Source organism: Cynocephalus volans, chromosome 3 (genome assembly GCF_027409185.1).
Source record: "Cynocephalus volans isolate mCynVol1 chromosome 3, mCynVol1.pri, whole genome shotgun sequence".
Lineage (NCBI taxonomy): Eukaryota > Metazoa > Chordata > Mammalia > Dermoptera > Cynocephalidae > Cynocephalus > Cynocephalus volans.
The window spans coordinates 54,500,104-54,955,113 of NC_084462.1; the positions used below are offsets into that span (position 1 = coordinate 54,500,104).

At 44.9% G+C, this 455,010-nt stretch overlaps 1 protein-coding gene and 1 non-coding gene across 8 annotated transcripts; one reads left to right on the forward strand and one right to left on the reverse strand.

Moving 5' to 3' along the window:
• Positions 1 to 81,948: 81,948 nt before the first annotated feature.
• Positions 81,949 to 440,529, reverse strand: NTRK3 (neurotrophic receptor tyrosine kinase 3). Of its 7 annotated transcripts, XM_063089449.1 has the most exons (19): positions 440,282 to 440,529; positions 373,715 to 373,789; positions 372,943 to 373,014; positions 337,626 to 337,694; positions 328,219 to 328,376; positions 327,283 to 327,425; positions 326,735 to 326,876; positions 325,956 to 326,252; positions 319,740 to 319,763; positions 318,214 to 318,278; positions 317,299 to 317,401; positions 223,588 to 223,776; positions 138,181 to 138,311; positions 130,692 to 130,864; positions 126,960 to 127,203; positions 109,876 to 109,950; positions 90,108 to 90,149; positions 85,194 to 85,352; positions 81,949 to 82,134 (listed from the first exon to the last, which is right to left on the reverse strand). In XM_063089449.1, the coding sequence occupies exons 1-19, from the start codon at positions 440,527 to 440,529 to the stop codon at positions 81,949 to 81,951; spliced, it is 2,595 nt and encodes an 864-aa protein (XP_062945519.1). The 7 variants fall into 7 exon arrangements, with proteins under 7 accessions (XP_062945519.1, XP_062945520.1, XP_062945521.1 ...); XM_063089450.1 differs by lacking the exon at positions 109,876 to 109,950; XM_063089451.1 differs by lacking the exons at positions 90,108 to 90,149; positions 109,876 to 109,950.
• On the forward strand, positions 135,079 to 135,214 carry LOC134374449 (small Cajal body-specific RNA 21). The gene has a single exon (XR_010023294.1). It is a non-coding gene; the product is annotated as a small Cajal body-specific RNA 21 (non-coding RNA).
• Positions 440,530 to 455,010: the final 14,481 nt, after the last annotated feature.

Here is a 455,010-nt window from a genome sequence, read left to right on the forward strand (position 1 = left end):
GATCCTTAAGGTGCTTCACCCACCCACCAAGAGGAGTGCTGAAAGGTCCCTGCAATGTCCTGCAAGGGCTTGTTCCAAAAGCAATTTAAAGGGCTAAAGTAATTGACTTTCTATTAGCTTCCTTGGGGGACTATTTCATTCCATTGACCTTCAGTCACACGCAGACGTAATGTCTAACTCAGTGAGGCAAAAACAATTAGCAAATTCCCGAGTTATGTTTCTCCTGTGCCATCTATTATAGCGACCCATATTTGAAGCCAGGACAACTGCTTCACCAGAGATGTTAACATGGGCCCGCACTTCATAACCTTAAATTACCCAAGGGAGACAGGCTCTGAAAGCACACTTTTGGGTGCTAACAGCTCTAATTAAGAAGGTGCTGCCTTCTTGAATGGACTTTTGAAAAGAAGCTTATCAGAAAATACAATTGGGAAACTTAAGCAATGCTTGACAACTTTTCAGACCCTGCTTGGGTGCAGTGGGGGAATCATAGATAAATGAGACAACAACGACCCTAGAGATCATACTCTAGTGGACAAAAGACAGGAGGCAAGTGATTACAACAGAAAGCAGATTACAGTAGGCATCATTGTATTAACAGATAACTGTGGCCTTGTGGTTAAGATAATCTCAAGAGGGGTTCACCTGGGGTAGGCCCAGACAAGTAAGGGTGGAGGAGATCAAAGGGAAATATGAGGGAACTTCAAAAAGTTCATAGAAAAATAGAATTAAATTTCTACAAACCTTTTCAAGTACCCTCATATAGGCTGTGAGCAAATTAGCCGGTGAATTGATGTGGGGACCTCACTTTAAGAACATTAGCAAGTACTCTGACTTCAAATGAGAGAAGTTTACCACCAACTGACTTAAGCCAAGAAAATTATGACCAAGTCATTGGCTCATGGTAACTGAACATTTCAGAGCAAATTCTGGCTTCATGTACAGCTGGATCTAGGGGCTTAAACAATGTCATTAGCACTCAACCACTTTCTTTCTCTATTTCCAAGCCCCATGTTCTCCTCTGCTGATCTCATCTTTCTGTATCTAGTGTCCCTGGCATTCCAAGCAAACAATGTAACCAGCTATCCTGGGGGGTGGGAAAAAGGTACTTAGCTGTCTCAACAGTTACACTGAAGTCCCAGTACTGAGTTTCTTGTGATCTAACAGAGGTCAAGTCCCCACATTAGGCCCAGCTGAGATGACCAAACGTTCTCATTGGTCAGACATAGATTACATACATCCTCTTGGACTCCCTGGACTAAAATTGGGGTGTGCATGAATCTCCCCACCAAAAAAAAAAAGAAAGAAAGACAAAGTGCTATTAAAAAGATAAAGGAAGACTGAATTTGTGGCAAGTAAAACCAATGAGGTAGATACCCTGGTCACAAAAAGTTTTTAAGCAAAGGAATACAGATGTCATTAACATGATCATCAAAAGTGTTTTAAAACCCTACCCATTCTAAGACCCAGGGATACAGACACAGAAGACACTCAAATGGACTCGTTTGTTTACTGAATGATGGTTGAGCAGCTCCACTGTGACAAGCACTCTTTTAGGAGGGGATATTTTGATGAACAAAATGAACTAAAATCCCCATCCTTAAGAAACTGACAGACTGATGATTATAAGAATAGCAATCACTACTAAAACCTTACTATTGAGCACTTACTAAGCATTAGTAATTATTTTATTATACCCTTACAGCAACTCTTCAAGGTTTTTTTTTTTTTAATTAGTTTTACAGATGGAAAAAACTGATAATTAGAAAAGATAAAAGTCATACTGCAATCTGAGATCAAACTCAGAAATGTCACAGTCCAAAGCCTGGGTACCTACTAGTGTACAATACTACCTCCCTCAAGAGAATGAAGACCTGCTTGGGCAAATAAAAGGTATCCGGAGAGGAAAGTCATAACAATATACTAAGCATGTAGGAAATAAGTTAAAAGAAGATGAAGGAAAAGATGCAATCTTCACTACAATCAGGGAATTTCTCACATAGGAAGTAGAACTTAGGCTGCCTTAGAGGAAAAGCATTATTCAGAAAAATGGACAAGTGAGAGGAAAGCAGTCCACGTAGGGGAGTAGCCTAAGGAGAAGTGGGTGCTGATGCTGTGTGATGGCATGTGTTAGAAAGAGGTAGGAAGAAAGACAGGCTGGGGTTTTGATTGTGGGGTTAGGGCCAAAGACCAAGTTGGGAATTTCTTTTGTATGTCAATGGGCCTAAGCCAAATGTTCTAAATATATAACTGCTTGGGCCCTATTCACGAACTATGTGATTATGTAGATATGAGGTAGAGATGGGATATAGACATTTTGAAATAAAGCTGTCCAGGTAATTCTGACCTATGTCCAAATTTGGGAGCCATTACTGCAGAGAAGTACCCACTGAAAGTCTCAGCAGAGGAGTGATGTGATAGTTTATGATATTGTTTCCCATAATGTGTTCCTGAGAACAGTAGCGATACAAAGTTTTAAGATGTTTCTATAACAAAGTTGGGGTATATCACTGTGTTATATCAGTGATACTGCAGGACTTCTCAGGGACCTTACAATGCTAATGAGCACTGTGAATCTTCAAAAGGAGAACATAATTTGCAGTATTTCCCAGTAGAAGTTCCCACCTCCCTCTTCCCCCCTCCCCCAAGAATTCACTCTTGGAATTCATATTGTGCACAGTACACATTGGAAAATGTACCTTTCATCTGAGAAATCAGGTTGATTCACCTGATGGCAAAGAGGAGTGTGGGTTGGAAGTAAGAATTGGAGGAGAAAGGACTCTGAGCTCTGGTTTTCTCTGGCTCCTTCCAGATGCCTTTGCTCTGCAGGTTCAGCATAACCCCCCATAAGCCCTGTCCCTCGCCTGTCAGTCTTTTTTAAAGTTCCCCAGGTGGTTCAAATGAGCCACTGGTCTACTCAGAAGGCTGAATGGAGTCTTACGTGAGATCGTACAGATAAAATAATTAGTGTAGTGCCTGACAAATACTAAACACCCAATAAATATGTGATCATTATTTGGTGTAAAATTAATAGTATGAAAATGAAATAAAAGGGTCTTAAATATTTTGTCAAAATCTTTGGGGTTTTCTTTAATAAATCAAATACACAGTGAAGTAGGAAGAGAAATATAACAAATGCCCATACCCAGAATTCTAAAATATCAGTCATATTTGCTTCAAATACTTTTTAATTTTAAAAAAAGAGGAATACAATTGAGATTTCTTGTACCTCTCTTTCTCATCCCAGAGACAATCACTCTACTGAAATTTGTTTCCATCGTTTTAGTCTTTTCTACAAATACTTCTATAAGTATACATGTGTACTTATAAGTATTTATGTGTACCTATCCATAAACCACATACAGTATTGCCTTATATGTTTTCTAAATGACACATAGATAATACTATGTTCTCGGTATCATACTGAAGCTTCCTTTTAAGTCAATATGTTTTGTGAAATTTATACCTATTGAGGCATAGAGATAAATTTCATTTCATATTACTATTACCGTTAAATTCAGCATATGAATATTCCACACTTGATGTATCCATTTCCCCACTGGTGAAAATTGTTTCCAGTTGTAAGCTACTAGAAACATCACTACAATGGAAATCTTTATACAAACCCACCTGTGCATAAGAGCAATAATTTCTATCCAGGATGTTCCTAGAAGTGAAAACTTAAGGTTGTAGGATACCTGCATCATCATCTTCACAGATATTGACAGGGTACTTCTAAAAGTGTCTGTAACAAATGTCCTACCCCCCCCCAAAAAAACAGTGTATGACAGAGTCCATTTTCCCACATCCTCACCAACATTTGTTGTTGTTAGATGTTGCACTCAATAGCAACAAATCCTGTTTGATTCAAGTAGGAAAATATATATGTATATATATGTAAAAGACTTTGGGTGGTTTACAGAACCATGTGCCTCAAGAACTGAGAAACAAGGGTCAGTGCTACTCAGCCAGGCATAACATCCAAAATTCAGTCCAGTGAGAACACCATTACTAGCTGCCATCAACTCCAAGCACTGCTCACTGCAGCTGTGCCACTAACCTCCCAACACCACATGCCTGGGCATCACCCCTGCCACTGTGGAAGCATTACTCGCAGCGGCCGTATCTGATTGGTGGAGCACAAGTCATGTGCCCATGCCCTAACTGCAGGGGAAGCTGGAATCACTAGCATCTGGAATCCCCCAATCATAAGAAGAGGGTTTATTTACATGTTAGATGGACAAGACTGGCAAATATTCACCACATTGCCACTCTGATGAGTATAAAACGTTGCGGTTATTGGTTTAGTTTGTATTTCCTTATTACTATGGAGATTAAATATCTTTTTTCATATTTTTATTTACCATTTAGGTTTCATCCTCTGGAAATCATTCTTTGTTTATTTTGTTCGTATTTTTCACTGAGTTGTTCACTTTCATTGTTGATTTGTACTTGTTTGTATAGTCTGGATAGCTATCTTTTGTTAGTTATTTATGTGATAAATATATTCTTTTCCGTTGCTTGAATTTTTACTATATTTTATGACATCTTCTGTTTGTGCAGAAGTTTTTAATTTAATGTTGTTGAATTTATTAATAAATTACTATAGAATATGTACTTTTGTTCCCGCTTAAGTTTTTTCATGAGTGAAGACATAGAAGGTTTTTTCCTGTATTATCTCCAATAGTTTTGTTAAAGTTTTGATTTTTAGATTTAGGTCTTTAATTCACCTGGAATTTATTTTTGAAGATGGGGTATGGTGGGAATTTAAATTTGTGTACATAAATATTTTTTCCCTATGTACAGCTAAGGTTCTTTTTCTCCACTGATTTGCAATGGCATCTCAGTCTTATGCTATGCTACCATGTTTGATTTCGTCAGCTTACAGGACCTCTGTTATAGAGCTGGGCTGCCAGATACGGTAGCCACGAGTCATATGTGGCTCTTCAAATTTAAATTGATTCATGTTAAATAATATCAAGAATTTTATTTCTTCGTCACACAAGCCACATTCCAAGTGCTCAATAACTACGTGTGGCAAGTGGTGACCAAACTAGACAACTTAGAGGTTGAGCATTTCCATCATCATCACAGAAAATTCTATTGGATTGGTGTATTGTATTCATCAGTTTGTTTAACTCTGGTCCTACTACACAAATTAAAAAATTATTATGGCTTTATAAGTATTGATACTAGATAAGAAAAATCCTCTTTACAAATCCCTGTCTGTATTATATTTCAAAATTGGCTTAGCTATTCTTAGACATATATACTTCAAAATGAATTTTAAAATCAATTCTAAAATTATATGAAAAGTCCTATGTGAATTTTGTTTAGAAATTTACTGAATTCATAGATTATTATCTGTAGAATTGACATCTTTATGGATATTGTGCCTTCCCATTCATGGCCATGGTATATTTCTGGGTTTACTCAGGTTTTTATGTCCTTTAATAAAATTTTATCATTTTCTTCATATTTTTCTCTGTGTGTCTTTTATTATATTTATTTCTTGCTACCTTACAGTTTTTATGGCTGTTGTGAATAAAATTTTTTATAAAGTACGTTATCCAACTGGTATAGAATCCTATTAGTTATTGTCTGTTGATCTTATTTCCATCATTTTTCTACCTATTCTAACTTTTCAGTATATTATCTCATATTTGTATGCAGATAATCAGTTATACATCTACAAATCGTAAAATGTTTCTTCCTTTCTAACCTTTATACATATTTTTTTATTTTGTCTTTTAGGACTGGCTGGGCCCTTCAATATATATTGAATAGTAATAATAAGGAAAGAACATCCTGTAATTGTCTCTGAGGTTAATGAGCTCACTTTTAAGTATTACTAGAAAACATATTTTAGATACTCTTTACCATGTTAAAGAAGATCTCTTCTTTCTTAGTTTGCTATGATATATTTTAGTCATCAATAGATTTTTAAATTTCTTCAAAGCTTTATTTCAGTATCCCTTGAGATGATCATATGATATTTCATATTTAATATGACAATATGGGGAATTAAATTCATAATTTCTAAAGTTAAGCCAACTTTGGACTCTTGGAATGAACCTAATTTTTGTTTAGTTTTGTTTTGTTTTTTACATTTTAAAATCTATTTGTGAATGTCTTTAGGATGTTTTTACATCTGGGATCTTGAATGAGATTGGACAATAATTTTCTTATACTCTCCCTGTTGGATTTTCAACCTCTAAAAAATTTTTTTTTTTAAATTATTGGGTAGCTTTCTTCCTTTTTTCCCCCAAAGAAGTTTGCATAAGATAAGGATTATCTCTTCCTTGATAATCTTTAATGATTATTGTTCAGTTCCAATTTTTCATTGTCTTCTTGAGTAAATTTTGAAAAATTAAATGAATTTTTTTTTAAGATGAGGTAGTTTGTCCATAAGTTTGTAGGCCAAGGAGAAACAATTTGTAACTATGTCTAAAAAGAGAAAGGGGACTAAGCAAAGGAGCAAGATCAGAGTAGAATTTGGGAATGAAACCCACTGATCAACAGGTTGGCCTTTGAAAGAAGTGGGCCTCCCTGGGCAAAGAGAAGGATATCAGCTGACCCAGCCAGAGCACAGGTGAGGTGAGGCCCACTGTGGAGTATGGGAAAGAGATGGAGAGTGATCGGGGACTTGCAGATATATGACAGGTTCAGGGTGAGAGCTACTGAGAAAAAGCACCAAGGCCCAATTCAGGTCAAACAGCCACACCTGGGAAAGTTCCAAATCACTCTTGTCTGGATGTGGTGGTGATTCTGTTCATTTCAGAGCTAAACAGCAGAAGCATTAGAAAATTATTTTAGAAGGTAAAATTTGGAAACTTCCAAATTCCAGTAGCCTTCTATGTAAAAAGTGAAAACTACTCAGATATATCAGCTTGATGTGGGGCCAAACAATAGACATGGCCTTTGGAGTGAGACAGAAATGGGTTGCAAGCCCCACTTTTGTCACTTAATAGCTGGGCGACCTTGGGCTAATCATTTAACCTCTTTGAACCTCAGTTTGTTCACACATGAAATGAGGATGAACTGAATGAGCTAACACATGCAAGGTGTTTAATTGCTGTCTGGCACAAGGTAAACACTGAATAGATGGCAGTGATTATTACTATAAGTCAGAGCTTCAGTCACCTGTACTTTCTCTCTGAGTCCTGATTTATACATGAAACATGGCTCTTGATAAGGTTTCTCTGAAGAAACCTTCAGAGGAAGAGTAATTCAGTATTTTTGTAGTTGTCCCCAGAGAGTTAAACTTGGGAAGGTTTATACTCAGTAAGACTCAGGGGAACCTACTCCAGGGAGGAAGATTTAGCTCCACACCTCATTTTGTGATGCAGGCCAGTTCCCTGGACTCCTGCCTTCCTTTCCATGGTCCTCAGGGGCTTTCATGGTCCTTTTTCTTTGCTGAGATCACAATGCACTTCCTCTTCTGGGGCTCTTCAACCTGACCCTGGGGCTGGCCACACAGTGGGACATTTTATCCTCAGTTCTCTACTCCTTCCCTGCTCTTCAAAACAAGCCATGAATCCTTTCTGTTTTAAGGGTTTGATAGATAATTTACTTTAGAACATCAACAAGGGAAAGGGACAAGCTCCCAGAATCTTATGAAGCTGGTACAGACCTGGACCTTTGTCTATAAATCCTAAATTCCTATGAAAGATGATAAACAGTGGCCCTGTTCACTTCCTGATTGCACTTTTATTCCAGGGAATAGGTTTCATGAGATCTCCCCACTCCTATTTCCAGAAAGAGCCATAGTCCAGGGCAGAGCAATAGATAACCCTTGGTGTGTAGGTGTGGAATTTTCCCCCCGGAGCCTTCCAAGCTGGGTCGCCCCTCATCTGTGGCCCTCTGCACTTTGTGTGCATTTTCTCATGCCTCCCCAGCATATTAGAGCATCCTCCTTGCCAGCTCTCTCGAGAAATGAAGGAGCAACAAGCCATCCATATGGCACGAGACTGGAAAGCCTTCCAGAGTTTAAATAAAGGGAGGTCGAATAAAGGAGGACCACTGACTGCTCTTGTCCCTAAGGCCATGTGACTTTACCCCAGTGCTCCAGCCACTGGAGTGTGCAGGAGCTGGAGAATTCTCCCTTGAAAACACATAGCAGCCGCTCAGTTTCTGCAGGGGCCCTGCGTAGCCATTCTGCAAATAATTAAACACTGCACTTCCACATTAAATTTTATTCTTGACAGGAAGTTTTGGGGCCTCCAGTGCTGAAGACTCAGCTCTGAGGCTGTCATTTCGGGCCTGTGACTGTTCTGGCTGGAATGTGGCTCCCACCACAGTGCCTTCCCAGAGAAGTGCAAATTGGACCCAGTCATGGGCCTTGGGCTCCTTGTATTTCAAAGATGGTTTAAGTTTGTATTTGGACTCCCAATGCCTTCTTGGTTTCAAACTAAACTTTTTTTGGATCTTCAATCTCCATTTCTCACTGTCTAGGAATACCATTTTATAGATTGTTTGAGTCTGACCCCAAAAGGCTAGAAACGTCTACCCTTTGACATATCCACTTGGGCAACTCCCTCATGGGTGCAGGGTCTAGGCAAATCTAGTCTTTCCTATAGAATAGATGGGAAACACATCTACATCACCTTGGATGGGAAAGCCAACCTTGCTCCCTCCAGGGTTACTTTTGATAGATGTTTAAATCACCGAGCTCTACAGAAAATGTGCTATGGTTCTAAAAATCTCTAACTGGTCTTGTGATTTTAACTACTATAAACCATCTCAATTGTCCCTTGGGAGCTGTAGGTTCTTGACTGAATGGCAAGTCATTGCCTACGGTGTCTGGTGAACTCATCTGGAACGATATGCCCCCCGTTTGGAAAACACCTATCCACAATGGAGAGGGAAATAAAAATAAAGGGCCTCTTATAAAATTATTGCCTTGTCATTTAAGTCAACAGTGGTGATGCCATGATAGAAACCAGCAGTTGTGCCACATTGTTTTATCACTCTAATTACATCAAGAACACTGTAACTGTCTGGCAGAGATAAGATTAAGAGAAGCAGAGCCCTTCTGAAATTTCCGATGGACAGCATCTGGATTTATGGACTGGTTTTGTGTTTGGACATTAAGTTCAATTACTTTTTTTCTTTTTAGCTCTGAAGAGTTCTGTTGCCTGAGAAATACCAGCTGGTTGATCTCTCATCAGCACTCTCCCCCCACCCCCACAGGCACCGATCGGCCCACAGGACTGCAGGCAGGTCTCACAGGGAGCGAGTAGGGGGCCAAGGCTGGCTGTTTCCCTTTCCTCTGCTGCCTCCTGCTCTTTTCCTACCTCCCTAGAGTCTGAGCAGGAGAGTCACAGCCCTTCTTGCTGACTGAGAAACTCAGGATCAACACATAACAGAATCACAGTATGTCAGTGGTAAAGGACTCTTTGGGATGATCTAATCTGACCCCTTCACCTTACAGTGGTGGAAACTGAAGCTCAGAGAGTAAGTGGTTGCCCAAGATCCCACAGCTAGAACTGTGACCCGAACCTAGATTTCCAGGCTCCTGGGGAAATGCTAAGTCCACTTCTGCTTCTCACACAAAAACTCTGCCCCTCCTTGGCTCAGTCTTGGCATGAGTTCAGCCACCCCATCTCCGTGTCTGCCTTCAAACCTGAGAACAGCAGGTGCGTAGGAAAGTACAGGACTTGAACTTCCATTCTCTGCTCCCCTTTTCCTCCCCCCTGTGCCTTTTCTGTTCCTTTCTTCCTCTCCTTTTACTTCTTTTAAATGAAGGGAAGGGTGGTAATTTGGGCTGCCTTAGCTCTTTTCTTCCTTCTTCCTTATGAAGTTGGAAAGACCAAAAAAAAAAATTGGGAACAGTCCAGGTAGCTCGATATAGGGCTTCTCCAATCTGCCTACACAACAGAATTGCCTGGAGAGCTTTTAAAAGCACAGATTCTTGAGTCCCTCCTGGGCCTACAAATCAGAATCACTGGGAATGAATGTATATCTTTAGTCTGTTTCCTATGGGACTCTGATGTGGCCAGCCCAGAACCAATTAACAGACCACAGTTTGGAAACTGTGGGGTTTGGAGTGGATAAAACAGAAGTTTGCAGCAAAAAAAATTCCAGCTCTAGCTTATGTACTTCATTGTGGCCATGGACAAGTTACTTAACTTCCCTAAGATGCAGCTGACCTATATGAAAAATGGGCTTCTTGATAAGGACAAAGCCTAATATGTACACATAGTTATGTGCACTTAATTGTTACATAATATGTATCCAATATATGTATCTGTGTAATACCTACATATAACACATGTTCAACAGATGGTAGCTGTTTGTATCCAGGACTCTAGGTCTTCAGGTTAATACCCGGTGGTTCCCCTGACTTCCATTGCTCTAGGATTCCTCCTTCATAAATAGAGCCCTGCCTCTCTCTGTCCTCTTTGTGTGGCTCCTGAGCAATGAGGGATCATCTCCCTGTGTCTGCTGTCAGTGAAAATTCTTAATCAATAGGACAATGATGCTTCTGACCTTGAAAGAAGAATCTCTGTGATTTGTCTGTGAGGTGTGTACAATTTTCTGTTCTATTCTATAAACACTTAGCTACTGTACACTAGCAGGACCGTGGACATTGGGCTGGATTTCACTGTGGCCTGGCCCCAAAACAAGGGTAGCTCATATGGAATTTTGTTCATTTGGACGGCCAGGCAAATAGAAATGGAAGCTAGAAGGGAAGAGAAAACCTTGGTGCCAACAGGAGTACAGGAGCCTCTGCACCCTCTTGGGAACTTACATCTCTGCCTTCTTTCCTTCCCCTATCAGCCTTTCAGTGTGCGGTACATACAAGGGGCCTCTAGCGCATGATTCATTTCTTCTTAACTCATGCAATTTGCCTCCTGCATGATTAAGATCATCAATGACCTTCTAATCATAAATTCAATTGTTTTACTATGATTTCATGTATATAAATTTGTTTTCTAATCCATGCAAGAAGTGCCACTTTTTTCCCCTAAATTAACTTAACAACCACTTCTGTAGGGCTTACAATGTGTCACTCAATATTCTGGGTGCTTTTTAAATATTAACTTACTTATTTTACACCACAACCCCATGAGGTAGTCTCACCTTCCAGAGGACACCAAGGTTCAGAGAGATTAAGTAACTTGCCTGAGGCTACATTGCTAGTAAAGTGGCAGGACTGGAATTCAGTCCCAGACATTAAGTGGTGTTATACTGACTCTCAGAGCAAAGCCAACTCTGAACCCGCACTTGACAAGGCTGGGGAGACTAGTCAGGTAACTATAAATTTATTGGGTTCTTTCTCTCCCTTCACTGGATCATAAAAAAATTCCTGATCTTAGGTGTTTCTAAAAAATAAGAAAGAAGCCTAATGCTTGGGCCATAGTGGTCACCGTCATTATATTTGTTCCCTACACTACTCAATGCAATTGTCAACACCACTCCTCCTCCATACACCAGGATGTCAGGTACTACTGCTGTGAGCAGACTTCACAGATGCCTTTCACAACTCACTTCTTTATGGACCACAAAGGAAGCCCCTCTGCAGGCTTCATGTCTACAACATTTGGTGTAGACTCTGAACAAGCATCTCAGAGGTATACCCCATCTCCAGTGCTGTGGATAAGGTAGGATCAGGTCACTGCCTCTCACAGAATCTCCTCCTCCTCTGTTCCTTCAATCACAAAGAATAAAAGTCTCCCTAGTAAGATGATCAGCCTGTCCCAGTTTGCCCAGTAATCTTCTGGTTTTGATCCTGAAGTTCCCACCTTTTAGGAAACCCCTCAGATCTGGGAAAACTGGCACAGTCACCCAAATCCCAAGAGTACTTTTGGGAATTGGTTCTCCTTTAATACTCTTTGAGAGATACAAGTAAAGATTGGCATTACATTTATTTACTTTTTGGTTGTTAAAGTATGTTTCTTTGGATGTGGCACCATGCAAAGACTGAGCCATATGTGGGTAAAAGCTTTATTTGGGTTACAGTCCACACTACCACTCTCCATCAAATGTTCCCCCACTTCAATTCTTGTTCACTCATTCTACAAAATCTGGATCACCTCCTGCCTCACACTTAGATTCTCCCCCTGAATACCCCAAGCTGAAGAAATTGCCTCCCCTCTGAATTCTTCTGGAAAACAGTATCTTTGCATTTTATTTGACATTGAATCATGTACGATCTGTGATATCACTTCTATGGTTAGAATAAGCTGCTATTTACATCTTTTATTACTATTTAACTTTTATTCTATCCACATTTTGTATAGGAGATAAAAATTCCTCAACAGGAAGACAGTGTCATATGTGTATCTACTTCCAAGCCAGATAGAGCCCTACCCATAGTAACTGTGGAGTCACTACGTGTTTGGTTGATTTTTGTTTAGATTTGGCATCATTGCCTACGGTTCTCTATAGAGAGGCATTTGAAAACAGTGGTGCTTGGCCACAGAATCATCTGGAGTACAACACTTACTAAAAATGCAAATTCAGAGCCTTACCCCGGACCTCTTAATTGTAAGGTCTGATTACCACTGTCATAGTGAAGTGACCTTCGGGTTTTAACCTGATATATCTGAATTTTAATCCAAGCTAGCACTGACCAGCTGTGGGCCTTGGAGCCTATGAATCTCTCTAAGCCTTAGTTTCCTTATCTGAAAGATAATAAAACAAAACTGAATAGTGTTATTATGAGGATTGATATTATAATATGGGTAAAGAGCTTAACATAGTATTTAGAAAATTACAAGGAGTCAATAAATAATACTCACATACTTGTACAACCCATGGGTGAATGGGGTCGTCAAGGCCCAGGTGGCCTCCACAGATCTTACTAAAACACCTCACCAAAGAACTATTTATTATGGGCTCCCTCTGTTGGCTTGTTTCAGCATCTGTCCTATGGTTCCATGGACCCTTTAAAGAAAAAAATAAGTGGAATTGAAATTCCTCGTCAACAGGAATCACCAAATAGAAAGAATCTGTATGTCAAATACTGAACAATTGCAGACATAGGAGAATGAGTGTGCTCAGCTATTATCATGTTGCTTCTGTAACAAACAAACAAATTTTTTTAAAAAGTCTCCCACAAGATAGCCTAACAGATCAATCCATGAGAGACCAAAAAAAAAAAAAACCGGGGGAATGAAGAAAGGAGGAGGAAGAGCAAGAGAATGAGAAGAAAGAGGAGGAGAATTAGGAAATGTTATCCTGGATAAGGGTTTCCCCATTGTTGTCGTTAAGCACCGCATCTGTAATTAACTCTGGAGCTACATTTTTGGTATATCTTCACTTTACACGCTGTTTGCTATACACATCATTTGCCTACATTAACTGTTTATGCATTTTCCTAATTCATTCCATAGCATAGAGATTTTTCTCAATCTTTTTGTCGCTATACAGACCTTAGTTAAACTCATTCCTTTCTAAAAACCACTTTATGCATGTCCCTGTTGTTAGCTGTTATTTACATACAGATCTCTCTCCTCTGCTCCACTTGAGGATATCCAGAAGGCAGAATTTTCTTCTTTTCATCCCCAAAACTTTAGCACAGACTTTGGCACATAGTAGGTACTTGACGATGTTATTGTACTGGATTTATCTGAGTTGAAAAAGATGTCCCAACATTGCACTCACTCTTCTAGTACACAGAGTGAATAAATAGGGGGGTAATCTCGTTTGCAGTTGAGCTGAACAATCACCCCTTTCAGAAGATTCCAGAAAAAGACCTAAGAGAGATCAACAAAGATCTCTGAAGATGTAAGTCCTCAAGCAATTCTAACTATGTGATTTGGACTCTCTTAGAACTTACATTCTCAGGAGAGAGAAAAAGAAAAAAAAATCAGGTGACCTTTGGCTGTAAGTTTCTAACATGTAGCCTCCCCAGCAATTAATTTCCTGAACACTAAATCTTCATCCATTATTTTAAAAGTCACAGAACTGAAATCCTTGTGGATTCCAGAGCAATTTTTGCCTCTTACTAGTTTTGCAAACCTGGGAAAGTTTGATAATGTTTCTGAGCCTCAATTTCCTCATCTGTCAAAAGGGGATTATGCTTGTACCTACTCATGAAGTTGTTGTGAGAATCTAGCAATATGAAGAATGTGGAGATTTTAGCACAAAGCTTGGCCCATACTAAGTGTTCAGTGAATTGAAGAAGAAGACGGATGGAGAGTAAGAGAAGAAGAGGAGGACATGGTGGCTAGAAGCATTAAATGAGGCGGTCGCATGCAATCACCCTGCTCAGCTCTGGCACACAGCAGATCCTCGATGAATGCTAGTTCCCTTCCACCCACTGTGGATACTCAGGGAAGTATTGCTGAATTGCTGAATAGTGACCCCTCTATCAGTCAATAACTGAATTGATGAATATTTGACTTAGAATTAAGCAGTTCTAGTTCAGACAGTTGTCTGAGTAAGCAAGTCTGGAATCTTTTTTTTTTTTTTTTTTTTTTTGGCTTATTCAGACTCTCCTTTAGTTTTCAGTGATCTTTTAACCTTATTACCTTATTGTGAAATCTTCAGACTGAAGATTTCCAATGTCCTCTCCTCAAATCTCCCTGAAAGCTTTTCTTTGTGACACTTTGGGTCACAAGTTCAGCAAGTGATGCTGATACCTTTTGTTGCCAGATAATCAGAAGATCCTCTGGACAGTATCAGCCCCTCCCCAGCTTCAGGAAGACCCTGGTTTCACAGATATTTAGGAGGTAAGCCACACACATGATGAAGTCCAGGTGAGCCAATGCTGAAAGGAATGGACAACGCATGAGGCTGGGCATAGTCCATGTGAGTGATGCTCAGGAGAGAAGCCTGGAGATGGAGCAGGCACACCCTGCCCATATTCAGCCTAAAAGGAAAGAGCCTCCCACTTCCCTCCCTTTCCTCCCTCTTCTCTGTATTCAGTGAATATGTGCTCGCTATGTGCTTGGCTTTCAGAATACAGTAGTGACAGGACATAGTCCCTGTCCTCAAGCAGACCTGTATTCTAGTTGCACCCACATCACCAAGCCAAATGTATCTGTCACTGCTGTAACCTCGGTTCTGTGCTCTGAGCAGATGCTGTTCAGTTCACCTTCATGCCTTTTGTTTGTTTGTGTGTTTTCTTGGTGGCTGGCCACCATGGGGATCTGAACTCTTGAACTTGGTGTTCTAACACTGTGCTCTAACCAACTGAGGAACCGGCCACCCCCTGACTTTCTGCCTTTAAAAAAAAAATCTTTTCATTTTGAAATAATATCAGAAATTTTACAAAAATAATACAAATAATAGATCCATATCCTTTACTTAGATACCACAAATTTTAAAGTTTTGTCACATTGGCTTTATCATGGTCTCTATATCTGTCTATAAATACACATATTCTAAAGCATTTGAGAGTAATTTGCAGGTGGGAGTCTCCTTTATGTCTAAATACTTCTTTATGTATTTCATTAAGTCAAGGGCATTCTCTGATATAACCACAGTACAGTTCTCAAAACCAGCAAATTAACATTAATGGAGTATTATTATCTAATTTACAGACATTAATCAGATTTTACCAATTGTCCCATTAGTGTCTTTTGTATCAAAAGAAAAAAATTTCTGATCCAGACCTAATCTAGGACCCCAATTGCTTTTAGTTGTTATATCTTTTTAGTCTCCTTTAATCTGAATGAGTTCTTCAATCTTTGTCTTTCATGACTGACATTCACGCCTTTGAAGAGTACATGCCAGTTCTTTTGTGGATAGTCTCTCAATTTAGGTCTGTCTAATATTTCCTTGTGACTTGGCACAAATCGTGTATTTTTGGTAGAATAACACCGAAGTGGTGCTGTGTTCTCAGTACCTCATATCAGGAGGCATATGATAACTGTAAGTACTTGTCCTGGTATTAGCAATGTCAGATCAGTTGGTTAAGGTGGTGTCTGTTAGCTTTCTCCACTGCAAAGATATCATTTTTCTTTTTGTAATTTATAAATGTTTTGTGAAGAGATACTCTGAGATTATGTAGATATCCTGATTCTCATCAAAATTTCACATATTAAATTTATCATCTATTAATGACTCTTACCTAAAAACATTATTACTGTAGTCATTACCAAATGTAAATTTTCTAATTTCACCATTCTCTCTTCATTTATTAGGTGGAATTCTAATATAAGAAAGAAGTCTCTTCTCCATCATTTATGTATGTGTGTGTGTGCATTTATGTATTATCAAAGTATTTGTTTCCTATTGCTTGAGTAGCAAATTACCACAAACCCAGTGGCTTAAAGCAACATAATGTGTTAAAGTTCTGGAGGTCAAAACTACAAAATGGGCCTTATCAGGCTAAAATTAAGGTGCCAGCAGGCCTGTATTCTTTCCAGAGGCTCTCAGAGAGAATCCATGTCTTGCCTCTTCCAGCTCCCAGAGGCTGTTTATATTGCTCAGCTCGTGTCCCCTTTCCGGCAGTCACATCACTCCGACCTCTGCTTCCGTCCTCACATCATTGACTCTCCTGCTTCCCTCTTTCACTCATAATAACCTTTGTGATTACATCAGGCCCACCCAGATAACCCAGAGAAATCACCTCATCTCAAAATCCTTAACTTAATCACATCTGCAAAGTCTCTTTTGTGTTGTAGTGTCACTTGGTCACAGATTCTGGAGATAAGGACATGGACATCTTTGGGGACCCTTATTCTTCCTACCACAATCAGTATGGACTCATGAATTCTTATTTTATTCTATGGGTTAGGATCTGTTACATTATTCATTTTGCCCCTCAAATTTTCCAAGATGTCGTCAGTGGGAACCCCATTAATTTGGCTTCCACTTCTGTGTCCCTTTCACCTCTCCTCATCATTCTTTGAGCATTTGCCTGCTTTCTGGCACAAGATGTTCTGGATTCAACTTATACTTTCTCTGCCCCAGTCTTGGAATGAGGCATTTTCTGAGAAACTTTGCTTTTTTTTTAATTGGAGACTATTTAGAAGCTAAGATCTGGGTATTTCATGTGCTAATTGCTACAGGGCTCTGTCATTGGACAAAGACTAAATAACTGGCTGGAGTCCCTTGTACGTATATACACACACACACACACGCACACACACACACACACACACACATATACACATCCCTCTACCAATCTATCTATCTACCTATCTATTCCTATGTGTATCTGTATATGTTAAATGCCATGATTTAATGCAGATAACTCTGATCTCAACCCAACACCATGGGGTGTGTTCTAGCCTTCTTTATTTCCATATTTGTAACTCCCTTCGCTAACACTGAGAATTACGGCTTTTGTTACCCACAATGTGTTTTACATATTTGCTCAACCCTAAGTACATTTAAAATAGTGTTTTGGAATTGCTAGTCTATACCCCTGTGTAAATAGATCTATTAACTATAGCTCAGTATTTGTTTACAGTTCTTTTTGTCTTTAGCCAGAGGGTACATAGTCAAAATAAGGTATTCAAACGTTACTTGAGTTAGTTCCCCATCTCTGTAATCAGTATGATTATGTCTCCATGGTTTTTTCAATCTTGTTTCCCTCAATAGGAATGACCACTTCACCTCACCTAACAAAGGCTGATCAAAAACTACAAATCAGCTGGGAAGCCTTCCTGTTAGAGTCAGTCTGTGTGATAGCTGCCTTATAGCAATTTCTATTTTACCTTAAATTGTTTTCTTTTCTCTGGGTCCCTCCAATCAGAACAAATGTAACGTAAGGGTATGAGGGTTACCTCTCACCGCTCTAATCTTCCATAGAGTCTTCCAGATAAAGCATATAAATCTTTGTGCAATCAATAAAAACAGCCCTCTGGTTAGAGAAAAGTAGCAAGGATGATTAAAGGGACAAGAGAAAGACGCCGAATCTATGCAGTCATGTTCCTTACAATTCTACCATTTGGGGTTCTTCCCAATAATAGCAATATTTGATTTATAGATCTATAACATCTAGGGTTCCTATTTGATCTTCACAGCATCCATTGAGCACAGGGATGTGGGTATTGCTCTTCCCATCCTATAAAAGAGAAGGCTGAGGTTCAGACAGACTAAATAACTGGCTGGAGTCCCTTGCTTAACATGAGGTCAGGACCTGAACAGGAATCTCCTGTGGAGAAAAAAAAAAAAAAAACTAAAAAAATTCTATTACAGAGGCACACGCCTATTGTAACAAATAAATAACTCAGAGATGCATGAATGGAAGTTAATGTTCTTCCCTTCCACTCCGCACATGCCACCAATGTTAACCATGTGGTGTGTTTTCTTCCACACCTTCATCTTTCAAAAAGATGTGGCATCTTGAGACTCCCATGAACTCCAAGATTCCAAGAGATGTCTTTTACATCTAGTCCACATAAGATGAGGGAACTGAACAAAAGACTTCCTTCATGATGCCAGTCTAGTGCTCTGATGCACTGACTCTCTCCCAAACCTGATAGAGATGGACCTTCAAGTTATGACGGTCGCAAAAAGAGGAGGTTCTACCACCTCAAGCCCTCCTGGCCCTTGGAGACTGTGATGGTTCACTTTAAGTGCCAACTTGAGTGGGTCAGAGGGGTTCCTAGATTACACAATCGTTTCTGGGTGTGCCTATGAGCATTGGAATTGGTGAACTCAGTAAAGCAAATTGCCCTCCCCAGTGTGGAGGGGCATCACCCCAATCTGTTAGGAGGCTGAATACAAGAAAAGATAGAGTTGGAAGAAGGAGAAATTTCCCCCCTTTTTCCCCTTTCACTGCTTGAGCTGGAATAACCGATCTCACCTTCTCTGGCTCTTAAACTGGGATCTACATCATCGGCTCTCTTGGTTTTCAAGCCTTTGGACTCTGAATTATAACACCAGCTTTCCTGGGTCTCCAGATCATGGGACTTTCAGCCTCCATAATCATGTGAGCCAATTCCTCATAATATTCATAATCTCTCTCTCTCTCTCTCTCTCTCTCTCTCTCTCTCTCTCTCTCTCTCTCTCTCTCTCTCTCTCTCTCTCTCTCTGGAAAACACTAATGTGGGACTGTACAAATGGCTTCTCAGTTGCCCCTAACATTTTCCTATCTGTGAAATGAGAATAGTTGCACACTAAATTCTCTTTAGCCGGATAAACCCATGATAAATTGCCTACTTCCTTGTACTTCTCAAGAAAATTTCACATTTTCAATCTATCCCTGTTCTTGGGAGGCTGTGAGGGGCTGGGAGTGTGCAAGAGGATGCAAAACCTTTCTCATTCTCTTGGGGACCACTCACCTTATTTGGGGAGTTGAACAGTGTTGTAATAATACCTAACTCTTAACTAGAATTTCATTTTGTTTTCTGCTAGGTGCCTGTTGCAGTGGCAAGGACCTTCTTGGAGGGCCAGTGGCATCCAGTCATGGCCCAGGGTAACTCTGGTGAGTATCCAGGCTGGGCTGTTCTGTCTCCAGGGAAGGTCAAAGCTCTTTCAACCTGTTTTACGTGAAACATGAATCAAGCACCATGTCTGCAGAAATTGTGACATCTGTAATTCCATGCAGAAGAAGGAGAACTGCCAGGGAAAATTTTCCTTCAGTAATTCATGCAAAGTCTAGCAATGGATACCAAACTCCTGCCCCTCTCTCCCTTTAGCGGTCATTTCCCAAGAATCAAAGAATCCATAGATTTGGGTTCTAGCACAGCCTCTAGCATGATTCCTACCTGTGTGTCTTTGGACAAGTTGCTTCAGTCTCTGAGTCTCACTTTATCCTTCCACAAAGGGAACTGTTTAGACTAGATGGTCTCTTCTCTCGTCTAGTCCATGCAGGCTGGGCTTCCAAATGGAGACTCAGACACTATTTAGATTTCACGCATCCCTTTCACTCCCCATATACCTTGACCACAACTCAGGTCTTGAATAAAAGGGCTGCCCTTTGCTAAGGACAAGCCAGGCCTCTGACCACCATTCTTTGCTCGTAGGAGGTCAAATACCTTATTCTCCCCCTCTAATTTGAATGGGGCAAGCTTCAAAAACCCAGCTGTATAGTAGAGCCTGGTGAATAAATTTCCATTCACTGTGAAGGCTTTAGAGTGTACAAAAAAAAAAAAAAATCCGGTACAGATTTTTCACCCGCCTAACTACCTCCCAGGAGGCATAGGCTCTAAAATTAATCTCATCCTTTTATTTTCCCCTTATTCCTGTTCCTATTTTACATTCTTACCCTGGCAAGATGGTCAAAGGTTTAGTTCAGAAGTTCCCAACCTGGGGTCTCTAGACCTGTAGGGATCCATGAAGGGAATAGTGGAGGTCTTTGAGCTATTTTCATTATTTCCAAAGGCCTGACAGAAATTGTATGTTATCTGAAATAAGGCTGAAAAAGCTAACTAAAATGTCAAGTTACCTAGCTTTTAGGACGTATCCTATCAGTTCATTGTGTAGCTTTGGTTATCAGGTGTTGATCTAAAATTGGAATTGGAGGGCATGTGTGCTTTTGATGAATAAGAAAGGAGAAGCCCTATTAGTTATACATGCAGGTGGCTCATTAGACAAAATATTTTAAGACATGGGGTCTATGTGAGAAAAATAATAAAAGGTACCCTTGATAGTAAAAAAAAAAAATTGGAATCCAGTCTGGCTGCCCATGGACTTAACCCACAAATTCTCTTTACGTTACCATTCCAGCCTTGCTTAGGAAGATTCCTGAATGAAGTTGTCAACTACAGTGATTGCTTTTTCTTGGCATATATGGATCTGCTGTGGAGGAAAGCCAGGCACCTGCCTGGACAAACATTCTCCAAATTGAATAATGTTTGAAGGAATTCTGAGGGAGCTATGGAAATATAGCAGGAACAAATGATGGGTTCCTGAAATATGCTGGCATGCCAGGGATAGTGTGTGTTTCTTGGTATGTGTGCATGTGTGTGAGTATTGGGGGTTGCTTGCCCTTAGCCTTCCCTGTCTGCCTGACCCAGACTTTGGGACACTCTCTCAGGGACACAGGTTTCCTTGTCCCAGGAGCTGTGAATTCACAATGGAAGGTTTGAGGTCTTCTGCTGGTTGTTTACCTTTGCTTTTTCCCCTGTTAAACCCATCCCACAACACAGAGGAGATTTTATTTTGTCAATGTCTCTACCTCCAATCAGTAATTTCTCAATGTATTGATAGAGCTCAGGATGTCGGGGCTGAAGCCAGAATGTCTCAAGCCAGCCAGTATAAGAGGAATGGGGGCATTGATGCAAAGCTGTTGCATTCTTGGTGAGTCCGACAGGCCCGGCTCACATCCCTCAAGACCTGGGTGCCTCATGCACCTCTCCTCCCATCCATGCTGCAGACTAACATGAGCTGCCCTGCCCAGGCCCTGCCTGCTCCAATCCATCCTCCACATCACCAGACAGGATATGATTATGTTTACTCCCTGGCTCAAAATCTTTTGTCTGCCACAGAAACTCTAAAATCTTTTACTTGACATTTCAACTCTTGATCTGGCCTTTGAACTCTTATATTCTGTTGTTTCTGTCATTGTTTTTAATTGCATTTACATCATCTCTTTTTGCATTGTCAAAGCAGATTTCTGCCTAAGGCTGTTGACGAGTGGCTAAGGAAAGAGAAAAAAGGAAATTGCACAGTAAAGGAATGAATTTGTCAACTTACATTCCTTCTAGTACTTTTAAAATTGGGTTCGTTGGTAAATTTCTAATCAATCTGAAATTAACCTTTATGGAGGATTTTTGTTCCAAACTGGATCGTTAATTATCCTCACCTTAAGGAAGTATTCATCTTTTTTCTTTTAAAGAACTTACTATTTACTTCTGTTGATATATTTATCTATTCTAATGGTAAATTACAGCCTCCAGGTCAAATCTGGCCCACCACCTGTTTTTGTGCAGTCTGTGAGCAAAGGCTGGTTTTACATTTTTTAATTATTTTTAAAAAATCAAAAGAATAATACTTTCTGACACATGAAATACATATGACATTAAAATTTCAGCATTCATAAATTACATTTTACTGGAACACAGCATCTTCATTTGTTCCATACTGTGTATGGCAGCTTTCACATGGCAAAGTTGAGCAATTGAAACAGAAACCATATGAGTATAACCTGCAAAGCTGAAAATACTTATTATCTTTACAGAAAAATCTGATCATCCCTGATCTATTCCAAAACTAATATGGCATTGTGTAAATTACCCTAATTTATAAATGTTTTGATACCTACTAGGCAGGAGAGGATTCCAGTTTTGTGGGGCTTAGAGCTGAGATAATTTGCCAGGCCCTCTTAAAAACAAACATAAAAAAGCACCAATTTAAAGTTAGAAAATTAAGTGTAAATTAAGTACAAAAATGAATGCTTATTGAGAATTAAAAAAAAGATCACAACAAATTAACTTTTTAAAAAGTTTTTAAATGCTATGAACATCATAAAATCAAGAAAAATAATATACTATCTATGTTAACTAAATGCCTGACACATCTCTGTAATACTTTTTTTCCTTTATTTCTTTATTAAATAGGCTTTATAACCTTCCTCATCATGACAATAATTTTGTAATATTTTCTGCAGGGAAAATGAAAAAGGTATTCAAACTTTCCATTAGTAAAGTTAATTAAAATTTAGTTTAGGTTTTCTACTACTGATAGTTGTAAAAAGTTTGTTTCATCATCACACCTAGTTATTATTAGTAATGCCATGTAAAGTTTTAAGATTTTTGCCAAATTTGGAAAACCTCTAAACAATTTTGAACTATAAGGTTTTAGAGCATTTCAAGTTTTCTTGTGCATTGATTACTCTGAAACACTTTAAACTGACAACACTCATTAACCAGTTTTATGCCAATATTCTTGTCATAGTGGAGAAATATAGGTTTAAGACATTTTTGTTGATATCAACATATCGTATCAAATCAGGGATAAACATAAATGTTTTCCAGTGTGGTTCTGTGATTCACTCATCTACATTACTGGGATTATCAAACAATCTATAAGCTTATTCATAACTTCTATTTAAAAACATATCTCTTTCTCTTGGTAATTGTGACTTTTAGTATAATTTGGCAATTTTTTGTTAGAATTTTCTCCTCAGAGTCTGCATAATTCCTGTTAATTTTATAACTCATCTTTATTGCTTTCTTATTTGTTTTCTATAGGGTTTTTAAAATTGGTTTTCTATTTTATTTTTTTCTCTGTCTTCTTTCTCTGTTTTTTAATAAAGTTGGCCCTCCCCACTTGTGGGTTCCACATCTGCAGATTCAACCAATCGTGTATGGAAAATATTTGGAAAAAAAACTACAGTAAAAAATAATAAAACTAAAAAGAATACAAATTTACAAAACAAAACAGTATGACAACTATTTTCATAGCATTTACTTTGTATTAGGTATTGTAAGTAATCCTAGGTGACTTAAACTGTACAGGAAGATGTGCATAGGTTATATGAAAATACTATACCATTTTTTAAAAAATTTTAAATTTTTATTATTTATTATTAGCATATTCATTATTACAAATTGTGATTTTTCTTTATGCCCTTTACCCTACCTATCACTCCCCAAACCCACTCCTTCAGTCCCCCCCATATCTAATACCCTTAGGTTTGTTCTTTCCTCCTGAAAGTTCAATATATTGTTGTGGTCTTTTTCTTTTTTTCTTTGTTTCTTTGTTTCTTTCTTTCTTTCTTTCTTTCATCCTTTCTTTCTTGCTTAGCACCCACTTATGAGTGCTAATATGTGGTATTTCTCTTTCCCTGTCTGGCTTATTTCACTTAATATAATTTTCTCCAGACTCATCCATGTTGCTGCAAATGGAATTTCATTCTTTTTTATGGCTGAGTAGTATTCCATTGTGTACATATACCACATTTTCCTTATCCAATCATCCATCAATGGACATTTCGGTCAGTTCCACATTTGGGCTATTATAAATAGAGCAGCAATGAACATGGGACTGCAGGTATCCCTTCGACATGATGATTTCCATTCACTGGTACCTCTCACCATACACCAAAATCAACTCAAAATGGACTAAAGACTCAAATATAAAACCCAAAACTATAAAATTACTAAGGGAAAACACTCTGGGAAGTAGGACTGGGCAAAGACTTTATGTATAAGCCCCCAGAAGTACTATGCCATTTTATATCAGACACTTGAGCATCCAGATTTTGGTTATCCAGAGGAATAATCCCCCAAAAATACCAAGGGATAACTGTAAACAAATTTAAAGATGACAAAAGGAGTTACCCTTTACATATATCTAATTCAGGAGTCTATCATTTCTCACTGTTCCACTGAATTGTTTTAAAGCTTATTTTCAAATTGCAGTTTAAGGAGTGTATTTATCAACTTTACAAATAAATTTTGCATCTCATTTGCTCTCTGGTTCTTCTCTACAAAATGAATCTTAGATTCTTGAAAAATCATTGTTACCATATTGCAAAGCTTTTGCCTTGTGTTTTGGGGTTCTGGCTAAGGGGAAGTTGAGTATGGTATAGGTGTATAGTGTTCACAATCACTTCTGTGTATGGTTTGATGAAACCATAGGTGTAACAAAGCCTCCAGCAATGGATACTGTGCCCAGCACCCCTTGAACCTGTCCTGTGGTCACTCCACCACCACAGGACACAAGTTAAAGTTAAAGTGTGACAACTGGGAAGCAGAGCGGAAAGAAAAATGTGGTTGGGGAATCTTATTTCGGCCACTTTTATGGAAACATGCAACCATGTCAGCACAGAGCTAGATGCCTCCCAGAGCCTGGGGAGGAGCCGAGCAAGTAAGGGGTCCTGAGAGTCAAGCTTCATTAGCTTATGACAACTCCAGCTCTGCTTGCAGGGTATGTTTCCCCTCGCTTTCCATTTTCAAAGCTGCATGGGTTCTACATTTTTCTCTTTTCTACGTATTTGAGAGTAGTTTTATCAGGTTCCATGAAAAAGCCTGTTAGGATTTTATTGCATGCATTGAAATTATAGATAAATCTGGGTTCTGTTCTCATTCCCCTCATGCTAAATCTTCTCATCAAGAAAGTGTTGTATCTGTCCATTCCTTCAGGTCTCTTTTATGTCCTTAGGTAAAGTTTTGCATTTTTTTGCAATATAGTTTTTGCAGTTGCTTTTTTTCTAAACGACCTATTTTTGTTTGTTAGTCTTGAATCACATTAATAAATGCTCTTTTTGGTTCTAATAGTTGCCAGCTGGCTAGGTGGAAGATTATATTATCTGCTGTAAAAAGATATTTTTGTCTCTGCTTCTTCAATATTTATAACCCTTTTTTCCCCCTTGTCTTACATCATTAAATAAGACCCCAAGTACAGTGCTAATGTTTCTAGCAGACACCGTGATCTTATAAATGGAGTTGTTCTGTATACCTGGTTTTCTAAGAGGCTTATTTTTAATACTGGATTTTTATTAATTTGACATGGGTGTCAAATTAGAACAAGTACTTGTTTTTTATATGAATTGAGATAATCAAATAATTTAATTCCCTTTGTCTTTTAGTGTAGTGACTTACATGAATATTTTTTTCTACTATTTCTTTATCTTCTTATTTTTTTCTTAGTAAAAATATATTATCCTTTTAATACACCATTGGAATAAATTTGATAATATATTATTTAATATGTTTGTGCCTATTTTTACAAATGAAACTGAGCTCTTGTTTTCTTTCCATGTGCTGTTCTTACAGGTTTGGTATTAGAATGAAGCAGTCTCTTAAACAAGCTATCTGGCTTTCTGTATTTTGTTGTCCTCTAGGAGAGTTTATGTAATACAGAAACTAACTTTTCTTTAAATATTTTCTTGAACAAATCTGCAAAGCTGTCTGTGCTCAGCATTATTTTTATGGCTAAATCTCTGGCTACTTTTAATCTTCCTTCTATATTTACTGATCTACTTGGATTTTCTATTTGAGGAGCCAATTGTAGCAATGTATATTTTCTTGAAAAATCATGTATGTCATCTGTATTTATAACATAATTAGTATTTACTTATAACTTTCAATACTTATGTACCTTTGTTCCCTTTTAAATTCAAATATTTACTTATGTTATGTCTCACTTCTTATTAAGTAAACTTGCCAAAAATTTGTCTATTTTATTAGTCCTTTTAAGAGACAGCTTTAGGTTTCAGTGACTTAATTTACTTTTTCTGTTGTCTTTCTTTTTACTAATTTATGACTCCATGGATGACAGGGAGTCCTTGGTATTTTGATGTTATTTTCTTAGCTTTTTGTGTGAGAAACTTTCTTTATTAACATTTGATTCCTCATTGAGGAACAAATATACTCAAAGCTGCTGATTCTTCTCTGGAATATATTTGGCCACATCTCATAAGTTACCTACATAATACCCTTGTTGGGGTTCATTTCTTGCTTTGGCAGAGCAAAAATAATAATAATAATAAGCAAGATACAAAGCATGTAAGCTATAAGAGAAAAGACTGATAAATTTACATCAATATTAAAATATTCTAAAGGTTAAAGTTAAAAACAAAAACAGACAAAAAATAGCTCCTTCACAATTTAATGTCCATAATGATTAATAATTTCTACAAATTAATTTTTAAAATAGCTACTTCACAATTTAATATTCAAAATATATTAACAATTTCTACATATTAATAAAAAAATTTTAAATGGGCAAAAGATATGGACAGAATTTAATAGAAGAGGAAATAAAGCAAGTATCCAGTAAATATAAAAGAAAGGTATTGTCTGTCCCAAATAATCAGTAAAATGAAAATGAAAACAAAAGAATGAAATAGATTGACAAAGGGCAAGTCCTAGAAAAGAGAGTGTAAGAGGGATAGATTCTCAAAGTCCATGTACAAAGAGAATTCAATAGCCATTCACTATAAAAACTCTCAGCAATCTAAGATTAGAAGTGAACTACTTCTGTCTGATAAAGTACAACTACAAAACAATCAGCAGCTAATGTCACATTTAATGATGAAATTGTAAACGTTTCCACGCTAACGTCAAAAATGCAGAAAAGGAACCCATTCACATTACTTCTAGTCAACATTGCCTTGGATATTTTAGTCATTGCACTAAAGTAAGAAAAATAAAAAGCATAAAAACAAAAAAGTAAAGTGCCTTATTTGCAGATGACATGCTGGTTTACATACAAAATCGCAAGGAATTTACAAACCAACTAATCAAACTAAATGAATTTAGTAAGATTACAGAATAAAAGACAATATAAAAAGTCAATTGTATTTTTATATTTTAGCTGCAAACAATTAAAATATGAAATATAAAAATTCCAATTACAAGCATATCAAAGTATGTAAAATACTTAATAATAAATTTTTTAAAGATTTACAAGACCTCTACATTAAAAAACAAAAAAAAAAAGAAAAATTAAAGAAGACTTAAATAAATAAAGAGATGTACCATGTTCATGTATTAGAAAACTGAGTATTATTAACATGTCAATTCTCCCACAATTGATCTCTAAATGTAACTCTCAATCAAAATCAAAGAAGTCTATTTTTGTAGAAATTGACAAGCTGGCTCTCACATTTAAATACAAGGGGACTGGCTGATTAGCTCAGTTGGTTAGAGCACAGCCTTATAACCACAAGGTCAGAGGTTATGGATCCCCCTACTGGCCAGATGTGAAAAAAAAGAAAGGAAATAAAATTTAAATGTAAATGCAAAGCAATTTTGAAAAAACAAACAAACATTGAGCAGCAAAAGAAAAAATAAACAAATGGGACTATATCAAGCTAAAAAGTTTCTGCACAGCAAAAGAAACAATCAACAGAGTGAAAAGACAACCTACAGAGTGGGAGAAAATTTTTGCCAACTATGAATCCAACAAAGGACTAATATCCAGAATATACATAGAACTCAAGCAATTATACAGTAAAAAAAATAAACAACCCAATTAAAAAATGGGCAAAGGAGCTGAATAGACATTTTTCAAAGGAAGACATACAAATGGCCAACAGATACATTAAAAAATGCTCAACGTCAATAGTCATGAGGGAAATGCAAATTAAAATCACATTGAGATACCACCTCACTCCAGTTAGACTGGCTGTGATCAAAAAGACGGTGAATAACAAATGCTGGCAAGGGTGTGGAGAGAAGGGAACACAATCGCACTGTTGGTGGGACTGTAAATTAGTGCAACCACTTCAGAAAACAATTTGGAGGTTTCTCAAACAACTACAGATAGATCTTCCATACGATCCAGCAATCCCTCTTCTGGGTATATATCCAGAGGAATGGAAATCATCATGTCGAAGAGATACCTGCACCCCCATGTTTATTGCAGCTCTGTTTACGGTAGCCAAGATATAGAACAAACATAAATGTCCATCAATAGATGATTGGATAAGGAAACTCTGGTATATATACAGTATGGAATACTACTCCTCCATAAAAAAGAATGAAATACTCCCATTTGCAACAACATGATGAACCTGGAGAAACTTACATTGAATAAAACAAGCAAAACACAGATGGATAAATACCACATGTGCTCACTCATATGTGGGAGCTAAGAGAGAAAGGAAGGCAGGAAAGAAAGACCACAGCAGTGCTGTGATCCAACAGAGGGAGGGAACATTCCTAGGGCTACAAATTGTAGTTGAGGGGAGAGGGGGAAGGGGTGGGAGGCTGGGGGATAATTGGGAGGAGACAAAGCATACAAAAGTAATTTCTGGTAATGGGTATGCCCCCAGTATGAATCTGGCCACCACATCATGGGCAGAAGGGGGGACAATCAGCTTTGTATCTCATGAATATTCATAATAAATAAATAAATAAATCGATTGATTGATTGATTGATTTTTTAAAAGTATTTACAATACCTGATTTCAAGACAACGATATTGGGGAAGAACACACATACATATCAATAATCAGAATAAGAAAGACCAGAAATAGACCGACACATATATGGTCAATTGATTCTTGACATATCTACTAAGGCAATTCCACTAAGGAGAAAGAATAGTCTTTTCAAAAAATAGTGCTGGAACATTCGGATATCTATATGCAAAAAAAAAAAAAAAAAAAATGAACCTCAATCTATTCTTAATCAATGGAACACAACAGAGAGCCCAGAAATAAACCCACATTTTACAGTCATTTGATTTTTGACAAAAATTTTTTAAATTGTCAAAGCAATTCAATAGTGAAAGAAACGTCTTTTTAACAAATAATGCTGGAATAATTAGATATCCATATAAAAAAGAAAAAAGGACTCAACCCATGCTTTACACCAAACACAAAAATTAATTCAAGATGGATCATAGAAACAAGTGTAAAAGATAAAATCAAAGCTTTTAGAGGATAACATAAAAGAATAGGTTTGAAAGTAGGCAGACGTTTCTTAGTTCACATAAAACAATTGCCATAAAAGAAAATAGATTTTCTTAAAATTAAAAACTTTTTCTTGTCATAGATACCACTAAGGAAATGCTTAGGCAAGGAAAATATTCCTAAATCATATATGGATACCAGTCCTGAATATAAAGACACTCTACCACCTATAATAAGATGACAAACATCTCACTGAAAAATGGACAAAAGATTTTAATAGATACTTTACACAGTAAGATATATGCATGACCAAAAACCAGATGAAAAAGTGTTTAATATCATTTGGCATCAAAAAAGTACAAGTTAAAATCACAATTATATACCTCCCCATACTTCCCAGAATGGTTACAATTAAAAAAGACTGGCAACACCAAATATTGGCAAGATTGTGGAACAACCGGAATTCTCATACAATGCTGGTGGCAATATAAAATGGTACAACATCTTCAGAAAAAGGTCTGTCAGTTTCTTATAAATATATACTTACGTTATGACCCAGTAATTCCACTGCTATGTATTCTCATAAGAGATATGAAATATATTTACACAAGAAAACTTGTACAATAATGGTCATAGAAGCTTTATTCATAATAACCACAAACTGGAAGCATTCCAAGTGTCCATCAAATACGAGAATATATAAAGACACATGGATACACTTACAAAAACATTATTCTGAGTGACAGAAGTCTTGCACAGAAGAGTTTACACTGTTAGATTTTATTTATATGGAGAGTCCAAGAACAGGCAAAATTAATCCATGATGTCAAAAATAGCTAAAACAGTCATTACCTCTGGAAGATAGGTGCAATGACTGACTGACAAGGGAACTTCCGGAGGTGATAGCGAAGGTCTGTGTCTTTATAGGAATTTGGGATACACGAGGGTATGCATTTGTCAAAATACATATTCACTCAAGATTTGTGCATTTCATTGTATGTAAATTTTATTTCAAAGGAAAAAATATTGTAAGCAAATATGTAACTAGAGTTGATAACAGAAATACGGAACTATTTATGGGAGTGTATACTGATATTGCACTTGACTTTGAAATGGACCAAAAATGAGATGGATTAATAGATAGATAGAGGGATGGATAAGTAGACAGAATCAGATAAAGTAAATATAAAAATGTTAATAGTAGAAGCTGAATGGTAGGTATACGGGTATTCTTTCAAATTTGTTTTATGTTTGAAATTTTTTCTGATAAAATTCTGGAAGAGAAAAAAACATGAAGAGGAGTCTCCCAACGCCTTAAACTTCTTAAGCTTGAATCTGGTAGAAGCCTTCACTGCACCAACCCAGTCAGGACTGTCCCTACAAATGAGGGAGTAAAACTCAGCTGGCTCCCAAAGCTTCTATAAATTCAGACAAAATGGTTTCTTCCTTTCCATGACCCTATTCTTTTGTAAAATGGAATACAATGGTTTCCTCCATTTGGAATACAATGGTTTCCTCCATTGTTTAAGCACTCATTTATGCCTTCAAATTCATAAGAAGTGTAGTAGAGAAAAGCTGAGAAACAAACGTATTTGGAATTTGACAAATGCCTTTCTGTCAACAATAAGGGAGAAGCTAGAGCCTCAGATATTAAGTGCTTTGACAGAACCAGTCAATTACAGCTTTCAGAAGTAATAACCTGTAGTCGTTAAAAAAATACCAGATGTACATGGAGAGCCTGAGTTTACCTCCACTCCAGCTATTAATGCTCCCAGGCTGAGCAATCCGCTTCTGGGAGATAAAAGTCTTTGAAAAAGGATTCTCTGCAGTATGGGATCTGTAGATGCTGACAGGAAGGCTGCAGGTAAAAATCTGAGTTAGGAGAGAAGCATGCTGCTGAGAGAGGAGTTGAGAGCCAACGTGATTTAGGTCACTGCAAAGTTGACTTCAAAGCCTCTCTAACTCAATCTTTTGCTGCTGTTGCTTTGGAGTCCATATGTCCCAGATTTTCCTGTTCAGTTCCAGCATCAGGCACTTTGCTCATTTGGTTAAGGGCAGCACAGTAAATATGCAGCTAAACATGTGTCCTTTAGATGTGCGTGCTGAAAGTCTTTCATATTAAGAAATTACCACATCAGAAAAAAGTTTTTGAGCAAGCATCACACCAATTTCTTGTTTCAAATGCAAAGATCGGATGTAGTAATAATGGTATTAGGAACTTCTATTTATTGAGTCCCTACTGTGTGGAATGTACTGTGTCACATGCTACGTCTACACTACCTCCAAGCCTCAAAACATACCATGCACCTCAGCTTCACTCACTGGGAAACTAAAGCCCAGTGTGGGTTAGTACCCCAAGTCATTGTGCCAGAAAGCTGTGGTGTCAATAGCTGAATCACGTCTGCCTTTCTCCAGAATCCATGCTGTTGCCATTTCATCCTCTTCAAGCATTCTGTGACTCTTCAGCTTCCACACTATACCTCTGTCCACCTAAGTGAAGACTGGAGACTCGGGTGGCCTCGCTGTTTAAAGCAGCACCGTCAGTCAAGTAACTCATGGTTTTAGTATTAGAGGGCACCTCAGACCAAAATTAGTCCAGGCTCATGCTCAGGAAGTAACCTGAAACAGGGGCTCCCTGGGCTATGGGGCAGAACTCAGTCCTCTTACCCCCCTAGGAAACACAAGATGAATACTTTACCTTTAAGACCTGGGATAAGAGCTGAAACAAGAACTTCCTGTGTATGATGGGCACATTCCAGGAGGCTCATAGCAGTGATGTGAACTACTCCATGAAGTATCCCCTTCTCACGCTGCCCACAGCTCCATGGTTTGAATATACGGTGAGATGCAGGTCAAGGTCATGGTCATCTCCCAGGGCTGGATTACCCCCAAGTCAGTTAGCCATTCCCCAAGGGAATTCCCCGAGTTGTGCAACCTAACTTACATTGGCTTAACCAACTACACTTTCTCTGCATTTTCTTCTGTTTTTAAGACTCTATGAAATCAGCAGTTTTCAATTTTACTTTGAAATAATGGTCTTTAGTAATCAATTCCTCTCTAAATAAAATAAAATTATTTTAGAAAATTCCTAGAAATGCATATGCCTTAAACAAACTTCATCTAGCACAGTGGATTGAACCAGTGCTCTCACTGGGCACCTGCACCATGCCAGGCACAATGCTAGATGCTTTACCTCTATTCTTCCATCTGATTGTCATAGCAGGTCTGCAAGGTGCATATTATTATCCACATTTCATGGTAAGCAAATAGAAACTCAGAAAATTGAACTTTCCTAGTCAACATATGGCAAAATCCAGATTCAAGTCTGGCTTTACTCCAGATTTTCTAACATACTATAGAGCTTTGCTTTTAGATCTGCAGCCCCTGGACACTGGAAACTCTTGTTTAACAGATTTAGTTTTCATGACTTACATAAGGCAAGCTATGACAGAAAGCCAATCCACTATGACAGTAGTTCTCATTGGGGGCAATTTTGCTTCCCAAAGGACATTTGACAATGTCTGAAAAAATTTTTGGTTGTCACCACTGAGGAGGTGCAACTGGCATCTAGTGGGAGAGGCCAGGGATGCTGCTAAACATCTTGAAATGCACAGGACAGCCCCACAACCAAGAAGTATATGACCTAAAATGTTAATAGTGACTGAGAAACCCCAAACTATGGTCTAGAGAGAAATGAGATGAGGGAGAGGAGAGCTGGAAAGGCCTCTGAATTAATACTTACAAAAATTCATATAAGCATGAGAGAAAACATTTTCTTTCCTTTTGATGCTGTTTCTTATCCACACCCAGAAGAAGTAAGAATCATAGTTTGAGAACAGTTATGTATCATTGGTGTTTTGAAGCATATACAACACAAGCAGCCATTTGACTTTTAGATCCCACAACCCAAGTTCAGTCTTGGGAAAGAAAGAGATGCAGGGTTTCAGAGCTGAAACCTACCATGGTGTTCTCAGCCTGCAGGCTGTAGGGCTTGAGGATGAACAATGCAGGGAGATGGCCCCAGCAAAGACTTAACTGCCAGACACTGCAAGCCCATATGTGGATACACGTGTGCTGCAGCTTTCCAGATGTTTGCAAATGATGTCATGGTTAGTAAAACACAAATTCATTTGCAAACACTGTGAATGTATTGGTATTGTTTATAATAAGTAAAGAATTAAATTACTAGTATGGAGAATGTGCACTATTATGGCTACTGACCTACAAGCATTTTGTAGAAGTTTATAACCCAGGCAGAACCTGAGATTTCACTGGACCAATATGGAAACTATCACCAGCCCTGGATGGATTGAAAGCTATGTCAATCCTGTGGGAGAGAGTGCAGAGTTTATTTTAGTTGGCAAAACAATTTTTCTGATTAATTTTGATATCGAATTAGACTTTGGCATAATAAAAAGGTCTGAGCTTTCTAAATGGCTGGCCTTCCAGATTCTCAAAAGGACTCCAAGCCCAGTTTGCAGGATAGAGGGAAGTGCTGCACCCAAACTCCACCAATGGGCTCAGCCCTTGACCCCAGTCCACACATGTAACATCCTGCCCCCATAGAGAAATGATCCTAGTTTCCATTTCCTCCTTATCTCCTGGGGATAAATGTCCCTGCCTCCAACTGTAAAAAGGTAAGAATGTAATTTAGAGATTAAATAAATGAGGGAACTAGACTTGGAAATAATACCCTCAGATAAACTTCAGAGTAAAACCAATCTGGTGATTTCATAAAACACCTGAAACTTAATAACCCCATTTAAAATATTCCTAAAAAATCTGATGTCATCTACTAAATATGCACATGGTTTAGAAACTCACCACTGACCAAGTGTACTCTGACATCCAGAGTGCTGCTCAAAGCAGGTGTATGCTGGCACCTTGTGTGGACACACGGGCACCTCCCCCAGTGCCTTTGGGGCTGTGTAGAATAGTGGACATGTCGGGCTCTGCAGTCAGCTGGCCCTGGGTCAAATCTCAGCTCTGACTTGGACTAGCCGTGTGATCACCAATCTACTTAACTACTCTAAGCCTCCGTCCTTCTCTGTGAAGGCAGAAATAGTATGTTTTAACCAGTGTCTTCAAGTCCTGTAACATTCGGGATTCACGCTTTCCATTAACAAACAGAAAAAAAAAATTGTGACAACTCACCCACCCCAGAGGGAGGGGGATGTCCAGCGCCATCTCCAAGGTTCTGAGGGTCCTGGAGCCGAGGGAGTGGCCGTGTAGGCTTTTCTATCTCCCTTCTATGTCCTCCTGCTGGATGGCTCACGTCTGAGGCTGCTGTCCTCTCACGGCCCGACTCTGCATCAATCCGAAACAGCCCTTCTCCTTCCTTCCTAAAGCTCTGCTGACACAAGGTTGTGAGTGGATTTACCAAGGGGTTGGAGCAGGGCTGCTCAACCTTGGCACTATTGAAATTTGGGGCTGAATTATTCTTTGCTGGGTTATCTTGTGCAATGTAGGATGTGTAGCACCCCTGGCCTCTGCCCCCTAGATGTAAATAGCATCCCCACCCCTACTCGTGACAACCAAAAATGTCTCCAGACATTACCCCGCCCCGAGCCCTCTCCAAGAACCATTGCAAAAGAGGTAACATTGTGAAGGGATTAGACAACGGTATAAAAGAAAGCACAGGCAGGCATCATCAGGTCTTCTGTCTCCTGGGACCCTGAGTGCTTCTGTGAGCTGTTCCCCAGCTCTCCTCTTATGCAGACCCCACCCCCGTCCACTCCTCTTGGACCTGTTGTTTTATTTAGTAGAGTAATTTCACTCTTTCTTAATCTCAGCCTACTCTTACCTAGTCAAGCCCATACTTCATGACTGTCAACCCCAACAAAGTAATTTCTCAAAAATAAAAATAAGGCTCTTTTTTTCTCCTTAAGAGAATTCTTGCACAGTTGTGAGCAGCAGACCCAGGCCGCCCCCCAGTTTAAAAGTAGCACCCTCACCCCATTGACAAATGTAAACTGCCTAGTACTGTGCTTGGCACAGAGTAGACATGCTGTAGACGATGGCTGTCAACATTGTGACCATCATCATTCTCCCTAACAGTACTGCATGTCCGTGAGCTTTCTCAGCCATCCTACTGGATGCTCTTAGAAGATATTACTCAGTTCTTCTTGACTCTGGAATTGGCCCATGGCAGTTAATTAAAAGCAGGCTTCCTCTCATCTCTGTGTCATTGAGAATCACAGAAAAAGATAGCTTCCAATAATAAAAACGTCTTCTGCGTAATACAGAAAGGCACATGCTCAATAATTCCTATCGAGGATCTTGGGAATGTGTGAGGGTATGTGTGTTGAGGGGGGTGAAGGAGAGTTGGGGGCAGGGAGCCATGGATTCAGAGTGCAGGGAGGTTAGATCAGGGGAGCACATCTTGGCAACTGAACAAGGGGTTCGACACCCATTGCACCTCCAAAGGCCTATTTCCCTCTTTTGTTGAAGCTCAGAAAAGCCAGCCAAGTGCAGACTGCAGATGCTATTGCTCCGTTTTAAGGCCTCATTGTCCTTGCCGTATAGTTTCCAGTTTCACGGTTTAAGCATCTCCCTTTGCCAATAACATTTCCCCTGATGCTTATGTCCTTTTCCATCTGACTTCTATCGATCGTTTCCTCCCAGCTCTTAAGTTGAAAAAGCCACAGTAGCTTGTGTCTCCATCCTGCCCAGCAGCCTCAATGTCGGTCATATCTAAGCTTTGCTGGGATAGATCAGGCTCCAGCCCCATAGTAGGGTGTTCTGCATGAAGGCCTCAGACATCCCCCTTGCCTGGTTACAGATCATAAAATAGCAGGGCTGGGAGGGAATAAAGAAGTATCTAATTCTATCTGCTCATTTAACAGGCAAGGGAATAACGACCAAAAGAGGTAGAAGGCCCAATGCCATCCAGATAATTAGTACAAGGTGAGAACTTGATCTCAGGGCTTCTTACTCCTGATTCAGATTAGAACAGTTTCCTTTACTCTTCATTGTACTTTGGAAGCAAAGATCCACCCTTACTGTGAAATTATCCTATTTGGGGATGCCCCAGTACATGCAGCCTTCTTAAGAGACAATTTCTTTGGATATTCCAAGGGTCCTAAATGGTGTTCAGGGTCTTTAGGGCCTTGACCATGCTGGGGATAACCCCCATCAGTTCCAGCCAACACCCCTTTGGCCAACACACCAGCAGAGCCAAGGCACCCATGTAAGATGCCAGAGTCTTATGGAGAGCTACCACCGTTTGCTAACTGCTGCGACACTTTGCCTCACTTTACAGTAAATACGTGTTTCTGAATACGTGTATATATTCAATTATTGCATATTGTGTGTGCTGTGGATCCAAATCACTTTTTAACAAATTAGTAGTGAGTGGTAGCCTTGGGGGCAGCTCTGGTAGAGGAGGCATCCCCAATTAACATAAACAAGATTTTTGCTTTTGTTTTTGTTTTTTAATGAAATTGCATTTTCTCATTGACTTTGGTTATAACTCCCATGAAGCATTAACGCTTTATTTCTGATTGATCTCTAATTGGCGGTGGCTTTTAACACTTTGGCTTTATGGTTTTCCATTCTCTTTCCCTAAAATAAGCAGTTTGTGATCTATCAGGGCACATTTAAATATATGAGAAGGGAGTTTGTTGGGGGAGTCTGCTATTTAAACATAATGCTGTTGCAAATCCCACGGTAAGTCAAAGACCCATTGTGTAATAAAAATAATTGCCTTCTAATTGGCCTGCTTCGTAACTGTGGATTCATCTCTTTCTCTATCAGACTTCCTTGAGAGGCAGTGCGGAACACTGGGAAAAATCCATGAAGTAGATTTGGTCATCAAGGTTTGACACTCTGCCATGTATTTGCCTTGTCATTTAGAGTAAATCATTTAACCTCTCTTCACCTCAATATCCCAATCTGTAAAATGGAATTGTTATGACAATTAAATGACCACACAGTCTCCCTCCCTCTTTTCCTCTTTTCTTTTTTTTTTTTTAATTTATTGAGTATGCATATTCATGGGGTACAAAGCTGATCATCACCACCTGTGCCCAAGATGTGATGCTCAGATCAATATCACCAGCGTGTCCATTATCACAAATTGCAATTATTCCCCACATACCCCATCCACTCTCTCCCTGGCTTCCCTCCTTCTCTCTCCCTCCACACCCAGCAGCCCTAGGTCTGTCCTCTCCCACTGTGAGTCCAACACACCACTGTGATCCTTCTTTCCTTCCTACTTTCTCTCTTAACTTACACTTATGAGTAAGGACATGCAGTATTTTTCTCTCCATGTCTGGCTTATTTCACTTAACATAATTTTCTCCAAGCTCATCCATGTTGCTTCGAATGGCAGAATTTCATTCTTTTTTCTTCTTTTCTTTTCTTTTTAGGGACATGCTGGCCAGACTAGTGGAGCCAAAGGCAACCAGTTTAAGGACAGTATGCTTCTAGCCCATCTGCTGCCTTATCCCCAATAATGGCTTATGGGGCACCACCATGTGACCCAGCAGTGCCTTCAGGGTCAGTCACCACCTCTCTTAGATGTCCTTTTCTCCCTCTGAGTGGGTCTGTACTCCTTCTCAGCATCAGTGTCAAAACACCTGAAGAACCCCAAACAGAAGAGGCAGCTTCAAGGTCCCCCAGCTTTTGTATGCACTGTGCCCACCACCTAGAGCACTTTCCTCCTTAGTCTATCCTGCAAACCCCTTTGATGATTTCAAGAAAGACTCAAAAAAGCACCTCTTCTCCTATAAAACCTGCCCTGAGCAATGCTCTTTCATAACAGACTTGACTTCTTCCCCCAGGCCTTGTGAATAGGGTCTAATTATTGGTTATATAACCTTTATTGAGCTTTCTTGTTTATACATCTGTCCCTTCAATTAGTTGGTGAGGTCCTTAAGAAGGACCTTGACTTATTCAACATGTATTTGCAGCATCCAACATGGTGCCTGGCAGAGAACAGGTGTTTTCAGAAAAAGTTTATTGAATGAATCAATCAATGAATGAATTAGTATTAGTAGAGGTTGATGACTAGCAGAGTATACTGGGTTAAATAACATTCCCCCCAAATTCATGTTCACCCAAAACCTTGAATATGGCCTTAACTGGAAATAGGATCTTTACAGATGTAATTAAGTTAAAAGGAGATCATACTAGATTGTAGTAGGCCCTAGTCCAATGAGTGGTGTCCTTATAAGAAGAGGGAAGTCTGGACACAGAGACACACACAGAGAGAAGACAGCCATGTGGAGACACAAGAAGATATTGGAGTTGTGCTCTCACAAGCCAAGGAGTGCAAAGGATTTCTGGCAATCACCAGAAGGTAGAAGAGGCAAAGAAGGAGCTAAAGTTCAAATGCCCCTGCCAAAACTCATGTGGATATTTAATTGTCATTATAACAGTGTTGAAAGGCTGAATTCTAAGAAGTGATTAGGTCATAAGGGCCTCACCCTGGTGAATGGATTAATGCCATTATCTCAGAAGTGGGTTCCTGATTTAAAAAAATGATTTTGGCCAGATTTTCTCTGTCTTGCATGCTTGCTTCTGCCTTCCACCAAGGGGTGACCCTCGCCAGATGCCAGTGCCATGTTTTTGGACTTCCCAGACTCCAGAGCCATGAGCTAAATAAACTTTTTTTCTTTATAAATTACCCAGTCACCGGTATTCTGTTATAGCAACAGAGAATGCGCTAAGACAGAAGGATCCTTCCCTAGAGACTTCAGAGGGAGCGTTGCCATACAGACACCTTGATTCCAGACTTTTCTCCTCTATAACTGTAAGAAAATAGATTTCTGTAGTTTTAAGCCAGTGAGTTTCTGGTAATTTGTCACAACAGCCCTAAGAAACTAATAACTAATAACTAAGAACCTAATACCCAGGGTAAGGGTATGTTGCTGAGCTGTTGAAATACGGTTCTTCTCCAACACTGTTCTTTCTCCTTGGGTGTGATCCTGCCCACACCGTCTCTCCAGCTTCTTGTCTCACCCACTCCCTCACGTTCGTTCTTTCATTTTCCCTCCTCATTAATAACACAACATCTCCCACACTCCCCACACCATTCATACCTTCCAGTCTCTCCTTAACACCCAGTCACTCACCAGACATTCATATAGCACAAATGCGTAACTGGGCACTTAGCACAGACATGAGTAAGATTGGCCTCCCCTGGGGGAGTTCCTAGTTTAAGGAGAACATTATTTCACAGAATTTTCACCACATCCTTGTGAGGTATTTATAATTAGCCCCATTTTCAAACCAGGAAACCTGAAACTCCTGTGGGTCAATTTAATTAATTTCTTCAGGTCACACAGGGCTGGTATCCAAACTCAAGTCTGCCTAACCTCTAAAGGGCTGCTCCCCACAGCAGCACCCACCTGTGCTTTCCTACCAGCTCAGCTCTTTTTATTTTATCTATTTATTTATTTTTTGCTTTTAAGACCCTTTTATTTAGATGTGAATATTTCTGTTGCATAATTTTCTTTTATGCTATACTAAAGGCTTCAGGATTTGAATTTGTTTTTGACCCCAGCTATTAAAACTGTGCTGAACAAAATTTTTTTTTCAAAGATCCACTTTGCATTTTTTTTTTTTTTAATTTTCCAGCTCTTTTTCAAAGTTCTTCCCTCTCTGTTAAAGCTTAGGAGACAGCACAGCCTCCAGGAGGCATCTGCCTAGCTCAGATTCTGGCATTCCCAAAGGGGATCTTGGGCATGTTTCTTAATTTCCTTGTACCTTAAATTCCTCCTCTGAGCAATGACAACCTCCTGGGGATGTCGTGAGAATTAAATGAGCTATTACATGCAAAACTTTTATTATGGAACACAGTAAGGACTCAGTAGATGTTAGCTCCATTACTAGGACCACTAGTTCTGTAACATCACCATTATTTTCTCAACTTCTAACTCCACTCTCCATCCCCACCCCCATGATTCCTCTAGCCCGTGCATCATATACACCATCCCGAGAACACAGCATTTTCCGTTCAAACCTATCTGATGCACTGCCCAGACAGAGGTTAGTTTGAACTGTGTGATGTTGCCCGTGTAAAATTGTTTCTGACCTATAGAAATGGGACTTTTACATGGTTTGATCTAATAGATGCCAATTCTCTTAGTCCTTTAAATGGAGAGACACAGAAAAAGGTATCTTGCTAGACTTCCAGAAAAGAAATTTTAAAATAATTTTTAAAAATTTTAAGTCCAGCTGGAAAAAAACTCTGGAAGGGAACTCCTTTTGCGGCTTCCCTGGCGAGGAAAGGATGGAGCCGTCTGAGAGGAAACGGGCCCCAGAGTCCACCTCCATGATGTGAGGCAAGACAGGAGTGAGGGCTGAGCCCTCCCTCCACCCGTGTGCGGGCAGAGTCTCAGGTGGGATTTGGCCCAGAACACAGTAGTGAGTACTTTAGCTTCTATGGAGTGAGGGGGAGGATTATTTAAATATCTTAAACATCGTGAGACAGAGAACAAAAGGATCTGTTCTCTGAACATCCAAGCTGTCCTTCTCTTTGGCTCTCTTAAGAGGGGCCTTCATATTAACTTAGGGCAGGTGGGCAGGGCTGCCTTCCCAGACACCTAACTTAATGCCTTTGAAGTCTTGCTCGGATCTGTTTCTTCTCCCCCCTGCCTGCCTCCTTCCCCTCCTGCTTCCCTCCCCGGTGTTAGCACCTCATTAACACCCAGCCAGCAAGGAAATTTATTTAAACAGCTCTTGCTGATACAGCAAGCCTTCCCTCTTTCCACTCAGGATTCTCTTTTAGTCCCTTTCCGAGGGCACAGGACTGCCTAGCTCAGCTCCAAGATGCCTGACCTCTGACCTTGCTTTGCCCAAGCCCTGCCAGCCCTGGTGGGGAGGGGTGGGCAGTATAGGAGGCTCTCCCAGGATCAAGCTGCATGTGATTTTAGCAATCCCAGTCTCCTCTTTGGCTCTGGCTTTACACAAAGATGCAGAAAGCCCACCAACTCGGTGTGCTACTAAAGGATTCCAGCGATGTCCATCAGCAAAACCCACTTTCCCCACTTTGGGTAATTACATTTCTCAGAGCTGCTGAAATACAGTAAATATGGTCATGGAGGTATTAATATCCATTGACTCTTTGACTTTTTTTTTTGGTGTATTCTTCCAAATGTCTTCAACAAACTTGCATTAAATGCTGACCATAGAGAAGACCTTATTTTGGATTTGCTCAGCTCTCAGTTTCTTTTGTCATTGGGAGGTACCAGGACAGTAGGGTTGAGTGGGAATTGACAAGCATTGATCTGCTTGGGGAGTATCTGCAATGGTGAGTCTTGGAGGCACATGGCTCTGACCAGCTAGAGAGAGGAATCTTAGGGCAGCTAGAAAGTGTGGAGTATCTGTGCACCTGCTGAGAGATGGCAAAAAAGGAAGGATACAACTAGGGGTACTGGATCTTGCTAGAATATTTCCAATCTCTTGTCCTATTTGGCATCCCTTAGCAATGTTGAAGTTTGGACCACGCAGCAGACTTTTGAAACCTGCCCATCTATAGCCCCTTGTAAGTGAAATGCCAACACCCACTCAAGGATGAGGCTCAGACAGCCACATTTTGTGTTGCATGATACCTTCCCCTTCCACAGCCATTATACCAGGGTAAGCACCTAACCAGGGTGGGTCCTTCCATAGACTTGGCATGGAAAGGTAAGCTGAGACAATCCAAATTCTCTTTGTCCAATTGGGACACACAGAAAGACAGAGCACTTGGCAGCAGAAAGTATGATAAAATGACACAAGGAAATACAGGTGGATCTAGATGAGCTGTGTGCAAACCAGATTCTTGATTGACTAGAATGATGAGTAAGCAGGGAGGTGAGGGAGGAAAGCACAGATGCCCGGAGAGGTGCAAGGGTGCAGCAAGAAGAGAAGAGAAGAGAAGAGAAGAGAGGAGGGGGGAGTGGAGAGGATGGGAGGAGAGATGGGGAGGGGAGGGAAGAGAAGAGATACCAAGCAGCAGGCCTATGGGAGAGAAAGCAGAAGAAAATGAGCAAGATGGCGAGAGAGAGAAAGAACTTAAAGCTGCTTCCATCTGTGCTTAAAACTTCCTCTTCAGTTCTTCATCCAGTTCCCACTAATATGTACTTTGACAGCAAACTGCCTTTTCTGAAGTTACTTGAACATCCTCTGTTCTTTACAACCAGAAGGCACCTGCTAAAGCAGACGACTAGAAGATGAACAGGCCATTCCTCGTTGAAAATTGTGGAAGGTTGTTGCTCAGCCCATCCTCTACAATCCTTGGGACCAGCTGTGTTTCAGGATGCAGACCTTTTCAGACGGGAAGGGAATGTCTGCATATACTCCACACTCCACAACACCTTCAGCAAGGTCCGGGGCAGCACCTGTAATCAAACACGTAAGTACTGCTGCAGTGAAGCATATGAATATTCATGTGAAATGGGTAGCCTCGCATCAGATAAGGTCAAGTTTTGCAGCCAAATGAGTTCAGATCAGGTCAGGTTTTGCTGCCAATTAAGTTATTTTAAAAAGTTTCTATTTTCTGAGCTCTTTGGATTTTGGAATTACAGATAAGGCCTTGTGGGCCCGTTATATTTATCAGGAAAGTATCAAACTTGTTGTCTGTGGCCTTCTTTAAAACAAGGAAGCTCTCTTGATGCCTGCTTGGGCCCTGAAGGTGATGCCCACACAGAAAGCAGCCAGAGGACCTTGGGGTGTGGCCAACATCCCTGCTGGCAGCACGACCCTGGCTTGGAGACCTCTGGGGTCTGACAACTGGCTGCCCATTCATGTGTATTCATTCACCTTGACCTACCTGCAGAGCACTTATTTCTTTCACAGGACATAGCAAATCCAGTCCCTGAGGGAGCTGGCCAGAGTCACAGGCCTGTGCCAAAGGACCTCATTAGCTCTGCCCTCTGTGGGAATTTGGGCCCTCCTGGAGCTGCCTCACCCTCCCTGGCTCCCAAGGCAATTGATTTATTAGGTTTACTCACCTGTATGCATTCCCTGAGGGGAAACACGGAGCCCTTACCCAGCTGGCGCTGTGATTCTAAACTTCAGGGAAGAAGACTGAGATCCATCCTGTTTGTTCTGATGGGAAATGGTGCTTGAGCCAGTGGGGTCTGCAGACTGACCTTATTGTTGGTGGGACTGTAAATTGGTGCAGCCATTATGGAAAACAGTATGGAGATTCCTCAAACAGCTACAGATGGAACTACTGCCATACGATCTAGCAATCCCACTGCTTTGGTGTATACCCAAAGGAACGGAAATCACTTCCATTCTCCAAACCTTTAGTGAGCACCTCTGTGTGCGAGGTCCTGGTCTAGACACTTCGGGGAGCACACAGACAAATAAGACATGGTCATTGTCCTGAAGGGAGGGAAGGGAAGAGATACTATTACTTGTGGCTTGCTGAGTGCTAGATGGTCTACATACATTAACACAGATGGCACTCGTGACACTCCAGGAGAGCTCAGTGGGCTCATCTGACATCACAGGGGGGACTTGGACAATAGGAGTTCTCTCTCTCCTTGCAGAAGACCAGATCTGTGCAGCTGCACGCACAACGTCAAAACCAAAAGACCCACTGTGCAGAGGTAGAATTTTCTTAGTACTTTTTTCTTATTTAAAATGTCCCCCTACCTAAGACCTGAAACCATAAAACTCTTAGAACTAGAAAACAATTTTGTAGGGTGAATAAGTCTAGAGGTCTAATTTACAGCATACTGACTATAGTTATTAATATTGTATTGTATACTGGAAATTTGCTACAAGAGTAGATTTTAGGTGCTCTCGCCAAAAACTGAAAATAAAAAGAATAAAAAGAACAAAAGGCAACTATGTGAGAAGATGAACATTTTACTTTGCTTGACTGTATCAATCACTTCACTATGTACGTGTATATCAAACATCATGTTGCACACCTTAAATACGTGCAATAGAAAAATTAAAAATAAATAAAATGTCCCCACACCTATATTTCATATAGGTGTCTACCTAGGCTGAGGTAGTTAAGACCAGGATTATTTTATATATTATATTTTTATATATATTATTTATATATATATTTAATATATATTATTATATTTTAAAATAATACATAAATGTGCAATATGCCATACATAATTATATATATTATAAAATATTACATATATTCTATTTTATATATGGAAAATTGAAACATGAAGTACATAAAATACTTACCCAGGGTCAATAGCATTTTCAAACTCAGCATTTTGGATGGATGTGCCTGACAACCAGAATTACTCAAATGACCTAGTCTTTCAGGGTGTGTGTGTGTGTGTGTGTGTGTGTGTGTGTGTGTGTGTGTGTGTGTGTGTGTGTGTGTGTGTGTGTGTGTGTGTTGGATGAGTCTGGGGAAAAATGGGAGAATACATTCACCCTGATTGGAAATTGGATTAAGATTGAACAGAGTGTGACTGCAAAGTAAAGGGTTTGAACTAAATAAGCTGTTTTTACTTCAGTAAACATTCACTGACCCCCGTTGTGTGCCTGATTGTCAGAAATACAATTATTACTAAGACCCTGACTGTGCCCTCAAGGAGCCTGAAATGGAGCAGGAAGGACTTGTACCTAAGTCCCCGCAGAATAGAATAATGTGATCCTATCTTCATATATGTCCCTGTGACTGTATTAAGCCACAAGAAAGCTTAGCACAAACCTAGTGTGGAGGAAAGGCACTCAGTAAAGCTCGGGGAAATGAATGAATGAATGAACAAATGAATGAACAAAAGTGTGGTGAATCCTCTGAGTCCATGATCAAGCCTCATAAGATACCCAGCTTCTGAATTCATGTCTCCCCCAGTTGGTGACACATGAACTTTATTCAGAGGCTCAGTTCTGCCCTGGGCCTTAATTCCAACTTGATATCAGATAGAAAGGGTCTAAAGAGCTCCAAGGCAAGCTGTTCTAATAGCCAGAGTTCCACATTTGCTGAAACTCCAAGCCCCTACCTTACCTCCTAGAACTCGGGTATGGGCATTTCATTTCTGCCTGGTAGTCACACCCTCCAGACCCAACCTTAGTTTGTTCTTACCAGCTGATGAATGGGACCAGAGTTTTGCCCTGAACCCAAGTCTAGGTACTAGAGGCAAGCTGCTGGATTTTAGTGTGTCTCAGGTGCTGGCTTCCTAGTTTGCTTTGGACTGGTTGGGTGGGTCTATCAGTCAGGGTTCTCCAGAGAAACAGAACCAATAGGATGGATAGATGGATGGATAGATGACGATAGATAGATAGATAGAGGATTGATTAATGGAATTGGCTTATCATGGAATCTAAGTCCTACAATAGTCCATCTGCAAACGGGGGAACCAGGGAAGCCAGTAGCATGGCTCAGTACAAGTCCAAAAGTCTCAGAACCAGGGAAGCAGACAGTATAACTCCCAGTCTGAGGCCAAAAGCCTGGAAACCTGCCATTCTGATATTCAGGGGCAGAAGAAGAAAGGTGTCCCAGCTCCAGAAGAGAGAGAAAGAGAGAATTTGCCTTTCCTCTGCCTTTTTGTGCTATCTGGGTCCTCAGCCAGTTGGACCGTGCTTGCCCACATCAGGTGAGGGCAAGTCTTCTTTGCTCAGCCTTACTGATTCAAATGCCAATCTCTTCTGCAAACACCCTCACAGACACACCTTGAAATAATGCTTACCAGCTATCTGGATATACCTTAATCCAATCAAGCCAACCCCTGAAATTAACCATCACAGTGGTCTTTCTCACACTACACTCTGCCCCTCTGCTGGGGCCATCTGCACCCACCCTGGCTGACCTCCTGCCCTGCACCATTTGTTTCCTGTTGTGGCCCCCTCCAAGCAGCTCTGCTGGTGTGCTGGCCTTCCTCCCAATACTTGCAGCTGGACCTGCCTTGCTAGGAGGCTTAGCCTACACCCAGGTCTCACCCCTTCCAAGGAACAGACCCCATTACAGTTGGTCCATTTGCACCTGGCTTTTTTATTAGATACAGCAGCTAGCATGACCCTTTACCATAAACTGGGGAGTTGCTGGGGACTGAGATGCCTCTGAGGGAAGCAGCACCAAGAAATGATTGCAGCCTGCAAAGTAGCCCAGAGCCCAATTGGCCAAAGCCGGTTCAATAGGCCAGCACAGTGAAGTCCAGAAGCAGCATCATATTGCGTAGCTGGATTGAAAGAAAATTGGAGTGAAGTGGCAGAGCCAATCCACTCATCATCCAGAGCTGGGCAGCCCTGGGCCAAGATCATTCGATATAGCTCTTCCCTTGGAAACGTCTCTTCTCTAGGGCTCTCCAAGAAGAATGCTGATGACTGTCAGGAGGGACATGATGAAGGTCAACAGCATGCTGGAAGGTCACAAAGTTCAGGACTGAGCCCAGGACAGATGAGTGTGAGAGCAGCTGGAGGCAGGCATCAGTCCCCAGGCATGCTGCTGTCCCTCTGCCCAAACCCAGGGCTGGGGCTGTTCCTCCACCCCTTGTCAGCCTCCCAGGTGTTGCCTTTGATGGGAGCTTCAGGAAGTTTCAGGAAGCAGCATGGAATGAGAGAAGAGGTACAGCCTTCTGGGCTGATGGAGAAGGGGGCATCTTCCAGCGGCCAGCATGAGGTGAAGAGGTAAGACTGAGGAGGGGTCCCCTCACCCTGAGGAGCCATTGGTTTCCATGGTGGTTGTTTTATCAAGAACACTTGTGAAGTTAAAAAATTTGAACGAAAACAAAAATGGATGAAGGCACCTCTCGTGTGTCAAGTATATTCATATTTAACACATCTCATTAAATTGTCCCAATAACCCTGACAATAATTATGACTTTCATTTTGCAGATGAAATACTGATAGCCTGCAAGAGGTTAGACACTTGCTCAAATTCTTGGGTGAGGTGACCCCTTGAGACCCTGTCACTGAACTGGGGCATATCTGACTCAAAATCCTCTCTGCCAAGTCTTGAGATTGAAAACCAGACATAGAATAAACAAGATGCAGTATATCCAGACAATGGAATATCACTAGCCATAGAAAAGAATGAAGCACTGACAAGTGCTGCAAAATGGATGAACCTTGAAAATATTGCACTAAGTAAAAGAAGCCACCAAACATTACATATTGTACAATTCCATTTATGTGAAATGTCCAGAACAGGCAAAACCATAGAAACAGAAAGATTAGTGATATCCAGAGACTGGCAGAGGGAGCAGCGGGTAGGGACTGCTAATGAGCATGGGGTTTCTGTCTGGGGTGATAACAAAGTTCTGGAACTAGATAGCAATAATGTTTGCACAACATTGTGAATGTACTTAATGCTACTGATTTGTACACTTTAACATGATTAAAATGGCAATTGTTATGTGCATCTTACCACAATGAAAATGCAAAAATAAAAAAGTGTGATCCACTTTTACTGGGCTGGCCAGCCGTGGGGCTTGTCCCCACTTGCAGGGAAAAGAAGCAGTTCCAGGCATCCACTGACTCTTTTCAACTCTGCATCCTTTTATCACTAGCCTTCCTCATAATTTTCCTCCAAGCCTAGAATAACCCAACCCCAATGAATGGGCAGTGGTAGAAATAGTCTTTCCCTTTAAAACTGAACTGCCTTTCACATACACACAGATGTATAGAGTTTGCTTGTGCCCTGCCTGAATTCATGAAAGCATACATATGAATGAAGGTACAGGTGATATACAGGGAAATATCATTCATTCACACTCATTACCATAATAAGGGCAGCTACAGTTTGAGTGGTCTCTGTGTTTTAGTCATGATGCAAGGTGATTTTGATTATAAATATTTAACAACAATTCAGCAAGTGTGATATTATCATCCCTGTTTTACTGATAGGGAAACAGAGACTCTCACAGGTTAAGTGGTTTGTTTGAGACTGCAGAGTTGATATGTAACAGAGCAGGGATCCAAACCCTTTTTCCAACTTCGAAGTCCATGCATACCTGGAGGAAGAACTGTCTGAAATACAGAAAATCCTGGATTACACAATTTAGATAAATTACTGCAATTTCCTTTTTTTTCCCAAATGCATTAACTAAAGCTGGTGAATAGACTATTTCCTAATAGTACTTCCTAGATATTAAGAATTGTATTTAATTGCATGATAAGCTTTTGTTTGTTTTTTTTTTTTTTCTTTGCCTATTACACACATTGTTTTAGGTAATTTTTTTTTTAATTTTATTTTGTCGATATACATTGTAGCTGATTAATGCTCCCCATCACCAAAACCCCCCTCCCCCCCAACAATGTCCTTTCTGTTTGTTTGTTGTATCAACTTCAAATAATTGTGGTTGTTATATCTTCTTCCTCCCCCCCCCCCCGGTTTGTGTGTGTATGTGTGTATGTGTGTGTGTGAATTTATACATTAATTTTTAGCTCCCTCCAATAAGTGAGAACATGTGGTATTTCTCTTTCAGTGCCTGACTTGTTTCACTTAATATAATTCTCTCAAGGTCCATCCATGTTGTTGCAAATGGCAGTATTTCATTCGTTTTTATAGCTGAGTAGTATTCCATTGTGTAGATGTACCACATTTTCCGTATCCACTCATCTGATGATGGGCATTTGGGCTGGTTCCAACTCTTGGCTATTGTAAAGAGTGCTGCGATGAACACTGGGGAACAGGTATACCTTCGACTTGATGATTTCCATTCCTCTGGGTATATTCCCAACAGTGGGATGGCTGGGTCGTATGGTAGATCTATTTGCAATTGTTTAAGGAACCTCCATACCATTTTCCATAGAGGCTGCACCATTTTGCAGTCCCACCAACAATGTATGAGAGTTCCTTTTTCTCCGCAGCCTCGCCAGCATTTATCGTTCATAGTCTTTTGGATTTTAGCCATCCTAACTGGGGTTAGATGGTATCTCAATGTGGTTTTGATTTGCATTTCCCGGATGCTGAGTGATGTTGAGCATTTTTTCATATGTCTGTTGGCCATTTGGATATCTTCCTTAGAGAAATGCCTACTTAGCTCTTTTGCCCATTTTTTAATTGGGTTGCTTGTTTTCTTCTTGTAAAGTTGTTTGAGTTCCTTATATATTCTGGATATTAATCCTTTGTCAGATGTATATTTTGCAAATATTTTCTCCCACTCTGTTGGTTGTCTTTTAACTCTTTTAATTGTTTCTTTTGCTGTGCAGAAGCTTTTTAGTTTGATATAATCCCATTTGTTTATTTTTCCTTTGGTTGCCCGTGCTTTTGGGGTCGTATTCATGAAGTCTGTGCCCAGTCCTATTTCCTGAAGTGTTTCCCCTATGTTTTCTTTAAGAAGTTTTATTGTCTCAGGGTGTATATTTAAATCCTTAATCCATTTTGAGTTGATTTTAGTATACGGTGAGAGGTATGGATCTAGTTTCATTCTCCTGCATATCGATATCCAGTTATCCCAGCACCACTTGCTGAAGAGGCAGTCCCTTCCCCAGTGAATAGGCTTGGTGCCTTTGTCAAAGATCAGATGGCAGTAAGTGTGTGGGTTGATTTCTGGATTCTCTATTCTATTCCATTGGTCAGTGTGTCTGTTTTTATGCCAGTACCATACTGTTTTGGTTATTATAGCTTTGTAGTATAGCTTAAAGTCAGGTAGTGTTATGCCTCCAGCTTTATTTTTTGCTGAGCATTGCTTTGGCATCGTGGTCTTTTATTGTTCCATATAAATGTCTGAATAGTTTTTTCCATTTCTGAGAAAAATGTCTTTGGAATTTTGATGGGGATTGCATTGAATTTGTATATCACTTTGGGTAGTATGGACATTTTCACTATGTTGATTCTTCCAATCCAAGAGCATGGAATATCTTTCCATCTTCTTGTATCCTCTCTAATTTCTCTCAGCAGTGGTTTGTAGTTCTCATTATAGAGATTTTTCACCTCCTTGGTTAACTCAATTCCTAAGTATTTTATTTTTTTGGTGGCTATTGTAAATGGGCAGGCTTTCTTGATTTCTCCTTCTGCATGTTCACTATTGGAGAAAAGAAATGCTACTGATTTTTGTGTGTTGATTTTGTATCCTGCTACTGTGCTGAAATCATTTATCAATTCCAACAGTTTTTTTGTAGAGGTTTTAGGCTGTTCGATATATAGGATCATGTCATCTGCAAACAGGGACAGTTTGACTTCATCTTTTCCAATCTGGATGCCCTTTATTTCCTTCTCTTCTCTGATTGCTCTGGCTAATACTTCCAACACTATGTTGAATAGGAGTGGTGAGAGTGGGCATCCTTGTCTAGTGCCTGTTCTTAAAGGAAAAGCTTTCAGCTTTTCCCCATTCAGGATGATATTGGCAGTGGGTTTGGCATATATGGCTTTAATTATGTTGAGATACTTTCCCTCTATACCTAACTTATAGAGGGTCTTTGTCATGAATGAGTGCTGAACTTTATCAAATGCTTTTTCAGCATCTATAGAGATGATCATATGGTCCTTGTGTTTGAGTTTATTAATATGGTGTATCACATTAATTGATTTGCGTATGTTGAACCAACCTTGCATCCCTGGGATGAATCCCACTTGATCGTGATGAATAATTTTTCGTATGTGTTGCTGTATTCTGTTTGCTAGTATTTTAGTGAGGATTTTTGCATCTATATTCATCAAGGATATCGGCCTGTAGTTTTCTTTTTTGGTTATATCTTTACCTGGTTTTGGTATCAGGATGATGTTTGCTTCATAGAATGAATTTGGGAGATTTGCGTCCGTTTCAATCTTTTGGAATAGTTTGTAAAGAATCGGTGTCAATTCCTCTTTGAATGTTTGGTAAAATTCTCAGAGACAAAGAGAGAATCTTAAAAGCTGCAAGAGAGAAGCGTCAAATCACCTATAAGGGAGCCCCAATCAGGTTAACATCAGACTTTTCATCACAAACCCTAAAAGCTAGAAAGGAATGGGATGATATTTTCAAAATACTAAAAGACAAAGATTGCCAGCCAAGAATACTCTACCCTGCAAGGCTATCCTTCCGAAATGAGGGGCAAATAGTATATTTCTCAGACAAACAAAAACTGCGGGAGTTCACTACCACAAGACCACCCTTACAAGAAATCCTCAAGGGAGTACTGGGTTTGGTTCCTGAAAAATAACTACCACTGCCATAAAAACCTAAGAAAAATCTAAACCCGCTAGTACAATAAAAATGGCATTCATGAAGAGAAAACAAGCTAACAAAAACACTATCTACAACCTAAGGAACCAACAAACAAAGAAAGCAAACAGTAAATCAGAAAGCAAGGAACAAAAGACACCTAAGACAACCAAACAACCAATAAAATGCTAGGAATAAATCAACACCTTTCAATAACAACTCTTAATGTTAAAGGCTTAAATTCCCCAATTAAAAGACACAGACTGGCTGACTGGATCAAAAAGCAGGACCCAACTATATGCTGCCTACAAGAGACCCACCTCACCCATAAAGATTCACACAGACTAAGAGTGAAAGGATGGAAAAAGATTTACCATGCAAACAGAAAAGAAAAACGAGCTGGAGTGGCTATTCTTATATCTGACAAAATAGACTTTAAACTAAAAACCATAAAAAGAGACAATGAGGGACACTACTTAATGATAAAAGGACTGATCCATCAAGAAGACATAACAATCATAAATATGTACGCACCCAATGTTGGAGCAGCCAGATTTATAAAACAAACTCTATTAGACCTAAAGAAGGAAATAGACACTAATACCATAATAGCAGGGGACCTGAACACTCCACTGTCAATATTAGACAGATCATCTAGGCAAAGAATCAGTAGAGAAACACAAGATCTAAACAAGACTCTAGACCAATTGGAATTGGCAGATATCTACAGAACATTCCACCCAACAACCTCAGAATATTCATTCTTCTCATCAGCACATGGATCATTCTCCAGGATAGATCACATATTAGGTCACAAATCAAGTCTCAATAAATTTTAAAAAATTGGAATTATCCCATGTATCTTCTCAGACCACAATGGATTAAAACTAGAAATTAATAACAAACAAAACTCTGGAAACTATACAAACACATGGAAATTAAACAGCATTCTACTTAATGACATATGGGTCCAAGAAGAAATCAAGCAGAAAATCAAAAAATTTATTGAAACTAATGAAAACAATGATACATCATACCAAAACCTGTGGGATACTGCAAAAGCAGTATTGAGGGGAAAATTTATTGCATTAAATGCTCACTTCAGAAGAATGGAAAGATGGCAAGTCAACAACCTAACACTTCACCTTAAAGAACTAGAAAAACAAGAACAATCCAATCCTAAAGTTAGCAGACGGAAAGAAATCATTAAGATCAGAGCAGAACTGAATGAAATTGAAAACCAAAAAACAATTCAAAAGATCAATGAATCAAAAAGTTGGTTTTTTGAAAAGATAAATAAAATTGACAAACCATTAGCATGGCTAACAAAAAAAAGAAGAGAGAAGACTCAAATAACAAAAATTAGAAATGAAAAAGGCGATATTACAACTGATTCATCTGAAATACAAGGAATCATTCGAGACTACTATAAACAACTATACGCCAACAAATTTGAAAATCTGGAGGAAATGGATAAATTTCTGGACACACACAAGCTCCCAAAACTGAACCGTGAAGACGTAGAAAATTTGAACAGACCAATAACAATAAAGGAGATTGAAGCTGTTATCAGAAGGCTCCCAACAAAGAAAAGCCCAGGACCAGATGGATTCATAAGCTTTTGTTTGGAACTTGAGCTTCTATGTGCTGATTGGTGATATAAATGTTCACTACTGGAAAAAAATATTTGCAAAGAAAACATGACTTCAGTATTTAGCACAGAATGGAGAGTAAACAATGCAAAATCAGTGGAAGTTTGTGAGGTTTGAGTGATGCGTCATAGGGGTGGTTTCATCACATCCAGTCCCACCTAGGAATAGCGCTGGTCTTATCCTTGCATGAAGCCACTCTCATCCTATGAGTGTCTGGGATCCCTTTGCACTATTTTCCATATGGGTAGTGTGAGGGGGAATGATTTTACATATCCTGGGCACTTGAAGACGGATTTATCAAGATAAGGCAGTTTGGATGGACTCGGCAAAGTTTTGGGAACAGGGGTGGTCTCTAACAGATGGACCACCCAGTGGCCACATGCAGTCACTATTGACAGACAGCCCTCATGGGACAGTGACCTACTGAACAACAGTCCCCCAGTCTAGGAGCCACAATGACTGTCAAATTGGTGGAGTGTGGAGGAGAGATTGTCTTTGTGTCCAGCTGAGTCCCTAGGGCTGGAGACCCATGGGACTCTTCTCATGTCTCTCCCCTCCCCCCACAATCTCAAGAACTCTGGGAGAACAGATGACGTCAGGGTTAGTATTGCCTGCTCTCCCTGCTCTGTTATTTTTCACTCTGTTGTTATGGAACACACTGTGCCCAGTCCTCTCATAATCTTCCATTGTGACCCTCAAGATCTCGTGTTGGAAGTAAAGTGATTTTCTCCGTGGCTCCCATTTTAACCACCCCAATTCTTCCTGAAGCAGTGAGGATGTCTCCAACTCAGTAGCTTCCAAAGTGAGGTTCAAGCTCATTCATTTAGGTATGAGAGAAAATACTAAAACTTCAATAGTTTTTTTTCCAAAATTAGAAAATTATGCTTTATTAGTTTTAAATACATATGGATCAACAAGAGTGCGTGTATATGCTTTATAAGTAAATACACATATAGCTTTTCAACGGAGAGGAATGCACAATAAAAGAAAATTCAGAAACTACTGTTCTCGGAGATTGCAAGGAACGGTTTATGTAAAATACAGAAAAGAAAGGAAAAATAAAAGATAAATATTTCAAGATACTATCTGCTTTCGTTTATTTTTACACATACTGCCTGTGAATACTGAACATTCTCTGACAGCAGAAATAAAGTACTATAACTCCTGACAGAGTCCAGATAGATATTGAGCCACTTTAAACAGTGCCCTAGCTCAATAGCACTAAGGAGTTGCATTGGTCCTGCAATGTACAATTGGAGAGTGCAGGCAGGAGTAAGGCAGAAATTATTGCAAATAACTGATTTACAGGTTTTGCTTTGATTTTGATTTTTAAGCACAGCCTCTCCCATTCTGTGGCTCTGTGAAGGATCTCCCTTTAATGTGAAGCCAACGTCAGGATTTGTGAGTGTGGATGTGCATAAACCTAGGTGCAGCGTCAGTGAGAGAGGAACATATCCTTATGGGAAGACATACGTATGGTTCCTGGAATAACGCACACACTTACACATGGCTTTGTTGGCCCAGAATGCACCGGTAGTTGCAGAGCTAGTCTGAGTGCTCAGCAGGAACCCCAAAATGAACCCCAACTTCTGGCAGGAGCATGGGCCTGAGCAGGCCACCTTCCTCCCTCCGCCTCCATGTTCATCTCTCATTGGGGAGAGAAGAATACAATTTTCTTATTGTACAATCCATTTTGTTCCCAGCTGTGGGATTAAATTTATCCTTTTCTGAAGTGTTGTCTGTGTGTATAAATCATTTAAGTTTATATGTTTTCGTTGCTGTGGCAACTGTGTGGCTAATTGAATTCCAAAGTGTCTTTCTCGATTTCAAAGCCATGATAAAGAGCCAGCACACTTAGCAGTGGGAGACAGAACAGAAGCTGAAGAGGCAGGGGGAGCAAAGTTAAAATGACACATCCTCCAACTGGCTCTTGAGATCTCAGAACAATACCGCCATTCTGATGGGCCAAGTAAGGGCACAGGGGCTGGCCAGCACCCAAGAGGTTTCATCTGAAACCAATGGTTAACAAAGGGTTGCCTGGGCTTCTTCACAGAAGCAGATGCTTCTTCTAACCCGGAAGCTCTGGTGCCTCCCTCTGCTCATCCAGCTTGGTCTGCTGTCTCTACCAAGGACAGGGGCTGCATCGTTTCACACTGAGGATTTACTAGCAGTTAGTAAACACCTGTCCAATAAAAACTTCTTGGATGGGTGGATGGATGGATGGATGGATGGTTGGGTGGGCGGATGGGTGGATGGGTGGGTAGATAAGTGGGTGGATGGATGGATAGGTGGATGGATAAATGGTGAGAGAATGGACTGGAAAAGTATTATCAGAAGCAACACAAAAGGAATCTGGTGGATGTTAAGAGACTATCCAATGCACTGTGCCAGGCATATCATCATATACTCAGAGCAACCCTGATAAGTAAGTGTGATTATCTCCTTTCCACATAATACCCTGAACTTACAGAAGGAGAGAACAAACCTAAGGGTATAGAGATGGGGGGAAAGAAGGCGGGTTGGGGAGTGGTTGGTTGGGAAAGGAGCATAAGCAATAATAATGATTTGTCATAATGAATATGCTAATAAAAAAATAGATTCCACATATAAGTGAAATCATGCAGTATTTGTCTTTCTGTGCCTGACTTATATGGCCAACAAGGTTATGAAAAAACATTCTACAGTACTAATCATAGAGGAAATACAAATTAAAATCACAATGAGGTATCACCTCATACCTGTTAGAATGGTTATTACCAAAAAGATGAAAGATAACGTAGGACACAGAAAAAAGGGAACCATTGCACACTGTCAGTGGGAAGGTAAATTAGTGCAGCCATTATGGAGAACAGTACAGAAGTTCCTCCAAAAAGTAAAAATAGAATGACCATATGATTCAGCACTCCTACTGCTGGATATTTACCCAAAGGGTGGGAAAAGAGTGCACCAAAGAGACATCCACATCCCCATGTTTACTGAAGCACCTTTCACAGCAGCCAATATGTGGAATCAAGCTAAGTGTTCTTCAATGGAAGAATCAATGAGGAAAATGTGGAGCCATTTCTTAAATTACTAGCTTCACTTTACATACTATTGACTGACTAACACTCCACCAGGAGAAATAGATAAATTCTTATGTTGTCTCACTCCAGTTTATTTTATTTAAAGTATAATTTTTATATTATCAACCATTATTTCCACCATAATTTAAATAACTATAATTTAGATTTGATTCCATATTTAAAAGGATTTATTGCTGACCCCCAAAGCTTCTCCTTTTTGGATCTGTTTTTCTGTTGTTGTTGGGGCCCAGGGGGAGAGGTTGAGGGGGAAAGGGTTTATGCAGTACAGTGACCCTGTCTGTTCTTTAACTTTGTCTGTAAATGACAACTTGCCTGGATTTATAAAATGCTTAGGGAATATGTTTTTTGTTTGTGAACCTTGGAACGATTGCTTTACAGTTTTTTAACACAGAGGGTTTAACTGGCATTTTCTTTTTTAACCACAGTTTTATGTTTAACTTGGGGATAAACAGATTTTATCTTCAAAGAGGTTTTTAGAGTTGATTAGTCCATCTGATGGTGGCCCTAATTTGAATAGCAACACAGAACCTATAATATCCTTGCGGTGCACTTTCTTTCCCACTTCACTTTGTAGACACTGTCACATTGCTTCTAGACCAGACTAATTTTCACCCCTGGAGGGAGACTTGTCTACACACACACACACACACACACACACACACACACACACACACACACACGATTTAATAATTCCAGCAGAAAATGTCTTTGTGTTTCCATGGAACAGTTTAACCTTCCAATGTAAAAATTCATCTCTCTCTAAATTTGAGGATAATTTTTTCTATTACATCTTCAAATACTATTTCTTTTCCATTTGTTGGATTCTCTTCTTAAAAGACATCTATTAATCCGAGTTGAATTACCTTTAACATCTATATCTATTCTCTTACCTCTAGTTACATTCAACTCCTTTTCTTTGTGTACACAGTGATTTCCTCAAGCTCCTCCTCTGTGTCAGTAATCTCATTCTCGACTATGCCCCTTATGTTTCTTACCATTCTTTATTTATTCAGTAGTCATGAAAAGATAGTGTTGTTCATCTTCAATCAGTTCTCTTAATTTCTTAAGATCATTTTTTCTCTTTCATCCATTTCTTTTGATTTTATAATCCGTATTACAGATTACAAAATGATATATTATTTATTTATATATATACATATTCATCATTGCTTTTTAATTGCTTTTTCTTAACATTGACAATTAGGTCCAGATCTTCTATTTACTCTGATCTAGAGTAGGTGAAATCTCTTTGATACCATTCCCACTTTAACTGAAACTTTTATCTTTCAGCATGAGTTTGTGGGTTGAATATTGTGTCATCAATTTTTCTGTAATCTGAGAGAATCCAGGAAGGAAAGAGGGACTGCCCAGCAGGGATTGGGTTTTAGACAGCTTGGCTGGGTATAAATGTCCTTTGATGGGCTATTTGGCTCGTCTCCCAGACATGAAATGGACAGGCTCGAAGTGTGCTTGGATCTGTCCCCAGACAGAGAGCAGTCGCAAGAGCAAAGGGAGCTTTGACTATATTTCCTGTCTTTGATGGGAGCCTCACAAAGTAAGCAGGACCTTCTATGCTCAAAAATTTGCCCTCAGCTTTCCTGTGCTTCCTCAGGCCACTTCTCTGCAAATCTTAGCATTATTTTCAATTAACCTTCTCTCCAATATCACTTCTAGGGGCTGAAGGAAGGAATAGGTACCATACCAACACTACCAGAGTTTTGTTATAACCACCACTTTTTGAGGTTTATGGCATGAAGGCATACCGCAGTCTCTATTTGTTTCCTGCTAGTTAATTGTTTTCAGATAATTTCTCCCTTTAGAGGGAGATTCTGTGCCTGTGTTTAATCCCAACATTTTTATGCAGAAACCTTCTCTTAGTTTATGAGTCTTTTAAGCAACATAATGGCCTTGGGTTTAGAAGTCCTGTTGACCTGGGTGTGAATACAGCTCCATCCTTTACAACAATGTTCTCAATTGGGGCCAATTTTGACAATGTCAGGGCACATTTTTATATTCATGATGGGGGTGGGGGGTGTGCTACTGGCATCTGGCTGGTAGAGCCCGAGTATGCTGAGCCATCTGACAGTGGCACCATCTGATGCGAGATCACGTACTCACAGGACAGCTCCTCAAGACAAAGAGTTATCTGGTCCAAAGTATCAACAGTGTCAAGGTTGAGAAACCCTGCCTTATTAGCTGAGTGGATTTGAGCAGTTTTTTAAAACTCCCTGAGCTTTAGCAACTTGTCTTTAAAATGAGCACAATAATACCTGACCAAGACAGTTATTAGGTGAAATATTTTTAATATCAATAATACTTGTAATATAATGGTAATACTTTTCATTATTATCATCAGCATTATTACTACTAGCAAAATGGCAATTTTTTGAGCAGCTGTATAAATGCAAGCAATTACCTCACCTATTCTGACCTTAAATTATTGCAAAGTTAAATTCACTTTGGGGCAGCATTTTCTTTCACTGACTCCTACAGTTTCATCTGTCTTTGTTTATTTATTTGTATGTTATCGTTTTACCTGGCACTGTCCATGTTTTATTTTTAATGAATCCTTGCCCTTTATGGGAGACCAGCATCTTCTTGCCTTTTTTTTATTGCAAGTACATATTTTGCTTGCCTCCATAAAATGCCTACATTTTATGTAAATGCCTCTGTATTACACATGTCCTCCAAACTGAGTGCCAGAATAAAGGTTTGAGAACTTCCAGCACCATGACCAGAAAATTTGACGTGGGCATTGAATCGGTGGAGCCCTGGAAATGATTCTGAACTTCATGTCATAAAATGAAAGGCTCAGATGTTTTGCCTTGTCTTATTGGTAGAGAGTGGCCATAGATCAAATATGCTTAATGTCCATTTAGACTAATAATAGAGAATACCAACTTTCCATGGTCCTATCTTAAAATCAGTAAACAGAATGGTGTAAGATACTTGCCTGGGAATAGAATGGCCTGACACTGAGGCAGTTACACTTTCCATACCCTCCATCCTGGCTCTCCAAATCTCAGTGCAATATGACCATGACCTATGGCTTGAAAAAAAGCTTCTATCCATGGCCCATAACCCTATTACATGGGAGGACAATGGTGGCCCTGGCCTTGGAGTCCCTTGCTCTGAAAGCTTATCTAGCCAGCCCAGATCTGCCTGCCCAGTGAAGCCTTTGTGGAAACTGTAATGAATACACAATTATGTGCAGATGTATATGTCTCTATTAGGCCTTGTCAGTTTATAAAAGCAGCAGAACATTGTGGAAATAGCATGGTCTTCATAGTCTGAGGAACCTAGGTTCATATTTCACTTCTGCCATATCCTCTCTGGGTGCCCTTAGGCAAGTCAATGAACTTCTCTGAGATTCAGTTTTCTCATTTAGAATATGGGTTTAATATAGTCTACCTAAGCACCCAGCAGGTGAACCTCAACCAGTAGCTTCTTCCCTTCTCTGTCTCTTTCTATGGTTCTCTGACAGCAGGAAACATTTTTAACTTGTGTAAAATATATTCTAGTTTTGAAGCTCTGAGAGCTCGTATTATTCCTGGATCCATTTAGTAGCTACCAGTGATCTTCTTCTTGTGTGACAGTCAGAGACAAACAGCCCTGACCAGGCTGGGGGAAGCTGGGGAGAGATGGATTAAGTTTGGTCAATGCTTGGAAAAGGGTGGAAGCTGAGGTTGTCTTTTATTGTTTGATTTAATGAATCTCAAAGGAGCTTGGCTTTGGGAGGCATAGATCAATAACGCACTGTCACTGCTGTCATTGGCCCACCAGTCCATGTCTGTACATGGAAAGCCTCCAGAGAGCATCCAAGCCCAGTCAGGGAGGCAATTAATTCTTAGTAAGAGGGGTGGGCCATGGAGACCACTTTCAAGAGGATGAGAAAAATGATGAAAATGGTGGTGGTGTTGATAAAGATGCTGATGATAATGTTAATGGCAATGATGATGTGGATGACAATGATGATGATAAATAATTCCTACCATTTGTTCAGGGGCTGTTAAGTGAAAGGCCCTGCCCTAAACACATTGTGCATGTTTTCACATAACCCTGTACTGTAACGACAGATCATCCATATGTTCATGCATCCTTTACATATGACAAAACTGAGACCCAGGAAACAATGGACTTGTCCAAGGTCCCCAGTTGGTTAATGGACGAAGAATGGATCCACTAAAAATAAAAGATGAACATTGCAAAGTGAAACAATAACAAACAAGTAAACAAAATCAGATGAAATAGTAGATGAGCTATTTTTCATTCCTAGATGTTTGAAGATCAAAGTCATGCTGAAGATACCAGAAGTTTTCCTTGAAAAATCCTCACAGGGAGTACCAAGGAGTAACAATATTTGCTTTGCAGTCAGACATAAGCTTGAATTTTGTCTCTCCTTCATACTTGTTTTGCGTCCTTTGAAAAGGAAATTAATCTTCCCGAGACTTAGCCTCTCCAAGCCCCAATTTCCTCATCTGGAAAAGTAAAGATAAAAATAGGCAACTCACAAGGGATGGTTATGTTGACAGTGAGGTTTTATTGAGGTGCCCATCTGATACATGGGAGGTGCTAAATGAATGTCAGTTTCCTTCTCAGAGACCCAGATGAGGGGCCAGAGCAGGGAAAGCTCAGAGTCGGGGTCCATTTCAGCTCTGCTGCAGCTGGACTGCAGGAGTTGGGCAGACAGAGCTGACTGAGAGTGAAACTGTGGGGAGTCTTGACCCAGGATGATGGCACTGGGAAACAAAAAAAACAAGATGGAAAGTGGCCTCATTTTTCTGAAGAAAATGTAAAATTCCTATAGCAGATATGCAGTCATGTAAAAAAAAATTACCATTTGTTTCATAAAATTTTTCTTATTGGTCATTTCTGGATGGAAGATTCTACATTTACAGGGTTTGAAAAACTGTCATCAGAATTCTCTCAGGGTCCTTAGGTCAATGACACTTGACCTCCCCTATTGTAATTTTAAAATGCTCTTGGACATTTCAGAATGACTTTCTCATGCTTACTCCTCTAACTATGCTTGAATGATGGAAACTTAAACATGGCAAGAGCATCAAAGATGAGTGAGTCCAACTCTCTTCTCTCTGCATGAACCTAAGCCCCATCCAAGGATTGAAGACTAGTGGTTACTGGCTCCACCTATGAACTAAAAATGGAGAAAGAAGGAAAAAGACGTGGTGGCCATCATCCAGGCAGAAACCATCATGCCATACCTTACCCCTCCAGACCTGTTCCAAGTGGTCATATACCACTTGGACTTTCAGCTACTCATTGCCACTTATTTCCACTAGTTCTGAATCACAAGAGATACCTATCGTAGGTAACCATATCTCCAGCATATAGTCAGGTGTCTGTCACAAGGCACAGGGGGTAACATACCAGTGGAGTCCTCTCCCTAGGGGAGTGACAGGGCCCTAGCCTTACCCTCATGGACGCAATCAAGGGCTCAGAGTCCAGCTCATCCCAAAAAGGTACAGAGTCCCTGATGGGCATACCATCAATAAATACCAGAGCAGATGCCATGAAATTCCAATCGGAAGAATTTATAATGTGAAGTCAGATATTATATAGTGAGGAATAAATAAACAGAAATTGTCAGTCAAACTTCTGGCAGCTGGGACCAGCATCAGAGGCAATAAATGAACTAATTCCATAAATCACATTTATGACCAGTCCCATTGCACATAACTCTGCCAGTGGGGCTTTCCATTATGTAGCAGAAGACAGTGGTTTGTTGCATCTCACAGAGATGGGAAATGAGCAGGACCAGTGTGTCCCTGGAGCAGGGACATAAGGGTGTCAGACCATAATTGAGACATTGCCCTGCTCTCTAGATCAATTTGTGCATAAGGGCTTGGGAGAAAGGTTCTGGCTTCCCATCTAGAGTAAAATTCAGGAGAAGGCAAAGTTTCCCACTAAATTCTGATTAAGTGAATCTCAAAACCCTAGCACTTGCAAGGGCACAGGGAGTGAGAACTTGGCTCTGTTCTGGAATAAGGCCGGGGGGGTCTCTTTCCAAACACTTTTCTTAGCCATCAGACAATTCATGGCTAGAAATCCTGTCCTCCTTATCCTCCCTTTGCTTCTTATACCCTTGCTCTTAGCAAACTACACCATCTTCTGTTCACTGTGGATCCAGGGTGAGCAGGGAAGGGGATGGTTGAAGAGGGGTGATCTTAAATCCCTTTACATCTCCAGGCTCCAACACATGGTGCTACATCTATCTTAAGATTGTTCCTAAATGGATTACGTGAATGAATGAATGAATGAATGAATGAATGAATATCATAAAAGAGATATATCTCTCAAACTGCATTTCCCCTCTAGCTTTCTCAGTTTAAAATCCTGCACCATGGTTTTGGCCAGGAGCTGCTGTCCATGTGATAGGAGGTATAGAATGGGGATTAAAACCATGTGCATTAAACCCAACTGCTGTGTTCAAACCTTGGCTCTGCCTCATGTAATCGGGTGGTCTTGGACAAGTTATCTAAACCTCTCAGGCATGCGTAGCACATTTATACAATGAAAATGTTATTAGTACCTGGCCCCATTAAAAGAATTAACTCATGTAGAGCACTTAGCAGAGAGCTTGGATGCTTATTACCGTGTCCTGAGACCCTCACCCTTCCATGGCCTCTTTCCATTATATTTTAGTATCTGTCAACTGAGACTACTTGAGATTGACTGACAAAAAGGGTAAGTGAATGTTCTCAAAATCCTAAGGAGAAAAAGACTACAACTAGGACACTCAGAGACCGGCTGATTTATTCCAAGGGCTGTGCTTTCTCCTGAGTCATGGGTATCCGGCAATAACAGTAGTCAGAAGATGGCCTTATCCAGAAAACTCTCCCAAGCTAGACCATCTGGCTTTTCCTAGTAAGACTGGGACTCCTATAGAAGTTTCCAAAGAAGCTGCCTCTCCATACTTAACTGTTTTAAAGTCATTCCCTAGCTTTTGCAGCTCATCAGCAAGTGGAAAGCAGGGCAGTAATTAGACCCTCTGCTGAGCCCTGCACTGGTGATTTGAATAATTCAGAACATTGATGATGGAGGGAAAGAGAGGCTAAAATAGAATTCTTCCCTGGTTAATAGCTAAGTAACCTTGGGCATCCCAACAGGAGCAAGGAACAGGTCATAATCAGGGATAAGGGAATCCACCAGGCCTTGTACAAATAGGAGAATGTGTCCTGAGAGGATAAAGTTGTGTTTCCAGGAGCTCACTCCTCTATCTGTCCAAGACTCATGCCAAGAATAACCCCCGCCTTGGACATCAACTTTCAGATTTATTTGTATCTCTGGCCTGTGTCTAATGAGCGCCTTCTCTCAGTGCTGTTATAGATGCCCTCTAGGTTCTGTCTTGGAAATGGCCAGTTGCTATTTCTGAAGTATCTGTGTTAGACCATTGCTTCTCTGTGTCACCGCTGGGGTGTTGGTATTTTAGGATCATGTTGTCTTAAGATAATTTTGTCAGCCACGGCCTCCAGCACTGGAAGATATGTTCATTTAAGAGGTTGCCCCAGTTTTTGTTTACCTGAGAATCCTGGCTAGAGGCAAGTAATTGAATGAGATTATCAATCAAGGACCTTCTAGACTTAGAAGTCCTTAGATTGTCACTCCAAAATAAATGCCAAATAGTGAGCTATAATGGCATGAGGATATTCTAAAATGAAGATAAAAATCCCCTCAGCCTCCTTGGCCTTTGTGTGGAGTAGGAAGGACTCCCCAGAGGTTGAAGGTATCAGGAATGTGAGGTGCCACCAGCAGTCTCTCTCTGCACTTCAGTCACATGTAATCACTGGCTAGACTATGAGGAGGACAAGTCCCTAGGCCTAGACTTCAGAGGGTAGTCCACATCCTACTTTGAGAAACATCTACTTTTGCCCTCAGGCAGGCTGATTCTGCTTTAGGTATTGTCATAGGAAGCCACTGCTGCAAAGGCAGCCACATTCTGAGTAGGAGAATTTCCTTCATAACTTCCATGTTGTCAGGTCATCACAATTTTGTATCCCGTATGTTTCCATGAGTGCAGTTCAAGAGGCAGCATAATGGTTGTACTTTGAATGCTGTACAAATGATCCAGGCCTTGGAGAATGAGAAATTCTGTGCAACTTAGCAAAAGTCCATTAAATGTGTACTGTGCTCATATGACTTCAGAGCACACCAGCCTTCACCTGGACAAACTCAATGCAAGCTCTACCTGCTCATCAAAAGGACTTTATACACTGGAGACTTATCTCCCGGGCTTACAAGGAATCTACTTAGAACCTTGTAATTTATGTGACCATGTGACAAGAGCCAGATTAAAAAAAAATAGTATGAGACAATTAAAAAACAGAAGTTTCTCTTCCTTAGGTATGCCAGTATCTTTCAAAGGGATGTAATCTTTTAAAAAGTTGTTTGGGTTTCTTCCCATTCAAATTCAAAGGATTTAACCACATACTAATTATACATTTTTTTAAAAGTAGTATGAACAGATATTTGTAGGGATGAAGACATTTTTGGTATACAGAGATGGAGAAGGTATTTCCATTGCTGTCTAAAGCCTAAATGTGGTATTGTAACTTGATTCCCAGCAATGGGCTTTGAAGGGAGATGAGCTTAAAGAAAAGCAAGTTTAGCACACATTATAACCAAGCAGCTGGTCTGGAAAGGGCAGGAGCTTAACCTGGGCTCTTATATTTCTTGAATTTGATTACTTTTTTAATACCGTGTGATACTGTGCAGTAAAATCTAGCAACTTAAACCAGTGGTTCTCAACTGGGGCAATTTTATCCCCCAGGGAGCATTTGGCAATGTTAGGAGACATTTTTGGCCATCACAAACTAGGGAAGAGAGGACTGCTAATGTATCTAATAAAAATGATGATAAATACCATATGACGCATAGGACAGTCCCCCACAACAGAGAATTATCTAGTCCAAAATGTCAATAGTACCAAGATGGAGAAACCCTGCCTTAAACCTGTCTACATCTCTGTTGAATTATCATGAGTAAAATTGCGACCTGTGCCTCCCTGTCTTTCCCGCACACTTTTTCCCCACAGCTCATCAATGCTTTTGGAAGAAATTAATGAAAGTAAGTCTTGAAATGTTATTAAAAGAAAAACATTATATAAAGTAAAAGGAAAGATGTAGAGAAAGTAAGGAGACCCTAAAGAAAAGAATGAGAGAGGAAAGGAGTTTTAAAGTAAGTATGCTAAACAATCATGAAATCTTTGGGGTAAAAAACTATCCAAGAAAACATACTTTATCCCTCCTTGGGAACTTACTTAAGTGATTGTAACTAGGAAGTTGAATACAACATATTTGAAACAACAGGATATCACCATGACAGTGAGCTGGGATCCTGCTTCAAATCATAAGTTTATGTATGCCCTTTTTGAAACACTCATATCAATCTGATGCTAAACTTATGTGCTACTTTAAAAATATGCAAGCTACTTTTACCCTCAGCAAAGCAGGATTCCAGCTCTCAAGACCATACTACATCTCATAATCTTTGCACATTCTCAAACTTCAACCTACGTTTTTGGTTTTTTGTTGTTGTTTGTTTGTTTGTTTTTGTGACTGGCCACACCGCGCTCAGCTAGTGAGCACACCGGCCATCCTTATATAGGATCCAAACCCGCGGCGGGAGCACTGCTGCGCTCCCAGCGCTGCACTCTCCCGAGTGCGCCACGGGGTTCGGCCCTCAACCTACGTTTTAATTCCACACACTTTCCTAGTACATAATGAATCCAAATAAAACAATGGCATTGTTGTTTTATACTTTATTTGAGAAGACACCCTACATAAACTATGTCAGGAGGATACAGGTCTACACACAATTTCATCGATCAATAAATGGAGTCGTTAACATAACATTAAAGATATGATACTATGAGAAAGACAGACATATGACCAAGGAGTATTTACAACTCTCACATATGATATATTTATATTGAAGGTGGATATATACATATATACATGTACATGTGCATATACATACATATGTCCATACATACACACACATATATACATATATATGTATAAAATGTTTTTAAACAAAAGCCAAGAAAAGAGTTTGCCTTCTTGTAGTAATTAACCATTTGGAAGTGAAGAATGGTTGGCGTTTAACAGTGTCATGGTGTTAAATCTCTGCCCCAACATTTAACCCCAACACCCATAGATTCCAGTTGAAGATGCGTGTTAGCCTTGGGATGGAAGCATGAGGGTGAAGAATGGGGTGATGGGTCTGGGGCTGAGAGTGAAGGACATGCACAATGGGAGAAATGAGCTTTGGTGATACCATTAAATCATCTTTTTGTATTAAACATAAATTATCAATACAGTTTAAAAAAATAATTTTCTGTTTTCTTTTGAGGTTGAGGAGGAAGGAAGGGTGGGAAGGGGAATAGGGAAAGGGTGGGCACTTGCTTTTTCAACATATCTCTTAATATCAACTGAGAACACATCCCCCTACCCTGGGGCCATCTTACCATGTTTGAATTCATATTTCTTATTTTTTGCATGAAGGACACCTTCACATAAGAATTTTACTTAAACCATGAACCTGTTCTCCAAAGACAAATGCAGTCATCATTTTAACTCGATTGACTCTCCAAGAGTCACCAGGATGCAAATAAAGTTAGCATAGCCAATGGATTCACATGCCATAAAGGAAAAAAATGAAATAAATTCTATCTTAAGGAAGAGGTACTATTAGTAAAACCCAGTTTTACTAAAACCCTAGTCACCCACATTAATAACTTTGGGATCTAAATGATGAGAAGCAAGCATGAACAGCACTTTCCAGTAACCTAGGAAAAAACAAACAAGCACCATGGAGCAATACTTCTTCTAAGTCATAAAACAGGACTGAGGAACAATCTACTGAGATTAAAATAAATGACAGAAGATCCAGGTGAACACTTCAACTCTGCTGCTGCCAAGGCCTCCACCAATGAATGATAACTTGGCAATACTATATCCATTGTTAAACTTTCCCCAAGCCAAGCCATATTTTTTTTCTAAACTCTGTGACTAAGATTAGCTGGGCCTCAGGACAGGTGTTCACACGAATCGTGTATGTCCCATGTGCTATATACACCACTGATCAGCAGTTGCCATAATCCAGCTAACCCTTTAGATCACCAATATATTTATACAGACATTGTGAAACACGCACAAACACACAGGATCAGACAAGATATAAGCACTTTACATATATTTAGTACATAAAGCTTAGGGGTAGGGGATGGAAATCAGTTACAACAGCACCTAAACTTCATTGGCAAAATTCCTCTCTGAGAACACAATATCCTACTAGTGCACTGAAGTAGGTACCAGCTGATTCTCCAGATATTGAAAGTTCGCTGCACAACATCAGCCTAAAGATAAATGGACATGTAATGTCCAGTAGGAAACAAATCAGTGTATATCATTTACACGGCAATAAATTCTTCATTTCCCTTGAAATAAGATAAGTAAAATAGCACTTAATTTAATACAAGTTTTGTTCTGCTTTAGACCTAGCTGTAAAAAGCCATTCATGCAAAAAATTACCTCCAGTTTTAGCTGGATGTTTAAAGGACACTTCTCCTGAAAACAAGTCCCTTTCACTTAGGGAAGGGGAAAAAATCCCACTCAGGACAGCCATTGCTAGCTGAGAGTGGAAAACACAAGACTTTGGTGTTTGTAGGGCATTTGCCTTAAGAACCCAGAAGTAGCACTGAGCTTACCTCAAAAAAGCAGAGAGCTAAAACTGCCCTTGAAAATGTTAAGAATCTTCCAGAAAAAGTACTGTGAAATTTTGTAGTATTTTATTCTCTGGCCTGGTCCCTCCTGGAGCTTCTAATGGCATCACCTCTATTTGTAAAGATGCCTGCTCTGCATCTACACTCTCAGACTCCCCTGGCCAGCAGATCATTCATTCTATTAACAGTCAGTTTGCAACTCCTCCTTCTCTGTTCTAAGGGGAAAAAATTCTTTTATTAAGCTCTTCTATAGCTGTTGATCCTTTTTGTACATATTCTTTCTAAACTAGAATTGTTCCTTGATTTGAGTATAAAACGAAGCTTCCCTATTCTAAAGGACTCTGCCAGAGTATTTTTACCCTGCCCACCCCTAGTCCTCATTCAAATAATCTAGGGAAACTCATGCTGTGGCCTTTTCTGCATGGCCAGTGTAAAATTTTTCATGAAATGGGATTCACTCAAGAAGATAAAGAATTGAGGGAAAAGATGGCTTTGCCTCAGACCCACTCCAAGGTTGAAAATTACTGATGCATTGAACTTGCTTCTCTGAGATCTGACTGTGGCCTGCTTCTCATTTACCCTTAAAAGGAATCTCTTGCAGTCTTACACCATTAAATGTTATAAATTATGATAAGGAATACTAAAGAAGGGGAGGAGGCGAGGGAGAGGGGAGCGTTCAGAGCCTTGGATGGTCCAGAGGCAGTAGAAGTAGAGTTTATCTAACATCTATGAAATAGAAGACAGTATTTAAGGTGAAATCTGCAGTGACTGTCTTGCCTGCTCTGCAGAGGGCCCATCCTGACATGTGGGTAGGATGCCGATCAGTTGGGAAAAGACAATACTAGAAGACAAATCTAGGATGAAATCCAGTTACTATTGTGCTCTATGAAGACTGGCCAATCACCAAACAAAGTGACAACGTGTGCTTTTGCTACCCTCATTTTCTCAGTGCACCCCTTCAGTCTGGCCTGATGAATGCTGTAAAGAGCAATTCGCATTCTTACTGTGATAGGTTAAGGCAAAAACAGCTGTTGAACAGCACTCAGGTTTGATGCTGAGAATCAGAGCAGTGTCCTCCCTGAATCTCAAAAATGCCTAACAGCAGCATCACTGAGCCCTTTTCTGTCCCCAAAGTTTATAGTTTCCAATCAACCACTGTGAAATATTGCCTTCACATATACACCAAGTCAAACATAGACTTGGACATTGCAGGAAATGTGCAAAAGTTTCAAAAAGAAAGTGATTGCCAATTAGCAGCCCCCCATTTGGGGGTTTACAAGTCATTGGCGCCTTATAAAGACTTTTGCAGGGAATACCTATTCCAAAGTGTGCCCTGATGTCTAAGTGTCTTTCTTTCCACTACTCTGATCCAAGAGACCTGGATCTGTTAGCCCAAACACCACTATTTGCTAGTAGGTCAAGAACATGACACTAACAGGCAGGCTTGGGAATAAATAAAAGAGGTTTCAGGCTTGGGAATAAATAAAATAAGTAAGCCCCTTAACTTAAAAATAAAGTTTCCAAGTTGAGGCCCCAGTGGATAGGAAGTAAAGGAAAAATCTGCCCTTTCTTGTCTGGAAGTTTAATCAGGATAACAGGCCTTGGTTCAATGGAGGAGGGTGTTTGCTGTCCCTGGTGCTGAACATGAGTACTCAGGAATCACTGCAGAATTTATGCTCTTGGATGTGAGAAGCAAGAAACTCTGCCTACCAAACTGAAAAGTCTTCCAGAAGAGGCTGACCTCACATGACAGGATTCAAAATGTGTTCCAAAAGTCTCTTTTTTCTATACCATTTTAAACAAAAATAGCTCTCAAGTGACCCTAGGGACAGAATTAATGCATTGCCAAAATACTGATGGGTAGCTCACTCAGACCACCTCTCCATTCAGGCCCTGTTGGCTTATCACTCATGTGAAACAAAAACCCTGTACCCTTAGGAAAGAAGCCTATTAACCGATGCAGCATCAGAGTCTGGAAACACCTCTCCTGCTTTTTTTTTTTTTTTCCCCCTGATACCAATTGCAGATAAAGGATTGATTTGGTTTGCAAAGACTAAATGTTGCTCAAAGAAATATTTGGGTAAAGCTTTACTTTATCCTAAAACATGCATTTCTGAATTCCTCTCCCCTCCCCCTAATTTCATTGTCATATTCTGATTGACCAAGCAGAGCTTTTACTGTGCTCAAGAGAAAGACTAGCCTCGTAAACAACTCCTTCCTATCTGCAGCCAACACATGCACACAAACACAAGAAATCTCAAAAAGTGAAACCTACTTGAGAAAGAACATGATTCTTCCCTTAATGGTACATGAATCTTTGCCAGAGAAAACAGCACTGCTGTTTTCTGTCACAAAGTGAGAATTTTCTTGCCCCAACTTGCTTTCTTTTCATTTTAATTTGACAACTCCTTTGAGCTAATCCACCATGGCCCACACACATAATCAAGAAAGGCCCTTGATGCTGCAGGGCAATAGAAAAATTACATGGGTCATTTCTGGTTGCCTCCAACTCCACTGGGCTTGGGGGAACCTTTGTCATTGGACGTGAACTATAATCAATCTTTTCTAGCCTTGAAAAGGAAATATCCCCAAGGTCTTCAAGAAAGGCTAAACTCTCAGAGAAGGGAAAGAAAACAAGCACTTTAATATGTTCTTGTTGCTCCTGTTAACATATTAAATCAAGATTTTCATATCCAGTGAGTTATTTCACTAATGATACCTCTGAAATTGTTAAACCATCAGGCTTGTCTATGGGAAGCTATATGGTAATATGACTTGCTCAAGACAGTGCTGTGAAGGAGATCATCTCTTCAAGATTATCAGAATGAATTATGAAACATCATCCTGATTTAGCTTGCCTTCTCCAATTTTACACTGTAATTTAAAATCATAGTTATAACCCAATTTGGACTCTCAGTTCAAAGAAAGTTGTGATGATTTCTGTCTGCTGGACAACTGCAAGTGGAAAATCACCCAGAAAGAAGTCCAGAACAGAGAGGTGCTGCTTTCCTATATAAGAAAGACAAAAATTGAGCCCAAGATAAAAAGATAAAAAAGAAGCTGAAATAGTTTAAACTTAAAACATTTATGAATTTCTTAGGATTTGAGGTACTTGGCTTTATTTTGATTTCTCTCTAGAGCAGTCAACATCCTTCTTTTTTCTTAATTATGCACCACATTTTGTCAGATATATTACACCTGATCATTGCTTGGAGACTGAAGGAAAACAACATTCAAATGATTTAATTTGCTGAGTAGTCACCATTGCAAGGTACTTAAAACAGGGGCTGGTGTCACAAACACCTGGGATTTTTTTAGGGGCTGTAAATGACATCACTGCTGCACCTTTGGCAATCTGGACTCAGGATTTATTGTCTGGAGTTTCATTTTCAGTCAGATACATTTCTCAGTGGAAATCCAACTCACACCAATTTGTTGGTTCTCAAGGCTGTCAGAAACGCAGGCGAGCATTTAGTCCTCACAAGAGCAGTTCTCTCAATCTTAAGGTTATTTCCCTACATACAAATGCCAGTCCTGGAATGAATGTGATACTGCTTCAAGACCATCATCATTTTGGGTATTCTCTGAAAAATTAGTTTCACCATTTTATAGAGGAAGCTTCATACAGTCTTATTTTACAAAGCATTACATGATAATCTACAGAACCTCATAAAAGCAACAATGAACAGTAAAGAGTTAAATTCAGAAGAAGATGCCATTTTGCAAGAAAATGTTCAGGGTTCTAAGCCTGAGAACAAAATCTACCAATAGTCCCTTTTTAATGGCACAGACAAACAGGTAAAATATCCTTTTTCTGCTTGTATTTTTTAAGGCATTCTCCATCACTTGAAGTTGAATGGTAATCCAAAGAGGAAAATGTCAATGTCAAAACCTCTAGAAACCACAACCCAAGAGGGATTATCTAAAAGAGCTCTCAGCTCAGCACCTAGCAAGACTGTGTGCAGCCCTCGCTGACCAGAGAGTGGGCTCTACCTACTTGTGGGATGCTGTGCAGCCCACAGAGCACTTTGACAGCTATGATCTCATCTGTCTCTCATAATAACGCTCTGTGGCAGGCAGGGAGTTGTTAGCAGATCTCTTTTGTAGGTTAAGAAACTGAGGCACAGAGAAAATAATATTTTCTCCAAGCTCAGTCAGCAGGAAACAGAAACTCACAAGTCCTCTGCCTCTGAGTCCTATTATCTCCCCCTGACCCCACTTTCAATCTATTATGCCATTTTATCACAGACAGCATTTAAGATAGACCCCAAGTCTCTCCTAAAAAAAAATAAAAGTTCAAAGAAAATTAGAAATCTCATTGAAAATATTAGGAGGGAACAAGAAAAAAGACAATATTGAACTATCTCCAGAATTACAAGGAAAAAGTGATATTGGGCTGTGTTGGGTTAGACATGAGTTTGTTTTTGATAGTAACTGTGGATTTAATGTTTCTGGTTTTCAGAGCCATTTAGGGGACAGAGTTGATAAGGAATGATTTTGAGACCTCTGGGTCTGGTCTTCCAGCTTCTCCAGTGATTTCTTCTACCTCATTGTTCCCTAGAAAAGGAGGATGTTATCAGGTTCAATTCTGTTCTTAAGGTATACACCTTTCCAGTGCTATCACAGTAAAGATCTCATCTGATTGAAAAGACACTTTCCTCCCCCTCAGGATCCAGATGCTCTTGCAAATCTGTGTCAATATTATTGCCACTCCACTAAATAAATAATATGCTGGCACGTGGAGGTCCTAGCCCACAAGGATAGAGCACACTCATAGGGGCTTAGAAAAAATGAAAGCTATGGTTCACCATTATTTAACAGCCAGAAAACAACAGACAAATTTGAAGGAAAACATGTTTGTAGGAAGGCTTGCCTTTCCTAACCAAGCCAGAGGATAGGATGACTTCAGAAGGACAGAGAGGCATTATAATAGGTTTGTCATCCCCGAGTCTCTTGTGAAAAAGCTACTAATGAGGCACTAATGAGGCGCTAAACACTTGGTCCAAGGAGCTGGAAAGAGACTAATGGATGGTGGGAGAACACACTAGTTATCTTCTCTGGAAACCTAGGCTAAATCACGAGTTTGGTTGATGCTTGCTAGAAGAGGGAGATGAGCCAGTAGGGCTCTCCCTAGGTTTTCAGAAATAGAACCTGGCCTTCAAGGGTGGAGTGGGGAGCAGGGAATGGGCAGTAAGAGTTCAGGTTTAGAAAGTGTCCAAAGGAGAGCCATGAGGGATAAATTGAACATAAGCTGAATATGGGGCTGACTGTTCAGAGTAGGGGAAGCTCGCAAACTTGTTCAAGACAGGATCTCAAGAGGATACACTTTAATGATAACTGATCTGAGTTATGGATGAGAAAGAGATTGGTTTGCCCCATCACTGGAATCAGAGTAGGGTCACAAGCCTGCAACTAGCTGCCACCTGTCCACTTTATGCTAAGGGCACTTCCACCTTGGCTCAGATAATTGAGGTGATATTCATAGTCACCCAGCCAGGTAACACACAATCCAGTCTGCTTACTTCCAGCCCAGGGCTCTTCCCATGCTCCCTGCTAATGCTTTCACTTTATGTTCCAAGTCTATTTGAACATTTGAGCTTTCTATCTAATTGTTTCAACCCCAAGATAAGTTTAATAATCTGCTTGCACATTTATTATTTGCACTTAATATTTATTATTCAGGGACAAATTCAGTGCCTTTTTCCTCCAGAAAATTAAGTAAATTAAATCCAAATCAAGACTGCATTTGGTTTTTGTTTCTCTGAGGAAACTAGTCCTGCCTTTCAATAAGGTTTTGAGAAACTCAGGATTTTATCTCCTTTGAAAAAGCTCTAATTCATAAATGATCCAAACTGCAGAAATTCAAAGGCTGTGTGTTGATAATGAAAGCAAAGACTAGCTAGAGATTAGTTTAAGAAACTACACATTCAATGCACACTTATTTGCACATGCATTCACACAGAGATCGATGAAAGCAACACCAATGGGCATGTCGGTTTGTACAGCAGTAGGATTGTTGAGGTGCTTGTGTGCATGTATGCATTATGTGCATGTGAACAAACAACATAATATAAACAATGAAAAGATGAATGCAGTTTGCACAACGTGAGCTTGAGCATCTAGAACAAAACACAACATTGAAAATTGTCTTTAAACAAAGTCTTCAAGACTGCCTCTGTGTCATTGTTACATTCCTTAGCCTAGGAATCTATTTTCCCAGTCAATAAACACAAGGTCCTTGGCTGGAAACTTTCATTTCTCCTAAAGAAATATCTAAGAATTTAGAAGGAGATTCTTATTATTTAAATACAAGAGGCAAAGTAGAAAACACAATTTCAAAGAGAATCAGAATGAGAAAAACCCCAGAAAAATTTGTTCTCCAGACTTTAGGGTAAGATATGCTAAAATCCTGTGGTAAGTTTCCAAAAATGCCTGTAATCATTTTGAGCAACTCTGTGAAATCTGAGGGTGGCTGAATCTAAACTGAAAGCCTTTACTGAGAACTTTTGAAGTAATTAATGGCCCTGGTTTCCTGAGAAGTTGTGATTTCAGCTTTGAGGTCTCATTTGGCTGCTGTGCCTCAATGTGGCATCACACAGTGAGTCAGAAGGGTTCAGCTCTTTCTGGAGCCCACTACTCCTCAAGGAGAAAGATGACAAGTTAGTACTCACAGGACAGCTACATCCTCTGTTCCAACCACGAGAAAAAGGAGCTAGGATGCCTCTCTTGTAAGAACCATGGAAAAACCCATGCAGAGGACGAACTCTTTGTACATTAGAATCCACCCGCCCCACCTGGATGCACTCATGACCTTATTGCCTCTGGACCTTGAAGCCCTGGAGGATTGGAGATCCCGGAGCAGGACTCACTGACTCAGGGCACACTAATTCTTTATAAGCCATTTCACTTTGTGCAGCATTGAGATATGCTGCAAAACTGTTTGTCATCAGCAGAGTGGCTTTCATGCCTTGATTTGCAGTCCCCTCAGGGGAAAACCAATACGATGACAACCACCGTCACTCTGACTGAGCAGAAAGCCTGGCTCAGCACCATGGTAAGAGAAAGGTCGAAACTCCTTCTTCTAGGATCATATCCCAGCCATGGCTCCTCTGCTCCTGGATGCTAAAAATTCATGGATGGAGAGAGAAGTGGAAGGGAAAGAAGTTGGGGGGGGTTGCTAAGGGTTGGCCACCAAGGGTTCCAGATGGGATTTGTGGAGACACACCACATGCATCTCAATGAGCTTTGCAGTAAAATTCGCTGCACAGAGGTTAATCTAGATGTCAACATTGTCTGACAGCGCTGAAATTACTCCAGGGCAGGGCTCCTTCAGAAGTCTTAATATAACAGTCAATTCCATCCTGCCTGCAGGAAACTGAAGTTTTCTGCTTTGTGTGCCAAATCATTCAGTGCCAATTTTCTCACAGTTTGAAGTCCAAACTGCTTGTGGTCCTGGGATTCACCTCATATCAAGACTTTCATGGAGTTTGAGAAGCTGGATTGTCAGTCCCATGGAAGCAGGAAGATAGAAGCCATAAATTTAAAAAAAAAAAAAAGGTAAAAAGGAAAAATGAAAAACAATCTTCTTTACTGAGATTTACTTTTCTACTATGGATGGCAGAAATCAAATCACCTGGACAAGGTATATTTATTCACTCTGGAAGCAGGCTCAGAAGCATCAGGTAAATGTCAGGTAGCTGTTAAATATACAGATCTCCAGGGGGGAAAAAAAAAGATGAGTATGTCCCCCATTTTCCATTTCACATATTACAAGATTTGTTTTATTTTGTTTTGTTTTTATATAGCTCCTGTGCATTCTTCCTAAATGAAAGAATAATCACTAGACTTAGACTTGAGTATCCACATTTCTCATTGGGTTTTAGCAACGTTGCACCTAAAAGAGTGTCAGAGTATACAGTGCATATCTGGGCTCTCAACCTACCTTTGGTCTCTCAAGAAAGATGTCTACATTTTTCATTGTCTAAAATGAAAACAATTCCTCTTATAAAATACTAAACTGAAAAGCAAAACCTGAGTGCCTAGATGCTTCTCAGAAACAGATGTTCAATAAGTCTTTCCTCAACTATGTTATCTTGATACATATTCTATTAGAAATTTCTAGCTTTGTGGGCTAGAAGTATCTCTTGCAAGCTATGAGCATGGGCTATGGCACTTCACACAAAGCAAAATTTACCTGGGTAATTAGGAAAAAATAATAGAACTTACTGTCCTGTCTCTGTATGATAAAAGAGATATAGCCTAGTTTACTGGTTTAAGACATCATATCCTATTGCAAATATCAAACCAGGCTTTGGTTTAAATTTGGAACTTAGTAGTTACCTAAAGAAGAAGGGGAATTAAGTTTTAATACTTTTATCAAGAATTCCAAGCACTTTGATGGGGCCCACATTCTCCACAGATCTCAGAAAAGTGCCTGTGTTGGCACACTGAGACTTGGGCCAAAGACGTTTCTTGTAGAGAAATTTTATAGGCAGTCAAGGAAAGTATGATTGGGGAGACTCTACCAGGCAAACAGAGACCTTGTCAAAAGCCAAGATGAAGGTCCATAGGGTAGAGCAACTCCTGTTCGGAGCAAAAGTCCTAATACCCAGTGCAGTGATACAAATATTCACCACATCTACCATGGTGAGCCATGCCTTTCAGTAAGAGCTATTGATTATCAACATCTCACATTCTCTTTGTCCCATGCCTCCTAGGGAGTGATTTCATGTGCAGTGCTGGTAACTTCAGTACCAACCCCCAAACAAGAAAAAGTAGAAATGGTTCCTGTGTGGTGATCTATCAGACAACCAGGAAGAATGATTTGCAGATGCTCAGAATCTTTTCTCAGCATAATTTAATTCAGGGAGCACCAAATGATCAAACTTTACAAGATGACAGATTTCCCATCAGAATCTTCCTGAATGTCTCTGAAGCCTGTCCATCTCTGAGTTGCTTCTCCCCAAGAAATGTAAGTTTTAAAGAGAATCCCAAATTGGAATCAATTTGATGACTCCAAGCAGGCCTTTTTTGAAGCTGTTCCAATTAAATACATGGATATAAGCACACAACGTATATATGCCTAAACTTTTCTTAGGAAGACATTCCCAGTGATGTTAAGCAACCCAAAATATCTTCTGAAGCCTATATTGATGTCTTCATAATGATATAAAAACTTAGAATTTTCCTTAAAAACCTATTAAGTACTGACCAAAACAATTTATTGGGTATCAAAAAAGAAGGTGAGATTCTAGGAATGAAAAACATAATGACTACAGCTCCCAACCCTGGGCTTTTTTGCTCTAAGCCAAATGCCATTAGGTATTCCAACAGATTGGCTCCCAACCAAAGGGGACAATAGACATTTCAGGGGCATTTGAGGGCAGCTCTCTGAACTGCTGGCATATGGGCTCATTCAACAAACATCTATAGACATTTTTATGTTCCAGACTCTGAACAAAGCAGTGGAAAGACTCCAAATTTCAAGACTGCCCATTGCAATAACTGTACCTTGGAGTCTAAACTGCTGCTGTTTGATTTGGAAAAGGGGAGCAAAGAAGCCATCAGTCATTCCTGAATGGGAAAGGACTTTGGTGAATAGTCTGCAATTTAAAACTCTGCCCTCTTTCTAACATCCCAGCTCTTCACAATTAGTATTTAAATATAGAAATCTCTTGGCTTTTGATCAGAGTTCAGATTTCCTGCATGAGAGATGGTCTACAAGAGGTGATCAGGCCTGTCTCCATATCTTGGAATAGTTTCTGATAACTTTGGGCATATTGTTGTTGAATGGGGTAGGATGGCTAGTTGGGGAGGACAGCCTGGTGAAAGGCAGGTAAGAGGCTAAGCAGGCAGCGTCCCCAGAAGACACAAAATGGGATTCCTGGCTTGTCTGCCTGGCTTTTCCCACCAATATCCTTCAAAGCTACCAGTCAGCAAGCCTTTACTTGCCTTCTGTAATGTTTCTTGCCATTAGTAACGTTTCTTCATCTCTCTCCTCACCTTTCATTTTATGTCATTTCTAACAAGTAAGCTTCAAATAAAGCAGGTGGGACCAGTGCATACCTTTTTTTTTTTTTTTTAACTGAACAGGACCCTAAGGATATCTATTCCAACCTCTCGAATGTCTCAGATGAGAAATCTGATGATCTGAGAGATTAGCTGATTTAGCCAAAGTCACCCAGGTAACTAAGAACAAAACCAGGAATTCTGATGGTCTTTCCACCCTGCCACATTCCTACCTAACTTCCAATGTGTCCTGTACTCTCCTGGCATGACTGACTCATTTTTACTTGAGTTGAGTCTCATGCAACCCCAGAAAGTGGCTGACAGCTCACTTGTTAGTGTTGGTATCAATAGTTTTTAGCACCAAAAATACTTGCACTAGTGTATTCCGCAAAGTAAGCATGACTAGAGAAGAACATTAACATTCAACCCGAACCCAGAAGGACCAAGGATTCTTTGCCTCCAATGGGAAGCCTCTCTCCGGAGATAACTTGTGCATGATCTGCTGAGTGGAAGAAGCACCAAGTCCTTTGCTTGTTGACTAGAGGAGGCTTAGTGACCCCCAAGGTCCACTCAGAGTTTAGGGATACTTAGAGGACAGCATTAGGTTCATGTCCAGAGCAAAGAAGAACTGGGAGGAACCTTGACCATGACACCCTACTGCAAGGTGGACATCCAACAGCAATTCATTCTGGCTCAGTCCAGGATGGGACCAGGTGAGAACAGCGTGGCAGGGAAATCAGCCTGGGTACCCTGGAGCATTTGCCAATAGTCATAATGGAGCTAGCCTTTAGCAAAGCTCTCAGAGTCAATCCTGCGTGGTCTTTTAAAGTGTGGATTTTGGTGTAAAGAAATGAGGGTAGAGTGGACTAGGGTGGCCATATTGGCTAATGGGATGTCATTTCAAGACTCATTTAATCACATGAGGCTCTTTTGGAATAAATAAATAAATAAATAAACCTTGGACAGTGCTTTTCTGGTACGAAGGAAGTCTAGGCTGGGGAACAAGGCCAAACACTCCTTCTGGCCTAGAATAGTCTCAGACACTTCAGACTCTAAATTGTTGTGACGTGGGTACAAAGCAGAAGAGGAGTGTCTTATTGGAAACCAGCCCTGCCCAGGACAACTGAACCTTCAGAGGCAACTCCTTCTTATCCAGCCTGAGGAGAGCTGTCCTGACAATCTGGAGTGGCACTGAGAAAAATGACAGGGACTGAACGCTGTTAGAAGCTAAGAATTCAGAGCTAGAGGGGGGCAGAGATTATTAGCAAGTGTACCCATTATTTTGCACAAGACACAGTGGAACGATTCTTATCGGTCCTGTCTCAGTACAGGAGGAATGACATGCTCTGTATGCCCCAGCGCCCTGGAGTACCCAGGCAATTTCCACAGCCCTATTCTTTGCCTCCTTTACTCTCCAAAAAAACTTTTCTTTTTTTTTTAACCTGCTGAGGTTAATAAATCAACAAGTAAAGGAGACTCCACACAGAGGAAAGCAAGGTTACTAAAACAGCTGGTCCTCCCTCTGTACCCCTCCCTGCTGTGCCTCCCTCTCTCCTGTACTCCTCCCCAGGCAGCTGCTTACCGTGGACATGGCAAAGACATGACCGCAAGGCCAAAGTGGAGGCCCGTAGGACTAAGTGGAGGGCAATCTCATAATATCAGTCTCCTTCAGAGCTCCTTGTTCCCAAAAGAATTGTTTTCTTTCATTAGGCCATGATGACTCGGTGCCCTGAGTTAAAACTCTAGTGACATTCCTTATTCCCAGTTGTTCGGCAGCCTCCAACCCATTTCTTCACCCCTTCTTCCCAGCCCATTAGTTAACTATGAGGTTCTAGAAACACACAGTCAAGAAGACAGAAGCCACATGTTGTCAGTTTGGGGGGAGAATATGAGAAAGGACACAACAGGAGCCTTGGAACCTCACTCCTCACCAGAAGACACTTTCCTCTCAGGCCTCTCTAAATTGTTCCCTCCCTGAACACCTTTCCCTTAGTTGCCCAGATCAAAACCAGACTGTGCAATTCCATCCAGCATTCACAGCCCCAACATAGACCAAGGGCCTCTAGGTGGAAAGACAAGAGGAGCAAATGCCATAGGATAGCAAAGGGTTCTCTTGAGGTGGCCAATCCAAAAAGCTTTCCCTAAAAGTCCTCAGGGGCTAGGAGCACAGTACAGTGAGACTACCCACACCAAATTCCCAGCTCACCTGTCTCCCTTCCCAGCCCAGCCTCACAGCCTCACTGATCCCTGAATCCCAACTGTGGCTACAATCTGAGCACAGCTCTTTTCTATTTGAGTAAAAACATTTATGGGTCTAAAAAAAGAAGAAAAACCACAAACGCATAATTCAGTCCTAAACCCCACACAGGGATGCCCACACTTCAGCTGCCTTCAGGTGACCAGGATGTCCAGGCCACCAACAGTCCCTTTAGCTGGCAGGCAAGTAGGCAGGTGAGAGGCCCCCAGGAGGCTCCAGTTAGGCAAAGGTCAGTCCATTAGGTAGCTCTGTGCTTGGGGTGAGGTGGAGTGGCCAGGTGGCCTGGGAGGATCACATCCTCTCCTCCCCAGCAGGACGGCTCTGTCTAGCCAGGCTGTTGGCTTCCACAGACGTTCTGGTGCATGCGTCAGGGAGGCCCAGAGATCTGCCCTGTTGCAGTCCTTGGCAGCAGCCAGGAAGGCAGTGATTCCCCTGGTGCTGGGGCAGAGAGAGCTGGCCCCAGCCCAGATGCTTCATTGTCTCTCTCTAGTCAGGGCTCTGTCCTCATTAAGATGCCAAGCTTGCGGCACTGGCCTCTCATTGGATATTTCCCAGAGAAGCCTCAGCACCACCCCCACCCCAGCCCACAAAAGCGATTTCTCAGCCCCTGCATTTTCACAACAGCTCAAAGGCAGATGCATCAATCCTCCCAGGGGCTGCAAACGTGAGGAGAATGCCAAGGGACCAGACACAGGTGCCAACTAGAATCTCCCCTGCTGGCTCTGGCCCACTCACTGCCTGGCTTCCTAAAACACGCACTGCCCCAGCTTCTCACTAGACCTGGCTTCCTTCCCTGGCAGTGGGGTCTACCCAGGACTTGGTGGAGGCCCAGAAAGTGGTGGCTAAGATCTAGGAAAGCAGGATGAGAAACAGAGAGGACCTAGGGGCATACCTCATAATGATCTACAAGCAACTAAGTCTCTTGCTATTGGAACCCTGAAGCCTGCTATATCCACATTTGCAGACAACACAGGGGACCTCTTTTTGAACCCCCAAAACTCCCCATGGTCCTGAAAATGGGAGGTGGGGGCCAGGCCTTTCCAGTGATGGGAAGACAGGTGGCAGGGCCTCGTCAAGGTTCAGGTTTCAGCTGTTTTTTCTCCTGTGGTTCTTTAAGTCCAGGAAGCCCAGTTCTTTATGTTCAAAGGACAGAATGGCACAAATCTAGCAAGAAACTTGGGCGTACAGTCACAACGGGTGCCGTCTGCTCTCTGTGCTGTGGTGGTGGTGTTCGTCCACCCATAGGTGCCATCGTTGATTCTCAAAAGCATCAAGACTATACTTTTAAGAGTGGACAAATTAGAGAGCTGTCTTGAAGTCGAGGAAAGAAGGAAGGCCGTGGAGGCAATGGTCGGGGAGATGTGATGCGTTCCCGGCAGCGCTCGGCCCAGCGTCCCTGCCTAGCTGAGTGCGGCCGATGGGGCCTGCGCATGCGCCTGTGCAGAGCGACAGGGGCGACACACAGGCGCTGCAGTGACTGCGCGCCTCCCTAGCTCTTCTCATCCCAGAGCAAAGATTGTCTCTGCGTGGTCAAGGTCTTCGGCTCTGTAAAGCCGGAGCTGAAGAAGCATGGGCCACAGCTTGTCAAAGGGAATTTTCATTTGCATTAATATTTAAGATTTGCTAAGTTGTTAAAAGTCTTGTGGTTTTCTGTATCAGCAGCTTCTCTCTGATTAAAGAAGAGAACTCTCTGTAGCTATAGATAGATAGATAGATATATAAATATATATATATATGTATATGCCAAACTGCCTTACAGGTTATTTTTCTTTCTTTCTTTCTTTCTTTCTTTCTTTCTTTCTTTCTTTCTTTCTTTCTTTCTTTCTTTCTTTCTTTCTTTCTTTCTTTCTTTCTTTCTGTCTTTCTTTCTTTCTTTCTTTTTTCTTTTTTCAGTGTTGTATGTGTAGCAGGCACTTGAGTTTATATGAAGATGTTTGCTTCAGTCGAGGATGGAAGAAAGAGTTGTGAGGTGGTCCAGGGAGATGTGAGGCAGGGAGAGAGGAGGCAGTAAGAGTATGAATTTTTGACCACCAGCCACCACTAGCCGAGAATGTCCAGGTAGATAGGGGTGGCCTTCCCCAAAGCGTGGAGAATTTTGTAGATCTCCTTGATGTTCAGCCGCTGCTGGGGTTCCCTCTGCCAGCACCCTAGCATGACGTCATACACCTCTTTGGGGCAGACTCGGGGCCGTTCCAGAACACGACCTTGGGTAATGCACTCAATGACCTGAGAGAGAGAGAAGGAGAAGGAAGTTACACCCTTGGCCACGTGGTTACGAACCAGCAAAAGGTGGCAACCTCATTGATTAGCTTCATGACAGAGGTGGGGTCCTCACAAGAACAGGCTGAAGGCAGGCTGGAGTCAGCATTGATTTTCTTGTCTGTCCTGTGCATGGGTTATGGGGATAATGGGCAGCACGGCCTGGTGGAGCCCACTGCTGCCCTTTGTACTCCACCCTTTGGGTTAGGCCCGCATTGACCACTGACTCCCCACACACTCTTCCCTTTCACCTCACTCTTCTTCTCTAGTCCCGCATCTCACCTGGATGACTGAGCTGCATTCATTTTCCACTTCAGAGGGCAGGTTGGCTGCTGACCTGTCCTTCCCCCTTATAGGAGCCTGCATGACTTTGAAACCACCTTGAAGGAGCTCTGCCCCATCTAGTCCCTGCACTGCCTATCTCCCTGTAGCTCTCAAGTCCTGTCAAGCTCCCCTCTCAGTCATAGCCTATGCACATGTCACCACGCTTGCCTCTGAGGTTTCTATAGGACCCTTTGTTAGTGAGGCCCATCCTTCCCTGCTCTTTGCCCTAAACCATGTATCCTATTTCTTTTCAAGTTCTTAACACCAGGACTGTTTGTTTTACCATTGCCCACTGGGCAGCCAGCGCAAGTCAGTTAGTCTTGCGGGATCTCAGCATCTTCATCTTTAAGGTAGGAATCAAATGTCTGCTTGGCCACTATCCAGGAGAGCTGTAAGGACCAAATGAGACCAAAAAAGGGGGCTGTATGGCCCAACATACTGAAGGGGTGGCCAAAAGGAGGAGCAGGAATAAAATAAGTAGCACATGGCTGGACCAACCCCACAGGCCATTTTAGAACCAAGTCTGTAACTTACGTTTCATTTCCAGTTTCTCAAAGGCATATTGGCTAACACTGGATATGTACTTTTTTAAGGTTTCATTTTCTAGTTTTCACATTACTTTTGACTTCTCCCTAACTCCATTACTGTGTAACTTTGGACAGACTACTTACCCTGAATTTCAGTTTTTGCATTTGAAAATTGGTTGTGATGATAAAAAATACACAGAATAATCTTTAGTTCAGTAGCTGAACAAGTGATATTTTCCTTCTTTGCCCTCGTTAGTCTGTATTTTGTTGGGCAAGAAAGCTGCCTTTTTTCTCCTTTGTATCTCCCTGTGCTGTCCAACAGTGCCTTCTCTCAGATATCGTCTTATGTCTCTCCGACCTGGGATGGCCTGTCAAACCATCACTGTGTCAGCACCCTCCTGGTTATATTCACCCTGGAGTCTGTGGTGTCCCACTAGGCTCAGTCTTTGCCAGTCTGATAAATCCCCAGCTGCTCATATTCCCCATTCGTGTTAAAGCCCCATTTCCATCTTCCAATACCTTCATCTCTAAGAAAAAAAGAATCCAGTTCTAACTGCAGTAGGAGCTGCCAGTGCTAAGATCAAAAGCACTCAGTGGTGTCTTTTCTAATGTGGGACCATCCAGGTTGTCGATTTCCATAGAAAAACCCATTATCAGTGACTGCCAGTACTTCCTGCTGCAGTGGGTGGAGTGGGGGAGGTGGCTTGGGTCGGGAAGCCTGCCTTCAAGGCCAGTGCCTCACCAGGCGGTCTTAGAAGAGATCACAAACACCCTGTTAGCTTCTATGAGCCAGCTTGCATATCCAGGACAAGTCTTCTGCTAAGACCGATAATTTCCTCAGCCCAGATCCTCTCTTTACTAGGACCACCTAAGTAACAAGGAGGCCACATTCAGGTGCTTGTACGTTTATGTGTGCATCTGTCTCACCCCCCAGCAAAACAATAACAATTTTTAAAAATACCATAACAAATGGATTGTGACATATGCTTTTTCACTATTTTAAAAGGATGTTAAAATGTTTTATCTTACTTTAGGAAATGTGGTCAGGTCCCATTGGGCTTGTGAATAGTGAAATATTAAAGATTTAAAGAAATGCCTTCTTTTCAGTCTTTGAAATTCACTTAATTAAGTGGTCAGGACATAGGAGAGCAGAGATGAACAAAGCTTCCAAGAAGAAAGACATTTTCTTGAATATTCAAATAAGATTTCAATACTAAAAGGCCCTTAAGTTTATGTTTTCCCAGAAAATAGAAGATCATAAAAAGAACGGCAATTTTTTATAGGCCTGCTGGGTTGGGAGACTGAGCCTCTTACTGTCTAAAAACTGTACTGAATTCCCTGGGGTAACACAACTCTGATCCACACTTAACTGAGAAGTATCTTGACGGATAGGCTTTGGAGGCAGAAGAATCCTGGGACCACAGCCCAGGTTTTCTCCATATCTTGGTGGCTCTCTCCTTTGAGACCCTGATCAGTCCACTCCAGGACACCAAACAGTCCCTCTTCCTTTCTCCTGAATCTCAACAGGTGTTTTTTTGAAAATTACTGAGTTTACATAGCTAATGTACTTAGCAAAGTGCCTGGTACTAAATGTTAGCTACTATCAAAATTTCTTTAGTAGTATTTTATTATTATTATTATAAATTAAAATTATAAAATAAAGTGTGTTTATTATTGTGTTTAGTATTATATTTGTTTTATTCCTGGAAGTCCACATAAAGCTCTATCAATTAGGTGAAATTGGCCTCCCCAATTCACCACCCTGTACATCCCTGGGCCTGGCGTGCCTGAAACTTTTGGGGACCAAGATTATTTGGGCATACTAAGTCGTAGGTGTTTCCACAAGATGGCACAATTGAAAAATTCATAGTTGTTCTTTGTTTTCATTTTCTGTCTTAGTGAAACACTTGTGAGCTTTAAATGTAGCAGAACAAACAGAACCGTGACTTGCATCTCAATTTAGACATCTGATTTCATGCTCTTTTGACAATTATAACACATTTCTTACAGTTACAATTTTTTTTCTACTAAGAAGCTCCTCCTGCTTATGCCTATGTTCACTCTACTGGCTCCAAATCCTACCTAATGTTTTATACATTATGCCCAAGTCCTGGCCTGAGATATCTCTTATCAGCCTTCTTCCAAATCAGAATTCCTCTGTGCCCCTTTCTTTACCTCTGTGTTTGAGAGCTGGAACCATGGCTGCTTTCCATAGGTGAAGATCTCCCAAAGGATCACCCCAAAGCTCCACACATCACTCTCCGTGGTGAACTTCCGGTACATGATGCTTTCAGGGGGCATCCAACGGATGGGGAGCATGGTATGTCCTCCCACCTAAAAGGGGTCAAAACAGAGGCATTCAGAGTGACCAGATGGCCAGAATGAGCCACATCTGCCTGCACTCTTCATATGAGATGCACTCTTGGTGCATCCTATTCTAAGCCACAACTTTATGCAACTTGTATCAGAGGGTGAGTGGAGACACTGACATTCAAGACCTATGATATAGGAGACAGCTAGAGTAGCAATTAGAAATAACACCTAATGGAAGATAGTTTCTTTGAGCATGAAGAAAGACCACAAGATGATCTGAAGTGAGAGAGAATGTTTCAGAATCTGGTACTACGTTAAAAATCTAACCTTACGAGGAAGTCCAGAAGGAACTCAGCAGAATCAACTGAGCAAGCCACCAAGTGGCGGACCATTTGCAGACATCAGATTAAATTCTTGGCCAAGGTGGCAAAGGCACAATATATTCCACATGCATCTAATCTGTAGAACTATCTGCTGCTACCTGGCAACCCTGAATTTCTCACCACAATTTAGGACTCAGTGTTTCAAGTGAAGGGGACAGGGAAGTTCCAAAAGTGTGGAAGACCATGTGCTAATAAAATAGGTGATTTGAAAAAGAATTCACTACAGTTTTTAGTAAGTTCAAAGCTCAATAAGGAGAGAGTCTTTAAACATAGCCTCAGGAAAACATCAACCATTTGTGGGTCTACCAATCTGAGAGACAAGAGCACGAGGAAGTGATTGACAAGGACAGACACCCAGGGCACACTATCCTGAGTAAAACATTAGAAAAATCTTCACTGCCTAGCAGGTTAGATATATTAGCATCAGTGGAAGAAATTTCACAGCATGTTTTTAAACTCAGAAATTAACTGCATCATTAGTAAACAGAGCTTCAGAAATTGGAACTTTTGGCTAATACATGGAATTTGTTGTTATGAAAGTTCTTACCATCGATAAAAAATAGTTCTCTGTATATGCCCTGGTGAACTACTAACCTGAAGTTCTCATTTCTATGGTGGGCCAGTTGGAGGAATAATAACAAACACTTAAGAAAGAATGACTTGGGAGATGAGCAACATTGCTTATAAAAAGGGAAATCATGTTTGCCTTATCTGCTTGAAGTATTTTAAAAGATAAATGATGATATGGGTTTGCAGAAAAGTTATTTTCAAAGTGGGATTTTATAATTGCTCTGTATTAAGTGTAAAGACAACTGAAGATGTTTCTCTCTGACAACCAAAGACTCAGAAAGTTTACTACTCACAGCTGTTCAGAAATTATAGAAGCAAAAATTAATTGAGAACATACTCTAGAAAAACAGAAAAAAATAATCCAAGTACACAAAGACTTGGAATATAAAAAACAATGCAGAGCAAATAAGCCACAAAAATGCAATTTAAATATAAAGAATGGTTGCTAATTTGGTAGTAAAAGGTAATACATTTACTAATAAAGTCTTCCTGTAAAATAGAGACAAAGTAAATAATAATACTAATATTGCTAACAGTACTACCAATATTACTACTAACAAACTTAACTGGAATAAAACTTCCAGATAATTTCAACCATAAGTGCATAAAAGAGCAGATATATAAATAATTAAAAGCCCAATAAAGGCTGTATCTTTTAGAAAGGAGGGAAAGGAGCGTATAGACAATGATAAATTATTGTCTATAACAGTTTAAATATGCTTGCTAAAATTTTAAAGCAGCTTCTAGAAGAATAGAAATGGTCCATATAGCTTCCAAACCAGTTTTAGGAAGATAGAACCAAAAATCTTAAACTAATACTAAAAAGACTACAAAAAGGGCAAATGGGGTAATGATGAGCAGGAAGCACAAAACAAAACAAAAAAGTTTAAAAAATATTACTATAAATAATAAGTACAAATGGGTTTTACTACTTTCTAAATGAGAGAGAAAAATTTAGATTACAAAATCAAGATTCATGTTATTTAGAAAAGACACATCTAAAACAAAATTGCAGAAAATACTGAAAATGAAAGGATGAAAAAATACAAGCAATAAAAAGAAAATATAATTGGCTATATGTATACCTGTATTCATATATGTATATATATATACATCTCTCTATATATATGTATATGCAGATGTATATGGCCAATTTTGTTTCTTGTATTGTTTGTTTTCATGAATTTTATATTGTTTCATGTGTGTGTGTGTGTGTGTGTGTGTGTGTGTGTGTGTGTGTGTGTGTGTGTGTGTGTGTGTGTGTGTGAAAACCAATTTCAGTCTATGGTCATACCACCCTGAATGCACCTGATCTCATCTGCAAAAAAGAATTCAGAATGCCAAAAATTAAATGGAGACAAAATGGTTTGTATCATATTGAACATATTTAAAGATGAAAAAATTTATCATTATAATAATCATGAAATTTTATGCTCCAATTAACATGGCAACAATATATAAAATATATATAAAAATACACATTTAAAAGTATACATATATGATGAGTAAAAACAGGTTATAAATAAAAGGGAACTGACAAACCTACCATTACATATAATTATATATAAAAAACTAAATTATATATAAAAAACTAAATTATATATATATAAATTATATATAAAAAACTAAAACACACCTTTCACAAATTACAAATTAAGACAACATAAATGAAGATACATTTTAAAAATAATATAATGAGTTTCAATGAGTAGATATGAGTGTTGTGATTGTGTATCTTTCAGCCTTCTTTAAAAGTTGCACATTATTTTCAGTGACCTAAAAACATTTACAAATACCAACTACATATTAAACCTCAAAAGAAATCTGGAATTCCAAGGAAAAAATAAATAAATATAAAGTAAAAATAAGAAATATTTTTGCATCAAATAAATAAAAATAGAAATTAAGAACAAAAGGATAATTTTAAAAAGGTTCTCTTTGGGCAATTATTTAAAAATTAGTTGGTAAGTTAAAAAATTGAAAACAAAATTTAAAACTGCTTATTATAATAATAAATAAAGTTCTATTCATTAAAACCTGCAGAATATGGCTAAAGTAATTTTTAAATGTATTTTAAAGTAGTTAAAACATAACTAAGCAAGAATTCAATAGAAAATGAAGTAAAGACTTAGGAAGAAAATGTAAAGCAAACAAGAGGAAATAATAAAGATAAAATAAAATAAATACTTATTAATCAGTATGAAACCAACAAACAAAAAAAGGTAAAACAAACAATGCAAAGGGGGAAAAAATGCAGACTCGATCTACACAATCAATTGCTATTTCTTTCAAAAACTGTATAAATCTTGTCAAGGTTAATAAGGGATGTAGAGGAGGCAAATGTAAAATGTTAAGAATATTACAATAATAAATTTGAAAATATACATGCAATGATTGATTTACTAGAAAATATTAATGAAAAATGAAAAATAGAAAACTTGAACACAAACAATTAAAACTGTAGTAAAAAAAAAAATTTACACATTAAAAATATATAAGGTCCAGATGGTTTTGTGGGTGAATATCTATCCTACTTATACTTTTCCAGAGCAAAAAAGATAGCAACTTTACTGAATTACTCTCTGTGGCTTTCATGTCTGATGACAAAATCAGTCAAATTTAGCATATAGCCTTAAATATATAAATACAGATATAGATATTTTATCTACATATGTATATAGCTATCTCTGTTATAGTCTCTAAATCGAAATAAAGTATCATATCAAATCAGCAATATTACAAGAAATCCATATTTTAATTCCATAAAGTTTATACTAGAAATGCAAAAATGCCTCAACCTTAGGAAATCTGCTGTTTAATTTACTAAATTAAGAGATAAAAGAAGAAAAACCATCCTTTCAAAAGATGTCAAAATTGTTCGACACCCTTTTCTGATTGAAATCCCTAATTTATTAGTAATAGAAGGTAATGTCCTTTATTCAACACACTAAATATCATATTTACCAATAAAACATTAGATGCATAGACGGTATCTTCTATTACTGATTTTATTTAACACTCTTCAGAAGGTTCTAACCAAAGAAATAAAGCAGGAAAAAATATCAGGTACAAATATTGAAAAGGAGGAGTCAAAATTGCCCATTGTCTGGATATGATATGATTATTCGAGATAATTGACTAAAAAGTAATTAGAGCCAATATATGATTTAGTGAATTACCCAGATATAAGAGGAACACACAAAAGTCAAACTATTCTCATATATTAGTAGCAATTACTTCAAAATACAATGAAAATAAGATTGTTTTTACAAGAGCAACAAAAATGTTTAAAATTTTAAGCATAAGTCTTAGAAAAAAATATACAAGGCCTATTTAAAGACAAGTGTTGAAAAACATAAAAAAGATCTGAATAAATGGAAAAGTGTATCATTTCCTTGAATGAGAAAAGTCAATATTGTAAGTCTCTCATTTCTTTCTAAAATTAATCTAAAAATAAAAATTAATCTAAAAATTCAATACAATTTAAATGAAAACTTCAATGGAATGGTGTATGGAAATTGACAAAATGAATCCAAAATTCACCTAGAGTAATAAATAGCTGATAAAAATGAAAATATACTTGTAATAGAACAAAGATGGAAAGTTGGTCTATCAGATAGAACAATTTTTACCAAATTACATAAAAAGCACACTGTTTTTTGGCATAAGGATAGACAAATTTATTAATGGAACAAAGGAGAGAGTCCAGAGGCAGACCCATGTATAAATATTGGAATTTAATATATGAAATGATGGGTTAGTAATTAAAGTGTTGGGACAATGAACCATTCATTTTATAAAAAAAATACACTTAGATACCTACCTCACACCATATACAAAAATCATTTCCAGATGGATTAAAGAGCTAAACATAAAAAACAAAACAATAATAATATTAGAAGAAAACTTGGAAAAATATTTGTATAACCTCAGGAGAGGAAGCCCTTTTCCTAAATAAGATACATGTTCAAGAAGCCACAAAAGATAAGATTTAGAGATACAACTTACAAAAATTAAATACTTTTGCATGGCAAAAGACAAAATAAGCATAGTTAAAAGAGACAAACGACAAAAAATATTTGCAATATATGTTACAGAGAGTTAAAATCCACATAAATACAAAGTGCTCCTTCAAGCTAGTTAGAAAAAGCAACTCAACAGAAAAATGAGTAAAGGATCAGAACAGATGGTCCACAAAAGAGCTGCAAATGGCCACAAACATGTTAAGAGATGCCAATTAAACAACAAAGAGACACATTTTTTAATGTCATTTGAAAAAAAATGAAAAAGATTGATGCTATCTGGTGTTTGAGAAGGTATGAGGAAAGAGTTATTCTGAAATGCCATTGGGAAGATTGGGACAGCCTTTTCTGAGGGCAGCTTGGCAGAATCTGTCCACACTAAAGATTCGAGTGCCTTTGAACCCAGCAATTTCACATCTAGGAGTCTTTGAAAAATATTTGCTTACATAAGCAAGAACATTTGGTTGAAGACATTTATTTCATTGTCTCTAAGAGTAAAAATGTGTTCATCGTTAAAGGTATATGCAGCAGTTAAAAGCAATATAGTAGAGCTATGTGTATTGATACAAAACATTAGTCTAGGACATGTTAAATGAAAATGCAAGACATTGAAAAATATATTTTAACATTTTCAATGTAAAAAATGTGTATGTGGATACATACGCAATTACATAGCAACACCATGTAACTTTGAAAATGCATAGAAAAAGGTCCAGAAAGCCAGTAAACCAGTGATTTCCTCTAGAGAGGAAAGCAAGGGTAGTGACTAAAGAGAGAATTTCACTTTTTACTATAGGTATTTCTATGTCGTTTGAAATTTTATGATGATAATAACACGACATTTGAAAATTTGAAAACAATTTTTTAAAAATGAATAAAAGGAAACCAGTGTACTTAATTTAAGTTTTATTTCAAAAGGTGATTTTTTTAAGGAAAATTATGTTTGTGATAGAGTATGGTAGAATTGTTTATTGTACCTGGTTTCTTGATTTAAAAAAAAATAGAAGTCAAGAATATAGGAACATTTCTCTTGATGAGAAATTTTAAATAATGATGTTCTCCAAATTGATGCTGGTGTGTGTCTCATTTGATAATTTCATACACAATACAGAAGAAGTATTCTAAATTGAAATCTCAAAGTTTAGAGAGAAATTCAAGCATTCTGGGTGTAAACTGTGATGAGCATAAATATTGTGGCAGAAAATTATCAGCATGGTATTCATTGGCCGCAGGGGCCCCACTAAGGAGACTCTTAACAAGAGTCTCCCTTAGCGGCACCGCCAGTGTGGGTGAAGTTTATACTGCATTCTTCCAGGAGTAAACTAAAATATTTCAAGAGGCCTGTGATACAACAAAAAAAGTGCAATAAATTGGAAGTCAGGAGCCCCGGGTTCTGATGTGACTTTTAACAAGCAGTTTGAACTTCAGTTTCCTTGTCTTCAAAATAGGGTTAAGCAACGGGCCTGCCTAAGGTGAGACTATGTATGCAAAAACCCATTGAGTATCCTTAAGTGTATATGCAAAGATATACACATAAAGTAAGATAACTCTTTACTGTGTGTTTCTTTACATATTGCTAATTTCCTGGAATTTCCTTATATCCCATGAAGATCCATGCTGATTTTCTTAGAATGATCTACATAATTCTCCCACGTCAGAGGGACCCCATCTAGGAAAGGCAGGGATCAAAGACTCCCCTGATAAAAAATTATTGACCAATATTCCCATGGTAAAACCTAGTCACATGTAACCTAGCCACAAATCATAATCTTAATGATAGGAATAATACTAATTAATGAATAATCAGTACCAGCCACTGGATGCTACATACATCCCTAATTTAATCCTTTCTCTATTCCTATGTGATAGAAGCCTCTCATATTCCCATTTCACAGATGAAGGTAAGGTACCTTGCCCAAGCATTGCATGAAAAATATTAGATAATGATCCAAGTTTTCGGTGATACACTAAATGATTGAAAGAGGAGACATAAAGTAATAAGGTGCAGGAAAGATTCCAAGAAATCATTCTAGAAATAAAACAAGTAATTGGAGGAAGTAGTTGACAGCGTGCCCCAGAACACCCTCTTTTCAGTTGCTGGGCTTTCTAAGTATGTTTCTGCTCTCTGTCATCCTCCCTTTGCCACCTGCCCTGTTCTGAAGGAGGCTGCTGAGTTAGGTGTATGATGCACAGCAAAACCTCCTTCTCTCTTCCCCACCTAATGATTTCAGCAGCCACTGATGATCATTGCCCAGATCCATTACTTCATCAGTGGCTGCAAAATGGTGACAATCTAATTATAGCATTCCCTCTGCATATATTAGCTGGAAATCTTTTATAAATAAAAACTTTCTTTCAACAGCTATTTGGCTATACTGACAGTAGCTTTTACAGGACAGGCAAGGTAAATTCTTGATTCTTTCTCTCTGTTTACTAGTCCTTAGAATAATGAATTTATTTCCTAGCATCACCCAAAGGTGATTAATGAGAGGTTTGTTTTGGTTTGATGTGTTTTTGAGAAGCATTATCAATGCTTGTTCTTTAAGCACACACACACACACACACAAAGTGTTTCGTTCTATTGTAGTTATTATTTTCAATGTCTGAGGTCCATTTGGGGCCATTGGAAGTTTTAAAGGTCTTGCCTGTGTCCTCTCACTTAACCCCAGTAGCCTCTGACAGCATCCTTGCTTTCTGGCAGGAAAGAATATTCTAGGCTCATCCTGTATATTTCCTGAGCCAGCCTTGGAATCAGCCATTTCTCCAAGGACCCCTGGATCCTTATGGTGGACAATGGAATTTAGAGACCACAGTGTGGATCCTAGGAGTGTTTGTTGCTACTGAGGTGGATATTATTTTTAAGTATTTATAGTGGAAATAGCTAGGAAATACTTTTCTTAAGAAAAAGTGCATCATTAGTTCATATTTATTTTTCCATACTCAAATTTAGGATCACAGAGCTTTTATTTAACTTCTTTAATTTAATGTTTATATTTTTCTCTTATGCTGAAAATCTTGATTCCTATAATAAGAATATTACTTGTGTATACTAATATGTACATATAATATATAATATAGTATATGTATATTAGAGAGAGTTTCAAAGTAACAGTTCAATTACTGTTATGATTACTGAAAATCACCCACATTCTTTGCAGCTTTTTCTATACACCTACTAGGGACATTCAGAAAACAGTTATGTTTTAAAGATATTTGAATTAACTCCTTTCTGCATGGTGAAGCCAATACATAGTCTTATTTGCCTCATTTTGCTTTTGATGTGTAGGAATTGCTTTTAAAAATTTTTCCACTTGATTTAATGTTGCTTGATAATAAGTCAAATCTGCTACATGGTTTCAAAGTCAAAACCACAAAGCAAGGTCCATGCAAGTATAGTCTAGTTTCCTCCCTGGTCATGTTCTTCATCCTGTTCTCCTCCCCAACAGGTAACAGTTTTGGCTTGTTTCTAGTTTATTCTTCTATTGCTTTTTCCATAAGCAAAAATGGATTTACATTTGGTTTTCTCACTTTCTATACTTTACTTTTTTCACTGGAGTTCACTCATTCCTTTTGTAGCTATATAGGACTCCGCTGTGTATGATGATGCTGCAGTCTATCAGTCAATCTCCTACTGGTAAGCACTTGGGTTGTTTCCTGGTTTTTGTTATTGTCAATAGAGAAGTGCACTTTATACATATACTGCAGGTTATTTTTACTCACCCTAAAGAGGAAAAGCCACTGTTCCATGGGATGAAGTCTAGAATTCCTATTTTATGTTATAAGCAGAAATATAGTACAGTGTGCACTGAAGTGGTTTCAAACCAGGGTCTGCATAATTTTGGAGATACATGATGTCTTTCTAATATATACTCAGGGAAGGATAGTTTTCAGGGATTTTGCAGATCCCCAACTCCCATATGGATTTTTTTTCTTAAATTGAATTTAGAACCTGTTCCTGTGGTCCAGCTATCCTCTTGCTCAATTGCCCCTTGTTCCTCCCTCCCCCTCCCACAAAGAACAAAGTTCTCATTCATTCTAAATCTCAGGAGTGAATACGTAGAGAGTACAAATTTAAAAACTCTATGAAACATTGGTACAAGTGTTAAAAATGAATGTCTCTGGTGACAGGAAGACTAATCCTTTTGCAAGTTGAGTAGTTCCCAATTCTTTTCAAACAACTGAAGGATGACAAACCTAAAAGAACTGTCTGCTGAGAGAAGATTAAAAATAAATTTTGACGAGACCAATAACTAGGTAATAGTTCAGAGAACTGAGTCACGTTTGATAATAAAACTCTTTCCTTTCCCTTCTATTTGTTTATTGTGAATGTTTCTCAGATCTTGTATCTATAAAAATGAAAACATAGAAGAGATCCTGAATCTTCCTTACTTTAACAGTAAGTAATATTCATTAATGAATACATGAACTAATTTAAAAGTATGAGATGCATTTCCATTAATATTTTACTTTTTAGCTTTCATATTCATCAAAAGTTGTGATGTTATTTCGATTAGCTGCCTATTTCTGTGTATTACTAATAATTGTAATAATAACTCAATAAACTTCCACTTTCTATGTTTTGCTAGTAATTGTAATAACTCAATCCAAAAACTCTTAACATCTAGAAACTTATGTTCATTAGACATTAAAAATTAAATTTAAATCTTCATACATATTTTTGTCACAGTGAATTATAATAGAGTAGCCAATAAAAAGATTTCATGCATAAAAATTTATTACATAAGGATAAAAGTCAGCGGGGTAACTGAAATGAAAATATAAATCCAAGAAGAAAAAGGAACCATGTAAAACTGACTATTTAAGAATTTGTTCATGTGTTTAATAGATGATGTACCAAATTGCTCTGGTATTTAAAGTTCATTAGATGTATTAAAGGAATGCTATAATTCTTTAATGTCAATATTTACAATATTCTGGAAATGGCATCATTTGCAGCTATTTAAAATTATGTCAAAGGTTTTAAATGGCAGCTTATAATGTACAAGGGGCATATATCATTTTTCAAAATTCTTGTAGGGGCAGCTGGCCGATTAGCTCAGCTGCTTAGAGTGCAGCTTTATAACACCAAAGTCACAGGTTTGGATCCCTATACCTGCCAGCCACCTCCCCCCTCCTCCCCCCCCCCCCCGCCAAAAAAAAACAACCAAACAAAAATTCTTTTAAGGGCATAACAGTTTGAAGACCACAGGTTTTTAGAGACCAAGAACCCAGGGATACAAAGTTTGGAGTCCTTTCTCTCCTGTCTTTCCCCAAAGCTGTATCCTCAGGCCATCAGCTGTATAAGGGGAGAGAACAGGAAAAGAGAGTAGCAAGAGCAGCAGATCCCCTCCAGCCCTATTTCTTTAATTTCATCAAGTCCTTAGCACTCACTTTCAGCCTTGTCTCTGAGGCCCAGGAGTAAGTGGTGTGGAAGGTGTTGAAGGTCTGAGAGTTGAGCGGTTGCAGGTCCCAGGCTCCAGTTCCTATTGGGGACAGAATGCTCTGCACTGCAGAGTGTTCCTCTCTGGGGACCTACCACCTCCTCACCGACCCATAGCCATCCTTTCTCTTCTAATCCAGACTTTCCTGAAAAGGGGATTGACTTGCTCATTTCCACTGAGTAACTCTGGCATTGCTGCAGTTATGGAGAACCCACTACTCTGGGTTAAAGAGAAACTTAGCTAAACTGTAGAAGGTACTCAGGCCTCCATGTCTAATTACAAAGAAAATAAAGAGGCTGGAGGATTCCAAAGAACACACAGAAACATGCTTCTGTCCCAGAAGTTCCAAACATCTATCCTTACACAACTCTGATGAGATACAGAGGAGACAAAGTAACCATATTCTAAATAAAGATACTGAGACCCAGCAAGGATGAGCAACTATCACAGGGGCACGATATTTCTGCAACAATGGAAGGATTCACGTTTTCTCTGTATTCACTAATCTGCATGGGTCAAATCAGAACCTTTCAAAGTAGATGAGAAGGTAGCTCCTCTCGTGTTGATAAGACAACTCTGAAGAGTAGTAAAAACTTTGCAACATATGTTAACGGAAAAATGATCCAATCAGGAGATTGTCATAAAGATTGTCATTTATAGTAAGTTCCAATTTTTTTTGTCAATTTTAATCTTTTATGATCGCCATGTCTCAGCACATAGAAGAGTCTCCATGGGCATTAAGAAAAAATGAAAGGCTTAGCACATTCCCCAATATCCCAGTGGGCTTTGTGTCTTCTGCTCTGCTCTGACACATCTGAGGAGAACATAATCCTGGGCTGGCAGTCACCTCAAACATGACCCCAGAAGCAGTACCAGCAGCCACTGCAGTCTAAAATCATTGCCACTCTTGTTCCAGAGGGTTTTGGGATTTCACACACACGGGATGCTCGTCACTGCAAGCTACATGTAGTATACATACACACATCCACACATCAGGAGGGAGGGTGTTCAGATGAACATGTGTGTATGTCAATGCACGTGAATTGTGTGCACAGTCATAGATACAGACACAGGCCATGCACTGATCAAGGGGGTTGGTAAAATCTCTCTTGGACATTTCTAGAAACAAATGGCCTAAGTTTAGGAGGAAAGGCCCAAAGTCCTCTTCTAATGTATTCTATCTCCAAGCAGCAAAAATAAATGGTTTCACTCTAAATTAGCTTGCTGACAGCTAATTTATGATTAACTTTGCTGACAGCTTCAAACTTTTCCAGAATGTCAGAGCCCTCATTCCTGGAATTAACCCTTCTCACTGCTCACTTCTCCAACTGCTGAGCTCTCTTAACAGCTCCCTCCCCATATATATGGGAGACCCCTAGAGCCTTAGAAATATCAGTCTGCCCTTCAGAAACTCTCTGCCGGTTCCTGCCTTTTCTCCTCCTCCTGCTCCACTCTCCCCTCCCTTTCTTTACTTGGCTGTTCTGAGTTACAAATGCTATAATTTGAACCAGCTTTTCAGCTCTTCCCAGGGCCATTTGATCATTTACTAGGCACATCTCTTTGGTGGCTGAACCTATACTCTCTCCAGATGTTATCTGGATCCCAGGTGCATCTTTGGGGGACCAGCTTTACCCTGTACCTGCACCCTGTCCAGTTCCCCAAAACTAACTTCCTCTGAATACAGGGCTTGAAAGGACAGACTCAACACTAAAGCTGTATCTCAGGAACATACAAGACCAGAAAGAGCTTTGGGAATTACCCAGCCAATTTCCAGACCTGGGAACCCTGGCCAGAACAGGGAAAGTGACTTGTCCAAGGTCACTAAGAATAGTAAATATAATGGAACTAAAGTCCCATGGTCTTGTTCTTGTTTTTAATATAAACTTGTTACTAGAGCGTAACATACATACACAAAGGTATACAAATGAAAAAATACACAGACTTATGAGTCTTACGAAGCTTAGTTTTCAGTTCTGTAGTTAGTTCCTTTCTTTCCACCCCAATATTTATAGACTTTGTTTCACTTGGAAGAACTCTATGTCTCCCCCAGTTTGTGTGGGTGCGTACTTTAGGAATGTATTGGGTTGAATATTCTTTTGATTTTAGATCTATGATATACGAGTGCTCACTCACAAATATGCATCTATCTGTGGTTCACCCATTATGAAAATTCCATGGATAAAACCTTTACACAGAGATTGAGATATTCCTACAATGACAACCAGACTTCTGACTTATCAAGTCAGAATTACTTGTTTTCTTTTTCGCCTGCTCCTTTTCCCAATACAGTAGGGAAGACCATCATCTAGCTTCTTGTAGACACAGACCCAAGATCTCAGCCCCAGGTCTAGTAGGTGCTTGGAATTCTTTGGCAAGAAGGTGCGGAGAACTCACAAAGCCGTCTTCACAGCACCGCTGCCTCAGAGCGGGGCTTCATGACAGCTCACACAAAACATCCATTTAGCAGAATCTCAGTGAAACGGTTGTCTCAGTCTGAGACTCTAGCCCCAGGATTAAGAAAAACCCTTGGAGTTTTCCAAAAATACAAGGAGTTAAGAGCCAAGTTGTTTAGCAGTGTGAGCCTAGAGGATAAATACACCCATTGTGATTCTCCCCAATTGTCTTACCTAGAGCTGCATCTGCCAGCAGCAAAGTTCTCAGATAGAAGACCCGGGAACACACACCTTTTATAACTTCTCCTTTTGTTTTCCCCTTTCTTAATCCTGCCTAAATGCTGGCACTCATTCTGAGACCTCACTGTCCTTCACTGCCCCTGAGCAATATTTTTTTTAAAGAGCAGACATTGCAAGTCCAAAGAAGATGTGGATTGAAAAATAACTCGGCCCTTATTTTCTTTTCCAGATGCTTAGATTGGAGCCTGCTGGCTGCACTAAAATCTTCTAGTGAAAACAAACTTTGGAGACGTTGTTAAAAGAGCTCATTTCACTGAACAAAGCTGAAGGTCTCAATTCAGCTCAGATCGTGGATCACACTGGATTCAAACTGATTCACCCAGACCCCAAATTCTTGCTATAATATTCATACTAAAGAAAGGCAAAATAAATCTTCCTAATGACCTTAGATTTAAAAAAAAAAAAAAAAAAAATCTGTATTGATCGGGTACTGATCATTAGGTTCCAGTTTAGGTTCAGATTTTCTTAGCCAAAATAAGATAATCTCTTTCAAACAAGATTGACTTTGCTAAATATTTAGATGTCAAAAAAAAAACCCTAAAAATTATGATAACTGACATTGAAAATGTGTATATAGGATAAGGAAACAAAGGTTTCAAAGGGGTAAAGGGAATAATATATAACTCAGTCAATGCTACTTACTAGCTAAGCAACCTGAGAGAATTTATTTAACCTCTTGAAGCTGGAGCTTCCTCATGTATGAAATGGGGATAATAACACACCCACTCAAAATGCACACAGAAATGAAAGGAGAGAGAGTAAATGAATGAGAAGCATGGCAGATTTTCAGTGCACATGTACATACATATTATGTGGAATCTAAATCTTCCTTGAAAGATGCTAATTTCCCAATGATAGTGTTTATGTTTATTAGATAGCCCTTCCCAGTTTCTCCGGGGACTTGGGCATTCTGCCCAGTGACCCTTACAACTATAAGACACCTGTCCCCAATTTATGGATGAGAAACCAGTTCAGGGATGAAATGCCAGCACATTGGTGGTAGATAGAGCCCAAGCTAGAAATTAACCCATCACCACACTCCAAGTTCTTCTCTTTCTGGGTTTTTTAGTTTCAAGACAATTTCACCTACAAGCGCTGGTAGCAGTTTAAAGGAGGTCAAGGATCCACGTGGCCACCAGTCTGCATCCTTGGATTCAGGCTGTTTACAAAAGCCAGGCTTAGAAGCTCAGGAGGAGCATCTAACAGGAATCTCAGAGAAGACAAGACCAAGCAGGTTAGAATACGCAATGTTCTTCTTTGGATGAGGCTCAATAACTGCGTATCCTGTGTGTGAGGCCTCATGGAAGAAAAAAAAGATGAGCAAGATAATTTGGCTTTCATAAAATCAACAATGAAATAGAGTCTTTTTCCTCAAAAGGCAAACTTAGCTAGGAACTGGCTCCCCAACTCATCCTCTTAGCAACATTAAAACAATAACAATAATACCTGCTATTGACGGAATATCCCACCAGCCTTAAGGTGATGACATTCGATTCTTTAATCATGAATTCTAGTTTTGTTACAGAACCTCAGGCACCTGAACAGACAATAGTTGCACAGCAATGGTGCTGTAAGGGTAAGAGCTTTTCTAATAATTGGTGAAATAGTCTCCCTCACAAGCCAGTGAGATCCCATCTTCAGGTGAGCACAGGCTGGGTGCCCACCTCCTAAGCTGGGTAGGGGGCTGGACTAGGTGGCCTTCTTAAATGATGACTTTTTTCTAATGCTAACATCCCAGAAGCCTAGCCCACATGACCTTCCATTTGTGAAGTCTGTTATGCAGACCCCATACTCGGATCCTGGTAGAACCTTGCACATCCACTGCTGGAGCCCCAAATCAGCTACCCTAAGAGAAGACAGCTTAAAAGAGCCTGTGTTTTCTGCTCCTGATCTCATTTGTCTCAGATAAAGCTTGTGAAGACTAATGAAGAAATGTTTACAAAGCATAGCCCACAGCAGGAAACTACCTTTGAAAGTGCTAAGGTATAGCCTTACTTCCTACAACAACAGGGATTTCTGCACTGGCCTGACACCTGTCATGATTAAGGGCTACTTCTGAGCTGTCCCTAAAAGAGGTTTTGCCCACTGTGTCCTCCTGATATTCCTTGTCATGAGAAATTTTGGAGCTTGATGTGGTTCACACATCCCTCATCTCTCAGGACCAGGAGTTTCTGGAGGTGGCCCATGTTGGGAGGAGACCAGTGGAGAAGTAAACTGAGTCAAGGCCTAAAGCCTCTGGCAAACCCAGCACCCTGCCTGATATATTCAGTGCGGCTAGAATATCATCTAATTCCCATTAGAAGAATTGCAGGATGCAGAAACAGGACCCCAGAATGGAAAAAAGGTGACCTAGCCTTCCGGTGGGGTGGTGTGAGTGTAACATTGTGATGCAGATACAAATTCAGCCGTGCCAACTCAGGAAATCACTCAATCTCTCTGAACGTCAGTCTCCCCATCTGTTAAAAATCATCTGGCATTTGCCTCCTAAGAAGGCCATGAGGGTTTAACGAATAATCCGTGTAAAGCATTCAGCATGGTGACTGGCACTTGGAAAGCCTCAATATGCATTAGCAAGTAACAGTCGCAATAATAGTTGTAGTAGTGCTAGTAGTATTGCTCTCTCAGAAATATTTGCAAGAAGCATTTTCTGGGCCCAGGATTTAGATAACAATAATAGAAGGGAATGGACTTTGAATTTCTATGGCGCAGATAGATGAGGATGCTTGGTGGTGAGCTGAATGAGAAAGTCAATTGCAAGCGTCCTTGACTGTAACTCTTTCAATGTGGGGTTGTCCTGAGGAAGAAGGAGAAGTCTTTTCTGGTTTTATGCTGCTATAATTAGCAAACCAGACCTTTGCCTCCTTTCTCCTTCCTCCCTCAATTTGCCCACGTCCTTAATGAAGCATTCGAGGTCCGCCAGTGAGGGCGTGTGCGCAGGTTCAACAGCCCAGAAAGACACGGCTGTAGCTAGAGGTACAATCTGCTACTTCCAAACCACTCCAAATTAATCATCTAGCCCTAGGGAGACTTGAGCCTCTGGGCCCCCCTCTTGTTTTATTAACTGCCAACTGAAAGTGCCAAAAGTGGCTGGGGAAGAAGCACACATTTGGGGACAGGGAACACAATGCACATTTTAATTACTTCAGTAAACAATACATACCACAGCAGAAACCTTCCATCTATGGCTACGTCCCCGGGCGAAGGGAAGTTGGAAGCACATCATGGGAGATGACATAAAGAATGTGCAGCTCCTCCTCAGACTGCAGGCCACCTTATCTAGCTCTCTGAGCTGGAACTGAATGTCTAACCCACCCACTGACCCGGCTGCTGGAGGGGCTCTGATGAGGGCAGGGAGAAGGAGGGCAAAACGAGGTTTTTCACACACCCAGAGCTTTCTTGGTAATTGAATGCACCTCCTTACCAATGGAAAACGGGATTCTTCTTTGAGTCATGAGACGAGACCCTTAATTCTAAAGGAAGTACCCTTGGAGCTTGAGGAGAGCTCACAGATCACCTGCAGGACCACACACGGGAAGCAGTGGATAAAGTCCTTCATCTTCATTTAAAGGTGGGGCTTCAACTTAGAAAAACTAACAGGGTTAAAGTCTCAGGGAAGCCTGAGGATGGCTGATAACAGCAGCTGAAGCACTCCTGAGCTGCAAAGTGATTCATCAACATCAGCTAGTTCCACCGCTATTCTTATGCAGCACAAGTTCCTAGCCAGGCTTTCCCCTGCGAGAAATTCCAGGAAAGGGATATTAATTAACCCTGCCGCACAGCCCTGACAGGGACTGGAGAGGTCTCCAGCACCCTAGGAGAGAGGGAGCCAGAGGGGAGATTGGAAGCCACGGAATCAGGTGGAAAGAGCACCGGCTGGGGACTCAGGTCACCTGAGTCCTTGTCCCAGTTCTATCTGTGTTCCACCCTGTGGCTCTGGCAGCCTGTGCTTCCTTTTGGCCTCAACGATCACATTTGTAATAATAACATAGTTAGACCAGAGGATTGCTAAGATTCCTTTCTGCTCAAAAATTGCATGAGATTTTCCAAAGCATAATTTCCTTATCTGAATCCACGCATCAAAAGCGCTGAACAAAAGCTCATCTCAAGGCCCTTCCTAACATCTGCAGCATGGGCATCCTGAGGGATGTGTGTGTATGTGTTTGTGTGTGTGTTGTGTGCAGGCAAAGGGGAGCAATGGGCCAGAACTCAGGAGCTCCACGCCCTGCCTTAAGTCTGCATCAATCCACCTGACTCATCACTCGGCTCCTGTATGGGTAGGTTGAGGGAAAGAGTCGGACTAGTTGACCTTGAGGTATCAAATAGTTCCAAAACACAGTGGTTTGGTGAAGCAGAAACCTCTGGGTGCCCCTCCCAGCCCTGTGAGAAGGTTAGGGGGCCAGCTTACCTCCACACAGCCTGCTCTCTACAAAGGGGCCCCAGGGTGCCTCTCCACAGTGAAGGGTGTGGGCCGAGGGCAGTCTCAGATGAAAGGGATGGAGGAGCTGTACTTGCACACAGCATCTGGCACCCCAGGCCCTCATCTGAGGCCACAGCTGTGGGCTGCACCTTCTCCCTCTATAAACAAGCCCTAACCCTTGGCTTCTTCTTCAAGGTCAAAAGGCGAGGGATGACTGCTCTGAAGATGAACCCAGGAGAAAGTCTTAAATGCTAAGCCAGCGATCATAGTTGGACAGTTTTGTTTTTGTTTTCGTTTTCCCAAAAGGCATTCCCACTCTCTTACACACATTCAGGTTTCCAAAAGCATAGGAGAAAGATTAAAGAAAGTGAACTTCTTGTTTCTAGGCTAATGAAACTGGGTTGTAGTATTTTTCTCAGGGTCTTCTAGTAGGTCCCCAAGAGGTGGAGCCAGTCTGGAGACTGGGGTAGGTAGTCCTCAAAGGTAGAGCTCTCATATTAATTTATCAAAACCTCTGGCCTCTGCCATAACAAAGATAGAAAAAGATGCTTTCAGCATTCCAAGTTTGAGGCCAGAGGTGGAAGTCTGGTCCCGATGAACTGGGATACAGAACAACAAATTATTGAGTGTTTTTATTATGCCAGAATATATGTTAAATCAGTTAAAATGCATGGCTTCATTCAATCTTCCCAACATGCACTGGCTCTGGGAATTATTACTTTCAAATTATTATGCACTGAGGAAGGAAGGAAAGGAGGAAGGAACAGAGGGAGGAAGAGAGGGAGGAAGGGGAGAAGAGATTAAGCAACTTATTTAAAAAGACTGAAGAGTGAAAGATTTAAGCCTTACACCTAAATTACTCTGATTGCAAAATCAATGATAAGATGCACCACCAAGCTGAAGTTCTTATGCATAGGAAGACTCACTAGTAAATATGTTTTAAGGCATGTCAATTGATGGGTTGGGGCCGCAGACTTTGGAAAATGTAACAGAAATCCTAGAATTTGGTTTCTATAGAAACACCCACTAAAGCCAAAGGGGGATTTTCATTCAGAACTATGTAAATCACCAGATGCGGTGAAGTATGATAGGAGCCTACGTTGGCTCAGAGACCTCTCACAAAAATGACACGAGAAAACATCATGCCTTCCTTGTAGACAGACCAGGAAAAGCAACCAGTCGTGGACTTTGCTTTCTCAGTCTCTCCCTTGCAGCTTTTCTCTGCTTAGTGTCCAGCCAGACTCCTATGGAAATGACACTGATGATTTCTTGGTTGGTCAGCTGGGCTCCCAACAGCAAGGCCTCCCCAATGAGTAAAAGTTTTCCTTACTGAACATCTAGGCACCGGATAATCTGTTCAACTGCTGCAGCATTTATCGTCACAATTTTCAAAGTTCATAAGCCTTGATTGTTTGGAAATCTACTTCCTATGAACATCTCTTTCCCTACGATCATTCCCTCAGGCAGGAAAAGAGGGAGGCAGACGGAGGTAGAGAAATTACAGGAAGAAGTTTGAGTGGAGATGAGAGAGAAGGAAGAACAGACAAAATAACATATATTAAGCCTGGTGACATTGTATGGATCTTAGAATTAAGCCAACACCAGAAATAAATCCTAAACTTGGATTTTATATTATGATGATTATTATTATTGTTATTGTTATTATTAAGACAACACATTGCCTTTTTGCTTAAGGTGGATTGGGTTAGGTTTTCTATCACTAGCAGTTGAAAGAATCCTGATAAAACACTGGGATATTCAACTCTCAAGTTAGTCTCTATTTCTAGGAATGAAATGCCTATTTCTGGAAATAAAACTAAGAAGAAAGGTAAAGAGAGATCCCAGAGGCTCAGATAGAAACCACTTCACCCAGCTAGGGTGGAACAGCAGTAAGCCCTCTCTCACCCACCTGGTGCCCTTTCTCTTACCCCAGCCTACACAGCAACACCCACATACCAGGGCATTGCCAGCCATAAAGCATCATAGCACACAGTACACAACATGTGGCCCTGAGACCAGCATCTGAGCTAAAAGCTTTCCTAGTGTGGCTGTATCCGCCCGGATGCCAGGCTTCTTCCTCCAGATGCATTTGGCTGGAGGTCACATCAGACATCTACTCTCCATTAGGGTAAGCCACAAGTGGCAGGACAGGAGGAGGAAGTATAAATCATAGGAACTAACTAATGCTCAAGAGAGGTAGGTACCAGCCCAGAAACTGCAGAACTCAAATCATCTCCACCTGCACATTCAGACAGGAGATTGTGTCACAGTTCTTCCAGGCATATGGATTTCTCATGAGTCATCTGTCGCAAAAGAATTGAGAAAGCAAATGAACTTGACCAACTTTGAAGATAAAATCCAAAACAAGGAGTACAGAATCCCATCACAAAGACTAAGGCATCCTTCCCAGTGAGCAGGACTGCATGGCACAACCAGAAAGATTCCCTTTCCTCCTCTGTCCTCTTCCCTCTGGCTCCCACAGCCCCTTCACTTGAAGATCTGAGCCCCACCCCATTCCACACAACTCTTATCATTCTATTCTATCATGTTGCTCTGCTCTGAGACACTCTGTTTCTTCAGCTCATCAGAGAGCAAAATGCTAAGGGAATGAGTAGTTCAAAGATTAATTACCATTTAATGGGCAGAGTTCATATCTTCGGATAAATCTCCAGGCGAGAAGCCAGAGGACTGACCCTGGGAACACACAACCAATCCCCCTGAACTGGAAAGGACATGAGATACCATGTAAATTAAGAGGCATCTTGCAGAGGTGAATGCATTAGGTTTCCCCAAATGGCCAGTCTTAACTATCTTGCATTGCAAGACTTGGGATAGCAATGAAAAGGTGGGAAATCACATTCCACAACTTCAGAGCTGTTAAAACTATGTTGGTGTTTGATTGCATGAAACTCTTAGAATACTCTTTAGCTTATAGACAACTTCACTACACAGAGCTACCCTACAACTTCAGTGATAGCTGAGAAACAGGAACATGAGAGAGGGCTGAAAAAAGCTCACCCTAAGCTCTCCTTGTGTGCCGTGGGTGTGCAAAGAGCAGGTGTGTGTTAGTAGCTTCCTTAGAAAAGCTGGGTTTGTTTGCGTGGGAAGATACACCCCTGGACTCCCAAAATGCTGGGATGTGCCTGTGATCAGGTCTCCAAGCAGGTTCCTGGACTAGGGCATACTTGTGACTATGTGCCCTTGCAGACTTGTGTCTAAGGCCTGGGCATTGTCCTTCTAGCTGCAACCTAACCCTTCCTAGAACTAAGACATATCCTGTATGTTTGAGTGGCAGAGTGGCCCATATGTAACCATAAAAAGAAGGAATATCCTTGTCAGTTTGAAATGTAATCAAACAATTCTAATCTTTACTCCTGTTCTCAACAGGAACTCCACAGAGTGCATGGCTGCACAAGTGATGTTGAGGTGGGTTAATACCTCAGAAGAAAAAGTAGTTAGCATGCTTGTTTGTTCTTACCAGGGAAGGAACTCAGAGGGATAAGCAAGAGAGGAGGATCCTATGGTGGGAGGTGAACGATGCTTTGATTCTTAGCCGTTGAGTATCAAAGTGAGAAAGACAAGAGGTCATAAGCAGAAAAGAACCAGAACTTCATGAAGTAGCCATAATCCATAGTTAGAAAACCACAGTGAGGGACATTCAAGCACCTTGAGTATATCCCTGTGACACTGACATTATGATAGTGAAGAAAATCCTTGGTAAATGACAAGGGTAATAACTTCTCTCTACTCACACGACACATACTGTGAAACTGAAAGAGGCATTGCCTTGACGTGCATTGAGACCCTGGGATAAATATATTCTAGAAGTCCAAGGAAATAACAGTAATACAAGTGGAAGGATCCTCCTTTAGCATAAAAGGAAAACTGGAGAGGGTTACAGACATCCCAAAATAATTCTTTACTTTGTTGGAGCAGGTCTCTCCTGTGTTTCTAAAAAGTGATTTGCTTTCCAGATAACCTTATCCGGAGCCCATCTTATGCATAAAGCAAGATGCTGCCTAATCTTTTTTCTGGGAGATATATGAAAACACATCACAAATAAATACAAGGTTATACAGTGATGCTGATGTTAAATATAACCATGATATCTGAGATGTGGTCCCGAAACATCCTGCTTCTTGCTAATAGCATCCCAAGACTGGTAAAGTCAATCTGTGGGTTTCATTCACAAACACAGACAGAAGATTTAGGATTAACTTTAAACTCAATTCTTCATTCAAACCTTTGCTGAAAAATCTTCATCCAGTCTCACAACTCTGCATGCATTCTCCCCATCCCTATAATCTATACACAGACCCCATGCACTGTCCCTCTGACAGCCGTGACACAGTTCCTGCCACCCTGAAGCCAAGCCTCCACCTCTGCCTAGGTTGGACACCACAACAGGAAGACTTGCTCTCATGCCCCCCAAAACTTTCCATGCCCATCCCCATTCGCAGTGACAACAAACAGCACATGGAGAAGCAGCAGAGGTGCTGTGCCCTCATGCACCATCAGCAAAGACATGGACAACCAGCCCAACACATCTTCTGCTTCTGATCCAGCCATGCAAATAGCCCATTCATGGGACCTTCGGGTAACCCAGTGAGTCCTAGCTCTCTTTTCTTTTTCCCACTTTCTCCTACCTATTATCGGTGAATGGATGCCGAGACTCACTGATAAAGGCAGATTTTGAGTTAGTTCAATCTGGATTTAAATCCTGGATCCACTATTTTCTAGCTCTGTGTTTAAACATCAGTGTTCTCATCCCCAAAGTGAGACTATAATAACTTCTTCATGGGAACAGTGTGCATTAAATCAATTAACTTATTCCAGGTCCCTAGCAAAGTGCCTAACTAGAGTAGGTATTGAGCAAATGGAAATTGCCTCCCCCCCCCCACATGCCAAGGACACCAGATTAAGAAGGAAGGGTCCTAAGACATCCTAAATGGCCAGTGAAAATCACAGACTGAGGGACTTTCTACAAAGATATTCCCCAGTGGATGAATCCTCAGCCTTACTCACTTTCTGATGCCCTACCACTGATGTCAGTGGGAAACAAAACCTGTGCTATCTCTTAAGCAGAGAAGGTACGCCTCCAGTGCCTGACCATCTGATTCTCCCTCTTTGATTTTGCCATTCCAAAGTTTGTGAGTATTTCTTGATTTGGAATCAGACTTTTCAAGTTGGACTTGTTTCAGAAAGTTTTAGCCAAACCATAAAAGCCCTCCTTGTAGAAATTAAACAATCTAAAAAATATCAAATTCTTTAAGCAACTCTTTTTTGGCCTCCCTGTCTAAAACTGCATTCACACATCATCACCACCACTACAACCACAACCACCATCACTTTTTTTCTCCTCTCTGCTTTAAATTTCTCCTAGAGACCTGACACGATTTCACTATATATTTTACCTTATCTTTATTTTCTATCTCCCTTATTAAAGGCAGAGATTTTTGCCTGTTTATTCACAGTTGTATCCCTAGTGCCTAGAATAGCTCAGGGTACATGGATAAAGTGCCCGTATGTCCCAATTTACCAGAGAAGGTCTAAATTTAAGCCTTTAGTTCCTACTTAATTATTGATAGCTTCTTTTTTATTCTCAGAAGTGTCCAACTTCAGACAATCAAATATACTCAGTTGATTAATAATAAATATTTGTTGAAATTAATTAATAAATATGACCAATTTAAGACTTTAACGCAACTTGTTAATTCCTGAAACCAAGAGTTCCAACCTGATGTGACTGAAATACACAAGATATTTTAAAAGCATGAGAGGAGATTGGCTAATCTTTCATAATGGTCCTGCTTGCAAAATTCTCACAAGGCTGGGCTGGCAAGCACTTTTGTTCTGATATACTCTAGCCATACACAGCTGTTAGCATTGAAAAATTCTAAACTCTCATGCTGTTATTAGTAGCAGTGTCAAGATGAGAAACCTGTAAAACCTTGATCCTGAGAAAACCCGGGAAACTATGCTTAGTTAACCTCCCTAACCAAACCATGAGAAAGATGAATAGAATTGGAAAAGTATCCTGGGCCCCTACCCCTGAGACTGCGGCATCAGAATGAGGTCGTGTATTAGAAACCAAAAGCTTCTCACTCAACTGCAATGTACCCACTTGGTGCTTGGAAACTGCATTTGGCCTGTGAGAAAGCATCTCAAGATGGAAGCAGGACTTGTGTCTTCTTACGCTGGGCTGGATTTTTAAGGTCAGGTGGGTAAGTCTGGGGGTTCTGTTTTCCCAAGGGATGGTCCCCAAAACAGAAAGAAAAAGCCACTGAGCCAAAAGTGGAAGGAAGCCATCCAATTCAGTCTGATAATCAAGGCAAGATGGATGGAACTTGGACTGACTCTGCAGTATGTCCATCTCCGTGCCAGAAACTGCCATAGAAATTAAAATGGGGAGGGTAAAAATCTCTCCCCAAATACTCAGGGATATGACTCAGCCACAGAGACTCTGTAATAACTGTCCTCAACACCAAATTTTTTAGACCAAACTTCATCTGAGGTCAACAGGGAGAACTCTGGTTCTTCAGACCCTTTAGCCTACATTTAGGATATCATTAGCTCCTTAAATGGCATCTCTTATGGAGTGTAGGCATCCAAAGTATACTCAAAACTCAGGGTCACACCTCCTGAAATGCAAGAAAGCAGCCAAACCATCATCCATGCAGTGCCTCCAGCCTCCACCACACACGCAGGCCTGGACAGAATCCCTGGCAGCCACTTGAATCAGGGCTGCTCTCCTGGCTGGGTACCTCATTTTAGCAGATCATGGCCCCCCCACCCCCCCACCATGCTGCCTCCCCATGAGATATCCCAAGCACATCAATGGCTTTGGCAGGAAACTTCCATGGAAGTTTAATAACGCCCTCATGGTGGGAGGCAGAGAAAGAAAGGTTGGAAGCAGCACCCAGCCCATGGAAGTTCTTCTCCAAAGCCTGCAAGCTGTCAGTCTGTGTGTGACTGCCCTGCCCAGCCCCCTGGCCCCAGAAATGAAATCCAGACTCACTGTGGAAGCCGCCGGTGCTGCAAACATCTGCCGCTGCCATGACACGCTGAACGGGCCCTTCTGGCATGGCCCTTCCTGACAGTGAACGAGGGAGAGTAGGGAAGGGGAGAGAGAAGAGAAGGGATGAAGGGAGAGGAAGGAAGCATGGGAGGATAGAAGAAAGGGAGGAGAAAGGAAGCGAATGGTGTGTCCCTCCTGGCCATAGCCTCCAAACACCTCTCCCACACCACCAGGGAGGAGGGCTGGCCGCAGCAACCCACCTCCAAGACCCTCACTCAGGAGTCCCCCCAGAGACACACTCACAGCTCAGCAAACACACAGAAACACCACTCTATGACATCAGCTGTCTTCCCTTGTGGGCCACCAAGACTCAACAGGCTTCCCTCCAAGGTCTCAGTTCTATGCCCAACAGGCCGAGCCTCCCAGACAACCTCCCACTCTGAAAGGAAGTGGGTTTCATCTAGAATTTTCAACCCCTGAGGTCAAAGAAATAGCACTTTCTCCAAAACTTCTGAGGGAATATTTACTTCACTGTGTCCAGTAGAAAATCCCTACATTCACCACTATTTTTAGGGCTTCCCCTATTCCCTCCCCTGCCTTTCCTATTTGGAAAGAGGTTAGCTAGCTGGATGCCTTCTGTGCAGAGCCTCAGCCCTCTCCCTCCTTGCTGTTCTCCATCTCCATTCAGGAAAAACCCATTTCCCTTGAAAGGCCTCTTGAGAAGTTAGAAAAGGGATACATGAGCTGCCTTAAAGGAGAGACTTATGGTGGCTTTGCAATAGCGTTTCTCAAGTGCCTCTCAGGTCAAGAACCATGTGCAAAAAACAAAAGACACAGCTCCTGCTCTCGGTGGCACCAGAGGCCAGGACGCAATGCTGAATGACCCGAAGAAGCAGGTTCACGAAGCAACGCACCCATGTATGCAAACCCATAGGGCGAGGCCAAGGAGACCATCCAGTGAAGATGATAAAAGGGGATCGCTGGGTTCTGATGGTGGTGAGAGATGGACAGAGAGAGAACAAAGAGGGAGAGGAGAAAAAGGACAGGTGGGCATCTGGGAAGAGCAGGTGCGATGGGCTGAAGTGTGTCCCCTCCAAATGTTGAAGTCCTAACCCCAGAACCTCAGAATGTGACTGTTTGTGGAGTGAGGTGATTAAGGTAAAATGAGGTCTTTAAGGTAGTCTCTAATCCAATATGACTGGTGTCCTTAGAAGAAGAGGAAACTTGGACACAGACAGTTACAGAGAAAATACCATGTGAGGACACAGGGAGGAGGCTGTCTGCAAACCAAGGAGAGAGGCCTCAGAAGGAACCAAATCTGCCCACACTTTGATCTTGGACTTCTAGCCTCCAGAGCTTTGAGAAAATAAGTTTCTGTTGTTGAAGTCCCCCGGGCTGTGGTACGATGCCCTGCAGCCAGAGCTAGTGAACACAGAGTGCCTCATGCAAGTGTGTAAATGAGCAAGTGATGTTGTAGAGTGGGGGACAGAATGGCTGGGGGGAAACTAAGGTGGCTTCCTGTGGAGGGGAGGAGGGAGAACGGCAGAGTGTGTTAGGACCTAGTAGAGCAGGGTGAGAAATTAATACTGCAGAGAAATGAGGATTTACTTGAAGCTCTTAAACAAGCAGGGGGAATGGTGAAGTTTGAGGAGCACAGGCAGGACCACCATGAGCCTGAAGGTGTGTGCACAGATGCAGCTGTCAGGCGGACCAGGGTGTGGACTAGCGTGGTTCCTGCTAACATGCAAAGAACACATGGCACTGAGGTTGCTGTAAAGAAAGACATAGCAGGGCCGAGCCCGTGGCACACTCGGGAGAGTGCGGTGCTGGGAGCGCAGCGACACTCCCGCCGCGGGTTCGGATCCTATATAGGACTGGCCGGTGCACTCACTGGCTGAGTGCCGGTCACGAAAAAGACAAAAAAAAAAAAAAAGAAAGAAAGAAAGACCTAGCAGGTAGGTGATGTACAGACAGGTTCAGAAATGGCTCCCTTTTGGGGAACCTCCCAAGAGAGTTTTTACGCATGCTAACAGGCTGCAGAGGAGCACTTGGAAAAGCAGGAAGTGGCCATGTGAGTTTTCTTTCCGGCACACCAAGTTTCAAACACCAATGAACTCTCCAGGGGAGGTGACAGATTAAGCAATCCAAGAAAGAGGAGGTGGAGGCTGAAAATTAAGTTCAAACAGCTTCCGCATAAAAGAGGGAAAGGGACTATAAACACGTGAGTGTGAGAAGTTGCAAAGTAGATGTCTAAAATAGCGGCACCAGAACTTAAAATGAGAGGATGGAGAGAAACCAATGGAAGAGGTAATGGATGGCCAGAAAAGGGAATAAATCACAGAGCAAGGCTTTGCCGAGGCCTTGAACAAGAATATTATGCAGTGGGGGGAGAAAGAATGGGGCAGCTATTAATAATGTCATTCAAAAGATAATTCTAAAAGGATTAGACTTGAGGAAAGACATTTGAATTTGGCCACGATGAGATAATTAGTGACCCCCAAACTGCAGATTCAATGAAGTGGTAAGATCAGAAGCCCAAAAATTAAGACAGAAAATGAAAATTACCTATTTCAGTAGTCGAGGAGACAAACGGAAGTTGGAAGGGGTAGAAAGGTCAAATGAAGATTTTCCTTTAATGTAGAAGAGAGTGTAGATATTTAGTATAGAAAGGAGAGATTAAAAAAAAACTTCAGAGCAAGAGAAACAGAATCACAAAGAGAGGTAGCTAGAGACAGGGCAGGTGCAGAGGGTGAGGCCTGAGGGAAATGGGAAAGAATGTGGATGTGTGCATTTGCAGATGTGCAGAGGGTGGATTTGGCCTCATATTTCATAGCAACACAGAAATATACACTTCGCACAGTTCCTTGCACATGCATAATAACAAGTGATTAAATTACTGTAGCACTTTGCATTTATCTAAGCAATCTCTATTATAGAGTTAGCTCTTAGAATCTCAGAATGAGAGGAAAGCAAAACTTCGAGGTCATCTACTACAACATCATGTCTAATGCATGTGTCTCTACAGTATCTGTAAAATGTGGCTATCTGGGTTTGCTGGAAACCCGTCAGGGATGGGAAACCCACTACCTTGCAGGGTGGTCCACTCCATTTTCACATAATAAAGGTAATGGCACTATGCTTCACCACCCTTGAGTCTGAAATATTCCTACAGTTTTCTAATCATGCCACCCCTGTAAGTCAGGGGACATGTTACACAGCCCGTTCATCACACCAAAATAATAGAGGACAACCCCCACAGCATCTCTGCACTGAAACCTGGTTTTGTGATTTCTGAGTTTCCCAAACTTTAGTGCCCTTGAGCATCATCCCAAATCTATCATTCACCAAGAAGTACATCTGTCTCCTTGTTTATTTCATTTAATGGACATTTATGAAATGTCTTTCACATTCCAGATACAGTGTCAGGCACAAGGGTTATGTGATTGGTGCAATAAGGCACGGATACTGCCCTTACAGAAATCCCAAGCTACTGTGAACAATATGTATTGACAGATGTCCTTAACAATATATTTTCACAATAAACACACAGACACAAATCAGTTCTCGCAACACATTTAGAGGTGCTAGAGCAACATTTCTCGTCTCTGACCACCACCTCCCTTGCTACTCGTAGCCTTTCCTCATCCTTCAGTTTTACTGAATCTGTGTTACATTTTGGGACTACGCTTGGCACAAATCACCTTGTTGCTGTTTACTTTACTATTATACTGGAGACCCCAATTCCCTGAATTAAGGTCTTTTTGCTTGCTATGGTCACCAGCACTGAGTCACCCCAACTGCTTGTCTCCTTTTCCTTGAATATCCTTGCCACAAAGCCCTATTAGAAAAAAAAATCATGGAACTGGATTATTATAGGTTTTACACTTCTAACTCTATATTCTACCTAACCTCATGTATACCATATTGTACTGATGTGCTCTTTAAAAATTCTATTCACGGGCCAGCCCCGTGGCTCACTCAGGGGAGTGCGGCACTACGAGCGCCAAGGCTGCAGGTTCGGATCCTATATAGGGATGGCCAGTGCGCTCACTGGCTGAGCGCGGTGCGGACAACACCAAGCCAAGAGTTACGATCCCCTTACCAGTCACAAAAAAAAAAAAAAAAGAAAAGAAAAGAAAAAGAAAAAAAAATTCTAGTCACAAATGACCTAACATTCCTTAAAAAAAAAAAAAACTTACTTATGAATTAGAACACTATATCCAACTCTGCCCTTCATTTATTGTGCAATCTGAGGAATACCCACTAGTCTTTCTGAGCCTCAGCTTACTTGCATGTAAATAGGAATAATCATGCCAGCCATTCCACCTCACAGTACTTTGATGGTGATCAGAAAGGAGCTCTAGATCTGCAAGATGGGAGATCAATGTTCTTGTCTTGAGTAAATGTGTGGACTTTCGAAACACAGTTTTTTCTCTCTGGGGCTCAATGGCTCAAATAAGTGAGTTTGATGGGATGACATCCAATTTCAATACTAGCTGGGATTTCACAAGTAGCCAGTGTACATAGCTTACTCAAATTTCATCCAGGCATTTATCAAGGGCTGTCATAAACTACTAATGAAAAAAAGAGGTTAACGTGTGTAGGTGAAGAGTCCAACTGGGTGGAGTCATAACCATGTAACAAGTATATGCAAGGAATGCTGTTAATGGAATCAGCATCTGCTTGGGAGCAGAACTCCAGGAGTACACCCAAGTCTTGGGCTGTTCAACTTTTCAAAAAATAAAAAATATGCTTAAAGACACTGCTGGTACATTGATAAAAGCTGACAAAGAATGACAGCACAGAGCTGGTAGCAGAACTGTATCTAAATCATCAGAAACGTTTGCAGAGTGGAAGAGGGGAACCAAATCTACCCAGAAACAAAGTACTTTTTGCTAAAGTACCAAGTTCTAAAAAAATAACTGTTAAATTGAAGAGTGAGGGAAAGGCTAGTAGAAGATAATTTAAGATATTGAGATACTAGTACTTTCTATGTGAACTTGGGCAAAAAAACCTAAATTGGGTCCAGCAATGCAGGTCCATCTGGCAAATTCCACCCTCTGTACATGATCTTTAAACACAGGTGCATTTAATAAATTCATGCCAATGCCATATTAGAATCACTTTACTTGTGAGAAGCCAAGGTGACAGCATTCCTAAAACAGTCCAGTAGAATCCCTGAGTTGACAATACTGAATGGGATGCTGCGTGCCAAGACTGGAAACAGGAAAGCATAGGTGCCACCAATCCCCTTTCCTACATTCATGGCAGACATCCCTAGTTCATCACCACATGATTCTTCACTGACCCTAGCTGCAGCCACCAAATTTTTCTCATCACTCTCCTCTGGGCAAGGACCACTAGTCAATCAGAACTGGTACCTAAGGTCTACCTACCATCCCTGGGGCATATCATATTTGGAGTCAAGGCAATTAGATTTACAAGCAACAAAAGAACTCATCTTTCAGGTATGAAGGCAATTTAGTGACATAGAAAGCATATAGAGACTATAATAATAAAATGACTCTCAAGTATTTGAAAATAAAGAAAATACAGTTGGTCGCTTTAAGATCAGCATAAAATGGATGAGAACAGGGCCGTACATCCAAGGTTGTACGAAAAGCTTGAGTGGCTCTCAGACCATTATGTTCAATTGCAACCTGATTGATGTAGATGAAGAAAGAATATATTGTTCAAAAGGGGCATGGTTGGTCATTGAAGCCTGGAAAAGGAATGGTCTTGGAATTGGATGATGGCATGTTCAAACCCTCCTGGCTTTGGACAGAGGAGAGAGGAGGCTTTAGGCAAAAGACTTGGAATATTTCTGAACCTACTAGGAAGCCAAGGACCTCACTGTCACTCTTTCTTAGTCGGATGTCATTGATTATCTAAACCAGCTGACTCCCTTGCTCTGATTTTTTCCTTTTTAAGCAACCTTCTCATTATGATCAGGCTTCCCACATAGACTAGCTGACTGGGAGTGAATACTTTTATTATATAGCCTTTGAATAATCTGGCCCCCTGTGTGCATTAATAAGTTGTCCTCTTGGCACTAACTGTAGTTTCAGGGGTCTTTTAATTATTGTGAGATATTCTCTCAGTCCTTTTCACTGATAAGCAGATGTTTGGGCCATTGGTGGGAATCAGATCCAGCTGGCTTTCCCTTAGGTGACATCAATGCATCTTCCAGATGTACACACCCAGAGTCCCCACATACTGACCCCTGGTGTCTGGCAGGTGGGAACCCAGTAGGATCCTTAGAATGCTTAGGCCAGTGGGAGCATTATTCGTTATCCAATAGAAACATCTGACATAGCACTATATATTTCAAAATTAAGCACTTTTATTAAGCACTTTTTATATAAAATCTCTGTGCTAAAAATGGGGTGGATTTCTTTGCCTTGAAGGGAATTTAGCATTTAGAAAGACAGACATGTACCCAAATGACTCAAGGATATGAAAAAATAAATACGCAGACCAGGAAGTTGAGAATTGGCCCATTGGGTAAGGAAATAACCAACTACAAAAATAAACTGGGCCACAAAGCAAAGGTTCAACCTTGCTTTGAATGCTGGATGACTCAATGAGGAGGAGCAGCCAAGGTTGTCACAATGATTGGCAGAGTGGGAGAGATGGAGTACTGACCCCTGCTGCTAATCAACTTTGGGACATTGATGAACTCAGCTCATTTTTCCAGAGTGCACATGGTTATTTACTAAGCACAGACTATAATGGTGGTAATAGTGTTGATGGTGGTGGTGGTTCTGGTGAGAAAATCAACAGTACTCAAGCCAATGGTTTAAAAATCATTTGCGTATTCATTATGTCTGTTATGCATAATAATGTACAGCAACCATCATATTGAAAATGATAGAAGAAAGGGGGGAGGGCTTGATTTAAGCCTGCCTTGTCTCTATCTCCAAGGCCTTAGGGTAAATGACCCTGAAGTCTTCCTCTGGGGGACAAGAGGTGGCACATACTTCAGAAGCCTGGAGGATGGGGCTCTAATTCTGAAGACCTTTGTCGAACATAGAATTCATGGTCCACAGTTATCAAAGTTTATTGTGGAGCTAATAATTCCACAGGGGAAAGCTCTTCCTTTGGCCACCTAGAAGTGCTTTCTCTTTCCTCCTGGGTTTCAAAGACCAACTCCAATGTCTAAATCACTCCTGGAAGAGGGAGCGGCTTTGCTTTTTATTTCCCTGAATTCTCTGAAGGATGCTCTTTCCCCTTTAATTTTAATATCCAGCTCCAAAGACCCATCATAGAAAATACTTTGGCTTATAACTTAAAGTTATTTAAGTTTCTTATATGTAATTTCTACCTTATTCACTTACATAGAATAATAATAGCCATCTATTGAGTGCCTAACAGGTACCAGGCAATTTGCATACATTATCTTATTTAATCGCACAAAAGAAGAAATAATTCTTTTTTTTGTTTTCTCAGATGAGGAATCAAAGGCTTAGAAAATTTCAGTAAATTTCCTAATGTCGTAAAGATGTAAGCAGAAGCTCAGAGATTCAAATGAACATCTGCTTGACTCTAGAGTTAGTGGGTGTCCTGCCCACTTTATTTTGGGCTACCTGCCTCCTTACCTCCAACTTTGTCCTATGGGATTAGCTAAATCTGAAAAAAAAAACAACCAGTAGTAAAGACTGTGTTTTAAATTCTCAATTTCAGATGCTGTATTGACCCAATGCTTGGCTTACTCCTTCTCCTCTTGCTTAGTCACAGACAGATCACTGTCTTGGGCTTTGAGGATTATGAGAGAAAATAATTCCCTACCAGGAGGAAGTCAAGGGAACATAATGTTCCCTTTACATGCAAATATCTTAATTACAGCTGGTAAAGAAGATATTTGTATGGAAATTTATGTATCTTTATATATGTTGTATATTCAGTTGGTCTCAGAAAAAAAATAAAAATTATTTTTAAAAAAAGGCCTTTTGCACTTGAGGAAGGAAACTGGAGCCTGTTAGAATACATCCATCAACGCCCTCCACAGGAGTGGGGAGAAATGAGTCACTCAATACCAGATTCAACAGGCTCCTGCTGCCTTCTCCTCTACTTTTTTGAGGATGGACTCCAATATAAACATGCCGCAATAGCAGCCCCTATGAAGACAAGGCAGGCAATGAGAGCTAGCATCCATCCCGAGCCTGCACCAGCTTCACTGACAGAAGAAGACAACAGATTTCAAAATGCAGAGAGATGACACCATGTTTAGGAGACCACTGGAAACTGCTCTCAGAAAGAGGTTGTTATTTTTTGGCAGGCCGAGGGAAGAAAATATTTTTATTCTGTTGGTTCCCCACCAGTCAAGATACAACCAATGAATATAAAAAGCACAAGTCCATTTTGGTCACACTGAGCTGCTACTAAGCTTTCCTGTGTTTTACAATGTCTGTTTTATAATATAAACCACGCTTATCTCCACCAAGGACATAGGATGAAATACACTTACCTTGCAGCCGGTAGCATTCTGGTTAGACATAACTGAGAACTTCCCACTTCTAAATGAGGTCAAGAATTAGAAAGAAAAAGGTAAATCTTTCACTGATAATAGCTTCCCTTTGCCACAGCTGGAAGGAATAAGGGGGGAATCCCAGGAGATGCACTGGAATAGAGCTAGTAAACCATCTGTCTGGGATGATTTTGATGCCGTTCTTCCTGGGGCCACCGGGTGAAATAGATGACATTTAAGGCTCTTCCAGCTTCGTGTTTCTCTAAAATGGAATGATTTGGCATTTGCTCATCTGTTTCTAATACTCTAGGGATACAGCATGGACTGGGTTGCCTAAAAGATGCATTTTTTAAAAAAATCCGTCCTGACCCTCAATGTCATTGTTGTTTATTTCGTGGTTACCATCCCAAACTGCATGAGTCTTTGAGTCCCTGGGCCTTGGCCTTCAGTTCATCTTTCTGAGCCCCATTGAATCCAGTGGCATCTCTTCCTTCCTCCACTGCTGCCACTGTTGCACAGGATCTCATTGCCTCTTGCCTGGGCCAGTGCAATGGCCTGTCTTCATGCTCTCAGCTCCTGGCAGTCTGTCCTCCATGTTACTGCCTGATCACTTGTCCTCACACATGGGCTCATTTACACTTCGCCAGATGCAAAATCTTCCATGACTGTCCATTTACTATTCAAGTCAAAACAGCTGACCTTTCAAGGGCTACCATGGTGACCCTTCCTTTACAAACATTTCCTTCCATGCATCTTCCATGTACCCTGTTTGGGCTAGTTGAGTGACACACCAATCTAGATCACTCTCCTCGTTTGCTTGCCTCCATGCCACCTTTGCACCTTTGCTCATGCTAACCCCTCTGACTGGAATACCCTCCTAAAAGTCAATCCACTGACTGCCATCCAACCCCTCCAGACCCATGTCATTCCTCTAATTAGACAAGTTTTTGAAATTTGTAGTCATGTTTTGTATGATTGCCTTCCTATGGCTTATGGTAGAGCTACATATTTTCATCTGGTCTTACATTCCTAGTGAAATTTTAATTGCCTTGGGAACACTGATTGTGTTCTGTTCATCCTTGCACATGGTCAGGGAATTGAACTCTGTCCCCCACACATGGGCCTTGTCAAAGGCAAGGGAATTGGGTATGAGGGGAGGAAATGAACCAGCATGGACAAGGTTTAGCAAATGTACAACCTGGATCATTCATCTTAAGGTTGTATAAATGCTCCAACACTGACTCTGCTGTTAAGGAATCTCAAGGTCTTGAGCACATCACCAACCTTCTCTAAAGCTCCATCTCCTCATCTGTGAAATAGAGGCTAATAATCCCTGATCCCTTACTTCTTTTGGAAGGTCTCAGAAGACTCTCTTCTTCTCTAGGAAGAGCACTGAGGGGCCTTGAAAAGGCTGGCTTGAAAACCCAAAGCCCCATGAACAGCAGGTGAAGAGTGCTTGTCCTTCAGCTTACACGATCAACTTACACAATCAACAGGTGAGACACACAGAGCCAGAGGGATTAGATGGGATTCAACAGCAGAGTTAGTCATTTACTGATTTCCAACTGCTACATTCTTGTTGTTATCACTGTCACTATGATATGTGGCCACAATAGCTGCCTTAAATCTTAACCTGGGAGTCTGCTGAAGGGATCCCAGTGCTGAGCCCTACAGGGCATGGACTTCCCTCCACAAAAGTGCTGCAAGAGCCCCACAGCTGGGGGCAGGCAAGTGGTAGCAGAATGGCTTGTTCTTCCTTGTTCTTCCACTTCAGCGAGAGCAGTTCTGTGTTTATTCATTGTCTGTCTGTCTGTCTGGATATCTGTTTTATAAGGTTCCATTTGAAAAGAAAAGATTTTACTGCTCTAAAAAAATTGTGTTGGAAAACTAAGCATCTAATTCAGCTTTATGATTTGAGAGTCAAGAACGCTGATCTAAAGTCAATGTTACCAAAGTAACTAAGTGACTGAACTTGGACCCATTGCTTTAGGCCCCAGTCCAAAAGAAACAGTAAAGCTGTCAATGCATGTAAGGATGAACCTTAGTACATCCTTCAAACTCTCAACCAAGTTCCCATGCAGTGGCAGAAAATAATGCTATTGCCATGTCCAGCACCTATGAGGATATAAGAAGTCTCAAGACAATGAAGAAGAAAGGCAAGAAGTGCTCACTTTACAAATAATAAACTCAGGTCCTAGGCAAAAAAAGGGATTTGCCCCTTGTCAGTAGTCATGAACATAGGCTTCCTGGCTTCTAGTCCTGTGTCCTAGTCACCATATTAGCCAGTGGCTGCCAAGAGCCCATAAGCAAAGATGGGAGGGTATGCCCCAGAACTGGTATTCCTAGGCCATTATAGGGGAAACACTCAAAATAACATCTTCACCTCATTGTTAGAGTCCAGTTGCTTGCACCCCAACTTCCTGGTCATCATGCCCTCTCCAGGTCATCTTCTGAGCAGATCACTGGATTGTTCTATGGCTTCTGCCCTATTTTCACTTCTGTACTTTTTGGAATGCCTGAGTTGCAGGTAGGTGCCCCTGGCATTACCACCACATCAGAATAAAGTATAAAATGGTCTAGGAAGAATGGGGGTATGGGAGATGAAAGGAAGAATTCAGATAATACCCACCCCAGAAATTCTGTGCAGGTAATTCGCCTGCCCACCAGCCTGATTTTTGGCTGATTCCCCTAAATATCTCAAAGAGAAAGAAGAGGACAGAGCAGAAATTAAACTTCAGTTACTAAAGTTGATTCAGGTAATGTGGAAGGAGCCTATCTGAAAATTAATGGTTGTTCTCTTATTTTATCAGGAAGGGAGAAAAGGGCTGGGATATTCAGCAGCTATGGTCTGGAGTCAAGGCAGTAGTGGAGACTACTTGAGATGACATTGGCTTTATTCTTGTTCCTTTGGCCACGTCTCCTTTCTGTCCTAAAGAAACCATGCCTTAGTCTCACATATTATTTCTCAAAACTTAATCCTATAGAAATGAAAACCTAAAAGAGACCATGGAACCAGAATCCAGATTCCAGATTTTATAGATGAAAGTGAAGTCTCTAATTTGCAACATGGACACAGAGCTGCCATAGATACCAAGGTGTCCTAAATATCAGTCCTGTCCCTCAACAGAATTTTACATTCCAAAATGCCTGATATTTTGTAAACAATTAGTGTGCAGATCCACTGGCTTTAATCAAGGAAACAAGGTTGTAATACCTATAATTAGCATAAATCTATCCCACTCACTTTCTTCCATGTTCACTCCCTCTGCAGCTTTATGCAGCTTAATAGGTCTTAGCATTTAAGTTGTTTTTTGAAACTCACTCAATATGTGCATACCACGGCACCCAGTCCTGAAGCAGACGCTCGGGCAACTAAAGCTGTGAGCACCACCTGGAAGTCTGCTCTGTGGCCATGTCTCCTCATTAACACCAGAAAACCTCTCCCACAGCTGAAGAAAAGAGCAAACACGTGCTGTAGGAACTGGGAATCTAAGGAAACCCCATGCCATCCTCTAACTTCCTAATCTAAGCTCTATCAGAGAAAGTTAACTCCAGCCTAAAAGCCACTTGCTGCCTAAAGATGGCTGCCCAAGACTGCACAGCTCTAAAGGACTCATGAGAATCTGGAGTTATAAGTTGCTCACAAAATACGGTTTCCCAGCAACTCTGGTCTTTGCAGGGGGGCTTCTTACAGTCCACCTATCCCCATTCCAGAAAACTAAACTGTGGAGCCCTGGGGCCTCCTGAAGTTTTATCAAAGATTGCCTGGAACATGGGGCATCAGCAGAGAGACTGTTCAATAGGAAATCCATCCCTTCCCCCTGCTTCAACCACAGCCATTCCCATAAACTTCAATAAGGATTGGCTAAGTGCAATGTGGTATCTTGAAGTAAAAAGGACAATAGTGGAAAAACTGGTAAAATTCAAACAAAGCCCTTAGTTTATTTAATAATTTGTGCCACTGTTAATTTTTTATTTTTGACAAAGTTACCATGATTACATACGATGTCAACAGTAGAGAAAATTGGGTGAAGGTAGGTGCAAACTCCCTATACTCTCTTTGCAACTTTTCTGTAATTCTAAAATTAATCCTAAATAATAGGATACAGGAATAGGATACAAATCTCTCCCGCTGTTCTCTAAATAAATAAACATGATCCTCATCTCCTAGACACTCAGCTCTATTCCCTACCAGAAGCCCCGCTTTTAACCTTATGTGGGTCATCCCTGACTCAGACCATCACTCACATGCCTCACCTGGGCATTCTCCCCACTTACTACATCTGCGTGCTTAGACAAGACTTGCTTCTGTCATGTGCTGCTGGATTCCCCACATCATCTCCAAAGGCTCACCTCACCTTTCTGGGCACCTGATTGCCTGCCTAGGTTCCTCCTGATCTGGTCTGAGCCCCTTCCTGCCTAACTCCACATTCCCTTTCTTACATCATTCATTAATATTTTTACTGGGTGTCTACCAAGTGCCGGGCAGGTTAAAAACAAAGCATACTCCTGGCCCTCTGAATCAGTAGGATCAGAGCACCAATCCCTTCCAATCCCATTCCTCTTGGGTCTCAGCATATTGCCTTCTCGCCAAATCAAAATATCTGAAAATGTGTATATATTCTAGAATCCTAAACTCCTACCCATCAGGATACTTGAAATTTTCTTTAATTCTAGATTTGACCGTCAATCTCTTAGTGTTCTCTGATGTTCTGAGAAAGTTATAATCGTATTAAAAACCCACCCTTGTCAAAGCTGGTTTAAGGGCAATCTTGGAAGCATCAAGTCAGTGATCCGTAGAAGAAAAAGGTGTCTGTCTTTGGGACTGTCTTAAGAAGAGAGAACAAATCGCTCTGGTGCTCTGGTGCAGGGATGTTTGTTTTCTCTCTCTAAATGTGTAACAGGAAATTAGGTAGTTCACCTTTGTAAATCGTTTGCATACCACTTATGCATGAGCCAGATGGTGCCTCTTTGTTTTAAGAAATTAAAAATGAAAAACAAAGAATACAAGTAGAATTTTATCTCCACTTCCCTGCCCCCAACCTCCCATCCCACCCTATGTGCACACTCTGGAATCCACAATAAGCAGATGAGCATGTGTGCACGCACACACACACACACACACACACACACAAGCTTGAATTATCAGCATTTAGCTGCATTAGGCATAAGAAGCCAGTGAACTCTTAGGTCCAACAGATTTCAGAAATCAATGGTAGCAAAGAGGTGAAAACCTGTCCCGGGGGGTGGGCTCGCAGAAAGAATCCTTTACAGGGTTTTCCCTATCTGATAAATCACTGCATTCCCTCAAGGACTCAGCCACTGTATACTGAACTAAAATGTCTCACATAAATCACCAAAATGTGGACTTAGTTCTAAGATTCATGAGCAGGACCATATGAACACTGACCAGAAGAGACAAGTACTGATGACCCAGTGTTTCTATATATGTTGAAACCGTATGTAGGAAATTTTCCTGGGGTGGTCAACTTAAATACCCTACTTCTTTGGGGCAGCTGCATGTTCCAGCTTATTTTCCAGTAGTCAGGAGGTCTTTCTATCTATCCCAGGAATTGTATCTAGAAGTAAGATTATCCCTGGCATTTTCTTGCCTTGGGTGTGAAGAGGACGAAGGAATATAACATAAACAAGACTTTATCCAATCAGTATTGTATTATAGGCTCTTTACAGAAATTAACTTGCTTAACATCAACATAACTCTGTTGAATGAATATTTTTGTCCTCATTTGAAAAATAGGAAAATTGAACAGTTAGGAGAAATGCACTGAGGTCACAAGACTGCTAACAATAGTCATGCATTAGAACACAGGTAAGATTAAGATAAGAATTCCTCTGTCATCCCAATGTCTTCCAATATGGATAGTAAGACTTTGGAGTTCACTATTGATGCAATGTCAGGCAAATCTACTTTCTGCATTTTGTTTTACAGAAATGTAGGGAAGCAGAGCTGTGTACACATTGGGACAGTATAAGTAAACATGAACATATGATGCAAGCTGCTCTTAGAGCATCTTACATAGAGAGCATCTACCCACCAACAGTGGAATATGCAGCTTTCCAACGTGTGCTGAGTTTTTACTGCAATAGCTACCCTTTCTTGTTTCATACTTCCTTGGGACCAAAGGCATACATTTCAAGCCAGCTGGCCTCAGCTAACTTCAATTTCATGAAGAAGGAATTGAGGATACCTGGAGTGTGGACATTTTCCCATCTCACTCTTCCTTCCTTATATTCCAATCTGCCCTGGCACCCACAGAAAAGAGACGATTTACTCCTTGAAGCTCTCCCAGGAGTAAAGAACAACAGTTCATGGCTGATAAAACAAGGACTAAGAAGGCTAACTCGGAGATGTGATTTTTTTATTGTTTGTTTTTTCTCTTTTAAACCAGAATAAAAAATATTAAGTGCATATCTAGAAACAAATTTGAAGGTTCAGTTTGCACATTCTGGTCAGAATGGTTTCCCAAGGCCCTGGTGAAGTCAATAGAGACTAGCTTGGCCTAGTCAAACATCTGCCTTTCACAGAAAAAAAATAAATAAACAGTGAGACACCCCTTGCTTTCATCAACACCAACATAAGTCTGAGCTCAGCCAGACAGGCCAGCAAACTCCATTATACAGAGTGCAAAGGCAATTAAATGGTGCCAGCTCCAGCCAGACTCTAAGAAGTCCATGACCCATGGGCCCCCTTAGTAGCCACACCAGTGCCTCTCTTGGAAACAACTGAAAAAATGGTCTAGATGCTAAAAAAAGACTCCACTGTGATATTTGCTTGCAGGTCTGCCCTGGCCTTCAGTCTGTGGCTGTTGCTGCTTCATGCTCTTTTTTCCATTCCTGGAGATGCTGGACAGGGAAGGTAGCTAGAGAAACTGCCCAGTTTACTGTGGACTCTCTGCTTTCCCCACCTTTGGTCTACTTTGCCTCATCTTCTCTCATAATGATATATCATCTGCCATCCTTTGCTTATACCATGAACAAGTCATTTGCTAACCACAAAGCCATTTCTCAAACATTCCATTTTTTCTCTTGGCCATTGCTAAAGTGAAGTTTCTTGAGTGACCAGTTTTAATGTCTGGGTGATCTCATTTAGGCAAAGTCATCAGGAACAGCCAGATAGAACTGATTTGCACACACCAGCTCCAGATTCCCAGCCTTCTGCTCCACCCTGCTCAGGCCAATAGGACAATCATATCTGGACTCCCTGACTCACAATATGATCATTAATTTCTACAAAGAAGAATAAACATATTGCTGTCATGACCCTTGCTATAGACTGAATGTTTGTGTTCCCCACCTCCTGAATTCATATATTGAAATCCTAACCCCTTAGGAGATGGGGCCTTTGAGGGGTGATTAGGTCATGCGGGTGAAGCCCTCATGAATGGTATTAGTGCACTTATAAAAGAGATCCCAGAGAGATCCTTTGCCCCTTCTGCCATGTCAGGAAACAGTGAGAAGATGGCCATCTGTGAACCAGGAAGCAAGCCCTCACCAGACACTGAAGTTGTTGGTGCCTTGATCTTGGACTTTCCAGCCTCCAGAATCATGGGAAATAAATTTTTGTGGTTCATAAGCTACTCAGTTTATGGTATTTTGTTATAGCAGCTAGAATTGAGTAAGACACCCCTCAACCTCCAAAACATTAACCCTCACTCTCCTTATGCCATCTATGCAAACTCCTCCCAATCCAATGTTCCCAAAGTAAAGCTTCCATATTTTTGAGGCATCTCCCTCTCAATCACTTTGCAGAAGTTATCCCACCTCTGTGTCTCGCAGGTTGCACCCACATTTCCCCTTTCTGGGATAAGTGACACTCATGGCCATTCATTCTTTCCCTGAAATAATAACACTGTCAGAACCACTGAGTGATCCATGGGGAGGAGATTCCCCAAGACTAAGGGGGAAAAAATAATTTTGGGAGCAAAATAAGACACTCGATGTAAAGTAGACAACTATATGGAAGTAAACCTGAATGTGGTGGCTCCCCTCAAATCAGGAAGTTTTTTCCAAGGCCTAAGCTCTGCTCTTTCCAAAGTCAGCAACAGAAAACATGCTTTCTTTCCTAAGCCGTTTGGATCACCTACTCAGCAATATATTATCCATTTTTGTTACTTTACTTTGGGTTCCTCTTCTCATCAAGATCTACCTTTGGAAACAAGATAATCCTTACATGGTCACAAGATAATTTCAGAGAATAAAATGTGTCATGGGTGAAGCTAGATCGGGGACTGGGTTTGGAGATGTTAAAATCTAGCACTAAGTTGGGCTTGTCTGGGTGTGTGTTTGGGTGTACATATACGAGTATGTTTACATGAAGAATGAGTATTGATGCAAGTAAAAACACAAAGCCTGTGTTATTGTAATATACAGGTACAGTCCAGTTAAGTTTCCAAGAAGAAAGGAAGAGTATCTAGAAAATAATAAACAGGTATGTCAAGATGCAGGAGTGGCAAGAGACTACTGTCGAGTGCATGTCTGGGCATGGGTGTGTATATGTGTGTGTGCCAGAGTGACAGGGTTAATGGACAATGACAAAGACATGTAAGCAAGGTGCAAGCTCTGCTGCTGAATCCTGTAGCAGGGAAAGTCGCCTTACCCTGTAGTAATCGGTGCTGTAGACGTCCCTGGACATGCCAAAGTCTCCAATCTTCACCAGCAGGTTGGCTCCAACCAGGCAGTTCCTGGTGGCCAGGTCCCGGTGCACGAAGTGCTGGGAGGCCAGATAGACCATGCCTGAGGCAATCTGACTGGCAATGTGGAGCATTTGGGAGAGGCCTAGCTCTCCCTTAGCCTGGCGTGGCTGCCCATCCACAAGGATCATCGCATCCGGCCCATGGGCCCTGCAAGGGGTAGGGAGAAGAGAGGAAGCAGAGAGAATTCAGGAGATCAAGGGCAAAGGCCTTCTTGGTTCCCTGTCCTCTGGAATGCCCCACAGATATGAATGAAATTTCCCTTTCCAGCCTGAGTATGGCTGATTTCCATCTACCCAAAATTACATTATGTGAGTAGGGCATGGGTGAGACTCCACAACGAGATGCCCAACTGAGATGACAGCACCACATGCTCAAATGGAACCAAAACAAAACCTCTTTTTAATATCTTACTGTTAGTCAAGGATTGCCCAGGTACTAGAAGTCTATTATAGAGTAATTAATAAAATTAGCTCTCACATAGCCTTCACTCTGTGCCAAGCACTGCTCTGATTGCTTTAAATACATTAATCCTCTCACCCTAATTTTGAAATAAAGAAATTGAGGCACAAAACTACCAGATCACTCGGCCAAAGTCCTAAGGTCTCAGTATGGCCATATGGATAATCAGGAGGCAGAATGTGAAACCAAACAGGTGGCTGTGAAGGAGAGCTTCCCAACCCAGCACAAGGAGGAGGGTTTGTGAAACAGATCCCCAGGCTCTGCCCCTGCATTCTGATTGGCTAGGTGGAGCTCATTCATTTGCATTTACCACAAGCTCCTGTGCTGATGCTGCTGGCCAGCGGTCCACACTGAGGAGCAGCAGGATGCTCTTGAGTCCACACTTCAATGTGCTCACCACACTGCTTAGGACTAGGTCACTTATGGTGGTAGCAGGGCTGGATGGAGAGCCCCTCCGACTCTGAAGCAGAGGCCTGGAGAGCCCCAGCACCACCTCCATCCCCAATCAAGACCCGGATTTGTTATCCTAACACCTTGCCCTGTCATATCAGTCACTTTCAGTGTTCACTCTTTTCTCCAGAAAGCCAATGAGCCAGACCCACATCTAGGGCCCTTATTTATAAAGCTGTGGGCTGGGGGGCCCTGGTGTACAGCAAGGGCTCTGCCTGTTTTACTGCTTTTCCAATTTCCACTGAAAGGCACTGTTAAATATGAACACTTTTGTTTTATTACCTCCACTGGGCTCTCCCTACCTCACTCCTCGGAAGGCTAGCTGCTGCCTCGGCTCTCAGGGAAGGGCAGTCAGAGGGCAAGCCCCCATGCCTGCCTACCAGGAGAGTGCACTCCAGCCTGCCTCTGAACACCACCCACTTGGAGATGTGAGAGCAGGCAGGGCTGGCCTGGGGGTCACAAAGGCTGTGTTTGCAAAGCAACCAGGGAGCCACCTCCCAGGAAGGGATGGTGTGGCCCGTTGCTAAGAGCTTCCAGCACCAGGGCATTCTCAGAAGCTCACCCTTGACTGGAAGAGCCTAGGAAGACAGATTCATGGCATCTACTGGGAATCTGATCAGGAGTGTAGGCTAACACTCAGACTGTGTTGCAAAAAAATGCCCCGGAAAGACTGCTGGACCTTGATTTGCAGAGACTCTCTCATGCTGTCCTCAAGAAGGGTACCACCCCTCATCTCACCATCCTTTCTGTTTCTTTGGTCTGCTCTTCTTTTTCTTCTTACCTTCTCCTTCTCTCACCCCTTGCCTTTACTCTAGACCTTCACTCTCTATCTCCCTTCTACTACCTTTTCTTCCTCTTCCCTTATACTGTGAATGACAGTGGTTCAGAGAGGTGTCCAGGAGTTCTCTTTAGCTCTGCTGCGGACACTTGGGTGGGGCTGAAGATACTGCTGAATCTATGAAGAGGGTTTGATGAAAAATGAGGCAAAGCCCCTCTGACAGCAGGGGAATGGAAGCACAGGGAGAGAACAACCCTGAGTATTGAGAAAGGGTGTTGCCTAAATTAGAACCTAACCTGGTTCCCAGATCTCATAAAATAATGATATTGATAGCAGCTATCACTGTCTGAGTACCCAGCTACATACAAAACTTGTCTAGACATTATACATATATCATCATTTAATGCACATAGCAACAACTCTATGAAGCAGTTATTAATAGTCATGTTTTCTAGGAGATAAAATTAAGGTTTAATAATTTGCTCCAGTTGTAACTACGATGTGACAAATCCAGGATGTGAAACAAGTCTGTCTTATGCTAAGGATGAGTTCTCCAGGAAAGGAATCAATTTCATGTGAATCCAGATTCAGGAGGCTTAGAACATCCTAGATATTTTCAGTTCTTCCAGGGCCATTTTTTTGGAACCTGGCTTATAAGCAGAGCCACAAAGACTCCTCTACTTCATTACCTGGCACCAACTCTTTCCATTTCCCCCTCAAAACACAACACCCTATTGAACGTCTCACTTCAAGGAGATGCTCATTGGTTTTTGGTGAGTGAGCTTTGGTGAGTGGGCAAGAGCCTTCTATAATTTACATTTGAACTCTGGAAATTTCACTCTCAGCCATGGAATTCAATGGGATTCAAATGGTGGCTATGGCAGAGAACACATCCTAAGTATACAGTACCTGAGTGTTCAACCTGCTTCCTGGAACCCTGGATTCCACAGACCCTCACACATGGCTGCCTCCTCCACATGTGGGCACTATTTGAAAGTGGCAGCTGTGGAAGGCAGAGAAGTCCTAACTCTGCTCTTGTGTGAGATACTGTCTTCTCTCGGGAAAGAAGATCCACTCCTACAACTCTATCCAGAACTTCTGGCTGAAGTTCTAGTCTCTTACCAGAGCCTCTCAAAGTCCAGATGATCTTGCTGCAGACTTGGGGAAACCCTTCTTACAACAAGTCCATTCTTTCTAGATCAGTGCTCTGCAACAGAACTTTCTATTGAGGGAAATCTTTTAGACTGCTTTGCCCAATATGGTAGTCACTAGCCATATGCAGCTACTGAGTACGTGAAATGTGGCCAGTGTGAGCAAGAAACTGAATTTTTAAGTTAGTTAATTTCAGTGAATGTAAACCTAAGTTCTAATAGCCAAATGTGGCCATCATACTGGACAGCACAGTTCTAGAGTCTATCCAAAGAAAATAGACCTCCTTTATTTCAAGCATCTCTGTCTCCTGATGAGTTTGTAACCTTGCACTTTCTTATTTATCATCAAAAAGTATCTGGCAAGAAGGTTTCCAGGAGGAGTGTAAGGTACTAGCCTCCCTTTGCAAGTGAGAAACTTAAGGCACAAAGAGGGAAAGCTATTTGTGACATCAGGGAAAGGTGGCCCCCAAATCGTGGAGTTATAGGCTGGCAGGCACTTTGGGCTCCTCCTAGGACCCATTTCAGACCCTGCTCTTCTTCTCAGTCCATCTTGCAATCAGGAAGAAGAGTGCAGGCTACTTGTCACAGCATCCTCAGCTTCTCCCGCTGGAAATCAGGGCAAAGGCCTGACCCCAGCTGTTGGGGAGATGATGGATGAAAACAAAAGGGAGCTTCTCACTTCACATCCTCAACTTCATTGTTCAGAGGTGGACATATGGCTTCTGGCTCCAGAGAAAACCCCAGATGTTGGGTCGGACTGGGATTGGGGAGACAGGGGGACAGTAGCTCTTGCTTACCTGAGGAACTTGTTCAGATCTCCATGCTTCATGTACTCAAAGACCATGATGAGGGGGTCTCCGTCGCCGCATACCCCATAGAACTTGACAATGTGCTCATGCTGCAGGTTGGTGAGCAGCTCGGCCTCCCTCTGGAAATCCTTCCGGGCAGCCAGGGTGGGATCCTTCAGGGCCTGGAAAGAGTGCAGGACATGGGCTTTTAGCAACTAGAGTGCAGGGGTTGTCTTTTCTTCTCCTGGGAAGAAACCTGGTGTCACACATGACTGGGTTCCCAATAAATAAGATCTCAAATGGAATTTAAAGACAATGAAGAGAAATTAAAACTGCAAGGCCTGATCCCTTCCTCCTGAGCATTTTGATCCCTGTAGAAAGAGAAATCCACATATCATGCTGGCCAGTGATTGTCCTGGGCTTCCTCAGAGATAAGTGTGAATGGCAGAGGGAAGGAGCTGGGAGATGGAAAGCCTGGCAAAAAACCACTGTCTGGGGGTTTCCCACAGCTAAAATAAACAGTGTGAAGACCCCTGCCTCAATTGCTTTAGCTCTGTAAGTTAGCACATGCTCATAGCCTCCCAGAAATCAGGCAGAAGATGTGATAGTCTCCTTGTCCTTTCTAGTCCTTGTTTTTAGACTGAAAAATTGCATGTTTGCAGAGGAGAGCGAACACTTTTCTAGAAGGCACTCCTGTACTCCTAACTGGGGTCTGGAGGCAGCATTGGGGGGCTATGGGGCAGCAGCTATAGGAATGGTAGCTCATGGACAGAAGCCATAGATGTACCCAGGAACAGGCCACATAACCCAAAGTCCCAATGCAGGATGGGAAGGTGAGCATCTAGCAGCCATCCAAACACACAACTCAGCCTCTGTGGGGGTGGGAGGCCCAGGTCTGGGAAGAAGTACAGATGGGCCACTTCTCATAGGGCCCAGGAAGATTAACACACCCAGGAAGGGTACAAGTCACAAATGAAAACTTCCCAGGACTGGAAGGGAACTGTGAGACCAAAACTGAAGCTTTGGAGCACATCCCAGGGAACTCAGGTGGGCCTTGCCTGGGACACAGCAGTGCCAGGCAGCATGGGCACTGCTCTGAGAAGGGGAGGGGCCCCTCCTGCCAGCATCCCCTCATTTCAACTGACATCTTTTAGTAACCTGGACAGACACAACCCGAGGCAATGAGGACGTCAGTGTGAAAGGTGCTCTTCATACTCAGGTGAGCGAAAGTCTAGACAGACTAGAGGTTGGTTTGCATTCTCTCTGCCAGGCATCCAGCCTTTTCTGGTTACTCAGGCCAACTGACCTTCCCTGCAGATCATGCAAGAGCTGAAGGGCTTCCCTAGCCACAGGTCTTTCTTCTGTCACTGCAGTCCCATTAGCTGAAATCTACAGGGCTGCCTTGTCTTCTAGCACCCCAGTAGTGTGAATCTGCAAAATCAGATGTTTTTAGGGTGTCCATCAAACCTCTCAGTCCTTAGGGCACATCAGTGATGATGAACTCTTAGCACAAAAAGGGCCCTAGATATCATCTGCTCCCACCTGCTCATTTCTGGCATTTGAGAAACCCAGGCCAAGCCGGTCTAGGAATCACACATCTTAAATGAAAGAAACTTAGAGTTAGACTCGACCTCAGTCATGTCCTGGTGGGCTTCACAGTGCCCCACAGTTCAGTAGCAATATTCCTAGGGCCATCAAGGGAGGTGTGGTCTCTCAACCTGTTATCAAGCCACACCCTAACTTCAACCAGCACCATCTTTTATTCTTTTTAAAATGTGAACATTTTGCAAAAAAAGGTGTTTGATTAAATTGTTCTACTACTTACAAAATTTTGAAAGTTATCTAGTGTAACTGTCCCATTTCACAGATGAGAAAACTGAGGTCCAGATTGGGGAAGTGCCTTGCCAAAGATCATCCAACAACTCATAGCTTGGGTTTGGAGCTCAGGATACTTTCCTGCCTAGCACACCTACTTGAATGTCCCCCAAGCAAATGGTGGGCAGGGGAGCGAGAAGGTGTGAAAGTGTAGGGAGAAAGTGAGGAAAGGGCTCAGCAGAGTGGCCAGGCCCTGCGTGTAGAGCAGGCCAAGGACAGAAGTAAGCAGGAGATCCATTTTACCAGCCCATCACTGGTTTTTATCAGACCTGAATCTACGAGGGAATTAAATAGAATCAAAAGATAATATGAATCTTTCCACAAGCTTTTTGAAGTACCCTCGTATGCATGCTCCATTTCAGTTCTGGCTGCTTGCTCTGGGAAGCTACCTGATAGTAAAGGATTTCAAGACCCCTCAGCAAGACCCATCTCCTTGTGGCAACAGTCAGTGGCTGTAGGTGGACACTACAGCCAGAAGAAAGACATTTGCGAAGTCAGAGAGTCATGGTGAGAGAGCCTCTCCTGGTGACCCAGCTCCTGACAGCAACCCTGAGCTGCATGGGCTGGGGCGTCGGTACAGGATGACAGAGAGTGATTTATTTATTTTCATGGAGAAGACAACGACAAAAAAATAAATAAATAGGTGCATTATGGGTGGGATAAGAGAATATAAAGATTTATGCGAAGGCTGGATTTATGAGAGGGAAAAGCAGATCAAATTTGGGGCCAGCCAAATGGCCTCTCTCCATCTCTTTAAATCATTCTCTCCCACAGCCTGGACACCAATGGCAGCCATGGGACATTTCCGTTCTCGGCTCTCAGCCGTATGGGCCAGCATCCCCAGGCTGGCACCCTGCACGGTGAGGCAGATACAAGTTCCTCATCTGGGAGATGAGGCACAAAGCAACTGCTGTCCCTTTTGGTCTCCCACACCCCTTTTCTCTGCCTTCACAGTGGGGTTTCCAGCTCCTGGGTCAGACCTGAAGCTCTTATATAACCAGTGAAGAGAGGGGTGTGGCCCCTGGGGACCAGACCTGCAAGTGGCCCTAATCCCCAAGGATTCATGCAATTGGGACAGAGATGACAGGAGAATAATGAGGAGAGAAATTGGACCAAAGACTCTCTCGCCCCTCTCAGTGGGGTCCACATCTCATTTCTTCATCATAGCTGGGAAATTTCAAAATGGGTCACCAGTCAGTGGCAGGGGACAGAAATGTTGTTTATCACAGCCACCAACTGTTGCTGCAGGGAGATGGATCTTGAAGCTGGGGAGACTCCTGGCTAGGCGTTTGGAGCAGTATCTACAGGACAAAGAGGAGATCTGGAGTTTGCCTGCCCTCTGTTCTTCCAAAGTGCAGAAGATTCGCCTTTCTGATCTTCCCTTCTATGTGCATCAGGTCTCATACCCACCCCCTGCCCTGCAGGAGGCTTTCAGCTGAGCTGTTCCATCAGTGACAGGAGGGAAGCAGGCTAGGTGGCAAGAGTGAGCACAAACTTATCAACAGCTCCCAGCTCCTTCGGAGTCATTCACATCTTCATCTTGACCAGCCCACAGGTTCTGCAGTTTTCCACTTTTCTTTTGTTGGGGAGAGATATTTCAGAGGATGTTCAGTTTCAGGTTTCATTAATATCCTGAAACCCATTTTATTATACGCACAGGGATATTCACATTCCTAAATGTTCAAACACACACACCAATCAACCTCTTTCAATTATGAAAATCGCCTTTCCTTTAGTCCCACAAAATCCACTCTCACTTCCTCTTGGTGAGATTCCCAAACAACTTTACCAGGGGGTAGGATGAGTAGTTATCACATGCACAGTACCCCTTTCTCATCTGTGTCCCTGGCTCAAAATTGGCCATTGGTTTCCTAGTCGTTTTGGGATAAAATCTAAACTTAACGCAGTCATGAACTCTAAATGTCTGGTCTACCCATCTCTCTCTGCCATCTCTCCTTCCACACCCTCCTCCCCTCACTCATTGCACTTTAATCTCAGTGGCCTTTCTGTCCCTTGTATCCTCCAAGCTTCTATTTGCCTCAGAGCCTTTGCACTTGCTGTTCCTTTGGTCAGAAAAGCTCTCAACTAAGCCACATCTACATGACTGGCCATATTAGCTGGCACTGTCATTATCTCTGCAAAACATACTGACTGGCACCATTGAGACCCTGCATACTCACTGCTGTTTGGATACCCAGAGAGATACTTCTGTCCCAGCGAGGGGCTTACCAAGAGTCAACTGTGATTGTTCCCGAATTCATTCATAACAGTTAAATCTGTTCATGTTATAACTTAATGTAACAAAATGCTATGGAAACCAATGAGTAGAGAGTGGGAAGCTTTTACAGAACCTAGAATGAATGCTTTTGAAAGACTTGCTAAAGGTCAGTGGTTAAATATACTGTTAAAAGTAGAAGAAAAAGCTATATAAAATTGCAAAAAAGAGAAAAATCCTGATATTTTGCACTCAGATTGTTTCACAAACGTTTTAAATTTCTGCTCCAATTTAAAGTAACTTACCTGGCTCAGTTTCCTGGGAGGTGGGCTCAGCCTACTCCACCTCCCCTCAGCCCAGACTAGAGTACGTGGGCCAGGAGTCCCCAGGGCAGAGGCATTTAAGCAGGGAGCCTCACCCGGGCAGTCCTAGCCTCACATCCATATGACTAAAAGTATCAATAACCAGAGCGTGAATTTCCTGCAGATAAACAGATTTTCCAGGAACAGGCTGATAAAGATTTAAAAATAAGTAAATGCTCAAAGAGAGCAAAGAAATAATAATTATCTTTAAAAAAAAAAAAACCAAGAAGATATACAGCAAGAACAGGGAGAAATAAAATTAAAATAACAATAAAATTAAGAACCAATTAGATATCTTGAAAATAAAATATATGGTTATTGATGTTAAAACAAAAACTCCATAGACAGGAAAAACTCTAGACCAGATAAAACCACAGAAAGAATTTATGAATTGGAAAGCACTGAGGTTCACGCAGGCCAGAGCATGAATGACAGAGAAAAAGGAAAACAGGAAAAGCAGTGAGAGGCCCCTCATCTCCTCATCCATGAAGGAAGGGGCTGTCTGGGTGCGAACGCTGTGTAACTGTATTTTTTGTCAAATGACTATTTAAAAGCGGCACCACCGATTAAACAATCTCATGAGTCACATTATTTTAACGTCGCGCTTGTACTATGCACGCGTGCAGATCACACACTGTCTTGTCCTGCTCCCTGTCTCCTTCACGGGTCTTCATCTTGTCTCCCCAGTAGGCTGCAAGCACCGTAACAATGGAAGCTGAGATTTCTGCTCCTTCGTTTCCATTATAGCAACTGCTGGGCAAAAAAATCTTGCCAATTGATTTAAAACCACAATTTTGAAAAAGCCTAATCTTGGGATATACTTGTAGGTGTTCTCTAGAAGAACAAAATTACCCTGCATCAACATCAGAACAAACTCAGAGGAAGGAGCCTGCAAAAAGGAGTAAATCTAAAGGGACAGGGAGCCGGACACGCCACTGCTCAGATGTCCTCTGGAGGAGGTGGGCATCATCTCCAGGGCTGATCGCCGGGCAGATCCATTGTGTGGCAAATGGTGTAAAATCACAGAGCATTCATCTCCTCGATTTTCCAGACCCAAGGGGAGAAGGAAACCCATTTAAAAAGATAAAAACAGAAACGCATTTCCTGTGTTACCCAATCTGGGTTCTGCCTCTTAACGCCAGACCACTCGGAGAAATAACGCAGAGTTTTCGGCTGTCATTTCATTTCCTGCTCAAAGTGCAACAAGCTGCAGCTCGTTGAGCAGTCCCTGGATGGATGACGGAACATCCAGTGAGTCAGTGTCATCCTATAAATTAAAAGTGCCAGGGTAGTACAGATTCTGAGTTTAGGGATATAATTAGAAATCTTTTTATATCCTTGGTCCAAGTTTATCTGACCAGCCCATGTTCACAGAAACACACCAAGCAAGTTTATTCACAGGATGTCCAGCAACAGTAATCACTAGACTTTTAGGGGGCAATAGTCTAGTTCCTTATTTTCTAGAGCAGAGGTTGGCAAACTACACCTGTTTTTATAAAAAGTTGTATTGGAAAACAGCCACCCTCATTAGTTAATGTACTGTTTGTGCTACTTTTCCAGTACACAGGCAGAGATGAGTAGTTGCAAGGGAGAACATGACTCTCAAAGCCTAAAGTATTTCCTATCTGGCCCTTTAGAGAAAACTTTTGGTGACCCCTATTCTAGATCATCAATGCAAGCTTGGCAGGTCATTTGTGAGGTGTCTAAGCTCACTCAATAATATCAACATTGATAAAAATGATGATAAAAACAAATAGCAGCTGCTCTTTATTGATCATTTACTATGTCCCAAGCATTGTCCTAAGGATTTTACACACATTATATGATTTAGTCACCAACATTCTAAGGAACAGAGATTATAATTCCTATTATAAAGATAAGGAAATGGAGGCCCAAAGAGGGTAAGTGTCCTGCACATGGTCACACAGCTAACTGGTGGTGGGGCTGGGATTCACACCCAGTCCCTCTGATCCCTGCGCTGTGCCTATACCCTGCACTGCACTGCCTGCCTCCATGGAGGTCACTTGTCCTCTGTGGACAGAAACAATCTGTAGATACACAAGGTTATAAATACAGAGGGCTAAAAGTCACAGAAACATGAAATTGCCTTCATAACTGAGGCTTGGTCAGACCCCTCAATACTAAGAATGGCACCCTTTTGAGGTCCAGGTGAGTGTCCTAATGGAAGGTTGTCTCTCTCACTCTTGTCTCTTCGCTCCAGCCCACATTCCAGAACACCATGCAAACTCCACGCTGGTCTCAGAAATTTCTGCACCCAAGGAGGCTGCTCCACACTCCAGACTCAGCGAGGCTACCAGACTCTTGTTGGTGTCAACCATGCTCAAAGATTTGTCCAATGCTGGCTTACAGTAAAGTTGTGCACTGCCCAAAGCAACTCAACCCCAGCCAGCTGCAAATCTGCTGAGTGGCTTCAGGACACAAAAGCGCCCTGTGGTTAATGACCATCCAGCAGCAACCAAGAGGAAGCGACTCTCAGACCTACTGGTCTTGGGATCTGAACCAGGATCCCTTGGGAGGTATCTAAAAAATTCTTCCACTGCACTCACTATTCTCCTGTTGCTAAATACCTGACCCCTCGCACACCCATTTCATCTCCTTCTATTCCCAGTGATGTCCTATGACCCTGAGCAGCAGCTGTCCAGGCCCTTTTTGAGCAGCCCACCCTTCATCCAGCTCTACCACTGAGAAATGGCTGAGTGAGTTTCCAGGCACAGACAGCACATCCTGAAGAGCCACTGAGGAGGGTGAAGGAAAGGCCCTTGGACAGGGATCATTCCAGGGCCTTTCACAGGCATAACTTGTTCCCCAGGCACAGCCCTTTTAAGTGTCCCAGTTCTTGACCTCCAAAGCCAAAGGAAGTCGGTTTCAGTCCAAAGGAAGCTTCACTGACTTTGAAGCAAGATCCCCTGATTGCATCTGAGAAAGCCAACTTAGCAGCATCTTCTTGAATGGTGTGGGCCTCCCCCACCCCCTCCCAGGTCCTCAGCCAGCGTTTCCCTGGTGCCCACACACCTCTGGGATTTACCTTCACTGCCACCAGCATCTTGTCCTTGGTCGGGCTGAGGTTGTAGCACTCAGCCAGGAAGACCTTCCCAAAGGCTCCCTCACCCAGTTCTCGCTTCAACACGATGTCCCTCCTCTTAATGTGCTGCACATCTGTAGGAGGGGACAGAGAGGCCAGCAAAGTCAGTCCTCAGCATGGTCTGCGTTTGGCAGCTTGTTGTGAAGCTTAAATGAGATAATCCTTAAAACGACCTTGGCCCAGTGCCTGGGACAAACTAAAGACACACACACACACACACACACACACGCACACGCACGCACACACAAGCTCTCGTTGTAACATAATGACTGTAATGCCCCAGCACAGTGCCTGGTTTGTGACAGAGACTGCTAACTGGTAGCTAAAATGATTTGGGGGAAAGCTCTACTTGGCCAATCCTTCTCCTCTAAGAGAGTGAAAGACCAATAATGCCTCGAAAGGCAAGTTTAGAGACTCCCCCAGATAGAGGGTCTGTGCAGAGAGAAGGGTTGCCACTGCCTCTGCTAATTTCACAATCTAATTAAATTCTGTCTGCCAGGAGAAAGCAGAGCTGTGACCTCAGCCCTCCCACCTATTTGGAAAGAATGCTACAAAGGAGTTGTACAGGCAGTGGGCTGGTGATGAAAGGAGCGAGCCGAGATTACTCACTGACCTTTACGTTAATTGTTGAACAGACAGAAGCCCATTAAATACCTGAATTAACATTATGAAGAGCATTGCGGAGCCAGCAAAGAGGATTGTTTCAAATGACCTTGTCAAAAAATGAAAGCTGAAGATCGAAGACCTTGGCAGACTGTCCCCATGAGTGAGGAGACGTGACAGGGACAGTGCTGGCTTGGGTTAGTGTTTAAGGTGGTTTGAGGATTCCTTTCAGAATAGACTACACAAATCATTTCTGTTTTCCTATCAGAGGTCTTGGTATCCCCACAGTATCCCAGATGATTCACCTGGCAAGGCTTTGTGGGAGGATGCATTTACAGACCATTATTCTCTCCTCCTCAGAAAGACAGACTTGCAGGCAAGTAGCTTAGTGGCTGGTGGCGGCTCCTCACCACCCACAGGGCCGTGATGTGGCTGCCACTTGCTGCAGGGCTATGCCCCAGTCTTTACAACAAAGGATTAGAAGTCGGTTCCCTTCTTCACACCCTCTGTCTCTATTTTCCAGCCTCCAAGGAATGGTATTTGTTGGCCTTACAGAGGAAGGCTAATGAGTCTCCCACTGAGAAAGAATGGGAGGTCAGGACCTCTCGGGAGGCCATCTGCTCATCACTGCCTAATCATTCCCAGGTGACTAGTGATGACACATGGGCTCCTGCAAGGTGATGTGCTGGCACAATCCCAGGAATGGAGCTGGGTCTGGTAATGGCAGCTGCACCGCACCAAGCCCATGCCTCTGAACATGCAGGGATTCAATTCATAAGGAATGGAAAGCCAGAATGGGTTCAAGACCTGGATCCTTGAAGGACTTGACATCTCACAAACCATCTCAGGTGTCAGATTGTTCATCTGTAAAATGGGTCCAGGGGGATAATGCAAGTTGTACTTACCTATTACCCAAGCTAGAGTTTGCAAACTTTTAAGTCCTCTGAAACATAGGTTGTATTTTGGTATGTTCATCATTACTGATACTATTTTTCAAGAAGGGGAAACGAAGGCCAGGTCAGGAGTCCCCACCTGGTGGCTGAGATGGGCATGAAATCTAGAGCATAAGGACATGCCAGAGTACCTAAGTCACTGGGGAAGAGCCCCGCTTTGCCCCAGACCCCAGCCTAATCCCATCCTCCCTCTGCCTTGCGATAGGAGAGTGGTTCTCAAACTTGAGCATACATCAGAATCACCTAGAGGCTTGTTAAAGCAGGTTGTTGGACTCCTCCCCCAGAGATTCTAATTCAGTAAATAGGTCCAGTTTGGAGCCTGAGGCTATGCATTTCTAAGTTCAACCTGATGTTGACATGCAGATCTAGGAAACACATTTTGAGAACCACTGGAACAGGACTTCTTGGGTGGGGTGAGGAATTAGCCAGCTAAAGAAAGATGTCCACCTTTGCAGCTTTCCCACAAATAGTTTAGTCATGCCTCACTTCCAGAAAACCAGGAGGAGGTCAGGAGTCCTGAACTTCTGACCTAGGCTGATTCACATCCCCTCCCAGAGCCTCAACTGCCCATCCATGCAATGGAGATCTTGCCTCTCTTGCCTTCTCATGTTCTGGAAACATCTCTGTAAAGGCAAAGCTATATTGTATATTTTCCTGAATCCCTAAGTCCAACTCTGAGCTGGGTGACCTCACTGGCTCCCCTCAGAGGTCTCACTCTCAACTACAGTGAATGCAAAATAAGAAAAGAGGTTTACAGAGAGCAGGCCTCTGTTTTTCAGCAGCTGTGCCTGGGTCAGGTCTTGGAGCCCTTCCTTCTCCTCTCCCTCCCTCAGCAGCAAAAATCACAGGCCCTGACTCAGACAAGCCAAGTGGGAGCAGCATACAGGGAGTGGTTTCTTAATCTTTCCTCCACATCCCAAGAGCTAAGAGCCTGGCAGCAGCTGCAAACCCCCAGCTGCTGGAGGCGGGGAGCTTTGACACCTGCAGGCCTTGATGGTGGCAGAAAGCAGGGGACCACATTACTGGAAACTCATTTGCTCTCTGCAAGCATGAAAAGGGCTGAGCAGAAGCCTTCCACAGGCCAAAGTGTCCTTCCCAAATCTGCAAATGGATCCTTGCTATGCTTGGAGTGTCTCTTCCAAAACTCGTGTTGAAGCTTAATCCCAAGGTGGGGCCTTTGGGAGTTGATTGGACCATGAATTAATCCACTAATGGATTAATGGGTTATCTTGGGAGTGGAACTGGTGGCTTCATGAGAAGAGGAAGGAAGGTCTGAGCTAGCCTCTTGCCCCCTCACTGTGTGATGCCCTGCGCCAGCCTTCTTGGGACTCTACAGAGAGTCCCCACCAGGAGACCCTTAGCAGAGGCTCCCACTTGACCTTGGACTTCCCAGGCTCTAAACTGTAAGAAATAAATTTATTTTCTTTATAAATTTCCCAGTTTCTGGTATTCTGTTGTATGTAACAAAAACCAGACTAGGACAGTCTTGTTCAGGGACATGGAAATACCCAGTGGCTTGGAATAAAATAAACTTGGCTCACTCTAGTTGTCTTCAGGGTGAAGGTGTTTTGAGACCAATACCTGAGCTTAGCCATGGGTGGTGTGGTGAGAGTTGGGAAGGGGCAGAAGAAGGAATGAGAAATGAAAACAGACTCCACCATAAATTTTCCCCCAGGAGAGGACTTGTTCCCAGCCATGAGGATAAGACGCTCGACAAGGTAACCAGGGAGCTTTGGCAGAGAGCTGCTGGGTTTAGGCCAAACACATAAGGCAAATCACTTCCATGTGGACAACCCCGTATACCAACAAGACTCTAGACTCCAAAATACCATCTGGACAATTTCTTTCCCTCAACCTACAAAGAAGGAAGTACAGCAAAGGGAATTAATCTGCACCCAATCTTACTATGTTGAACAGTTGATTCCCATAATAACCCTGAGAGATAAGTGCTATTGTACCCCTTTCACGGATAAGAAAACAAAGGGGAAACTTTCCAAACTCTCAGAGGTGAAATATGGCCAACAAGGAAGAACTCTCCCTTGTTTTTATGACCCCCAAGCCTGTGTTCTTTTCTTTACGTTAGGCTGCCTTTACTCTGTCTCCCCTGACTTTATGGCCACCAAAATGATCTGGTCCACAGATGCTGAACTCTCCCCAACTTCTGCCGCCTTTCATTCTGCCCAATTTTCTCTTACCCTGCTCATCCTGGGACTTTACTACAGCATTTTCCCAAGGGAAATGGCAGGAGCTTCCCCCTGGAGGCTTCTTCCCCAGGGAAAGGGCAGGAGCTCCCCACTGGAGGCAGTTCACAGTAGACAAAACTGGGGAGGAGCGTGTGGATAGAGGAAGAGTGTGGGAGGAAAAGGCTCTGCTCAGGCCCTTGGGAATGACTGGAGTGAGCCGTTTCATTTCTGACGTCCACACATCTATTTGAGTCCCTCCTTGGGCTTATTTTTAGCTCGCACAGTGCTGCTCAGAGCTGCCTCTGGTGAAGCCATCTGACCCACATGCCAAAAAGTGATAGATTTTCCTAGGCAGAGAGGGCATCAATCTCCTTTTACTGCCTGGCTGGCTGGCCCAGCCGAGTCTGGGTCATAAGGCTCAGACGTCGGGACATTGGAAGGGGTGGGGGAGAGAGGGGTGTACACAGCCCAGGCCGTGGGAAGACCTCCCAATCTCCAGCAGGGAAGGGGCTGCTGGAGAAAGCAGAGGGCTGGCATATCATGGGAAGAGATTTTGGGGAAACGAAAAGCATTTCTGGGACCTTCTGGCCTGGCTCTTCCCTATCTCCTTTTTGTAAGACAGCCACCAACTGGGCTCCACCAGAGGAAGCCACCTGTAGATCTTCTCCTTCCCACAGGACAACAGGCTCATCCAGCACAAACACAGAAAGAAGATTTCTGTGTTTCAGCTACTGCTCCAAGAATTCTTCCTCTGTAGTGGGGACCAAGATAACTATCCCATATGTGTGGGATTCATTTCTGGGAGGTCTTCCAGGTCTTCAGCAAGCTTGACCTAGAGCAAAATCTCTAAACCAGTGAGGCCACTGGGCACCTCTGTACAGAAGACCTCAGAGCCCTAAGAGCTCAGTGGGCAGGCTGGGGTTATCCCTCATCTTGCCTGTGCTCACCTGGGCTGCCTTATCTGGGCAGAAATGAGGAAACAATCATAGAACCACTGTATACACTGACATAGCTGGACACAGAGGTGACTACTGTCAGTTTCACCTCTCTGTTCTGAAAATATGGGGCAAGGGAGGGTGGCACGTATAAACTACCCAGCCTTACTGACCAGGGATGAAGAAGGAACTAAAAACTCACCAAAAAAGGCACTACTGAAAGAGTGAAGACTTTGGGGAAAAACAGATCTGACTTGGAATCTTGATCCTGCCACTTACTAATTGTATCCTATCCCCTCCAAGCCTCTAGGTCCTTATCTGTAGAGTGGGGACACAAATAACAACTCGGCAGAACTGTTAAGAAGACAGATTTAAAATTTTTAGATAGTAGAGATAATAAAAAATATCTGAAACATAACAGACGTGTAAAAAATGTGTTTCTTTCCTATCTGTAAGCATTTCATTTTAACAAAAAAGCTTAACAACATATTGTCTTGGAAAGAAACTTGGAGATGGATAGCGATTTTCTGCAAAGATAAAATGGCATGAGGTTGCTCAGGCGTGAGACAGTACTGACTCAGGGGTCACCAGAAGTCTGTCCAAAACTGCCACCCCAATATGCAACCCCCTCTTTCTTCAGAGTCCGAAATAGTTTGTGGGAGGAGGTTGGTCAGACAATGGAATAAAGACATCAAAAGGCAGAGACAGCCACCTACCCAAGATTAGTATTGATCAGTAGAGAAAAAACAGATTTCCTGGGGTCGGTGGTTATAAATAATGGCGATCCTGACTCTGCTGTGTGTTAAGCTGCAAACTCAGTCCCCATAAGTGAGTGTGCTCCCTCAGACAGACCCTTAATGTCTTCACAGAATTAATTTGCCACCTCATGCTTTGGCCAATTATTGTCCTGGGGGCCCTGCATGTGGACAGTGCTGAGATGGTCCTTCTCTGAAGACTGTGGCTACGAGGCTCAGAAGTGCCAGGAACAGGCCCCCAGAGCAGTCCTAGGGCTGTCCCCTGGTGGGTGCTCCTAATCATCCTGTCTCCTCTTCTTCCCTGGCCCATGTGAGTACCCAGTTCCTAACCGATTCCAGGCATCAGTGCTGAGCCCTCTCAGATCTTTCCCTCATGGACTCCATCCCACTCTGATCTTGTTTCTTTTGGTTCATTGTTTTCCCCTTGTGTCCTTATCAATAACAAACATAACTACCATCAACTGGGCATTTACCCTGAGCCAGGTACCAAGGCTAAGCACTCCACACACAATGTCTTATTCATCTTTACAAATCTCTAAACCCATGTTGCTACTCCAGTGCTGCAGATGAGGAAGCTGAAGCTCAAGGTGATGAAGTAATTTGCCCAACGTCCCCCAGCTGTTAGAGGCTGCCCGTTGGACTCTAAAGTCTAGTATGGGCAGACTGGGCCACCTCGCCATTCTTTGGTCATGACAGCCCCCTGCCTCTGCAACTCCTCCTCCAGAGAGGGGCTCTGCTTCTTGAACTGGCCTCAGTACATGGTGGAAACCAGTAACATCTATAGAGAAAGAGAGTCACTTCATCGTGGACCCTGTTCTTGTCACCCTTGGTCGTCACCACCTGAACTCAATGTGAGCAGTCAGGATGCCTTTTGGAAATGAGGATGGCACCAGAAGGTGGAAATCCAAGACCCCACCACCCCACCAAAGAGCAAAGAGTCTCCACAGCCTCGGGGGTTTCCCCATTATAAGAGGAGTCCTGAGGGCAACTGTGTGTATGAAGAAGGAGGGAGATTCTTGGCAGGAATCTTGGAGGAAGAGGGAACAGGGAGAGGAAGGGGGAATCTCTGAGAAGCATGTGTTTTCTTTGCACTAACCAGACCCTAGGGTTTCAGGCTGCCAAAAAGGCTCAGAAGAAAACATTAGTTCAATACCACACATTTAATTACTCATGAAATGGAATGTCTTTTAAATGAAAAAGAATAACATTCCCAGAACTCCAATTGTGGGTTTTTGAAGTGGCAGGAAGGAGATAGAGGGCCCGCTCTGAACCTCTGATGGGGAAGGACACCACCGAGGGGGCAGGACCCCTGCCTTAGCTAGTGGTAGGAACGTCTGACTGCCATCACAGACCTGCCCTCTCCCTGTCTCCTGGCCCCACTGGCTGTGTCTTGCCCCATGGCTATGAGTGGCAAGGCAGGTGGAGTTCATCTCCCCTGTGATATTCCATGAGAGCATGACCAGGTGAGCATGTCCCCTGGCTAGCTACAGACCCTTTGTAATGATCTGCAGCCAACACAGCCAGTCCTCCACCTAGACAGCAGAGCACAGCATGGCTGAAATACTCAAATAACCGCTCTTGCAAAGCAATACCTGGATGACTTACAGACTAGGAAAAAAAGAAAATCTCCTGGGTTCATGTCAAGGACCTCCATAAGAAAAGACATTTTGAAAGCTGGAGAGCCAGCAGAAGAACTCTGCAGAATTCTTCTCAGAGGTCTGGAATTTAAAATTACTAACCCAATGGGGTAACAATGACACAGGAATGGATCAGGTTGAATGAACACCAACACCATTTGTTGCTGTTGCTGCCTTGGGGTGAGGCTGGCTCAGGATTGTTTATCCAAGAACCTCGATCTTTCTGCTGGCCAGCCCATGTCCCACCCCAACGTCTCCTCTCAGCTGATGGGGGCTTCCCTCCCACATACTTTTCAGAGTTTGGTGTCTTTGCAAAGAGACTCTGAAGGGTGCTGGCAGCTGCTCAAGTCACAAGGCCAGTGTCATGCGTTACTCGAGTTCATAGACTGGGCCTAGCACAGAGCCTAACACATAGTAGGTACTCACTAAATATTTGGTGAATAAATGAATACATTAAAACTCCTTCTGAAGGACTGCTAGAGACTTTAGCAGGGAGAACACTACAAAGAGGGAGGAAGAAGGGAAGCTGGGGGAGTAGTAAAAAAAGGAAAGATGAGTGAGAATGGGAAAGAATCCAAGAAATCCCAAAGAGCAGACTTATTTATGTTCTGGCTCCAAGTCAGACCCAAGGAACCAAAATTGTACTGAATCAGGAGAGTTGTGGGACCTGCATGCTAACCTTCAGTCTCTAGCTCCTCAGACTTCTAAACAAGGTGTCCCCACGGTGTGCATCTCATAGAGGTCAATGAACACTAGGTCCTATTGTAGGGCACGTGTGCACCCTCAGGCTAGAGGTAGGGGCCTAGGACACCAAGACACCATGTTCCCACCAAGATGAATAAATAAATAAGACACACTGCTGTTTCTGGCAGCAGTGAAGTGAGAGGATCAGCAGAGGACTGTCTGTTCTGGGGCAATTTCCAGCTCACGTTTCCCGACACACGAAGTTCAGAGTGAGGTTTATGTTAGATGCGTCCCTGCTCCAGGTGCTACCCCTGAGCTTGACCGCGGTGAGCTCAGATATAAACTGACTTCACAGGCTCCTGACATCAGCCTCCCTAAGCACACCACGCCTGCCCTCTCATACCCACCTCCTCTATCTCCACGTCTCCTTGGCCCTTCCCATGGCGAGAGGACCTCTCTGGCTCTCATTAAGCATTGACTGCTCGAGCCAAGAGTAAAGAGCAAAAAAACTCCCTAAGGAAAGCCATCTGGAATTGAGAAGTTAGGTGCTGAAAGATGAATCTCAGGCTCTGACTGAGAATCTGTCCCTCCAACAACTTGCCTGGCTCCCTGTTTACTTCCCCTCTTCTGTCCTGGATGTTTCCTTTTCAACTCGATGATGACAAACCTTCACTTAAAATGCCCATACAAGGGGCACATTTCTCCTCTCATCTCCCCAGAGTCCCTTCTCCTCCAGCAGCTGCCCAGGGAGGCTGCCTTGGCTTCTCATATCTGGCCTCTAACTCCATCCCCCAAGTCCTTCTGTGATGTTCTCACCAGCAAATACAGAGCATAATATGTTCAAGTTTGTTGCTTCCAGCTCTGGAGCTCTGGGCCAAGTCAGAGACTGCAGGGCACCCTGGAGCCATGAGATGCAGCTTCATGCAGAAAGTGCTGAGGTCAGAAGGCAGGAGCACCTGTGAGGACACCAGGGTGGACCTCAAAAGTGCAGACCAGAGAACCACAATCACTGTTCACGGGACATGCCATGGGCTTTGCCAGCTGCCAACTACCTTGGATCCAATAGAAAATGGAGCCTTTCTGGCAGGAGGAAAAGGGTGTTATGAGACCTGTATAGTCAGAGGCAGCAATATATCCAAATACACAACAGCAAATACAAAATGAAGAAGAAAACCAGAAGGGGCTCTTGTAAATAAACACCTGTGTTTGAGCAAGGGCAGTGAGGGAGAACAAGGCTTTGAAATGAGGCAGAACTGGGTATAAATTCATACTCAACCACACATCCTAGGCAATTTATTAAGCCACACATTTGGCAATTTACTAAACCGCTTTCAAGGCTTGAAGTTTGCATGAATGAAATTAAGAAAATATTCATGTCACTGAATGGCCATGAGAAGTCAATGGACTTCTGTGTGCACAGCAATGCAGCTGAAGCACGTTGGATGAATAAACGGCTGTAAAGGTTCGTGAAGGGACATGCCAATTCCTTCCTCCCACTGACCTCATCTCAGCCTTCAACGAGGCTTCCTGATAACTGAATCTCTCTGAGCCTCAATTTCCTCACTGTTAAAATTAAGGTAATAACAATAATTTTAAAAGTGTCTGCTGCGTGGAGTCGTGGTACCTTGAAATGAGATAAGAGATTAAGTGCTTAGAACAGTGTGTGGGTCACATAGTAGCTGCTCACCAGGCCTTAGCCTGCAGTGTCAATGCCTTCAGGGCAGTCTATAGTCTGATATTTGAGAACTCTGACAACCTGGCCCAATGCCCAGGCTTCTTCCACGCAAATTCCCTACATGATGGCATTAAGTAGGTCTCACAGATGGATAGGCCGGCCACTTCCCATCCTCTGAGTGATCACAGGAGATCCTGCCTGTGCATCCTCACCCACACCATCCCTGCATCTGGGGTGCCCTTCCCCAGAACTGGCTCTAATCCCATGTTCTCCATAAAATCTTTTCGTCATCTTCTGTCTTCTCAAACAGATCTTCTCTTTCTTCAGAACATCTATTCCTAATGCAAAAAGAGGTGTCCTGGGACTGCCTCTGCTTACTTTTCTGTACCCTACATAGGCTCAACCTGCCAGCAACTCAGAGAAAACAAGCCCCAAACATCCTTGTGGCCTGACTAGAGAGAGGGAATGGCATTAGCAAAGACCAGTATTTGCTTTTGATGTGATATAACTTGGTTATATTGAGGCATAGGATTCCAGTTCACTCAGGGCACAGGCCCAGCCCTTAGATATCCAACATTCACAGCTTCCAGAAAAAAAGTTTGCTGGACTGAAGAAGACTGTTCACTCTCATTGTTTTACCCAGCAATGAACTTAGTAATAGGGAAGATTTTAGTTTAGACCCAAAGAACCCTAGGGAAGTGGACAGGTCCCCTAGTAAGGCCATGGGATCCCCATCTTAGAGATCTTGGAGGCCTTTCTTTGGGAAGATTTAACTTTAGCCCAGCTTAAATCAAGAGTCAGGGCTCAGACACCAGAGAGAGGGTGATGCTGTGGTTCTGAAGGGAGGTGAAGGCAGGCACAGAGTCCACAGAAATTTACACGCTAATATCCCCCATTCCTTAACCCTAAAGGCCTTTCTTCAAGGAAGATTCATCATTCCTCTTCGTGCACTGCTCCAAATCAGGATGGAATTGCGGCCCCCTAGGATGTAGTATGCCCCCCTTGAAAGGGCTCTTGCCCTCCAGCAGGTGGGCGCCTCCCATCAGGAGGTTCTGGTCACCCAGAGTGCAGCTTCCTGCCTTCACACAGCTGTGCAGAGGGGTGCTGGTGATAAACCTCACCTCTAATCCCCATATCCTCTCCCTGCCCCAGAGCTGACAGCTCCCTCACTCTTCCCAGCCCTACTCCTATCCCGTTGCTTCCTTGCTAGCCGCCTCGGCACAGAGAGTTCTCTGCTGCTGTCTCGTGTCCTGTGTGCACTCCACTAGACCCAGCCAAGTCTCCTTTCACCTGACCTCCGTGTTTGCACACCCGTTCTATCACACTCTGTTGAAAGTCCCTGAAGCCCACCTCCACAGACTGCAGAGGCTGTCGGGGAGCCCAGGGAGTCCATGGCTGGGTCCCTTCCAAGGGAGATGTTTCCATTTCCAACTCCCACTCCCAGGGCCAAAGCTTCCTCCAGGCACTGCTGGCATCCCTGATCCCCTGCCACCCTCTCTAAGCCTCAGCTCTGGTCCTCACTCTCTTTAGCACTGCATAGGATGGGAAGAGGGTCAGAGGCCAGAGCCAGTCGGTCCCAGCCATGCCGGCCCTCGGCATGGGCAGCCTGAGCTCAGAGCAGCCAGCTGATTCGTTCCGCACGGCCTCTGTGATCCTGGATATTGCCTCCCCCGTCAAAGCCCACTTGCTCTGCCAGGTGTTTTCCCACCACATCCTCTGAGCTGACTTCCAAGAGCTCCCCCACACCAGATGTTAAACACACTGGTCGGTAGTTTTCTGGCCTGTCTCCTGAACTTCCCTCTACCCTACAATTCTACCAAAAAACAAAGAAAAAGTCAGAACTAGTGAAATTCTGAGTGCCCCCACCTAACCCCTGGTATCCCACCCCTGACTTGGCATCTCCAACCAGGTCTATTCAAGTTTATCAAATTCCAAGTTTGCTGCCTCTCACGCATCAGCAAACACTTACATGGATGGTGATTTGGACCAGAAGATAACTCTTTATCGTTTTCCTGGTGCCAACAGAAATAGAATCACACAAAGAAGTTTAGTCTTTGAATTACGTCAATATCATTTTTTCTTACCAGTTCTTTGGAAGATCCCAGAGATTGGGGATCAAGGGGCTCTTAAGACTAATGGTCGGTGGAAAATGGGCAGGGGGAGAAGTCTTCACTGAGCATCACTAAACCAGTGTTGCTGACAAATGTCCACTTGTTATTGGTAGAATTAGACACCGTTAGATGGCCCTAAAAACATCAAGGTGGAGCCTCTGAGGCATCAGCTTCAGGAATCCACACCAGACACACTCGGGAGCCCCAAGAGAAGCCATCCTTCCATACCCTGCACATGGACCCTGACTCTCCCTTCTCACTAGCCTGGGGACTTTTCCTGTCTCATCTTTCAGAAGAGATCATTGCTCGATGTGGTGACATCTACACACCCTCTGTGTACCATAGCTGCCTTCACCATAGCCCATTCCACTTTCTCTACTCTTTCCCTAAGAACAAGTTCTTCTTAACCCCCGGCCCACCTGCCCCTTCCCCATGTGGGGTATTGGCCTCTGTTGCTGCTCTTTACTGCATTCTGTAGCTGCTCTCCTGTCAGACCTTCTGTGTGTGTATGCTTTCTTTTTCTCTCAAATAGACCTTTATGTAGACTCCCCAGGCAGATGTGAATGGCTCCTTGAACCTCTGATGTGCAAGGTGCAGGGTGCAGACAGGGCCCACAGCCTGGGCTGCCATCCCTGTCCTGCAGGCTCTCCAAGAGGCCAGACCTTGAGCATAGCTCTCTTTGCACACATTGCCCCCACCCCACCCCTAGCCCTGCAAATTGCAACCCGGGTAACTATGAGAGACAGGACATTCCCCACACCAGCTCATTACCCTAATACACTGCCCCTTTCCCTCTGTATCTCCTCTCTGGGAACTTACCCATTCCCCCATATTCAGCATAAAAAGTACAGAAGCTGAATGATCAGGCAGATACAACCTCCTGCAAATGTGTCTTATGTCAATTACACATGGATGTCCTCCAGTATATCTCTTCCATATCTGTGAGATTTTGGATCAAACAGATGTGAATCTCCAGTTACTTCAGGTCATGACTTAGGCAAAATGATTTAGGAAATCCAAGTTATGAAATCAGGAAGGAATTAAATATTTGGATGGAAGAACAGTCGTAGGAAAAAAATGTTATCTGCAACCACTTGATAAATGTCTCCTTGTAATTCCACTTAATAAATGTCTCATTGAAGTGAAGAGGCCCTCCCCTACCCCAACCACCACCAAAAAAAAAAAAAATGTTTTTAGCTGACCAGGGCTTGGGAATTGGCATTTATTAGGTAGTGCCCAAGATTACTAACTTAACGTGTGAAAAGCCATGTCGTCTCTTTACCTGATGTGCTGTCTGCTCTGTTTTAGTTTAGCAGATGCTAGAAATAAACAGATTAATAAATAAAACCATCTATAAGTGCATTCGTAAGTTCCCTGACAGCCACAGTAATCTCAAGGGATCTGAATTTTTTATAAGGCCTTTCATTTCTCATGTGCAATTCTCTGGCCATAGATTTCCCGGGAGTGTGGTAGGGAGGAGTATGAACTGCAAGGTGGTGCTGCGGTTTTCTAGTTTTGTGTGGGTGGAAAGGACAGGGGCTGGAGAGGCCCTTCCTGTGCCATGGTGGGTAAAGGCCCCAGCATTGGCCTTAGACAAGCCCAGCTCTGCCACTAACTAGCTGTTTGACAATAGGTGTTATGGTCTGAATGTTGATATTCTACCCCCTCACCCCATCCCCAAACATGCACATGTTGGAACCTAATACCCAGTGTGATTGTATTAAGAGTCAGGGTCTTTGAAAGGTGATTAGGTCAGGAGAGCAGAGCCCTAATGAATAGCATTAGTGCCCTTTAATAAGGAGGCTTAAAGGAGCCTGCTTGCCCCTTCCACCACATGAGGACGCAGCAAGAAGGCACCATCTATGAAGCAAAGATCCCTCACCAGACACCAAATCTGCCTGCTACTTGATCTTGGACTTCCCAGCCTGCAGAACCGTGAGCAATAAAATTATGTCGTTTATGAATTACCTAGCCTGAGGTATTTTGTTATAGCAGCAGGAACAGACTGAAACACTGGGCATCTTGCTTAACCTCCTTTCTGAGTTGACATCTCATTTGGTAAGCGCAACTTACCTCAGATGTTTTAAGCAAATGAGATAATATTATTCTGTAAACCTCTTAGTGCAATGCCAGGCATCGAGTAAGTGCTAAGACTAAGATTCATTTTTCCTCTTACCCAAGACTACTCAGTTTGGGCTGCCTCACAAACTCACTCACCTTGATACCTGTGGACACAGAGACAAGCGTAGATTCAAAGTCCTCCCTCCTCTAAGAAAACACCTGGCCAGCTGAAGCAGTCATTTGTCTGTAGAAGCCTCTGTCCACCACTTTCAGCTGTAGAGGTCTCTAATTGCCCCAGGCAATAGGTGTTCAACTAGCCTTTGCTCAGCTTACAGAGGCTGTTTGTCATCTGCTGCATACTACAGAGGCTTAGGAGATCTGGGGACATGGCATGGCTCAAGAATGCTAGGGAGAAGCAGGTAACAGATGATAAACTCACAGCAGGTAAAAGTCACAAAGAATGACCTTGTCTGTGCCTTTTACATTGGCATTTGGAAACTTAGGAGTGGCTGGATGGTACTTTGGCAAGTGAGTGGCTGTATCTGGGTCCTAGCTAAGAAGGGCAGGGAGAGAGCTGGAAAATGTCCACCCACACGGGGCCCATAAGGAACCTCTGCCCCAAACCTGCTTGATGGGCACAGCCATTAGCACAGCCCAGTCCCCTGCATGTGGTACTGGACAGAAGAAAGGCCAGTTCAACAAAAATGATCCTTTTTGACAGCGATGAAAAGTAGGGTACCAACCTGGACTCTCCCACTTACTTGCTGAGGGACCACACGTTCGTTCAGTCTGTAATGTAGTCAACAAATAAGCATTAAAGTTATCACATCAGGCAGTGGGCTCAATGCTGGGGACACAATGGGGAAAAGAGACTCTTCTGGTCCTCCCAGAGTCCACTGGTCTAGAGTGGAGGACAGATGGGTCTCTGAGTCTCCAGGTAATTCCAATAAACTGTGACAAGCCCCACACTGGGGTAAGGAGAGGACCCCGGGGGGCACCCAAAAGGTGTCTTGAGGAGTCCGGGAAGACTGCACTGGGGAAAAACTGTTCTCCCTGAGCCTCAATTTCTCTGTGTATAAATGTGGGAATAGATGTAAAAATGACTTGCGCACAACAGTCAGATGGGAAGTGTTCTAGTTTTGTCCTCCTTCACCAAGAGCAATAAAACTACCAGAACAACATGCTGTAAGCTACTCCAGGTACTTATCAACCATGCCACTGTGTTTTTTAGTGGGGAAAGAGGCGGTCCTTTAGAGGAGAGCTGCCCAGGAAAGCCCCCTGGCTCTGCTCGCCACTCCTCAATTCTCCAAGCAGTGACTAGAAACTTCTGTAGCTGAGGCAGAGAGGTGTGTTTTATCACCTCCTATCCAACCTGCTTAGCTCTGGCCAGCTCCACTCAACACCACCTATGGAACCAGCTGCCTGGGATCAAATCCAGTTTACACCAATCATTTCACTCTGAGATCTGGGCAAAATTACTTCATTTCTATGGTCCTCAGTTTCCTTATCTTGAAAAAAGTGTAATAATACTAGTGCCTGCCTCACGGAATTGAGTACAAATGTATTGACATGTGTAAAGCACCAGAAAATCACCTCATAGGTGAGCATCAAGTCTCAGCCATCACCATCGTTGCTATTGCCTTCATATCACCATTAACAAGACGTCCATCGTTGTAATGAACATAATCTCACAGAGGGAGCATCTACCCTGGCAGCATCCTTCTTGTGGCAGGTTGTGTGGTACAGTGGATTGAATTACGTCCCCTGAAACTCACTGGAGCTTGAATTGTGTCCCCCAAGTTTGATGTATTAGAAACTTGGCCCCCACTGTGACTGTTAATAGAGTGGGAAATCCTGTTTTGTTAATTGAAAGGTGGAGCCTTGAAGAGGTGATTGGAACATGGTGTAGGACCACGCAGTAGTGAATGGATTAAAAATGGTGGTCAAGGGTGTGGTTGTGAGGGCTTTAAAAGAAGTGAGAGGAGAATCTGCCTCTCTCTCACCTCTCTCTCTTTGTGCCACCATTTCATAATGAGTCACTGTCCCCACTAAGACCCTCACCAGATGTGTTCCCTGGACTTTGGACTTCCTAGCCTCTGAAACTGTAAAACACAAATTTTGTTTTCTTTATAAAGCACCCAGTTCCATGTATTTTGTTATAAGTAAATGAAACAGACTGATACATGTGGAAGCATTAAGAGGCCGGGCTTAATTCAAACCCAGGCTCCACCACCACTGGCTGGGTTACCTCTTTGAGCCTCAATCTCCTCACCTGTAAAATGGACTAATAAGAGTTCCTATACCATAGTATTGTTGTAGGATTAAATGAGATACTACATAAAAAGCAGCTGGTACAGCACCTGGAACAAAGTGAGCTCTCTGTAAATTATAGTGGCTTTACTACCATTAGATTAACACAGAGCAACCAAAGGTTGTTTCCATCTAATCCAATTGTAGTCACTTCTGTCCTTTAAGGAGGGGTGACATACTTCATATAAGTGAGAAATGTCTTTTTACTGCTCCTTTTGCCTTTCAAGAGACTATAAAATAAGACAGAATCATGTTAAGTCTATACTATTCTTTGTGCTGCTGGAAGTTGGACCTGAAGTAGATGGTCCATGGTTTAGCAGAGCACATTAATTAGTCTGTGTAAATGTGCATGTAGGCTCAGTGATGAGTAAGGAAAGAACTAAATTGCTCTGGATGTTCAAGCGTGGTGATGGGATTTCCCTGGAGGGAGCTGAGTGAAGAGAATTCAGGAGACTTGGGTGAGAAAAATGAGGAGCCTGGCAGCTTCGGGGTGGCCTGTGGTGGGGTGGCTGAATGACTTTTAGGAACAGAAACATCTAAGACTGAGTATTTGGTCATTTGTGTTGCTGCAACATAAACATCCCACACGACATTAAAATTATAGCAAGGGCCACTCCACACACAGTCTCCGAATATGAGTGATGTTTTGAGGGTAAAACACTGCACAAAAGGCATGCTTCAAAAATTGGGATGAAGATTCAGCAGAGCAGTGGTACATCTAGGATGCTGAGATCGTCTGTATTGACCCATCTCAACAAAAGCAGGAACTCTGAAGGTTTCACGAGAAGGGGAAGACAACCTCAGCCTACCCACCCCTGTGCATTCTTAGAGAGATGGTGGAACGACTACATAGGTCAGAGCTCCAATCATTTCCTTACCTGTCATCTGGCTTGCAAAATCATCTTTATTGCTCAAACCCTGATTTGACATCTCTGCTTGGGCATTTAGTGGTCTTTCACATGTAATGCAGCCAGGAGAGAACACTTGCTTTGCAACCCCTGAACCTTCCCCAGGGCCCACTGATGTGGTAAGTGGCATTCCCACTCACTCAAAAGTGCAAGCCCCTAATCCAGGAGTTTTCCTTGTCGACTCCTTCCTAAAGTACACCCAATCCCATCAATAAACCCTGTCAACTCCTCTCCTAAACATTTCTCAAATCTGTCCACATCTGCAATAGATCCACTGCTCTGTCCTGCTGCCACCATCCCAGCGCAGGCCACAATGACCTCTCACCCAGTCAACAGTCCCCTGACTGAGCTTCTGTTCTCCTCCCGCCCCTCCCTCCTGTCCCTCATCTCCCACTCTGGAACATGGTCAGCCAACCAGGGTCAACTTCAAAATAATGTCCCTTCTCTACTTCGAATCTGGGTTTAGAACAAAAGCTAAACTCACTATATCATTGCTCAAGGGATCTGATCCTGCCTGGCCCTCCAATATCATCTCCAGCCCCTTCACCAGCCTCTCCCTTCTACCTACCACCTTCCTTGTCTTCTCAAACATTCCACACTCAGCACCACCTTAGGTCCCTGACAGCAGCTACTCCTGTCCCTGGACATTCGCCCTCCAGTCATTCAACCAAAAGGAATCACTTGTAACACAGGACACTGTCTGTTTTCACATATAGCACCACTGCCATTGGATAATCATCTTACTGACTTGTCTACCTGTTTGTTTATCATCTGGTCCCACGGTGGAATACCCACCCCACGAGTACTCAGCTCCATCAAGGTTGTACCCTAGCACCTCCACCACAACCTGGAGTGATGGTGCTTAACTCATATTCGTTGAACAGATGAGTCACTGCCTTTGTGGGTTTTATGATCATTACTCCACAGGCTCCCGTGATTCTCTGGAAATATCAAGTGAGGGCTGGAGATCCAGCACAAGCCAAGGTGGCCGCAGCTTCAGCAGATCTGAATTCTGAAACCAAAGCAGACCTGCTAGTTATTAAACCAGGGCAGTACCCAGCAGGTGAGCAATCTCAGCTCTGAGTTAATATCGAACTTAAGATCACAGTCATCTGAGCATAGATTATACCAGCAAATACATAAGTGCTAAAGTTATTGAAAATCAGAACCTTATGTTTTCCATCTCCCTTGGACATCCCACCTGCTCTTCAACCTGAGGCATTGCATTCCAGCTAGAGCTTGATCCCAGCATTCACTCATAAAAGCATTGACACCAATGGGCCAGTCCATCAATTGGCAAGTCCTCAAGTATGTTGCAATTAAGTGGGCTCCATGAACCTCTTCATGGTAATGGTTAGGAGGAAGCCAGGTGTGGAACCTCAGTCAGACTCTGGTACACATGGCAGGCATCCTTGGAGGGGGCCAGCGTATGCTGCCATGGCTACCAACTTGAATTCTCAGCAGGGTGCGAAATGGGGATGAAGGAGGGAAATGCCTGCTGCATTTCCCCAGTTTCATCCTACCTAAATATGTGAGGAGCAGACCCTAAATCTGGCTATGATGTCAGCAAAAATAAATGCAGAGTAGCTGAGTTCAGCCAAAACTCACAGTGGTGGAAATAGGTAATGTTCTGTCTCCTTTATGAGTGAATACTGGTTCACCAATATGTGGGTTCCCTTCCCAAACAAGACTGACCCAGCACCTCCTTCCAAGAGGACCAGAAGCAATATCCCCTCCGTAAACCATCACTCTCAGATGACTTTGTTCTCTACTCTGCCAAGGAAACAGGAAGAAGTTTCCTGAATTCCCTTTCTCTTCAGTTCTACTTACCTCATCATTATCTTTCCGTCTTGTCTTAGATGAATTAATAGTTCTTTTTTTCCAAGGTTAACCTTTTCACTTAAGCTTTTGTCTTCAGTTGTCCCATCTACTTTTGGGATGTTGACCCACCTAGTATTCACCTCTCTTCAATACCAGAAAGCCCTCTTTCCCACTGACTTCTCACCTATGGGATCATTTCCTCCATCCTAATGAAAGCATTCCCTTGACTCTACCTCCACTGGAAATTATTCCCTCGTCCCCCTTTATCACCAGTTCACTGATGGACAGTCCACATGCTCATGCCACCTGCCATTTGTCAGCTTCCCACTCATTTCTCAAGCCTTTACACTCACTTCTACCACTTCCCTCCACTGAGATATGTCACAAAGTCACGTAGATCTCCCAATGCCCAAACCCAATTGCTATTTCTTAGTCCTCATCCAACATGGGTGAATCTCAAGTCTTTCACAGTTTGGCCAAAGCTACCCTGATGTTTCCTGTCATTAGCTACCTTGCACATGACTGGGGGTACTCACTTATCTCAGCAGACATAGGTCTGACCAGGACTGTGAAATTCCAGGAAGCCCTGAATGTACAGGTACATATTACAATGTGGTGTATGACTTCATTGTGCACAACCATCTTCCTATGAAGCAGGGGCTGGGTTTGAATCCTCTTTGTAACTCTGATGCATAGCATGCACTTGGCATGAAGTTTAGATACTCCTGAAATCATTGGCTGCCATTAAAAGAAGAATGTGTACCACTGATGCATTAAAAAACCTCAGTTAGTTATATGGATGAACTTCCAGGGAATCTGGAGACACTCCTTCCTGGGAGATATTTAAAAGGAAAGGAGCATTTAATCAATGCCTTAGTTAATAATTTTTACAAAATGAATAACTACTGAGCACCCACTGCTCTGAGTACTGTAGCATTAGCAGATTTGCAGATTGGCATGCCAGCTGTAGCAGGAGCTGGGAAGGGAGAGGGCAAACTTAGGCAGGCAGGAAGCCAGCCAGGACTGAAGTGGCTGTGGTGATGGGACCAATTCCTCTGTGTGCACTTTGTCCCCTGAGAGCTCCTGCTTCCTGAGCTGGGCATGTCCTGCCAAGGGCATACCCAGCGGGCTAAGCAGTGAATGGACTCTGGTGTGTTAATGAGGGCACCAGGCTTCCATTTGGCCTGGCCTTGACCAGCAAATTCCTACTCCAATCCACCTATGACTGTTTTTTCTTTGCAACCCCATTACAAGAAGGGAGATGGGTTGGCTCCCAGAATTACTTCCCGTACTGTCTTTCCTTGATTTCCAGCTATCCTCATTTCTAGGAGGACACCAGAGAGCTTCATGTGGTGGGCCACACATGCCCGAGTGGGCTTCCAGACCTGGCATCCATTGTCCCTCTGTCAGCCTGGCAGATAGGAAGGGCCAGCACCCAGGGATCTTAGAATGCATATGGTACCTTGGCAGCCACCTCTAACAGATGACCAACAAACAGCTTGCTTGGACTGTAGGAAATGACACAAACCTAATTGCACTCATTGGTTTCAACTTCAATGCTCCTCCCAAACCCAGCTTTTTTCTCCCTTTCCTGTTGCCACCACATCTTGATCCTTAATATCAGCCTCTATGATTGTCTATGCCCACACATGTTTGGGCTCCTTCTGCATCATCTGCTCTGCTGCCCAGGGATCTGGCCTTCATGCAGGACCTTATCTCCAGCAAACAAGAGCCCAGGAACTCAGTGGAGGGGAGGGTACATTTCTCCTGCCTGGTCAGCTTCTATCCCATCCATGCCCACCTCTGGAAAGACACTAACAATCCTGTTAGCAAAAGAGGAGGAGGTGTGTTGGAACCACAACATGGGCTTTGCTGTCACCACTAAGAGCTGCTAGAGTGGAAACATGGCTATCACTTGGCCTCAAAAGCTACAGATTTAGATAATCTCATGATTGATCTCTCCACCCCTTCATCTTTCCTGTTGCCATTTCCTTGAATTCACTCCAGCTGGTTGACTTTCCTCCAGTTTGGGCACCCCCTGCCTGGAGCCCAGATCAATGGGTTGGCTGGAAATGCTTAGTTCTGAATTGTCTGTGGCCTTTTTACAGCCGGCTTCCATCTCTACTGCTATGCCCCCCCTAATGTGCTCTCAGGAGGCCACCTGCTTAAAGGCCAGGGCAGGACATCACGATGCGTGAGTACTACCTTCCAACCCTCACCTGACCTTGAGAAAGTCGCAGCATCATGCTTGGTTAACCATCTGTGTGACATAGGAGATTAGAAGCTTCACTCAGAATCCCATTAACATTTCTGAACTGTGCAGCTCAGAATCTCCAGCCCTAAAATGTGGGAATTCTCTGGCCAGAAGAGCCTTTGGGGGGAGCGACAGTATGTGAATGTAGGCAACACTTTGGAGCCACCTGAGAAAAGGTAATGACCTCTGCAGTCACCAGCTTTGCATCTTGGGATCTGAAGCAATCATATTTCAGGAGGAGATGGCTATCCCTAAGTCAGTTCTTGTTAAAAGATAGCTGTCCATGAGGAGAATCCAGTGGATGTCCTCTTGGGGAATCTCTAAACATCCAGAGATGACTGGAATGGGCCACAAGGCAGCAATGCAGTGACACATAGCACCCCTGGCAGGGGCTGACACTGAGCCCTCTCCCTTGTTCAACTTAGCTACCAAAATACCTAAATAACAGCACTGTTATTCATAGAATTGAAAAACACAACAATCCAAGTTACCAAACATAGAAGACTAATGAAATAAATGTGGTATATCTACACAAAGGCACATCATCCAGCAATTAAAGATCATGCCATGAACCTTAGTTTATTGAGGCTGTGGGGAACCTCATTCTCATATATTACTCTTGGGATACACATTGGTATAAAGCCATATGGGCTATGTATACAAAATAGATGTAACAAATAGCTTATGGGGGTTCTTTTGGCTATGTTAATATTATATTTAGATTAAACCATATTTATTTAGATTTGATATATTTAGGGTCAACCCATCGCAGTTATTCATAACAGCAAAATATTGGAAAGAAATTAAATAAATTTGAATACATCGAGGCAATGCAATAGTATGTATCTCTAAAAAAAAAAAGAATGAGGAGTTCTCTAGGAGCATCAAGAAACATGTAGGGCGGGGATATACCAAGTAGTGTATAATGGTACTCACATGTAGCTTTGTTTGTACAAAATGTTGGGAAGATAAGGACATATATTCATATTTGTTTATATGTAATTTGCTAAGTTATGATTTATAAAGACACACAATAATAGTGGTTGGTGATATGGTGATGGTGGGAGGAACCTGCCGATGAGGGACAGGTGTAAGAAGGAGAATGCTCATGTTTTAGATGTATAGATAGGTGGTTAGATCTATATCAATAATATTGAGACAAATAATAGTATATAAACCTTACTTTACATATATGTTTATTTTAAATATATCATTTTATATATAACATGTAAACTTTATTGCCTTTATATATATACTATATTTTACATATATAATATATATTTATTTTATGTATTATGATATAAATTTTATTGAAGCATTATTTACAAACTATAAAGTTCACCCATTTTAATATACATTTCAACAAATTTTAGTAAATCTATGGAATAGTGTAATCACAAGCATAATCTAGTTTTAGAACATTTTAATCATCCCCAATAAGATTCTCAGGTCCCTTTACAGTTAATCTTTGTTCCCAACCCCACCCTTAGGCAGCCACTAATCTAATTTCTGTCTGTATAAATTTGCCCATTCCTGACATTTCATATGAATGGCATCATACAAAATGGGACCTTTTGTGTCCGGCTTCTTTTACTTAGAATATTTTTTTGAGGTGCATTTATGTTGTAGCATGCATCAGTACTTCATTCCTTTTTACTGTTGAGTAGTATTCCATTATATGGATATACCACCTTTTGCATATAGATTCACCAGTTGGTAGACATCGGGGTGTTTCCACTTCCTGGCTATTACAAAAAAATGATGCAATGAACATTTGTGTACAAGTCTGTGTGTGTATGTGTGCATGTGCATGCGTGTGTGTGATGGGGGTTGAATCATGTGGTGAAAATATTACCTATACAAAAATTTTCAATATTGCAAAAGGTCAGTTAAATGACACATGCAAACAATCTTATAAAAAAGAAGTAGCAAAATAAAGTGTGTGTGCACATGCACATAGAATGATTTGATTCTGTTAAATAATTAAATAAGTACATAAAAAAAGATTAGAAAGCAGAAAGCTAAAATGTTAACAGTGTTGTCTCTGGGTGATGGGATGGTGGATAATTTATGTTTGTGTGCTGTTTTGTATTTCACCAAATTTTTTACTGTGAATATAAATTACTTTTGTAATCAGGAAAAAAGCACAATGTTATTAGAAGAAAAAAACATGCCTTCCTATTCAATTTCTCCAGGGTCTTTACCTCTCTGTTACAGAAAGATATCCTCACAATAGTCTACAAATGGGGGGAGAGGAGGGTGCAACCCCTCTCTCTCCTGTATGATGCTAGTCACAGCATCCAGAAAACTGCAGATCCCCGATAAATACCAATCAAATGTGGAGACTTCAAGATGGATCTCCATGGCAACCTGGCAAGGGCAGGACACTGTATGAGCATTGCCCCAGCATAGAGATGGCCTGGCAGGAAGAAAGTCTACCTCAGGCAGTCCAAGGTTGCAAATGGATCATAGTGCTTAGCTACATGCTAACGTGGTCAGGCATCCCAAGGCTCGAAGAGACTGACAGCTCTCTAATGGATGGAACATTTAAACTGTTAACCGATCATTTTGATTGTGAAATTCCCTGAGCTGCCATTTCTATTTATACATCTGCAAATAGATGCCATAATTCCATATTTTTAAGAACTCCATTTAAGAACTAGGTGTCCTTCCCCATAATTACTAACTTATCAGCACCAGGCCTATCCTTTACATTTGAAGAACCTGGGGCAAGGGAATAATTAGAAGCCCACATCTCACATGTCCAAAGATTTGGAAGTTATAAGTCAAGGAAACACACTGTTAAATAAGATATATCCTATCCTCCTACCTTGTTAAATATATCTTCAGAATGACTCGAAGGGCTGGGTGTGATTTTAGACATAGGCTCCTTGGAGTTGTAAGTTGGGACATGTGGTGCTAAAGATTTGGCCCCTAGCCTGTTCCCTTCTTTTCTGACCCCATATCCACCCCACAGTGAAAGAAACCTTGCATGTACACATGAGTTCACTAAGCCTCCAACTCCATCTTCCCTTAACCACCCCACCCTCACACTCCCATTGCCCCCAGAAAGTGGTATCTTGGCCAATTCTTGGGTTTAGCAATGCACACACCTACAGTGCAGCCTTCCCTTAAGAGAATGGACCAATGAAGAGGACTGTACATGTCCTGGAAGTGGGCTAAGAGTTGTTTTGGTAAATAATTCTACTTTAGGCAACTAAAACATTATCTAGAAGGGGCGGGGTGGGGTGCAGGCCCCAGGTGGTCACTTCCCATGGCCTTTGTACTCCTGGCAGCTGAAGGATGACCCTGTGGGGAGTTCCCTCTTGCCGAAGACTAGGAAATATTGACATATATACTTACTAGATTGCGGGTTTTCAACCTTGACACTGTTAACATTTTGGGCTAGATAATTCTTTTCTGAGGTGGACTGTCAGTAGCACCCACCCCCAGTTGTAACAACTAAAAATATCTCCACACATATCCCCTGGGGGACAAGATCACCCCCAGTTGAAAACCACTGCACTGGAGTATGAAGCTCTTGAAGGCCAGAATACAGCTGCTTCACTAAATAGCAGGGTGCACGGTGTAAAAGCAGATGCCCAAAATATGTTTGAAGGATAAATTAATGAACCATAATTAATAAACCTTAATCACTCATGATCTCAGAAGTGTTCTTGAAAGACCCTCTTCTCCTGGTAAAGATTGTGAAATCATCACACAGAAGAACAGTTCTCGCTCCCCAGAGTATCAGTGATGAACAATAAATAGGAGGAATGAACACTGTCACCCACTAAGACCTCAGGATCAGAAAGGTCCCTCTGCCAGGTGGTGCCAGGTGACACACAGTTAACCTAAGGAAGTTCTCTAAAGCATTAGGCATTTGATAGCCTCGTCTTCCTCTACCATAGCTGCGCAGGTTATGAGAATAAGAGAGTGCCAGGGCCTCTAAACTTAAATAGACACTCTTATGGGTCCTGGCTAGAGTACTGCTGAGTCTCACGTGTTCCTTAGACAAGTCCAAATGTGATGTACAATGAGGGCTAAGAGCACGTGATGGGATGCCTGACCAGCAAGGTGCTGAGTATAAATTCTCATTACCCCCATGCCATTCATTCTTCCTGCTCTTGCCAGAGGGATTTTGCAACCCCTGTCCATGCTGAGTTTCTTCAATCAGCCAATAAGCAAGCACATGTTCCTTCCCCAGACCAAGCAAACAGCCATCGCTCAGTCTTCTTTATAACAGATGAAGTCCTTCTTGTATATTTTGCACATTCCTCGCAACTGAGCATATGTAGTGGCATCTAGTTTGGTTTGTCAACATCCCTGGGGCAGTAGGTGATGTTCACATGAAGAAATGGGAATCTGATAGATTCCTATGCTTGGATTGAAGTGCATAACATGTAGATTCACTGTTGTCAAGGGGACCCAGATCTGATTTCAGAATCTGCTTGTGTCTCTGTTTTCACTAGAGCAACAGGTTTCAAAATGTGGTCCAGAGACCCCTGGTGGTCCCGAGACCCTTTCGGAAGATTCATGTGTCAAATGTATTTTCCTAGCAATAGTAAGAAGGTATATGCATTTTTACTCTTAACTCTTGAAGGTACTATGCATGGAGCTAGCCAATGGCTTCTGACATGTGATGACGTCATTGCTCTAACAGCTAAATGAAATGTGTGTGCATGCTTGCGTTTTTTAATTTTTCTCAATTTCAATTTCAAGTATAGCAAATATAGATGGATACAACCCACATAAATAAAAATTCTTTGCGGTGTCAGTAATTTTTAAGAGTAGGCAGGAGGCTGGCCAGTTAGCTCAGTTGGTTAGAATACAGTGTTATAACACTAAAGTCAAGGGTTCAGATCCCCATACCAGCCAGCTGCCCCCCCCAAAAAAAGAGCGTAAAGGGGTCCCAAGACCAAAAAGTTTGAGAACCACTGCCCTAAAACAATGATGCTAGTCAAATTTCTATCACAGAAAGCAGGGAGCGGAAGAAAAACACTTGGAAGACCTTTCTGTGAGGTACTAAATGTAAAAATAAGTACATTTTCAGAGTTTTCTAACAGGAGTGTCACTGTGACATTTTAACTGCAAAATGTTCTCTAGGTTCTTCAAGGTGAGAAAAAAAACAGGTCTAGGGGAAAAAAAGCAAAAGTACTGATATTTTCAATAAAAGCAATGCATCCTCAACACAATATTGCTTGTTTGGAGGTCTACCAATGATCTGATTTGCCCTTCGACTAGCCTGACCTCGCCACCCCTCAAACTGCCCAAATGTTGGTTCCATTTGTTTGTATCTCCAAGAGTGCCAAGGGCATGCAAAAACAATTAGAGGGAGAATGACCAAGAGCACATTTGTATCTCTTGTGGAGAGGGAAAAGAGAGCGTGTAAAGCTTGTAATTTTAATTTTAACTGCAATTTGGGGATTATCAGTGGCTTTCAATTACCCATGCTATAGAATCAGAATATAATCATCAACAAGAAGCATTTTTTTATTACATCTAAACATCACTGACCAAAACAGGCAGATGAAAAATGCTGTTCCCTCCAGCTTTACCACCAATCCTTTAATCATTTGTGATTTTCCCTTTTAAAAGTTCTTCACTTCTTTATTTTTCCTTATATAGATGCTATTTCTACTTCCCCCGCCCCTAACCAAGTACCAAAGTGTTTTGAACATATGGCATTCCTTGTATGCCCAGTATACCCAGAAGAGGCACATGAAATTGCCTCCATTTTTCAGATGGAACAATTGACAAATGAAATTCACCTTCCTAGATCCATATGGCCAATTGGTGTCCAGGCCAAAACCAAGACACTTCCCACACATACTGGACCAGGGGGCCCCTGAATCCATGCTTGAAGAGGCACAGGCTAGAAGCTGATGGGGGTGAAGGGGGTGGACAGAGATACTGAAGAACATGCTAAAGAAGACCCTTTACGGGAAAGAGATAACTCGTGCTTTTTGGAAGTCATTTCCAGAAATCGCCCTCCTCCCCAACCCACATATCAAAGGACATGAATTTTCTTAATTAAAATAATAGTAATGATAATAATAGATAGCTCAAAGAGAGGTCAATAGCATGTCACCAATACGATAAGTTTTACCAGTTCAAGGCTAGAGCAGTGAAATAATGGAACATAAACTGCCATCTTAACCTTGGTCACTTCTCTATACCCAGCTTCCATCTTCTATGCTATAAATAATTCAGTTTTCTTTTCTCTTAAATATCACAAAACCAAGTCGGAATCTTTATGTGAAGGATTCTGCTGTGTCCCTCTCTCCCTCCTCTTCTCCTCCCTAGCCAGCCCAGGAAACTCCCTGGAGAACGACCCCTCAAGCTTTACCATTTATTCTTTGACATTTCAGACTATTTGTTAGGCAGAGCTGCCTTCTGAGATCAAAGTCAGAAAATCTTGCCGAGAACTCCCACTTGTCCCTGTCCAACTGTGACAGAGAGGGTCTATTAACCCCCAAGCATCTGCTTGCTTACTTATCCAGAGAAATCCACCAACCCTCTCACCCAAAAGGGCAGCAATCCCTCTCACCCTTCCCACCTAATACACCAATACATTCAACAGAGAGAGACGAACCCAAGAACCAAAAGACATGCCCCTCTAGGAGACAATAGTAGGCATCTTGGGCATCTGTCCAGGTGGGGTCTTCTACACGAAGATCAGCAAGCTCTTTACCAGCTACTCAGAAACAAATAAGGAACAAGGAAAGGTAACTTACCCCAAGTCATTTTGCTAGTGGTAGTGCTGAGACTGGAATCCAGATCTTCATTTCTGTGTGCTACCACTAGATGATGTCACCTCCACCAGCCTGGGAGGGTAGCCAGGCTTAGTACTGAAGTCTCAAGCTCTTATGTGAAGTGACTTACCATTTTCTTCTGAGATATCGCAATTAAGGTTTCCTGCTCTTCACGAGAGTATCTACCCACCAGCACCCAGAATCTCTTCTGACTTCACAGATGACAGAAGTGAGGGACTGAGCCTAGAACTGGTGGAGGTGCTGCATGTGACTGTTCCTTGATATGAAAAGGTGGGTGGTTGAGGAACACATCCTGCTTGGTTCTTCTTTAAAAGCTTCTGATCATACCATAACCCAGTGTTACCTAAAGTGACTGTACTGAGTCTATTAATAGGTGTTAAGTGAAGAACACTCTGTGTTCAATGAGATTTGCAAAGTGGTAGAATAAAAAGGTTTATTTACAGCAGGACTTCTCAGAGACTTTCATATCCTAATGCAAATTATGAATCTATAAGAACTGTATATACCGTGCGATATTCTTCAGTTATTTGACGGTTCTTTAGCATCTCATGAGACTAAAGAGAAACATTGCTGTAGTCAATGAAAAGGGGAGCACATGATCCTCTCAACATCACTTATCTAATAACTGGAGTGAGAGAAACAGGTTTTTCTGCAAGTTAGGGATTTCAAATTAAGAGAGAACCATATCGTGGTAACTGAAGCTTTGCCCAGGAAACTGGTCAATTCATATCGGATAACTGTTGTTCAAGTGGTTGACGCAATAAAATTATTAAGATTGCCAAAGGCACCACCCTGAATATGCAAAATGGGATTATTCTGGTCTTCTTTAATGACCAGGTTGGACATTTGGTATGAGAGGTACCATGCAGCAACTGCCTGTTACAGTAGCAAGAAATACCAAATTGACAGCCATAAAGATTGAATGATTCTGTGAGTCATTTAAACATGGACTCAGAATTTAAATTCTCCCAGGAAGGACATTCTCAGAATATGTTCTATATTTGTGGTACCTCCCCTGCTACTCAATGACTGTGGGAAAGAGCAGACTCAAGGTCTCGCTGGCTGGCTTTATATCTGGCTCCCTCTGAAGTGAAAGGCCTAGGTGCAGAGCTGGGCCCTCTGATGGGATCCTGGCTGTGCCCTCTTGGCCAGGTGGAGTTTTCAGAGACTAACACTCATGATAAAAGTTGCTCTTAGTTTCTATGTCATGAGTTTTCTCTCAGAATTAACGGCAAGAGAATGCTGATACTTTGATCAATATATAATTCATAGGCAGGATTTAGTTAGCATCTAGCCTGTATTCTGGAACTTTCCTCCTCCCTAAGATTGTTTGCAGAAGGATTCTGAGAAAGTCACCTACATTGGTTGGCCCATGGGATACAGACTTTGGGGCTTGCCCCTGCCTTGACTTTGACAGCAGGAGGGCAGATCTTGGAGACTGCATGTCTGCTCAGTGCTGAGAAAGACTAGGAGAGAGCCTTTGTAGGTTCAGGGGTCTCTGGTGTCATAGAGGCTAAATCCTTTCAGCTTCAAACTCAAGGACATTCTATGTCACATGCTCCTGACACCCTCAAGTACCAGAGTGGGTGAGGTAAATATTTCCCTAGGCCTATGCATTTTTTAAGGACCGTTGTCACAGACTGTAGACAGATCACATCTCTCTAAAATGACATGTGGCCCCTCCCCACAGCCCCACACCCTCTCTTTCCCTGAGAAGTCCACTTGGGGTCAGGATTTCATGACTTTTGGCCAAAGGCTGTTGCAAGACTTGCGGAGGAAAGAACATCACCACATGATTTTAAACAGACTGAGCTAGTGTGAGTTCCAGAATAAGAAAGTAGGTGGCATTTCAGAACTCTGTAAAGGAGGTTCCACCAGGTGATATTTGACAGCTGTAAAGTCACTTTAACCTTTACTGGGGCTGAGTCCTTCTCACTGTGCAATGAATTCAGGGACGAAAGAGGAAAGAACGTGTCTTTTTAGGGGAAATAAGCCACTTGTTCCAATGAGGTCTCCAAAGGCAGGACCAGGTTTCATATTGCTGCTGTGGTAACAGCACAGGGGCAGCAGAAACTGAGGGGATGAGAGCTACAAAGACAAGCTGGTTGTCACTGTTAGCCACCAAAGCCTCCGGTGTTACTTACCAAAGTCAATCTTGGTGGTGCTTTCTGAGCTGACGTAGGGCTCTGTTTCTCAAACTCTGATGAAAGCACAAGTCAGGGACTGCAGCTCTGGAGTGCAAACCTTTGGGCAGCCTCGCTCCTTGCTCTTCAAACCCCTCCATAGCTGGCGGGGAGTTCTGACCACCCTTCCAAACTCTCAGACATTACTTGAAGTTGCTCTTAGACGGGGGGTGCAGGGAGAACTTCTCAGTGGTCTGGGCCCTCAGAAAAGCCAAGCTGCATCTTTCTTGTGTTATGCCACATGCCCCGATCTCCACCCTCAGCCAAATCAAAGTATGGTTCATCTGCATCAGAGAGACCTTGAGAGGTTCCTACTGGCAGAGGCTCATGGGAAAACACGGTGATCCTGAGAAGCCTGGACGTGCCTCTGGTACCACATGGGAAGCTCAGTTATCTCCTGTTTTATAGGCCTCAAGGTCCCTAGGACACCAGAGCCCTCATGTAAGATTTCTCTATAGCTCTGCCTGTTATCTAGGAACTTGTAATCCTGCCTTTCTCCTCTACCCAAAGAGTTCCACATTCCTTCCCAAACAGGACGCACACAGACATGGGCTGGAGGCCTTGGACACTGAATATGAGCCATCAGCATCCTTGATGTCCCACTAGGATCTGTGCTCCACAGAGACCCTCCTGCCTTTCTTGTTTCCCTCTTTTGAAACAGAGTATGACCCAATCAAAGGCTTAACCCCCATATTTTCCTCTTTCTCCCCAGTTCTCACTATCCCCCACCCAGGAGCACACAGAACATCTGAGCAGTACATTTGCATCCACCTGGAAGTCAAGTGCAGTGGGGAGGAAGATCTAGAGCTCTCAGTAACACACCAGATATCGTGTGATAGGAACAGAAAGTGTCCACGTGGAAAGGGACAAAAACACAGACAGGTCTCACTCTTTATCCCCCATGCAGAAATCTTCTCCCTGAGCAAGCAGAGCTTTAATCCTATGGGAAACTGTGGTCAGTCTATGGAAGTTTCACCCACCAAGTAGGAAGAGTTGGGACTAAAATTCCACCTACATGGACCTCAGAATACTGATGGAATTTCAGAACCACACAAAAAAGGAGACAAGAAACCTTATCTCTTGCCAGCACCTTTCCTTCAACTCACTTTTGGGTTCAAGTACAGTGGAGGAAGGAATCTTATTTAGCTCTGGAAATACACAGCCAGATTTAGGCTGAGGTTTTCTTGGGAGTAGGAAGGACAGGGGGTGGTCACACTAGGATTTCTAAAGGCAAAATACAGAACCAGAGCTATCCAAGGAAACTAGAGGTTGCAAGCGGATCCGCCCATATCAACCAGCATGAGAGCTGGGAGAGGGAGCTCCAGGCCCTTGCTGGACAGTCTAGATGCAAACCAGGCTCCCCATCCCTCCCCCACCTCCTGGCTGTCTCCTCATCCCCTCCATTGTCACACTAAGGGTCTTCCCTCACTCCTTCCCAGAGAAGTGTCCGAGCAGCCAGCATCACCTCACCATCCCTCATTTTGTGCTTGCTTTCAGAGTCATGCTGGTAGCAGTGTCTAGCTGAAGCACAAGAGTCAGCAAACCATGAAGGAACAAAGGCTCCAGCTCTTTGCCTAATCCATGTCTGGCTCGGTTCAGAAAACTGTACAACAATGGAGTCGTCCTGCATTGATCTGCCCGCTCCTGTGCTTTCTCTGTGCATCAAGCCCTCTCTTGCTGCCTTGCTATTGTATTATGACGTTTGATCCTTCTCAACCTCCGGCTTGACCTGCGGGAACTGGGCCAAGCCAGGAGAAGCATCACAGCGGGGTACTGGGCTGTGGTCACACTGGTGGCTGGGGAGGTGGAGGTGAGGATGCGGCTGCTGGAGCTTGGCTGCAGAAAGGAATTCCCACACCAGAGGGGAGAAGCAGGGAGACCACAGGCTGGCTTCTTGGCTTCCAAACAGAACCTGCTTAGCATCAGTTCTTTCCTCGGGTGAGGATCGCATGGCTGAGCTTCAACACACCGGGAGGTCTTTGAGGTGGGGTGAAGAAAGGTCAAACGGGGGCAGGTAGTCAGGCAAGGATCTTTCTTCCACTCCCTTCTTGTCTAGAGCTGCTCACACTTGCCCAGACCTGGACAGCTAAACCTAAGAATCAGGTTGGTCGCATCCAACAAATCCTCCCCATTATCAGAGATGCCCTTACTGTCTGTTTGGGAATCTCACAACTGCAAATCAGGCAATTAATCTTAGATCCAAGACCAACCACACTTTCCAGCATCCAGGATCACAGACGCTAGAAGAGTGAGGAAAGAACATTGAAGGTGTCTTTTCTAGAGAGTCTTAAAATCACCCTGTACAGGTGGTTCCAGAAGGAAGTCAGGAATAGAGCCTAGCCCTGAAGACCTCTGAAAGTCTTCTTTGTCTCAGGAGTGGTAGGTGGGGGACTATGATTGTGAAGCCCCCAGGCTGCAGCCTTCCAGAAGCAGAAGATAGGCTGCTTGATGGGATAGCAGAGTGGCCGGGAGCACACTGAGGTCAGGTGGGCCCTGTGTCAGTCCTGGTTCTGACAGTTTCAAGCCATGACAACCCAAGCTAGCTATTGAATCCTTCTGAGCCCCAGCTTCCTTGTGGGTAAAATGTGACTGGCTCTGCATAGGCGCTTCCAAAATGACATAATAATTATTGTTAATGTTCCACAGTGAGTTCATTCTTGGGAGCTTGGCAACCAGTTCCAGAATCTGGCCACATAATGCTAGTGAAAGACTCACAACCTCTCCAAAGCACATCCCTGGAAGGCACTATGACCGATTTCACCCTGTCCTGCAAGATCTTAAGGATGCGGTTGATCTTCTTACTCTCAAGCTTCAGAACCAGCACTTCAACCACGCCTCCAGAATGAAGATCCAGAGCACACCTGGCAAGCACATGGGCACACAGACTGTGTCAGCTGTGAGCCTCTGCAGCAAAACCCCATAGGACCAACATGTAAGCACAGGTCCAGGAAAGCCACTGCAAAATCCTGTCAGTGAGCTTCAAACCCAGAATGTTAGGGAGCTACAGGTATGACTGGCCCTGGGAGCCTCCATGAACTGAAGCTAGTCCAAGTGGCATCCTTTCTGGGCTGAGTTCAGCTCTCCAGGTCTGCCCTGAGCCAGCTCTAACTGCCTTTCAGGCTCAAACACTGGGGCCAATGCCACAGGATGTCAATACCTAGCAGGAAAACATGGAATGCGGAGGCCTAGAGACTGAACATCGTTCCTTTCTGTGCTTGCCTCTTACCCATCATGGTCTCTTCTGCCACTATTTCAGACCTTCTCTATGTTCTTCAGATCTTCTCACTCCAGCACAAAGCCTTGTCTTACACTTTATAGACAAAATAGAAGCCACCAGATAAGAACTCCCTCACTTTCTTGCCCCCAAACCTCTAAATGATCCTTCATCCTCCATCCTTTCCTCTTGCTTCCTGCTACTTCAGAAGAGCTCTACCCCCATGTGGCTAATGCTAACTCCTCCTCCTGAGCCTTGGATTCTTTTCCTTGTTGTTTTCTCAGGGGCTATTCCTATATACCCATTATCTTTTCTCCCATGCATTGACAGGCTCTTTTCATTGGAACAAAGCAAAGCTTAAATCTTTCCCCTACTAAAAGTGAAAGTACTGCCTTAAATCTGTTCATCCTCCCATGGTCCCAAGGATAGTCTCACCCCTTGGGGCCTCCCTATTCCCACCCTGACTCTTCAAAGCCATTCAGAACAGGAAAATGTGGAGCTGGGGCAACCCCTGACGCAGGCCACTCTACAGGACTGGAGCTTCCATTTGGGGTAGAGAGGACTCCAAACCAATTAGACTTAAATAAGAGATAAAGTAAGAGAGGGTAAGTAGAAAAGCACCAGCTTAGCTTGAACAGTAGACTTCCAATGTGAGCTCACCCACGTTACTTTACTTGTCTCATCTCTACTTTCCAGGTGACCAAGCTCCAGCAAGGCCTGCTGAGGCCCAGCGAGGTCCAAATCCACCCAGCAACCTCCCCCATCCCTCGTTCTCCACTTTTGCTCCATGTCTCCTGCATACAGAACCTCATACAGTGTCTCTTCCTTTTAAAAGGGAGAGATTGTAGGTTACAGAAGGCATTTCCACCCTTCTAGCTGTGTCAGGGCCCAGGTCCAAGGGCAGAGAGGCGTGCCAGCTCATCTAAGCATTTTACTCTCAGTAGGATCCTGGGACTCTTTTGCCTCCTCTTTCTGGCAGCCCACACAAGAATTTGCATAAAATTTATGCCCATCTGAGTGTGTATGTGATTGGGAGGGGGGGTTCTGAATGATCAGTATGTTGACCTGCAAGCCCAGAGCCCCATCTTTCTCTGGGCAAGGTCACATCTCCAAGATCCACAGGAAAGATACACAACCACTTCATCCTAGGGAGAATCCCACTGGCTTGCTGGTGCACCAAAGATAAAGGATCCCCTAATCCCACTCCCAGATCCCCTTACACATCAGCTCTGAAGAGATCTCTGTGAGCCTTGGCTGCCCAGACAATAGACTAGTCCCCCAGTCACCAAGGGAATGAGGGCCTTTGTGGTCCAAGTAGTGTCTGCAGGAGTCAGATTTGAATCTTGCTTCTGTCTCTCATGCTGTGTGACTCTGGGTGAACCATTCAACCTCTCTGAGCCTCTACTTCTTTCTCAATAAGATGAGGAAACACTTCACTGTATGAACCTGACCTATCTGGAGGTGTCTTAATGAAAACCACCAATGGAACAGATTGTAAACACCTTTGCAGATATAATTGAGCTAAGAAACTTCTTTAAAAGAGTAACAGTGAAACAGGACAAAAAAATGTAGGTAGCCTGGAATTTCTATATCTTTAATATTCTTTGCAAAATTTCCAAATAAGAGGTCTGATCCAGTCATTTCATTAGAAAATAAAGTGTTTATTAAGAAACTATACACTGAACACTCCTATAAGTCTCTGTGGAAACACAACGCCCCATTGTCATAGTACAAGGTGAGGAAAATGGCAGGATAAAAGATGCTGGGATGGATGGAGCCTGGGAGGCTGGAAATGAGGTAATGATTTACAATAATTAAAAACATCATCCTCAAGCTTACTCCTTAAAGCCACACTCGGGAGGAGGCCCTGGACCGAAAGGTCAGCAGGACACAGTGGGGAACAGCCTGACGTGGAACAATGGGGAGCAGGAGGAGGGAAGCTGGAAGGGGTGAGACAAACACACACCTTGAAGCCCTGGAGAGACCCTGAATCCCCAGGTGTTACTCTGGAAACTCAAGTGACTGGGAGGCCACCCCAGATACTGGGCAAGAACTTGGAAAGCTTAGTGTTTTTAAACCCCATGGAGGTATCTGCAGAATCAGGCTGGGAACCTGACATGAAGAACCACCATCTGAACGACACAGGAAGTAAAACCCTTACATGGGAATCTTAACTCCCAGGTAATTTCACCAAAAGCATGGACTCTAGTCTCTATTGCTGCACAACACCACACCAAAATGGACTGGGTCAAACAGCAGCCACTCTATCCCAAGGGCTCCTGGGAAGCTCCCTGTTCCACACTCTCTGCCATCAAGTGGGCAGCCAATGCCAGCTTCACATGCAGAAGACCCATGGGTTGGGGAGCTGGGCTGAGCCAGAGGTCCACTCAGCCAACGTGTCAGCAAATCTGGGAGAGCTTTAAACCCTACAACTGTGCCTTTCCTATAGAAGCAAGTGAAGGTCATCCCCTTCCCTCTCCCCAGTGGGTCAAGTTGAAAATGGGGGAAACAAACCCCCTCTTTGGGGAGGGTGGCTATGGAGTAAGGCATGAGTCAAAGCAAACGAAGTAAACAAATGTGTGGACCAGAGAACAGGAGGACACTTCCACTGGTGCCATGACAGGGGCTGGAGGCGGCCAATTTTTACTTCTCTTCCCCTTCGGTTCATCTTGACCTTGAAATGGTGATTCCATTGGGTTCCAAAAGTTCTCAGAGTCAAGAGTAAGTAGAAGTGGGGGAAGAGAGCCAATCCCGGGATCATGGACCAGCAGAAAGAGCCTTGTTCCCTGATTCCCTTGGTCCCTTGTGGTCCTAGTAGGATGGCCAATTCACAGGCAAGACCTCCTGCAGCCAAAGCTTGTTGGAACTTCAGATCTAGGGGCCAAAGAGTTTTCTAATATCGCACTCACTGTGAGCTGTTCCAGAGAGAAGCAGATGTAGGGGGGCAAGTGTGTCCAAAAAAGTAAAATTTTCTCCACCAAAAAAAAAAAAAAAAAAAAAAAGGAAAGTGATTGGTTTCCATTCTTCCCTCTGAGACCTAATCTGGTGCCAATACATGGGCCTGGGATCCCTTCCTCTTAGTACGCCGTCTCCACCTCTGCTTAGGTGCTCTCTGTGACTCTTTCCCACTGGAGGCTGCAGGGCGATGAGGTCACTAAGAGGACAGCACGGTATCCTAGGGAGAGCCAGGGTGACCCCACACTTCCAAGCAGAGAAAGTGAGGCTGGAGCATGGCTGGACTTCATCAGGCTTTCTCGTGGTAGCTGGGTTGTTTTTGTAAAGCAAGAGAATGACTAGTGTGTTTAAAAGATGGCTCCTGGTGCACAGGTTTCCAATTCTCTTTATTGGCTCTAAAGATGGTGGCAGGAGCTGCCTCGTAGGCTGGGGTTAAAAAAAAGGAGCACAGTGATGATTGGAGGGAAGGGGCAGCCCTGCCAGTGGTGAATGGGGAGCAACACCCGTCTTGGTCTTGTTAAAGGGTGCAGGGGCACCGGTGGCTCATGCAGTTTCTACTTAGCATCCCTGGATCCAAAAAGAACAAGGCCTAGAGCTTCCAACCTCTCAGAGGGCCCAGCCTACCAAGGTGACATCAAAACAAGGAGGCTTAAAAGGAGTTTTTAAAAGCCATGACGTCCTTTGCTGAAATAAACATTGACATCCTCAACATAGATGCCATGGTTAAGAGGCTTGGAATGTCCGGGAAGGCTTATTGGATTCAACATAATTTCTCTGAAACCTATAAAAAACAAAAAGAAAAAAAAAGAAAAAACAAAAACAGAAAAACAGAAAAAGCAAAATAAAGTAAAAACCAAAACCCCCAAAGAAGATCAAAACTAGGAGGGGAAACAGAGAGGGAGCTTGACGGGAAGAACTGGCGATAAGGATACAGATACATATTGGAAATAGCCAAATGAATTCTCAGCAAAAGGGAAGGATAGGAGGGGGGATTAACTTAAAACCAAGCATAGTCGGAGAAATTGGAAACACTCCATTTTGCTGCAGCCTCCACTGAACCGAGGAAGGGAAGTGAGCAGAACATTAGGGGGCCTGGCCTTGGATTATCATGAGGAGGCGGAGCAGCCTCGTCTAACTGGGTCTTGGTTTAAAACCATCTTTCTGGAAGGAGGAGACTCTGCTGATGAGCTTATGGGTAGGTGGGAGAAGGGGTGTGTACGCTAGGGTCACCAGAGGACTAAGGGATGGGAGGAGAAGGCTGTGCTTTCCCAGGACTTCCCTTCTTTAGAGATACCGGAGGGGCATTTCTAATTCTAGGAGCTAAAATTGCATAGACTACTTTTGAACACACTAGGAGGTGTGGGTGCTACGCTTCCAAGTCTACAAGCTCCTTCTCTGTTTTGCCTCATTTCACCAGGTCACGGGAAGCTTTAGGAAATGATGACCGATCGCTCATTCTTCCCACAATTCCAAGTCTTATTGCGGTGGAAATACCCTGGAGGAGTAACAGTGGCGGCCACTAGGCCAGGGCTGACTCAAGCCAGGAGGACTTCCAGGACAGCTCAGTGCCTTTCTGGACACATAATCATGGACTCAGAATGTCCAGATGTGGGTGTTCCTGATCGAATCTCCAGAAAGAAGTTGCTCAATCAACCCCAGACTGAAAGTGTATGTTTGTCCGTGTGTGTGTGTGTGTGTGTGTGTGTACATGTGAACAGAGCAAGCCTGTCTTTTCCTGGAAGCTATGTGCAGGCATGCAGAGGGCATAATGGGTGGCTGGATGTTGGGGATATGAGGGGCAGAGATTAAAACAGCATTTGATTGCATTGAGACTTTCTACTCCTCCTGCCCAGGACATTGTGGTCAAAATTGCTGAGTTATTTGGGGTGTTGGGATCCTCCCTCTGCAGGGGATGGGGTCAGATTTGTGTGGATAGAGGAAACCTTCCATGTCTATCACATCATGTTTAGAGGAAGGCTCAGTTTCAAGATGAGATATTTCTGAGACAATGCGCTCTTGGATCTGAGCAGGGGGGGAAGGAAGGCCATTGATCTGGGCAGACTGCTGAGAAGGTTGGTGACACCACTGTTTCTCTCCAGGGCACGGTTCCCTGTGGCTCACTCCCCTGGATGAGACTCCTGTAACCTAAGGGATTTCAGTACCAATCCCACACTGGGCACCTAGTCAGACCCCAGTCCTCTGCGACATGTGGAGGTCTGATGAATCTTAAGAGCTTAAGAATCAAAACTGGTAGGGGGAGGGGTCTTTACTGCATACAAAGATGTCAAAGGAAGTAACTCACCATGTGACCTTGGATAAGACACATCCCCACTCTGGACCTCAGGCTCCTCATATATATAGTGAGTTGATGGGACTAGATGATCTCTATTGTCCTTCAAGTTTAATATCCCATGATTGTCTAGGTTTGAAAAGACCCCTGGCAGAAGAGGCAGACATGGGGAATTAATGGTCAGTACTGAGCCCCAAGTGCAAAAACATGGGGAAGTGTTCTTCTTAAGTTCACAATGCCAGAAACAGAAATCCACGTCTTCCCAGCTCCTGTACCCACATTGCTTTACCTGTAGGGGAACTTCGTTTATTTTATGCTTAAAATCTAGATTCACTATTCTTTGAGTATCGCACAGTGACGTTATATAATAGGTACAAGTTGGAGACAGGGAAGAAAGATTTGCCATCACCCTCTGTCCAACCCTTTTCCTAACATGCTTGCTGCCCATTCCCCTTCTTGGGCCAGAACATCCCCAAATTGTGTGCCCGTCACTGCCATTCTGGTGCCATTCCGTGGCCTGGAAAGACGATTCTTGTGATTTGGGAGATGATCCTGCTGTACCTAAGATGCTCATTCATATCTCCCATAGAAGAAATTCAGCTTAGCTCCAAGAGGGGAGCAAGGTGACAAGGTGTGGGGGATGGATAATGAGGAGATGAGGGAGGGGGTTGGCTTCTTAGAAATCTTTCTTGCTTCTGTTAGAGCATAAACCGTTGGAACAACAAAAGCCGTTGGTTCACTGGAGACCTGAGGACTACAACCCCTATGAAAGAAATACCGTTATAGCTTCTGAGAGTGAAATCTTCTCTGGAGGCCATGCAGCATCCGTGAGCCCTGGAAGGCTCCATGTCGGATCCATTAAAGGCAGGAGCCAAGCCTGTCTAAGTCTCTGCCAAGGTCCCTGAAGCTGCCTTCATGAACATGAGCTTTTCCCATATGAGCTGGGATCTGAAGTTTGTTTTCTCTGGAACTCTTTCCCAGGTGGAACCTTTCCAAGTTTCTAAAAGCTGAAGCCTGATAGCATAGGAGGCACTGCTCCAAAGTTCTCCATTCCTCCCCCTCTTCCTCAGAACAACCCCAGAGCAGGAAGGGAAAGGCATTTACTGGGGAGAGGGCAGGGGAGACTAGGACCGCAGTGGACACTGGGAAAGTGGTACAGGGGTGGAGAGAAGGCAAAAGGGGGCAAATACACCTCCAAAGAAGGCTTTGCCCACCAGTGGCCCAGGGACCCCTCATGCCTAATCTTTTCCTCCATCTGTCAACAGCTTCCCCCAAAGCCATCCAGCACAAAGGCACTTGTAGGCCCTCTGTAATTCAGAACAGAGCCTGGTCTTCAGGGATTGTCTAAAGCATACGTTTCCTGAGAAGTGAGCCAGAGACTCTGGGATCATTTTGGGAAAGGGAGGGGAGTTGTAAAGGAAATGGTAAGGGGAGAAGGGGCACTGAGCACCCATAGGATTGGATGAGAGGTTTGGAGCCAATCCCACTGAGGCAAGAGCAGGTTAAATCTCCACAGCCAAGTTCTTCATATTCACTGTAGCAAGAAACTGCCAGTTCCCGTGGCTGTGCCATGCAAAAGGAGTCCTAGACTTCCAAACCTCTCTGTTTTTCTGACAGTGGTGAAGACCCTAATCATCTCTCCCTCCCTGGGGTTTTACCCCTGCACTCTGGCCTTGGCATTCTAGAGCTACCAGCTTTCCAGCAGATGCCAGTGAGAAGAATTTCCCTCCACTCTCTTCATCGGCCTTTGGATTCTCCTTCTGTCTCTGCTTCTTCCTTTTGTCACCTGACATGATAATTTTATTACCTAACTCCATATGGCTTAGGTCCTGTCCTCAATAAAAGGCCCAATGCCCCATGGAACTCTAGTGGATTATTTTCAAACATTCTCTTTTCAAATGTATTTGTTTGTCATCTTAAAGTTGCTACATCACAGTAACACTTAGTACTAACACAGCATTGGCTGTGAGAAAAGCACTTTATACTCCAGCATGAGCTGAAATGCACAGCAGTCCTGGTGCTGAGGTCATGGGTGGCTTACTAATAGGGACCAGAGGCACAGAGCAGTTCAGGTGGGGGGCACCCCACCCCACTTAGGGTACCATTCACGCCACAGCCTTCCCACTTTTCCCCAAGGGGTAAGATGAGGTGTCATGTTTGTGAACCATGCTGCAGGCAGGCATGGGATGAAGAAGGGAGCCTCAGACAATGCCCAGCTATAACAATCCTACCATCCCACGTTCCACTGACCACCCTGAAATCCAAAGATCTATATGTCAGTGACAGGGCTAGGCACTGCCGATGGTTAACTCATTCTCCCCCAACATCCTTAAAAGGTTGATAGTATTAACTCCATTTTACAAGTGGAAAAACTGAACCTCAATATTGAAAAACAGCCCCAAGTTCACTTTGCGGCAAAGTCCAAATTTGAATCCAGTTCTTCATAACTCCAAAGTCTTTGTAATTTACTACTTTGCAATATGGCTCCTACTTGTTGAAAATCAATATTGAGGAAGAGAAGGTAAAATGAGGGTCAAGGGAGTAGTGGTGAGGACATTCTCCAGGGGAAGCAGGAATATATGTCTGGCTCCTTCAGCAAGAACTGGACAGAGGGCGAGAGTTTTCTTTCCTCACTAACAATTTCCCCAGCTAGGGAGATAAGCAGCCCCACGCCCTGCCATTCATCTGCTCCAGCAGAGCCCCAGTCTAACTCTTTCCCAGGCTGCTTTATTTTCTGTACTCTCTAGTCTGTGGCACCTACCGTCCTCACAATAAGGCTTTGCAGGTAGTGGGACCTTCCAGGCAAGGAATCCCAAACTCTGTCTAGACATTGACTCTTTCATTTTAATGTTATTTCTGGGAGTTCAGCATAGGAAAGATAAAAACCCCATGAACAAGAGATAGTAATGAGTCTGGAGAGATGAGCAATTATTCAGAACATAGCCTCACCCACAGCAAGGGTGTGGAATATCTGAGAATACCCCTGGGTAGCCAAGCACGGTACCCAGAGAAACTCTCTCCCCAGCAGCCTCCCCAAGGCGACAGTGTGAACAAGCGTGTGCAGAAAACAGTACATTGTGGTGAAGAAAAACTCCCTCATAGACACATGCCTCTTGCTTCATTTTCTGCCTTTGTGGTGGCCCCTCCAAGGTCATGGGAGGGTGGTCACCAGGAAGTCCTAATGGTCCCCAGGATATGGTTATGATTGATTTGTTCTGTACCTTTCCCTCTGGGTGTGGCTATTGCTTTTCTGAATCTAAGTTCTTCTCCTGCTATCAGATTCAATCAAAGGCTGTTGGCACAGGCTTAGGTGGGTGAGCCCCAAATGCCTAGTCTTGCAGGCCACAAACTAGGTTGCTTGAAACTCTCAGATCTTTTCTTCTATCATCCTGGGCTTGCTAACGTAACCCACAGGCCATATGTGGCCCTAGGATGTGTCTTCTTTTATTTTTAGCACAATGGTATTTTTTAAAAATTTCTCTTTTTACTTAGTTGCCAACATTTAAAACTTGGGAGCTTTCACATTTAAAATATCCCCATTTCTAGCTTCCTTTGAAAATGCAAGAGTTCTGGAAATGCCAACACTTCCATGTAGTGATAACAGGCTAGAGCAGAGTGGTGGCCACTCAACTTAGATAAGGTGTACGTTCTCCAGCTGGCCACATTCCCCATCACTCCCTATTATCTTCCACCCCTTCACTTATTTACAATACCTGCATTGTAAACTGTAAATGGTTTGTCTTTGCATTTGAGTTTAAAACTTTACAATAAACAGCAGGTTCATTGTACTAGGTTATGGGCTGTGCATTAAAGACCATCTCAGCAAGCCTTGCTGACCTCCCCTATAATACCAAACTTATGCTCCCTCTGGTCATGGTTAACAGTTACAAAGAAGTGGCTGAAAGCCTGCAGCAGAGGAATAAACCTGTTTCAGAAAAGGAGAGCTAGTTCGACAACTGAACTGTATGGGTAAGGGAGGCATTGTGTTCAAAAATCAGGTTCCCAACAAGACAACATGCTGGGGACCAATAAGAATGCTGCTGCTGGGAGAGAAGGTGGCACTCAAATCATCAGCTGGCTGTGCCTTCTACATTGCCTGACGCATATAAGACATGTGACAGGAGGTCAGGGAATGACAACTAGCAGGACTTTTTAATATAGCTGTTATATTTCACAGGGTATGGTTTGATCCAAAGTATGAGTATTCCTATATCCCTATAATAACAAACATGTTACAAAGGGTTCTACAGGATATTGAAATGTACTTGGAACCAAAATGTCCCAGTTGAATACTTCGTGGTTAAGAGTGTTGAACTGAGACCACCATCTTCAGTATGGGGCACCTCTTCCTGTAAAGTCACCTCAATACTGCTGGGAAAATGAGTGATGAGATTGCTCTAGCTCACTTGCCAGCACTTGCCAAGTCTGGTTCCAGCTGTGTGCAGATGCTCAGAGGGAGGGGCTGAGGCTGGATGTACCCCAGATATGATTTAGCTCATGAAATCATGCCCACAGGAAGTCACAGTGGGAGGGCGTCCATGCCTGGGTGAGATAAAAGGCATTGAACACTGAGATGCTCAGACAAAAGCAAAAAAGGCTCATCCCTGAAGGAATCTTGAAGGCTCACAGCTCATCCCTGACGTGTATTTCAAGACTCTCACTCTAAAGGGGAGGATGCACGATGGGGCTCACCGGTGGTGTCACTAAAGCAGTACCAAGGATAAACTGATCTTGGCTTATAGGAGAGAAATGTGAGTCTCAGAGGAAGTGAAATCCTTTCCTCTCTATAACATGGGTGAAGTGAACTCTTAGAATCAAAATACTCCATAAGCCATGGAGTAATATTAGTAATATGGAAAAACCTCTATCATTTTCAAAATTCACTATATAAGGCACAATTTGTAATAGCGGAGCATCTTTTCCTCTTGCTTAATTGAGAGGAGAGAGAACCTCAGGTATTAATAATCCATTTTCATTCCTTTCCTTGCGCTTCAAACTGTCTTTATATTCAGGGTATTTTTTCCTGTCTTGATTCTTTTAACTCTTTTCAAATGCTTGAAATATCTGAAATATCAGAAAAGTGTAGAAAATATCAAAACTCCATGCCCATCACCTAGCATCAACAAATTATAATATTGTAACATCTTCTTTCCGATTTTTTGTAGAAATAATCCATAACAGCAATGGCTGGAACCCACGTGAGTCCATGCATAATCTTGTTTGTCCTCTTCCCCCTCACCAGAGGTAACCACTGCTCCAAAATAATTGATTATCATTTCTAGGCATCTTGTAATAATTTTGCTATGCTACATATGCATATATCAGTAAATAAATTATAGTATTGGTTTGCATAAGTTTAAACTTTAAAAAAGGGATGTTTTCTAGATTTATCCATATTGATGCATGTAGCTCTCATTCATTGATTTTAACTGATGGAGTTTATTGTGTGAATATACTACAAATTGTTTCCTGTTCTACCAACTGACTCTTTTTTCTATTTTTTTATTATTCCAAAAAGTTGTAATATGTACATTTGGGAGAGTTTCTCTACAGCAGCAGTTGGCAAATTTTTCCTATAAAGGGCAAGATTGAAAATATTTTAGGCTTTGCAGATCATATAGTCTCTGTTGCTACTACTAAATTCTGCCATTGTAGTCTGACAGCAGCCATAGACAACATGTAAACAAATGAGCATGTTCCAGTAAAACTTCATTTATAAAAACAGGCAGAGGCCAGATGTGGCCCGTGGCCCATGGGCTGCAGTTGGCAGACCTCTACTCCAGAGATTTGTTACTTGAAATGTGGGCACATGGATCACCCCACTGAATCACCATCTTCATTTTAACAAGCTCCTCAGGTGATTCCTATGCACAAAAATGTGCTTGAGAAGCACGTTTTTGGAGAAATCCCTATAATTTAGAATGTATAAATTCTTAACTTCCCTATTTTTGCTAAATGTCTCTCCAAAGTCATAATACCAACTCATATTTCTATTATCACTAAATGGATGAACTTCTTACCCTGTATTCCCATATCTGATATTATCAAATGTTTTTCCTCCCAAACCAATGTGTGGTAGATGTTATCTCCTTGTAGTTTTAAGATGCATTACTACTGAGGTTGCACATCATTTCAATTGGGCTTTCCTGTTCTGTGAACTGCCTATTCATACCCTTTCCTCATTTTGCAGATGTGTATATAGTTGTTGCTCTTTTCCTTTTTATTTGTGGGACTTAGTAATTTATTCTGTATGCAAGTTCTTTGTCAGATGCACGCTCTGGAATTCTGTTCTCTCCTTTGGTGGTCTGTCATTTAACTTTGTGTATGGTACATACATAGATTTACTTTTAAATTAATGTAGTCAAATGCATGAATCTTTCCCTTTATGTTATTTATGATCCGCATCTTAAGAAATATGTCCCTCATCAAAGTCAAATGATATTCTCTTTTCCTTTAAAAGTGCTGCATTTAATAAATTTCCCTTACAGAAGAATTCCAGATAATTTATTAGAGACTTCTCACTCAAGTAGGTAGAGCTTAATCCCGCCCCTCCAACTTGAGTGTGTGCTGTTATTGGCTTACTTCCAAAGTGTGTGGAAAGGGGGAAAATGTGACTTTGCAGGAGAAATGGAAGAAGAGAAAGCTGAAAACACTCTCTCAGGTGATAAGCACATGATATGATGAAAATGGCAGTTCACCTCTGTGGTCTTCTCACCAAGATCCCATGACCTTAACCGACAAGCCTACATTGACAGACATTCTGTGCAAAACTTAATCAGTGCTCCTCAAAACTGTCAAGGTACTCAAGGGCATGGAAAGTCTGGTAAGCTGTCACAGATCAGAGGAGGCTAAGGAGACATGATAACTAAATGTAATGTGGAATCCTGGATGGGATCCTGACGCAGAGAAAGGACATCTGCGGGGAAACTGGTGAGATCAGAATATATGGCTAGTTTCGTAAACAGTAATGAAGCAATGCTGGTTTCTTAGTAGTGAAAAATATGTCATGGTGGTAAAGGATGATTACAAGTGGGGAAACTGGGTGAGGGGTACGACAGAATTCTCTGTAGTATTGTTGCAACTTTTCTGTACATCTGATTATTTTAAAATAAAAAAGCTTATTTAAAACAAAAAGTTCTACTTTTAAATTTCACCCAGAATTTATAACTTATCCTGTAACTGGTATGAGGTAAAAATATCACTTTATTTTTCCTCATGTGGTTTTATTGAATAGTTTCTTCCTTTCACACTGATTTGCAATGACATGCACAAAACATACACATACCCCCACATCTATCTGTCTGTGTATCTATTTACAGATGTACTCATATATGTTTTCTGAGTGCTAAATATATATATATATATTATACCTTGGCCTATTTTTCTCCCGTCTTAGTTTCTGTAGTTTTAAAATAAGTCTTTTTGCCTACTCAGGCAAGTGTCTTCAACCCTTATCTTTTTTTAAAAAAAAATACCTCGACTATTCTTGGTCATTTATTCTACCGTATTAATTATAGAGTAAGCTTATCAAGCAAGAGCATTCAAAAACTCTGCTGGGATTTTTATTGGAATTGTATTCAATTTATAGATTTGGGAGCAGAATCAACATCTTTATTATATTGGAGCACATACCATCCATGGACAAGGTATGTGCTCCATTTACTCAGTCCTTCTTTTATATTATAATAATGTTTTATATTTTCCCATAAGATTTTGCATATCCTTAGTTAGATTTATACTTTTTTACTTCATATTTTTTGGTTTTATTTCATTTTCACTAGTGTATATGTGATTTTTCAATTAAATTTTCTAACGGTGGTTAGATAATACAGTGATTTTTGTTTGTTGATCTTGTGTTAGCAATTTTGCTGAACTTCCTAATTAGTTCTAATGGTTACTTCATAAATACCCTTTGATGCTCTATGTAGGGTGATTATATCCTTCACACTAAGAAGAGTCATCTCTGTCTTTCTAAGTCTTTTATTTATTTTCTTGTCTTACTGCATTGTCTAGGATTTCCAGAATATTGTTGAATAAAAGTCATGATAACACACATTCTTATCATTAGATTTTTTTTTTTCACATTTCCTAATTTTGGATTGTAATTCATTTTGATTTGGAGGGGTTTTTTTTTCTGGCTTTCTTTTCTTTTTTATTTTTCTTTTCCTGTTTGCTCACCCACATTGCCTAATTTGTTTTTGTTGTTGTTGTTGTTGTTGCTTCCATCTAGCCTCTTAGAACTTCTGTTCCAAATCAAGTTCTATAATGGGGTCCTGGAGCCCCCCCAAGTGTGTGACCTTAAAACCTTAAAACCGTTAAGTAAATTATTTAACCTCTCTGAGCCTCAATTTCTACTTCTGCAAAATAAGAATATCATTATCTGTCTCACAGGTGCTGTTGTGATTTCTAAAAATTTTAAAAAGTGCTCAGGTCAGCACCTACACATGGAACACATTAGATGATTAAGTGTCAGTTTGTGCTTCCTCACCGTCCACTCCCATGTTAGGGCCACTGTTTGGGGGCTTCTTAGCATGTTCCCCTTATTCCAGCCCTTAAGTTGACCCATCTGACATGTCACTGTCACATCATATCACTAAAACATCACATTCATCAATCCACCACCCTCCTCAGAAGCCACCAGTGACTTGACAGTGCCAGTGATGATGTCCAAACAGCTTAGGCTGCCATCCTGGCCTTGTCACCCCCTGTTTCCAGCCAACCATTCTGGCCTTATCATCCACCCTTTTGCTGTTCACACATTCTGCTTCAGATAAACTCCAAGCTGACCACAACTTACACTTTTCAGCTTCTGACCTCACTTCCGTGATATTACACTGTCTTTGGTGCTTATCTTCTAACTTATTTCTCTCATCTAATTCCCATTCAATCTTTCAATCATCACCACAAATCCCACTTTCTGTATAAGTCACTTGGCAGTTAATTGTAAATTTCTATGAGATATTTCTTTTCCTATTATCCAGAATTATTTTAAATACATATGCTACCATTAAGCTTTTTATATATTTACTTTTATTTCTTAGTAATATTACTAAAACAAACAAACAAACAAAAAACCCTAACAACCAATACCTATAAGAATTTACACTTGGGGCCAGCCCCGTGGCTCACTAGGGAGAGTACGGCGCTGGTAGCACTGAGGCCATGGGTTCGGATCCTATATAGGGATGGCCAGTGCGCTCACTGGCTGAGCGTGGTGCAGGAAATACCAAGCCAAGGGTTGCAATCCCCTTACTGGTGAAAAAAAAAAAAAAAGAATTTACACTTGCCCAGGCAACGAGCTAAGTGCTATGCATGGACTTCCTCATCGAACCTTCTCAGCATGCCTATGAGGTGAGCACCGTTATGGCCCCTAGTGTGTGGATGGGGAAACTAAGAGGCAGAGATGCTCACTAATGCATTTCAAATTGCCCTCTTAATAAGATGCAGAACTATGACTTGAATCCAGGCTTTCTCTTCCAGCTCCTGTGCACTTAACCCCTCTGTATATTGACACCCAGGTCAGGAAGCAAATCCAACAGCTTCAGCTTTCTCTATTCCCATGAGATAGACCAGGATTTTAGAAAGCAGATTTGGTTTTCAGACCCATGTGATCTGACTTGTGTTTGTGTGATCTGTGTGACAATACACTACATTACTTTGAGATTCTACTATAGCATCTTGGCATTTTCAAAGCATTCCTACTTCCAAAGGACTTTAAAAAACAATTGCGTTAGTCTCAAAATAGCTCTGTAAGGTAAGGAAAGAAAAAAATGGTTATATTAACATCAACACCTCCTACCTGACTTGATGATATGGCTCCCAGAGCCAAAATCTTCAAGTCCCAACTGCTACCTCAGAGTGCCTGACTTTTCTCAGGGTCATGGCCATATTGTTTGGGACAGGATGAGCAAAAGCCAAAGGCCAGAATCTAGCAGGAAATGTAATCAATAAAGTCCAAATCCCTGGGTGGCATTAATTTTAAACAGATTATCTTAGAGCAAGGTATGGCTAATAGGATCAGAGAGCTGGTGCATTCTAAATTTATAGCTCTAAAATCAAATAATATAAACCTATGAGTTGCTTTTCTGGCTCCAAATTCCCATGATTAGTGATGATAATGACGTTATTGAAGATGAAGATGAAAAGAGGACAGTAGAGAAGGGTCCCACCACACATTCGTATAGAGCAGTAGTTCTTAACCTTTTGCAGGGTCCTTTTTAATTTGATAAAAGCATACTTCTACACACATCATACGTAAAATATTCAGTTTGAGCACTGAAGGTGTCACCATCTTCCCCAAATACCCAGATAAAGAGCGGTAGATACATATTGCAGAGGTCACAAAGCATGAGCTATTTTTTTTTTTTTTTTTTTTTGCAGTGACAGACAGCTGCTATACCCACAGCTCTGTCAGAGCCGGAAGAGAGAATTGCAAGATGAGTAAGAAACAATTACTGCCGAGAGGAGCTTAACATCCAGTGCCAAGAATGTGAGAGCTACACCTTTCTAAGCTTACCTCACAGTAATTCTGCAAACACCTGACTATTAACCTTCTGAGAGCCAAGTGGAAAAAAAAAAAGGCCAAAAGAAAGAATGGGAAGTTTCGGGAAGTCTGCAGTCAACTAGGGTCCTGAAACAAATAATCACAACATGGAATATAGGCTACTGAGTGTCAAGGGAGTTTAGTGTGGGAATGATCACATGATTACATGTGGGAGGTAAAGAGGAGGTGGGAAGATGGTCACCAGCAGAAAGGCATGGGGGGAGGGGCTTTCCAAATGGTGGAAGCAGCATCAACAAAGCATAGCAAATGGGGAATTGCTCTGGAGTGAACTGTGCCCCCCAAAAAACATAACCCCAGTACCTCAAAATGTGACCTTATTTGGAAACAGGGTCTTTGCAGATGATCAAATTAAGATGAGGTCATTAGGATGGGCCCTAATCCAGTACGACTGTGTCCCTATAAAAAGGGGAAATTTGGACACACAGATAAACACACACACTCACACAGAGAACACTAATGAAGGCAGAAATAGGGGCAATGCGTCTACAAGTCAAAGGATGTCTAAGATTGCCAGCAAACTACCAGAAGCTAGGGGAGAGGCCTGGCCTGGAACAGGTCTGTCCCCAGTGCCTTCAGAGGGAGCCTGGCCCTGCCAACACCTTATTCTTGGATTTCTGGCCTCCAGAACCGCAGGACAATAAATTTCTGTAGTTCTAAGCCATCTAATTTGTGGTACTTCGTTACAGCAACCCTAGCAAACTAAAACAGGTTTTTGGTGGTTTTGTTTCCCCCTGACAAGCAAAGCATATAATTTGGCTGGAACATAAAGCAGGAATGAAGTGAAGTTGGGAACCAGCTCAGAAGGAGATTAGGAACACAGTGCTGGGGGACTACTTGTGAGTAATCTCATAAAAATGGGACATCACCAGTCAAGGGACAGTGCTGGAGCTGTACTGTGGAGAGAATTTAGAAGCCAGGACTGGTGTGAATCAATGAATAGACAGATGAAGACTGACAGATGACAGATGGATAAATGAAGATAGATAGATGAGTGATAAATAGATACAGACATGGGCGGATACCTAGATAAGAGATTTAGATTAAATGATGTATCTTCAACTAATGACAATGTCCATTCTACTTATGTTAAAAATCAATGTTCAAATGCTGGATTGTGTTGCCCACGTTCAAAACACTGTTGCGTAGGTTTGGGAGAACAAACATACAATAAATTCACAGGAATTACACACCTGGGAAAGCTGAGTGGCCTGGGGAGCCCAGAAAGCACCTGCTCAGGCAGACCCTTAGCCTTCAGCCCTCACCCGCATCAAGGACCCCACAACCTAGGCTGGAAAAGCCAGAGTGTAACAGAAAGGGCCTCATATCATAAAAGCAGCACAGGAAGAGTGTTAGGGCATTCCCAGGAGTTAACTACAGGAGGAGATGCAGTCTCCTTGGAGGAGCTACCGTTGCCATGAGGCTTAAAGGAGAGATAAGATTTGCTTCTGAGAAGATGGGAAGGAAAGGCATTCCTGGCAGAAAGAACCATGTGAGTGAGGGTCATAGTGGGGAGCCACAAGGTACATCTGGGGAGTGCAAGGAGCCCTCGCTGATAAATGCAGACGATTTGCTTCGAGAAGATCATAGAGGAACTTCAGGAGTTTGGGCAATGGGTGTCTTGAAGGATTTGAAAGAGGAGATAAACTGAGAGCAGAGAAAAGTAAATGGAAGAAAAGAAGAAGGATCAGTGGTGGTGGCTAGACTATTTAGGGCAGGGGCCAGCGAGCCTTTTCTAGCAACAGCCAGACCATAAAAATTTTAGGCTTTCCAGGCCATATTGTCTGTGTTGCAACTCCTTCACTCTGGTTGCAGTGTGAAAGAAGCCACAGACAATATGTAATGTATGAGCACGGCTGTGTTCCGATAAACTTTATTGATGAACACTGAAATTTGAATTTCATAGACTTTTTACATATTACAAAAGATGATTCTTCTTTTGATAGTTTTCCAATCATTTAAAAAGTAAAAACCAGTCTTAGCTAGAGAGCTGTATGAAAACAGGTGGCGGGCTGAATGGGACCCACAGGCTGCAGTTTGTGGACCCCTGGGCTAAAGGGTAACTGTACCAGGCTGGACGAGTGGTAAATTAGGGCTGGGGCCACAGAAGGAGAGCCAAGAAGATGCAGAGGTAGAATTCATGCAAATCAGGAACTTGGCATCTGATTAAATGTAGGAGGTGGAAGAGGAGGTAGGGTCTGGAACATTGCAGGGTTCTCCAGGGATGATAGGACCATTAGCAACATTGAGGGGGGCAGAGGGAGGGGGCCAGAAAAGGAGCAGGTTAACATGCTCAGCACAAACCCTGGACAGCATGCCTGAAACACTTAAAGAAGTGTAGTGACACTTGGAGCACGAATTAGGAACCTTATGCCCTTGACTGATTTTTTCAGGCCCGAGGCAAGACACCTGCTATTGAATGACACTACTCAAGCCAGGCATGGCAGCACACAGAGTGACTCCCAGCTCTGAGAGTTGTAGTCTACACGGCTCAGAGTAAAGCACACTGTAGATTTGATAAGAGCACTGGAAGAAACAAGACTAATGTTAGGTCAATTTACCTTAGAAACTTTTTGTGTGTGTGGAAGAGTTCTTTGGGGATTTCCCTGTGTCAATTTTCCTCCTCAGAGCCCCTGCTGCTTTAGGAGGCTGGAGATATGACAAGTGGCAAGTCACTCAATGCCTTGGTGGCCCTGTTTCCTCTTCTATAAATGAGGATGAGAGTTTGTTTCTGGAGTGAGGAGCTAAAAGTAAGATATAATTGCTGCCATTAACATGGCAACATAATAAAGGGGAAGGAGGAAATTCTAAGTCTCTCTTCCAGCTCTGAGTAACACCTTCCTGAGGTCAGTCTTTCCACCTGTATAATGGGGATAATTATACTTCCCTTGGAAGCCAGCAGGGTTACAGATGTATGTTAAGTGCACAGTGTGATGCCTGCCCACAATCAACATGAACTACACTCTCATGCCAAACGTTACCCGTAGACATGTGCACCAACGCAACCACGCCTGCCCGAAGAAGAGAGACAAGCAGTGAAATGACAATGAGACATTTGCTTTGCACTCTCTGTTGTGAATCTCTCAATTCTAGAAACCCTTCAAATTCCCAGGCAACGATGGTGTGAATATAGCAGCATTCTTACCACCCTGTGTAGCTCTTCTCAGGTTTGTTAGACCACTAAATTGACGGCCCTGGAAGGTATCCACCTACACCTATACGCACAACAGACACATAGATATTTGAAGCGTGCATGATTTTTTTATATGAATGCTTTTTGGCAGATCATGTATTCTCATTACCAAAACCCTACCCCTTCCTATTGTCACAACAGACCATGTCACATATTATGTAGTTATCACTGGGGCTCCAAAGCGTTTGAATGTGTGAGCTAGTATCTAGTATCAGACTATGCAAATGATCATATTTGCACTCACTGTAAAGACCTTATTACTTCCCAAGTATCAAGTGTGATCAAGTCTTACCATGACTTTTGATGGATATGTGCTCTTGGATTCCTAGGGGAAAGATAGAAAATTGGGGTACCTTTCCTATATAAAAACCCGGGGTTGTGGTTTCTCCAGCGACGTGCTGTAGGTATTTAGATAAAACGTGTACCCCTTTTGGACACCTATAGAAACCCGAGAGTTCACTTCATCCAATGCAGTGTGTGCAAGAAGCAGTAGGATATGAACCATATGGTCAGTCAGATGCGCTGGCCCCGTGGGACAAGGCAGAGTCACCACCTCTCTAAGCTTCAGTTTTTCTATATTTAAATGAAGAAAACTTTTATACCCTCTCCCTCACAAAAACATTATGAGCTTTAAACAGGGAATGTAGGAGTCGTCTTTGAAAGTTATTGCAGGATTTCTGTCTCAGCACTATTGACATTTCGGACTGGATAATTCTTGGTTGTGAAGGGCTGTCTTGTGTGCCGTAGGATATTTACCAGTGTCCCTGGCTTCTATTCACTGGATGCCAGAAGCACCTCTACCAGATTGTGACAATCAAAAATGTCTCTAGTCATTGTCAAATGTCCCCTGGGAGTAGAATCACTTAGTTGAGAATCACTGCTACAGTGTGTTCTGTGACAGTAAGGGATTTTCACTGCAACGTGTATTTCAGGAACTGGGAGAATCAGAACTCTTTTTTTTTTTTTTTTTTTTTGTGACCGGTAAGGGGATCGCAACCCTTGGCTTGGTGTCGCCCGCACCGCGCTCAGCTAGTGAGCGCACCGGCCATCCCTATATGGGATCCGAACCCGCGGCGGGAGCGCCACTGCACTCCCAGCGCTGCACTCTCCCGAGTGAGCCACAGGGTCAGCCCAGAATCAGAACTCTTAATGCTAACTGGAGTTCTGTCTTCAACCATAACATATTCTGATGCTCCTCAAAGCCCTTGGACCATTAACAAGAGTTGAGAATGTCCTAGCTGCTTACTGCAGCTGTGAGCACCATGGCTGTGAGCAGTGTGGCCAAAGACACCCTAGCTGCATGTGCTGTGGGGCAGTGGCCACACCAGCTGCAGATGCCTTCACAGTGGCTTTGTATGCCATGGCTGCAGGAGCTGTGGAGACAAACAACCCACACTGGAGTCTTGGGAGTCAGTTTTTACAACTGTGTGAATTCATATTCTGATGCATTTTTTTAAATCCATGTAAACCCACTACCAATGATCCCTTATTATATCATATTAAGGAATTTAATTACCTTTAATCAGGGTCTTTCCTAGATGACCAGAAACAGTAACAAGAGAAACTTCAATAGCCATTATGCCTACCAAGAGCAATACAGATTCCATCACAGCAACTGCCTGCACTGCAATCATGCTAATTAAAGGCCCCCAGAAGAGTCAAGATAAAAATGTCAAATGAGATTTGTTCTGAACTCCAATGATTTACTGCCTCACATGATCAAGTTCCAATAACCCTGGGAAGAAAAGCCTAGCTGGGGAGGAGGGGGCACCACTGGTTACAAAAGCTGATCAGCAAGGCCCCAGGTGTGGTGTAATGCAAAGGGGGAAGGAAATTACACCCATACTCAGTGGTGGGCCCCCAAAGTCCTCCCATTTCCAGGCAGTGCTAGGGTCTTCCCAGGATATAACAGGGCTCCAGTGGGTGCTTCTCTCCTCTACCCCCACGTAACTACTTCATGAAGTGGGTTGGGTCGGAAGCCACTGACCTGCATCAGAGGATGTTTTAACGAACTCTCACGGGGGTGCACCCATCTATTGTTAGGATGCTGGTGGAGTATAAGTCTGTATCCCCATACTCTGCCCATTGTGACATGCCATGGGGGAAGCATCTGTGAGGTCACAACACCTGAAAAAGATATTCTTCCTCCAAACAGTGACCTGTAACCCATGATGCTTACCGCTGTGCCTTGGCCACAGGATGCCCAGAGCCATATCAGCAGGCTCTCTCTAGCAGTAGGTTATTAGTAGTCTAATCTCACCACTGATTTTAATTTATTTTCTTATGTGTATTCCCCTTATTTCCTGACATTGTCATCCCCTTCATTCATTTTGCTGCATTGCCTGTGTATATTTTTGCGAAGCACCTTGAGCACTTTTTGCAGTGAGATGGGACATCGATGGATAAATAACATGTAGATGTCTTTTCTTCCCCCATGTAAACCCCATTTTCCATGTGTTAAGTCATGTAGGTATTTCCCTGGGAGGGTTGTGGCAGGCCCCACCACACAGAGCTGCTGTGGATAGGGGCATGATGAGGAGCTGAGGACATTGCTGGATTGGGAGAGTTCATGTCCAAGACTACATCACAGAGACCTGGGATAGGCTCATGGAATTCTGAACTCAGATGAGGAAGATGACATTGGGGCAAACAATGGGAACTTACTGGAGAATACAAATAAATGACCCTTATCACAGAGAGAGAGACAGAGACAGAGATTTTTAAATTGCATTGTAATATGAGTCCATAAAGCTAGACACATTTTCACCATACTCTGTGAGACCCTGCCCCCAAATATTAATTTTATCAGCTCCTGGCCCACAGACTTGGGGATTCTGAGAGTACAGACCTCAGATTTCTTGGTGTAATGATGATGATATTCAAGTCATGTGGGAGGTATATAAGCTTTCTGTTGCTCCCAGTAGAGTAATCCAGGAGCTCTGAGTGGAAGGCATAGGATTCAGAGACCTATAAGAGCTAACAGTCAGTGGACACAGTGGATATGTACCACTATATTCATACTCACTGGTAAAAGTTGACATATGTTCACACCACTCAGTCAATAGCCACTGCCTTAAGTACCCAGACCCTCAATATGGTCAAGCTGGTCCCAGCCCCTCCTCTGAGAATTCCCACAATCCAACAGCAAGGGACTCACGCAAGGTCAGGTACAGGCATCTCTTCATTGGACAGTGTCCACACAGGGTTTTTTCTTTAAGAATTTTTTTTTTTTTGAGATATAGTTCACATATCATAAACTCCACTCTTTGAAACTGTACAACTCAGTGATTTTTAGTATATTCATAAAGTCATGAAACTATAAATTGCACTGTGGAATTATGTAACTGTGTAATTCCTAAATGTTTTCATTATTCTCCCCCATAGATATGCACAAAAATATAACATACCCATTAGCAGTCATTCTCCACCCTTTTCTCCCTTCAATCCCTGGTAATAACCACTAATCTACCTTTTGGCATTATGGCTTTGCCCATTCTGGACAAAATATATAAATGAAATCATTAAATGTATGGGGGTTTTTTGTTTTGTTTTGTTTTTTTGTTTTTTGCATCTGGCTTCTTTCACTTAGCATAATGTTTTCAAGGTTTATCCATATTGTAGCATGTATCAACACTTCAGTCCTCTTTATGGTTCAGTAATATCCCATTGTACTGATATAGCAGATTTTTAATTCACTTTTCAGCTAATGAACATTTGCATTGTTTCTACTTTTTTGCTATTATTGATAATACTACTATGAACAGAACATTCATGTACAAGTTTTTGCATGAACACATTTTCAATTCTCTTGAATATATACCTAGGAGCAGAATTTGGGGGTCATATGGTGACTAAGCTTAACTTTTTGAAGAAATGCCAAACTGTTTTCCAAAATGGCTGCACCATTTTACATTTCCACCAGCAATATTCAAAGATTGCAATTTCTTCACATCCTTACCAACGCTTGTTACTGTTCAACTTTTTTATTATAGCCATCCTAGTGGGTATGAAGTGATATCTAACTGTGGATTTGCATTTCCCTAGTGACTAATTAATTGTGCATGTTTTTATGTGCTTCTTGGCCATTTGTATATCTTCTTTGTAGAAATATCTATTCAAATCATTTACCCATTTTTCTATTGGGTTATTTGTCTTTTTATTGAGTTGTAAGTGTTCTTTATGTATTCTGGATACTGCTCCCTTATCAAACATATGATTTGCAAATATTCTCTCCCATTCTATGGTTTGCTTTTTCATCTTCTTGATGGTGTCTTTTGAAGCACAAAAGTTTTCCATTTTGATGAAGTCAAATGTACACATTTTTTCTTTTGTTGCTCATGTTTTTGCTGTCATATCTAAGAAACCATCACCTAATCCTATTCTACAAAGATTTGTACCTCAGTTTTCTTCTAATAGTTTTATAGTTTTAATTCTCATATCTAGGTCTTGGATCTATTTTTAGTTAATTTTTGTATATGGTGTGTGGTAGGGGGATCCAATTTTCTTCTTTTGCATGTGGATATCTAGTTGTCTCAGCACGATCTGTTGAAAGACTACTCTATCCCTACTCAATTGCCTTGGCAGCCTTGTTGAAAATCAATTGACCACAAATGTACACGTTTATTTTTAGACCCTCAATTCTATTCCATTGGTCTATATGTCTACCTTTATGGCAGTACTACATTGTCTCAATTGTAGCTTTGTAATAAGTTTTGAAATTGAAAAGTTAAGACCTCCCCCTTTGTTCTTCTTTTTCAAGATTGTTAGGCTATTATGAGGCCCTTGCATTTTCATACAAATTTTAGGGTCAGCATGTCAATTTCTGCAAAAAAAAAAAAAAACAAAGGCAGTCTGGATTTTGATAGAGACTGTATTAAATTGGTAAATCAATTTAGGGAGTTCTGTTATCTTAACAATATTAAGTCTTTCTATCCACATACATAATTATCCATTGTTGAATGAAAATAATATTTAACTAAAAATAAAGTTTAAAAAAGTATAAATATTTATGCATTGATATAGTAATGGCCCATGGGGGGTTGTGAATTGCTCACCATTGGCAGTATTCGCAGAGAAGGCTGATAAAAGATTTTGGCCAAGTGGAGTGTACAGGGATTTCCTCTCTGTGAAGAACAGTGTTCTTTTCCCAAGCAAAAATCTAGGAGTTGGGCTATTTTGAGTTTCCTCCACTCATCAAGCTATAAAGCATTCAGGCTCACACAGGAGAACTGCACCACCATAAAATCTCAAAGGACAGACATAAGTCCATTCAAGGATGGATAATAGAAGACCTTGTTCAAGACACTTCCACCAGCAACCTGATGCTACCCTCAAGGAAATAATAAATCTGTGATAGCGTTTATGTGCCCCAACCCTCATCCCTGATGACTGAAGTTACCAGAAATTACAAAGAGGATGGGGAGCCCTACCCCAATAAACATCCCATCTAACACCAAACTAGAAACTGCCATTCAGGGAATCATTAGGAACTCTGCTTTAATCCTTAGGATAGATTTTTGATCCTGGAATAGTAAAGCAAGACAATAAAAAAAAGTAGGTACCCAATTTCACCATTAGCCTCACCTTGAAATGAAAAGAAACAGTTTTTAGAAACTAAGACTCAACAGATAACCTGAGAAGCTATGTAAAAAACAGAATAACAACAAAGAAAAACCAACTTTCTAGAAGCCCAGGGAAAAACAAGATTCTTATGAATCGAAATATCCAGGCTCTTAAAAACTAGCAGAAAAAGAAAACAAGCATGGCTAACCAGGTGACTCTCGGCCTATCACAACAACTAGGATATATTATAAACAAAACAAAAAGCAAACTCCTGAGCCAGGAAAAGAGGTAGAAAGCCTGAGGAGCTTGGCGGGCAAGCTCAAATCAGACATTCAATGAGCCCCAAACACTCAAATGGTATTGTGCAAAACCCTCCAAGGCCAGAGAAAGAAGACTTCAGATCCATCAAAGACAGCATGCCAGTACAGCATCTTTGGTTCCACCCAGTAATCACAGAGCAAAGGTGTGCTTAGGGTGGAGAAGCGGGTGACTGAGATACAAATCATGAATTATTTGACTAGTTCTTTACTGAGGCAATCAGATACTATCCACTCACTGTCGTTTGAAGCAGACAGGTATGGAGCACACACAGAATGTTCTGGATCTAACTGACAACTTGATGGAGATAAACTGAGAGGTATAGAAGCAGCCACCTCTGGGTTTTGAAGCATTGCTATGGACTTGTAGACTTGTTGACCAAAATTTTACGGTGCCTTCAGGCAGAGCCAAGGCCCCAAAGTTAAAATGGATGCCACCGTGCTTCAGAGCTCCCTAGGGAAAAATCCTAACTGGTATGTTCTGAGGGCTTACTATATGCCAGGCACAGTTCTGAGCACCTACCAGGATTCATTTCCTTTAAACCTCATAATTTCCTTCAAACCTTATAATCTCTCCACTAAAATTAGGCCAGTATGGTACCTACTTAACTATGGCACAGAGAGTGGTTAAGTAACTTGTCCATTGCTACATGATTTACTAGGAGGCAGAGCTGAGATTTGAATCCAGGTGGGATGTGTCTAGTGGTCACACACCTAACACTGCATTACTCTGTTCCTCCAAGAAGCAAGAGGACTGTGAGACAAATTTTCAACCACAGAATCACTCACTGCTAAGCTAATATAACATATGGAAGAATAAACACTTTCTCTGTAAGGAAGAGTCAAACCTGATGAAAATCCTCAAGGGAGTAAATAGGCACAGGGGTGTGGAAAAGCAACTGCTATGATATATTTGGATTTTTTTTTTTCACTATGATTCCACCCAATGGCTATTTTTGAGATGGAAGTCTCCATGGTAATTGAGGAGATGTATCATCATGGATGGGAAAAACTGGTCAAAAAGTCCCTTGAAAATCCTTTCCCAATCAAGGGCAGAAGCTCTTGTTTCAGGGCCACATACCCATAAGAAAAGAGATAGGTCAGTGAGCATCCTTCCTTGCCCGTCTTTCTTGGGGGTACTGCTGTTTGCTGCGCTTCTGACTTGATTCTGGCTCTACCTTCTCTGTCTCGACTTTCAGCATCTGTGCCATCCTGCACCCAGTCTAAAGCTTTCTACTCCATCCATCACAAGCTCCTTCACTCTTCACCTGATCCCTCCATCCTCAGTGCCCCTCCTAGCATCCTTGATCTCCAAGAGAGACTGCACCAGAAGAACTCTGATTTTCAGATGATCCTAAGCTGTTGCAGATAATATAATACTAAAACAAAGGGCATAAAGTACAGGAAGATCTCAAGAGTCTTTTTGCATGTACTTTGGGCAACAAGAGGGTGGTGGCTGGGAAAACAGGCAGATAAACTCACAGATGGGCAAGAAAAGGGAATCACTTTTCATCAACAGAAAATCCAAACCATGCAGCCTGCATCCTAGAAAAGAGACTCAGGACAGATTGAAAAGTATTCCTTCAGGATAAATTTGAAGATTAGTCTTCAAATAAATATGGTAAATCCAAGGTTAACAGGTTCCTGTAGGAAGGACCTCTCATCCCTTAACATGCTGACGTGCACTGGGGCTTGCTAGGAGGCAGATATCATATACAGCACTTCTCAAACTTATCTACAGAGGAACCCTTTCTTCACGAGCTTCTCACAGGACCAGTGATCTTCAGAACACATGTAATTTGCAGCATCTGTAGCTCAAAATAGCCTCTGACTTCAAGGAAGAAAACAAAAATGTTCATTACCAAATCCAGCATGCACTACTACAGTGGGTGATTAAACAAGATTATTTCAGTCATCAAAAAACGATTTTTTCCATAACCTCTTATAATTATTCTAGGCTTTTCTCTCCTTCTCTCCCACCCCATCCATAAGAGTGTTACTTGGGAAAGGGATTTAAATTACATAGGGATGAAACCTCTGCAGCTATTAATATCTTACATGTCTCAGGTGTCTTTCCAGGCAAAGTGCTTTTCAGATTAGCAATCGGCGGCTTTTCTCCTGAAGCACCTGGTGCAATGCTATGCCCTACCAGGTGCCCGTGGAAAGAGGATTGATAGAGATCATCACACACAACCGCAGGTCACATGAAAAGGGATTGCTGGCAGCTGGTGGCAACCTTAGCAGAGAGGCAACTCTCACAGGCATACAGCACATGGGGTTTCAGGCAGAAATAAGGGATGAACTGAGAAGCCCTGCCCCACGAGATGACCTGATTCTGAGACTTGAAGGAGCGATGAGCATCTCCTTGATGTGAAAAATAGGCCAGTACATCCGTGGCTTTAACATTGAGATTTACAGGAAAACTTGCATGAGCACAGGCATATGCACACACGGAGAGAAACACGCAGAGTCACATTGCTGGGCTTTTGCACACACACACACAGATTCATATATGCACAGCCTGTGGGAAACAGTCTCCAAACCGTGGATTCCCACAGCACCACCTTAGATACACGAGTTACACCACAAGCAACTTTCACATTGCCTTCCTCATGCATGGAAGAGTAACTGAGGCCCATCTCAGGATGGTCTGCTCAGCTGAGACAGACAGGTGGAGCACTTGTACCCACGTGTGCCAACTGGTGTGTCACATGAGGAACAATGAAGGACCTGGGAAGGTTAACTATGAAAAAAAGAAGACCAAAGATGAGGAGAGACATGACCTCAGGCCTCCAAAATGGAACTAGCATGAGCCAAGGCCAGCCTTGTGCTAGGACGTGCTCTTGGTACAATGTACGGAATAGCCTGCATTATATTCATAACTCTCCAACATGGGCATTGCTGTGGATTGATTGAATTATGTCCCCCAAAGTCCATCTATTAGAAGCTTAATTCCCACTGTAACTGTTGAGGGTGGGAAATCCTATTATGGTAATTGAAAGGTGGAGCCTTGAAGAGATTAGATTGTAGGACCATGAAGTACTGAATGGATTAATAATTGTGGTCAGGGGCATTTCTGAGAGCTTTAAAAGAAGAGCACTTGAGAGGTAGTCTCTCTCTCTCTGCTCCACCATTTTCTGCCATGTGAGACATGTACATTGCTGTAAAGCCACCACCAAAGAAGACCCTCACCAGATATGTTCTCTGAGCTTTGGACTTCCCAGCCTCCAAAACAGTAAGCAATAAATTTCTTTTTCTTACAAATTACCCAATTCCATGTATTTTGTTATAAGCAACAGAAACAGGGCAATACAGGCATCGTATTGTTCTCATTTTACAGACAAGGAAGCAAGGCTAGAAAAGCTGAAGGGGCTAATCCAAAACATACAACAGGTAGTTGGCAAAGCGGAACTACAACCCAAGTCTGCCAGTGTCAAAGGCTGTGTCCTGCTCCCAGTGCAACATTTGCTGAGTGGCCCCAGGCAGAACAATTAGGACCCAGGAGTGGGCCCCCAAGAGGCTGATTCTTGGGCCAAGATAGGACAACCTTTATCTCTATTAGAACCACTTAAAAATGAGCTGGGCCATTCTGGTAAGAGCGAGCTTTCAGTCAATAGAAGAATAAACTGGAATTGGATGACCACCTACAAAGGATGTAAAGGAAATTCATGCACAGAAGGATCTCTGCATCTTCTCCAACCCTAAGATTTTCTAAGCTGGACTTATTGGAAAACAAGAGAAGGCTTGCATTTGGGAAACCTATTTTATCTCCTGCCTTCAGCCTGTTTCCAGATAAGTGAAGTTCTGCCATTAGAGATACACTCATTGAATCAATGCAAAGATTGGACAATCTGAAGACATACATCCTAATTCTTCCTATCTTCCACACACAAACCAGTTGTGCTTCCTGGGCAATCCATTTGATCTCTCTATGCCTCTGTGACTTCACCTGTAAAATGGGTGGATGAATAGGACACCTAAATTTCCTTCTGTCCTATGATGCTACTTTTCCAGGAGTCCTTTGTTAACAGGCAAATGTTTCTTTATGACTGCAGCTTCCCAAAATCATGGAAGGAGAGGATTTGCCAAGGAATTATCTACTAGGGTGACTGGGCCACATCTCTCTTGAAATACAGAAATCCAAGGGAACCAAAATATTTTCATATACAAGCAACCGGTTCCTGTTCAGAAGAAAAGTTTCCCCTGAAGGAAAGAAACCAAAATTAACTGGGGTCAGACTATTCAATGGAAGAAAAAGGGCAGAATCCTGAGGCTAACAAAGAGGAAATATACTTCCAGAACCCAAGAGAGGAAGAGAGGTGGTTCTGGGAGAAGTCCCACATGTGGGATGTTAGGAGGTAAATTTAAGCAAACAAGTAAAGTAGGGAACCTGGATCTAATTCTACCAATGCCACCACGCCACCCAGTCATTGGATCTCTTGGGGCAAGTATCTTAACCACTCAGGGCTTCAGTTTCCTCATATGTAAAGCAACAAGACTGGATGAAATCAGTAGTTACCAAGCTCGCTTTTACATCTGAACCCCGTGTGAAGCTGGCAGGCCCCACACTCAGACAACGTACCAGGATCTCTGGGGTGGGGTCTAGGAAGCAGTAGTTTCTGAAAGCTCCCAAATGATTCCAGTGCAGATGTTTAAGGACACATATTTTGTATCCATGGAATGAGGATCACATTAAGCACTTCACATTTTAAATTGTATGACTCCAGCAAGTAAGTCCGCTTCCTGTTCTCCGTCCCAGTCTTCCAGCACTCACGGTTTCTGGTGGCAGTGGCGTTACGATGAGGAGCGCCTGGGGCTCTACTCCTGGCAAGTCTTCATACTAAACAGAGGCCACAATCCCTTTGATTCATGCTCCATTATTCATAAAGTCATATCAATTACCGAAATATTATCTTAGCCACTACTTGGAAACAAAATAAATAGGATCCACCTCCAGAAGCATCACCTCCCCTCACTATCCCTTCTGGAAGATTCTCTTTCCATTAGCAGTAGCTCGGATGTCCCACTCGACACAGACCAGTCACACTCTTAAGCCCAGAGAAGAAACAAAATGAGACTAAAGGAGAGGGATGTCAACTCTCAGCTAAAGAAAGGAGACTCCTGGTTTTGTTTTCTGTCTGCCTCATGAGACCAGAGAGAAGAGGTCAGTTGAGCAGGAAGAGAGCTGTTGTCATTGTCCACATATTTTTGAGGCTTCTAGCTTAATAGGTCTGGGAAATACCTAGCCTCAATGGCAAAGACTTTAATTCTCCACTTGGTTAAAAATATAAGGATAATTTTGACAATGATGATGATGATGATGATAATGATGACATTAGCTAACATTTAATTTATGAAGCCATTATTATATAAGAGCAAACTGCACATATTTATTCATTATTCAAAAAGAGAGAGAGAGAGTCACAAACTAAAATGGCCACAAAAGCCAGGTGAGCCATGTAAATCCGGTGGAGGAGTCAGGTATAAGACAATAGGGAGTGAAGGGGACTCTGGCAAAAGGGAGAAAGCATGCTGTCTAAAGAGAGCTGCTGCCTCTAGGTTCCAGTTAATAACAGTTGCCAGAAACTGGAAAGGCAGAGTCTGTACATGAAGTTCCCCAAGTTTTACCTGTTAGCAACCAATTCAAAAAAGTAGTATGCTCTTCATAGGCCAAACACACCACTGAGGGCTGAACACGGCTTTGTGCTGCTGATTTGCAGCCTCTACCCACAGAAATGCTGCAAGATGCTCTTCTGCAGATGAGAAGTGACATGACTTACTTAAGGATTCACAGCTTGTAAGTGCTGGAGCTGGGGTTAGAATTCAAGTACGGATTTTTCCACTGGGACACATGACTCCCCACCAGTGTTATATGAGGCACCTTTGTTCCTACCCTCAGACCCTCCGGGATCTAGTCAAAAAAGAACACACCATAAAATTCTTTTCCTTCCAAACCATATTGTGGACTCCTTTGTCCTCACATTCACCAAACCTATCCAAGCCTAAATACATGATGTAGAAAGCAGAAGAAATCTTTTTTTCAAATGATCAGGCATGAAACTTGGCCCCAAATTTCCTTCAAATCAAGAAGGCAAAGGCTGTGCAACCAGCTTGTCATTTCGTCTGGTCTCTGGCTGCTTCCCCCCGAGCAGTCCCCTCTTGATCCTAGCAATCTGGGAATCACCCTCACCCCTCTGGTCCAGGCCTCCAGGTCCAAGCTCCTCACGAAATCTGGTGGCCCTGTCTCTGTTGACTCCTCCTGCCATGGACACCACACTTCTTTTGCAAGCTCTTCCCACCTGTGATGTCCTAGCTCTTTCCTACATCCCCTCTGTCTGGGTCCTGGCCCAGAATTCTGGTTTGGAACTTCCACTCTTCCCTGTGCTTTTTCATTCCATGTTGATTCATTCTCAAGGCTCATACCACCACCTCTGTGATGATTTAAGGTATGGATATCCTGGGGAAAAGATAAACGTTTATGTAAAATAAGTTGGTAGTTCTTTTTCTAAGCTTTCTAGTATTTTTCCTGAACAAAAAGAAAAGAATGAGAATAAAACTATATCTGTTTTTATAAATAGTAAATAATATGTTGAAGATATTTATATATTACTAACAGATTTTATTCCTAACAGTCACGTAATAAACCTATTGAATAAGGAAAATTCTATTTTTAAAAATACACATAATATTTTTGTCCACTTAAGGTCCAATAACAGAACTGACAAATGTAAGAGCAAAATGTATTTTTACCTCCAACCCTGCTGGAATTTACACACACACACACACACACACACTGACACTCACACAAAATAGCAAAGAATTGTTGCATAAGAAATAACCTGTGAAACAAGAGGTCTAACTGCACCATTCACAGACACATCTCAGTGTGTCTAAAGCACTCACCTGAGACCACACCATGGTTTAATAGCATTTTCCTCGGTCTGGCTTGCAGGTTTTCAATTCAGAGTTCTCACCATCACACAACACTGCTACCCTTACACTAACCATGAAGGGGAAAAAAGTTAATCTTTTTTGGAAAATGTTCTTTTTGTTCCTTTCTGATCCACAGCTTGTTGGGGGATATTCTATTCTCCAATATTAGCTTAATGTTTTGGAATGAACCAGTGGGACACAGAGGATGTTGTAACTGGCTCCTGCCCATGAGCCTTCCACTGCACTCATCCGGAACTACTGAGTCTCCCAGAGCACAGCTCCACACCGGTGCATTCGCTGTCCCCTCTGCCTGGTCTGCCTCTCGCCTCTTACTGCCTATAATTCCTACTCATTGGTAAGCACTCACCAACAAAAAGCCCAGTCATCAGCTTGCTTTAAAAAAATCAAAATGGAGAGGATTTGAGAAAGTTTAGCTGGGAACAAATTAGATTGTGATTCTACTCATAAGTCTATGAAAGATTTACAAAATATGCACATTTCCATATGGAGCACAAAGAGGTTAGATGTGTCTAAATTCAATACATTAAGGAGCATTTCCTGTATTTGTACATTTTCAGAATATTTGGAAATCCTAATCAAATTCTTACTAATCTGACATTTTCTGGCAGAATCACCTCCCTGACCTTGGCAATGAAGTGGAGTTTCGGCATTGGGTCATGGCTGGTGGTTAATTCCTAGGAGAAACCACAGCTAAAAATATACACACCCCAGCAGCATGCGTAGCAGCCAGTCACTGAACTACGTCAGCATAATGTGACACTGGCTTCTACAAGGGGACACACCTCCCACCACACATTACTCTGTGGAGGGGAAAGTGCAATTTATAAATGATGTCAAAACAAATCTACATGACCAGGGTGATCTAGTAGCACAGAAATGTTCTCACGACATTTGAAATTCTTTCTTAGTGTAACCAGGCAGACTGTGATCACAGCACTAATAGCTAGAAGTTAATAATTACATCCCAGATGGGAGAATCTGTTCTAAGCCCCCTGCATATGTTCCCTCCTTTACTACACAGAAAGACCTGATGAGGCAGGTCCTCCCATTAGTCCTGCACAGAGTCTTGAAGCAAGTTCAACCTGCAGAGCTCAACCTCTCCATGCCCTATGGCTTCAGGGAGCATGAAGGAGAAAGCATGCATTGTTCTTTGCATGATTCCACATCTGGCGCTCTGACCCCCATCCTGCCATTGTGACATCACCTACAAACCCACGAGCTCCTGGGTGGATCGAGATGTTCCAACGCAGCCATTATGCCAGGGCTGCTGAGAGGTGTCAATTTGGATGTAGGGGAAACACAGGAACACAGCCTAAAATGCAAACCTTTACACTTCCATCCTTACTATTCTCAAGTAACATGCAGTGCCAGCATCCTTGTCCCATTCCTGACCCCTACCCACACCCTGTTTACACCCGTTTCTCACTCTCACGGCACTCTGACCCAAGCTTTGGCAAAATTCCCTATTTGGAGGGGTCCAGAAACAGCATAGAAATCACAGGCAGGATGAGGATAAGGGGTAAGAACGAGGCTTAGGGTCTCTTGTTTATATTATTATCACCCCCCAAAAAGCATTTTTACATATTCATATCAAAACGATGACATCAGAATGACCCATTTGCTTATTTGTAATCCCAGCACCCAATATAGTACATAAAACTTAACAGATGCTCAATAAATATTTACCGAATAAATAAATTTAAAAAAAAAACATTATCAGTAATTGCACTGAAACACCCCTCAACTTCTTAAAATATTTTAGATCAGGGGGGAAAACCTCACCAAAATCTTATACAAGTGCTTCTCATACTTTGATGGGTATCAGAATCATCTAGAGGGCTTGTTAGAACAGATTATTGAGGCCTATGCCCAGGGTTTCTGATTCAGTGACTCCAAAGCGAATCCCCCAAATTTTGTTTCTAACAAGTTTCCAGGTGCTGCTGATGCTGCTGTTCTGGAGACCACACTTTGAGAACCATTTCCTTATAAGAATGATGGTCTTATGAAATTCCACTGTCAAAAGCTTGGAACTACACTGGTAAGATAGTTTAAAATTCCTAATACCATCTTCCCTTGGGTCAGAGTATAACCAGGTAATGGAGGTATAGAATGAAGACGTGGCGCGTTGCCTAGCACAGGGCTCTGCCCATATTGGGCCATCAGCCAGGGCTGATTGAATAATGCCTGAGGATAAGAAGCCATGTGCTTGGTGATGCCAGATCAACCAATTTTCCACAGAAACACTGAAATGGAAGAAGAGTCCCAGTGTGCTGTTTGTCAACTGTAAATCATGTGAAGTCATTTGGAAGTTGAAGAGTAGAAATGAATTCCCCTTGTGATCTGACTGCATTAAGTAACTCAAAAGCAGCATGGAAGTCAAATAGATGCCTCGCTGCAATTCTGCTTCCTTTGTAATGCCATTAGGAACTCAGACACTCTTCTAAAAGGATCTATCAAGCACAAAGGACATTTCAGATTACATGCAAGAATTTCTGTAGCAGCACCTGGCTTCAAGAAGCTGGAGGAAATATTAAGAAAATAACACTATCTCACCAGGAATCCAGGGGGACAGAGCGGCAGTGTCCCTTGAAAGTTCACTAAAATAACAAAGAGTCACTCCGAAGAGCAACAGTGATATTTGAGGTTCTTAACATTTGTAGAAGTGTTGGAACAAACTGTACTTGATAAGAATGTCTTCTGGATTCAACTGCAGAACTCCCTAAAGACACTAAAACCAATCTCTACAGCAATTACTACACCTGAGTCAGATGGTTCACTTCTGTCAGACATTCCTTATTAAATGGCCCAGACAAAATCAACTTCTTTGGGGGAAATAAAAACATTGCTTTTCCACTTACAGGTTCAGGAGAAGGGGGAAACATCGTGAGACAATAGCCTTCAGTCTCAATCCTGTTCCTTCCTCCAAATACTTATGTGGCTGAATGTCATTAAACTATGCTTCTGGCCCTCAAGTTCCTTATCTATAGAACAAAGAGATAAGTCTCAACGGATCTCTTAGAACTTTTTCAGATTAAAAAATGTCTATGTCATATAAGGAAGTTAAGTGAAAGAGAATTAAAGAGCAAGAAAGGAAAATACTTTGTCATCAGCCAAGTCCTATTGCTGGAATAATTTTGGGTCCAAGATCTGAAGGAAAAAAATATAAGCAACAATCATATTGCAATTGCAACCGACTGGTTATAAAACCAAGACCAGCCAGGACTTGATCTTGGGTTGCCACTTTTCAACATGGCAAAAATACAGACTCTCTTAGGTGCTTGAGGAATAAATGCTTCTCGGATCCTGCCTTGCTCCTTGAACATGGGAGCAGGTTCTTCACGGGAACATGGTCTCTGATTCCCCTTCTCACCAGCTCGGAGACTTTCATATATTTCTTTCAAAAGTAAAATGCATTGGTTTATCTATGTTTAGAAATATGCACAACAAATCAAGAAATAAATTCATATGTGGAAGGATAGAAATGCTAGTCTCAAAATCTAGGCAAACTTCCATTTTTATAAGCCTATGAAGACAATATAAATAAATCAGAGGGAGTGGAACCTGCTGGCAGCAATTGCTAAATCTCTCTCATTTTCTAAATAATGTTCCTTTTGCTGAAAGGTATATTCAGTGAGTGTTTCATCTCTCTCCTTTCTGGAACAGGGGTCTTTCTATGTCTGCTGGAAATTGTCCCTAAATTCAGAAAGAATAACCTGCTTGGTTCTGTCCTTTTTATTAGAATGTTGATGGCTTCTTTACTTCTCAAGTCACTACCTACTTCTGAGAAATTGATAATAGTAACAAATATGGTAAACAAAGATTTGAACTACATAAGTGCAAATTCTACAGATAAATTCATAACTATTGTCTCAATTAGCTATACTATTTAATACATCAACAGGACCTGCTCCCTCTGCTCCAAGCATTCTTCTCTAGTCACCCCTGACCTTCAACCCTACCCCTCTAAAGCCCTGCCCCCCCCCACTCCACCTATTGCTACGGTGGCCTGGAAGGTCATTCCTTTCCATCTCTGCACATCCAAATGCTCCACAGTTTTCTACCTAAAACACTCTCTCCTCTATGAAGACTTCACCCAAGCCTTTGCTCTCCTAATTTAAACAAGCCATTGCTTTCTAATCACCCCCGACCCTGTAGTTGCAGGGTCTCTGTGACATGTATAGCATTATGCTTGTATCACTGGGGAACTGTTCACTGGCCTGTCTCCCCAGCTGGAGTGTGGACTCCCTCATGTGGGGACAACTCCATTCTGTTCATCTCTCAGCCTCACTGCATTGACTCTGCAGCGCAGTCGTGGCTCCATAATTAGCTCTGTGCAAAAACAATCCTTTGTACTCATGTTTTTCCTGAACTGTGTTTACAGTGGCATTGACATTGTGATACATAACAAAGGAGTGCATCTTGATTGACTGATTGCCAGCTCTGTAAAAGCACCAATGTGAATACTGCCCTAGCCATGCACACATAGCCATTAAAAATAGCTGCATCATGAAACAAAGGTCTATGAAATGTCATTAAATGATAAATTCAGATTACAAAACCGTACGCAGGATATGATCTCATTTTTGTACAATATACACGTACATGCTGGCTATGCATGTCTGCGTGTGCTATTTGCTTGTGTGTCTATGCAAAGAAAAAAGACTGGAAGGCCATGTACCAAAATGTTCATGCATCCATCACAGGGGGTGGTGTTTAGGATAATTCTTATTTTTTTCTCTTTACTTTTCTGTATTTTCCCCAAAATATCTACAATGAGCATATATTACTTTGGAATCAAAAACAAATGTTAAGGTTTTGGTTTGTTTGTTTTCTTAAGAGGCACAGAGAAGCAAACCAGAGTTGGAAGTCATAAATCACCATCAACAATGAATGAACTACTGAACATGTAATTCCAGCAACACTTGGGAACCCAATGCCTGGTCAGGATATGTGGGGAGAAGCCAGAGACAATTTTGCTTAAGGACCAGGAATTTAATTTGCATCACAAACTCTTCCTAAGCAGCTCATCGCCCTTTGCTATGAACTTTCTCCTGGACCACAAGAGTTGCAGCTATTTGGGTCATTCTGCTGAGACCAAGTGGCAGGAGTGATCTGAACTCCGGTTTCAGAACTAGGCCAAGCTCCACGGCCAGCTCCTTCTCCAACTGGGCACAGCAGGGCAGGTCCCCTCCCAGGGGCCTCTCACTCAGTGACTCTCACCATTTACATTCCAACAATGTAAAATGACGGATACTTTTAATACAAGAGACTTGTCATTTATTTATTAGCTGGGGACAGGCTCTGCAGCCGGGAAGAATGCATTATAAATCAACTCCTTTCTCAGCCATTAAAAATTAATACAGTTCATAATGTAGAATGTCAGTAATTTCTTTATTAGAGCAGAGTGTAATTTTTTCCTTTTCTTCCAGGTTTTGTTTTCACTTCCTCCCTTCCTTGAGGACACTGTTCTTTCTAATGATTGGCTGGATATGAATTACCCCAGGGAAGGGGGATATAGCCTCTCAGACAGAGGTTAAAATGGGGAATAGAAGCTCTAAAAAATATATAAAAAGGCTCCTTACCAACTTCCCCTAGAAACACAGTTTTCACTGTGTCTTCTCATTTTGCCTCATGGAGTCTCACTTATGACATCCCTCATTTGTCTCTGATGCACCCTGCATCACAAATGAGAAGCATTTTAGGTCTCTGATAGACAGAGGGAAAGAAATATAAGGCAGGTAATTTTAGTTGTATTGGGAAGTCCCTGTATATTATCTGCTGAGGGTTTCTCTCTCACAGAGGGCCCTCATCAGTGTTTCTATTGTGTCCAAATTAACTTGGCATTTACCAAAAGAATCACAGGCACTAAAAGCCCAGCCCCAGACCAGGAGCTCTTCATACAGCTCCCCCTTTAGGCCTGGGATCCAAGGATGCCAATAGACAAGACAATGCAGGAATACAACAATAGGCTGATAAGCTAAGCCTCCATGAAGGCTTCCCTTGGGTTCCTCCCCTGAGAGGCAGCTCCAGGAAAACTGAAAGTGTGGAATTAGAAAGAGGGCAATGTCTGCCCTCCTTAACTTCAGCGCAAGTAAAAAGGAGACTCCAGAATTTATGACATCCCCATTCCAGCTTAGGAATATTGAGGGGTTTGCAATGGTTGGTTCAGCCACATTGACCTTGTCAAGACCTCTGCCAAGCGATGTGTACGAAGAAGGAGGGGGACCATTCCAAACCTGATCACCCCACCTGGCACACCATCTGGGGAGGTCTCTCTGAGATGAACGTCACTGACCAGGCATAGGCTCCCGGCATTGATGTCTTTGTCAAACCAGCCACGATTGAGTTAAAGCTCCTAAGTAACAAATCCCCACAAATCCCCAAGCACATATTTAAAATCTATTTCCAGAATTACACTGAGTATAATTCAACCAATCAATGAGCCATTAGGAGTTTAGCCCCAACACTTCTTCATTACCAGCGGCATAGGGCTGCCCGACTCAGCAGAATGCAATGCGAAGAGCTGCCGCACCACAGCAATCCTAGGTCTGGGGACAGATGCTAATACACGCCCGGTGAGAGGCTCGGCCGCAATGTGGGTGACAAATTAAGCTACACAGCCACTAGAGACAGGATAAAAGGAGAGTTGGCCAAGAAAGAGGCCAACTTGGCTCCAAGGACGTCTGTTCTTCTCCTTCCGAAGTAGCCCTTGCATCCCCTCCCATGCCCGTCCCTAGCTGGACCCGAGCCTCCCAGGCCTCTGAAGCTCTAGCTGCCTACATTGGAGCTACAGAGTGCTGGAAAGGAACTGCCTTCTGCTGCCTCGCTGGTGGGCACCATGGGTCACCCAAGCTAGCATGTGTCTGAAAGTCTCCAAGATCATCCTCAGTCTCCCAGAAGGTTGGGGTGCGGGTGAGGTCAGCTGACAGTGACCAGAGGCAGCCCAGGCCAGCAGAAGAGGTATGCTTGGCAACCCCTGAGTTAGAATCCTCGTGCTACCACCGACCAGGAAGCGACCTCAACCAAGTTCCTTCACTTCCCTGAGTCCCTAGAAAACTTCTACTCTGTAAAGTAGGGATCAACACTTATATTACAGGCTGATTTAATGTAGAGAGAAAGAGCGTATGAGAAGAAGGGAGAGTGGTGGGCTCTGTCATATCAGTTTTGTCATTTCCTAGCCGTGAGACTACAGCAAATACCTTGACCACCCACCATGCCTCAGTTTCTGGATCTACACAATGGGGAAAGCAATTGTACCTGCCTCATATGGCTTTTGTGAGGATTAACAATTTATTGATTTATTATATTCAAATTGTTTTCAGTGCCCAACACATAGTATACACTATGCAGTGCAAGATGTTATTATTATTTTAGTGTATTTCAAGTTCAGGGCCTGGCCCTTAGTATGTATTCAGTAAATGTTACATTTATTTCCCTCCTCTTCACTGCTCCTTTTCTGACCCCCTCTCAACCCACTCCCCGCTCCCACCTACTCTCCAGAAACTACATTCTCAAAGGATCACACAGCAGCTCCCACAAATTCACATAACTTGCTCAAGCAAGATAATCGGGTCCATCCAAAACCACGTGGAGAAATTTTCCTTTGCCCAGGCATACAAGCATAGCCTTGAAAATCAGCAGGACAGTTTCCCAGACCAGGACAGCAATGATGACAACCACAAATTACAGCTTGCTCTCCCTAAGAGTAGAGATACAAGGAATAAAATTTACATGGGATCAATGTTCTCATCTTCCTTCTACCATCTTCATCCCAAGAGGCCCCTGCTTACTCCTTCTAGGAGCAGGACAATAGTATTTGCAAGGCTGACAGACTGGGTGAGCACGTGTCTTACTCCTCAAGGAGATTTGGGGTCGCAGGCACTGTCACTTCTGACAGCTGTTTCTCCTTTCTTGCTAACAGAACCCTGATTCTTTGGAGGTCTTTACTCCCCTCCAAGTAGCCATATGCCTCAGGGGAAATGAGCTCCCTCCCTAGCCCTAAGGGAGAACTGTGAGGAGCTTAAAGTGCTTGTGGTAATTCTGTTCCTCTTATGAGTGATTGGTTTAGAAATATATAATATAATTCTGGTCAATGAGACAGGAGAGAAAGCCTGCTGGGGGCTTTGGGTTTTCTCAATTTCAATCAACTCACAAAAAGAGACAATCCTGAGTTGCCCCAGGTCCATGAGTTTGCTTGTGATGCCTGGAGCTGCTACAACCATGTTGTAACCATGAGGGAAGTCAGCCTGGTGGGAAAGCAAAACACTGAAAGGCAGAGGCAAGAGAATCCCAAAAAAGCAGAGCCAGAGTCTTAATGTGCTTCATCAGGAGCCTTTCCTACCTCTTTAACTGAGTTATGTGATGACCATTTTCCTTCCTGTTTAAGCCCAGTGGGTCAGGATCATCTAGTACTTTCAGCCCAAAGGATTTTAACTGATATAATCAGTGTCCAAAATGTAAGACGTGCACAAATATGAGCAAGACTCAGACACATGTACATTTGTGTCTGAAGACCGTGTGCATTAGTTTGCTGAGAAAGAACGAATTGGCTGTGTACCATGTATACGAGCAAGCAGAAGGGAAGTCACGTGAGCAGACAGGCATTGAAGCCCTGACTATGGCGGGTACCATACGGGCATACACATATGAGAACTCAACGTAACGCACATGAGCAGGTATACGGGGGAGCAGGGGAGCTTTGTTTCAACAAAATCACATTTGCTGGCAAAGCAGAAGGTAAAACAAAAAAATCGAAGAATCCCACCGTGAATCTCTCTGACATCTTCTAGTTGAGCTCAAAGCTTTCCAGTCTCATTAACCCAAAAGGAAATTGGCCTGAGCCCTCTGATCATCTACATTGATCATTTCCTGACAACCAACATATTACAGTCCCAACTCCTAACAGCATCTTTGTGGCTGTGGAGCTGGGTGATCAAATGCTATTTCTTAGAGTTGGGAGAAAGAAGTCACTGAAGGGGATTCTTATCATTTCAGAAGTAATTCCAAGCCTTGAAAACATATATTTTTTGGTACCATCAAGCTGGTTTCCCCCAACATATGTATATCAGAAATTGCAATGATAATTATAAAAATACTGTTGTCAAGGCAAGGATGATCATGTATATGCCACTCACGCAAGTTTACAGAGTATTTTCAAATTCTCATACCACTTCAACTAAAAAATACCAGCTAACGTGGTCACCGTTCCTTATCTTCAATTCAGAGAAGGCAGATGCCTTGCCCACAGTCATGCAGTGGCTGAGTTGGTGGGCTAGGACCAGGGTCTAGGACCACCCACACTCATGTCATTTTCTTTTCCAATGAAAAAGGATCTGATATAACCAAGAGTTTAGTTTACTCTCTTAGCTGCTAGACCCTGCCCTGGCCCACCCCACGCCAAGAGCATTATGCTCCCTTCTCGAAATAAAGAGGTGCTTCCACTTTCCCTACAATGGTTTGAAAACAGTAGCTTTGAGAAGGCAGCTTGCATCTTGGATTGTGCATTTCTCCTTAGGAGTAGCTCCTTAAGATTCCAATTCTGAGTGGCAAATCTGCTGGGAAACAAAGAATGCAGTGAAAATTTGGCCACAACCAGCATCTCCAGATCTGTGGGTTTAGGGAGTGTTAGAAGCACCTGCAAGAGCTTCTTGGAAGAGAACAACAGGCAAAGAGCCCTGATCCCTTTGAATGAAGGGCACTTACTGCTCTGCCAGAAATCCTGAAGAATGCCACCATCCCAACTCTGGGTATTCCTGTGGAATGCAACCACTTCATGTCCCTCCCAGAGGCTTGGGAAGAAATGTGACAGTGTCTGTGCCAAACAGATTGAGGACCATCTGGGCACCATCAGAGTGAGTTACCACATCTGTGAGGGAGGCAACAACAAAACCCTGAACCCCCAGCCCAGCCCAGAATGTGATCCACTGCACATCTGTGTCCACAGAGATGCTAACAGGTATTCTTCAAGGTAGGTTTAATGGCTCAGTGAATTTGGAAAATGCTGCAGACCCAAGGTCCAAGGTCCAAGGTCCTTCTTGAACAATCACAATGATCTTCAGCATTGGAGGCTCTCAGAATCCCACAGTAAGAAACTTATTTAATCCAGGTTTTCCCAAACTTGTTTGACCATCGAATTTTTTTTTAGAAATGCCTACTAGCATCCTTTAGACCACGATTTGGGAAATTTTTTGGAAGGACGGTTGGCCTCAGCTTCTTGGCTAAAGGGTGGGTACAGCTTTGTTTTCTAGTTATTGACAATCAAAAATATAGCACAAGGGGAATGTGACCTCTGGCCTCTTTGACATATCTCCCATCAAGAGTATGATTCATGTTCATCCTGGCACACAAAAATGAAAATGATGTTCATATTCTCCTAGAAAAGTGCTTCTGGAAGAGCATACTAATTGGGACCACCACTAACAACAGGAATCTCCTGCTGTCTTAAAGTTGCGGGGATCTTTTTCCCTCTTTCTGCTTTTTAACCTCTGCCCCTAATTCCCTATGGGAATTTCTGTCTCTTTGGAGACACAGGAACCTCCATCCTTCCTTCAATCTGTGTTCTGGCTCCTCTCTGTGAGAAGAGAGTGATTTATCTGATGGGTGAGATATCACATTTCTGTTCTGGGCAGGGTTCCTGAAGGAAATGGAGACTCTCCCTGTGAGTGTGGTCTTCCTGGGGGGCTCCTAAGCTCTCTGACTTGGAAAAGGTGAAGCAGACCGTGACCTTCCATGCAACTGGATGGACAATACCTGCTCAGCAGATCCAACATTTTTCTTTGCATCCCAAGTTCAAGACTTAGGAGAGGCATCAAGAAATTCCTTTTTACTTTAAGTCCATGCAACCTTCTTCAGCCCAGCAATAACGCCCATCTTTTGATTCCTATCTGCCCTCTGAGTGTATTTCTCAGCTGGTTCAGAATTATTACCCTTTAAACCCCAATATAGATTGGATGCCTGAATCTAGTTGAAGGAGAAAAAAGTAAACTTATCTTCAGGAAATCTTGAGCTAGAGAGGATCTCTGGAGAGGAGTTAGTCCTCCCACTCCTTGAAGATAAGACATGCTGGAAGACAAGTGGTCCTTCTGCTTCTGGGGCTCTGGGCAGGAAACAAAGGACCCACTCCATGTCTCACTCCCTTTTGGCTCTTGGGTGCGACTTCTTTTGGGCTCACATCCCACCAAGTAATGACATTACTTCAGGGTGGAGGGAGGGTCTGATTATTCTTCACCTCCTCTACCATGAAACACACGCTTAAACCCCAAGAACTTTTTTTTAGCCAATTACCAAGTATTTACAGTCAGCTTAATGATACCTAATTACTTAATTAGCATGACTGCATGCAGCTACTAACTTTGAGTATGTGATTATGGCAGTGAAGCAGAGTAGATGAGGTCACGATAATCAACAGGAAGGCTGGGAGATGAACTTGAGTCTGCCCCTTTGAACTAGTCGGTTACAGCTCCAAAGTGCATGCTCAGGAATGTCTCAGCTTTTCAGATGATTTAGGGGAAATGGCAGCATTTAATTTTTTGTTTCCTGGGATGGGTAAAAATGGTAAAGTTTCACACTTGGATTGTGCCAACATCTGGGGGACTCAGGAGTCACTGTCCAGCAGATGTTAATCTCTAGAGGCTGAGAGCCTTGGGACAAGCTCATAAGTATATTCGAGCTCAAGCTTGTGGGCCCAGGACTTGGCTCCCAAGACTTACTCCCTTGTCTCCCAAGATATCCCATCCTGGCATTATCCAGCTCTTCCTAGAAGGAAATAAAACTGGTAATATGTTCAGGGCAATCCTTCCCTCTCGAGACCTTGGGCTTACCAAACCTAGCATCATGGGATTCTTAGGAGTCTGCTACTTACTCTAATTGGATAGAAGAGAAATCAGAGGGAGACAATACTAATTTATGTTCATTTAATATGTTCTGTGAGTCACCACCTTGCAAGCAGGGCCTGCAGATACCCCAAAAGGCTAAAGCTATATGTCACTACTACCTTCACCAAGATTCAGCCTATGATTCCCCTAAGGGAAACTATCACATTCCAACCAGCAGAATAAAGGAGGGGACCCATCAGCATCCCTCACTGCCACATCAGTCCTATTTCTCTCATGTCACTCTAGCCAAGCCTGTCTCCTAATTCAACCTCAGGAAGCAAATGGCAGTCCCCAGTATGCCAGCCTCCCCTTCTCAGCTACACACCCCAAGGAGGAGCTCCCAGTCCACCCTGAAACCAGATCTTTTTTTTCCACCAGGCAAATCCACCCAGGACTTCTGCTGGAGAAAAACCTAGAAAGCCTTATTCTACAGTAGCAGCAGCTGCTGCTGTTGCCTCTGCCACTGGTTCCAGGAGGGACCCTGGCCTCCCAGACAAAGGAGCCCATTTTCCATATTTCATGTGCAAGTCCATTATGCTGAGCTAAGTGGCTGGGAATAAACACCCATCATTACCCTGAGCTAAGCGATGTTTGTTAGTATAGAAGGTGACAGAAATCTATATCATGCCGATGCACTATTAATACTGCATTACACACACAGGCTCGTTTCTCCCCACCACAGCTGGGAAACTGGCCTCAGCAGTTCCTCTTCCAGAAAAGGCAAGCTTCATGGCTAATTGGTGCAGAAGAGAAGGAGGAAACAAGCCACTCACTCACCCCTGATAAAGGACCACTGCTCTCAGCTAAAAAGACACACTCCACAGACCTAACAGCTCCAGCTTTGATTATCTGTGTGGATGTTCTTCCCTCGTGGACTGATGTGTTGGAGAGAAGTGTGAAGCAGTTGCCCTGGGGGAAGAGAGTGAGGCCAGGACCTCCAAAGGTTGCATGGCAGATAAAGAGGTTTGAGGAGGGGTGGGTTCTCCACTACATCCCCAGAGCCTTCTAGAGAGGGTCTGGCACTGAATAAGGACTCAATGGATGTTTGTTGATTGACTAAAAGAAGAGAGGAGAAAAGGAGGTTAGAGGGAACCAACAGACATGGTATTTTGACAATCTGATGAGAACGACAGGCTAAGAAGACCCCAGGACAGAGCTACCAGGGCAGCTGGGGAGGATGTGTGACAAATTTAGGGAAGGGGTAGGAAGGGGTGGCCAGCCAGGAGGGGTTGAAGGTCGAACACCTACAGTTCAAAGTGTGGAGACTCACATGGAAAAATGGGATCACCGTGGGAGCCCACTTGAAAGCGACACATGCGGAGAGAGAAAGCATTAGCATGACTTCAGGGAAAGCAGAAAGGAAAAGGATGCCTGAAAAGGTAAGGGCAAGTGGGGGCTCGAGATTGGCACCATGGAGAATCAGTCCAATGAGCTGGGTTTGACATGCTGTGAAGGCATGAGCACATGGCAACTGGCCTTTGACCAATGACAAGTTAGAAGTGAAGTATGCTCGCTATTATTCTATGAATATCCAATAAAAATTAACAACAGTTGCTGCTGGTACAGTATAGAGTAGAAGAGAGAAAGATTTATATGGTCATATATATATATATATATATATACACATATAACACACACTTCAGAAAGAGTATCAAGAAGGGGGCATGAACCTGCAAGTGCCAGGAGATCCTTGGGCAGGAGCTGACTGGTGGAAACCAGTCTAATATGAAAGGAGAAGAAGCTCTAGCCACTTTGGAAGACAGTCTGGCAATTTCTTACAAAGTTAGACATGTTCTTACCATACAATACAGCAATTGTGCGCCTAGGTATTTATGCAAATGAGTTAAAAACTTATGTCCACAGAAAAAGTTGCACATGAATGTTTATGCAGCTTTATTTGTAACTGCCAAAAATAGGAAGCAACCAAGCTGGCTATGGGTTGAGTTGTGTCGTCCTCAAAAAAAAAAAAAAAAAATGTTGACACCCTAACTCCCAGTGACTTAGGATGTCAACTTATTTGGAAATAGGGTCACTGCAGATGTAATTAGTTAAATCGAGATGAGGTCATACTGGAATAGGGTGAGCCACTAATCCAGGATGTCTGGAGTTCTCATAAGAAGACAGCCCTATGAAGACAGAGGATCGGAGTGATGTAGCTGCAAGGTAAGGAATGCCAAGGTTGCTGGCAACACCAACCAAAAGCTAAGAAGAGGCAAGGAAAGATTCCCGTACAGTTTTCAGAGGGAACATGACCCTGTCTACATCTTGATTTTAAAATTCTAGCCTCCGGGACTGTGAGACAATAAATTTCTGTTGTTTAAAGCCACCTAGCTTGTGATACTTTGTTACAGCATCCCTAGCAAATTAATACGATGTCCTGCAATAAGTGAATGGATAAAAAAGTGGTACATCCATACAATGGAGTATTACGCAGTGATAAAAAGAAATAAGCTATCAAGCCACAAAAAGACACGAGGAACCTTAAAAGCATATTGCTAAGTGAAAGAAGCCAATCAGAAAAGGCTACATACTGTCTGATTCCAACTACAGGACATGGAAAAGACAAAACTATAGAGACAGTAAAAAGATCAGTGGTTGCCAGGGGTTGGGGGTAGAGGGACAGTGGACAGGTGGACCACAGAGGATATTTAGGGCAGTGAAACTATTCTGTATGATACTGTGATGGTGGATGCATAACATTATGCTTTTGTCAAAACCCACAGAACTGCCCAACACAATGAGTGAACCCTACTGTAAACTATGATCTTTAGTTAATAATAATATATCAATACTGGCTCATGTTAATAATGTTAATAATGATAAGATGTTAATAATAGGAGAAACTATAATGGGAGGGGGAGGGAAAGGGAGCATATGGATACTTTCTGCTCAATTTTTCGCCAGGGCCAGGTACCTTATCTGAAGGCAACAATGGTCCCTTAGGGACTTGATTCGTTGGAGAATTCAGAAAGGAGTATAAGTGCCAACAGCCAGACCAAGGCTGACCCAGCCTCATGTTTGAGACCTTCAGCTAAGGGTGTCCTGGGAATCCCAACCTTGAAAAGCCTGTACTGAGACTGTCCTTATCCTGGGAATAGGAAGAAAAGTGAGCCTCCATAAAACAGCAAAACTGCCCTTATTCCTCCATAGGCTGCTTCCTTGATGACAAGGGGTGTAGATTAAAAGTTTGTTGATCACCGGAATTCTAGGCAATGTGATTTGACAGGGAAAGGATGGATGCAGTCTGGATTTAAATTTCAGGCTCTCTCTGAACAGCTGCATGATCTGAAACAAGTCACTGAAGCTCACTGAGCCTCAGTTTCTTTATCTATGAAATGGGGATAGCAGGCCCTCCCTCAGAGAGCTGGTTAAAGATTGCATAAAACAAAAAACATAAAATGCCAGCCCAGTACTTGTTTGAGAGAGAGGCTATTGATGCAGTTCAATGACTCTTCCCTCTTTCTGTGAATCTTAAGAAAGCCTGGTCCATGGAGTTATCTGATACCCATTAGTTAGCATCTTCTTTGACCTTAGTCCCATGTTATATTTTTTATAGAAAATAAAGGATTATGACACATATGAGGTACTTTGGGGAATAAATGCAGTCAGGTTTGGGAAACAGGACACACATATTTGGGAAGTGACAGGATGATTTAGGATATAGCTAAAAGTCATCCAAGGTTGGTGTACAGCACTGACTCTAAGTCATGGGTTAGAAGGAAGGAAGGAAAGGCCACGTTGAGATAGCACAGGCTAGGAAGGATTCACAAGAGGCTGGAAATGAGCCAGGCATAAAATGAATAGGATGTAGAAGGGAAGAAAAGGCTGTGGGGGCAGGGCAATGTGGGGAGGGGAGATGGGCATTTCAAGTGGGAATCATACTACAGTAGCAGTGGCAGATGTGGGACTTGTGATATGGAAAGAAGGAATAAAGGCCAGCGAGTCATCAGCAGAAAGATGAGAGTTGGGAGCGTGAGGCTCCATGAGTGAGTAGTCCCAAGGGAGCAGGGGCACCATCCTGCATCTTGGGGTTCAGCTGTGGTCAATGGAAGCCCCTGAGAGTAGAGGCCATGCAATTCTTGTTCCCCGTTGTTTCTAGAGTCTAAAAGAAGACCTGATACAAACCCTTAATCAGTATGTATTAAACAGACAAAAGGGAAAAAAATCAGCACAGCATTAAGAACATCAGAGGTTAACAAGGAAGAGAAACTCAAAGGAACATGGTCAAGTTTTGCAAAGAGATCAAGGGTAAAGAGTGAGGGGTTCCTGGGGAAATGGAAATGGCAATGGAGGTACAGGACAGGGAACGTGGTGAGTCAAAGGGGAGTCAGAGGAGAGGCAGGAAAGGGTGGACTGAGCAGCATGGGCAGACACCCCTGCTTGCAGGCCCACCAGGAGAGAGACTGGTGAGGCTGGGAAGGGCCGACTCTGGGAAGGTACAGACGCCCTGCCTGGGAACAAAGGAGATATGGGCCTCTAAGAACAGAGGAAGGAGGGAGGGAAGGAGGACCCAGGTTACCTTCCCGAGATGGCCTCTGCTTTCTCAACCATGAGAATGGGTTTGGAAAAGAGGGATGAACGGTGAACTGCAGGGCCTTAAAGAAAGCCAAGGAGCCTTCCACCTGGCCTATGGGAAAGACCCGAAGCAAGCATTCCAGTCCCAGCCCATGCACAACATCACTGCAGCCCAGAGCTGTCACCCAGGTGACAGAAGTAACCCAGGGCCCGATATTGCTACAAATACCTTTTCACTTCTTTCCAGTGACCTGTCGGACCAATATCTTGGTGTCTCATTGTGTCAGGCCTAGCCCAAAGTCTAGGACCCTCAGCTGTGTGGCAAGGACCGTTTCCATTTCCTGATGTTTTTTGAGAACAAGGGTGCTTTAAATTGACAATGAGAGGGGTCTTATAAGGCTTCAGATTCCATACACATTGCTAAGTAGGAGCATCTTTATACAGCTCTTTCAGTATCCCTGCAAAGGCTGAATAGATTCAGAATAAAGACAATGTCAAATGCAGAGTACTTGCTGGGAATGCAGGCGATGGGTGGAAGCATCTGATAAGGGATCGTACCAAGTGATCTCTAAATATCCTTGCGGCCTGACACGCTATGAAAAATGCTATGGACCAGATTGAAGGCAGATAGAAAGTGAGAAGCGAGGAGAAGACCAGCATCCTAATCATTCCGATCAGGAAGGTCCTACCATTATGATAAACACACAAGTAAAGAAAGAAAAGTGCTTTTGTGTTTAATCCATCCCTGCAAGGACTGGGAAATGATGCCTGAAGTCAAGCAGCACAATGATCCTGCCATTCCTGCCCACATCCCATGCTTTCACCTGGGATAAGGCAGGGAAGCAGATGGGGAGAGCCCCTGGGGTGATCCACAATATGAGCATTTTTCTTCTCTTAATTCCCCCACTTCTTGCCATACCCCCAAAGCAGTGTCCCCAGACTTGTCTGCAGCATCACAAATGCTCTCTCCTTATTTATGTGCTAAGGTGCATGTGGTCTTAATTATTTATGACAGTGTCTCATCACACACGGGGATGTGTCTTGGAGTCCATTCCCTTGACTGATGAAGCCTTGGTCATCAGAGACCTGCTGCCTTTTCAGCCGGTAAATCTTCACTGAGGACTGGCCTGGACACTCTCTTTCCCTGTGTGTGTGAGTCACTGACAGATTAGCAGAGGAAGGATTAGCCAAATCCGGTTATAACACTCCTGCACATAGTTTATCATGCCACCTATGTTTTCTGAAAACAATTAGGAGCCATTCGCTGCCTATTGACAGGACATAATGTACCACTTCCCTAAAAAAGATTCTTTCCCCACCATCAGAGGGTTTTGACAATCTGGAGTCATCTCATGATTTTTTCCTCTGATAAGAGACTGTTTGTTCCCCTATTCCTCCAATAAACCTGCTTCCCCTCCATCTTCACCGACTTCTATTTGCTTACACAGAAGTATGGTACTATCTAGATCCTCAGGCCTCTCTTAGTCACAAACCCAGAGAACTTGAGAAGGAAGGCTTTTCCTCCGTATGGTTTTGTTAGTTCAATAGCTCTTGGGCTGTGCTTTTATCTGACATCAAAGGACACTCACCAGGTCCCATAGTTCTTTCCATGGCTCCCAAGTTTCCACAGGGACACCTATTCTAATGGCCCAGAGGAAACTTGCCTCCCACATGCCAGATCTGCCCCATCTGACAACTGCACAGATAACCTGGTATCAGGAGCTTCAGCGAACACAGATAGGACCCTGAGACTGTACTCTGCACGAGCAGCCCAGAGCTGCCACTAAAAGAAATATAATTGATGCTCATTATTCATGGATTCTGTATTTGTAAATTCTCATGCTCTCCAAAATTTACTTGACACCAATATTTGAGGTGCTTTCACAGTCATTTGGGGACATATGCAGAGTGACAAAAAATTTGAGTCATCCTATGTACATATCAACAGCTGAGGATGAACAAGACAACACTCTGCCTTTTCTTTTTTTAATTAATTTATTTTTTAATTGACAAATAAAAATCATATATACGTGTGTGTATGTATATACATATATATAGATACATATCTCATTTCATATTGTTTTAAAATTCTTATTTCTGCTATCATTCTGTAAACAAGCACAAGTATTTTTGTGATCTATTCCAGATCACATTTTTCACATTTTTGTGCTTTTCATTGATGATTTTGCTGTTTAACATGGCCTGCAAGCATGGTTCTGAAGTGCTGTCTGAGTGCAGGACAGCTGTGTGCCTTACAGAGAAAACACCTGTGTTACATAAGCTTCATTCAGGCATGAGTTACAGTGCTGTTGGCCTTGAGCTCAGGGTCAGTGAATCAACAATCTGCATTACATAAAGCGTCTTTACACAAACACATACAACTAGGTTATGTATTGATTGCTCAATTGATAAAATGTTGTGGCCAGAGGCTTCCAGGTACCTAACCCTGTATTTCCCCTAGGAGCACTCGTTCACTATTCACTTATTCAGTGTTCACAGAGACTTTATAAAGCAAATAATGAGAATTGACTGTATATTCAACACAATGATGTCTAAGTCTGTTCAAATACCAATGGCACCCTAGAAAGTTCAGCATCAACCCTAGACCAAGTTCAGATCTGTGCTACCACCACAGAAGGGCCTTTCCTCCCAGCCACATCCAGGTCAGTCCAAGAATGAGCCTGATCTGAGACAAGAGCTATAGCCAGAGCAGAATTGTTCTTTGCACTGTTTCCCACAGTTTATCTGAAACACAGGTATCTTTCTTCCTTGCCCAGCCCTGGTCCAGAACCCAGGTATCCCTCCTCCAATACTGACAGGAAGTGTGTGGTAAACATGGAGACAGATTCTGGAGAACACCCTAGGTTGGAAGGCAAATGATGACCTTATGCTAACTCAAGCCTAGGCCTTCCCACTGTGGCAACCTTCTTGTTAGAAATCAGAGCCAGAGAAACAAAGCAAAGAGGGGTACCCGAATGCTCACTCCACTGTAAGATGAACCAGCAGGAGCAGCAAGAGTTGAGTGAGCTACAGAGAGTGTGGCCCAAGTACAGACAGCTCAGCCCAGGGAATGAGCAAGACCAGAACGCACCTCTCCCTGGGCCTGCCTGGCACCAGCTGAGAGATGAAGAGAGCCCACTGGCTCCCAGAACCTCGGTGTTCCCATCTGTGAGGTGAAGGCCTTAACCTAGCCAATCACTTCTGTCTCTTCCAGCTCTCAGGCAGTCATTGGTGTCCCCACTCTCCAGTGGCCTCTGCACTCTCTCCTGAAGCAGCGGATCATTTCTTGGGGGCAGGAGGAGTGGGAGGGACAGGGGTGTGCATTGGTGTGGCAGGGCCCAAACTGAACCTGGGGACAGAGCAAGAGGAACCCTGATGGATGAAGGGCCAAGCCACTGAGGCTGCAGGGTCTGAGAGGGGACCTAGAAGGACTCAGCAGAAACGCCAAGAGAAGTGAGAGATGAGGAGGAAACAGGAGCCCTGAGCCCTGTGGTCTGAGTGAGATGTCTATGGGGTGTGGGGGGTGGGGGGTGAGGTGAGGGTTCCTAGTGCTTGGGCTATGACCCAGTTCTCAGAAAGGGCACACTTCGGGGCACTGGAGGGCAGCTAGAGAGATGTTTCCATTCAAAGGTACTCACCGCCCTTCGTTCCCTTCCCCTCTCATGGAGGCCTGGGTGGAGGTCTGGTGACCTCAGAAACTGTTGTCTGGACAGAGTCAGGTTATGTTTCCTAACTACATAGGCCAGGTCTACAGAGACCAGCCTCGCCTGTGTCCCCAGCCTTACTGGGAGCACCTCTCTCTACCTAGGGTCCCGCTGAACCCAGGTGAAGAAAAGAGGGGACCAGATTCAGACCTGTAGCCCTCCCTCCCCTGGGGACTCTGCCCAATGTCATCTCCCTACCCAGGCTATTCTTCAAGTTTGGAGGCAAACAGGGAGGGTCTCTTAGAGGGTGGGAGATTGGCAGGTGTCAGGTCACCTCAGAAGGTTCCAGACCCCAGCTACATGGTCTGTCACCACATTACCCTTCCCTCCCCAGAAGGGACAGCATTCCATCCCAGTACTCACACGTGTCTGGCTTGTGGCAGTTGTGTCCCTGACGGAAGTACTGCGGGTTCTCAATGACCGGGATGCGGGTCATGCCGATGACCACTGTGTCGGGCCCAGCATCCAGCGACGAGGGCGTAGTGATGCCGTGGTTGATGTGGTGCAAGGGGCTGGCTGAGTCCTCCTCACCACTGATGACAGCCACAGGACCTGCACACACCATGAGAGACCCGGTGAAGTCACATCCAGCCAGCTCCCAGCCCTGCCCACAGACCCCTCACTGTCTTTCTCACCATATTTTCCATAGCAGCAAAGTCCATCAGAAGAGATTCCCCAAATGCTCTGAATTCTAAGTTCAGAGAATCACCCCTAAATTTTCTTTCTCAAGAATTACCCACCCCATCAAACCATGAAAATAGCCACAAAATAAAAGCAAATCAAAATAACCATGACATGAATTATTTTCATTTCCTCCCAAATCCAAATTAGTCCAAAATAATAATATCTTTAAATAAGTTTCTTTGCTTATGTAGCAACAATAGGATTTTGTTTTAATGACCTAGCAATAGTTTACACCCTGTCCCTCCTCCCTTCATGAGTTTTAACTGTGCCGATGCTCAGTTCCACCCCAGAGGCTCTGACTCAACTGTCTGGGCATCAGGATTGGAAAAGGTCCCCAGACACAGCCAGGATTGAGAGCCTCTGATTAGGGGCTTGGAGACCCAGAGCCTTTCCAGCGTGGTCATCAGTTTCCCAGAGGAGTATACACTCAGCCATCAACCCTCCCTTGTCCACAGGGAGATAAGCCCAGTGTGGGCCTCATCTAACCAGATCCAGGTTTCACAAGTGACAGTAATAAGATTGCATTGTGATTAGCCTACTGGCAGCTGGGCCAGCCGTCCCACACTTGAGAAACCCACATCGCCCCAAAGCCTTCAAAAAACATCATTTTCATCTTCACCAACCCTACATCCACCATTTTCTAACCCCAAAAAGAAACCCAGTAAATAAGGTTACTCAAAAGCACAGGCTGACAAAGATAATAAATGCTGCCGTCTTGGTAGAACAATGATTCTGTTGGGTGGTGTGACTCTCCCATACATACAAATAAAACTTCTGTAAAGTGAATTAGCTGTGACTGTGGCTTCATACAACTGGCATTTTAAATGGCTGCTTTACTAGACACACAGTCCCCAGACAAAGTGCCTGCTGTGATCTGGTTTTGCAGCTTGAATAATATTTCCACTGCAGAAATCCATTACATCTCACTGAAGTTTATGGAGAGAATATTTCCCCTCAAATAGCGAGGTGAGGCATCAATGAGGTGGAACTAAATGGAAGACTGGTAAACGCAAGCTGAGGACCCTGAATTCCACTCTGTCAGCACAGACAGGCTTATTCCAACCCATGACAAATGTCTGACCGTGTTGGAGACCGTGTGGAAAGGCAACAATGAGTGGTCGCCCAAATAACTGGCAATAATCATTGCCTTGCAGAAAGAAGCCAGTTCCAGAAAACACCTTGAAAACTCTTTGAAAAACTTCATAGTGACTTCCAGTTAAAAAGGGAAAACTAAACACTGGTCTTTAGCCTCTCTCCCTCCTCAAACACCACTGAAATATAAAGGAATTAAAGAAAATATCTGTGCACAAAGAGAAAGAGGAAAAGAGGAGACAAAAGGAAGTAACATATTGTGATGACAATGTGGAAGATGAAAAGTCAAAGGAGGAAGGTGACATCCAGAATGGAGGAAGGGATGACCAACAGGGCTAAAAGGGAATTGACAGGAAGTCAGTTCTGCTGGGGGCACGATAGCTAGGAAAGCTGGGGTGAGGCTCATGGCTGGGACAAGGTGCCCCGGCCATCCCCTCACTTCCATCCCACGAGATTCTAGTGGTGTTCCCAGAGAAACAGAACTCAGAAGGTTCAGCTGGGATGGAGCATGAAGCTAAGCTCCTTCTTCCTCTCCTGCAGCTTCAGAAATCAGGCACAACCCTGCCTACTCCCCGCCCCTGACTTTGCCTCACACCACCGCCCCGCAGGAGATTAGAGAATGCTTCCCTGGAGAAATTCTTGCCAAAATCCTACTTGATATTGACATTGTGGGATCTCCCAATGGAAAGTGAAGCTCACTCAGTGATCTCGATGCCATTGTGACTCCTGCCAGTTGATAAGCTCCACCCATGCTCATAGGGTTTAGTGCGTAATTCCTAAATATGAAGAAACACCCAGATCACCAGAGGTGCAAAGCTTCGTTATGAAATACGGCATGCAAGACAAGCAGACAATCGGGAACCTGCAGGATACAGAGTCACTGCAGGAAGCAGCAGACTTGAAAAAAAAAAATTACTGATATCCTCAGAGACATCAATGAATGAAGACATTGCATCTATAAAACCAGACAATACTTAAAACATAAAGAATTAGAGGGTAGGAAAGAGTCCTTGGGAATAATGATCATCAAGATTTAAAAATCAAAGAAGAAAAAGTCAGGGAAATCTTCCAGAAAATCAAACAAAAAGGAAAGAGGTTGTAAATAGGAAAGAAAAGAAAATTAGAGGCTTGATACAGAGATCCAACATCTGATTAAAAGAAATTCCAGAGAGAATAGAAAAGATGGAAGAGAAAACAAGAAATTTACAGAAATCTTCCCAAATTACCTACCCAGTTCTCAGAACAATCAACACACATGCAGGAGTGCTCACACATACACAGGGCAGAAAATTACAAAAGGCCAGAACGCAGGGGATAAAGAGAAGATGCTAAGAGCTTCCAGGAGGGAGGGATAGGTCACATTTACAAAGGAGCAGCAATCAGAAAGACAACGCAATGCTCCATAACAACACTACTGTTGTTACTGCACTAAGCCATTCCTTCAACATTTTGATGGACAACCTCTCAACTTGGAATTCCTCACCTTAAAAAAATACAGTCAAGCATCACTTAACAGATATGTTCTAAGAAATGTGTGGTTAGGTGATTTCATTGTTGTGCGAACCTCATAGAGTGTACTCACACAAACCTAGATGGTACAGCCTACTACACGCCTAGGCTATATGGTACAGCCATTATAATTTTTTTTTTTTCCAAAGGCAGATATTTTATTCAAATAATCTTACACAGCTCTGTGGGAAATACTATTTTCATTATGTTTGCAAACACGTTAGCATTCATTAAAATGTGCACTGCCGTCAAGAAAGATTCATGGCGAGCTTTTCCTGTATTTTTTTTTTTTAATTTTATTTTGTCGATATACATTGTGGCTGATTATAGCTCCCCATCACCAAAACCTCCCTCCCTCCTCCCTCCCCCCCAACAATGTCCTTTCTGTTTGCTTGTCGTATCAATCAACTTCAAGTAATTGTGGTTGTAATATCTTCTTCCCCCCCCCGGTTTTTTTTTTTTTTTTGTGTGTGTGTGTGTGTGTGTGTGTGTGTGTGTGTGTGTGTGTGTGTGTGTGTGAATTTATATATTAATTTTTAGCTCCCACCAATAAGTGAGAACATGTGGTATTTCTCTTTCTGTGCCTGACTTGTTTCACTTAATATAATTCTCTCAAGGTCCATCCATGTTGTTGCAAATGGCAGTATTTCATTCGTTTTTATAGCTGAGTAGTATTCCATTATGTAGATGTACCACATTTTCCGTATCCACTCATCTGATGATGGACATTTGGGCTGGTTCCAACTCTTGGCTATTGTAAAGAGTGCTGCAATGAACACTGGGGAACAGGTATACCTTCAACTTGATGATTTCCATTCCTCTGGGTATATTCCCAACAGTGGGATAGCTGGGTCGTATGGTAGATCTATCTGCAATTGTTTTAGGAACCTCCATACCATTTTCCGTAGAGGCTGCACCATTTTGCAGTCCCACCAACAATGTATGAGAGCTCCTTTTTCTCCGCAACCTCGCCAGCATTTATCGTTCAGGGTCTTTTGGATTTTAGCCATCCTAACTGGGGTTAGAGGGTATCTCAGTGTGGTTTGGATTTGCATTTCCCGGATGCTGAGTGATGTTGAGCATTTTTTCATATGTCTGTTGGCCATTTGGATATCTTCCTTAGAGAAATGCCTACTTAGCTCTTTTGCCCATTTTTTAATTGGGTTGCTTGTTTTCTTCTTGTACAGTTGTTTGAGTTCCTTATATATTCTGGATATTAATCCTTTGTCAGATGTATATTTTGCAAATATTTTCTCCCACTCTGTTGGTTGTCTTTTAACTCTGTTAATTGTTTCTTTTGCTGTGCAGAAGCTTTTTAGTTTGATATAATCCCATTTGTTTATTTTTCCTTTGGTTGCCCGTGCTTTTGGGGTCGTATTCATGAAGTCTGTGCCCAGTCCTATTTCCTGAAGTGTTTCTCCTATGTTTTCTTTAAGAAGTTTTATTGTTTCAGGGTGTATATTTAAATCCTTAATCCATTTTGAGTTGATTTTAGTATACAGTGAGAGGTATGAATCTAGTTTCATTCTCCTGCATATGGATATCCAGTTCTCCCAGCACCATTTGCTGAAGAGGCAGTCCCTTCCCCAGTGAATAGGCTTGGTGCCTTTGTCAAAGATCAGATGGCAGTAAGTGTGTGGGTTGATTTCTGGATTCTCTATTCTATTCCATTGATCAGTGTGTCTGTTTTTATGCCAGTACCATACTGTTTTGGTTATTATAGCTTTGTAGTATAGCTTAAAGTCAGGTAGTGTTATGCCTCCAGCTTTATTTTTTTTTGCTCAGCATTGCTTTGGGTATGTGTGGTCTTTTATTGCTCCATATAAATGTCTGGATACATTTTTCCATTTCTGAGAAAAATGTCTTTGGAATTTTGATGGGGATTAGATTGAATTTGTATATCACTTTGGGTAGTATGGACATTTTCACTATGTTGATTCTTCCAATCCAAGAGCATGGGATATCTTTCCATCTTCTTGTATCCTCTCTAATTTCTCTCAGCAGTGGTTTGTAGTTCTCATTATAGAGATTTTTCACCTCCTTCGTTAACTCAATTCCTAAGTATTTTATTTTTTTGGTGGCTATTGTAAATGGGCAGGCTTTCTTGATTTCTCGTTCTGCATGTTCACTATTGGAGAAAAGAAATGCTACTGATTTTTGTGTGTTGATTTTGTATCCTGCTACTGTGCTGAAATCATTTATCAATTCCAAGAGTATTTTTGTAGAGGTTTTAGGCTGTTTGATATATAGGATCATGTCATCTGCAAACAGGGACAGTTTGACTTCATCTTTTCCAATCTGGATGCCCTTTATTTCCTTCTCTTCTCTGATTGCTCTGGCTAGTACTTCCAACACTATGTTGAATAGGAGTGGTGAGAGTGGGCATCCTTGTCTAGTTCCTGTTCTTAAAGGAAAAGCTTTCAGCTTTTCCCCATTCAGGATGATATTGGCAGTGGGTTTGGCATATATGGCTTTAATTATGTTGAGATACTTTCCCTCTATACCTAACTTATAGAGGGTCTTTGTCATGAATGAGTGCTGAACTTTATCAAATGCTTTTTCAGCATCTATAGAGATGATCATATGGTTCTTGTGTTTGAGTTTATTAATATGGTGTATCACATTTATTGATTTGCGTATGTTGAACCAACCTTGCATCCCTGGGATGAATCCCACTTGATCGTGATGAATAATTTTACGTATGTGTTGCTGTATTCTGTTTGCTAGTATTTTAGTGAGGATTTTTGCATCTATATTCATCAAGGATATCGGCCTGTAGTTTTCTTTTTTGGTTATATCTTTACCTGGTTTTGGTATCAGGATGATGTTTGCTTCATAGAATGAGTTTGGGAGATTTGCATCCGTTTCAATCTTTTGGAATAGTTTGTAAAGAATCGGTGTCAATTCTTCTTTGAATGTTTGGTAAAATTCTGCTGTGAATCCATCTGGTCCTGGGCTTTTCTTTGTTGGGAGCCTTCTGATAACAGCTTCAATCTCCTTTATTGTTATTGGTCTGTTCAAATTTTCTACGTCTTGGGAGCTTGTGTGTGTCCAAAAATTTATCCATTTCCTCCAGATTTTCAAATTTGTTGGCGTATAGTTGTTTATAGTAGTCTCGAATGATTCCTTGTATTTCAGATGAATCAGTTGTAATATCGCCTTTTTCATTTCTAATTTTTGTTATTTGAGTCTTCTCTCTTCTTTTTTTTTTGTTAGCCATGCTAATGGTTTGTCAATTTTATTTATCTTCTCAAAAAACCAACTTTTTGATTCATTGATCTTTTGAATTGTTTTTTGGTTTTCAATTTCATTCAGTTCTGCTCTGATCTTAATGATTTCTTTCCATCTGCTAGCTTTAGGTTTGGATTGTTCTGGTTTTTCTAGTTCTTTAAAGTGAAGTGTTAGGTTGTTGACTTGCCATCTTTCCATTCTTCTGAAGTGAGCATTTAATGCAATAAATTTCCCCCTTAATACTGCTTTTGCAGTATCCCACAGGTTTTGGTATGATGTATCATTGTTTTCATTAGTTTCAATAAATTTTTTGATTTCCTGCTTGATTTCTTCTTGGACCCATATGTCATTAAGTAGAATGCTGTTTAATTTCCATGTGTTTGTATAGTTTCCAGAGTTTCGTTTGTTATTAATTTCTAGTTTAAATCCATTGTGGTCTGAGAAGATACATGGGATAATTCCAATTTTTTTGAATTTATTGAGACTTGATTTGTGACCTAATATGTGATCTATCCTGGAGAATGATCCATGTGCTGATGAGAAGAATGAATATTCTGAGGTTGTTGGATGGAATGTTCTGTAGATATCTGCCAATTCCATTTGGTCTAGAGTCTTGTTTAGATCTTGTGTTTCTCTACTGATTCTTTGCCTAGATGATCTGTCTAATATTGACAGTGGGGTGTTAAGGTCCCCTGCTATTATGGTATTAGTGTCTATTTCCTTCTTTAGGTCTAATAGAGTTTGTTTTATAAATCTGGCTGCTCCAACATTGGGTGCGTACATATTTATGATTGTTATGTCTTCTTGATGGATCAGTCCTTTTATCATTAAGTAGTGTCCCTCCTTGTCTCTTTTTATGGTTTTTAGTTTAAAGTCTATTTTGTCAGATATAAGAATAGCTACTCCAGCTCGTTTTTCTTTTCTGTTTGCATGGTAAATCTTTTTCCATCCTTTCACTCTTAGTCTGTGTGAATCTTTATGGGTGAGGTGGGTCTCTTGTAGGCAGCATATAGTTGGGTCCTCCTTTTTGATCCAGTCAGCCAGTCTGTGTCTTTTGATTGGGGAATTTAAGCCTTTTACATTAAGAGTTGTTATTGAAAGGTGTTGATTTATTCCTAGCATTTTATTGGTTGTTTGGTTGTCTTAGGTGTCTTTTGTTCCTTGCTTTCTGATTTACTGTTTGGTTTCTGTGTTTGTTGGTTCCTTAGTTTGTAGATAGCATTTTTGTTTGCTTGTTTTCTCTTCATCAATGCCATTTTTATTATACTAGTGGGTTTTGATTTTTCTTGGGTTTTTATGGTGGTGGTAGTTATTTTTCAGGAACCAAACCCAGTACTCCCTTGAGGATTTCTTGTAAGGGTGGTCGTGTGGTAGTGAACTCCCGCAGTTTTTGTTTGTCTGAGAAATATACTATTTGCCCTTCATTTCGGAAGGATAGCCTTGCAGGGTAGAGTATTCTTGGCTGCCAATCTTTGTCTTTTAGTATTTTGAATATATCATCCCATTCCTTTCTAGCTTTTAGGGTTTGTGATGAAAAGTCTGATGTTAGCCTGATTGGGGCTCACTTATATGTGATTTGATGCTTCTCTCTTGCAGCTTTTAAGATTCTCTCTTTGTCTCTGAGTTTTGCCAATTTGACTATAACATGTCTTGGAGAAGGCCTTTTTGGGTTGAATACGTTTGGAGATCGTTGAGCTTCCTGGATCTGAAGATCTGTGATTTTTCCTATACCTGGGAAGTTTTCTGCCACTATTTTGTTGAATATGTTTTCAATGCAATCTCCATTTTCCTCCCCTTCTGGAATACCCATGACTCGGATATTTGAGCGCTTAAGGTTGTCTGATATCTCTCTCAGATTTTCTTCAATGTCCTTGATTCTTTTTTCTTTCTTTTTGTCTGCTTGTGTTATTTCAAACAGCCCATCTTCAAGTTCAGAGGTTCTCTCTTCAACTTCAACAAGCCTGCTGGTTAAACTCTCCGTTGTGTTTTTTATTTCGCTGAATAACTTCTTCAGTTCAGCAAGTTCTGCTACATTTTTTTTCAGGACATTGATTTCCTTGTACATTTCCTCTTTCAGATCCTGTATACTTTTCCTCATTTCATCATGATGTCTAGCTGAGTTTTCTTGTATCTCATTCAGTTTCCTTAGAATTATCACTCGAAATTCCTTGTCAGTCATTTCAAGGGCTTCTTGTTCTATAGGATCTAGAGTTTGAGATTTATTAACTTTTGGTGGTGTACTTTCTTGATTTTTTGTATTTCTGGTATCTTTTTTCTGATGTTTATTCATTGTGGCAGGGGGTTTCACAGTCCACGGGTAAGAGACTAATGACTAACTAAGATGTTGCTATGGTTGCCAATTTCATATGGCTACCTCCGTGACTGCTCAGTTGGCCTCTAGTGCCTTGTGTGTATGGTTGCCTCGAGTCTTGGCCCTCTTCGGGGAGCCACCTTTCTGGTCAGCTTGGACTCTGCTGGGCTGGTGGATCATGTACCGCAGGGTGTGTGATCTCTGTTGAGCTTTCACTTCCTGTGCAGGACTTCTCCCTGTTCCGTGTGCTCTGGCCCAGGCTGTTGGATCGTGCAGTGGCGACCCCACAGGGTGTGTGGTTTCTGTCGAGTCTCCACCTCCCTGGCCGCACGTCTCCCCACTCTGTGCGCACTGTGCTGGGCTGGGACGTGTCTTCTGCAACCCTCGTCTATCAGCTGGGCCTTCAAGACCCTGCTCAGCACCGCCTCGCCCAGGAAGTCTACCAGGTTTCTGATAGGCACAGATGACCGGTTGCTCTGGGTGCCTTTGTAGCACTGTGTAGATCTTTCTCGGTACTTGTTCACCTTTGTATCCCACCGGCATGGACCGAATCTAGCGCCCACCTGCAGCCAGCTCTCCGGCAGGTTCAAGCGGACCTGGGAACTCTCCTACCACACTATTCCCAACCAGAAATTGGTTAGGCTTTTTTCCAAACTCCTGGCTGCAGAGATGGTATCTGCCTCCCAGTAACAGGAAGTTTACCGGGGGCTGGAGTCCAGGGTGTGGTGGAGTGACAGTCAGCCCCACCCGTACTTCCTTGCCCTCCCGACACTGGCCGGGGACGCCCCACTCCACCAGCCCCACCAGAGAACCGTGGAGGGAGTGGGAGGAGAGGACGGCCCGCAGGCCTCGGAAAGCCCCGCACCGGGGCAAGCAAGTGGGAAGGCTCAGTGAGGGGCCGAGCCGGGCGGAGCTGCCAGCACCTGGGAAAATGGAGGCAGCCCCAGGGTGGTGAGTGAACCAGTGATGCAGGCGGAAGCCGGGTGGGCATCAGCCCCCCGAGCAGGGCTGGGCCAAGGGTCACTCACAGGGCCGTTCCAGGTTGGGCGCTCACTCTCTGCCTCGGGTTTGTCACCTTCCCCGTTCTCGGCCGCTGCCGCCTTGGGCTGTTCAGTCAGTCCCGCGGCGCGGCTCAGGCGCTCCCAGGAATCTTCTTTAATGCCGGCCTGAAACCTCGAATCCTGAATAGGGCAGCTGGCCTCCTTCAGTGCGGCCCCGGCCTCTGGGATCCTGTCTGCATCCACAGCAGCCCTGGGACCGTGTTCCCTGTTTAGAGACTAGCTTTTGCAGCTAAGAAACAGTTCTTTTCCTGCTCCACACTTCAAAGCTGTTGCCTGTAAATGAGGCAGCCTCTCCTGCCGGGGGCAAAGTGGCAGTCAGCCCCCACGACCGGCCAGCAGCAGCAGTCCTCCCTTAAGAGATGGCGAGAGGAAGGTCCACAAGTTTCCTGGCTGCCTGAGGCCCAGCGGCCACCTTTTCCACCTCAGCTACTCCACGCCAACCGCCGCAGCCACTGCCATCTTCCAGCCATTATAATCTTATGGGACCACTATCATATATGTGGTCTGTCATTGATGCAAACATCCTTATGCAGCACTTGACTGTATATTATGATATTTGCAAATGTGAAAAAATTTAGCTCACTTGTCACCCTTGTTAGGAAGCATCAAGGGAAGGGCTTCAGCAAAACAAGGGGGCAAACAAGGAAAAGAGGAAGCAGAGGATCTAGTGTCATAGAGCCATAGCCTCAGGCCACAGGGCTGCAGGAAGGAGGCATCCAGGGGTGAAAAGATTAAGGAATACAATGGAAAGGCAGGACTCATACCCAAGCAGGTCTCACTCACTCCAAAACTCATAGCCTTAAATGCAACCATAGATCACTTGCTTTAGCAAAATTCTAGACCATGGATTGCAAGAAGACCAAAGAATAGACAGCAGAAATTATCCCCCTTTCCCATCCCTTTCCATTCTCAGCATTACAGGACATGGGTTGTTATGTAACATGCAGGAAGGACACAGAATGGAAAGAAGTTTGGAGAAGATATAATGTTGGGACTTAAACTTCTTTTGTGAAAGGCTGTTTCTTTGAATCTGCTCTCATAAAGTCCATGTACAGTGAGTGATCAACAAAATGTTCCAAGAGCCTGTGATTTTGAACAGTCTCCACTTTTCTCTGCATTATTCCAGGATTTGAAAGGCCCAGGGGAATAGCCACAGGGAGAAGGGTCCTGCTGTAGGCTCCCAAGCCATGGGAAGGAAAGGGGTGGCCCAGGAGGCCTTCATTGAGATAAAAGAGTAAATCCTGACATCAGAGCCCTGGGGAACCTTGATACTTAAAATGCAGGCCTGAAAGGGGAGCAAGAAGGAGAAGAAATGCCAGGAAAGTGGAAGAGAACTAGAAAAGAGCATCGTCTTAGAAGTCAAAGGAGAATTTCTAGAAGTTCAAGAGAATCATACACGGAGGACAAACAGGATGAAGAAAGAACATAGCCACTGCACTTGAAAATGAGTAGGTGACCTCAGTGGGAGCAGCTTCCATAGAACAGTGGAGGAAAAAGTTAAATCATAGTGAGTTGAGGAGTGAGTTGGAGAAATCACGATCGCTGTAATTATTTGGATTACTGAGTGCTTCCTATGTACTGGGCTCTGTAAATGTAGATTCCTTGATCTTACAATACCTCTGCGAGGCTAGTGCCGTTATTTTCTCCATTTTAGAGATAAAGACACTGAGGCAGAGAGCAGCAACCTGCCCATGGACACATGCCTAGCACACAGTAGGGATGCTCGAATTCAAGACTCACAATCTGGTCCCAGAACCTGTGCCAGAAACCAATAGCCAGCACCGCCTCTCTGAAAGTGCAGACCGTTGGGAAAGTATTTGTTCAAGGGGACATCTGATCAATTCTGGCACATTATGTCCCTCATGAGCAACGGCCTCCCATTGCCGGTCCCTAAGACCATTTTTAAATATGTTCCTCTTGACCCTTGAGAAAAGGGACAGGAGTGAGTCACCTCATTAGACTCACCCAGATAGATTAGAGATAATTCTTCATCTCCTCCTCTTCCCAGCGCTGGCGAAGTTCTCATTAAGCTACATCCACATCAGAAAAGAGAATTGCACCATCATATGGTTATCCAATCCCTGAGGCCCTGTTACTCACCTCTACTCCTCCATAAACTACATTCTTTAAAAGAAAAGCCAGTAAAGAGCATCACTTCAAAGGATGAAAAAGGAGCCCCTGCAGCCTGCCCCACCTGCTGTGTCTGAGCTCAGCAGTGCTCCTCAGTGGGGCTACGGCTGGCATCAGGGCAAAACAAGCCTTCCTTGGACAGACGTCTGAGTATCTAGCATCCCTGGACTTCAGCCTGAAAAGCCAGATTCAGGTTCATCAATCATAATGAATGGACCACTCTGTGGGATGTTGACAATGGGGGAGGTTGTGCACATGTGGGGACGGGGTACATGGGAACTCTCTGTCCCTTCCTCTCAATTTTGCTGGGAATCTAAGATGGCTTTAAAAATAAATTATACTAAAAAATTTTTTTAAAAACCAGTCTCCTCAGGCAACACACATGCACATTTCCAAATACCCGGTGAGGTGACGCAGCTGCCCCATGTTGAGAACCCCTGATAGAGAGTCAGTGTTTCACTCCAGGAACCAGCTTCCCTTTCCAGCTCTGGCCAGTTCTCATGACACTTGTCTCAGGGGAAAACTCATAGACCTGTGGCCCCTCTGGGGGAGGAAGCATTTCTTCTTACCTTAACAACTTCCGTAAAGCATTCTATTAAGATACCAAAGAAGGGACAAATAACGGGGGACAGATCTCAGCTGTCTGGGGAGCTCTCTTCTATTTTCTTGAAGACACGAGGTCTAAGGCAGGTCAGGAGAAGGAGTCAAGCTCGCTGTCTTTTGAGCCCTCAACACACACACACGCACGTGCACACACACACACACACACACACAGCCTAATACCTGTTAGCCTCTGTACTGTCACTAATCCATTCCTAATTACAGGATGACTTTGTTATGCAGCACTAATAAACAAAATGGAAAAGAAATCCTCATAGCCTTTCTGGTAAGTTCAAGCTTTTGTGAGAGGCCCTCAAAGGAATACGGGTCTACTCAGACCCACATTCTCTTGATTAAGGAATATTCAAGACATTATTCTCTTTCAAATTTGTTGCCTTTTTTTCTTCGGACTCAAGGTGGGTTTTAGTCTTCCAACCACGTGGTTGCAGAATTAGAAAAACCTGATGGCCCAACAGGTGTGTTGCGCATAGGACAGTCTAAACTGTCATTACAGAGTCTTTCTCCTCCCCTCCCTGTTCCTTCTATGAGGGAAAAATAAGGGTGCAGAGTCGGGAACAGTTTAGATGTTTATAAGTGGTTGATTCCAAGGTTCCCAAAGAAAGTAAAGGTCTCTGGCGACACTGGAGAGTGAGCTTCCCTGCAGAGTGCGCTCCCATCCAGGCAGGCTCAGCCCCGATCACAGGAGAGGGAGTGGGGCTGCAAGCCACTAGGAGGACCTGCAGGTACATGACTGGTGACTCCAGGGAAACTTTTTCTCAGGGCCCATAGTGCAAAAGGAAAAGGGGGAAAGTGTGGGTCACACAAAATGAAGGAGGCAGAAGCAGCAGCCTCTCAGGTAATACATTGACAGATCAATATGCACTCCCCTTTCGGATCAGGGGAAGGACTTCCTTGGAATCATTATCTCAACTGCCCTACCCTTGTCTTTGAAATCCCCTTCTGTTCCACCAATTCTCTGACTTACAGAGCATTGATAATTCTCAGAAATTTGTCTCCAAGAAAAATCTAGCCATTGGCCTAACACTATGGCATTTGCCCAGCCAATCTGTAGAAGTGATTCTTCAAATTCCAAAAGACTGAATCAGAGCCCCAAGGGTGCTGGGTTCCCTGTGGTTTACAACAAAAGAGAGAGAGGAGGGAAAATGAACTAACGTTTATTAAACACCTACTATATGCCAGATACATGTCTGGGCATTTTGTTCTCATCTCATTTCAAAAGCTATTGTCATTATCATTTGATCAACTAGAAAACTGATCCTCAAATAAGTTTAATTCATTTTCCAAAAATCACCTAGTCAGGAAGTGAAGGAACCTGTATTTGAAGCCATGTTTTTTTGTCTCCAAAGTTCTTCCTCTTGCCACCAAACCACCCATTTCCTCAATACTTGGCTGACACCAAGTATTTTTTACAAACAGATAGAGCTTGGTGTTAATCCATGAGCCTACATAAAGACGGTGAGACATCTGAAGCAATGCATCTAGAAATAGATTGCCAAATGGTTTCAAGGTTGGACCAACCTATATAAGATAACTGAGCGGGCCAGCCCAACATTTATAGCTAAATTGCAAAATCTTAGGGCCAGAATCCATCCATTTCTATACCCCTTCCGTTATCCTTGTACTTCCTTCCAAAGAGTGGTAGCAGCGTGACGTCACCTCCCAGTTCAGAAAGCTCTCTTAGGCACTGTGGTCATCGAGACTGCTGTTCTGCAGCGTGACGTCACCTCCCAGTTCAGAAAGCTCTCTTAGGCACTGTGGTCATCGAGACTGCTGTTCACCAGGTACTTCCAGGCACCAGTAAGACAGTGGTTTTCTGCACTTCCTAAAGTTGGGCAGTACCCCATCCCTTCCTTTGGAAGGAAAAGTGAGCAGAAGTGAGAAGACATCACTTCCACATGCAAGCTTTATAGTCCACTGTGTGATCTGTCACATTCCCTCTTTCCTGTGTTGGCATTTGTGAAACCCCAAGGCACAGCCCTAGTCCACCCCAGCTTCTGAGTGAGGCCAACAGAGAGCAGAGGGCCCCAGCCAACACCTGGCACACACATGGCAGAAGTGAGAAATACAGTTTTGTTGTTTTCAGCCACTGAGATCTATTACGTCTACACACCTAACAATGTTACTTTAACCTTTTCACCCCATACACTTTGTGTGCTTCACACCATCTTCAACAAATCTCTACAGAAGAGCCCCGTGCAAAAGATGGGCTACTGTCCTCAGTGATCTGACTCATCTTAAAGTGGTTTTGTCCCAAAGTTGAGTTCTAGTCTTCAGTTCCACGTACGGTCATACCCTGACCACCTAGATCTGATTTGGGAAGTAAAAGAAAACAAGCCCAGATGGGTCTCATGCCTTTTTAATGTGTCAGATGAAGCAAACAAGCCAACCTTTGGATTAAGAAAATGATTTTTTAAAAACCTCAACCATTTCCTACTGATAAAAATCAAACATTGACATGTCCCTGATGAGCAAGAGCTTCGCATCAACAAATCTGGGAGCAGAAACTCATAAAATGGAATAAGTGAAAGCACAACAAACACAATTAAAAATCCAGCCATGCTCAGAGAGGGATTCCATTTACTGTCTCATAAAAAGAGCCTGATCCTCAGAGGGAAACAAAAGAAAATCAATTTCTTAATTTTTATTGGCAGATGTGGGACAGAATCCAAGTGAACTTGGTCTGTGCCCAAGAGCAGACCTAGGGACAAGTCACTGCCTTCTGTTCCTGGACCGGCTCCTCCCCCTCTGCCTCCTGCAGCATCCAGACACTGCCCACAGTGATCTCTGGGGCACACAGGGTCCTGCAGACTGGCCAGCGAGGCATGCCCTCTGCACTTCTCTGCTCCTCTTCTGAATCATTTCCCAAAAGATAAGCTTGATTATTTGCCTCGAATTTCCTCCCAGCCCCTTACAAGAACCAAAGGTGGTGTTCATGTCTTGTAGCATTCACAGCTTGGACATATCTCTTGGTGATTGAAAACAATCCTGCTCCTCAACCAGCCTGAGGACACACGCTTCAGGAAAGGGAAGGCAGGAAGGGCATTCTGAATACTTGGCTTCCCGTACCTCACTTCACCATCACGACAACCCTGAGGGTAGATACTATTATCCCCAGTGATGGAGTTGAGGAAATTGAAGCTCCAGGTTTTCTATTTTGCCCAAGGTCACACAGATAATAAATGGTAGACAGACCCACGTCTGTCTGACTTCAAAGTCTGGGCTCATTTCACTGCACCATGCTGCCTATCTCTCCAGGACTGTTTTTCTGACAATGGGACAAGTGATAACAGGTCAGCCAAGGTCTCCTTCCCACTCCCAATTTCTACTCCCTTGAGATTTATTTGGAAGACAACTGACTTTGTTAAAGAGAGAAGTTCATGGCATTTCTGGAGAACTTTAGACCCACACTTGTAGCACCAGGTTGTGGCTTTCAAAGGCAACAGGAAGCTTATAGGCAAAAGAATGGCTGGCAACAAGGAGCCTGCAGATGCACAAACACGCAGCCTGGAGGGAAGCAAGTGTCATCAGCTTCTCCGAAGATTGTGCAGACAGCGTTTCAGAACATCCCAGGCATAAACAGGAAGCAAATAATTACCTTCCAATTGCATAAATATGATTGGAATACGAAATGCTGATGTTTTCTCGTCCAAAGCCTGATAAAGAGATCATAGCTCAAGTTTGGACATTTCTAAATTAAACTCTAACCACTGTGCATAGCTAGCTAATGTTACGCCAAGATAGAAGTATTTATTTTCCCTAAAGGTTTATCTGTAACTTTCCCTCCAACTTCTCGAGGACTTTTGGAGAGTGGAAGGAAACGTCATAGGAGATCATGCTGTATGAAGCACTGTGAAGTTTTTTCAAATTAAAGTGAGGCACAGTAAATTAGAAGAGATAGAGCCAACTGATGCTGAAGAGGAAAAAAACCGTTTTCAGGAGGAACTTGGGGCCTTAGGCACTGGCTGATTTGGGACTTCCCAACTAGGAAAGTCACCCATGGTTACATGGGTCCCACACATTGCAATAGTGTATCCAGGGCGTGTCTGGATGAAACTCTTTTCACAGTATTTCTAAGTACATGTGGTTAGATGCTATGGCATACTGCCACCCCCAGAAGACTCAGACTAATGGTCATATATACCCTAGCAATAAAACAATAATAATAGCTAGTGTCTGCTGGCACTATGACCACCTTGGGCACTTATTGGCACTGTCCTGGGCTGTGGGCACATATGATCTCATCCAGTGCTCAATGAGGTGAGTCCTGTCATTAGAGTCAGAGCAGTTAAGTAGTCTTCCCAAGGTCACACAGCTAGTAAGATATGGTAACATCATGATTTTAACTGGAGCTGTAGGACTCCAGAGAATATATTCTCAAGGTACATAATCATATGGCCTCAAATCAGAGAGGTCTAGAATCAAAACAATTCTGAACTGCAACACCCCTAAATCTAAGATATTAAAGTGAGGCCTGAATTTACAGTTGGAGAGAAACCATTAAAGTCCAGTGGCTTCTTTCAGGCCATTCTGGGATTGTAAATTCATTCCCAACCCCTAAGAATTCTGAGTGTTCATTCACACTCAGCTCACCATGGGCTTGACGCAAACCCCCATCACCTTATCCATGCAAAAACGTATTTTCCCCATTATTGGAAAATGTTCACTGGACAGTATAAGGCATCCTAGGAGCCTCAAATAGGGAAAAAAACAAGAGTTAAATACCATAGAGCATTTTAGAATGGAGAACCCCATGATTTGGTGCATTAAAACCCATAATCTAACAGCAGTAGAAACCCTATAGAAATCTATATGACACATTATTGTTCACAAGGCCTTTTCCTAACCACAGACTTACTCAATCACCACATCTTTATGAGATACTCAAGATAGGGGCTACCTTCCCCATTTCACAGATGAGAAAACAGAGGCTCAGTGTTGTTAAAGGGAATTACCACACAGTCAGGGGAAAGTCAGCTCTCTGACTTCCAATCTAGTGCTCTTTTGAGCTCATATCAAATGTCCTCTAGAAAAATAAAAGGTGGCCATGAATCTCAATTCCCCACCTGGGGAATAGTATCTGAAGCAGAATTCCTAGGAGCTGCGAGTTCTCTCTACCAAATGGGTCTTTGTGGAATTTGTTTGGAGTTTTCATGAGCTTGGTTGTGAATCCCTTTCCTAGGATCAGGAACTTAGGAGTGACGTATACTGTGGAGCCAACACACACGACAGGAGAACCTTAATAAACAGACAAAGGGAGAGTGTGCCTTGTAAGAGGTTGTGCAAGGTCAACATCTGCTCCATGAATGTCCAACAAAACTATCCCACAGAAAGCAGATTCATAGACTGTTACTGAAAGACGCAACAGGGTTGTCAACGCATGCTGGGGTTTCTCTGGAGTCTCCAGACTAGGAACTAGAGTTCTCTGTTGCTGCCCACAGAGTTCAACAGGCCCCATAGCCACGTCTGCTAAGGGTTGTGCATGCCCAACCCTGCACCTTCTCACTGCGGGCCCACAGGTCCTGCCCTTGCAGAGGTGATGGGCTACTGCAGGTGCTTCCTGGCCTCTCTGTGGCCTCTCCTCCTACTCACTGCACCAAGTGTTGGCACCTGCCTGTCTTGGCTGGTACATCTCCCGGGCCCAGCTGCCTATCAAGGCACAGTGTTGCCCCCACCCAAAACTGAATATCCAGGTCTCAAAGCCTACAATAGGAGCCCTACACCCTGTGTCCATGCCAAGGCTATTTCCATGTGAAAGCCACAGAGCAGTTCTATGAACTTTTACTTTTGTAAGTTATGCTGTTAGCTGGTATTATGATTTTCATCAGAAACATGCATCCTTAGAAAACTATAAGGAAATCACATCTACCTTTGAACCTGTCATTGTATTGTCCTGGGGTCGACACTGGCCCAACTCTGCTCACCCAAATTCAAGCTCCTCAGCTGGTCCTGAAAGTCTCCAGATCATAAATCCCTAAAGGGCAAGGACTCTATCCTGTACACCTCTGAATTTCTTGGCGTCCCTAGTAAAGTGCCTTTAAGAGAATAGGCGATTATTTCATTCGTTTTTATAGCTGAGTAGTATTCCATTGTGTAGATGTACCACATTTTCCGTATCCACTCATCTGATGATGGACATTTGGGCTGGTTCCAACTCTTGGCTATTGCAACAACATGGATGGACCTTGACAGAATTATATTAAGTGAAACAAGTCAGGCACAGAAAGAGAAATACCACATGTTCTCACTTATTGGTGAGAGCTAAAAATTAATATATAAATTCACACACACACACACAGAGAAAAAAAAAAAAAACCGGGGGGCGGAGGGAGAAGATATAACAACCACAATTACCTGAAGTTGATACGACAAGCAAACAGAAAGGACATTGTTGGGGGGGAGGGGGGAGGGAGGAGGGAGGGAGGTTTTGGTGATGGGGAGCAATAATCAGCCACAATGTATATCGACAAAATAAAATTTTTAAAAAATAAATAAATAAATAAAAATAAAATAAAATAAAGAGAATAGGCGATTAGAAAGTACACGTTGGGTGGGAGGGAGGAGAGGAAGGGAGGTTTCGGTAATGGGTCACAATAATCAATCACATTGTATATCAACAAAATAAAATTTTTTAAAAAATTTTTAAAAATTAAAAAAAAAAAAGAAAGTACACGTTTGTCCAAGTGCTATCTCAGATGTCTGTAAGCATTGCCTCTCCAAATGTATTCATTTCCTAGGGCTTCCCTAACAAAAGAGCAGAAACTGGGTGGCTGAAAACAACAGAAATTTATTCTCTGCAGTTCTAGAGGCTACGAGTCTGAAATCGAGGTGCCAGCAGGGCCATGGCCGCCAGACACTAGATAGAACCCTTTCTTGCCTCCTCCTAGCTCCTGTTGGTGGCCAGCAGTCTTTGGCCTTCCTTGACTTGTAGCTGCATCACTCTAATCCCTGCCAACCCATGGCCTTCTCCTCTCATCACATGGTGTTTTTCTCTGTGTACATGCCTGCTTCCATGTCTCTTCTTCTGTGCCAACAGTCAAATTAGGATAAGGGCCCACCCTACTCCAGAATTAGCACATCTTTATCTGAATTCCATCTGCGAACACTCTATTTCCAAATAAGGTTCACAAGGAAGGGTATGAGAGGTTAAGAGTTCAACTTTTTGAAGGACACAATTTAACATGCAATATCACGTCTCCCATCTGTCTAACTCTCAGTACCTAGGTCTGAGCTGCAGTGGCCAACATAGGGGATAAAATGGCACTAAAAGGATGGCTAGAAAGGTAGAAGAGCCTCAGGCTCTGGGTGAGCTGAAGATTCACTCTACAGGCATTTAGACTCCCAGAGACAACTTCCCAGGGGCTGTAGCAATGTGCCCACTCCAGAGCCCTCAAACATGATCTAACATGGTCTATGATTTGTGCCACACCTTCCAGATTGGCCCTTCCTGCCTATGTGCTTACCAAATACTGCCTCATGGGCTAGGCCCTGAACTAGGGACCAGGGAGGGGAAGGCAGAAGACACAGCCCCAGCCCTGAAGAGGCACCTTGTCTGTAGGCAGGATATATAACAAACCAACAGAGATGGCACATGGGATGAGGACCATGTGCCAGGTGTGCCCAGAGCAGCAAGGCAGCCTAGAGACACCCAGCCAGGGGAGGCAAGAGAGCAAGGCAGCCCAGAGAAGGAACTGCAGCCCAGTAAACACTCTAGGCTTGAGCTCCATCTGCCCACACCCTTCATCCCTGGAAAACTGTCCTTGCCCCACCCCAGAGCACTTGCCTTGCCTTCTGTCCCACAAATCCTATCTCTGCTTCTTTGGTGGCTGTCACTTCCAAGGCACCTTGAACCTTGGCCCCTGCCTCTTCTCCCCACACACCTAGACAGCAGTTGGGCAAGAACCTCAGCAGCCTTTATTAATCTCTTGGCTCACTTGTCCCTTTCACAGACATGCCGTAAAAATGATATAAGCATTTCATTTGAACAGCGCTGCAGTGGGAATGGCGAGGGGACAGAGGGTCGATTGATTTCCAGCATGAGAAGGTATAAATACAACACCAAAATCAATCAAGATAACACCGTATCAGCTCTGTGATCTCTTCCCTTGTATGGTGTGCTTTATATACTGTCATACCTGCTCCTGTTTACACACCTGCAACCCCCGTCCCCCTGCAGCAGCTCCACCAGCCAGGCCAACACCCAGAGCACCATGTTCTCTAAGAAGCCCCTTTTGTCACACAGTGCAGGCAATGATGTCGCATGCATGCCCACCACCAAACCCTCATAAATGTGATGGAAATCCCATGTATGTGCTCTCACGGATATGCTTCTGAGCAAGAATGTGTATGAACTTGCTGAACACACACCAGTTGGTTGTTCATCATACAGGTGTGTAAGGAGACTCACCAGTCTACATTTCTTTACAAGTCATCCCTTCCTCCATCTCACCAGACAAAATATTTCCATGGGTACTGTATATAATATACTTAAGAGTAATACACTCAAGGATAAGGAACACCCAAACCGAATACCCCAAAAAGGGGCGGTGAGGTGGATGGGTGGATGGGGGCAGGGGGAGATTCTATAGTCGTGACTTAGCCGTGGTACAAAGGAAAAAATCCAAAGATCTACCCATCTAATCTGAAAATGCATATTCTTCTTCACTTTTGTGACAACATCCAATCACTTTTGTGGTATTATTCTTATACTGACTTCCAGATCAGGCAGCATTATTAAATCTGCCAATTCATAAAAACCTCTCACATTCAGCAGGTGACCTCCTCATGAAAAGCCTGTTTCCTCATGTATTCATTAACCTAAAGAAGGTTCGTGTAAGGAATGAAACCCTGCCATAAAGGGAGTATCTCCTCATTCAGTTCAGATATGCCTGGTTCTATTAAGAGGAGGTGACTATAATCCTGATTTGCCCAAGACTGTCTTTGCTTATACCTGTTATTCCAGCATAATTATTAATAGTTCCCCTTTTAGGTTTGGATGGCAAATGATATAGTCAACCAAATAAAAAGTAACTTCGTCCTCCTGTATGTGGGAGGGGAGGGTGGAGAAAAGAGTCACGGGTAGAATCAAATGCTGTTTTGGACTCCAGACACTAGGGGGCAATATCACGAGTAAAGCGGTGAACCACTCCAGCCAGCATGCTTTCATCTTAATCTTCTAAACTCCCTTCAAAGCAGACTATGGTATGTCTCTTCAGAACATCCATACAGAACATCGTGCTTCTTGGGCAGTCAATAAATATCACGTGATGATGAGGATGCAGCCATTGATTTTCCAGTCCCTCTTCTCCCTCTGTTCCCATCTCCCTCCCCCTTTCTCAGAGTATAGGTCAATCAATCTCAGGCCATCTTGATCTGCTTGGAAAGCTTAACTGCCATGAAACTAAACCACTTGTCCTCTGGCTCCAATCTCTTAGAGAAATTAGTGCCAATGGAAGTGTCAGTATCAATTTCATAATGTTATTGGATGAAGGCAAGGTTGGGCCAAGTCCCATATTCCTGATGAGCTATCAGGGTGATGAGGATCATGGGTAAGGAGACGGACAGCTCGGACGGGAGAGGCAATGACTCAAGATCAATTAGACTGACAAGACTATCTTTAAGCCCCATCGCTTAATGCTGACACTGGTATGTTCCCCACAGAGACTTGGAATATGGAATGCAGGTTTTTCCTGGTGTCTCCAGGGGTAACTAGAGAGCCTGGAGGCTTGCAAAGCAGCTCTTGGCCCTACATTTCTCCCAAGAGGATCTGAACGAAGGGGTCTTACGAAACAGAAGGATCCTGCTCTCATGATGAGAAGACTAAATATCTGCCCGCCCCCCTTTTCCTTTTCCTTCTTTTTCCTGCCTTCTAAAGAAAATGTCAAGAGAAATTTGTAGGCTACGTATTTAAATTTGATTCCTTTGCAGAGTCGAGGAAAGGCTAGGGATTATGAAAATGGAAATCAAGATCTTGTAAAAGTCAAACCATCCTAGCAGAAAAGGAGATTTATCACAGAAGTCAAGAGCAACAGATGGCTGCCACACAGGTCCTGAGTTCTAATCCAAGTTCTTAGCCCAGCATGGCCATGACTACAGCTGTGTGCAATCAGGCACAGCAACTTTATCTCTTTGGGTCTTCAAATTCCTCATGTAAGGTCAACCTCTGCTACCCTGCAATACTGTGAGGAAATAAGATGCCAGCTGTGTCAAGAGAAAGAGAGGGATCAGAAGAGGACGTTTTTTAAGACCTGGAGAGATATGTAGAGATTGCTTTTCTTCTGTGAGTGATAGAAAATGCACAGAGGCAACCCCAGTGCATGGTGGGCTGACGAAAGAGAAAAGCAAGTCTTGTTTCCTGCTCAAATGTGCCGCTGCAAGCCGCGTGGAGGTGATGGAGGTAATGCTGAAACTACTTCTGTAATATGCCTAGTCTATTTTAAATCCCCTAGCTTAACAGTTTATTTCCTCTAGTTCTCATGAGGTTATGTTCCCAGGGCAGCAGGCATAATTTTGAGCATATGAGGTTACAGCTATTTAAGCAGGTTTGCTTTATTATTTTTTAATTGCCTAACAATATTGTTTGTTGGTGTTTTATTAAAAACCCCACAGTGTTTCGTAATGGAATTTACAGCGCATGCTATTTTAAAGTGTCTACTTCAGAATATGTGTGTGCACACGTGTGCACATTTATGGGGTTAGCTAACACCAATATTAATTAGTTGATCTTGACACTGACCTAAGCAAAACGATATACGGAAAAGATCAGTATGTAGGAAGCCTTAGCTGGATAATGTCAATCCTAGCCAAGAGGCTGTTGTCAATATTATCCGGAACCACTGACTTCCCAAACGCACTCATAACATTGGCCTAATATGCAAATTTGTGAATCAGGGGATTCTCCCAAGGTGCTTTTAAATAGCAGGCCCTTTAAAGACACTGTAGTGCAGCTGAGGGTATTTTAAGGTTATTAACCAATTGAAAGAGAGGTTGAGGGCAGAGAAACTTGAAGTATTAGGAGTTCCTGCTAATCAAAATGGTTCAGAAGCAATGATTAAGCATCTCTGGAATTATCGGAGAAAGCTGGAGAAAGCATTAGACAGTAAACAAGTTCTGTGAGGCTGACACGTGGCATGTGCTCCTGGTGCTCATAGAAGCAAACCGATGTACTCCATGCTCAACAGCTTGAAAACATATCTCCTGGGAAGCCTTGAGTAGGTTATCAGTTATTTTCACATAATAGTATCTTTGTTGAAGGCAGGAGGCCTTCATTAAATCAACAATTTGTCCCCAGAATTAAAAATGCAGTTAGGCACTATTAATATAACAGGAGAACTTCCAAAGAAAAGTAAAGTGTCAATGTACTATCAGGGCCTTTGTTCATTGTCCTTCCTTCTTGTTGGCATGAATTCAAAAATGTGTGTGTCCCAGGTCATGTAGGGAAAATGGACTTTCACAGATGGAACGAACTTGTGGGTCCCCAACAAGATGCTTCTCAAATTGCAATCCTTAAGCTAGTAAGTGGCATTTATTTAAAAAATGGCTGACTTGTCAATTCCTTGAACTTGTTAAGATAAGTGAACAGATATGATGTTGATGGGAGGGGGGGGAGGAAGAACTGGTTAAGGGCCACAAAAATCAACTACATTGTATATTGATAAATTAAAATTAAAATTAAAATAATAAAAAATAATTTTAAAAAATGGTTGACTTCTAATGGGCTTAGGTATCATTCCCACCTTGGCCTGAGTTCACAGAGTTTAATGTGGAATGTTTTCCACTTCAGATATTAAACGTGTCTTTTCAAAGACTAGATAGGTAGATTATGTGATCAATAGATGCCACCTGTATGTGTAATTGTGTATGGATATAAGAAAGTAGTACACACACACACACACACACACACACACATAAATAAACTAAATTTTATTTATGGAAAATCCTCTATACTGCAGGCACTGGGCTATGCTTTCCTATATTTTCTCATTGAATAAAACTACTGTTTGATGAGTATGTACTATGGCCAAGAACTGCCCCAAACAATTCATAAATATTACCTCATTTAATTCTCATGACCTTGCAATGACCAGTTGCATTTTATAGACCAAAACAAGGAGGCTCAGAACTATTTGATTAACCTGCCTACAGCCTCTCAGCTAAGAAATGGTGAAACTGGAATTACAATCCAAGACTACCCACCCCCAGGTCTGAACTCATCTCATAATATACTGTCTACCACAAACTATGATTTGAAGAAAAGTTAAAAATCAATACAAAGAGAGAGCATATTTGATATTCTCCTTGGGTCTGTTGCAGAATTACCATCAAATTCATTGTCTAACTTTATTTGTGTCCTGATTCATAAATACATACAATCTAGGCTTGACACTCAAAGTCCATCATCATCCAATTATCTCACAGACCATATCCCATACTAATAATTCAGTCGAAATACTGTATTTGTTTGTTATTCCGCAAATACACGGTCTACATTTCCATCCCAGCCCAAGACATGTGCCCTGATGCCTACAGCCACCTGTCAAACCCTTCACTTCCCAGGACCAGCCCAATTCCCACCGCTCCCTCGAAGCATTTCTTGAGACTTCCTCTCCTTCTTCTATCTCCCCACCCCACACACCCATCTGTCACTTTCTTCTCTAAATTCTTGCAGCACTTTTGAAGACCAAGGTTTCCCCGTCATCTCTCTTATCACTTTCTATTGATTCTCATTTTCTGCAACCCAAGAATAAGGCTTAAAAGGAAAGGGACATGTTCTTACTCTATCTTTCTTATTCCTCATTACTAAGAAAAGGCAACAATGCTTTTCACAATAAGGAAAATGTCTCAGTGACGAACACATTTCAACTGTTCTGTTAACTACTACGATCTTGGTCAAGTCACTTAACCTCTCTAAGTATCCATTTCCTCAACTATTAATAGGGTCAATAATAGTAACTCCCTCATTAAGCTATTGTTAGTGTTAAATAAAATATTTATGTAAAGCACTTGGCATGTATAAGTGCTCATTAAATTTCACTAATGATAATTCTAATAAAGTAGAAACAAAATAGCAGTTAGCTAACTCAAGAATGTTGCTGTTGACACTTTTAACCCCCACTAATTAGTGATTTAAGTGACAGCTTCTCATTTTAATATGGCCACTAATGATGGCATTTGTATTTCCAAGAGTTTCCATTCCATGCTAAAGGATCAGAGTTGCCAACGCTTTCCACCTCTGATAAAAGAAAGAGGACTTAATGATGCAAAGAAGAAATGAACTTTGTTAGAGGTGGGAAAGAGAATCTTAACTGACAGATTGGCTAACTCTTCTTGCTTCCATGGACTTTAGCCCAATTCTTCACCTATCCAGGCATTTAGTAGGGATTCAAGAAATGTTAAAGGACAGCACCATTGACTATGCTGAATGGACACAATTCCTTAATTTTCATATACAAAGGAGAAATGCAGAATAAGTGATGTCATAAATATTTCCAGGTGATCATCTGAAATAGCTGCAAGAGCAGGACACAGCACTTGACATAGGGATTCCTCATCCCCATCATGTCCTTGAGACAGGCTGGGAGAGGCACTAGCACTGATACCATCTCTTAATCTCCCAATAACATGGTGAAAACAGGAAACTGTGGCTCAGAGAGGTGAGGTGACTTGCCCAAGCACACATGGGTAGAAAGAGGAAAGACCAGTTTGAACCCACGTCTGTAGGTATTAAAATCCAATTCTGTAGTCTCTGGGCAAGGTCTCTGTGCATGTAACCCTACCACTTTAAAGCCTGTTATCCTGATTTGAATATCACATATTGTGCATGGATATTGACATTCAATGTTGTACCCCACAGATATGTACAATCAACCATGTTCCAATAAAAAATTTTTTTAATTTTTTTTAAAAAGCCAGTGGGTGTCTTTCAAAGAGGCTTCCAGACTTCTGCTGTCAGATGTGTCAGGGCTGCCACATCCAAAAGCTGGGTCTCCCTGGCAGCCAAGCATTGTATGTTACTGTAAGGTTAAATGTAATTAGTGCTGATTGTAATCACTAGGAGTTAATAGATTTATTATAATAGTGAGCTAAAAATGGCTTATGCTAATAAATCAATGAGGATAAGATAGGAAAGTGAAAAATCTTTGGGTGACAGGGCTGGGGTCGGTGAGGAGAGGGACATATGTACAGAAATTTGCCAGCAGACATGGCAGGCCAAGGAGTCACAGCAACAGGAGTATTCACCCATCAAACAGGTTATCAGATTCCAGGTATTTTGGGAATAAGGAGATAAAAATTAAAAGAGACTTTGGGCCCAAGGGGTATCTATCAGCTAAGTATGGGAGTCTTATCAGCTGAGCAATTTAAATAAGTTGATTAACTTCTCTGAGCCTTGGTTTTCTTAAGTGTAAAACTGGGCTAATGAGCCTAACTCCTAAGATGTCCATTCACCAGATTCTACAAATGTTTAAGAGCCTACTAAGTGGCACACACTGTTCTAGGAACTGGGGATACAACAGGAACAAAACAAAGCCCCTGTATTGTGGAGTTAACATTCCCGGGGGAGGCAAAAGACTGGATAACTAAACAAAGAAATACATGTCAGGTAGTAATAACAGCCATAAAAGGAAATACAGCAGCATCAGGGGGACAGAGAGTGATGGGGGCTAATTTTACATAGGATGGTCATAAAGCTGATAGGAACTAATAGATTCACAGGGCCTGGCCCACAATCAGCACACAGGTGCTCCACTTACTAGACAAGGCAGGAGACTTCATACCTGCTAAATAGAAGTGTTGAACTTTGGGGAGCCTAAATGGGTTCCTGGGACTGACAACTGGATCATGTAAAGGGTACTTTTTAGGAACAGCCCTTGAAACCTGCAACCCAAGGTGCCTGCAATTCATCCTGAATTTGACAAGAGCAAGCTGACCATGGATCTGACCCCCAACATACAGTAAGGCCATACGTACATTGGTTAAGGGCTATGATGGGAGACTCTCCAAGTTCAAATCCAAGTTCTTTGTGACCTCAGCTGGGCAAGTTATTTGCCTTTTCTGTGCCTCAGTTTCCCCGTGTGAATAATGGGAAAAATAATACCACCTATCTGATAAAATTCTAAGATTGTTGTGGTATTTAAATAAATGTCTGTAAAATACTTAGCATTGTGCCTGATACACAGTAGGACTAAATAAATATTAGCTACTGATAGAGTTATTAAGTTTGTATATGTGTGTGATGCCTTATCAAGATTAAACACTATCAGTAATGAAACTGGTAGGAATTGGAATTTCATGTCCTTTGGCAATGTGCCCTGAGTTCTCTTCCTTGAGAGCAAGCTCTGCAAAAAGGCACTGATTGTTTAATTTGGCACTACAGGAAGTTGGTGGAAGGAAGATTTGCTCCCTTCTGTGCCCAGGTAGATGGAATGTGCCGTGCTGCAAGTAAGAGGGGTATTATAAGGCTGATAATTCAACATGCGGTAATATCACTGGCCCCGCCTCTATGACAAATGGCGCACTGAGCCCAATAGTATAAACTGAAGGCCCTTCTGGGCAAAAAGAAATGGGAATAATAAAACCTGCCTCATTTGTTTGTACTGCCAGTTAGGCAGCCAGTCAATCTGAAAAATATACTCAATGCCCATTGTGAGCAAAGCATTAAATAATAACATTAATAGCTACCATTCGTTGAGAACTTAATATAAGCTAGACATGGTGCTCTATATATCTACTGATCCAGCTCACAGACACTTCTAGGAATTCTGGTCTGAGTGTCCTCTGCTGTCACCCGCCCTTGTCCCAGCTGGAAGGGATTCCTCCTCCTCCCTTGGCATCGCAGTCCCATGCCCCAGCACAAATGCAGTCCACCTTGCCCTGCCACTGGTAATGGGATCTTAAGTGTCCTATTAAATGCAGGCTCCTCTAGAACAAGGACATGTTAGAGTCATGTTCATATCCTGCAAAATGAGCAATACATCAACAGGCATCCAATACAGTTAGAATGAATGAATGAATGGAAGCAGGAAAATAGCATGGCACCTCATGTTCAGTTCTAGAGTTTCTGCGAAATACTTGGTAGCTAGCATTATGGTAGCAGCCCAAGGGATCCAGATCAGAATACTCCTGGGGCTCAATTTTCATTGGGGTCAGTAGAATTTATATAACTGCTCTTAGTTTCTGAAATTATTGATAATAATAATAATAGCAGCAAACATTTAGCAAGTGCTTACTGCATTTCAGGCATTGTGCTCTTTGCATGTATCTTTTTTCCATTTCATTCTCCCAATTCTGTGAGGTAGGTACTATTAATATCACCATTTTGCAGATGAGGAAACTGAGGCTCAGAGAGATGTAGTCTTTTGCCCAGCATCAAGAAGGTAGAAATTAAGAAAGCTGGAATTTCAACCCCTATGTGTCTAACCTCAGAGCCCAAATACCTCTTCATACTTTACAAAGCCATGAGTTGGCAGAGGGCCAAGGGAGGTGTTTGTCTAGGGTTTGGTGCAGCCAATGAGCTTAAATTCTTGCTATAAATGCAAACCCCAAGCCCTGAAATAGAGCTCCAGGGCCTCGACATTCCGTAGAGGAACTCAAAGCTCTTCACCAACAATTCCTTTTCAGCCCTCCCCTCCTCTCTTTAGGAAAGAGATTAAAGGAGATCTGTGCCACTTAAAAAAATTAAAGCAGGAAGAATAGACAGATGGGGACACAAGGCATCTCAGTGACCACGTCCAGCCAATGCCACTGGTGAATCAGTAGCAGTTCTAGGAGAAAAAGCACTTTCCAATTTTTGGACTAGGCTCAAGATCAGATTATAATAATGCAATTTTATAAGAACAACCAAATAACATATTTCCTGGAAACAAGAAATATGTTTCAATGACCCTTGAAAACCTCATCATCATCATCAACATAATCATCATCATCACAGTATCTCCTTACATTTGCATAGCGTGTTATGATTCTAAGCACTTTCACGTTCACTGGTTCATTTGCTTCCTTCTCTCAGTTACCCTCTGACATAGATTACACAGGAAACATGCTGCGCTTCCAACCAGTGAGAAGACTAAGACCCAGTGAATTGCCTAAGTTCACTCAATCAACCAGCCAATATGAGAACCTGGGATTTCCAGCTTATCGGTCCAATCTAAGGTACCAGTCCACTCCAATTCCATGTTGCAAAATACCCAGGTTGAGGAGTGAGGCATTTAAACAGGCAGCCATAAGGTGTTTTAAATCCAAAATCAACACTGTCCCCTCCTAGCAGCTGAAACAGACTGAGAATTCAGGTTTCCTTGATAAGGAAAGGAGAATCAGATGGAAAGGAACTCGCATCTTATCTCTCCCATCGTCACTAAAATGAGCCAACCAAAGTGCAAGATATCTGTAATTGGCAAAGAAAAGTGCCCCAACAGCAGAATGGCACTGAATGTAGGTTAAGGCATGGCTTTTGGACAAACTGGAGAGAAAGCAGGCAGAGGAAGAAATGAAAAGGAGAGTGGCAAGCCCCTGGGTTCCACTGGCTACTGTTTCCTAGAGCTCTCAACTGAACAGATTAGTTAAGACAAGGTGGGCAAGACATTGTGAGCGCAGACCCTTTTCATATACATGTATTTTTAATGGGAAAGTTGATCATATGGTAGAAAGTTGAAGAAATATATATATAAAATGGAAACAGAGCAAAATTTATGTCTTTTTATAGCCAATGATTCATACAGAGTGATGGGTTTTAAATATTAATAATAAGTAAATTTTAGGGCATAAGGTTGGCGATGAAGGGATACGATAACATTTCTCTATTTTTTCTGTTCGTGGTCCAAATTTAGAAAATTAAATACAGTAAATATCCTACCTATAGTTAGCAATACTTATATAGTTTATTATCTGCCTCAGGGCCTTCATTCCATCTGGGAACAAATACACTGCTTCAGCTGACACTGAGAACATAATTTGGAGCTGGGAAGAAACTTGTTTCAAGAATGAAAATAATCTCACACTTATTTCACATATGACAAAGAGACTGTATCTTCACAGAAATGTGCTGCTCTCCCGTTCCCTCCTTCCACAAAACCTTCATATGTTTCCGCATGGCTCAAAGTCTCTGAATTAACAGAGTCTGTAGGAAAACTCTCCTGCTGCTCTCCTGGTATCTTCCCATAGTGGTGACTCACAGAGGGCAAAGAATGTTCTTTCTGGCTGGCTCAGCATAGTGACAATGTCCCTTCTGATAATCAGCCTCACTTGTGCCATGACCTCTTTCACGTGGTATCAGGGGCTGAAAGAAATGTGTCCTGACCAAAGTGATTTGGCCAATCCCAGAAGTTGGAGGAACAGGAAGCTCCTAGCCGCCTTCAAGGAAAGTGACCGCCCTTCTATGTTGCTGTCAATTATTTCAGCAGAGCATCTGGGAAGTAAGGCCAGTTCTCTCCCCCCACCCGCCACCCCCCAGCACTGTGCTCTGCCCCTGGGGACTGTGAGCACTGATACAACCCTGACTCTCATCTTCCAGCTGGCCAGGGCTGCGCCCATGCCCACTCATATAACAGCTTTTGAGCTACTCCCCAGCCCTCCCTCAAGCCCATGCAAAATTATTTGCAATATCTTTCCAGGGAAAGAGGATGGCTCTCTTCTATCTTCTTCTTCTGCCTTCCTCTTCTTCTGCCTCTGGTGACACGCTGGGGACAAGTCTGCTGCCAGCATGGAGCTGACATGCCGCTGACACAGTGAAACACTTGCAAAGGGCGAGGCAGGGACGGAGATGGATAGCGAGCAGATGCTCAGACCCCAGAAGCCACAGGGTGACGGAGCTCATCTCCCTGGGTGAGATCTCACAGGCTCTCCAAGCCCATCCCTCTGCCTGGCAGTGGAAGGCAAGAGCAGATGGCAGGAAGCACAGCCTGGGGGCTTGGACTTTGACAGGGTCAGGAGCCAGTTTGTATGAACTCGGGTTGCTTTGGTCAAAGGGAAAAGTGTCCTACATAGTAGGTGAGCACAAGGACTCTGACATCACATAGTTCTTGGGTTCAAATCCCAGTCTCTCCATTAACTAGCTGTGTAGCCTTGGGGAGGTTATCTAACTTCTGAATTTCTTCGCCTATCACATGGGAAGAATATGACAGCCAAACTCATGCATTTGATGTGAGGGTTAAATGAATTAATATGTGAAAAGCATTTGGTATTTATTAGGTTATTACCATCAGTGGGACTGAACATCATTCCTCCAAAGGTCAAAGGTTAGTGAAAGTCTTAAGTCAAACAGGGGAAGTTCTACCTTTGAGGCTCTCTTATTTCCAGAAAGACCCTTAGCATTGCCATTTTCCTACCTCTCTTCCCAAAATTCTGGCCCAAAGCAAACCTAGCTCATTACCCTCCACCACGCCCCCAGGGCCACTGCTGAGAACAGAACTCTCCAGCTAACCCAGCAGAAGGTCTCCTGCACATGCAGACGCAACCAACCGCAACCACTACAGCCTCCTCCCAACCCGACCAAAAACCACATGGCTGGAAGCCTGAAGTGGGCTCACATTCAGGAGAGCAACTCAAGAGCTGTGTGTCAGATTCCAGAAACCTCAGTGTCTCTGCACATGAAAAGGAGGAGGATGGCAAAGGGGGCGTCCAGTTGTCAGAGAAGCGTCCACCTTCATTCTCCTCTGAGCCAGCAGATAGAAATATGGAACTCTGGCTTCTTCCCAATGATTTAGACATTCGTCATGAGCAGCAAGCTAATTGCTAAGCTACAAGAGACACAGCAAGCTCACAGAAGGTGTGCAGCCCCTTTATTTCACGCATACACACACACACACAGCAGTCCATCTGAGGCCTTTTGGAGCTCTCCTGGAGAAGAGAAAACATTCCAGCAGCAGTAGCAGGGGGCAGGACAGGGGCCCGTGCCACTCCAAGAATTTGATGAGCACCCGATACCAACAGCATAAATAAGCCCTTTAATAAATTAGAGAGCTATTCATTTAAATGGATTCTGCCGTCCCTTTGGTGCCAGTTAATCTGTAATTCAGATAGATCAGGGATAGCTCTGCTGGGAGACAAGAGTCCAGAATATAGAACAATTTTGTCCCCTGAGCCGGGGATTTCACTTGGTAGGCAGCACACGCATCCTACATGTTCATTTTGCTGTTGCTCCTCTCTCTCTACCACCTACAAACCTCCAGATATAGGCACAAACCTGGTACAAAATGCACACCTCCCCAGACCCATGAAAACATTCTCCATGCAAGCCGCACACCTGCACCTGCCTCACCCACACTCCATTCTGTGCTTTACTTCTCTTTCCCTTTTTTATTTTTATTTTTTTTTACTTTTAAAATAATCTTCATTAAAAGAATTCCAAGGGTGTATATGAACTCCCTGGGGCAGCAACCCATGGCGCTTCAGCCAACACGGGCAAAAGAACATGTCAGCAGGTGCTTGCACCCATTTTCCAGAACACCTGTCATTTCTGCAGTGAGAACTGCCCCCACCCTGAACTATAGTGGGGGGGAGGTGGGACAGTAAGTGTTATTAGCTGAATTATGTCCCCACCCTCAAACACATAAGTTCTAACCCCCAGCACTTTAGCATGTGACTATATTTGGAGCCAGGACCTTTGAAGAAGTGATTAAGTTAAAATGAGGTCATTAGCATGGGCCCTAATCCAATATGACTGGTGTCTTTATAAGAAGAGGAAATTAGGGCACAGACACACACACAAAGGAAAAACCATATGAAGACGCAGGGAGAAGACAGCCATTTGCAAGCCAAAGAGAGAGGCCTTGGGAGAAACCAACCCTGCTGACACCTTGATCTCTGACTTCTAGCCTTCAGGACTGTGAGAAAATGAATTTCTGTTCTTTAACCACACAGTTTGTGGTACGTTGTCATGGCAGCCATAGCCAACTAATACACTCAGCCAGGAGGGAGTGTCATACAGCCACCACACAGGGGCTCAGTGCATATCAGTAAATGCTAGTCAACTTCTGCACAAGGACACTTCTATAGGACCCTCCTGGGCTTTGATGATGTGGTGTCCAAAGACCACAATGCATGTTTAAAAGGTCTGCTGACGAGACTGTACTATCAAATATTTCCAGCTGTTGCTGCTCCTGCTGCTGCTGCTGCTTCTACAACTACGACGACGTCTACGACGTATGTGAGCCCAACTCAGCATCACAGTGTGAGCATCCCCAGAGTGTCCAAAGACCACGGAGGAGTGATAATAATTACAGCAATAAAATGACTACCATATTTGAAACATTAAATGTACCAGGCCTGTGCTAAGCACTTGCAACCCATTATCCCACCAGATACTCCCAACAATCCTAACTACGTAATATGAGTACAACTATTATCCTTATTACAGAATTGAGGAAATAGAAGCCCAGAGAGATTTAAGAGAATTGTGTAAGAGACGTGACGAGCGGGGACACAAGTCCCTGACTTAATCACGACAGTAATTTAGGCTCTATTTGGTTGCACAAATGGTGACTGCGTTTGTTTTCTACTGCATGCCCCATGCTGGGAGATACTGGAAAATGTCTGGTCCTTACAGGCAGGTGCCTGCTTAGTCCCCTTCAGGTCAAGGGTGTGGCCAAATTCTCCCTTGAATGGCTGCTGCAGGCAAATCAGAAATGTCAGGTCTCTGGTGTGAGTTCCCAAGCAGAAAGCAGAGGACAAGAACTGACTTGAGTGTCAGAGACCGTGAGGCTAGTCCCAGGCCTGACTAGTTGGTGACCATAACTGCTCTCAGCCTCAGTTTCTTTGTTGGAAGAGTGGGGACAAGGACATCTTCCCTGGCCACCTCCCAGGGTTACTGTGAGGCCTGAATAAGATAATAAAAGGAGAATGAGCATATGCTGGGTCACTTAACAAATTCCCTTGGAGCACTTGCCAGGCACCAGGCACTGTTCTAGGCACAGGAACATAGCAATGAAGCCCAAGTCCCTGCCCTCCCTGAGCTTGCATTCCAGTAGGGGAGACTGATGATAAAGAGAAAAAAATAAATATATAACATATGTTAGGAACTGGTAAGGTCTATGGAGAAACACGAAGTAGGGTAAGGGGCTGGGAATGCTGGGGGATGGTGATTTGAGATCAGGCTGTCAGAGAAGCCTCCCTGAGGAGGTGACATCTGAGTAGAGGCCTGGCTGCAGCGAAGGAGGGAGCCCTGAGACCATCTGGGGGAAGCATGTTCTGCAGAGGGAACCACACACACATGCAAAGTCCCCAAGGAAACGGCATGCTTAGCATGGTTGAAGAACAGCTAGGGAGTTAGTGTGGCTGGTGGGAAGTGATCGGTAGGAAGAAAAGGGGAGGACAGGGTAGAGAGGCAGCCTCTAGCCAGACCATGCATGACCGTGGAGACTTTGGTAACCATGGAGACCATGGGGACCGTGGGGACCGTGGAGAAGAACATGCACTTTGAAGGACTTCACCAGGAGTTGAGTGCTAGGGAGAAGCCTAAGCCAACTGTCTTTGCACAGGATGGCTGGGGCCGCTGTGTGCAGAACCAACCATAGGTCAGGGGGAAGTGGAGATGGGGAGCCCCCAGCAATAGCGATTTTAACTGTACAAGAAAGAAAAGATGGAGGCATAACCCAAGCATAACAAGTAATTTTTGTTCAAGAATATTAACCTTTAGCCTTTGGTATCATCTTCAAACTTATGATGAAGATATTCCAAAATTGCAAAGTGGGTTATTTTTGCATCTTGGTATCAGACAAGGGCTTGCAATGCTTTACTTCTCTTTCCCTTTTTTATTTTTATTTTTTTTTTATTTTTAAAATAATCTTCATTAAGAGAATTTAAAAAAGAGATGTTTTTAATTCGTTCATCACTTCATTTCTTTCATGTACCTTTATTGATTTTTATGTTGAAATATTTCTTTTACTATTTCAAAAACAAACCCCCTTGATGAGCAGCTTTCCAACCTGGCATCAGGAAATAACTTGCTTGCCAAGAAAATGAGCTCTTTTTTCCCTTCTCACTAATAAAAAAATCAATAAGTTATTAGAGATGCCTTTAATAAAGATTAAATAAATTAATAAATTTAACTTTTACCTGACCGTGAAATTTGTACTTGCAATAGTAAAAGAGCTCAGTCAAGTTCAAATGCTTAATGATCAAATTCAGCTCCTGAAACGGAGCCCTGCCAAGGCCATACTTCCACCACCGAATGAACCATCGACTAGACCCCCAGTGGTCAAAGGGACACAGAATGCTGGTGCCTCCCTCCCCAAGGCATGGGGGGGCTCAGCCCGAGTCCACTGAGAGCACCTCAAACGCAGGCCCATACAGTTTAAAACAGGTTGGAAATACAGAGCAGCGGCAGCCACCCAAATCCAGGGTGGCTTGCCTGATTGCAGAGAATGGGCCCCCGGCTCTCACCTCCACAGGGCTAGGCTCACTAAGCCAGTCCTTCACACTTCCTGCTTCATCTGGTGCCTGGCAGGGTGGCAAACCCAGGCCAGAGCCACGTCAGGGAGGCTGGGCTAGTTCCAGGGCTTCAAGGCCCCCATCCTGGAACCTCTTACTTGGAGGGGGCGGCAAGGCAGGAGAGTTTACGGGTAAGGCTGCAGTGTGTGGGCACACTCAGAGCTGGGCTCGAGATGCAGCCTGCCCCGTCCTCTTCATGAGACCTCTGTTTCCTTTTTGAGACTCATGTCTCTTATCAGGCAAATAGGGGTGATAGCAATAGTATCTCCCATAGAGGTGTACTGGAAGGATGGAAGTGTTTGGCACAGCAAGTATTCTATAAATGATAATAGTTTCTGTCACTGACTAACAGTCACCTACCCCTTACCCATTTTTAGTAGGACATATGTCTTCCCAGCATGAAGACTACATTTCCCAGCTCCTTGCAGCGAGGTATGGCCATGTGACTCCCTTTTGGCCAGCGGGATATAAACAGAAGTGTTAGGTGATAACTTCTAAGAAGTCTCCTTAAAAAGGACAGACTATCTCTGCCCTTCCTCTTGCCCCTGAAATGCTGATGTGATGGCTGGAGCCTGAGCCACCAACTTAGCCCATGAAGCTACAGGGTAAAGATAAAGGAGCCCCAAGATAGAAGGACCCTGAGGATCACAAAACCAAACTAAAAACCTTGTGTTGCTTTATCTCTAAACTTGTTTTGCACAAAGTAGAAGTAAATGTCAGTGTTTTTTAAAGCCATTGTTACTTGGGGTCTGTCTGCTTCTGACAGCCAAACTAATCTGATCATTATTATCATTACTATCAGTGTTCTCATTATTATTCTTGTCAGTGAAGCAAAGAAACTCCTTTCCTTGGGCAATGGAGGGTCAGCTGGGTTTCTCTTGACCAGCCTCCTCTGTGCCAAAGGCCAAAGGTCCCCCATTCTCCTCCAATTCCAGAATCCCAGGCATTTAGACTTCTTGCTTTCTTGACATAAAGGTGTTTAGGGAACTAGGTACCTTCCCACGCCCTTCACATACACACTGTCGGTGCTTTTGCAGGGGCAGGGGAAGGAAGCCAAATTCCTTAGACTGGGGTACAATGCTGGGCTCCATCCCTTGGGCAAATTTCTGAATACAGCTCATCTATAAACCTGGAATATGACTACCTCATTTGTTTGATGTGAAGATTAATTCAAGTGAGGTGTTGGAAGAGTGCCTGGTACTCCATAGCAGGTGCACGTAGTAGGTGTGCCATACATGTTATGATGTTGGTGATGCTGATGACGACAAGAATGAGGATAAGGCCTGCCTGCCCAGCCTCATTTCTCGCTTCTCTGCCACCAAATCATGGACACACCATGGCTAGACAGAGCTATCAGTGGCTCTCTGAAATGTCCTGTTACCTCAAGTCCCTGTTTCTACAAATTTCCAATCTGTCTGGAAAGAGCTTCTCCATCTAATTGGTTCTATAAGTCTCTGAAGACTCAGCCCAGGTGACACTTCTTTCAGGAGGCCTTTTTGGACAATCTCCATCCCACACTAGGCATCTCCCTGCTGTGCACCCAGAGTCCTGGCAGGTAGCTGCCAGAGCTCTTAGCATGCTCACTGGCCCTCACTTCATGGCCTGCCTGTCTTCCCTGGAGACTGTAAGTTCCCTCGGGGCAATAAGCATGTCCTTCATATCTGTACCTAGGACTGAGCCATGGACCCGGCCCCTGGTGGGCCCTAATTAGCTGCATGCTTCTATTTTGTCCCATGTCTCCAAAGCCTGGCACGGCCTCCATCTCACATGAGGCAGTGCTCAGTGGATACATGCTGACTGGGCAGATGGATGAATGAATTGCTTCCTACAGCTTCTTTTCTATTGTGATGGAAGTCCAGATAACCTGGAGCCTGAAAGAGACAGATGAGCTAGGCAAAAAGAGGAAGAACCTCCTTTGGTCACGGTAATGGATTGAACAGGGTCCTCCACCCTGGGCCTCTGAATGTGACTTTATTTGGAAATAGAGTCTTTGTAGAAGTAATTAATATAAGGATGGGGATGAGGTCATCTTGGATTAGGTTGGGCCCTAAATCCGATGACGGACGTCCTTATAAGGTACAGAAAGGGACATGCAGAGACCCAAAGAAGAAGGTGCTGCAAAGACAGAGGCAGAGACTGGAGCGATGCAGCCATGAGCCAACGAGTGCCTGGAGCCAATAAAAGGTGACAGACACAGGAAGAATTCCCCTGAGAGCCTTTGGAGGTAGCATGGCCCTGCTGACACTTTATTTGGTCTTGTGTCCTCCAGAACTGTGAGAGGATAAATTCCCTTTGTTTTAAGTCACCCAGTCTACAGTCATTTGTTCTGCAGCCCCAAGAAACCAATACGCTCACCTAGAGATGGACCAACTGATTTTACAGACATCCATGAGACCACACCTTCCTTGTTCCAGCTCTAAACTTCACACCTACAGCCTCCCCATCCTCTGCTTTTGATTCTTTCCTTTTTTTTTTCCCAAATGCCAGGTAAGGTGCATGTACTGTCTTATTTAACATTCCCACAGCCTCATGAATAGGTTTTATTATTATCCCGTTTTACAGATGAGGATACTAAGTCTCAGGGAAGGGGAGCAATTTGCTCCATGATGCACAGGGGGGACTCCTGACCGGGTCCACCTGGCTTCCATGCTTGTAGCTACTATATTTTCACACCTCCCTGTTACCCTTCACTGCTGCAAGTCTCAATGTCCTGATGGAGACAGGCTGGACATGACAGAATCCAGGAGCTCCACAAAGAGCCTAAACTTAGTTCAAAATAAGTTTGGGGGAATTTCTGCTGCTGAGGCCCAAGTCCCATTCCTGATTCTGTGTAACTTCTTCACTTTGAGGCTCAATGCCCCCCTCGGCCCCACCCACACACAGTAGGCTAAATAAATGAACAGCACCACATAGTCTCCAGAGGGTTGAGAGTGCGGAATCATAGTGAGAATAATACTTTAGACTGACTGAGGGCTGCTTTAAGTGCACAGACCTCATCTCCAAAGCCTGACAGTCACAAGCGCACAACATGTGCTCGATAATGGGTTTTTGTGTTGATCAAAGATCTATAAAAACTACGTGACTAAACTACCCCAGCCATGGTTCAACAGTGTCCTGGAATTTTACAGGCACTGACTCAAGCGCCATGATCGCATTTCCTCTACCCATGATGGAGAGAAGTCACAGTTGATCACTCAGCTTCTCACTACTGATAAATAGCCAGCCTAGTACTAAAGCCTGGTTTTTCCATTTCTGGTCCTATCCTCTGACCACTGGATCACTGCCCTGCCCATCATTGTGACCATGCATCACCAGGGGGAAAAATCCTTGGTAATCATAGCTTCTGGCTCCTTAGGAGAAAACTTTCTTTTTAGTCCTGTTTACAGCTCATAGGACTTTAAGATTCAAGTCAAAGGTAAGCAAGGTGGAACCTTGGGGAGCCCATATGGTCCCTGTCACCGAATCAGGTGGTTTGAGGCTGTGACTGGTGACCAGATGGCTGCTTAGTGCTGCCCTTTCTCTGGGATACACTCCCTCCTGCCTGAAGGGGAGGGAGGGCTGTTCCAGACGGCCAGGACTGGGCAGATACCCCAGAATATTGCTGGAGCAGAACCTACAGATACCATCTGTAAGCCTGTCCCTTTGATTCTTATTCTCATGAATCCTCTGGGGACAAGTCCAGCTAGAGGCTTGATTAGCCAAATTCCAACTGGAAAAGTTCTCTTTGGAACTATTCCCCATCCTATTAATAGAAACCTCTGCTGTCTACACACGGGACAGGAATTTTAAGTCAACATACGATCTGGACCCTAAATTCTCTGCTGAACTCTCTAATAAGGTAGCTTTAGGACTTGTTGAATCTCTTCGGTGTTACCCCTTGCCTGATCATCTTCATGCCTCATGAAATCACATAATCATATTTCTCATCAAACAGAGGAAGAGAGACCCTGATTTAGAGAGGGGAGTTGACTTCGCCAGAATGGTCTGCTGTCAGGGCTAAGCCTTGAAAAGCATATCTGTGCCTTTTACAACATTTTAGATAACACTGTAGCAACTAAATCATGCATAGAAGGCAAAACTGATATAAAATCAACAACTACCTGGGTTTTTCCCTCCTGTGGATAGAGAATTGTAGCTTAGCTTTTTGGCATTAACTATTCTAATGTCAGTCTCCTTGCAGGTAAAGACCCTATGCTCCACAGCCTGCAACTCGCCCCAGAAACCCCCCAGAACAAGGCAAGATAGTCAGTGGGTATCCCAGACATGTATGGGAGAATGATGGGCAGCTGTCCTTCAAAGACAAGTTCCTCCTCAATGACAGTGGACATCTCCCTCTTTCATCTGGGAAAGGAGAGCAGGATATCAAGATGGGATCACTATTTGGGATAAAAGTCCATACCTAGTGATTGCACACTCCTTTCCTAATCAATCATTTCAAGAAACAATTGAAAGTACATAGAGTGATGGACATACACACAGCCCTGCCTTCCTGACTCACAGCCCCCACCTGCCCATTTTTCATGCCCTTAAATGGAAAATTCTATAGCCAGACAGCATAGTCGGGAACATTTGTCCATCAGAACTACAAAGTCCTCTCAGGAGTTTTTTGGAGGAGAGGGGAGGGACGGATGGAGACCAGGGAGGGGAGAAGAAGAACATGTGAGTGGCTGCCTGTTCCAAGTTCACCCCAGCTGGCCACAGCCCTCCCTGGGCAACTGTAAGTAGAGCCTTGGCCAATCCCATATCCTAGCACAATAGAACCACGATCATCAAAGACAGGGACAGTGCCATGCTGGGATGGGTTTTCCTCTCTGCAACCTCCCAATATATGCCCCCCACTCTTGTGCAGGCCACCTGCCTAATTGGTTCATCTACCAGGTGGGGGACATGGCACTGCTGGGCACTGCCCTCTGAATGCCTACAAGGACTGGAGCTCTGGACTTCCCTGGAAGTCCTCAGTTGTCTGAAAGGGACTGATCCTCACTCCCCTTTCCAGTGAGCCCATTTTCTCCCAGGCTCCACTCAGCCTTCCACATCCATATGTCAGCTTAAAACGCCCACCCCTGCCACATTCTCCTGGGTCTGCCATCGTCCTTCCCCCACCCCACTCCCATCCCCACTCAGACAGTCCTCAATTCATCCCACTCCTTGTGTCCAGTATGCCACGTGGCTTTTGGAAGTTTGCAGTCTGCCTATGTATTTCAGATGTTTGTTCCCTTGGACCAACTCCATTCATCATGCGGCACTGAAGGCTCCATCCCATTCAGCATGGCCCCTTGGAGTTGTAGAGACTCCCACACACAGTTTTCCTTTCGCCTCCTCCATATTATTCTACTGTCCGTGAAGTCTATATACTTAAGCATAGAGTCTCCTATTGAGCATATCTCCCTGCAATAATTATCTATGGTTTCCATATATTTATCTCTGGCATCTATTTAGATATAGTATGTATCATCCCTCCCGGATCTATTTTCATGTCTCTCTGTCTATAGTATTTATCTCTATTTTAACATGACTCCTTTTTTTTTTTTTTAACCCTCAAACTGGGACAGTTCCCAGGGGGATGAGTTTTGCCTACAGTTAAAAGCATGATGTGATTCTACATGTGTTCAGCAGCTAAATTTGTGGTGGGTCAGAGCAGCGGTGCTTATTCAGCAGAAAGGTGCACAGACATGGGAAAGCCACTAGGACATAGAGGATGGGGGAGAGGGCTGGAGGCTCTTTAGGGACCCTCCCCAGGTGAGTCCACTCATAAGAAGAAAGCTGAGAAAGAAGAGGGCACGGTTGGGAGAATCTGGAGGACATTCCGGGTTCAAATCCCAACTCTACCTCTTATTTAAGCTCTCAGTATCAGTTTTCTCTTCTATAAAATGAGAATCCTCTAACTCCTAGGTTGGGGTCAAGATTAAGTATGATATATGTAAAAAGTCCTTGACACAGAGCTTGATACAGCTTGATAAGTGCTCATTAATAAAACTATTGTGTTTATCATTATTGCTAGTATCCTCATAATGTTGTTAGACCTTATAAAGTAGTTTTTCAGAGTCGACATCTTATGGGTATAACTGTCTTAGGTTAGAGACATATCGATATGTATATTCTAGCTCAGGAATAGAGTGGATAACAGGCAAATGTTTAATGAATAATGACCTAGAATCTTTCTTTAAGTGATAGGAGAAAGGAAAGGGAGGATACAGAACAACACTGAGGTTCAGAAGAAGGAATATGCACGCAATAAGCAGCTTCAAGCCCAGCACAATATGCAAAGTATTTAACTAAGAGTTCAAAAGCTGAGCTATGGGACTTAAAAGGAATAGACAAGGCCTGGAACAGCTGCTGTGGGGTCAACAGGAGCTGAATCAAAGGCCTGCCAAAAAGCAGTGAGGGTCCTGCTGGAGTGAATGCCAGATCTGCAGAGGACCCACTTAGCATGGGTCCATGGCTGTCTTGCTTAGCAACTCAGGACTGGAAAAAAAAATCACATGATGGTGATCAGCAGGGTCAAAATAGGCAGAGCAAGAAGAGCAAGGTGGTGGGGGAGTCTGATGCTCTAGGGAGACACCACGGAATGGCTAACAATGGGGTTGGTCTGGGTGGGGAAGTAAATGGAGCCAAGAGGATCCAGGGGTCACAGTGGGTGGCAGGGAAGCAGATTGGAGGTCTAGGTAAGGTATAAAGAGAAGGTACAACAAGAGGAAGGAAGGGAGGTAGAAAAGTCTGGATCATAGAGAAATTTGAAGCCACAGGGCAAGCTAAAGAGTGGCCTTGCTGTTGCGTGGCTGTAATTGAGTGGAACTAAATGTCACTGGTGAAGAAGAGGTTGATGACCAGGGGACATGAGGAATGTCAAGGGCCATCAGCATTGCCTCAGATCTTGGAACAGCAGTGCTGCTCTCAAGTCCTACAGCAGATCATGAGATTTTAGAATAACCCTGCAGAAAGGTATCCATTCTAACAAAACTCTGGGCAAGTTCCACTTGCCTTCTCAATCCAAGATGGTGTCACAACGTAGGAAGGTGTCAGGAAGGAGGCTGTTTGAGCTCATGGTGAGCACCTGAAGACCTGTGATTAGTGCCCCAAGTCCTGGTGTTGCTATGATCTTTATGAATCACATCAACAAGTTTCCCCAGAGGGAAAAACACCAAAAGGTGCTAACGAAGACCCCAGCCCTAGGCAGAGAACCGAGGTGGCCCTCAATTGTCTGGCATTCCAATAACAATGCAGTGGTATTGAGGAGAAAGGTATGTGTGGGAGCCTGGGTGCAGGCCGAGATGCACCCCCACTTTCCAGGGTGAAGCATGCTCCTTGGAGAGGAGTGCCAGTGGAGAAGGATCAGTAACAAGAAGCAAGACCCTGCCACTCAGGATCCAGAGATGCCCAGACCCATGTTAACGGGGCTGGAGACAGATGGGGCCATGCTATGGAGGAAGTTGGCACAGAGCATGCAGGATTTTGCTTCCAAACCGCCAGGTGCCAGCTACAGCTTTCCATCTGCCTCTTCTCATCCTCTCCTTTAGTGTTTCACTGTTTACATGGTACACATCCAAACACATTTGCTGACCTCACAGAGGGAGGCTGGCTTGGTAAAAAGACCAGAGACCTCAGCACCCAAACCACTCAGAAATGCAAGGTGCCTCCTCCCTGGCACACACACACAGGGAGCCAGAATTCACAGGTCACTGTTTAGAGTCTAGAGAGATCTCAGAAAAATCCAGTATGCCATAGAAAAGGCCATATTCACTGCTGCAGAACATGTTGCAGCCTCAGCTGCCATCAGCCTGGCTTGTGGCTTTTTCCTCCTGCTCCCTTCATCCTTCCTCCCAACATTCTTTAGTGACGAAGGGCCACCAAGAGGAAAAATGAGACCCCATCAGTGAAGTCAACTGAAATCCAGCCCCTGTAGACAACCCTACTTCAAAAAAAAAAAAAAGTCAGAAGAAGTAAGAGGAGGAAAGGTTAGTACTAGAAGGAGATCTGGGAAGTCACAAATGCCCTGGGTCTAACAGCCTTGGGCAGCATCCTTAGAATTGCCTGTGTCAGGTCTGCTAAAGACAGCAAGAGTCCTCTTTCCCTTCTACTTCATGCTGTGATCACGCCCCACCTTGAGCCAGAAGGAGGTACCCAAGGAGAGAGGCACTGAGGTGGCTGTGGGCTCCCTGTCTGGTCATCAAGTCACATACAGGATTGTCACAGGTCCAGATGTGGTGAGAGGGGGCAAAGAAATATGGCAAGGGATGGAGAGACAGAACGTCAGCTTCATTCCCTTCAATTAGAGAAGGTCATATCCAGAGGACTCAAATTCAGAGGCCAAAATTCAGCCCTAATCCTTCCTTTCACAATTCTCTGCTCCTTCTGTCCTAACTCCCAGCCTCACGTACATTCCCCTCCTTCCTCTCCCTTATCACCTCTCCCCCCACTACTCCCCTAGCCCAGCGAAACCCAAGCCCACCCAGTCATCCACTCAATGTACACTTGAAGTCTGTGGTGCTGCCTGGGAGCAAGAGCTGGAGCCAGGGCCACAGCAAAAATGCCTCTTCTTGTCCTAAACTGGAAGTCGATGGATGATGCTCTTAGCAACCAGGGGACTAAGGACCACCTTTAGCCTGCACCCAAGAAGAAAAGCCATAACTAAAAGCTGAGGAGAGAGAAAAGGAAGGCAAGATGGAAAAGAGGAGGAGAAGAACAATTCCTAATCCTCTAGCAGAAAAACAGATAAATAAAGACTATTAGGGAATAAATAAAAGATATAGAAGGAGACTTCAGCCTGCGCCTGGCACGACTTTTTCTCTTGCTGCAGTAATGATCTGATTAAGGTTCAATCCTACCGCATTCTTCATGTCCTAACTCATCTTCCCTGAGTCTCAACTGCCTCCGGAAGATGAATGACAGTCACGCAGGAAGCAGCCCAGATTAAGTCCCGCGCCTGCTGAGCTGAGGATTGCACACGCCCCCACCCCCACCCCCGCACCTGAGCCTGGGGCCCAGCCATGTCCTAGCAATGCGGGTGAGGGGTGGGTGCTGCCTTCCTCCTGGATGATGTTGCAGGAAGCAGCCTGCCTGAGAAGCCTCTCTCCGCCTTACCTGCTTCCTGCCTGCTCACATGATGCTGTGAATCAAGGCACCACAGTGCCCACTGCAGAGAAGACTCCAACCTGTCCCTTCTGTTTGGGTGTCTCTTCCAGTGTGTCTGTCCAAGATGGCCAAGGCCAGAACATCAGAAAGGTTTAAAGACTGGTGCAAAACAATGCATTCAAGAGCCCCCCCCACCCTTATCTCTGAACATCTAGATCAGTGTTTTTGATACAGCTGAGATAAGGAAAAAGGAATAGATATTTATCATGCATCTACTACAGTTAGGCACCATGAACTGGCCAGCTGTGCTAAAGCACCAGGATTGTGCTAGAAGCAGGAATTAGGAGTTTAATTCTTACTTTGGTATTTGCTCTTCTACAAGGCCCCATACTTTTGAGCTTCTGCTCAGCTTTTGAGTTTTGCTTCTTATGCCTCAGCTCCTAACATTTCTCACCCTGGCAGAGGACCTGAGTCCATGAAGAATTCTGGAAAAGTTTCCTTGTTTCTCACAGACCCCGGGCAAAATCAACCATCCTTCTCACACTCCTCTTGGGGTCCCTCCAGAGTTCCAGGGGAAAGCAACCAAGATCAGCTCAGGTCAGCTCAGGGCTGGTTTTGGTTTTCTCGGGATCAATTACAGTGCAGGACACTGAAAGGCAGTTAGTAACTTATTAGGGGAGTTGGGGGGCCCATTCTCCCAAGTCTTGCATCAGGCTGAAGCTGCCCTTTTCTTTACTTTCTGAATTGGTTTTCATTTTCTTTCTTTCTTTCTTTCTTTCTTTCTTTTTTTTTTTTTCTTTCTAACTATTTTTAGTTACATTTAGGCCAAAAGCCATCCAAAAGCTCCAGGTCATCTAGAAATGAACACAGTTTTATTTTTACTGTAACACAATTAACTCACAATTTAATGAGACACAAAATTTGTTTGCGAAATTTGGGGAAGCAGTAGGAAGAGAGTGAAAGGAGGGTGGGCACTTGGAAGCTGAGAGATTTGGAAGTTTGGCCATGCGGGGAGAGGGTTGATAAGGACTGCCAGGATGGGGAGACAGGGAAGGGTGGTCAGCACTGGCTGGGGGAGAGCAGGAAGCCATAGATGGGAAAATCCAGAGCTATGCATGTTCTGTTTCCTGGAAGCCTCACTGCAGCCCAGTCGGGACAGCTCAGGTTTAGCAGCAAAAATCAAGCGTTTAATAAGCACCTACTATTAGTTTATTCAATCCTCACAACAACCTTAGGAGCCTTTATTTCCACTGAGGAAACTGAGGCTCGGAGAGTTTCACGTCAAAGAATGGTAAGATCGGCTTTGATCTCATGTCTGGCAGACCACAGAGACAGCACTGGTATAAAGACACCAGTGACCTTTACAGTGTGGTTCCCAGACCAACAGCAGTCTCACCTGGGAACTTGTTAAAAATGCAGATTCTCAGGCTCCATCCCCCCACACACACTGAATCAGAAACTCTGGGGATGGAACCCAGCAATCTGCATTTTAACCAGCCCTCCGTGTAATGCTGATGTGTACAGATCTTCAATGATACTCAGCTGACAGGCAAGCATGGCCTAAAACAGTGATTCCCAAAGTATGTCCCCAGATCAGCAGCATAGGTACCACCTGACACCATGTGAGAAATGCAAGTTCTTGGGCCTCACCCCAGACCTGCTGAATACGAAACTCAGAGGGTGAAGCCCAGTGATGGTGTCATAACAAGCCTTCCAGGTGATTTGGACGCATATCAACTTGGACAACCACTTTACATTCTGTTGCCTCTCCACCCAGGAGGGGAGGGCCGTGTAAACAAAGACGACACCCAGCGCTTTCCAGTGGGATGCTCACAGGCAGCCTTGGCTTGCCCACGTGCAAAACGACGGGGATGCTGTCACTAATTAACAAGCTCCAGGAACTAAATATTTCAATTTGTTGTCGATGCATAAAGAATGAGTGGAGAAGGTAAGAGAGAAAACCTGAAGATGCAAGACACAGGGGAGGGTCCAGAGTGCTGCAGTCCCCAGGAAGGCGCAGCATGAGGGCAAGAGGAAGGCATCCATGTGAGAAGATCTAGAAAAAAGCAGGAGCCCCCAGTGATTTGATGGGTTTTTTATGGTTGTTATTTATTACAAAAGCAACCTGGATTAATTAGCATAAAGGCATGTGGCCTTAGGTAAATTCACCAAATAGCAATCAATCTGCAGAAGAAATACATCAGAGCGAGGGGCATTGTCCTTGTGCCTGGTGGGTGTGAAGATGGTGCCAGCCTCAGATGAACACCAACTCTGTGCCATGCACCGTGAAGTGTGCTTTTCACACACCAGGGGGCATAGTTCTCACAATAGCTCCGCCTTCCCGTCGTGCGGAAGAGGAAGCAGAGGCTCAAGACTGAGTCCTTCACTCACTGTCATGCAGCTTGGGAGCAGAAACGTTGTCCACTCTTGCCTTGCTGCAGAAAGAGCCAATGACCTCTGGTCCAACTCTGACCATTAGGACACCCATAGGGAGGGAAGTGCTTGGTACTGGCCAATAAAGTAGCCACTCACCACGTGTGGTTACTGAGCCCTTGAAACATGTCTAGTGCTACCGAGAAGCTGGTTTTTTTAAAGTTTTATTTAATTTTATTTTTCATTTAGGAAGCCACACATGGCTAGTGGCCATTGCATTGGAGAGTACAGATTTAGACCACTGGTGAGTCCCCATCTCTAATTTCTGGCTGATGCTTGACCACTGGATAACTCAAGCTCTGAGAGAAGTGGGGAGAGAATTCTAGCCCAGGCCCTAGTCATGGGACAGACCGACAAACACCCTTTGGCCTGGGTCACCCCCACCCTGCATCCTCTTGCTGGTAAATGACGATGTTGATGGCCATACATGATCTGGTTGTCCTGTGGCTCTGCCAAAGAAAATATCTCCCTTTTGAGGGCATTCTACCATCAAACTAGAGAAAGTCTTATAGTGTTCCCTGCATTAGAGTTGGCACACTTAGTCAGAAAGCAACCCTGGTCCTTAAATAGTGGTATGGCCCTCAGGCAAGATACCAAGTTTTCAGAACTTCTGTTTTCCCATCTTTATTTTTTTTTTTTTTTTTTTAGTTTTTTAGTTTTTATTGTAGAAAATTTCAACCATGCCCCAAGGCATAGAAAATACCATAATAAACCCTCCTGTACTCATCACTTAACTTAAAATTATTAACATTCTCAATCTTTGAATATAATTTTTTTTTAATTTTATTTTGTCGATATACATTGTATCTGATTATTGCTCCCCATCACCAAAACCTCCCTCCCTTCTCCCTCTCCCCTCCCCCCCAACAATGTCCTTTCTGTTTGCTTGTCGTATCAACTTGGGGTAAAATAATTACCTTTGATGGATATTGGAATTAAATGAGCTGATTGATGTATGATATACACCTCCTACATCTCCTGACACCCTTTCCCCTCATCCCATATTCCACTACATGATTCCTCTCTTACATGGAAGCTTCCCACCTTTCAGGGGGTTGTTCTAACTATTCGCGGATTATAAGGCACCTCACATTTCTGCCTCAAACAGTTATCTCCCCAAACTCCTTCTAGAGTTGGTGTCTGGAATCCACAAGCAGACTGTATAGTCACCTGCAGCCAAATGTCCCCAGCAGCGTGCATTCCTCAGCTGCCGGATCAGCTGGGTCTCCCTCTGACGGGCTTGGCCATGCTGGCTCCTTCATGCTTGGCCTGAATTGAGGCCACCTGAGAGCCCTGACCACCACCTGAGAGATCGACAATGCTATTCCCATAACGTTGGCCTCTGTCCAGCCAAGTCCATAGCTAGGATGTCTAAAATCAAATTGATTCCACCTTCACCAGTATGATCGTCAATAGAAAGTTACTATTCAGTCAGTGGATGTTTTCATTACCCAAATGTCAAGCGCTGTCACCTTCCAGTAACAGGTCCTAACAGAAATTGTCCTGAAAGGAACCCCAGGAGAATCCTGAGCCCCACTCTGTTCCTAAAGAGAACCCCATCAGAGCCACTTTACACTAACCATTCCCATTCCCTTCTTATGAGTCCCCGAAGGAGAAAAGCCTCCCTCTCTTGAAAAGCATCCTGTGTACCCCAAAGTTCTCTCTACCCAGCTGGAACTTCTCCCGTGACAGTTATTTGCAATAAGAGTAGACACTGGTTGGCAAGCAATAAAGTAAGGGACAGCAAGCACCATGTTGGGTGGTGACATAAAAATCCCAACTCTGCTACTTGATGGCCATGTGCCTGTGGACAAATTATTCAGCTTCCTTGGGCCTCAGTTTCCTCACCTACAAAATAAAAACAGTCATACTTATTTCATATGAGATAATGTATGTGAAGCCTTTAGCTCAGAGCTTTCAATGTATGGAAAGCACAGTGTGTTGCTGGTGCTACTGCTGTGGTTATTAAGCATCACAGAGCACATAAAGTGGTATTTCCTCCATCGGGGCCTCTTCTGACTCCCCACCATGTCCTCCTTTATTTCTGTAATGCACCATGCAAGGCTTCTTCCATGCCCTTCATTCGTGGTTTCATTAATGTGAGCAATATTTACTGAAAGCCTAGCACACGCCAAAAACTGGCCTCAGACTGGGGATTCATGGAGGAGACGGATAGGGTCCTTATCCCCATGAAGCTCACAGGAAGGTGGCTGAATATTTATTAAATTAAGCATGCATACACCAACCAAAAAAAAGCATGTTAAATGGCGACAAATGCAACAGAGAGAGAAGGCAGAGTGCTGCAGAGAAATCATGGAGGGGACCTAACAGTCTAGTAAGTCAGGGAATCACAGGTTTTCAGAACTTTTGAGGATGAAATTGCATTTCTCCAAGTAGACTTTGAGTTCCTGGAGGGTAAGCTATGAACCAGTTCTCAAGATCCAACAGAGTTCCCAGCTAAGACTGACCCTTCCTAAAGGGTAGCTGAATCAATAGAGGAACGGACGGTTGGGTGGATAAAAACATCTTTGTTCTACCTTCAGGTACTAAACTTGCCCCTGGCTTCTGGCCCCTTACTACCCTACCTGCCTCCTTTCACTGGGGGTTTGCCTTCATTATCTCTGCTTCTTAGCATCCTCTTGGCCCCACCACAGCGTTATATTTCAAGTCATGAATTGCATGCCTTGAAAATGTCTCCTGAAGAAGAAATGTCCTTTCTTCTCAAAAACCCCTACATAGCCAACGTTTTCCACTCTGCCCTCCCAGCCCTGCCTCCCCAGCCCCAGAGTTGTCTCCACATCCTTCCAAAGGGAGGTTAAAGATGGAATGCCACATGCAAATCAAAACCTTGAGAAGCCTGACGCCTTGGAGAGGTAAGCACCTGCTCAGGGAAGGTGGTTTACACCTGAGTCATTTGTCTGGTTACATTAGGCCACAACGCTGCAGGCAGGGAATGACGACTTTATGTCTTCTAGCATGCTGAACACAGTAGGAGCACTCAACAAATCATAAATAAAAATGGGGATGAGGTGCCAATTGGGAATACTGAGTAAAACACTCTGTAAAAACTTCCTCCCGCACTCAGAGCTGCCATGAAGCTGGGACATGGCCCCCTTTCCAGGTTGTGCCTCGAGGCACCCTGGAACCAAAGCCCTTGCTGGACTATCACCCTAGGTCAAGGAAATTTACCTCATTGGTAAGAAGCAGGTGGGTCTCTTTCTCAGACACATAAACCTTAGAAACACTGGCACCCACAACCATACAGCACAGCTGACAGGGGACAGATCAGTGTGAGCTGCAAAGACAGAACCTTGCAGGAAATCTTGGATTGTGTCATAACAGGGACCCTCAGGCCTCCTGGGCTACAAGAATCCAACCAGTAGAATCCACTAGTTTGGCAGCAAGGAGAGCAGTCCCCCTGCCCAGGGGCCATACCTCTGAGAGCAGAGAAAAAACAGGTTCTGGCGTTGAATGGAAGCTTGTATCTGCAAGGTGTTTATGTCATGACCTTGAACAGGTGGGTCTATTAACAACTCTAAGCCTTAGCTTTATCCTCTTAGCATGGGGTTCAGGAACTGTGGTGAGAATTTATACTCTATTACAGGTTCTTGGGGTAAAATGATAGAATACAGACAAGTCCTTGCTCTCAGAAAGTTTTGTTCTAGTTAGAGAAGAAAAAACAAATATGTTATATTGCAGGCCCTAATAGGTGCTACAATGTCAAATAAGGCAAGGTCAGGAAAGGCCTTGCTCATCATGTGACCTCAGAACAGAGCCCTAACCAAAGCAGGGGGTAAACCATGAGGAGACCCAGGGAAGCAGCATTGCAAGCAGAGGGAGATCCAGGGACAGAGGTCCTAAGGGAAGATATTGTCAGTATGTCTTAGGAACAGCAAAAAGGCCAGTGTGGCCAAAGTGGACAAGTGAGGGGGAAGTGGCAGAGGTTTAAGTCAGAGTGTACAGGGCCTTTGGCTTTCTTCTGTGTGACATGGGCACTGTGGTGGGTTTGAAGGAGTGGAGAGAGACCTGCAGTGCATCCCAAAAAGACCCATCTGGCTATTGTGTAGGGATTAGAGTAAGGGGAGCATAGGTAGACATGGGGAGCCCCGCCAGGGGGATGGGGGAGCCCAGGTGAAGCAGGGAGACCATAACAATTTTGGAGCAAGAGGTGATGGTGGTGGGAACTGGGGCGAACTTTGTAGAGGTGCAGAGAAATGGTTAGACTCATGACATCATTGAAAGGTAAAACTAGGAGAATTAAGTAAGATTAGATGTGGAAGTGAGAAAGTCATCAAACATGCTCCAGGCCACCATTTAACAGTTCTTTGACAAGAGCCAGGCCAGCGCCTGGCACAAAGCAAGTCCTCATGTACTTTAGAGCCTGAATCCCTTCTCACCCCCACGTTTCAGCAGCCACAGGTGCTGAAAAAGAAGAGAGGTACCAGGATGCCTCCTGCTTCCAGAAGCTTAGGAGACAAACAGGTACAAACAGAACTTGGGAAAAATGGCAGCAGAGCCCACGTCACCAACAAAGCCTGTCTCCAGGGCACTGGTGGTCACGTGCTCTAAGAACTTTGTTTTTAATTACTGAAGTAACATGCATTTAGTGGACATACCACTTGAGCTCAAAATCCTACATATAAGAATTGGCAAAAATCGATGCAAAAATCTAAGTAAAAGCCATTCATCAGTGCAGTACCTATAATGAAAAATTGAAAATAATCTAAATTTCAAACAATTAAGTTTGCATTAAATCCCTAACTCAAAAATGGCAAAAGAAAAGCACAAAAAATAAAATTAAAGTCACCCATAATCTCCACACCGAGCGGTAATCATAATTAAATGGCTGGCACATATCTTTCCCACTTTTTCTCCTATGCACCCATGTGAATTTTTTGTTGCCGACATAAAATTGGGATCATATTGAATACACTGACTTACAATCTGACTTTTTCTATGTAACAAATATTGTAAATATTTTTCATGTCTTTAAATATTGCTCTGCAACATATTTTAATGGTTTCATGGTGTTTCATTACTTGAATGAACCGTGATTTATGTAACAGATTCCGTATTGTTGGGCATTTCAGTCATTTCCAATTTTCCATCATTACAAATAGCACTTTGATACAAAATCCTGTACATGAACATTTGTGAAATCTGATTATTTCCTTAAGGTAAAAGAAATGCCAAAACGTGGAATTGCGGAGTCAAAGAGAATATCTGTTTTTAAGGTTTTTGTAAAATACTGTCAAACAGCCCTCCAGAAAAGTTGCACCAATTTATTCCCTTATAGCAGGGGAACAAGAACCTCCATTTCTCCACATCTAAAACATCACGTATTATTATTTTTGCCAGTTTAATAGGGGAAAATGAAATCTTGTAACTGATTTAATTAGCGTTTCTTTGATCCCTACTTAAGCTGAACAAATTTCCATATGTTTATTAGCCATTTTACTTTTTTTTAATTCTGGGAATTGCTTGTTCCTGCCTTTTGTTTATCTTCTTCATGCTGATTTTTGAGAGCTTATTAAAGCTCAAAGGCAATTTACAAGGAAAAGTCACTCTAAAAGCCACCACGGGCCCAAGGACCAAACCTCACTTACGGAAAGTCCCGGTAGGTTTGGCTAAACCCCGTAATGACTTGGTTCTTCCAACCTTGGGGCCAAAGGACCCCAGATTGGTAAAAGGAGAAGCTGAGACCCAGAGCCAAAAAGGCAGAGGCCAGCTCCTGGCCTGGTTTTCATCAGAAGTGGACAGCAGTAGGTTGGGAAAGCAAGCATGGTTCTGGTGTCCTTAATGTGGCACCTGCATTGGCAAGGAAGGAAAGTGGGCACACAGGGATGCAGCTGGCAGTGCTAGTCTAAACAGTCATGTCCAAAAATAAGTGACTTATCTCTAGAGAATGAAAGTGTCAGTATGTGGCAGCTTGAGTCTCAGAGAGTCATCGTGTTTGTTTCCACTTGCCTTAGCACTAAACAAGAGGCTGGGATGAATTAGCTGCGGGTGGGGGGGGTCGGGTTCTGAGGCAGAGCTGTGCATAGTTCACTTCTAGCACTGATTGGCAAAGAGCAGCTGCTTGGGTTGGAAAGAAAACTTTTCCAAAAGATTGTTGAAATCTCCCTCCCACATGAGTGTGCCTGGCCTGGCTGAGGTTCAGGCTTCCACATATAGACTAGAAATGAGACAGAAAGCTCAGGGCCCGGATCCCATGACACCCAGGCTCAGAAGGGGACAGAAGGGTGGGATGGGGAGAGATGGGTAGGATGGGTGGGAGGTGTCCCTCACCTGCTGGACAACCAGGGAGCAGCCCAACACACCCCCCTGCTCCCACTGGGGTCTTGGAACTAGGCAAGCGGCTGCCACGCTTGGTCCAGACCACAGTCCTCAGTCCCAATGGCCAACTGGGCTTCCTAGCCAGAGCCCAGACACGCTAGCCCAGCAAGGCTAATTCCATGTCTTTGAGCAACTTTCCAACTGCCTGTGACATGTTCAGCCCTTTCTGGAAGCCTGGCAGCTAGTCGTGGACTCTCTGTCCTTTTGTGTGCTTCCAACATGCCAAGTCCCTCTGAGTTGATAAGGGTGCGGGGGATGAGGGCTGTGTGGGCAGTGGTCCCCGTCCCTCAGAGTCCCCAGCTTCCTCTTCATATCAAGGTGGTGTAGAAAGGGCTTGGTGGTCCCTCCATAGATGGTGGCAAGAAGTGCCTGAGGCAGGAGTGGCTCATACACCAACTTGTTCCTCTATATCGTAACCCCAGAGCCCCACTAAGCCCCCCGCCCACCGCCTCACTCTGCATTTTGCCTTTCTGATGAGCCCGAGGCCATTCAATCAGTACCCACCCAGATGCCCTCAGCTTCGCTGTGGCCCTCCCTGTCACCAAAGCCCTGCTTTATGGAAAAGACACTGCTTTTTCTTTCCAAGGTTGACTCTTGCCTGTGTGTTGCTCCACCTGGGCTCTGCCTTCTCCCTACATCAACAATCTCCAAGCTCAGACCCTCGACCACTGAGCTAAAGGGTCCGCCTGATCATGGCTTGCCCAGATGATGATTATCTACTTTTTAATGAGCTGAACACATACATACACACAATTAAGAGCATCAAGAGCACTGATCTCAAGTGCTCAAGAAATGTTCATATGCGTATAAATGTTTATATCTGTGTCATCACCACCCAGGTGAAAATACAGAACATTTTCTAGTGCCCCAAGAAAGCTTCCTCCCAATCATTATCAGACAGAACCACTACTTGGCATCTGTCGACACTGATTAGTTTTGCTACTGCTGCACTTCATACAGATGAAACCACGTCGCACATTCTCTTTTGTGTCTGCCTTCTTTCACTCAACTTAATGTCCGTGAGGCACCTACAAACTTTGCTGCTGGCACTAAGGACTAAAGAATTTAGTGCTTCCTGTTCTAGAACACTGCTGTGCTCTCAAACTGTGTTCCAAAGAGAGGAAGCAGGGGAGGAAGGGCTCTAATTGGGGGCGGGGAGTGTTTGCTCCTGACACGTCTGATAAAGCTCTTTCTCTGTTTTACACAGGGGCTTCCATTAAGATGTCTCTGGACCAAAGGTTCCTACAGCAAAACAACAACAGTTCTAGAAGCTCAGGGTCTCTCCAAATATACTGTTTCTCTGCTCCTTGGTCAAAAATTGAGAAGGAAGAATAAAAATTCAAAGGCCAACACATTCGGGGGATCTGGAAGATTGTAGGTGAGAAAAGATGATTCTGCCTCCAGTACCTTTATTCCTACTGTAAGACCAGAAGTCTTTTAGCTCCTGCCTTCTTCTGACAGCAAGTATGGTATCTAGGAGATCCAAAACAGAAGTCACCAACCCTCTGCCCTACCCCTGCATGGTCCTCCCTCTCCTGGCCACCAGGGGGTGGTGTTTCTAATAGACGTGTCTGAACAACAGTACATCTCTGTTGCCTGGAAAGATAAGACAGGACAGGCCAAGATGGGATGGTTCACAATCAAGAAGGAGTGGGTGGCAATATCCCACATATCAAGTGACTCACGTCAATTCTTCTCCCCCCACAGGTTCAAGGTCTTTGCAGGAATTGCACATTGGCCCATTCCCCTATTTGAAGGCACAGGGGAGCTGTGTGAGGAACAATTCAATTAACAGCAAAAAGACTCCAGGCTCAAGGAGGACAAAGAACAAACCTAAGGCTTGCAGTAACTTCCTTGGCTCGAAGCCCTATCACTGGGGGAGGAGGAAGTGGGTGAGGGGGTCGGCAAGGCTTCCTCAGCAACCCCACAGCCTCTGATCCTGCCCCGACCCTGACAGAGACAGACACACATTTCAACAAACACTCTTCCCCTAATTTTGAAGCCCCTGTGGATTGCAAGGGAAATTTAATCCATATGTCTCTGATTCATTTATACTTAACTCATCAACATGTTGTTTTGTAAGAGCTGTTTCGTGTCCAAGTGCCTTTTTTTTAGCTCTTAAAATCCCAGGTTTTTTCTTCGAAACAGGAAATCATCCTGTGCCAAGAGAAGAGGAACTTGAACCTTCCAAGGTTCAAACTGGGTTCAAAGTTCCTACTTCCCAAGAGACTTCAACCAACTAGAAAGGTGTCCCACTGCCCTCTCGCTCCCCTGCACCCCACTGAAAAACAGAGATCCTAAAAGCAGCTGATACCAGGAGAAGCCTAGAGATATTAGCAGGGTTGGGCTGTTTCAGGGTAAAACTGTTCTGTTCACAGCCAGGGCTGTGCTCCTCAGAGCCCACGGAGGTCTGCCGGCTGCAGGAGAGAGAGCAAGCAGGCCAGGAGTTTTGTTCTGCTTCATTAGAAGCAGTGTCTTTACTCAAAATATTGCTGCAAGCAGGTTCCTCTGGAGATGGCCCGGGGCCCCTGGTTTGAGCTCAATCGTGGGCTCAGGCAAGGTCTCTGGAGTGGAGTGAACTTTGAAGGTCCAAGCCAGATGGACAGAAGGATGGTCACTGCTCTAGCTCCCCCTCCTTCTTCCTTACCTCCCTCACCTTGTTGAGTCTCCTCTGCAGCTGCATACACACGAAGATGTCCCCCTGCTCTCTGGCCCAGCAGAACTGAAGGTTGTCAGGGGGACAGCAAATGAGTGGGTCCATTTCTTAAACCTCAGGAAAGACTTCACCTGCAAGCAGCCCTCCTACAGGTGCACAGCTGAGAAGGGTATGCTGGCGGCCACTGTTCACTCTGGTTGGCCTATGGACAGTCACAGCCTCCACTTGACAGGGGGAATATAACCAACAGCGTGTGCAAAACCAATACGGGTGTGCGCACAGTCTGCGCTCGCTGCCCAGTTGGAATAACCTATATCTCAGGGACTGACTGGACTGCTTCCCTAGAAAGCAAGGTGAGAGTTTACCAGGAATTCTTAGGCTAACCAGTTCACGGGGTCAAAAGGTAGAAAATATGATGGTCAGTGTCAAATAAAGCAGAAGCAATCTAGGTGCAGCAAAGAAGCCGTGGCTGAAAAAACCCCCATCCGCTTCTCTCCCTGCATAGAGAAACAGGCTTGAAAACAAACAGCACCCAGATAAGGGATGGGCTCTGAAGGCAAGAGCACCATCACCATCTCCAGGGAAGCCCATTACAGTGTGACAGATTGGATGACTGCTCAACAAATATTCACATCCACCACCCCCTCCATACCCCACTGACTCTGGGCTTGGCTGGGTGACTTGCTTTGGACAAAGAAACACAAGAGAGATGACAGTGAGAGTCCTAAGCCAAGGCTTTAAGAGACACAGCATGTTTCTGCTTATCCTCTTGTCCACCTGCCATCTACCACAAGAAGAGCAAGCTCTGCACCTTCAACTGGGACCCCAGAATGAAAACATGGTGCAGAACAGGGACAAACCTGCAACCTGGAGCAAATGCACCCAAGCCGAACTGGAATCAGCCAAACCCAGCCAACCCACAGGCCTGGGAGCAAGAAATAAAGGCTTATTGGAAGCATCTGAGTTGGGGCGGGGGGGTTGGTACGCAGCATCACGCAGCAGTAGCTGACTAAGATACATGGTTACAACCTCTAATAACCAGACTACAACAAAGCAGTTGAGTGAGCTCTGCCTTCCACCCAAGACCTGCCCTTCCTAGTCTTGTCCCATAAAACTGGTCTCTATGGCAGTAGAATCTCCTTGCTATGTTATTGTGAGTTTATTGCTTCATTCCACAAATATCTATTACATAAAAACTATGCTGCCCACTAGGAATACAGAGATTACGAGGACATGACTATGGCCTTATGGAGCTTGTAGGTTACGTGAGAGACAGAGAATAATAGTACAATGTGACATAGACAGTGACAATGACAACATAAACCTAGGGTATGGAGGCACTGCAGTCTGAGGCACAGAGTGGAGTGCAGGAGATGAAGGCTGACAGGGAAGGCTTCATGGACCGGACTGGTGTCTGATGCCTGAGTGCTAAAAGATCAGACTTCTGCCAACAAACCACCCTTTTCTAACCTGTGGAGCCATTGCCCAATTTCAACACTGCAGATACCTCACACGACTGCTTCTGTTATTTGTTCGTGTGTTCAGAAAACTTTTACTGAGCACCTACTATATGCCAGACCTGCACTGTCCAATTCAGTGGCCACTAACTGCATGTGACTATTGAGTACCTGAAAGGTGACTGGTCTAAGCTGAAATGTGCTGTGATTGAAAAACACACTGAATTTCAAAAAAACTTAGTATGGGCAAAAAAAGGATTTAAAATAACTCATTGATTTTTAAAATTGATAACATGTTGAAATGATAATATTTTTGATATATTGGGTTAAATAAAACACATAATTAGAATTAGTCTCATCTGTTTCTTTTTCTTTTTAATATGGCTACTAGAAAATTTAAAAGTGGCTTTCATTAAATTCCAATTAGACAGTGCTGTGCTAGACTGTAGGTCTAAATTTGGCCACACATTTGAATGCCCTGGGGATCTTTTAAAAATTCTAAAGCCCAGCCTGCACCCCAGATTAATAGAATCAGAATGGCTAGGGCGGGACCCACACGTCAGCACTGTGTGGAGCTCCCCAGCTGGCTCCAACACACAGACAAGTTCTGCAAGCATTGCACTACTAGGGGCAGGGGAAAGGCACAGTCCTTTTCCAGTCTAGCAAGGAGACAGATCTGGACAATGTTCGGTCACCCTAGAAGACTGTGATAAGCACAAACTGTGCTGTGCTAGGCCCCCAGGGGCAGATGCTGGCCTCTTGAACGTTGAGTGGGGTCTCCAGCAGCTCCAGCCTCATGTACTGGGTTCCAGGTGGAAGTAGAAAACACACTCATCTTCCCCTTGCCTGGGGCACTTGTGGGGCTGATTACCCCAGTCTCTCTCTTCACAGTGATCTGCGTGTGCTCTCCACCCCCTGTGGCCATCAGAAAGCAGTTTTTCCGCAGTCCAAGCCTAAGAGAACAAGAGCCAGGGCCTTCTTCCCAGCCCAGCCCTCCTGGCTCTGTGATTTGACATCAGTTACTTAATCTCTTCTGGAGCAGACCCAGCTCAAAATGGTTGCATCAACGTATTAGATCACAGAAAGATTTCTAGCAATGGGACACACACACACACACACACACACAGAGTTTAAAATCACTTTGCCCACACAGTTCATCTGAGTATTAACTGAGTGTGATGTGAAGATATATAACAATTAGCAGCACACAGCAAGTTCCCCAGAGGCAAAGTGGCCCCCAGGGAGTCATAAAAGGCATGTGTGTGGAAGTGGGAACCAGCTAGCAGAGTAAATCAGGATCACAGGCTGGAAAGGAAAGGTGGAGGGGCTCCGCAGGGGACCACTCAGCTGGGTCTTTTGCAAGTGGCTCTGGGGATGTCTGGAGGGTGTCCAGGGAGGGGATGCTGTCTCAGTCTCAACTTCCTTGCATTTTACCCCCACTGAGTCCCTCTTGCTGGAGGCACTGCCCCAGAAAATAAGCTTCCATTGTCACTTGGCCTGGTGAATTCTGGTGGCTATTGCCAGCAGGAACGCAGCCCATGTAAAAGGAGCCTAGGCGGTGCTGAGGCTTCCCTCCTGAGATCAATGGGAGGGGGCAAGGGAGAGCTGAAAGAAGCACCATCCATGGACCCACGGGAGCTCCCCAAAAAAGGACGCCCGCACCAGCACCGGAGCCCGGGGACGCTGGGCAGCTGTAGGAGACATTCAGCGTCGTGATTGTGGTGATAGTTTCATGAGGCACAAGGGTGGGGAGATCACACACACAACGTCAAAACCTCAAAGTGTATGTTAGATATGTCCACACGATTGGGAGTAAATCAAGCCTCAATAAAGCTGTTAAAAATATGTCAGTGACGAGCTCTGAGACCTTGGATAAGTCATGAAACTTTCTGGGCCTTGGTTTCCCCAATTGTAAAGTGGGTAAAAAAAAAGTGTCTACTTCAGGGGGTTGTTGTGGGGAAAGACAGCAAAACCCTGCCCAGTGGCTGGCTTGGCGACATCAGCTCCTGTGTTTACTATAGCAATAATAATAATTCTTATTAACTATTATTATTATTATTACTACAGTAATAATATGAGGCAATAACCTAAGAGACATGAGATGTTTCTGCTCATCCTCTTGTCCTGCTGCTGTCCTCCATGAGCAAAACATGCTCTTGTCCTAATCAGCCTGGGCCCCAGAATGAGAAACAGAAGCATGATAGTACCCGTAGTAATAACGTAATATTGATAGTAATGATGTAGTAATAGTAGTAGTAATAACACAAAGTGATAGTAACGTAATATATATAATGTTAGTGTATATAATTGTATACACACATCAGCATATATAATGTATAACCATAATGTTATATGGTACTAAAATAAAAGCAATATGGTAATAATAGCAATAACAATTATTACTGTTACAGCTAGGGTAGCATGAAAGCTGGCGGCCAGGTGCGTGCTATGAAATGAACCAGCAGCCTACAAGAGCTAGTGTTTATCATTCGAGAAACCAGTGAACGTGGTTCCCATCTTGGAAGGCCCTAGCGCAGGGATGGCTGAGAACGCGGGTATTACACAGGGCTCAATCTTGGCTTCACCATTTTATAGCTGTGTGACCCTGGGTAGGCTGCTTAACTTCTCTGACCTTCACTGTCCCCAAGTATAAAAAGAAGCTAAATATATTACTGCCTCTTAGGGGTTGCTCTGAGTGTCCGATGGGAAAATCCACATTCTGTGCTGAGTGTAGTTCCCAGAAAAAAGTTGATAAAAGAAAGCTGTTTAGTTTTATCTCCTCAGCTATCATCACCATCAAAGCCACCAAAGCCAAGGCCACTTGAGCCCTAGCTGTGGGCTGAGGGGTGATGGAGGGAAGATGGGTCTGCAAACCAACACGCCTGCATTCAGATCCCACCCTACCACTTCCTGGCTACACACCTGAGGCCAGTTACTCACCTGACCCGCTCTATTATCTATAAAATAATTTAATAACCAAGAGCCTTAAAAATGCATCTGATATAACCCAACCACTCCATTTCTAGAAATCTAGCCCAGGGAAATAATCAGAGATGTACATGGGGATTTATGTACGCCATCCATCGGCACATTTTTAAAATAGTGCATAAGTAGGAATAACGAAATGTCTAACACAGGAGAGTAACCATATTATGGTGCCCCCAGATGATGTAATACCGCTCAACCATTAAAAAGCATGTTGTCAAAGACTACTTAAAGACATAGGAAAATGTTCCTGATGTGTTCTTAAGAGGAAGAAGCCATTTACAAGACCAGTGGGTCACCATTAGCCTTAGGGCACCTTGGACGACTTTGATAAAGATGTTCCCCTCTGACAAATCTGAACACCACCTCCTGACACCTCCTCCAGCCTCAACTCCAGCCCTCGAGCAGGACCAACCTGCACTACTGTACCCAGCAGCCGTTCCTGTGGTTCCCACACAACAGCCAAGGTGGCCCCTTCTAAAACACAAGTTGTCCCACGTCCCTCCCCTGCTTTATATTCTGCACAGGCTCCCCACTCACTCAGAATGGCTGTGAGAGTCTTTACCATGGCCTGGAAGGCCCTTTGTGGCCTGGCTCTGCATAAGCTCACTGATTTCACCTTCTCCTATTCTTCCCCCTCCTCCCTGCTTTCCAGCCAGACTGTCTCCCTTGCTGGTCTTTGACGAGCCAGGCACAGTCCCACCTCAGGGCCTTTGCACTGGCACTCCCCCTGCTCTTTCCCAGAATTACATGACTCCCTACTTCACCTTCATCAGATTTACTCAAATAATGCCTTTTCAGTGAGGACTTCTTTCTACAGCCTTCCTCTCAGAAACTGCAGCTTCCCCCCAACACACTGTCCTCCTTCCCAATTCTATTTTTTTTTTTCTTTACTATTTATCGCCATCTGACATTTTATGTATTGTGTTTATTTGCTCGGTTGTCCATTTCTCCCTCTTCCAATGTGAGCTCCCTAAGGGCAGATTTTTTGTCTGTTTTGTTTACTGATATATCCGCCATGAGAAAAATAGTTCCCGGCACATAACAGGTGCTCAATAAATTTCTGTTGAATGAATGAAGTAGGCACAGTATAATTCAATGTGACTTTTATTTAAAGCAGTGCATGGGTCGAATTATCTCTGGGTGGTAGGAAAGTAGGCAATTGTTACTTGCTTCTTGTGCCTTTCTGAATTTGCTGAAACTTCTGTGCCATTGTGTACTACTTTGGTCTTCGAAACAAAAAGTGCCATGGGCTCTAGTTTTCAATGGGCATAACGAACCGACCTTATCATGTGGTGGCTCGTGAGTACTGACGAGGCCCCTTCCCACATCAGGCATGGCACCTGAGGGACCCCCCAGGCTTCACTCTTGATGTTTCCTCTTCCCCAGGTGTCTGTAGGATGCACTCCCTCTCTGCTCGGCTGGCCCTTATCCGTGAGGCTTTCCTATCCGGAGAGCTCCCCCTCTCCATCTTAGCACTCATCACTGCCTGATACCACACACATTCATTTATTTAGTTATCGTTTGTCTCTCCTGCTCCCTCCTCCCCAGAATGTAAGTTTCACGAGAGCAGGGACTGTTTTATTTACTTCTCAATCCTAACATGTCAGCGAGTACAGGCATACCCCAGAGATTGCAGGTTCAGTTTCAGACCACCACCATAAAGCAAGCCACACAAATTTTTTGGTTTCCCAGTGCATATAAAAGTTATGTTTACGGTAGTCTATTAAAATGTGCCATAGGATTATGTCTAAAAACATAATGCGCATACCTTAATTAAAAAAATACTTTATTGCTTAAAAATGCTAATGATCATCTGAGCCTTGAGAGAGTCGTAATCTTTTAGCTTCTAAAGGGTCTTGCCTTGATGGGGTTTTTTTTTTTCCATTTCTTTTTGTTTGTTTTTCTTCATTTTTATAGCAGTTTTAGTTTTACAGAGAAATTGAATACAAAGTACAGATCATTCCCATACCCTCTCCCCACCCACAGACACAGTTGCTCCTATCACTGACATGTTGCATTAGTGTGGTACATTTGTTACAATTATGAATCAATATTGATGCATTATTAACTTAATTTTACATTAGGGTTCCTGCTTTGTATTGCACAGTTCTATGAGTTTTTCCTAATGCATAATGTCATGTAATTATCATTACAAGTATCGTACACAATAGGTTTGCTGCCCTAAAAAATCCTCTGTGCTCCACCTATTCATCTCTCCCTTCCTCCCCCTGAAATCCTGGCAATCACTGACTTTTTTTTTTTTTTCATGACCTCAAACATTTATTGTTTCTTTGTCTTAGAAGCTGATGACTGCTGACTGATCGGGGTGGTGGTGGCTGAAGGCTGGGGTGGCTGTGGCAATGACTTAAATAAGACAACAGTGAAGTTTGCAGAACCAATAGACTATTCTTTTCATGAGACTTCTCTGTAGATGAGGAGATGCTGTTTAATAGCATTTTACTCACAGTAGAAATTCTTTCAAATTGGAGTCAATCCTCCCAAACCCTGCTGCTGCTTTATCAAACCTCATGAACCAACCCTGCTAGCTCCGAGCTTTTTTCCTGAAGCTTCCTCACCTCTCAGCCTTCATAGAATTGAATAGAGCTGGGGCCTTGCTCTGGATTAGGTTTAGGCTTAAGGGAATGTTGTGGCTGGTTTGATCTTCTCTCCAGACCACAAAAACTTTCCCCTTGTCAGCAATAAGGCTGTTTCTCTTCCTTATCATTGGTGTGTTCACTGGAGTAGCACTTTCAACTTTCTTCAAGGGCTTTGCATTTGCATCCACAACTTGGCTAACTGCTTGCACAAAAGGCCTAGCTTTTGGCCTCTATTGGCTTTCAACAGGTCTTCCTCACTGAGCTCAATCATTTCTACCTTTTGGTTTAAAGTGAGAGACCTGCGACTCTTCCTTTCACTTGAACACTTAGAGATCATTGTGAGATTATTACCAGTTTCAATATTTTGGGGTCTCGGGGAATAGAGAGACATGAGGACAGGGAGGGAGAGAGACAGGGGACTGGCCAGTCAGTGGTGCAGTCAGAACACACACAACATTTATCAGTTGAATTTGCCATCTTATATGGCAATATAATATGCCATCTTATATGAATTTGCCATCTTCATGGTGCCCCAAAACAATTATATTAGTAATATCCAAGATCACTAATCACAGATCACTATTACAGATACAATAGTAATGAAAAAGTTTGAAATATTGTGAGAGTTACTGAAATGTGACGCAGGACTCATGGTGAGCACACACTGTTGGGAAAATGGTGCCGACAGACCTGCTCCAGGCAGGGTTGCCACAAACCCTCAATTTGTAACAATGTAACATCTACAAAGCACAATAAAGTGAAGCACAATAAAACAATGTACAACTGTCTGTGGTGCCTAGTGGATGCCCATACATTTGGATGAAGAAAGAGAAGTGGGAAGGAAGGGAGAAAGGAAAGAAAAAGGAAGGAAGGAAGGAAGGAAGGAAGGAAGGAAGGAAGGAAGGAAGGAAGGAAGGAAGGAAGGAAGGAAGGAAGGAAGGCAGGCAAGTAGACTCTAAGTCACAAAGATAATCATTCCTCTATAAATATCTACATAAAGAAGGGGAGAGAGCGAGATCTCAGAATCTCTCTATGGGAAAAGCAGTTAATGCAAATCCAGCCACGGTCATTCTCCTCCGGAAATGACCATGACATCAGATATCTGTGCAGCTTCTCCTGGGTATGTGATGCCAAACAGATGAACAAGTTCACAACGCCACCCTGCTGGTAACTTCCAGGACATAGTTGTACATTTGTTTGCCTCCCTCAAGCATCCTCACCCCACAGTCCACTGCATCTTTCTGCCCGGTCACCTGACACTGGCTGCTCCTTCCTGAATCCTGCACCCAGGCAGCAAGCACCTGGCCTCTAGCCCTAAACACTGCAAAAAGGCACAGTTTCCAGGACAACGTGGGTGCAGTCCTCTGGCCTGCCCCTCTGGGAGCCTGGTGTACACTCAAGGCATCTGACCAAGATTCTCACCTTTAGAAAGATCAGCACCCATCTCAGGACATGTTCTCATTTCCAAATGTAGGTCCGATGCCTCCTCCATGATCCCTGTGACCCAGAGAAGAGCCAGGGCCTAGAGGAGTGGAGGGTCTGACCTCTCCCTGGACATTTGCCATGGCTGTGAAAGGAGTGTCATGCTAAATCAGGGACTGGGTTCACTCCCTGCAGCTTAACTTTCCTGATAGAAGGAAGCGTGGGGGTGGTCAGACCTCTCGTTAAATGGATGCCTCAAAAGGCACTTTGGAAAAACCAGTGTCCATGCTGAGCATTAGGGCACATCCATGGTGTCTTAAAGCTGGGGAAGGAATTAGCAGGAATGACAAATGCACATCCCCTCGAATGTCAACCCTGATCAGTTGGGAGTGGATAACTAAAGCATTGTGTTGAGATGTATTTTGTGCCTGAGTCCAAGCTTAATAATGCTGCGATCAATTAATGATGTCTGCCATGGGCACATAGGTGGGGAGATTACACACATTCGACCATATCTGTGAACTGGAGGGAAGAGGTAAGTGTTCCTTGGTCATGGCTCTCGAACTCTCTTTATCTCCATGACTCACCTGCCAGACAAGTGTCCCCAAGATGATGAGTGATTCCCAGTGTGCTAACTAAAACGCCACCCTTTTCTGTCCTACTCAAGAAAACATATCAGAATGTAGGTTAGTTAAAGCACCATGAATCTGCCCTAATTCATTAAAAGAAGTAAATCTTCTGCAAAAGTCAGCATTTGAATATTAACAAATGACTTGCATCCCATCTGACAGTGGATCATAGATCACAGCAAGGCAAACGGGAAGGCTTTCATGGCTCATGGCTCTGAGGCTCCATCCCGCCTTACATGGGTGTGGCAACACCAAAGCACAGCCTCCTGAGCAGCTCATTTCTATGTTTCCTGTAGCCTGGCCCCAGCCTCAAGCTCCTTCTCAACAAGCAGGCAACCTCCCCAAGCAATCAGAGCTGGCACAGCCAATGAAACATGTCACTAACTCTGCCCTGCAGTGTCTTCCTTTGAGGACTGAGCCAGGGCTCCGGTCACTATAGCCCCTTAACTAATATCACCATTAAAACTTCCACTGCATGGCCACAAAAGTGACCCTCTATCAAGCCAGCTTCCTTTGACCAACAACCCTGAACTATCCAAGCAACTGCTGTACCTTTGGCGAGTCTGGGCACATAAGTAGGACAAGAGTGTGGTTAAATCTCCAATAGGAAGAGGTTTGCTTTCCCACCCCTGGGGTCTACATGTAGCCAGGGTATTGACCCTCTCAAGGAAATGAGGCCACCAAGTGAGGTGGCCCACAGGTTTGCCTCAACAGTATGAAGGTGTGTTAGTTTCCTATGGCTGCCATAACAAATTACCACAAACTCGGTGGCTTAAAATAACTGAAATGAATTCTCTCACAGTTTGATGGCCAGAAGTCAGAAATCAGTATTGCTGGGCTGAAATCAAGGTGTCAGCAGGGCTGAACTCTCTCTGGAGGCTCTAGGGGAGAATCTGGTTTTTGCCTGTTCTGGCTTCTTTCTAGTGGCTGCTGGCATTCTTCGGCTTGTGGCTACATCACTCCAATCTTCAAAGCCAATACCTTCAAATCTCTCTCTGCCCCAGCCTCACATGACCTTCTCCTCTGTTCATGGTCAAATCACCCTCTGCCTCTCTCTTATAAGGATGCATGTGATTGCGTTTAGGAACCATTGGATAATCTGGGATAATCTTCCCATCTCAAGATCCTTAATTTAATCACATCTGCATGACCCTTTTCCTTACAAAACATTCCAAGGATTAGGACCTGATCGTTTTAGGTTTTTGGTTTTTGTGGGGTTTTTTTCAGGGGTTGGGGGCATTATTCTGCCTAGCACAGAAGGTAAAACCAAGTACTATTTTTACCTCAGTGTAAACATAAATGTTTTTCCTTGATAAGGAATCTCAAACACATGGAGAAATGTTCTTAGGCAAGAACCTCAATTTGGATCCTAAAGTCAAACATCTACTCTTTCCCTGGAAAAAGCTAATTCTGTCTTCAGGGAGTAGAGGGAAAAGGGAAAAAAGGAGGGAAGGATGGGAGGGTGTTCTCATATCACCACTGATTTCAACCACAGGAGGTTGATTCTTAGGGTGGCATGATTGGAGAGCAGGGAAGGAAAGGATCTGGAAGAGATGTGTACAGAAGGCCTGCCATATGCCAGGCAGCCTGCTAAGTGCTGTACTTAATAACTCCTCTTCTCACCCCTCTGGATGGCATCAGTTTCTCCACTTAACCAATGTGGAAACCCAGCTTCATGCAAAGGCAAGTGGCTTGCCCAGATCACACAACTCATCAATGGCGGTCAGGATTTCAACAGACAGACTCTGTCTGAATCTAAAAGACATGTTGTTTCCACTGCAGCACACCTGTCCCAGGTGATGCACCTGATTATGGTAATGGTGAATGCATGTTCTGATCCCTGAGCCAGCATTGTAACCACAATGGCATGTGCATAACCCACAGAGGGCACTCTGGACTAGAACACAGGGTACTCACTCCAGACTCAGTAAGGATCCCTTTAACAATCTCCGTGAGCCTACAAAGTTAATGTTATTAATAGCAGCCCTCTACTCATCTTGTGGAGGTAGCTATCATTTATTGAACATCTCCACAGCACATGGTGGTGTTTTCTTCCCTGGTCCTACAGGAAACCAAGGCTTGGGGAGTGCAAACAGCCTCACCAGGGTCACCCACATGGTGGAGCCAGGATTAGATGCAAATCCTCCCCAACTCCAAATCCCATGATACAAAGAGAGGATGCATTCTCCCTCCTCCTCAAGGACACTGTGTAGCTCCTTCAAAACTCTTCCAAAAAAGCCAGGGAAGGAGGCTTTTCTTGCTGCCACTTTAGAAAGAAAGTGGGTGGTGGAAGGGGTCTTGATAAAAAGAAGGAATCTGCCAGCAGCATCCCCAAAGCAGAGCCCTTGCAGCCTCTAGAGAGTTCTGAGAAGGAAGAATGAGATCATACCCATAAAACACTCTGCCTTCCTGGGAAGAAGGATAACGTGCAGATTGTGAGCCTGGGCCTTCCCAGGGCTGGGCCATGCACAGATTCACAAATGGGACTGGGGACCACCCAGTACCTACAGCGCTAGTTGATTGAGCAATGCCCCAGAGCCCTGCAGACATGAGCGCACCTCCCTAAATGCTTGATTTACTCCCAGGGAATCACTTAGACAGTGGGAAAAATATGTCTCAGTGTTTTCTATCATTGCAAATTACTATTATTGCTTAGATTAAGCCTATCTAAACCCATCAATTGGAATCAATCTGATTGGCCAAATGTCTATTACAGAATTATTAGTAGAAATGTAATGGCTGAATGAGGGTGGAAGTCTCACAGATCTTGTTCGACAAGCAATGGCTCCCCAGCACCCACTGCCTGGGAGTTGTGGCTATGTCTAAATCGATGGCACTCTGCACCGACTTTGGCAGCATCTGTGACCATGGGCCCAGACTTCTTTTAGCAACACTGACATTCAACCATTGCAGGAAGAAATAATGAAAGCATCTCATTCTCTAAGGGGTTGATTGTCTTCATATCAACAGTCACATTTCAAAACTTAATGATCCCCTCAGAATAAGCCATGGTTGGGAAGCCACATAAAGAAATAGCTGCTATTTAGAGGGAATGTCTCAGCAAAAGTGGTCTCACCCCACCCCCTTCTTACCAGGTGCTGCACCTGACTAAGTGATTTACAGGGATCAAAGGGCTGGGCTGAAGCTTTCTGCCTTTATGACTTGACCCCTCCTAGAGCCTCTGGAGTTGATCTTCTCTAGCTGTGAACTTTCCCCATTGGGCCTTTGCCTACCCAGTGTCAATGTCATCCTGTCACTTTTGGGAAATCTGCCAGGAGTCAGTAGGAAGAAAGCAGGGTTTGCACAATTCTCAGTCCCCTTTCAGGCCTGTTTGCAATCCTATCCAATTAATTGCAGATCAACATCAAATCTTAAATATAAACTTCAAAAAATATAATAAATTGAGTAGGGCAAGAAACCCAAATAAACGGGTGCTAAACCCTCCCTGGGTTTGGAAGGCGTGAGTAGTAAGTTTAGGTCTAAAGATTTAGCCCTTGTAGTTGCGGTGCCCTTGAGGACAAGGTTGAGGTAAAGGTGAAGTTTGGATACTCCATTTTCTCCAAATTCCACTCCAAGCCCAATTCCCCTTTCTTCCTTTTTTTTTTTTTTCTTTTTTTAGTTTTTAATTTGAAATGATATAGACCCACAAGAAGTTGCAAAAATAGTACAGAGAGTTCCCATGTACCCATCATCCAGTCCCCTTCAATGGTGACATCTTACAAAACCATAATGTGTTATCAAAACCAGGAAATTGATTGGCACAATCTTACTCAGATTTCACCATAAAGCCCAGTCTCCTTCTGCAGTGGTTATCTGTCCATTTTTAGCCACCCAGCATTCACTCCCTAATAGCAACTTGATTTCCCATCAGGAAATTATCTCTCCTCCATTGTGTGTTGTGTAAGTGGGAGGATAATTTAGGGTAGCAACCTTCTAAAAGGAAGCCAAAGTGACCTTGCTCCCAACTCCCTACCCTGGAACAAACAGAGGAACCATAGGGCATCTTAACCACGCTCTTCTACAACAAGATGTTAACTGTGCTGCCAGCTTACGTCATGGAACAAAAATCTTATTCTTGCTCACTCCCAAACCTGGCCCCTGGCACCCTTTTCTTCTGCCCTGTTACATTCTGAAAGCCCCCAACACCCCTCCATCAATTACCTTTTGCACAGTTAGCCAGAATCAGTTTTTGTTGCTTATATATGAGAACGCAGGCTTAATCACCCATGATTCCTATGGGCTGAGAATGACCCAGGCTGGGACCAGGCTCCATTCAAGAAGAACTCACTATAATCTGACATAACCCCAGAGGCAGAGGCTGCTGAGGCCCCATTGCACCTCCCTGATCCACCCGAGTTCACTCACAGTTACAACAGGCAGCTTCCAGCACCTGACCGGCCTGCCTGGAGAGCCTGTGTCTTTCTTCTTTGCCTGAGGGCCTTCTCCAGCACCACAGGAGTTTGCTCAGCCCCAAGCATATACACCCTGAAGAGTGGGGGCGTTAACACCATTGGGGACAACCCAAAACTAATTGGTGGAGGATGGGGGGTCAATAAATAGATGTCCCAGTCCCTCCGTCTTGAATGAGGAGCAATTTTCATGCAAATTCCAGCCAGTTTCTCAGATGGTACCCAGCAGGGTTAAGTCCAATTGCTCCCAGGAGTCATCTTCTCACTGTCACTTCCCCTCTTGGATTCCCCAACTTCCCTTCTCTTTCCCTCTTGCTCCCTTAGGCTTCCTGGAATCACCTCCCAATAAATGACCTGCACATCAAGTCCTTGTCTCAGAGTTGGCTTTCGAGGGAACCAAAACTAAGACAGAAAGATGGAAAAGAATTTAACAGCCTGCCTAAAAGAAAGAAGAGAGAGTTTGGTAGAGCTTTGGGCTCACTGGTTGACAGTGGTGCTGTCCAGTACAGTAGCCACCAAACATGTGCGGCGATTGAGCACCCACAACATGGCTAGTGCCACAGGCTGAAATGACAATGTTTTGAATATGTTGGGTTAAATAAAATACAGTGTTAAAATTAATTTTACCTGTTTCTTTTTACCTTTATTAACATGTCTACTAGAAAATTTAACATGCGTGGATCGAATATATTTCTATCAAACAGTGCTGGTCGAAGGAATGCATCAGATAACAGTTGGGATGTTATTGCTGCTCTCATTGATGCTGTTAACAGGATAAAACGAACGTACCAGAGGACTGTGAAGAGCACCACAATTATTTATATTCCTATCTGAGTAACTTCTAGGGTAACTGTAACTCACTTATGATTCTTGTTAACGTTGGGAGCAAATGGTCAAACTCCTCTGTAAAGGGTTTTAGCAACATGTTCATCCTCACCCTTAATACAGTAATTCTACCACCAACAATCTAAGCTATGGAATAATCCTAACTAAAAAAAAAAAAAAAAAGATATGTATGAAGATGGTTACCTTATTGCTATTTACAACATTGTTTATAATGTAAGTGACTAATAAAAGGGAAATGATTAAATTTTAAAAAGAAAGATTTACTTGGATTGAAACGCATGCAATCCTTAAAAAACGATGGGTGTAACAATTACATAATAATATGGAGACTATTTATGATATGTTATATGAAAGCAAAGACACAAAATTGCATCTACAGCATGATAAATATGTACAAAGGACTGGAAGGAAATGTGCCAAGATGTAAACAGTGATTATTTTTGGGTACTAGGACAAGGGTGATTTACTGTTTTTCTCTATTTCCCAAGTTAGCTTCATGGGCATTTGCTACTTTGATAACAGAGAACAAAGAAAATGACAATCTTCTTTACAATGTGAGCTGCTAAAAGCATGTACTTGTTTGCAGAGGATGTACCATCCTACAGCGTCCTTCCATTTTACCAAATTTATGTGATAAAAGCTATCTTCTCCTCTGACGAAAAGAAACGAAGGTAAATCTAGTTCAAGCCGCTTCTGAAACAATGAGGTCAACCAAAGAAGCACAGTTTATATGTGGCAAGTGGACTGTAAGCACGAAAGAGCAACTGGAGTTTATAAGGAGAAAATCACGCCCAGCCATGGAAGTGATGTCTTTTCCTGATTGACAAAAATGAGCCAGGGGCCAAGGAGACTGAAGGCAAGATGAGAGAGTGGGACTTGAGAGAAGCTACTGACATGGCATCTACCAAAATCTTCCCAGAAAAATTAATCCAAATTGGCTGGACTACACATGCTGTCAGCTCCCAACGTTAACAAGAATCATAAGCTTTATTTACAGGGGCTTATCTTTGAAGCTACTTGTGGAGCTTCGGCAAGCCTGGTGCAGGAGCCATTAAGGCTCTTGGATGAGGATCACAGAATCCTGGGTGGGATGGAAGTACTCACCAAGAGACAGTAAACAGCAGAACTCATGAGAAAATGCAGTTTCTTTTCCTAAGCAGATGGCCCCAGTTAGCAGGTAGGCAATGGCGGGGTTGGAGTAAGGCCTAGAGAACATGTTAACTTCTTTATTAACAATCTGGAAGAAGATGTAAACAGAACATTAATCCACAAGGAATAAATCCACAAGGGCTAGAAGACTGGAGGAATAACAGAAAAGAATGGGAAGGAGCAGAACCAGGAGGAATGGAGAGTGGGAGAGGTGGGGTGTGAAGTTGTCTCGGGCACAAAAATCTAAGGAGGTCCTAAAAACGCAGTAATCAAGAGAATTGCAATGTGATATTCTAAAAAGTCAAAATTAATGCAAAAAGAAAAAGAAACATTGATTTTTCAAAATCTTGATTACTGGGTTTTTGTGTGTGTGGCACCCCCCTTAAATTTTGTGCCCAAGTTGAACGCCTCACATACCTCGCCTTAATCCTGAACAACACTCAGAAAAAGGGAGGGGATGACAAAGGATAACAGCAAAGGCCACCTAGAGAGCACAGGGGTGACAGAACATTGTAGTGAGTGGTGCAAGCCCTGGCTATCCCAGGATTGGGGCTGCAGACCACCAGGTAAGCTGAGAGGCTCCAGGAGGTGACCAGTGGAAGCACACTGGGCAGCTTATTAGCCAAAAGATGGCAGCAAATTGGAAGGAATTCATAGAACCGGGGAAAGCAGTCAAAATGTGAAGCATGATTGATTCTGGAGGAGGAAGGAAAACATGGCCCAGATGAAAAGGAAAAAGACGACTTGCAGGGGAAACATGGAAGAGAGACGGTGCCTTGCCTGCAGCACCTCGTAAAACCTGACAAAGTCTCTAATCACAAGATGGACAAGGAAAAAAAGGATACGATGGTGTATATTAAATAGGAACATGAATTCAAAATTTGGATTTTTAATTTTCCTGGCTGAACTCGTCCCTTAGTTCCCAAGTATCCCTTGAAATTCTTAAGGATTCCTGAAACAAAGAGGGCAGAATTTAAGCCCATAAAAGTGCAAAATACCAGAGCAGAAGGAGCAGGACTTCAGGAGCCCAGAGGCCAGGTTCTAGCCTGGCTCTGCCCCGGGGCAACACTGTCCTCTGAGAAATCACTTGACCTCTCTAAGTCTCCAATTCTGCATCAGAAAGGGGTGAGGGAATACTTAAAACCACTTGTCTCTTACTCTATCACCATGTTGACCTAACAGTTATTAAGTGTTCATATGAACAGGAAATGAACATTGAAACCTGAAATGTGACCCTATGTTGGGGAGGCTCACACACTTGGTGACAACCCACAGCATGGAATCTAGTCCCACATACACCTTCTAAAAAGGCTTCAGGATGTGGGGAGGGGAGTATGGAGCAGCAAGGATGATTTGGAGTTTCCCTGGCCCTTTGAGAACTCTACAGCTGGGAGCTGACCCTGAGGCTCAAGGAGGTTAGGCACTACCATGGTTACTGTTATGCATCAACTGGGCTAGACCACAGTACCCTCTTACTTAATCAAACACTCATCCAGGTGTTGTCGTGAATTGGTGTGGATGACATCTACAATCAGTTGACTTAAAGAAGATTACCTCAATAATATGAATGGGTTTCATCCAATCAGTCAGAGACTTTAAAAGCAAAAACAGATTTTTTTGAGGGGGAGAAAAAAAAAGAGAGAGAGAGAAGAAGAAACTCTGCTTCAAGACTACAACATCAACTCCTGCCTGAGTTTCCAGTCTGCCAGCCTGTCCTACAGATTTCAAACTTGCCAGCCCACACTGTTGCATGAGCCAATTCCTTAAAATAAATCAGACACAAACACACACACACACACACACACACACACACACACACACGATAGATATATACATCCTAAGGGTGTGAGGTAGGCGGAGTAGAGGATAATTTTCCTGATTCAACAGAGTGGTCAGCTTCAGTACTGCCCATGGGGTTGAAGAGGCAGAAAGACCCTAAAGATTGATCAAAGACAGAACTTCTCTCCTTCTTTGCATCAAAATCCCATCTACCCATGCCAGTCTTCCACTCTCAATAAAACCTCTAGGAGAGGAATCATAGAAGACAGTGACTTTCAAAGGACACGAGTCTTCAGTAGCCAGGCCAGCAGTCTTCCCTTCAAGAAGGTGAGGGATACAGGCATAGCGAAGCCCCCCACAGCCTCCCTTTCCCCACAGAGCCCCCACCTTAACTACAGACAACAGGCTCCATCCCCTTTGAGAGCCAAAGTGTGCAAAGAGATTCTAGATACATCCTGTAGGCCCTAGCTGGAGCAATGCAGCCCAAACTCCATTCCACGGGATGCCAATAGATAATTCTATACTACAGACATTCTTGTGTGTGCTTGGCCACTGACTTAAGCTTGCTTTGCTACTGAATTTCCTCCTGAGTCTAGTTATCTTGTTATAATGGACCCCAGCTAGCCAGACATTTCCCAGCTAGCCAGACATCTGCAGGAACACATCTGCTCTGCCTTCAACAGCAGAGTTGATCCTGGGGCATAGAATACCACTTCGTAGAATGTGTAGCTACAAACAACACTAATTTAAGATTGCCAGTTTCAGTGTGGCAAGCTTTGATGAGACGTGTGAGGCATGTATCCACCTTTCACACTGAAAGATGGTGACTTTTTGATGAATGCAGATACGTCTAGAAGAATGTTGGATGAGATTCCTTCCAGCTCAGACATGGGGAGCTTATAATTTTAAAGTTATTTCTCAACCTCCTTTTGAAATCCATTCTACTGTTTCTAATGACGATGTGCATTTCCTGAGAACAATTTTTGTCTTCCCTATTGCAATCTGAAATCATGTCTTCATAATGTTTGGCCACTTGTTCCTTGCTGTGTGGGCTTCCCTAAGTCTTTCATGAGGTTGAAGATTACAGCTGCTGACTTCTCACTTTGTCATCAGCACAATGTTTTGACTTTCGGTGAGTTGCCTTTGACAGCCTCATGCTGGTACCACTTCCCAGTTATCAGCACTAAAGTTCAGTTGCTTCAAACCATGCTGGTGCGTGCACATGTGTGTGTGTGTGTCTGTGTGCGCGTGCATGCACATTTCCGGGCTGGCTGCCCTCTCCCAGTCCTTTCTGCAGCTTGAGCCTCAGCATTTCCATGTCGTCTCCTCTCTTCCCACTGCCAACTCTGTGTAGCTGAGCTCAAGAAAACTGCAAGAGCAGCAAGGAGAAGGCATTCCTAAACATGTCCCTGCCGTCAACAGGGAGATGGGAAGGAGACCATGGGGACAAGCCTTCCACCTGGAAGGACTAAGAGGTCAGAACAAAGGGGTTAATTTTCTCTCACCCATCCTTTTATGTTTAGAAGACAGAACACCCTTACTCTGCATCTGCAAGTTGGGCTGCTACCTAGCCTGATAGAACTCTGCTGGCTGTCACTCGACTTGGTGGCAAACCCTGAGATTCTCAAGTCCCAGCACTCTTGATGGATTGATGTCTCCATAGACATTAGCCAACAGAAGGTTGTGCAGGGACTCTGCTTACTAAGCCTTCATTCATCTTCCCAAATGACGAGGAAGGATCATCATAAATAATTCAAACTAAACTACACTTACAGGGAGAAGCACATTCCGGTGAGGCAGAGGACGTGATTGTTATCGCAGGTCCTCCCACCTGCTCTCAGCATCGCCGAGCCCAGGCACCTGCTGCAGCTCTCCTGCATGCTGGGGGCATTGGCCTGACTGTCCATGTTTACCACCTCAGAAATGTCCACCCAGAATGAAGGGAGCGTTGAAGGAAGGGCCACTGACCTAGCTACTGCTGCTGCCTTAGAGTCACAGAGGGTTAGGGCTGGAAGAAAGCTTTGTGGTGAGGTGGCCCAGCCAGCTGACTCATTTTAAGTCATGAGAATGAAAAACCAGAGAGAGCAGTAACTGGCCACGGTCACACAGCCTTTCAGCCCAGAGGCCGGAGAACTGTGCCGGCTTACTGCTGGTCTGGTAGTCTTCACATCAGTTCCTGACAAGCTCACTACTGCTTCTCTAGATCTGAACTTATGAGCAGTGCTATGCTTCACACAGACATGTATAAAAATAACTCCACAAAGTATTTAAGTGCATGAAAAGAAAGGTACCTCACAAGCACGCACACGCACACACGTACACACAACAGAAGTGTGGCCTTCCTCCCACCTATGAGATTTCTAAAAATATGCCCATGGTGACCACTTTCTGGGTGCGGTCCACGTGGGAGTTGCTGGGCTGAATGCTTCCCACACTCAGTCAAGTTAATCCTCTAAAACCCTATCGTGTAGCACTATGCACATTTACAGATGCGGACAACTGAGGTTGAGAGTTTAAGGGACCCACCCAGTCACAAAGAAAGTATCAAGTCTAGGACTCAAATTCCAGTCTTACCCCATAGTCACTGCTTTCCACTGCCTCCGTCTTACTCTACTAGCCTTTGTGGATGTGTATATATGTATATGTCTAAGGATTCTGCTGTCAAGATGACATGTTTTCACTTGGGTCTACCCCAGCTTCTCCAGTGGTTTCTGCTCCTGGAGGGGCTGAGTCCCTCAAGGTCTCTGAAATGCCCCACAGTGGGTGATCCATAATTGCTGACTGATGCGGTGGCGGCTCTCACTGCCAACAGGACAAGGTTAGCTCGGCTTCTGCCAAGTCTCTCATATCTGATGCTTCCTAAGCAAAGCCGGGCTGAAAACACGCACAGAGGGAGCTAAGCAGGGCCAAGCAGCTGAGAAGGCTCAGCCCGCGTCTTTCTTACACTTTCACGTTTTGTAAATGCACTTTGCCCCTTTGCCAGGTAGCCTCCGGGCAAACGGATTAAATTCTGAATTAACCAAACAAAACGGTATAATGTACAAGCAATGTGAAAGGAAGAAAGCAAGGAAAAGAGAAAAATGAGCTCTGCAGAGTAGGAAAAGCTAAAGACATGGGCCTATTGAATAAGATGTTAAAGGAATATTGTTAAATTTTAAAAGGTGAAAAAACTATATGGATTGCTCAAGACAGTTTTCATTTAAACATGTGTTAAATATGCATGTAATACACTTAGGTGCAGATCTATACTTACACAGGTATGTGTGTGCATACATACGCATTCACGTACATGCCTTCACATACATTATACTAACAAAGGGAATCAAGGCACTTGTCTTCCTGGTGCTATTACATGACTTGGATCCACAGTTTTAAGAGCTTCTGTTGGTCTGGAAGGACAGCAGAGGTAATGGCAGCCCCCCATCGCCTCCCCATGCACACCAGGACTGTCTCCAAGCTTCACAGGTTCCCTGGGGAAAGCCAAGCAGCGGCAACAACCAGCTCTGAGAGCCCTCCCTGGCCACCCTGGCCCAATCACGCTCCATTCTTGGTCTGCCGAGAGTAATCACAGAGACAGGAGCCCAAAGCCTATCCACTTGCAGGCAGACATGTCTACTTGGAAAGGATGGATAGAGCCCGCCTGTGTGCAAAATCCTCTGTAGGGAATGGTGAAATGAAAACAGTACAGTCTCAGGCCTGAAGTCACCAAATAGAACACAGTGTCATCACTAAGTCCCAGTTGGTAGTGGAGAGACCAGGCTGGACGTGCTCAGAATCTGGGGTCCCAGACACCAACAAGGTGGAGAGGGGCAAGCAAGTGGGGAACACCCCAACAGCAGACAAGCGGAGGACCCCAGGGCAGAGAGCAAGTGACATGGCAGAGATGCAGTGGTGAGCAAGCAGGGCAGACCAAGGGGCTAACCATGATGGTACCGGGAGATGCCTGACAGCAGCACATAGGCAGGGATCCCAGTTGCTGGACACACAGTGTCAGGTGGAGAGATTCCAGTCTGAAAGAAAGGGCATGACTCCAGATTCTGAAAGGCACTCTATTCTCTTAAAAACGCTGTGCTCATTAAGAGCAAAAAATGTGCCTTAGTCACATCAGCATCCCCCAGTGCCAGCCCTGTACCAGCACAGAGGCCTTCCACAGAACCTACAGAATGTCAGACACCCCCACATGCACTCCTGCCATTCAGAGGAGCCAAATCTGTGAGTCAGGAACTAAGAACCACCATCCCTGCCTGACGGGAGGTCACAGACTCCCCTGGCCTCCTGGACACACAGCAAAAAAGAAAGTCCACTGCCGTCGCCCTCAGCCTCTGGTCTCTCAGGATGCAGACCCGGGGGTCCTGAAAGGAATAGCCAATTTACGCAACAGATGCTCCTAAGAACCCCGACTTCCCATTAGCTCCATCATCCTCACCTCATGCTCCCTCTAATCCGCCCTCTCCAACTGATGGACTCACAGAATGTTACAACTAGAAGGGACCTTGGGTGCCATTTAACTCAGATCTCTCCAATTATAGTGGAAGAAAGTGAAGCTTACAAGGTATGCAAAGATAGAGTGTAGCCAGAGCTAGAACCCAGATTTCTACACCATTCCATGACACTTCCCAAAATAAAAATTGCAGGGGCCAGAAAATAGACTCGGGTCTCCATCACTGAATGCTACAGCCTTGCTAAGCCAGTGTGACTGGCAGACCAGTAGTATCGGCCTCACCTGAAAGCTTGTGAGAAATGCAGAATTTCAGGCCTTATCCTAGACCTATCGAGTTAGAACCTGCCTCTTAACAAGATCCCCTAGTGCTGTACATGCACAGTGAAGTCTGAAAAGCTCTGAACTAGAGAATTCTCCCCACAATTCACTTGTGCAGTCAGGCAAGAAAGAATCCCTCCCTCTCTGTGCCCACCCCACCCATCTCTTTTTCCCAACCCAATAGAGTGCCTGGAAATTGATGGCGATAAAAAAAAAAAAAACAATAACAATGTTCCCATCTCTACTCAGTGAATGCTTCTTCCCCCATCCGCAGGGAGCCTTTGCAAGGCACTTATATCTCTCCGTTAAGCAAACAGCACAGCCGCACATAGTAGAACAGGTGGCAGATTGCTGGCGAGGGCCCCAGTGAGCAGTGAGAAGGCTGGGTCATTAAATACTGCAAGTGGACAGGTGTGGCAACCAGCCCTCATGCAGAGGGCGGTGGAAATCGGGGGTACCGGTCTCCTCCCTGAAGGAGTATGATGGAGGAGGGGGAGAAGAGACCAAAACGAAAGGACAGAGTGAGCCAGCCCCACCTTTCCAACCTCGACTCCTGGCCCTTCGTCCTTAAACCAACATTAAGCAAGTGGCTGGCTCATCCTTCCTGAAGCTCATCTAAGAAACAGGGACACCAATTCTTGCATCACAAGTTCGTAGTGAAAATCAAATGAGAACATGTAGGAAAAGTGCCAAGCACAGTGCCAGAGACAGAGCAGGGGCCTGATAAAGGGAGCACCCCCTCCACATTTTCAGCCCTCCAGCCCTCCCATCTCGTCAAGTTCCAAGGGTTTGTGCTCTGTCAGGAAGAGGCAGGGGAGCCATGACAAAGGTTCATGGCCTTTGCTGCCCACTGAAATCACCTGGGCAACTTTAGGAATGACTGGTGCCTGGATCCTGCCCAGGGGGAGTAGCCCAGCCTTTGGAATTTTTAAAAGATCCCCAGGTGATTCTAACATAGGACCAAAGCTGTAAACCATACCATAAAGGGACCTATGGGTTACTGACAGCTTTTCTGAATGGAGCAAAAATCATAATTATTTCTCCACTTACCACATTAATTGAGTGATTACTAAATGGCCAGGAACTCAGCTGATTGCTTTATAAACACGATTTCACTTAATTCTCACAAAACCCTGTATGGCAAGGATTATCCCTGTCACTTTTCAGCTGAGGAAATGGAGTCCCAGAACAGTTACCAAGTCACCTTGAGTCCCACAACTCCTATGCAGCAGAACTGGGATTCGACCCCAAGCCTGTCTAGCTCTAAGCTCTAGTGAGCCCCAGTAGCATGACCAGGGAAGAAATCTTAGCAGTATGGCATGGAAAAAGAAACCATAGGATTGGTTGGATTCTGCACAAAGTGCTGGGTACATTAAGGGAGAAAAGGACGAGCTGCCATGGGGGTGGGAAAAGGGAGCCATGCATGGGAAGACCTGTTAGCTGCAGGAGAATATTCCTGACTCTGTTTTACAGGCAATCAAGAAGCACCAAAAGGAAATATCCCAGATCACATGTCCCATCACAGTAGAAACAAAACTGGGAGTGCTGGTGGTCGGGGGAGGAACTCCAGGTTTCAGCCTTTCAGGTGCAAAGCCCAAAGTCCCCAGAGAACACTTATGCACCCTGTGCCTTAGGCCAATTGCTGACATTGGTGTTGCTGTGGTGAACAAACCCTACAGTCAGTCTACTGGGGGAGGCAAGCACTGATCACACGCTCCCGTCAATAACTGCACAAGCACTAGTGAAGAAAGGTGCAGGCAGACACCTCCGTCTTAGGGAGCACACAGCCCTGGTAGCAGGAGTGGAAAGCCTGCAGCGCAGAGAGGCTGGGAACTCGGCAGGGCAGACCATCCTGGGCTGAGCTGCCGTTCAGGTGTGTTGGCTTTTTTTTCTTTCTTAAGAGCAGGTGAGAGCCTGGGGTGTCTGGAGCAGGGAGTAGGACACAACCCAATTTTTACTTCAAAGCAATGACTCTGGTACTATGACTGCAGACTACAGAACACATCCACACCAAGGCCAGGGCCAGAGGGATGTGAGAGGTCTGGCTAGAAAGCTGAGGTGGGAGCTTGGAGAGAATGGAGGGGTGGTGGTGTGCAAAAAGAGAGGGAGTGCTGCTTAGGTCACAGTGACAGAACTGGGGCTGTATAAGAGCCAGGAGGGGTTGAGGGGCAGGGACTGGCCAGGGGGAAGAAGGTGTCTAGCATGAGTCCTAAATCTAGCTGAGATAAAAATAGGATGAGAGGTCACCACTGGGCATGGTTTGGGGCACGTGGGCACATTCGGGCTGCTTCTTTACACCTGCCTCAGCTGCCTCTTTGAACCTGGGTCAAGCCCTCCCCAGGCAGGTGGTTAGAGTCACAGAAAAGGGGTTCCTGCCAGGATGTACTGTGTTGTTTCCAGGAGTACCACATACTTGGAGAAACAGGAAGACAGCAGAAAAGGATGGGGGCGTGGATTAGAGGGCCAGAAGCAGGGCCACAAAAGGCGCCACTGACCTGCAGTCAAGTGTCTGCCTGAGGCCGGATAAGCAGCTTATTAACTGATAGGAGGAAAGTACGCAGCTGTTAGCTTGGAGAGTTTGCCACTGGTTTGTGAGCAGGCAGGAGGCTCTCAGATGACAGAACAAAATGAAGAAAAATATGTCAAAGAGTTTTCTGCAGTCCCTGGAATGGGGACCCTCCAAGGCTCCCTGCAGCCCCGGGTCTCCTTATATCCTGCCTTTAAAATGCATGACAGTGGCTAAGACCATGCAGCTTTGGAGCCAGCCAGACCTAAAGAGCCTACCAGGGTTCTTTGAATCTCAGTTTTCTCATCTGTGAAAAACCAGATGATCATATCAACTTCAGAGGACTGCTGTGGGGATTCCTGATTGTTGTAATAATGGTAATAATTACATAATCCGCTACTATTTGACTGAGCAGTTACTGTGTTCTGGGAACTGGGTTCTAGGCTCTGGTTTCTGTTTTATGTCCATTATCTCAGTTAATCCAATAAGCAGCTCGAGCCTTCAAGATTTTATGTAATCAACCAACATCTCCAGTTAAACTAGGCATTCTATAAATGTTAGCCACTGATACTTTTATAAGAATAACCTCAGAGGGAGCCAACATCGCCCATACTGCTACCTGGCGATGCCGTCAAGCTGCACCACCAGCCTCAGAGGCTGGATCCAGCCGAGGGGATGTTGCCTTCTCCTCGAGTCAGGAGGAGGTAAGGCTCAGGCATGCTGGGGTGGGGAGAAGGGAGAAGGCAAGCGATGGTCCAGTCGGCAAAAGGCTGCCCTCTGCCTGTCACCCTGGTCCATCCCTGTCCACAGATAGGTGAGGTACCAGTCTTTCTCCACGGGCTCCAAGCAGGGTGAATGCTGAACAGCAGCCAGTCTGGGAACTTGTGTGGTCACTGGGCGAGGGCCACAAGAAACTCTCCTGTCAGCAGCCTGGACCTCAAGGCTCTTGGGCACAGTACTGGGAGACGCAGGACTCAGAGCAACAGGACTCAGACTGTCCAGCACAGTGGCTGGAGCTGTTTCTATGGCAACAGCGCTCCCCTGCTCTTCAAGAAAGTGAATTCAGCCATCTCAACCTAAGCACTGATCACAGCACCTGGCAGACTCCAAGCCACCCAGGACCCCACTCCGCTGAGGCACCAGGGAGATGCAGAGCAATCCGAGGATTTGTCCCACCACCAAGTGCATGGCCGTGGCTATTTGTCCTCAGCCTGAGGACCCAGAGAGACGTGTGAGCACTTTATGCCCTAGGAACAGATTCAGAAATCATTCTTTCCTGAAGGCCAGAGAGAAATAGGACTATAACATTATAATGTCTTCCCCAAGTCTGCATTCAGGCCAACCCACCATTACCAACCATGTAATCACTTCATCTCTTTAAATTGCCTTGTTGGTATAACAGAGCTAACAGCTACTGTGCAGGGTTGTTTTAACGTTTAAGTTGTGCCTGAAAAGGGCCAGGCATATAATAAGTACTCAATTAATGGTAGCTATTTATACTATAACCTGTTTCTTCAAATATAAGAAGCTCTTGGAAGGCTCCCCCACCTTTGATTAATTTTTTAAGTGTAACAGGTCGATCTACAGCTGAGGTCTGAAGCTATGGCCTGTAGGTCTAACCTAGCCCAACACCTGTTTTTGTAAATAAAGTTTTATTGGAACACAGTCAGGCCCATTCATTTACATGCTGCCTACAACTGTTTTCATGCTATAACAGCAGCACTGAGTGGTTGCAACAGAAACCACACGTCCAGCAAAGTCTAAAATATTTATCTTGCCCTTTATGAAAAAGTTTGCCAGGTCCTGATCTACACTAAAGTTTTTCAAACATTAATGAGTATCATAACCACCTTGGATGTTTTGTAAGAATATAAATTCCCAGGGCATACTATCAGAGTATTGGAGTCAGCCCCCACCACCAAAGACCCAAAAGCAGGTGGCCCAAAGACACATTACGAGGAACCCTGGTCTGTGCAGCCAGCAATCCTAAGTGACAGCAGAGCCACAATTTCCCCCATGATGGGGCAGACGGACCCTGGGTGGGAAGGAAGTCAGCTTCTGGATCCACTAAGGGAGTGCAGGCTGTCATCCCCAGGACCTTGGCTGTCCTCAAGGATGTCAGGTTAGCTTTGTTTTGTTTTTAAGGTTCAATTCAGAAAACTTGGAAGAAAAAGAAAAAAATCACAAAGCATAAAATAAAAAAGCAAAAGCATCTATAATCCCAACTCCCAAAGATAACTACTGTTTCCATTCTGACCTATAATTCTATAGTCCTAGTATTTTTCGTAGGTATATGTGTGAAAACATTTTCTCTTTATTTTACAACAACAAAAATGAGATTACAAAAATTGCTTGCAGTCTTTTCTCACTTGGAAGTATATTGTAAACATTTTCACATGTCAATAGATGTTCGAAATAACATTCTTGGTATGCAACAGTAAAAATGGGATGCAGCAGACCTCTATGAACTGATACGAAATAATCTCAGAGATAGATTGTTAGCAGAAATAATGTGGCACAGAACAATGTAAATACAAGCTTGCATTTGTGTAAAAGCGGCAGGGAAACATCCTTGTGTAAGCACTGACGATCTCTGGAAAGATACGGAAGAACCTTTAAGTAGTGATTATCCCAAAAGCAGGAAATTAGGGAGAGACTGAGACTTACTTTTTACCACATTATCTTTTTTACTATTAAGCTTTCTCGCCATTTGTATGTGAGTCCTTTCAGAAATATTAAAAATCTATTTTTAAAAATTGTCGGTTTTAAGGTCTGCCTTGTATTACATCACATGTATGGACCATAATGTAGTTAATTAGCCATTTATTGTTAGATATAACTTTTTAAGTAAGTCACAGTGGGGTAAACATCCATACACATAAATATGAATAGCTATCTCTGACTATTAGGTTAAACTCTCAGAAGTGGGGTAACTGGAACATGCACTTTCACGATTTTAGGCTTTTAATAAAAATTGTCAAGCCACCTTCCAGAAAGCCTGCCCCAGTCCACACACTTGCCAACAAGAAACGTGAGTGTCCGTGTTCCTACTCTCTCGGGTGGCCCCTAATCCCTAACAGTGCTTCTTTCAGAAGGCAGCAAGCTCCATGCACAGCCCAACAGGCAGGCTCTGCCCCCTGCAGAGCAAGCCCGGAGTGGGGGTGGTGCTGTTGGAGCCATTCCACACATGCTCAAGTCTTGCCTGCCCTTCCTAGAGGCCAGGCCAACAATGGGGTGCCCCTCCACACCCCCTCAACTCGTCCAAGGCCAAGCCACTGAACTCAACTTATTTGGAAAGATTCACTTTGAAAGGCAGTCCTGGAGCCCCCCGAGTGCCCTCCTTGGGGCTTCAAGTCAAGGCCTGCTGGCAGACAGACAGACGCTGGCATTCATCTTCCCCTGCCTGGGAACAGACTTGTATGGCTGTGCAGCGCAGAGGCTGCTCAGAACTCGAGATGACTGTCAGGTACAGAGGCTTAGCATTTCCAGGACTGGTAAAGAAACTGCTCCAGTCTTCGGCCAACTATGCAACTCCTATTCCACAGTAAATTGGAGGGCAGGGCAGGCTTCCAGTGTAAATACCAACTGCCAGAGCAGAAGGACTAGAAAGAATGGGATTCCAGACACCACCAAGGGCCATGTCTCTGAGGCCAGCAGGTAGCCTGGGCAGCCCACCAACTTAACCCATGGGTCTTCCTCCGCCTACTGACAGATCTGCTCTTATCCACGCTGGGGTCTGCCAGCCCAAGCCCTTCCAGTTCCTGATAGCCCCCACCATTTCCTTCAAAATCAGTTGTGGGAGGAAGAGCAAACAGGACATGGAATCTAGAAGAAGAGAGGAATTTAAGCCCCAACAGCATGAGGCACTTTGGGCTGGAAATGCCATCCACTGACTGCTGGCTTCTCTAGGGTTCTGCCCCCACCTCCCTTTAGTGGGAATGTCAGTGTTGATTGACCTTGCAGTTGTTACTAGGGTCAACTGAGGCAGCATGCCTTCTAGGTGTCCTTGTGTGAAAGGAGATGGCAGCTTGGTTTTGCACCAAGTAAGCCACAAACTGCTTTAGGAAAGAAGAGAGGCTTATTTACCCAAAGAAGGTAGAACTGAAATGCCTTAGAAGTAGTGGCCATATTTTACAATCTTACAGTCACAAAAACTCAGCCTTCAAGGCAGGTTCATTTTGCTAACGGTGCACAGAAAAACTACAAAAAGCAGAGAGGTGACCTAAGTCCCCAGGTCGCAGGCCTGAGGTCTTCCCCAGTGGCTTAGCCCCTTGTTACTCAAAGTGTGGTCCATGGAGCAGCATCCTCTGGAAGCTTGCAATAAATGCTGACTCTCAGCCCTTCCCCTGACCTGTTGAATCAAGATTTGCATTTTAACAAGATCACCAGAGTCCTCCAGGATTTATGTGCACATTAAAGTTTGAGAAGCACTGGCCATGTTATCATCCACCGTTTCTGTATAAGTACAGGATGGTGGTTCCTAAACCCTAGAGGATCGTGTGTCCCTAGGTACAGGATGGTGGTTCCTAAACCCTAGAGGATTGTGTGTCCCCCCACTCACCCCAGGTCTGACTGGGTGGGTGTGGGGTAAATCCCAGGCAACTGCATACTTAACAAGCTCCTACTGCGATGGGACCAGATGTTCTGCAGACTACATAAATGACCTAGGGAACCAGTGAAATATGGAGATACATCTGGATTTAGGCCATCAATCCTCAACCTTGGCTGCACATTGAAATCACCTTAGGAGTTGAAAAAGCAGGCTCTGCCTGATTTAATGGATCTGGGGTGTGGTCTGGGTTTTGGGATTTAGTAATTTCAACAGGTGTTTGGAATGTGCAGCTAATAATGAGAACTACTGATTTAGAATGAACTCATTTTAAAACCTGGTTTTGATACTTAACAGCTACATGACCTTGACTGAGTTAACCACTCTGAGCAGCTTTCTCATCTTTAAAATGGGGATAATGGCCACCTAGGAGGACTCAATATTTTAAGATATACCTGTATTAGACACCTGGTACACAGTAGATACTCAATAAATATTCCATACCTCCCATTCTGTTCCCCTACTATGATTAGAAGTGAAAAATCAACTTATATTCGTGTCTTTACCCAAAAGACCAGCTTGTCTCTAAAAAGGAAGCAGTGCAATATGATTCCTTCATCACCTTTCAGGAGAAGATAAAAGAACAGGACCTGAAACCATGCTGGATTTCGTATTCAGGGAGCAGAGCTGGTTTCACGGGCATGTGCCCTGGCTCCATGCTCAGAAGAGCCCCACCCTTGGGGTTTGAAGCTCTGCTGACATGTCTTGAAATTCTAATACTTTATGCACATTTTGCACTAGGCCCCACAAATTAAATAGCCAATCCTGTCAGGGAGGAAGCCACCTCTGGCTTGTGGCAGCAGAGTTAATACAAGAAAAATAAGTAAATAAAGAGGCAGACACAAGAGTAACTTGATTGATCCCTCTAAATGTACTGGGGTAGCCAGAAAGGGAGAAAGATTGTCATTAACCCTTCTGAGTACAAGAGCCAGGGACAGACCAATCTGAGGATCCTCTTGCTTTTCCCTGGAATCTCCAGGCCTGGAGCAGGTGCAGACACACCTGGTTGCTGGAACCACAGCTGGCTGAAGGATGCTATTCCTCCACCTGCAGCACACCCCTCCTTACCACCCCGCACAGCTCATCCCCCATGACAAGCATGCAGCACCACAGACAGCAGGATGAAAAGGAGCTGGGGCCAGGGATCTGCAGCAGTTGGCTTGGCGGTGGTTGGTTGTTTTCGGCGTGTGGTTTTCTCGTCTGGTCCAAAAAAAGTGTTTGCTAATGAACAGTTTTTTTGATCTCTCTGCTTTGCTGCCTGTGGTTTCGAGGGCTGCTCTTTGGACATCCTAAAGAGTCCTCTGCAGAGTTCACAGGAGAATGGGCTGTGTACGCATAGGACTTGGACACTGCAGCCACATGACAGCTTCTCATTAGCCAAAGCCCATGGTCACACCTGCTTGGGGCAAGCAAAAGCTCCCAAGACCCACAGGAGAAGATGCATAGAGAGAAAGAATGGGCCGTGAGAAAAAAGGAGGGTTCTGTCAGAGTAGTTTCTGCAACTTGACTTTGCAAAAGCAAAAACCATCTTAGGTGAAGAACAGTGTGAGAAAGTCAAGGCTGGCAGCCCCCTCTACGCTTGGTTTTCCATCCTGGTACAACAATACAGCAGGATGTCTGGATTAGTGAGGAACTGTGTCACCATTACTTTTGATGGATACCAAAATAACAAAGTTGGTGAAATCTTTAAGAGCAGAAATTAGTACGAATTTGTTTTTATTCCTAGGTTTAAAAATCCCATTTGCTAACTCATCTTCTGATATATTTTCCCTAGGTGTGAAATTACTGCAACAATCAACACTTTTGGGAAAGCCTGGTTACACCCACAGTAGGGCATAAGGCACATGACTGTCATCTGTCACATGGGTATCAGGGGACCAAAGGTTGAGAACTTCTAAATGGAGATATCAAAGGAATGTTAACCCTGTGGGAGTCAGTTGCCCCACAACATGGATTAGTAAGCACTGTGTTCCACTGCCAAAATTAAATGAATCAGAGAGGCAATCACTTTAGCTATAGAGCCAAGTATATTGGCCATCCTTGGCCCTGCTGAACAGGATACAGGGGCCTGCCAAGAGTAGCCAGCGAGTAGGTAGCCACAGAAGAAAAACTTTCCATATCAGACTGTAGTTCTAGGGATTTCCCTTCAAATAGGAGAGTCAGAGCTGGAGACAATTGGCTCCCTAGAGCCGCAAGAGCAAGGAATGAGGATGGGAGGAATGGAGCGGTCCAGGAGCACACCAGTAGTAGCCGTGGGGGGACTTCTATGATGATTCATTGCACACCTGCAAAGCCCCACAAAGGACAGGGCAGTAAATGCAGGCCACCAAAACACACATTGCCTTCCAGCCTTCTCAATGCTCTGGGGCGCCACCTTCTAGTACTCAGTCATCAAGCAGGAAGGGGCTTTTTGTCTCTAGTCAGAGCTTCTCAATGAAGTCTAAAGCAGAGAAAAGGAAGCAGGAGGCTCCTGTCTTCCATTGATTTATGTCTTGCCTGTGGATTTGCCACAAACTTAACCTATTTAATTTAGACTTGGATAAATGTTGAGTGTTTTGGTGGGGGGTGGGAGGATTGGAGAGTCTGTCCAAGCATTGGAAAAGAGGAAAAGGGTATGTGAACAGTTGTTAGAAGAATACAAGGACTTTAGGATAACGACACAGGAAATAAAGCCAGAAACCATCCTCAAAATTATGTTCAAAGAATCATCTTACACCAGGAGTCCCAAGCCAGGAATCCCAAGTGCAGGATCACTGCAGGGGCCAAAGGTATCTTCCTCCCTTGCACACCTCAATGCAGAGAAGGAAATAGAAAAAAGAAGTCAAGAAAGAAGAAAATAAACAAAAAGAAAGAACAGACATATTTCAGGGAGTCAGGAAACCCAATTTCTTTACTCAGTTTTATTTCTGCCTTGCACTGCTCTTGGCTTCTGGTCCCCTGTTAAATACAGGTTAAATAAGTATAGTTCACAGAGCAAAAGAAGTCGTCCTACTCAATGACACCAACAGTGCCCTCACTCAGGGTCCAGGCCCCTTTCAATAGGCTGAGACATCTTCTAGCCACACCCCATTCTCCTTGCACCCATCCCCCCGCTCTGCATTCATGGGTACAGACACACAGACACTATCCCGCTGGGAAAGACATACCAAGTGAGAGCATCAAACCTTAGAAATCCAAGATGCCTCCCACCCCTACCTCCATCTGCCTGGAAGAAACAATCCTCAGTCCAATCCTCCAAGTTTAGGAGAGAAGGCAGGAATGACTCCTTCCCAGGCCTAATCATTCCCTTAACCAAACAGTTAAACCAGAGGGATAACAAGACCATTCAACGCGGCAGCAGCCCCCGAGATCTTTTGGCAGGAGCCAGCCCCTCCAAATCAAGACTCTGGCGTGATTGTACAATCCACTCGGAGGACAGTTACCATCTGTTTATGGAAAAAATGTTAATAACCCCCAAGCATAATCAAATAGGCAACCACTTTACTTTAAGTACCTATTAACTAACGCTAATTTACAATGGAACAGGCCTGCCAGTGCTCATCCACAGGCCCATCAGAGGCACCAGCACGCATCCAACCATCAGGAGGAAAAGCCAGCGGCTGCTGATGAGGCACTTATGGCAACACCAGAAGCCCCAGCAGCCGTCCCTCATTCCCTTCCTTCCCAGACGTCCAGCTTCCGCTGTCCCACCACACAGTCTCCACCATGTCCGGAAAGAAATGAAAGAAATACTCTCAGCCTGGGAACAAAGGTGAGATTCCTCCATCAGCTCCTACATTTCCCCCAGGCTAGGTTGAGAAAAGTGTAAAGCCCCATTCAAGTGGGACAGCGTTCAAAGATAATTAGAAAAAGCATTGGAAGAACTGAACTGATTTATTCACAATCCACCTTCATTTCCCAGTCCTTCCCAGGCTCTCTGCACACACCAACTATGCAGGGAAGCGGGGCCAGGATGCTCCAGCAGCTGTGTGCTCTGGTATGTCAGTTCTCTGGGTCTCAGTTTCCTTATCTGTAGAATGGGGATATTAGCCCAATAAGCCTAAGGTCTGTTTCAGCTCTAAAAAACTCTTATTCTGTTTCCTCCCTGGGAGTAAGAGGAAGCCAAGAAGTATGAGGTTAATTCTCAGAGTATCTCTGATCTAGAAGCATTTAAAGATACAAGGTAGTCATGAGAAAAAGAGGCCAAGTAATGTGTACTCTTTACAGGCTGCAAAAGATCCACATGCTTGCTTCTTTCCCCATTCAGTAGTAATGATACGCACCTTATGTGAAAACTATAGGGCATATTTTATTACTGTTCAGGCATGCTAGCATCTTCTACCTGGTCTTGTTCTAACCACCACGTGAAATGAGGGTGGTGCATTGGGGTGTTCCAGGGCACTTGGATGGGGCAGCCAGGACAAGGTCATGTGTGATGCCAGGACAGGTGGGTGGGGCTGCAAGGTAGGGAGTTCTAGACCTAACTCAGCCTAATCAGACTACGAAACTGGCCTCAGTTTCTTCATCTGTAAATACGGACACTGTTAGGTCCCTGGAACTGAGAACCTGACTTTCAGAAAGCCCCCACCCTTCGGTTTTGTTTCTCTGTTTTGTTCCTCTAAGTTTCTATCTCCCTAAGTCTCTGTTTTCAGGAGCGGGCTGAGCAGGCCGTACCTAGAGTGTAACATTGTAACTGTTTCCCTCTGTTAGCCCAAGGTTTCTGTCTCCTGAAGTCTCTGTTCCCATGAGCAAGCTGTACCTGGAATGGAACATTGTGACAGTCTTCTTAGGCTAGGCCAGATGCCAATCTTAACCCTACGAAAGGGACACCTGACTGCCTCTCGGTGCTGACGCCATTTTTCAGCTCAACCCAGCAGGTCTGCTTGCCGCTTGCTAATAAAATCCTTTCTTCCTTTACCTGGCTAGCACCTCCTTCCTCAGCGACCTTACAGAGATACAAGAGGCTCCACTTAGGTCATTGTCATGGCCTTTTGATGCCTAATTTGAAAATATTTTGTGAGGATGGACTTGGCACAAATTCTGAACCATCTCACTTTCAGGCCCAGGATGCACTGGCACAATATAATTTTTTTTACATATTTCCCTGTTTCCAGTAAATAGCGCCTATCCTGAACCTAACAAGTACCCACCTCCCAATCATTCTGGCCACCCCATGATCTGGCAATCAAAGAGTTAAGGCCTGGCACAGTGGGGATCCTCAGGGGCCCTGCTCCAGCAGGAGGGCTGGCTGATTTGTCAGTGCCCAGGCCATATCAATTACTCTACGGATCACCCCTGCAACTCTCAGGCACTTGGCTTTATCAACAGCAAAAAGACACCCCCGTGATACACTCAGCTCCATTTTAAAACCTTTGTGATTCCAAGAGATGACCTCACATCCTAACGTGACCCCTCCCAAGCCAAAATTGTGATCAACAAGATGGCAGTTGATCGAGTCGGGCATAGAAAGAGAAAAACCACATGTTCTCACTTATTTGTGGGAGCTAAAAATAAATAAATAAATAAATAAATATACAAACAAACAAAGGGTTGGAGGGAGAAGATACAATAATCACAACAATTCCTTGAACTTGTTAAGACAAGTGAACACATATGATGTAATGGGAGGGGACGGGGGGGGAAGAGGAACGGGTAAAGGGACATGAAAACCAACTACAATATATACTTACAAGTTAGGATTAAAAAAAACATGGGAGGAAAATATTTTTTTTAAAAAAGATTGCAGTTGATAAAAGTAAAGAGGAATCTGAGACATCCATGGTTTCTGCTGTAAGTCATTCCTGCTCTAGTATGACAGACAGATGATGTGTGAGCAAAAAAAAAATGACAGTGCACTAGGGTGAGTGTGTGGTAAAGGCATTTGCACTTAATACTGTGTGGGACAAAAGAGGACATGGTTGAGTCTTGGGAGGGCAATCCTTCCTGGAAGGACAATAAAAGGAGCCTATAAAGGTTTATACATGAAGAAAAGAAGGGGGAATGGTACCCATGGACCCTGATCTCAATGCTCACAGCAACCCAATGAGAAGGTAGCAATATTCCCATTTTACAGTTGAAACAGAGGTTCCGAGAAGTTAAGTAACTTGCTGAAGGCAAAGAGCAATTAAGTGAAATCACAGATTCCCACGCAGATCTGAAAATTCAAAGTTGAGAATGGGGTGAATGGAAAGATACGGGGGTTCATAAGGCAGAGCTGGGGGACTTCTGGTACCCACATCATCATTCTTTTTCCTAGACTGGGATGCTTACTAGCAATAAAAGATCAAAGTTATGTGCAGTTTGAGGCATTTGCTTATTTATCCTTTAATGAGACCTAAATGCAATGCTTCCTGTGACTTAATAAAGATCAGAGAGATGCAGGCTTCCTTTAAACAAGATCAGTCGAGGATACACCATTTCATCTTGCCTCCAACTCTAACCTAACTTCTTCAGTTGCCTGACTTTAGAATAGGGGATATTTCACTCCCACCTACGAGGACGTGTTCTCCTGACCCAACCAGGCCAAGGAAGGCAGCTCAGCCTGGGAGAGGGGAGCAGGAGCCGGGAGAGGCTCTGAGGACAGCTGATGGGAGGCACCGCCCTGGGTGCCGCCTAATCCATCCGACATGGGGACACACTGTTCCAGAAAACGGATGGCAACTAATAGGAAAAACCTGCTCTCACAACACTGCCAAGCCTGTCGCAGAGTCTCAGCTGGTGGTGCACTTCCTCAGGAGAGGAAAGCAATAATAGCTCATTCTTCCCTTTGGTCAAGGCCCTAATGTTTTCTCAGGTGGAAGGAGGATGAGCTAGGAAGGTTCCTCTCATGGTTGGAAAATTTTGCACAAGCAGCAGTGCCAGGCCTCAAAGCCAGGAGCCCAAGGATTATCCAAAGATTGAAGGCTCTGAGCTCACTCAGTGGTCACCTCATCTCCTACACCTGTGAAGCCTTGTTTGGCACTCAGTGTGTGTTGGCAGAAAAAATATCCTCAGTCAAGGTGCCTGAGAGTGGTCTGATCTTATTTAAGTCATCCAACTTCTATCCCCTCTTTACAATTTGTCTGCACATGTATTTCTCTTGGTCAAAATATTTCACATAATTTCAAGAAAACCTGGCTTGCTTGCTGTGACTTGCTCAGGCTCATCATGCACTGAAGAGAGCCCAGAGGCAGAAGGCTCCTGGGAAACCTGGCAATCTGTCCTCATACTTTTTGCCCTTCTCTGCCTCTCTGGGTGTCCCTTCCTTTATATCAGTGTTCTAAACTTAATGGGAGTCCTAGAATCTTTTGAGAATATAGTAAAAGCTATGGACTAGTTCAATTTCATGTACAAACACGAAACCCCTCGCCATGTGCAAACACTCAAACATTTGCATACAAGTTCAGAGGATCACTGTCCCCGTGAATGTCATTCAAGTACCCTTCCCCAGTCCCTGAGCCCCAGGGTCAGGGCCCCCACCACAGGTGCCAGCTTATGTGTAGAAGCCATAGAAATCCATCTCTCTAGATCATTTTGTCTCACCAGAAAACAGCAGCCTAAATCTTGGCCCAGCAACTGATGGCTTATCAAGCCTTTCATCATCTCTCCCCTCCTCCCCCTCCCAACATCAGCCATCCATGGGAATCCCGGCTGGGAGTATTTCTTAAAATTCAAGTTTCAGTTTTGGAACTGGTACCCAGTAACCTTTGAGCCATTTGGTCACATCCGTCTCTGGGACCACGCAGGTGGATGCTAATTCACCATGTTAACCCCTTTCATGCCAGTCCCCTTACCCAAGCCCTGGCGGAGAGCCACATCCCACTCCCTCACCCCTGCCATAATGGCGTTAAGTGCTCTGTGTCATGGAAACTGGCCAGCAGATTTAGAAGTCATGTTGCTCTTGGCACCCATTCTGGGATTCTGTGTAGAGCTACGTGCTGAGATACCATTGCATGGGCAGTCTTACAATGCCAGAATCTACCACCCTACATCTAACTATGCTAAAACCAACACCACTCCAAAGAGGGATGTAGATAAGAGAAAAATCAAGTTAGTCAAACTGGGAGTCCCTTTACCTACAAAAAATAAAAAGAATCCTAAGTCCTTTTCATTTGCCCTCAAACTAACCTCCTTCCCAAATTATCCTCATTGCACAAGCCCATCCAAGCAATGTTTATCAGCAGTCAAAGCAAAACCATGTGGTGCACAGTCTGGTTCCCACGAATCCCAACATTGCCCTCAAGCCATAATTACCAAAAACAAGGGTGTGGACAGACGTCTCCACCAAGACCACTTACGCCCCATGACCTGAGGCCCTCTCAGAGGGCAAAGAGAGATGAAAACAGTATCTTTTGATCAAAAGTAGCCATGTTTCCCACCACAAAACCCTTGAGAATGAAAATCCCACCTTACCCTTCATTCCAAATTTGGACCGTCGACCATACTTGTTGATCATGATGAAGAGAACCACCAACAGGACACAGGCGAAAGCAGCAAGTCCAACTGCTATGGACACCTATTAGGAGCCAAAACCAGACAGTCAGAAACAGTCATGGAAACCCCAAGTGCCTTACAAGTAACATGTGTGCCCAGATGAGAACACCCCTACTGCAGTAGCAACTGCAACCTTCTCAGAACTTTGCTACTGAGTAAGGTCTTTAGAAGGAATAATCTATGAAAAGCTAAGAACATTAAAAAATATATAAATTACCCAATTTGATTAAAGAAAGTTCCATGATTTAAATGTTCTGAGCCCCCCTATATCCCCAGGGCCACCCTAAGAGATGCAAAAGCAAGCCCAGACAGGTTCTGCCTATTGCTGTTTTAATGAGTGAGCAAATTCTGCATCTTCACATTGAATTTCTTCATATAGTCTTCCTATCCACGAAGGTCAAAGAAATCTGGACTCTAAAAAGAATCCTTTCCTCTCCTCCCCAGAGAAATCTCGGCTCTGAGAGAGCAGAGGAGGGGTCTTGAAAAACCCACCCAAGAAGATGCCCTGAGCAACTTGGACTTTCATAGAAGGTTGTACAGTCAGCAGCCCTTGCGAATCAGGCCCTGCCCGGCTCCTAACAGACTGGGGATTTTCGAACTGTTCTCTTCCAAACTCTAGGGCTTACAGCAGATCCTCCAAGACTTCCTCAAACAATGAACTATTCCCATCAAACAGAAGGTTTAGACCGCCTGAAAGGAGGCTATTCGTCATTGCTTTTTCCCCCGCCATACGTACTGAGATTCCAAGTAAGATTGGAGATGCTAGAAACTCAAATGAAGACTGAAAACTACTGCACCAGTAAACACGCTCCTCCTCACCAAGAAGTGACTCACCCCAAAAGTGTCTTCCTCAGGTTTGTGGGTCACAGTGATAGGAGGTGTGGGGCTCACTTCATCGACTGAAAACCAAACACAAAGGGAGGAGGGCAGTTAGTTTACTGGCTGTGGGAGGCTCAGCCACAATCCTGCCCAACTCCAAGCCCCCTTGAGACTTCCTGTTGGAGAACATCCTCTGGAAGGCAAGCTGTTGCAGCCCGCCAACCCCCCGTCAAAGCTTTGCAGGGGCCCCCAGAGATCAGGTCCCCTGTCTGGCCACCCGGTTAGTGCTACAGCTCAAGAACAGGCTCCATAAGGACTAAAGGACCTTTGCTCCCATGCTCTGCCCCCACCCCAGAAAAAATAATGTAACCTGGGCAATGTGGGCCATGAGCTGTGGGGTGGAAAAGAGGAAAATGGTTTGGGATTCCGGCCAGGGTCTGGATTAGGCAAATTTTGCTGGCAATGGCAGCTGTTGCTGACATTCTGCTCTCTACTGAAGGCATTTCTTTTCCTTTCCCTGCTTCTCCCAAGCCCTTCTCTTTCCCCCTTTACTCCTTAGTAAGATCCTGTGGCCCCATAAACAATCCTCTAGCCATTCCTCCAATATTGATTTCAGAACACAATGGCAGTCTGAGTTAAAAAACAGAAGCAACTGACCAGGAAACACCACCTTTACCCAGCAAGGCTCAGGTGGGAAGCCAAGCATCAGCCTGTACTCCATCTAGAATCACCTTGGCAAGAAATGGCCCCAATTCAGAATTCCCTTAAGGGACATTCAGTGAGACTAAAAGTCCTCTAAGACCGAGGAAAACTAAAGGGATCACAGATGATATTTCTATCAGTGCAAAACAGCCGAGGTTATTCCTAGACAGGATTGGTCTCTCTCAGGCCAGACTCTGGGCAGAAATGACAGTGATTGCTGCAGTTATTCCCACCTGCCACGGGGAACAAGAGACAAAGGGGAAATTATAGGTTTCCTCCACAGCCCACAAGCACAACCCCAAATCCTTTTAGGATTGTCTAGCCCTATCCCCAAATCACTTACAAACTGAGCCTCAATAATTCCATGTGAGGACACAGGAGCCTATCAGGGGACCTTGTAAATCCCAGCTGTACCCGAGGTGGGTCCTGGCCAAATTCCCAGGCTCTTGAGGCAGGTGAAAACCCCTAGCAGGGTTACAGGCTCCATATTCTCTCTGCAAGAACTGAGATGATTAACAGAGTGTACTGGGGCACATGAAACTCCACATCCATCCTGACACAGCCCCTTTTCATCTGGGTTGGGAGATCCACAACAAGTTCAGACCTCGGAAAACTCCCTGAGGGAAACTGAGGCACAGAGTGATTATCCAAGAAGAGTGGGTTTGGGAATGCCCAAAGAGCATTTATGCCCTCCGATTCCTTTTCACAATTCACTCAGATGCCCTCAGATGCCATGACTCTGGGAAGGATGTGGAATAGGAAAGAGGGCTATTTGGATTCAATAGTTACCAAAAGTATCAGATAAATCCGTTTCAAAGCAAAAGGTAAAGCAGACTTACCTGAATCAAAGTTATCCGTGCTCTCTGCAAAAAAGGACAAAGAGATAATTAACAAATGTAATAAAAACCAGAACAAACACATCATATCCCCCTAACAGCTATGACCTGTCCCATTCACCATGATCCCTTGTTCCCACAGCAATTAACAAACTAAACTGTTTGGCACATCACCCTCCCCCCATGCTACACTACTGCATTAGAGGTGGTTGTCCAAATGGAAAAGGAATGAGACATAAAGCTTCTGGTTTCAAGGGAAGTAGCCCATCTGGGAACTAGAAATAAAACTGGTTTCATTATGAGATGGGGAGTTAAATCCAGACCCACTGACTCACTCACAGCCCTGGGTGCTGGGGATGGCTCCGCTGGGTGGGCTCCCCTGGACCTTTCTTGAAAATGCCAGTCATGATCTCAAGATGAAAATCCTCCAATTGATATGTGAAGTTGATTCTAGTAGGTCACTGAGAAGCTCTTAGAAATCCCTCCAGAATCTGCCCATCCCCCAGATAGAAATGTGTTATTTGATCTTTGGCCTCTAGAAATAGCTCATCTAATAATGAAAGCTAATCCTTATTGGACATTGATTATGAGCCTGGAGCAGTGCTAAATGCATTATGTAACATACCACTCAATGCCTATAACCATCCTAGGAGGTGGATAGCACTACCCCCATTTAACAATTAAGGAAACAGGTTTATACAGTTCAAGTAACTGATCAAACATCACTCATCTAAGAAGGGGTTAGAGTTGGATTCAAATCCAAGTCTGGGCTCTTAACCACTCTATCAGAGATGCTCAAACCTTAGCACACAACAGAATCATCCAGAAGGTGATCACTGTCATCCCCCAATAAAAGGAATGAGAATTCCTTGGGAAAATGGATGATTTCAGGGCTGGGGCAGGGAAGGTAAAAGATGTGCCTGTAAAAGCTCGTGAAACTAGAAAGTAAGAAAAGTGCTCAGGGGTCAATGGGAGCCTTGAGAGAGGACACAGGAGCCAACATAAAGGGGCTCCCAATGGCCAAATGTGGAATCATTTGAGCAACAAAATAATGACAGTCATGAATTGTTATGGATTGAATTGTGTTCCTGCAAAATCCATATGTTGAAGTTGTAACCCCCCGTAGCTCAGAATGTGACTGTAGTTGGAGATAGGGTCTTTAAAGTGGTATTTAAGTTAAAATGAGGTCATTAATGTGGGCCCTAGTGCAATATGACTGGTGTACTTATGAGAAGAGGAAACATGGACATAGACATGCACAAAGACCACATAAAGACACAGGGAGAAAAGGGTCATCTACAAGCCAAGGGGAGAGGTCTTTGGAGAAACCAGCCCTGCCAATGATACCATGATCTCTGATTTTCAGCCTCCAGAATTGTGAGAAAATGATTTTCTGTCGTTTAAGCCACGCACTCTGTAGTACTTTACTATGGCGGTCCTAGCAAATTAATAAAGAATTCTAAGCCACAAACAAAATAAATACCAAAGAGTCCATACTGATACAAATAAGTAATTGAATAAATAAGTGGGGGAGAAGAGAAAGCTCTTCCTCATGGTAGAATCCAATTAATAAGCACAGAAGGGATGATGCAGATAGAAACATCACCATTTGGCAAATGCTACGGTAAAAATTGTTTCAGGCAAGAATCAACAATGAATGTTAAAATGAGTGTGTGAAGGAATGAAACAAGCTATTTATGTAGTTTCAAAATATTATACTTATTGATTTCAATGTGGAAAATAGTCTCCTTGCAGTGGAGAAACCCGGGAGATACCACCTTGACCAAGTGATAAAGTTCACATCCCCATTGATAAAATATATGACATCAGGCACCCCCTGATATGATATATATAAATGGCAGGGCACCACTTCTGTGGGGTTCTTGCCAAAAACACACAACTGGAATTTAAGCATGAGAAAAAAAATCTGACAAATGCAAATTGAGGGACAGTCTACAAAATAACTAGTGAGTACTCTTTAAAAGAGCCAAGATTGTGAAAGACAAAGACTGAGGGACTGTCCTAGATTTAAGAAGACTAAAGTGACACAGCAACTCAGCGCAATGCATAATCTTAGATTGGGCCCCAGACAAGAAGAGGACAACAGTGGGACAACTGATAAAATACAAGTCAAGTTTGCATATTAGATAACAGTGTTGTACCCACATTAACATCCTGGTTTTGATCACTGGGTTGTGGTTAGGTAAGATGTTAACATCTGGAGAAGCTGGGTGAAGAGTAGAAGGAAGTTAGTTGTACTATTTTGTAACTTTTTTTCTTTTTTGGTAAACCCCAAACTATTTAAAAATGAAAAGTTAAAAATCTTCAAAAATTAATAAAAAACACAAATTACTAGTCCTCACCCCAGAGTTTTTGTTTCAGTAGGTCTGGGGTGGGTCTTGAGAAACCACATTTCTAACAAGTTTTCAGATGATTGTGATACTGTTGGTCCCTTTGGGAACCACTATACTATGCCACACCTCCTCCTGCCACAAGGCCACCAAGCCCTGAAAAGTAAGAACAATTCATTCATTCACTCATCATTCATTGTGGGTGTTCTACTCACCAGGCCCTCAGCTAAGCCCTCACAGTCATTATACTCACAGCTCTATTAAGATGAACCAGCAAACCCTCTTCTCTAACTACCTGCAGGGAGTATGATGCTTGCTCTGAAGGAGTCCTTCAGAGTAAGTCCTATTTACTGTAAAAGCACTGTTGTTTGGTTGCTTGTTTTTGGTCTTTTCCACGTAGTTGTGAGGCAGAGCAATAGAGCTCCAAATTCCTGAGCATGCCCTTCCTGCCACCATCCTCTTCCCAACTGCAGGTGGCCAAATTCCTGACTTGGGAGGAGCACAGAGGAGAGAGAGGGAGGCTACAACCTTGGCTTCAGAGCCTGCGAGAAGAGAGGAGCCAGATCAACTCACAGTTTACATTGATTTGCATATTTCTCATAAGGCTTCCATTTATTAGAGAATATTCTCACGTCAGCCAAATGTTTTGGCCGAGTCTGTGAACCCTGTAATCTCCCAATCAGCCTATGAATGTTTAACTCCTTTGCTGGAGCCTAGAAGTGTTTATACATCCAGGAAGCACATGAGCTTTGGAAGGAGATATCCTGGCTCCCCTCTAGCCTGTTGGGGGGAAGGAACTCAGAGATTCACACTGGAAGAAGATGATACCCAGGAATGGTCCAAACCTCTGACCCACACCAACAGCCTGGGGGAGGACTGGACCAGCATGCCAAGGCACCATCTGAATACACACCAGGGCTGTGCAATGAATGAAATTCACATATCTCCTATAGTCCCAGACCATAACTCCTTAAGAAAGTCCTTTAATGTGGATTAATCTTCTCTGCAACCTTTCAAGTAGAAGCAGGGAGTAACTTATGGCCTGAAGTTACAGAGCTGAGTGGGGATTTGAACCCTGACGATGTGGCTCATAGCCATTACGCTAGACTGCCTTAAGACTTTCTACTGGAACTTACTAGATCTACCAGAGAATGACTACTGGTTCTAGAATTCATCTCATCTCTGCATCCCAAGAATCCCAACCACAGTCAATAGCCATTAAGCCTTTTCTCTGCCCAGCACACTGCTAAGCACTTGTCATGCATTACTTCATTTAATCCTCGTGGCAACTGGGCAGGGAGTATTGGTATCATTCCCATTTCATACATGAAGAAACAGAGGCAAAGAGTGGTGACTGTCTTTCATGGAGGGCTGACCATGCACTATGCCCTCTTCTAGCAGCCCAGGCCACCTGTCTAGGAGGGCCATAGGTGGGATTTGCACCTTAGTCTGTCTGATTTCAGAGCCTTTGCTCTTGACCTTGATGCTTTGCTGCCTGGGAGCAAGAGAGAGACACATATGATAAATATGATGTCTCCACATCCTCGTGTCAAAAGAGAAGAGCAGGAAGCCACCGGCCAGCTTTGTATCCAGACCTCAGTCGGTGCAAGGCTTAGCTCAGTGAATAATGACATACCCCTGCCTGCTCCCCCAGATAATTTACTCTCCTGAACGTTTAGACATCTTGTCACTTGACATCTTTTTTTGGCCCATCTTTTCCTGTCACTACCTTTTCATCATCCACTGACTCCTTTAACACAAAGGCACATAAAACAAGCAAATCTTCGCACAGGGTGTAGATGGATCTGAGGGAATGACCCCTGGTGAGCTGCTTTCTCTTCGAGCTTATCCATGACTCTAGCCTCCCTCCCTCCTCTTGGGGCCAGATTCTAAACAAATGCCATGAAAAGAAGTATCAGAGTCACCTGGGGCTTGTTAAAACACAGTTGCTGGCTCCACCCCAGAGTTCCTGACCTGAGTGGGGCTTGAGAATCTTAGTTTTAACACATTCCCAGGCGATGCTGATGCTGCTGGTCCTGGGTGTACACCTTGAGTGTTGATAACTGACTGTGGTGATGAGGTATCCAGAGGCTACAAGAAGGGGCTGCCGCACCCTGGGGGGACACAGGAGGTGTTGGCACGGCTGGGAGGATGCACAGAACTGCTTCCTCCCGAGAGAAGGAAGGACAGAGGAAAAGCTGTGTCCGGCAAATCATCCCACTGCTCCGCGGCTCTTGGGACACCTCTGGGAGAAGCCCACTGTGGCTCACCCTCCTTCCTGAGCAATCTAGGGCTCCCTGCTCTCTCTGAGTCCCAGGAGTTCCCCTCTGCAAACTGAAGCATTGCCTCAGGGTGCTTCACTCCTCACTCATGGGGAGTGTACACTCTCCTCTTCAAAATCAGCAGGTGGCACAGGTGTGGCAAAGGGCCACACCAGCCCTTTCTGTCAGCAAGGCCTAGCTTGACTGTGTAGCCCATTCGAGAAAAGTGTCTCTGCTTTGCCACTAAAAGCCGCTGCTTCCGCAGAGCAGGCGCAGACCCTCCTACATGCCAAAGGAGATCCCAGGATGGCCCATGATGGCAAGTGCCCCGAGGCCTCTCACTAGGCACACTGGGGATGATGTTGGAAATGTCAGACCAGATGGGATTGCCAGGGCCTCAAACATCAGCATGTTCTGACCCTCTTCTGAGAGGTGGCTCCATCATCTTCCGAACCTCAATGGCAAGAATTTAGCTTCACATGCAGTCTCATTTCTCCAGTTTCAACCTCGGAGCCTCTAGTTCAGGTTCCCTTGAGCTTAGAAAAATAAGGCCTCCTGGAACTGCCACTCCCTAGTTATTTGTAGGCTGTGAAGTCACCTTCATACAGATGCTGCAGAGTGCTAGTTCCTATTGCCTCCCCCTTTGCACGTGTGTGCACGCATGCGTGTGTGTGTATGATATCAGTCTTTACACTTCCCTTTATCCCATTACAACCTCTGATTTCTGGGGATTGAAGGCCAAGAGATCACTCATCAGTTCCCAGCACAAATTACCCAGGTCAGCAAAGATACATGGCTCCGCAGATAGGAATTCATCAATTGAGGAACCCAGCCACCTTTTCTTCTCCAACTTCAGAAGGCATTTGAAATGTCCTAACCCAGAGAAAGATGGAATCACCTCCCCCAAATCCAATCAAACAAAGGTCTTCTGTTACTTCAGTTATTAGCCCTGGTCCACTTGACATTAGCACCATCACAGGCCAATGGCATCATGTATCCCCATTGGCTCACCACGGAAATAAAGAGGAACAGAGCCACAGACCTGGAGGCCAGATGTGCCTCCAGCCTTGCCAATGACCAGCAAGTAGAAAGAGCCTCAGGTCACTCACCTGTTAAATGTGGGGCTGAACTGGATAGACTCCGAAGTTGCTTGCAATGGAAAGTCATTGAAGCAGCATCACGTGCCAAACCCTGTCACGTGTGCTTTATATACCTTGTCTCATTTCAAAGGCACAAGATTCATTTCATAGATGAAGAAATAGAGGCTTAGAGTTTCTCAGTAAGTAAAGGGCTGAGTCAAGAGTCTCCATCATTATTGTCCCATTCTAAAGCCCCTGCTTTCTCTACTGTAATACAGTATGCCCTCATATGTGCAACTGTGTATTCTGAGAGGTCTGGGTTTTTGCTGTGATGATTATTAGAAAATGGAGACTTTGTCTTCATTTACCCAAAATGCCAATGGTGGCTGCACATATCCCAGTGTGTGTCTGCTTACCCGTGACAACCGTATGAATACTGATGCTGCTGCTTCTCTCGAGTTACACGCCCTGCCCCCCACACTCCCAGAAGGAATCTGCGCACCCCACAGCTGGCTGCTCTGCCCTCACCTGGAAAGGGCTCCTTGAGGAAGTGGCCGTTGATGGTCTGATTGGCAGTACCCAATGGGTTTTTGGCAATGAGGGTGTAGTTGCCGTTGTTGTAGTGGGTGGGCTTGTTGAAGAGCAGGCAGCCCTCGGAGATCTCGCCCTCCTGGTAGTATTCCACGTGGATGATCTTGGACTCCCGCAGTGGCTGCCCATTGTGCAGCCAGTGCAGTGTTGGCGGCGGGTTTCCACGTACCACAAACTCGATGCAGTGCTCCAGGCGCAGCTCTGGCTCCTCCAGGCTCACCACGCGTGGGGGGTCTGCGGGAGGAGAGGCCAGCTGAAGCCCAGATCAGAGTCTGCTGTGTCCTGTAGCAGCCTTCTAGCAACTGGCATGGGAATCCCAATTCTTCCCCACCCAGCTCTGAAAAGGCTGAGGAATGCAGAGGTCCCACCACCATCCCGACAGATGGAATATCTTCATCCAAGCTCTAGATCCACCTTAGCTGGAGGTTTCCCCCCTAGGACCTTTTAGGGGTTTAACAAAAGGCAGAATAGGCCAACTTAGGAGCACCCTGAAGACATAGTTGTGTTGGAGGCACACCCTCTTCTGAGGACAGGGATGCCCTTTCTGGGGTTACTATGCAAGGACTGACTTCTCAGCCCTGCCCTACACCAGTCTGTCTGCCCCTGTTGGCAGACTAAGCCCCCAGCTCAGCCCTGGCAACACCTCTGCCCCTCCCCAGCATCCTGAGCTGGTATCCCCTTGTGCACAGCCATCCTGCACAATGACACACACTTACAGTAGACGGTGAGGGCGACGCTGGCGTTGCTCATGCCCACCACGTTCTCTGCAATGCATGTTAGGGTGAAGCCATTGTCTTCACTCGTCACATTCACCAGCGTCAAGTTGATGGCATGTACATTCGTCCAGTTCAGATTTGTCTGAAAATCCCAATAAAAGACAACACTCGAACAGTTTCTACAAGGGTGGCTCCCCTACCTAACCCCAAACATGTTTAAGAATTAAAAAAAAAGCCAAGCAGAAGGTGAAGGAGGTCGTTCTAGTGAACCACTGACCAAAGCCAGGCTCCTCATGGTCAGGAGCTCAGGTAATCCTCATATTAACTCTATGAGGTGAATGGTAGTATTGTGCCCATTTTACAGATTAAGAAACTAAGGTACAGAGAAGTTGAGTAGCACATATAAGGTCAAAATGGCTAGAAAATATTGCAGCTGGATGGAACCCAAGTCTACATGTTACTACAAGACCACAAGTTTTCCCTCTTCTTTAAGATTAAAAAGTGATCACTCCCAGCCTTCCAATGGGGTCTGAACCAAGGATGCATACCTGGTGGGTGTTGATGGACTGCAGCCCAGTAACAATCCAGTCCACATCAGGCAAGGGTGACCCAGAGCCATTGCAAGTGATGACAGCGTTGTCACCCTCTCTTACAGTCAGGTTGACATGGCTCACACTGATCTCTGGAAGGTCTGAAAGTGGGGTGGGGGAGGACAGGGTGGGAAAAAAGGCAGGCACGCACTTACTACCCAGGGAAAGCTCTGTCCATGTGCAGACGGTGGTGCTTCTTGCCTTGCCCAGTAATGACTCTAACACCTGCTTGTGCTCTTGGAAGATGCCCAAGCCCCATATGCTTCACATCACCTCCCCAGCAGATGTCAGAACTCAGAACTGAAGCCCATGCAGTTGGACTGTCCTACACAGCAGGGTAGGGGTGGGGCAGCTGCTCAAGGAATGCATTTCTAGCTGTTAAGCTCAATGGCATCATTCCACTTTGGGCACTGCTTCTCAAAAAAGTGGTGAGTTTCAGGCTCTCATGGGAAGCTTGCTAGAAATTCAGATTTCCAGGACCCATCCTCAGACATTCCGATCTTGCAAGTCTGTGGGTGGACCCGGAGTCTGCTTTTCTGAAAGCACCTTTGATGCTTCTGAGAAAGGAAGTCCAGAGACCACACTCCGAGATACACCCCTTTGGGTTTGATTGACAGGAAACTCACAGAGAGAAGGGGAATCTGATCTGAGGAGAAGAGGTACATTTAACTCCTACTGCTTTCCTGAAGCCAATCTTCCCACAGCTGGCTCACAAAGGGACAGGAATGACCAAGGAGGGAAAAGGTGAGTTAGGTCTGTACCCAACTTCAGAGTTCAAGGCTGAAAAAGCAGTTGGAAAGGAAGGCCCTAGCATTCCAGGCTAATGTCCAGCACCATGTCTGGCATCTGAAGGATGCCTTGGTGGAGCCAGGTGAGGCCAGGACACGCACTCACCACACTGACTGATGTTCATGCGGAAGAGGGGGAGCTGGGAGCCGTCGCCGTTGATGCAATAGAGGTTCTGGCTATTCAGCCTGGCCTCCCCTTGCTCCTGCCACAGCTGCATCCAGCGGATGTCACAGCTGCAGTTGAAGAAGTTCTGCTCCAATCTCCTGTGGGCAAGGAGAGAGGGGAAGGGAACCCCTGAACCCAAGATGGCCCAGCTCCCTCCCAGGGCTGTGAGGCCAAAGGGGCCCCCACCTGCTCTTCAGGGATTAAGGAGAGAAAGAATTTAGCAAGGTCATAAAAGAAGAAAAAATATATATATAAGCCCATGAATTTACTTAGTTTTAAAGCCAATCAGCTTATTTTTTAAAAAAGAAAGAAATCCAGCCCACTTAACTCACCCAGCAAAGAAAACCTTTCAAATACGTCAGCTGGGATGCTCCTCTCCTCAAAACCTTCCAGTGACTTACCATCTCATTGAAAATCAAAGTCAAAGTCCCACATAATCTTCATCCCTTCCCTCACCTCTGACCTCATCTCCTACTCAGCGCCTACTCCTCCTCAGCCACACCCACCCTGCTGTCTGCAAGGTCACCCGCAGGACAGGCTCATTCCTGCCTCAACACCTTTGAGCTCACTGTCCCCTCTGCCTGCAGAGCTTACCCAACATATCTGCAAGACTAGCTACCTGACTTCTTTAAGGAATCATATAGCCTTCTCTGACCACCTTCTATAAAAAAAGCTACCACCCACCCCTGACCTAACACAGCCCAGTCCCTTGCCCGGCTATTTTCTTCTTTCTATTGTTTGTCACCACCTGAATCACTTTAAATATTTATTTTAGTGTGTGTGTTTGTTTTTCTGTCTCCCCAGATAAAAAATTTAGCTCCACTGAGGTCACAGACATTGCCTACTGTGTCACTGCTATATACCCAGTGCCTAAAACTGAGTTTGGCACATACATTCTTGTTGAATGAAAGGGGGGCGGGGAGAGAAAAAGAAAGAGAGAGAGAGAGAGAGAGTTTCTCTCCCTGGGGGAATAGGTAGGTGGTTAGCTATTTCCAGGACACACACAAAGCCCATCTTGGGACCAGCTTTATTCCTTCACAAATTCCACAAACCTAAATAAGCACCTGCTCCATATCTGGCTGTGGACTGAGTGCTGCTGATACAAAGATGAACAAGACAGCCCCTGTCCTCCAGGAGCTCCCAGCCTGGTAAAGAGTGTCTGATGGAAGAAGAGTCAAGTTCAACACCCTCCTTCTCCACTGATTTTCCTTGTGACTGGAAGCAAGTCTCCCCTTTTCATGGGGTTGTTAGGAGGACAATGACCGTCATCAATCAATGCAAAACGCTTAAAGTAAAGAGCACTCAATAAACCTGAATGCCTGGATCATTAGGGGAAACACAATTCCCTTTCTGGACTACTAAGGGGATAATCTGTTGGCATCCAGAGAAAGGGACACTTGGGTCACTGTACTAAGACCCAGGATATTTTTGACAACTGACAAATTCCAAAATAGTTAAGCCTGCATGAGAATTAATCAACTTCCAGGAAAAAAATGAGACTCCTAGGCAGGGAAATCAGTGTTTCCTAACCACTGGGACACCACAGGTAGAATGTGGCCAGTACCCCTAAGTCACATCATCCTCTTAGCCTTAAAGTACCCAGGACTTCTCTCTGCACATGGGACTCTTTCACAAAAAGTGAAGAGAAGGGAACTAACCTTTATTGAGCTTCTGCTTCTTACAATGACCCAAAGAGATAGCTGGTATTGTTCCCATACAGATGAGGGAGTCTCCTTGATGGCTGAAGGGGTTAAGTCACATGCTCAAGGTCCCTCAGCTGGTGTGTGACAGAGCAGAGTTTCAAACCCCAGTCTGTTGGACTCCAGAACCCATGCACTTTGCACCTCATCTGTCATGTGCAAGGCACTGCTGGGTGCAATGGGAGATGCCAAGAGCAGTAAGACAGCACTCCCGATGGCAGGAGCTCATGCAGACAGACTCGGGGAGCACTAAAGGAAGGTAACAAAGGCAGAGGGAACGCTGTAGACTGGGGTAAAGACAGGAAAGAAAGGTTTGGTCAGGGCAGAGAGTTTGTCAAGGAGCACTAGGAAATAAAGCTGGAAGGGCAAGGGGAAGCCAGATGGTGGAGGACTTTCACTGCCACAGCAGGAAGTTTGGAGCTCATCCAGGAGGCAGTGGGAAACCACTGAGGCCCTTAGAGCTGGAGATTGGTATGAACAAAGCAAGTCTGTAAGAAGAGCAGTCCAGCAACAGTGTACAAGATACACTGGAGGGAGGACTGCTAGAGATTGGGACACCAGTTTGGATGCCTTACAAACACAGGATCACCATTACAGTTGCATAGGTCATGCTCTTCTCAAAGGACCCAGCCAAAGGGATGAACAGGGGATGAAATCCAGTCTGCACATCCCTGGCCAGACCCAGTGCCCTGGCATGAAGCTACAGCCACCCAGAGGGCCATCTTTTCTAACTCATACATAGGTACCACCTAGGCTGCCAGGGTCTAGGTTAGTGTTCTCAAACTCTTGGTCTCAGAACTCCTTTTTCACTCTTCAAAAGTTCCTGAGAGCTCAAAGAGCTTTTATTTATGTGGGTTATATCTATCACTATTTACCATGTTAGAAATTGAAACTGAAAAAATATAAATACCAACATACATCAGCACAAATTCCATTAGTCATCAGGACAATGATATCACACGTCATGTGGCTTCTGGAAAACTCTACTGTCCACTCATGAGAGAATGAAAGTGAAAAAGACAAAGAATGTCTTAGTATTATTATCAAAATAGGTCACCTCATGGTCTCCCTGAAAGGGTCTTGGGGACCCCTAAGGGACTCTGGACCACCCACTTGAGAAATGTCGCCTAATTAATAAGGGCCTGCGGTGGAGTAGTAAAAATTGGGAGAGGGAAGAGAAAACCATGAAACCTCATAAAGGAAAACAAGGTAGTATCGATGTTCTGTTGGGGATAGAAGAAAAGGAAAGAGAAGAAGGACTCAGGAAGATGAGGTTTAAGCTCCAGGGGACAGGAAAGCAATGGTGGAGGGAACTGTGTTTGGCTGAAAGCAGAAGAGAACAATCAGTGGGAAGGAGAAGAGGAAACTATTAGGAATGGGGTGGGGGCAGGGTTGGGGTGGGGAGGAAGAGAGGAAGGTCCTGGAGGAGGAGAGGGAAGGACAAGGTCAGGAAGCCTTGGAGGTGTTTGCCTCGGGGCTACGGGGCTACGGCAGGATGCCTCATGGCTGAGAAATGAGACAGAGAAAAGAGAAAAGGTGGACAGGCGAACATGAGAGAGAAGTAAGAAGAATAATAGGATAATAATCTTTGCATGGTACTTGCCTTAATGCCAACACCATGCTAGATGCTTTCGGCACGACCTCATCTAACCCTCACACCAGGAGGAAACAGAGGGAAGGCGGGGCACTTCGAGGGCTTCCATAGGAAAGCAGAAAGTCAAATTAGCTGCCCAGTGCGTGTGGGCAACGGAGGCCCGACGAGGTGGAGTGGTCTGGATTCCCAGTGTGGGGGCTGCGAATGACACTGGCAGCCCTGCTGGAATGACACTGTTGATCCAGACACGTGGATATAAGCGACTGAACCAGGTCAGCATGGTTTTCTCAGCTGCTCGCTTGACAAGCTATGGTCATTCATTATTAAGTAGGTGTAAAAATACAAATTATCCACCTGGGTGGGAAAGACTAGACAAGTGAGGGGCTTGGCAAGCCACACAGCACTTGTGCAGTCCCGCCTCTGAGCCCTGTCCTGCTGCAGACCCCAACATCTTGGCAGCCCCCAAAGGCAGACAGTGCCAGTGTCCTGAGGCTGGCAGCAGAATTAGGTGAGACGTTTGGGAAGTGCTGAGGATGCTGCCAAGCACAGGCTCAGCAACAACATTTCTGGTTCCTTCTATTTTTTCCCTCCAGGAACAGGACCTGATCCAGCAGAAGGAATGTACCTTGAGACCTGGTCCTTTGCTGCAGTCCAGAGTCTCCTGGAAACTGCAAAACAACCTTGGGGTTTCCCCCCATCCCTCTGGACTTTCCTCCTAAAGAATAAGACACAAACACACAGCAGAAAGCATTTTGAGTCTTAAAATAGTGGCACCCTGGGTAGCCGTCTGAGCAAATCCACAATCGCCTTCATATCCTGACAAGAGAGGGTTCGAGCAGTAAAGTGGGAGAAACGTAAAAACTGGCAAGTTCTAGGTCTAAATGACGCTGTCCATTTTGTGTCCCTTCTCCCCTCAAAACAGGTCCCACACAGAGGAGCCTTCAGCCGGGCCTTTGGTGGGAACTTGAAGCACAGCTTTCCAGACTCCATCAATAATGCAGGCAGCCCTATGAATAACACAGCAGCAGCTGCTTCAGGGCAAAGCTTACCAACACCCAGCCCTTGCCCCAAGATGGCTCAGGGCCTAATTGCAGGGCCCTGGGGGCTTCCCACAGACTAGCTCAGCCCCACCCCGGCTGGGCACCCAGGCACTTTGCAGCACAGCCGAGGTCATGACTGGGTGTTTAGAAAACACTGATTCATCTTCAGTCATCACTCTGGGGGTTTTCTTCTCCCCTCCACAGCATTGGTGCTGCCAGTGGCAAACCTGGGGCCAGGCAGTGGCAAATGGGGAGGAGACCCAGGTCAGCAAGGGCAGCCCTGCTGTCACATGGCAAAGGATACCAAGAGGGACGAGTGATCAGCGCAGGCCTCTTGAGATAATAACAGTCAGATGGCAGGAAAAGTATGCAAACAAAAGGCCCCAGGTGCGTCACCTTGAGCAAATATAACGGGTTGAATTGTGTCCTCCAAAAGGACATGTCCGAGTCCTAACCGCAGGTACCTGTGAATGTGAACTTATTTGGAAATAGAGTCTTGGCAAATGTAATCAATTTAAGGATCAAGAAATGATAGCATCCTGGATTTCAGGTGGGCCCTAAATCCCATGACCAATGTCCTCATAAGAGAAGGGAGAGGAAGATGACAGACAGAGAGACAGGGAAGGCCATGTGAGACAGAGGCAGAGACTGCAGTGACATAGCCACAAGCCCAGGGACACCAGGAGCCACCAGAAGCTGGAAGGGAAGGCGGCCCTGCTGACACCCTGATTTCAGACTTCTGGCCTCCAGACAGTGAGGAAATAATTTTCTGATGTTTTCTGCCACCAAGTTTGTGGCAGTCTTTGAAGACAGCCTAGGAAACAAATGCAGCCAGCAACTTCCTCCTCCAAGTCTCTGTTTTAACATCTGTAAAATGGGAGTAACTGTGCTCAAACCTCCTTCTTCACAAAGGTATGATGAGACTTAGTAATACTAAATGTTGACAGGCTTTGTGAATTAAAAAGAGTTATAAAGAGGCCAGAAATTATTATTATATTAATACCATTATTAACATTATTGTTTAGTGATTTCTCTGAGAGCTTGCAAAGTGGTCACAGCCAAGACCGGAAAAAGGAAAGTGCTAGGATCAACCCAAACCCATCCCTGATCCCGAGTTAATATTTTACCAAGTCAATTAAATCTGCAAATTATACCAGACATAATTATCACCTTGCTTTAAGAAAATGAAATATTCCAATCTATTTTAATCATGTCTGCTCCACGAGTGCAGGGTATTAAGAGAAGCCTGTTCAAGATACATTAATGGCCCTTAGGGTATTTCTGAAGGGTTTCTGTGCTGTGGGTTCACATCCTCCAGTGCCTTTTGCCACTGTCATAGCCTCAGTTGTATCATGAGATTCAGAATCCAGGCTTCTTTTCTTCTTAATTCATTATTTGTGTCTAAAACAACCTCTCCGATTCTTGCTCGGATTTTTAGACAGACCGTTCCAGTCTTCTCCGTGAGGGAAAAACACCATCTTGCCATAACCAGAAACTTCTGAGAGCACTGTGCAATGCCAAGTCAAATTTCTTCAACCCTGTGCCATTGAGATAGCACTGGCTACTCCAAAGCACATCTTGCAAGATGCGTCCAGCTCGCTCCGTAAGAGGAGCACTGCCTGGACTCGGGGGTGACAGGGAGGACGCTGTGAGCCAGGTGCTCGGCCGGGACCAACCCTCTCATCCCACGAAAGTAAATGAGAGAAGGCAAAGGAAGGGTCTTGGCACGTGGCAAAGACTCTGAGACAGTAACTTGTTTGCTTTTTACCTGTAATTCTACCCAGAGGAGTCCCCATCTTAAGAGGGGCTTCTAGAAAGAGTCGTGGAGCGTGTAGGATCTGTTGCCAATGGTGATGACGCTAAAAATCAAAATACTAATTCCCAGATTTACCATTGACTAACCACATGAACTTGGACTAGTTGTTTAACATGGCCGAGCCTCAAATCCCTCATTTCTAAAACAGGTTGTAACGACACCTCCCTGTGGGATTGTTCTAACGATGAGACAGGACCTGGGACACATTAGGCGCTCAATACATGCATCTTCTTTCTCCTTCTTTACTACTGGAAAAGTAGAAGACACTCGGCCCTTCCAGTGGGGCGTCTCAACAGCATCAGTTCTAATCTCAAGGGTCCTCTAGTGGGGGTAGAGCTGGCTGGGGGTATGGCAGAGTTCCTCAGCAACAGAATGAAAAGCGCTAAGAACTTGTTGAATATCCTTGTTTGCCCCTCTGTTCCTGCAGAAGGTCACTCAGAGCCTCACACTTCTGGCTTGTGACTTTCCTGGCTGCCACAGCATGCCGAGCCCTCTCTGCTCCGGGGCCAAAATTCTTTCTTCTTGGAAATACCAGACCCATCCCCACCCCCCAGCCCAAAGGTTCCAACAGGCAGGCCCTGGCAGTCTAGGTGGCTCATGGCAGATGGCGCCATGTGGACTAATCAGGAAGTCAGACAAGAAAATACTACCCCCTCTTCCATTTGCCAGGAACTGGAAATGTTTGGATTTTAATCATAGCCACCGCTAAGAGCCAACACGCAGCCCCATCAGCCAAAAGATAAATTTTCCACTCTCAACATTCAATTCTTCCTCAAAAAATAGACCCCTACCAGGGCAAATGCTCCTTCGAAGGGGGTTTCTTTATTCTCCAATATAATTTTTTCTTATTTAACAATATGACAGAAATAAGATACTCCACGGACACGGTGGCACTCACATACTGACTCACACTGGAGGGAACGTCTTCATTTCTCCGTAAGTCACATCTACCTCGCTGGTGTATTGATCCCAGGCAAAGATGAATGCAGAATCCCATGATCCTCTGGGAGTAATCCAACATTTTTTTTAAATATATGTCCACCAAATAACTGTTTCTAAAAGTCCATGAGACAGGTCACCGGGGCAGCAGCACACCATTGATTTAGCATCCAGTGATTCTTTTAGAAAGAGCACTGAACGTTTTCTCAATAACTCAGCCAACAGCAGACCCCAGATGTCCCCTGGAGAGAAGCTATCCCCGGCCTCCCCCAGGTGGAGGGGACAACTGTTCCAGGAGAACTAAAAGCAAGACTTCCCAAGAAAGAGAGCCCTTAGGACTCCCAATCAATCCTAGGGTAACTTAAGAAAGAACCACAATCACGCACTTTTTGAAAATTATTGTAATAAATCCTTGCATTGGAAACAGATTGAAAAGGCTGGGAGATAACTGACTATAGCAGTCAAGGTTTTGAGTGCACACACTACCACTTATTTAATGGGTGACTTTAAACAAGATACGTAAGCTTGCTAAGCACCTCAGGGTCCTCGAATGTGAAGTGATAGTAATAATTCCTACCTTATAGAATTGTCATAAGGATTAAATTAAATAACATGCATAATTTAATAGATTGCTTGGCACAGTGTCTGGCACAGAGGAAGAGCTCAGAAATCAGTGTTATTAGTAAATAGCAGCAGTTATGCTAATTTATAGCTAAGGTCTTTTCCACCTGCAAACCTAGGAATGAATACAACACATCAAATGTAACGGTCTGACATTTAGATGTCTGTGACACAGTCTTTTTTCTCGGTGTTTTATAAACAAATAAGTACACGTTCACCTTTTCCTAGCTCAGGTAGTAGTTTTTATTGGTATACATCTGGATCACAGCTATATGTAACTAAAGAATTCTGATCACTTTGCCTTGGTGCCCACACCAGGCCAGTAGCCTGCTGGAAGGAGTACAATTCTAAGAAAGGAAAACAACCCATAGAAGTATTGCCCTAAATTCCCCAACACTTTTAAAGAGACAAACACTGTACTTCCTATCCCTGGAATGGCCTTTTCAAGCATCGTAGGGGCATTTAGAACCATAAGGATAAGAACAAGGGTGTCATGGGGTCATAGCCTGTTGGGATGCCAGATGTAAATATTCCCCTTCCTGACCAACTGGGTCTGAAAAGGTAAGGTGATGACTCCTCTGTGAACTCAGGTCTTGCCACATGGAGAGAGAACAAGTCAAAAGGCCAACAACATAGGCAGAGGTCCAAGGTCATTGCCTCCTGGTAAAGATAGTAAAGCAATCTACATTCAGTGAATTTGGATCCGAGTTACCAAGTAAATGGGAACACATGAGCAGTATCTCTGGGACCCTGAATCCCCAACTTCATCCATGCCTTAATTCCTTTTCAATTTATTCCTTGATTTATTCCCTCAAGATAATATGCCATCCTCCATGCACAGAGATGACCTCAATGACTCACACATCATCATGAGTTATTTTTTCCATCAGAGGTCATGAATTTTCATTTACCCAGCCAACATTTGTTTGTACAAAATGGCTGGCTGGAGTAGGGGTGCACTGATCAGCTTTGAAATACAGCAAGCTAAGCAGTCCACACGCAGGTTCGGTAAATACATGGCCACCCCACCTCCCCCAGTATGCCTATTCTTAAGCCAAATAGGCTGACAGAACATCATGAGTGGTAAAGAGGACATGCAATCAGAACTTGGAAGGCCTGGGTTCAAGTCCCATCTCCCCTAGTCCCTAGCAATGCAATTTTAGTTGAATCTCAAATGCCTTTCTAGGGTTCAGAATCCTTACTCATAAAATGCAAAGAATAATAATACATACCTATCATGACTCTTGTGATGATAAATCTAAGATCTTGTAAATGAAAGCATACCTGATAATCTATAGAGTTATGTATTATGAATGTTATTTATTATGAATTGATAACTACTCTTCATTATTATAAATATCAATACTATTATTCCTAATTACCTACAGATCACAAAACTAAGTCCTGATCAAAGATGAGATTCCTATCTTCTGAAATAGACTGTGTCCAGAAAGATCAAAAATCAAGCCCAGGGGTGGATAGCTCTCACTGAACATGGTACACTCTGCATCATCCAACCCAAGCAGCCCCTTCAGGTATGCACACCCAGCCTTCAGGTGGCTCCAGTGCTTGACACTTCTCCCCACCCAATCACTGCCACCACTTCACTACCTGGACAATCTTCTATCTGAACTTACAATTCCCGAAGACTGAGCGTCTGGAACAGCTGCCAGGAGAGTGTGGTGAGCCGGTTACTCGACAGGTTTCTGCAAGAAGGACAAATAAAGGGGAAATTAAAGGACAGATATGGCACTTATAATGCTCTTGGTATAAAGCATGGTCATTTCTCTGGAGCCTGGCTTTGTTTTTCTTCTTCTTTTAGCTTTTTCTTTCTTCTTTCTTTTTCTTTTCTTCTTCTAGCTATATTCGGCTAATGATACATCTGCTGATAGTTGAGGCCACAGATAGGTTTGGAGAAGATTTTGAGGCCTTGTAAAGGGCAAGATTTTACAAAACAAAATTCCCTTGGTCATTTTGTCATATCCTCTCCCTGCAATAAAAGTTCAGGGAGCCTTTTAGAAACCACCCTTTTCTAAGAGCATAGAGAGCTCTCAGGGTACACATGCCACCAAGCATCCTTCACATTCACACAGGTCAAAAAACTCTTCAGGTCACCTAGGATTCCTCCTAGCTGTTCCCTCCCCTGGCAAATATGCCATCAGTGATCAAGACATCAGCCTCTTCTTCACACATCTGTTCTCCTCTTAATGGCTATTTAATTGTTCTCATTAGGAAGTAAAGGGGAAAGCAGCAGCCATTAGTCTTCCGAATAAAAGAAGAAACACGCCCACGGTTATTACTTTGCCAGGCTCAACAAACAACTTTTGATGCAATAACAGCCCTTGAAGGCAGCAGTTAGACACTGCTAGAATCGAAGTGGCACCCCAGGAAAAACGTACTCATCTACTGATGAGAACGGACGGCGGAGCCGATTCCATTTAGGTAAATAGCTATCCACACACACACGAGTGTGTGTGTATTTGTGTCTATTAAACATGTAGGTAATAAATACAAACACAGATTCTTGCTTATGCATACACACATATGCTTCCACATGCACCTATATTTAGATGACTTCTACAACAAATATTTATTGAGAGCCAAATATAGGCTACACTGAGGAATGAGGGGGTGGACCGTTGAGGGGGAAGATAAGATCCCTCTGGAACCTTATATTCAAGTTACAAATGAAGAGGCAGAAGAAAGAGTATAAACAAAGAGATGTAAGCAAGTGATGTGGGAAGGGGAGGGATCAGGGAAGTGCCTTCTGAGAGGAGAGGCTGAGTGCTGGGGGAGGGGTGTTGGGGGCAGTGGCAGCTGCCAGTGCAAAGGCCTAACAGGTGCCAGGTGCCAAGGAGGCCAGCCAGGAGGGAAGGAGGGGCAGTGCTTAGGCACAAGTGGGAAAGCGATTTGTCATGCCACACCCACCTTGAGGAGGAGTTGGAATCTTATTTTAAAGAGCAACGGAAAGGATAGATGGTTTTCAGTAAGGAAGTGACATAATCTAAAGACCATTTTTGAGAATAGGAGACTGGAAGCTGGAAGGCCACTTAGGAGGCTGCTACAGTTTCCAAGCAAGAGAAGGAGCAGAGGCGATTAAGGAGATGGATTCAAGGTAGGTGCTGGAGGTAGAGCCACCAGAACTTCCTATTGGATTGGATCTAGGAGAGTAGGGCAAGAAAATGGAGTGACCAGGTGAGTGGTGACGTCATCCGGTGAGATGAGGAGGCCTCCCAAAGTCACACGGAAGTGGTAGGGTCAAGATCCTTCCTCTTGAAACCATTAAGTTTGAGATACCTGTTAGATACCCAAGGAGAGAAATCGAACAGCCTGTTGGATGCCAGGCCTGAAGCTCATGGGAGAAGTTGAGGCTGGGTAAGAGAACTTAGTGAGAGAGTCTACCCAGTTCATAACAGGAGCAGGTATTCAAATACAAGAACAACCTTAGGGCTTCCCCTTCTTGTGTGATGTGGCCCTATCTTTGGTGAGTTGGCTTGGTGCTACCTTGGCCTGACCTGTCTGGGTCTCTGAGACAGCCCGTGACTATGTAGGGGAGGCAGCCCCACTCTGAGGGTACAGGGGGCTGGTGGAGATGGAAAGGCGGGTGTCTCCCAACTGTACTGTTCCACTAGGACTTTAGGACTCTAGGATACTCTCTAGGACAGCTTCCACGACCCCCCCGCACGCATCCACCTCCTCTCTGCAGGACTCAGAGTTCCAGTGTGACAGCACTTGCTCACTAGACACCTATAAATCTAAGTCATCCACAAACTCAGCTCCACAAAACCCCTAATGACTCTATGTCTTATTTTTACAAACTTCCGCCATCCCCCACTGATCAGAAGAGCTGCAGTGATGACCACTGAGGACACTAGCTGATGCAAAGCTCCCCGCAGTGGCCCATCTCCTGACTAGAAGGAGGAGCAGGGATCGGACATGCACAGCCCCAGAGTCGCTGACCCTACCCAGCTATTGGACCAGGAGCTCAGAACTCAGGGTCAAGGACAACATTATCCATTACCATTAGCCTTTATGGCGTGTTAATAAATCTGAGTGTTTGACTCATCTAGATAGAAATCTTTCGTTTTGCTCTGTATTTCCTGGTTTACTGTCTACGCACAGCAGTATCCATGGCAGCAAATGCTAGGCAAGTCTTAAACTTCCAAATTCACAGGGAATCCCCCCAGAGCTTTGGAAAGACTTCCAGCCATCACCTTTAGCTCCCCACCCCACTCCAGTGCTCCCTTGAACAAAACCCACAGTTCTGACTCTGAGCAGCAGCATCCTGTGGGGAGCCAGCAGCCGGAAACCCCAGGCTCACTGAGCCCTGGCCAACATGCCCCTGGTGAGATACAGAAGCAACTGGCTGGGACTAGCCAGCCAGGAGACAGGAGCAGACCAGGTGGGGGGGCAGCCTGGCCCATCTCCAAGGGAGCAGTCAGGGAGCCTGCCAGGAGTTCCAGGGAGCCCGAGGCAGAGAGCAGGCTGCCAGCAATGTCCTCTCACAAAGGTCATGCTTTGCTACATTAGGCAGAAATGTCAAGAGAAAATTGGATTCTGAAAGAAAGAAAATAACAAGCATTCTGGGCAAATAAGGAATAAGAAATAGCACTACCTCCTTATTACAACCTGGAGGAGGGATGGCGCCTGAAACACCTCCTAAGGGATGGCTGGACTCCTGCTCTCCCAGGGGGGTCACAGCTTCATCTCCTTCTCACCCCTCCCCCACCACCCACCAAGCTCCACCTGGAGGAGAAAGGACCCCTGGATTCCTCCAGTTCTGTGTTGAGATGGAGAGGAGCGGCCACTGCAACACTCGTGCACTCTGTCCACACACATACACACCCCCCAGTGCATTTTCTCAGAGATGGGAATGCTGTGCTACACTAGTCCAGGAAGGAGTGCAGTGTGCACAAACTGTGCGGCTGCACAGAGCGCCCTGCCAGAGACAGACATTCACACGAAAGTCAAGAAGTAAGGCACACATATACAAACACATCACAAAACAGGCAGAGTGCACCTCCGGGCAGCCTACCTACCCCGGGCAGCCTACCTACCCCGGGCATTTATAAACGGTCATAGTGCAGGGTAAAGGGAGAGACTGAGGCGGGTGGCTTCAATGGGATTTACCAGCCACTCAGAACTCACTGCCCCTGATTTTTCTCCTAGCTGGTATCACACCTTTAGTCACCTGTCATCAGTTATTGATGAGCTGGCTACCCTGCTCATCAAACAAGAGTTTAATTAAGAACCATCCTGTCTTTGAGTCCCACAGCAGCCTCCTCCGGTGCCTTCTCCCTAACAGATCTATTACCACCCCTGTCTGATTTCTGCTTGGGTCAATGGCCAGTTTCCAAGCCACTACTGAATTAATTTGGTGAGCCATATTTTTATGAGATGTTGCATCAAACACTTTCCCAAAATTAAGCTCTGTGACATTGCGCCTTGTATCTCTCATCTGAGACTCCCAAACAAAGCCATTAATTTTGTCTTGCACAAATGGCTCTCACAGCCCAGATTCTGGGGTCCAGAAGTAATAAACAATGATGATGTGACCACTGGGTGCTCTGGGAACAAGGTGGCAGACACACATGTGGCCAACTCTGGGTCCTGAGGAGTGATAGGGCTGAGATGGCACCTCCTGCATTAACTCCATTGTGAACAGCAATCCTTCCAGGTGACCTCCCCTCTGACTAATAATAACCTCAGCATTGGAAGCAGTCCCATGACCTTCCCAGTGGAAGCACCCAACTACAGCAGGAATGGAGCCCTTGATTGGGGAGGATGTCACCCTCTACCCTGGGAAATCTACTGCCCTACAATAGGGTCAGCAAGATGAACACTGTTGCCAAGAGAAACCAACCTGATGAAACCAACCAAAAGATTATTGAAAGAGAACAGAGAGCCAGGGGTATACTCCACTTGCATGCCAAAGATGAATACCACCATCACTGATTTTTCCTAGAGGATCAATTCTGCTGCTGGCGAAAGGTGCTTTTTTGAGCACGGTATGGGCTTGGTGCATCCAGCACAGCTAACCAGAAAACAGTGAAGGTCCAACCACTTCCAGGCCTGCAAGCTCCCGTGGCTATGGCTTGCTAGCTGCAGTCACCATGATGCAAATCTTACTTCTTTCATCAATGAAGGCAGCATTTTGAAAGGTACAATTCTCCCTTAAGATCCAGTGCCTTCTCAGCTATCTGTCTTCTTATTTTTCCCCATAAAAGAGATATCTCCTTAGTCTTTGTCTCAATTCATTTGGGCTGCTATAATAAAATACCATACACAAGGTGGCTTATAAACAACAGAAATGATCAGCATTGGTGGTATAGTGGTGAGCATAGCTGCCTTCCAACAGAAATGTATTTCTCACAGTTCTGGAGGCTGGGTACCGGCAGATTTGGTGTCTGGTAAGAATTGGCTTCCACATGGACACTGTCTTCTCACTCCAATCTTATGTGGTAGAAGGGCTAACTAGCTCTCTAGGGCCTCTTCCATAAGGACACTCATGAGGTCTCTACCCCATAACCTAATCACCTCCCAAAGGCCGTCACCTCCTCAGACTATTGCCTTGGAAATGAGGACTTCAACATATGAATTTGGGGGAGGGACATAAACCTTCAGCCCATAGCAATCTCCTCAGAGACAGCCAGTCCCTCCCCTGCCACACCATACCCGGATTCCTTTGAAATTGCTGAAAACTCTGGAAGAAAGGTTTAAAGAAGAGAATTTCCAGAGGCAGCACCAAGTCAATCCCACACAGAGCTTGCTGAAAAGAACAACCCACAGCAGCCCATTTGTGCCAGCCCACTGCCCACTTCTCCAAGAGCTAGGGAAGGTACACCTCATCAGTCTTGACCCTGAGACTTCCACACCCCTCGGCCGCACCCCAGAGATGGCTGCAGCCCACTGTGAGGAGCTGTTAAGCTAGCTGCTGTCAACCTCCTTAGGTTAACTCGGTAGGAAGAAAGGAGGCACCATGCAATCTTGTCACCAAGGCCTACTGCCAGCACAGAGGAGCACCCACAAGCCAACCTCTTAAAATCTAGTGCCTTTGACAAGGAAGCAGGTGCTGCCATCCAATGTTCCTCTTAAAGGCCAAGAAATATTTTTCTACATCATTGATACATTTGCTTTTCCCTCAATTAAATTGCTGTAAAAGGGGGTGGGGGTTAAAGCCATTTGAGCCATTTTTATTCAGCTAAATTACACTGGATGGCTCATTTAATGAACTTTAATGAAGCCAAAATGCTTTCTCTAATCAAATCTCAAGTGACGTGTCTGGTGTCTTGACCTTAGATCAGGAGACTGGAAGCAGCTTTCGCTAAAAGGCTGTGTGCTGGGCTACACCAGGGTTTCCCAGAGTGTGTTCCTGAGACTCTGAGGTCTGCAGTATGTTCATGGATATTACAAAGAGAAAAAACCACATTCCTTGAAAAATGTGCTGAACAAAATTAAACAGGCTTATGTACTGCAGAACTTCTCAGAGCCTTTGTTAAGAAAAGGATGCAGACTACTGACTTACTCATACTTACTGGACCACAAAAGCGTCTCCATGAAGCACCTAGGAAAATATCACCCGACTATAACATACTTAGAGACGTGATGGTCCAGACCAGGGTCAGCGCTCTAGCCTGCAGGCTAGCAGTCTGTTTTTGCAGTTTTACTGGAACATAGCCACGCCCACCTGTCCCCTTCATTCCCGTGTTCCCCATCTCATAGGAACAGTGTAAATGGTCTTTTCTAAGGATAGCTAGTGCCACCCACTCTAAAATCTTCTTTCCCTCCTCTTTTTCCCACTGTGTTTTTCCTGGGCCTTAATCACAGCCCACGTCTCAGACTGACAGCTTCAAATGTCAGCTGTGTGTGTGTTGGCCTCCCCCACCAGACTGCTTTTCTTGAAGGCAAAGGACCATTTCTTTCCAGTTTAGTACCCTTTATAGCACCTGGAACCTAGTAAGTGCTCAATAAATGTATAGTGAGTTCAGCTGAAGTCCCATAAAACTCGATTATCTGAAGGGCCCAAAAACTGACCTGAGTTTCTGAGAACACAAGAAGGAATGTTGGTTTCTGCTAAGCAATCCCAGTGCAAGAAAGAGGAGCTCTGCAGGACCACAGCAGAGATGAGGAGGCCAAGCACCAAAGACAACCCCACACCTGGCAGAGTGTGGCTTCTGTCCCCTCCCACCACCCTCCCTCATGCACCTGTCCTGGGACCCAGGGACCTCTTTGGGTCCATGTAAAGCTGACCCCTCCATTGCCATGAAGTCACACAGCCACTGGGCAGCCAAACCAGACTGTCCCAGAGGGTGCCATGAGGGTGAGGGCACCCCCCCTACAAACAACACTGCACATATTCAAATACCATGTGCACACAGATTTACACATACACTCATACATATACATACACTCACACTACACACCATACCATGACACACACACACACAGTCACACACTCATACACACACACTCACTCATCACCACCAGCTATGACAGTCTGGCTCCACAAGGAAGCAGACTGAGAACTCTTCTTAGAAGGTCTGAGGACTTCTGCCTCCTTGACTCATCCCTGCCTCTAAAACACATCCAGGTTCCTTCCCTTCAGGAGCCTGAAGGATAGCTGCTGGCCTGGCTGGGATGCCACTCCCCATTGCAGCCCTGAGTTCTGTGCTGCCTCAACCAGCAGGGCCTGTCCTGACCTCCAGCCTCCTGACCAGAACATGAATGGGTCAGCAGAGCAGGACAAGGAGCTGAGTCCACGAGCCAAGATCCCAGCACTGGCAACCCTGCACCCCATGACCTCGAGGCAGGAATGCTTGTGCCAGTGTCAGCACAAACCTCCATGTCTCAGGGCTGAGAGGCACACTCAGAACCTCACAGAACATCAAAGGGACAGTACAGACCACCAACAGGGGAGTATTGAGACTTATGAGACCCAGCCCAAAGACACAATATTTCTTTGTCACGGGGCAAGTTGGAGCTGGAGCCAGGACTCAGAGGTCTGGATTCTGATTATAGGGGAGGAAAATGAGGCTCCCAGAGGTTATTTCTGAAGTTAACCCAGCTAGATGGTAGTGGAAACTGGAAAATGCCCCAGGTCTCCTGATACCCAAACCCAGCAGCTGAGGGAGCATCCCCTCTTGGCCTATGTGGGCTGCAGGGGTGCCCTCTGATCCTATATGGGGCAGGAGGGGTAAGGCACAGGCTTCAGCATTACATAGGTCTGGGTGCCAGTACTTTCTCTGCTGCCACCAAGCCCTGTAATCTTGAAGAAGTTACTTAACCTCTCTGTACCTCAGTTTGTCCATCCATAAATCAGGGATAATAGCAGGGCATGTGCCTCTGGGTTGTGGTGAGGACTAAATGGAGCACGATAAATGGGGTACAGAAAGCAGGCGGCACAATGCCAGACCATTCATGCACACTCGATAACATGACATATCACTATTCCTGCATGTCCTCCCTCCCTTATCTGCTCATCTGTAGTCACCACCAAAGCCACAGCAGGCCCAGGCGCATTAAAACAAACACCAGAGGCCCAGGCAATGACCTCTGAATTAAAGCATCTTTTAATTCAGCAAAATCTCAGTTCACAAAATAATAAGGAAGCCCATTTTAATGAGACAACAGGTAGCACCTACTCCCCTGGGGATGTGCTGGTGTCATGCCCCTGCCTGCCTCAGCCCATCCCTCAGGTGCTCAGGCCCGAAGCCCCACAGTCCAGGAAGATGCAGCCTCACCCAGATGCCGCGGGGCACAGGTTTGGTCCGACATGGACCTGCATCAGGGTATTCAACAGAGCACAAGGCCGGCTTTGTTTCTTCACACTGTCTGCATCACACCAGACCTTGAGTGTTATTGAGACTATTCTGGGGGATTTTGCTCCTTGGGAGGTTCTTTTCAGACAAATTAACCAAAGGCTAATTGCCCTGAAGCACGTAAGCTGTCTCTGGAGCCCCTGGTGGGCGCTGCCTGGCAGACACTGGGCGTTCCCACCAGAGGCCCACCCACCTGGGTTGAGAAGCAGGCCAGCCTGGCGCTGGCAGGAAGCTAACTGCCCCAGAGAGTCCCCAGCACATGAGCAAAGACCTGCTGATGTGGCCAAGGCATGACACTCATTTGGTACTCAAGAACTGTTGGGACAAGAGAAAAATCAAAGACACAGAGAACTGTGGGAACCCCTGCAGTTACTGACTAAAAAGCAAAGCTGGGACTCTGGAGGGAGGTGGGAACCAGAGTACCCTGCAGGCCACGCCCCCAGCTGATGAGAGAACTGCCCAAGGAGGCTCTGTCTGGGCTGGTGCAGACCTAGTCCAGGGAGGTGGCGGAGCCACGCTACTCTTCAAGCTGGAAGAAGCATGCTGCTGTTAATTACCTGTTAGCTATGCTAAGCACCTGTCCCCTCTCTAAGATCTACTCTTCGGATTAAACGAAAATCTATGGCTCTCTTAAATATAAGAAAACTGAGCAGAACACTGCTTTGGGCCTTTTCATAAAGAAATCTGATTAAGCCAATGCTGCATCCAATCCTACCTTCAAGATGAGAGGCTGGAGTCAACACTGGCCGTGTGTGGGTTTGGGGAAAGCATATAGGGGAGAGGTTCTCCAGAGTGGTACCAAAATCACCTGGAGGCTCGTAAAAAGCAAATCTCCAGGCTCCATCCACCTCCCTGAGTTTCTGATTCAGTAGATCTGGAGGAGAATTTGCACTTCTAAGCAATTCCCGGGCTGATGGTGATGCTGGTACAGGAACCACTGTTTGAGAGCCACTAATCTAGTGAAATTTTGTTTTCCTGATGAGTTTACTTCGGCTCCAATCAAATCCCTCTGTCTTGAAGAGCTGGACAATCATACATACAAGAGAAAATGAAATGGCCACATGTCTGGATATAAAGAGATAACTCATCAGGAGCCCAGGAATTCCTGCACAGGCTCCTGGGATCAAATGCCATTATTAATAACTAGAAAGGGGACATAGCAATTCCCTTCTGAAACTTGGTGGAGGATCCCTATTGGGAGGGGCCACAAGGCAGTCTGGAGAAGGGCTGTCACAGCACTGGAAATGGACTAAAATGAGCAAGGTAGTACCCTGCTGCCCAAAGTGCCTCCTGGATTTGCAGGATGAGTGTGTTTGCTCCCCTGCCACATGTGCGCATGCACGTGCGTACACACACACACACACACACACACACACACGCACACGCACACGCACACGCACACACACACACACACATGAGAGCCATTTGCTCAGCAGGATTTCCTGGAGTTTAGGGCCTGGGGCGTACACACACACACACACACACATGCACACGCACACGCACACGCACACGCACACACACACACACACATGAGAGCCATTTGCTCAGCAGGATTTCCTGGAGTTTAGGGCCTGGGTTTACCACCTGGAGACTGTTTTAGGCAAACCCACGGGGGCTCCCTCTAGGAAAGAGGCCTTTTTGAACTCTGTGCCTGGTGAGCCCAGAGCATGAAGGTGGGCTAGAAGCCAGAGAAAGGGAGGGGGCAGTGAAGGAGGCCAGGCTGCCTTAGGGGAGATGGTCTGGAAAGAGAGTAGAGAAGGAGAGGGAGGGACATGAGACAAGAGGAAGAGTGTGACCAAGGCTGGAGCTGGGGAGCCTGGCGGTAGGAGGCCTGCCTCAGCCATTACCAAGAGGGTGCTGCTGGGCAGGGAGAGGCAGGGCCAGAGCCACACTCAGGAGGCATGATTCTCATGGCTGCCCAAGGAGGGTCCCCTTGAGGCCAGAGGATGAGCCAAGAAGCAGAAATCTTAGCTCAGTGCCTGAGGTATTGTCCTAGGAACTTGGAGCAGAGTCAGCAGCCAGAGGTGAAGGGTTAACTGAGGCCACTCTCTGGAGTGGCCAGGGCAGAACAGCGGTGGCTTTGCTGACAGCTCCCTGAGAGCTTCAGCTGCCTCTGAACCAGAGCAGCTCAGGCTCCTGCCCCTCCCCCTTCCCAGACCAAGTCCTGTAGATTTGAGGACCCATAGCTATACTCTGCCTCCCTTCCAGCAGAGCCTGAGAGGACTATGAACAACACTGGTGTTTGCAGCCTTCTCCTCCCCTACAGTTGGCCAAGAGACTCAGCCATGGTGATCATGTGAGGAACAAGGCAATGAATACAGTTTTAGGACTGAGTGGGCAAGTAACATAGCAGGGAACGTCCAACCGAACCATATGATGGAGAAGCTCATTAAGTCCTCAGCATAATACTTTGGTAGGCTATATCATGTCAGGCAGGCAGCAGTTTTCAAAGTGTGGTCTCAGCATCACTTGGGACTTATTAAAAAATGCACATTCTCAGGGCCTCACCCCAGACCTGCTGACTCAGAAACTCTGAGGGTGGGCCCAGCACGCTATGTTGTATTGAGTCCTCCATGTGAGAACCACCATGTAGGGATAAAGAGCGTGGACTTTAGAGCTAGACTCTCAGCTCTGACCCTCCTGCATTGTGGGACCTCCCCCCCACACCAAGAAAATTACCTAACCTCTCCAGGTCTCAGCTTCTTCATCCTGACCAAAGAAGTCATAATAGTATCAGCCTTATGGAGCAGCTCTAAAGATCCCGATGAATTAATACATGTTGAGTGCCCCACACAGTGCTTGGCACATAGCAGGTACTCAGTGCATGGCTGCTGTGGTCACAGGAACATTGGAGGTGGCAGTAGTAATAGTAACTAACATGCACAGTGACTACTCTGGGTGAGCTCTCTTTAAGGGTTGTGAATAGAAGAGCTCACTTCAACACTACAACAGCCCTATGAGAGATGTCCTACCATCATCATCATCATCACCATCACCATTACCATCACCATCACCACCATCATCACCACCATCACCATCATCATCACCATCACCACCATCATCATCACCATCACCACCATCGTATCATCACCACCATCATCACCATCACCACCATCATCATCACCATCACCATCACCACCATCATCATCACCATCACCACCATCGTATCATCACCACCATGACCATGACCATCACCATCACCATCACCACCATCATCATCACCATCACCACCATCATCATCATCACCACCATCACCACCATCACCATCACCACCATCATCATCGTCACCAGCATCACTACCATCATTATAATTATCTTCATCACCATCATCTTCATCATCACCATCACTACCACCACCATCACTATCATTATCACCATCATCATCATCATTACCACCACCACCACCACCATCATCATCATCATCATCATCATCTCTTCTTTACAAAGGGACATCATGGACTAAGAAGATTAGATAACTTGCCTTGGGTCCACAGCTGCTGCATGGGGGCACCAGGAACTGAACTCTAACAATCTGGCTGCAGTCTGTGTTCTTTACGCCCTACTAGCAGCAGCAGCAGGAGCTGTGTTACTAGGGTCCTTGTCTCCTGTGGTTCCACTGATGCTCACTGTCACCACCACTAGGACAAAAACTTACAGTTCTTAAGTAGAATTTGGAAACTCTTCCCCACCGCTAGGTCTGGAAGGACCTGAAGTCCTAGTCTCCCAAAGGAGAACCAAGTCAAATTTCCCACCGTGTCCCCCTTGGACTAATCTGGACCTTGTGTGATCACCATAAAGGGTGGAGATCCATCTGCTAGCACTGAGAGACCCACAGGGAAGGGCATGGTGAGTCAACCAGAGGTGGCTCACGTATTCCCTCTTTGGCTGCAGGCCAGACCCCAGGATAGGAGGGGTCTGGAAGGGTCATTACAGGATGACACACCAGGGTTGGAGCATCAAGTGTGAGCTGGAGACCCCAGCCTGAACAAACACACTGAACCTTTCATGAGTCTAGCAGAGGGTGGTCTTTTAGTGTGACTGCATCACATTGAGGGGCTGGACATATCCAGGAGGTAGGGAAGGATTCTTACCTTCAAGCATCATTCCCACTTCTGCTCTGCCCTCAAGCTGTTGACGAATTCCCTGTGCCTACATCAGCTTTTAGAGACAGTGAGCAAAACGGAAACACAGGAAAGAAAGACAGGGAAAGACAGAGCCCCGGCTTCATATCAAATGTTCATTCTCATAATGAACCAGCAGCACCTGGAACTAAGAATTCTAAATAACATCCTAACAACACAACCCAAGTCTCCTCTCCCAGACACTCTGAAGCACCAGCACCATAACAAACAAGGACAGAGGCTTCCAGGAGATTTCATCCTTGCTTAGCCACTTTCTAGCTATGTAATTCTTGCACAGCTCACTTCACCACACTGAGCCTCACTCTCTTCTCTCCTCTAAAATGACAGCAAAATCTCCAGAGCATTGGGTGGTGAGAATCCAATAAAACAATACATACAGATGTCCCCCACGGTGGCTGTCATATGGTAGGCACTCAATAGAAATGGACTAATATTACCAATAAGACACACGAAGAAGAAAGCCAACGAGATAACACTTCCAAAGCCAACTGTGAACAAAGAGGGGATCAGCCAGCAGAGGGTGAGGAGGAAGGGGCCACACTCAAGTCTCCAAATCCTTGGAAGAAAACAGGCACATGGAGGGAACCGTCACCACAGGAGGAACAAAACAAGAAAACTTGCACCAGACAACGCACTCGGCAGATGCTGCTAAAGGGTTTCCAATTAATTAACTGATTACATGACAGAACAGAAGGGGATTCGAAAGAGTGCTGTTGACCTTTAAGAATAATTAATATCATCAGGACAGCAAACTCATCCAAGGAGAATAATGAGGAACATTTTAATATTACATTCGAAAGCCCTGGATGGGGAGGCAGATGGGCCTTATCTGAGCAAAGCCCCAGCTTCCTAGTCCTTCTCCAGCTTCCTGTCTCTTTTTCTAGCAACCACCGCCTCCCATCCAGCCTCTCCCTCCTTCTCCTGAGACTTCTGGACCCCTGGACCTCTCACCTCTGCACATGAGCAGTTGCTGCCTTGGCCCAGCACTGTGGTAACACCATGTGCCCAGGCAACAATAGCAGCAAAAGGGCAAGAGGTACCCCACACCACCGAACGGGAGAGTGACCCTGAAAGCGGCATGCCAAGCCTCCATTCACAGTCCACTGGGGGAGCTGGGAGGCTCTCTCCTTACCTACCCTTTCTCCCTAGGTGCTAGTATCAGCACCTAGCAGCGACACCACCCCATGTCAGGTAGATGCCCCTCCTCCAGGCTCCCATCTCACACAATAATTCTTCCGTCATAGATTATATGATATATCTGACAGCAAGTAGTCCATGTGATCTGTGGGGTCAAGGGTCCATCTGTCTTAGTCACAATTCTATTCCCAGCATCCAGCAATGTGGTGTTTTTGAGTTGAGCTGGAATGAGCCCCCTGCCCTGGACAGCCTTCCGTGACATTCTGGGTCCTCCAAAAATGCCTGGCCAATTCTTAGTCATCTCTCATGACTCCCTGATCTATCCCTCCTCTGAGAAGTCCCCCTGACTGCCACCTCCAGACTGCTGGTTTCCCCACACACGTGCTCCCACAGCACTTTAACCATCCCTTTATTTTAGCATTTGTCACACTATCAAATAACTTATCCCTCAAAATCTAGCTTCCTATTATCCAGAGAGTATCCTAAGAGTAAAAATACAGCTTTTCTCTTTCCTTATCTGTATCCTTAATGCCTAGCAAAATATCTAGTACTTAGTAGGTGCTTACTAAATGTTCGTGGAATAAGCACAAGTATAAAGGGAAGTAATTTAGCTTAAAAGGAAGCAGAATCTTCATTCTTCTTTAGATAGCTCCAAGAAAGCAAGATTAATTCATTCAATTAAGTACTGATGACAAGTGACCACACATCCTGGTTTGCCCAACAAGTCCCAGTTCACATCTACTGTCCTGGAATCCCATCTGGTTAGTTTCCCACTCTCAAAAGTGTCCCGGTTTGGACAATATATTATATGATCACCCATTTATTGAATTCCACTATGTGACATACACTCTTCTATCTTACAGATGTTGATTTACAGAGTGAACAAAAGAGACAAGCAAATTCTCTAAATAAAATAAGTTGTAACATCAACCCACTTTCTCTGCTTTCTCTGTATGGAAAAGTAATCACTCACTCAGTCATTCAACACATACTAATTTGATACCTATTCCATGCTGGGAAATGCTAGGCACTGGGTACACGGGGGTTGGAGAGGCAGTGGGTGGGACAAGACACGTGTTTCCATGGAAATTTGTTCACTTACTATGTTTCCAGAAGAATCCAGGAAAGGGGTCTTGTCTGAAAAGGATTGCTTATGGCTCTGAATTTGAACTTTCCCCAACGTTTTGACCCCTTGCTGTCCCTGGTCCTGCAGCCAGACTGGTCATAACCCCCATATCCACCCATGTGTGCTGGCCCACAACAGGTGCCCTTGTCCTAGAATGCCTTGAGTTACTTCTGACCCTGAGAAAGGGCAGGTCAGAGGGCATTTGCAAGAAAGGCCAGCTGCAGATACAAGACACCCTGGGGAACAATCCTCAGAACCCTGGGACTTCAATGAGACCCAGCTCCACCCCTGATCTCACTCCTTATTCCCCAGGATCTCATCTGTCTTCTCCAAAACTCTCTCATCCCAGCTTATTCTCAAATGCTGCAGAGGTCAAGATCTGATAGCTGTCCTTACTTCCAAATCCTGTGTGACTTTGTATCCACTAAAATTCTCCCAATCATCACTCTCTCCTCCTTGGTTTCAGAAGCACTGGCCTCCTTTCTCACCTCCCTTGATTGCCTATGACAGCCGTGACCTCTCTTCTAAGCTGGAGCCATGGGAAGGGGCCTGCTGCCCTCTCCACCAACCCCCATCTCTGTCTCACTCTCAGTGTCAGCTGAAAACATCTCTTTTTTCTTTTTAATTACACTTCTCTGCTCTCTCTGTTATTGGCCTCATGACTCAGGGCTTTAATTTATTCACCAAACAATGTCATTACACCATTGTTTTCTGTAATTTATACCATGCACAGTCTTTTGGCCTCTGTTGCCCAATTCTGCAAAATGTTTGAGAAAAGCAGTGTTCATTCCTATTCCTCACGGTCTCCCTCCTACAGAGACCTGGCAGTGTCCACGTGGACTTACACAGGAAAGTGATAAGGTAAGAACTCTTATCTCATATTGAATATCTGGAACCTAGAGTCAACCCTATCCCACTTGATTCCATGTAGATAGTCAAGGAGCTGTTTCTCCACCTTCCTCCAGGTTGTCTGAGGACTGAATATAAACTGAGTTTGGGAGAACATTTGTCCATGGAGACAAGGCACTTTGAATTGGGACTTAGAGAAATGAGAGGAAGAAGAGAGTAAAAGAGCAAATAGGTGCATGGCCTGGCCAAAGGCTGGCAGTGCCAGCGTGGCCATCAACATCAGGATTTGTGAACTGTTTCTGCTACCTATAATTCTTTGCACAAAGCAAGTTTGCCCCTTGATTACGATCACCATTTAAAAAAAGCATGCAGATAAATTTCACTGAATGGTTTGATTTTCACAAGTCTTGCATTGAACACGATGCCAAACTCAACTAATTTTTTCTTATACCAGCACTACTATGGCTGACCACAACTTTAATTTAGAACCTTGAGCTTTGAACATAATTGCAAACAATTAATTAACTTGCTAATCATTTTCCCTGCTATGGTGACTTTTCCATAGTCATTAACAATAATCATGTGAGTAAATGAGAGAAAATTAGGATACAGAAATAATTTTCTGGGAAATCGAAATGATAGGTAACGTTTATTGAATGCTTGTTAGAAGCTAATCGCTATAGGCTTTAAACATATTAGTCAATTGGATCTTCCCAACAACATTTTATTATGATGATGATTTGTTTTCATTTGACGGAAAAAGAATTCATGGTTTACAGGTCATGAAGCTAGTTCAAGGTCACAAAGCTTCTAATGTTTAAGGTCTCAGTCCATTGTGTGTAATTACAAAATCCACACCCTTAACTTACCACTACAGTGTGCACGTGTGTGTGTGTGTGTGTGTGTTGTGTGTGTACACAGGCACATGTGCACAAGCCAGAAGTTATCTTGATCTCCCCTTGGGAACTTTGTGTTGTACCATGTAGATGAAAACCTTGCAAGAATGAAGAAGGCACATCATCATGAAGAACAGATCCACCAGCATCATAACCTGGCTAGCTCTGCTGTTTCTGCCACAGTTTGACCCACTCTGCCTATTCCTGTGAGAAAGCACATGACAAATCCACTTGCTCTGGGCCCCATTCAACAGAAACAGAATAGGCTTGACCCTGGGAGCTCTGCCCTGGGAGAAAGAGCCTCATTCCAGCTCAGTACCTTTTGAGATCCCATGGTCCTGGACAATTCCCCAATTCAGGGCAAACAGAGTCATAAATCACAATCCTCCTCCACTCTGGATTGGGCCCAGGGGAGCAGGGGTGGGAGCAGCACTCCCTCCTCTGCTTACATCTAGGTCTGGATCCCACCAGGCAGTATAGAAAACAGTTCAGGCCACCTGTCCACCACAAGTGCTCAGATCTTTGCACGTGCCATGGAGTGGTGCTTGCTTAAGGACACAGGCCAGGCTCCAGCAGCTGTGATGATGCTAGAGCAAAGAAAAGCGGGAGGCCAAGACCTGGGAGCCTCTCTGTGGGGAGCTGTTCACAGCTCCTTGTGCCCAGGAGGCAAGAAAGGGCTCCCTGGGCTCTGGCCATGGTGCTGAATCCCCAGAGAGGTGGGTCATGGAGGCTGAGATGGGTACGCAAAAATAGTGGTGGTGAGATACTAGTTTCCCTGCCAAGAAAAAAAAAATTTTCAATATTCTTTTGGGAACTTTAGGCTCCTGACCACCCTTAAAGAGGTGAACTGGCCTTTGCATCAGTTAGAATAGAAAGAACACGAGCTCTGGATCAAACATTAATGGATATTTGTCCATGTCTTTATTAGCTCTGTGACCTTGGGCAAGTTACATAACCTCTCTGAGCCCCAGAGTCATCGTTTATAAAACAGGAAGAACATCAGTTATTCGAACATGGTTATGGTTGTAAGAGCACCTAGCACAGAGCTCAGTAAAATAAATACTTCTTCTTTCTCTTTTTCCCTTTGGTTTGTTCCTTGCTTGCCTGTGAGTATGTGCACACACACACGATCCCTGAGTTTTCTCCTTCTTCCTGTGTAATACTGCAAATATTCCTTCAAGGATAAATTTAAGATCCATGCCTTTCCTGAGTCCTTCCCCAGAATCCCCAGAATAAAAGAATCTCTCTGCCTGGTACAGTCAGCACCAACCAGCAGATGTTAGCACATGCCATCACTGGCCTAAGAAAGTTAATATTATCTTCCCAACTGGACTGAACATTCCAACGCCACCTGGACCAAATCCTGCCTTACTACCTCCATTTCTTCCTCACCCCAAGTCAAAGTTCTGTCCACAGGGAGACATTTCTAAATCACCTGTTACCTGTAAGTAACACTCCCATCATTATATTATCCATACAATCACCTAATATAATTTTGCACTTTACAATCTTTTAATATTTTCAAACACTTTTGAGTTAGTTCCTGTCAATAACCCTACTACCATAACATCATCAGAAAAACCAGTGTGGCAATATAGTTCTCCATGTTACAGGAAACAAAACTAAAAGAAACAGCAAGGTGATAATTGACCCATGGTAAGTCTTGAAGAAGCATCAAGACTTTGAGGTCCATCAACCAAATGAGTCTCCTCCCAGGTGATGTCAGTGGCTTAGGAAACAGCCCAGTGAAGCAGAAAAGACACAAAACTGAGAGTCTGAGACCTGGGTCCCAGCTCATACTCCACTAGGTCTAGCTATGTGGCCTTGGGCAATTCATTTGCTCAGGTTCCTCACCAATAAAATACAGATGATAGTAATTGCTATTTCAACTTAATACTGCATATTAAATGAGATGGTACTTTTGAAATGTGGTTTATAAAGCACTATAGCCATGTTGGTTATGATAGCTCAGGGAATGGTCATTAGTCACAAAAGGAAACATGTCGGTGGGACCCTCAGAACAGCATACCACACAGTGTTACAGACTGCTCCAACTCTATGTCCCCCTGCAGAACCCAAAACAGACACACCCATTCACCGAGCAGGTGCTTAGGGAGACCTAATAGGTGCCCAGCATGTTCTACGCATATCAATGAAAGTGTGAATCCAGAATAACAGAAATAAGAAACTCCATGAAATTCTAGTACCAGGTATGATCTAGAGCTATAGAACAGGAAAGCCCTGATATTTGTAAGGAACTTGTTATGTGCTAGTACTTCAAATGCATTATCTCATCCAAGTCTCAAAACAAGCCAATGAGGGAGATGATTTTATCACGAGAGGAAAGAATCCGCTAAAGAACTTAGATGACTTGACCAAGGTCCCCCAGCTGGTCGGCAGTCAAGCTGGGAATAGGTGGGATGGAGCCCAGTTCTGATTGACTCCAATACTTGTGTCCTAAATCCAACAGTAAGCCTCTTCTTGGTAATTAACCAAAATAAAGGTGGATGTAGGACGAGAAAATCCTAGCACAGCCCCATGCCCATGAAATCACTTAACAAATGCCGTTGACGATCTTTGAAAAGTCCAACGTGGAATCTCCAGCCTGTCTAGTCACAGCCAGTAATGTTTTCCAGAGGTTGCTGAGGGCCAAGCAAAGGTCTGAACCAATGAGAGAGACAAAGAGCAGAGGAATAAAGACGAATGAGAGGAGAAGAGAAGAGAAGAAAGAGAAAGCTGCTGGGGATCAGGCCTGGGGAATGCAGTTATTAATATTCTAAATGGAGTTCTGACTGCTTAAGCTTTATTTAAGAACATGTCTGGCTATATAATTACAAGGGCTTAATTTGTTTTCTTTTCTGCACAATAAATAAGGAGCACACGGTAGCTCTTTGCAAACACCACCCTTCCTGGAATTGACAGAGGTTCCTAAGCTGCAGATGGAGAGCTGGCACATGAAGGGGTAGCCCCACTGCATCCTGGAGGGGGTAAACTACTCACCACCAAGGCATAGCTTGGCATCACCAGATGTAGGAAAGGACAACAGGACCAACGTACCCTTTAATTCTAGGAAGAAAACATTGGGGTGAGTGTGGACTGGGTGGATGGTGAGGTCATCCCCCTTGATTGTCCTGTGGAACAGGCAGTGCTGGGGGCACCTGGTTCTGAGAGGCACCAACATGGTATGGAATCAGGCTCAACAAGCAGCAGAGGAGGTTGTTCAGTCTCTGCTGTAGATGGATGCCCCCCCCCAACCTCATTGAAGCTTAAATCCCCACTGTAACTGTTGAGGAAATCCTATTATGGTAATTGCAAAGTGGGGCCTTGAAGAGGTGATTAGATTATAGGACCATGCCGTAGTGAATAGTGGCCATGGGTGTGATTCTGAGGGCTTTAAAAGAAGAGCACATGAATAGTCTCTCTCTGCTCCACCATGTGAGATCCCTGGGTCACTGTCGCCACCAAGACCCTCACCAGATGTGTTCCCTGGACTTTGGACTTCTCAGCCTCTGAAACTGTAAGTAATAAATTTCTTTTTCTTTATACATTACCCAGTTTCAAGTATTTTGTTATAAGCAGCAGAAAAGGATGAATACAGTTTCTAAAAGGCAGAACCCTCCTTTCTATTGCCCCATGGCTTTGGCCATCTCACTGGATGTCTTTAGGCTTTGGATCTATCCAATTGACCCCTTGGGCTGGAACCTGAAGGAGGAGTAGGCACTAACTAAAGTGAGCTGAGGGCTAAATGAGAATCTTCCAAGCTGAGGACATAGCACAAGCAAAGGCCCTGAGGGAGAGGGGCATGGCACATTGGGGGCATGAGGGCGGCACAGTGTGGCTGAAGCAGAGAGCCTCGAAGGAGGTGCAGGGGAGAAGTTGGGGTTCATCCTGAGGCTGGTCCCACCCAGGTCTCTGCATGGGCTGCATGCTCACCTGGTAGATTGAGGCAGAGAGTACAGTTCATATCCAAAGAGCAACAGAGGCACATTTAAGAGAATGAAATTAAGATGTTTAAACAATCTCCTTGCAGTTTGCACAGAAAACAAACATAGAATAGGGTTAAGAGTGGCTGCTCTAGGTAGACCCAATAGGATGCTCTAGCCCTTATGACACTTGTATGCAGGAAAGGCTGGGGCCCTTGGTGAGGAACCATCCTCTGGAAGGAGGTAGAGGCATCAGACACCTGCAGTGGCCAAAAATGAGGCACATAGAGAGGGGGCCGGCTCTTCTGCAGCCCTAAACCCCTCTTCTGCTCTAATATGCATGGCTCTGCTGCCTCAGCCAGAGGCATCACAGGTTACAGAACCAGCCTGGAAGACAGGGCACCCAGAAACAAAGATTCTAACCTTTTGTACTTTGGGGCCACAGGACAGAGTGGTGGGAGTCACGCTGTCAGCCTGACTCCAGGTTTAATGGGTCCCACAGGCCTGTGGTCCCACAAGCACACTGTAGTTTCTCTTCCCCTGCCAAGCCTCTGGACATACAGCATGGTTCCCTCTACCCAGAACAGTCCTCACCAGTAACCACCCCCTCAGGTTTCAGACTGTCTGTCATCCTCCAGGAAGCCTCCCCTGCTGTCATCCTCCCCTTCACCAAAGACGCATCACCTGCCTTTGCTAAATGCTCCTAGGGAGCCCCAAGTCCTTACTCCACTGTATAGTAACTGTCTCTGCACTTGGTCTCCCTCTCCCACCCCAAAACTATCCCACTGAAACCACAGACCTAGACTTAATTCACCTTGCACCCTAGCCTGGGGCAGAGAAGGAGTTCCTGGAGAGAATTAAAGCATTCATGGGAGTGGACTCTGTAGGACGCTAAAGAGCGAAATGCCACACTCAAGGGAGGAGGGATGCTTGTCTCGGAGGATGTGGTTGACCTCATCTGCATCAGCAACATTCTCTACAAAATTTTTGTAACCTAATCTTCAAACAGACAGAGTTGCATTTTCGGTCTCCACTTTCAGCCAAACCCAAGAGCATAAAGCATTTTGGTCAAGACTTTGCGGAGCCCATGCTTTGGTGAGATCCCTCGCCACACCCCACAGCAGCATCTGCTCTTGAGCACCCAGCTCCCGGAAGGTTGGCAAGGAGATTCGATGACCCGGTATTGTCCAAACCCGGAGAATCCATCACAGAACACAACATCCCCCTGAACATCCTGTCGGGGCTCAGGTTCCACGCTTGTCAAAGGCCTTTCCCAACATGATTCACTCAGTCCTCACAATAACCCTATGGGGGGAACTGCAAGCAACAGGATTGGACCCATTTTATAAATGAGAAGTGGGTATAGAGAGGAGGAGATCAACTATTTACTAAAGAGGAAAGGTCTGCAGCAATTCTACGTGCTTATAGCAGCACGCTGACCACTGCCAGTGTGTGAGAGTCAGCAGATGAATCAGACCACTGCATCTCCAGGGTTTGGGCTCTAAGTCCAGGTTCCCAACAGGCCCATTGCAGGGTGCCTGAATGTTCCTGGGCCCTCATCACTCCAGAAAGTCAAATGAACTGAGCTAAATTAAAATAAACTCCCCTAACCCCAAGCCCAGGTAACTTTGATTGTCTGTAAAGGACTCAGCTCAACATGACACAGGCAGCCCCTCCAAAAAGTCCACCCTGTCACAGAGAGAAACAGGTGGCCCTAAAGAGTGCCCTATCCCCCAGGCCCTCTAGAGAATTCCACCCCTCTGCTTATACAAACTGGCCCTCACCAGATGCAAGTAGGATAAGAGTTATCCTGGGCGGAGGCTTCAAAATCATGGAAAAAGCCAAAGGCTTAACCACATTAAAGAAATGCACATGTAAACTTTGAGAAGGAGAGATGACCAGAACCAAAGAGAAACATCTGTCCAAGAAAAGGAGTGAACTGAGGCTGAAGTGGGCAGCAATGGATGCGTAGGAGCAATCTGGCTCTTGTATCTCCCCACATGCCTGGCTCCAGGTCAGCACCACTCCTGCTGTCTCAGCTCCCTCTCTGAGGAAGACAATAATACATTGATAAAGCTCCCACCCTGATGATAACAACACACCAACACCTCCTATGAGCTGCCAAGGGTACACGTCCCTTGACACTTTCCTGGAAGACTTGCAGGGACTGCACAAGGCTCCAACCAGCTCCTTGCCCCTTGAGCTTCTGGCCTCCCCACGTACTGAGTCAGAATCCCAGAGAAGCCTCAAGTCCAGTGCTTGAAGCTTGGGCTTCCAAATGCTTTTAACAAGGACTGAACTTCTGAAATAGCTTCCAGGGTGCAGGACATACCATTTACTATGCACCTACGATGTGCAGCCATTGAGGTAAGTGCTCTATTTTACTCTTCTAATCCTCACAAAAAGCCCTGTGAGATGGAAATGATTTCCCAGTGTTCTAAGAAGGATACTGAGACCCAAGTCCTTGGCTAGGATTTGAAAGTGAAAGAGTTGGCAAAGTTATTAGGGTTCACAACCTAGTCTGTCCACTCCAAAGTGCACGGTGTTCTCACTCCTGCATCCACTCTCCCACTCATTCATTCATTCATTCATTTATTCATCATTGGTCATCCATTCTTCAAACACACACTTAACATTGAGGAAACCTTGTCTTTTCCCCCAAGGAGCTTGCACATTAGTGGGAGAGACAAACCTTTCCACAGCTGTATTTTGGGTCTGGCCTGGACTCCTCAGATGGGTTTCCAGGTGCACCTGGGGAGACCCCCATCTGCAGTTAGGGGTGAGATTGGCCAGGAGCAGTGCATGTCTTACCCCCCTCTGGAGACCTAATGCCCTTCAAACCCAGGACAATCACAATGGCCAGAATACCTAGAAGACCATCCAGAAAGGGCAGAGGCCTCTCAGGACCAAGGCCAACCACAAGAGACAAAGGGGTTAACCCAGGAATAAGAGAGACTTTCACAAATCCACCAAGAAAAAATAAAAGAGAGAGAGACACAAGACTGCTAGCCTGCTAAGGAATGAAGAACACAAATTAATGATGACTCCAAAATAGCCAAGAGACTAAACTCATTTTCTAAATCTGTCCTTAACAAGAAAAATGGAGAAAAGAGATGTGGACAAATGGGGAGTAATGAAGCCTTAGGGGAGGGGAAAAAAGAAAATAAAATCTATTGAGAATAATCAAGGCTGGAAAATGTGAGCACATTGTCTAATCCCCAAGGCTGGGAGACCCGCAGTCCAGAGGCCAGAGTGTTTACTCAGCTTTAGACAGATTTTAAAGGCAAGAGCTCACAAGGTTACAAGAAAACCCTTAAAGTTCAGCCCAGGGGATCCTAGAGCACTGATATACCTGTAATCAGAAAGAACACAGCCTCTAAGGTGAGTTTAGTGTTTTCTACTAAGAGGATTGAAAAATAAATATCACAGCATGCAGCAGCCCAGCAAGTGAGGCATATTATCTGGGTCACATTGGGACTGCCCTGGGTGGATCAGAATGTCCACAAAACAAATAAATGAAAAGAAATTATCAGGGAGGACATGAGTAATCCCAGGACCACAGGTAGTCTGGAGGACAGACTGAAGTAGACAAGGAAAAGGAACTTCTATGTAGGAAGCTTGCCACCTGCCTCACTAGGGAACAAGGAGCGATTCCTCTACAGCGCCCAGGAGAGGCAATCTCTCAAGAGACTACTGGTGTGAGTGGACTGAGAATTGACTTTCTCTGGAGGTAGTCAATAAATGAGTGGAGGCTAAGAAATTCCAGTTGAAAATCTGAGCATGGTGAATTCTGCGATACAAAACACATTTTGGGTTTAATAACAGCAAGAAGGATCCATTTAAAAGAGGACGATAAAGGCTCTGCTCAGTATCATCAGATGCCACAGGGGCTGGGGTATGAAATGCAGGGACCCAAGCACATCTACAGAAATAGCACGGTGTGACTGCACTAGGAAGTGTCAGATGTTGAAGTTGCATGCATAGGCACAAAATCTCAGGACGTCGGAGCAGAGCCTTAGAGTTCATCTAATCTGACCCACACCCCCCTCCTCTCCTTCCTCCCATCTTCTGATTTAGTAATGGGGTGTGCCACCTTTAGTCATGGTCCTGCCTGAGACTGGGGCCAAAGACAACCAGGGCCGGTGTACAGAAAGCAGCCCCATGCTCCCTGCAATGGGGGAGCTGGAAGTCTGCGGCTCCTGCATCAGCATATCGTAGCATGCTTTATCTCCTGCTGCTTGACCACCGGGCTCTGCCATCTATGCTGAACACCCACCCTGCATGAGTATCTGCTAATGGCCTTCCCGAATGCCAGCCAGTAGGCTAAGGGGCCTTGCCCACTCCCCTATACCCTGCTGGTAACCAGGCGCAAAGCAGGACTAGGTTTCAGGCACTCCCTTAGTGACCTCCTGTGGGCCTTTTTCCCAAATTCCTCACTCCCAGAAGTGCTGCTCTGAAGCTTATTGCCTTCTGCCGCTGTCCAGATGGCTTCCTGAAAACTGACAACAGCCCAGGTTGACCCAAGTTGGTCCCAGCCAACAGATGGTGGGGTGGAGTTATTAAGAGGACAGGCTCTGGAGCTACAGAGGCAGACCACCTGGGATTGGCTCCTGGCTTTGCCATTTAGTAGCTGTGTAACCTTAGGTAAGTCACTCAACCTCTCTGTGCTCCAAATTCTCCATCTGTAAAATGGGAGCAATAATCATGTCCACTTGCTCTCATGAGCATAGAATGACACATAGGGTGTGTACTAAGTGATTCATTGACGCTATGTCCTTGGAATTCATTGCACTGAAATGCCTGCCCCTCCAGAAAGGTGACGGAGGAGGGAGAATAAAGTGGGTAGGGCCAATACAAATTGACAGCGGCTTTCTTCTGGCCCTGTCCCTCAGTGGTCCCAGCTGTGTCTCAGCTCCAACCTTTCTTCCAGGAAGAATTTCGTGAAATGCTAGGAGGTGTCAAGACTGGACCACTTACAATACTGCCTCATTTTAGAGATGTGGAAACAGACTAAATGGGTTTAGCAGCTTATCCAAGGTCACAGCACAACACAGAGAAAGAGCCAAAGGGACGTGCAAGGCACAGTCCACCCAGCACTATCGTAGCCAAACAATATCTCTCAGGACTAACAGTACCCACAATCGTGTGGGCCCAAAGTCCAGCTTCTCCTCTCCTGACCACCACCCAGACACTCCCGTGCTTACAGTCCTGACTCAACCTCCCCCGATCATTAGATCTGTAAAAATCCTACTCCACTGACAAATAGCTCCACTTTCAGATCTTGTTCCCTTGGCAATTCTTTCAGAGTTTGCCTCATGGCCAGACTCGATGACCTGGAACCACGAACATGTGTCTAAACAGCTCCAAGAGGAAGTCCAAGGGGCAAACAGTCTCACACATCCCACAATAAGCAACAGCCACTGGGCCATGAGCAGGCTGTCCACAAACCCACACCCACCTCCGCCAAGCCCAGCTCCACTGTCGCCTCCTGCAGAAAGCCGCCCAGCCACTCTAGCCCATCTGTAATCAACAGCCCCGCTTACAGTCTTCCAGTGGCTCCTCCACTGCCACCCATTGGAAGACCCTGCTTGGAGAATGTCAGCTGTCTCTGCAGCGTGTCAAAGGTGTGAGCTACATCACAAGCAACCCACAACCACCAATAAAGAACCACTACTTGCTTACCATGTAATTCTCTAAACATTTAAACTAGAGGAGGCTCAAAGCTATCCCTGGCATAGTGTCCCTCTCGCCTGTGTTCTGAGACCCTTTCTTGCACAGGAGAGGATGGAGTTGGGTAACAGTTAAGGCACCAAGAGTTTCGTGCACTGCAGGTAGCTATCAACTCTATGCACTGGCTACAGCCACTGTCATTCTGTGTTAGATTTTTCTTTCCTTTTTTTCTAATCATTTTCATGAAAGAGTATTTCTCTCTCACACTACATGTCCACAGAAGGGCAGCTGTGGCTTTGCGTCCATCATCTTCCCAGCAAGACTCAGGCTAATGGAGCAGCCTCCATCTGGAACATTAGCATCTGCCACCCCAAGGCAGAGGAAAAAGAGACATGGTGGGCCCCACCTGGGCTCTGAAAACGTCTGCTAAGAAGGAACACAGGATGGGAACACCAAGATTAGATAGATAGATAGATAGATAGATAGATAGACAGACAGATGGACAGACAGATGGACAGACAAAGATAAAATTCACACATTTAAAGTGTGCAATTCAAAGGCTTTCAGTATATTCACAGAGTTGTGTAACTATCATCACAATCAATTTCAGAATATTTTTATCACCCCAAAGAGAAATCCCAATCCCATACTCAGTATATTCCTAGCTTAATCATAGTGGAGACTATAAATTACAAAGGCATTCTTTTATGTCCATGAGAATACGGCATAACATAAATGTCATATGTCACATCTGAAATAGAATTTTTTAAATGGCATAGGCCTGCTGGGTGTAAACCACACACCTCTCTCTGGTACATCCTCAGAAAGGGTTCTTAATGCAGAGTCCAAGGAAAGTCTGTAAAGCCCTGAAGATTTGTGAGAAGTGTGTGTGCGTGTGTGTGTGTGTGTGTTTGTAGGTATGAAGCTTTTTATGGGGAGAAAGACTACAGCTTTAATCACATTCTCAAGATATATTTTTTTAAAAATTAGGATCCATTGCCCCAGCTTTTTCAAGACCCCACATTCCCTAAATAGATGGTGAATTTTGAGGGCGGGAATCACATCTTGTACACTGATAAATTCTCTGCAGCAAGCAGCATTCTGGGGGTAAACACGGAAGACTCACAAACTTCTCTACATATTATTCAGCTGCATACAAAAAGATGACTGTCACACTGTCACCTCAAGAATATTAATAACATTACAGGCCAGACATTCTTCTCAATCTTCATATGCAGTAAGCCATTTAATCTTGCTAACGACCATTTTATCCACATTTTCCAAATGAAAAGATTAAGGCACAGATATGCATATAAGTAACTTGTCCAAGATATACAGATATATATGATAGAGCCAGAATTTAAACTCAGGCAATGTGGTTCAAGAGCACATACTCTTAACTATTCATCAAAACAACAAAATTAGTGATGAGGTTTATTTAGAGGCAGCAGCTCAAACACCAGGTTTAATGGAAGCTCTGAGCGGGCAGAACTATAGGAGAAAAAAGCTCTAAGAGATGGCCTGCCTTTTCTGCAAGTTTTTGCATCACATTTCAGCAGAGTGATACTGTAATATGATTCTGTATTATATGTATTTGTACATTCTTATACTATGGATGCTTTGCATATAATATCTGCCCTTATATACTTTCTTTTAAACAGGACTGTAATGGTTTCTGCCACACATCAAAGTCTGAGGAGCTATGACTAGATAGGACCCAAGGAAAGTAGACAGAATAATATGATGGAAAGAATGCCTCACTGAGAGTACCATGACCTGGGGGCTAGTCCTGGCCCAGCTCTTACCTGTAGGGATACTGGTCAGAATTCTTCTCCACCCAAGACATCCATCCATCCATCCTCTTAGATCTACCATACTAATCAGCAATCTCACTTCCGGGTATATACCCAAAGGAATGGAAATCATAATGCTAAAGGGATACCTGCACTCCCATGTTTATCACAGCTCTGTTCACAATAGCCAAGGTATGAAAGCAACCTAAATGTCCATCAATGGATGATTGGATAAGGAAAATGTGGTGTGTGTGTGTGTGTGTATATATATATATATATATATATATATATATATATATATATATATATATATATATACACACACCATGAAATACTACTCAGCCATAAAAAAGAGTGAAATTCTGTCATTTGCAGCAACATGGATGAGCCTGGAGAAAACTACGTTGAGTGAAATTAGCCAGGTACAGAGGGAAAAATACTGCATGTCCCCACTCATAAGTGGGAGCTAAGATAGAAATAAGGAAGGAAGGAAAGATCACAGTGGTGTGTTGGACTTGCAGAGGGAGAGAGCAGACCTAGGGTTGCAGGGCAGGGGGTGGAGAGGTGAGGGAGAGGAGTGTTGGGGAGAGGTTGGATGGGGGACATGGGAACAATTCCAGTTTGAGATGGGGGGCATGCTGATAGCATTGATTTGCTGACCACATCCTGAGCACAGGTGCTGATGGTCAGTTCTGTGCCTCATGAATATGTATATTCAAAAATAATAATAAAATAAATAATAAAATCAACATCTGCTATTCTAACATGGCTAGTTAGCTGTGTTCTTCAAATAAACAAATCAAAAGAAAAAAAGGACATCCATCCTCTCATCCATAGAGTGATCAAATCAGATTAGAGTCACACATACATTCAACAAACAGCCACCAATCACTTGGCCTGTGACTGTCATTGTTCTGAGTGCTAGGGACGTTTGTGTAAACAGCACAAAGTCCTGCTCCATAGGAGCTTACATTCTAGTGGGAGAAACAAAGTATAAACTTTTGAACAAATAACTGAATGAGATACTTTCAGATAGTCAATAAAGGCCGAGAAAAGATTACGCCACATAACGTGATAAAGAGTGGTAAGTTTCTAAGGAGAAGAAAAGCCACTAAGTTTAGGCAGGCAGAGAATGCCTTGTTAAGACAGTAACATTGGAGTGAATGATAAGAGCCCAGCCATGCAGAGATTTAGAGCAAGGTATTTATCCAGGTTAGATGAATCACAAGTACAAAAACTCCAAAGGGGTATGAGCTTGTTCAAGGAAGTGAAAGAAGGCTTGTAAGTCTGCAGCAGAGAGAGCAGGCAAAGAGTCTGAGAGAATCAGAGAGGGAGATGGAGACCATATCACTTGGAAGCCCGTGGCCATGGTAAAGGGTTTAGCTTTTAGTGTAAATAAAGCAAAAAGTCATTGGAGGGCTTTAAGCCTCAGAGTGGCACCATCAGATTTATGTATTTCAAATATCACTCTGGCAACTGTGTTAAGAAGAAAAGGCAGCAGACAAAAGTGGAGGCAAGAAAACCTAAGTTAGGAGGCCACTGCCACAGTGCCAGAAGAGAGGGGACGGTGGCTCAAGACAGTAGATACAGAGGGTGAGGAAAGCAGACAGGCACAGACTATTTCATGGACTGGATAAAATGAATGGCAGAAGGGTGGCAGAGGGCAGGAAGAGGGAAGAGAAGTGTAACAATGACTCCTAAGGTTTTGGCCCGAGCAATTTGCTGGATGGTACCACTTATAAGAGCAAGAAACATTGGAGGCAAACAGGTTTGGAGTGAGGAGATAGTATGAAATCAAGAAGCCCATTCTGGCCAAGTTAAGGTTGACACGTGACTTAGCTACCCAAGTAGGCAGTTCAATATAGGAATGTAAAGGGCAGGGATGGGGGCAGGGACAGGAATATAAATTTGGGAGTTTGGTTTGAAGGCCCCTTCCAGCTTTAACTATCTACGTTTGAGACCAATGAGCAGAGAGGAAGTCATTAATAACAGCAAAAAATATATTAAGTCTTTCATAATGCACTGCATTAAGCACTTGCTGAGCATTGTCTTATTTAAAGCTCAGAACAATCCTATGAAGCAGCAGCTCCCACATTCCCTTCAAAGCTCATGGAAGCTCAGTAGCTCACCAAAGGATGTGGAAGATCTAGGATTGGAACCCTCATCTTTCTGTCTCCAAAGCGCACGCTCCTCACCGTCGGCTACACAGTATTCAACAGCTAAGTCCTCCACACAGAACAGAGGAGGAAGGAGACTTGTGGAGAAGCCGTGAGGGGGACCCACGTGCCAGTTACGCGCTCCCTTTGGGACTAGGAGAAAAGTCTCAGTGCGGAAGTAAGGGGTAGGCAGAGAGACAAAAGATTACTGACACGATATCTACACATCATCTTGGAACCCAGAACTGGGGGTTATTCCAAGGGAAAAGAACGTTGAGTGATTTATAACACATAATAAATCAATCTCACCATGTTTTGTATGACCTATACAGCCAGTATCCCCAAAGTGTAGGAATACTGCTACTTCCTCTTTCCCTCTCCACCCAGCATTGCTGATTTTCTCTCCTTGACACATAACACAGTTGGCACAATCGTGCCCAATATTCCCCACCTCCCCACTCCACCCCAGGGGCTGGCTCTCCCAGCTGAAGATCGAGCACACGTTTGCTTACAACAGAGAGACACAGAACAATCTGGCATTCAGAGCTTTTTGGAAAAGAGCAAGAAACTGAACACAAGAGAGATCCCACCACAACCAACTGAGAGGGATTAAATAAATTATTTTGGCTTGCTGGAATCTTACATTAAATATTCTTGGAAATAAGTGGGCAATAGGCTAACACTAAGAAATCTTTCATAATAAAGACATTCAGGTTGTAAAATAACTGCTGTTACAGGATTTGACCTGAATAGAAAGGGAAACAAAACGGAGCTTTCTCAACTGAGCTCTTTTCAATCCCCAGGGGAAAATAGCAGCTCTGTAACATAACTTTAAAGATGTCCACCCCTCCCATAAGAAGTTCTCACTGTGAAAACCAGAGAGAAGAAACCCTCCTGGGATGTAGAAAAGCACACGGACTTCAGCGTCAAAGTGATTGGAGTCTAAATCCTGACTGTTCCACTAACTTACTACATGACCTTAGAAGAACTCAGATATGACTTCTGAGCCTCAGTGTTCTCATCTACCAAATGGGGGCACAGGAACCCTAACTTATAGTTACTGTAAGGAGTAAGTGAGCTCATATTTGCAAAAGGCACAGTCCTTGGCACATAGCAATTTCTCAATCAATGTTAGCCTTTCCCTCTTCTCTTCTGATGTCAGCCTTATTCGTGCAATTTTCTAAACATCTTAGTAATTTATTTGTAATTGCTTCTGTGAAAAAATTGCCCCTTCTGGCCAGAAGGTATAACGGAAAGATTCCTGGAAAGAGAATCAGCGGACTTAGGAGCAGTCCTACATCTGCTACTTGCAAGTCAGACCCTCTCGGGGCCCGTCTCCTGTGCTGTAAAGTAAGGCTGCCTACCACACCACTGCCCCAGAATGGTTACGAGAATTCAGTGAGATAATGTATGAGAAAGCACTTTGAAAACCATGACGTGCTCTAAGATGAAAGGGATTACTGTCATTCGAGTGCAGCTCATAGATAGGCATCTACGTGACTCTATCCATGGGGACCCCAGACCGTGGAGATCCAGTCTGTGTGTGAGCCACACCAGAGAAAACAAACCCCATAACGGGAGAGAGTAGCGAGCTGCAGAGCCGGGATTCACAGGACTTGGCGAACAGTCCAACTTCAGTAGTGCTGATGATGGATATGGTCTCAAATCAGATGGAAATAGAGAAAGCTGTAGGCTCATCAACTGCAATTGCTTAGGTCCTAGCTGAAACTAACAGCATCTATGGAAGGATCTACATATAGCCTATAGTAAGGGAAGTTAAGTGGAGAGAACAGAATTCATCGGGGTTTATTCATCTGGATTCAAGGAGGAAAGACACCAGAGAATATGAGTATCCCAGTCACTAGAGAGATGGACTCCACTGTAGGACAGAAATCCAGTTTTTCCAGAATAAAGAAGTGGTCAGAATAGCCATCAAGGTCATCTAATCCCTCCTCTTTGATTCTATTATCACCACCACCAATAACAACAATTACTATAATTATTTGCAGCTCTCATTTCTGAACTCTGACTATTTGCCGGGCACTGGGCTAATTGCTGTATGTGCCTCCTGTCATTTAATCTTTACCACATCCCATCCCTAGATAGACGCTATTATTATGCCCGCTCCATGGATCAGCAAATAGCTATCCTGATGACCAATTTGGGAAATCCTTATCCTTAAGGATCTTTAACCCAAAATGCTTAAGATCAGGAAAGGGATATAAGAATCACAAATATTCCAGTCTCTCAAAAAAGATTCCCCTTGGTGTATATTAATCAATATCTCATTTTTCAGATTCAACAAAAGGTAGAGAAAACTGAAGCAGTCAAGAGGAGATGGTCAGTCACTCATAAAGCTTGAAGCAGGGCCCAAGAGTCCTAATCTCCAGCTTCTTTGCAGCAGAAAACTTGGCCTTAGCATTGTTGGTCCATTTTCTGGCGCAGGGAACAATTGCACTGACTAGTGCGACAGTAGCTCAGCATGGGAGATGGTGGAACCAACCAAAACAACCTGAACAACCTGACATCAGTATACGGGCAATGATATCACTTCCTGCTTCTTGTTCTGTACAGAGGGGAGAAGAAAAGAGCTCTCATCATTGCCCTGAAAAAAAAAGAAAAAGCTGCCAAGCCAGGGCCTGGCAATTAGTGCTGGAGTAAGTGATCATCTTGTGATTGCTCAGCTGGGGCCTGAAGACTTGTAAATGTATTTAGAGGACAGAAATAGAAGATGTTGTGAGATAGCAGAGAAACCTGGCCCATTTGCCAGGAGAAAATGTCCCAAAGCTGCCGGGAAATTTACTCAATCAGGATTTTGGGGTGTGTCTTCATAAATAGGAAAAGTTAATAAATAAAACCCATGGATGAAGCCAGTGCACATGTCTTATCCTATTGTCTCCTTTCTCTATGACCCTCAGGATCCCCTGGAAGCCCCTCAGCACCTATCAGAGCCCCTCGACTCGGTGCTGACCTTGCACCACAATGAGCACCCCAGCTTGGCCCCAGTGTGCAGCCAGACCAAACTGGGAATGGACTGACAGTGATCCATGCTTCTTGGTGATCCCCCTATAGCCAACAGCAAGTACTCTGGCAAGAGCTGGACAACGTGTCCCAGAGAAGACAGGGCCCAAGGTCATGGGCAGGTTCACTGGTATCATCAGGCCCTACTCCAACCAGACCCCCCTGACTCCAAAGCCTTGGGAATCTTGCAAAGCCCCATCTTCCTCTATGGCTTCCACCACCCAGAAGACCCCAGATCATCCCAAAAGAGATGGTGGGTCACGGCCCTCATCCAGGTGTTTCAAAGGTAAGACAAAAACATGTTCTGGTACAATGCACTTCACCAACCCCCATAGCCCAAGAGGCACCCCTGCTCCCACTTCTGTGGCCTGTAGAAATGTGATGGGTCCCAAAGCCCTCTCGATCTCTCCGAGAGCTGCAGGGAACACAATGCCCTAGAAAGCTCTGGGGCATGAACACCCAGCCCCTTTTCTCAAAGGGGACAGAGCTTCTCCCACATTGACAGGTGCCCTCCCCAAGTATGACCCTCCACCACAAACTGGCACTCTGCATGCCATATTCTGCCCACAGACGGTTTCGTCTGGCCCACGCAGGCAAAGGTTTTGTTTTTTGTCACCAGCATATGAAACTTGAGTGGTTTCACATGGATCTCCAGCTTTTCTTGAAAAAACAAGTCTGGCAACACTGAGCCCCACCTCCACATGTCAGCAGTCAGCTGGAACTGCTGGTTGGCTGCACCTGTGGTGGGGACACATGGTCCCCAGCCTCTACTGTCCATATCTGGTCCACCGTGGGCATTTGGCTTTGTGACCCTTGTATGAGTTCCTATGAAAAGGGAGACTTCTCAGATGTCAGAGCTTCTTCCCTTGGGATAGTTTACAAAGAAATCCACATCCCCAATAAAATAAACACCTGGAACATCTGGTCCAAGGCCCTCCTCTGGTCCCAGCTATGCCTCCAGCTGCAAAGAACACACATCAGGATAGTCTCACCACAGAGGCTAGACTAGGGCAAGGGGGCAGCAGCTAAATTAGACAGTTGACAGGGAGGTCACAGTCCCCTGTAGCTAACACAGCAGGCCCTAAGCAAGGACCACAGAGCTGGCTGTTTCCAGAGGGAGGAAAGAAAGTTCGGCACAAAGCACAGGTGGCCATTACTGGTGAACAAATATTTATCGAACACTCACTATGTGCTTAGGAAAACACACAAGGTCCCGAGGGTAAGGCCAGGACCCCCCAAAGAGAAACAACTCCCCACCACAATTTTCTACGATTTCTTCCTTTCCCCCCGCCCCACCCTCCTCTTCCCGATGGCTTCCCTCAGATGCTCTGCCTCCTCCTAGGAGGTTTCTATCCAGACCACTGGGGCGCCCTTCCACTATCAATTACAAAGTGCCTCAGTCAGTAAAGCTTTCAACTGGCCAAAGGAAAGACTAGTCTGCACACTATTCCTCTATTTTCTCCCCAAATTCAATAGACCCCACCAGACCTGGTTCCTATAGAATCTCTGCCATTTAGGAACATGCCAGTGGATGTCTGGGATGGCCACTCTTCTGGAAGAAGAGTTGACCCAGACAAGTATGCCCCCGAGGGTGCAGCGGGTTGGCATTTCCCTGATCACTCACCCTAGGCTTCATGCCCACCTTCTCCCCAGGAAATGGCAGTCCTTTCACTGAATCCCAGGGTCCATCAGCCCAGAATAGGCTCGGAGAGGAAGCGTCAGGCTTTTGTGGGTCTACCCCTGCTAGGTCCAGCCAGAGCCAGCCCCTGAAGGTGCCATTCACCTGCCAAATATGGCAGGCAGGAGAGGGGAGTGATGCGGAGAGGGAGGCACAGACAGGAACCCCCACATAGCCATGTGACCTCCAGCATGGAGGTGCTAACGAAAGCTGTGTGACCTTATACAGGTGTCTCTACTTCTCTGAGCTCTTACCATTGAACCCAGAATCTATTTATATATAACATTTGGTCTGGTCTTGCTTTTCCCTCTTTGTCCAACCCCCAACCCCCAACACACACACACACACTCTCTCTCTCTCTCTCTCTCTCTCTCTCTCTCTCTCTCTCTCTCTCTCTCTCTCAGAACCTACAAATTGTCATAGAAGTGTAGTATTCACATTACATATGAGTGGAATTTCCTATCATGTACACTCCCATAAAATTGCAAATTTCATCATGAAACGTGAACAAAGTCTTGGGAGTCAGAAGACTTTCCCTCTAAGCCCTAGACTTTCCCTTCTCATAGGAACCTTAGATATCATCAAATCCAAAATCCTCATTTTACAAGGCAAAATCGGAGGCCCAAGAAAGTTAAGGGCACACAGTGGCACAGCCAGGTCTAGATCTCAGGCCTCTGGCTTCACTGCACAGGATTCTCTCCCTGTCATGTGCCCGCCAACCACCCTGCAGCCCAGCCCTACTCACATGTAACGCAAGTGGGGGTTCTTGGCAAAGGCTCTGGGCTGGATGTTCCGAAGTCCTGAGTTCTTGATGGTCCTGGGCAGAGAGGAAAAGAGGGTCAGCAGAGCTCAAAGGGCAGCAAAACGTCTGCTCTGGGCAGAGGCTGGCAGAGGTCAGGACAAGATGGGACCTGCAGACTCCCATGGGTCATCTGCATCTTTTCATCACCAGTTATCACAGAGTGGCCCCACTGGGGTGCTCGTGGGAAGCATCCGGGCTCACACCCCCCAAGAGGAGCTGGGCTAGTACAGGCAGCTGCTCTCTACCCACTCTGCCAAGTGAGTAAGAGCAGGGGCCAAGGCTGGTCCAGCAGCAACATGGCTGGACCCTCTTTGCACCTTCTCCCCATCCCCACCCCAGGTCCCAAAGCCACTAGCACTGAAGTCCAATGGAGGAGTCACTGGGAAAGCTGGTACTCTGCAGGGCTCATCAGTCAAGCATAAGGCTGAAGGAAGAGACTAGCCCTGCAGGCCTGGGTGCAAGGCCTGCCTTAAAACCCGAACCTCAGGAGGGACTTCCTGCAGCACCTCACCTCTCTGGGCCTGGGGGAAATGAGGGGAGTGAAGAGACAGCCTCTGACACCCCCTGAGTAGGTGATGCCAACTCCACTAAAAGAGGAGACTCAAGGGGTAAAGCGCAGATGGCAGCCTTGCCACACCTGTCACCTAGAATGTGAACAGGTGACACCCCACCCCTCCTACTGCAAGAGGCCCCTCCCGTGGCCTGGAGCACTCACAGCTTTTGGAGTCCGGTGTAGAGCTCCATGTCCACAGCGTTGAGCGTGTGCAGACTGCGCCAGTTCTCTATGTGTCTGCAGGGAGGAGGAGAGAGGCAAGGTCAGGTCAGCTGGGACAGTAGAACGGCGGTGCTGGCTTTACAGCCAGGGAGACCCAGGTTTGAATCCTGGATCAGTCAATGCGAGCCAGGCCTTCTGGCAAGTTACCAGATAACTCTGAGCCTCAGTTTCCTCCTCTGCATGGTGGCCTTCACACCAGTGGCCTGACAGGGTCATTATGAGCATTAAGTGGAATCATTGGTTCAACGTGCCTGGCCCACAGACACCATTTAATGTGTCCCCCTCAGCTCCAGAAAGACTCCACTCTCTAAAGACTTGAAACCAAATCTCCCTGCATGTCTTCCTGACTCAGTTTCCCTCTGTTGCCTTTCCTTCTTTTCCCTTTTTTAAGATGTCCTAAGAACACGCTCTTTTTTTTTCTTAGTTCCTGCCCATAAAGAACATACACATGACATGGTTTACAAAAAGGAGGAGGTGGCTTGCTAGCAGGCATGGTTTCTGGGTAGAGAAGCCATGGAGGACAAACACCTGCCTCAGGCGCTCACCAGGTCCAGACACTGACAGCCCCACTTGGGTGATCACAGCCCAGTCCATCCTGAACCTCAAGAAAATCAAAGGCTTGATTTGGCTGAGCTCACTCCAGAGAGGAGAGGGCCACCTAAGCACCGGCGAGGCACCATAATGCCACGAAAAGAATGTGAGACTGGAAGTCTCGCTTCATCCTGAGACCTAAGTAGCCAGTGGCCTTGAGTGGGTGCCTGAACCTCCTGGGTCTCTCATTTCCTCAATTGTAAAGAGAGAAGGCTGCATTAGATCAGCAGTTTTTCCCCTTTTCATCACGAAAATCTCCTTTTAGAACTTTCTCCCAAGGCATCTCATGTTTCAGGAGATTTCTGTCTAGCAAGCACACTACGTTTATCAAGTAATAATTAATTCATCTTCTTGTATTTATTAATCAAAGATATAAATCAGTGTTAACCAGAGCCTTTTATCAACAGACACAAACCAGTGCTAACTCACCCAGTGCATACATTTCAGCCCAAAGCAAAGAAATTCAACAGTTCTATTAGCAATTAAAAGGCTTGCCATGGGTATGGGTCTGATTTCTGTTAGTTCTTTTGATACTGACAAAATGCCAGGGACAAACATCCCTCATTACTGCTTTTGGGGTCCCCAGGTTGAGAACCATTAGGCTACGGATTACCAAGGCCCTTTCCAGCTCTAAAGCTGGTGAAAGATGACCACTCGTACACACCTGCTATCCCAGAGCACCAAAGGATCCCAGGAAAAGGTCTTCTACTGCCCGCGCCCACCCTCCCAGAGTTAGACAGACCTTCTGGTCAGTGCCCATGAGGTCTAAATACCATCTTAGTGAAGAGTGCAGAAAGGTGACAGCTCACCCTAGGACAGAGCTACCCAAGACACACTCTGGACAGAAAAGTGACAGCCACCTTCCCCAGACGTCTCCACTCCAGCCCCGCCACCCCCGTGGCTCGGCCATCTGCCGCCAAGTCGAGCCAGAGCCAGGAAGCGAGCAGGACGGTGGCTGCCAGGCCCTCTGGACACATTTCAGAGCCACACAGTGACAAGGTGTGCTGGGAGCCCATTTTGTACCACATTCTCTTGGAGGCCCTGCTGAGCAGCCAGAGACACTGGTATCTGCCTGGGACATGGACCAGGTGGCCAGGTTGGTACTGGGTCTCAATTCTAAGGTCTTCTCCATGGAAGCCTCAGAGCCCCAGGGTATCTTGCTTGGTCTGATCCCACCAGGGCAGGGACTGTGGCAACATTACAAATGAAAAAGAAGGTCAGAAGGAGAACTATCTATGCCACTGGGTCCCCCCAGTGTATTCCCTGGGCCATTGGTCCATAGAAATGACCAGGCAGATCACAGTGTTTGTACAGAGCACCATTCATTCATGGGAACCCAGCTTCCTACAAGAATCTGCTCTCAACAAGTGGCTATCAATCAAATTGTTTAAATAAATGAAATCATTTTTCTCAGCCCACATTAGAATTCCATAAATGTGTTCTTATGAAGGTTGAGGTGTCAATCATTATTGCATTCTTTTTTGCGGGGGGGGGGACCGGTTAGAGGATTGCAACCCTCAGCACAGTGTGGTCTGCACCACGCTCAGCCAGAGAGCGCACCGGCCATCCCTATATAGGATCCGAACCCGAGGCCTCGGCGCTACCAGCGCTGCACTCTCCCGAGTGAGCCATGGGGCTGGCCCTGTCAATCATTATTGCATTCTAAAACTTCACCCTCCTCAGCCCTCATATTCTTATGCCCACACAACACACTGACCCTTCCCCAACTTATGCACACACTGACCCATGGCAGGGAAATGAATGAATGAACTTGATGCAAAGTAAATAGAATAATGGCCCCCACTTCCTCTGATGGGTCTGAACTTTCCTAAATCAGGGAATAGCATTTTTTTTTTTTGACCGGGAAGGGGATTGCAACCCTCAGCACAGTGTGGTCTGCACCACACTCAGCCAGTGAGTGCACCAGACATCCCTACATAGGATCCGAACCTGCGACCTTGGCGCTACCAGCACCGCACTCTCCTAAAGTGAGCCACGGGGGCCGGCGCCGGGAATAGCATTTTGATAGCCACAGTTCAATGGTGTGGTTAGGAGTCAAGGCTCTAGAATAACGGTTGGCAAACTATAGCCTATGGACTAAATCCAGCGTGCTGCCTTCTTTTGTATGGCCCTAGAGGTAAGAACAGCTTTTACATTTTTAAAAAAATCAAAAGAAGAATCATATTTTGTGGCATGTGAAAACTACAAGAAATTCAAATTTCTGTGTTCATTCCCACTCATATACTATCTATGGCCACTTTCAAGCTACAATGACAGAGGTGAGTAGTTGCTGCAGGGACCAGATGACCCACGAAGCCTGCAATATTTACTGTCTGGCTCTTTACAAAGAAAGGCTGCTGACCCCCGTCCTAGAGCCCGGCTGCCAGGATGCACCTCCTGACCTCAGCACTCCCTCTATCCATGTGACCCTGTCCAGGTTACTTCTCCTGTTTATGCCTCAGTTTTCTCATCTGTCAAATGGAGATGATAAAAATACCTGCTTCGTGAGAATGATGTGTTGATTGAAAGCCTGTGCCATAAAGTCCTTATGGCAGTGCAGGGCACACATGAAGTCCTCAGGAAGAGCTAGCCATGATGATTATTTTTTCTCTATGCCTCCCAGAGACTGAGCAGTCTTCTCTCAGTTTCCAAGCTAAAAACGGCATCATGCTTTTGCTGGAAGTTGTCATTTCTCAGCAATCATTGATAAAAACCCCACATGGCAGAAAGGAAGGGGTAGAAAACCTGTCATTCATGACCTCCAGGAAAATGATTCAAGCAAAAATTTATAAACATGTTCAAGGAATGTGCGGACGACTGCGTCAGAGCAGTTTCCCAGGAGGAGCCGGATGGCGAAGGTGCAACCCTGACATTTGTGGATGACATCGACAGAGCACCTGCCAGGTTCTCCTGTGACTCACCACTTGGTAACTCTGCTGGCTGGTTTGTGCTATTAGGGAGGCCATGAGTTGAAGTGGAAAAGGCAGGCTCTAAAGGGTATAATAAATAATAGGATGAGATAGGAGAGCAGGTTTGGTTTGCTTTTTGTTAATGGTAAACAGTGGCTACCTCAACCTAGTATGATCACATGTGCCTCCTCCTCTTCTGTGCTTTTCTGGGTTGTCCAGATTGTTTTTATAAAGCATTTGTGTTGAAAAACAATCAATAACTTCACATTTTTAAAGGAAGCTCAGGTACCTGAACACTGCGACAGGCTGGACCAGCCCATCCCCGCCGAGGCATCTCACAAATCCGCCCCCGCTGCAGGGGAAAAGAACACAGTACAAGCGGGGAACACGGGTGCATGGTGAGGGCTGGTGACACCCACAGAGACCCGCAGCCCTGTGCTCAATCTGGCTGCTGTCCCTGCTGCCATCAGAAACAGGGAGGGAAGGGGGTTGGGGAGAGGCCAAAGAGGTGGCCCTCTAGGCTCCCACCCCTACTTTAAATAAATTACCTCCACTTTAGTCTCTTAATACAATGGTCCTCAAGCCGAGGTGATTTTGCCTCCCAGAGGACATCTGACTTTGTCTGGAGACAATTTTGGTTATGACAACCGGGGAAAAAGCATAGCACAGGGATACAGTGGGTAGAGGCCAAGGGCACTGCTAAACAACTGTAATGCACAGAACGGCTCCCCACAACAAAGAATTATCAGCCCCAAATGTCCATAATACCGAGATTGAGAAGCCTTGCTTTATCACAAAGCTTTTGCCTAAGATTGCTATAAAAGCAAGCATCCCATGGCTTAAAACAACATCAATTTTGAAAAATGACTGCTTTTCAGCAAACACTACGAGGCCTTGGGCCAAAACAAAAAAAGTCTGCCTCTAGGACACTGAGTCTGGGTCAGAGGAAAAAATGGACAGCCGTGGCCCCCAGGACCCTCTCAAGCCAAGGGCAGTACCTGAGAGGAAATTAAGGACTCTTTAGCCCACTGGACCATGGCCCAAGCCAGGCTACCCATTCCAGAAGCAGTATGGCCCCTTTTCACCAAGCTCTAAGCTAGAATCCACTGGCCAAGAGCCTCTTCCCTACACCAAAAGCTCCTCTCTTGGACTTCTCCACCCAGAGGGTCAGTTCAATGCCCTGTCCCCACCTTCTCACCACTGCCATCCATGACACCACAGGATCACTACTCCGCTCTGCCAAGAGCTAATGTGCACCGTTTTTCCAGAGAGAGGGGGAAGGGGAGCTAATAAATGACCATGTGGACCTCAGAGTCAGAGCCAGGATTAGGGCTGCAGCTCAAAAACCTCAGTGAGGTCAGAGTGGACCTCCATGATTAGAAACCATGATGCTGCCAGGCAGGCTCAGCAGCACAAAGTCAGAGGGTGGCTGTGCAGTCTCTTCAGCAGTATTAGAAAACTCAGAAATATACCACTTTCAGTGATTCACAACAGCAACACCAAATCCTGGAGACCTAGGGCAACAGAGAGATGTCTCATACCCATTTTTGTAATGAGACGTGGCATAAATTAAATATGAATCGGTACACCCATAAAGAATACAAAAATCCTTTGTGCTAGGATAAATTAGATTGCACTTTTGTACCGTAGCTTTCTCTCCCTCCTGTTTGGCTTGGGACGATATGGAAATGAATTGGCAATCTCCAAGCATCTAAAAATTAGATGGTACAGACTCTGTGGTCCACATTTTAATTAGAAACATCTCATGTGGATATGTTTAAGAGTTGTTTTTGCCTCCAATATTTAATGTTTAATATTTATACCTCCTCTACACAGAAAATTCTAGGACACTGAGATATCCACCGCTATCTAACCCCAGAGAGCTAAGGTGATAGATTGAGGAGCCAGCAAGAGAGACAAGGTGCCCTCCACCCGGCTGAACTTCCTGGCCACGTGGGCACTTGGCAAGACAGGAGCTTGGCTGATGGGACTTAGGAATATCCTCCCTTCCTTTAGACGTCACAGGCCCAGTATCATCTCACCGTTCAGACTTTTCCCTCTCCTCCCCTGCTGTCAGATTGCTGTTATTTTCACTGTTACTGTTCTTCGTAACCAAATTTTCCAGACAACTAAATTTAAATGCATTTTCAACTTCCTTGCTGGATGTTTCTCTTTTTCCCTTAAAATGCATTACACACCTCTTTGCCTTTTTCAGCAGAGCAGACAGAACATGATTTACATTTTTTTCTGATGACCCTACATTATCATGACCTACCTCACTAGTCTGCTGGGCTAGTTAGCACCCAGCGAAGCCCTCAGAGGATTTTGATGTATGCAGGACTTGTACCCCCACCCCAACAGGCCCTACCCTGATATGTTTTCTGATTCTCACAGCTAGTACATCCATTTTTAACAATTTTCTGGCTCTTTCTTTGATATCAGGCTGTGAGCCACCACCTCTTGAGCAGCTGTCCCCAGGACCCCTCCTCCCTTCCAACATGCTGTGACCAGTCTCTTCTGCAGCCCCTTGTAGCACAATGGTTAGGAGCTGGCACCTGGAGGTAGCACGAGGTCCAGCACTGGAAGCCGATTGTGAGGGTTGGAAGAGGCAGTGCCCAGTCCTCACTTCAGCCTGGACACACAGCACTAGTGCAGTAAATACTCATCTCTTTACTGTTATGGGAGCTGTGTATTAAGTAAGAATAAACAGAATCTGAATAAGATCTAAGGGGATATGAAAAAATTCATACACACACATGTACATGAGTGCACACATATGTAGATAGGTAGATATGTACCTTTGTTTTCTTACTATGTCCTTTCTGGATAATTGAGGTTACCAAATAAGTGAAGATTTCCTGGAGGTGCAATCATAATTCGCATTCACCTGGTGGTACCTACGTTACACCACTCACATTATGTGCAGTAGATCCACTCTTGCAGGTGCAACCTGGCAGGAGGCAGCTGAAACTAGTGTTTCCTTGACGTTATTTATAGGGTGATTTTTTTAATTTATTTTGTATTGGATATGAGAACCCCATTCCTCCAACACAGCACTCAAGAGCTTCAGAAAACAAGGTTGCACACAGGTGTCCCTTCCATCCAGACTGGCCCCAGTCAGACATGAGGTTCCCATCACCTTCTCACCTGCATCCTGCAGAGGGAGGTTCAAACTGCAGTACAGAGTTGGGTGCCTGCGGAAACTAGCCTGGAATTCCATGTCAATGTTGGAGCACACACATGCACGAGCGCATGTTCACACACACATGCACACACACACACAAACACACAAAATGTGCCATGCATTTGACTTCAAAGCTTGTAGGGCAATGAGGAAATTGATTTATTATCCAGGCCTATTATGTCTAGTGATCCAGACAGCAGCATTAGCTTTCAATTATCTGATATGTTTAGCATTATAAACAAACAGTCTGCAGCCACAGTTCCATGGTGGTCAGGCACCGAGGAGGCTGGGGAGGAGCTACATCAGATCACACCAGCCAAGTCACCTGGCTCTCACTCCTTTGACAGATGCTGGGTGGAGGGGTTGGGGGGAGGAGGTACTAGACGCCTGGAGAGACAGATCCAAGAGCCAGAGGGGCCGGGGGGCGGCTTGGCCTGGTGATCCCAGCATGCCAGCACATTAGCACACCAGCCTACAAGCAGCTGTGCACCAAGGATCACGGTGAACCAGCCCTGCATCTGGGACCCCCCTGGGACCGCAGAAAGGAACATTCAGATCATGTGGAGAACAGATGGGAGACGACAGTTTCTGTGCCGGCTTCCTGATCAACTCCAAAGCCTGTGCCAGGAATGAGGAACATTTGTGCATACACCTGTGTGCTTCAGGTGCTAAGTAAGATGCTGTATCTCCTAACAGCAGAAAAGATCAAGGGCACACCCTCTCTGCCAACCCACTGAGAAAAGGCCGACTCCCAGGAGCAATGTTTCACCAGGCAGTCCAGGCTGTTCTGCTTGAACCCCAAGCTAGGACCAGACTGCCCTACCCCTCCCCAGTCTATCTGCTTCTCTCCAATTTCACTGCTGCCCGCCTGGGCTGCTGCTGGATGGCAACCCCCTCTTGCCCACACATCAGCGCACCAGGTCACCATCACCTCTGACCTGGAGGACAGCCAGCACCTCCAACTGGCCTCCCTCCTTTCATTCTTCTTCAACAGTCTATATTGTTGCCATCACACTTTGCTATTACCGTGAAATCCAAACACCATGCCCACAAAGTCCTGCACGAGAGGGCCACCAGCCACCTCTATGGCCCCTTCTAACCCACTCCTCCTGTATGCTCCAGCCACACCAGCCTGCCTTCTGGTCCTCAAACATGCCAGGCTTAATCCTAACCAAAACTTCTACATGAAACACTCTTCCCTGGCTCCTTCCAATGCCTCGGGTCTCCACTTAAAATTCCCCTTCTCAGAGAAGCCTGCCCTGGCCCCCTGTGTTAGCAACCCTCCCTTTTCCCATCCAGTCATTCTCTGGAACAAGCCCCTGTTTATGTCCTTCACAGCCCTTAATAACCATCTGTAATTGTCTTATTTGATTATTTGATTACGTATTTTTGTCAGTGTCTCTACATTAGAGCAATGATGCATGAGAACAGATCGTTCGTTATCTGTCTTATTCACCACTTACTCACCCCCAGAATCTCAAACAGGGGCAGCTGCCCCACCTCACTGCCCGGGGATCCCCACACTCAGCACATGCACGGCCCTCACCCTGGCCCCCTGAGTAGTCCAGAGCCCTGGTCCAACCCCACAGGCATCCTGAACTTGATCTCTGAGGAGAGATGTGGCCCAGAGCACACCACTGAACATCCCGGTCATGGACAGGCATCCTGGAAAAATGACTACAGGGCCCAGCAACAGGGAGGTAATCCCAGAGGTCTTGAGAACCCCATATACACAGCTCTGTCCCAGGGCCAGTTCTCATTCTGATGCCTAGGATCAGTATCAGGAGTGGACAGGCAGGCAGGGCACCCTTGCACCAAACAAGGAGTAGACAGGAAAGCCCTTGGCACCTTGGCACATCTTTTCCATCTTTCCCTTCCCCACATGACTATGTCCTTCACCAGAGCATGAGTTTTCTAAGCGCAGTGGCCATGAGTCTGTGCTTCCAGTGCTGTGCAAATGCTCAGTGAAGTGGGAGTGAGTGGGTAAGTGAATGAATGAATGAATGAATGAATGAACCCCCACAAGGGCCAGTGATGGAACTTAAGGGCTTAGCTGTCTATCAGCTCCCCGTGTGGACCTTCCTTCTCCCTTGCCCTCAGTCCTTCTCACCATTTCAAGAATTCATTTATTTTTTTCCTCTTCTCTCCTGTATACCCCCACCCTCTCTCTACTAGATTTTTCCATCAGCATACAAATATGTTCTAGTAAAGCTCATCCAAAAAAAACCTCCTTGACTCCATATCCTCCTCTGGCTACCAACTCTTGTCTCTATTCCTCTTTATGGCAAACGTTTTCAAAACAACTGTCCACACTCACGGGGCCTACTTCCTCATCTCCCTCTGATTATTCATCCCAGTTTGTCTCCTGTCCCTACCACTCTATTGAAACTACACGTCAAGGTTGCCAGTGACTTCCACGTTGGCAAATCCAATAGACTTCTCTGTTGTCCAGTCACCCCATCTCTTGGCAGCATTTTACATAGTTAACCATTCTCTTCTTTGAAACATTTCTCTTCTCTCTGGCTTCCTTGACTACTCTCTCTCTCCTGGGTTTCTTTCTACTCTCTGGCTATTCCTTCCTAGTTTCCTTTGCTGATTGCATATTCTTTATCTGATCCCTAAGAGTTGGAGTCCACCAAGTCTTACTCTGGGGCCCTTCTTTTCACCTCCTCTTCCCTGGCTCAAGTGACATCACCCAGGTGCGTGGCCTTGAATACCATCTACGTACCGATAGCACCTTAGTGTGTATCTCTCACCAGACCTCTGCCCTGAATGAACTTTTTGAAACATAAATCTTGTCATGCCCCCACCACCACCAAAACAAACAACCAACCAAGAAAAACCTCTAACAGCTTCTGCTGCTCTTGCGCTTTGGATAAAATTCCACCACCACCGGCAAAGTCCTACATGATTCCTATGTGATGTGGCTCAAGCCACTCTCCCCTCAGCTCACACAAAGCTTCCTTTTATTCACATGGTTGCAGCCTCACTGGTCCACTTTCTGATCTACAAAACACCAGCCTCCTTCTCTCCTTGCAGGGCCTCTGCATTGGATTTTTCCTTCAGCCAAGATGCCACCATCAGGATTCCCCTAAAATGTCACCTCCTCAGAAGGGCCTTCCCTGACCAGACAAGCTACAACAATTCTCTATAACTTTTTCTAGACTTAGAGTTCCCAAATCAGGGGAGGGTTTTGCCACTAGAGGACAATTGGCAATGTATGGAGACATTTTTGATTGTCACTATTGGAGTGGTGCCACCAGCATCTAGTGGGTAAAGGCTAGGTATGTTACTAAATATCCTACAACGCACCAGAGAGACACACACACACCCCAACAAAGAATTATCTGATCCAAAATATCATCAGAACTGCCTAGGTTGAGAAATGCTGCTCTAGATATTTCCTTTATTTCACTTGTCAAAATATCTAATTATCTCACTTATGTGCTGCTTGGTTTGAATGTGTCCCCCACATTTCATGTGTTGGAAACTTAATTCCCAAATTCATATGTTGTTTGGAGGTTGGGCATTTGGGAGGCAGTTAGGATTAGAAAAGGTCATCAGGGTGGGGTCCCCATGATGGGACTCTTGGCCTTATAAGAAGAAAAAGGCAGATCTGAGCTGACATATACACTCAACCCCCTCCCCATGTGATGTCCTATTCCACCTCATGACTCTGCAGAGTCCCCACCAGCAAGAAGGCCCTCACCAGAAGCTATCACCATGCTCTTGGACTTCCCAGCCTCTAAAACCTTGAGTCTGACAAATTTCTTTCCTTTATAAATTACCCTGTCTCAGGTATGAACTACAACATGTATTTACTTGTTTAATTTTGTCTCTCTCCTAATAGAATGCAAGCCCCATGAGGGCAGGCAATCTATCTGTCTTGTTCACTATCATATCCACAACACTCAGCCCAGTTCCTAAGACACAGTAGAAAATTTCAATGAACAAATTAATAAATGACTTTCCCTCTTCAGAACCCCACAACCTTGCAGCAAGTCATGAAAAAGCTATGGTTACCAAGGTCTTGGTGAGGGCCAGCATTTTTTCCAACCATTTGAAAAGACTAACGTTTAAAGAAGCAAGCTGTGCCCATGAAGTTGGGGTCAGGGGGTTGGAGCTCTTGTGGGCCTTGGGAAAAATCTCCTGTCTACAGATGAGAATCAAACCATGTTGATTATAAAACCTACTAGACATCTTAGCTTTGAACCAGGAGAGAAAATGGAGGTCTTTGATCAAGAGTAGAAACAGCCCAAGACAGGGAGAGAGACATTGACTTTGACCCTTACTCCCAATATGCCTTGGAGGAGAATGTCTGAGCAAGAAGGAGATTGGTCCAGGCCAGAGCAGCTGGCTTGAAAGTAATCCAACACTGCGAGCTCTGTGCCTAAGATCAGCTGGCCCCAGGGGGCTCTGAGAGTGCTGCCCTTCGGGTGGCCAATTTCCTTAGGAAAATATGAAATGGCCAGGCAACCCTTTACTGAATTATAAAGCACTTATCACTTCTTTAATAACTACCCGCATGGAGGACTTAATTCACTCAATATGGAAGTTATAAAGGCGAATTGGTAAGTGAGCATTAAGCTCAAGTGCATTGCATAAAGACTTACGAGGGCAATATTTTCCTCTATTAAAAGGGTAGATTTTCTCACTGCAACTGTGCCTCACAGTTAATGCAGAAAAGTCGCTCCAAAGCTCGGGGCATTTTCATCGTTAGAGGGTAATTCCAGGTCACTGGGAGGAAAAGGAGTCCTTGACTTTGCAGGAATAATTATTCCGGAACCTGCGGGTGTCAGAGTGATTAGTCAAGGTAACCATCAGATGCTAGGTTCTCTCCTCAGTGCATGGCAAGCCAGCCTGTGACCAAGCCAGAGAGAAGAAAGAAGTCACAGGATGGAGGAGGAAGGGTGGGCTGCACCCGCAGCTGAAGAGGGACGTGGAACGGGGCTGCAGGAGGGAGGCAGGTCCTGAGGCCAGTTCCTTTAAAGACCTGAGCACTGGAAGAAACACCAACTTACATGTGGGACCTGAAAGGAATGAATTAACATTAGCCCTTGTAATCTGCAAGGAAACTAGCTCTGCAATCTCTGAAGGTTCCAGAGGTTTTCATTTAAGAGGCTGGAGAGATAGATGGTCTTCCTCATCCAAGTGATGAAAATGCAGGTTTCTCTCTTGTGAACTTTTCTCTCCCTTGCTTCAACATCGTGACCAGTTTCCCTTCCTCTGGCAATAAACCATCTGTTCTTTTCCCCATATCCTCACCCTCTTGGAAGGCATCTCTCTATTCACATGACTTCAATTAGTACCTAATTAGAGATTAATTCCAGCTCTACAGCTCTACCCTTGACGCCTGACCTCTTCCCTGTCCTGTAGATCTTGTTCTCACAGTATGCATTCCCCTTGACTCCTAAGAGCAAATAAGAACAGAACAGCTCCCTCTTACCTCCTAAACTCTCCCAAACGACCTCCACTGAGTCCCCCTGGCTTGAAACATCACAGCAAAGAGGTTGACTAGATTTCAACGTATGTATGATAGCAGTGGGTTGGCAAAAGATAACACAGACTGCTGTGTTTAGTCAGAGTCTGAGGTTGAGCAGGAAAAAGAGCTGTGATCAATTAGTGATGTCTGCCATGGGCACAGTTATGGAGGGACAGTGAAAGCAACCATCTATTAACTGTGCCTGTCGAAGACACTTTTGACATCTTCCACTCTCTTAGATTCATATCCTACCAATCCCTCCTTCCTGATATTTCTAGTAATTTCCCTTGTCTTTTATTTCCACAGCCCCTATCAGAGAGCCTCAAGCTCAGGACACAACAACCTCTTTGCAGGCCTTTCAGCTTCCAGTCTCTGTGCTCTATCCTGTTCTTGGCTCCACTCTCTCAAAGATGACATTGAACGTGTCCCTCGCAAGCTCAAGACCCCACGGGGGCTAACAAAAGCCTCTCACACCAAACCAAAACTTCTATTAGAAAGCCTTAACCCTGCAGGAAATCTGTAACTGAGGGTTAGGGGTCTATGAAGAGCCACAGAGCCTTTGAGGACAGAAGCAGCCTTTTCTCTCTGTTCTCTGTGACAATGCCTTGTACTGTTGAGATGCTTCCCCGAGGCTCAAATCCAGATGGAAGCTGAGAGGAAAGGGGACTGCTAATAGGACCTACACAGGTGCTGTTGTGATTCTCACTCCCCTTATTTCTGGGTTCCCTTTCTTCCTGTCATAGAAAGTGAAAAATCTAGCCTCTTAAGGGAGGTGTGCTCGCATCAACAGAGACGTCAGCCTGCCAAGCATCATCATGCCTCTTCTTCCCTGGACTTTTGGAAGCAGTTAGGTGTAATGGAAAAATAACGGGCTTTGGGGCCAGCACTGGGCTTGACTCTCCACCTGTCACTGACAAGCTGGGAAATCTCTATGGCCTCATTTTCCTCATCTATAAAATAGAGATAGTGATGCTGACCTCATGGAGGAGTCATAACCACAAACTAAAATAGTGTTTGTAAAAGACCTAGCACATTGCCTGAAATATGTTAGTGCTCAAAGAATGTTTATTTTCCCCTCCAAAAAGAAAAGCAGTCCCTGGATTGTGCAGGGATTGAGGTCAAGAACTGGGGCTACCATGGCAGGAAGAGTGACCCTGCTTGTAGCCACAATGGTGGAGGCTGTGACGTGCATGTAGACTGGGACCCACCCAAACACCCCCTCCCCCACCTCTACCCACTGCTTCCTCCTCCTCTTGTAACCCAGCCTGCACTATACAAGTCAGCCAAAAAAAACCACGTGCCACCCAGCACTGGCTCCTCTCCCTGACAGCTCCTGGGTACTCAGCGAATGTCTGTGGATCTGGACGTCTCCTTCTGGGGTTCCCATAAGCCACATCTTCCTCTCTCCACTAAGCTTGCATCCAACCATCACCACCCAGCTGCAGCCACTCAGCGATCCCAGCCTCACCCTCCAGTTACTGGGGAATTATTTCTGGGTGGCTGCTGATGTTTGTATATGATCCTGTCACCTGTGTATCTAGGCATTATTTGCCTGGCTTCCCTCATGATAGCATAAATCCCTTGACAACAAAGTCTACTGCATTTTATCCATTTTCTTTGCCCTCTTCTTGCCCTGAGTGCGGTTCTGTGCTCAGTGAGTGTTCAGACCTCGCAGGGATTCCCAGCAGCATCTCCTTGAAGCTGGGACCAGGTGGGCCCCATCCCACAGTAGAGAAGAGCTGTCTAAAGTCTGGGACAGGGCTGAGGTTCAAGGTCAAGGGTCAAAGAAGCACAAAATAGAGAGCCGAGGAGAGCTGACTGACACACGCTCCTCAGATCCTCACCCTTCAAAACTCAACTCAGATGTCACCATAACTGATAGCCTTCCTTGGCCCCCTCTTTCTTGGTCACAAACCCCTCTGCTGTGCTGTCCATCACAGACCCAGAGTTGATATTTGAAAAAGGTAACACCCAGTAGAGCACAAACTCAGAACAAAATGGACTCTGGCCAAAGCGCTGGGTCAGGGTCCCCAGGGCCTCCTCCTAGGCTAAGAATTGATCCTTAGTTCCTGCATTGGGGGATGGAATGTAGTGGGATGGGGGTGAGGAGGTACCAGGGGAGGAACCAGGTGGCTGAAGCATTGCATTTGTCACTAGGGGGGTTCAGGTGGCAGATACCCACTCCTGTGGAGGTAGTTCATTATTTTAATGACTTCACTTGTGTGTGCTGGCAAAGGGTAGCTCCACAGAGAGACCACACTTCTCACAGGACACTGCAATGTTGTCTAGTACTCTGACTTGCCCGTCTCCCTCACAAGACTTTGCAATCCTTGGGGCAGGGGCTAAGTCTTTTATTTCAGTGCCGAGGGGCGTGCCTGATTCTTAAAAAGCCCTCAACAAATGTGGCATGGTTGTGGCAGGAGCTCTCCTTCCCTGAGCTGTCAGCTTCACCCATGGGCAAGAGCATTTAATATCCTGAAAGAAATCATCCAAACCAGTGAAGGGAGGCCCGAGGCACCACTTGGGGAGCCCCATGGTGGGACAGGAGAGGCAAACACAACAAAGACACTGACCAGCACTCTGTTAGGGCCTGGTCAGCACACCGCTGGAGACTGACCCTGCACGTTAGGGGGAATAGAAAACTCAAGGTCAAGGTGGTGCCTCTGCCTCCACACCTGCGAAACTGTCTGGGGAAACCCAGCCTTTGGCCCCCACCCCTGCAGAGATTCGCCTCTGGAGACCAGTACCAATGGGATTCACTCACAATTCCACGGGGCTTGGTAATGTAGACCCCCACAGCTGGCTCCCGAGGTGGAGCTCAGCAGGCAGGTCAGCCTGGGCCTCCACTTTCAGGAGAGGAAGCAGTGACGGTGCCCAGTGAGTAATTGAAAGGAAAGACCCCCATGCTGGAGTGGGGAGTGAGAGCTACAACACACTGGGATTTTCAGGTCCCACCACAAGCAGCTCTCTTCGCACGCTATGCACGAGGAGGAGGAAGTGCAGAGCCCGCAGCTGTCTGACACAGGGTGACCGTGAACAAGCTGGCAGCATTACTGAGCCCTGCCTCTGAGCCTCTGGCCACTGAGCTCATCCATATGCAGCTGCTCTCACCATAAGGAAGGGCCTGAGAGGTGGAAGCCTCTCCTGAGTCCCCACCTGCCCGGCCCGTGTCAATCAGGGACATCTTCACTCAGTGAGCCCATCTGCTCCCAAGCCTGGGTCAGGCTTCTCTAACCAAGCCTAACCTCAGCCACAGGTGGAGCCTGGAACTCTGTTTCATTTGCACTTTCATGAAGCACCTACTATGTGCCAGCTGCCGTGGCCCGGAGAGATTTCTCCTCCTGCACCACCTATCCACAGCCCTCCTCCGTGCCCACCGTGAGTCCTCCATCGGTATGACGGGGTCTCTGCCCCAGGTCCTGAGTGCCACTCCAGTGAGATGCTGAGATGCTGAGATGCTGGGTCCTGCCAAATCCTAGTCACTCAGGTAGGGCCCTAACAATGCAGCTAGCATGCCATCTTTTCCTGGTGGATGACCAGGTCCTGCTCAGACTTTCTCATCACCAACTTGCTAATGGCTGATAGGCCAGTTTCAAACCATGTGGACCGCTGTCTGACCCTGCATGGAATCACAGCCTTATTAATTTTGGTTAACAATAGCATCACTGCCCAGATCTACCACAATAGACTCATGGTCAGCCAGACCAGCCCTGATCAGATTCAAGCCCCAATACCCCATCCCACCATGATTGTTGGAATGGAAATGCTGGCTATATTCTGGGGACCAGTCCAACAGCTGGTCAGTTTCCCTTAGACCTGAGCCCACCTGCCCCAAACTTGCTTCCTTTTCCTCACCAGAATGCCATTGGGAAGTCAGAGTGCCTAATAACTGCACCTATGGGTGTGAAGACGCCTACCACCCCTGGGTCCCATGGGCCCTGTCCCTGAGTTCTAAGGTGTGTGAGGGCATGGTGGGGCTCCTTAAGGCCCCCACCATGTGCAACTCAAGAATGCAAAGCCCAGGCCAGCACAGGACTTGCTTGTGAATTCCCTGAAGGTGAAAAACTGCACAGTAGTATTCAGATCAGGACCTCAGGGAAACTGTAGCACCAAACCCTCACTTCCCACACACCTCGTAGACACTACAGAAGTAAGAGGTCGAGGTGCAAAGGAGCCCTGAGGAAACACTCCCAATTCATGCCATCTGGACTCAAGGGTGGCTTTGGCCATCCCACCTAGGCAGAGATGGTGCCGAGTCTCTGCTGTTCCCTGTGCTTAAACCTGTGAGGTACTAACCCCTGTCTGGGGTGTCTTGAGTCCCAGCATTTCAGAACACAAGGACAGGACACCACCATGTTGGGCTTTTTCTTAATGGAAACTGCCTGTTTGCTAAAGAGGCATCATCTATTGAATCCACCAATAAGAGTTTTTTTTTTTTTCCCCATGCTCTTGGAATAAACGTTTGCATAGGCACGCCAAGTTCTTATTGATAGCACCTTTATAAAATAAATGTGAATGGTGCTCTAAATCACTCTCTTCTACTCCCTCCCTCTTTTCTTTGCAAAAGATAGCACACTTGCAAGTGGTCTGTATTCCTGAAAAGGGACTATACCAAGGCTTAAACTTATAAACCTATTTGCTTTCAAAGAGGGTCTGAGGTCCACCAATTAGCATTTCCAAACACCCCTTAATGGTTGTTCCCCAGCTGACTCAGCTGCCCAAACCTGCATGAGCCTCTCCTGGTCTCCATTCCTGGCTTCCAGGCCTTCTCCTAGTTAACCCCACCTGAGTGGAGAGACAGGAGGAACTTTTCTTCTCCCCGGCCTGCATCTCCACAGCCTTGCTCAGTTTCCCCCAACCTCACTTCTGTTTGACATCTCCCTCACTCTGTCAACTTTCTCTCCTGCCTTTCCCTTCAGTCCTTCCTCTCCGTGTTTGGGAGAAACAGCTCCCCTCCTGCAGTTCACATGTGAGGTCTGAAATCTGAGCTGGCAGTGACTGACAGAATGCCCCCTTCTCTAAAGTGGAAACCTCAAAGAACCCAGAGTAAGTCAGTGTTTCTGAAAGCCGATCCATGCTCAGCCATCTCCTCTGGACAGTTGTTTGGGGGTAGTTACAGGACTAAATGTGCCCTTTCGTCTAAGAAATTCATTCATGTTCATCTTTAAGGTGTAGCCAGCTGGGCCCCAGATCTGTCCCTGCCCCAGAATTCCTCTGGGGTCACCTCACATTCCCTGGTCCAGCCCACCTCCTCATGACCGCCTGTGCAGGTGTGGATGGTGCTTTTCCTGGAGAGGAGAGGTTTCCAAGGAGATCACCTATACCTGTGTCTCCAGGAGGCTGCACTTGGCCCATGAGTCTGGTTTTGGCACAAAGGTATGAGCCCAGAATTACAAGGCCCGAGACTACGTAGGTAAAGAAGAGGAGCTAGCACTGCCGAGTGCCTGAAAGATGAGCATGAAGTGGCTAGCAGGGAAATCTGACCAGGCAGGAGCTGGATGGGACACCACAAACCTTTCCAAGTAGACACTGCACGTGCCCCACTGAGGTCCCTCAGACCTTCCCACCTCATGATGTTAGCTGACCCCCATCTCTTTGCCTGAGAGCTTCTTCCTGACAGGCCCGGTGCCTGGAGCACTGAACACCCCCAGGAGCACCTCTCCTAGGGTAGGGGTGGACAAATATCCCAGATCCCTTGCCCACCACTCCCTCAGGGGACAACCTGAAGCCTTTGTCCTACACCACTTCCCAGAGTCTCCCCCAGGACTAAACTCCAGCTGTCCCGCTGTGGCTGCTAGCTCCGCACACCCCTCCTGGCTTCCTAGCTCAGTTCCTCACTCCTCCACTTAGGTTTCCTAGAACTACTTCCAAATAAACTACTTATCCTTGAATAGTTTTCTCAGGGTCTGCAGACTTTTGGGGTTCCCAAACTAAGACATGTTTTTGCCTACCAGGTTCTAGACACGGGGGCCCACGCACGCCTTTCCAGCTCTATCTCTACTGCCTGACTCAGACCACAATGATCCACTTAAAAGAAGGAAGAGTTACACTGTCTGGGCTCTCAGTGTGCCAGACTCTGCATCTACCCCATCATCTCATTTCAGTCCCCTAGACACCCTAATAAATAAATAGGTTTTATCATTCTTGTATATAAACGAAGGCACCAAGGCACCCAGAGGTTGAGCGACCATCTCAAACATCACACAGCTAAGAACTGTGAGCCCGGTCCCAGCTCTCCCTCTTCCACTGGACTCTGTAGCAGCTTCTCTTAGTCCATCGGGATTCTGTTGCCTTCCAGCAACTGGTCTCTCACCATTCCTTGCACCTTCCCTCCCTCTGGCACACCCTCTCCCCTAGTCTCTTCTTACTAAAAAAGAAAAATGCCTGGCCTGTTTCACAGAGTTCTTGAGATGGCCAAGCACATCACTAAGAAAAACCACAATAAACTATAACACATTACAGAAATGCAAGGAAGCCATATTTTGATTGTTTCTATTTATCCTTCAATCAACCCATTTCTAATGCTTCTCATGCAGCCAAGTCTTCCCTTGAAGGCTTTGGCTGAGCTGCTCTTTCAAGGCTTCTCATGCTCTGCTTCAGCGTCAGAGTTCTTTTTTTTTTATTTTATTTTTTTATTTTTTTGTCTTTTTCGTGACCGGCACTCAGCCAGTGAGTGCACCGGCCATTCCTATATAGGATCCGAACCCGCGGCAGGAGCGTCGCCACACTCCCAGCGCCGCACTCTCCCGAGTGCGCCACGGGCTCGGCCCAGTGTCAGAGTTCTTTGTGGGCATATCTTAACTCCCCTCTGGAAGACCCTTTTCTTTGCACCCTGCTTGCACCATAGGAGGTGCTAAAACTCCTTTCTGAATGAACTAATCAATTACACCAAAGTGTGATGATGGAACTGCACATGCCATGTACCGTCACTCCACACCTCCAAGCTGCTGGAGAAGAGAAGCAAGGCTGTGGTCTCTGGACAAATGTTCCCCGAGGGCTGCTGCCTGCTAGGTACAGTCTCCAGTACATTCATCAGGTGTGGCCTCTCAGCACGGCAGAACAACCTGAGTGCGGAGGCACAAGCCCTCCCCCACCGGACCAAACTCGACTGCCCTGCTGGCACTGCTTTGATGGGACATGAGGGTAAATGAGGGGGACAGGATGGAAGAGATTATGCATTTGGGAGATCCACTGTTAAAGTCTGAGCAATATTTCCCCTTACCCCTCTCTTCCCCAGCAGAGAAATAAGCATTCTCAAGAGCACTGTGAAATTCGAGGGAAAGAAGAAAACAATCCAGGCCAACACTTGACATTCATTAAAAGCGGTTTTCTCTCCTGCTGCTAGGCTTAGCATGCGGTTCTGCACATGGTGGAAAGACAACAGATCCTGATTCAGGTTCCAAGACACACTTCAGCTGGAGCCATGATGACTTAGTGTCCATGGGAGAAGTGGGGGGCAGGGCATGGGCCTCTCTGGCTCAAGGGGGCATGGGAAAAACAGCAAGATCAGATGTGTCCAGCACCCGACAGCTGATATGAGTCCTGGCTCTCAGATCCTCCCACCTTACCACCCTGGCTTTGGGGACTCTCCTATAAGCATCTGTCCAAACTCCCACGGGGGCTCTGAGAGCCCAGCACAGCAGTGATGCTCACGTGGAATCACACTTATGATCTGATCTGCTATAGATTTCTCCTTAGGAGGCTACCAAATTCTACAGACATGAGCTCTGGCATAGCCGTCCTAGGGATACAGGAAGCTGGCCAGCCAGAGCCTTCTGCTTCCTGAGCATGGGAAGGTGATTCAGCCACACACAGGCCTTCTGAATAATGGCTATTCTAAGCCCCTGAGCTGGTGACTGCAAGGACAGCCTGCTCACTCCAATTTGACCCCTACTGGTTCTCCAGGCCTTGAATAAATAAAATGGTGGGTCTGACTACAAGAGATGAATCCTGGATAGTTTGGGGATGGGAGGACACATAGACTGAACAGATGTCTCAAATAACCCTGGCCTGCTGTAGATGAACCTGTCCAAACCCTGGTGTGTCCAAACTTAGGTGTGTATTAGGGCATCCCATGAGGAGTCATCAAGAAGCTCCCTCATGCTCCCCCCTGCAGACCTGACAGTGCCTTGTGGATCCTGAAACGCCAGCCTCCAGAAACTTCCCACTGTGCTAGCATCCCAAAAGCATGAGGCAGGCAAGGCTGTTTGGTTTGGGTCAATGCCAACCCATTCCCTGGCAGTGGGATCTGCTGCAGTCCATCTGCCATGGCCACAGCATCCCGCAGCAAGCCTGCATCACTCCCAAGGAAACGGCAACGTCAGAAACGGGAGGCGTCCCTTCCAAACAGCCCATCTGCAAAGCTTCCCAAACACAGGTAGCCCATGTGCCCAGAAAGGCTCCCTTCTTTCAAAGACCACTCATCCCTACCTCTTCCCTCCCATACTCAGGGGACTCCATCATCTTGTCTGACTCTTGCCAGGTCTCATTCCCTTGGGAAGTCCCATTTTAGCTGGAGAAAGGAATATAAAATGATACCACTCTAAAGGGAAGCAAAGCAGAGTGGCCACAAGAAGAAACAAGATTCACAGTGAGCAAGCAATTTGACATTTGTGTAATTTCTACATAATTGTGTCTCAGACTGCAACTTGCATGCACATGACCTGGGCATCTTGTGAGAATGCAGATTCTGGTTCAGTAGGTCTGGGCAGGGGCTAGAGATTCTGAATTTCTAACAAGCTTCCAGGTAATGCTTAAGCTGTTGGTTCTTAGAATATATTTGAGTAGCAAGAGTCTGTCTACAAATGCCTGGCACAGAGTAGGCACTCACAAATATTTGCTGAGTTGACTTAAATGGTAGAAGGAGCTGGGTTTGATGGCAAGACTTATTAATAAGCAGCAAGGGATAAGTTGAGGCAGTCCATGGTTCCCAATGTGACTGTGTGTTAAAATCACCTAAGGAGACTTTCCCAATGCCTGGAGCTCACCCTCAGAGATTGTGATTTCATTGGTCTAGGGTAGAGCCTGGACATTTGAATTTTTTATAAGCTCCTCAGGTGATCCTATTGTTGCAGCCATGTTAGAAAACCACTGAGTTCAATGAAACAGTATCATTGCTTGCTATGTACCAGGCATTGTGCACTGGGTAAGGCACTGGACATAGAGATGAGTGAGAACAGGTTCTGCCCTCAATGAACCTGAAGACTAACAGAGGAAATAAGTCCATGAGTGACTATAATGGGAAAAGTACTACAGGCAGATTTCTGTAAACTTTTTTAGGAATACAGATAAAGGAACAACTGATTCAACCTGGAGGAAGTAGGAGAAAAAAAGACAGTGTCCAAGGAGTAGTAACATATTTGCCTAAAGGATGAGTAGAAGTTTTCTAGGCAGACAAGCGAAGCAGCTGTCCCAAACCTCTGGTCTTCCCCATCACTGGCCATAGGGAGATGATGTTTGACCAGGAGCTGGGGTCCTGAATTCCAGGCAGCTGCTCCTGCTGCCACAGGTTGATGAGGAAAGAGAATGCACAAAGAACGAAGTTAATCCAGTGCACGTTCTGTCACTAGCTACTGCTACTTGGAGGACCATGTGGGAGCGGCCAGGATACCGTATCAATCAGAGTCCAGTCAGGAAGGTAGAGGCCACACACTACACTTGACAGAGGAAATTTGGTGGGGAAACTGGTGATATGTTGGAGTTGCTGAAAAGCCAAACAGGGAACCACAAAGTAACCCAGAGATTAGCAACATCAGGAAGCCCACAGGCTGAAGGGATAAAAGGAGGTGACATTATGGAGGCCAGGGTCAGAGCAGTCCGGCAGGAACTGAAAACAGCAGGGATGGTGCTGCGGGAGCTGCAACTGCGGAGAGATACAGCCATTGCTAAAGATGCAAAGCTGTGACCCAGTGAGGCAGGGAGCCTGGCTTCTCCCTTCCTCCTGCTCCCCAGTCTCAACCAGTACCTCTCAGTGGCCAAACCCAGCCAGGAGCCAGTTGGCAAACTGGGAGGTGCAGTTTCCAAGGGTCATGAGCTAAAGGGCAGGGAATGGATCTGAGCTCTTACTGGTAAATCACAGATTCTGCAAAAGCAGGTTGAGCATGCCCCTCATCCCTTTCCCTGCACTTAAAACTCTGTGTTGGATTACAGCAAAGCTTCCCAACCGATATACTGCAGACACAGTCCACATGGGATGTGGGGAGGCCACCTCCAGTTGCAAATACCCTCTTCCATGTATCTCACTTGTGCTACACAAATATTATCAGTTTCTCTGTGTGCCATGACGTACAAAGGTTTGGGAAGCATTGTTCTAAGAAAAAGTTTAAAAAGAGGGATAAAGAAAGCCCACACCAAGGAAGAGATGTTTCGTCTCCAGGAACTGAGAGACTCTGTCAAGGTTAGGTGGCCCCAGACCGTTTGAACTGTGCCGGCCACGTGGGAGCACCAGGAGGAGGTGCTCCAGCATCAGCAAAGAGGAGGCTGATGCCAAAACAGAGATCCATGACCTAATCTGTCTTCATCAGGGAATCCTGAAGATGGGAGAGATTCTCAAAATGAAATCCAAAAACTCCCCAGCCTGCAGTTTTGAAAGAAAGAAAGGGATGCTACAGAATGTTCTGTGTCTCAAGCAGCTGCTCATCTGTAATTCCTAAATTCCTTTCCTGGCCTTGCACCATGATGGTTTAGAACTGAACAAACTGGCCAGAGGGGAAAGCTGGGATGCAGTGACAACACTACCGGGTGATCTTCTGAAAATGATGCTGCCAGATCTTCCCCAGGCCCAGGACGGAGCTAAGACCCAGAGCCACATGATCCTGGTTTTGTTTAGAAATTCCACTAAGTTCACCTCTATCAAACCTGTGGAGAAAGCTCAGGCCTGCCCTCACACATTTAATATCACCAAGTTCTTCTGATTTATTTATTGTAAATGGACCGTGAAAGCTCGTCCATAGCCAAAAAGTACAACCACTCTCGCACCTTTGACCAAAGAGCGGGTACCTGGGACAGCTGCCATCTCCAACGGAGGGAAGTGTCAGGAGAGACACATGGAGCCGTGCGTGAGGAGGGAGACAGCCCTCCCGCTACCCGGAGCAGTCAGATGTTCCATCCAGAGCACCGACACACCATTTATATACTCTATTCATTTTTTAAAAATATTTGAATGCAATGTTTTTTATTTTTTTAATTGAGGTAAACTTCACATACCATAAAATCAACCATTTTAACGTGTATAATTTAGTGGCATTTGTACATTCACAATGTCGTGCAAACACCAATTCTATCTTGCTCCAAAACATTGTCATCACCCCAAAAAGAAACCCCATACCCATTGGGCAGTCATTCCTCAGTCTTCCCACTCCCCAGTCCCTGGCAACTATGCATTTACCTATTCTGGACATTTCACGTAAACGGAATTACATAATATGCATGTGATATTTGTATCTAGCTTATTTCATTTAACATAACATTCTTGAGGTCCATCCATGTTGTAGCACATATCAGAATTTCACTCCTCTTTACGGCTGAATAATATTCCATTGTGGACATTATCCATTCATCAGCTGATGAACCTTTGGGCTGCTCCCACCTTTTGGCTATTTTAAATAGTGCTGCTACAAACATTCATGTTCATGTTTTTGTTTGAATACCCATTTTCAATTCTTTTGGGTATATACCCAGAAGTTCCATATATTTTTAAAGGATTTGAGGGAATATGTAATGAAGACATAACATAAAATAGCAAAATTGGGGATGTAAACCAAATATTAAAAGGGAATAAAGAAGTATATGTTAACAGGAGCCCAAGATTACTAATTCCTACAATGAGGCACTGGATTGGGCCATAGGTTTACTGGCAGCTAGGGTTAAAAAGAAAGAAACAAATCAAGTTACTCCAAGTCATTTGTAGAAAAAAACATTTTTTCCCTGACATTAAATCCAGAAAAGCATCTATAACATGGATCCTTATATAAAAGATCATGTGTGACATTGTGGAAAACGTGTTCTTTGTATTTCTGCAAGAGACAGAAATGTTCTTCAAATGAGTGGTTTTGTTTTTTTCTTTTTAATCAACTCTATATGGATCGTGAACACATTTAAACTGTAATTCAATAAAGTCAATTTTGTAGGATAAAGCTAAGAAAATACAGTCCAGATACCTTTCTTGCTAAATACCCAATTTAATATAAAAATCAAAGGTGAAGAATCCCAAAGAAATAACAGTTGAAACATCCATTAAAAGTCTCCAACAGTTCATTTCTTCAGCACTTATCTGAATTTTTCAGCACGTGCCTGTGGTGCAGACATTTTACACAGCTGGATTAGCTTAGCCATGAGACGTGCAAAAAGTAAAGCTGTCATTCAGTTGTGGAAGTTTAGAAGCCACCTTTATGCTGATGAACATCGTCCTCACCCAACCATGTTGTTGCTGGGACCCGCGCCTGGCCGCCCTCTGACCCTCCCTCTCGCAGCTCCTCCCACCTCCCCAACCTGGTACAAGCTTCATGGAAACTATTTTGGCTGCTGCATCTCTCTCTCTCTCTCTCTCTCTCTCTCTCTCACACACACACACACACACACACACACACACACCCCAGGCCCCCCACAGCCAGCACTATGTGCCGTGGGCTAAGGAAAAACTCACCAGACAAACCTCCAAATATTTCAGCTGAGAGCCATGTCTGAAGGGGAAATATTAGGGCCCCTGCACTGGGTGGGGCTCAACCCTGTCCTCACCCTATAATGAGTTAGAAGCCAATGACCAGAATGCTGGTCACTGAATTCTGGTCACTATACAGGTGCTCACGCTGAGGCACTGCAGGTCAGTGAGGTCCCCTGCCCTGGTTACCTGATGCCAACAGCCAACACCATGTAGTGCTGTTTGTCTGCAATTTAGTCTGTAGTAAAAATATGCTACTTTCTATGCCTGACAGAGACCAGCACAAATGTCTGTTTTCTTTTGTGGAAAAGGGAACACTGATTGACACCTACTACAGGTAACAGCAATCTTACTTCACAGCATCCTCACACAGTCCTCCAAAGATGGAGTCTTTGTTCCTGTTCTACACACAAAGAAACTGAGGCCTTTTAAGACTGAGTAACTTGCCCACAGCTGGTATGTCCATAGTCCTTCTTAGCCAGAGGAAGCTGTCTACTTTTAAAGGCATCTGGGTTTCCTTACCTTGAAATCTGAATATAATGAAAGGGGGCAAGGACAATTGAAGAGGAACGGCGGCAAGTTGGCTGCACATATCCACGTGAGAGTCTGCTCAAGTCTGTCCACAGCTCTTCTCTAGGAACAGTCAAGACTGCAGAGCCCAGACAGACAGACAAGGCAGCTCGGCACCACTGGGCTGAGAAGAGAGTTTTGTGGTTCCAGAGTGGATGCGCAGGTGAACTGCAAATAGTAAACGCAAACACACAGCGCCTACCTACCTTGTGCCAGGCACTGCTGCAAATGCTCTGTATTCACTAACTTACTGTAGCCCTCACACAATGCTGTGGGGTAAATACTACGACTGTTCACAGAGAGGAAACCAGAGGTAACTCACCCCAGGCCACACAGCTTACCCAGGAGTTGAGATGAGGCACTGTGGCTGGGCATCCATGCTCTTAGCCACCACATAGTCCCCTAGGCCTCCCACAGCAAGGCACCGCAAACTGGGTGGCAGACGACAACAGCAGTCTATTGTCTCAATTCCGGAGGGCAGAAGTCCAGAACCAAGGCGTTGGCAGGGCCTTGCTCTCTCCGAGGGCTCTAGGAGAGAAGCTTCCTTGCCTCTTCCGGCTTCCAGCGGTTGCCATCGGTCCCTACTTCTCCGTGGCTTGCAGCTGCATCGCTCCAGTCCCTGCTCCGTCTTCACAAGGCCCTCTTCCCTCTGTGTGTCCGTCTTATAAGGACACAGTCATTGGGCTTAGAACCCACCCTAATGCCATATAACCTCATCTTAACTAATCACATCTGCAGAGACACTACTTCCAAGTAGGCCACGTTCTGAGTTTCCAGTTGGACATAAACTTGGAGAGGATGCTATCTAACCCAGTACAGCCACTGTGCCATACGGCCACTTGAAGGGGAGGTAACCAGAACTAGGACCCCTTTGAGCCAGGAAAATGTAAAGCAGAAAGTGAAACCAGGGAGAAGCGGGAGAGGAAATACACCCCAAGTGAAGGGCTCCCTCTTTCCCGGGTGAGATGCAGCCTCCTCTGGCACGCCTTCCCTGAGGAGCCCAGCTTTATTTGGATTTGCCATCTTGTCCTCCTAACCGGCTGGCACAGGTGTGCCCCTCCACCAGCAGGTGAGCTTCTGAAGGGCGGGGCTCCCAGGCTTCGTCTTCATGCCCCGGCATGTGACAGGTGCTCGACAAAGGGGTAGGGAACACATGGCTTCTGGGCTTCCCCTTCTCCTCACTCCTGTGCCTGGATTCCTCCCACATGAGGAAACCAAGGCCCATGAGGACTGAGTAATTTGCTCCAAGGCCTGCAGCCGGTAGGTCCACAGCCCTTCCTAGACAGAGGACACTGTCTGCATTTTAAGGCATCTGAGTTCCCTCACCTCCTGTCCTGTGTGCCTGGCTACAGTAAGCACTGTGTGTTTGCTACCCAGCATTTAGGCTCAGGAATCAATTCTGAAATTTGGCGAGAGTAGTACGTTAGAAGGAAAACATCCCAGTATGTTCACAGCTTCCCTGACAAATCCAAGTTCAAACGAAGCATCACCTTTGGGGGTGGGAGGAGGAGAGCAGCTGGCTACCAGGGGTGGCCCAGAGCCACATGCCCGGCTCCAGGGCACACGCAGCCCCTGCAGCCTCACTCAGTTACTCACTGCGGGTGCATTCACCCCTGCACTCCCCACCCCTCACTCAGCACTCCCCAGCCCTCCACCGCTGGGAGAGAAACCAAGAGGCTCAATAGTCAGCTCTCATCAGAGTCAGGCTGATGCCCAGATGAAAGACAGAGACGGGAGAGGACCAAGGGCTTCTAGAATGAGAGATCAGGAAGTGTAGGATTTAATGCTAGCACTACAGATGCATGATCAATACAGGAGAAAATTGCAAGTTAAATGCAAGGTGGACCACCTCTGGTAAGAAACTTGCTGTCTCAGTTGCTGCAGAGGAAGGGAACTGGCTCTGAGCAAAGTGGAAGGAGGGTAACTTTTCACTATACCTTTTAACTATGGAGCCACATGAAGGGACATGTGCAAAGAATAAATAAAATTGAAAAATGTAAACATTTATGCAAAGATTTACAACTCACTGTGCTATTCTTTCCCTGGTCTCGGCTTCCCAGGTTCCCCCAAGAAGGGGCAGTGCTGAGATTTGAACCCAGGCAGCTTGACTTGGGAGTGTCCTCGCTCTTAACCCCTACTCAATGCTGTCTCATTATAAGTTATGAAAAACAATCCCCGCCCTCATTAGGTCTATATGAGACTTGAATAAGAAAACGTACATAAAGTACCTGATGGTGCCTGGCCCAAATTCAGTGCTTGGGATGTTTGTTTCCCCACCCAACAATTAATCCAGGATAAGATAAGGGGGCATGGGAGGTTGCCACATTGTAGCAGAGAGGGCAGGAGCTATTGATCCCTGATCCTAGAGAGACAAACTTCTGGAGCATCAAAAGGGCACCCTGTACCAAGTTTGGTTTGCATTAGGACTGCCTCCCAAAATCAAATGGCATATCTTGCCCCTGGGGCTCAAGATCCAACATCCTGGCCACACCAGGGCTGGGTATTAAAAACCACACAGCAGCTCCAGGCACTTCTCCCAGTTCAGAAAGAACTCACCCCAGCAGGTCTGGAGCCTAGGAAGGAAAGAAAACTTGTTGCAGAATGCAATGTGCCCCAACAGCCCTCCCCAGGGCCAACCGGCCCAGCCTAGCCAGGCCGAGGATGCAGCAAGGGAGACAGTTCTGCACGACACCATGCTGGCAGTGAGGCTACCCCTCCAGGCCAAGGGCACATGAGTATGGCCAGAGGAAGAGCTGTCTCCTTAATCCAAGCTCAGCAGCTGAAACTGCCTTTTGCCATCCATCCGTCTTCCCCTGCAACATGCCTCCATGAGGCACATCCCCTGTGGTGACTCAAGATGGTGATGGTCATTTGCTTGGAGAATTACTGTCACCCCTCTTAGGGGAGCCCGAGGTCATCTCAAATGCAGGTCCTCCTCCCCTTGCAAGAGCTTCAGAACCTATTATCTACCTCTCTCTCCAGGAACTTATCTTACCCCACCTTGCTGCAGGTAACTGTGGAATAGTCCAGCGCCCCCTTGTCTTATCTACAAATCTCTTCAGAATAAGAACTATATTTGGTCATGATTCCAAAGTACCAGGGGAATGAGGTGACCTTAGCAGTTTGAGGTTTGAGGTTAACAAGTTTTTAAAAAATGATTTTTATGGCCAATAAGCACATGAAGAGATGCTCAACATCACTAATCATTATGGAAATGCAAATCAAAACCACAGTGAGATACCACCTCACACCCATTAGGATGGCTACCACCAATAAACAGAAAATAACAAAAGTTGGTGAAGATGAGAGAAATTGGAGCCCTGGTGCACTGATGGTGGGAATGTGAAATGGTACAACCACTGCAGGAAACAGTATGGCAGTTCCTCAAAAAATTAAACATAGAATGACCATATGATCCAACAATTCCACTTTGGGGTATATGCCCAAAAGAATCAATGGCAGTGATTCAAACAGACATTTGTACACCCATGTTCATAGCAGCATTATTCACAATAACCAAACGGTTGAAACAACCCAAGTGTCCATCGGTGGATGAGTAGATAACAAAATGTGGTATATACATACAATGGAATATTATTCAGCCTTAAACAGGAAGGTAATTCTGACACTTGCTCAACAGAGATGAACATGAAGACATTATGCTAAGTGAAATAAGCCAGTCACTAAAAGACAAATACTGTATGACTTCACTTATATGAGGTACCTAGAGTAGTCAAACTGATAAAGACAGAAAGTAGTCATTGCCAGGGGAAGAAAGGAATCAGGAATTGTTGTTTAACGGGTCTAGAGTTTCAGTTTTGCAAGATGAAAAGAGTTCTGGAGATTGGTTACACAACATCGTGAATATACTGAACTACACACTTAAAAGTGGTTAAGATGGTAAATGCTGTTGTTTTTTTACCACAGGCCCATGTGCCCATTCTCCAGGCCACCTCAGGGGGCCACCATCTCGGAAGAACACTTGTAGGACAGGAATCTCAGGTCTTTGTAGAAGCTGCCGGGAGCCCCAGAACATCCTGTTCCCCTAGCTGAGTGCAGTTGTGCTGCAAGGAACAATTTCTGATCTAGCCCAACTCACTACATGTCACCAGGTATGTCACATGACATGCCTATCTCTGTAGTGGGATCACCTGCCTTTAGTAAAAATGAGGCACTGTGTTGAGGCCTCTTATGGATGTTTCTATGTGGCATCCATAGAAAATGCCCCAAGAGGAAATAAACAGGCCTTCACTGCATGGCCATGGTCGCTGGTAAAGCAGACCTGGGCAAGGAAGCCAGACAGACCTGGATTTCAACCCTGCCTCTGCTACTTCTTAGCTTTGTGACCCTGAACAACTTACTGGATATTCCTGAGCTTGGATGTCCTCCTCTGTAAATGGGATAACACTCTCATCAACTAGAGCTGGTCTGAGAATTAGATAATGTTTTCCAAGAGCCTGCACATAGGAGGCACTCAGTACGTGGACGATGATGATGGTGGGTCTGAGTTAGAGCCACCATGCTGTCAGCAGGAGACCCACATGCAGCTCTCAGGCTTGCGGTCTGACTACAGGGCCTGGGGTCTCTGGGAGGGTTACCCCTAGGACAGGTGACTGCACTGTTTCTGCACCCTGTGCCATTTCCCCTGCTGCCCAAAAGCTGAGTGCCTGAGACTGCTCCCCTCGCAGGGGTTCTCATTCCACATTAACTCTGTAGGAGGGGGAGCTTTTGAATCCCCAGGACTCCACTGGCCTAAGAGTTCTTCATTCACATCCAAACTCACCTGATGGAAACCCAGCCAGCATGCCCATCACAGCCTTTCCCCCTCCCAGTGTCAATGACCATCAGTACCAAAGAAGGCATGAGATCACCCACCTGGTATCTCTGACAATGCAGCCTGGATGACAGATGCCATAGCAATGGCCCTAGCGACAATGACAGGAGACCACCTCTTGGCCACAGGCCAATATAAAGAATAACCAACCACATATGGAGGAAGGGATGCAGAGGGCGAGGGGCATGCCCACGTGTGCAGAATGGTATCTGCCTGGGCACCGAGGAAAGTCCATGAGCTGAGTCTGACTGCCATCTTCAACATAAAAGCAAACTAATCAATGGAAAAGGAAAGGAGAGCCTTGAAATCCCTTTGACCTGCAGCAAATTAAGTTTAATCCTCTCCAGCCAGCTGTGTGGCTGTTTGGGTGCAGCTGTGCTGTCTGTTCGGAAACTGACAGCCCCCTGATACCCAGAGGCAGGGGCTGAGAAGAGAAGGCCAGGCCAGCAGCTGGGATACTACAGCTCTGGTGGGATCCCAAAGCCCCTCGCCACTCAGGGCTGAGCCCTCAGGACAGAAGACTGGTGTCCTGGCTTCTCAGCCCATCAGCAATAGAACCACACAAAAGCCTGGAAGATAGAACCAGTCCTGATTCCCTCACAATGGGCCAAACTCTAGAAGAAATGTCACTCTCACTGGACAAAGTTGACTGAACACAGGCCTCCAACAGCCCAGCTGTGGGGGCATTTCCATTTCCCAAGCAGTACATTCCAGTGGAGAACTGAAGCTCCTGGAGTGGGTGACTTCTCCAGGCTTCCAGGGGTGATTAAAGTCAAAATTAGGACTAGAAGAATATTGATGGTAGTGCCTAACACCCACTGAGCTCTTCTGGGTGCGCCAAGCCCTGCACTGAGTACGTTACATCATCTCCATAGCCCTGTGAGGTGGGCAGCACCATCCCCACTGTGCACATGGTAAACCCAGGCCCAGGGGATGACCTGCCCAAGGCTGCACAGCTCTCACTGGGAAACTTTCATTCACCCCAGGAACGCTCTCACCGCTTCCTCTCCTGCTCCCACCAGCCCAGCCAAAAATGCAGCCCAAGAATGCACTGGCAGGAGAGAGGAGCTTCAAACGCCTGAAGAAAATCTCCAGGTAAATCAAACTACAAGTTAATAGGCTTGGGTTTAAAAGAAGATACAATCAGAAGACCAAAATATAGTTAGATAAAATAAAATTAAAAAAAGAAAAAACAGCAGCAGTAGGGATGACAATGACCACCGTGGCTTTTCGGAGCTAGGGGGATCCCTGTGGCAGGGGTCCCACTGGAGGCAAGAAGGAAGGAGACAGCTCACAAGAAAAACCACAAAAAATACCCTGGCATCTCCTACCCAGAAGGATGTCTGAGACCTTCCAAGCCAAAGACCACCAAGCCAGAGACCCATGCGTCAGCCCCTAGTGGTGCATACTGGAGAGGCAATGCCACGAGGGTTCAAAATCCAGGCTCTGCCACTTAGCAGCTGTGCGATCATGGGCAAGTCACTTAGCTTTCCTGGGCCTTGGATCTGAGAAATGGGAGAGCAAAGGCCCCGCAAGCACGTGAGTTGTTGAGGATGAAATGTGATCAGATATGAGAAGGGACCCAGAAGTCTCTTAAGAAAAGATGGCTAGAGGAAGGCCCCTCTCCAGGCAGTCACGGGAGCCCACACATCTTCTGGACCAGCCATTTCTTGCACATGGCCGCTCGCACCTGCAGCCAGCTTCTCCCCAGCTGAACAGGAACACGCCGAAGGCACCTCCCTCGAGCCAGAGGAGTGGCCAGCCGCCAGACTCTCCATTCCCACCCCACAGTCAAGCCCCTCTAAAAAGAACACATCCACAGGAAATTATGGCAGAAAGGAGTCAAGAGACCACCCCATCGAGGCATCTAAACCCTAAACGCATCTGGACCTTCAAGGGGTACTTGTAAAATGCTGGTTACTGGACCCAACCCCAGACTACAGGCTCAGACTCCCCAGGAATGGGGCTCACTCCTCTGCATTTTTAGCAAGCTCTCCTGGGGATTCTAAAACCTACATAGCCAGGGTGGGGAATCTAGTCCAACCCTTTCAGTCTACAAATGAAGAAAGTCTATTGCTGGTGGACTTCATGCTAATTAATTCCAATTACTCTTTCCCTGGTTATAAAGTAATACAAACTCACTCTGAAAAGTTTGGGAAAAAAATGAAAAGATATAAAGACAATTCAAGTCTCTAGCAATCAGTTCTCCTACAGACAACCACCCTCAGCACTGGAGGTATTTCTTCCAGTCGTCATTCTTGGCAGACGAGATATTGATGGATGAACAACTTGAATCCTAGCTATTCTTCACTTATTATTGCATGTTAAGTATTTTCTGATGTCATTACAAATTCATAAAGACAAGAACAATAAAGATTTAAAAAAAAAAAAAAAAGATTGTAAACAAGTTACCAAGGTAAATAGCTAATGAATGCCCAAGGGCAAGGCCAGGGTAACCTGATCCTGGTGCAGTGCTCACTTCTTCAAGGAGGAGTTCACAATCTCCTTAACACTCTCACATTAACAGGAAATCCAGGACAGGACGAAGAGCACTGAAGCCAGTGCCCCAGTGATGAGGGAGTGGGGAAGGCGGAGGGTCTTGTTCAGTCTCTCACAGGGGCCCGGCTAGATTACAGCAAACATAAACTAATGACACAGCTGTCAAGACCGATTAGGCTGCACAATAGAAAAATTACAGGGCTGTGTGGTCCCCACAATAGAAGATTAATTTATCAATACAGCTTACGTGGCACTGGAGAGATAACATCTAGAATAACAGTTTCTTGTACACCTTATATGCAGGTGGAATCCCTTGGCTACAGGGCCTGTCATGCCTCAAAGAATGAGCCAGAAAGCAAATTTTTGGCCTGTGCAGGGTGGGGGAGTAAAGAGGCGCTGTCTGCTAACCAACTGAACTCAAAGATCCTCTGTGACACGGGCATAGGTAGAGATCCTAGCACCCGACTGTAACACATACACAGACCTACACATTCCTCCAGTGCTTGCCTAGCACATAACCTGTGCTCAAACCTCACGAGCAATGCGGTAGGTACTATTATTATCCCCATTTTACAGATCAGGAAACTGAGACACAGAAAGGTGAAATGACTTGGCCAAAGTCCCACTGTTGGCAAGTAACAGTCCAAGAATTCAAACTCAGGTAGGCTCCACAGTTTATACTCTTAATCCTGAAACTGCCTTTCAATAACACAACAACAATAATTTTTTAAACACTCCCCTCATTATACACATGGCTTTCAGTTTACAGAGCACATTCCCAAACTGCTTCACATAGAACTCACAACAGTCCTGTGACTTCCATTCAATAGTTGGGAAAACCAAGGCACAAAGAGCTCAAAGATTCACCCAAGATGTTTAGGTTTTCCAGTCTTTAGGGTAAACTGTATAAAACTGCCATTATTGTAGACTAAAGTCAGCTGAATATTGGCACTTTGACATGTTGACTGTTTCCTGAAACTAACAATTGTAATCCATAAATAGAGCACACACTTCTAGAGTGTTGGGTGCCAGGCACTGTGCCAGGAAAGTGGAGTTCTCACAACCACCTTATGAGGCAAGTGCCACCAAGCAATGGGGTGAGGAGGGACGGCAGAAGGTGGTTGTGGAGAGGAGGGAGGAAAGGAGATGGAAGCTGGAAGAAGGGTAGGTGACAGCAGAGAGGGTGCTTGCTGCCCATATCCCTTGAGCTAGAGATGCAGGCTGGGGAGGGGGTTGGGGCTGGGCAGAAGGCAGATGTCAGCAGCTCCAGTTGGAACATCCCCAGCACATGGGCCCCAGGACAGACAGTGACCTTCCCCAGAAGCAGCCGAGTGGAACATCCTTGACCAGCTGGCCAGGGCAAAGCATCAAACCATGGCTGCCCGGGAGGACTCAGTGGCCTATGTCGCCAGGCGTGAGTGCTGGTCACAGCTGTGCCCCCTGCTGTCTCATTGCTCCCTTCCTCCCCAGAGCCCCTCTCCGTCCACATGCACAGAGGCAGAAGGAGTGGCTGGCAGGCGAAAGGCCCACCTGGGACGAGAAGGCAAAGGCCATGGGCAGCAAAAGTGGGCAGAGGGTGAGCTTCCCAGGGGCCAGACATGCACATCAGGGCCTGGTCATGCCCGGGTGCCCAGAGCAGGGCTGGCAGCCCCATGTAAGGAGGCAGCGGTGACGGTACGTGAGAACACATTCTGTGAAGTCAGCACCATCATTTCATCACTCCACGGTCTTGGACGAGGCACTCAACCTTTCTGGGACTCCGTTTGTTTCTTTATATGTAAAGTAGGCATCGTAATATTATCAACTTCCTCGGGCCCTGGGAGGATTCAGTGAGATATTGCACATTAAAAGCCCTCAGCACAAAATAAGTGCTGGATAACAGTCGTTCGTTATTGTTATTAACAGGGTGGGGGCAGAAGACTTAGAAAGGTAGTCCAGGGTGGAGACTGGGGACAAAAGCAGTGCCCAAAGGGACAGGGGACAACAAGACAAGGGAGTGGAACTGGGGACAATCTGGGAGCAGGCAGATGGCACTCACTCTGTCCATTTCTGGGAGTTGCAGCGTTAATAGGACACAGAGCTGACCTCCAGGCAGCACCCACATAATCAGAAGAGCCCCAACCTTGCCCTGAGGCTGGAGACTTCTGTGTTCTGAGCCCATGTGGTCTTAGATCTGGCTCTCAAACCTGCTGCAGACACTGTAAGACAGCAGCAGCCCTGGACCTCTCGTCCTAAGGATGGTACCGCACTGGAAGCTCCCTGTGTGAGCATAGTGCTGAGAAGAATGAGGCCCCAGGTTCACATCCGTATTCCCCCTGCAAGGTGAGAGGCCATCCTTAAGGACCAGAGCTCAGAACCTAGAACTGAAGGGAGAACCCAGGGCAAGCCAGAAAGTTGGCCTGCAGAGACTGAGGCCCGAACTGAACAGCAAGCGCTCACAGCTGGTGATCTTCAAGATGCTGCTTCCAGCACAGGACGAACAAGCCCAGCACAGGCAGACGAGCCTCACGCCATCTGTGTTTGCGGCTTGAAAAACTCTCTCCTCCACCTCCCAGTGGGAGGACTCAAGGCACGTTATCTACAAACCTCTGAGCCTCAGTTTCTTCATCTGTCCAAAGGAACTCATGACTGATAATTCCAACTTCAGATAAACGCTGTCATTATTCCCGAGGTCATCTCTATAAAGCCCATAGCAGGGCCTGAAACACATTAAGACATCAATAAACAGGAGCTATCATGACTGTCACCATTGTCCTCACTCTATTATTCAGCCTGTGATGCTTCTTCAACAGGAAGCCACTGCCCGGGCACCTACCAGGAGTGCCAGGACTCTAAGAAGGCAAGTCTGATAAGGCTTGGCCTGCGGCTGACCTTGAGGTGTCCCCGGCTCATTAGGGAGGCAGCTACATAAATTGTCCTGGCACCACGGAGGCGGGCAGGGTGGCAGGGGTGTGCGCAGGACCCCATTCTGGGAGCCCAGGGGGCAGCCAGCTCTGCGGGCGGGCAGAGAGTGAACCCTACCCCTGAGGGGCAGGGTGTTGCAAGTGCAGTGCTGCAGCCCTTTGTCTTGAAAAACTATTTTGATATTGTTTGCTTTTTTTTTCTACAATTATCTCCACTTTATTCTTCTTTAGTATTTAGTGAAGTTCTTTTATTTTAAATGCCAGCCAGTACCAACAGGATGCAGGAAAGACAGTATTTCTCAAAGGGCAGTGGATAGGGGCACAGCCCAGGCCAGAGAGTGATGCCAGGAACAATCAAAGAAAAAGGACCCAAGATGAAACTAAGGGGGATGTGGCAAGACACCCCAATGGGTCTCTCTATGCTTCCACCCATGGGGTGGCTTTCTAATGTGGATCAGGTCACTTTCTAATGTGTCTGAGTGAAACAAGCCATTTATGTACAAAAAAACAGCAAATACTGGGCTCAAGCAGGTGTGGGTTCTCTCTGGGCGAAGGAGACCAGGCCTGCACGCTCTGCCCCAGGCTGATCCTAAAGAGACTGCCAGTCAGAGAGCTGCAGAAGCCGCCACCCCCACCTTCTCTCAAGCAAGTCCCAAGAATGTTCTCATTTCTGAAGGAAGGCCCCCTGGATGCTGTTCAGAGGGGAGAAGTCCCCCAAAGCAAGCTGCAGATGAATGAGGTGCACAGATGAAGAGTCCAGGAACTGGGGGAAAGAGACGAGACAAGATGGGGCGTGGGAAGGCCTCTCTCCTGACATCTCTGCTTTAAGTCATGCACAGTTCCGATTCATAAAGCAGTATCACAATGATCAGGACCAGCCAGGCACAGACCACTTCCCCTCTTCCAACAGTGTTGATGTTTCCCACTCAAACCCACACACGCCAGATCCTAAGCCCCCTCCAGAAACTCAAGGAGCCTGGACAGGCCTGCGTGCAACACTCCACAGAAGGTAAGAGAAGGAGGGATGGGAGGGAACTAAAGGACAAAGCCAGAACGACAGGCACAGATGCCCTCCTGAGGGTCCAATTAGCTGCAGTCAGCGGTCACTCACTGCCCTAACAGGCACAGCCTGTAGCTACCTCTGGCTCTGAGCCCTTCAGACTCCCAGACCCCAGACAGATGGCCCTTCTAAAGGACCAATGCAATAAGCCAGGGGCAGTCTCAGGGAGCAGCCTGGAAGTCGAGAGAACATTGGACGTGGGGTCAAAGGCATGATGTGAGTCCTCACACTGTTGTGTGTACACTGTGTGATTCCAGGCAAGACCTCATCTCTGGGCCTCAGTTTCCTCAACTGTAGATTGAGGGAGGTGAACCAGACCATCTCTAAGTCCCCAGCTCTGAGACCGAGAGTCATAAGACCAAAGCAGCTGCTCCTGCTGGTTGTCCTCCTACACACCCCTACTATGGGCTTCTCTCCCACACCCTGGCGCTCCACCCCCTCTGCACATGGCCAGTGTTGCTCTCTGCCCCACAGTGGAGGCTGCTGGGGCACTCGGCACCCTAGAGGCTGCAGCCACCAGAGGATCTCTCAGGGTCAGTCCTGGGAAGTGCCAACTGGGTGAAGGGATGAGAAACAGGCCACCAGTGGTCCATGAGGCAGCACTAAGATGCCCAGGGGGCTGGGGATTGAGGTCCAGTAGGATGACCCATGCAGAGGCGGATCTCCATCCACCACATTCATTTACTGGAGAACTAGCTGGCTCCCACAGTTCCAGACACCAATTGTTCTAGGGGCCAGGGGAGTCCAGCCTCAGAAGTCCCTCCTCCCTGTTCTCATGCCTACCCTGTCCTGACTCACACAGCCAGAGGGAACACTGAGCCATCTCTGGGTGCTGGCACCTATGGCCGATGCCAGTCTCCACCAAACTTCCAACCCTGCCCTTGGACCATCAGCAGATGATCTTATGTCTTATTCCATTATTGATAAAATTAGCAACAATAATCATACCTAACTTGTAGAGAGCAGTGCTACAAAGGCCAAATGTTTTACAGGAATTATCTTACTTAATCCTCTCAATAACACAGTAACAGTATATATAACTCAATAATAGTACCACAAAAGCAGTACTATTATTACCCCATTTTACAGATGAGAAAACTGAGGCTGAGAGAGGGTATTTCCCTGAGAAGATCTAGGTCATCTAATTTAACTGTCTCATCCTCTTTCCACGTTACTAATGCATCTGAGTGCTCACCTTTTCCACATTTCCCCCTTTTGCAGAGATAGAGGTGCCTTTTATTTTATTCTGTCAAAATCCAGCATTAAGCAAGGCACTGCCATCTCAGAGCTGTACAACAGTGTCCCGGCCTTCCAGGAAATCACAGCTTCAGCTGGGGTCCCTCATTCTCTCTCTTCCAGCTCCTCCATGCCCCGATTCCTTCATGTCCAGTCTCTCTTGCTCCTTCAGGCTCTCCCCTCTGCTGGCTCCTTCCTTCTGCCCACAAACACATTCAAATCTCCCCATCCTTTTAAAAAGCTGCATTTTCTGCCAACTTGTCACTGGCCTACCCTTGGTGTTATGGGCTCAATCATCTCCCCCACCCCCCAAAAAATTCATGTATTAAGGTCCTAATTCCCAGTGTCTGCATTTGGAGATAGAGCCTTGAAAGAGGTAATTAAGATAAAATGAGGTCATTAGAGTGGGCCCTAATCCAATATGACTGATGTCCTTATAAGGGGAAATTTGAACACACATAAACAGTCGTGGCACATGGAGGGATGACCACGTGAAGAGGCAGTGAGAAGACGGCCGTCTGCAAGCCAAGCAGAGAAGCCTCAGCAGAAACCAACCCTACAGACACCTTGATCTTGGACTTCCAACCTCCAGAACTGTGAGAAATAAATTTCTGTTGCTTCCGCCACCCATTCTGTGGTCTTTTGTTATGACAGCCAGAGCAAACTAATATGTTTAATAAGCAAACCTCTCACTGGAAAAGTCCACTCACTGCTCCATCATGCTCCTTCAACCCTCCCTCCCTTCCTGGCCACTGAAACATGGACCACTTCCCTCATCCTGGAAGCTGCATGCCCTGGTGGCATCACCCTGGCATTCTTCTTGCTAGCCCTCTCCCTCTCTGGCCCCTTGTCCTCATTCCTGCCTCCAAATGGAGACAGCCGAGGTCCTCCCCTTGGCCCTGCTCCCTTCTCAATGTCCATTTATTCCCTTGGCTTCAGCCCTCACCTCCAGGCATGTAATTCACAAATATTCAGGTCTGGCTTTAATGTCCAAGGCCATCCCACAAATTCCAACTGCTGCCCAGACATCTGCTTCTGGATTTCCAAGCCAAACCCAAATCCAATGTGTGAAACCAGATTCATCTCTTTCCTTCCCAAATCCACTGCTGGCCTGATCGTCCTCTATCTCTGGGCATGTCACCGCTGTCTCGCAGACTCCCTGCTGGAAAGTCCCACACTCAGACTCCTCGCATGCCCCTCAGCCAGATCCTGCCACTCTGACCTCCATGCCATTTCTCTCTGCCACTCCTGCCTCCTGCTTCTGAGGTTCATCCCTCCATCTGGAAGTGATTCTGCATCGCCCAGTGCATCTCTTCACCCCAGGTGGCTGCTAGTTCCTATCCATGTCTGGCCACTCTCGGTCCAATCTTCCTGAATATGGGTCTCATCACATGAGCCCACTGCCCCAGTACTGCCCTACCACATGGAGAAACCGTCCACACCTGCACTCAGGCAATTGCTTCCCCTTCCCCTGTTGTCCAGTTGTGACCCACCACTCATGTCCTACCACAGCCTTCCTGATGCCCCCAGACAGAACCAGACCCTTCCCCAGGAAAACCCACAGCACACGATCAAGCTCCCCTCACTTCTTCCCTTGTCTTAGAGTAGTTTTGGGGGGCTATCACTGTCATCCTCAAAATTACTTCCACAAAGCCTCACACACGGTAAAACAGAGGAACTGGATGCCTGCATGATAACAAGCCCTCTAGATACGGCAGCACCCCCAGAAGCCCCTCACCTCACTGTAGAGATTAAAAGTCCCATGTTCCTCTGCCCAGCCTCCCTGGCATCTAGGGATGGCCAAGTTCAGACCCTGAGACACATGAAGAAGCCTGGGGGTGGGATGCTGCAGGGCACCTGTGGGGGGCTTCTTGCTTTCCTGGTGGGCTCACTCCTTGCCTCTCTCCCTTCCTGCCCACTTTCTACGAGAACATATCAGCTGCAGCCACCTTGCAACTGTGAGAAAGGCCAAGAGATCACAGAGATGCTGACCTTGACATAACTGAGCAGCTGGACCAACACCAGCTGATCTCCCATTGTCTAATTTTCATCAGAAAAGTAAACTCCTACATTTTTAAGCCACCAAAGTCAGTTTTCAGTTACTTGCAACCAAACATGAGCCTATCTGATTACATACATGATCACATTCAAATCTAACAATGCCCTTCAGGGTCAGGGTTATTTTTCACATGAAGAACTCAGTTCAAACAGGTTATGTGACTTACTCAACATCCCAGACCCTAAGAGTGAGAGAACCAGGTCAGAATCTGCCTGACTCTTAAACCCAGGCTCTTTTCTATCTGCTTCTCCACATTACATTCCAATATTTGTTGACTCAGTGAGCAAAAAGACTACCCACTTTACTAAATCCCCTTCTATATGACCCTTCAGAGATGTGGGGAAGGGCTAAATCCTCCTCAAGTTGGATGCTCTGATCACGCCCCATCCAAAAGAAGATACCCTGGTCAGTGGCTAACATAGTCTGTACCCAGAGCTGTTAAAAGGAACCCCAGAGAAGCTCTCCAGTGACTCATCCTCATTATATCTGGGTGCAACAAGCAATGCCCCTGGGGGCATCAGAGCCCTGAGGATCTGCCCTAGCCGCTGTCTGCACACGGGCAGGTGCAACCTCCCTCAGCCATTCACAGGTACTTGCTCACTCCTACCTCCCATCCACATGAAATAAAGCAATCAATGGTACAAATATTTTATCTAGTTCCCCACATGGTTATTTTATTCACGGTGAATGGATCAATGTAGCCCATGGAGCACAGAGAAGAATTTCTCATTGAACTGACATCGGGGACATTTGTTGAAGCTTAGAAAATCTAACCAAGTTATAATGCAGCTAATGGACAGAACTGAGTAGCGTGGTCCCACCTCCTCCAGGTGTAGGCTGCACAAGGAGTCCAGAGAGCCTGGGCTGCCATCCGTAACTCATAGGGGTGGCAGCACAGACTGCCCAAGCTCCCATCCACGGAGTGTGGCAAGCTGGATGGCCTCAGGCATGTGACCTAAGTTCTTATGGCCTCAGTTTCCTCATCTAAAAGGTGGGAAAAACAAATCCTACCTCATTCAGTTGTGATTAAATTAAATTGAAGATGAAAGCCACTCAGCACAGAGCCTGGCACACAGCACCCAATGTTGGGTGACACTGTTGTGACAGCTATCTTCATCATGGTCATCATCATCATCATCATATTATAAGTACTTCTTCAGCCAGGAGGAGGATAAGAGGATGCTTGGATTTTCCGGGATGGCTCAAGTTCATGAATGGACACCTGCTGTTTCCACAAGTATGCTCCCTCTCCAGAGCACAGGTTCTCATTTTGGATTCAGGGAACATGACCATGGAAGACTGACTATTGTGGAAAGGGCCCTATTAACCCCCAACAAGTAGACAAATCTTGGATAAGTCATTTGCCCTCTCTGTAAAATAAATCTGGCCAGCTTGCCTCAAAGAACAGTAAATAGTTCTTTTGAAAAGCCATTTGAGTGTAGATTAATAATTATCATTTTCCCCATTATTATTGGTAACCCTATAACAACCAATCTTCTGGCTGCTCTACCAGAATGCCAGCATCTCAACTTCTCCTATTACCTTGCAGCCTACCTGTTCTGGGAGAAGCTTAAAGGAAGAGGGAAGCATGATCCTGCCTGTAGAACTGGTGAGGAGACGGGTGGAAGGGAAAGGACACAGAAGACAAAAGGACCTTGTAAATACAGACAAACGTAAAAAGTTTTTGGAGCCAATTCAAAGCTCACAGAAGAGAAAGCCCATTTCCTAAAGAAATGCCAGTGGGCTGGACACCCTTCGAGAAAGCTGGCTGGTAGCCATGGAAGAATGAGCTCCCAGACCACAGCTAAGTCTTGCCCACCTTCTTTAACAAGCTATTCTTACTGGTTTCTCGTGTTGGGGAACTCAACTGAGAAGGGCCCCTGACCAGAGGCAAGACATCTTGCTCCAGATAATTTCTAACCAGCAGGGTAGTCATCTCTCACAAGCAACTTTGATTCAGTGCATCCCAAACAGAAGTCTCTGTCCTCTCCCCTAACCTATTCTCACTCAAGGCAGCACTGTATACTCCTTGCTCAAGTTCTGCAAATTTCAGTCCTCCATCTCTCACACTCAACACGTGTCATAAACGTTGCTTGAAATTTTTGAATAGTCTCTGAAATATTTTTCCTCTCTATTTTCCCGGCCTCCCACCCACATCATCCATCCCAGAGTTATGGCAACTGCTTCCTGCTTTCATTCTCTGCTCTCTGCTTCTCTTCTTCCTCAATCTAGGGTGCACTTTCAGATTATCCTTCTTAAAACACAAATTAAAAATACCTGCTCAGGTACATGACACACATACACACGTCCATGTTTGCACACACACAAATGATCTCATTTAATCTACACATCGAATGTATGCAAATTTAGCTCTATGCACCCAGAAAGAGTGAGAAGAGAAATAACTATTTTTTAAATGCTGGTGTTTCCACCCCCATTTCGCTCAATGAGAGCATCCATCAGAATCAGCATGAGAGAGGGGCTGGAAACCTGCATACCCCCAGTGGGTCTCGGCTACTATGTGCCTCTTGTGATGGACGCAGCTTGTGGTGCTGGTGGGAGGTTTGAGGAGTTTTTTGCCTTGTGCACAGAGTCCAGAATCAACCCTACTATAAGACTTAAAGGAAATCCATCAATGTATGGGATTTTTTTTCCTGATTGCTGGGACTATGAGTGATTTCCTTTTCTATTTTCTACTTTTTGTTATTTCAATTTTCCATTAGCAAACACACTTATAATATTTTTAAAGGCATTTGAACTTTCTTTCTTTAAGATTGTCCTCCTATACCTTCAAGGACTCCAATCACTAACCCAGTAAAGTACAGAGGCCTCAGCCCTGCATTCAAGGCCTTCCCCAAGGAGTCCCACAGCTCCCCTATCACCTCTCATGGCTCCTGCATTCTCCCTGCTCTCCAGACAAATGGGGACCTTGCATTTCCTCACCCTGGGCTCTTTTGCTCGGTGCTGCGCCTTCTGCCTGCGTCGTCTTCCCTTCACCTCCCTCCCCAGCCAGCTCCAACCTGTGCATCAAGGAACACCACTATCTCACCTCCTTCCTCAGAGTTTTCCTGAACACCACCCCACCCCGCTCCATCCCCTCCTGTGGCCACCTCACTTGTCACCTCTCTTTCTTTTGAAGAAGAGGTGCACTTTTCTTGCCTGCCCCTAAACTTACTGCACTCCTCTGCTGCAGCCTCTGCAACATCAGCTTCGCACACCACAGACGCTCCAACAGTGGAGGAATGAGGCAGGTTGAATTGAATTGAACCGAGTTGGACAGCCCTGGATTGAACTGGCTTGACTTGGCTTGATTCAATAATTATATTCCTTAAATCACTGTTTTGGTAAATTTGGCAAACTGAGCCTGCAGCACACAGGCTCTTGGCCTGTTTTTCTTGGCCATGTGCTCATTGATCATTCGGGCAATTGGCCCCCTAGTCACTTGGCTTGAAGAGAACTGGCTTCTGACAAGTTGATCCCTCTGTGAAGTGACTTCTGAGGAACTGATGTTCAGTTAACTAGCCCAGAGCAGACGGTGAGCGGCTGCGAGGACCACAGGAAACTCACCCCAAACCCTTCAGGAACACTTCAGAGACACTCACAACACCCTGCCCAGTGAGAGCTGGGAAAAGCCGGAGTCACTTACCCCTAAAGAGTTTTTGTGGAGCACCACCACCCCCCAAGCACCGTTGAAACTGTCAGCCCAGACTAGAGCTCCTGTCTTGAGGTCTCTCTCAGGTCTGCCCATGGGCTATGCCCACAGGCAGCAAGACCTGAGGGGGTGTCTGGCCACCCCCACCCCTGCCCTTCCCCCAGCCCAGAGCGAAAGTTTGACTAAAGCTCAGTGTCTTTGCTTTTATAAATCTCTGCCTTTTAATGATGGCTTCAAGGCCGAGAGGAAAAAGGACCATTAAACTCACTGAATAAGTTAATGGGGCAGAGCGAATCTATTTCAGAGCCACCCCAGGCTATTTTCCTCTGGAGCTAAAGCCTGAATAAGCAAAAAGAAAAAATTAAAACCGTAGAGCGCATTACCAATAAATAACCCCCCCAGTGTAATCTCCCAGCATTCAGGACTTCATTTGCAGAGATATTATAATGCAGATCACTTGTGGAACACCTCTGGTTTCACAGAGCTCTACCTGCAGTGGTGGCTGGAGGTCTGCTTATCTGTCCAGATCCTTCCCTCCCTGTGAAGGCAATGGAACAGGCAGCTACTGTCTCACCTGCAGGCTCTTTAGGCATCGCGGGGAAAAAGTGCACTTCACAAAAGTTAGCACACTAAAACCAAAGTTAGCAGCTTCATGAGAGGAAACCCCAAGACACTCCAATCCCCTTGCTATAGAGATTTCCCCCCAAGGACCTCCTAGTTGTCACTGGCCTTCTTAACTTGCTTCCTGATCCCACTGTCCTGAAACTTGACAATTCTCTCTTCTCTCTGCATAAACTGAATAGAGCATCTTAGTTTCTTTTGCCTGGACAGCTCCACCTCTTCTCCTCTTCCCCCTTCTCCTCCTCCTCTCCCCGCTCCTCCTCTTAACACCCCTCCCGCCTCCACGCAGCCTGCTCCTCCTTCCCTGACTTCATGCTCTCCTGTCCCACTTCCCTGCCACTTCCCTGTCTTGTCCAGAGAGAACCTACATTCCCAGTGTCCTCCCTAGAACAATGCCAGAAACATGACTCTTAGGGCCAGGAAAATACAAATAATTAAATATGTCAGAACTCCTGTTGGTAAATGTTGAGTCCCACTAGACACGCGTTGTTTACTCTTGAATATTTAAACATGTTAATTAAATCTCTGAATAAACAAATATATTTTAGCAAGTGGCATTCCCGAGCAGGAGTTTCTTTCTGCCACCACGCACCTCGCACCTCGGTGCCGTTCAGGGGGAGCCAGGCCTGCACTTGCTGACAAGGTGTTAACAGACGAGGTCCAGAATCTCTGCCCCATCTCAGGCCAGCTGGTCAGGCAGCCTGGACTTCCGGTCAAGATGTGATGGACATCACTCCAGTCCAAACATATCTGCCCCTCTCAGGACCCCAAGTTGTCCCTCAGCTCCCCTGACCTTCAAAAAGCCCTCATAGGGCCTAGGGCCTAAGCCATGCCCCCAACCCCACAACTGCAGCCAGCCCAGCAGTGACCACCGAGCCACCTCAGGAAGCACCCCGGGCTCTCCCTAGCTGGGACAGGATGGTGAGTGACGAGGGCTTTTGCCACACACCTCTGACATCTGCACCCAGCCCCTAATCTCCCCTGTGGGAACGAGGTGGGTGCCACAGGCTTCAATCCTGCCCCTCCTCCTTCCACCTTCTTCCATCCCATTTCCTTCCCCTTTCCCCTCTCCCCCTCCCTCCCAACCGCCCAGCTGTTCTACAACAACATCTTAGAATGTAAAAAATAATATTAATAAAATTACATTTTCTTTAAAAAAAAAAAAAAAGCCCCCATTGCCTACACATCCCAGCATGATCTCTCCTCATTCATTTACTCATTCACTCATTCATTCATTCATGTGACAGCCCAGCATTTATTTAGCCAGGCACCTGTTAAGCACTGTAAAGACAAAGATAAACAGGACCAAACCCCAGTCCTCACACAGCTCACAACTGTCCTTATGAGAAGCCTTGGGCCTTGCATGGTCTGCCCCCTCCCTACTTCTCCAGCCAGAATGAACTCCTTTAGCTCCTTAAAGGTTCTTTTGCTTCAGGGCTCTCTCCATGCTGTTCCTGCTGCTACTATAACCCTCCACCACACCTGCCCTCTCCATGTGGCTAAGGCCTGCTTGTTGTGGTGTCAGCTTAGTTGTCCCCTCCTCTGGGAACCTTCTCCATGTGCCCCAGCCTAGAATTACATACCCTCCCGTGGAGTCCCACATACCTTGTGCTTTCCAAACCCATCACTTCAGATGTAAGTCGAATCATCTCCTGTTTAAAAGGAAAAACCCTCCTTTGGGACTTTAAAACCTAAACAGCTTCCCACAGCCTGCAAGGCCCTGCTTGATCTAGCCCTAGTTGACCTCTCCACCCTCCCCCACCCCTTGCTCACTCCACTTGGTCCCCCACCCTACCACTGCCTCCTTTCCAGCCCCCAACACACTTCTAGCCCATTCCCACATCAGGCCCTATACCTGCTATGCCCCCAGCCTGGAAAGTTCTGCCTCCAGATCTTCACGAAGCTCTGACTCTCCCTCACTACCAGATCTGAGCTGGACTTCCACCTCCTTCTAGAGCCCTGCCCTACCCCAAAGCAGCCTCCACAGCCCATCACCACCCCCCAGCCCCCTCACTCCTCATAACACATCACTCAGTTTAGCTCCTTCGCAGGACCTACTCTGACATTATCGTAGTTACTTATCTCCTTACATATATACTGACAGTCTCTACTCACTGAATTGTAAGGTCCCAGGTCAGAAACTTTATCTGTCTTGTGTACCACCAACATAAAGAAATCACCAACATAAAGAAATCAGGCCTGATTGTGTGTCTGTCTACCTCCACCCCCAATAGGCTGCAGGTCCTGTGAGGCCAGCACCAGGCAGGCCTGGCTGACCACCGCACCCTCGGCTCAGCCTCAGACTGTGGGAGGAGGGAGTGATCACTCCCCAGACCCCACATCTGTGCATTCAGCAAGTGGGACTCCCAGCTAAATCATCTTTGGAGGAAGATGCAAGCCCTGGGGAGTTGCCTGGCATTCATCTGTCCATTGCACGTGCAGCTCAGCCTGGGTCCCTGGGAGAGGCAGCACAATCGGGACGAGCAGAGAACTCTAAGAAAACAACCCAGTCCCAGGCCAGAGAATACCTGCCCAGGGGCCCAGCCTCCCGAAGAGCCCTGAATGCCCGCCTGGGCCTGGCTTCCACAGTGTCAGAGAGAACAAGGTGCTCTGAGAGGACCAGGAATGTCCTTGGGCTGGGGACACCAGAAGGTGCCCCTGAGAAGTCAGTCACTTGCTTTTTCCATTGTGACGTGCTGCTTCCAAGAAGCAGCACGTCACAATGGAACACACACACACACACACACACACACACACACACACACACACACACACACACACACACACACCCGGGCTTTGATTCAGACAGGACCCTAGCTCTGCCACCTACCAGTTGGGTGACCTTGAGCAAGCAATGCCCTCTGCCCTTCAGTTTCTTCATCTGCAAGACAAAGATACAATAGGACCTGTTTCGATGAGTTACGTTAAATGTGTCTCTCCTAACCCAAATTAATCAAAAGCAGTCCTATTGTGTAAACCAGTACAACCACTTTGAAAAAAGGTCATGCAGTGTCTTGTAAAGTTAAACATAAATTTATCACGCATCCCAGAAATTCCACTCCTGGGGAATGACCCAAGAGAAATAAAAGCATATGTTCACAAAAAGGCTTGTACAAGAACGTTCATAGCAGATTTATCCATCAGAGTCCAAAACTGGAAACAGCCCACAGTTCCAAAAACAGAACAGAGAAACTCAGGTTACCCATACAATGTAATACTACTTAGCAATAAAAAAGAACCAAATACTGATATCTGCAACAACATGGATGAATCTCAAAAACATTTTTGCTAAATACATATTACATGATTCTATTTATATGAAGCCATAAAGCAGACAAAAGTAATCTATTGTTGAAAAAACTAAAACAGTGGCTACCTCTGGGGAGGGCGTGTGAGAGACTGCCTGGGAAGGGGCGTGGGGGAGTTTTCTGAGGGATGATGATGTTCTGAATCTTGATGGGCTTGGGTTCCACAGGTGTGTGCATTTGTCAAAACTCAGAGAATATACACTTAAGATGTATGCATTTCATTGAATATAAGTATCACCTCAAGAGAAAACAATGAAAATAAATATTGAACTCTAGTGTAATTATATACATGCAGTAGTATTTAGGGGGGTGTACAATTTCCTCTGAAAATGCATCAGAAATACAGGCTGGGTTAATGAGTGGGTAGAGGAAGGGACAGATGCATAGACTATGTAATAAAGCAAATAGAGCCAAATATTAATTGCACAATCCAGGTGATTCTTATATGGATACTCACTGCAAAACTTTCAACTTTTTGGTATGTTTGAAAATTGTCATAATAAAATGATGGGATCAGGGAATCCTATTTATTTACATGTCCCAAGGAAAACAATTCTATAGTCCTATTTTGTGGCCCATTCTTTCAGGAAGTTTTCCTTACTGCTAACCCAAATCCCCAGAGTCTTTAGTCCCCTCACATTGTCATTTGGGGGGGGGGAGGTGGGAGGATGCCTAATTTGGTGGCTGATGCAAGCAAGATGCTCACTGGTAGGCTGTTAAAATAACTGATTAATTAGTTAGCTAATTAATAAGAGAGAAAATACTGCACTTGATATATGAGCTGTTTTGCTTATTTACATCTATGATCTAAATGTAAGACAATGAGAGAAGTGTTCGTGGCTCTTCTCAGATTTTGCACCAGCCTGTGTCTGTCCTTCCCTTTATCCACATCTGTTTCTCCTACAAATGTGCACCCTGTTCTATAGCACTCCCTTGCTCACGGGGCCGACCGAGCAGGTACTTAGAGGCACTGGAAAAGGAGAAAAATTTGATTTTCATGAACTTCTACAGAATTCTGTACTCAGAAAATCTAAGGGAGACTCTTTTAATTTCAGCAGACATATATATTCTTTTTGCTTTATGATTATTATGGGCTAAATTGTGTCCCTCCCCCCAAAAAAAATTTATATGTTGAAGTCCTAACCCCCGGTATGTCAGAATATGATGGTATTTGGAGATAGGGGCTTTAAAGAGGTGATTAAGTTAAAATGAAATCATTAGGGTGGGTGCTAATCCAATATGACTGGTGTCCTTATAAGAAAAGGAGATTAGGACACAGACACATATAGAGGGAAGACCACGTGAGGACAGACTGAGAAGGTGGCTGTCTATAAGCCAAGGAGAGAGGCCTCAGAACTGGAAGAAACCAAATTTCTGTTGTTGAAGCCACCTGGTCTATGGAACTTTGTTATGGCAGCCCAAGCCAACAAATGCAATGATTTTAATACTGTTTTTATTTAAAACTCCAATCTGGTGGGTGTAATAATCTTTTTATTGCTTAGGACTTCTGAAGTTTTATTTTAATAGAGGAAAAAACAAAAAAAGATTGTGTACTGAATACTTTACCCATCACCTGGATTAATACATATTACCATTTTGTCATATCCTAAAATCTTTAAAAAAGAGAAGGAAAACCTTACAGAAAGAGCCCTATGCATAACCTCCTTTTCCTCTCCCTCTCTCGCTGGAGGCCAAGGCTTTGGTGAAATTGGTTTGTATCCAGTCCACGATTTTATCTTTTTACTATGTCTCTGTGTCTATAAACAATACATTACAGTGGTCGTTGTGATTTTTAACTTATGTAGTATACCATCCTATGACTTTTTTTTATCAGCATTATGTTTTCAAAATATAGCCATGTTACTACATACAAAACAAGGTTTTCATTGTAACTGCTATATAGAGTTTCATCATATCAATATGCCATGATTCATCTCTTGATTCAGATGTCTCCTGATTACATTTCAGCTTGTTTCCAATTGTTTTGCTCTTGCACACACTGCTGCAACACACGTGGGAATGTGGGCTCTGCAGTCAGCCTGGGTTTCAATCCGAACTGTCATTTACAGCTATGGCCTTAGATAAGCTCTTGCATCTTTTGGCCTCAATTTCTTCATCTGTAAAATGAGAGTTCTCCACTCATACGATTGGTGTGTAAATTAAATGAGATACTATATAAACTGCCAGGTCCAAAGAAAGTGCTCAGCAAACAGCAGCTGTCTGGAAAGATAGAACAATCTATAAACATGGGTCTGGGCAACAGAGAACATCGCAAAGTGCAACCTGAGTGACAGGTTGGGGCCAGGGTAGCTGAACAAAGGCCAGAAGTTTTCCAGGCAGGGGAAGCAACCTGACCACAAGACTAAGAGTGGGAAATTCTTGAGAATGATTCAGGAATAAGCAGTAGATCAGCTTGGCTGGGGCAGAGGATTCTCGCAGGCAGATAATGCGAAGCAAGACTCCAGAGAGATGTTGCAGCCTGAACAAGAAAGGCTCTGAATGCCCCAGAGGGAAGTCTGAACGTTATCTTGGGGGCAATTTGGACCCAACTAAGGTTCTTGAGCTGCAGTTACAGAATTACTTACCCTGCCTCCCAAATCATTTTTATAGTTCAACATGTTCAATATGACTCTGGAAAGACATTCTGTAAAACATAATTGTGTTCTGATCTCTCAACTACATATCAGACCACCTAGGTCACAGCACGTTCAGGTCAAGTCCAGCCGTGTGAGAAAGATGAGCCTGGCTGCCAAAATCAGGACGGAGCCAGGAAACATACTTGGGGTGCAGAGAGAAGAGGGGAGATGGAAATGGAGAGAGAATCTGGCCAGCGCCAGGGTGAGCCCTGTCAGAATGTGCTTGGGAGTGAGTGTTCTTTGCGAATAAGGGGATTCAAACTTTTTGCAGTCTGGGAATCTTTATCCATAAAAATTTTATGTAGGATATCACACAACCTTGATCTCACATAAACAGTCATTCTCAAAGTGTGGTCTGGGTCCTGCAGCATCTGCATCACCGGATGCAAATTCCCCGGCCTGACAGATGATCTTCACAATCCAAAACTGGGGTGCAGCCCAGCAGCCTGTGCTTGAACAAGCCCCCTTGGGAATGGGCACGCACACCAAAGTTTGAGAACCACTGAGGTCTGCTCTCCAGAAAACACACACACACAAGCATGCACACAGCAACAAAGGCCCCACACGTGTGTGTGCACAGCACAGAGCCTCCCCCCCACGGGACCTACCCCTGGAGAAATCCTTCTGCGGCCTTAGCGCTCGCCTACAACCACCACAATAGAAATGTTAGAAGTCAGAGCCGGGGGGGACCTCAAGGATCACTTAATCTAGCCCCCTGGCTTTAAATATAAGAAAACTGAGGCCTAGAGATGGATAGTGCCTTTCCCAGTCTCTCCTAGTGAGTGGACCAGGTAAATGACAGGACCAGGTGAATGACAGGACCAGAGAAGCCACTCCTTTTTGCCCTCACCTCAGCACATTCTGCAAGGATGTGGCCCAAAACACCTGTGCCCACAAAATTCAGAGATCCTGGACTCTGCTGGGTCCCGCGGGCCCCTTCTACTCCACCCTCCGTACTAATACCAAAGTCAAAAAACAGAATGGCATGGCGCTGTGGCCTTTTTGCCATGGGTGGAGGGCTAGGCCCAGGACTAAAGGCAAACGGGAGCTGGCAGGAGATGGGGGCCGTCTGTAACACGGGGATGCGAGCGTGCCTCTGGAGCCAGAGGTGCAGACTTCAAGCCTAAGCTCTGCCATTTACTAGCTGATGGCCTGGGGCAAGGTACTTAGCCGCTCTGTGCCTCAGTTTCTCCAACCATAAAATGAAATAATAATAGCACCTGTCTCCTTGGGTTGTGCTGAAGATCGAATGTGGTTAAAATGAAAGTGTCCCTGGAACAGCACTGGAGCACAGTCCTCACAGAGCATTCGTTCTCACTGTGATGAGTTCGAGTGGGTCTAAAGGATTCCTCCAACACGCTGTTCTGCTGAGGGCAAAGCCCAAAGCCCACAGAGGTACTCATAGCAGTGAGAATGACATGCCTCACATTCTGGGCAGAGGCACGTGCCCTGTCACCGCACTGGGAGGTCTGCTGTAGAGCTGGGAGATACTCTGGTGGAAGAAATGAGCCTATTCTGTTCTACAGGTCTTTACTGAGCACCTACTAGGTGCCAACCACTGGGGACAGAGCAGAATGAGCCACCATGCGTGCCTTCAGTAGCTCACAGCACAGAGAGGTAACGGAGATGGTAAGAGGCCTAGCACCATACACAGCACGTGGGCGACACTCCAAAGAGTCTTGGCTGGACTGAGACTCTAGCCAAGCCTCCCTCTTCTGTCCAGTGACCCTTCCTGGGCAGGTGAGGATGGACAGTAGAGGGCAACAGGGTGGAGCCCCAACACCAGAACACGCATGACCAGACTGCAGGCAACAGCGACCCTGGATTCATGATTAACAGGAGGAGGGCAGGTGGGTGGCATTCACCTGGGCAGGGGCAAAGCCTGTGGCCCAGAGCTGGGGGAGGGGCACAGGGAACAGTGACAGTCATTCCCATGGAGACAGGAGATGACCCTGGAAAGCAAATCCTAGACGAGGGCCAGGGAGGCGTAAGGTCACTCTTCCTGCCACTTCTGCTCCCCCAGGGCCCAGGTGCTGCTCTGGGCTGGACAGGAGGGAGGGCACGTTCTGGCCAGTCTCCCCAGGGGCAGGGGCAGAGGGCAGGCTAGTGGCCAGCTGGGCAGGGCATCAGCTGGGCACTGTGAGCAGGAAGCCGAGGCCCCACCCTTCAGAGCCATGTGGGGCCAAGCTCTTCATCCCACCCTGCACCTTGCCACACCCAGGCCTCCTCCCCCCAGCCCATGGGGGAGAAAGGCTGACACCTCCCCCAAGCACCCTCTGATGGAGTTTTCTCCAAGGATCTTGGACCTAGAGGATTGAAGGAAACTACCGCACACCCTCAAGCACACCTGGCCCACCTCCCATCTGTAGAAGCAGACCCCCATGAGCAGGGTCCAGGTGGCCAGAGAAAGGGACAAAGGGTTGCTGCTCAACCTTACACATCCTAGAACTGCAGGGACAAAGTAGACTGCAGCTATACTGCTCGCCACTGCTTTCCCAGCTCTCACAAAAGTGGCTGGCCCATCAGAGGCGCTCAGATAAACCCAAGTCTAATAAAAGGACCAATAGATAAATCAATGAAGAGGCACCTTGGGAGAGCACAGCTAGCCCACTCAGGAACACAATGATGCCTGGCTTTCTTCCCATGCCCCCCACCCACACTCACCCTCCCCCCAGGCTTCCTGGGTCACCTTCCAAATAAACCACTTGCCCCCAAATCTTTGTCTCACATGGGCAGAAAGTGATGGGAGAAGAAATGGAACTCGCCTCTCTGGCCTTCCAGGACGTTACTTCCCCTAAAACCCCCTGGAGCCTCAGTGAGCCACAGCAAGGCCAGCAAATCAACCCCACAGCCAAGGGACACAATCCGGGCAATTCACTCCACTGTCATCAACATCAAGTGGACTTGAGAGCAGCTAAATCTATAATTTTTAAATCTCCATGTAGGAAAATTATACACCCACCACCTTAGAGAAGTCACATTTCTGTATAAATACATTTTTCTTTAAACTTTACATTAGATCTATTTTCTAAAATTCTGCCCCTGCTTCTCTTGAGATAACCCTTTGAGCTATAGGTCATTTGTCTGATACCTGCCTCCCCCTATTCAACTCTAAATGCCAAGAGGGAAGTATCATGATCTCTCATTTTCTCAATGCTGTGTCCCAGAGCTCAGCAACATGCCAGGTACATGGCTGGTGCCATGTATAGGATGGAAGAGGGCAGACTCCCCTGCTCTCTGGGTCCTGCAGAAGAGAGAGCCAGGCTGGCCCTGCTAGCACATGTGCCCATCCGTCCCCAGCAGTCCAGGTGCTAGGATGGGACTTGGCAGGCAGCAAGGCAGGCGGCCAGACACCTGGGTGCCCCACAGCCTAGGTGCAGATGCAGCTCAGCACTCACAGTGGGCTGAGCACACCGCCAACACCAGGCCCCCATCAGCTGTCTGTTATGTGCCTGAAAGACAGGCCTTTGGAAAATGGAATATGGGGTCTCCCCTCCAACATATGCCCCAAGGACAGGAGCCAGAAGCCCCCATAGGACATACGGCCCTCCTGTGGAGGAGGGAAAGCTGCAGTCACAGGCCAGATGCCCTAAGAATCAGGAACTTCTTTCCAGCCCTCTCTTCGCTGCCAGGGGCTTCAAGGGGCCCCAGCTCCTTTCCCATTACTCACTCCTGAGTGCCTCAAAGCCAATGTTTCTGCCAAGAGAATAAAACGCCACCCCTCCTCCACGCCCCACCCCCTCCCCCTCTCTCATGTTATTTCCCACTTGGTGTCTTATCACCACATTTGTTAAAATGACTGCCACTTAAGAGGTGGCAGGGAGTCAGAAACACAATCTGGAGCAAAGCTGATATTAAATAACTTCCTGAGCCCGGCACATCTGCCAGAGCTCCCTCCTGGATCTCAGGTGGATAAATGAAGAGGCTACACAAGATAAGGAGCCAGAGACACCCCAATTCCAGCCGCAGAGCCACCCGGTCCACTGAGAGAACGCCCTTCCCTTCTCTAGGCTGGAGTTTCTTCACTGGTAAAGCCTAAAGCTTAGCAGTTATCATTCCCCCACTTTCTCACCTGATGGCCCCATATGCGCACCCACACACTGAGCAAAGGGTATTCAATGGTGTCTGACATGCAAATTCAAACTGTAAGTGCCTTTCTAGGCAACCAGCCTGACCCCCATATTTTCCAGATAAATACACTAAGGCTCGAATCTCTTTGCTGAAGCCAACCAGACAAATTATATTAAAGCATCTCAGAAAGAGTAATGCCCCAGGAAAACACCAGAAGGGGTCTGGTTTTAGACACCAGGTTTGGTCGACTACCATAAGTAAGTCAGTTGCGCACGTGTTCTCTCCAGTAGTGACCTCATGCTATGGGCCCAGGCAAGAAACATCTCCAACAGACTGCCCTCAGAGAATCACCACTAGCACCTAGCAACTGAAGTAGAGAAATTGTGTTGATGGATCTCTGAAGCTGATATCCCCTAACCCAGATTCAGTCCAATCTGGCCCCAACAATACCCAACAACTCCCCCAAAATCTTCAGCATCACTACCCTACAAGAGCCGAACACAGTTCCTGTTCTCAATTCCAGCCACTGGGTGTCACTGCTGCCTCCAATGAATTGGAACCATAGAGAGTTCCCTGGGGGGGGCGGGGGGGAGGTGGTAAAATGACCCCACCCGACCAACAGAATCCCATACAAATCTCCTGAGTTGTGGCCTAACTTCATCCTTCTTCCAGAAAGAGACAGATGGCCAGTCATTGAGCATCCTCCATGCTCCAGACACTTTCCACACATCATGTAATTTAATCCTCACAGCAACACCTCCCAATAACACCTTACTCTGCAGGTGAAGAAAATGAGATCCAGAGAAATTAAGTAACTTACTCATAGTTTTAAAAAACAAGCCAGGAGGAGGGCAAGGATGATTGGAACCCAAGTTTAACACCATAATCTTTTCACTACACAATTTAGCTTCCTTTGATATATCAGTCTCAGACCTGTGGGCTCTGGTTAAATCAAGTGGATTTTCCATGACCTCAAAGGTGCTGGCATCTGGGAAGAAATCAAGTGCAGCTGGGACGTTCACCAAAGGCACAAGCACAACAGGACTGGCTAAATAGCGCCTCCTTCCCCGCAGAAATCATGGTCTAGTGCCCTCTGGTGGCTTAACGTGGAACTGGGATGAATGTGCATCAGAGGCACTCAAGGGTGGATTGGAGGAGGGATCTTAATGCCCTATCCCATTAGATTCCTAAATTCTTTCTACCAGGGCTGGTCTTGAAGCCCCATCTGTGGCTGACAGGCTTATTCAATCATAATAGCCAAAAGGGAATCATCTAGTGAACGAGAAACTATGTAGCACAAGAACAGCAATAAAACAACATGGGACAACATCTGCAAAAGGCCAGGCGCTACCAAGTTAACCTGGATAGAGATTTCTGGCATCCAAACTTCTGGGGCTGGGGTTGGGGATGGCAGGCAGCAGAAAGGCTTTGCCTGGGCCACTCTGACACTTGGTATCCCACAGGAGTCTCTTACCAGTGGGGACTATAACAATCTCCCTGTCCTTGTGTAGACAGGTGCCTCAGCCACTTTCTCTCTTCCCAAATATACACCATCTTGGCCCTTCTGTTTCCTCCCTCATCTTTGTCCAGGTGCTAGTTCCCCTCATATAAGTTCCTCTGATCCCACTCTTCAAGAACTCAGAAATGTCACAGTCCATCACCTCTTACAGACGCCCATTATGCCACCTGCCATTTTGGCCTCTGTGTACCTATCATATGCCAGGTACTTACCGTCATCTCATTTAATCCTCACAACCACTCCATGATTGTGAATACAGTTAGACTGATTTCTCAGATGAGGAAACTGAGGCTCAGAGAAGTTAAGTAACTCGATCAAGCCCACGCAGGGGTAGAGCCAGAGTTTAAACTGAAAGTTGTCTAACCAAAAAAAGCCTTCTCTTCCCACCACACTGAGCTGCCTCTATGACAAAAGAACCACTGAAAAGCTTGGTGCACAGGCATTGCCCTAACTGAACATCCTAGACTCAAAATTTAATCTGTTAGGGTGTGTAAAATGAGCTAGAAGGAGGAGAGACAGGAAGCAGGAAGAAAAGATGAGGGCCATAAAAAGTATCCATGCTTCTTAGGATAAGATTCTAAGAAGAATGTGGTAATGGGAAGAGGGAGAAAATGAGAGAGAGAAGACCAGGATTGAGAGCTTTGCACGCATGTGGGCACATGGGCACACACGCGCACACGTGTTCTCGCTGAAACCTTACAATAACCCTGTATTATTTTTATCACCACCATTTTTCAGATAAGAAAACTGAGGATCAAAAAAGTTAAGTAGCCAGCCCAGGGTTGCAGCTGGTAAGAGGCAGAGTCACGATCTGCAGCTTCATTTAGTAGTTGCCATAAATAAATACGGTTATATATGCAAATGATCTCCAGCCCAGTAGAAGGGCCATAAATGTTAGCTTCATTCCTGTTCTTCAGCAGACCTGGCTCAAAACCCCATTGGAAATAAGGAGGTGGGGAAGACTGACCACACTGACAGGGCCCTCCCTGCAGCCCTGGGTCAGGCTGCCCTGGGCTGGCCATCAGAGCCCTGGCCCAAGTCAGCTCAGCACCCACCACGAAAGCAGAAGATCCGGTCTCTAAAGCTGATCACCTCATTAGCAGGACAAGGCTCATTCACGGACCAAGCATGGAGCAAGATAACACCCGCTCAAATACAAGACTGCCTGGAACAGACACAGAAGGGCCAACAGTACTTAGAGAAGGTAACAGTTAAAACCAGCCAGCCAGCCAGGCCCATGACCCTGGTTTGCAAGACACTTTCATTCTCATCACTGGATACAGTCATCTCTGAAAGCAGACACAGTGTCTACAGAGGTTAAGAGATGGCACCAAGCTTTCATCTCTGATAAATGTCAAGGCCTGGTATTTACTAAGCAGCTACCTGGTGTCCAGTAATTCCCAAGCTTGGGTTGGGGGGCAGGGAGAGGTGAGACAAGCCCCCATACTTGGGCCAGCATATCAAACAGCCTGAAAGAGCATCTGCATCTCACTTCTTCCATGTATAAGCCCACAGTGACTTTTCTATGTCCTTATCAAGCCTGTGATCTTCCTGGGCAAGAACTATGCCCCATTCATTCATCCCCAATACCCGCTGTCCAAATGTGCTGATCCTTCCCACTGCTGCTGAGATGAGGTGGGAAAGAGAGCACTCCAGGTAGACTTTCGTCCTTCCAGAGCATTCTCCCAGCCACCTCCTGGGAAGCCAGGAGCTCCTGAGCCAGAAATCCCAGGTCTGGGAGTCTCACATTGCTGGTCTGCAGAGATACAATGGAGGCAGGTTTGGCGGCTGAGAGAGGCCCCACCTGGGGCACAGCTGACCTCCCTGCTGGGCCCTGGCTAGGAAAGGCTATGGAAGCCAGGAAGTGGGCTTCCCACCAGGCTAGCGCCACATCCTCAGCTCCCGCCCTGCGAAGCCACCAACGAGGATGGTCTCGTGCGCCGCACTGCCCTCTGGTGGCCACCAAGAGTCTAGCCACAGCCGATCTTGGCAGGCAGAAAGCCCAAGGCCTTAAGGTTTGTTTACAGAACCCTCAGAGGTGATGTACACAGAATACAGAAGAGACGCACCTGACCCTGTGCAAATGCACCCCAGGTGCGCACACACAGCCCATTTAACAGGGCAGGTAGCTGGGATTAGGACTTCAAGTTTTAGACTGTTCCCTTCATTCTCTCCCTCTCTCTGAAGGAAGATAGGGCTCTTTTCTCTGTCTCTGTAAGAGCCTGAATCCCTCAGCCCCAGAGCAGACAGCAGCAGAAGGCAGCGGGAGTGGAGGAGACCCACACTAGCCAGGGAGGCAGGGCCTCTGGGGTCCAGTCTGCCTTCTGCCGGGAACTCACTGGGCGGTGAGGCCAAGTCAATGCACCTCTCTTGAGCCTCAAGTTCATTCTCTGTAAAACTGGGCTGGGTCCAGATTATTTCTGTGCCCCTTTCCAGATTTTATGATTTATGGTTCAAAGTCCTGATCTTCTTTCTAACTCAAAAATCTTCCCAGCTGTCTAGAAATAGAAATAACCAACATGGTACCCAATTGTTTCTAGAGCCTAACAAGTATGTCATCACATTGATCCGACAGTGACCAGTGACCTGTAACAGAGTCAGTCTGGAGAGTTAGATGACCCCAACTCCCAGAAATGGAAATTGAGGCCAGAGAGGTTCTATGATGTAACAAGCTCATACAGCAAAGAAACAGCAGAAGTGGACTGTGTACACAAATGTTCGCCCTGCAATTTTAACTGTTTTGCACGACCCTCCAGCTCTCCCCATGGGGACAGTTGTAGCCATCTCTCATGCTCATAGCTCGTCCCTATGGAAAGAAGGATGGAGCTTTCATGAGCAATGAAGGCAGAGAGATGGGGCGAGGGAAAGGGTTGGAGGAGTGAGGGCAGCCTACTTGCGGAGGGGCAAGAGGGTGAGCTTCAGGAAAGACGCTCTGAACAACAGCTTCCAACTCTAGCTGCCCAGCACTTCAGACTCCCCTCTTTTGCTCTGCATCCAGAGACAGCTCTTATACTCCAAAGATCTAGCTGGGAGAAGCCACTCAGCCCTCAGCTCCCCCATCCAAGCTCTCTCTGGCCACGAGTAATCAGGGGCCTGGTCCTGCTGACTGTGCCTCAGTCCAGACAGGAGCTGGCTGGGACCCAGCCGCCAGCTTCCTGAATCCCTACCAGCCTCAGCTGGCACCTGCTCTACTGTGAGGTTGACCTGACTTCAGTGGCCAGGACACCATGGGGTGATTCAGGAGGCCTAGGAAGAGGACTTGGCTGGGACACAGCCTCGAGGGAGGCTGTTTGTTGGGAACACATCCCCCACCACTAAAGGGGCCTGTCAGGACAGTTCGCCAGCACTGCTTGGCCATACTCATAACTGTCCTATTTGCCTTCTCTTCAACCCTAGCCAGGGCAGTTCTCACCCAGGGAACCGGAATGTGATAAAAGATTCTCCTAAACCTTCACATCAGTCCTTTTATTTTACTATTAATTTATCATAACAGTAATATATTCACATGTGTGTACTACGTATGTGTGTATGTGCATATATACATATATGCATATGTTAGTATGTATAAGTACAGCAAAAGAGTACAGGCAATATAGCTTAATATTTAACTGCCAGGCTGCTTCGTCACTTACTGGCTGCATGAAATTAAGCAAGTCAAGTTCTTTCTCTGGACTCAGTTTCCCCATCTATAAAATGAGGCTAATAGTATTACGTATCTTACACGGTTGGTGTGAGGCCACAATGAGGTATTTCCTTTAAAGTTCTTTGAACAGTATCAGGAACATAGTAAGTGTTCAATGAACACTAGCTACTGTTAGTTACCATGTACTCAGTAAATGCTAGCTGTTAGTAGTTATCATATATTGACAGCTTTCTCTTTGCCAGGCATGACACAGGACACTGAATTTCATCAGAGTGCTGCTACAAGGTAGCTATTATTATCCTTATCTATAAGATAAGGAAATCGAGGCCCAGAGGAGGGGAAGGGATTTGTCCAAAGCCAGAGAGAGGCCACACCTGAAGGAGCTGCTGGGAAAACCAGGCGTAGGAAGAAAGCAGCTGCCAGAGTCCCCTCTATGATTGATAACGGCTGTCTGGGGAAGGAATCCTGAATCTCCCACCACCCAGACCCCCAGGACACTTCTGATGGAAAGAGCCAGGCAGGGGGACAGGTGCAGAGAGGAGTTCAGGGAGAAAGGACAGGCTCCCAAGCCTGCTGAGCCTGATTCCCTAGTCCTGTATGAAAACAGAGCTGAGCAGAAGCCCTCATTGAGTTTATTTCTAATTGGCGTGGGCTGCAGGCTGCAAGGAGCCCTGGGGCTGCCAGCCTCCCAGAGTTGCTGCCTCTGGGGACCCTGAATTTGGAAACATTGCCCCAGAGGGAGACACAGTTGTGGGGGAGGCTCTGGCTTTGACAAAGTGCCCAGAACAGGAGTCAGGGCGGAGTAGAAGGTGGCACCAGCACCTGGGAGTGCTCCTGGGAAGAACAGTCTTCCAGCAGCCCATGGACCCCAGCTGTGGCCCTTCCCTCCCTGGGCCTTGGGACCCCATGTGTAACATGAGGGAGGAGATGACAGCCAAGTCCCTTCCAGCTCTGAATTCTAGTGATCCCTGCACTTAGGGGTAGCAGAAATTTGAGGATCTTCCTTGCGCTTGTTAGGGACTCCCGTGGGCACTGAGCTTTGGTTTGGGCTTCACTGAAATCCTTACTCTTTATGACCCAATTCATCAAAGAGGAGCTTCCATCACGCCCAGCCATAGGAGTTTTTGTTTCCAAAGTAGAGGCAAGCCAGGCTCAGGGAATGACAAATGAGTTGAGCTAATCACTCAGTTGGTCACCTACAGATCTGGGTGACCAAGTCCAGCCTCCAGCCAGGCCACTCTTGGACCAATTGCCAGGAACACTCAACACCTTCTGCAAGACCCTCAGGGAGGGATCATTCCCATAAAGATGCCCTTTGGAAGAAAAAGAACTTTCTGGGTGAAAATGCTCTGCACCTCCTTTCCCAACAAGCCATAGGATGTTCAGCTGAAGGGCCACAGCCTGAGAAAGAATGGAGCCAAGGGGAGCAGAGAGGCCACAGGAGGAGCTCAGAGGAGGAGCCTCCGGATCTCACCATTAGCAAGCCGCGGCGACTCAAGCCCCTGGGCTCCACTTTTGTTCTTTATTTTGTTAATCTGCAAAATGGAACCAATAATCCCTGTTTAGGTACGAGTAGCTATTGCAAAAATACACTCAACAACCATAAACTGGAAATCATGATACAAACGACTGATGGGGGTATTCATGGAGATAAAGAATTTCCTGCATGGGGACAGAAAGGTAGACTCCTGATCCGTACTTGGAGACCATCTTTTGAGAGCTGGATCAGCCCCTGAAAGGGGATTTGTGGGCTTCGGGAATCTTGATCAGGGGCTGAGATTCTCCTACCCAACCCACCCCCAGCGTGACCTCTCCTCACATCCCCCTGCCCATCCCCCGATCCATGACCTCTCTTTGGAACAGCACCAAGAGGGGCAGTCAGTGACTTCAGGATCACCTCTCCTGTCACCAGCCCATCTCCCTCTCATGTTCAAAGACTTCCAATCACAAGAACAGTGGGCACCAAGCTGTTTTGATTATGCATGATTTAGTGATAAAAATTTATCTTACAAACTCAATACTGATATTTATTACATTATATGCTTACATGTCTTCAATCCATACATCAAATACTAGATATTCCTTTTTCTAGGCAAAAATAATTTGAAATAGAAGTTCTAAAGTTTTCTTTTTCCACCCAGTGAAGGCCCCTGCTCTAGCAATGGGTTCAAAGCTTTGCAGAGAGACCTCTCCTCCTGGCCCTGGCCCTGAACGGGGAGCCACCAAGCTGGGTGTGCTGCCTCTGATGAGAGCTTCAAGGCCTGGCACATTCTTGTTAAGCGTGGCATTTGGTCTGGGCAGTTGATTCCAAATTGTGTCATGTGTCACTAATTGCATCAAATTCTGGGTGACTCGAGTTTTTCTAGAGATGCGAAGGAAGGGGAAAATGACCAGTGGCCCCTGGCCAATGAAGGAGCAGCCTATGCCCTCCTCCTGGTGGCATCACAAGGGTCATCACTATCCCCAAGGAGGTGCACTTAGAAGTGGCCAGGCTGAATCTCCTGGAGCATGTTCTTTGGGCCCTAGGATGGCATATGTCCGAGTTGGAAGAGACACTCTAATACATCTCACAGGAGGTTAGGGGCAGAGCCAGTGTAGGACTTGTGTCCCATCCTTTCCCTAATCCTACCCTGCCGCCAGTCAACTGGAGGCCCCAAGGGGAAGCTGGAGAAGGAGCCCATGATCCCTGTGCAAGCCTCTCAATGGAGTACTTAAGATGGGAACCCCAGGCTGCAGAGGAGATGCCACAATACTGCAAGAGCCATTCCAAGGAAGGGCTACAGGCCACCCACACCCTACCCAAGGGCCAGCTGAGGTGGGGCCCTGGTTCTTCCTAAAGTCAGACAGAAGAAACTGACCAGCAGAGACTGGCAGGGCAAGGATGGGAAGCATCCCAGTGGAGCCAGTGTCAGGCCCACCTCTTCTCACAGCAGCACACTCCACTTCAACCAGGCAGAGGGCAGTCAGAGCCTAGCAGGACCCTGACGAGCCTCCCAGGCTCCAGGCTCAGCCCTCCCAGGGCCAGCACACAAGCACTCTCAAAGCTATGGCCAGGCTGGGCTTGTTTTGCCCAAAGCTGTCATGTTCTCAGGGCCTATGGAGCCACAGAGCTGATGCCCTTGCCCAGGGTGTGGTGCAGAGCCTGGCCTGCTGGAGCTGAGGACTCTGGCTCCAGAGAGGGTCAGGAGCCCACTATAGCCTGGCCTCAGCATAAAATCCCAGGACCTTTGGAGTCCAGGCTCCCCAGCTTTCAACCTGGAAGTATCTCTTTCCTAAGGCTGTAACCACTGCCCCTTCCAAATCTCACCTCAAATGCCCGTAGCATCTCTGCCTACCTCTCTCAGGCCTAGCCTCAATCCTGGGGCTCCCAGAAACTTGCTGAGCCTCCCAAATGAGCCCCATGACACTTTGGGAGCCTGGCTCACACACTGCCGAGATCCCAGCTCTTACTGGGAATTGTCGAGGCTGGGTCTTCCCTTGATCCTTAGAAAGGCTGAGAATCAAGGAGCCAGTACAGCAGCCAAAGCCCGAAATGATCCTTCATCCAGCCAGGAGAAGGCCTTTGGGGAGGGCAAGAGAAATAGAGGGATCAAAGAGCTGCCAGATACCAGGGTGGTGCGGGATGAGGCACAGCTGGTGGCTCAGAGTCCCAGCCAAGAGCCCATGGTCTTTGTAACCCCAGGTAGCTGCCCCAAGAACACCTGGCCCAGCAATGCCATCCTGTCCCCCTTCATCTTCTAACAGTCACAGGAGGCACCACTGCAGCCCAGCCCCAGGCAGGCCAGGCCTAGAAAGGCAACCCAGACAGCCCACCATTCCGGCCACCAACCTCCTGCCTTTGTGACATCACAGCCTGGTTGGGTGTGGCCAGCACACACCCTTCTAGATGAGGTGATTGTGTATCAAGAGCTCCAATGGGAAAAGGATTGGCCTCCTGAACAGAAAGAGGCCAAAAGGGAGCGCCCTTTGGAACAGCTTGGCTCTGGGAGGGGCGGAGGTGAGACACACACCTCTGCCCTGATGGCAGCTGGTTTCCTCCTGATACTAATGGAGCCCCCAAATGGGGTGGCACCCCCATAGCCACCTGCAGCCCTCGGCCAGGTCCCAGCATGGGCATAAAGGAACCACTGAGAAGCAGAACCACAGAGAAACCTCTTGTCCCTCTGAAAACTCAGTTTACAGTCTGTTCAGCACCTGAGAAAGGGACCTCAGGGCATCACAGCTCAAGGAACAGGAGGGTGTCTCTGTGGTGGCCCCAGCCGCTCCTTCACACCCAGAGTCTGCCCAGGCTGCACCCCAAGGCATATACCAGTACCTAGAGCTTTGAGAGGCTGGGGGAATCCTTGACCCCATATCTCTGGGAACATCAGAAATCTGATGAACACCTCTCCACAAAGCACGGGCCCCAGCTGAAGCCCTCTTCCCAGGTCATGCGAAAGCAAGGCCCCTCACCTGTTGGGGACACCCCTCTCTGCCCTCAAGCCCATCCTTCCAGCCTGCTCTCCCCCAACCCTGCTGCCCCAAAGATGTGGGCCCAGGGCTTCCTGTTGGACACAGCAGAGTCCTAAGCCTGGCTCCCTGCAGGCGCTGTGTGCCTGGGGAAAGCTACTTCACTGCCCAAGCCTCCATTTCCTCAGGAGTAAGATGGGGACGGGGGCATCTACTTCCCAGGGTGAATGTGACTCCCTCCTCTCTCTCCGGGCTATCTGCCTCTGGAGTAGAAGGCTGGGCCCTTCCCGAGCTCAGCCAATACCAGCCACAGATATAACAGGGCACTGGGGAGAAGATGGGGCGAGGAAGGGGTCATCCAAACTGCGACCTCTAACCCTCCCCCACCTGCCCCTCGCACAGCTCCTGTGGGAATACAGTTCCCTTGCTCTTTGGTGATGGGGTGGAATTAGAGAAAGGAGTCCTGTGGCCTGCCACAGTCCAAGTCCTGAAGCACAAATGGGGACACACATGAGGGGCTCCCAATCCACTCTTGCTCAATATCCCCCAGACCCTCCTAAGACCCTCAAATGCCAAAGGGTGCAAAAGCCCACCCCAGTCCCTTCCCATCGCCGACCTTTCTAGCAACCTGGAAAGACCAACCCAACTCTTCACTCTCAAACTGCTTCCCTGAGCATCATTTTTAGAGGAGCGACACCTCTGTGTGGCTATAAAGAGCCTACGTGATTGTGGCTCTCTCCAGCTTCCTATGGATACACACATCCCTGGAGCAGAGAACAAGCTGGATGCAGCTCACCCGCTGCCAGAGACCCAGTTTGGGCACCTAGGGCACCTTCTCTCCAACCCTTGGCTCACCCAATCCCCTGGAAATCCCTAGGTTCGGCTCCTGAGCACCAAGACTGGCCACTGAGCTTCCCCCACTCCCCCCCACCCCGACACACACAGGCTGATAGTACACTTCCAAGTCTGAGTTTTCCTGACGATCTCACTCGGGACCCTCCTCCCTGCATCCTCGGGGATGCTGGAATGCTGTGGCCTGCAGAGAGAGACGGGCAGGAGGATTGGGTCAGTCCTGTTTCTCCTGCCCTCCTCCCCCTCCTCCTTGGCTGTTTGACTTGTCATCTCTGGCTGGGTTGAAGGTGGTAAAGGGGTGAACAGCAGAGCTGAGATGTGGGTCAAGCTTGTCTCACGGACCAGGAGTCAGGGACATCTCCTGGGCTGTGCATTTCCCTCAAATTGTCAGCTGCAAGAACGCAAGCAGAGTCTCCATTAGGCCAAGAGGGCTGGCCGGCTTTTGAGAGAGCAGGACCACAATTCCTGTCGGCTTTGCAGCCCCATCGCACTGGGCTGAAGCAAAGGGAGGGCTGGTGCTGGCAGAGCAGCACCAAACGCAGATTCGGCCCCTCTCGAGTGTGCCCAAAAGGCAAAGAGCCACCCAGATGCCTTCCTCGGAGCCTGGCCAGGACTTCTCTGCATCTCACCCATTCCTGGGGGTCGCCAAGGGATGGGAGTCTTGAGGGGAAATAGGTGAGAGCTATCCTCTTAACAACCCCAGTGCCATCCACACCCTTCTCCGGGGTGGCAGGATAGGAGGGGGGCCAACCGGCTGAGGTCACTGAAAGAAAAGAGGGGCAGGCTCCCTGACCCCGGAGTTCTTGCTTTCTCTCCTCCCACCCTTTGCTTCTGCCCCCATCCCCGCCAAAGAAAAAATAACAGGAAGAAAAGAGCAGGCCACCACAGGTCTCACTCAGACGGGGCAGAACCAAGCAAACGTCAGCCAGAGTTCGATTTTCCAAATAAACGGATCTACACGATCATACAAGAAACCCCCTTCCCCCAAACACAAGCCCTCCCCTCTCCCCTCACCATCCTGCCTCGGAATTATTCGGAGCAGTTAGCAAAGCCCAAACAGGGAAGGGATCTGTAGGCGCCCAGATGCAGATGAGGGTGGGAAAGGGGGGTATCTCGGAAATGCCCAAAATGGGGTTGGAGAGGGCGGCGAGAGGAAAAGGGAAGAGGTAGGCGTCCATGACGGCCAGGACACGTCCAAAGTCTCCCCACGAGCAGCCAGCTCCCAACTTGTTTACTTGTCAGCATGTTTTGCTGTTTCCAAAAGGAAATAGTTAAACAGCTCGGCTGGATCGCAAGCAGTCCTTATCTGTCACCTTCCCACCCGGCTAAGCGCGGCCGCGGCCGCCGCCGCTGTCCCTGTCGCCGCCTCTGCCAAAGAATCGAACCTAGTCTACTTTATTCCACTTGAGCGTGGCCAAACTGTTGCTATTTAGTGGGGGGCAAAGAACCCATTATGCACCCTTGAAACGAGCCAGCAGCGGGCGGGGGCGCGGGCGGGAGCCGGGCCCCGCGTGTCCTCCGCTGGCTACGGTCCTCTCCAGGGAGAGGCACACACACGCATCACCGGATCACGCCTTGCCAGGGCCGGAGTCACCTGGAATACGCAGCCCGAGAGCATCTCCCGAGCCAGAGCGAGCCTGACGCGCGCCTGGCGGGCGGCGGGCAGCGGCGAGCTGGGGCGGGCGCAGGGCCGGCTCCCGGGCCGAGGGCGGGCGAGAGGGAGACGCGGGCCGAGGGGGGAGGCGGGCTGGGGAGCGGCCGCCCGACTTACATGGAAGTGATATTCCTTGAGATGTCCGTGATGTTGATGCTGGCGTTCCCATTGCTGTTGCCTGAATCCTGTCCTTCCAGAAGGGGGAAGAGGTTCCCATCGTCCGGCCGCCGGCAATTGATCTCAGTCTTGCTGCAGACACAATTTGCAGGGCAGGCCAGCACGGAGCCCACATAGTCCAGCCAGACGCTTCCCAGCAAGAAAATCCGCCAGAAACTACACTTGGCTGGGCAAAGAGAGACATCCATCTCCGATCGCTGCTTCTAAAAAAGAGGAGGAGGAGAGGAGAGGGGGTGGGGTGGGGGGAGTGGGAGAGCAGGGGGGGAAGGAAACAAAGACGGCGAGGGAGGGGGAAGGGGGAGGGGGGGCCTCTGCCTTTGAAACGCCGAGCGATCAGATGCAAAATCCTTCAGCGTCTGAAACCATCGCGGCCGCCGCCGCCGCCGCCGCCGGGTGGGAGCCGCGGGGAGCGCCTAGTGGCGCGGTCTGCCGGGCATGGTGGCCGACTCGGCGCTCGTCGGCTCGCCGGGTCCGGGGGATCTGGAAGCAAGGACGCGCTCTCCGACTCCGGGACTTTGCAGGGTTGCAGAAGACGGTGGGAAGGCAAAAAAATAAATAAATAAATAAAAATTAAAAAATTAAAAAATAAAAAGCAAAAGGAAAAAATGGTGCTAAAGTCACCAAGTCCCACCTACTGGGCAGAATTAAAACGGACACACCTGCAAAACACACACACTCACACATACACACACCCGGAGCCCGGGAGAAGCAGGAGGAGGAAGATGCAGTCGGAGCTGCAGCAGCCGCCGCGAATGGCTCGCCGCGCGCCTGCAGAAATGTCCAAGTGCTCCGAGCCGCACGAAACGCACGGGTTATCGGAGCGTCTTCCTCGGCTCGCTCCCTCCCTCCTCAGCCCTCCTCCCTTCCCTTGTCGCGGCCTCCTCCCCTCGCCCCCCCCACCCCCCCGCCCGGGCTGGGAGCGGCAGGAGAGCGGAATCTCCCCCTCCCTCCCCTCTCCCCGCCCGTCCTCTCCCTCCGCCCTCCCCACCCACCCACCCACTCGCCGGCTCGCGGCGCTCGCCGGCACCGCCACCCGCAGCCTCGCGGCCGCCCGCCGCCCGCTCCACGCCTCGCGTCCCCGCGCCCGCTCGCCGCAGCCAAGGGGAAACCGAGACGGAAGGGAAAAAGTTGCAGTTGGGATTGCGAGGGTAGGGACTGGGGAGGCGGGAGTTGGCGAGCTGGCTGCGCGACACGGAAAGGCGCTCTCCTTTCCACTTTTTGGCCCTCGTGCTGCCCGGTTTTGCTGCAATCCGGACCGCGGGAGAAAGTAAATGAACGCGGCCGAGGCGATCGGGAGCGCTCCCGAGCCTGGGTGGGGGGCGCAGGCGCGCGGACGGCGACAGGGGGGTCGGGAGCGCACGGGAACCCCTGAGAGGCGCCCGAAGCCGGGGACTCGGGCCGCAGACGCGTGGTCCTCGGTCTGAATGACACTCATATCCGTCATCGAGAGTCCGGGGAGCCGGGCTCGGCTGGGAGGGGACTGCGGGGCATGGCACGCTTCGTGCCCCCGCGCCCACTGCGCCGTCTTGGGCAAGCAGGGAGCGGGGAAGGAAGGAACAGGCGCGGAAAGGGATGCGCTGGAGAGCCGAGGTGGCCCCGGGCGAGCCGCGAGTGCGAGAGAAACAGCCGAGAAATTGAGATGCAAGGGGCATTTTTTGGCAAGCGCCACGCCAGCACCGTCAGAGGCCGGCTTCTCGGGCTCAGCTCTCGGGTGCGCTGAGCTGGCTGCCGGGTGAGGGGGCGGGCGAGCTGCTTTCTCCGGATTCGGGGGCGCAGAACCTCCCTTCTTCCCTCCCACACAGGCACCCCTTCCTGGTAGGGGCGCTAAGCAGGTGCAGTCTTCGACGCGAGCTCAGATCCTGTCGGAGAGAGGAGGAAGGTCTCTCGGTTTTTTGCCTTGATAGGGATTTTTTTTTTTTTTTTTTTTTTAATAAAACGTAAAGATGCCAATTGTGAGCTGTTTGCTGAGAAAAGCCCAGCATTCGCTGTCGGAAAGGAGAAGAAAGGGTTAGGGGAGTCCGAGCAGGCAGACACACTACAGCATTCACACGCAGAAGAAAGCAGGGCTCTCCTCCCCGAGCTTGGATGAGGGCAGGCGAGGAAGCAAAATACATTGAATTCAACTGCATCCAATATCTGAAAGGATCCTCCCCCGCCCCCAGTGGATTCCGATGCAGGTCATGCAACTTGCAGGCAAGATGGGGGAAGGGGTGTGCGGGTGCCACCCGCCTGCCTCGGCACAACCACAGACAGGCCTGACGCCTTCGATGGCACTGTCTCTTGGACTAAACTTGGATGAATAAAAGAAAGAAAAGAACATGCCTATAAAAGGCAGTTTTCCCGACTTCCCGTCACATTCCGCCTTCCCTTGGCCTCAGTAAGACTTTTACCCCCTGTCGCCATTATGGCCTTGTCCCCAGACTGGCATTTTGCCCTCCCACCAGCAGGAGGGGACAGAGAGTGGAGACCTCATTAGACTCTGAAACCGGCTCCTATTGGCCCTAGGCCGATCCCTGGTGTCCTCAGTCCACTGGGAATCTCCCTGCCACTTCAAATGCCATTCGGGGATTGGCTTTAGAATATCTATTTGAGAGTCAGGGAAACTGAGGCATTTTCAAACACTCAAGCTTGGCTTCTCTTGGGAGGTGGCAGGTGGCAGCACAGAAACATGGAACCTCTCTGAGATCACTCCAGGGGAAGTTCCAGTGAGCAGAGAATGCCAAGTGGATTTAGCCCAGCACCAGTTCTCCAGCCTGAAACTGAAATAGTCGTGTCTAAAAGGTTCCCAGCCCATTTTTTCTTTTTTTTGAGAGAGAGAGAGAGAGATGATTTTTAACACTTCCAGCAGAGAAGGGGAGGCATCCATAAGTCAAAACAAATGAAAACTTTAAAAACCCCTTTGGAGGTGGTAAAAATGCAGACTTTGAAGCAAGGGGCCCTGATGGAACCAGAAGTCTTTCACCCAGACAGTAAAATGGGATTAAGATGGGATGGGATGTTTATGCTTGAGCTTGGGGCCTGAGTAGAAAGTGGCAGTGTAAAAGGAAGAAAGTCTTTTTAAAGCAGAGTGGGAAGAGCAGAGTCCAATTTCTGACCATAGGCAGATTACTTAAGCCTCCTGGTCCTCAGCTTTCACGTCTGTAAAATGACCAGCTTGGACCAGATCCTCTCTACCCCAAGTGTGGCCCTCCGACCAGCAGCATTCACATCGCCTGGAAGCTTGTTAGAAATGCAGCCTCTGAGGCCCGCTGCAGACTGCTAAACCAGAATATCCATTTTAACAAGCTCCCCAGGTGATTCCTAAACATCTCACAGCTCCCAAAGTCCCTTCGAGCTTGAATATTCTCCAATTCTACTGGACCTGGGCTGAAGGGACTGTTGAGAAAGAAGAGGGATCAGGCTGTTGGTTCACAGAATATTTTTCAGTCAGGGTGAAATAAACCAGCACTTCAGATGCAAGGGCCTTGTTAAAAACAGACCTTTGAAGTTTCACTACAAGCACAAGAAGGTGGGAGAATGACCTGCTCACAGTGCCCGTGGAAATATACTCACGCTTCGCTAGTTCTTAATCTCTGAGGCAGAGATTTGGCTGAGGAAACAGGAGAAAGATTCCAGCGTAAACACCCTCCTCTCAGTCAATACGAGTCCAGAGCATTTGGGGTGTCTTATCTTCTTGGTAAGAATGTCCTGGTTGACAAGGAAGAATGCCTGTCATATCACCAGGCCCTAGAGAGATTATGACCCAGCTCAGCATCCTACCAATCAGGGGATAATTCTCCTACCACCACTTCATCCATCTACTTTGCTGCCAGCTGGAGTCTTAGAAATGAGGAAATTCACCAGTGTACCTCCTGCTTATCAATAAGAGGCAGGAATGGGCAAAGTTTTTTTGGACAGAAATAAAGCTTTAAAAACCCTTTGCAGCTGAGCAGACACCTTCTGGTACCAAGGGTCTGGAGAAATGAAAAAGTTCTCAAGATTTGTATATAGTCTCCCACCAGATAGGCCAGACAGGGGGCTGCTTTCCTGAGCACAGTGGTCCAACTTTGCTGACACCTAGAGAAATTAGACACATGTCACTTTCTTAAAGTGTGAGTACCTGAGATTTCTACTTGACCATTTGTTTATGAGGGATCCCAAGCAACCAAAGCTGCCTGCCACCTAAAAAAGGAGAAAGGGAGTGAAATCTCAGGAAGCGTAGAAACACAAGATGCTGAGCCGGGAATCACCACCTCCCAGTGCCTCCCCCCACTGCAGACCCTGGCCAGCCTGCTGGTCACTTGTCTGCCTTTCTGATCCAGCCACATCCCCTTTTCCAATAGACCCACACCCCTAAGCCGGTGGCCACGTTCCTGGGATGCAGGCCAGGCCCCACACATTATAGATTCACCAACCGTGCCCTACTCCTATGGTGTGTCAGCCTGAATCCAGCAGCAGTGCTGCACAACTTTCTAGTTGGAGCAGAAATAGGACCCATTGCCCTAAGTCTGAGCTGGGAAGGGAACTGTGGTGCTGGATGGTGGCTGGGTGGGAGGTGGAGGTAGTGGGGGACAGAGGGAGACAAAGAGAAACCTGGACCCTGAAGAACTTGCTGTCCCAAAGAGCTATCTGGAGCTGGCAGGCCTGGCTTGGGCTAGAGGAAGAAGCCTGTTTCCTGGGTGGCCTGTGCTCAAGATGCCTGGGAAGGACACCTGGTTGGAGGCCAATAATATTTAATGCTATACAGAAGGTGGGGGACCAAGCAGAGAATTTTGATCATACATGGAAGACGAAAGCCAACCCATAAAGAGGGGAGTGGAAAATCAAGCACCAAAGTGGTCCCAGAAAGCAGGAAAATCCAACCACAGGAGTCCCCAGTACAGGACCCTGACTAAAGTCTGACAAATACCTGCTAGGAGGCTGGAGCTAGCTGCAAGTGTTGGCGGGGTTGAGGGGACCCTTGCCTCTAGCTCCTATCAATTAAAGATTTTTTGACAGATTCCTAGATTCCCCTGTCCTGCTGTGGCAGGAGTGTATGGAGGAGGTTCGGGGTCCCCCCCAATGATGCTGCACTGTTACTGCACTTACCCTGAATGATAGATTCATAGAGTCTCTGGGCTGGAATGGACCCCGAGCTCATCCAACACAACCCCGTTTGATACAGTAAGTCCCTAAACAGCATCCCCAAGTGCCTAAACTGTCCCTGCTTGAACACCTTCAGTGGCAGGAAGCTCACTACCACCCAAGACCTCCCACTCTGTTCTTAAATGGCTTTAGTCCTTGGATAGCCTTCATTTTGAAATAGCAAACCCTGTCTCCCTTGGTACTAGTGAGAGTCTCTTTTCTAGGAACCAGCCAGGAGGCTGCCCACCTCTCATCTCCTCTCTGAGCAAAAAAACTGATGATGTTTTGCTCACAAGCATAGCTTTCTGATCCTTCAACGTTCCGGTCATTGGGGATGCATACAGGTTGGTCAATAGCCCGTTTAAAGTGTAGCTCCAAGTCACACAGATTTCAGGTGCTCTGGCCTTGGGGACCCAGGGAGTAGACAACTGTAATGGGACTAATGATGGTGTCATGTAACAGACCCACTGAGTTGAATTCATCACACACTAACTTCCCCGGGAAGGCACTTAAATCTCTGTGCCTCGGTTTTCCCTTCTGCAGAATAGGGTTGAACAGTATCTAATTCACAAGGTTGTCGTGAGATAACGTAGCACAGCTCTCTGAACAGTGCCTACAACTCAGTAAGCACCCTGTGTTAACTTCATTATGCCATGTTTGAGGTTCCCAAAGGGCTTTACTGCCCGCACCGAGAGGGCCCAGCAGCCCTTGTTCACTGACAGCCAAACACGCCGTCCCGCACACGTGCGGCGCAGCGCCCCCTGGCAAGTTCCTGCGTCCCGCTGCGGTGCTGTGGGGAGCAGCCGCCGCCCACCGACGCTCCCAGACACCGGCGTCGCCTACCGCCAGGGAGGGTCCAGCGAGTCCCGAGTGCCAGGTCTCTGAGGAAGAAGACGCAGGTTGCAGCTGGGGTGCGTCTACACTGAGAAGCGGTCCCTGGCGGATTCTTTCGCCCGCACGTTGCTACTTCTGGGAGGGGGCTGGCTTTGAGCTGGGAATTCAATGAGTCATGGTCCTCGGTCTGCGCGGGCAGAGACAAGTGAGGGGTTCCGGCGTGGCGCGTCCTGATGCCCCTCACCTCCCCGGCAGACGCCTGGAGCCCTTCTGCAGAGATCAAGGTCCAGTGCAAACAACGGGATTCCTGCCAGCAGGTGAGCGCGGCTGGCGGGCTGGAGGAGCCAGGGAAGAGGAGTCTTGCTCCATGGACCCACACCCCCAAGGAATGAAGGAGTCAGCAATCCGCTTCTGGGAAGCCAGAGGGGTGAGCAGCAGCCACAGGCAGCCAGAAGCTAGAACAGCACCACGGACACAGACTAGGCGGAATGGGGAGGCCAGGAGGATTGCACCCCTACCCGCTAGGGTGCACCCACCCTCCACCGTGGTCACAGTGCCCTCCCAGATGAGCTGCCCCACAACAACCTACAGCATGCCTCCCTTTGCAAAATACCCTGCCATCTACCTATTTACTGATCAGAGGGCAGTCAGGGGTCATCTCAGAGGGCAGCCAGCGATAATGGCCATCTGAGGGAACTGAGATTGACAAGGTGGGGCAGAGAAGTCTGGGCTCCTTCCTGATTTCCAAAGGAATGTTCCTCCTGTTATCAGGTTTTAAAACATTAAGTTCCCTGAGGACAAGGACCTTGCCAGTTTCATCCACTGATTTGCCAGCCCCTTAAACAGTACTGAGAATACAATAGGGGCTCCAGAGGTATCTGTTAAATGAGTGATACCCCCACACCCTCTGCTTAGCACACATGTAAGGAAGGGCTCAGTGTCCGTCTTCCTCTGGATTGCCGGCACCCAGAGGGCCAGGACCCGTTGGTGGTGTTCAGTACATTCTCCCCGGGGCCTACCTTGGTGCCAGCCCAAGAATGGACACCACACATTTTAGGAGGTGATCTAATGAATGCCTTTGCTGCCTGAAACCCCATGTGTATCCACAAGAGACATTTGGGATTTAACAGAAGTGAGGTGATTTGAGCTGACCACCTCCTCTGCACCCCAGAATTATACTTTGCTGTTACCTGACAGGGCAAGTATCAAGGGGCTTCCAGAAGCAGAAAGGTAAGTTGCTCCTGTTCTCAGCTCCATAGTCAGGAGAAGGCTGGGAACAGCAGCTTCCAGGGCAATGCCTGGCCACCTGGGCCCTTGCCAGGCTGTCCCTACTGAGCCAGGGGCAGAGCCCAGGCCCAACAGCCCTGTTACTGTGGCCTCTAACCTGTAGCAAGCCAAACCCTTCTTCTGGGCCAGACATACCCTTCATCCCTCCCCATCTAGCATCCTGTTCATCTCCTCCTAGCACCCCCACTACATCCTATTGTCCTCCTGAGCCATCCAGCCCCCTCCTGCTAGGCTCCCAGGCTCCTGCCTCTGCCTTCACCACCTCCCACTGCTGCCCTTCTCTCCACCTGCTCCTCACCAATGCAGCCTGTGTCACACCTTCCCCCTGCCCTGGCCCTGAGCCTCTGGCTCAAACTGTAGAAATTTAGCTTTCAGATATAGCTCTGTACTGATTTACTCATTTGACATCAAAAACATATTGGGTTTTGTCACCTTGGGCATTCTACTTTACTTCTTTGATCCTCCACGTTCCCCTCATGCACGTGGGAGATCAATGATCACAGGATCAAATAAAATAATATGTATATAAACACCTTGAGGTTAAACGCTGCACAAGTGACAGCCACAGGTCCCTGCTAACCAGGCAGCGCACACCAGCACTTTTGCAAACTCCATCAGCTTATCACCCCAACCCACCATGTTTATCAACCACCACACGATCTCAGAGTTGAGGAAAGCTGAGGCAACAGCTTCCATCCACACCACGCTATGATCTCTCTTTAGAAGGGCAGCCCCAGGCAAATCTGGTTCAAACCCTGCTCCAGCACCTACTAGCTGGTGACCTGGGCATATCATTTCACCTTGCTGAGTCTCATCCTCCTCACCTGAAGAGCAAGCTCTGGGATATTGCTCATGGATATCCCCTTTGCCGTGTAGTTTGGGGAATGTAGTAATAAAATGTGCAGAATGTACCTAGCCCAGGGTTTGACACATAGTAGTTCTCTCTTCCTTTCTTTTCTTTCCACTAGTCTTCCTTAGGGGGCCCACTCTTTACCAGATGGTTCAACCTCCATGGTAGAGTGTTCACAAACTCCACCCTCCCTGCTTGCTAGGAACCTTCCTGGCTTCTATTTCTTTAGATGGAACAGAACTCCAGCAGCTCAGAGGGCTGAAGAGGTGATGCCCAAAAGGCCTCAGGCTCAGAGAGGAAGAGACCAGGTACTTGACAACATACCTGGGACTCAAAGCAAGAAATCACCAAATCAGCTCCAATTCCTCTGGCGCTGATGAAGACTGAGGAACAACACACACACATTTAAGTAGGTATCAAGAACAAATGGAAAACTGAAAAAAAAAAAAAAAAGTCTTATTTGCTGAGACACCAGTGTGGGAATTTGGGGGAAGCACTGTGCTGGGGGAGGGGCATGGGAAGCCATGCCTGCCTTTGGAACTAAGAGACGGCTCCCTCCCACAGACTTTCTGCTGCGTCCTCCACCCCCTCCCCAGCCCACAGCACCAGATGCACTGCCTGGGAACCGAGGGAACAAAAAGCCCAGCCCAGGGAGTTCCAGGATGGGGGTGGGACAGAGAATGAAGGTGGCAGTGGGGGAAGGTGCAGACCAGCCCTGGTGAGCCCTGACTGGAGTCCAGGTCAGTCACCCAGAGCTATGGAGTGAATGTGCGATGTAGGGAGGGGGTCCAAGAGATCTGGCATAGAAACAGCCCTGGAAGGCACCATGGGTTCATCCAACTGGTGTAAGCAGATGACCCTCAAAAGTCTGAGACATTAGGTGTTCCCCTTGGATGCCCTCTTCCTGGTGTCAAGTTCTGGAACTACCCCGAGGACTCCAGGAAAGTAGAGCCCAGGAGCCCAGCCCTATAGATGGATGGCTGTGACATTTTCCCAGTGTACCCATGCCCTGTAACAGACACTTTTCTAGGGTTTCCCAGTGACCAGTTTGACAATCCCTTTGCCCAGCCCCACGCTGGAGAGAACAGCTAGGAGATGTCCACAGAGCGCTCATCTGAAGGATCTAACCTCTTTCCTGCAGAGTTCATGGTTGCCACAGGGCTCAGTGCCCCACTAGGTTTAAATGGAGTAGGGGCCATCCAGAGGCTGCACCCACATACTAGAAGGGAAGCTTCCCCTGGGCCACAGCAAGCCATCTCCTATGATCCTGGGGTTCCAGAGATGAAGATGGGCAGGATGATGGTGATGGTGACGATGATGATGATGGCAACTGCAACTGCAATGTATTGGCTGTTTTCTGAGTGTGACATTTTTCTATACTCTTTACATGAATGATTTCAGATGAGAAAACAGAGTCAGAGAGGCTTAACCACTTGCCCATGGTCACCCAGCTGGTTTGTGGCAGGAGCCGGTTTTCAACCCGGATCTTCCTAAACACTACAGGAACCATGAACCACTCCTTACATTAAACTGCCCCCTAGTGAAGCATCCAGGGAAGGGGAGGCTGCCACCTCTGCAGGGACTGGGGAGTCCTGCCCCTTGGCATCCCCACGCCCCTCTGCCAGGGATTTTTGGGTTGTAATAGGGAAGAGAAGGAGGGATAGAAGACCCTAGTTGTGATCACTGGACTGGGTCCAGGTTAGTGTAGGCTTCAGGGAGTAGTTAGTCTGCAACCTGCCTGTGGGCAGGTTCCACCGAACACCCAAATAACCCCTTCCCAAGAGGAGATCAGTGGACCAGCTTTCTCCCAGCAAAGGGTAAGGACTCTAGAGGTAGGTCCTTGGCACAGCAGCCACATTGAATGTCCTACCCAAGTATCTGTAATAAACAAATCAATAATTAAGAGAGGATGCACATTAGCCTTTGAACAGGCTCCAGAGAGAATTTATTTTTGATCTGACACGAGGTGAACAAGTATGTGCTCAAAGCCTGGGGGACATTGCAGGCAACGACAGAGAGATGGAGAATGGGGGGGTGGGCGGCAGTGTATTCACCACCTGTGGACCCCGGGGGCACATGCTGAGGGTGGCTGGAACCTCCAGCCTGTGGGGGGATCTGTAGGTGCCGGACAGTGCAGGTGAGCATGGGGGAGCCGGGTGATGGGTGGGTTTCACTCGTGGGTGGGGTGGGAGCATTCACAGTGGGCTGGCTGTGCCCATGTGGGTGCAGGCGGTGGAGGAAGGCAGGGGCCAGAGGGGTGCATGTGGGTGGCTGGGTGTGGTGAAGGCACCTTCCAGGGCTGGGGCAAGAGCTGCTTAATATAGGGTGTTGGGAGGAATCCTCATTCCCTCATGCCAGATTGAATGAGAAACCATGCTTTTATTCTATTAACTCTTTGATATGAAGATTACAGATAGAACATTCTAAATATGAATCCCACTTCCTGACTCCAACTTTTCTCTCCCCTCATTCCCTGCCTTCGTGAGCTGACCAAGGAAGCCAGTTCACTTCCCTCTCAACTTCTGAGTCCACTGGAAATTTCCAGTCTTGGGACTCTAGGAAGAAGAAAGAAGGTATTCAATCTTCCTATGAGGTCAGTTGACCACGATCCACCTTTCCCCACATATGTACTGAAAATAATAGCATTGATAACATTACAGATTTCATAATTATAAAATGATAATATTTGAAAAGACCTTAGAGATGAACCAGTCCCATGTTTCTCACACTTCCCATTAGAACCCACTAGGGCAGAGGAGAATGAACAGGTGGGGTGTGGTGGGTGGGAGAGGGGGAGGGGAAGTGGGGGCAGCCTGCAGCAGGCATGAAACTTCTTTAAAGCTTCACATTTTATTTTTATAATTTATTCCAGTGTTTCATTCTACTGCACAATACATCCATGTATGTGTTGGCATAAATTAAAGTTTTAAAATCTCTCCGTGGAGTAAAATGGGTGCTTTTGGAAGAGGCATGCCATGGTTATGATCCCTGTGCCTTTGTGACAAAACCTTCTGTGGAAACTTACCAATTTAAGAAGCACACATTTAGTCCAAACCCTCTCCTGTCCCTGCCATTTTATAGCTCTAAAAATTAGGCCCAAGATAGCTAAGTTATGTCCCCAAACCACACAGCTAGTTAGGACCAGAGCCAAAGGCTTCTACTCCAAGACATCCATTCTGCCCATTAAAAAAAAAATAATAAAGAAAGAAAGCAAGTAACAGAAGTAACAGATTCTGGCAAGAGCTCCCTCATATCCCAAATAGAGCTGGACCCTCCTGGACCACATACCTCTCTCTCAAATGAAAAGCTACCTTTTTAGCACAACAGCATTTTATGACAGATTTTTATGACACCATCTCTCTAAGCATCTTCAAGGAACACAAAATTCTCCAATACAACCTCACCCAGGCCTTACAACAATCCCCCAGCATTCAACAGAGTACAGCAATTTTTAGTGTTTATTGGATTCTGATTTATCGTGACTCTTTTCCAAAATGGATTTGCAGGTAAATACGATGACCTCTCCATTATACAGATGGGAGTCATGTGGGAACATGACTTTCTCAAGGTCACATGATAAATCTGGGTAGTGAAGTGGATGGGATCTCAGGCTTGTACTGTGCTGTTAAAGGAGGTCAGGATTTACCCACCTGGCCATATCAGCTTCCTCTCCGAGGCAACTACTTTCACTAACCAGCCTGAACCACGAGAGAGTGAGTCTGGGCTGACCTGGGCAGGGGCTGGCCTGGGCTGGGCTGGGGTGATGTGGGGTTGAGCTCCGAGTACCTCCTGCTGAGCTCAGGCACACAGGCTTGAAAAGCTTCTAAAAATACCGAGCATGTTTCTTGCAGGGGGGCTGATTTAGCTGACCTTTCCTAAGGATGGCCAATTTGCTGACTCGTGCTGGGGACCAGTAGGCAGAAAAGCTCCTGTTTCTCTCCAGCTGACTCTTGGGCTGAACTGAGGCAGGATGGGAATATCCCCTCAGTCCGAGCATCCCTCTCCTCAGACTGATCCAGTGAGAATGCAAAAGAAGCCTGGAGCATCCCAGAGTGTCTTCCCGCCGAGGGCCAGGCAAGAGATATTGAAAAGTCAGATTTGGTCTCTGGTTTTGAGGTGCTTGTGGTCTGCCAGCTCAGCTAAGGGGAACAGCAGACTATCACCTGTGACACTCAGCAAACCGCAGGAGCATGGGAGGGAGATGCTCATTTTAACTGGGGAGAGCCGAGAGGGCTATAGCTCTCATTATTCATTCATTTGTTTTCATTCATTCATTCATCTGTTTGCTGGGTGCCTGTTCTGTGTTTGTGAAATCCTGTTCCAGCTGCCTCGGGATTAAGGCCCTAGTAACCACGTCTGGTCCTATCTGGGTCTCACTTTGCTCTTCTGTAAAATGACTGAGTTTAAACTGGGGGATTTCAAAAATTCCTCCCAGCTGGGACACCCAGGTTAGGTAGGTCCTGGCTGCAGTCAGGGGCTCTCACGCCCACATCCTGAGCTTCTGTGTGGCCACTCGTAGCAGTCCCCACCTGTCTGACAACTCACAGTTTGTGACCCAGGGCTGATTTGGACCAGGAAGGGAAGAGACATGGAGGAGTCGTAATACATGTTGGCGTTTTCCCACACAGCTCTGCGGCCCCACTGGGGGCTGGGGTCGAGGGTGTCAGTGGGTCAGTGGGCCACTGATCCCCTCGACTCCAGCCCATCATCCTCCCTGGCTCTAGGGACCCAATCTTCCACAAACAGGCCTGGAGCCTGGCTATGGCAGGATGGCTGTCCACCTAAGGATGGAAATGGATGTTGACGACTCCTGATTTATGTCCTTGTTATCCTGTAAGGAAGACAGGGACAATTGAAGAGGACAGCAGCATCCTGGGAAGCCCAGCAAGGAGCCTCACATCACCTGGAACTGCCCACTGACTCCCCAGCCAAAGCTACCTGACTCCTCTAAAGGCCAGGAGACCTTCCCCATCCCCAGCCTTAGAGGGAAAGGGGAAAGTAGAGCACATCCTACATGCCCATCAGGGCCAGACATAGTTGACTCCTTCGCTTCTCCCCGGCCAGTGACATCTTGCTCATCGTCCATCACTTGCAGGTGAAGAACCAGCCACTTACAGAGGTTTAGTCATTTGCTCGAAGTTACCCAGGGGGGCGGCAAGGAGGAAACTTGGGTCTGTCTGACCTCAAAGCTCCACCCACTAAGCAGCCAGGGAGAAGTGGGATCTAGTGGAGGGATGGGAGGCGGGAGGAGGGTCTCTGCCATCAGGATAAGAGGAAGGTGCAAAGAGGGGTAAAGGGAAGAAGACAGAGGGGAGATGGGCAGAGGAGAAGTGAGGAGGAAGAAAGGCACCAGCAAGGCAGGTGTAGGAGGGCCCAAGAGGGCACGGGAGGCTCATCTACTCCAGGTGGAAGGGGCTAGGCTGAACTCTCTGCAAAGTGGCTCTGGAAAAATGGACTCTGTCTGGGACAGACGCAAGGACAGAACAGGCCAACTCCAGCCCTGGCCCCAGCCTCATGCTCGGCTGCTCCCAGCCTGGGAGTGGAGTGGAGCCAACAGCCAGAGCCTCCCTAGGGCTGGGCCAAGCCTCCCTCCTCCAGGCACAGAGAGAAAGGACAAGACTGCTCCAGTGTGGGGGAGGCTGGTCCAGCTCCTTGTTAAAGAATAAAAAGGAAAATACAGCAAGAGGTAGAAGTCACAGGGGGACTGACATTTTGTCAAAAGATGGCTGGGTTTCTAGCTCTCTCCTGCTTTAAAACCTTCCATGGATTCCCACTGCCTCCAGGGCTCCATTCCAAGCTCCATTGCCCAGCATCCAGCACTTTCCAGGATCCAGCCTTACCTTTCTTTCCAGGTTTCTCTGCCATCAGACTGCTCCAGTGCCTAGTGCCTGGGCTCCAGCCCATATCATGTCCCACCTTTCCCCACCCTTACCTATCTCTACGCTTTTGCTTCCCAGCCTCTACTTGTCAAAATCCTACCCAGCTTTCAAAGCCTAGACATCCCACCTCCATAAGAAGCCCCTCCCCCACAAATTCTCCTACCAACCTCTCTGCCTCCTGTACACTCAGAGGGCGCCAGCTCAGCACCTATTACAGCATCGGTTAGAGCATTAAGTGGCTCAGAGGTGGCCATGCATATTTCTGCCTCCCTTCCCAAACTCTAAGTTCCTTAAAGCCAGGACCATGGTATTTGCACAGCCTATAACCTAGCAGATGCTCCACCAATGTGTGTTTATCTGACATACATTCAATTAAACTAGAAAATTAAACCAGAAAATAATGTTTCCTATTCTTCACCCACCCTCACCCCCATCTCAGCAGAATCTTTCTTTGGCTCCCAGGGACAAAATTTGCAAACTGAGCAGTGTGGTCTTAGAGTTTCAAGTTAAAGGCAGGTGGGTCTGAGTCCCCTGTCCAACTGTGTGTGAAGTTTGCACTTCTACAGAAGGTCATTCTTTCAATGGGCTGTAACAGGCTGCAACAATGCAAGACCCCATCCATGATCATTGAGAAACTCACCTCACGTTCCTACAGGGCCTTTGGACAATTTGAAACGAAGTCAAAATGTCTGAGAACTGAACCAGTAACCACAACG

Bases quoted from the DNA above. Each gene is read 5' to 3' on its own strand.
- NTRK3 (XM_063089449.1), bottom strand. From the start codon at position 440,529: ATGGATGTCTCTCTTTGCCCAGCCAAGTGTAGTTTCTGGCGGATTTTC. The intron at 138,312-223,587 runs GTGAGTACTGGG...CCCCTCCTACAG, and splicing joins CTGCCACAAGCCAGACACGT to ATGTGCAGCACATTAAGAGG. The intron at 127,204-130,691 runs GTAAGCAAGAGC...TACCCCTTGCAG, and splicing joins GATCTGAACAAGTTCCTCAG to GGCCCATGGGCCGGATGCGA.